Source organism: Athene noctua, chromosome 14, assembly GCF_965140245.1.
Source record: "Athene noctua chromosome 14, bAthNoc1.hap1.1, whole genome shotgun sequence".
Taxonomy (NCBI): Eukaryota; Metazoa; Chordata; class Aves; order Strigiformes; family Strigidae; genus Athene; species Athene noctua.
In genome coordinates, this window is record NC_134050.1 from 11,799,509 (window position 1) to 12,317,718 (window position 518,210).

The 518,210-nt window shown below is 51.2% G+C and overlaps 32 protein-coding genes, 1 long non-coding RNA gene, 1 other non-coding gene and 1 pseudogene across 58 annotated transcripts in view; 18 read left to right on the forward strand and 17 right to left on the reverse strand.

The window, feature by feature from the left end:
* Positions 1–12,970: 12,970 nt before the first annotated feature.
* LOC141966254 (prolactin-releasing peptide receptor-like) lies at positions 12,971–15,365 on the reverse strand. The gene is made up of 2 exons (XM_074918698.1): positions 15,288–15,365; positions 12,971–14,098 (listed from the first exon to the last, which is right to left on the reverse strand). The coding sequence occupies exon 2, from the start codon at positions 14,069–14,071 to the stop codon at positions 12,971–12,973; it is 1,101 nt and encodes a 366-aa protein (XP_074774799.1). The 5' UTR covers positions 14,072–14,098; positions 15,288–15,365.
* An 8,966-nt stretch (positions 15,366–24,331) lies between these two features.
* Positions 24,332–29,253, reverse strand: CCDC32 (coiled-coil domain containing 32). The gene is made up of 4 exons (XM_074918049.1): positions 29,212–29,253; positions 28,587–28,836; positions 26,249–26,405; positions 24,332–25,813 (listed from the first exon to the last, which is right to left on the reverse strand). Exons 2-4 carry the CDS (start codon positions 28,825–28,827, stop codon positions 25,675–25,677), a joined length of 537 nt encoding a protein of 178 aa, XP_074774150.1. The 5' UTR covers positions 28,828–28,836; positions 29,212–29,253; the 3' UTR covers positions 24,332–25,674.
* A 188-nt stretch (positions 29,254–29,441) lies between these two features.
* On the forward strand, positions 29,442–36,034 carry LOC141965923 (protein-L-isoaspartate(D-aspartate) O-methyltransferase-like). 4 transcript variants are annotated; one of them, XM_074918122.1, is made up of 9 exons: positions 29,442–29,513; positions 30,130–30,265; positions 31,117–31,221; positions 32,765–32,796; positions 33,273–33,377; positions 34,049–34,169; positions 34,796–34,881; positions 35,101–35,270; positions 35,591–36,031. In XM_074918122.1, the coding sequence occupies exons 2-9, from the start codon at positions 30,151–30,153 to the stop codon at positions 35,601–35,603; spliced, it is 747 nt and encodes a 248-aa protein (XP_074774223.1). In that variant the 5' UTR covers positions 29,442–29,513; positions 30,130–30,150; the 3' UTR covers positions 35,604–36,031. The 4 variants fall into 4 exon arrangements, with proteins under 4 accessions (XP_074774223.1, XP_074774226.1, XP_074774225.1 ...); XM_074918125.1 differs by having other exon boundaries at positions 29,455–29,513; positions 30,127–30,265; positions 35,591–36,034; XM_074918124.1 differs by lacking the exon at positions 29,442–29,513 and adding an exon at positions 29,679–29,809 and having other exon boundaries at positions 35,591–36,033.
* A 282-nt stretch (positions 36,035–36,316) lies between these two features.
* RPUSD2 (RNA pseudouridine synthase domain containing 2) lies at positions 36,317–41,399 on the forward strand. Its single transcript, XM_074918120.1, has 3 exons — positions 36,317–36,798; positions 37,313–37,609; positions 38,337–41,399. Exons 1-3 carry the CDS (start codon positions 36,382–36,384, stop codon positions 39,123–39,125), a joined length of 1,503 nt encoding a protein of 500 aa, XP_074774221.1. The 5' UTR covers positions 36,317–36,381; the 3' UTR covers positions 39,126–41,399.
* A 1,492-nt stretch (positions 41,400–42,891) lies between these two features.
* On the reverse strand, positions 42,892–42,973 carry TRNAS-GCU (transfer RNA serine (anticodon GCU)). Its single transcript has one exon. It is a non-coding gene; the product is annotated as a tRNA-Ser (tRNA).
* A 3,213-nt stretch (positions 42,974–46,186) lies between these two features.
* On the forward strand, positions 46,187–70,645 carry KNL1 (kinetochore scaffold 1). The gene is made up of 25 exons (XM_074918447.1): positions 46,187–46,242; positions 46,665–46,704; positions 46,948–47,007; positions 48,550–48,611; positions 49,135–49,190; positions 49,656–49,695; positions 50,805–50,842; positions 51,175–51,227; positions 52,672–57,840; positions 58,589–58,733; positions 59,719–59,786; positions 59,913–60,011; positions 62,451–62,566; positions 63,366–63,456; positions 64,908–65,024; positions 65,665–65,752; positions 66,456–66,524; positions 66,943–66,982; positions 67,096–67,197; positions 67,652–67,752; positions 68,028–68,096; positions 68,242–68,351; positions 68,924–69,042; positions 70,309–70,431; positions 70,540–70,645. The coding sequence occupies exons 1-25, from the start codon at positions 46,208–46,210 to the stop codon at positions 70,643–70,645; spliced, it is 7,116 nt and encodes a 2,371-aa protein (XP_074774548.1). The 5' UTR covers positions 46,187–46,207.
* A 4,372-nt stretch (positions 70,646–75,017) lies between these two features.
* RAD51 (RAD51 recombinase) lies at positions 75,018–82,888 on the forward strand. The gene is made up of 10 exons (XM_074918168.1): positions 75,018–75,085; positions 75,866–75,977; positions 76,446–76,583; positions 77,608–77,725; positions 78,275–78,366; positions 79,243–79,337; positions 80,857–80,970; positions 81,800–81,929; positions 82,162–82,283; positions 82,586–82,888. Exons 2-10 carry the CDS (start codon positions 75,891–75,893, stop codon positions 82,707–82,709), a joined length of 1,020 nt encoding a protein of 339 aa, XP_074774269.1. The 5' UTR covers positions 75,018–75,085; positions 75,866–75,890; the 3' UTR covers positions 82,710–82,888.
* Positions 82,889–95,695: 12,807 nt separating this feature from the next.
* On the forward strand, positions 95,696–97,375 carry LOC141965974 (cytochrome P450 1B1 pseudogene; annotated as a pseudogene).
* Positions 97,376–101,570: 4,195 nt separating this feature from the next.
* RMDN3 (regulator of microtubule dynamics 3) lies at positions 101,571–140,202 on the reverse strand. The gene is made up of 12 exons (XM_074918287.1): positions 140,016–140,202; positions 137,838–138,036; positions 137,145–137,291; positions 132,844–133,111; positions 131,085–131,187; positions 129,949–130,009; positions 115,462–115,537; positions 114,587–114,664; positions 112,235–112,333; positions 110,254–110,307; positions 107,883–107,963; positions 101,571–106,015 (listed from the first exon to the last, which is right to left on the reverse strand). Exons 1-12 carry the CDS (start codon positions 140,200–140,202, stop codon positions 105,962–105,964), a joined length of 1,407 nt encoding a protein of 468 aa, XP_074774388.1. The 3' UTR covers positions 101,571–105,961.
* A 5,228-nt stretch (positions 140,203–145,430) lies between these two features.
* Positions 145,431–153,623, forward strand: GCHFR (GTP cyclohydrolase I feedback regulator). Its single transcript, XM_074917863.1, has 3 exons — positions 145,431–145,514; positions 148,389–148,483; positions 152,697–153,623. Exons 1-3 carry the CDS (start codon positions 145,479–145,481, stop codon positions 152,818–152,820), a joined length of 255 nt encoding a protein of 84 aa, XP_074773964.1. The 5' UTR covers positions 145,431–145,478; the 3' UTR covers positions 152,821–153,623.
* An 86-nt stretch (positions 153,624–153,709) lies between these two features.
* DNAJC17 (DnaJ heat shock protein family (Hsp40) member C17) lies at positions 153,710–171,091 on the reverse strand. 2 transcript variants are annotated; one of them, XM_074917860.1, is made up of 13 exons: positions 170,939–171,091; positions 168,842–168,911; positions 167,625–167,683; positions 165,988–166,075; positions 165,501–165,583; positions 164,871–164,967; positions 163,180–163,229; positions 162,588–162,665; positions 161,836–161,916; positions 161,002–161,091; positions 158,779–158,794; positions 157,708–157,712; positions 153,710–153,925 (listed from the first exon to the last, which is right to left on the reverse strand). In XM_074917860.1, the coding sequence occupies exons 1-13, from the start codon at positions 171,014–171,016 to the stop codon at positions 153,803–153,805; spliced, it is 918 nt and encodes a 305-aa protein (XP_074773961.1). In that variant the 5' UTR covers positions 171,017–171,091; the 3' UTR covers positions 153,710–153,802. The 2 variants fall into 2 exon arrangements, with proteins under 2 accessions (XP_074773961.1, XP_074773959.1); XM_074917858.1 differs by lacking the exons at positions 157,708–157,712; positions 158,779–158,794 and having other exon boundaries at positions 160,963–161,091.
* C14H15orf62 (chromosome 14 C15orf62 homolog) lies at positions 153,932–160,956 on the forward strand. 2 transcript variants are annotated; one of them, XM_074917862.1, is made up of 2 exons: positions 153,932–155,727; positions 156,160–160,956. In XM_074917862.1, the coding sequence occupies exon 2, from the start codon at positions 156,286–156,288 to the stop codon at positions 156,814–156,816; it is 531 nt and encodes a 176-aa protein (XP_074773963.1). In that variant the 5' UTR covers positions 153,932–155,727; positions 156,160–156,285; the 3' UTR covers positions 156,817–160,956. The 2 variants fall into 2 exon arrangements, with proteins under 2 accessions (XP_074773963.1, XP_074773962.1); XM_074917861.1 differs by having other exon boundaries at positions 155,704–155,727; positions 155,997–160,956.
* A 781-nt stretch (positions 171,092–171,872) lies between the features above and the next one.
* LOC141965942 (SITS-binding protein-like) lies at positions 171,873–187,305 on the reverse strand. Of its 3 annotated transcripts, none has more exons than XM_074918152.1 (11): positions 186,885–187,305; positions 185,828–186,331; positions 183,053–183,224; positions 182,041–182,248; positions 181,767–181,917; positions 181,321–181,518; positions 180,573–180,841; positions 178,744–178,880; positions 177,114–177,235; positions 176,204–176,383; positions 171,873–172,799 (listed from the first exon to the last, which is right to left on the reverse strand). In XM_074918152.1, the coding sequence occupies exons 2-11, from the start codon at positions 186,284–186,286 to the stop codon at positions 172,626–172,628; spliced, it is 2,070 nt and encodes a 689-aa protein (XP_074774253.1). In that variant the 5' UTR covers positions 186,287–186,331; positions 186,885–187,305; the 3' UTR covers positions 171,873–172,625. The 3 variants fall into 3 exon arrangements, with proteins under 3 accessions (XP_074774253.1, XP_074774254.1, XP_074774255.1); XM_074918153.1 differs by having other exon boundaries at positions 185,828–186,711; XM_074918154.1 differs by lacking the exon at positions 176,204–176,383 and having other exon boundaries at positions 185,828–187,305.
* A 7,295-nt stretch (positions 187,306–194,600) lies between these two features.
* LOC141965989 (ras-related and estrogen-regulated growth inhibitor-like) lies at positions 194,601–205,475 on the reverse strand. The gene is made up of 4 exons (XM_074918244.1): positions 205,278–205,475; positions 198,841–198,897; positions 197,287–197,360; positions 194,601–196,657 (listed from the first exon to the last, which is right to left on the reverse strand). Exons 1-4 carry the CDS (start codon positions 205,372–205,374, stop codon positions 196,172–196,174), a joined length of 714 nt encoding a protein of 237 aa, XP_074774345.1. The 5' UTR covers positions 205,375–205,475; the 3' UTR covers positions 194,601–196,171.
* Positions 205,476–213,974: 8,499 nt separating this feature from the next.
* Positions 213,975–230,348, reverse strand: MRPL21 (mitochondrial ribosomal protein L21). 2 transcript variants are annotated; one of them, XM_074918245.1, is made up of 7 exons: positions 230,289–230,348; positions 228,473–228,533; positions 224,538–224,623; positions 221,384–221,547; positions 219,845–219,897; positions 214,842–214,945; positions 213,975–214,209 (listed from the first exon to the last, which is right to left on the reverse strand). In XM_074918245.1, exons 1-7 carry the CDS (start codon positions 230,323–230,325, stop codon positions 214,145–214,147), a joined length of 570 nt encoding a protein of 189 aa, XP_074774346.1. In that variant the 5' UTR covers positions 230,326–230,348; the 3' UTR covers positions 213,975–214,144. The 2 variants fall into 2 exon arrangements, with proteins under 2 accessions (XP_074774346.1, XP_074774347.1); XM_074918246.1 differs by lacking the exons at positions 213,975–214,209; positions 214,842–214,945 and adding an exon at positions 214,958–218,467.
* A 34-nt stretch (positions 230,349–230,382) lies between these two features.
* On the forward strand, positions 230,383–271,902 carry IGHMBP2 (immunoglobulin mu DNA binding protein 2). Of its 2 annotated transcripts, none has more exons than XM_074918238.1 (15): positions 230,383–230,467; positions 231,982–232,151; positions 232,842–233,034; positions 233,737–233,834; positions 241,452–241,615; positions 242,654–242,854; positions 245,625–245,772; positions 248,051–248,225; positions 257,250–257,432; positions 261,171–261,289; positions 262,989–263,083; positions 263,466–263,589; positions 265,614–266,457; positions 267,144–267,309; positions 269,543–271,902. In XM_074918238.1, exons 1-15 carry the CDS (start codon positions 230,394–230,396, stop codon positions 269,738–269,740), a joined length of 2,952 nt encoding a protein of 983 aa, XP_074774339.1. In that variant the 5' UTR covers positions 230,383–230,393; the 3' UTR covers positions 269,741–271,902. The 2 variants fall into 2 exon arrangements, with proteins under 2 accessions (XP_074774339.1, XP_074774338.1); XM_074918237.1 differs by having other exon boundaries at positions 265,614–266,450; positions 267,125–267,309.
* Positions 271,903–272,374: 472 nt separating this feature from the next.
* SYT12 (synaptotagmin 12) lies at positions 272,375–282,962 on the reverse strand. Of its 5 annotated transcripts, none has more exons than XM_074918239.1 (8): positions 282,858–282,962; positions 278,893–278,957; positions 277,225–277,418; positions 276,507–276,899; positions 274,177–274,392; positions 273,968–274,088; positions 273,604–273,737; positions 272,375–272,985 (listed from the first exon to the last, which is right to left on the reverse strand). In XM_074918239.1, the coding sequence occupies exons 2-8, from the start codon at positions 278,927–278,929 to the stop codon at positions 272,812–272,814; spliced, it is 1,269 nt and encodes a 422-aa protein (XP_074774340.1). In that variant the 5' UTR covers positions 278,930–278,957; positions 282,858–282,962; the 3' UTR covers positions 272,375–272,811. The 5 variants fall into 5 exon arrangements, with proteins under 5 accessions (XP_074774340.1, XP_074774342.1, XP_074774341.1 ...); XM_074918241.1 differs by having other exon boundaries at positions 282,815–282,873; XM_074918240.1 differs by lacking the exon at positions 282,858–282,962 and adding an exon at positions 282,356–282,590.
* A 3,569-nt stretch (positions 282,963–286,531) lies between these two features.
* On the reverse strand, positions 286,532–327,611 carry PTDSS2 (phosphatidylserine synthase 2). Of its 5 annotated transcripts, XM_074917803.1 has the most exons (13): positions 327,488–327,547; positions 327,330–327,400; positions 317,289–317,390; positions 310,981–311,063; positions 305,658–305,725; positions 302,600–302,734; positions 300,794–300,844; positions 298,138–298,251; positions 296,530–296,648; positions 295,738–295,852; positions 293,468–293,613; positions 288,309–288,494; positions 286,532–287,518 (listed from the first exon to the last, which is right to left on the reverse strand). In XM_074917803.1, the coding sequence occupies exons 1-13, from the start codon at positions 327,530–327,532 to the stop codon at positions 287,374–287,376; spliced, it is 1,380 nt and encodes a 459-aa protein (XP_074773904.1). In that variant the 5' UTR covers positions 327,533–327,547; the 3' UTR covers positions 286,532–287,373. The 5 variants fall into 5 exon arrangements, with proteins under 5 accessions (XP_074773904.1, XP_074773903.1, XP_074773906.1 ...); XM_074917802.1 differs by having other exon boundaries at positions 327,330–327,611; XM_074917805.1 differs by lacking the exons at positions 327,330–327,400; positions 327,488–327,547 and adding an exon at positions 326,008–327,132.
* Positions 327,612–332,620: 5,009 nt separating this feature from the next.
* ANO9 (anoctamin 9) lies at positions 332,621–349,703 on the forward strand. Its single transcript, XM_074918635.1, has 25 exons — positions 332,621–332,681; positions 333,244–333,335; positions 339,111–339,176; positions 339,412–339,528; positions 339,793–339,929; positions 340,213–340,262; positions 340,811–340,869; positions 341,078–341,160; positions 342,257–342,391; positions 342,486–342,582; positions 342,741–342,801; positions 343,653–343,735; positions 344,174–344,278; positions 344,801–344,965; positions 345,042–345,078; positions 345,348–345,459; positions 345,732–345,789; positions 345,973–346,070; positions 346,269–346,435; positions 346,934–347,086; positions 347,393–347,540; positions 348,190–348,309; positions 348,503–348,596; positions 348,730–348,842; positions 349,676–349,703. Exons 1-25 carry the CDS (start codon positions 332,621–332,623, stop codon positions 349,701–349,703), a joined length of 2,439 nt encoding a protein of 812 aa, XP_074774736.1.
* Positions 349,704–356,258: 6,555 nt separating this feature from the next.
* On the forward strand, positions 356,259–359,449 carry SIGIRR (single Ig and TIR domain containing). Its single transcript, XM_074918299.1, has 9 exons — positions 356,259–356,363; positions 356,667–356,853; positions 356,946–357,076; positions 357,288–357,428; positions 357,541–357,684; positions 357,762–357,864; positions 357,944–358,094; positions 358,628–358,808; positions 358,951–359,449. The coding sequence occupies exons 1-9, from the start codon at positions 356,357–356,359 to the stop codon at positions 359,133–359,135; spliced, it is 1,230 nt and encodes a 409-aa protein (XP_074774400.1). The 5' UTR covers positions 356,259–356,356; the 3' UTR covers positions 359,136–359,449.
* A 1,145-nt stretch (positions 359,450–360,594) lies between these two features.
* On the reverse strand, positions 360,595–370,472 carry PKP3 (plakophilin 3). 2 transcript variants are annotated; one of them, XM_074918105.1, is made up of 14 exons: positions 370,434–370,472; positions 367,459–367,603; positions 366,389–366,528; positions 365,467–366,197; positions 364,926–365,049; positions 364,568–364,772; positions 364,152–364,326; positions 363,760–363,877; positions 363,329–363,496; positions 362,788–362,973; positions 362,379–362,532; positions 361,786–361,978; positions 361,272–361,359; positions 360,595–360,930 (listed from the first exon to the last, which is right to left on the reverse strand). In XM_074918105.1, exons 1-14 carry the CDS (start codon positions 370,470–370,472, stop codon positions 360,895–360,897), a joined length of 2,502 nt encoding a protein of 833 aa, XP_074774206.1. In that variant the 3' UTR covers positions 360,595–360,894. The 2 variants fall into 2 exon arrangements, with proteins under 2 accessions (XP_074774206.1, XP_074774205.1); XM_074918104.1 differs by lacking the exon at positions 370,434–370,472 and having other exon boundaries at positions 366,389–366,465; positions 367,423–367,671.
* A 2,446-nt stretch (positions 370,473–372,918) lies between these two features.
* On the reverse strand, positions 372,919–400,313 carry B4GALNT4 (beta-1,4-N-acetyl-galactosaminyltransferase 4). Its single transcript, XM_074918512.1, has 20 exons — positions 400,163–400,313; positions 387,586–387,701; positions 384,860–384,970; positions 384,520–384,615; positions 383,874–383,964; positions 383,429–383,529; positions 382,638–382,705; positions 382,109–382,187; positions 380,723–380,789; positions 379,077–379,220; positions 378,718–378,827; positions 378,308–378,408; positions 377,876–377,958; positions 376,042–377,308; positions 375,587–375,894; positions 375,197–375,350; positions 374,771–374,843; positions 374,535–374,688; positions 374,060–374,186; positions 372,919–373,841 (listed from the first exon to the last, which is right to left on the reverse strand). Exons 1-20 carry the CDS (start codon positions 400,311–400,313, stop codon positions 373,727–373,729), a joined length of 3,516 nt encoding a protein of 1,171 aa, XP_074774613.1. The 3' UTR covers positions 372,919–373,726.
* A 2,885-nt stretch (positions 400,314–403,198) lies between these two features.
* LOC141965902 (dispanin subfamily A member 2b-like) lies at positions 403,199–404,955 on the forward strand. The gene is made up of 2 exons (XM_074918092.1): positions 403,199–403,795; positions 404,351–404,955. Exons 1-2 carry the CDS (start codon positions 403,583–403,585, stop codon positions 404,567–404,569), a joined length of 432 nt encoding a protein of 143 aa, XP_074774193.1. The 5' UTR covers positions 403,199–403,582; the 3' UTR covers positions 404,570–404,955.
* A 6,858-nt stretch (positions 404,956–411,813) lies between these two features.
* Positions 411,814–413,086, forward strand: LOC141966080 (dispanin subfamily A member 2b-like). The gene is made up of 2 exons (XM_074918431.1): positions 411,814–412,051; positions 412,611–413,086. Exons 1-2 carry the CDS (start codon positions 411,875–411,877, stop codon positions 412,764–412,766), a joined length of 333 nt encoding a protein of 110 aa, XP_074774532.1. The 5' UTR covers positions 411,814–411,874; the 3' UTR covers positions 412,767–413,086.
* Positions 413,087–413,909: 823 nt separating this feature from the next.
* Positions 413,910–414,961, forward strand: LOC141966117 (interferon-induced transmembrane protein 5-like). Its single transcript, XM_074918509.1, has 2 exons — positions 413,910–414,077; positions 414,743–414,961. The coding sequence occupies exons 1-2, from the start codon at positions 413,910–413,912 to the stop codon at positions 414,959–414,961; spliced, it is 387 nt and encodes a 128-aa protein (XP_074774610.1).
* Positions 414,962–416,634: 1,673 nt separating this feature from the next.
* PGGHG (protein-glucosylgalactosylhydroxylysine glucosidase) lies at positions 416,635–427,473 on the reverse strand. Its single transcript, XM_074918159.1, has 14 exons — positions 427,386–427,473; positions 426,897–427,164; positions 426,184–426,394; positions 425,201–425,636; positions 424,046–424,165; positions 423,738–423,869; positions 423,298–423,409; positions 422,140–422,212; positions 421,518–421,654; positions 420,618–420,751; positions 420,273–420,368; positions 419,706–419,803; positions 417,382–417,596; positions 416,635–417,289 (listed from the first exon to the last, which is right to left on the reverse strand). Exons 1-14 carry the CDS (start codon positions 427,437–427,439, stop codon positions 417,225–417,227), a joined length of 2,151 nt encoding a protein of 716 aa, XP_074774260.1. The 5' UTR covers positions 427,440–427,473; the 3' UTR covers positions 416,635–417,224.
* Positions 427,474–430,436: 2,963 nt separating this feature from the next.
* Positions 430,437–433,235, forward strand: LOC141965935 (uncharacterized). The gene is made up of 3 exons (XR_012634528.1): positions 430,437–430,451; positions 430,815–431,897; positions 433,017–433,235. It is a non-coding gene; the product is annotated as an uncharacterized LOC141965935 (long non-coding RNA).
* A 2,589-nt stretch (positions 433,236–435,824) lies between these two features.
* PSMD13 (proteasome 26S subunit, non-ATPase 13) lies at positions 435,825–444,019 on the reverse strand. The gene is made up of 13 exons (XM_074918142.1): positions 443,838–444,019; positions 443,248–443,326; positions 442,330–442,364; positions 442,197–442,252; positions 441,793–441,836; positions 441,462–441,548; positions 440,485–440,656; positions 439,938–440,017; positions 439,728–439,853; positions 439,031–439,093; positions 438,072–438,152; positions 437,322–437,438; positions 435,825–436,604 (listed from the first exon to the last, which is right to left on the reverse strand). The coding sequence occupies exons 1-13, from the start codon at positions 443,930–443,932 to the stop codon at positions 436,509–436,511; spliced, it is 1,131 nt and encodes a 376-aa protein (XP_074774243.1). The 5' UTR covers positions 443,933–444,019; the 3' UTR covers positions 435,825–436,508.
* A 66-nt stretch (positions 444,020–444,085) lies between these two features.
* On the forward strand, positions 444,086–449,363 carry SIRT3 (sirtuin 3). 2 transcript variants are annotated; one of them, XM_074918522.1, is made up of 8 exons: positions 444,089–444,351; positions 444,459–444,573; positions 445,671–445,868; positions 446,388–446,620; positions 446,777–446,877; positions 447,078–447,239; positions 447,571–447,780; positions 449,210–449,363. In XM_074918522.1, exons 1-8 carry the CDS (start codon positions 444,309–444,311, stop codon positions 449,228–449,230), a joined length of 1,083 nt encoding a protein of 360 aa, XP_074774623.1. In that variant the 5' UTR covers positions 444,089–444,308; the 3' UTR covers positions 449,231–449,363. The 2 variants fall into 2 exon arrangements, with proteins under 2 accessions (XP_074774624.1, XP_074774623.1); XM_074918523.1 differs by lacking the exon at positions 447,571–447,780 and having other exon boundaries at positions 444,086–444,351.
* Positions 449,364–450,499: 1,136 nt separating this feature from the next.
* Positions 450,500–464,195, reverse strand: RIC8A (RIC8 guanine nucleotide exchange factor A). 5 transcript variants are annotated; one of them, XM_074918521.1, is made up of 12 exons: positions 463,832–463,966; positions 462,347–462,537; positions 459,268–459,315; positions 456,995–457,143; positions 456,529–456,895; positions 455,859–455,953; positions 454,873–455,023; positions 454,152–454,247; positions 453,740–453,884; positions 453,153–453,297; positions 452,063–452,182; positions 450,500–451,651 (listed from the first exon to the last, which is right to left on the reverse strand). In XM_074918521.1, exons 2-12 carry the CDS (start codon positions 462,428–462,430, stop codon positions 451,531–451,533), a joined length of 1,521 nt encoding a protein of 506 aa, XP_074774622.1. In that variant the 5' UTR covers positions 462,431–462,537; positions 463,832–463,966; the 3' UTR covers positions 450,500–451,530. The 5 variants fall into 5 exon arrangements, with proteins under 5 accessions (XP_074774622.1, XP_074774618.1, XP_074774617.1 ...); XM_074918517.1 differs by lacking the exon at positions 463,832–463,966 and adding an exon at positions 464,084–464,195 and having other exon boundaries at positions 456,529–457,143; XM_074918516.1 differs by having other exon boundaries at positions 456,529–457,143.
* A 104-nt stretch (positions 464,196–464,299) lies between these two features.
* BET1L (Bet1 golgi vesicular membrane trafficking protein like) lies at positions 464,300–467,745 on the forward strand. Its single transcript, XM_074918524.1, has 4 exons — positions 464,300–464,378; positions 464,920–465,011; positions 465,756–465,812; positions 467,444–467,745. Exons 1-4 carry the CDS (start codon positions 464,360–464,362, stop codon positions 467,609–467,611), a joined length of 336 nt encoding a protein of 111 aa, XP_074774625.1. The 5' UTR covers positions 464,300–464,359; the 3' UTR covers positions 467,612–467,745.
* Positions 467,746–470,780: 3,035 nt separating this feature from the next.
* On the forward strand, positions 470,781–478,570 carry VPS51 (VPS51 subunit of GARP complex). Of its 2 annotated transcripts, XM_074917976.1 has the most exons (10): positions 470,781–471,003; positions 471,717–471,846; positions 471,941–472,087; positions 472,638–472,860; positions 473,585–474,326; positions 475,068–475,286; positions 476,062–476,283; positions 476,671–476,792; positions 477,272–477,359; positions 477,939–478,570. In XM_074917976.1, the coding sequence occupies exons 1-10, from the start codon at positions 470,812–470,814 to the stop codon at positions 478,197–478,199; spliced, it is 2,346 nt and encodes a 781-aa protein (XP_074774077.1). In that variant the 5' UTR covers positions 470,781–470,811; the 3' UTR covers positions 478,200–478,570. The 2 variants fall into 2 exon arrangements, with proteins under 2 accessions (XP_074774077.1, XP_074774078.1); XM_074917977.1 differs by lacking the exons at positions 477,272–477,359; positions 477,939–478,570 and adding an exon at positions 476,932–477,259.
* Positions 478,571–481,274: 2,704 nt separating this feature from the next.
* SCGB1C1 (secretoglobin family 1C member 1) lies at positions 481,275–483,191 on the reverse strand. The gene is made up of 3 exons (XM_074918699.1): positions 483,097–483,191; positions 481,791–481,981; positions 481,275–481,325 (listed from the first exon to the last, which is right to left on the reverse strand). The coding sequence occupies exons 1-3, from the start codon at positions 483,146–483,148 to the stop codon at positions 481,302–481,304; spliced, it is 267 nt and encodes an 88-aa protein (XP_074774800.1). The 5' UTR covers positions 483,149–483,191; the 3' UTR covers positions 481,275–481,301.
* Positions 483,192–492,841: 9,650 nt separating this feature from the next.
* On the reverse strand, positions 492,842–508,156 carry INCENP (inner centromere protein). The gene is made up of 17 exons (XM_074918037.1): positions 508,020–508,156; positions 507,816–507,929; positions 506,580–507,352; positions 504,627–504,678; positions 504,437–504,470; positions 502,221–502,299; positions 501,644–501,692; positions 501,202–501,319; positions 500,981–501,115; positions 498,656–498,765; positions 498,154–498,274; positions 497,279–497,401; positions 496,585–496,757; positions 496,208–496,298; positions 495,543–495,653; positions 494,278–494,437; positions 492,842–493,507 (listed from the first exon to the last, which is right to left on the reverse strand). Exons 1-17 carry the CDS (start codon positions 508,154–508,156, stop codon positions 493,293–493,295), a joined length of 2,595 nt encoding a protein of 864 aa, XP_074774138.1. The 3' UTR covers positions 492,842–493,292.
* A 639-nt stretch (positions 508,157–508,795) lies between these two features.
* The window catches only part of LOC141966202 (inner centromere protein-like), a 14,801-nt gene continuing 5,386 nt past the window's right edge, over positions 508,796–518,210 (forward strand). The window contains exons 1-9 of the mRNA XM_074918636.1: positions 508,796–508,932; positions 509,278–509,391; positions 512,045–512,700; positions 513,804–513,855; positions 514,416–514,449; positions 515,492–515,591; positions 516,207–516,297; positions 517,349–517,484; positions 517,557–517,685. Of these exons, the coding sequence (XP_074774737.1) occupies positions 508,796–508,932; positions 509,278–509,391; positions 512,045–512,700; positions 513,804–513,855; positions 514,416–514,449; positions 515,492–515,591; positions 516,207–516,297; positions 517,349–517,484; positions 517,557–517,685 (1,449 nt within the window). The remainder of the gene's footprint in view (positions 508,933–509,277; positions 509,392–512,044; positions 512,701–513,803; positions 513,856–514,415; positions 514,450–515,491; positions 515,592–516,206; positions 516,298–517,348; positions 517,485–517,556; positions 517,686–518,210) is intronic.

Genomic DNA, 518,210 nt, shown 5'->3' on the forward strand with positions numbered 1-518,210 from the left:
GGTGTGGGGTCAGCCACCACTGGTTCTATCATGTCCTTCACGAGAGGTGGGGGAAGAAGATGGGGCCGGGAGGGATGTGGAGGTGAGCAAAGGGTCTTGCAGCAGTAGCAAGAAGAGCAATTGCAGTTTTAATGAGGCTGGGGAAAAGGCTTTGCTTTGAGCCAGCTCTTCTTCAGGGGAGATTTTCTTTTTATTGCTTCTGAAGTTACAGTTTGCTTGAGTGCAGCTTTTAATGTTTCATGAAGCAGAAACGAGGACTGCTCCATGAGATGGTGGGAAGCTGACCCCAGGCACTGCATAAACAACCTTAATGGTTGGTGGCAAGATACCCATTTAACTGCAACGGCTGAGCTGTCTCTGGAGAACAGGCTCCCCTTCCCCGGGCAGCGGTTTGTTAGGAGAAACCCCCGTGCTTTCAGGAGATGGACGCCAAGGCGCTCCGGAGGATGCCAAGAGCGCTTTGCACTATGTGAGTGCTCCAGAAGACGTCTTTGCTGTAACTCCATTTCTGTGGAAGTGCCAGCATTGTGATGAGAAGCTGTCACTGAACGTTTTGGGGTAATATCCTACCAGCAGGTCAGCGTTTCAGGGCACGGTTAGAGCAGTCTTCATGCTTTTAGTGTAGTAATTTCAGGGAGCTGAGATAAATCTTAAGGATTCATCTACTCAGGAAAGCCAAACTGCTTTGGGTGGCTTTGATGTGCTGTATCTGCATATATGGCTTACGAAAACTATTTTTTTTTTTTCTCTGGGAAATGCTTCTTGCAATAGAGCTTCACTAAGGTAAGCGTTGCCAGAGTTTGTAGAGCCTCTTTTTTAAAGAGGGAGTATCTCTGTGCCACTAGACATCTTTCATACTTAAAAAATGTCTTTGTAGCAGTTAAACCTCCTAATCTAGTCTGAGTAATATTAGAGGAACACCCTCAAAAAGGATCTGCTACTTGATAAAGATGGGTTTGAAAACAGCGACAGGTAAGAGAGGCTCAGACTAGGACCCCCCAGAAAAACCCAGCAGGGGTGAAGATGGATCAGGGATCAGCCACCCAGCGAGCTGGGAGCAGCAAGTGGTGAATATCCTTATGATGCTAAAACCCCCTGCGATGGCACCAGGACTGGTGCAACCACATCACCCGTCTGGGGCTGCCCGAGCACTTCTACAACCCACAGCAACCTCCCGCCGCCAGCCCCAGCCAACGCTCCTCCGAGGCTGCTGCAAACCCCCCAGTGAGGGAGACTCAGCTGCCTTAATAAATACTGACATCAGGAGCCCATAATAACTGCTTGTTTTGCCCAGTCCTCAGAGCACAATGCAGAACTCTTGGCAATAATGAAAATAGAGGTGCTTAATGAGTGGAGCATCGTTCTTGCTTCTTGGCCACAAAACCGTGCACTGTTGCTGCAGCCTGTGCTTTCAGGGTTGTTACCTTTTGCCGAAAATAGACTTGCCAATGTTTTACTTTAGGTCCCCTGGACAAAAGAGGGCAAGAGGTGGTGTCGTTAAAGTGAAAACATTTCCCTGCTGTTCTGCCTCATTATTTGTCCAAATTCCATATGGTCTGGGGGAAAAAAAAAATAAATCCCATAAATTCCTACCTTGAGGTTGCCTGGATAAGAAACAGGAAATTCCTTCTCTGTGTCAGATTGGCTTCAGATCTATGAACTGAGGCAAACCAGAAGGTAAAAAAACCACTTTTTTCCCCTTTTCTCTGGTGGATGCTTTGGCCTAACTCTTCCTTCAGTGGGCTCATGCTGCAGAGCCCTGTGCATTACTTCTCCCAGCTCCAGCCAAGCAGCTGTGTCTCTGCAGGAGAATAAATGAGGTAATAACAGCTTCTCTGAAGTACAAATATTTGAAGTTTGTCTTTCTGATTCCTCACTAAGGCAACTGCTCTCTAACCACTTCCTGCAGCAACCCCTTGGCCAAAGCTCATGCTTCCAGTGACACCACCTCTCCCACCAGCCTGCACCTAAGCACCGTAAGTCACCACCCATCCCCATCCCCTCCATCCATCCCCAAGAGTACCTGGAGCACCTAGGGAGACACACAGCTCTTGTTGCCCAGAAATAGGCATCTTATAAACCCACTGGAATATTTTAAATTCTTATCTTCACCCCCAAGGCCATGTGGGATGGTCTTTCCACTACAGAGAGATGCACCATCACCTTTTGGCTGTCCTGGAGCCAGTCTTTTTGCAAACCTCCTGTTTTTTTGGAGCTGAGCAGTGATTTAGTTAAATTTCCCCTCTCTTAGGTGTATCTATATTTAACTTATTCTGGAGGCGGTTTGACTCTCTCTTCCTGAACTCTTGGAAGCCTAAGATCCCTTTGGCCGAGCCCCAGCAGGTCTCTCTTCTCTGCAGCTGAGCCATTAGCACATTATTAACCCAGCAAGGGATAAAACACTTACTCCATGTAGTTTCAGCGTGAAGCCTTTTTGTCTGTTGAACAGTACAAACCACATGGAAACACAGAAGGCAATAACTGTACAATGTAAAATGAATAAATCCAGTTCCTTGCTTGTTCTTGACAGAGATGGGATGAATCGGTTATGAACTGCCCTGGATTTGGTGCACCTGGTTTCTGAGCAGCTCTTGGAGGTCCCTCTGGATTAGAAAAGCAGAAGTAGCTGCATGTTGAGGTTTGTATGTGATGGCAGTTGGTCATCCCTGAATTATTCCACATGCTTGTACGGAATGTGTTGCCTACCTCGGGTTTTCCTGAGTCTCCTTCCCTCCCCAGCCTTTAGCTCTGTCTGAAATCCCAGGTGTTTCTGAAAATTTGCTGGACTCCAGGATACCAGTGGGAGATGCTATTATGGTTTAGTTTATCAGGATTTTAGTGCTGGCCCTTCCACAGCTCACCCTGTCAGTGCAAGATACTGGCTTGGTGCTGAAAAGATGACACTGATAATATTGATGGGGGAAAATGAGCTTTGAAATAGGGAATGAAGATGTGTTAGCATTGATTTGCTAAGTGCGTTGCTCGGTCTGCAACTTGTTTCTTGTCATCCTGCGGTGACCTAGGGAGTGAGGAGCTGGATTGCACTGTGACAGCTCTGATATTTAACAGACATTTTAAGAATACTCACACTGCTTGTTCCCAAAAGAAAAGCTGTGACTCCAAGGAGCACCAGGGCAGCTACAGATGATGGGGGCAGTCGCCAATCTAGTTCCTGTTGAGCACCTTCATCCCTCTGCATCCCTATTCTGCACAACAGCATCTCAAAGGCTTTATAATTCAATTAACCGAGAGCTCGTGCCCTGAGGGGACAAACCAGAGGCTAAGCCAGGTGGGTGGGAGACACCAACCCAACCCTGTGTGTTTTGGGGCTGGCAGTGAGCTCAGCAGCTTGCCCAGCAGCTTTCTGCAGGCAGAAGTGTGTGTTGCTGAGCAATTGGAAGCAGCTGGAGCTGGCAGTGGTGGGTGAGGCGCTCTGCATGCAGCCTGACCCAGCCAGCATCCTCCACCAAAAATAATGACTCATTTTTCCCTGGAGTAAATTACTTCTTATTTCTGTAGGAGTGGGAGCACTCCGGTCTGCCAAGCCCCACAGGGTCTGGCAGGGAGAAAATTGCTGGAAGAGGAGCTTGACAGCATGAGATGATTCAGCGCCAGTTTGGCTGATGATGCCAGCTAAGCAGAAACGGGGCCAACTGGCTTCTTTAGGGGTGATCTCCTGGAAACATCAACCCTTTTATCACCTGCTTAGGACCCTGACAACCCTTAGAAACTGGGGACTGTAAAGAGAAGCAAAGTGTTATTGTTTATATATGATTCTTCCCTCTTCACCTGTATTAGAGGGGGAGAAATGACTCCAAGAAGCAAGCACCAGTGGCCAAGGAGCGAGCGCCCTGGCTGGCATCACTGGTGGAGCAAAGGTGGGACCTGAGGCTGTGACCTCTCTAGGCCAGGGTTAAGACATGCAAGGCCACAGAGATTCATTTCTAGCAGAGCAAAATGACACATTCAAGCCTAAACGATGAGGGAACAGCCCTTCTCGTCCGGTGGAGCCCCAATGTGAAGTTGTCATCACCATGATGGACCCTTTCCTGGACCTCTCCCACCTGTGGGCTCCTCAAGGCTCTCCATGGCCCTGCTACTATCCTGAAGGGGACACTATGCCAGAATCATTCCTGCCAAAGCAGCCTGAGACTTTCCAAAAAAGCAGGAGGAGGGGCTGTAGCTGAACCTGCTGACTGTGTTGGGGAACACCAACAAGTTGCTAGGACCAGACCACTGCTAATTAAGGTCAACCACATGCATCCTTGACTATCCAGCATGCACAGAAGGTGATTCATCTTTAGAAAGAAGCCACTGCTCCTTATTTCTGCAGAAGTTGCTCATCTCAGCTATTCCTGGGAGCTCTGGGAGTGAGCAAACCTCTGGGAGCCTGACAGCTCCACACTCACCTGAGTTGATGATTTGTGCCAGGACAAACCGGGGTCAGCTCGTGTCTGTGATGGGGCTCTTGTGGAAGCTTTTCACTTCTACTGCGTGACTGTCTTGCAGCAATTTCCATCTTTGTAATAACTAATGGAGCAAGGACAGGTTTATTTTTATTTCTCTGAAACTGGTCTAAGACAAGCAAAAGCAATGGGGCACCTCATTAGCCCTCCCATCTCCTCCCTGTCACTAACTGCTTCTCATTCAAGCTGAACCTTGTCCCCAAGCAATTTTGGCCCTCTGACTTTTCCATTGACTTCTGCTGAGCTCTGAGTACTTCAGAATTAGTGGGAAAAGTACAGCATTTACTTCTGGGGTCAACTGGGGCTTGAGCTTCAGCCCGAGCTGAAGAGATGGGGGAGAAGGGGGAATTGTGTTTGTCTCGTGGGCAGCTCTTCACCAGCACCAGCCACCCAGGGGCCCTGCTAGGGCAACTCCATCACTCAAAAACATGCACCCCCTTCTTCAGCTGACCCATCACTTTGCTTTTCTGGCATCCAGGGGAGCACCGCAGCCCTACTCTCTGTCTTTGGACACAGTCAGCAACAGGCCAAGGAAAATAGCACTTCCACCAGGAAGAGCATCACTCAAGGGAGTGACATTAAAGAAGTGTTTAAATCTGCTGCCTGGCGCATAGCTGGGGAAGCCTGGCTGCCTGCCCCAGAGCTCCTCAGGGGCTCAGCCAGGCGAGAAGCCTTTGCCTCTCCTCCAGCAGCACGGAGGAGGGCACAAGAGATATTTATTCTGCAGCGCTCATCGCTTGTGGTTAATAAGAAAGTCAAACTGGAGCTCATGGCTAGGAAGAGCCCTTATTATAAGACAACAGCTAAGCAAACAGACATCAGAGGAGAAAGCTTAGGCAGGAGGGAGAGGGATCAGCATATCCATCTGCTACTGTGCTTGGGCGACCACTGGTTTTGAACCAAACTTATTGGGAAAGTGGGGGAAGACATTTTAACTTCAAAATGTCCAAATACCTGCACAGCTGCCCCCTGTGCTCCCATATTTCTTAATTCCTGTGTTATTTATTACCTCTGGCTGTGGCCAGGAGCCCTCAGTAGAGGTATATATGTATTTCCCTTCTGCTGCTGCTCTTTTTAGCTATCCTTTTTTATTTCAAAATAGTTAAGTTTGTGAATAGAGAAGAGACCCCGTGGAAAGGTGACTGGGGAGAAGAGCCGCCTTTCTGCCAAGAAAAAATCATTACTAGAGGCCTGAGCTGTAGTAACTGTGTTTTTAGACAGGAGAATTGAAAATAAGCCTAATTTACTCATGTATCTGTTGCAGACTTACCTCTTCAGCTTGACTCAAGACCTGAGAAAGAAGAGAAGGGCACAATTTGTTGTACGGCCCATGAAATCTGTGCTTACAGAGAAATGTGAAAGCTATTTTGCAAGACCTGTCCAGGAAATCAGAAATTAAGGGATCCTTGGCTAGAGTCATAATATTATTCTTAATAAACCAGGAAACAATAATAAAATAAAATAAATTAATGTTTCCTAAGAATTTTCCAGCCAAGTTCCTCCATGAACAAAATGTGTCCAATGATCCTGGTTCAGCAGATGAGGTTCCCTTTTATTGTCTGTTTTGTCAGCCACAATCGCATTCATCACTGATGACATCAAGACAGAACAAACATAGCAAGGTGGGGGCTAAAACCAGTGGAAAATTACCAGGTTAATTTTGTTTGCTGTGCCTGATTAGAAGACAAAGAAGGAAATTTCCAAGAGGGTATTCAGTATACATGAAAAAAATCAGTGATCCTTCATGTACATTTACAGCTAATGCTGCATCTCGATTTATTCTGAAAGGCAGGACAAAGGATTTCATCATTTGCAGCTGTGGGAGAAACCTGAATGGTAATCAAATAATGGTAATAATACCTTGCATGTACGTAAACTCCTTCAAATTGTAATCTCTTAAGTGCTTTCTAAAGAACGGCACCATAATAAATAATGTTATCTTCCTCTTAGAGCCATAGACATCTAAACAAGCTAAGGCTAAACAGCCTAGGCCCCTGCTGTTGTTAAATTCCCTGTAGGTTTGTCTCTAATGTTTTCCCTTTCGGAGGCCTGTGATAAGAACCCTGTCAGCAATACCCTTCTACCTAAGCAAGTTTTCCTAAGAGCCCAAGGCAGAGCAAAGTGAGAAATGAGTTGATTTGGGGAGGACATGTGGTGGCTCTTCCATGCCAGGCTCTAAGACATCCCTACCCAAAGCTGATGCTGGAGAAAAGGGGTTGTGATTTGGGAGGGTGGTCCTTGGAGTTGCCCTCAGACAACTCAGTCTGAGAAGCATCAGCGTCCTGGATACCTGAGGGCAAGGAAGAAGCCACCAAGTCACCAGAGGTGAGGTGAAGGTTGGAGGGTTGGCATGGAGGACAAAACCAGACTAGCTCCAAACAGGCAGGCTAAAGTCACGTACCTGAACTATTGAAATCACTAATTATAATAAATTTAAGGAGAATCATGTGAGCAAAAAGTAGATGGCAATACACCTAAATGCAGTATTACCAGTTCAAAGTCAACAACAACTCAAAACTGAGGATATTGAATGCTCCTGGGCCATGTTCAAGCAGATGGGAGAGCTACAGGGCACCAAATCTCATTAGAAAAGAGGATCATGAGATCTTTAAATACCCATCTATAATAGAAATCAACTGTAGCTGAGACACATGGAAGCAAGAATTGATTGGGCATTTGCGATGTGCAAAGGCCCCCAACATGAAGGTCTTTATCAGTTTTACCAGATCAGCTGATAAGACATTTAAGCAGGATGCGAACTGGAGGGAGAGCTGCTTACAAAGGTCATATCCTGTGTTCAAGACTCTCATGCTAATTAAAAAACCCCTTCAGCTATCTAACTTTTGGCTAATATAGTTCCTCTTCAGCTCCTGACAACAGGCTATTTGTGGGTTGTTGCCGAGACCAAGAGCAGTACCAAGCTGGCAAGAGCCCCGGGTTATCAACCATATTTCAACCAACAAGAGAGTTTGCAAGGAGGAAACGTGCTTAGGCAGAATATTGGGCAAAAGTCTTAATAACAGAGGATGGCTCAACAATATTATCCCTTTTATACCCACCAGCTTCTGGTAGCAAAAGCTAACAGTATCTTCTTGAGAAGAGCTCAGCAGAATCCACCTTCAAACATATTTTTATCACCCATTTATCTAATTTACTTTCATTAAGGAAACAAATTATGTTCTTCTTTATATATCCAGTCTCTTTGAATTAGAGACTGCGGCTACTGGATTTCTGGAGTAGTTCTGAATTTATTCTCAGAAGACACTTGGGTTTTAGCTCGCCCTGGCAAAACAGTATTTTCCCATTTCCTGCATATAATTTGGAGAGATGAGCAAAACATCTCAATGGGGAACCTGGGGGTGGGCATTTGTTCTTGTGCTCAATAACTGCAAATTCTAGTCTAGTCTGGAAACATGAAGAGGAAACCTCGTACTCTTTGTAGATCAGTTCTCAAGGATTGAGATTTTTTTTTTTTTTTTAAATGAAACATGTAAATTGTTTCAGATTATGGGAGCGAAGGGGTGGTGGGTCTCCTCTTTCAAAGCCACGCACCTCATCGCATTAGTGCCTCTGAGCCCCAGTAGGAAAATAAAAGGACAAGAAGAGCTATTTAGGGCAATTTAAGGGGTTTTAATTAAGAGTGAAGTATTAGAGCTTGTGAGGGGAGGAAATGAAGAGAGAGAATTGGCACTGGATAACAGCCTGCGATTTCCTCTGGTGCCCTCGGTTAGAAGGAGGACTAATAGCCCAAGGGAAGCAGTAAAAACACCATCCTTTTAGCTCAATTAACACTAAGTGGGAGAAAATAGTAGGTAGTGTGGACAAACCCTACTTGAGGGAAGGGCCAGGATCCTGCCCCTATTCCTTCCACTTTCTAGACTTGGATATGCAAACCTGTACCTGCCATCTGTTCATAGCTATAAAATTTTTATAAAACAGATGCTGCAAACTGCCCCTTCAGTAAATGTCTCTCGTACAACCTTGAATTTAGAAGAGGCTTGATTTGACTTTGAAGCTACAGGGATTTTTATCACTTGGTGAAATGAATAAGAAAAAGAAAAGAACCTGACGAAGAGGGACCTCTTCTTTTCATTTTATTTGTCTGATCTTGAACAAACATTGAAATGTTATTTTCCTGTAAGAAAATTGCAAGGAATTGGCCTGCATTTCTCAGCAGCCTTTGGGAAGAAATGTGTTTGCATCTCTGGCCACGTCCTCATTCCCTGAAGATGAACAGTGCATAGAATGGCAAACTTTGTATGATTTCCAAAAAAGAGAAAAAAATTGGCCATTCATTACTCTCAGGATTTGCCAGCATGGCCATGGCTATCACATAAGCCTGTTACAGGGTGAAAAAACACGATTGCCCAGGTTTTGTGCCCTGATTCTTTCTCACAGTGGTTGAATCCATCATGCTCTTGGGGGACAAGACCGTGTGAGGACAGGCTGTCACCCCTTTGGGGGACACCATGGACACAGGGATGAACTTTGCACGGCAGCAGCCACCCATGATCCCACAGGCCACGATGGCTTCCTTAATCTCCAGATCTTAAGTGAGACCTTGAACAGACCGAGTTGGGTCCACAGACCCACAAATGGCTATAAAAGCACCATTCCCAGCTCCCTGCTCCCACAAACCCCACTTCGTATGACATCCCCCTTCCTCCTGGGATTTTACAGGTCTTTGCTCTCCACAACCAGAATCTGCATCTTCTGTTGGTGCTGCTCTTGTCTCTTCCTGTGTTTCTTTTGTTTTACATTCAAGAAAAAAAAAAATTGAACCCATTGGGGACAGCAGCAGCCCCAGCCTGTCCCAGCTGCATCTCTGTTCCTTTGCAGCTGGATAACTGTTAAAGAGTAATAGTTAAATAAGGGCTGACGCTGGGGTGAATTTCTTATTTAAGACTTTACATTGCAAATGCTCAGACTCTTTGGTTGCCTTCTCTGCATCTTTAGCCAAAGGTCAAAAAGATTTTGGTCTGGCTCTTGTTTGCTGTGAGATTAAGCCAGAGGAGAGTCTGGCTCATAAAGCCCCGAGCGGTGTTTAACCCTGTGCACTGATGATTTTCTCCAGACCCCTTTCATCCCACGGGGTGAAAGCATCCATATAGAGTCCAGAAAAGTTTCCTTCTGCCTTGAAACAACAGCAAGAGCCGGGAAGCGTCCATCTGGCGATGGATGCTCCAACCTCAGTCAGCCCAAGGTGACTTTGACTTGGAGGATCTGTTACAGCTTTGGGGTGCACGTCCCACAGCCCCAGAAGGACCCCAAGACCTGTTCCCGGATTCTTCATTTGCTCATCTTGAAAGCAGAAAAATAAAAATCCCCTACCACAGGCATGCCCAGGCTTTGCTAGCAAGATCTTGGCATCGGGAGAAGGGGGCGGCAGGCAGAGTGTGCCACAAGCCCAAGCTGGGCATGGGGGAGAAGATCCTCCCCCACCATTCCCACAGCACTTAATGAGGTGGAAAGGTCGCCAGAAGGTTTAGTTTCACTTGCAGGATAAGTGAAATGGGGATTTGGGGATTTCTGTGTGGCGTTCAGCACAAGGAAAGCCTCCTCCAGGCACCTCTGCAAAGCTCTGACTGAGCTTTGGCAGGGAAAGGAGAGCCCTGCGCCACCCTTCCCTCTCCCCTGGGGACATTCACCTCTCACAGAAAATTGTTCCTACTGAGGACAAGTCTCTATTTTTTTATGTTAAGCTGAGCCTCAGCTGAAGAGAATGAGCTGTGTGTGATACGTGGCTGCTGGTTTCCCTCTGTTGCAGGTCGGGGCTTGTCTGGGAGGGAGGGGAAGTCCCTGGGCACCGGGAGGTGATCAGGAGTGCTCCAACCCTGCCCTTGGAAGGGAAAGAGGCAGGAAAAGCTGAACTGTGGAAAGGGAAGGGAAAAGACACCCTGGTCCTCTACCCAAGGGAACTTCCCAGGGCACCCAAGTCCTCGTGGAGCCCCCGCTCGCACTGGGAACCCCCCTCTGACCACCCCATCAGTGCCCCCCCTTGGACCCTTTGGATATTTCAAACCCAAACCACATGCAAGCCATCTAAGACACTAGTGTGGATATCTACAACAGGTTGGATCGATAGACCCCTGGCCGCTTTAGCTCCCTTCTGCAGCAGAACTGTTTTTGGTTTTGTTTTTTTTTAAAAATATTTATTCACCTTTCCACATTTTTAAGGATTTGTGTGGTGTTTCATTGTAGGCTTTGGGCCTGATTTTTCCTTGTGTGGCAGAAAGCTTTCAAGCCACATGGCAAAATAAAATAAGCCACATGACAGAAGAATATAGATACAAGGAGCTCCACATTTCTGTTTAAAACAGGAGTCACAAAACAGAAGATGAAAAGGCACGTTTGCATTCCTATTTGTGCTGTTTGATGCTGGCTGCAGAATATAACTGGAACAAGCAATGTTTAAAATAAACTAGAAAAAAATTCTCCTATATTTGGGCTTTACTTTTGCTATTGATTCATAGGCAGCAGTTGCACTTGGCAAAGAAACTGCAGTTTCAGATAGACAGATACGGGGTGTTTGTAGCACTGGAGCGAGAAATCAATGTGAATGAAAGCACGTCTTGAGTCATGACCTCGTTAGGAAAAAAAGCATGTCCAACTTTCTCCCTCCAGCTGGAGCCATTCCATTGCAGAGCTCTCCTAAAACCTCAGCCAGCCCCATTTCCCCAGCCCCAATCTCAGACTGACCCTCAAGTATCTGCCGCCGCCAGCGATGGTGACAAACATGCCTGAGTTGTTTCTCTTCCTGGGAGGTAATTAAGCTGCGGTCAAGGATAGCTGATTTTTGTTGAATTTGAATCAATACAAACACACAGCCCGAGATTTCTGAGCCTTTATTAGAGGGAAGGACAAGCCATGTACCTTCTGGTTTGCTTTGCTGCTCCAGGACAAGCAACCCTGCCTCTGACTCTGCGTGGCCATGGGAAAACAGCCAGAAGCACACACAGCTCAGGGTGTCCCCAAGGCCTCCTCCTGGGAAATCAAGAGGTTAAAACCGGGTTGGGCATCTGGGTGTGAGGAGATGGTGCGTTCTCGGTGTGCCACTTGCATGGCTGATGGGCTATGGGTGCACCAGGCTGCTGGGGACACCAAGCAGCGTCTGACAGGCAAACCCACCCTCTACCCAGCAGTTTCTGGGTTAGAGCAGCCCGCTGCCAGGATTCCCACCTCCACCCAAAGCGCCTGAACATGGACATATACAATCTTAAACTACCCTGGGAGCAGAGACTGTGACACCCTCCTCAGAAAACGCATCAGTCAAGATCTTTCTGGGTGCCCCAGAGTCCTACTCTGCTATGAAGGACAGTGATAATGCCACTGATGTGCCCCCCTGTGTCTGCCTGGTCTGGCTGTGGTCGGAGAAATTGGGACCCTCCAGTCTGCTCCCATGAGTGGCTTCTTTAGAAAGTCGAGCAGGTTAGGAAAGTTATCCCCACTCAAAGCAAGCCATCCACGTTTGGTGGCCATGTACCCCCACACGGTCTCTGACTGAAGAATGCACATTTCTGAATGTGTATTGTCCTTTCAACAACGAACTGTAATTTAAAAGAAAAAGTGTGCACAGCAATTTACTGCTACTGTGAGAGCCAGTGTGGTGCCAGAGGCAGAAAGTGCTATCTGTTGCTTAGGAACAATCTTTATCCTACAAAATGAAGATGTACGCTGTCCAAAGAGTTTTTTAAATGCACCTGATGTGTGTTTATCTTGCTTAGAAGCTGCCCCCCCTCCTAAATAAACCACGGGAAGAAGTCTTTGTGCTCCAAATACAGCGCCAGACACCTGCTATACCCAGCCATGAGTCAAGATACAGGGTACATGCCCCATGCCCGGCTGTGCTGCGAGATGTAGGGTATATACCCTGTCCCCAGTCGTGATCTGAGATAAGGTCTGTAAAAGCTCAATGGAAAACTTGCTGGCCTCAGGCAGCCCCAGCTTCCCGCCCCGGTGCTGGCAGGGTCGTGGCTCAGGTGTTGCTCCTCAGTGCACAGAACAGGCACAGAAACGGAGGCAGACTGCAGCCATGCCGCTGCAGAGGCGTTTCTGAAAACTGAGGCTTATGGAGAACTACCTCAGGCTTGTTGTGTGTCTGGTCACTAATCCGGATACTCATCCTGTGCTCTGCTTCAACGAGCCGAGCAACTGTCGCTTCACTGATGCGTCTTTCCAGCTGTCTGTGGGATTGGGTCAGGTGGAAACACCTCCAGCTACGTCCTGCTCTGAATGACTCTGCCTCTGCCTGGCTGCAGTGGTTGTTGTTGCACTGGTTTGTTTTGCCCAAAGAACAAAACATCCTGGAGCTGCTCAGAAGAGCTGCTTCTCGAGGATGCAGAGCCCATCAGTTTGTTCCCTTGTGCTCGCTCTCCTTGCCAGGCACGAGACCGCTTCTGGGAACAGCAACATACGACCACGACCAGCAACTAGCTCCCACGCCCGGTCTAAAGCAAAGTGCACAGCAGGTCCAAAAGCAAAAGTGATCCCTTGAGGTCCTTCAGTCAAGACAATCTCATTTGCAAAGCTATCTTGTCCGAGACCCTGGTGGGAGTATCTGCCAGGGTGGAGCAGGTATTGAACCGAGAAGCCTTGCAGGACAGACCATTGGAGCTCTTCTTCTTGCGGTAGAAGTAGCTGCTGAGGTGGAACCAGAACTTGTCGTGGAGGGAGGCATAGATGAAGGGGTTGTAGCAGGCAGAGCTCATGGCAATCAGGTGACATGAGACCTGGATGACATTGACGTACCTCTTGTCCAGGATGATGAACTCCTCATCGATGTCTCTGATGAAGTTCACCACCTGGAGGGGCAGCCAGCAGACAGCGAAGCACACCACCGAGACGGTCAGCACCCGGAAGGTCTTCTGCTTCGTTTTGGCCCATTTGTCTTGGCAGGGATAGGCAGCGCCCGGGATGTTCCTCCTCCGCAAGCGGTAGGTGATGGCACAGAAGGAGACCGACACCGCCAAAAGTGGGAGCACGTAGGACAAGAGGAGCATCAGGCACGAGTACAGCAGCCGCTCTCTCTCTTCGTGCTTCCAAAACTCTTCGCAGATGATCATGTTGTGGCCGATGGCGTTGAGATCCAAGTAGTGGGTGTGCAGCGCTGTGGGGACAGAGGCTGTGATGGAGAGTAACCAAATGCAGGCCACGAGGCAGACACAGGCCCGGCAGCTTATCCTCCTGCGAATGGGGTACGCCACCACCACGTACCGGTCGATGGCGATGGCAGTGAGCGACAGCACCGAGACGAAGACAGTGGCAGCCTGCATCAAGGTGACAAAGTAGCACATGAACATCCCGAAGAGCCAGCCCTGCTCCTCAAAGGCGTAGGAGACAGTGAGGGGGACACAGGCAAGGCACATGATGAAATCAGCTGCCGCCAGGTTCCCGATCAGGAAATTGGTGGTGCAGTGCAGCTTCTTGGTGAGTGCGATGAGGAGGATGAGGAAGAGGTTCCCCGTGCATGCCACTGCCACCAGCGTGGCGTAGAGCGGGATGAAGAGGGGCTTTAGCTCCAGGAGGAGGTCCAGGCCGGTGAAGAGAGGGGCCGAGCTGTTCTGCCAGGAGTTGTTAGGCAGCGGCGTGTGTGCCATGCTGTCCATCCCACGGCCGCTGCTGCTTCTCCACGCCTTGAAGTCAAACAGGGATGAGACCGTCAGCCCTGAAAAAAGGGGGAAAAAAGGAGGGGGGGGGGGAAGGGAAAAAGAAAAGGGGAAAAAAATGGGGAAAGAAACGTGCTCTGGCTGTACTTCTGGGCAGAAGAACCCGTCCCCAGGGTCTAGGTGCTCTTGCACAGCCCCGTGTGATGCACCAGCCGACTTAAAAGATGCCCCGACTTCTCAAGAGCGAGTGTGTCCCGTGGCAGACACAGCAGAGCATCGGCACGGAGAGAGCAGGCAACCTGGCTACGAAAGGGTTAACCAGATCTCAGGCAGCTGCCAGGGACAGGGAAAGCAGCTCGGGATGCCTCCTGGAGAGTAAGGTGGGAGCTGCGCTGACATAAAGCAGAAAGAAAAGGTGCTCCTGCACTTTTTGCTTTCCCCTTTCCTCTGGCAGCTCCAGCCCGAAGTGCCAGGCCTGCGGCTGCCTCCAGCCTCTCCACCACCGCACCTTACCCCCAGCCCACCCTGCCCCACCATTCCCCCGGCCCGGGGGGTTATTTTACCCCACTGGTTATTTCTCTGCTGCCCGTGGCGCTCGGGCTTCTCCCGCCATCGCTCCTCACCGCGACGGGACCTGAGCACGGCCACAAAACTACTGAGAGCAGCCCACGGGGGATGACGCCAAAGCCATTCTAGCCCATTTCTGAAGGTGTGCTGCCCTTTCAACGCTGAACCGCAATGGTGTAAGGAAATGTAGGCACACAGTTGTGTAGGAAAGTGGAAGGAAATGAAGAATTACCCACCAGGACCCTCCTCTGGGACCTCACGCTGTCGAATTTACCATTTCATCCCCCTGGCCAGGACCTGCCCAGTCTCCTTCCCCATACTGAAGAGTCAAACCAGCATTAATTAAGCACCCCCGTAATGAGCTGGGACCTAGGACGGTTTCCCACCGCCCGGCCGGACAGGCAGCGCAAACGCCGGGGGTAACGCCGCTCCGGGCCCCGCGCCCCGCCCGGGAACACAAACCCCAGCTCCAACAGCCGAGGAGCCCCTAAATACGATCGTTATTTAAAGAAAAAATATTCAGCCCCGCTCCCAGAGCCCCCCTCCATCGCGGAGCCCCCTCCGCAGCCCGAGGGGGTCTGTGTCCAGCCGGGACCGAGCCCAAGCCGGGGACTTTCCCGGAGCCCCCCCGGGGCCGGAGTGCACTCACCTGCCGGGGGGGCCCGGGGGCGGCGGGGGGCTCCGGGCTCCCCAAAATTCCGGCGGAGCCGCCGAGGAGCGTTTCCTTCACCGGCCGCTGTTCGCCAGGAGCCCCCCGGCCGCCGCGGGGCTGGCTGACATTCGCTCTGGCTCGCGTTTCGGCTTCGTTTTGGGGAGGTTTGTTGGGTTTTATGTTGTTGGTTGGTTGGGGGTTTTTGGTCCCGGTGCCGGAGCGTTTAAGCCGAGGAGCAGCGGGACGTGCCCACCCGCGGCGCCGGGTGTTCCAGGTACTCGCGGGGACGCGCACATCCCCCTCGCCGCTTCGCGGGTGGAGCCGCATCCCCCCCCCAATCCCCCCCCCCCCGGAGCCCCCCGGGGCTGCGTGAGGCGGGGCGGGTCCGGGACCCCCCCTCGGGGGAAGGGGAGGGCGCAGGGACCGCGCGGAGATCGTGGGAGCCGGCAGCGGGCGCCCCGTCGGGGGTCCCGGTCCGGAGGGTGAAGGGAATGTGGGGTGAGGGCAGCGTGGGGTGAAAGGAGTGTGAGGTGAAGGGAGCCATGGGGTGAAGTGAGCTGTGGGGTGCAGGCAGCCATGGGGTGAAGGGAGCCGTGGGCTAAGGGCAGCATGGGGTGAGGGCAGCCGTGGGGTGAGGGTGGCGTGGGGTGAGGGTGGCGTGGGGTGAAGGCAGCTGTGGGGTGAGGGTGGCGTGGGGTGAAGGCAGCTGTGGGTTGCAGGCAGCATGGGGTGAAGGCAGCCGTGGGGCCCGGGTGTCCCAGTTGTAGGGTGATGGGCACCCACCCACGGGGTGCTCATGGCCCAGCCATGGGGCAAGGGCAGGGTGGGGTGAGGGTGGTCCAGCCATGGTTGATGGGCACCCAACCGTGGGGGACCATCGGGGGCCACCCACCAGCCATGGTGCGGGGCACAGGCGTGGGGCGCAGCACGTGCCCACAGAGCTGAACCCCCCCGTGCACCCCAGCACCAGCCTGTCCAGAACCGATGAGCCAGCACGGGCTGGACACGGGGGGCAGCAACAGCGAGGGGCGGCAGGGAATTGCCTCCTGCCTGCAGCCACAGGCCAGGGTATAAAAATGCCATTTTGCGTTTTATGTCCTGGTGGATAAGAGAGAAAACCTGATCCAGGGCAGGATCCCAGCCCGCCAGGAGCAGCGCCGGGACCACCAACCCAGAAGGCACTGGGTGCTCCCTACGGCTGGCCAACCCCCCAGCCCCACTTTCCACTGCTGGGAAATTCAGCAGAATTGGCCCAAATGCAAACAGTAGCCAAACAACCAAACCACCAGCTTTTTTTCCCTTTTTTCCCCGATACCTCAGGTCACCTTTTATCGCAGATGCACTCAAACCTCCGTTCTTGCCAGATCGGTATGGGGGCACACCAGAAACATGTGACCTTTTCAATCAGCAGGCATTTCTCTTCAAGGGCATGTCAATATTGACATTTTTAAGAGCTTGGGAAAAGGAGCTTCAGCACTAAACGCTCCTTGCACAGACACTTGAAAAAGCTTCTGCAACACTTGTTGAGCATTTAGGGACACACTAGAATCAGGATTAGATTTTTATTTCTTGACTGTTCTCTCCTCTGTTTACAAATAATGTTAATGTATTTCAAACCAAATAAAACCAATCTCTCCCTATGCTGTTTGCTCTTAGAACGGAGCTGTTAGGGTTTAAAATGGCAGGTATTTCTTTTATTGATTTCCACCCACGTTCACTCCTTTTGGGTTGCAAGTCTCAGTTCTGAAGAGAGCTGGATGTATGGGCTCAGGATGTCATCCAGCCATAATCAGAGGAGTTTCTTGAAAAAAAAACCCAAACAAACCCAGTATTTTTGGATATAGGGCATGCATGACTCATATGGCTGAAGTCACTAAAACTATTCCTCTTAAATTCAGCATATGCCTGAGTGATGTGCTATACCCAGGTCACCCCAGGTTAGCTGTATGGGCAGAGCTTCAGGGGTTGGTTGGAGTTATTTTAACGAGCTTTCACCTTTTTATCAGAGATTTTACATGCAGTCAGGACCATAGGAGCAGGTCTTTAAACCAGGTTTAAGGTCAGGCAGCTCCGGCACTGCCCATGGGCTATTGTTCTGCTAAAACACGGCACTGAAAAGCGCGGGGAGCTGCTGGGGCAGCACGGCTGAGGCTTCAGCTGCACCTGAAGCAGCCAGAGGTGCCTCAGGAGGTGAAACTAATTCCCCAATTAGATATAAAAGGTCACGCCAGGCCTTTTGTGTAAAGGATTATTCATGTTTAACAGGTTTTTTTTTGCTCTGCAGAGCCCAGCAGGCTGGAGGAATGGAAGCAATTTGCTCAACTTAGAAATAGTGATTTAAGTGCTTCATAGAACTTGGGGGGGAAAAAAAATCTAGTGGGGAAAAAACCCCAAACCAGCTTTATTGTGCTAATTGGGAGGGGGAAGAGCTGCCTTTGGTGGGGAAGGGGTTTCCACCTCCTTAGCGTTGCAGAGTAAAGGTACTTTTGTTGCTGGATTACGCCGATCCCGTGCTATGTATGGGGCAGAGGCATGAGAAGGGGTTACCCAGAAATGTGAGTACCAAGTGCTGGAGCTGCTGGAGTGGGGTGGGGGGATGTGGCCCTGGGGGTGGCTGGGCCAGCAGCTCTTCTGTAGGGCTGAAAGCTTGAAATAAGGTGGGGGGATAAAGTATAAGTGTGGCTGGAGTCACACTGTGAGCCATTAAGGCCTTTGTTGGAGAAGTGCTGGGTTGCTGACCGGGGTGCCCAGCTGAGACCCAGCAAACTCAGTGGTTAAACGAGCAGAGAAACGCCAGCGACAGCCAAGTTGAACGAGGGGGCTGGAGCTGGATGGCGAGAAGGCAGTGTAACCGTGAGTGGGTGTGGGTGCCTACCAGCCCTTTTCCCTGCTCTCTTCCCACAAAGACTGAGGGCGATGCGTTGGAAAACTTTATTTTCTGTGTACAGGGCACATATTGTTGCATTAAGGAAATTTCAGGGAATTCCTTGTTTTGCTTGAAGTTGCTTAGGGCCCTTCCCTGCCACCTTTCAGTGCGTGTCCCTGAGCTGGGGATTTGCGTTCCCGCCATGTGGCTGGTGAAGGGGGCCACGGGCTCATCCATGGGGGCAGTGATGGGGGATGCGGTTCATGAAACCCACGGGGCTCCTGACAGCTCCGGCACAGGGCGCACAAAGGGCCCACGGGCTGAAATGTGTTGGGGAGATGGGGTGTGGAGTCATGAGAGGTTGTTCCTGAAACATGCAGCCACTGCTGTCTGCAGGTTGTGTCCTTCCTTCTGCAGTGGCCGCTCAGAGCGTGCACGGCTGTGGTTTCTCTCCCATCCTCTCTCCCACCCCTCTGGCCACCTTTCCTTGCAACCTCCCCTCCCCTCAGTGCTTCTTCCACTCCCATTTTTCCTTTTGGAAATGATTTCCAGCTTATTTCAAGGTAGTGAATTGCTACGTGATCGATTGATATGCGGATAAAGACTTCAGAAACGGGGGCTTGTGAGAAATTAGCTCTAATTGGGCTTTTATTACTGTAACACAGTTGAAATGCGTGATTAAAAAGAGGAAGCGAACATTGCTTCATACTGATTTTAGCGGCGAGATGAAGTTAATAACGTACAACTCCTAACGAGATTTGAGAGGCAAACAATAATCTCAATGTCCAGCAACTACAGTAATTACTTTGTTTCCATTGCATTATGCAAGAGTGTTATGACAAGCTTGGTGCTAATGAGAGCTGAAATTAACACCGGGGATAATTACCCTGCTGACCTGAGCGAGGGGCTGATGGGGAGATGGGGCAGATCGCCACCGATTAGAGACCTTGCACCCTCTGGTTTGTTTTTCAGCATGGATGGAGCCCACAGCAATCAAGCTATGGAGAAGCTTTTCTTTCCTTGGCTCCAAAATGAGCTGAGCGGCTGTTCCTTGGGTGGGTGTGGACCTTCTCCCCCCAGCGCTCTCTGGGTACTGGCTCCGGCCATGCCCGGGTCCCACGGGTAGTTTGCATCTGCAGGTTCAGCCCTGGCAGCAAACCTAGCACATCATTTCAGGATCACAGTGTAATTTTCCTGACTCTCCAAACTCAAACGCCTTTGATTTGCCTTGGGAATGGCAGGAGGAGTTGGCTGGGGGGTTGTGTTTGTGGTTTCTGGGAGGGTAGGACCTAGATCCTAATCCCAGCTGGACAGGGAAGGGGTTGATCTTGGAGATATCCCAAAGCAGATAAAGAGTAAAAACAAAGCTGAAAATGTTTGAAAGTGGAAGGGGGAGCCAAGCCTCCCTGGGCAGCCTGTACAGCTGAATTCCACATGGCATCTCTCGTGGGTTTGGGCAGTGGATTACAAAGGCACTGGGAGGGCAACAAGCACCCAGAAATCCACCCTGGGTTTGCAAAGATTGTCCTGAAAAAACAAGCAGCCACTTGTCCCCAACCACAAACACCATCTTCCAGCTAAAATACTGTTATGAAGTTTTTATTAGAAGTGTCAGGACAAACACTGCAGTTTTAAAGCTCTTGGCTATTCAGAAATACACTGTCAAGGAACTGCTTTGGAGCAGTTACTGCCTCTCATGAAAAGACTGGGCCTTTGTCATTTTTATCTTCTTCGTGGTTTTTTTTTTCTCATTTGGAAGGAAAAACAAATCCTTCCTTCTCTGCAGCCATCACCTTGAAGCTGGATGTATTAATTGCCATTTGCCCCATAATAAGGGAGAGTAGTAACAGGGTTGCTCATTATTTAACGTGGCTGGGGTACCTGCCTGCCAGCCCATCAGCTCCATTTTCTTTGGAAGCCTCCGATTCTACCTGCAAGATCTTTTCATCTTTACCTTAGTAGCTTATTAAAGAAGGGAAAATTAATAATCATCATCAACTGGAATTTTTTGGGGTAAGAGGATTTGAAATTGTCAGACGTGTCCTAGGAAAGTTCTGTAAAGTTATGACTTCTGGTGAGAGAAGGCTGTTGATTTGTTTCAGCCCGAGGGATGTGGGTTGCTGTTATTAAACTGGCTGGGAGCTGACTTCAGAGGTGAGTGCTCATCCCCACCCAGTAATCAGCAGGAAGAAAATCATCTTTGCCTCCATATCACAGTCTGGTTGAGAGCTGCTGTTAATTTTAAACAGCAGAACAATCTGATACAGGAAGCAGAAGGCTCTTAGAAGATCATCTGAGATGAGAGATGGAGTCTGGACATGACAGCAGAGTAACGAACCGCTGCAGGGCTGGGACAGAGCACATCCATCCCGACTCAGATAATTCATCCACGGCCAGGGCAACTGGCAGCAGTGCTGGAGCTTTTCCATCTGCACGTGCTTGGGTCAGAAAAGGTTTTCCCAGAATAACCTTTACTCATCCCAAAGCGCATGTTGCCCTGGCCCAGGGGTTTGTGTCTCTGCATGGAGACAAGTGATGGATTTGAAAGCTGTAACCTGCCCTGCTGAGCCCGGCCTGGGAGCTGGCGATGCCACTTGAAGCATCAGAGCTTGAGGCATCTGCTATGACATCCCTGTGTCCATCCTGCCCTGTACTGATGATGACCAGGAATCGGGGTTTGCTGTGACTTTACCCTTTTCTTTGTGCGTGGGTCACCAGGTTGGCTTCTAAAAATAACCACAGGTTCCAGCACCTGCAAGACATCTCCGGAGAGCAACCAGAGTAGGACCACCCGAAGCCACTTCTGAAAATCACAGGATGGTTTGCATGGGAAGGGACCTTAAAGCCCATCCAGTGCCACCCCCTGCCCTGGGCAGGGACACCTTCCACTAGCCCAGGTTGCCCAAAGCCCTGTCCAACCTGGCCTTGAACCCTTCCAGGGAGGGGGCAGCCACAGCTTCTCTGGGCAGCCTGTGCCAGGGCCTCACCACCCTCACAGGGAAGAATTTCTTCCTTAGATCTCATCTAAATCTCCCCTCTGTCAGTTTAAACCCATTACCCCTCGTCCTGTCCCTCCCCCCTTTCCTGTAGCCCCTTTCAGTCCTGGGAGGCCGCTCTAAGGTCTCCCCGGAGCCTTCTCTTCTCCAGCTGAACCCCCCCAACTCTCTCAGCCTGTCCTCACAGGGGGGGCCTCCAGCCCCCCCGAGCATCTCCGTGGCCTCCTCTGGCCCCGCTCGAGCAGGTCCGTGCCCTTCTGCTGTTGGTGCCCCCAGAGCTGGACCCAGCACTGCAGGGGGGTCTCCCAAGAGCGGAGCAGAGGGGGAGAATCCCCCCCTCGCCCTGCTGCCCACACTACTCTGGGTGCAGCCCAGCACAGGGGTGGCTTTCTGGGCTGCCAGCTCACATTGCTGGCTCACAGGCAGCTTTACACCCACCAACGCCCCCGAGTCCTTCTCCTCGGGGTGCTCAGTCGGTGTTCATCACATGTTCTGCAAAATGGCAATCACGGCGCAGACTGTCCTCCCGCAGCAGGTTGCAATTTTTCCCAACCTGAGATCCTGGAGTGCCTGTCACTTAGAAAGCAGGACTGAATATTCTCAGCATCATTATACGGTGCTGCCAGCTCACACTTCAATTGGATTGATTTTGTCAGTTCAAGTACACGGTGAACCACCTTTTTTTCCCCTCTGTGGGTGGGAGCTCTTGGGAAAGCGCAGGGAGGATCAGACCGAGTGCGTTTATCAGCACACGTCAAGCACAAACGAAGCTGACATCCAGAGGCAGGAGGCAGCTGCCCATCCTCGTTTTCCCAGGGATGTATGTGAATCCTAGCTGTGGGCTGCATTTGTGCATTGCCTTTTGCTGGAGAGGGATGTTTAACAGGTGTTTACAGCCGATTAGATTCCACAGAGGCACTAATCAACCTCAGCCATTGCCCCAGTATTTTTTTTTTTCCTTAGTCACTCACTGGTTTAGGTGCTACTTACAACCAAAAGGTGCTTTGAGGCTCCTGTTTCCCAGCCCCCTTTTCCTCCTCGTGCCTTTCCTCACTGTCTGATGCACTCTGGTCGCCTGGCTGCTGTTTTGGCCAGCACAATCCACAGCAGTGGCCCTTGCATTGCTCTGAGGCAGCAGCACTCAGATTGTCTTAGATTTCACTTTATTCTGTGCCATCTTGAAAACAAATTACTGGCAGCCTGATGATGGTGATGTGTTACAATACCAGCACGATCCATCCCTCTGGGAAGTTTACAGGTGTAGAGAAATGCTGTTTCACACAGAGAAAAGGGTGAAGTGTTGTCTTTGAGAGGTACAAACTGGGGCAGGGCTGACATTTCTTTTGTCATTACAAGTTCCTCACACCTAAAAAAAATCATCTCCCGTGTTTGATAGCAGGTCTCTGTGCGTAACAGGGTGCTTCCAGACACAGCTCCTGTGGACCTGTCTGCACCAACTGACAGTCTGCTTTTTCTCTATTGCTATGCGGGTACCAATGGCTCAGCTTTTTGTTTAGCTTGGCACATCTCTCGGCATGCAAATTATTTCCACCTATAGGAAGGCTGGTGCTGCTGGGTAAGCAAAAAAAAAGAAAAAAATCCCTAGGGAAAATGCTGCTTGCACCAGCAAGAGTTTGCCTGGCTGACAGGAGCTAACCAGCCTGCTTTTCCTGGGGTAAACTGTAGTAGCTTGAAGTCAAGTCCTTGCTTAAACCACCTGTAGCACCACAGAGTGCAACGACACTACCCAGACGCATTGCGCTGCCTCATGTGTTCAGTTTAAGCCATCTTGTAAAGTTCTTTGGAGTCTAATGGAGGAGTTCTTACGGTGATTTAAGTACAGACCCATCCCAAGTCTGATTTCTCTGGGTCAGTGTCCAACGGCTGGGCCACGTGAAAGCTCCCAGCTTGTTCTTCCCTCCCCACCCTAGTGCCTTCACTGGCCGCTGCCCTTTTGAGCAACACGGGGCTGGATTAAAGCATTGATGTTTCTACACAGTAAAAGCATGCTTAGGTTAAAACTAGGTAAAAAATAGCTTGTGTGCTCACCAACCAGCTTTTTAAAACTCTTTTCTTTGTTCTTCAGGGGGCAGATCAGGCCCCGAGTCCTACCGTTTACACCCCAGTTGAGTTAGAGTTAGGCAGCCTCTGGAACAAGTCTGGACTGACAGGGCTGGATCTACTGCTTGATCAGACACCCATCTCCCATTAAACGCCAACTTCTAAGCACTTTGGCAGGTTCAATTCTCTGCTCAAAAGATGATGCTGCAGTGCTTCAGCACCTCATTTACTGTCTTGTGCTGACATTGCCAATCAACAGCCACAAACAGCAAAATGGGATTTCTTCCTGACTCTCATCCAGCGCGACGCCTGAGCAAACCCACGCTAGGCCTGGCACCATTCGGCTTTCCTGGCCGTGCTGGAGCTGGAGGAGCTGCCACAACTCTGCTGGAAGCCAACTGACCCTTTGCCAGCATGGCCCTGGGGTTGCTCAGGGTGGGGCATGGCCCACCCCTCAGCGATGGGGACTGTGATGGCTTTTTTTTTTTTTTTCTCCAGAAGTCCCTGGATCCGATGGAAATGATCCGTGCCTGTTCTCCACACGCAGCAATAGGATTCCCTCCCTGCCATCCTGGCAGAGCCTGCTTTGCAAATGCTAATTACAAATATCTCCTCTTCCCTGCCAGCTCAAACTGCTCCTCCCACACAAGACACTCCTCGGAGCAGCTGGAATTTTGGAAAATGAAAGGGTGCGAGCTGCTCTAAGTGCCCTTCTCTAGAGGGAATGCCAGGATATGTGGACCCAAACTGTAAGTGTTTCAGTACAGTTATTCTGAAAACATTTCTTTCTCGGATAGCTTAAACAGGAGTAGACGAAAGAATGTGAAGTGTCTTCACAGTCACTGCTGATCACAAGAAGGAAATGCATTGACTACAAAACAGTCTGGGTACAGACAAAGAAATTGCATCTCTCTGTACGTACCATTTCTGGTAAGTACTCAGAAGCATCTTTGTTACAGCTTGACATCACAGGTGAGAGATGTTCATAGCACTGTGTCAGTACAGGAAAGCAGATGTATTTTTAGAGATAAGTTAAAGGGGACATTTAGAAGATGACTAAAACCACTCTCCACCAAGACAGGAGACTTGCAAGTCTTATATCACTGATGTTCAGGTGATTCACCATAGTTCTCAAGTCTTAAAAAAATAAAAGTGCTTGTTCTAATGGAGACTCACGAGTGTGACTTTGGGCAGCCTGGTTTTACTGCAAAAACTGATCGTGGAAACAAACACTGAGTCACGACGCCAACAGAGAACCACCAACAGAGAAACAGGGGTCGGCAAATGAGATAACAGCACCATTTATAATTGCACGGACAGGAAGCAAGGAAGCTCTATCCAGAAGCTACTTTTAAAAATGTCTTTTGGTACAGATACATGATGAACATGGCATGACTAGTGTGCACAGATGATCAGAACCACCCCTGCATGTTCTGTCTTGAGGAGCTGTATCCCACAGAATATGTATGCTGCTTCCCTCTACCGACCTTCCGTGTCAACGCCAAGACAGAAAGCACCCGTTCAAGTACACGGTTAGGGATTCTTTGATTAGTCATGGGAAATAACCTTCTGCAGAGTTAAACAGGATGACAAACAAATACTAGAACATAATATTTCAAGTCAGAGAATTGTATGCAAGTCTGTGATGAAAACAAGTTGTTTATAGCCTCCCTGGTTATTGCTCTGGGATTCCCGATACAGAATCTCACCTGACCCTCTTTTGGAAAGGCTGAAGGAGATAAAGAACAGGTACCAAATAACCAACAAGAATAAAAAAATACTCCCCCTCCAGCCTATTCTATAACAGCTAGCTTGGTCAATAAAGGGGGAGGGTACATCAGAGAGGAATGTTAAATAGGTACAATGTCAATGATACCATCAATTTAACGATCACAGTGATAGCTTCCTGCAGGGTTCCAAATTCATGTAGGTGAAAAATATCTGTCTTCCTCCAGGCACAGCTCAGGGCCAGCTCAGGCTTAAACAGGGAAGATCAACAGAAAACACCACAGTGGACTTTGCAAGAAAGAAAAAAAAAAAGCCCAACTGAGTAATAAAAAAGGTACAAGACAGGAAAAAAACCTGATTCAGTGGTTTTATCTGTTCTAGACCGTTATGTCTTCTGATGCTTCTGAACAACTGCTATTTTGTGTTTAATACATCTCCTGATGAATTACAAACGATTCACATTCAGACTGGAATGATCAGGTTGCTACAGGCTGGGAGAAGATGGAAGTAAGATTTCAGTTCAGTACGTGGGGTCACGGGCATTCTGCTCTCATCCGTAACAAACGCCAGTCACTGTCTCTGGAGGGCCAGAGCTGGGTTTTTTGTGTGTTGGGGTTGTTTTATAAATGACTGATAATTGGCACTTTTGCTCCCCCCTGATATTACTATCGCTGGATACAACTTCATCGGGGCTGGGAGAAGAGGCAGCTCTGTGGCAGGGCTGGTGTGTACCTCACTGCTCAGCGGCTGGAGGGTCTCCCTCCGTCTCCTGCTTCTCTGGCTGAGACTCCGGCGGGATGAGGTACTGCACCTCCTCGGTACTGATCGCCACTTTATCAGGCTGCAGCCAGCGCTTCAGATGTTCTAGCGTGCTGAGGGAAAGCAGAGACAGAATGAAACAAGAGCAATGCATCCTCCCAGGAATCTATGAAAAAAGCATCAGGAAAATCCTCCACGTATATTTCTTGCACCTCTGCAGGTGTTTCTGTTGCCATGGATAAGGTCCGTCATGAGACCGATCTGTGTGCCAGGGGAGTAAGCGGAATCTTTCATCCTACAAAGACATTCTGCTGCAGTTGGGCTTTTTAAACTACTGTTAGAAGAGTTCCCCCCTAGAATGATGCAAATGGTCATTATCAAACAGTCTGAGGAAGCCTGCAACAGCCTTACCAAGTTGCAGTGAGATGTGATTTCTGTCTTAGCGCCCTGTCACAAGTCCTGACAAAACCTTATTTTAGTTTTTAAGAAATAAAGTCTGTTTGCCAACATGGTAAGTGGTGATCCCTTCTCATCGTCTTGCTCCTTACCTCTCATCAGAGTCGTGTCCCTCAACATAAAATTCAGACTCAAACTTCTCCTGCAGGAACCTGTCCCAACATTCCTTCTTAGCCTGGGCCAGAGTGCGCAGCATATCCTTGGAGGTCACCTCCTGAGACAAGCCTTTAATTCTCATCAGTCTTCTCTCTGTGAAGAGGCAAAGGAGGGGTCTTTATTATGTTTTTCTGAAAGGGAAGAAAAGAACTACCTGGACTTCTATATCAAAATAGTTAAATTAACTTTTCAAGACTAATATTTTAAAAGTCATTTTTCACCCTGTATTTCACATCTGCACAACCGTCTTTGTTGTATACAGGATAATTTTTAGGTGATGCTTCTGAAGGAAATAAGGTTTATGCAATCAGTCAACTCCTCCCAGTTTTGAGTTTTCGTAACTTTCACTTACTGTTCAGTTCCCATAAAATCACAGGAGAGTACAGATCTCACAGGCATTAAGTTCCCGCCATTTCCATGCAAATTGGCATGGAATAGAAACCACACTAATTGCAGCGTGAATCCAAATAATGCGCAAACTGAGGAAAAAAAATGTGAGTGCAGCAGTATTATTAGCTTGATATCTTGTAACAGAATGTGATATTGTGAGTTCCTCAGCCACAGGGGACAAGGCAAAGCGTTTCCTTATCAGACACAGGGTAATCTAACCATTATACATAAAGAAAGCAAATTTCATTAATTCCTCCGGTCACAAAATCCCATTATACCAGTTTCCTCCTTAAATTGGCTCAGGTACTGACTTATAATCACACTTTTTATGGAAAAGTGTATCATCATTAGTGGAATTGGGCTAGTTCACAACACTGGGGCCCCCCTGTTAAGCTTTCTGGGGTTGTCTTGAGTTGCAGAATTGAGCTGTCACCAAAGCCTCTGGCCCTAGCAATTCTGAAGATTTGAATTATCCTATCTGCCCAGACATCCTGCCAGGCTGACGCTGGGATTCTGCAGTCACTAATCCTGGCCAGGTACAAACACAGAACAGGTTTATTTCTGTTGACTTAGAATATACAGGAGAAACTTTGTGCTAGCATTATGTTTTCATCTTGGCTGTGAGAAAATAGACACAGCTCCAGTCTGAAGCCTGCTTGTAAAAATTAACCCACTGGCATTTTCTGAACAAGTCGGAACTGCAGCAGTAATGAATACCAGAAGAGCAATGTATGTCTTGTTGCTGTGGCACCCTTGATCTAAGAACTCTGATTAGTGTACTGCAAAACAATAGTCTTAAACAGCAACTAAGGCAAGATGGAAGTTTTAGCAGAAATAAAAGCTTAAAAAGCCACTTCTGCCACCCATTCCTCCTGGCCTGTTTCTGTGTGCAGCCTCCAACGCAAGCCAAGACAACTATATATGTGGCTGCACTGCAAACCAGGTTACAAAGTGACCCAAGACAAAAATAACTCCACAGGAGGGAAGGAATAGGGAAAGAAGAGCCATAAAGATGGAATATTTTGAGTGGAGGGAGTAGCAGCCCAACTGCTGGAGAGCAGGGGAAGCCCAAAGCTTCCTCCTAACAGCCCAGAGGAGCACCTGTCCCAGGGCTGAATGCTGTTGTAGTAAGGCCTCCGAAGGCAGTAGGAAATACTTAAAACAGGGTGACAAATTCCATGGCCTTAGAGCTAGACTGCAGCACTTAGCTGTACTAGGGTGTCAGCTTCAGTACTGATAACCTTATCATCCCTCATATCAAGTGTTTCCATCAGCTGTTATGCTGCTCACAATCAATTTGTGGCTTTATAGATTATGCAGGAATTAAGAGAAGCAATTGTGCAAAGACGATCTGTCATCTTAAAATACAGACTCCAGCAGGCATGATTTAGGAAGGCATCCGAACTTTCTTTCCCATACCCATCCCCCTCCTCTCCAATCATAAAACAGGTCACAGAAAGAAATCTCACTTTTCTCTTTCCACTCAGAAGCATCTCCTGAGACTCCACAAAAAGAATAAGACAAATACAGGTAACACAAAGCCACACAGGGTCTATAATGAGTTCAGAATGCACTTCCCCTCCCCAAGTCAACTACAGTGGAACTACATGCTCTTCAGAGAAAAAACAGCCATGTCCCTTCCCCACTTATTTTAAGGGGAAAAAAAAACAATCTGTACTTGATAAAAAGTTCCTTTCAGTGGCACGGGTGAAGGAGCTATGATCACACTTCTCATTTTCACTAGTCAGATGCTCTATTAAATAGTTGCAAGACATCTTTCCAAACAAAGCCGTGAGCACCATCACCTCAGCTGCATAAACAGAGCCACAGCTGTCATCAGGCACCTAAGCAGATGGAGAAATCGAAGCCTCACCAGACACTCACCTAGGGATGCTAAATACACCTCCGAATCATTCAGGGGTGCCCAGGGCTTCAGATCTGCTTGGGAAGAGCCATCTGGCCCACTGCCCTGGCTTCCTCCATCGGCGTAGGAATCCATGAAGGAGTCTGTAAAAGCATCGCTAGCATCTTTCTGGTCAGGATGTGGCAGGCACGAGCAGATTTCAGCCCAGAGGTCTTCACTGGACCTGGTAACCACGGAGTCAACGCTCTCAATCATTCTCATCGTGAAGTCCTGAGGTGGGGGAATCAAGCGATGAGTACTGGGCAGAAAGCCCTCTCTCGCAGGCCTCCCCCCTACCTACACCCCCCCCACACCCCCCCGCCCGAGTCATATCACCAGATGCTTTCGGGCCCTCTCATCCCACCGGGGAAGAAGCCGCCCTCCAGAGAGTGATGAATCGCTCCAGTGTGTCGCGTTTACACCCAGGGGGCCAGCGAGCCCCTCAGGGCCTGCGGGACCCCGCAGGCCGCGCTGCCCCTGCCGGCACGGCGCCCCCGCCGCCCCTTCCCCCGCGGGGCCCTGTCACCGCCGCTCCCCGGGGCCACCCGGCTCGGCAGCCCTCCTTCCCCGATGACACAGAGGAGCCGCTCCAACTGCCGCCCCGACCTCCGCACCCGCCTCAGCCACCGCTACCGCCGCCCGCACCGTAAACACGGGAAACCGCGACAGCTTCTTACTGCGCGATGATTGGCAACCGGAGTCTGGCCAATCGCCGAGCTCTCCCGGCGGCAAGAGGGCGCCTATTAGCCCTTCGCCCAACAGAGGGCGGGGAGTCGGCAGGGTGCGTGAGGAGAACTGAAGCCGCTGCGGCGCCATCTTGGCCAAGGGCGGAAGTTTTCCTGCGGGGAGGAGGCGAGTGCCCTGTTACACCTGGCAACGGGCCGCGGGGGCCTCAGTGCGGCTGCGCGGTGGGTGCGGGGCGTGCGGGGCCGGTACCGGTACCGGTACCGGTGTAGGGGGGGAGGGGGCGGCCAGGGGCCTGCTCCGGGCCAGCGGCCTCCTGGTGCTGTAGGGGGGGAGTGTCTTGTGGCGCCGGTGCCTGGGTGCGCCCTGCGGGGGGCTCTGCCGCGGCAGAGGAGGTTCCGGCCTTCTCCCCGTGCCCTCTCGCGGCTGGGCCGGTAGCCGGTGTCACCCCGACCCGCAAGGCAGCTTTGCCAGTGGCGGCTTAAGCCCGGCGGTTGCCATCGCCCAGCGGCAGCTCCCGGTGAGAAACGGCTTCTGCCTGGCCCCGTGACGGGGTTTTCGGGGGCTCCACGTGCAGCAGCTGCTTTAGGTGTAATTGGTCATTTAAATGCAGAAAGCTGCAGCAGGCCAGTAATTATTTCTTACAGCTCTTGCTGTAATCGTGGGAGCGGTGTTGATCCTGACAGCCACCCCTGTGTTGCGCGTAAGCTCCGTCGTCTTTCAAATAGTATAAATATTTCATTCAACATTCAAATAAGCACGAGATCGTGTTACAACGAGGAGAGGTGAAGCTTTGGGGTGCTTGTCAAGCCGCTGGGTTTGAATTCCCTCTCTCAGCAGGCCGCTGCCCGTTTCCGTGGGATGAGCTGTCTGCTGCCCTGCGCTGTGCTTACACTCATGGGACTGTTCTTCGCCAGAACGATGGCCTGGACGTCAAGCGGAAAGACACACCCCGAGCTGGTCAACAACCTCTACAGTGAGTACCAGAGCTGCCGGCAGAATCTGTTGGCATTTCAGTGTAAGGTTATTTGCTGTTACGCAGCCATATGCTGCAATACTGTTCACTCTGAAACGTTGGAGTTATACTGCCTGAATTTCAGTGTTTGTCCCCGTCTGAACTTGTTCTATTTATAATTGGAAACAAGATGTTACGCCAGGAAAGATGCTCCATGGCCTTCCCTCTGCTCCTCCGGAGTGGTGAATTTACACCTTTTACAATGCTGCACACCGTGAGGTCGCTCTGAGCCTGCAGCTGCCGAGCTCCCTGGCAGTCTGCACTCCCTGACCCGGGGCTGGGGTAGTACTTGATGCCACCACTGCTCTGGATGGCGGCTGGAACGCCCTTAAAAACAGCTTTGAATTTTCCCTGCTGCTAAAGCTGTTTTTTCCCCTGTAAGAGTTCCCTCAGAGATGGGGTGTGAAGGGACGCTGAATATTTCTGTAGTTGTTGCTATTAACTTTAGTTTACTCGCTGTGCCAGTGCTCCTGAAACTTGATCTGGGGTCTCCGTTTTCAGGAGTGAAAGTGTGACTCTCTATCTTTCATTATGTTTGGCAGTCCCAGAGACATTGCTGGTGTAAGTCGCTGTCCTCCAAGAGAGACTGGGCTGGCAGTTGGGACGTAGCATGATTTCATTTGGGGTAGCACAAGCTGGAAAGGAAGTTAACTTCCATCTGCGGTTTTGTTTTCTGTCCCTTCTCAGATCACTTATTAAGGCTGAATTCTCCCAGTTCCATTGCCTCCATGAACTGTACTCTGCCCTTCCAAACTTCTTTCTGCAGTACTGAGGATTTAAGTCCTTTCTGTCTGTTTTCCTTCTTCCCCCAGAAAAAGGGATAATTAAATCCCAGCGAGTCTTTGATGTGCTGTTGGCTACTGACAGAGGTCACTACATCAAATATTTCCCATACATGGATTCTCCTCAATCTATTGGTGAGTAACTTCAGGCAGAGTCACACCACTGTTACACAGTGCCCATGGCTACACTTGTCACACTGCCAGAGGGGCAGGAGATGGCTCGGCAGCATCCAGTTCTCCATGCTGGGCACTCTCTCCCTGGAGCAGCAGCTGAGTTTTACAATTGGTCAGGTAGAGCCAACCCCATCCACGTTTCAACTGTGGGATCCAGAGGAAAGAACGAGACAGCTTTTCCACATTCAAAATGTTCATGGGTTGCTCTGAGCCCTGCTTAGGGACCACAGGCTGTGAGAGCTGCCGAGTGTTTCGATGAGTGAGTGGGGGCTGGAACGCTTGGGCATGGCAGCACTGTGCAGCCATCTTGTGCTTGAGCCTCCCTCAGCCCGCAGGAAGAGGGTTTAAGTCAATGGAGTATGGCAAAAGAGTGTTTTCCTATTTTTAGGAAAAAATAAAGAACTGTTCCCATTGGTAATTTTAATTGTAATTTCTTTATCACATAATGAGAATATATTTTTTTTTGCATAAATGCAACTTCTTTACCACGTAAAGTGGAGAGTGCTGGACGAGTGATGTTCCTCAGGCGTGGGGATGGGCACCGGCGCTGTTTAACACCTTCACTGGGGATATAGACAGTGGGACTGAGGCACCCTCAGCAAGTTCCCCACTGACACCGAGCTGTGTGGTGTGACTGACACACTGGAAGGAAGGGATCCATCCTGAGGGACCTGGACAGGCTGGAGAGGGGGGGAGGGGCAAACCTCATGGAGTTCAACAAGGCCAAGTGCAAGGTCCTGCCCATGGTCAGGGCAATCCCCAGCACAAACTCAGACTGGGTGAGGCGTGGCTGGAGAGCAGCCCCGAGGAGGACTTGGGGGTGTTGGTGGGTGTAAAGCTGCCTGTGAGCCAGCAATGTGAGCTGGCAGCCCAGAAAGCCACCCCTGTGCTGGTCTGCACCCAGAGCAGTGTGGGCAGCAGGGCGAGGGGGGGATCCTCCCCCTCTGCTCTGCTCTTGGGAGACCCCCCTGCAGTGCTGGGTCCAGCTCTGGGGGCACCAACAGCAGAAGGGCACGGACCTGCTCGAGCGGGGCCAGAGGAGGCCACGAAGATGCTCAGGGGGGCTGGAGCCCCTCCCCTGTGAGGACAGGCTGAGAGAGGTGGGGGGGTTCAGCTGGAGAAGAGAAGGCTCCGGGGAGACCTTAGAGAGGCCTCCCAGGACTGAAAGGGGCTCAGGAAAGGGGGGAGGGACTCGTCGTCAGGCAGGATAATGATAGGATGAGGAATAACGGTTTTAAACTGACAGAGGGGAGATTTAGATGAGATCTAAGGAAGAAATTCTTCCCTGTGAGGGTTGTGGGACACTGGCACAGGCTGCCCAGAGAAGCTGTGGCTGCCCCCTCCCTGGAAGGGTTCCAGGCCAGGTTGGACGGGGCTTTGGGCAACTTGGGCTAGTGGAAGGTGTCCCTGCTCAGGGCAGGGGGATGGGACTGGATGGGCTTTAAGGTTTCTTCCAGCCCAAACCAGTCTGTGATGATAAATTTTGTCACTTGTTTCCTTTTAGGATACAAGGCTACAATCAGTGCACCACATATGGTAAGATGAAACTTTTTCACTTTCAATAGAAATGGAGGAAATTGTTTGTTTGCCATTTTTTATTTTAGTTTGTCTTTTTCTTAAATGTAAAGAGGTGAAACAGATCCCACAGACATGATTATCATGCTTGTTTCTTTAGGCATGGTATACGTGAAGGTTTTTTTCTTTTTAAGAATTTGCCCTATACTCTCTAAGTTGCTTTAAAATATGCTTAGATAGGAATTCTGTGCAGCTGAGGTTAGCCATTGACGTTGTCCTATTTTTGCATGAGACCTTTTTTCCTGCTGCTTCACATCTTATTACTGAACCTCTTCCTAAATGCTGTTCTGCAAAAACGGAAACATTTGAGTTTCTGAATGTCAGGCAAAGTGCCAGGTGTGTTGGTGTTTAAATCAGAGCAGGTAATGCTTTGAACAAGAAAAAGTTTTACGAGAGGAAACTGAAATGGGGTATTTCACATCTTCTTGTCTCTGCAGCATGCCCACGCACTGGAATTACTAAAGGACCAGCTGGTGGAAGGTGCGAAAGCACTGGATGTGGGCTCGGGCAGCGGCTATCTCACAGCTTGCTTTGCCAGGATGGTAAGCTGGAAGGGCTTTGTTTCCAGCTGCTGAGCTGTCTCGGGATGGGTCATTTGCCAGAGCTGGTGTGTGCTTTCTGCGGGGAGAGGAGGAGGTGGGAGGAGGGGGTCACCTCTGCCCAGACCAGCTTGTAGTAAAAAAATGTAGTCATTTTTGCAATCTAAATGGATGCTGTATCTGCGGTGAGGTGTTTTGTATGATAACCCCATTCAGATCAAGGGGAGTGTGTTAATCTACTGTGCCAGTCCACTGTCGGTGGTTCTTCATTTGCTTCTTAAGTAGTCACAGTCTGTTTCTTTGTTTTCTAAACTCCTGAAATTATTTTCTGTGAAGTGCTGGAAAGCTGGTCAGGTTCCTCTTCCTCAGGAGGTTAGTTAGTCAAGAGCTGGCCCTGCCCCAGAAGCTGCTAATTCTACCAATAATTGTTTATTTGGAAATGAAGAATTACTTGTAATCCCTGTAGGCAGTGTCTAGTGCATCCCTTGAGTAGCTAATACAACTGGGACTCCTCAGCCTTAAAACCAAAGGGGCAGAGTATTTGCACCTCCTGTTCAGAAACTCTGTTCTTAAGTTTCTTCTTGGAAATCGTCCAGGCAGTAACTTGCCCCATAAGATGCATCTCTGCCCATATAGGAGGTATATAGGTGTTTATCTGCTGTTTTTCTTTCCAGATGGGCCCAACAGGGAAGGCTGTGGGCGTGGAGCACATTAAAGAGCTGGTACATGAATCCATCAGAAATGTGCAGGAGGATGATCCAGCTTTGCTGAGCTCTGGCCGTGTCAAGCTTGTGGGTGAGCTCCCTGGGATCCTGGTGCTCGTTCTGCGAACGCGTCTGCTCTGGCTGCCGCAGGGCTCTGCCTCTCCAAGCGCTTGTACCGCCTGGTGTGTGCAACAGTGTTGCCAGAAACCACTGGCTAAGTAAGCACTGTGCCACACCAACCTGAACACCACGGTGTAAACAAGTGGTATTTAATGTCACAGGCAGTCTCATCACACCCCTTACCTCCGAGTGTGTAGTGACTATCTTAATGCAGTAAGAGACACTGTTTTGAGGGGAGCGGCTGTACCACATCTGGGTGTTAGTTTATTTGAATGGGTTTGCACACACTGTTGTGGGTTTTTTTGGAGAATCACTTGAGTCAGCTCTTCCCATGTCTGGAATCTCAAGCTTGCACAAAGCCACTGCGTTATTGAAAGGCTTTCGTGGCTTTGACAATTCTTCCTTCTAGCATAGCTCCATTCCAGAAATCTCTCTCCCTTTTAAAAAAGTAAACCAACAAAATTCATATTCCCATCACAACCGTGTTACAAAGTTTTCACCATCTAGATTTCAGTTGAAAGGATATAGGAGGAATTATTTTTGCATGGAGTTGATGTCAGAACAAAGGTCTTTTCTGCATGCTTTTCCCTCCTGTAGTGGGAGATGGCAGGCAGGGATACCCCGAAGAGGCTCCTTATGATGCCATTCACGTTGGAGCAGCAGCAGCAACTGTACCCAAGGAGGTAAGAGCAATCATGCTGGGTGTCTTGCTGTGGGCTGCCTGCATCAGTAGCTCTGAAAAAACTAATAATTAGGGAACCGTTGGAAGCTTCTTTTTTCTCTCTGTTTTATATGGAGCCAGCAAGTTTGTGCTTTTCATGGTGTCATGACCTTCACAGTGTGGCTTATTTCCACTGTCTCTTTTTTTTGGCTCTGCTGATTCTGATTTCTCTGTTTGCCAGTTGCTGAATGAATTGAAGCCAGGAGGTCGGTTAATATTGCCTGTTGGTCCTGAAGGTGCAAACCAAGTTCTGATGCAGTACGACAAAACCAGCGATGGGCAGATCATTGAAACGCAACTGATGGGTGTGATCTACGTTCCTCTGACGGATAAGGAAAAGCAGTGGCCTCGGTAAAAATTCGCTCTCCCTTGAGGAATGTTTCTTCTTCGCAGCTGTCCCTGTGAGCTTGCTCTCCTTGACTGCTGGCTTTACTGAGTCCTGGATTCCTAGCTGATCCTGTTTGTAGAAGAGAGAAGAGGCTTGGCTGTAGTAAGGCACAGCAGGAGAGCAGGATGATTTTTTGTTAGATAGGACTTGCAGACTGAGGACTTGAGCTTTTTTCTTTTTCTGGAGCCTGTGCACTTGCATAAACACTGTAGCTGTAGCCATGTTGATTCTGTTGCTGAGCTGGAGGCTGCAAATAGTAACTGTTGGTTTTTCTTTGCCTCAGGGATGAATTCTGACGGATGGATATCTCTAAAGTGACCTGAGAAAGCTCATGAATGGGACTTATGTCTGTAGATGGTCTGTATGGTTTTGCTTTTTGAATGGAAGCTTTATCAGTGGACGTGCTTGCAAAGGCAAGTTCTGCTTTAGCAGAGCTCCTTACGGAGGGGTGGAGAAAAGGGTGTTTCTCCAGGAGCAGGGAGAGGCTCTCAGAAGCCGTCTGCTTCCAGACTGGATCCAGATAAACCCCGCTGCCCTCTCTGATAAGCTATAGATAACATCTGTTCTCAGAAGATTCTAAAAGCAGACAGGAATACTTAAAGCTAAACTAAAAATACTCTTTAATATTGACTACTCAGCCTAATGCCTAAAGGAAGTAAGATGCGGTTACTGTTTCAGAGCAGTAATCTACCCTGATTTGGCTAAGTTTAATTAAGAGAGCGTGTTCTCTTCCTGTCCTGCATCAACTAATTCAATCTCTGGTAGCAACACTGAGAATTTTGCGTTAAAATCCCGGTCTCTGGGCTTTTCCCTGACGCGCCCTTCCATCTCCCGCTGACGCTCGGCCTCACGGGCGGCTGACTCGGGTTAAGAGCGGCGGGTGGGCTCCTCTGGAAGGGCCGTAGAGGAGGAAGCGCGGCGCCGGGCCGGTGTTCTCCGGTAAATAAAGCGGTTCCCGCGCCGAGCCCTCACCTGAGGGGACGGGAGGGCGGGAAGGGGGGAGGTGACGGCCGCGCGGCGGGGCGTGGCCTCGCGGTGATTGGTCGCGCCGCCGCGACGTCGCTACGTCACGCCATGCGCCGCGCCGTGCGGGCCGCGCGGCCGCTTCTTCCCCGCTTCGGCGGCGGCGAAATGGCGGAGCCGGGCCTCGGGGACAAGGAGGGAGCGGCGTCGCCGGCCCCGAAGAAGCGGCGGTTGGCGGCTGGGGAGCGTTACGTGCCGCCGCCACGGAAGCGGAGCGTGGGAGTGAGCTTCGGCGCGGCGCACTTCGCCGAGACCTCGTACTACTTCGAGGGGGGGCTGCGCAAGGTGCGGCCCTACTATTTCGACTTCCGCACCTACTGCAAGGGCCGCTGGGTGGGCCGCAGCCTCCTGCATGTCTTCAGCACCGAGTTCCGCGCCCAGCCCCTCGCCTACTACCGCGCCGCTGCCCGCGCCGGCCGCCTCCGCCTCAACGAGGAACCCGTCAGCGACCTGGATATCGTGCTCAAGGTGGGCACCCACCCCCCCGCCCCCCCAGCCTTGCCCCGGGGCTGGGTCTATCTAGGCTTCCCCTTGCCCCGGGGCTGGGTCCGTCAGGGCACCCCGGGGGCGTCCTGGTAACCAGCGTGGCGTGGGAGACCACAACGATGGGTGTGTCACCCCGGTGATCATCAGTGCAGTGAAATCACCCTGTGACAGTGCTAAAGTTTGGGGTGTTGAAGGGGAGATGGGGTCTCCCGGGGAATTCTTACCTCGGAGGTGTCAGGAATGTGCTGGTCCTGCAGAGCCAGCGTGTCCCACAGCTTTCCACTCAGCTCCTGGCAAACGGGTGAGGCATGGGGCTGTGCTCAAACCGGGTTATCAAATTCAGGTGGTGATGCGCGGTGTTGTGCAAAATCCTGGGTTTCAGGACAAAGGGGCTTTCATTCCCCTCCCCCCCCCCAGTATTAAGCCCCCACTATGTGTGGCCAGATGGGGTGGTTATGCAAGCTGGACTCACGCAAATTGTCTGTCTTTCTTGCAGAATAATGACTATCTCAGGAATACAGTGCATCGCCATGAGCCACCGGTCACTGCCCAGCCTATCCAGATCTTGGTGGAGGACGATGAGGTGGTGGTTGTGGACAAACCCTCCTCTTTGCCAGTACATCCCTGCGGCAGGTTTCGTCACAACACAGTCATCTTCATCCTGGGCAAAGAGCATGATCTGAAGGAGTTGCACACCATTCACCGCCTGGATCGCATGACCTCGGGAGTGCTCATGTTTGCCAAGACGGCAGAGGTATCCAAGAGGATCGATGAGCAGGTTCGGGAGAGGCAGGTGAGAGCCAAGGGCTGCTGTGGTTTTTGGAATCTCTTGCACAGTATTGTCTTGAAACAGGTTAGGTCCAAAGTCATCCAAATCCTTTGTCTAAATGAGCACAAGTTCCCAAAACAGGTTGTGGTCATCTTACTGTTCTTATTGTATTAAGCATAACAAACATCAAGAGAAAAAGACTGAGTAAAAATTTAATTGATTGTGCTGATATTAGATTGAAAGGATTCCCTTCCCTAAGGGACTATGCAAACTGACTGGGATCATGCAAAACAGTTAAACAGCAGTTTTATCTGTAAGTGGAAATGTGCCAGTCATCTAATACTTTTTCAATTTTAAAAGTTTTAGAAATTTTTCTCATTCTTCACTGGCTCTTGACCCAAGCAGAGCAATAGCTGTAGGGTGCTAGCTTCCAGGATTTGCTTCGGGGCTGTAAACTGAAGGTCACTGAGAGATAGCTCTTGAATTTCATATGAGAAAAACAGGCCAGGCCCTTGTGTTCTTGATTTCCTGACTAGTTGGGGAGAGCATGAGAGAAATTTGGATTTAAATAGCTGATTTTACTTTTTTTCCCTTTTGTGTTGTAATAAAATTTGGGCAGTATGTTGCCTACGAATGTATTTCATTGAGGAGAGAAAGAGGGAGGAGTATCTAGGATGGGGCTCAGATATAATCAGGATGGTGACAGTTTTCTGTTCTACTTTCTGAGAGCTACTCTTGTGTCTCCCCATAGCTGGAAAAGGAGTATGTCTGTCGTGTGGTGGGGGAGTTTCCAGAACACGAAGTGGTCTGTGAAGAGCCCATACTAGTTGTTTCTTACAAAGTGGGAGTGTGCCGCGTGGACCCCAAAGGGAAATTCTGCAAAACCATCTTCCAGAGGCTCAGTTACAATGGCAAGACCAGCGTCGTCAGGTGTCTTCCACGTACAGGCCGCACGCACCAGATCCGGGTCCATTTGCAGTATTTGGGGCACCCTATTGTCAACGACCCCATCTATAACATGGAAGCCTGGGGTCCTGACAGGGGCAAAGGTGGCAAGATCGATAAAACGGATGAAGAACTCCTTAAGGCGCTAGTAGAGGAGCATCGTTCCAAACAAAGCCTGGATATCTTGGGTATTTCAGAGGAGGACTTGAACTCCAGTGCTGAAAATAAAGACTGTGGTAATGTGAGTGACTGCACAAAGCCTGCGCAGGCTGATCCTATAAATGAGAACTGTCCTGCTGAGGACACAAAGGATTCTGAGAGAAATGACATAGCAGCTTGTCCACTGAACTCTGATACCAACCTGGAAACGCTTGAAAAAAATAAAGAACTCGATTCATGTGAGAATCAGGATGGGCAAACGGGAGAAAATAGTTCAGAAGAGAAGGACCCCTTATGTGTGGAGTGTAAAATTACAAGGCGGGACCCATCTCCCAAGGAGCTGGTGATGTACCTACACGCACTGCGCTATAAGGGAGCAGAGTTTGAGTATTGCTCCAAGATGCCTGAGTGGGCAATGGAGGACTGGGAGGAATGACTGAGGATGTCCAATGCCTATGGACATTGTTGGCCAAGAAAGCATCTTGTGAAGACCTAAAATTTACTTTTTCAATGTGGTTGAGGTGAATGAACTGCCTGTGACTTGAGATGGGATGGGGAGGATTTTTGGGGCTGGAGACTTGTCCTGACTGCCAGCAGACGCTGTCAAAATGACTGGGAAGATGGGGCTACAACGCTGGGTTCATGCAGCCCTTCGGTGAATTAGCACTTCAGGGCACCAAACACCACTCTGCACAGGCAGCTTTGCCTTTCACCTCCACGTATTGGGGCTGCAGCTGATGGTCCACACAGATAATTAAGTGCATGCGCTTAAAAGTCAGCAACTGATTTTTCTTCCCAACTGCTGTGTTGTTGTACCTTACAGTAAGAGCTGCTGGAATGTCATTCAATATGCTGGATGTCATGTCGTACACAAAACCGTTTTTACTGTATTTTATTGTCAGGTAGATTTTAAAACTCAGAACAGTGTAAGGTAAAACCAGAGCACTGTGAAGGTGATCCATTTTCTACTTGCTGTTTGTCAGCAAGGTAGACTTTGCCTTGAAATTGGTCTTTTAGTGGTGGTTCATATAATTAGTTAATTTAAAGCTAGTAACTCTAGGGACTGATCCTTTTATATTTGGCCTGGTTTTGGAGGTCCCCAGATCTTGTCTTCATGAGATTTATATGGAGACTGATTTAGTAGATTTTTTTGCCTTTCTGTTCTGCTACCTCCCCTGTAACATATGTCCTGCCTTCTCAGAAACATGTGGCTTCTCTTCTGAGAACTGATCGATCTTGATCCCTTGTGCCTCATTGAAAACATCTTCAAGCTGGAGCCAAAATCCAAACTAGAGTTCAGTCTGCCAGCTTTTTTTTTTTAAACCATACTATAGGCAGGTTGTTTCTGATTGGCATGGAATTGTTTTTAATATCACTTCAGTGTGACTATCAGCTTTAAAGAAAAACAAAAGCTGTTTTATGAACCAGAAAACTTTTTAAATATACATTTTATATTAATATGTTTCCAGGATGATCAATATCACTATAGTTCTTATTTTCATCAGTTTTTATGTGGTTGCTTCTTGGCCTCTGGGAGGATTATATTAATTCTGCTGTCTCAGGTTCTTTATCTTTTTTTTTTTTTTCCTCTTTTCTGTATGTGTCACCAGTGGTAATGACCAGTTCCAGTGACCGCTGTAGACAATCAGAATCTTTACCAGGGAAGAACCATGTTGTCACGGGACTGTTTGCAGACATTGCTCTCTAGCCCTGTTGCTCTGTAGCCATCTCTCTCCACACCCATTCCTACTAGGGCACATGCATGGTGTTCTACACATCTGAAATATTAAAGAAGCCTTTTTTAAAGGTGAAGAAGGGAATCCAGAGGAGCTGATAGTGTTCAGCAAGTGTGGCAGCAACCTTGCTGGAGCGTGGTCTGAGATCATCCCTCCTTGTCATACTGTGCTCCAGGGAGCTCTGGCTGTTTCTCAGCCCCTCAGGATGTGGTTTTCATGCAGATCTTTCATGACTGGTTTGCCCATTTCACACAGGTTACTGGAGAACTTGCTGCTTCCCAGGTGTCTGTGAGTGGGACGCTGGGCACCTGAGGTTGGCCAGGCCCATGGAAATGCCTGTCTTCCTCTTGGCAAGTCTCCTGGAATCACTCAATGATGTTACCAGGATCAGGACTTGTGTACCAAAACAGAATAAACCAGTGCTTGCTCCTCCCAATAGCTCACGGTAGCTGAGTGATTTCTTTCTCTCCTGGATCATCCAGCTGATGTGTTGAATGTTTCCATAAAAGTTCACTCAGGCTTGAGCTTTGCTCTTCCACGTCCTGCCAAGGGTGTCTCATGATTCTAAATTAACCATAGATCTTAGTTTATTTTTTTTCTGCCATCATGTATTAAGGCCAGGTCTAGTACTTGGCTACATGCACCTTGTTAAGCAAAGGTGATAAAAGGTCCCCTGTGTTTGAGAGATGATGCTAAAAACTACTGTCATCTAGATTTTCCATGCACTGAAACACCTACTTCATGGAAGAGTAAATGAAGCTTGGATACCTTCAGTATATGAATAAGGGTGTCTGCAGCTGGTAGTAACTTTAGAGGCAAGGGAAGGGCAGTAGATTTAGGGGCAACAGATTTAAATTAAACTTTGAGGTGTCAACATATATTGTCTGGGTTCTTTTTTTTTTTTTCTTTAAGAGATAAACATCTGAGGGCTTTTACTGACTTGTGTCGGTAGATGGAGACTGGAGGGCTGAAGGGCCTGATACGGAACTGGAGCTCAGTGCTGTTTTTTTCCCTTTTTATTGTAGTTAGCATCTTTTAATTATCACACCTTTCTGGTCAAGAAACTCCTGGGCTTCTGCTTTCAAGAAAGGTTGAACGATGGAAATTTAAGGTTGATTTCACAAGAAGCCAATTGCATCATATTTTATTTCAGTTTGGTGCTGTAAATATGCACAAGAAGACAGTGTTTTACTAATAGGGAAAGTGTTATTAGAGATGTGTTGTGATAAATTCTCAGTGAAGAGTAGGTCTGAGGTAAATACTGTGTCCTGGGTGTGGGGTAATTGCAGGCATAAAATATCTGTAGAAGGTGTAGGTCCTTTAAGAAGTCCTTCCTCTGCTACAGTTTTATTTCAATACATCTTTTTATGTTCTATCAAAGGACCAGGAGGATGTTCAAAATTTGGTAAACCCTGGTGGGAACTTTGCTGTGCTCTGTCCACTGGATTGGTCAGAATTAACTCCTAAAACGTCACCAAGGTGCCCATCTTCCACACAGTAATGCTTTTCCAGTTGTGTTTTAACTGGTCTGTTATGGGTGCTATTTGTGAGGCTATGGACTCATGATCTGGCCATTATCTGCAGGGGATTTAGTATAATCTAATTTCCACAAGGATTTAAGCATGGTTAAACCTGCTGCAGCGTATGCCTGGAGGGCTGGCAGAGCTGTTACAGTAAATTATGTGAGAGGCCCCTTCCCCAGCTGTGATGATGTGTTTAACCCCTGGACCAGGGCCACCTAGTGGGAGTTTTGTGTTTCATTAATTTCTACTTCCAGATTCTTCTGAAAGTTAACTATTGATGGATTAGGCAGAGAAGCTTCCCCGTGTCTCTTCAGTGCAATGATTTATGCTTTTTAAATCATCGTAACTTCGTGAAAAGCAAGGCCGAGTGCGATAAGCACTTTTCTAAGGCAAACCTTGATGTAACTTTCAGTGAGGCACTGGGCTCAGTTTGGCTGGAGCAAATATTTACCCAAAACTGGGCTGGCCTAGTCCTTAAAGACAACAATCTTTTGGGTTTGCAAGAATAGATTCAGAAGTGGTTTGTTCCCGGTGGTGTCATGGCTCTGCACCATGGCTGGTGTCTGAGGAGACGAGAGAAGGCAGCCGCCCCGGCAGCAGGCAGTGGTCCCACAAGGATCCAGACCCCCGGGGACACTGTCCTGGCACTGCCACAACCATGGTGGCTGCCCCGGGTGGCAGTTTTGCTTCCTCTTTTTTTTTTTTTTTTTCCTGTAACAGTTAAAGTATCAGCCCCAGGGAGGCGGGAGCCCGAAGGGTGTCCCCGCGGGACGCAGGCCCTGCCTGGGCCTACCCCTCAGGAGCGGTTCCCCTGCACGCCTTCCTCCGCGCCACGGAATGGGGCTGCCGGCGGAGGGCTGCGCCCTGAGCTGCAGCGAGCGCCTCGGTCCCTGGAGAGGTGGGGTGGAAAGAAGAAAAAAAATAGGGAAAAAACTTTCTTTCCCGACGAGGATGGGATTCGAACCCACGCGTGCAGAGCACAATGGATTAGCAGTCCATCGCCTTAACCACTCGGCCACCTCGTCACGACGACTCTTATCTTTCGCCCAGCCTATAAGGAGGAATATGACCGCTCCCGGCATGGGCTCCCGCCCGCTGCCCTTTCTCCGAGATGGCGCCGGCGGCTCGGCCCCTCGTCGGCAGGACGCAGAGGGAGGCCACCCCGTGGGGCCCGAGCAACCCTTCGCGGTGCGGGCGCTGCCTCTCCGGTCTCACGGCCGCGGCTGCGGAGCGACCTGGCGAGGGGAAATCCCGAAATGGCAGGCACCGGGAGGATTCGGTGGAGGGCGCCATGTTGTACGGAGCGCCAGGGGGCGCCATGCTGTACGGCAACCGCCGTCGAGCGCCGTGACGCCGACGACTTGGCGCGGTGCGCAGGCGCGGCAGGCGGCGGGTAGATTTGAACAGCGGCGCGGCGCCGGGGGGCAGTGGCGGAGAGGAGCGGGGCGCGGCGCCGGGGGGCAGTGGCGGAGAGGAGCGGGGAGCGCCCCGCCGGTGGCGGGCGTGAGTGCCCTTGTCCGTAGCAGTAGGTGAGAGCGGCCGAGGACGGGTCCCGGCGGGGAGAGGCCGGGCCAGGGAAGCGCGGGAGCGCCTGAGGCGACGGCCGTTGCCTGTCGCTGGGGCGGATCCTGCGGCGTAACGATCGGTGAGGGGAGAGCAAGGGCGGGAGGAGGAGAAGGTCGGTCCGCTGGAAGGAGAGGCCTCCCCCGCGGAGCTGGCGTCTACTGGAGCGAGATGGAAAGAGGGTTGGGCGGGCTCGGGCCGGCGCCTGAGGGGATTTCACTGGCGGCGGTTGGAGTCGGGGACTGCCTGGAAGCGTGAGGGGAATCTGCCGATAAACTGACAGATAAATGCAGTCCTGATCAATGCGAAGTAATCCGCGTTTGGGAAAAAAAGCGATATAAGTGATAACGAGGTGTAATTTAGCAGTTGGAGATCGCTCCGGACAGTGCTGGCAGCCCTGTCAGGGCGGTAAAGCAAACACAGGGGATCGTGAGGGAAACAGTTCGAGAACAACAAGGAATCGTCGAGAGAGGCTGAACAGGCCCTGACTTAAAGAGGGGGAAGAGCAAGGAGGGCTTGGGTGGGCATCTGTAAGATCATGAATTAACTGAATAAAATTATGGAGTGATTCTTCATTGTTGACAGCGTGGAACTGGGAGGTACTTAATTATCAAATACAGGAATAAAAAGACATGCTTTTTCATAAGCAGAGCAACAAAGCATTTCAACTCAACGCCATATGCTTGAAGGTTAAAGATATGTAAATAAATTCAAAGAAGTATTAGAGATTGACTACAGAGCTTCTTGATTGGCATGTGAATTCCAGATTAATAGACCTCCTGCTAGCAGACTAAACAGGGCTCTGTTCTAGACACCTGTATGCATGGCCATCTTTTATATCACTTACTGAGTTTAGTCTGATCCAGTGCCGCAATTCTTACACTCAAAGGGTTCTGGCTTCTGGCTGGGGAGCCGCTGTGGGGATGTCTCCTGAACTCAGCGCCTCAGTTTTGTTGCCTCAGAGCTGCAGGCCCTGAAAATCAAAGCCTCTCTCTCAGGCTACCTTTTTGACTGGTACTAACGTAAACCTGCTACATCTTTGGAGAGAGGAAGTACTCTGCAAAAAAACCCCAAGAAATTAATAACATTTGTTTCAGAAAATCCACTTCTGTGTACAAGTACAATGTCATTCAGGGAAACTTCTCTGGCTCTTATTTGTTATGCCTTGACGTTTAATGGTGTCTTCAAAAGAGTGGGTTTTTTCTGTTAACAAACAGAAATTTACTGGGGAAAAAAAATTCTTTTGGTTAAGTTTTCTCATCATGCCTTCTTGCCCTGCCTGAACATTGTCTTTGAGCAAACTGGCATTTCTGAAGAGATTGTTCTTTTTCCCTTCACCTATAATTCAAACACTGCTCTGCCTTGTGAACAGTAGCCCAATAATATGCAATAGCATTTTATTTAACTTAGCTTTCTTTTCCTACATAAGGCTTAGTTTTAGCTTGTAAAATAAGAGTCAGTTGGCAGTTTAAATAGTTGACAATGAGACTTGATGGACAAGGGAGAGCATGAATGTTGCTTATCAGAGGGAAATTTTCAGTGTGAATACCTGGTGGGTTTAAAGAGGAGGGAGTCAGGCTCTTCTCGGTTTTATCTAGTGAAGGAACAAGAGTCAGTGGGCACAAATTGTAAAACAAGAAATTCCATTTAAACGTAAGGGGGAAGAACATGCAGTGAAGATGGAACGGGTTGTCCAGAGAGGGTTTTCTCTCTGAGGCACTCAGACCTGGAATGGATAGTGTCCTGAGCGACCTGCTTCGAGCAGGGGGGTAGACTACAGCATTTCCAGAGCTCCCTGCAGGCCTGAGAGAGCCCGTGACTCTGTGAAATGCAAAAGCTGAGCACTTCTGCACAGACCTCTCTATTTCTAATTGTAAAACTTCAGTCAGTTTTACAAATCAATTAATCCTTGCTTAGGCAAGGGGTTCTCTTGCAACATTGCTTGCTGAGGTTTAGCAAGGGGGGAATAAAGTAATGTGATAAGTAATTTGTATAGTTCTTGAAGGAGGGATGCATGTAGATAAAGAACATCACTGAAATCTAGAAAACTTCATGTATTGATCTTACAGTGTTAATTCTGTGGTACATTTTTTGGGTAGTCTTTGCCAGGTCCATGGGAGACTGAAGTCAAGAGGAGTATTAACCTGGTATTCAAAGCTCAGAATTTCGTTGTGGTTTCCAAGAAATGTCAGGCAATATTAAGTCTGTGTTAGCACTGGCATTCTGTCAGTGTGGGTTAATTCACTTTATCCCCATACACGACTTTTGATAAGTGGTGTAATTTTCTGTGCTAGTGGGAGTTATCTGCATTGACGTAAGATGTTCTTGGGGTAGGGGGAGAATTAGTGATTGAAAAATTGTCTTGTGTGTCAGAGAAAACTAGCAAACTTCATATTATAAAAGGTCATTTATCTCCAACGCTTGCCGGAATCTTTTCTTTAAATAAAAGGACACCTAACCAGTAAGACTCAAACTGTTAGCACAGTTGTTTTATAATACGGTATGTAATAGAAAATGTGGACTTGAGAGGCCTATTAATCTTCAGTGCGTTCCTGTGACTAGAGAAAGATGGAGTGAAAAATTAGAGTATGTAAGCCTAGTATCTAGTTGTGGTTGTATGCAATGTTCTTACTGAGTTTCATTAATATTTTTGGATTTCAGTACTGTGTTTTATAGGAGAAGCACATCCTTCAGAAATGGACAAGATATATGCAGACCCTAACATGGAAAAGTAAGTTGAAACCTTCTAAGAATTTTATTGTGGTATAAATATAATTCAGAGACAAAACTTTTCTTAATCCCTGCAGCATCTCTTGAATGAAAAGTGTTTTCTGTTGTGAGGAAGAAGAACAGGTAGTTTCTTGAACTGTGTATAGGAAAGCTCTGAGGAAGTTTCACAGCAGCGGACTGTCCAGAGACTGACTGACCGTGGGGTTGGGAGGGCAGTCTGCTGAATTTTCCAAAGCTTATTTTTGGGAACTAGGGCTGGAATGAATTATCTATGCCAAGCAAGCTTGTTTATTTAATTTCACTCTTATAAAAATAATTGAGAAAACAATTTATTAACCTTAAAAACATGGCAGTACTATTCAAGAAATACATCTTGGTTCAGGTTTATGCCCTAATACCTGTTTCCCTTTTTTTTCCCTCCAGTGATAATACAGAGCACATCAGAGGGAAGCGACTGTCCTCTGTGAGTAACTTAAGATATTTCTCAAAAGAAAACCATGTGAGTGAGTGAAGGAAAGAAAGGGCAGCTCTAAAGAGGAACTAATTTTCTCATCACAGTTGAAGAAAAGCATTCCAAAAGCAAAGAAGGAGCCTATTAGATTGATATGATTGAGTGGGGCACTGGTGGCTCTTATAAACTCTCTCCAGCCAAGTATCACTTCTTGTAGTTGGAGCTGATTCTCTCAACTGTTATATTTTCTTTTAGATTTTAAAGGCTCCACGAAATCCTCTTGATGATCTGGCAAATGGGAATGAATTGACGCAGGTAGGTGTCTTAAGTCCTTTCTTGCCGATGCTATTAACATCATTGGTTTGCTCCTCAACTTGTTGCTGATTAAACTGTGTCTCTAGAATAATGCAGGTGTAAGATTCTTGTAGTAACTGCCTGGAGTACCAAATATTATAAGAAATCCATCGAGTTTTTCTTCTACTTTACATCAGAATATTTCTCCTATCAAGAAAAGAGGAATAAACAGAGATTAATAGGCATAACTTGCTCCAGCTATAGTCCATTTGACTTGAAGTTTGATCCACCAGCATACAAACTGGTACAGTCAGTAAGATGGTTTTACATCTGAAAAAAAACCAGCCTGCCAACTGAAAGGAAAAGCTAAAACCCAAACATTTTCTTCCAGAAATCCGTACAGAATATATTTCATGTTTATAGTGTCTGTTATTTCTTAGAAATTGTAACTATTGGCCTGTTCAGTTTTGATTTCTTTTTAAATGCCACTTCTACCTAGGATGTGTTTTATGAACTAATCTAGTTGCATCATATATGTGTATATATATGTGATTTATCTGTTGCTGATTACAGAACTTGAAAACTCATTTTTAGCATATAAGGCTTTCAGTGAAAAAGCCTCAATAATCTCTTTATAATATCAAATATGATCCTGAAATATTTATGCGCAACACATCTATTTCAAAACTGGGTTGACTATGAAGAGCAGCTCACAGCCTTCATTTAAACTGTGATACCTGTTAACAATGATGCTAACGAGCAGTATAAGACATAAGATATCATGTGTGACATCATTCATAACTGCGTGTGTTACTGACATGATTTAAAAAAGAAAAAAAAGTTGTTTTATAGGCTTTGTTAGTAGTGTGCATATAATGGGTAGTGCCTCATGCGTTAGTACTTTTGTTTTCTTAAACTTAATGACTGTTCCATTGTCCTGAGAGCTATTTAGTCAGGGAAGCTTATTGCAGACAACTGCACAGCAGTGGTATGATGAATCAGCTCTCCAGTCTATCTAATAACAGTGCATTGTTATGTACCTTGTAACATTGCGTTAGTGTGGTCATGTAGTCGGTGTCACCATCTAAATGTTTCAGTAGGAAAATGGTGACTTCAAGTCCTTCATGAATCCTTTCTCCCATAAAGACAAACCAGTATTATTATTTTTTTTCAGCTATTGTAACAAAAAACTAAAAGGAAAAAAAAGTCCTGCAACTCTCCTGCTAAGCAGCTACATATATTTTCCCTCGTATGCCAGACAATATGCCAGACAAAAATCCTCACAACTGGTATTCTGCTGCTCACGTTTGAAACCAGGCAACTCTCATAATTGATCTTTAGATCCTATTCCTATGAGATGGGTGTCTTTATGTCAGAAGTTGGAGAATTATAAAGTAGTTTAAGGATGTTGGTAAATAGCTCCTGTTGGGCTCATAGATTATTATTTTGAGGGGGCGTGGAATTTTTGCTTGGTTTTGTGTTTCACAAAAAGCTATGCTTACTGTGGCTTGTGGGATAAGAACAGTTCTCTGTGTATCAAAGTGCTGTGTTCTTTATTGTCAGGATCTCAATACAGAAAAACGTAAGAAAAACTCTCGCCGTGTCAGCTTTGCGAACACCATAAAGTAAGTTTGATCTGAAGGATGCAGGTCGACATCCTTTATTTAAGTATAAAATGGATGCTGTAGGTAATAATCTGGTACCCCTTAAAATACAGGCTATAGGTAGTAATCTGGTATCCCCTAAAATTGCTCTGTGCATATACTCATGTTTGTGAGTATTGCGTGAAGACAAACTGGTGACCGTTGTTATGTTGAGTTGATTTGGAGCCCTAAGAGAGCCATTATTTATTTTCTTTTCCTAGCTAGAAAAAAACAGTTCAACAAGTTTAATGTAATTAGGAATTTTTGTTTCCCATTACATTTTTTAGTGATTTACATCTTAAGTATGATAATGGCATCTTCCCACTGGAAAATATGGTTGGGTTCAGTAAACTTCTGGCTTTTGATATCTCATTTCAGAACATACCCCATGTGGGAAAGACTGAAATCAGGGCAGATTTTAAATTTTTTTTTTTTTTCTTAGCTTCTAAATAGATGGTCTTGTGTTTTTCAAAAACTGGGTTGTTTTGTGTTTTTTGTTTCTCAGCTGCCGAGTCTTCCAGCGAGATCTTAAGAATAACACGGCAGAAAGAGAAAATACAGGTAAAACTCCTTTCTCTTCTCTTGATAGGTTTTCCAGACTATTAGCAACAAGATTTTAGCCTGAATTTAAGAAGTTAGGCCTATCAGTAGCAGGTAGGCAACAGTATGGTCAGCTGTTTATTGTGGACTGGCTGAAACCCATTAGTTACTTGTATTGTGGACCTTGTAGCTCAGAAAAGGAATTAGTTTTTTAGACAAAATGCACCGAGAACAAAGTCTGCCTTGGGGATTTAGATCAAAAGAGGGCTGAGCAGAATGTCACATTCACTCTGTCAAAGATTACCTAGGAAGAATCTAGAAAGCTAATGCATTCTCAAGTACTTCACTTCGCTGGGTTATTGTCATGAGGAAGCACATCAAGAGTGAGAACTTCAGAACCTTCTTCTCTCTGCAGTTTACTCTTGTCTCTGAATGGTTTGATCATGTTTCTCACATTGTAATATCTAATTTCCTTGGTATTTTTAGAGTGTACAGCAGATACGAGGAATGATGTCCTGCTTAATCAGTAAGTTTGAAAAAAATTCCTGTGACTATAGAGCTCTGTCCTCCAAATACATTCCTTCACATGACATGCAACCATGAAAATATTACTCCTCAAAAAAATCCAGCGTGTGTATTTATTTAGATATAAAATTGCTCGGTGCTTTTGATTGGTGAAAGAAAGGATACAGCAAAAAAAGCATATAACTGTGTTGGTCACTCGCGAAAGACAGCAGTTGCTGAAAAATTGAACAATTATGGCTTGAAGCTGCTTCCCTCTAAAGCTGATTCCTTGGGAATGTTTTCCAGGAAAGAGCTACCAGTTTCCATATTGGATTGACATAGTCTTCGATTATTACCATAACTTTTTCCCTCAGAGGCAGACAAAGTGTTAGTCTGGCCTCAAAGTTCTTGTCTAGATAAAACACAATAATGGGATTTTTAAAATTACCTGGTAAATAAAATAACAGATTTAGACACTTTCTATGTGAAGGAGAATTTCTTATGTTTAAAATACATAGCAAGGAAACAGCTTGTGTACAGCTGTAGTTAACTCATGTTTTTAAAGGTACCAACCCAATGTAGTAACATTATGTGTGTGTGCACATATAGATGGACAGATAGATACAGATAGCTATATATATATAAAAGTCAGTAGTCTAGCTAAGGTTCCTCGGTCTTGAAAGAGCAACCAATAAAACAGTGGAGAGCAGAAAGCATTAAATGTTAGACAGAAAACCATGCAAGTTGAACATTGTATCTGGCTTTTTGTTTTACAGAGAAATGATTTCAGGCTTTAGAAACAGACCTTCAGCTTCCTGAAGAGAAGGGAATAACTAAAAGTGGAAGATCTGAGTTAAAAATAATCCTTTCTCTTTACTTGGCACTGAGGAATTAAAATGTCACCTGTGCGTTGAACAATGGCTTGTGGCATGCTAAGATGAGAGAAACTCATAGGGAAATAAGATTGCAGCTCAGATTAGATCATATCAAAGACATATAAGTAGCATCTGGTATCTGCTGCCTGGTCCTGTGTGAGCTATGCAACAGAATTCTCTGCCTTTGCAGCATATTGCTGAAGTTTTCTGTTTTGAAATCTCTTAACAAACTGTTTACCTAACCCACCTTTTGTAGAAATGAAGAACCTGAAGCTGTTCCGTGTGAGATAACTGGTGAGTTTGGGAATAGATTTATTAGATATTAAAAATTAATAATTCTGTTTGAATAATTTTAACGTGCCTAGAACAACCTCCCTGGCCAAGATGACGATTGCATGAATGGGTTTTGTCCCATGCAGCTGTTCACAAGCGTTGTACTGTAGAAGTATGGGTGGCTCTCCCCACGCTGAAGCGAGTACTGAAAATATTGTTCAGGATATATTTGGGTTTAATTGTACTGATGTACTCAGTGGTATTTGTAAAAGGAGCGCCTAGATCTCCAGCTCAGTGGATAAAATAATAATAACATGGTGCAACAAACGGAGTATTTCCTTTTCTTTTGACAGGGATGAACACTTTGCTTCATGCCCCTATCCAGGCACTGGTGCAGCAGACCGAGGTATACATACGAAGGCTTTTATTTTTTTGGTGCTGAAAATATCAGTGTCCAAAATATATTTCAATAATTTGTGTAGTAAAGGTGAAAAATGTAACTCAACTGCCTAAAAAATAAATCCTTATATTCATATCAAATTCTTCCAAAAGCTAATCTTCTATATTTTGAAGTATTTTTCTAGTCTCTTAGCCAAGATACTGCAGTATTGATACCTCTTGCTTCTAAAATTGCTAATTTTTCAATACTTGAGCTAGTTCCTCCATTCTCTTCAATTCTTAGCAGAGAATATGCAAAGGAGCTTATGTTTCAGATAGGTCTGGTTAAGCGGTTTTCTCATGTTCCTCCTTGTGTATTTTTCCTTCTGTGGGTAGAATGGATATGCACAAATGTACTCTCTGCTCCTGCTGTTAAAAATCTTTAGACAAATTGCAATGATTAGCATGAAAAGGTTACTGAATTTCTTCAGGTGAAGCAAGTGATAAAACACAAAATTCTTAGCTAAAACCTTCACAGGCACAACTGCACAGAAATCCTGTGTTACACTCCAGTGATGATGGTGTGGTGCTGTGTTGTTAAACAGAGCGATTGTCAAAACAAGCTCCCTTACTGCAGCAGCTCCTGACTTTTATGTTGAGTTTAAATATATGGCTTAAAACCTGTTGTTATCTCTATTTGTTAAAAAAACCCAACCAAACCAAAACCTGTTAAAACCTAGTTTGGATGAGAAGGTCTACACCAAGAAGCTATAAAGGTCAGATTGAAACTCTCGTCTCTCCTCCTCTCAGGCAATGTATATGGTCGTGCTTCTTCTAGTATATTTTATTTCTTGCATTTATAAAATAGCATATGTAATTTGAAGTAAACATGAAGCTGTTCTTTATCAATATAGTAATTATATTTGATAAAATACAGTATTATGTCTTGTTACGGGCCAGTTTTTTCCCCCAGATTTAAAACTGTAAATCCTCTCTATTAAAGAGAATAAAATCTCCCTAGTCAGTGGTGGAAAAGTCTTTTAAAACATCCAACTTGGTGCTGCTGCTTTGGGGCACAAGCATGATAAGCTGGTAAGGTTTTTACCTGCTCTTGAGGGGGGGAAAAAAGGCAGAAACCACACTGCAGAGATATAGAAAATACCACACCAGAAGACTCATTAATTGTACCATGCTTACCAAGAAATGTCTTTACCCAACAGAAAAACTGAGACACATTCTTTCCATAAAAGCCATTTAAATATGATTTGCTCTAATAATCAAGTCATCGTTCTTTCCCTGATTGTGTTATTGCTCATCAAGGAGGACTGAAATCAATACTTTTTTTTTTCCCTAAAGAAAGATAGAGCTATAACCTTAGGACTGCATTAGTTGACTTTTCTTTTAAATAGAATAAACCATTGTATCATTTGTTTTAAGTGTCAATAACTGTAATTTCATCCTCTTTTTTTAAGTGGCCTGATGCAGACAACACCATTCAAAGAACAAATAGGCATGACACCACCCTCATCTTTTCAGATGAAAATGAAATGGATATGACAGCTAGTCACACTGCGGTGATTACACGTAACCTGAAAAACAATCAAGCTGACAAAACTGAGAAAATAGATATCACATCGTTTCTGGCTGAGTTAAACTCTAACAATGGAAAGGCAGAAATGAGCAAAGAATTTCATTTTTTCCCTGACCCTACAAACCATTTGTGCCCATCTTTTGAACAGAAGAAAGATACTATGACTGTAAAAAAAATAGATTTCAATGAATTTTTGATGAGCCTGAAGTCAAACGAAAAGGCACTTAATCCTGCTGAGGGACCTGAAAAAGAGAATGTTTTCTTTGTCCCTTCACAAGTCTCAGAAGACATGGCACGGTCGTCGATGGAATTTGTATATTCTCATGAACCGCTGGACACCTGCAATGTAACAAAAGTCTTTAGAGGGCAAGAGGATGGGATGGAAATGACAAAATGCCAGACGTCTGATGTCAAAGCTATGTTTTCTGGTATTTGTGAAGCTCCACCAGAGCAATTCCTGCATGCAGATGTTACTGAGGCATTTGTAGATGATGGAATGGATATGACAACCAGTCACACTGTAAAAATGTCTTTTCCCTTCTCTGATGTCAGGAATCAAAGTCTAAACTTCAGAAAGGATTTACCATCCACAGAGTTAGACGATTCTGTGGTAAAGAGAGCATCTAACCAGCACTTAATTGTTCAGCATGACCCTCAACTTTGTACAGACAAAAAGCGAGTAAATGTTGAAGACAGACAAGATCCTCCAGTGCCGCGGACTGTTAAGCAAGAGACCAGAACCATGTCTGCCATCCCAGGGTCCATTTCTTCCGAGACTGTCTTCCGAGGTGATAAAACTGTTGTTTTTTCTAAATGTGATGACATGGAAATTACTGACAATTACACAGATGTAATCTATAATGACAGTACTAAAGAAATGAACAGTTCATGTCATAAAATTTTTGAAAAGCCAGTAAATACAAACTCTTTGCTAGCAGAAAACAGACATCTGACACATGGTGGCAGGGATGTTGCAAAGAGTCTAACAGCTTCAGATAATCGAGCTGTGTTGTATAAAAATAATGCACTTGAGCTATCTTTGGGCTCAGATGAACAAATGGAAAAGGTGATCCAAGATCCTGGGACTACTTCAGTGAACGCTGGGTTTGATTCATGTACAAATTCAGGGGCTGCTGGTGTTCCCATGAGTAGACTTCAGGACAGACCAGCCAACTCTCAACTTGTTTCTCTGCCAGGTGAGACGATGGTAATATTCTCTGGAGAAGATATGAACTTGACTAAAACCTGTGTTGTCAGGGGTGATGGAAAGAACATTGAAAATGAATCTCCTGCTGGAGTGTTCACCTCTGCCCCCTGCAAACCTCACCTTCTTGATAACAGATCTACACCTCCCAGCTGGAATGAACAGGCAGAAATGGAAATAACTAAATGCCATGCTGTTGTCATTGATGATCAAAGCGATGGGATAACTGCAGAAGCAAAACAAATGCATTGTAAAATAATTCAGAGAAAGAACCAGAACAAAAATGTCAGTGAAGGTGCAAATTCTTTAGATATGGACAAGGAAAATCTGGATGTGATCACTATCAATGGGAATATTAAAAGAAACCAGACAATAGAAATTAATACTGAAGATGTTGAAGTGAGAATGGTTGATAAGAACCTTGGAAAAACAAACTTCCAAGCAAGCGGTCCAAGTTCCTGTGCAAAGAGTGTGTGTTCACTACAGGAGCAAAAGAGAGAAGTCCCTGAAAATACTGTCACCAACACCTGTGCATTCATCTCTTTGCAAAATCAAAAAGTTGGTATGTCTCAGCCTTTGGGAAAAACGCTTCCAGATGCTTCAGTTTGCTGCACAAATGACAAAGAGGACATGTTTTCAGATGATGAAAACATGGATATAACCAAAATTCATGCTGCTGCTTTTGATGTTGCTCCTGTTAATACAATACAGGAATATGAGAATAATCATATTGAAAATAATACAACATCCAAGCAGCTGCAAAACCAGACCTTTCAGTTTTCTGGTAGTTCTGCTGTAGATATGGCAAGTCAGACTGCAGCAATAAAATGTGAGGACTTGAACACAAATAAGCAAACTGCTACACCTTTGGCTCCAAATAGTTCGTTTATTTCCAGTAATGAGCCCACTCCCTCTGTAATGAAAGGAAACGAACAACTTGGAACAGTATTAGGAAGAAATGCAGACTGCCAGAACTCAGAGAAACAAGAGAAAACCCACACTGTGAAGGCAGTAACCAAAGTATTGCCAACTCAAGTAGATTCTGAGAGAGATTTTTCAATTGGTAAAACAGTTTATTCAGAAGAAGATTTGAAAAGTTCTCACTCACTCGATGGCCTGCACATGAGGGGTGCTGGAGAGTCATTACTCACCAGGACATCTGAACCACCTGAGGGAAGTTCCCAATTGCCTTTGTTTTCAGAAAAGTCGGTTGTGTTTCCCTCTGGTGAGAACATGGACTTGACTGGAAACTGTGTGGTAATGGTTCCCAATTACAACATCAGTGCTGCTTCATCAGAAAGAAAAGCTGTACCTGGATACCTTGTTCAAGATGAAAATAAAATAATGCCCTTAAAAGGGGTCATGATGACAAGAAATAGTCAGGAGCAGTCTCTCTGCCGTGTGTACTCCTTGGCATCTGGCAAGAAAATGTTCACCACGAGTGCTTTAAAATGTTTGCCTCTTGCAGATGAGCAAACTACCATCTTTTCAGAAGATGCTGATATGGACATCACCAGAAGTCATACAGTCTCAGCAGACAAAGTAATTTTGCAGCATAAAAGTTCAAATGATGACACATGCTTAATTTCTGGAGATAAAACTTGTGTTTTTACCTACAATGATGACATGGAAATAAGTAGACTTGATACTGTTGTAATTGATAAATGTATGGAAAAGGCTGCATCTCAGGGGATGCTTAACATGGCTAAGAGGACTGAAAGGAAAAGCTTGAAGGGAACAACAGGGGAAAAGACTGTTTTATTCTCACTGAGTGATGAGAATAATGACATGGAGATCACAGAGAGCCATACGGCTGCAATAGGCCATGAAATTGTCTCACAGAATGAGGACGGGCTTTGTTCTCCATGTCATCCTGTTAAAACTGTTACATTCACAAGTAGCCAGGCTGATGTGGAGATCACCAAGTCTTGCTCTGCTGATAAAATAACCGTCAAAATTGTGTGTGATGATAAACCAAACTTGGGTAAAGAGGCTGGACAGCAAGTGCTTTCCAATAGTGAAGCTACAGTGTTTGCTGTGGATGATATGGACATCACCAGAACCCGTAATGGAGCTTTGGAAGAAAATCCTCTGCAAGGAGGGCGACCCAATCGGTCCATTCCTTTAAATTCCACCATTATGTTTACGAGTTACCAGGCTGACATGGAAATGACTGGTGGATTAAACCCGGCTGCTTCAGGTAGCAAAACCATAATTTTTACTTCGGCTGAGGAGATGGAGATCACTGCAACTCCTACAGCTGTATTAAGTGGAGAAATGAATGTACAGGCCAGAGAGTCCATTCCAGCCATTTCTGCAGCTCCTGCTGATAAAACCATTGTGTTTACGCACAACCAAGATGATATGGAAATAACTGCATCCCATACTATTGCTCTTAATAACAATATTAATGGCTTTGAGAATGAGGAACTGTCACATAAAAGGACTCAGCAACCAGACTTGCATAGTGTGTTTTTGTCCTCTTGCAGAGATGAAGGAGATTCCCCATGTACAAAAGACCTGAGTGGTGAATATCATACAAAATCTGAGGATAAGCCCAGCCTTACCTCTGCTTCATCAGCCTCAGAGTCTCCTATTGAGCAAGGAGCTATCAAAGTCCCCAGTAGCACAACACCAGATTCTGTTTATTCTGTCTCCCTTCCAGAAGAGACTGTGGATGTGCAGGCACCACAGGATCTTGACCTTCCCACGGATAATTCTGTCCCTGTAAACAGTCAGCAGGATCTCATACCTCCAGAAAACCTCAAATCAAAGGGAGAATCTTTCAAGCTTCCAAGTAATGGGCCCATGGGTCACAGTGAAGAAAGTGGTGATTTGGTACCCCATGTTTCAATTCCCATCCAGCAGTCAGATTCTTTGGAGGGTTCTCCATATGCATGTAGTACTCAGAGAAACCAAGTATTGAAGGATGATTCATCTAGACATGAAGATTTAGCTACAGATTTAGGCTTAGCTGGAGCAGGCCTTGTTCCAGTTTCTAACAAGGAATCAAAGGAGAATGAAGGGCTGTCAGCTGAAGGGGAGACACCTCCAAAAGACTTTCAAATAAACTCTGAACAAATTAAGCCACCTTTGGTCAGTCCAAGAGACCACATAGGTCCCACTCTTGCACCTGAATTATCAGGTATTTTGAATGTTTGTTCAAAACTGAAAAATATTAGAAGGAAATCTACAGTTCTCTCTGTTTCTGAAACTGCTTTTTCTGATGAGTTGCCCAAAACATCAACTCAGTCAGAGGATAGCTTCAGATTAGGAAAAGATGCTGTAAATGAACCAAATAATTTATTTTATACCAAAGAGCAGGAGAACACATGTCTTGAATCTGGAGCTGCTCCCATAGATGTGAATTTAGGCATGGCACTGAAGGATAAATATCAAGGAATAAATGTCCCTCTAGGTATATTCCAGCCTAAATTACCAAACAGAAGAAATCCTTCTGTTTCTAGTATACAAGACATAAGTGCACAGTCTTCAGACAAAGGAGAAGCACCAGTTCCAGAAGTAACTGTAAACGCTGGTGAAACCCCAGGTAACAACAGGCCTAGTAGGCAGAACTTCAGCCCTTCTCAGTTTATAGCAGAAGAATTTCTTCCTGTCTGCCTAGAAGAAATGGATTCAAATGAATCTGTAAGCTCGGAACTCATGGAAAATGCTTGCCATGAGATAAGCAAAAAACAAGTCTCCCACACTGAAAAGAATCAATTCGAAGAGACAAGAACTTGCAACACAAAGAGAGCTTTGGAACAAGATGAGGAGGGTCTTCAAAGTCCGAAGAAGGTCAAGAGGGATGGAGACTTGGGCGGCGAGGCCTCTCAAGACTTGCAGGTGAGCCAAATCACTCATCATAAGGATACAGTGAACACTAACAAGGACTTTTGTTTACATGCTGAGGCACAAGCAGATCTATGGGTGTTGCTCTTCACCACCAGGTTGCTGTCATTTTGCTTTGTCATCCCCTGTATTTTTCATTACTTTGCCAAAATAGAAGAACAAGGTTGATGTGTGTAACTGAACTCTGCAAAACAGACAGAATAAGGGATATCCAGTTTTCAGTCATCTTCTCCATAGTACCCTTGTAATTCTTTCTCGACTAAATACCCTCAGTCCTCTGAACTAAACTACTTGCTAGCTGTTGCTTAGGTACAATGGCCTAAAGCAATTATTTAAGATCCAGACATGGATGTTTAGTGTAAATTTGTTTTTTTATAGCAGCACAAATTGCAATTTGATCAAGAAAATCTGTGCAAATATGGAACATTCATCCATCTGACCTTAAAAATAAGTTTGTAATCATCAATAGAAACTTTTTAGTTCCAAAAGCTGGAAAAGTGTGCTGTGGTGGCTGCTGCTTTGATTGAGAAATGAATGGAGGATTTTGCAGCTTTACTTCCTATATGTCATTGTAGACAATGGCTTAATGAACAAACGCTGGTTTGGCATGCTGATTAGATATAAAATGTGCTGATCCTAAACATGAAACTATTCTGAATGTCAAGAAACAGCTACAATAAACTCCTGATGGATTTATAGTGTTTCATATAACTTTTTTTTTTTTTTTACTTGCTAATATTAGGTTATTTTTGGTGCTATGTCTCAAAGCCAAGAAGTTGTTCATGAAGGTGAAGATCCTCCAAATCTGTCAGCTAAAAGCCCCGAGTGTACTCATGCCAGCACCAGCAGCTCTCTGGACTCTGTTAAGGCTGACACAGAACTAACAAGTAAGGCTTCCTCTGTGGTAATTGTTTCAAACCTTGTGTTCCCACTTAATCAAGGAAGACCCCCACCCGCAGAATATATTTCATTTGGGAAAGGCCTTGAATGCTGTGTCGCAGCTTCCCGCTCAGCCAGTCTGCTTTTAAGTTCTGGCAGAGTCCAAGGTGCTCAAGGAAAACTGAGATAGGAAAAAAAAAAAGGATCAGAATTTAAGTACAGCTTTATCTTCAAGGGCAGGTTGGGCTGATGAGGCAGTTTAGTTACCTTAGCACAGAGCAAAGCCCCATCATAAACTCTGCTGGCCCTGAGATGATTTTAAGCTGGTTCCATGCAGAATGAGTCTGCATGTCTCAGCACTGCACTCTTGGAAAAAAACTCCTCAGAGTGAATTGCAGGGGCAGGCTCCAAGCAGACTCAGCCCCCAGGTTTAATTAGCTCTTGCTAATTAGCTGATACCTAACAATGAGGCAGAAATCTGCCAATCATATGATAAGTGATATCCTGCCTATATTTACAAAACCAATTCCAGTTTTGTCCTCCTGCAGCTGTGAGAGAGGATGAGCCTTATCCAGTAGAAGCCAGGCTCTTTTGAGTGAGAAACCAGCCCATGCTGACTCAGGACTTGAATGCCATGTTTTTACCTTAAAAGCTTGTCTCTGTCTCCATAGGATGCCCTCTGCAAACTGGCTGGAGTCTCTTGCTCAGTTTTATTACTTTTTTAGTATGTTACATATGGCTTTCCTCCCATAGAAAACTGAACTCTGTCATTTCATTACCGCTCTGACGCAGATTTTATTTTACATTAGATTCTTAATCCAATCCTCCTTTGCCTCAAGTAGTTGTTTCCTCATTCAGCACTGGAAACACACATCAGGGTCAAACTCTACGTTAAAATTGCTTTTTTTCTAGAGCTAATGAGCTTAAGTTCATATTTCCATAAGAGTATTATTAAGCTCAGCAATATCTCTCCCCTTTTTTTGTCTTGGCTAGTTCAGCGAAGCAGTCAGATGGAATCTCAGCTTCTCACAGACAGCATTTGTGAAGATAATTTACGGGAGGTAAGTAAAGAGCTGAAAGATGCTGACTTCTCGTCCGAACAGGAAATATACTCGTGTGCATATATGTAAGTGAGTGTTCCTGCTTGAAAAATGTACTTATCTCTACGTTTTTCCTAATCATTACAGAAATTTCAGAATGGTACTATCACAGTTGGGGAGTTTTTTACGCTTCTTCAAGTCCATGTTCCGATTCAGAAGCCCCGCCATAGCCATCTTCCAGCCACTGTGAGTGTCCGTCCTTGGATATGTGGAATACAATTGACCTTCATTTGTCTTGTTTTCAATTTTTATCAACTAAGTAGTCTGTATTAAAGACCTTTCAATGAGTTAAGCCAGAAGTCAGTTCCACCTTGACAAGTGCATTAGACACCGCATGCTTTCTCTTGTCTCTTTTTTGTTCACCTCAATAAGTCTGATGCTTGTTTTGTCTCAGTACTGAAAAACAGATTTCAATCCCTTTAAGAAATACTATATATTCAGGAGTATCTGTTCTTGGATAAATATGGTAATTCTTGCTTTTTAAACTTGTTTTAAGGATGATAAGTTTGAAAGTAAAAATTAGAAGCTCAGTCTAACCTTTTCACTTTATCTTCTTACTATGTACATCAGCCACTGAAATCAGAATCCTCAAGAGCTACTTAGCTTCCTACTGCCTGTTCTACTCTCTTCATAAGTGCTTCACCATGACATTACTAGTCCTTATTTCTTCTCCTTCAGTCTGTCCTGCTGAACCCATTTTCAGCATCCTCATCCTGAAAGGTTTCTGCTGAGTTCTTGCAGACATGGGAACCACCTTTTTTTGCTTTCAGACAAGTACCACTACTGTGAGCAACTTGATGCTGAACAAGGCAATACATCTGGATGATCTGCAATCATCCTGAACAGGGCCTTGTCATTTATTTTCCGTAAAGGCACCTTATTTTCATATCTAAGCTTTCTTAAGACTAGTCTTTTAGAGTTGGTTATCTGTACATATTTGTGTAGCCAATTGGATTTCTGAGTGCTGAGGCCAGTCTCTGTTATCTGCCTGGATTTCACAAATAGTGTGAATGAGCTGCGTAGTTTTCTGTATGTAGGAGTTATACTGACATGGAAAAGCTTCAAGTTTCATAAACAGAAAGTTTGTTTGTAAGATTGCAATGCTTATATTTTATTTAATAAAGTATATGGGGATTTAGTTCAAATGCTTCGATTTCTTTCTGCTTACTGCAGTTTCAACTGGCACAGGATGCACTGGGGCAATGGAAAAGCCATCCTGGAAAGTGGAAAACCTTAGCAGTGTCTGCGTAATTTTGACACTGGCTTGGGAGTTTATTCTATGCCAGTAGTTATTCTAGAGTGCTGGAGAATTTTTCAGTAGTCTGCTCAGCATTAAATAAGGTCTAATGAGATTTGATCTTCCTTTCAAATGGGTGGCGTGACACCTGTTTTGGTAGGAATTTTTAATGTGTAAGAGTGAAGTGGTTGCTGTGTATGAAAAGGTGTGGTCAAGATCAGACTCTTCACATGGGAAGTGGTGTTGCTGTGGAAATTCTTTACTTGTGAAATTCATTCTAGTACTTTGGTTTAGTTGAAAAGCGGCTCCTGTATAACCAAGTCTTACTGCTGTAAGATGTCATGGTGTCAGGGCAAACGTGTCAGTAGAACAGTCACATTAGAAATTTAGATTTCTTGGAAATAAGGACTGCAGCTGTGAACCTTATTTTGTTAGTCTGCAGAAAGTACACACACCTGCTTTGATGTTTGGGGACACATGTGGTGGTGTGGAGTCGTGCCTTTCTTCATTGCCTCATTGCTGACTGAATAAAATTTCTGTGTCAACTTACCAAGAGCAAGTAAAAAATCTGATTTAAAGTTCTTTAGAACTGTTACGGGAAAAGAATGAAAACTGATTAAAAAGAATCACAACTAAGTTAATATCATTTGTATTGATTAAATTGCTGCTTTTATGACTTTTAAATATTTTTAATTTTTATTTAAAATGCTGTACTATCTTATAGTTTATACTTACAGTTTGTAATTTTATTCATACTGAGCTGTCTCTAAATATTCATCAGGCTTACAAAACTCTGCTACTATTCACTAGTGACTGATCTCTGATAAAAACCAAACACCACCCCATCCACCACACCTTGCCAAAAGCCTCTGAAAGCTTTCTCCAAAGGGGCGGAATTAATGTCAGTTATTTATGTGCTTCAATATACAGGTAGCTTGCTGAAATACCACCATCATATTTATTTGACGTGCCTAAGCCCATGTTGAAAACTGGGAACTTTGATTCTTAATCAAGCATCATCATCTTGGTTTATTCTAGAGCACTCTTGTTACTGGGATAACACATGCACGTTTTTCAAGTTTTCATCTGAAAGGAAGTTGACCTCTTTCAATTTTTTTTGTTGTTGTTGAGCTCTAGCATGAAGGCCTATGTCTCAAAAGTGAGGAAACATGGGGCATAAAAGTGGAATGATCAATCTGAGAGTATATGACTAACGTGTCTCAGAATGCAATAGGACAAGTCCAGAATGAAAACAATCATTTAAAAACAGTGAAGCTTGCAGGCCTTTTGCTGGTTTCTGAGCATGAATTGATGGGAAGTAACTGTTTCTGAAAAATATGCATCTTTTTTTCTTTTTCTTCACAATTTTTCCCTCCATTTTTCCCCAGTGTGCAGCCAGTGCACCACTTACTCCAGAAGACCTCATGTACAACCAATATGTTTATCGTCCCAAGCTGCGTATTTATGAAGAAGACTGCCAGGCCCTTTCTCAGATGATAGAGGAGTAAGTGTTTTTTCAGTCACAGAATATATTAGTAATTTTATTTTTTCAGCTCTGGTTGCATGCAAAATGGCCTGAAGAAAGTTAATACATTACATATAGGAAAAATAAAAAATTATAGTTAACCTACATTACGCGGGTAGACAGTCTGTTAAAGATTTAGATTGGTCTGGGGCTAACTCTTGCAGAGGAGTTGTGGTTATGAAGATAATTAAAGTTTGTTTTTCCTCAAGTAATTAATACAGTGTTGCAGTTGCACATCAGAAGAGTTAGAGGAAAACTTTTAAAATTGTATCAAAAATGATCAAACATAGAAAGTGGCACTGTAACAGGTTACAATCTGTTGTTTGTTCCAATCTCTCAGTGTTTACTGGACTGAAATACAGTTCTCATGATTTTTTTTTCTGATCTGAAGGACACTTCTGGTCTGATTCATTATGCCTTTTACAATTTGGGTGCAAAATCAAGTTTTACGATAAAATGCAAAATCAGTAGTAAGATTTCCTAGCCTGATTAGCACCACTTCCCATTTCTTTGGCTCTCTAGCTGTCTGCCTCCTGTCCAGACCTGCCCTCAACAAAAAGACTACAGGAAATGAACTTTGTGTTATGTGCTAGAGTGTCTCAAGCATGGCCCCCATTTCATCAAGGGTCTCTCCAAGATGTGAGACCCAACTAAATGAAAATATTTAAGTTTCCATGTTTTAATTAGAAAAGGGGGATGAACTGTATAAACACCAATGTGCTGCTTTATGTGTTCAGTGCAGTTGCAACATTATTTCAACTATTTTTACACATTTCAGGTTAAAACCTTATGCAAATGTCCAGGATCAACCCTTGGTGAATGTGAATAAGAGTTTGTGGGAAGTAATGAGAACCTGCTCTGATGAAGAGGTAATACTGTATGAAGAGATACTGTTGTTTCTTACGTAATGAAGAAGTAAGGTTAATTTATGTATTCAAATAAAAGAAGAACCAGAATGGTCACAGAATAACAGTAGGCAGGTAGGTGATACAAGGCAAAATATTTTCTGAATGGAAAACTGCTATAAGGATTTCCGATATGTCAGACAAATGCAAGGATATGTGCCCTTTAAAATGTATTAAAGGGAATATGTTTCTATAAAGCAGAAAAACTTGATAATTCAAGTTGATAATTCAGGTTAGTTGAGGGCAGAAAAGAGAAGAGAAACTTCAGATGGGCCGAAGCAAACAGTGCGATTTTGGAAGGAAAAAATGAACTACTCTTACTGTTAGAGACTCTGCTTCATTGGTCCATTAACTTACATGCTTATTTAGTTCAGAAAGAGGTGATGTTGCAAGACATCTAATGAACAGAAAATGTGTCATTACACAAAAATAAAACTGCATACAGGAGTTGGAGTGCAACACTGATGTCAGGAGCCAGAACAAAAGATGAGGCCAGAGGGTATTTAAAGGAGAATGCTAATGATAATGAGCACAAGAAAGCATGCCAAAGACATCTACATTTAAAAACCAGAAGCATTATAAAAGTATCCCAGGCAGAATTGAGAAGGTAGATTGAGAGATTCTGTTTTCCTAGTTCTAATGCCAAGAATAACGACCTATTCAATGAAAATAAAGGGTCAAAACTGATAAAGGACTGTCTTTTTCATAATTCATCATTAGATTGATACAGGATATCACTGAGGCTGGGTTATTAACTAGATTCGGGTAGGGTTATACTTAAAATTAAAGCACCTAGAACCCTTAGCTAAGAACACTGAATCTGAAAGCTTATTAAGCAAATCTCTACACGCTGCGATTAGAATGATACCACCTGGTGGAAACAGGCAGATGGCAAACATGGTAGGAAAAAGCTTTTTCTACATTCCTCTGCAGCTTCTGCATTGACAGCTGTCAGAAAAAACATTCAACAGCATGGTCTGTAGCTATGTTCATTAAAACAGGTTTTAAGTTGACTTGTAGTTTGGGTTCTGCTCGGGCTTCTGTGAGCATTTCGGCTGGCCTCCCAAACCGTAACGGGGCACGTGTTGTAAACACACCTCCAGACCCCGGGGATGAGCCACATCTGATCTACTTAAATGAAGGTGCTCTGGGTTTTGGTAAAAGCATCTCTTTGGCTATTTGTGCGGCTCCCTGTTTGAGTAAAGATCTTGTTGGATCTTTGCAACAAAAATCAGCTACTTTAGTAGGTGACTGTACTTAAATTATGATTTAATTTGCAAGTGTTATGTAATACTGCTACTAAAGAAATGGGATACTGGGGGGAGCAGAGAAGGAACAGTCTAACAGGTCGATTGAAGAATCTTTTGTTGCACGTTCCCATTTGCTTTCTCTTCTGTATTTTCCATTCATTGCAGCTGAAGAACTTTGGAGCAGAGTTGAACAAAATGAAATCCTATTTCATCAAGGAGAGTAAAATCTTGGCTCACAATGAGAAAGCAATACTGTACAGCAAATTGCTGCAAAGCGCACAGGTAACATGCTACAAGGCTGCAGAGGTTTATCTTTAAAAAAGGGAACTTCTACCATATTTTGTCTGTCTTTGACTGTCAAGTGTAGGAGCCTAATTATTATGTGTAAGTGTGCATTCTCTTGAAAGTTTTCTTCTCATTAAATGTACTTTTCTTTTATTTATACACAAATATAAACCACATTGGGAGAGTGACTTTCTTGCACTTACACTGTAGGAACCTTCTGCCTAAGGGTTTTGGCAATTAAAGAAACAGAGTGAAAAATGGGAGTATTAAAGGAAACGCCATCAAATATTATCGTTTTGTACTGCAGTAATGTCAGTATTAATAACTAACAAGGAAATACAGAAGTAACACATTGTGATAGGTATCAGAAATTTGTCTATGTTAAAAGCTCTAGGAATTTATTTATTTTCATGTCTTATCCCTTCATAAGAAAAGTCATGAGGAAGATACATCATTAAGTATCTAGTACTTTCTTATGCATGGCTTACTGCCTTAGCGTTTGTCAGTCTCCCTCTTCGTTCTAATGACAGCTTCTTTAATTAGTTTCTTAGCAAGCAAAGATCCACGTGGTGGTCCTAGAAGACAATTCAGCTTTTTAAAAAATGTCATTGACTTGAGTACAATTTTCTCATCTTAGGAGCAACATAGAAAGCTACAGTCCCAAATGGAAGAGATGGATGAATTGCTGAAGGAGGCAGAGAGCTGTCTTGTTGCTCTGGAAGCAGGTATGTGTTTCCAAACCAGTGGCCAATATGCTGATTTCTCTATTTTTCTGCAGAGCTGCTGTTTAAATGGTCTGTTCAAGACTCTGTGTTTGGTGGTTGCTTGGAATTTCACAGTTCCTTTGTTACAAGTATTTGCTAGGCCTAAATGCCTTCATTTGTGTCTGCAAAGTTGTGGGAATCACACCTTGTGTGAAGACTAGGAGTATATCTGTGCTGAGGTACAGAACTAGAATTGTAGCCTATGAGCAGGTCAGCAAGCTGGCGAAGTCTGGTAGCGGTAACGGTCTGGCTGCTGGCAGCAAAACCTGCCAGCGATCCTGCAGGCAGGCACCGCTCAGCTTTGCACTCCGGGACAGACCAAAACATGTTCAGCTGTGCTCACACAAACTGCAGCCCCTCCTTGGCACTGCTGTGTAAGGATGCTCTGTGTAAGGGCACTTCTTTCCTTCTCGCTGAGTTTTCTTCCAAAGCCTTAAGTAGAACACAAATTGCACAGCAGCAGCTTTGAAACAATGCGATAAAACGAGTTTTCCTTGTCATCTGTTCCTTTGTGAGGTTTTTGGTAGATACTATTCTGGTGTTTTGTATGTTTTTCTTACTTAGCTTTGAAATACTAAGATTTATAGAACCCACAGCCAAATAGAATGGAACCTACATATTGAATCTGAGAGTTCGACAGAGTTCTGATATTTCTTTCCCATAGATTCTGACTGGGAAGAATCAGAAGAAGACTGCAGTGATGAAATGGTAGAAGGGAAGAACCTAGAAGAAGGTAATGGTACCAGCTGCATGGCACTTCTTGGCTTGTTTTTTAAATTATGGAGAAGGTGATTCTCAACCCCCACCCTGATAGGTAACTCAGATATGGATACAAACACTACTGCTTTCTTTTCCCTATTGGATATAGCTAATTATACATACGTTCAAGGATGAAAATGACTGATTTTTTCCCTGGAAAAATTGAGTTTAGAGCTTGGTATGGTGTGACTTGAAAGGTGTGTGCTGGCTATCGTTTTCAGCACTTTAATTGTTCAGTAATTACTAAGCTTTGTTGACTGCATATCTGTATCCAGGTAGGAGTAGCAGCCATCAAGTGGAGACCTCTCATGTTGTTAAGAGCAGTGACTGCTCAGCAAGTGAGGGATTTCTTTGCTGCTCTTTTCTCTCATACTTTTTCCCCTTTCTCTTAGAATTGGAAAGCCTCAAAGGCCAAGAAGAGGCACTTCAAAGGTAAGATGCCAAAGAGGATCTAGATGGTAAATAACGTGTCCATCCAGGTTTTAGAGGGTTGGTGGTTTTTTAACCAGTGTGCTACACCTCACGTGGTTGGTTTGTCTCTGCAGAAAACTGTCAGATGTGGAGGCTCAGAATGAGCAAATGCTTGTCCAGATGAACCAGCTAAAGGAAGAAGAAAAAAGCTGCCAGGAACACTTGGAGAAATATGAGTAAAGACAAGACCTTCAGGCTTTATTTTTATCAGCTAGTTCTGGGGCCTCATATCCATATATAACTGGCTTTGGGTTTGGTTTTCCTTGTTATTTATTTGGGAAATCTCTGGATGCCCATCTCCTCGCAGCCTGGGATAAGCAGGAAAGCCTCGGTGACCTGCTCTGTGCGATGCACTGGTTTTTTGTTAACAACATTGCAGTGATATTCTACGTTCAGTCTTTCTATCCAACTTTCCTCCAGTTCCAAAATGAACACTTATGTAAAATGAATAGTGGTATGCTTGCATTCCCAACAGATTCTTATGTTCTGTTGGAAAGTGAAAATTTCATTGGTATACTATGTGGTAATAGCTTCAAGTGCACTTGATACTCTGATCTTTGTCTCTCAGATAATTGTGTTGCTTGGTTGATTGAAACTTAGAGTGATGATGTTTTTTCCCTCCTGTTTTAGCTTCACTGAGTGGGAGATTACTGAATGGTGTGAACAGCAGGCAGTCTTTAGTTTTCTTTATGATTCTATTGAACTCACAGTTGTGTTGGGACCCCCAATAGGTAAGTCATGAAATTGGTTGGTTTCAGTTTTATGAATTTGAAAGGCTAAATAGTTACATAATAGAAACCTAAAGTTTCTACATTTGTGAAGATCTGCTAAAAGGAAATAGAAAATTTCTACTACAGCAGGAGTGTGTAAGCCAAGAGGTGATTCTGAATATGTTTGTCAGTGCTTTCTATGAAAAATCAGATAAGTATGTGATGAATGGCTGGTTCTAAAGGAGAAGACCTGTAACTCCAGAACTAAGTATGGGTTTTTTTCTTTTCCTTCTCAGATGGTGATGTTTTTGGTAAAGATCCTTCCAGAAAGATAGTTAGCCTGAACTTTGAATCTCTCTTGGATGGTAAGATTTTTCAAGTAGCTTGAAAGTAGCTGCCCTGATAGTCTGCTCTTGAGAAGCCATCTGTAAATTTGTGGTTTATCTGCTAATGCATTACTATACGTCTTTTAAAAGATTTCTGGCAATGTGTTTTTCTTTTGCATTACAGAGGAAAAAGCTCCACCCTCCTCATGTTTAGTCCAAAGGCTCATCTTCCAGTTTATTGAAAGTCAGGGATGCTGGCAGGAAAAGTGTCCCACACTGTACTACTTGCCGCAGGTAACGTTCCAGGAACGCCTATAAGACTCTGGAAAAACATTAAATCTTTTCTGTCACAGAGAATAGGGCTGATACTGAGAACAAAAGCACCTTAATGAATGCTTCATCAATGCGAATCAAAATCTGCTTCATGGGTATTCTGAGGTGTGAAGGGAAGTACCTGTCCCAGAAGGCAAGAGTCTTAAAAGCTGTGGTTTCTTCCTTGTATTAATGTCTGCCTGTCTTGGGGATTTCCTAAAATCCTTTTCTTTTCTGCGAGTCGAAATTAAAGAATTGAACTGAATGCCATTCTGCTTCCTAAAGAATTGAGACTTTAAACTGCCAAGCCAAACTTTGTGTTCTTGCATGTCTGTGTGCCCTGTTGGCAAAGCTGAAGGGAGAAACTTAGGGCAAAGATTATATATTTGTTGTTATGCTTGTACAATTTTATTTTCACATTCAAACTGAGATAGCAGTTAAACTACTTTTTTTTTTTTTTTTGTTATGCTTTCTAGGATAAACTGCATTTTCAAGTGTCACATAGTTTACCAGCCTGAGTGCCAATGTGATTGCATTTCTGATTGCCTGCTTAGGTTCTTCATGACATCTCTTTGGTGGTGCGTCACTGCAGGATCTTAGGAGAGGAGATTGAATTTCTGGAGAGATGGGGTGGAAAATTTAATCTTCTGAAGACAGCTATTAGTGACACAAAGTGAGTAACTTCAGATGGAGTTTGCATCAGTCCTGGAGAGTGTTGTTAAAATAGTGGTGTAAAATCTGTTTCAAGAAAACCAAATTGGAAGGATTTCAGTGTTTTGTTCCTGATTATCTAGAGACAATCTAATTTATTTTAATACAATTTCACTGTAATATTCAAATGCATGGAAATGAATCTGTTCCTGGATTCAGCCACTTCCTTACAATCATATAACCTCTCCTTCCTTGCCGCTTTCCTCTTTGACTTGACTCTCTCACTTAAAGCTTTAGGCCAGAGTGTAGCAATGCAAAGGAAAAAGAGCCAAGTTTACCTGTAGCTTAGTGCTTTGTTTCCTGTAATCTTCTACTTGCTTCAGTCAAGCAGAGTCAGACGTTGAAGAATGAATGCACTTAACGTTTTTCTTTAGTTTTCATTTTCTCATAGTACTTCCCAGTTTTGTGGCGTGTCCCAGTGCAACAAGATAAATACTACTTCACCTTATCCTTAGCTAAGATGTGCCCCATTAAGCCTGCTCAGCGTGCCTTGATGCTGTTCCCATTGGTTATTCTAATTCTGTAGAACCCTTTGCAAGAGTGGGGTTCTACTGCACACCAAAAATCCCATAAAAGCTTTACTTAGTTAAGTCACCAAAACAGATGCAAGGGCAGCCTGGGCTCAGGAAGTTGCAAATGGTGGGAGATTTATGTGGAAAAGACCTGTATTAGCTATCCCAAAGCATCTGCTTCCTGGGCATTAAGTCCTTGGTGATGGTCTTACCCATATTTACAATAAAATTCAACTCTGGCCTTCCTGCATGTTGTCACAGACAAGAGTACTGTGCTAGATACAAATCTGGCCTGATTTAAATAGGGTTGGATTCATGAAATAATCTTAGAATTATTGAATTGGAGGTAAATCAGTCCTACTTAAAACTTCAGAAAACTTTAGCTACCTAGAAATATGTTAACTAGAAAACATGTTCTATTATTACTTTACATTGTCCCTTAATTTTTGAAAGGTTCTGTGAATTATGTGTGTATTAACTTTTTCTGTGAGGGAAGTCGGGGGGTTGTATTCTAATTCAGTGTTAGAGTGCTGATAGTGTTGGAGTGGAAAGGTTCTTTTAACCTTATTTATGATGTTACTGTTAGTCTATGCTGGAACATTTTAGAAGTTATTGAGCTTGTTGCATCAGTTACAACATCGGGAACCTAATTCAAAGGCAGTAGCAGTACTTTTGAATATTTTGTATTGATCTCTTTGTGTTTATTTCGCATACAGAGTGAAGCTTTTGTTCTCCGCTTCCGCAGTTTTTGCAAAGTTTGAGGTGACCCTGTCACTATCAGCCAACTACCCATCTGCTTCACTGCCTTTTACTCTCCAAAACCAAATTGGGAATATTGGGTGAGCTGAACAGAAAAAAACACTCGATTTGAGTTAAGATTCAAAGCTGGGGATGGGGAATTTAATGCTCCCTATCCTCTCAAACACATGATAATTTATCTTTCCTAGGGAGGAGGAAGTTTCTGCTGTTCTCTCCAGTGTACCAGTTGGTTACCACTATCTGCGAAGAATAGTCAGCTTGATTCATCAAAATTTGCTCCAACATCCCAGATGATTCTCTAGATCCACATGCAGGACTGAAGAAGTTGGACTGGACACTCTTTGATTTTAGTCTTGTAGGAATTCGAGCCGCCTTTCACCAGAACGGGAGTGCTGTTAGCTGCACAGCTCTTTAGTAACTGTGTCTAAGACTTGCCTGACATCCAGGATGCTTGGTATAGGCCACAAGTTTGTACAAAAACAGAGGTGTCTAAAGAGGAGAAGGAAGAATTTCTTTTGTCTTTTGTAAATCCCGTCTGCCTTTTATCTTGTTTCAGTCACTGGTGGTCTTGGCCTCCTTGTATATGTAGTCCTTCCTAGTACGGATATTCTTCTGACATAGCATGTTAGTTTTGTTCTGGGTTGATTTACAGAGCTCTTTATAAAGCAATAATGAATATTTTCTAAATTAACATGACTGGAATTTACTTCCGCTATCATTACTTCCCTACTGTGTACCATTTCACGTATCACATCACGTTTGATTTTTAGCAGTTTCCTGGAACCCTTCCTAAAACACAGAAACTCTAGTCCTGCTTCCGATTAACCAAATAACCTGTAATAATTAACCAGGTCGCCAAAGTCAGAAATACTTGAAGACTAAAGATGCCTGTGCTTTGCAACAGACTCAGAGCCATCAGGTTCCCTCTGTGTGATCCTCTCCAGCCACAAGTTTGTTCTGAGATTCAGTGGCTGTCCAGCACCACGTGCCCCGTGGTTCCGGGACCCTGTCGGAGTCTGTAATGTGTTAGAACTTTATGAGGAGACCGAGCCATTTACATGTAGAAGGAATGGGTAATATCGTTGGTGCAGTCTAGATTGCTTTTGTATATATTTTGTATATTATGTAGGTTGACCTTTGGAACTGATTTAACTCCGACTGAGTGTATCGTGTAGAAGTGCCTCCTGTCTCTCAGCTGGCCATTCTGTAGGCAGATGCAAATTTTTGTATCTGTAAAATATGTTGAATTTAGAACTCTTTTCATGTGTTTGAGTACTTACATATTTTTGTCTTTTTACAAGTTTTCCTTCTATTTGGAAGGTGGGAGTTCATTAAACATTTGTATTATTGCTCTTCCTTCTTCAAGTTGTGATTATTGGTGGCTCTATTTAAACTTGTGACTGAAAATTTGCCTACTGCCATTGAAATAACTTTGTTAGCTATTTGGGAGGACTTTTCATAATATGAACTTGTTGGGTGGTTTTTTTGCCTTGCGTTTCCTAATGTTAGCTTTCTGTGGCCTGGTTTTCACAGATTTTTATTTTTTTTTTAATTAGGAAAATAGTGCCTAAGTTGCAAATGACTTGAAATTACTTTAAATTTCCTCAAGTTGTTGTATAAGCGTTATTAACCAGCGGAGGGTGCTGCAGCAGCATGCCATCAGTGTTGTCCCGCCTGGGCGTTTGGTTTAGTTTTCTTTCAGCACAGTTAGAAGCTGAAGAATCCAGTAACTATGAAGACCGAAGTGAGTTTTTAGTGGCGTTTATTATATGGCTCTGGATATTCACTCCAAGTAGCAGGTAAAATAAAAAAAAACCAAAGCCATGCATTTGCAGTAGAAAAAGGGGATTAGGCAGAAATTAAGCGGTTCTGGTTTTATATTGAATTTATATTTGTACTTCACACTCTTATTTAAACTCTTCTCAGGGCATTAGGACTTAAAGTTTGTAACATCTGTCATCTGTAGTTCTTGATGTATTACTGTTAACATCTTCACAGAGATAGCACATTAACAAAAGCTGTAGTATTTTGCAAGTCAGTTTTTGATGAGAATGCCATTACTAAAGCTTTTCACACACGGTGCTTATCGTAACCATGGCTCAGTCATAAAGCTGGATGCATAATGTTAGAGAACTGTTATGTCCTTCAACAATCCACTCTGATTCATGCAGCAAAGCTCAGACTAGAGCTCAAGTTATGGCTGTACCACTTTGAAGGGTGGGGGAAAGGTAAGGGAGAAGAAATTAATTATGTTTAAGAATTAATTTACTTTTCTAGGAAAAAAATAAAATCTGTAGGTGATGATTCTTATTTCATATTTGGTAATATAATACCAGCTGTGAAAGAAGGCTCACCCTTGTGTTTTCATACTAATACAGTTGGAATGTTGTTTTGACTATGGCTTTCTTTAATGATTAATTTATTAATATCAGTAATAATGCACATTGTTTCATTGCATTTAATTTAAAGCACTTGTTCTTGTAAATTTGGAGATCATCCATGAGCGTTTGTGCCCCAGCATAAGTGAATTCCAAGAGAATGTCAACCACATCCAAGTTCTAGTATGGGAAAGGCATCTTTTATGGTCCTTCAATATTGTGAACTTAAGACTGATCTCTGTATATATAAATGCAAAGCCTCTTGTGATCTCTGTTTTGTTGTCTTAAAATATTAAAACCTTTAGCTCATGGGCAAAAGGTTAAATAATGAGGATGTAAATTATTGTGCAGTATTAGTAATACTCTGCATGTTCCCAGCCTTAGTCTTCACGGGAAACATTCCAAAATCTGGGCAGAAGATAGAAACGCTAGCAGAGAACGTATCCGTGTAAACATACAGCAATGCTGTGAGGAACATCCAGAAGCAAAATGAGTGATCAGTTTTGCCATTTAGAGAAAGATAAAAGGACAGTCTAGCACCAGGGGAGGTGTTTGCTGGCTCAGGAACCGAAGTGAAATTCTGGTATTGAACCAGCTTGTTTGCTGCAGCTCTCCGAGGGCCAGGAATCCACCATTTGCAAACTGGGTTTGTTGAAAGGCATCGTTGCTTCACACTTAAAATCACTTAATGTTTCCAAACCAGAATTCTGCAAAATACCTCGTGATTTCTCTCCTTACAGCTCTAGTGCTACTTCAGTTGCAGCAATGGAAGCTGCTAACACCGTGTTTGGTATCCCCATGTTTCCAAGAGCTATGGGGGAAAAAGACTTCAGAGTGGAAAATAATTTCTAAATAAGATATTTATACAAGATATGCCACTGAAGATAGAGCAGGTAAATTCAAATTAACTGCTAGATACAGAAGATTTAGTTATGTTTAACAGCTTACTTGTACACTAGCTCATTCTCACGTATTCAATGCTAGGCTGATACCTCTTTAAAACCTTTATCTTTGCGTGACACTCCTGAGAGCTTGCCAGCACTAAAATGGGTTTAATAAACATTTTAATGAAAAGCATAAAGACTCTGCAGATATTTCTAACAGGCCTGGCCCCCAGCTATTTTGATTATGATGCTTTGTCTAGCATCAGAATAGTTTCTTGTCAGCGCCTGTGATAATGTGGTGCTGCTACGTTTTGTCCTAATGGCTGACACCAGTAAAGATGGGGGCAGGAAGAATTCCTCGTCCATCGTGGTTAACTGAAGAAATCAAAAGCACTGGTGAAATGCAGATTTTCCTACTTAGCGTTCCCCTTGCTTGCCACACGAAAAGTCCATCTCGCCCACTGTTTTGCTTCCAAGGGTGACGGGGGGGGGGTAAATCCTGGCAGAAACATTTCCTACACCCAGAGGGGTGTCCCTGGGCTCCCCCCGCTCCTGGCTCCCCCCACCACTATCCCATCAGTGCAGTCGCTACGTATAAAACGTTTTTCTTGTATTAACAAATGTTTTTCTATATTGAAAGAGCTTTCACTACTCAACTGAGACTTTTCTGTAGCTAATTAATTTTTATGGAAAGGCAGGGGAAATAATGCAGCCACTGTTTCTTACCCCTGAAAAGTCTGAGAGGGCAAAACATCCTTCTCCCCCTGGCCCTGTGCCTCGCTGGTCTGGCCTTTTAGCACCAGCTGGGCTTGTCCCCCGTGGTTACCCCCAAATTTCTTCATTTTTAAAAGCAGGTGGAAAACTACTGGCAGATGCTGAGAATCAGAGGCTCCTGCTCTTGCTCAACAAGGCTTCAAGGCAGTTTTGCTCAAATTTGTTATGATTGAGACTTAATTTGGACAAAAGCTGCGAGGGGAAGGGCATCCACTCTGGGGGTCCAACCTCTGCTGCAGGCCTGGCTGCACCTCCAGCCTCTCCTTCTCGGGTGGTGGCATAAGCACAGGAGCACTTACTGCTCAGAACGTACCCTTGCTGTTGGGTCAGCTTCATCTGAACGAGCAGAGCCACAGGTTTGTGTTTATCTTAAAAAAAAAAAAAAAAAAAAGACAAGAAAAGAAAAAGAGTGGCCCTGTCCCCCCGTGGGGCGCTACGCTTGACCTTTACGAGCGGATCTTCCCGCCCCTGTCCCGCTGCCGCTCACCGCGGTCTCATTTCACGCAGCTGCGCTCCCGCGGGGGGAGAGGGGAGCGGCCCCTTTAAGGCACCGCCGAGGGGTGGGGCCTCGGCGCGCGCGCGCGTCACGTGACGCGGTGGCGGGCTCTTCCGAACCCGCCCGGTGAGGGACGGGGCGCGGGCGCTGCCGGCGGGAGGTTCGTGAGGGGAAATTTAACAACAAATAAAAATTAGGCAAGGTGAGAGTACCCGGTGTAGGAAACAGCGCGGCGGGGAGCCGGGGAAGAGCGGGGCGAGCTGCGGGCGGCGGCTGGGTGGCTGCGGGCGAGCCGCGGCCTGCTCGGGGCGTTGGGCCGCGGGGGGGGCCGGGCCCCCTGGGCTCCCCCTGGCACCCACACCGCCGCCCCTGCTCGTGGCCCTGTTACCGCAGGGCTCTGGCAGCGCTGCCGGTGCCCGGCTCCTGCCGAGACCCCGGGAAAAGAACCCTCGGGAGTGGGAGTTTCCCGACTTCCTCCGGTTTCCCGCGGCTGCTCGCGCCTCCCATCCCGCTCTGCTGCTCAGCGTTCGGGAAGGGGCCGCGGGGGGACTCTGAAGCCCCTTTCAGGCTGTGAGGGCAGCCGCAGGCACGGCACGGCTGAAACAGCAAGCGCTAGTTTCCAGTAATACATCTTCTGATGTGACCACATAACTTCTTCCTAAAGTGAGATACTGCTCATAGCAAATTAGTTTAGTTCTCTGATGCTCCTAAATACAGCGGAGCTCTCTGTTAAGCCACTTATTCCTTACCGGGTATCACGAGAATTGTTTGGGGTTTTTTTCTTTTAATGAGCACTACATAGGAAAGCACACAAAAGATGCTTTTCACAGCATTTGCATACCACGAGCTAAGAGATGTGAGAAGGGAGAGAACCATTGCATGCTACTTTGGATGATCTCTTAATAAATTTTGAAACACTTTGCACATATATTTTGTTTGAATGGTGTATGTTTCCTCACAGAGTTATTTGGTTTTCTTCTAGCAGGCTGTGCGGAGCCCCAGGTGCGATGGCCATGCAGGTGCAGCTGGAAGCAAATGCAGATACATCAGCAGAGGAAGAGAGCTTTGGACCACAGCTCATATCCAGGTTAGAGGTAGGTAAGAGTTGGCTCTAGAGAACGTCTTCAAACAATCTGCTAGTCCTTTTCCTTACACACAAGTTGTACCTGAGAATTGTGTTGCTAAATTCTTGTGTTCTGTCAGAAAAACCCAAACCAGAAAACCCACCATGTTAACAGTTATGTTTTTTATTATGTTGCCTTGCTGCATACTGTCTCCTGACATGTACTCGTCACCTGCAGCATCTATTAAACCAAACAGAGAATGATATTCTCTGCCTGTTCTGTGCCACCTATACAGTCAATACTTATGCAAACACTACACTGCTAGAAGGATTTTATTTTGTATGGTTCTTTATGTGTAAGTGAATAGGGAGGTAACAGTGTGCTGATGCAGAATAACAGTTTGATCCAGATCTGCTGAAGCCAGTTGAAGGTATTCAGTGGAAATTAGATAAAGGTATTTGTGTCTTAGCGTGTCCTTTTTTCTCCTCTCCCTTTCAGCAATGCGGTATAAATGCAAATGACGTGAAGAAATTGGAAGAAGCTGGATTTCACACAGTTGAGGCTGTTGCTTATGCACCAAAGAAAGAGCTACTAAATATTAAAGGCATCAGCGAAGCCAAAGCTGATAAAATCTTGGTAAGGGTATATGGAAAAGCTTTAACCCAAGGTATTCAAGAAGTTTTATTTCTACTGGCTTCAGATGTTCTGGTGCTTTTGAAAGGTCTCTGTTAATGATATACCATGAAGGGTAGTAAAGATGGTTAGAGGTGTGACATGACTTTTGACAATAAGAGACAAAACCCACTAGGACCAGCTTCAAGAGGTGAAGAGGGAGGGACAATTAGAAAGGTCTCTAAATATCGTGGAAGGTATGGAGTGCGTGCCTGAGGTGTTATTTCTAGCCCAGTATTTCTCATGATAAGAAGGCTCATGATAAGCCTAAAGCAAAGAAAGTACTGTTTCCATACAGGTTGTAATTAAGTTATGGAACTCCTTGTCCCAAGGCACAGTGACCATCTGTAGCATAAATGGATTTAAAAGGGCTGAGTGCCGTGTTTGTGGGGTTGCTGTGGGCAGTTGTCAAGGCAGAAGATGCTGCATTGTAGCGATGGACTGACCCGGTACAGCTCTTCTGTCAGGTTGTTCCTGAGCGTGTTAACTCTTAACCCTGGGCAGGTATTTGCTGGGAGACCTGGGCTTTGCTCTTGGGGACAGAGTGAAGTCTGAGCTGGAACCTCACAGCATCTTCTAGTCCAGAATGTGGAGTTTCTGCCAAACTGGTTCATTTATAGAAATCTGACTTAGCACAGCATTTAACTGCAATACTTTTCTTTTTTTGCATATTTATTCACTGTTAGGAAGACAGCATTCCTAACAGGCTGTATGTGCATCCCAAATATTTCAAGGTTCACAGGGACAGAACTGAACTGAAAGGGGGGGAAGGCAAAGGGTGGGGGGAAGGATTTTGGTAAAATACACAAAGATCACAATTTCAGTTCTTTTCAGAGATACCATCTTATATATAGTCTATAAAGTAAAATGTGTGCGTCAAATTATGTAGGTGCTTCTCCATTTCACTAGAAAATTAGAGTATTAATTACTAGAGGGGGTAAGTGAATGGGATGAACATTCTTGCACTGCTTAGTTTGGTTTTCTTCAGGCTGAAGCAGCTAAACTGGTTCCGATGGGTTTCACCACAGCAACAGAATTCCACCAGCGGAGGTCAGAGATCATCCAGATCACCACTGGGTCCAAAGAACTTGATAAACTTCTTCAAGGTGATTATTTTATTTCTCTTTATATTGATCATCCTTCATTATCTGCTTTTTCTTTCTCTGAGCATGATTCTTGGACAAAAACACATAAGACACATCAGTTCTGGTTGAAGAAAAATCTCAAGTACTGCTCTCTTGTATCACAACTAATTTTCTTTTAAAAGCTGTAGAAATAGCTTTAAAACCTTCTAGTCATATGCAATACCCAGACCTGTTTATATTGGCTGTTTCTAGTTTAGTCTATGCCCTATTTGAAGAAAACAAAACCAGCCATTGTCTTCTCCCCGTTCCTACTTGTGATCAAAAAATCAAAAGAAGTCATTTCAGCTTTTCAGCATCTTCAAAAATACGCTTACCTAACGTTCTTACCTGTAACATGAGCAACCCTCAGTAGGAAAAGCAGGTTTTCCAATTAGTGTTTTGAAACTTAACTAAAAGAAGTGCTTAACTGAGTCTCTGTGAATGTAATACTTTATGCGTGGTCTTTGGTTAAAGTCTGTGTCCTTTTAAAATTATCTTTCGTTGTTATTGTTATTATTATTTTCCCTTCAGGAGGAATAGAAACAGGGTCCATAACAGAGTTGTTTGGGGAGTTTCGTACTGGAAAAACACAGCTGTGTCATAACCTGGCAGTCACCTGTCAAGTGAGTAGTTCAATTTATTAAAAACAAGTATTCAGACAACACAGCTTTTGGATATTTGCTAATTTGTGCACTTTTCTCAACCAATACAAATGTGATGCATATAAACAGCTGCGAAGAACACGAGTATCTGGAGCACCCTTGGCTGTCCTTGCAGCTTTCTAGCATCTTCTGTTTCGTGCTGACTCTGCCTACTAGGATTTAGCAGCAATTAAGTTTGTGATGGTTTTTGCCTGCATTTGACGTTGTTTGTAGTTTTGGTTTTTTTCCTCAGTATTCTGACATCAAAATTTAACACAGATTAGCCTTGTCGCATAATTCTAGGTCTTAAATGCAGAGAAGTGTTTGGTCTCTCTTCAGGTGCTCTAGATTGCATAGAACCTTCCTCATCATCAAGAGTGTTGAAAAGAGAGATGAAACTGTTGGGTTCGATGACTTTCTTTGACTAGCTGCTTTTTTCCCCTAACATATAAAAGAAGCTTACTTCTACTTTTGTAAAAGCTTTCAGCTCGCTTTTGCTATCACACAGTAGATCAGTTTGGAGGAACCTTTTTTTTGTAATCTTAGTTTAAACAAATAATAGTGTTTGCTACTTTCTAAAGGTTGCTATTTCATAAAATATTAGAGGCTTTGGGCTTCATCTGATCATTTAGTTAACAGCCTTATGCACCTAAACTTATGAGTTCAAAATTAAGCACCTGTCCTCTTAATGTCAGTATCAGAGGTTAAACGCAAGAATCTTTCCTCTCATTTTTCCCAGATAAATGTGAATTTAATCATGACAGCTTGGTTTGTTATTGGTATGTTCAGGGCATGAGGCAATAACTGGATTATTTGTTGATACTTTATTTCATGTTTGTTCGTTTGCTTTTCCTTTAGCTTCCCATTGACAGAGGTGGTGGTGAAGGAAAAGCCATGTATATTGACACAGAAGGGACCTTCCGTCCGGAACGGCTTCTTGCAGTGGCAGAAAGGTCTGGACTTGGGACTAGAAGTGAACTGGCATTAGTTGAAGGAAGGAATACATTTACTCATGGAACAGCTTAGTAAGGCTGACTCTGTAAATCAGCCCATCTGCTTAAATTCGTGGGACTTGCAGTAAGAACTGCCACTAAAAAAACAACCAACCAGAAGTCTTTCTGCATGTTAAGCCACATTATTAACTGTATTTTATAAACAGTTTCTAGTTTTATTTAGCTGTGACAGCAGCTAACATCCTTGTCCCCTGGAATATGATGTCTTCGCTTCTTACTAGTGTCTCCTTCAAATGCAGTTTACCGTTAGTGAAATACATTCAAAGTTTTTTCTTAAATTCTGCCAATAGCATTATCCTGAAACAGACATTCTTTTGTAAAAATGTTATTGCAATAGAAGCTGGAAAATGTTTTGTTAGGAGATATGAGAGCATCCACTGACCAGCTGAAAAGCTGTTTTCTTATCTCCTGCCTCTATCTCAGAATGTTCTGACATGTCTTTTATACGAGCTGGAAAGTAAAACTTTTTTACCTAAATAAAAATTCTGCTGTCTTCACAGAGATTAAAAGCCTGAAGTCCTGGTTTTGTATGTTAGAACAAGTTGCTACTTCTGCCCTTGTGATTCTTTAGACTTTCTCAAAATTAGACTTGCTTCTATGGGGCTTAATTCTCTGTGATCATTGTTTCAATTAAACGTCAAAGTATATAATCAGTTTTAGTGAACGTGGGTTGAATTATTTCTTTATCTGGCACGGTGCTTAGCAATTGCTAAAACTGTGTCAGCTTGAACAGAGGAGTAGGCCAGCGCTTTGGGAAGGGCTGTGGTATGTGTCATACCTGACAGAGGCAGAGGAGGAGTTTTAAGGATGCAGAATGCAGCTGAGCAGCCCGCTGCAGCGGGGTGAGACCAGCTGATCCACAGAGATCCCTTTGGCTTCAGAGAGTCTGGAATGTGGTGAAATATGCTGTCGTGTGAAATGAAAAATGAGAACAAATCATGTATGTTCTCTCTCATTGGAAAAAATATTGCTTCATTTCAGATCCAAGGAGGATAAACAGCTGGTTCTTCAAATTTTAAGGCATTTCTCAAGGTGCCATATAAACAGTTTAAGTGGAAGGGTTGAATGGAAACGTCTTTTTTTCTGGTAGTAAAGCACTGACAGGGGTATTGCAGGTGGAAGGCTGTTTATCACTGGTTTTTATTAGCAATATACTGCTTTCAGAGTATTCTCTTCCAGAATGGTGGCTTTCCTTGCCCGCGTTTCTATTTTGAAGGAGATGTCTGGGGTTCTACTTTACTGTTGTTCCTAGGTGGGGAAATATTCTTTCAAAATGGTTTCCAGTCATTCTGTTCTCTTTTCATCACCAAGTTGTGTTGTGTTTTTTGCTGTCTGTTATTAACTCTGAGACTCCCCCAGAAATGTGAGGTTTTATTCTAGTCTTTAGATAAACCTGCTAGGTAACTCCTGTTGATGAAGCTGTCGCTTAATTTTATTTTTTTTTCACCGATTTCTCCAGGTACGGCTTGTCTGGCAGTGATGTCCTGGATAACGTGGCATATGCTCGAGGCTTTAACACAGATCACCAGACCCAGCTCCTGTATCAGGCCTCTGCTATGATGGCTGAGTCACGGTAATGGGGCTGATCGAGACAGGGGGATTGTTGTGCCGGCACAGAACCGTGTCAGAAAGCTGCCTGTGGGTGATGAGCCAGTGAAGGAGAAGTATAGATGATGTAACTATGAAGGGCCAAAGTAATTGTTTACTTCAGAAGTTACCTTTTTTGAAACAGACTGGCTTTCTTCAGCACTTATCTCCACTGGGTCAGGTTTTCTTGCCTTTGAATTGGTTTATGCTTTGGCATATCTGAGTGTGAATCTCGGCGTAGCGGCCCTGAGCGTCGGTTAATCCTCTCGCTGCTGGAATGTTGGATGGCAGCGACTGGCTTGGATGGCAGCAACTGATGTTCCTTCACAAAGAGCAAGTGCCAGCCTGAGGAGCAGTTCTAAAGATCAGTTTATAATTGCTTTCAGAAATGGAGTGTTGCTTCAGGGCTTGCCAAGCACCGGAGGAACCTGTGCAGAGTTTTAGTTTGAGACTAGGATTTACAGCCCCTGCAGAGGGAAGGAGGTGGTGCTGTGAGGTGTGTAGGAGCCTGTCTGCAGAATGTCTGTGGTGTCAAAACGTGAAATTCTAGGATAGTTTTCTAAGAGTACTATCTAATTTTTTAATCATGCAGCAACTTTCTTTGGGTTTACTGGGTTTTATTGCATAGTTAGTAATCTGAACATTACAGATCAAGTCAGTGTTGTTAAAAATCATAATTTTGCTAACTGGCAGGTTGGGGGAGCTTACATCCACATCTGTGTGCAGCCTCATAGTTTGCTGGGCACTGGCACGCTCCAGCGGAGGCTTGTTGGTGCCCGGAAATGTTGGTGAGACCCTTGTGCTTCTCCTCCCAGATACGCGCTGCTGATAGTGGACAGTGCCACGGCCCTTTATCGGACAGATTACTCGGGACGAGGAGAGCTCTCGGCAAGACAGATGCACCTGGCCAGGTTCCTGCGTATGCTGCTTCGACTTGCCGATGAGGTGAACTATGGGCTTTGTTTAAGGATGGGTGATTCCTTTTCTTTCTCTTGTAAAGCTCAGTAATTCTGTAAAAATGCCTTTCTGCCCGCTCAGTATCTCCTTCCATTTTTTTTGTGAGGCATGGTACAATGCTTATGGGTAGCAGAAGCATGTGTGTGTCGCTTTTTTTCTTCTTTTTCCTTCAGATTGTGGACAATAAATTGATTTTGACTTGTTGCTTTTCTCCTTACAGTTTGGTGTGGCCGTTGTGATCACTAACCAAGTGGTAGCACAAGTAGATGGAGCAGCCATGTTTGCTGCAGATCCCAAAAAACCTATTGGGGGAAATATCATAGCGCATGCTTCCACCACGAGGTGAGAGAGCAGGCTGGTATTCTGGTAGCCTTGCTTTGGAGGATTTTGTGAAACTAGCTAAGTACCTCTAAATTCTGGGTTTCTATGTGGTTTGGCAATGGCAAGTCCAGCTTCTCAACAGTTAGGTGCCATACTAAGCACGTGTTCATCTGCATGAGAATGAACACAACCTTTTCAGAAGTTCTTACAGCTCAGCAGTGTGCTGTATCCAGGTGCTAACACAATGTTTTAATGATTATGATAATGATTTACTGAAAACAGACTATACACCCTTACCTGTTGTGTTTCCTTCTCCCTCTTAGACTGTATCTGCGGAAAGGCCGAGGTGAAACCAGAATATGTAAAATCTATGACTCTCCTTGCCTTCCTGAGGCTGAAGCAATGTTTGCTATTAATGCTGACGGAGTGGGAGATGCTAAGGACTGAGGACTCCGTTTCATGTCTCGCGTACCCCAAGATAGCTATTGGTAAAAGGCTCCTTTTTTTGTGGCACCTTACAGATGCTTCCCCAGCGCAGCTGCTGTTGGGATGCTGGCAGAGGAATCTGTTATTTCAGCGTTCGAGTCCCTTGAGTGAATACACTCCGAGGCACGTCTGGGGGTGTTGCTGGGAAGAGAGCTGCCCTTTGGGCTTTGGTCACATCTTAGGTTAATGTGGTGTCTTGAGAATGTTTTTAGGGGACCACAGCCTTTGTATTTTCCTCAGGGCTGTTGCTCCAGCTGGGTTCTACCACTGGACACAGCGCAGTAGAATCTGGGAGTATGTGGCCATAGTTCATAACTCGGTGAATTTGATGTAGCACTGATGGGTTTGTCAAATAAGAAAAGTGGTGAGTTAAATACTTAGCGGATGCTTTAATTATAAAATAAACCAGAATGGTATTCCACAATAAGAATTTGTGGATATTGCTAGGATTTATGATCAATCCATATTCTTTATGATAACTTTGTTTTGGATGCTGCAACGTGCTGGGTTTTGGGAACTGTTAATTTACATTTAAATTACATTTTTTGTATTTCATTAATTCTCTGTGGAAATCTGCTTTTAATAAAAAGAACCATGAAAATGTTGGTGGCATTACAGGTTTCTGGGATTCAGCCAGGCATTAATTCAGACTGAGGCATTTTTTCATCTGCAGGGAGGAAGAAGACGCCTAACTCTTCATTGAAATCTCAGCCTGGATCATTTTTTTTCCTCCTGTTGCTACAGAATGCATCATCTTGATTTGAGATGTGTGGTGCAACTGTGCTCTCAGTGCCCTGTAGATGTCTGTTAAGAGTTTTTGAGGTCAAAAAGGCTCTTCTATATTATGCAGTATTTTAATATAATAATGCTATTGTAAACTACTCTAAACTCAAAGAGAATAATATCATAGTGGTGGCTGGCAACAAAAACTATTTTCCTCCTTTTTCTCTGGCACATTTTCTCTGGGGCAAATAGTGAAGAATACATACAGTGGGATCCAACTGTCTTACAGGCTAGCAGGTGTAGGCTACATTTTTTCAGGCACTTTTAAATACTTGTGCTGTGTTGACATCTCCATCTGATGAGGGCAAGCTGTCTGCTGGCTCCTTTGTAGCTGAATCCTTTGGTTCTTAAACTCGGTGCGGCCACCGAGCCGCTGCTTGTTCAGGTGTGCCACTGCAACAGGCCCTTGCTGCCACCAGTGCCTGCAGCTGTGCTTCAGAACCCAGAACTTGTATAAAAATATTAACTAGGGCATTAAATTGGGGGTGAACTCATCAGTGAAGGAGCTGAGGTGTTCAGTTTTTTCATCACGAGCTCAGCACACGCTTGCTACTCGCAGTAGGTGGAGGTGGCACCAGGGCCTGTGACTGCTGCTGAGTCAGAAAAGTCCAGATGTCCCAGAAGTTCTGGTTTTGAGGGTCCAGACCTAAAATTGGTGACTTGGTTCAGGTGCATAAGGGGAAAAACATTGGGCCCGCGGGGACTGGGGGGGGATTTCTTCCAGAATTCTCAACCAAGAGAAGCCCAGGAGGGGCTGGGGAAAGCGGCTGAGGAGTAGGAGTAGGAGCAAGCGAAGGGAGGAAAAACAGGTTGGACAAATGGGAGGAGGGGGCCAGGGGCCTCGCTGGCCAGAGGGGCTGCAGGAAGAAGTACGAGATGGGGTGACTGGAGAACTAGGGGAAGGGAGCAGGTCGGGAAGTGGCTGGGCTGGAGCCTGGGGAGGGTGGCTGAGGGGGTGCACCCCTCTGCCCCTCCCTCTCGTGTAGCTGTGTGCCACACTTTTCCAGATGCCCCCTGTATAAAATAAAACGTGAAAACCTCATTTCAACTTGCAGATGAGGTTTAAACGGTCTGCAGATGAACGTTTAATATGCTTAAATAATATTCCACGAGGGCCTGAAGGCTAAAAGCAGCAGCACTTCCCCCTGTGCTGTCCCTCTGCTCAGCAGCTTTTGGGGTCAGGAGCGGGGGATGTGGAGTGCTCCTGGCCGGGAGAGCAACACTTGCTGCTTGAATTGTGCTTCTGGGTGCTTCTCTGAACTTATACAAACGTGATGGGTTATTTCACGTGAAGGTTTGAAAGCAGCAGCTTCCAGCTTTAGTGTCATTCCCACCAACCCTGCTGGGGGGCGTTGGGTTGGTTTTTAGGCCCCTCTTAGTAAACACACATGTATCATGTGGTATTTAGGTATAAATGGTGCTCCAGAACAGTTTAGTTTATTGCATTCGGCAGCACTGAAATTTAAAATGTCACGTTTATTTTCTGCTCTGTTGCTTCCCTTCAGTGTCCTTCATGGAGAGGGGTTGTGCCATGCCTGTGTGGTAGTTCTCTGCTGTTTGTATCTTAGAATTATACAGCATTAACGTACAAGCTAATAGAATTTTTTTTTTCTCCTTTTCAAAGTCTACTTGGGTCTTTGAACAACTAAAATTGACATCTGAAGGCCTCTCTGTTCATGTAGTTCTCGGCATGGAAATCGATTTTTCTAATAGCCTGTAAGTGCTTCTCTTAACTAAAGGGTTTGTAGCTTTGATTGGGAGAGAAACAGTGAAGAAATTAGGAAGTAGGTGTTCGTATGTGGTTTTGTTTCTTTTAAACACAAGAACCTTTTTTGAAAGATCTTTCTCAAGTCATCTTAGGACGTCCCTGGAGCAGCTGCCCAGGCAAGTATTTCCATAGGGGGCTTAAGTTGCTTGTGATACAGTGCTCTGAAATGCTAAGTAAGTAAGTTTATTGTCAATGCTGCTTTAACCTCAAGGAGATATAATTAATATTCCTTTAGTAAACATTTTTCCTGTTCTTTCCTTGAAATACTTCTCTCTGTTTCCCCAGAAGCTCCTCTCAAGGCAGTGGAATATGATTAGAAATTACACTCACTTTTAAATTTTAAAGGGGGGGGGGGCAGGTGGGTGCGATCATCTGGCTCGCATTCATCCAGCCACGTTTGAACCCGTGTCTAGAGGTGAGGAGGGAATTCCAACCATGCTGAAATGTGCACAGAAATACCTGCGTTGCTCTGAACGCCCTTATTAGAGCACAACGGGGAGCGGTTCGATGAATTAACCAGACACAGAGCCTGCAGCGTTTTGTTTCCACGTTTCCCTCGAGAGCCGAGAGCCGCACTGGTTTGGGAGCTGGAATTTCCAGGAGGGTTGGTGCTGCCGTTGGCTGCTCAACTTGCACCTCGCACACCAAATCCCCTGGTGGTACCACTGCGAAGCGCGGAGGCTGCGGGAGTGAGGTGAGGCTGGCAGGTGCAAGGATGCGTTGGGAAACGCTCCCATGTTCTCTGTAGAGAACAGCCCCACCTCATCTCTCCCCGTGTCTGGCCGCAGGTGGGTAGCTGCCCGCCTGGCTCTCAGTGTGTGTGGCCAGTGAAGTTTTCCCAACTACCCAGCTTCAGGAGCAAACACTAAGTTTTTCCAGATGCAGCCGTGGTGGGGCACGTGTGAAGTGCTGCTGGGTGGCTCCAGTTCCCCCTCTGCGCATACGCAAACATACCGTGTGCCAGCAGCGCTTCCTGGGATGTGGTTTTAATTATGGGCAGGGATCTTTGCCGAGGGTCACAACCCAGACCAAAACCCACCACATTTGTGCGTGTGGTTTATCTTATCTCTGTTCCACACACCAGTGCCTCAGTTTCCCCACCAAGACCGGGGCTGCAGCCCCAGCCTCACACGGTGACCCCGTACAACCCATGTCTCTCCGGCCAGGGAGGAGAAAACAACCAAAGGTGGAAGTGCCCGAAGTCTGAGGTAACACTTGGTTATTTTCACCATGTAACTTGAGTTAATTAAACCACACAGACCTGCAGCTGAGCTGGTCACGGTGCTGCAGAACTTGGCCGGCGGCGTGCGCCCATCCTGTCTGTGGAGGTTTTCCCCATAAGATCCGTGTGTGTTTGTGCTGCTGAAATGCTCTGGCCCAGACCTCGTTCTTGATGGTGAAAAGAACTGAAAGGACAAATTGTCGACTCCCGCTGTGACTGCAACAACCATGTACCACCTGCTGTTTCCTTCCCAGAGTTTCAGGAGAAACTTTAAAATATAAACTGATTTCTCTGTGCCGTAGAGTTACATCGTTCTTCACTCTGTCTGGCTCAAGTGGGCTGTGCCCTCTTCCAGGAAAGGCAGAAAGTGTAAGCCAGGCATGATCTGGGGCTTCAAACAAACTTCAGAGCACTCAATATTTGTTCATCAAGTCATTAAATACAAGACACAAAGAAGGTTTTAATAACTGTAATCTTGAGACTTCAAATGAATTAAGAAGAAAAGTAAAACAGAGGGAACACTGCAGCTTACAGTTACATCCGGACTATTTGGAACATCTTACCAGAAATTAACAGTGAAGCCAAAGATTTCATCACTGCTCTGAAAACACAGGGAATGGTTTTATTCTCCCCGTGCAGCTGGTGTTTTGGTTCCCTGGAAGGTGTTGCATGGATTTGGGGCAGGGGGTTGAGGGGTAGAAATCAGAGGTGGTGTATCTTCACACCTTTTCAGGAAATAAACTGCAAGACTTCAGCTTCTACTTAAAATCATTCATTTTTATTGAACTAGTTGTATTCTGCTGCTGCATAAATTTATCCTGAGGGATTTTATTTTTCTTTAGTAGAAGCATGTTTGTAAGATGACCTGACTGTACTTTCTTTGCCCATATTTTGTATAAAATATGATCCTTTAATCACTGATGGTCCATCATATATTTTTAAAATATCTAAATCTGCTGGAAAAAGAGAAAAGTACAAGTTGTGTGCAAATCTCCACCACAACCTGCTAGGAAAAGGCTTTGCAAGAGTAAAAACTCTGAAAAGGAAGTGAATCTCTGAGCCTGGCTGGTCGGGGTTAATGAGCTCCAGCACTTCGCTCTCTCGAGACCATCATATCCAGGCTGTGGGGTCACATCCTGCATTATGCCTTGGACAGAAAAGTGAAATTAATATTTTTAATATTCAGTTCAACCACTCTTGGGACAGAAAGCACAGTAAGAGTCAAGTCTATGTACGCCTTGCTCTGCGACTTCCTGAAGTAACAGGTTTAGATGCTTGAGTGTATGAAATAAAGGGAAAAGCACAGGAACCCCAACAGAGCCCAGAGCGCTTGTGTGGCACGCGAGAGGGTTCAGAAGGTGGTCAAGGGAGCAGAAAATGGTCATGGTGAGCAGAAGGTGGTCACAGGGAGCAGAAGACAGTCACAGGGAGCGGAAGGTAGTCATGGGGAGGAGAAGGTGGTCATGGGGAGAGGATGACCTGCCTCATGGGAAGGGGAAGCTCAGAGCTGCTAGTGTGAGACTGCACTCTGTGAGAAAGGCCAGCCTTGGGGAAGCTGATGGTGAATCTTGGGAGCTCCAGGGCTTCCCAGTGGCTGCACTAAGCAAAGCGAGGAGGAGAGCAGTTTGTATCTGCAGCTGCAATAAAAACCCAAGTACGCAACCGCTGCCAGGATTGCAAGTGTGTGACTTTATCAGAAACTGGGGAAAAGGCTTGGGGATGCTCTGGGTGCCGAAGGACTCTGGAGGTCCAGGGAGGTTGGGTGTCTGGCAAGGCTAATGAGCAAATGAAGCTTCCCCCAGAACAAAGCAGGTTTGGGGCATTTTTATTCTACTTCTGACCATGGTCCCACGTTTCCTCTCCTGCCCCACATCTCCTCCGACCTCGTGCGCTCTCCCCATCCATCGGTGGGCAGGAACGGGTTAAATGCGCCTTTCCTAAGGTGGGAGCTGGCTGGAAACGCGGAGGCAGGCAGTCACGCAAGGAAAACTGGGCTGGCTCGAGAGGGGCTGGCTTCTCACGCATTGCCTGTAACCCTGTCATCTATCTTGTCACGGGCCAGCCCTCCTGTCAGCATTAATCCGCGGCGACGGTGGATTAATCTCTTCTCCCTCCCAGGGGCAAGACAGCGGCGGGGGGAGCTGGTCCCTGGCCAAGCCGCCCGCGCTGCCCTGCCTCCTGCTCGCCCAGAAACAACAGCCAGTTGAGGCAGAGCGGTGATTATTTCCCCATGACGTGCCAGAGGGGACTTGCTCATTTCGGCCCCCTTCTTCTCGCTGGCAGGACACTCGCCCTCTCTCCACCAGCACGCAAACACCCCTTGAATAGCTTTTAATTACAGGAAAAGAAAGCCTGTCAGCCTGTGCGTGGCATCCCTGGGTGCGCTGGCATCATCTTCTTTGAGAGGACTTTTAGGACTGGTTTATTAAGTGATAGAGAAACAAATGAATTCCCTTGGAAGGCTTCGGCTGCTGGAGGCGAGGGCTGGTGCACCCAGACGTGCAGACCCTTTCAGCACTATTTCAACACCATTTCCAGAGCCCGAGCCCAGCTGGTTTGTAAAAGTCTGGATCCAAGGGATGAGCTGTCTCCAACCTTTGCACAGTTGCTCCGTTAGCACAGCCCTCTCAGGGCCAAGACTAAGCTTCCAGCTCTTACTAAGACCTGTTTTTCCTCCCAGACAGAGCCCTTGTCTCACCACAACCCAAAAAAACTTGAATTCCTGCTGGAGATGAGGGTGAGAGTCAAATAATACGGAGGCTTAACCTTCCTGCCTTTAAATCCAGTTGTTGCCATTTATGTATCTCCTGTTATCTCCACTAGCCTGTAAGAGTTGAAAGGTTTCTGCCTCCTCCTGCGGGGCACGAGCACCCGCAGAGCCACGTGCATCCCAATACTGCGTTGCCTGTGCATCATGCCGAAGGCCCGGCTGCATAAACTGGGGTGTTTCAGGTCTCCTTGCGTCCAGCACAGGCTGGTTTGCAGATTTAGCCACCAGAATTCAGCATTCGTGCTACTAATGCAGCAAAAAACATCCTCAAAATTAGTGGGATGGAGGGTAATGGTGGATCCCTGACCTGCAGCTGCAGGTCCACGGGATGTCTTCAGCATCATGTGTCCCCCCCACCCCACCTCGGGTTGGTTTTGAGGCTGAACGCCTGGCAGCAGAACCCCACAGTAACAATTCCCAGACCCAGCAATGCATCTCCCTCTGCTCCGGCTCTAGAGCAGGGCAGAGCCCAAAGTGAGCTCCCCCCTGCCAGCAGCTTTTCCAGCACCTCTGAAATCCAGGTCTCCCCATCTTCCAGACAGCTGCGCTGCTGGCGAGTTGCTCTTTGAAAACACGATGTTCTCCACCCCAATTTGCTGTGAAACCGTGTACAACGGGCTAACACCACAGATTTAAAACCCGAGGCAGCTCTGAACGCAGAGCAGGCAATGCGGCAGCTGGGCAGCGAGCTCACTTACAGCCCTTTTGGCTGAGTTTGCATAGATTTGCATAGAGCAATGAGCTCCACAGTGTAATTACCTGCTGCGTGGAAAACTATTTCCCTTTGCTTGGACCACACTGGCTGCCTTGAGAGCTCATCTCCTGTGAGCCTGTGCCCATTAAGCTTTTCCCCCGTGTGCTCTCACGAGCAGCAGCAAAAGAGGACTGAACTCACCGCACCTTCAAGACGACTCCAAAGGTCCCCAAAAGACACCTCCAAGAAGCTCTAAGCAAACCTGTAGGTCCCTAGCACAACCCTCAGCCAGATCTGAGACACCACTTTGGCTTGACACAGCAGCAGCCGGCACCATGTAGGAACAAACCTCGAGAAGGAAGAACCGGACAAATTCGCTCTCAACATGGGCCAAGCTCTTGCAGGGGCAACAGGGCTGGAGCAGAGATGTCACAGGCGAGTCTTGGCAAAGGCCGGGGCTTAAGGTGAGGCTGCTGCCCTGGGTTCCTGTGCAAGGGTCTTCTGCATGCCCACAACTTCTGCATTCTATAGACCCGCTTTGGGTCTATAGAATGACATTTCGGCCACTTCAGGAATAGCAAAAGCATCCTCTTGCACTTTTTACAGCTGGGCTAAGAAACTCTCTTAGCAAGATGATTACTACCAAGCAATGCGCCATTTATTTTTAAATAAATTTGAGAATGATTGCAGGAAGCGCAGGCGTGGAGGTGTGAGCTGCCCTGTGGCTTCAGCATCCAGCAGGGAGGATGGCAGAAAGAGAAAGCTCAGCTCCAAATAACCAAAGAATGAGACCAGCAAGAGCTCAGTGAGGAAAGGAGAAGTGACCCTCAAAAAAGCAGTTAAAGCCAATTCTTCTGGTTTTGGTTCAGCACACTCTGAAAAAAATAATCCCCGCTGAAGGGTACTTGAGGCAGCAGCTGGATGCACCTGGCGAGGGGCTGTGCCTGGAACCCCCACAAGCCGGCCAGGGACCCTCTGCAAACCCAGCTCTTGCGGGGCCACCGAGGAGAGGCTCTGCCTGCCAAATCAGGGGTAATTTTCCTATTATGTTTTGCTCAGACACCGTCGGGCCCTTTATAACCATGCAGGATGAAAAAATCCCCTCTGGAGCAGTTTAAAATCAGACCAGATAACATGTAAGCCAATCAAGGGGAGGAAATGAGATGTTACAACAGATTTATTTTTCCAAATGTGTTTTTAATTTAAAGAAGAAACCTTCTCCTCCCATCTGACACTATATTTTTTTAGGCATTTCATTTGTCTGCATTCACTTTCCTGGTCAGGGTTCGTAGGTGGCCCCATCAGCCCAAGGGAGCTTGGTTCAGTTTGGTGTTTGGGGCTTTATTTTCCTTCTTTGATTGATTTCCCAACCGTCTCCTATATTCATTTTTCTATTTATCTTGTCCTTGATCCAAAGCTCACTGCTGGCAGTGGGAATCTGCAAAGTCTGACCTCAGCCGGCATCGACTCCGGCTTTTCATACATCAGGCAGCGCCTGTTTTCTGTGGTTATGAAAAAATATGTTTATGAAAATGATGTTTATGAAAATACTGATTCATTCATTTTCAGGCAGGGCACTGAGGGCAGGAGGAAGAGGGACAGGGTTTTGCTGCTGCAAAAGTAACAGCACCAAGTGGCCTTCAGCATCCCCTTGTCTTGGGAGGACACCAAAAAGTCCACCACCGGGTTATTAAATTAACACGAAACAGCACAGTTGTGTCTAACGCTGAGGCCGGCAGTGGGATTTGTCTCACCAGCATCGGGCACTTAAGGGGGGGTCTGGCCCAGGTTAAGCAGCTAAATTGTGGATGTAAAAGTGGGGGGAAAAAAAAAGATCTATTCATACTGTTGCTCATCTGCACAATGATTTCTCTATCTACATATATAAATACATTAAAAATACATAAATATGTAGCAAAATAAAAGTTTTTCAAATAAGGTGGGAAACACTGAGTTGGACGAGCCCCAAAATCCCTTTTTGTCCTCCCTTCCCCCCCCAGGACAGTGTTTTAATTTAACCCTGAGCAGCCCAGCGTGTGTCCCAAGCTGCTCTCCACCCCCTAAACGCCAAACAGGGAAAAGAAACCACCTCTGCGGGACACTTTTCAAATAGCTCACTTCATTATTATCATGATTAATTATTAATAGCTTAATTAATGATCAATAGCTGAATTTCAATAGTTTAATTTTGTATTTCCAGTGTTGCAAAGACCAGACACTCACCAAACCCCGAAGTTTTGATCCCCGATTTCTTTATCTGACATTTCAGAGTGTTTTGACCCTGCTGGGCAGAGCTTTCCCGTGTCTGTGCTGAGCCTCCCGCCGCTGGGAGCTCCCAGCTCCTTCCCCGCCTGCCTCTGCCCCCCCCAAAAAAAGAGGAATAACCCAAAAATGGGGACTCAGGAGCCAAAGCCATTGCACTAAGGAGCAATTCCCCATTTTCTCATGGTGTGGGATGTTTTATTTTCCTTTTAATTTTCTTTTCATTGTGCCCTGTGATGCTCCATACCCTCCCAGGTCCGGGACACAGGTCAGGACCCCAAGGGGGGCGGGGGGCAAAGGGCAGGTCCTAGTTCAGCCCCAGCACGTCGGCTTGAGCCCCAAATCCCCAACACCGGCACCGCTCCCCTGAGACCCCCCCGGAGGCAAAACCTTCACCACCACTTGTACCCACCCTGGCTGAGCACCAGCGTTTGGACCAGGGGACCAACTTTTTTTCCCTTTTTTTTTAGGAAAATTAAGCAAAAAAAGCAAAACTTAACACACACACACACACCCCACCCCACCCCCCCAAAACCTAACTGCTGAATTGCCCTGAAAAAGGCTGTTTAGGGAGAGAGGGTGTGGACTAAACTGATCATTGGGTAATGGAGTTAGTCTGAAAATTGGTTATGGTATCACTCTATATAACTATGTATATTTTATTATTATTATTATTTATAATCATAATTGTATATTTTAAATATTTGACATTTATATATATTCCTAGTTTATAATTTTAAATTTTATTTTTATTTCCATTTTTATTTTTATGTTTTCCCTCTCTGGCCCAGCACCGCAGGTTGCTTTGGAAGCTGCAGCTCCGCGTCCCGGCTGGGCGGCGCATGGAGCCCTCGGGCTGCTCGCCCGGCCCCGCTGAGCCCGGCCCCGCTGAGCCCGGCCCCGCTGAGCCCGGTCCCGCTGAGCCCGGTCCCGCTGAGCCCGGCCCCGCCACTCGCCTGCACAAGCTGCTTTAGGAGGCGACACCGAAGAGCTGTGTTGGAGCAACAACCAACCCCAAGATACTAGTTTTTGGGGTGACCAGTGCTGGAAATGGCCAAGAAAATTTCCCATTTCACCCTGTTCATCCAGAATTAATTTTCCTTCACCCAAGCAAACAGGATCTTGCCATGACCGGTATCTTTCAGACGGGGCCTCTGCAGCACCAGGACCCCTCGAGCTTCCCCAGAGCCAGAGCCGAAACACCCCCAAAGCCCCACACGTGTGCACCAGGCAGAGCACAAACGTTCCTAACTTCAGTGTTTTAAATTAAAGGAAATGCCAAGGGGAATTACAGGCAAACCTCCTGCAACGTTAAACGCTGGAAAACAAAGTTTCGCGCTATAACAGCCCAAAATTGCAGCTTAATCCAATCAAGCATTATTGTTTTGCACGCCTGTAAATGACGTTTTTTCCCCTGGGAAGGTTTTCCCCTTGCAGCCAGCGTTGGGCTCCCTCACTCCAATGGAAACTTTACATGATGTGACGTTTAATGCCCGCACAAGGAGGTTTGACAACGGGCGTGGTGACGGCCGGAGCGCTCCTTCGTGTCAAACCGCGTGTGAGCTCCCCGGCTGAGCCGTAAACCTCGAGGCTGCCGGGGGGAAGGAGGGGGACACTCCTCTCCTCGCCCCATCCCTGGCTCCCGGGGGGCTCGGCCCACGCCTCGCCCCTGCATGGCTGAGCTGCACCTCGTGTGCGCCCCGAGTTTGATTTTGTGTTGGGATCTGCCCAGAAGAGGTCTGTTCCCCAGCACTGAGCTCTCACACAACCGACTGAAATCCTAATTTTCACAGGAAAACACAGCAATTACAAAAAAAAACAATACCTCTTGGAACATAATCCCAACGCCCTAATAAAATTTCTAACGGCTCCTACCATGAGACGACCCGGGCATCTCCCGCCGGCTTCACTCAGCATGGGCAAATACATTTTTTTTGTCCTCCGTCCACCTCTGAACAGCGCAGGGTTGTGCTTTTCGGCTTCACGGCTCCTCGGGGGACACAAGCACAGAATAACACGTTATACCCCCGGGGCCATGCTCCAGCTAAACCACACGTGCTCTGCCGTGCTCGCCCGCCGCAGGACTTGCTGGACAGAGCTGGGACCAGCTGGGAATCCCTGCTGGCATCAACCCCGGGAGAGCTGCTCTTCAGCCCCGCTTATCCTGGTTAAGCTGGGACCAGGGTTAAGCTGGGACCAGCAAGTCTAACCCACCTCCAGTCGGCCACATAAATGGTGCGTCTGTTTTACCAGACCACATACACTCTACTCTCTCTTTTTTTATTCCCACCAATACCAACATCCCTTTTTTCAGAAGAAGACTGGTTTTTCTTTCAGGAGCATTTGCTCCATCCTACATACCCCGAGGGCTGCGACGTGTGGCCGTGACAGGGACAGCAGCTCGGACAGCCCCGCTGAAGGCAGAGCAGCCTCTGGAGGGGGGAGGCAGGAGACAGACGCTCGGCAGGACGGCAACGCGGCCCCGGCGAGGCACGGCACGGCACGGCACGGCACGGCATGCAGCACCGCGTTTATCCCCCCGTTTGGCTCGGCAGGACATCCACAGGTCCCATCCTGGGGGACACTGCTGAGCAGCGCACACCAAGGGGAATATGTGAGGAAAATGCCGCCTCTCCCGGTAAAAATAACTCTCTTCTGATCGCTTCCATCAAGCCGTTTGGCAGCAGCCGTGGCTGCTTCACGGGTGGGTGCCAGGACTAAAGGAGACTGAAAGATTTCGGGCTGCCCGGTAACGCAGCCAACCCGAAACACGCCCGCGCATCCCGGCCGGCTCCCGCGGCCTCACCTCTGACACCCGGGCCCAGGGGATGCTCAGGACGAGGCGACGCTCAGGACCAAGGGCCGGTCAGGATCAGTCGACAGCCAGCACCAGAGTCACAAAAACCCGCCCGGAGCCCAGATTCCACCGAAAAGCCGCAGCGTGGGGCCAGGCTCTCAAAAACCGCAAGTGCCGAGGGGCCCTCTGCAGCCCTGAGTGGGGAAATGGAAAAGAGGGGAAAGAGCTTGGGGGGGAGTTGGGACACTGAGCATCACCCGCTCTGCTGCCCCGGGCGGGTGTGGGGAGGGTGGCACGTCTATTTCTGGGGGGGGAATAGGTCATTATATAAATCCCCTCCTGCCTTCAATAAATTTTAGCTGCTGATTATCTTTCCTCATTTTCACAGCGGAGCTCACAGCCAGGCAGAAAGCCCAGCACACCTCCCTTTTCCAACACCACCCCCCCACCCCACTTTTCTCTCCCCCATTCCCCCGCATCACCTCTGCTCTGCCTGGCTGCGTGCGCCCCGTCGGGGCCCGCTCCCCCCACCCCTCCACCCCCCGCGGCACCGGGCGGGCTCTGCTCCGGGGGAGGGGAGAGGCTCGTCCCCCTCGGAGGCGGCTATAAAGCGGCTCCGAGCAGCGGCCCCCGGGCAGAGCAGCCACGGCCATGAGCGCTGCGGGGAGCCCCGACGGGGCGGCCGTGGGGCTGCTGCTGCTGCTGCCACCGCTGCTGCTGCTCGGCGCCCTCCTGCTGCTGGCCGGGACCCGCTGCCGCCGCCCCGGCACCAAGGGCGGGATTTCAGGCAGCCGGAGCCCACCGGGACCCTTCGCTTGGCCGTTGGTGGGCAACGTGCTGCAGCTGGGCCGCTTGCCCCACTTGGCTTTCGGGCAGCTGGCGCGCCGCTACGGCGCTGTCTTCCAGCTGCGGCTGGGCCACCGGCGGGTGGTGGTGCTCAACGGCGAGGCAGTCATCAGGCGGGCACTGGTGGGCTTGGGCACCCGTTTCGCCGGCCGCCCCGATTTCCCATCCTTCCAGTTGGTATCCGGAGGGCGTAGTGTGGCCTTCGGATCCTGCTCGCCCCGTTGGAGAGCACGCCGGCGCCTGGCCCACGCCGCCCTGCGTGCCCGCTCGACGGCGGCCGAGGTGGAACGGCACGTGGCGGCCGAGGCCGGGGACCTCGTCCGGCTCTTCCTGCAGCACAGCCAGGGTGGTGCCTACTTCGAGCCCTCCCCACTCTTGGTGGTGGCCAACGCCAATGTCCTCTGTGCCCTCTGCTTCGGCCGCCGCTACGGCCACACCGACAGCGAGTTCACGGCGCTGCTGGGCCGTAACGACCGCTTCGGGCAGACAGTGGGGGCGGGCAGCATGGTGGATGTGCTGCCCTGGCTCCTGCACTTCCCCAACCCTGTGCGCTGTGTCTTCCGCGATTTCCAAGCTCTCAACCGGGAGCTTCATGGCTTCGTGTGCGCCAAGGTGGCGCAGCACCGCCGCACCTTCGACCCGTGCGCCCTCCGCGACGTCAGCGACGTCATGATCGCTGCCGTGGAGCACGGCGATGGGCCCCCCGGGGAGCTGGGACCCGAGGACGTGGAGGGCGCCATGACTGACATCTTTGGCGCGGGGCAAGACACCACATCCACAGCGCTCGCGTGGGTCCTCCTGCTGCTGCTGAAGCACCCGCGGCTCCAGCGGGACCTCCAGGCTGAGCTGGACCGGGTGGTGGGACGCTCCCGGTTGCCCACGGCTGAGGACCGGCCCCACCTGCCCCTCCTGGAGGCCTTTATCTATGAGACGCTGCGCTACAGCAGCTTCGTGCCCATCACCATCCCGCACGCTACCACGGACGATGTGGAGCTTGAGGGCTTCCACATTCCCAAGGGCACTGTGGTCTTCATCAACCAGTGGTCGGTCAACCATGACCGCAGCAAGTGGCCCGACCCGCAACGCTTCGACCCCGCGCGCTTCTTGGACGCGCAGCAGCGCCTGGACCGCGACCGAGCCGGCAGCGTCATGATCTTCTCAGCCGGCCAGCGGCGCTGCATCGGTGACCAGCTCTCCAAGCTCCAGCTCTTCCTCTTCACCGCCATCCTCCTCCAGCAGTGCTCCTTCCATGCCAATCCAGCGGAGCACCTCACCATGGACTGCATCCACGGGCTGGCGCTGAAGCCGCGGCCCTTCACCGTCACCGTGCGCCAGAGGCACCCTGAGCTCACCCAGCCCTGAGCGCCTGCCGGGGGTGGGTGCGGGTCCCATCTGTGCTGCACGCCCTCGGTTTGGAGCAGGCAGGGCCGGGGGAGGTTGGCGGGGGCAAGCGGTAGCACATCCCCCTAGAGTGAAGAGCAGCGAGTCCCCACAGCAATAAATGCCTTTGACACGGGACCTGGCTCCGCTCATTTTCTCATGGAGGGGGTGGCTGGGAGCACTGTTCACACCCAGGCCCCCACCCTGCATCCCCCTGAGCTCTCCCACCCCCAAAACAGGTCAAATCCCACCTCCCCACAGGGACCTCCCTGCAAGGACTAGACCCTGCTTGGCCCCAGGGTGCAGCAAGAAGTAATTTGCTTCACCTACCTCAGCCGAAGGCTGGAGAAGGATGTTCCGGGGGGCGGGGGAATGCATTTCCCAAGGAAAGCCACAGAGGAGCCAAGGGAGGCTGGAGGAGTCTTGTTGATGGAAGTTAAGGACCTGTTGCTGGGGGATGGGAGTTTGACCCCATCACTCTGAGGCCATGAGCAAGTCTCCCTGCTCCGGTTTGGGTGTGATTTGGGAAGGTTTTGTCAGGGGGATTTCTCACCCTCCTTCCCCCCAGACCCCATTAATGGCTTGTGGCATGGGATGGAGGGACACCTCCCTGGGGTAGGGAAAGCAAGGGGAAGGTATTTCCCCTCAACAACCCTCTGCTCAGAGTGGAAGGAGGCTTTGGGCACCCAAAAGCAGGCTCTGGCAGCGTGCATCGAGTCTCTGCTGAAATGGGGCACGTCCCATCTCCAAAATCACACTTTTGTCCTCCAGATTCAGCTCCTGAATGACATCTGTCAGCGTGACCTGCAGCTGTAGGGAAATCCTCTTTTCTTGGGCACAAGTCCCTTGTGCACAAAGTAAATCCATCCCTGCGAGGCACCTTAGTGATTTTTTTTTAATGTTTTGACCAAAGCTAACAGAGCTGGTTCTGTATCAGGGTGTCTTCAGCTTTATCTGGTCCCCAAAAGGGAGGACAGAAAGAGCCACACAAGCTAAAACCGGGCTTACCTCAGTGCCACCAGTCTGTGGCCACCCTGAGGAGCTTCAGAGGACTGTGCAGATCCCTTCCCACCACAATAATTTACCAACAGTCAAATTATCTCCTTGAGTCTTTACCAAGCAGTAAGGCTGGATTTGTGTCTTTTTTTTTTTTTTTTTTTTTGGGGGGGGGGCAGCCATGAGCAGGGTATCCTCAGGGGACACTGTGGTGGCATCAGGAACACACAGCCCTGATGCTCAGCAGGGCAGGACCAGGACTTAATTTCTGTGCTACATGTTGGCATTTCAATTGCTACTCGTGCAGTGGGTGAGGATTCATGCCATGCTTCTGCACTGTTAGCAAGACATGAGGAGCTGGCAGGTGGCGGGCAAAATGTGCCATAGCTCAGAATGTTACTGGGACTGTGGTTCAACGGGTCAAATGAAAATGAAGACAAGAGGTGAAAGGCAGCTGTGACCAAACAACTGACTCTTGGTCATTATGGGAAACCCCAACATGGTTTTTAGGCATTTTCCTGGTTATTTCTTCAACCTCATGTGATGAGCAGACTAAACCAGAGGAACAAATATGGGAAGAGCCCCAGGGCTGCAGCCCTCCTCTTTCAGCCATCTCAAAGCATGAGGACGCTTCCAAGGCCACGGCAGTGCCACTGCCAGCACCGGTGTGACCAGGCCACCCACCACACCCCCCAGGAACCGGCCCGAGGCGAAGGCAGCTGCAGCCCTTCAAGTGGAAACCTCAACACTGACATCCCCGGGGCTCTGCGGAACCTGTCTGCACCATGACAGCGTTTTGCCCCACGCCCCCCCCCCCCCCAAAAAATAAAAAAAATAGAAGTCGCTGCTGTTCCTCAGGAATATTGTTGGACGCTGATAAATACTGCTTGTTTTTTCCTTGTCCTTACATTATTCTGCCCTACCCCCAAGACACTTAAAGTTGGGGCTCTACAAGCCCCAACAAAGCTTTAGGTGCTGGCGTGGTCAGGGCAGCAGTGGGAGAAGTGTACGACCGCAGCGTTTCTTTCCGCGGCCGCAGGAGGAATCCGCTTCCAGCACTTACTTGAACGATTTTGCAATATTTTGACCACCTCATTTCTCATGTTTAAGGACAGACACTGCCAGGAAACATGATTTTTTTTTTTTTAAATATGGAAGTGGGATGCTGGGAAAGGCTTTGTGTATTTCCAGCCCGTGTCCAAACCCGCTCCCACTCCAATGGCTGCCTCTGCAGGCAGGTACCACACCGCTCCCACCGCAGCGTCGGAGCCACCAAAATGCTGAAACAACGCTCTCTGCTATTGAGCAAAAGACACACAAGAGACCTGGCTGCAAAATGAAGCCTTTTTCTAACAAGAAAAGCAATCAGTCCCTCATTAATCTTGCCCTCAAAACAATTCGTTGCAGGTACGTAAGCAGCCCAGCGCAGGGAGCCCAGACAAATCTCAGCGCTTCTTCTGCTTTTCATAAACAACTTAATTATGAAAACCCGATCCAAAAGACCGCTAACTTCTACACTGCAGTCGAGCTGACATCAGGCCAGTAAATAAGAAGCTGAGTTTTGTCATGGGATACATTTAGAACGATGGGACTCTCCATGCAGAGGACAATCCTGTATTGTCTGTTTTCAGGGTCTTGAGCCCTTCTCAGAAAGTCAGAATTAAATACCCCTCGTGAAGAGAACCAGCTCTCTGGCTCCTGAAGCTGCCGAGGCCACGCTTTCACGGCTGCTACTGCCACAGCTGCCTGCGTCTGCAGAACCAGAACCACGGCAGGTCTATAACGAACAGTAATTGTGTTCAACCTTATTTCCCTGCCTCTTCCTCCCAGCTTTTGACATCAATTTCCCTTCACAGTGAAAATGCTTCCCCAAGGTCAGCTTTTTATCTGATTTTACTATGTGCTTTGCAGACAATACTCAAATATTAGCCAAGCTGACTTATGTAAATTTTAATTCTATCAGTTTTTTCTGCTGAAAACCCTCAGCAATTTATTTACTATAATATTCAGGAGACTTTGAGGTGGGCTTATGCTAAATGACTCCAAATAAAACAGCGACTGCTCCTTCACATCAGGAGAAAGGTTCATCACGGAGCAGCGGAGCTGCTGTAAGAACAAGACAGTGACCCCCCTGCCTGCGATCCTCCCAGCTCAGGTTGTCTCCAACCAAGCAGGGTCTGTGCAGGTCAGATTTTGCCAGGGAATTTCCAAGGAATTACAAGTGTCATTGAACCAGAGAAATCTGGGGTTAGCAGAAATAAGCCAGGCTGGGATGACTGTCCCGTTCCTAGGAGGAAGCGATGTTGACATTTCTATTCCAATACTGAGTCAGACGTTTCCCAGCACATGGGAGAGGTGCTCACAGCTCTGGTATGCTCTTCTTATTGGAAACCAACTACATAACTGAATTTGTCTGCTTTTAAATCCCTCTTTCTGAAGACTATCCTGTCCCAGGCCATGGGGTCAATGCTGACCTCCTCTCAGCCATGTCCAAACTGCTTAAAACCATTTTCCCAACTGTGCTCTAAGCCACCGATGGCCAAGTTAATGCTCAAGTATTGCAAAATGCCCCTTGTAAATGCCATTTGGCAACTTCTGATGGTCCAAGAAGTTTACACCAAACGTGTGGGTACCTGCAATCCCCTCCCCGAGGCGGTGGCCCCAGCGTCACACCCTTGGCTGAGGCAGAGGTCTCACCCTGGGCCCCCCCACACCGCTGCCGGGGTCCTCTTCTCCTGGGCAAATCAAACTTCTCCCCACGGTGACCCAGGGTACCAGAGGCTGCCACAACATCACCCTGAGGAGGAAAGAAAAGGGAAGAGATTCTGGAGTAGCTGCACAGCGCAGACAGCCCCAGGGCTGCTCCTGGGAAGGGGGGAGCCATGGAAGCGAGGGGGCTGGTGCTCAGGCTGCCTTCCCAGGGAGGATTCCTCCACACAGCTCTTGTGTCCTTCCCCCAGGGATGGGGATATGAGGTCAACAAGGAATGGAACACAACCAGAATTGCTCCTACCTGTTCTGTCAGGTGGCCTAAACCCCGTTTCCCACCTCACTTAGTCCTCTGTACAACTGCTGTATTTGAACTCCCAAACTAACTGAATTTTGGGGAATGCTGAAGCACAGTCAGTGTCATCACTCACTCTCTCTGCGAAGCAATTTGAAATGAAATGGGCTAAAACTCAAGCAGTCTAAAGCACCCAGCACCAAGCACAGCCAGCAAGCCTCGTGTTTATGGCTTTGTCCTGGGGAAGCTGAAGGTGGCCTTTGGGACCACGAAGGCTGAGCGCAGAACACCCACACCAGGTCACAACTAATTATCCACCTTTATTTAAAAACAACTTCATGTGGAGTACGTTTGCCACAAAGCGTGGCTCTAGGACTTTGGTGCATTTTAAAAACGTTAAGCTGTAGTTGTATTGACATACAAAATCTGCTACAGGTGTAACCCACATTATAATTTATATAAACAGTAATATATAAACAATAATGTTGAACATCACTTTCCCATCATTTCCTATCGCCCTCAGCACAGCCACCATGCGCACGAGTACAAGGACATTACGTAGACAACCTCCACCCAGCCACTGGGTTTCCTCACCCAGACATGTATTGGCATAAAAAGCAAGAGAGCAGCACAGGTACCTTTAAGCAGGATCCCCTTCTTGTTTAGAAATACTCTATTTCCAACAGAACAGCACAGTGAGGAAACAGTTAAAAGCTTCACTTATTCTTTAGTATCATAATTTAACCACAGGTAGGTACGTTTTAAAGTTAAGACAAGAGTAGCTCCAGGAAATTATTCTTTGTCACCCTGGGGTAAGTCCAGAAGAACCTATCTGGATGGGAGCAGGATGGAGTCTCTCTACCAAAAGGTAGGTTCATTTCTTCTGGTCTTGGGATATGTAGAGTGCAGAGAAATTCCCACTGTACTCTGGGAGTGGTCCACAAAATATGTGCAAGTTTTAAAAAAGTCTCAATTTCCACGTTGTCTGAAAGCTACTGAGGTTCACCCTCCCCTTGAGAACAGGAACGGCTTCCCCTCCCCAGCACACTGCGTGCCAAAAGCCTAACAGGAGACTGCACATTTTACTGCTAAAAAAAAAAAAAAAAAAGCCAAGCATTGGCCATTGGGAAGTCTTTTAGTTCCAGAGCCCTGCCTTATCTCCACATCAACCTGCAAGCTAGGCTGTTAGAATTGAATTACGTTACTTAGTCACATTCTTCCTATTCACACCAAGCCAGGAAAAGGGAAAACCAAAACAAAAAAGGTTCTTTTGATCGTTATGTCATAACTTCCTGGAGATCAGACTGAAAATGGCAAAATACAGCTTTTATCTGCACTTGAAAGGATCTGAAAGTTCTGTCATCACCTTTCATCATCGTCTTAGAGACACATTAATTAGATTCCAGAAGATACAGCAGAGGAGAAAAAACAACAGGCCAGACACAGCCCTCACCCCAGCTCTGCCGGCAGGAGCAGTGCCGCTGGGGGAAAGCCCTCCTGTACCAAAACCAGAGGAAAAGAGCTCCCCGCTTCAGATCCCTCAAGAAAGGGACAAGGCCACACACACAAAGGATATGCGGGAGTGAAATGCCAGACCCTGCTCTCTAAGCCAAAATGAAAGTCTATTTTTTAAAAAACCACAGAAGCGAAGCAGGCAATCAAATGTGCAGAAAGCTTAAAGCACCGACCGGAGGTCCGAAATAGAATAAAAAAAGAGTGGGAAGGTTGTACCCGTGTGAAACCATCTGAGAATGAACACCAGATAAGAAGAATCACCACGCATTAATGACCACCTTTTCCTTGAGGGAGGCAGGTTATTTTTACTCAGACAGAAAAGGTTCTGCTCACAACCCAACATGCCCCACCCGGCTGCACCAGATGCCTTCTGCCCCCAGAAGAAAATGACTTCAGCTTCTATCGGTAAGAAAAACAAGATTTTTGGTATCGGTTTCCAAACAGGCTGTTTAGTCTGTAACCCAAAGCTGTGTTTTTACAGCACTCTTTCGTGACAACAGAGACTGCTTGTCTGGAGAGGTGCTGCCAACCAATACGGCACCTTGGCAATTAACAAATTAACAAAATGCTTTCCTCATGCAGCCCCCTCTTACAGACTTAACGAACATAAATGGGATGAAGCACTCAAATCAAGCCCAGCACAGGATCCCAAGCAGCAGATGAAAGGAACAGCGAATCCACAGGTTTTTGTCACACTTAGAGCCCCCTGTTGTTTTGAAACAGACAAACCCCCAAAAAATCAAAGGAGAATTTAAATCTGTGGAAACACAGAGTAAAAGTTGTCTCTGGAAAATACATAATCCAAAGACAGTTTATGTTAAACAGTTTATGTTTTGACAAGTTAAACAACAGGTGAAGGCTTGAAGGCATCTGCAAATAAGTAAAGCTACAGACTCTCAGTAGCATAAATATTACCTTTTTGCACTCTCCCAATTACCTACACTGCGATCATTTACTTTTGGAAGGCAGCAACCTTCAAACAACACACGGAACAGCAAATGCTACTGGTTAATATCACTCTAGGACTTGCTGGCAGGGAAAGACAACACAAGGACAGCTAACTACATGACTTGTTTTGAGAGCTATTATCATTTCTCTCCAGAAAAAAACCCTGCAAGAGAAGGATCACATTGATGATCATCATCTTTTGGATATTCCTGTTGTGGATTTCCCAGCTTGGCTTAAGCAATCAAAAAAAAAAAAAAGATGAAAGACTTGTGCAAATATTTAAAGATCAGATGTTTAGAAGAAAAAAAACCCTGGTCATCCACTGGAAATATTCGAAACAAGACAGATTCACACTAAGCAAAAAAGGCAGTTTCACCATTCCACTGAAGAACTCAAAGAAAAGCACACATTAATCAAATATAAAAAAATTTCCCACAATTACAGATCAAGTGCCCACTTATCATGAGGGGAGCTCTGTACGAAAACACAGGGAACAACTTCAGCCTGTCAGGATTCAGCTGTCCATTTATAAGTATCAATTTTTATCATAAAGCTAATTGCACACTTGCCTGGATCCCATGAGATGAGCTCAGCACCAAGATTTTAGCGTTTAATTTGGACAAACAGAAAGAAAGCTAAAAAGTGCCAAATCTATAAAATGGGAAGTTTTTAAGCTTGAGTTTGCTACACATTTCCCCTTCAGTGTCATTTTCACGAAATAAAAAACCCCATCAGTTTAATACACATGTGCAAGGGACTAAGAAGGCGATTAAGAAATGTTTCACTCTTGCACTTTTCTACTTTACACTTCACAAACACTATACGACATGGCAAGACGTAACAAACATTAAGAACTAAGCGTCCAGCTAGCTGCCAGGGGAAATTTGAAGGGCTGTCAAGAAAGCCTTATTAAATATTTGGAGAAATTTTTGCACGTAGTTTTTGCTTCCCCATTGGTGTCACTGCACAGCAGAGTTTACTTTCTGCTTGGTGCCCAGGAGCTGTCAGGGGAAACGTCTGTCGTCAGCTTCACCTTCTCAGTGTCACCTAACAAGTCAAGGAGAACTGGTAGAAGAACGTTAGAGGGAAGCATCAAGCTTTGCCACAGAATATTCCTGTTCCTGTAACCAGTGTTCCACTGATAAATAACTACTTTTCAAACTAAATTATCTCATCTAAACCACAGCAGCATAATTTAGAGGGACACAGGAAATTTTCAATCTCGTGTGAGTGAAACGAGTAACATCACTGGGAGGAAGTCCTAAAGGTTAAAATCTTAGACTCACTTCTCTGACAAAAATCAATGCACCTCTTAAAAAATAACGTTTGTATTGTGAAGAAAATCTCATTGGTCCCCTGGTAATAACTCCCTACAGTGAGCAGTGCTGGCTTCCCTCAAGGGGAGTTTAGGCAGAGTTGGAAAGGGCCAACAAGTGTGTTCTGGACACCAGCACCCATTTGTTCACAGCAAGGAAGAAAGGGCTGAGAACTCACTCAAAGTCATTGCTGTCTTCTTGTTCTGCAAGTGTAAGTCACAGATTCAGTGCCCATTCGAGCCAAGGGGCTGAGGGAGTGAGAACATCCCGCTGCCTCCCACACAGCGCACTGGCAGAAAGCGGCAGCAGCTGCCCACCGAGCCCGGCGGCTCCGAGCGTCACCGCACCTGAACCCCGAGGAAAGGCATGGCACCAGTTACTCAGTTAATGCGTATCACTAAGGAAAAGAGAGTTAATCTGAAAAAGCTTTTGGCTGAAGACTTCCTCAGGAATCAGTTGAGAGAGCTCACCATCAAGCAGGCCTGAAGTTCAAGTTGTCAGATAGGTAGAGGATGATGTGATGTAAAATATATGTGTATAAATAAATGTGTATATATTTTATATCACAAAGTATCTCACACACCTTTCCGATATATACATAATCACAAATATTTTCATATCACAAATTCTACCTATACAGCCCCCCCACTGTGTTTTTAAGAATTTGACTTTTTTAGGAATTTTAAAATCAACGTATGCAGTGCTGTAAGAAGAAAAACAGTACAAAATTTTATCCGATTTAATCCCACCAAGGTTTTTTCCTAAGCATGTTGATCAGACTGCTGTGTGTTTTTTCCTGTAAACTCTTGTGGCTTATCCATGAAGTGCAATCGAAGTTGTCAGGATCACAAAACCCCTCTGACGGGAATTCCACTGTCCGTGCAGCACCAAGTGCAAGGAGTCTTTACAGATTTACTCTTCCCAGACCGCCCGCAGCTCTTCCAGTTCTCTCTCGCTTTCTGCATCCTGGAAATGCAGTAAGAGAACACATAAATATACAGCCTAAGTGAAACAATTAAAAAAGAGAACTTCCCTTTTCTTCTCGAACCCCACACCAGGTTTTAAGTATAACCACAGCCTTACGTTTTCTCCCCTAATGACTTTTTCCTCTCCTCTGTACTTCTCTCTCAACACTACTGTCTTTGAAGCCTACAGAAGTTTTCCAAATATCAAAGAGAGTTTCTCTTTTATTTCCTTTTGAGAGACAAGAACTGACAACCACAACAGCAGAATTCAAACCCCTGCTCCCTCACTGACTTACAGAGTCTGGATAAATGCCTCTGCTTTTTTCTTCTCAACATGATAGAAGTTATTTGACTTATGATGAGAACTGACATTTGCAAAGACTTAAAGCCACTTAAGCATCGGCTTTCCTTACTCGACTCCCACTTTTAATATCAGAGCAGGAGAGAGAATTAACTGTTCATGGCTTTTCTGCCTGTAGCTCTCTCCTGGTCTTTCCTGAAAAATCTCAGTGCTTTTCTGATTAAACTCTTAAGCTTCTAGCACATATTTCTTGTTCTTTTAGAAAAAAACTGTCTTTATATTTATTAGCCATGCCATTCTAACTCCGTCTAGAGAGATTTCCAACCAGTGTATGGTGAGGAAGCTCCCCATCAGGCAGAGCTAGGGTGCTTTCTCTGCCAGAAGGGAACAAATCCTGCTCCCTGCCCTGCATTCTGCAGGTCTGGCTGTGGCCAGTGGCTGGGGGGTTTAGGCAATGCAGGCTGGTGCCCTGCAGGTGGTAGCACAGGCAAAGCCAGCTCCGTGCCAGCTGGTCTGCCAAGATCTCTTGCACACTTGGGGTTTGAATCTCAGCACAATACTTCGGCTACAGCAGCCTAAAAACTAACAATGGCCTTCAAACAGAGTGGCACGAAAACACTGTATTTTATAATTCTGCCTTCCACCCAGAACGTTTGTTTCATCAAACTGAGGCTGAAGCTGTTAAGATCTGGAGGACCTTGCTTAACATTGCTTGCATTTTCACAACCATGCAAATAACATCAGACCCATATTAAAAGCCGATGGCCTTTTATCCAGCTTCTAACTGGCAGTAATTTGAGGGCACCTTCTATAAAATTTCTGCTTAACAGGAAAGTGCAGAAGAGCTCCCAGCTGGGGAATGCTGCCACATGGCAGTTTCTAAAACACAGTATAGTCCACCTTCAAAGCTTTGTAAAAGTAATAAAAAAGCTGAAATATCCTAGATATTAAAAAAAAAAAAAAATGCTGGGCAGCACACACAAACTTCTGAATGGCTCAGCACCATCAGCTCCAGCCTGGGGGAGCCCAGGAGCTACCCTGGCACCAAGAGTTAGACTTTGGCTGCTCCTCCAGAGCCACACAGGTAATGAGAAGCAGCAGCACAGAGCTCCAGCCCCAGGACAACAACTCGGCTTAAGTGGCTTCACCCGAACTGAGCCAGCCAGCCACGCCAGCACCAAAACAAATAAACCTTCCCCCAGAACAGGGTGCTGGGAGGTGCAGCCCTGCAGATCCCCCAGCTCACGGGGCGCAGTGCTGAGCATGTGCCCGGTGTCCGCAGGGGGCTGTAACCTCGCCCTGCAAGTAGTGTGGGAACAGCATTGGGGCCACCTGGACTTCTAAACCCCCATCAGACACTCGCAGCTTCTTATTATTTTTCCTTATTTTGCTGAATTGCTTTAGGCATCTGGATAACAGGTCCCAAGAGAAGAAAAGAGTCCACGCTAAGGAACAAAATACTTTAAAACCTGGGCTTACAAACTGGAACATCTTTTCGAAAACAAATTTATCTCTGGAATCATTTTATTTCCCCTCATCATTGATCTGTGCTTACTGAGACTGCTACCTCTTTTGTGTTAGCTGGCAGCTCTGAAGCAAGGTTCATCCAGAGAACAGCTGCGGTGTTGTTCCCCATGTCCCTGTAACACTGTGAAGAAAAAGTGACAACGTGAGAAGAGTTAAATGGGGGAAAAACAGGCAGCAAATGTAACTGAGCAATTATGGACCCTGGCAACTGATAAAAGGAGCTGTTTCTATCATTTGCACACAGGTTTCTGACATTTCCTGCAGTATCCTTCATTCATAAAGCATTATAATCACCATCAGATTATGGAATACTAGATTTCCTTTTTTCTTTTTATTTTTGGGCAAGGAGATTGGGTTTTTTGGTTGAAGATTTTAAGGTGTCCCTGTGATTTTCAACATTTTTGAAGCTGAATTTTTATTTCCACTTAGCCACTCTTTCATCACAAAACCTCTGTACCGAGAGCACATCTTCTTACAAAGTTCCCTCGGCAGGTAAACACGAAGTTCACCTGTAATGTCTAATATTCACAGGTCTTCCGGGTCTCAATAGGTGTGAAATACTCTTCATCCTGAATTCTCCTCCAACAGCAGAGCAACAGTCATTCCCCTGTGTAATAGGAAGGGTTTTGGTGCCGAGAATCATGGAGGCATTTGGGGACTACAAAATAAGCATGGTAAAAGGAAGTGGTTGCTAAAAAAACCATCAGCAATGCAGTTAATCATTGCTGAAAGTGCCATAAAAAGCCAACAGTCAGTTGGGATAAGGAGTCAGACTCTGCACCGTCACCGCACAGCACGTGTGTCTTTTGGGGATTCTCCTGTGTCATAGGATAGTTCTGAAAAAGAAGTCTGCTGCTGTGAGCGCTGACAGATTCCTGCATCTGGTCAATTCAAAATAGATGGAGCCATGGACATCCTCAAAGCCTTTAAAAACCCTGTGTCCCTACACATCAGTCAAAAATGTCAGAAGATGACTATAAAACACAATTCTTTTTTTGTTTGAAGTTTGACCCAGAGCACTATTGCCTTCAAAATAATTAGATACCAATTGAACTTTTTAAATTTTGTGATTATGAATGTGATCCAAAGTGATAGAGCCTGGGATTAGAAAGAAAAACCCCAAACCCAAAATCAACAGATACAAGTAGTCCAATTAACCTTTCTGCTAACCTGTGTTTGCAGAGTATTTCTGAAGCTCAATCACAGCTGCCAGACACGTGGTGAACTATTAGCCCAATAAAAATGTACCAGCCCATGTAGATTACACACAGTGAAACCCACATATTTACATCAACTCCGAAAATCTATTCAGGTTAAGACTTGGAAGGATCTGCTGCTGCAGCTTCACTGGAAATAAGTTCCAAGTTTTTCATTCTTTACTCTACACAAGACATTTAGGGGTGATTTTGAATTTCCATGAATGCTGGCTATGTTTACAGGCAGAGAGAGCAGCAGTTAAGAGCACATTCTTCACCGTACATAAGCCGCCAGAAACAAAAGGTTTGTGCCTACGTAGCTGATTTTACTTAATGGACTCATGACTAAATATACACACAGTGTATTTTATGTATCTCTGCAATATATCAGAGATAAAATCCAGCTGGTGTGAAGGCTACTACATGTCTTGATGGGTTTTTCTCCTCTGCTATCGCCTTCAACGAGATGCTTATTGTGAAATAAATTCTGCACCTAGGTTCCAGGAATAATGTACTCCAGACCAAGCAGATCCTACGACTTGCACGCTACCCTGATAAAATTCACATTCTCTGGGACACTGGGAATTCAGGAATTTCACAGCGAATGACTACAGCTACTCTTTGGTACGCCCACTCTGGCTAGTATTTCTAACGTTATTTGGGCTTTAAATATTTCTAGACTCCAACTGGAGGTTGTAGAAATTAAGCAGCAATTTTAACGTTTGAGAGTTCAAAACCAGTTATTCCCTCAACACAAACAGAAGGATCTTTGGATCTCTAGTTCCAAGCACTCGTGGTGTATTCAAATCACCATTCAAGACTCCCATCTGCATTGGTAAAATTAGAGACATCCTTTATCCTTTACCCTTTACTTTTCCCCATGATTCTCTTTCTGTATAGACCACAGAAATCCATGGTGGGATTAAGCCTCCAGCTTGTGGCTTACAAGTTACCAGTGCTGCTCTATACAGAATTTGATCTCTTAAAACACAAGAAAGACGCTCCAGTGGAAAATTCCCTCCCTGAATTTTAATGCCTCTGCACTAGATAATTTGGCCTTTTTTAGAAATGTTATCGTCTTATAAAATCTTGCTTCTGCATGGAGTAATTTACATGTGCTTAGCACTTTACAGCCAAAGATAATTTTTTAATACAAATATTTCTTATCCTAGAAGCATGTGACTGAACTAAAGAAAGCAACAAGTGACTGGTTACCTTGGCAATGTACACTCTGCCTGCTTTGGAAAATCCTGGGCTCAGTTCCTCAACCTATAAAGAACAGAGGGGAGAGAAAGGCAGACATTAGGATATGCAGAGGACACAGTTAATGCTTACACCAGGCTTACTGAATCTCTTAGAAAAGAAAAAAAGGTGACTAAACCCTACTTTTGTAAATAGATAGATCAGTGTAAGAAGTTTCCCGAGGCTTGCCTGGCTGGGGTTGGGCAAGCCTCCAGATTCTCATGAAGTGCCTGTGACTCACTGAGCAACACTCACCCCCTCACCTAAGGGGTGTCAGGGACGAACACGAGGTGGGGACATTGCGCACTCAGAAGCTGAGGGAAACTCAGCACCAGGCTGACCACCTCCTCCCACACGTGTGTACACGCTGTTATTAACCTCCTTGCCCATTCAGTCCCTTGGGCGTCTCCCAAATATGCTGGTGCCAAACCTCAGGAATCTTCCCCCAGTTTTTTATCTTCTCCTTCCTGGCTACCAAACCCCAGTCTCTAGTCACTCATGTCCCTCTGCCTTCTTCTGTTCATCTCTGTTCCAATCATCACTCTCCAAGCAGCTCTGTTCTAGTATGTTCCTGTTAGGAGCCCTTCCCTTGACCCACATCCCACCTGCACTCAAACACCTCCATAGGCTCTACCAAGACACCTGAGCCTAGACCTCAGAGGAAGCAATGACAGACTGTGTTCCTCCTCTTCATCCTGTTGTCTGGCCTTAGACCCAGCTCAGCTTGTGACTAACCCAGAGCTGTCATGTGCCAGACATTTCCATTCCCCCGAAACACACCGACTGCAGCTGAAAGCTGAAATGGACCCTGCAGAGCATATGGCAAGTACACTTGTTCAGGGTATAATTAGCTGCCGGAGGGATGTTTCTGTGTCCTTCTATAATTCTCTCTGTATCTGGCCAAAGTTAAACCTCAGAAAAATGCAAGTTACTGTTTCAAACCACAGCACCACTTTAACTTATCAATAAAAGTGACAAGCTATTTTTCTCTCTGATGAAAACAAACAAACCATTTTGCCTCAAACTTATATCTGAAATGACTTAAACACTCTGGCTGAAAAGTATATTACCTAGGGCAGATACCATCACAAACTTCCCTCTCAAACAACTGCATTTTGGCAAAATTACAAGAAATTGAAATAAGTATGATACTCCCTGACACTCTTCAAAACTGCTGGCCCAATCCATGAGTTATAAAGTGGTGGGGCAATTCATTTCTGTAACACTTCATCAGAGGTGCTTAAGAGTAGTTCAGTTCTCACAGGCACAGCTAAAGACAGTCTGTTTAACTCCTTCATCTCCTGCAGACCCCCGCAGCAAGAGCTATATGCTCAAAAATGCAATTCACCATGTCTTAAATCCATTTTTATCAACAGGAGGACCAAAAAAAGCCCTTCCAAGGGTAGGATTCTTACAGCATAGGAAGCACTCCTAAGAACTTCTTTCTAGAAATACATAAGCAATGTGCCGTGAAACCTTACAGCAGTTGTCTTCAAAAGTTTGAAATGCATAAGTCTGACCTAATCGGACAGCCTTTTAATAAAATATTCTGAGAGAAATTAAAATGTCAGAATGTATCTACAAAAGCATTCCCAGAGATGAGCTCAAACAGATCTTACAGACCCTGAGAGTACAAATCATACGCATTTAGTATCAACCCATGAATCACTCTACTATGCAGATTTTAAAAGGAAAACCAAACCCCTTCAAAACAATTCTGAACATTTTGGGTCTAGTTCTGACATCTTCAAAATCACGTTCTTTTGTCTGACTATAAGAGAGGCTCCAAATTTTTTGTTTTGACCAGCTTTTCTTCCACAGGTTCCAGTCAGTGGAGATGTATCGTGGAGCACATGGGGAGTGATGAGTTGATGCAGAACACAAGGACTCTGACTCCAGACCTGTGACTGCATTTGCCAGGTTAGCAACCCCCTCGCTTAGCTGATTCCATTACCCGTAAGAAGTTTTGCAGTGCATCCTGGACAGTGGCTGTAGGAGGGGCTTCAAACAAAGCAGCAGCAGTCTTCTTTTCAAGCCATCCCAGGTGGGCAACCTGCAGAGACAGGAAGATGACACTGCCAGACCCACCAGAGACAAAAGCACGCAGACAAGAATTATCCCGTTCCTTGTAGCTGGCTCGTGTGCCCGGGAGAAAGCCAAAGGTCTTGGTAGTGTCAGCACATTCAGGACAAATATCCCAGTCCGTCCACAGGATTAAACCCGATTTGCTTTTCCTCTTCCCAAGTCAGCTCCTGCAGCTCTGTACACCAACTGCCACACGCGTAACGCTCCAAGTAAGGTTTGTCTCTACAACCGAGTACTACAGGCACACGACTGCAGGTGGTCCAAAATGCCACGGGGCCACCTTGCAGCCACACCAGCTCCCGGCAGCTCCCCCCACGCCTCGGAGCAGGGGCACACGTGGAGCCCTCCCTACTCCCAACTTAACACTCGGACAGGAACGTGTTCTCACCACACAGAGATTCCCGAGAGGGGCACGCTAAAGCTGTCCCGCCAACAGACAGTCACAGTTTGTGAAGCAGGTAGCTACTAGCATAATTTCATGAAATCTTATTCTCCAGCTCCCAGCTCCTCTCTCTCTAATAAGAAACACCCTGAAATGTCAGTGGGGGAAAGGATGCCTCGCACTAACTTCTGATAACATCTGCTTTGTTTAATACTGTATCATTCTTACAATGCAGAATAGCAGAAGCACTTATATATTTCTACATACATCTGGTTTTGTTTCATAGCTCCAGCAGCTCTACGAGCAGTAAGTCTGAGTAGAAAAGTCCATAAGAGAATAAAGAGCTAGGAGCTTCCACTAGTTTAGCCGACTGCTCCTCTGTAATTACCAGTGTCAATTATCTCAGCTACAGTCTCTGCAACACGACTTCATTTTTGACAGCAGCGAAGCACTTTCAAATTGTATAAACTGAAAAGTGGCTAGTTACTGCACACTCTTATTTCTTTTTATAGGCACTAAATCTGATTTATGGTATTTGACTCCAAGCTTCTCCCTGTCAAGAAACATAAAGCAGCCGGCACGCTTCTTCTAATACCTCCAACACTGCGTGTAGCAAGGGCAGAGGAAACACATGCAACGGATTATACAGATAGACTGTGTGCAGAAGCTCCTGCCAGCCCCAAAATGCCCTTGATCACATCCATATGTGCTTAAAGGACTGAAGATAGTTTGTTTTTACTGAGTAAAGCATGGGGAACAGCAGGCTAGTTTGCAGCCAGTGCTTTTCCTAATCTAGTCTTTGCCGTTTCACCTCCCATGCCGCCTGCAGTGACTGAAAAACTACATCCAGAGCCCTGAGCCCTTCAGAACTCTAATTCAGAGCAGTTCAGAAATAACACTTCTAGCAAACAGCTTCCCTCTGGGAAAGAGACAAAAAACGGGAAAAATGAAGAGCAGAACAGTGGCAATAAATAAATAAAATGACAAAAACCCCAGCAGCCTTTATTCTTTTGCAGAAAGGTACACCAAGCACTTCTAAAGGTTGATTCGGGGACTAAAGAATTACAACAGCAGATGACATTGCCAATACGAAACCACACTCTGCATGCTTCTCTAACTTCAGCATGTCTTCAGTACCAACTTTTCTCTACCTTCTTCTGGCATCCAATGGGTCAGCAGAGCCACGCGCTGGAAACCGGCTCAGCCAGCACTTGTGATCACCAGCTCAGTCCTTCTGCAGTCCCCCTTTTGCTATGGGGGACCTAAACTGACATAAACTCTCAGTAAAAAAAATGTACCATTTAAAGTCTAGTGCTTCAAGCAGTAACACCAGGACAAAGGCACACAGTTAAGGTTTTACAGGAGGAAGAAAAGAGGGAGATGGGCTGCCTAAGACTTCTCCATTACAGTTCAGAAAACAATTCAGGTGGAAAGCTGAGAGATGCTGAAAAAGATGCTGCACCCTGGCAGACATTTTGAGAGCACTTTTATAAAAGCACCGAGGTGCTACATGTACAAGAACATCAGCTTTTACATCCTAAAAGGTTTCTGAATGAAAGGCATTTATAGTATCCGTCAGTGGAGTGTTGTTCTCAGCACTGTTTCAGGACTGAAATGAGGAGTTTCTAGATCTCACAAAGTACAACTTTTACACTACTTCTTCAAGCAACGAGGACATTTCCATACCAGCACCTTCTGACACAGTATCTGAGTTTGGCAACTAAAGAGAGTTCTCAGGCCTTTTGGCTGGTGGTTTCAATCCACCCATCTTTTATTTAAACAGGGAATTAAATTCCAATAAGAAAGAAAACAGCAATAAGCAGTAATAAACTATTTTACCTGGTAACACCATCTGCCCAGAAGATAGTAAGACTTTGGATCCTCTGGTTTCAGTTCAATCGCTTTATCAATGTGTTCCTATGGAAAAGCATCACCAACACACACTGTATTTTTGTTATAAGCAAATACAATATCCACAAGAGTGGGTGAACAAATGCAGAAAGAGGAAAGGAAGAAGTCCAGAATTTAAGGGTTAGTGATCAACAAAATTACAGCTACAAGATTCCAAATGTTCTTAAAATAGTTCCAGTACACACATAAACCCAGAATTTTATTAGTCTCAGAGACAAGAATTACTAAACATAAAAAAAATGAAGTTGCCCTTCATCTTATTCTACCACCTTTTCAGAGCTTTGACATAATGATGGCCATATCAATAGCTGATGAGGTAATAATTATACATGGCCTGTCCTGTAGTAACTGTTCCAGCTGCACCCTCTTACCCTGTAACATCCCTGCTGTGGATGAAAGGCAAATAAAGGCATCAGAGGCAGATTAAATCCTCTTTGATAAGTGTTTTGTGTTTATGGGCAGGTGCAAGCATGCTCCCAGGCAGTTACTGAAGAGTTGTGCTGTATCTTACTACCATGTGGTAATTTCACATTTCAAGTTCTCAGTCTCATCACATACGCATGTGTTATTTGCAAGACTTTTCTTTTTTCTGAGATCACAGCATGCAGAAGTGCAGAGCCAGAGCAGCCACCCTTGCCACATGTGGCTGGAATCACCTTTCTCAGCTCAAATCATCCCCTCAGAACACCTTTGAGAACTACTGCTTCCCCAATAAAAGCTGAAGCCAATTTTGCCAACTTACTACTATAGGAATAAGCATTGTTCAGTACTTACACAAAAACCAGCACGTCCTTTCTACTCACCTTAAAAACATATCCAGCTTGAATGCGCTTCTGAATACTCTCATGTTCCGCTAACTGCCCACAAAGAACAGCAAACCTACACAGAGGAGACACTGGCATCAAGTCCGTTGTAAATACACACGTTCTGCTGACATCTTCAGAAGAAGGTATATAGCTTCATTAAGCTTGACAACTTCCTGAGGAAAACAATACCCTACATCTTTTATAGGGAACAGTCATATGCAGTAAAAATTTAGTGCAGAAAGTACAAGCTTGAAGGATGCTGGCAAGTCAACAGGAGTGGCTTGATGTGACATGGAAGTTCATTGCACTGATGGCTGGGAGCCCTCCTGCTGCATAAACACTTCTACACCCTGAATTTCTTCACTCAGCAACAAAATCATGTCAAAACACAGCAATGAGGAGTAACCGCTGCTGCGGTGAGAGCCAGAGCTGCAAAAAGCTCTCATTAACTACCGTGCGCAGCAATCTTCCATACACAACACCCAGTCCCTAGCACAGCGGTTGTCTACTTTGAGGGAAAATATTGTGAAAACCTACCTACACCCTGCAGCCCCACGCAGCCACCAAACTTGGGAAACAAAATAACGTATTTTCAGTGTTCCAAGTGCAAAGCCATTTAGTTTTGTCTAGTAAGAGACCATAAATTTTGACCCTGAGAAGCACAGTACCTTGCAAAATCAGTTATTTCATGGGCTGTGAAAGTTAAGGAAGGTTAATTACCCATAGATTCACACCCTCCCATCTCATCTTCCTGTACCACAGTGGTTCAAAACCTCTTCCCCTCCCTGCACTGTTTCCCAAGAAACAACGAATGTAGAGGTGTGCAAGGGCACCACCGCTGAACAGAACACGCGAGCTGAAGTTTCAGCCGTGCTGATTCCGTCTTTGATCTCTGCCATCCTGCTTCAGAGAGAGATGTGGGAATGGAAGAGGCTTCCCCCCTTCCTCTGAGTTGGGCTCAAAAAATATTAGGTAGAATGGATGGACAAGTGAATTACAGTTTTCCTTCTTTCAATAAAACAAAGCTGAAAAGAAGAAGGATGGAAGTAAACCTCCCTTGAGATTTCTTTTATTACACCCACATCCCCTCATTGCTGGATACTCTGCCTCATCTTGCCACAGAACATCCCAACTTGTCCCTGGTGATGGCTAACCACAACAGATGTTCGTGCAGGAATTTGCCAGAAGACTCTTGAATCTCCAAGCACACCTTCTCCAGTGTCATGAAAAAACCCACAAAACATTTCACACCTCATTGCTCTCGCCTGAACTAAATTTTCAATGTGTAAGTTACGATACAAAGAAGTTGTGTCTCCTCAGTATTTTGTCATTAAATCTCATTCCTTTAACATGTTAATTTTCTTGTGAAAAAACTCTGGTTCGAGTTCTAAAATTCTTATTTTTCATTACAATGGAAAAGATTACCAGATCAATGTCTTAACTGGGTAAAATCCTTTTCCCCCCAGTTGAAAAGCTCACAGGGGCACTGCCATAATCTGTCACTTGCAGAGGATGAAGTGAGTGTTTTCATGACCTTCTCCAGTTTGTTTCACAACAAATATCAGCCTGTGTTAAATATCCCTAAGCACAACATGAGGAGGGTTTAGACAAACAAGCCAATAAAAGGCTTATTTTCTAAGATCACAAGATAAAATATTCCCATACAATAAATCATGTAGTCTGTAGCCCTGACTAATGTACAAGAATTTGCCAGAATGTAGCTCTTAAAACCAGACTGTTTAGGCTCCCGAATAACGTGGGCAGGCATTAAATACAATTAGGTCAAGTTTAAGGTTTTGCAATAAAAAAAGGGAAACACTGTGCCTTTCTAAAATGGAAGTGTAACCTCCCTTTATACTAGCCTGCTCTTCCCAAGGGAAAGCCCAACAAGCCCCTTCAAAGCAGCAATAAATCCAATGGGACACTAAGCTAGTTCAGCCTGACCCCTCTACCAACAACCATATAAACGTCAAGTGGTACCATATGTAGCTGTCAAGAAACATAAATACCACGTATTTTTTAACAGCCTGGTGAATGTTACAAAAAAAAAAAAAAGCAGTAAATCATAGTCCTATCTTTGTGTCACAAACTAAGCTGAAAAAAAAAAAAAAAAAAAAAAAAAGAGGTAAGAGATGCCTGAACTGTTTTTCCCTGCAGTCCCAGGGAAGGACGACTCTACCCAAACCAGCTTTGCTGGTCTCAGCCCTTTGCATGAACCTTCCTTATCAACTTGTGCCTCGAGGCACAGGGCCACCGTTCTGTCGGCAATTTTCATATATCTATGAGACTTCGCAGTTCTGAGATTTTAGACTCTGGCCCGACTTCCCTTCCTCACTCCGCAGCGCCAGCATGGTTTGCTGCTTTTATCTCTCCTGCTTGTTTAGTTTGGCTTGTTGGAGCTATTTATTCTAGTTCATTCTGTGAAATGCCTTGGGATGAATGTCACAAGAGGCATGGTTGGGTTGCAGGACTGACGAGCAGTAATAGGAGAGATTAAAAACAATGAGTTAGGGAAGGGGATTTTCATCTTCTGTAAACAATACGTAACCTCTGAAGCACTGCTCAGATCGATGTCTCAGCAGTTCCCGAAACCTATTATGGTATCGCTCAACTAATTATTAACCAGAACTACTCATGAAGCTGCTGACACTGGTCAAACTGCAACTTCCCATAGGAATCTCAGCTCAGTAAGGATTTCCCCATTTATTAGAAAATAAACTCTGTGGAAGCAGATACTACCAGATGAGAGACCATCTGTTCTTCCAGCTTAAATCCCTGAGCTCAGAACATGCAGCTTTGAAGAAACTTCAGTTTTGATGCTGCACTCTGGCTGACTCCCATCGAAGCAGGACTTCTGGCCTCCGAACACAGACTCCACAGCTCTGTGCGGCCCAGTACCCCCAGCGCCATGGCCAGGGTGCTTTGCCAACCCAAATACAGCTCTTATCTCTCTTCAACAGTTTCAAAGACTCGCCAGCTGAGCGTGCCAGTGCTCCTCTCTGCAGAAGACAATCAGTAAATTAAAAAGAAACAGTGAGGCAAAGGGGAATAAAAGGAGAAGGGGAAAGTGGGGAGAAGCAGCTATTTTGCAGCCAACTGATAAAAGTGAAATAGTGTGTTTTATATTGCTGAAGAGGAGTCAAACATGAGAGTCTGGCCACTGGCAACAGCACGACAACATGGAAGTTCTTTCCTTTTGTTGACATAAAAATTTGCTTCATATGTATTTAACTCATTTTTCATCACAACACCCAACACATTAATGAACTAGAATATATTCCTGTTCAAGCCACATTACCTGTGAACTGAACACATCCAGGCCAGCCTGTAAAAATCGTTCAGTGCCATTCAAGCAACACTGCTAGTACAACTAGAGAGAGGGTTTATCACACAAGGAGCTCAACTTTCAGTTACCAGAGTCAGATAAAACCTAGAAGAATAAAACCCTTTTTAATCAAGCAATTTTGAGAAACAGATCTCCAAAATATACATCTTGATAAAGAATTTAGAATTTTTCCCAATATTTTATGAGTATTACCAGTTTTTCCTCTTCCTGTGCATTGAGAAGGTATATCTTAGTCTCTTCACCAAAGTAAGAGAAGGAGACAGCTAATTAGCATGCATATATTTAGGCTGCAATGAAACACACCAAAAATGAAAATAATCATTAAGGAGTTAGCACCTTGGGAGAGACAACAGAATTCCCAGCGACTTAACCTGAAATTAATGACTGGCTAGTCATAAAGAGCTTGGAATAAAGCTTTGTCTTTTCTAAGGGGAGACAAGATCGAGGTAAGAACTGAGGAAGGCAGAAGTGCTCCTCCAGGCTGTGCTGCCCAGAGGCCTCAGCAAGGAGGTCAGGGGGTAAATTCACAACACATCAGTTGAGCTGAAACCATCCCCCATCTGGATACGCTTCACAGCACCACATTCCAGCTGCACAACCAGAAGATGCCCCCTCCTTACAGGTCATCAACACCCATGTGGGAGAGTTGCTATATTCTCTACATCCAGCCTAGCTTCTGCATTAACTTCCCAGCACACGTGAGCCCTTTGCCCCACCAGCATCAGCAGCCTAGGGCTGTGTGCCCGTTGAGCATTAATAAATGTTGGTTTATTTGTAGAAAGTCCTGTCGTTGCTGTGTTCGCTGCTGGTCACACGTCTTCCCAGATAAAGGCAGGAATTCATCAAGAGCCTTGCTGGCTTGACATGGGAGATAAAGCCCATTTGAGGCCTAAAGCCAAGATTTATGCAGAGATAGCAAATCTGTACGTACCAGCTAGTTGAAAAGGGTACTTGATGATGATGGCATGTATGCGAGAAATTTAAGCACAATAAATCATGTTCTGGATTAAAGCAACATTAACATTCTACTGTCAGTGTCTCAAATTTCCATGGGGATTAAAATTTTATACATCTATTTTCATGCTAAGGGATCACAGCAAAAACTGAAGTGATGAACAGTGGCTTCATCCCTGTTCTGACTCACAGAAATACTCACAATTGCTCTTAAATGCTAAAAAAAAAATCAAGGATGTCTGCAGGAACACTTTTCAGGATGCTTTCCACCAGTGCTTTAATAATGTTTAATTTAATAAATTTTGAAAATTGGCCACTGCCCAAGGTTTTGCAACATCAGATGTTTTAGCCTTTGAATGATGCACACAGATCACCATATTCATGTTATTTACAACTCCCCGAACAGTTAATAGTAAAGATGAAGTCCTCTTTCCATGCCTATGTAATTACACAGCTTTGTTGTACAGGGTTTGCTGTCTGTGCTAAGCAATGCTTCATCCACCCTACAGAGCAGGAGCAGACCTGGTCTTACATTGTAATTAAAGCTTCAGGAGCCCACAGGGCATCTGTGTTACAGGTATTACATGGAAAAGGCATCAACAGAAATATTCTAGAAGGCAGCTCTTGGTTTTGCCTGGCATCCCTCCATCCAAGATCCCTGAACATCAAATCCACACAGCTTGTTTGAACTGTCCATTATTAACATGAGGAGTTATTATACAGAAAAGAAACCTGCCATACTTAGTAAACATTATTTTTCCTGGCAAACCGTTTGATGAAGCCTGAAAATATTCTGTCCACTGTGACCAGCTACGCTGGATCAAACCAGAGGCCACCCTGACCCACTATCCTATTCCCGTGGGCACTACTGGAAGCAGCTTAAAATCAGGGAAGGTACAGAGCTGTCATTTACCGGAGGCTGGGAGAGCACCCAGCTTCTATCAAGGCTTTAACGAGGAACCTGAACTTCAGTTCACTTTCCTCTAAGCTGAAAAATCCCAGTCTATTTAATTGCTTCTCCAAGCTTTCTTTTATACCATTAATCAACCTTATCACCTTCATGGTACCTTCTCTACATCTTTATCTATTCCAAGAAGAAACTGCTGTTTCTTTCAGCCTGACAAGTCTTAAATTTATTAACTAACTTCATTTACAAAAGCCGTTCTGTGCTTTTGATCTCCCTTGTCACACACCTCTGGTAATGTTGCAGTTTTACAACACCTTTGCAGAGAAGGCGAGGATATATTTGCAGTTTTTAAAGAGATTATATTCATCATATTCCCATTTCACACAAGTATAACCCTCCTGTTTTCAAGTGAAAAAATATTCATCACAGTCCACCCTAAGATGTAGGTGCAAAGATTTGTAAAGCTAGTCTACAGATACTTTACCTACACAAGGTTTTAATCACTTGTACATGATGCTGAGACCACTTACTGTTTTAGTTGCAGACCATCAGCTCTGGTGAAACAACTAATCTGACAGCTTTCTGCATGTTAATTCCCTTACCAATTTTTAAAACTGCATAATGCTAAGTAAACTGACCAATATATGACTTTAAAAAAGACAATATGCATACACACTTCCTAAGCCACAGACTTGTGGCTGCAGGTTATTTGGGGTTTTTTTTGGTTAGTATAATTATTTTACCTGTGTGTGTGAACTTTCTTCTCAATATACCATAATTAAATTGTGTATCTCCTAATCTAGAGACTGGTATATTGATTTTTAACTGCAGATATATACACAGATATGCATAGTGAGAAAGTGAAAAAAAAAAATCCCATTTCTTAAAATTACCACAGACCCACTGCAAACCTTTATCTTTAAGTAGCTGTCCTCTATCACATGCTTGCACAACTTGGCAAAAAAAGTAACAGAATACATAGTCCTAGCTGAAGTGATTCGGCAACTGGGAGCAAAACTATGCAAAAAGCTCTCTGTAGGCTTCTCGTGACTGCTCGGGATGATCGTCTGACTTTGATTGAACGACTTCAGCATCACTTACACAACTGCAGGAGACCTCACAGGAGCTTGACTCAGTCCACAGAGCCATGGTTATAGCAATACAGGTATTACCTCACCGCCAAGCCATAAAATCCCTGAATGACCAGATATCTGTATGAAGGTCTTCACTATTTTATATGATAACTTCAATTTTTTTAAAATGGAAACAACACTATTTTGTTTACTTTTAATTTTTGTTACTTATTGCACAGTTGAGCAGATTATGGCTCATATCTGCCAAGTAACAAACGTCTCAGCTTTGCTCCTGTGGAGCCAACAAGGACCCCCAACAACTGAAACAATTCGGACCTCTTGTCCCTCTGCAGAAGCAGCCCAAGCCAGCTACACAAGCCAAGCCTCACCCTCTCTGAGGGTGAGCAGCTCCACAGGGACTACTTTATTTGAGCAGATATAGCAAGATGAAAGCAAGTTCCCAACAGACACAAATGAGTAATTCCTATACCACCTTAGGGGCCTGACGCAGAATATCACTTAGAGTATCTCAACTTGGAAGACAGAAAAGTGTAACCCTAGGAACCTCAGGATGAATTCAGATTATCACTCAAAACTGCTTCTCGTTTCAGACAGAAAATCTGATCAGACTATGGTTTTGTCTTTAATTTCTGTGCTTTGCACCAGCCCCTGTCAATGAATCGTTTGTGGCTAACGCAGCCTCAGTGTCTTTGCAACAGATGGGATGCAGAAGTTGCTACCAACCTGAACTCCCAGTCTTGCCAGTAAGAGAGACAAGAACAAAATATGAAAATAATCTAAATCTCCTGCTTTTAGAGAAATGAGCAAGGATAAAAAAGACAGACTGATGTACATTAAGTTCAGGATCACCAGCATCCTTTCTGTGAAATTCCCATAAGCAAACAAAGGAAACATAGTACAGCTGTAACTGGCATGAAGTTGATTTACAGTTCAGAGGGTGAGCGTGGGAGGTTCATCGCTGGAGATCTGTCTAATCTGTTTTGAAAAGTACCCACCAGAAAGAACATGGCTTTCTTTTGGAGTGAGTAAACTATCCAAGTCTCCTTTACCCTGATTTTTCCACGATTAATTGTTCTCTGAAAATTACTGTGAGCAAATGGACATTGAATGGAGTGGCAATAAAATCCCCTTACAGCGACACTGATGCTATTAAATAACTCCATTAAGTTGGGTAATATAGTAGAGATTAAATTTAAATAGGCTACAGACTAGCATATGCTAGAAAATTCACCAATTAATGGGGGGGTGGCTGCAGAGAATCAAATTTAAAGGTTACAGTACATCACAGGCAGCCCAAGGCAAGATGCTGTACTAGCAAGCCTCAGCTAAAGTACTATATACAATTTTTAAGTAATAAATTTAACAGGAAAAAAAAAAAGGATGAGCTTGATAGAGTCCATGGGACAACAATGAGGCCAGGAGGTTTGCAGAACACCACCACACTAAAAGGCTGTGACAAGCAGGTCTGCTTTCTTTCAAAACACTGCATGAATACAACTACTGTAGTCTCTTAGAGTTTCTCATGTTAAACGCTTTTTTCCTGTCTAGAGAGGATATAAGTTAAAAACAAAGCCTAGGCTGATATCAGCAAAAATCCATACAGTTATATATATTATATCCATATAATTAAACTACATGATAAAACAGGAGAAAGGGGAGAGAAGGGCACAGGCCAAGCCCCATCACCCAAAGTTTTCAGGGACTGGGGACAGTTTCGGCACACCTGGCATGCACCCTTGCCAGAAGAGGAGTGAGATGACTTTCTGGAAGTCCCTCCCAACTCTGTGTCCTTGACTCCTTAAAAACTAGAAACCAAACTACTTTTTTGGATCAGTGCTCTGTTTCATACTTAATTAACATGCCTAGAACATATTCAGGTTCCAAGGAGACCTGGAAAATGATGTGAAGTTATATGTTAGCTAGTAAGTTTACTCAGGCACATAGCTAAAAGCAAAGCCAATTTTCATCAGTGATTTAAGTCAAACTTCAAATGACTGCCACAGAAAGGAAAGGTTGACATATCCCCTTCTCTACCTCCACCACAATCTTCCTTGATCCTAAAAAAGTGAAAATCTTCATTAGCTACCTCAACTGGACACAAAACACATCTTCAGTTTTGTTCAATTTCTACAGCGGTTTTATCTGCTGAAGATCTCTTGTCTGCCTCGGGAGGTGGTAGGAAAGGACCATATGCGTTCTCTTCATAGAACAGAACGTATTCATCCCCAGTGAAGTCTAAAGATACAAATGACATTTATTGTGCAGAACATACAATTTTTATGGAGTGACCTCATGTTTATTTAAACCTCTGGTTTTACTCAGAAGACTTGCAGTTTCAGCTGTCCTCCCACGAGCTACCAGCAAAGAGCCTGGACATGCCTGGGCAAGATGTTCAAACTACAAAAAAAACCCCACCAGACTGCAGGAACTACTAGTGCTTTCAAAGAAGGTGTCACCTGCATCAACACCAATGAGAAGAGCTGCAAAATTAAGCTTTTTGTAGTGCCAGAGTTGTTTTCCACATTTGTTGCATTATCACCCATGCTATGAGAGCTTTCTATTGACACACTCTTAAAATCTCGGTTCTCAGAATTTCTCTTTTCTTTATGCTTAACAAATAAAAAGCAACCCACAGACTGTAAATGTCAAGTTACTTCACTATTTCCAAGAGAAAGAGGGAATATTGGTCCCTGCTGAGATTTCTTCTGCCCGTGCTCATATTTTTCAGTATTTTCTCTTCCTTGGCTCCTCTTCAGTGTTCCCACTCCCAGAGCTTCTGTGGCTTGGGATGTGGAGATGTTTCAGAGTACTGACACCCCTGAGGAAGGAAGGAACCCTCCGGAGTCAGGGGGATGCCACCAGGCAGCTCTAGCTGTATATTATTTTTCTTCCTCTAAGTTCTGAAATATCTTCTAACGTCTATTCCTATTTGCTATAGTTGCTTCTGCCCCTAATCCATATTGTCAGTAACTTCCCTGTTTAATCTACCCGCAGAACAGAAAATGCTCAGCTCAAACCCAGACAGAGCTCAAAATTGGCCAGATCTGGGCAGTAATCCATGAAGAGTTAAATCCTGAAATACTGCCAGTTATTAAAATTAAAGCTATCTTCAAGTCATATCCGGAATGCTGTCACTTTTCAATAGAAAGAAATGGTATCTACCCACGGATAGCCAGATGTACCAACAGAATTTAAAAGGGCTGGTGCATAATTCAGTGGCTACCGAGCATGTGAAGTGCTCCACCGAAGTGACAGTCTTTAGAAGAGAGGGCACACTTTGGAGGCTCATCCAACCCAAGAACGTATCTTCCTACTGCTTCCCTGTAACTTGTATAATATCTCCAAGAGGGCCACAGCTCACTACTACTTCTGCAGTGACAGCTGTCAGCAAATAGCATTTAATTTCAATGTGAAATATTCAACTCAAACAAAAGCTGCTAATACAGCACCTGCAAAATTTTTTGCAGATGGACCTCTGAAACCCCTTGCTGCTCTGGTTGTACTTCCAATATTCCTTTTAACAGCTGGAGCAGAAGCCAAGGCACACACAGAGCTCACTATCTTTTCCTGATCCCTAAAGCTGCTGTTGCGTGTTTGCAGTTGCACTGCAAACAGCCCCACCAAAACGGACAGGGGATTCTAACAAGGCCACAGTTCTTTCCCTCACCTTATTTGTGAGGATATCATGTATTCATGTCTAAGCAGCTTTGTTTTAGCACAGGCTTGTGTAACGATCGATGCCTCTTCCATCCACGCCTAAAAGCAAGAACAGACTTACGAACTTGTTCTGTCCTCCTTTTCATGAGCTGAAATTACCTAAGGGAGCATTCGGTTTAGTTGGACATAATATCTATCTGTCCAGAGATCTTTTACAATAAAAGCAGAGAATGACTTTGATGTCTGTATCAGAAGTAAGAATTGGGTAATTATAAGACAGGAGTATACAGGCATGAAGAACACTTGGTATAAAATCAATCAGCCTACAAGACACAGATCTATTCCAAAGGTACTAAACGCATCAAATGCCCAACACAACTCTCACATTTCTACATTCCTAAGTGGTGCCTAGGGGGAAAGCACTGCTGGAGATCAGTCCCACTGCACAAAGGCCAACTTGTCTGTGCAGCCCTGATCAAATGTCAGTTCTGTTTCGACCAGCTCTGCAGAGATGGCTCTCCTGGGACCAGCCGACTTCCCAGAACAAGCCACTACAATAACAGCTTTGTACCAAATCGAATGTCAAGAAGACCCAAGAGATCCATGAAAGGACAATCCTTCATGCTTGGGCAGATCCCAAAGCTAGCCTAGACACTGTCCCAGACACTTACTGCTTCCTCTGTCATTCCTGAGAAACCACTTACTACCACGCTGCCAAAGCCATCGAACCAGCCAGCCAGAGAACACTGCGACGCTGCAGCCCAACACGCTCCCCTCAGCGCTGCCTTCACCAGCACTCAGAAATCCCCTTGTTCAAAGTTATTTTCTTTGTTGCTTTAAAATGTCAGTCATCACTGCAAAAACTATGAGGCACTGAGATAGGGGAAAAAAATTTTACTTGCAACGATGACTGTATGCGAAGTATCTTCTGTCTTGCCTAACAAGCATCACACCTTAAAGGCAATAAAAGAGGGAATGATCTATGCAACAGAAGCAAATAATACAGCCTAGAGAACAATGCATAAGCACCAAAAACCAGCACAACTTCAGCTTTAGTCATCCATGAGCATTAAATGGCAACTGACAAAATAGCATATTACAGTCAACTTGAAATAACACACACAAGAAAAAATGCAGCGCTAATGGTACCTACACGATCACAGGCTTCAGAGAGCCTGTACCACATGGAGAGACATTAAAATCACTAGGAATGTTTCTATTAAAATTTCTCTTTAGTGTGTTGTGGAAAAGAGAAAGAACGTTAACTACTGTATATGGAAGTAAGGATGAAAAGGATCGTTGCGTTAGTATTGCACAAATTCATGCTGCTCCCACAGCCTGTGTTCTGCAGTGGATTCCTGTACTTTGTCTGAAAAAAGACATGGTAGCAAGAGAATAATATGGGAAAGACAACATGGGTGATGAGAGATAATAAAACGATTCCTTATACAAAGAGACAATAAAAGATTCAGATTCTTCAACAAGGGAAACAGATACTAAGGAGAGAAATACAACAGAATAAAACTGTCATTCAGAAAGAAAGAATGAACAATCACTCTCCTCACCTCTACATAAACCAAGACCCAGGGCATCAAATCAAAACCAAAAGAGCTTTAAAACCTCTAATGGCAATTTCAGACCGAGTAAGCAGGTTTTCTCTGCACAGAGCACGTTAAGTAACGGGATCTGTACCGGCGGACAGTATGGGAACGGAATGATCCGAGGGGCTAAAACCAGGTTACACGGGCTGGTGGGGGACAGCTCCATGGCAGGATGAACTCACCTCTGTGCCACTCCCTGCTGGCAGCAAGGACGAAGGGAAGTGATCACAGTATTCTTTCCTTTTTTTTTTTTTTTTTTTTTTTTTTTTAAGTATTTTCCTAAACATTGCAGCACAGCAAAATAATTTTGAGCCATATGCCCATTACTTGAGTAAAGGGAAAATGACCTATAATGTCTTTTGGAACTATGTTTTATCCTACATTTTTCATATATATGTATCTTTCCATGTATTAAGCATCATTTCATGAGCGATAATTTTCTTCTCAGGGTAAATTCAATTAGCATAAAAAGAGACTGCAGTTAGAACAGCTTGCGACCATCCCATGACCCATACAGAGCTGGAAAAGGAATCATTTCCTGTTCTATTCGTGGTAGAAAATAATTATTTCTGTGACTGATAAAGGTAGTTGCATATTCATTTCCAATAAATCCCATGCCTCCCACATGCTGCTCTTCTATTTGCTTTCTGCAGCTGCTCTCTAGAATTAAAAGCAAGATGTAGATGTGCAGAAGCTTTACCCCTGTTTGGGGGCCCAGAATTGTGCCCTCTTTCACCAAAAGCGCTGGGGGAAGAGTTGAGCACAGGCTGTAACAGAGGCACTGAGAACATCTCAGCTCAAAAGCCTTGAGATTTTCTACTGGAGACACATGACAATCTCCCGTTACAGCCATTACTTTGTACACTGTAACCTCTGGACTAGAGCTAAGCCATCAATATTATACCCTGAAGTAGAACCTTGCTTTGTAAAATACCAAATGATCGAGTATCAAAGTGGCTTACAAACCTTTAAGACTCAACTTGGCAACTAAAATCCATCCTTCAAGCAGTCAAAGCCGAACACTGTAATCTGCTAGATATTTGCCAAACTGCCTGTCCCAGTATTCTTCCTTCACATTGAAGCTTTAATTGAGAACAGCAAGTCATTACTAAGAGCTAAAATACAGTCTTTTCAAGACAATAAAGGCATTTGTTCAGATGTCAGCAGTACAAACGGATCCTCTAAATAAATTTACTCATCTCAGAAGCACGCAGATCTTGTTCGGTAAAGATACTGAGCAGTATTCTGTTTTCCCAAAAATATCCATAAAAAAAATATTTCTCTTGTAGTTTATTTTACACGTCAGTCCTTCATAGTAACTGCTGATAAACACTGTTTGTCAAGGAATTTGCCAGAATAATGGAAAAGCACATTCCCATACCTCCACAAATACCTGAAGCCTCTCCAAGCATGCTCTTGGGGTATTTTTAAGGAAAGTGAGCAACCCTTGCAGTCCCACACAGGAGGTGCAACGAAAGCCTGGTCATTCATGCTGCTGAAGAGAGCAAGGTACCTTTCCTCTTGCCTACCTCCTCACTGAAATCCTGACCAGCTGCAGCATTTATAGAAACATAGCACACCCTGCTTGGCTAAACTGCAGATCATTTAATCTTTTACCATAAAAAAAAAAAAAAAAAAGCGCCATATGCTGTTGTCTCAATTCATTTCAAAGCCAGAGTGCTTTGCAGAGTGACAAGCAGCACCTGTGAGCAGAATACAGAAGTGCCAGGCCAGAAGACTATAAAAGGTTGTCTAAGAATGTTTCTACTTACTCCAGAATTAAGATGAATATAAGAACATTGGCACAGCACTAAGCCCACGCTTGCAGGCCTAGCTGACTGAGGAAAATATATCACCTCTTGACAGAAAGCAAGCATCTCTGCACAGCAGAGCATTATCGAAATGTCAATGACACAGTAAAACCCAATAATTAACCTAAGAATGTTGGAGGAACAGAAAGGAAAAACCTCATTCATATTTAGTATGTAACTGTTCAGACTCTGCCCCCACAGCTGCGCAGCTGGCCGTGAGCTTGGCTTTGAGGGACGTACACATTCTCTACAGGGAGCTGAAAAGGGGCCAAGGGAAACAGAGGACTTGTGAAAGAAAATGAAGAGAGCCTCACCACATTGAGGAACTAGCTTTCTGCAAGTTATCTGCGTGAAACATTCCCTCTGGGCAGCCCATCTACACTCAGCACGAACAGGGCGCTCAGATGTGCAGGGTCTGCACAGGCAGGAGCGATGCCAATGGTGCTCCCAGCACCCCACCCAGGCACGCTCACGGCCCCGGCGCCAGCTGCCGAGCCAGCTGCTGTCTTCTGCCCTCAGCAAGGGAAACCACACAATTCCCAGGAAAGCTCCTAAACAAAATCTCCTTCACCTTTTCAAAACATATGCGCTTAAGCTACGAGTAGCCCAAAGAATGGGCAGTTTAGTCTGGTGAACACCAAATGCAGCTTGTACTTATTCATCTCAAAATTGTTCTGTCAACAACTTGTTCCTCCAAGCCTTATCTGCAAGTTCATCCTCCACTACCACCACCAAAGTTCACTGGCTTGTTGGGTGCAGACTCATAAAAGCCTTGATATGATCTGTCCTGAGCATTCAAAGTTCATGATTCTATTTGGGAGCTTTTGCTCAAGAGCTCTTCCGGCCATCAGAGAGAAATCCATAATTACATTGGAGTAAGCAAAGCAAAGTTTATTACTATAATCACAACCAAAGCTACTGTCTGTCAAGCCATTACTTATGCCAATTAACCAAAGCTGTTAAAAACAGCTTTTTACAGAAAATAACATCAATATAGAATACTCCAAGTAAGGGCAAATAAGCTTTTCTTTGTTTTTAAATGCAGTTCAGCTCACAACAATCTCCAAGTCCTTTTCCCATCCTTCTTAAAAGTAAGGAGTAAAAAGTTACATACCACTGATGGCACTCAGCGCTTCGATCCCACTTCTGTAAGGCAACTTCTATCTCTTCTTTCCCTGCAAATAAGTGGTCAGAGAGAAGAAATTCAGCCACTTTCTCTCTTAACGTCCTTCTCTGAGGCTCTTTGAGTACAATAATAGAATGCCATAACAGTCATATATTTGTTCATTTTATAATACATTTGGCTTGAAAATGTCCCATAAATAATTTCATGCTCTGGCAGTGATACAGAACATCCAAGGCCACTCAAAGAGATCACACAGACTTTTAGTACAGTAGCAAATTGTGTTGACCTGTCAACATGGTTTCACTCATTCGAAAGCACTGTTATCTCTAATGAAAACATCTTCCACACTGTGTTAAGAAAAATTTGAGCTTTCAGGGGTTTTGTTCTGATGAGTTTCACAGCCTCAGACTGAGGACCCTCCCCACCTCCCCCTCTCTCCTCCAAGAACCTGCAGTCTCAAAAAGCTGAAAACCGAGTGCCCATTGAAGGCTAAAAAGACTATCAAAAAACGCCCTTAAAATGTCATGTTTTAAATGGCTACACTGATTTCCAGAAAAGAATAATTATATTAGATAGTTGTAGTATTAACTAACTATATTTAGTTATGTGCATAATAAACAGGACACATTATTTAGAATAGTATCTTTTGTTGCACATCTTAACTGTAACAAAGATGATATTTTTGTTATATTCTGACCCACAGCCTTGCAAACCACACTCGAGCTAATGAAGTACAATGAGGGAATGAAACTAAACTGATTCCTCTAAGTAAACAGACATTTAAAAATATGTTTCTTTTTTATATCTACATGTGTTAGCAACACAAAAAATTAAATGCGTTACAGCAAAAACTTTTTGTCTTAATACCACACAGGATATGGATGATGTTTGCGAAACAAACTTTTACATCTTCAACCAGCCCTTGGTCTATTTACACTATCTTCCAGAAAGCAAGATTTTTAAACACATACCACCCCAGCACTGCTAGCTACTCACCTAAAAAACAGATTGCAAGATTAAACAAACAATCCACCCCATGGTTTGCAAGTGTAGGATTTGTAAACCTGAGGTGTCATGTCAGCTTTGCCCAGCCCCTTCCCTGGCCCAACACACACAATCCTCACCGTCAGACGCGTACGATCGCTTCTCATCTGCGTCTTCCGTGATGTCACACATATCGCTGTGTGCTCGGGCCAGGCGCCAAAGAAAGTCTTTCTGGTCCGCATACTGCAGCAAAAACATAAATGTTACATATCAGAACCCATTCTGCCATTGACAAAGAGCATGAGAAAGAAAAAAATCAAGTGGGCGCATATAGTGGAAGTGACACAGACTTCTTTTTCAAACCTTGAAAGGCCCCAACTCTACACAAACAGAAGCAGAACCACAGAAGAGCAAAGTAGATGGCCAGGTTTATAATTAAGCTGACAGTGCTACACCACTGGTACGGGTCTAATTGCTACTGCCTTCTAAAAAGGAATGCCTCCACCAGGGTCAGTTCTTCAGCAGTCTCTAACCTCAAAACACTGGGGAAAAATAAACCCTAAACCTCACCACTTCATTAAAATTCACAAACTGAATTTTACTTCTTTCATGGTTCAGTCTGCATTCAGTTTCACATCCTGCCTCATTCTTAAACCCAGGACAGTACTGTAGGTGTACTGCTAAATTCGAAGCAGCTGCCTTCGGACAAACTCACTAAATTTGAAGCAGATTATGTTCTGACAAACTCAGACTTATTTTAAAAAAAAAAAAAAGTAGAAAATTGAAACACAACCACCTAACAGTTTCGTTTCTTTTGTGATAGTATTGTAAATAAAAGAAACTGGAAGAATCACCAGAAAGAAGGATGCAAAAGAATCTCAGAACCCAACAGGCCTGTCACTTCTTCCTGGTGGAAAGGAAAAACACCAATCTACTTGAAATTAGAACCGATCAAGTTAGCTGTTATTTCTTTCCTTCTGTTCCTCCCAGAAATACAGGACCCAAAAAAATGTTTCGCTCTTTAAAAGGCTGGTAACCCAAAACATTGGCTTTGTTGGCTACACAGCACTTCTCTAAACCCCAACAGAGGCTGCGGGTGCAACTGCAGCGGGTCCCAGCAGGACACAACACCGACAGCCAGACACATGTCAGCGCTGGGTGCAGCCACTGCCTGGGGCCAGAGATACAAGGTAATGTGTGTGTATATATATATATATATATTATCACCATATATATACATACGCTGTTATCTGCGGCACAGAGTAAAACCATCACTGCCCCTTGCCACGGTCCCACACCCCAATGGCAGCGCCAACGCTCACCGAATCAGGGGACCAATTCACACCCCTGATACGGTATAAAAACCCCCACATTCTTGAAGGCAGCAAAACACCTGCACCATCCAGGTTTTTAATCTCATTAACTAACTCACTCCTAAGCTATTGCCTAACCCTTCTGTTTGAATACACAACTTATTTCATAAACACAGGTGCACCAGGCAGCCCTTGGAAAGACCAAATTTCCTGACTATAGATCGAGCCATTACCTATGTAATGAGGTAATCGCTCCCAAAACCTTTGCTGAGTTTACTGTATACACACACTACTGGTACTTTACACATGTACAGTGCGTTCACCCAAAGTGATGACATGATGAGGCACAGAATTCCAAGACAGAAAGCGACTGGGAACTGGCTGCTGCTGTGGCCTCAAGAGTTTTGGCGTCCAGCCTGCTCCCAGGCTGCTCCTGAGGAAGGGGGCCACTGGAAACTGGGGGCCACTGGAGGCTGGCCCAGTTGCTGTGTAGGACCCAGACTCTAAGATATGCAATTTCCTCTTTCCCAGCTACTTAGCTGAAAACACAAATCACTGCTGGAAAATATAAAAAAGCAACCTTTACCGCCAGTTTATTATTCAGCAGCAGCTGGAATCCCTCTCTCTTCTCCTGCTCATCTCCGTCGTGCAAACGGTCAGCCTGCTGCAGTAGCTGACCCAGTCCTTCCTCCAGTGAGGAATCTAACATTAAATGTGTTTCATCCTCGTTGACGAGATCCAGGGAATCCCGCCGCACAGTTCTCACTGTTTCACAGCTCACTTCATCCTCCCCTTCTTCGCTCTCTCTCTCGGACTCCCGGTCGTAATCAGACTCAGCGTTGGCTGTGGTGTACCTTTAAGGAAAAATAAACAACCAACACAAAATTAGTTTGAGGAGATGCTGTACAGCCTGTAACACTTTTATACATACTGTACAGAAAAAATAACTCTTCCCAACAGAGGAAGAGGATTATCTTATTTTATCCTGGAGAATACTGTACAGTCCCAGTGTCTCAACACAGCAATTGTTATTTCTCATGTATTATACAGAGTCTCAAAAAGCTGAAGAAAAGCCCCCCAAAAGTTAAGTACAACCCAGTCACAAGCATCCACAACACTGTAGCAGCTTCTCTTAGGCCTTCTAACTTCAGTGTAAGAGAATTAAACAACTAAAACAGAGCCAGGACAATTCAGTTAAATGTATGGATTATAAAAGAGAATTTCAACAAAAAATCCAACACACTCATCCATGTGGAAAATATAACCTGAGGTTTTTAGCCTGTTCCAGGAAATTTCAGACACAATGACTGTTTTGGCAGTATCTAGTATCTCCATCATCTTGTCTGAGCACTAAATACGAAACAGCTTGTTCACACTGATACGTGGAAAGGTGCAAACCAGTGGGAGAGCGACCAGAACTATTTCACATCAGCAAGAAGTCCAGCACGGAGACAGCAGACGAGTCACAAAAAGACACCAGATGTACAAAAACCCAGGCAATGATTAGCTGCTAAATTAGTCAAATGAACCAGGATAAAGCTCAGATCAAAGTTGCAGAAAATGGCTAAAATTAAGCTCCTCAAAGTCATATACAGGCACCTAAGCTGGAAATTTAAACCAGCATTATATATTGACTGATACCATTGCAGGGGGGTGACTACTTACACTAATTTATTTTCAAAGACAAGCCTCTATTTGTCCCCCTCACATTTATCTGCAAGCTCTTAACTGAAAAACAAGCGCAAGTCAACCAGTAATTTAAGGATGTGCACTTTTCTATTCAGGTTGTGTTGGTTTATGTGAATAGAAAGCTCTCCTCCTGAAGCAAACTGCTTCAAACCCCTTCAATGCTTAATTCTAGGGGATGTTTGTAATTGTTACCCAATTAAGCTCTGCCCAAGTCAACTTTACAGGTTCTGCAAGAATTAAAAGTCATTGCAGTCTGCAGGCACCCAGTAACTACAGCTGCATTCCCCTTTGTCCTGGCTGAATTCCTCCTCCAAGGGAGAGCCTGGCGCTGCATGTGAAGCTGACTTTGTATGGAGACAAAGATATGTGACCAAAGTCCATATCGGAAAAAAGCAGTTACAGTAATTTGGCCACACATAGATAACAAGACATGTTTGGTTATCAAAGCTTCAATTTTCTGAGAAGCATCAATAATGTTCAAGTGTTTCCCTCTCTGGTAGAGGGTAAACAAACACCCTCACTCACCACAGCCTCCCACCCTCACTGTAAATTTCAAAATGCACCACTTTGTACTGAAACGTTTTAAGACAAGAACTAAAGAGTCAGCCTTATCTCTGCAAAGCCAGGAAAGCAAGTACTACAAGATGACATGCTAGAGATGACATAGGCAGCACTAAACTAATGGATAATGCAGCAACATGGAGGTAGGTGATGCTGGCACAGCTCCAACTGAGATTAAAAACTTCATTTATTGGTATTTTCTTAAGATTAATTATATTATTAATTCTCTAGACTACCTCATTTTCCATACTCAAACAGAAACTCCTAAAATTCTCTTACTTCCTGTCCTAAGCTACTATGCAGCACAGTTGTGGGCTACACAGCTGTGACAGTCTCACTACACTACAACATTTTACTGACACCTGCAAAGATTTCAGTGCTTCGGCTGAAAAACACTTTCCACGCCGATGGCTCCTGAAACACAATATAATCTTTAAAAACAGACAGCAATGGATGGCTCCTATACACTCTTTTTCTCCACCACAAAAATGTGTTTTCTCCAAGATGCTGCCAGTTTAAAAAGACAAGTAACACTGTATATAACTTCATAAACTCAGTTTTCAGAAAGATTAAGGGATTTAGATGTTATCAGCCTGTTCTCTCAAGTTTATAATGATGGAAAAGTTCTTAAATGCTTTAGGATGTTGAGGCCTCTGGCTAGAAGATATCCTGAATGAAAATGAAAACATGCATCTGGAACACAAAAGCACATGAAAAGGGGAGGCAAAGAAGCCCAAAAGCCCAACGAAGTGCCAAAGCAATATAGAGAAAAATGAAGCAGCCCAAGACCTCTGGGCTCCTGAAAGCTTGTGATGATTTTTGTAAATTGTATATGAAATCAGAGAAGATGCTTATGTCCATGTGGTTTACGAAATAAAGCTGAAATGTGAGCTCCTCTTTCTGAATGTCATTAAAAGATCACAACTGCCAGAAATGAATATGCCACTGAAAAGTATCTGTTGAGAACAGTCTCATTCTTCCTCCCAGTGGCTGCTAAAAGGCTTGAATATTCTTTTCCAAAATTTACATTTCCTACTCCGATCTTCTATTAGAAAATTTTAGTATTTACATCTCTAAAAGACAATACTACACACTAAAGGCAGATGGTCCTGAATAGACTAATATTATACCTATTTGTATATGACAAATACCAGAGTGAGAATTTTTTTTTTTTTTTAAATCAGATGAGAGCTGCTTTTCCACTAGTTCTCCACAATGGTCATTAAACCTAATTACAGATTTTAAACAAAATGTAGGAACTCCTCCAACCATCACTGGGTTCCCAAGAAAGTAATGAGGCTTTGCAGTAAAACAGATCCCTGCTCCACAGCTCCCTTGAGGCCCCCTACAGAGAAGGCTGCTCTGAACCTTAGAATTGTTGTTGCCCTCTGTTGTGACTTGAGATTTTCTCAGGATCAGATGACACCTAGGCCTGGTATCTGTTGAAAAAGACCACCATTTTCAGCACGCTTTACAAAACGCATCAGCACCCTGATGATTCAGTGCATCTGTTATTATCTAGATAGCAAGGTCTTATCTTCAAAACTATATAGTTTTAAAATTTGTTCTGCAGCCTTGTTACCTATGACACCATCGTGAATCACTTGCTCCCTAATTTTGCTTTCATACGAACACCCACTCCAGAGGAACGAAGCAGTTCTATAACCTGAATGAGATCACAGCTGCTCTTTCCTGCTTCACCAATTCCAGCTCCTAAAGATAAAGCACTAACACCATGGGGTTTTATGGCAGTCACAAAGCCCGTTTTCCCGCGGATCCGTCTCCTTTGTTCTAGGAGGCAGCTGCAGTAACGCCTGCCCTGTCCCCTGATTACAAACTCGTGCTACCAAGTGTCAGTTCGCACCAGCTGACTCATCATTAAACTGCTAACGAACAGCATGTCATGTCCATGTTCTGCCTGCTCTGCTCTCAGTGCTGTAATCAACTTATCTCTTTAAATTACATTTCAACTTCTCCGGGAAAAGATATATGGGCAGTGCTGCATGTTTTAGAACACTTACACACCTCAAAAGCTACAGAATTCATCCTATTAAGTCACAAAAGAGCGTTTCAACAGAAAGGCAGCAGTCACATGTATGCAATAGACCTCGTTAGCTACCTAATGTGGCACTACTTGCATCTGTATTGTAATTTTACCAATGTTCTTGAACTACCTGGTACTTTTCACCTGTTTTTAGACTATAAGAATGTAAGCAACACAACTGATCAGCGTGACGCATTGAGAAAAATCTATAAGAAATATCCTAGCTGAAGACATTTTAATTAATTGGAATATATTTAACTTTCTCGAGTGTATGGAAATTTTCTGTATAAGCTTTCTCAGTCAAGTCTCGTGATTTCTACTTCCCTTCTTTCTGCAAGGTTCCCTAGCCAAATCATTGCTTAACAAAACCCCCTCAAAAAGTAGGGTTTCTTTCTCCCCTTTCTCTGAAAGTTGGAATTGTTGCACTTCTCTCAATCTGGCCCTGGCAGTAGTAAAGTTACTGTAATAAAAGCAAATAAAACAGGACAGACACCTCGTGGGGAACATCCCTGCCTTTACGTTAAACTGCTCAGACATAAGTAGCTGGGCACCAAGGCTGCTGAAAGCTAGCTCTATCCTGGTGCTCTGCTTACCCTCCTTCACTTTCACCATCATCCGTATTAGCTGCTCCTGAGCTGGCTGTGAAATAAATTGAACTGGAGCCTGTGGAATCACTTCTTTCTCTAGGAAACGGGAACCGCCTCCGGCGAGTTACCTTCTGGGTTTCTTCCAGATGGGACCTTTGAGGAAGGCAAAAAGAGCAACAAATAAACGTTTGATAATGAAACGTCTGCTACTTCAGCTCCCTTCTCCTCTCTAGCAGATTCTATCCAATTTGCTTTATATCCAAAGAATTCACAAGGGGACTTACTCTTGCCTACACCAACATCCCGCTACTACACAGTGAATCCCACATTCTGGAGCTAAAGCAAGTGTGACCATGGTCTTGGTCAATATACAGCCTATATAGAATCCACACACAAAGGGGTGATGCTATCACATGCATTCCTCCAATTTCCTCAATGAACAGAGACAAAGAAATCCTGAAACACCTTGCAGATATAGGACCTTTTACTCTGTAAGAAAAAAAAACCAACTCTGGCTAAATATACAACTTTTGTTACATTAATCTCACTGGAGATCAAGACATGATGCCAGTAGCAACTAGACAGACACTCTTCCACTTTGGGATTTTAAATTTAACATCCTCAATCATGGCTGTTTTACCATGCTATGGAGTGAATACATGCAACAGTAGAGGAAGACAGAAAGGGGCAGGGCGATACCTGACTTCACCAACAATTTCCACAGCCAAGTGCTGCAGGCTGTTTCGGAGCTCCTCCACTTCTTTCCTGAGCTCTGCAATGTTTCTCAGCACAATGTCGAGGCGCTCCAGCACATCCCCCTGCTCATCTCGCACAAGGAGAGGTGTGTGCACAGCACCATCTCCCGCCGCCACAGGAACCAGCGCTCTGGGCACGGCTTAAGAAAACAAGGGGGTAGAAGAAGTTTGTTAGAGGCAAATAGGAAAGGATTCCACATGGGCAGTCTTTGTACAATTTTGTTTTCAGATGATGCAGGACATGAGGCTTGGCTTCATCTCAAGCATGACTGGCCTGAGGTTTTGGTTTACTGCTCCCGTCTCTGACAGCAGCATCTAGCCACACTTAACAGATCTGCAACAGCAATTAGGGGTGAACAAAGCTCTTTTAATTGTACGTCTATAAAAACCCTCTTGTAATTTTTTTTTAAGAGCAAAATCCATACTGAATATGACAAAGACTACTGTAGATGAAGAAACTGCTGTGTTTTTTTTAAAGTCCTTACTGCAAATTAATTTAATTCCTATTCTCCACACTTCTGTACTAACATCACACTGAAAAACTACGCTCTGCTTCTCTCCTGAATTGAAGCAACTCAGGAGGCCATCAGCCAGGAAAGCAACTAGCTTACAAGAGAACATGTGCTCTTTGAATGAACAATGACAATGGAAGCTAGTTTTAGCCAAAAAATAGCTATTCTTTAAAAAAAAAAAAAAAAACAACAAAAACCCCAACCCTCTGTTCTCATTCAAGGAAAAAAAAAACAACTCAGAGACAGCAGACTTTACAGAGCATTTCATGCATTAAAATGTGTCATTGCCTTCTACTGAGTATCTAGAACATTATCAGCATGTCTGACCCTTGTCTCCTTGTAGATACAGCACAATCAGCCAGCATGTGAGAACAAATTTATATCTGTGGATTTTAAATATGTTTTCTTGAAAGCTCATAAATATTACAAATAAATATATTACCAGTTAAGTCAACTATTTGACAAGGAATGCTCTTTTTATATTAACAATAAAAAAAGAGAATCACTCTCAGAAGAGCAGCCAGACTTGCAGAAACGAAGGGCTTATCTTCCAGGGCACCATGTCTAGACTGGGATAAAAATCTAAGAAAGCAGTACTGCAATCTTTTCCCTTCTCTTGACTCTCAGGAATTACGCTGTTTGCTTTGCTGCTTTCTCGAGAAGAGGCTGTACAGCCCCTCAGGGTTGTTTTCAAGCTCCTGCTCTACTCCAGCAGCGCCTGTTCCTGCTTCTGTTGTCAGCAGAGGCAGATACCCCCGACCTCCCCACTTCTGCTCAGGACCTGCTGTTTCAGGGTGAAGTCCCACAAACTGGACAAACTCCTGCTAAGACACATGGTCAGCAACTGGGGGCAGACACCTTTATTATAGCAATAAAAGCCATGTGGGTCTCTGCTCTTTTCTTATATTACAGTGCTTGTACAGTATATGCTACATGCAGTGTAGTGGGGACATAGTAAGGTGCAAGTATCTAAAACCTGGTTCTGCAACGTCACAGATTAAAACACTGGTCACAGACTGCTCCTGCCCCAACAAGCCTCCAGATACCCCAGTGGAGATATCCGAGTAAAAGTTCTTCCCTCAAAATAATTATACTTTTCGATCTAGCCTGTGGCACCACACATATTACCGAAGGGAAACACCGGGCACGGTGCCTGCTTGGCCCTCGGTGCTGCCGGGTTCATCCTAAAACCCGAGCAACCGCTGCGCGCAAACGCAGCTTCGCTTTCTGTTCCTGCAGTTTTTCGCAGATGTGGATAAGTAAAAGCAAGCTCAGGTTTCCGAAAAGTTTTTAAAAGTTCAACACTTCAGCCCCACCGGAGTCCGGTAGCGAGTGGGAAAACTTAAAGCTTTGAAATGACTCTTAAAAAAACACGCCGCGAAGGCGAGTCTAGCCCAGGGCAGGCGCCACCCGGCCCCGCCAGCTGCAGGCACCTTTCCCACCGGTTTTAAAGGGAGGTGGGAGCACACGGCAGCGCTCGCTAACCCGGACAGGCGGCCCGCGCCCAGGGCCCGCGCCCGGCGGGGAGAGCCTGCCCCGGCTGGTTCCCCCCCGGCCCCGCTACCGGCAGCCCGTCGCTCCGGGCCGGGGGCGGTCAGGGCCGAGCCGCAGCGCCCTCCGCCCCGCTGCCCTGCCCGGCCCCGCGCTCCTACCCTGGCTCCGGCGCCCCGCGGCCTCCGCCCGCCGCCCGCCGCGCCGCCGCCGCAGCACCCACAGCAGCCCCAGGCCGGCGCCAGCCCCAGCGCCCAGCGCCAGCCCCAGGGCCAGCGCCAGCCGCCCGGGCCCGGGCCGCGCCATGGCCGCCCCCGGCGGGAGCCCCGCCGTCCGCCTGCGGCCCGCCCGGCGCACGGGGGTGACGCAAGAGGGGGGCAACCTATGGCGCGGCGCCACGTCATCGCCGCGCGACGGAGGGACGGCGCGGGGCGGGACCCGGCGGACGTCAGCCAGGGCGCCAGGGCGCCACCTGCAGCTGCAGCTGTACCTACACCCGTACCTGAGCCTGTACCTGTACCTACACCCGTACCTGAACCTATACCTGTACCTACACCTGAACCTGTACCTGTACCTACACCTGAACCTGTACCTGTACCTACACCCGTACCTGAACCTGTACCTGTGCCTACACCTGTACCTGTACCTACACCCATACCTGTGCCTACACCTCTACCTGAACCTACACCTGTACCTGTACCTGAACCTACAGCCGTACCTGAGCCTGTACCTGTGCCTACACCTGTACCTGAACCTACACCTGTACCTGTACCTACACCTGTACCTGAACCTACACCTGCACCTGAGCCAGTACCTGCACCTACACCTATACATGCACTTGAACCGACACCTGTACCTGAACCTAAACCTGTATCTGTACCTACACCTGTATCCAAATTTACACCTGCACCTGTACCTGTACCTACACCTGTACCTGAACCTACACCTGTACCTACACCCACATTACACCTGAACCTGCACCTATAAATGTATCTGCACCTACACCTGTACCTGCACCTACACATGCACATGAACCTATACCTACACTTGCACCTACACCTAAACCTGCACCTGTACCTATACCTGCACCTACACTTGCATCTGCCCCACACTACTCCAGTCCCTACAGCTCCACACCCAGCACCGCAACACAACCACGAGTCTTACACCACGGCCTCATTAACCACCACTGCAGCCCCACCGCCCCACAAAACCATCCCAGTCCCCCTGCACCAGCACAGCGGCTGTCACCCCCACACTGGCACAGTGTGGATGTGGCAACGTGGTTCCGCCTGGTGCTGATACCGTGGGGTGTTGGACCTTTGTTCAAGTGGTGTTGGGACAAACACCACAGCAGCCGCTGACTCCTCACCCGCCGTCACCCTGTGACTCACCATCCTCTCCGACTGACGAGGGACAGACGCAGGGACACGGCTGTGGTGGCAAACCCTTGATGGGGATGCGGAGGGAACAGTCTGAATTGTGTGGTGCGGTTGTGACATACAGCCCTGCCGCTCCAGGCAGCACAAACTCCTGCTCGCACGGATATTAAAGATGGTATCAGAGCAACCCCCTGCCCCCACCTTGCTGTCACGCTTTAATGAAAGTAATAAACCCAAGCTTTTTGAACAAAATAATTTCCGGAAAAATAGGTGCTTTGCTCTCTCCCTTTAACCCCTTTATACTGGCAGAAAACAGCCGCGCGCTGGTGGGTAGGTGGATCTGAAATCCCCGTTGGATGTGATGTTCCAGTTTTTGCCCCGAAGCGTGCCAGCCCCACAAACGAGCCCCCACATTGTGCCGGTGTTTTTGTTATTGTCATCAAACCGCTGTGCAGCAGCAGCCGGGATCGCTGACGAGGGCAGCGCGGGAACGATGCCCCTCCCCATTTCATCATGAATTCTGTTTGCTGGGGCTGTAGGCGGGGGGTAAATGGTAAACCACTGGTGAAGTTGCGGGTTGGGGAAGGATGGAGCTCGTCAGCAGCCATGAACAATGTAAATTCTGAAATCCTCCTGTGTCCCAGAGCATCCGCCATCAGCACGGGAACATGGTGGGGCCCCAGGCAAAACAAACACACTTATAGAGTGATTTAATTTATTTTATTTTCTCTAAGTGCTTTACTTTTCCTAAACCAACCTCGTGACTCAGTTTTACACAGACACTTTGGGCCTCTTTGCTGCTGCAGCAGATGTGCGGGGTGAGGTGCTAAGGCCAGTGATGTGTGGCCTCATGTCTGATGCACGAACCAAAGCTCCTCAAGAACCAAACAGGCACTGCAGCATTTTTTTTATCTTCAGCTTTATGGGGGAAAGTCTTTTATTTCTCCCATGTAGCATCAGAATGTGGTCTGAAAATCACTGCTTCCCCATAAAAACGAGACCACGACTTCATCGTGGAGCAGGATCAAGGCCAACAAAGGCGCAATGCTGCGGGTCAGCAACATCTTGAGTCGTTGGGGACACTACTGGGAGGGAAGGCAATGACTTTTATACACATGGAGTTGTCATTTAGTGTGATACCCTTGGAATATCCACCCTTGTAACATGGCGAGGGCTGCTCATCCCCCAAGCAGAGGTGCCCGCAGGCGGCTTGGCCCATCAGCCAGCGAGCTCCATGATGGAAACATGTCCCCAAGGATGCTGCCCTGTGCCAGAGTGGCTGCAGCACCACGATAGATGGGGGGCACGTCCCAACCGCCCACTCGGCTGGCTGGGGATTTGACAAACACACCAAAAAAAGGAAAGCCTGAAGCTGCTGAGTGATGTAGCAGGGGTGGAAAAGGGTTAATTTAGTGAGAGAACCAGTCACAGGACTTGTCATTGTCACAGGACTTGAATTTCTCTGTTCTATAGTAAACACAGTGACTGTGTGGGGCAGTTATATTTCTGGTGTGATCCCCCAAACCTGTGGTTTGTAAGAAATTGCTGGTACCGGGATTATTGAAACTAGAAATGTCCTTTTCTGGAACAGCCAAAGGAAAACTAGTGATTCCTTTAACACTCTCTACAGTGGATTCATTACTAGCTAAAAAGATGGATTAAGCATATTCTCTTGTTGCTGTGTCCCAAGCACAGAGCTTCTCAGCAGCAGCCACAGATAACGAACTCATCACCATTTAATCAGCTTTAGAATCCAACCTTCTGGGGATCTGTCCCTACAACCAGACACAGCCATCAGCACTTTGCTTGTCTTGCACAAAGCCATTCGCCTTCAAGAAGCAAACTCACACCTCAGGTTCTAGGGATGCTCATCCTAAGGGGCTGCTCTCCATCCAATTAGTAATATTCTGGGCAGGAAACTTAATTGGGTGCTGCAGAAAGAGGGTGATAATTAGAAAAGTCCGCTGCTGTCAGAAGAGGAAAATTAAAGATTTTCATGTGCCACTTGCTGCACGTGAGCGTGGGTGACAGGGTGATGATTTCTGGCAGAGCCAAACAGCCTTTCGCTTTCTTTTATCTGAATTACTGGGAGACTCTGAGCCGGCAGCTCCCACTGGCCCCTGTTTCTGTCTGCGGCCAGCGAGGGCTGGAAGCAGACTGGTCGGAGCCAGTGCCAAAGGGTAATAAGTTGCTCTCAGATGATGGATGGTACCACTGAGATATAGTGCACTGAATTTTATAGCTTGCTCTCACGCCACTGCAGGGCTCAGTGCTCGGGCTGGCCCCTGGGTTTCAGTATCTCATCAGGAAATTCAATACTGAAATATTGTGTGCAGGCTCTGTTTTCATTTTCCTCTCTCACTTTTTTTCTCCTCCAAGGAGTGGTGTATGAGCCAGACTGACTAGTGAGAGCGAGCACTGGGCAGGCTGCCAGGCAGAGAGAACCCTGGCCATTTTTTCTTTAATTTGTGGATAGATCGAAGGGTCTGGGTTATTTCATATCTGTCTTATTTTCTGTGGCCAGCGGGACAGTAACCGTGGGACCACACTTGAAGCAGAGACCACCTGGTCAAGGTCCAAAGGGGTTGTGGATTTTGGGAGTCCTGTTGAAATCACACATGACGCAGGCGAAATGTGCAGGAGGCAGTGCTTCCCTTTCATTAATTGGGCAACAGAGGCAGTGCCATGTTCGTTTGTCCCACTAGAAGGCAAACACAGGTTTACACTGGAAAATAAAAGTTTTGAGTAAACATTTGCCCTGTTCTGGCAGCGAGGAGTTTGGGAAAAGCCTCCTTAGGACAGAAAAGATGTAAATGAGCCAACGTTTAACCTATGGAGTGAGATATCCCACATACAGCTCGAAATCAATATATTGGGATATCTGGGGCATGTTTTAGGAAGATGATACCATCAACCTCTTCTGGTTATTTTCTTTCATCATGCCAAACCCAACACATGTGTTAATAATAACAAACATGTTAATAATAATGTTATTGATAATGGTTAGGTAGGTTTGGCTTTGTCGCTTTGTCTCAGTGTTTCCTTCAGCCCAGCGAGCAGAAATGTTGATTTTCTCCCTTGCTCCCTGTTGGAGTTACCGATTAACTCAGGGCAGTGCAGAGGAACTGGCCCCGGGTCACACAGGAAGGATGTGGCACGGCACAGCCCAGGATCTTCCATCACAAACCCTCCTCCTCTTGCCTTCTCCTGCACTCATTTATTTCTGAAGATTATTAGCAAAACTGGGAATTGATTACTGCTTGTTAATAGTTTCTGGCAAGCTGCACGGAGAGGTTTCTGTTCAAGTTTTGAGGCTAGGGAACTATTATCTGCTATTTATGGAAATATTATTTGCTTTATATATAGTTTTCGAACTGCTAGGGTGAGTGTTGAGGGGGAATTACTCCATCAGCACCTCTGATAGTCTTGGCCTCAGGAAATTAGCTTCTCCTCAAATTTTGAAGGGATTTAAATCCCCATGCTTCCAGAAAGAAGCCAAACAGCTTGTAGAAAAAGGGATTTTTCTCCCAATATGCTTGTTATGCCAAACTCCCTGCTTCGGGGCGTTGTTTGGAAGGGACCGCAGGGCGGTACCTGGGATGCAGGATGCTCCCCACCCGCGTGGCTCCTGGTCCATCATCTCCCAGTCCTCACTTCCCTGGGGTTCATTTCCTGCTCCTTCATGCCCCCGTCCATCATTTCCCTGTTCACTGTCTCCTGGTCCTCTGTCTCCCTGTCCATCATCCCTTGTCCATCATTACCTGTCCATCATCCCCTGTCCTCTGTCTCCCTGTCCATCATCCCTGTCCATCACCTCCTGGTCCATCATCCCCTGCCCATCACCCCCAGTCCTTTGTCTCCCTGTCCACCATCCCCCTGCCCCTCTCCCCACTGCCCCCCGTCTCCTGCCCGCTCCCAGGGGCCGGGAAGGCCGACGCGCCCCCCCCCGGTGCCGCCCCCCGGCCCGTGGTGCCCTCCGGTACCGCCGCCGCCCCTCCGGTCGCAGCGGGGCAGGCGCTAAACATCCCTCCAAGCGCCTTGAACGCTCTGGGGGTTCACCCGAGCCCCGAGCCCCCCCCTTCCTCCTCCTCCGCTGCCCGGGGGCGGTGTCGCGGCGGGGCGGGACGGTCGGGGCCGCCCCCGGGCACGGCCCCCCCTGGAGCGGCGGCGGCCCCGGCGCGGCGGCGGGCGGGAGGCAGGATGCCGTACCTCCTCATCAGCACCCAGATCCGCATGGTGAGTCCGCCCCGCCGCTGCCCCCCGTGGGGGGAGGCCGCCGGGGATGGGGAGGGGGGGACACACGGGCGGGGGGCACCGACGGGAGCGGCGGGACACGCTCAGCATCCCCCGGTTGCAGCGGGCACCGCAGCCTCCGGACGCCCTTGTGCTGTCCCGGGCTTGCGGCGTGGGGGGGTGGTGGTGTGTGACACCCCGCAGATTTGGGGGACCCCCGGCACGGCCGCAGCTGCTGAGGCGAGATATCCACCACGTCCATCACCCCGCGGGGTGTCGGGGGCTCTTGGGCGCCCGCACCCCAGCTCATCTCCCCCTAACCCCCCCCCCCCTTTCTCCTCAACAGCCCATCACTTAACTCGGGCAACTTGTAGGATCCCGTGAACGTCAAAGAAACTAATGTGGGAACACGTGTTTTCAGGGTTTTCCCTCGCCCCCAAAGAGCCGTTTCCCAGTGGCAAACGCAGCTGTCGGGGAAGGGAAGGGCAGCGCTGGCAGCGCAGCAGCCCCTGGGATCTGGGGCCGAGGCCCGTTAGTCTCCTATAAAAACACAGAGGAAACGTTATTTCCTAACGACCGTGGCATCAGCAGCCCACGGGGCGGCTGTGGCCAACCTCCCGTCCTGCTGCAAGAGCAGATAGCCCTGAGTATGGGGTTTTTCCCTTTTCCCAGCCCAAAGGGGAACTATAGGTCTGAAAGCCAAAATACAGTGACGTGGGTTTTGATAGGAAGGGGGGTAGCAGGGGAAAAAAAAGCAAATCAACATGTTGGCAGCGTTCGGTGGAAGAGGCTGCGGCGGTCACTGAAGATGCCCTGTTGGGCGCAGACATCTCAAACCAAGCGAGCAGGGAGTTGGGACCGAGGGCACAGGGGGATGCTGCAGCACCGAGGCGTCTGCTGGCAGCGATATTCAGCATCATGATGGACCAAGATACAGAAGGTGCCACGTGGTTGGGGGGGTTCAGAGCAGTTGAGGGGCAGGCAGGCAGCGGGGGGTGGGCTGCTTTATCGCAGTTTAGCACATTTCCCCCTGCCCGGACACTTCGGGAACTCTGCTCTTCAGCAGGGCAAAGCAAACATTTCCAGCCTGAACCTTGGCACCGAGCCGTGGCTGGAAAAGAGCCCGTCTGGCCTAGCGGGGGGTGACTGACTTTGCTGCCTTTCTGTGGCTGCAGCCGGGGCAGGGGTGAGTCGCGTCCCTGTGGGGTTCACAGCGCTGGGTGCGGCGGGTGGAGGAGGCTCTGCCTCTGCTGCAGTTTGTCTTTTCCAGCCTGCCGGGCAGCTGCATGCGCCTGCACAGCTCACAGGAGCCGTGGCGCTGCATAAGCGCTTCTAGGTGGGATCTGCTTGAGGCTCCTGAGGTACACACCACTTGCCAGTGCCACTTTGGAGGTGGATACTGCCAAGGGAGGGATTTACCCTATCCGCCGTGTTCAGCCCTCACCCCTCCGCTTTCCCCAAACCAGCTCTCTCAGCTCTCCCAGCCACGTGGAAATTCTCAGCTTTCCCGCCGTCAGACCATCCAGCTGCTTTGCTGCTGAACTCCCTGCAGGTCAAAGCGCAGTGTCCCCATCCCACTGCCCGGGACCAAGGGGTTCACACCACGGTGTCATGGGGAGCGCGTAGCTCCCAACCCTCTGCGTGCAGCCCCCAACCCTCTGCGTGCAGCCTCTGGGACCCTCAGCAGGGCCCTGGGCTTTGCTTTCTCCAAGGGGTGGTAGAGGAGAGAGGGGTCAAAAAGGGACCAGGTAACACTTAAAATATTGCTGATGTTATTTAGGGCTGAGCATCCCTTTTCATATTATAAAGTGTTGATAATGGTTTGATACAGGTTTGCCAGTGGATGGGGGACATCCCTCAGAAGACCAGTTTTCACCTGCAAACTTTTTATAAGTAGTTTTAAAAGGCAGCAATTGCTCTACCTATTAAAATCGGCCAAACCCTGCTCTTTGCAGGGGGAGCATGGAAGGTGCAGGTGTCGGTTTTGGAGCCCGATCAGCGCTGAGCAGGGAGTGCTGGGCTGTGGGTCCCACAGTGGAGGGGTGGGCGATGTCTCTTGCACTCACCAGCCCCCGTAGCTGTGAGCAGTGTGCCAGGCTCTGATTTCTGGCTCTTCCAGCCGCTGCATTGCAGGGTGGATGCTCGCTGCATTCCCAGGTCTCTGCCCTCCCTGGCTGCTCCCTGGCTGTGCTGGGGTGGGTTGGGAGTGGACGGTCATTGCGGAGCTCACATCGGCGCTGCTGTAATCTCCTGTGCCCTTCGACTTCCTTCTGGAAAACCTCCAGCCCAGGAATATCTCATAAAATAACACTTCTGGAACACTGTACATAAATGTCGCCAGCCCGTCCCCGTGGCATGTGGGCAGCCCACCGACGGCTCTGGGGGTGAGATGACTCACGGCTCTGCCCCCCCCAGCCCCTCCAGTCTCTCGTCGCTTCCAAGGGAGCGTGACTGTCCCCCGTCATGGCATGGGGGCTCAGCTGCACGGGTCCCTCTGCGGCACCTTCTTACCCTGATCCTCCACCCCTCCCCAGTTAGTGGAGCCGCTCCCAAAGCTGCCTTCTCCCAGGCAAACAGTCCCAAACTGGCCTGGGGATGCTCATTTCACGGGAAAACATGCAGATTTGCTGGGTTTGCACAATGAGGCACTTTGTTGCTGCACGACAGGCTTCCTGGTGGTGGATCTTGGAGGACCAGAGCCACCACGCACTCAGTCAGAAGGTGACCCTCCAGCAGCAAAGCCACCAAGGTCCTCTCCAGGTGGCTCACAGGAATTCCCTTCCCAGTAAAGCTCTTACCAGAGCTGTGCTGGGGAGCAGGGGTGGGGTGGCCGCACTGCTGTGCATTGCTCACCTGCTCCGCTGCCTTTCCCTGCAGGAGGTTGGTCCCACCATGGTGGGCGACGAGCACTCGGATCCCAGCCTGATGAGCTTCCTGGGGGCCACGAAGAGGAACATGCTGGGGAACCACTTGTAAGTCCTCCTCTGTGACATTTCAGGCTCTCCCCTCTCCTTATTTTCCCAAGAGAATTCGGAACATTTTCACTCCTCATATTCCCCATGGCACCTTCCAGCTGCACATTTAATCCCAGGACTAGTGTGATGCTGAGAAGCCACGCACATGGCCTTGCCCTGCCTGTTGCTGCTCACCCAAGGAAACGCTGCCTGCTACTTCCTCAAGTTCTTTCTTTTTCCTTGCTCCGATCCCATTTCAGCCCCTGACCCACCTCCCCCCTCTCCTTACTCCTCACACACTGGGGATGCTGTGGGCTGTTACCTGACACAGCCTTTGGCTGAAATAAAACAGGCACAGTGAGCATCTGAATCTTTCTGCATAACTTCACCTGCCTTCATCCCACCCTCCTTCCTGAAAGACAACCTTCCTCTGCCTCATCCTAATTTCCAGCCCTGCAATGCTCAGAAGCAGGCAGTGCCCTTTGCAGCCTTGCTCTGGCTGGGCCTGTTCTGGTGCCCCACGCGCTCATCCGCAGCCTGGCCCGGGCCATTGCACTCATGGGTGCAGCTTGAGGTTCCTCCCCGTTACCGAGTGCCCAAGCCAGCCCCTTGTAACAGCTCCGGAAGCTTTTCCTTGGGCTGCTGAGCCCCAGAGTTGGAGCTGCTTCCCATCATGTCCCCCCCGACTCCAACCCATTAGCCTCTGTGTTCCCATGCTTTATGTGTTTGATGCTTCTCCATGTTCCCGTCTCTCTCTCTGCCCACGCCGAGTTTGACACCAGCCTTCATCAAAGTGGGAGATGTTACCAGCATGTTCTTTACATCTTGGCCCACTTTTTTTTTCCTTTTTTCCCCACTTGATATCTCACTTCTTATTTTTCTCTGGGGTAAAAAAAAACCAAACCCACAAAGCAAAACAAAACCCCAAATACAAATTAAAACAACAGAAAGGAGTGGTTAGATTTGTGCTGAAGCTTGCCCACTTGCACCGTGGTGCAGAGGAGGAGTAGGAGGAGAACCAGGCGTTAAACAGACGGGGCCTCTCGGTCCCAGTATGTTCTCAAACTTCCATCGGTGGAGCTGGGAAAACCCACCTGCTCGGTACCAGCCTGGCAAACGCTGAGGTCCGGGTCCTCATCTCCTGCAGCGTTAAAAACCTAAACAGGGTGGGAGATCTGAAAGAAAGAGGAGATTAAAAAAAATAATACCAAAGGCTCCCCCCTTAGAGAAACCCTTCCAAGTGCAAACTGGGGCCACGCCAGCTCCCCACGCCTGCAGGAAGGCTGATCCCGGAGCCCTCCTGCTGCTGCGAGCGGCTGCGGGTGGGTTTGCTGGGCCGAGCCGTCTCCATGCTGCTATTCCCAGCGCCGTGGGTGGCCGTGAGGTTGGCAGCAGCCTCGGCTTCATGCCGCTGCCTGCTGAGCCCAGCCTGGGAGTTATGCAATGGGAGAAGGGAGACCCGAGTGCAGAGAAAAAGAGGCTTCAAGAAGGAAGAAGCTGGCTGGCTCTGGAGAGAGGGGTGCAAGGATCCCTGGGGTTTGGGTGGAAAAGAAAGGCAAGGACAGATAAAATGCCTCTGTGGCATCTGCCCCAAGCAGCCAGGGAGGAGATGCAGCATTATGAGGAACCAGAGTGCCACATTTTGCTTGTTTGGGAGAAGGGATCTCCCTGGTGGATTCACCACCTTTCCTCCCTCCCTGTGGCCTGGAGCTTTTTGAGCTCCCTCTTGCCCCACCTGCTTCTCAATATGGTTTGTGTTACACCCAGGGTAAGCCCGCTGCGTCCCTGTGGCACGTCTTCCCCATTTGCACTTGAGCAACAGGGGATGGAGAAAATAACCCAGCTGGAATGTGGCTGCTGATGCCCCGAGCAGCACAGCAGCCGGGTCAGCCCCGGCCACCTCTGGCAAAAACCCCAACCAGGGATGAGAGCTCCTGTGCTTGCCCCACAGCCGAGCAGGATTTTACATCCACCTGACTGCAGGGCTTCGCTAGCAGTAAGACCAGCTACAGGATGCTGCAAATCTCACCCCTCCTGTAGCACCATCAGCACCAAAACCTTAAACGTGACCTTGGAGGGAGCCTGAGAGAAAAGGTCTGAGCAGCAGGGACCTGCTGGGGCACTATAATCTACAGCTAAAGTATTTAATTGCCTCTAATAAGGGCAAGCACTGATCCAGTTGTGCAGCTCTGCAGTAGTTCCTGCCAATAGCACATCACAGGCACGTGCTGTCGCTCCCCGCTCGGATGCATGGCAGCAGAACCCAGGGGGCACCTGGGCTTTAGGGAAGGGGGAGCTGGGCTCTGCCCCAGCCTGCGTGTTCTTGGAAGCCAGCACAGGGCCTGACCCTTGGCTGCTGCAGAAAAGGGGGTTCTGGGTCCCCATGGGTGGACATGCACATGCGGGTGGCTGCAGGCCCCCTCCCTGCCACCTCCTGTAATTATCAAGGCTATTGGCATGGTTTGGTCTCTAATGAAAACTGATGCCTCTGCCCAATTTGGGGAGTTGTGGTCTGAGGCACCTGCTAATACTTTAATTTAGCTGTTCCCCAGGGCACGGCCAAACCCCATCCCTGGGGCAGCCGAAAGGACAGCTGGGCAGATGTCACCAGGAGGCTGCCTGCTCCCTCCCCAAAAACGGCTGCAGGAGGAGGAGGCTCCTGTGCCAGCTCCGTGCTCCCGGGGAGCTCCCTGCTCCCCGCTGGCAGCCAGCTGCGGGGAAAGGCTCTGCCGGTGTTCCCAGCTGCTCCATGTCGGCCACGCACAGAGGCAGTGGCACAGTCAATACGCAGCATGTGAGCTTTGGTTCCACTCTAGACATGGTTGTGTTTAAAGCCCTGGGCAGCTCAGCTTTCCTTCTGCTGTTTGCTCAGCCCCTCGTTTTTTTAGGTTCTTGAAAATAACAAACAATCCCTGCCTCATCTCCTGCCTCTGCATAATAGGAATAATATTTACCGACTCTGACATGTGAATCTGAAGGGTATGGGGCAAGCCTCTTAGAGAAGTTCAAAGACACTTATAATAATACATATCATCTTTACACCACATCTATAATTACAGGAAAGTATAGTCTGTCTTGAGAAACTGAAAAAAAGCTCTCACATCCTGATGTTATTTCATGCTTTAAAAGCACTCACCACTCCATTAATGTTTTGCAATCTTAGCAAGAGCAACTTTAGAACTGCTTTTGGGTTGTCTTTTATTGTTATTAGTATGAAAATCAGAACAGTCTTTGTTAAGGTGCCCAAACAAGATCACCAGTGCTCCTGTAGCCCATCATTATCAGCTTATCTGGCCCAGTGAGTCATCTAAGAGCTAAACTATTATGCAGCTCATCCCATCTGCTTGCATTCTGCCTCCAAAGGCTCTGTGAAAGGAACTGTGAAAGGCTGCCAAATCAGCGCTGAAGGTTACACGCGCCATCTCCGTTCTGCTGCTTCCCCACCTCCTTCGGCCCGCCTTGGGTCTGTGTTGTGCCGCTCTCGCTCAGCAGCCGCCAGCTGCTCTGTCTCTGCGGCGGAGCAGCCCCGGGGCCGGGGCAGAGGGGAGGTTGGTGTCTCTCGGGCTGTGGAGCCGACAGAAGCCTCAGAGGAGTCAAAGGCAGACAGAGATCCTGAGTGTCAGTTCTAGACACGGGCAGCGAGGAGCCGGGGCTCCGCCTCACCTGGCAGCTCTGCTGAGGGCTGACGGCTTCTGGTTTTTCAAAGGCTTAATACCTGGCTGAAGGCAGCAGTTTTTTCCAATCCCCAAATTTCAAGCACAGGCTCTCAAAACCACCCAGTTTACAGACAGGCTCTGACATAGGCCCAACACTGGCTTTTCATCCCTTAGAAAGACCTGAGTCGTTCTTCCCTGCTTCGCAGAGATGATCCTCCTCTTCCCCAGACTCGCAGCCAGCGCTTGTGACACCTCCCTGCCACAGTTTCAGCCCTGGTAGCTGAGCAGCACATGGCTTTGGACAATCAGTCCCTGACCCACATTTTAATTTAACCCAACCCATGTTTCAATTTAACCCGACCCGTTGCAGACAGGTTTTCTCCTTGGTCTGGTAGCTGTGGTCTTTGGCCTTCCCCATCTGGTTAACCAAGACCTTGCGCCACAGGGAGCTCACCAGATGCAGTCGGTGCAGTGTCTCATGGCGGTTTAGTGGTGAAGCAGTCACTTCCACAAGGAATTTCTTGTCTCGTCCTTTTCCACCTGATGTTCTTTCTCCTCCTCTCTCCCGCTCGCAGCTGGGAGTACTACGTGAACGACGCGCCACGGGTTGTCTTGAACAAGCTGGAGAGCTGCGGCTACCGGGTGGTGAGCATGACAGGTGTGGGCCAGACACTGGTGTGGTGCCTCCACAAGGAATAGCGAGGAAGACTTCTGCCTTCCTCCCGGAGATCATCTGGCATGGGACCGTCAGCAGCTTTTTCCCCCCTTTTTCTGTCCGACTCCAGGTGCTTGGGCTCGGGGGGAGCCAGGGCAAGCTTCTGTCCTGCCCTTTCCCAGGAGCTGGGGGAGGAAGGTGTGCCCAGGGAGCGGGCGGCTCTCCCCTGCACCCAGCTGAGGGGCAGCCTGGCAAATCCCAGCTTTTAACATTTTAATCATACCCTATTTAGCACACACTGGAGGAAACTCAAATACCCACTGTGGCTGCTCCTCTAGGCTGCCCCAGAGAGGCCCAGGGAGCACAGGGCAGCCTCCTTCCCGCAGTGGGGCATGGCCAGTGCTGCCTCAGCCCCGAAACACCAGTGGGAACTGCCCAACCTACCCCCTGCCTGCTGAGGGGCCCCTTGCCCAGCAGCAAGGCCCACTCCTCTCCCCCAGGGGAGGGGGGCTGGCAACACCATCAGCCTCCTGGCCCCAAGTGCCCCTCACGCTCCTGAAACAGCCCAAGAGCAGCACAGAAAGGTCTCAGAAACATTTGGGGTAGGGGCTCTGTTAACGGCAGCAGTCACAATGCTGGAGTGTTTGGGAGCTGCTGTGGGGGTAACACCAATAAAACACTTCTCTCAAGACACCACCGTCCTCCTGTGCCTTGTTTTAAACAGTGCCAAAACCTTGTGGAGCTGCTGCTCCTGCACCAGCTTTCAGGAGCTGAAAGCAGCTCTGGGGCTTGGTGTTCCGACAGCCCCTCTCACACCCTCCCTGCCCTCTGAGGACACACGCCAACACATTAATACACTTACTCTGAAGCTTGTGCAGCCGTTTTTTTCCCACCACTCTGGAAAAGTCACTAGGAGTTTGGATTCCTACAACAGTTTTTAAAAAAAAGGAGGTTTATTGACTTAAATTAAGAGTGAGCGTTGGAAACGAAGAACAATGGGGTGGGGAGAATCCATCCTCTCTCAGGCTAGGTGTGAGACTCCTCCTCATCCTCCCGCTTGAGCTGCTCGATCAGCTGCTGCCTCTCTGCTGCCTGGCGCAGCCGCATCATCACCAGGCTCTCGTAATCCCGCTCCGACACCACTGAGGCCTGGGAGCAGAGAACAGACACAGCACATCAGGGACAGTGCAGGCCTCAACCCCCGCCCCAAACGCACGCTCCCAGCACACACGGGGAGCAGGGATGGTGGCTCGTGGCCACATGACCCTGCAGAACCAAGGTGAGGTGAGAAACCTGCCTGGCCTGCAGAAGCTGGCCCACTGCTTCATCACAACTGATGGGAGGAGGAGGAGGGGGCGGGCGGGGGGGAGCTGGTACAGAGCCCCAATGACCCCCACGCTGCTGGAGTGACCTCCCTGCCTGCAGCCAGGCTTCGTGGGGCAGCACACTCCCCTCGCTGGGGTATGGCGGGTGATGAGCTTGCTCGGTGAGCACAAGGCTGGCGCAGCGACCGCTTTACCCCTTCAAAAGGACAAATGCCATAAAAACACCTAAACCGAACCTTTCAGTGGTTTAGTCATGAAGCGGCTGCAGAAAGAAAACCACCAGGTACATTCCCAAACCTGACATGAGAGTGTTTCGGTTCTGAAAAGCTCTTGGAGTCATTCTGCTGCGTGTGGCAGCAACTGTCACATCAACGAAGCCGATTGCAGACTCCACCTAATAAACGTAGGCAGCAGCTGAGAGCTGCCAGCGCAGAGCGGAACGGTGCTGTTGGCACACTGCTTTCAAAGCCACTGAACATTAGTAGGTGTCCTTACTATTTCGGATGTGTTCAAAGCACCGCCGTGCTTGGAAACATCCCTCCCGTTTGTTTGACAGTTCAGGTAGAAATAAAAGCATCTCGACAGAAGGAGAATGGAAAAAAAAAAACCACCCCTCACATTCATTTTTCTAGGAACTAGATTTAGTTTTGATTTAAGGGCAACTTAAATAGAAAGTAGAAGGGATGAAGAGGCAATAGAACAGCTGAATAAGATTCTGCATGAAAACGGGGCAAGTGCAAATTTGTTCCCACGTGCCAGCAAAGTGGTTCCTCCAGCTGCAGAGCATCCAGCTGCGAGGACAAGATACAAACCCACAATAGATGGGAAACCCAGACTGGGAAATTAAGGGACTAATGTGCCATAATTGGTATCTTAGGACCTGCATGAATGAAGTAACCTCTCAGCACTGCACGGCCCAGATTTCCCCCATGTCTGAGAAAGCACCAGATTGTATCAGCCTTGAGCGGTAGAACGAAGCTTCTTCAAAGTTCCTGTCCACTCACCACAGATACTGAATGAAACAGCCTGCATGAGGCTCATGAAGATGAATCACCCACACAAACCTGAATCACTACCTCACGCTCTGGATTGGAATTTTAAAACAGGCAGGAGATGATTCCCAGCCCCTTCTGGGAGCCGCGCGGCACAAGGAGGCGGCAGAAGCGGCAGGTGGCAGCTCACCCAGAGCGGAAGAGCCCGAGCCACGGCGGGCTCCGCGGCCACGCTCCTGCTGCCAGGTCTCAAGCAACCCGGAGCCGCTAAGGGAGCTGCTTCCTCGGGGGCAGAGTGGGGGCTGGCGCCTGCCGCTCCACACACCTACTTCCTGCAATCCTGGCAATTACCAATAGTGTAAAACCTAGTTTCTGACGTGGCTGACTCAGCAAGGGCTTGGCTCAAAACAAATACGTACGCACAAGTGCAGCCTGGAAGCAGTGACAGGAGGCACATGAAGAGAAGGAGCTGTTGTGGGTTTTCAGCGTTCCGGGTCCGACCTGGCTGGACCGTCCTCAGACCTGCTCCTCCCAGCGTCCCAGCGAGCTGGTGAAGGTGGTGGTGGCAGTTCTCCCAGTGCTTCAGCAGCTTCTCCTCTCCGCCTGTTGGACTCAGGTGCTGCTCCAACACAGCGTAAGTCTATTTTGCACTCAATTTTCCTAATGCTTGTCTTCTACATATACCTTTTTTTTGCTTTTTACACTTCCATTTGACTATTTCTTTGGTTTCCTTCGGTGCGACTGAGTCACCGTCTCCCTTCCCAACCACCCACTGAGATTTTTATACCGTGCCCTTCCCCACGAAGGTGGCTGGTTACCATGGTACCAAAGTGCCCTTCTGTTCTAGATGCTGGATTAAATCTGTTCTCATGGTGACTGTGTGCCTTTGCTATTCTTCACCAGCTTGCTTCTGCAGCACAGATTTATCAAGCTCAGACATCGCTGTTCCTCTCCACTGAAGGAGGAGGCTCCTTAACATCTAAGACAGGCCAATTGCTCCTTAACACTGGGACGTAGCGTGAAGTTTGCATTTCCTGCAATACCAGCCTCTCTGTTCTCCTTCCAGCTACGGGAACAGGGAAGGAAGAGGTTGTTCCTGTGGTGTTGCTTGTTGCTGATCCTGTGCCTTAAGTCCGACGCCTGACTGTGAGGAGTCTGCAGTTTCCTCTTCCTCCTCATTGCTCCCAGCAGCATGGATACTTGGCGGAGAGGGTCCATTAAGTCCACAACGTTCTTCAGACGTTTCTCACTCCGGAGACACAAAAAGCTGGGCAACCAAGTCATCATCCTGAACCAGAACAGCCACACTCTGGACAGTGATGGACAGTGCCAGAAGAGGGAATGCTTGAGGGATCTGAAGGACAAGTCTGATTACCTGTCGTGTCAGAGTGAGCAAAATCTGGCCAAGGCACAAGCACCTCCCAAGCCCCCCCGGCTGTACCTGGACAGTTCTAGCTGCCCTAACATCATCGATCACACAGATTCTCACTCTGACATCGCCTTTTCTGGTGCTGCTCACCAATACCACAAAGCCACTCAAACTCAGTTCCACAAGGACCAGGCTACAGACTGCGGGAGCTCAGAGGCAGCTTCCCAGAATGGCACTGCTCTTCCTGACCTGTCTGACCCCTTCCTGTCCTTCAAAGTGGATTTGGGCCTATCGCTTCTCGAGGATGTTCTGCAGACCCTCAGGAAACAGAACCCAAGAGATTACGCCATCTGAAGGTATTTCTCATTTAACGTGTCCCATTTACTGACTGCTGCTACCAGTTTCTCTAGCCCCAGCTGGAGGATGGATGCTGCAGCATTCCCGTTGCGTGTAGCCCGTTTCACTGCTCCCAACTTACCCCCCAGACTGTCCCCATCCCTGCCCAGAAGCCCTTTGGAGCAGAGCTCCCAGGCTCCACTCTCAGACGAAAGCACAATCTGCTGGAGCCTCCTGGGCAAGTTCCCATTCTCCACGCCAGGAATTTCCCACTCTTGACTGTGCACCTCCTCTTCGGGGAGGAATGGCATATGTTTGGCAAAAGACTTGTTATTTTGGGGACGTGGCTGTGACACTGCGGAACACAGACAGGAAGGGGTATGGCACACATCATCCGTGGATCAGAGGCAGCTTCCAAGGAGATAGCAGCACTTCATCTTAAAGCCATAGCTGTGGCAAGGGTCAGAAGTCACAAACTGGTGTTTCTTCTCCCACCATGTCTGGATATGACAAATCAAAGCTGCTCCTTTTTCTTTTTTTCCTTGTGGGTTTCTTTTCCCCTAACTCAAGTGCAGTTGGCACTCCAAGCCTGGAAACAGGTAAGCATCCATGTAGGCTTGTGATACAGCAACAGCAGTTTATTTATCCTACTAGCAGGAGAAGAAATTTCTCTAGATACTGCTGCTTGAAGCATGCACTGATCTATCAGCTGTACAGATATGGAAGAATAAATGTATCTGTGACTGGAAGCGTCTTGTTTCCTCATTTCATTGGTAGCAAGCCAGAGCAAGCTCAGGCACCAGGAGCACAGGTCCCTTCTCTGTATCCTCTGGCGCTTCAGGTTTTTTGAGGGGGGAAGCAGCGTGGCTCTGCTCTTCTGGGCTGGGAGAAGGCTGGAGCTGCTGGTACTTTACCTTCCGCTGAGGAGAGTGCACGCAGCTCTGGTCGAGAGCCAGCATGGAAACGAGCAGTTGTTCACCCCGTGAGCTGGACCATGGGGAAGACTCGGCCAGGCTGAGGACACTTTAGGCAGCATTAGGGAAACTATTAAAAGGACACTGCAGAAACTACTGAGTCACCAATTCTTACCTTCTTCATGGCTAGACTAGATACTAGGGCTCTTTTTAAAATTTAAAAAATAAAACCTCCATGCCCCCAGATAACCGTAAGCTTTGGAAGCCAGCTACAGTGAAGTGCAAAGAGACATTTCAGAGAAGGCACAGGCAGCTCCTACCCTGCTAGATTCACATCAGGCTGTGAAGTCAGGTAATACAAAACAAACTTTGTGAAACCTCAAAGGAGCTTAGAAAAGAGGCAAGAGTGCCAGACAGGAGGCTTGTCTCAGGACTTTAATACGGCTGAATTAATGGCCCGAAATGAAGAAGCACTGGCAGGGAGATCCCACCACTAAAGATGCCAGGAAGACCTTCCCAGAAGCGAGCGCTTCACGCTGTTGTCGTGGCAAAATACGCTGTTCACAGCACTTCAGGGCTGCTGTGTGCTTTGAACCATGCAGAACCACAGCAATCAAACAGTCATTGCTCTCAGATAGCCTAGAGTAACACTGGCCAACCCACAGCTTTTGTAAGTCAAGCATAACTCACCTGCTTGGCTCCAGCAGCTCTCCAGGAACTGCTGGACAACGTGCACCCATTGCTGGAGAAGAAAATGAGCCAACTGAGACTGTGGAGTCAAGCAGTTTGCAAATTGCTGCCTCCTCACAGCAGGACTTTTCAGCACTCAGCCCTGTTTTCACCTGGGAAGTGCTTCCGAAACCCCGGCTCTGTCCGGTCAGCGTGGGGCTGCCCTCCCTCTGAAGGTACCAAGGGCGTTGCCATGAGAATGCTGCAGGTCTCTGGCTGTTTTCTGAGGCAGAGCAGGGAAGGAGCTGCGTTTGCAGGGTGGGAGCAAACAGGGGTGTGGATTCAGGCAAAACCAGAAGCAACTTGGAGGGAGCAGCAAATAAGAAGTGAGGGCAGCTTAAACCAGAATGAGACTGGTGCAGCTTGAAAGCAAGAATGTGGCCCCGGACAGCTGGGAAGCCAGACGGGGTATGGAAGGATGAGGCAGGGGCAAGAGATATCTGAAAGACCTCATTTTGTGTAGTCTAGAGCTGAACGGCTGAGGTCAAAGAGGATAAGTCAACTAAAAGCAGTACAGCTAAGAGAAGCTGTTACCAAATTACAGATTTTGGAAGCATCCTAGCAGAAGTAGCAACAGGATTTGGGAAGGGTCTGGAGCGGGAAGTAGGAGAAGCAGGAACCAGAGCAGCTTGAGATCTTAGCCTGGACATCAAGAGTGCAATGTAATCAAAGAAACTGCAGCTGCTTACAGAGAAAAGCAGTAAAAAGGACAGACAAGGATCAGCAGCACAGTCCTTGGGAAAGCACACAAGTCGCTGGCCAAGCTCGTCACCGTTTGGAGAGCTAACGCAGGGCTGACGAGGCTGGGGTGGACAGCAGTGAGTCACCACCTCCACGCAGCACGAACACCATGTGCTGCTTGAGCCTGCTCTCCCTCGCTGCTCCACCAGGCTAATCCTTCACAGCAGGCAGACGCTGCCGTTCCACACTAACAAGCTCTGGTCATGGAAACAAGCCAAGATAAATTCTGTCAGAAGCCTGGCCAAGCTTGTGAACCCACAGAGGCAAGAATCCACTACCAAGCTCCAACTGCACCAGCAACCCCCATAGGTGTGAATGAGCCAGTTCTCATTCTCTACTAGCGAGAGAGACTCAGATAAACTGGATGGGATTCTGCTTTTTTTCCCCCCAATTTGCCTTACAACACTCTGGCCACCTCCGTGAAGCTGCAGTGTCTGCAGGACTCTCCCTGGTGTGCGGGGAGATGTGCCTGGCTCCTGGGCTATGAGGCTCCAACTGCCTTTGCCTCAGGTTTCTGGGAAACTGCTGCTCAGGCTAGGCTGTCCAGACAAGAACAAGCCTCCCAAGTGAAAACACACAGCCCTCAACAGAACTAGGCCAACACCAAGGCACTCTGATGTATAAATGCATCTACTATAAATAAAGTACTTAACAAAAAGTCAGGAGAGTGAATGTACTGAACAATCTCCAAAACTGCTAAAGTACTGCAGTAAGAAACACACACAAGGTTGATGGAGACAGACACACAGACGAAGGGCACCTGCCCAGGTGCCCAGCACGAGGCAGAAGTCCTCTCAGCAATTAGATCTTTTTGATCTTTATGCCCCAGGGAAGAAGGAGAGGGGAGCAAATGTCACGTGAAATTTGAACTGGAACTCAAATAACCAACAAAGGATCGCAGTACCTTCACAACTTCACACTAACTAGGTCAGATGACATGCAGAGCACAAGATAAACATGGTGCTACACAGCAAAGTGTTGTGTACATGCTTCAAAAGCCACGGCCACATCTCCCACTCCAGAGGGCCAACAGGAGCAGAGGGAACGGAAAGCCGACAGCATGCTGCAGCATGTCCTCGGACTGGTTTCTGTGCTTTAACGTTATTGCCTTCCATGTGCTTTGCAACTGGAATACAGCTGCTAGTCAAGAGTGACAGCTTCAGGGGGACTGTATGGGGGAATAAACAGGGAGCAGCTAAGAGTTAACAAACACCCTGCACTCCACGTAACCACACTACTAAGCAGAACGCAAACCAGACAGCAAGGTCCCCACAAGGATATTTAATTTGATACTGCTTTCTCTTCCCTCCTGCAGACCCTAAGAAACTACATTTCCTTTTATCACTGAAGTGTTACCCTCTTGTGAATGCAGTAAGTAACAAAGTCTCTCTAAAGAAACCTTCTAGGAGGCTCATTTCAACCAGTTATGAGCCAGAGAACTCCCACAGTCAAAGTATATTAAAAAAAAATCCAGGAGAATGGCACTAGAGGCTTTGGGCTGAGCAAGGAACATCCTTGTTTTTCACTCGGAAGAGACAGACTGTGGGAAGATCCAGTCGCCCAGACAGCTTGTGTTCTCAGCATGCTGCTACTCGGGCAAAATGGTCCTTTAAAACAGCCACCACTTCAGCACAAAAAGGCTCATCAGAAAGGCAGGCCTTTCATTAAGAGCTTCTTCTCAGATCTGCTGGGAATCAACATATCTTACCATAAATGCAAAGCACACTGTTAAATGGTTGCTATAGAAACAGATTCAAATAACAGCAGCCTGTCTCCTTACCTGTGAAGTCCTAGGCTGACTAGTGCTGTCAGAAAGGACAGAGCTGGGATTGTTCCGGGGCTGGCCCTCCAACCAGGAAATCTTCAGAGGATTATTTATCAGGCCAACTTCATTCTTCACAGCCATCTCCTAGCAATGAAAATATTCTTCCATCACCATCTGAATTTCAGACCCCATTTCCTCACAGGTCACTAACAATCTGACGAGCTTTTCCATCTCAGCCTGGCCTCAAGGCCAAGCTGGGCACAAACAGTGAAGATTTCACAGCTGCCCTACGGGAGACGCACACTCTGAGGTCACTATCTGCATCAAGCAGACAGAACGTATCACTGCCAGTACTTCTGACAAACAGGTCACGGACAGTTCTGGTTTTTTTGATTATTTGGATACATGAGGGAAAGAACAATGACAAGGAATAGAGACTCGTACAGTGTAAGTTGATGGAACTACTAAAATTAAGAGTAACTGATGATTTCTGTTTCCACAGCCACATGAATTATTATAACTCAGTGAGTCAGGACATTCTGATTTCTTTTAAACTGCAAATGCCTTATATAACCTCGAAAACTCATTAAGGCCATCTCCACAATGGGTAATTCACCTTCAGTGAGAGCTGATTAAACAGCTCAGTGCCTGCTTTTTAAAGCAGTGTCTCTTTTACATGCACAGCCTCCTTGTTTATGTGCTCTGGGTTTATGCCTCCAGCTCTGCCACTCCCTTCACGCATCTGTACCTTCAGACTCTCATTACCCTTCTCCACTGCCTTAATGACAAGGCAGCGTCTCCAGGCCGTCAGTTTGCCAACCCTTTCCCCTGCAACACCCTTCTTGCCCCCTCTGCCCTACACACATCTGGGGTCCCCGCCAGACTTACAGCAGCCTTAACCGTAGCAAATTCCACGACTGCACTCCCCGTCTTCCTGCTGGAGATCAACAAATTGAGCACATCGCCATACTGTTAAGACAAAGAAAGAAAAGAAAGTTAATTACAGACCTGGAAGAGACATCAAGTTCATTTATGGAATGAATGCAAAGAGAAAACGTGTTTTCACAGACGTGAGGCTTGAGCCGTCACCCTTTCTGTCTTGCACGATGCTCCCACTGATCCCAACCTGTCAGAATTTCTGTCCCTCCAGGAAACAATTCTGGGGAGGCATGGAGCTACGCACATTGCTTCCAGCAAGCCCCAGTGCAAGAGGCTGCTTAGCTCCAAGTCAGAGCTACAGGAGATATTTGCACCAAGGGAAAATAAAGATTGCATGCTGGGATTAATCAGATCAAAGGCTTGTCTACTCCTGTCTCTGAACTTCCCACAGCTAACATGAAGGCAAAAGTGCACCCCAGCCACAGAGTCAGACCAACTCTGATACACGCCCCGAACCACTCAGAGTTTGCACAGTTGCTCCTTTCAGCAGGAGCCCCTGCTGGGAGAAAGACAGGGAACAGTTCACAGCTAACGGATCATGCTGATGGTTGCTGAAAACTACATGAGAAAGCTGGGCAACAGAGGAGAAAATGAGCCGCTCTCGCTCCCATTTGTGTGCAGCTGCCCAGAATTTACTCTCCTATCTCACACTGTTGAAAGCAGGGGAAGATCAAGTAATAGTGAAGAGTGTCAGACAGGACCTTTTGCAGGATCTGCAACAGAACGTCTTTTGAGTATCCCCCTCTTGTCTCATCTTCTTTCCCGCATTTCCATTTGAGCTGGAAAATAAACACAAGTTAATTTTGTCCATGTGAACACATGTTGCCTTGCTCAATGCAGCTCCTGCCACCTGCACACTAATCAAGTTTGCTATTTACAGTTACACTCCCAGAATTGCCAAGACAGTGATTTCAACATCAGAATGTGCAAAGGGAACAAATTATTTGGGGAACAGGGAGAAACATTGCTCACTGGAATAAAAGAGATCATTCTTGAAAGCATATTAATGGCTATATCAGGGTAATCGGATGTTTCTCTGTGCTTAAAGCAGAGACAACTCCATTTCAGGCTCAAAAACCTGGGCGAGAAAGTAAAGTGTGAGGGAGGAGGGGTATTTCCAGGGCAATGACAGAAGCTGTTCAGATGCACAATGCACATTAGACAGAGGCACTTCACCTCCACTGTACGAGGGATGTGCCAGCTCAGCAGAGTTGAAGTGTCCCTTCTGTTTTCCAAAGCTGCATAATGTTCTACCCGTTTTCACCAAACCTCAGCTTTATAAGGATTTCTTACTTTGAGTTTAGGAGTTATTTTGCCTTCTGCTCCATTTCTTTCTTGCCTGCCTGGAGAGGAGAGAGGAAAAAAAAAAAAATAAAAAAAAATGTAAGGGATGCAGCTGAAAACTCAGTTAAAGAGCATTTTGCACAAAATTCACCCTGAGAATGTACGTATGGCAGTAGCAAACACTTCTGGATTTCCACTGGACCACTTCAGCCCCAAAAGTCACGTGCAATGCTATCATCAGGAACTGCGACACAGACTGAATATTGAACGTCAGCATTTCTCCCTTCTGTGGTACCCAGGCTCGCCATGAGCAAGGCCGGAAACAGCCAAGGGAAAATACAAGCAGGAGACCAGTTAGATTCTGCATCATTTTTCCCTGCAAGAAGGTTGTGCTGGTAGGGACAAGCATGGAAAAATTAAGAGCTCACAAAAAAAGGACAGCATAGCTGAAGAAGTTAACCTGGCCCTGCAAATAAGTATTTCATAATGATGTGTTCTCATTGCAAGGATCTCTAAATGTTTTACACTAAACAAATGCTCAACATCCTCCCCAATTCCTGATATGTGAAATTAAGTTAAGAATTAAGTTAAGAAAGGCTAAGGTGGGCTGAATGACTTACATACAGTCACACAGGAAAAGCCTGGTGACCCCAAAAAGAGTTTCTACACCTGGACCTCTGGTGTTATGGTTTTTTTAACTCATTATATCAGTATTTTTCTTGTGAGGAAAACAACAGATATTATACTATACCTTCTGTCAGAATGAAGAGGGTAGGAAGCAAGAAACAATAAATCTTCCCACTGAACTAAAAACTGAACAGCACTATCGTTAGTTTTGAAAAGAAGAGCAGAACTTTCTGAAACATAAAACTGTATTTTAAGCCCACACAGACACAGAATATTTAAAAAGGCAATTCACTATAGAAATGTGTGGATGGGAGTGAGATACAGGAACACTACAGGATGAGGTTCTGGGACTCTGGAAAAATCTCATCCCCTCCTGTATGAATGAGACTAAATACAGCTACAGAACAGCCCACGGGAGCAAGAGGGAGACAACTTCAAATGCGGCAACTACTGCTGTCACACAGCAGTGCCACATGGAGACGTTTTCCTGTTCAGTGTGTTGCTCCTTTCCTGACACATTTGTGGCTGGTCTTTGTACACACCCGGGATGAAGGCTGTGTATGCCCAATGAACAGAGAATCAGGTTCCAGAAAGCAAAGTCTTAGCAGTTGCAGACTACATAAAACTTTATTCTTCACACTGTCTCTTTCGGGTGAAGAGACTGGGAATGTCAAGGGGATACAGAAGTAGTAACCCAACAACAACTATTACTTCTGCAAACTCGAATCATTCCCTATTTTGAGTCTGAACACTGACTGCTTTAATTGTGACAGACGAGCAGGACATGAGGCTCCCTCCAGTGTAACTGTGGGGCTCCACATCAGATTCAGTGTTTTAGAGTATTTACTGAAAAAGAGCAGTAACAATGCTGTAAAGAGCAACATGCTGCATATAAGAAAGCAACCCCACAGAAATACAATCTCTTATCCCTGAAAAAGGTACCGAGTAGGATGCTCTGTATGGCAACATGACCGAGGCAGGAGGCTGCAGCTGGGTGTGAGCTCTGACTACACAAGAGCCAGAGTCCCACATACACGTGCTTTGCTGAGGGTTCAAATCTCCTCTGTTCTTACCTTGGACATGCTGCTCCCTTTCCAGCCGGATCTGTTCTTGAATGAGTCTCTGCTGCTCCTCAAGCTGACGGGAACCTTCTTCACGCAGGCGTATTATCTACAGCAAAGGTAAGACAGCACAGATATCTGAGGGCACAGTTCCATGGTGGGGTCATGCCAGCTAAAGACTGCCAAGGAGAGCTTTTGTCTTATACCCATCTTACACATTCTTTCTTTCTTTCTTTCTATCTATCTATCTATCTATCTATCTATCTATCTATCTATCTATCTATCGTCTTATACACTTGGGGCAACCCTCCTGTTAGTTCCCGTGACAGCTCCAGCACTCACAAAACCAGACCCCTCACATTTCCAGAAACAGTCCCTACCAGCCAGCATACAACAAGTAGCTGCTGTTGTTGGCTGCTATGCAAAAGGAAAGGAGCAGATGAAAAATAAAATCTCAAGGCTGACATATTTGCCAGACTGCTACAAGATCCCTTCTACATCCTCTCTTTCACAGAGCCCATTAATCCAATAGGCTGAAGGACTGCTATATACAGATTTGATGCATCTCATGACATGGTTTTCTTTATGGCTGTCAAGACTCTGAGAAATTCTTCTCAAAAGCAGCAGAGAATTTATCATTACTTCTTGTTCTAATGTTCTTGTTATCCTGATCTCCTCCTCTTCACTCTCATGGGCCTGGGCTTCTCGCTCTCTGGCTTCAAGATCTGCAGAGAAACAAACAAAATTAAAACAATCCAAAGAGAATTTCCACTGCTGATGCTGCTGACCAGAGGTGGATGGAAAGATTACAAACTTGGCTACACCTACACCAAGTTCAAAGTTGAGTCCTGACAGCTCTGCTACCTCTCCTCTACCCAGGCACATCCATGTATCAGCAGCCTTAAGTCACCAAACCCCCTAACTCCTGCCCGGAGCAGGACCACCACCCCCAGCTCTGACTGCGGGAGGAGATCTCAGATGGCTGCTACATTGTATTGGGCATAAAGACACCAGAGCCATCAAACAGACAGCAGATTCACCAACAGTGCATTCCACCCATGGAAGAAATGCTGACACCCACCTAAGGAAGACTTCAAGGCAAGAGAAAATGAAGTTTTGATTTTATTACCAAGCTTTACTTTCTTTCGCTTCTCATCAAGTTTTTGTGTCCTTTCTGCAGCCTGCTTCTTTGCCTTTCTCACTCTGTCATACGCCGCCTGCCAAAGAACCAACACAATAGTGTGAAACTGTATAAAGCAGAAAAGATAAAATGGAAAGCAGTGAATAAAGGTGAGATCAGATTATGAAACACTCTAAGGAGAGGTGAAGCATTTTCTGCTTCTTGCTAGTATTCCTCCTAAAAGTGTTGAAAGTTAACACAAATATCCTGAAAATATGAGAGGCCCAAGGATCTCCAGATGGAGCCTGAAAGGGTGACAAAGTCCAGGAATAACCGCAGAGTGTACTGGAGAGAAAGTGTGACCCACCTTCAGAGATGGCAAGAATATTCTGGCTTCCTGTACATGCCCAAAGTAGCTTTAGGGACAGTGGTAACAGATCAGGCTTGGTTTAGAGCAAAGTTTTACATTAAAATGTCTATTTAATATGAAAGATTTATTCACAAGACAGATGTTTGACTCACATGAACGTACGAGATCAAAGAGCATCAGAACTCCTCAGCAGCAATAACACAACAACATTCATTTAGCACTACAGAGACTTAAGAACAGGCGTAAATTGGCAATTTCACTGGCATCTGTTTAAACCAGTTGATAATCTGTTCATCAACCTACACAGAACCTCTCCAAAGCAGGTAAAGCACGGACAGGCACAAATGCCCAACTATTACTTGCAGAACACTCCTACAGTCCAGTACTGCTCTTGTTTTATAAACTAGAAAAGCTGGTATTTTTCTTCCTGCGTGGGAAGGGTTTGCTGAACACTTTTTCCTTTTTAAAATACAGAAGCCAAAAAATTCTTGGACACCAAAAGCTTAATTGCCCCTTCGAGAGGAGATTACAAGCTTTGCCAATGTTTGAAAAGAGGAGAGTTATTTCATGTTTTTAAATTTTATAATCTGAAATTTTAATATGCCTCCTCTCCTGAGTTTATCTGGACAGAGTTACTTGCTCATTTTCAGTTTGTTTTTATTCTTTCCCTTCACATGTCCAGATTACTTTCAGGCCCTTAGCAGTAGGCATCAACAACTTCCTCACAGCAAGAGTCCAAGCTGCATCTGGCAGCCTGCAAAGCCCTTGCAGCAAAAGGACAGAGATCATGACTCTGATTCAGCTTTTCTGTTTACAAGCCTCTTGTGCCCCATGGAAAGAAAGGCTCTGAGCCTCAGCAATCACATCTAGATCTTATTTATTTCTCAGAACTTGACTTCAAGGGAACTGCAAATGCACTGTTGTCATGGGAATTTAATGCGTCCCTGAATCAGTGGTGGTTATCATTTCGTTTTTTAAATGGGATATGCCCCAGTTTAACACGTTATTAAAGACAGTATCTCACCCTTGTAGCAAATGGACAGAGCTACTCCCACCACATTAAATCAGAAAAAGCACATTTGTCTGAGTTCTTATCTGGCACCTACTATGTGATCTCATGAAGAACTACAGGGAATAACAGATGAGACTCGCACTCATGAAGTCCTAGTCAGAGAAGAGAGCAGGCCGGGCAGAAGAGTTTCCAGTACTTCTCCAGCACGCTGGCAGAGAGTAACACCACACAACCCCAACAGCACCAGGGGATGGGCATCCTTACCCTCGCTGCTGCATCTGTTAGCACGGCTAAGGCCTGAGACAGTTGGTGGAAGACTTCCGCTGGGAATTAGAAGAAAAAAGGGTAAGATGCAGAAAACCATGCTAGCAGCCTGGAGATGAACCAGGAAAGACAATCCCTTAGGGAAGAGACCTGCAGAACATCAGAAAGAAGAATCATCTTTCCAAAGCATTTGTAAGCCAACCTATAGCCAAGATCACTTCAACACCAAGGACAACATTTGTTACATAAACTTCAGTGTAAATTAAGAAACAAAAACTGGGACCAGTTCATTTTAAAAGAAGTCTTGGAAAACATGAATTCAGCAGAACCCACCTACAGAAGTGTATTAATCAGCCTGAAATACACTGTTACAAACAAATGCTCCCTTTCATCCCAATAGTATTTCAACCTGAGGTTCAAAGTTTGCATTTGACATCAATATTGCTGACGCTCTTGCTGGAAGGTTACACATATAAGCTGGAGGCCTCCCCACACACTTCAAATCACTTCTCAGCCTTCTGCAGATATCAGAGCTCCCAGGCTTTCCTCTCATTGCTGCTAAATCTTTTCTGGTGAAAAAATTTTCTCTGTAACAGTTACAAATTTTCAGTCTATAAGACTATAGCCCATCAGATTGGAAAAGATACAGAACTGTATTTATCTTGAGGTGTCCTGATCAACAGCATCTCAGTTACCATCCCTGGTCACTGCTACCTGTAGCTGCAAAACTTAAAACCAGAGTAGCTGCAGAAGCCAGACCTTGCAAGCAGTTCAGATATACTCAGCTCCACAGAGTCAGGGCCTTGTCTAACAGACAAAAATGGGCACTGCCCATAGCTGGTATGATTTATAAGCTGGCTACTGATGTTTCAACTGTGAGAGGTATGAATTAAAATAGCGACCAGCCAGTAAACGCAGGGGACAGACTAGCCAAAGGTCTGGGATTCAAGTACCATGGGGGAATATTTTGAGAGGTGCAAATATAATTTCAGCACTGAGGTTTCTAAACCAGCATTCAACCTTAAAAAACAGACCTCTCTAACAGCGATAAAAATAACTCTTAGTCCTGCATATGTATACTTCCTGTGACATCTGCCCAGGCATTCCCTTAATTACATGCAAAGACAGACCTGAAGTTAAGCAGAGCCACTTCCAGGAGCCTGTGCACGTCAAAACAAACACAAAGAGCTGCTTGTGTCTGCGCAGTCCCATCCTACCTGCTCTGGGATTGTCCGGGTTCTTATCTGGGTGACAAGTCAGGGCCTTCTGCCGGTACGCTTTCTTAACCTGCAAGAGCCAGAATTGAGATTTACTGGTTGGTGCTGTTTAGTCTGTGTTGAGAAAAGCAACTTGGAAAAAAACAAACCACTGCAGAAACAAATAATTACTATTCAGAGGGTTTATTTGGTTGGTTTTGTTGGTGGTGTTGCTTAACATACAGCATAAGTATAAGGCTGTGGCTGAACCAGCATTCATTTGCATGACTAGATGTCCCCCAGGCCTGACAGAAAATAAAGACCATTTTGGTGTGCGATAGCTCCACTATCCCTCAAACTGAAAGCTAAAGCAGACTACTGTAATAGCAAGAGGCCTCTGAAAACCTGTTTCCAACCTCAGCTCAGTGACCCGTCCTTTTTAATCACGCTGTACTGCAAGATACGTGTTTGAGCCCAGGACACTTACGTGTTTTGAACGAGGCTAAGCTTTTCAAAGCCAGAAATTTTACTTCTAGGTGCATCGTATCACAGCAGTCAAAGCTCACAATCATCCCAAGCCAAGTCTGGTTCACTGAGACATTTTTATAGGCAGAGGTACTGTGTTCTTCGCAGCTGTAACTTTGGGACAGAGAAATACCATTTACTGTGCTACAGTTGAGTTTGGCAAGAATTTTTGACCAAAGACTGTTTAATCTCTTCTACACTTCAAAGAAAGATTGTTAAAAGTGACTTAGCTCAGAAAGTTGTCAATCTGAGCCCCCTCTGTCAGGGACACATCTGCATGCGAGAAAAGACAACACTGTTACTCTGCTAAAACGGGTGGAATAAGCAGTGGCCCGGCCCCACCTAGTGGACAAAGCTCTTGGAAGGGAAATGTGCAGCTGCAGCCTTCCAGGTCGAATCCTGCCTAAGCAAGGCTCCTGTTAGAGGTAAGCCTCCACCCCGTGCATCAGGCACAACTATTACAATAATTGTTCTGCGTGGCAAGGCCAGATAAGGTTTCTCCAAACAGTGAGGTTCAATTACTTTAACAGTCTTGCTCCTCTTCACTCATCTCTTGGCCAAGCTGCTCTGTGCACAAAGGGTCTTTGGGTGTTTACGGTATTTTACATCAAGGATTAGCAAGCACTCTAAATTACACTTGTCACTTTTTAACTCGCACCATAACATCCGACCTGTAATTTTCTCCTCCTTTCCTCCCCGGTGACTATCTCAGTGGTGAAGTTGAGGTCACTCGAAGTCTTTCAACTCATTCAATCTTATGTGTTACATTTGGTTTGTTCCCGTTTTGTGCTTCATGCACATGGAATTTCCAGGCCAGCCTCAGACACAACTGCTGGTTATGCCCAGGCTGTAGCTTCCAAGCTTTACCTTACTGTACTGTTACTGCTCTTTACTGCCAAGAAGAAAAGAGGAAGCCTAAGGAGGAAAATAAAAGTTTTCCCTTCACGTTTAACTTTGTCCAGTTACTAGTAGTTTTACTCAGCACATTACTTTCCCTGAAAAGTCACTTTCCCAGCTCAGTTGCTCAAATCTTGTGTTTAGTGTTGACTTCCAATTAAATTAAAAAGGGAAACATGTCGTTCCCAACCCACAAAATTAACAAGAGGGCTGGGCTTAGGGGAATGTACAGTACCTAGACCAACCTCTGACAACTGAATTTTTGAATAACACACGAGAAGCTTTCCTTTTGAAGGCACATAAACAAAGAGAAATATCGAGACACATTTTGTAGCTCGCTCCGACTGATTTCATCCTCCTCCAAAGACAGGTCCCGCCCCCCAGGCTCAAGAGGAGAAAACAGAAGGGTAAGTTGCCCACAGCAAAGCCAACACCAGGAAAAACGGACTTTCCCCCTTATTAAAAGCCCCAGCCGAGCACGCAGCAGACCGGGGCAGCGATGTCGCAATAAAACAGCGCGTGGAGCAACCGCTCAGCTCAGTACTCGCAGGGCAGCAAACGCAGCCCCACGACCGAGCCGCCCTCTGCCCTCGCCGACAGCGCCCGGTGCTGAGAGGCGGGCGGGGGAGGGCAGAGAGAGGCCTCGGTCCGAGCCACTCGGCGGCCCCGTAAGCGTTCCCGGCCCGCGGCCCTGACCTCCTTCTCCGACGCCTTCTCGCCGACCCCCAACAGGCCGTACAGGTCCAACTCCAGCAGCTCCTTATCAACCGCCATCTCAGCGCTGACCGGTTCGCCCCCCCGCCACCGGGCCCGCCGGGAAATGGAGTCTCCCCCCGCCGCCGCCGCTGCTCGCCCGCCCGCCGTGACACGGCGACTACACGGACCAGGGTGCACCGCGCCCCCGCCCCCGCTCTCAGGAGCCCCCGCGGCGCGCGGGGCATGCTGGGACTTGTAGTTTTAGGCCTGCGGCAGCCAGCGGGGCGGGGTGGCCCGGGGACTACACCTCCCGTCGGGCTTTGTCCGCCGAGATTTGTGGCGGCGTGAGCAGAGCAACGGCCTCAACCCGTACCGTAACGGTGCCCTGGCCTCGGGGGCGAGTGTCCCTCAGGCAGCCGTTTCCTGAGGAGGTAGCTCGGTAGGCCGCAGCAGGGCCAGGCTGCGGGGTGCTGTGAGCCCGCCACGGGCCCTTCCCCAGACCTGCTGAGCATGGGCGCCTGCTCAGCCCAAGGCCCTGATCTGGGGAGATTCCTCAGGTTTATTGATCTTTTCATATGCCTTCCTGTTTTTCCCAAACTGTAAATGAGGAGGGAGCACTGTAGAAGAAAGTTTTGTCCATTTAATCCACTATCCAGGGGAAGGAATTCTTCCCCCCAACCTTTATTCCAATATTCTGGCAGGGGTTGTGTCCTGGTGGCTGAAGACATAGGAGCCTTTGTACTATTCAATCCTCTGGCCTTTGAGAAATCGGCTCCCTTGAGCCCTGAGCAGGGTCCTTTTCATAAAAGGCCTATGGGGTCAGAGGGGCTTCCGTCCTTTCTTAGGGGTATCCAGTGACAGGACAAGAGACAACAGGCACAAAATGAACTAAAGGAACCTCTCGCTAAGTGAGGTGCAAAACTCGTATTTATTTGGAGGGAAGGGAATGGGGCTGCTTGGGGCTGGCAGTGGCAGGGACCCCCCGGGCAGGTCCCTGAGCTTGGCGGCTCTGGAGATGGTGGCAGTGAATGACAGCACCAGAGCAACATCAGGCCGCTGCAGGGCTGCCCTGAGGGGGACTTGGGTACCTCCCTGGGGCAGGACAGGGCCCTGGGGCCCTGGTGTCCCCAGCCTCATTCACCTCATTTTCTGATTATCCTCAAAGTCAGGCTTTTGCGTCCCAGGACTTCCCTATGTCAGACACAAGAAGCAGGTACCACCACGCACGTCAGATTCCCATACGCATGAATAAAGCTGTCATGGTGTGTTTTCCCTGTATAACTGCAAACCTCTGGTATAAGCTGATGTTCTATTAAGCTGATGTTCCTTTATCTCCTGTTCTGGAGAATCCACTCTCTGGCTGGGGAAGCACCTTTAAACGTGGTGCCAGGAACCTGGAAATGCTGGATGTGCCCACCTACACACACACCCACCCCCCTACACACACACACACACACTTCACTAGGACAGCCCTGGAGGGGTGTTTGTGCCAAAGCTGCATTTCCGCCACCTTGGAATAAGAGCAAATAATAAATGATTCAAACATTTTCTGTGGAAATAATAATTAAAAAAAGGGTTCTTGGAAAAGTGCAAAGAGGCTGAAATAGTCTCAAGAAAGAGCGACCACATTTGGCCAGTGTTGCTCTGAAAGAGGTCAACTGTCCCAAAGCCACAGCAGTCTGGGGGTTTAGGAAGTCTTCACAAAAACCGGGACCTCTGCAAGGCTGGCGGAGTAATTCCTGAGCACGGTGCCTCCATCAAAGACGCGGGCTGTGTTGGTGTCCATCCATAGGTGCCCTTCTCCAGGTAGGTAGATATCTCGCCATGTCTGCCCTTTTTCTGTTATTGGGGCAACCAGGACCTGCGGAGAAAAGAAGAAAAAAAAGAAATTTAGCACACAGAGGGTTAGCCAGGACATGGTGCTACCTGTGCCCAGCAAACCACGAGGCTGAAGAGAGAAGCAAACAACCACAGAGACGATGAGAAGAGATGATGCAGTGGCCATTGGTTGCCTGGGACTGGGATCATCCCTGCCTGCAGTAGCCCCTAGAGTCAATCCAGCTCATAATTTGGAAGACCTGAACAGAAAAAAAAAATCAGAAATCTGTTTTTCCTGAATAGTGAAAACTGGGTATGAAATTTATGAATCAGTCCTTAAATCCTGTTTTTGGAGGTCCTGGTCAACTGCTGGGGATCCATCCCTGCACCCCTTCGTGATGCTCCTTGAGCCGCATGGCAGCATCATCCCAGGGAGATATTGCAGTCTTGGCACACTTTGGGGGGCATTTTGGGACCCTCCTGGCCTTTATAAATATATTTGGCAGCAAGACCTGGCTTCCTGGCCTCTTGCAGCATCCGCTTTCGCCAGGCAGATGGCACTGACAAGCAGCGATGCTGCATCACAGCCACAAACCAGCACACAACAGTATTTTTTTGCCAAATCAGTGCAACTTGTCTCTTTGCTGTTACATTTCAACATGCTCTGTAGGAAGGATTCAACAGCAGTCAGCTCCATTTCCCCAGTAGTGGAAACTGGCTCACAAGCAGTGCTGGAATATGGCTGTGCAGTGTTAAATCCAGTTTGGAGACCTTTAGTCAAGGATCAAAACCACCCTGACCACTACAGTCCCACACCACAGCATCCCAAAAGCACTTGCAGAAACCCAAAGGCATCGCTGTCCCGTCTGCTCAAAAGGGGCAAGAGATTGTTTCCCTTTGCAGTCAGCAAAAATCTGACAGAAAAGTTTATTGAGCACTCTTGCTAATTTGACAGATACCTCATCCAGCCTGATTCAGGTTGAACATGCGCTGCCAAGAGATCCTGGTGAACGAGATCTGGAAGCAATGAATGGACAAATCCCAGCTTGAAAATCAGATTTCAAAGCAGGGCTATCCCTTCCAGCCCAGAGTTACCCCCAGAAAAGCCTGGGGTGCAACTCAGAAGCAGGAGGGCTTCAGCCATAGCACAAAGCCCTGTTCAACAGCACCCCACAGCCGCCGCTCGCACTGAGGGATGATGCCCCAAAGCTTTATCCCAGCATCCTAACACTTAGTCCTGCCTCAGACCACACCAGGACAGAACTACCCTGTGTATTTTCCGGTAGTTTATAATTAACGACAGTCCAAATTGCACCAAAGCCAGTTTTGAAGTGCATTTCTATTCTTCCAGCTTCCAAAAACCAGCTTGGAAGTCAAAACATCCCCTGTCTGGGCTCTCCTGCCACAAGCTCATGCTCTTTTGGAAAAAAAAGCAACAAGTAATTAAAAAAATCAGGCGACGTTTTTGCCAGATTCACATCATGCTTTATCAGAAATGCTTGGCCCTGACAAGTCTATGGAGCAGACATCACATTTTACCATAGTTTAGGAGCTTTCAGCCAAGCCAAAGCTTTGCACCTCCTGGAAGAGAAGGCTAAAGCTGCTCCCAACCTTTTGTTTTCTCCCTGACTTTGTGGTATTTTACTGGGCATCTCACCTCACTAACACAGGCCACGTTTCTGCCCTGGCTGATTCAACTGCATCAGGGATTTTTCAGTTTGAGAGCTTTTGGGGGCAGGAATTAGGCTTTAGGTTGCTCACAGGTATAACTAATGCCACTGCTCCTGCCCCAGCGTGTGCTCTACAGCCTGCAGGAACAGCAGAAATGCTTTGGCTCCCTCCAGCCCCTGTGCTTGCACAGCAGTGGTCTCAAAGTCATCTGTGCCAAGGATTTGTATTTTAAAACCTTCCCACCAGATTCTCTGAGCTCTTTGCTAAAATGCCTTTCGGCTGCTTCTTCGAAAGTAATCTCCTGCAGTGAAAATTTCCCTTAAAACACAACTCTGAACTGAATCCACAGGAGCTGTGGCCAGAAAGTCAAGCTTGGAAATCAGGTATTGCAATGTCTGTTGGAGGCTGCAAACAGTGTCTGAAAAAGAGAACTCTGCAGCACAAGCTGCTTTTCTATTAAACCAAGAAACAAACTCCTACTGAGCTTTGTTTTTGGGTTTGAGAGGTTTTTTTTCAGGGAGATGATGTCCCCATGATTAGCAGCATCCCCCTGTAAAGACAGCCTGACAAGTTGCTGCAAAATGGGTGTAGTACTATGACCTGAGGATTATGTTTTTAATGGAAAAAAAAAAACAAACCCTCTCTAAAAACTGCCAAAATCTTGAGCTGCTGGGACCCTGTACCCAGGCAGAGCAGGAGGGACAAAGATGAAGTGATGCCACTGTATGAAATAAAATGTCTCCTTACAGAAATGGGAGGATGAGGCACAGCTTTCTTTAAGAAAAATCTTCTTCAGAAGGCCTGAATTGCCTTTCCAAGACCTTTTTGATGTAAAGCAATCACCCATCACTTCAAACATCGTGCCATCTATGTGCTAAATGACTTTGTGAGCTGCAGTAGGATGAGAGGGACACATCTGCAGGGAAGAACTCCCCACTACAAGCCACTCCCAAGTGTGAAAACACCAGACCTGCAAGGAGTGTTTGCAGCATGAAACCACTGAAATCTGAACAAGCAGGGGAAAACTCTGGGGAAGCAGATGCCAACCATGTATAAATCGCCACTAGAAAAATGGATAAAAGCATCAATCCATCTTTAAATGTGCCACAGAGAGCTTGATAGCATGCACCTAATTTACTGTGGCCTTATAAATCCGATGGGCTCCATTTGCAGCGCTTGCCTGTGCTGAATAAATCCTCAGTGCAGGTGCCGGAGGTGGTGGTGGTGGAAATACCAGTGAGTAAGTCCCACAGGCGGTGTGTGGATGGATGAGCTCAGCTGGGATGTGTGAGCCTGAATTTGGGCCCCAGGGTCTGTGCTCTGATGGTCTCCATCTGTTCTGGGTTGCATTCGATTTGGATCAAAAGACCCCAAAACGTGGTGTGAGGAGCCCCCCCCAAGAGGACCAGGGAGCTGCACATTGCTCTGCTCCTTGGTTATTGTGGGCTGGAGCTCCACGTAATGGGATTAACAGCCTCAAAAGAGGGGGGAAAGGAGCAGTGCTGATCATCAGGAGGATCAGGAGGTGTCTTCTAGCAGAAAGGACTGAAAAATACCCTGATACTAAGCAAACAAACAAGTCTCATTGACTCTTCGTTTTGAATAAATGGCAAACGTGGCAGAGCCAGCAGGGTCCCCTCAGCCCATTGGTTTCACACCACCTCTGTAGGAGCGCTGTAGTCAGGCAGGATGCAGAGGGGTGGATGGGCAAGCGCAGGGGGCACCTTATTGCCCCTAGTTACCCTTGGGGGGCCCATTCAGTCCCCCGTTTCCTACCTCATCTCCAATGAGAAATTCATCCTCTATGGTGAAAGCGGTTGGATCCGTGGGGCTGAGCCACCACGCCGGCCGGAAGATGGGGTACCCAGACCTGAGCCATTCCTCGCTGTATTTTAGAATGAGTGGCACAACGAAATCCCGGTGCCTCTGTATGCATTGCCGAGTGAGGTTCAGGACCTACAGGGTCAGCGAAGAAAAAGAAACCCATGACAAGTCCTTCATCCAATAAAAGGCAAAGCAAGAAGAAGAAAAAAAAAAAAAATTCCCTTGGGAAGATTACCAAATTACAATGTGCTGATCAAGTAATGGCAGCTAACAAGGTGCAAACAGGTCTGATACAGCAGATTTATTGCCATTTAGGTGCAAAAGCCAGGGACATCAGCTGGCAGGTGAGATTCGCTGGGGTGTTTGTGTCTAACCAAAGCAACAAACTCTTTTGCTGCTGGCAAAGACATTTAATGACGTTTCCCCTGTGCCCCCAGTTTTAAGACTCGCTCTCCCCCTTTACTGCCCTAAAGGGAACATCCCTGGGAAAAATGACTCCAACTGTTTAAAAAGATCTTGAATGTGAATCTGCAGGTTTTGCTCTACTGTACACATTAACTATTTGATCAAACTCTAATTAAACAACTCCAGCAGCAAAAGGGAAGGAGACACACATGATGATTACCATCATTTCTACAGATGTTGCAGATACCAGCCCCATGGTTGCACAGAGCCACGAAGTATAAATACTGCTGAGCGTGTACAGCGATCTGGGTGCTGGGGCAGAGCGCAGGATTTTGGGGGTAGCAAGAAGAGGACAGTGATTTTTAGCCTTAGCTTCCCTCAGTGGGGACCTTAACAGCTTTTGAGGGTGTTTGTCATATGAGGGACAGTGTCCTCTGCAGGGCACAGGGACGCATACCCAGGTGTCGCAGCAGAGCCAGGGCGGAGTGCTGAAGGCCATCACAGGGAGGAAGGTCACGATCTGCAGCCACCGCACGTACAGCTCCGGGTCCCCTGGGGTGTCACCGGCCAGGCTTCCTCCTGCCGGGGACAAGTAGCTGAGTGAAACTGCTCAGGGGCGTCTCATAGTGGGATGAGTCCCAGATGACTCGCTCTTTGTGCAGGCAGGACACCTCACCCCATTGCCAGAGAAGCTGAATCCTCCCCACCTGTGTTTTTATTCCTCGAGTGCCATCAGCAAATGTGGATCAGACATCCACCCCTGGCCATTTTAGGACCAGATGTGCTGGGGATGATGTCTCAGGAGTTTCTAAATTTTAGCAGAATGGTGTAAAAAGGGATTTGTCTCCTGCAAAGCAAAGCATTAGGAAAATGCTGGACTTTCCTGCTGCTTTGATATGCAAAGATGAAGCATCACGGGAAAATACTCCTGTAATTTTCATCCCTTCAAATTCATAGTGAAAAGTGGTGGAGAAGCAGATTATTGCTAACTAATTAATCAGAAACATGGAGTGGAAAGAGATTCCAGTTCCCCTCTGAAACACCAGAGAGGGGCTTGGGAAGGACAGGAGAGATTGGGATGGGACAGGGAAAGGGAAACAAAGTCCTTGGGGCTGGAGCATCCTTAGGAGCCATTGCTCAAAACCTGGCGCAGCTTCCCCCAGAAATGGCACAAGAACATCAATGCCGAGTGTTCACCCAAACCAGTCAAGGCCCCATTTGCTCCAGAGGCTTTTCCCATTTGGAGTGGCCCCGAACTGTGGCGACACAACCCAATGGGCCACAGCCCCAGCACCAAGAGCCATGACCAATGGGTTCAGCGTCTCTTTGGGAAGGGAACTGGTATGGTGTGATTGCTTCTACCTTGTTTTCTAAAGAAAAGGGCTAAAAATAGAAGCCAAATTGAAAAATTGCCCAACAACCCCCTTTTTCAGGGCTGTCTTTGCAGTCTGACACTTCACCTGCAGCCTCTGCCTGTTTGAGGCATGTTTTAAACCCAAATAACTGGTCACCTCCAAGAAGAGAGGAAAAATGAGCTGCTTAACCCCGATCAAAGGATTGTTTCTCAACTTTTATAACATTTTTATTTCAGGATTTCTCAAGCCGTTGTGCTTTGGAGCAGAAATGCGAACTTGGAACCGGGCTGCTGGTGTTTTAGGAACATCTCTTTCCCAGCCAGGAGCCTGGGTGTGCAGTTTCCCGTCTGTGGGCTCCCTCCTTGCCTTTGCCAGGTGGGTTTTAGCTCCAGCAAAGCCGTGGGAGGTGGCAGGCTGCCCTCTCCCTGCGGCCGAGGAGCTCTGCGAAGCGCATCCCCAGAGACCTGCCTGCTTCTGGGGCTGCCTATTAAAATTTACAACATGTTTTTTTGTTTTCAATTCCTCAGCTGATTCCCTAGTAACATTCAACCCAATCAAGTCAGTGCAGCAGAAATTTGGGTACCGGGAACAAAGCGCTTCGAGCCTTCCTACAGCCCACCTAAGCCAGGTGGTGCAAACGTACCTCCCGAGCTCCTCTTGCCTGAGAAACTGCTGCAAAACCCTCTGTAGAAAAGCCAGAAATAGGGAGAAAGGCAGAAAAGAAATTATTACCTACTGCATCAGGGATGAAGAAGTTGTAGCCCAAGAGGCTGTAGTGCAGCACGGAGGGAATAAGCCCCTTCAGCCCTGTGTGGCTCCAGTCCGAGTGCAGCGGGCTCATCTGGACAAAGAATGGGAGGTGACTGGATCTGGGGGAAACAAGCACAAACCCAATCTGTAGATGGCTTGCAGGACCCAAAATGTTCTGTCACTGCAGTCAGATATGGGTTTCTCCAACGACTTGACATCTCTGTTGGAGGGAAATCAGCACTCCCCCTTACCACTCCCACCCACTGCACCTGCCTTGCTGACTTTGGCAACCCCAATCCTCCTCCCCCTCCCCAAATCCCCTATTCAAGGCTTTCCTTCTCCTCACTTGCTCTCATGAGGACCACAGTTGGGTGGCTCACCTTGACAGCAGCACAGCCACACTCTGGGCTGTAGCCATCATCTGGCTGCTTCTCATATGGCAACACCAACCATGGTGGGAACATGGTCACCAAAACCCACAAGGCTGGCAGGAGCAGCCCAGCCCCCACCTCAGTCCTGGCCATGTGGTCCCCCAAACCCAAAGCACCAACCTCCTTGCGATGCGGGTGGCCCGGGGGACACGTCCTGCAGGGAGGATTTATCCTCCTGGCTTTTGTTTGTGCTCCTGTTTCACACCGAGCGGCTGTCATTCCTGACAGCAGTTTTATCTACCTGCCAGAGGAAAACATTATTTTCCCCATGGTTTGGTTTGTTGTTTTTTTTTAAAAAATCATTTTTCAGGAGCATTTCTATGTCTTGTGTTTAGTTGGTGGTTCAAGGGGTCATGTCATCAAGCATCCCAGTGTGGGAGACAGTTTCTGGTGTCCAAAAAGGGTCAGATCTGGACCTTCATGATGAGCTTTGGCTTGAAAAATGGTGTCAAGTTCATCTAACCAAAGGGAGATTTTTGGTCTGAATCTGCTTCCTCCTAGAGTTTGGTTTTCTTCTCAACCTCCCACTCACTTGCTGACTCCCCAAAGGTCTCCCAGGGACACTTTTTCATCTTAGGAGATGGTAAAGCTGATGCGATGAGTTATGAAACCCTTCTGGTATGGAAACTGCCCACCAGGAAAGATACGATCTTGGATGGACTAAGAAGTGGTTAGAACAGGGGCTATTTCCACCACTCGGGTTTCACAGACGGCTGAGTAAGAACCCATCACCACCTCAGCATGTGAAACTGCTTTTTCTTTGAAAATGAACTAATTTATCATGCAATTTACCATCAATGCCTCATCCACAACATGAAATAAGTCATTTTGAAAACAGCCTGCATAGTCCTTTGCATGTGTCAAGCATAAAAATAATGGGAAAAAAGAAAAGTAATAGTTTTGCCTTTAACCAAATGGTCTCAAGGCATGTTACAGCTGCTAATTAATAGACCGACCCTGTTGCAGGCTATGCAAAGATGAAAAGGCAGAAAACTGCAGCCATTTGACACCACAATTACCAACACAGGGATTTGGCCAATACTCCAGGGTTCACCCTCTCCCTGCTGCAGAGGAGGCAGTGACCTGAAGCTTGAGTGGCCGTAAATGACAAAATGCATTTTTATTGAACCTGCCATTAATGCATTTAAGCATTTTTACGCTCAGAGACATTTTAAAAAAATAATTAAAATGCTCCAAAAGAGAGAGGAAGAGTAACCCCTCCCTGTGTATTGCCCTAGACCACCTCCACACTGCTCCCCTGAGTGCTGAGTGGTGTCTCAGCACCCCAGGGGCATATTTACAGCATCACGTCAACCCCCTCCCGAGCAGCTCACGCAGCCACCGGCTCCAGCAAAGCATTTTCTCCTCCCTGGTACCCACCCAGCACCGGCACTGATGATGGTGGCGTTTCCTAGCGCTGCCAGTGCCGCCGCCAGCGCTGTGGTATATCGGTCTCCCATCAGCTCAGCAGGAGGTGGGACGGCTCGCTCCAGGAAGATGTTGCCCTCGGCGCCCTCGAAGACCGTGTATGTGGCTCCCAGTGCCTGCTGCAGGCGCTGGGCCCGCGCCAGGTACCAGCTCAGCGCTGGCTCGCTGGTGACATTCAGGCGGGCGCAAAGACGCCCCTTCCACGTGGTCAGCAGCGGGACCTGTGGCAGAATGGGGAGAAGTTCTGCTGAACCCAAAAAATATCCTGCCAACCCCAGAAAATATCCTGCCAAGCCTGGGAGGTTGCCTGCTCTCCCCTCATCCCACCCTACCGCAATTTACACCATCACGGTGCAACCACATGAAGGTGGAAGCCCTCTCTTATTTCCCCCCAAAATCCCTCAGTTGATGGCAAATTGGCGTATCATTGAAATGACTGCAAAAAAAGGGGCTTGGGGGGATTTTCTAAATGCTGGCAGCTTTTAAAAGTATCTTTTGGAAATGGAAATTTGAAATAAAATTAAATGCTGCTTCCTTACGAAACAGGAGAAAAGCTGCTCCCCCAGGCATTGCTTCATACCCATGGGGTTTGCCCCCAGCACAGGAGGATCAGGTCGTCCCCCTCTGCGGGTACATGTTCAGCTTTAATTTCGATTTTAGGCTGAGCAGCAGGCTGGGGGGTTGGCGGAGGGTCTCGTACCGAGCAGTCCCCGAAGCGGGGCTGCAGGCTGAGGCAGTAGCTCGCCGCCTGGCCGTCCCGCAGCCAGCGCAGGAAGAGCGGGGAGGCGATGCTGGTGTACGGGGACAGCGTGATGGAGAGCCGCAGTGGCTCGATCAGGGAAGGGTCCCAGGCACGGGACGCTTCGTGCCTCTTCCTCCGCTCCAAGGGCACATGGTCCTGTGGGGAGGCAAAGGTGGAAAAAGGTGTTTTGTAGGAGCGGCAAAGCCATGGAGCACCAGCTGCTCGGTGTCACTGCCTGTGCAGGGTGAGACCCCCAAATCAAGCATCCCTTCCGTGGGATCCCCCACCCCACAAAACGGGTGTGTTGGCATTTTACACGCGGAGGTTTAATGGTGCTGAGAGCAGGGCCCGTAGCCGCTCTCCATTTGCCTTTTGAGCCTGAGGGCTGGGAGGATGGGACCTACCGCAGCAGCGAGGATGGCCGTGCTGCGCTCCCCCAGGGCCAGGACCCCCTCCTGAAGATGATGCCGCTTCAGTTTCTTGGCCAGTGACCTCAGACCTCGTTTTATTTTGGCAGCTGAACCTGCTGGGCCATAATACCGCCAGATCGGAGACCTGCGTGGTGGGAAGACACAGGGCGGGGGGTCATGCCTTGTGCTGGCATGAGGTGCTTGGGGCAGTAACAGGGACAAAGGCTTGGAAAACATGCTGGTAGTTGGGAGGGAAGGAGCACCTTACCCCAGGAGGGCTGTGTCTGGCAGTGCCCGTGCCTGCCCCGCGAGCTGGCTGCCCACGTGCCGGTGGGCAGCTGTGATGTCCGGGCTGACACAGAGGAGGTAGCGCAGGGACACGGCATCACTCTCTGCTGGTGTTTGCAGGCAGAAATGCCTATCGCTCTCCAGGGAGAGGACGAGGGGCACATCAGGCGCCACCATCACTGTCACTCCTTTGGGGAGGGAAGAGGAGAATGGTGTCTCAGCAAGCGCCCAGCTCCTCTCGGTCCCCACACTGGTGGCCACAGGGATGGAGATGCATGGGGTAGAGCGTAACTCTACCAGGAGCTCCCAGATTGATCCCAGCCACAGATGTGGCCCTGCAAACAAATCCCTGCTCTCTGCTTCTGCTCTTCCCTTTTAACCTCCAAAATGCCTTTCAGGGGCTGGATTTGCTCCATTTCTTGCCTTTTAGTTCTGCATTCAGCTTAGGCAGTGGCTTCAGCTTTATCAATTCAGGGCAGTTGCAGACCCATTGATTAATTTGGGGGAATATCTGAAGTATGGTGTTCTGCAGAATAATCGAAATATCCACCCCAAAATGACAACAGCAACTAAACTCATGCAGCCAACATCCCATAGCAGCGTCGGGGACCCAGGAGCTTAGGGTGAAGCCACTCGAGTGGAGCTGGAGGATACGGCAGTGGACACAGATCTCTGCTTAAAAAATAAAAAAGACACACCAAGAGCATGGGATTTCCCCAGGGTGACTTGGGCTAACCCCATCCTCTCAGGCAGTGACTTGTGAATGCAGCTTAGGTGGGCTGGGGTTTGATATCATGGCCTTTTCCACGGGGGTGAGGCAGCGTGGGGTCCATCCCTTGTGTCCTGCCGCCACTTGTCATTCTATTTGAAGGATATTTTATTCTTGGAGACATCTATCCTGCTCTTAAACTAGTTGCTTTATAGATGAGGAGAAGGATGGAGAAACACAGGGGTTAAAGCAACAGGACCTAGACAGGGAAGGACGAATTTACCTGTTGAGCCTAAAAAGTATCTCTCCAGAACAGGCCCGTAGCCGGTGGGGTTTTTGCCGAAGTTGCCGCTAACGAAGGGCTGCGCCGGGCTCTCGGCGTTGTTGAGCGGCCAGTGCTGGGCACGGATGCTCGCCCCTCCATACCATGAGACGTTGGCCATGGAGAAGCAATCCTGCAGCCAAGAGAGCCTCCTCAGGTCGGGGGAAGTGCCTCGGGGTGAGGATGAACATGCGAGTAGCTGCACTCAGAGAGGCAAAACCCCTGCGTGTTACTTTGGTCATGGGCAGAGCTGTCAGAGCAGTCATGGTACAGGTCTTTTCCCAGGAAGAAAAAAAAAACAACCCCATGATATTTAGGTGTTTTATTCAAAAAGCAGTGGGTGTTCACTCTGCTTTCCACATCTAACCCAGGAGAAGATACTTGGCCTTAAGTTCTTACTCTTCAAGAACAAGAGTTGGGCTTCCAGGTACGAAAACATGCTGAAATTCTGCCTAACTGCTTGATTCTTCAGCCTGCAGTTTATGAAAGTCACCAAATGGTGTAAGAGTAGGAAGCCAAAAAAAAAATTGCAACAAGAATCATGCTTTGTTTACCTCAAAGAACAAAAAACCGCCTTAGTTTGCTAATTAAAGGCCAATTAAAGCCAAAACCAACAAGTTTTCCCCTCACATGTCTGCTTTCAACACGCAACGCGGTGGACGAATATAAACATCCCACTGCAGGAAGAAAAACTCAATAGCTTAAAAATTATGGTTTTCTTTAAAATAAAAAACCCCACAAGACATCTTCCCCAGAGGCTGCCAGTTTTAGATAGGTGAACTTAAATAAAATAAAATTGCTGTGAAGCAGCCTAGTGACTTGGCATCACCTGCACATGACACCCTGCACCTCAGAGACCCCACCTGGTTACATATCTGGTCCCAGCCACAATTATCAAAGATTAACGGGGTTTTGAGTTGCTGGTGAAAAGACGCTGAAATCTGTTTAAGCGAAGAGGCTTTGCAGGTGCCTGTTGCTGCAGGATAGCAGTGGTGATGGAGGTGGAAAATTCAAGGCAGCAGCTTTAAAATGCAGCGACAGCACTTCAACAAACCCAGCTTAGAAAAAAATCTGTTTGTTTGGTTTTTAAAAAAAAGAAAAGAAAGAAACCCTCCTAGCTACTTTCTGCAGTGCTTCTGGGGTGAGTTTACAGCCTGAATTCGCATCTCTCCCCAGCTGTATGCACACAGGGAGATTTTAACCCCGTCCTGAGCAATCATCTGATGGCACCACAGTGTCCCCGGGGTAACTTGTGGGTTTTCCGCTCTCCCCCAAAGCAAAGCCTCCCTCTTACCCGAGAGATGATGATAAAAAGCGCTTCCCTCAGCGAGAGCAAATCAGGGGGTGTTTGGAGAACTTCTCATAGGGCTGACGGAGCAGCGGAACAATCAATGAGCCATCTCCAAAAGCCGCTGATCCCAGCGGACACCCCCATCCTTGGCCCTCCTCCTTTCAGAAACGATCAATTTCTGCTTCAAAGCCTCTAAAACTTTCCTCTTTCTGCCAAAGCAGGGGATCAGCAGGATTTAGCATCCCGCGTGACTTCACATGTGAGGACGGGCTTCCTCGAAATCCCGGGGATTTGGGGCTGCGCAGGGCGGCTGGAATGGGCACAGAGGGACCCAGTGACCTCCCAGCTCAACCCAACCGAGTTTCATTCACCCTGACTCTGACCCCAGGGCTCAGGCAGTGCTCCTGGAGCCCGGAGCTTGTTTCTGCCGCAGGGGCAGAGAGAGGTTAAGTCTCACTAAGGGGTGGGGAGAGGAGATGTAAATTATTAAAGTGGAAACCCTGGAGGCTCGGAATAGCTGTACCAGGTGTCAGCTGAACTAGTTACAACAGCTGGGAAGGATGGGAGAAAAAAAAGCCTATTCTTAACTCTTAAATTTCACTGGATCATATTTTCTAATAGTTTGGTTTTGGTTTTTTGGGTTTGTTTTGGTTTTGCTTATTTTTTGGTGTTTGTTTTTTTTTTTTTTAAAGTGAGAAAAACTTATTCTGTCTTGCTCAACCTCTCAAACACCCCAGATTGATGTCAGCAGGAAAACCAGCCCCATGCATAGTGGTTGTGCTCAGACAACACCTTCTACCAGCCCAGAACAATGTCAACAGGTGATTTACAGCTAAAGGGGAAAATTCCCCAACCCGCTGGATCCCATCCCACTCCGTGCCTGTCCCAGTGGTTCCCCACAACAGGTCACCACGATCTGACGGGTTTTTCCCTTCCCCTCCCTAAGGCTCGTTTTCAGAGTCTGCTTTTATTTAACTGAGGGAGAAGACTGGGAAGGGTACAAAAAAAAAAAACCCCATAAATTTTTGCAGCAGCAGACATAGATTAATCCCATCCCGAGAGAGCTGCCACATTGTGTCTGTGGCTGGAAGAGACCTTTGAGCTCCTTGCATTTCTCGCCAACATTGTGATCTTACACAGTTATTTATTCAGTCTCTATATAAACACGGTTCTCCCACCCTGGGGTTACCAATGTGGCACTGGGAGGAGGCAGCCGCAGCCCCTCGGTGGTTGGGGGGCTCAGCATCAGGGCACGAGGCTTCCAAAGGGCCTTTTCCCACCTGGGACCCTCCAGCTACTGGAGGCTTTGGAAGACGTGTGCCCCAGCCATGGTGCGACCCCACAACTGTGCTGGAAAATTGTGTGTTCAGGCCAGATCCTCCCCGCTTTGGCTTGTTTGACCCCAAATGCCACGGTTCAGAGATGGGCACGGGGGTCACCGTTACCTTCAGCATCACGTCGGGGCGCAGCGGGGTCCAGTGGACGCCATAGCACTCGGTGGCAGGGGCCGGCGGGGGCTCGATGGAGAGCCGGAGCTCGGCATCCTCCTCCCATGCGTAGCAGAACTGCCCACGGTCATGCCAGCAGCGATCCCGCGGCGGCGGGGGTTCGGCAGCCGGCACGCCGCCCACCGTGATCACTGCCACCGTCCGCCCTGACGGGAGCGCCCGCAGCAGCAGGGCGCCCCGCCGGCGCTCCCACAGCACCCCACCAGCACGGCCCTGCAGCACCCACTCCTCCGGGGACTGCTCCAGCGCCTGCCAGGAGATGATGCCAATGGTCATGGCGAAGAAGATGGCCACGCCGAGGCAGCCGACGGCGCCTTTCCAGGGCTCCGTCATCTCCCTGAAGCCCGAGGTCCAAGCGGCCTCAGGGATTTGCCGGGTGGGGCGGGCAAGTGGCATGGTGCGATGGCAGTGGGATGCTCCAGCTCCTCTTTCTCTCCTCTCCTGCAGCAGCACAAAAAAGAAAACCCTCTTCTTGGGTTGCTCCAAATAAATATTAACAAAAAAAATATTAAAAAAAAATTAAGCCACAAGTCTTTTCTCTTTGCAGTAATCTGGAGGTAAGAGGAGTCTCTTTTGCAGCCTCCCTCTGCTTGCAGCTTCACGGCGAATCCCACTGCCAGGCTCGGTGCTGGATGCGACGGCAGCTCGACCACAAACCGCGTGTCTGGTGTCAGCTCAGCCCCTTGGCACAGCCAGCAGCATCCGCTCGGCGCGCAGAGACGGACACGCGTGGCTCAGAGCCACGGGAGGGGAGACAGGGCAGCACTCGATCCTCAGCAGCCCTTTAGGTTTTTGCTTCGCAGAGCAGCACGGCTTCACGTCTCGGTTTGCAAAGCAGAATAAAGTAAATAGCCGGCGGGGTGCAGAAAAAAATATTGCAGGGGTGGTTAAAGAAAGAGCGAAGGGGAAATGCAACACCGATTTTCCATCCCCCTTCCTTCCTTCTTGCCTGTAAAAGTATTTGATTAATGCACAGAACAGGGAATAAAATTACCTGTCGGCACGGTCCAGCAGTGCAGGCTGAGCCCTTGCGTGAGGGAAAGGGCACCCAGAGCTCCAACCGGGCAAGGGGCCACCCGCAGCAATGGGCTCACGGCGTGGGACCTGCTTGTCACCCCTGTTCCCAGCTGCTGCGGCCGCTGCTGCCTCCCTCCTGGCTGCTGCGCTGCCTTTGGGGGCCGAGCACCCACCGGGGCCAGGTGCTGCCTCTGCCCAGCTCAGCGCACCCACCCGTCGCATCCCCCCGCCGCCGCGCCCCAGCAAAGGCGCGGCCGCATTTCTTGGACGTAAAAGCAGGTGAAAATATACTTTAGCAGCCCCTAAAAGTGGCTGTTGGTGACTGAGCACTCAAGCCCCAGTTATTTTTCCACTGTTGGCTCGGGCAGCAGGTTTTTCTCCCCTTTCCTCAGGGTAGTTTTTCCTCCTGGCCACGTCAGAGACCTTTATAGCCAAGGCAACTTGATCCAAACAAACCCAAGAGCGTTATCTAAGACGAGACACGGCGTGCTCCCTCCCACCCTGCTCCCCTGCAGGCTGCACACATCCTCGGGTAGTGACGCGAGAAAGAGAGGCAGGAAATAATAAAAAAATAAATTTAAAAGCATTTATTTCTACAGGAATAATTTTAAAAGGACTTTTTGCAAAGTTATTGAGATGGCTCGGGTTGAGCCCTTACTGTACACCTGTGAACCCACACGTGAGAAAGCCGTGGCAGTGCTAAGCCTCCCTGCTCTGCTGCTTTGGCTTTTTTTTGTTGTTATTATTATTACTATTATTATATTTTGGAGGATTTTCTCCCCATTTCTACCTCACATTAAATGAGCTGCTGGGGCCCCCCTCGGGTGACCTCCAGGGCTGCAGAGGGGAGTGCTACAGAAAAGGGTGCTGCTTGCACCCAAAAGCAGAGCACCCTTGCAGAGGCAAGCAGCTGCAATCCCCACCAGTGCAGAAAACTCCAGAGATCTGGGATTTCCATCCCCATTGCCCTGCCCCATACACTCAACCCACCAGTCCTCCCCCTGCCTGCAGGTGATCAGGGAAGACCTGGATTTTACAAGCAATGTTACGTTGGCTGCCAAGCTATTAAAAAGTAAACAGATTTCAAAGCATTTCCCCATTCTGCATCCAGGAAAAGCCTCCAAAACCCCAAACCCTGAACCCAAAGACAAAAGCACTACTCACCCCAGGAGATGCTGTTCTTCAGGAGGGTCTCAGGACTGCTGAAATCACCGGGAAAAATCCTTGGCCATGACCCAAATAAGCCCTTGGAGGGGCCTTTCCACAGGCACCTCCAGGATTAACTTTTCATTTCAGCTGGTGCAATATCCAGTATAGGATGGAGGGGAAAATGAGTCCATCCTATCGGGACAAGCATCTCCCAGCCACTGGCTCCAGAGCAGGGAGAAAAGGTCAGATCCAGGATCAGGAGAAAGGATGAGGCAGGTTTCACCAAAAACTGGAAGATGAGATGGGGACAATGATGTCCACCCAAAAAGGGCTGGGGAACAGTGGGGAGAACACTCTCCCCAGCTGCCAGGTTAGAGGAGATTTTAGCAAAGCTGTAGGTGATGGAGCCAGGGTTGGGCGTGTGAAAGAGGTCACCACTCTCACAGGACCCCCCTGAAAAAAGATGTCAAGGTTATGACCTGAAAACTAAATAAAGGGAAAAACATTAAAAAAGTAAGAAGGGGTGCTTCTTACACCAAAGAAGTTACAGGCCAAGTCACAGGACTTGCACTGCTCAGCACACCCCACGACCTGGAAAAAGGCAACAAGCAGAAGTTAATAAAACCCCATGGTGATTCAAAGCTGTTCAGCTACAACATAAACCCGAGCCAACCGAATTTTTAGGGTGGGACTTGCCACTCTTTTTATGAGGTTTTATAAATCCATCTGCCCTAGCACAGTCTGGCTAAAAAACATCCAGAAACGGAGCAGAGGAGATCAGAAAAATGATCTTTGGCTGTGGTCACTGGTTCACCAGGAGGATTTAATCCTCCGGTCCAGGGTAGAGACGGATGGATGAGGATGCAGCAATAGCCCTAAAAATTCAGAACATCTGCACGGGGATTGGTCATTCCCTGTTCTTCACGCCAAAACAGGGCAGGGGGGTGACCGATGGAGTTATTTGGCTGCAGCAGCAGCAGCTCAAGGCAAAGCTCTGTCACATGGTGCAAGATTAAATCGCATCCATGGGATGGCAGAGGGGCCGTGAGTTGCTTCAAGACGGGATTAGAGAAACCCAGGTCCGGTGGTTGCTATTAGCACAGCGGTGCCAATGCCAGGGTCTGGGGGGGGGGCGGTGCTGCACCCAGGTGGGATCCCAGGGAAACAATGGATTAATTTTTTTTAAAGCTTTTCTTAAGACACAGCTCGAATCTTCCTCTCATACCAGGGGAAAATCCTGCCAGAGGTTTCAGCAACTCAATCTTTTGCCAAGTTAGCCCCCACCCCCCCGCCAGCTCTGCAAATAGGGGATCTGGGGGTGAACCCCCTCATCAGCTCCTTTTTTTGAGGGGGGTGAAGGAATGGTTTTACCAATATTCCTACCCACCACAAACAGCCTAAAGCCCCACTTCGCCTCCATGAGTCTTCCTCAAGCTGCCAAGAAAAACCACTTCCCCTTGACCGGTCACAGGAGAAAAAATATTTTGGGGTGGTTCGCCTGGTTTCCAGCAAGGCAACCTGCCCCTTGTCTTGCAGGATTTTTTTATTTTTTAACTTTTTTTACAAAAAAATTAAAGGAGGAGTCTCCTCCTCCACAAAATGGGACATCTTTCCCCATTCCTGACTTTGCAGGTTTGAAAAGACCAGAGTTTCCCATTTTATGCCCAACCGGGCTATCCAGGCCCCATGGATGCCAAGGGGCCTGTGCGCCACCCCGAAGGGCTTCAATTCACAAACCCTCGAGGGCTTTTGCCGGGGTGGGTGGGATGCAACTCCTGCGGGCTGCTGGTGTCCAGGGGAAGGTTGGGGTGGGTGGCTGGAAATACATTAATCCCAACAGTGTCAATAAGCAGGGCTCAGGAATCAAAGCTTTTTGGTGAAACACCCAAAAGACAGGGACTAAGGTTTATTCCCCTTAGGATTTAGGATCAGTAGCCAAAAAGAAAGGCTTCCTTTGCAGCATGCCCTGTAGATTGCATACAGCATCCTTTTAAAATCCTATCGTTACCTTTCAGGCTGGCTGAAAAAACAGAGTGCGGACAGCCACGGGGGTTTTCCACATATGTGAACAGAGGTGAGAAGCCCGGGGTTGCACTTGGAGAGGACCAGCCCTTACCATCAATATTTTCCTACAGCCTCAAAGCGCCAGTGATTACAGCCGCAGCTTCCCAGCAGTACGCCAAGCCTACACTGGGGATGTTTGTTTGGGTTTTTTTTAAACATTATTATTTAAAAAAAAAAGTTGTGTGGGTTGGCCAAGAACAAAAGAAAACTGGTGGGAGCCTCCAGGACTTGGCGTCTCTCCTTGATTTTCCCTAGCAGGGAGCAGCTTCATCCTCCAGGCTCTGGCCAAGCTCTCACTGTGGGGATGGATCCTACGTTACCTTAAAAGCCTACACCCAAAAAGCCAATTTTTTCCATTATATATACAAGCCAGGAGATACAGTGATGAGCCAAAGCAGACTGCCTGGAGCTTGACAGCATGGATGTACCTGTCCTCCTGCCCTCACCCCCACACCACTGTCCCTCCCCGTAGTTTATCTGCTGCTGCCTCACCTGGAGGCAACACCTCAAAAACCCAAACTCGGGGACAAACCTGCTGATGCACTGCCATGGGGGTTTTCCTTTTGCTTTTCTTCCCGTTGCAGTTCCCAGCTTTTCCTTTCAGGGCCAGCAAAATCCTTTGGCTGTGCTGAAATTCTCAATACCTTGTAGAGCCCCATTAGAGCTGAGCCACTGAGCAGTTTAAAAAAGAGGGTGATAGAGCTCCTGAAGGCCCTAAATCTCAGCCACAGATTTCCCCCTGGAAAGCAATCCCAAATTTCCATGAACTCCCAGGCAACTTCGCAGCTATTTATAATGGCAATAAAAGGAGCAGCAGGACTCATGTTGAAAACGTGGGCATAAAAATAGTAGCAGCAGTTGGAAACAACCACTCGGGACTATTGTCTCTTCCCCATGCCCTGCCCTTCGTGTCCGTCTGAACCGGGAACACCAGATGCAAGAACTCGTTTGCATCCATCCACAGCCCATCTGAGCTTTAGGTGTGGTCTCACACCAAGCAGCAGGTTTTTGGGCAGAGGGTGGGCTGGAGGACAGCATGGAGCAACCCACAGGTATACAGCTCCCCAGAATTATCGCCGATGTGTCACAGCAGCTGTTTGAAGCAGCTGGAAAGTCACAGGCTCCGGCTGCCAACACTGGTTGGTGCTGATGGGATGGAAATGGCCCTCATATACCACTTTGTCCCCTTGCTCACTCCGGGCAAAGCCTGATATTTAGGGGACACCCAAGCTCAACACACTGATGGCACAAGACTCACCTAAAATTGATAATTTTGGGGAGAGGAGCCCACTGTGCCCAGAAAAACCACCTTTATGGGGCACTTGCCCTCCGGTAACCCCAGACTCAGGGCCCCCTAGGCACCCAGAAAGGGCATCTTAAAGCTAGGAAGCATTGCAACTTCCAGATAATCTCGATTTCTCTGCCCTGAGTTTAAATCAAAGAAATTCATTGGAGAGGCTGCACTTATTTTGGGTGTCTTAAGGCAGCACCTACTTGGAATATGCCACTGGCAGCTCTGCTCTCCCCTTCACCCCCAGGAGCTGGTTTGGGGCTGTGGCAGGCCAGATCCACACACTGCTCCTCCAAGTAAAGCCTTCAAAAAGCCCAGAGCCTCTATGTTTTATTAACAACAAAAAGAAGCACAGGATTGATGATAAAGGCTGCAGCTGCAAAGAGAAAGCAGCTCCACCCTACCTCGTAGGGTTACTCTGAGCCCCTTGCTATGAGGTGCTCACATCTCCCACTGAAGTCAGCCCATCCCCACCTAAGCACAGTTTTGTCTTTCTGCGTAAGGTTTTGGCTGCTGGAGTTGAGTCCCAGCCCCATACCTGGCTTAGTTTTTGGGGAAGCTCCCAAAAACCAGGTGGGGTATGTGAGCAGAGGAGCAGGTACCATAAGGACTTGAGCTTCAGCACAAATTGCTTCCGCCCCATCTCCCTCAGGAGGACTCAGAGTGCAATGGAGGAGAAAAACAAATTTTACATATCATCCTCAGCACAACACACACCTTGTTTCTTCAGTGAAGCCTTTGCGGATGGGGTTAAGGGTTGATATGAGGTGGCTTGGCATGCTGGGGAGCTGCTGGTGGTGACTGGCAGGAGAGGAAGCTTTTGGGAAGGATGTTTCTGTTTCATTTGCCTCTTCCAAGCTTCCCAGAAATCTGGTAAGCAGATTTGCAACCTACACACTCGCCAAATTAAATCACCGCCCTGGAGATGCCTTTTGGATGACGACACCAAAACTCTTCAACTTCTCTCCACAGAGCTGAGCCACCACAGCCCAGACATGGGGCTCAAAAGGATGGATGGTCCCCAGGTGCCGGACAACCCCTGCGTGTCCCCAGAGGGGTGGCATTTTCCAACACCACGCAGGAACATTTGCCCAGAGGGTCAGTACAGGATACTCCAGCTCTACCAGTCTCTTTCCTGGGTGGGTTATTAAGCAACCCTGGTCCTCCACAGGGCCAGGTGCCTTGCTTGATGTTTCTGAGGCAAACCAAGACAGAGCCCTCCCTCCCCACAGTCCAGGCTTCCACCCCAAAAATCCTCCTGAGTGTTATTTAATGACATTGCCCTTCTCAGCAAGGAGGAGGCTGTGGGCCCCCACAGAACCAAGCACCTCCAAGGTGCTGAAAAATGGAGGCCTGGGGGTGCTCCTCTCTAGGGTTTAACCTACCTCCCTACACCTCTAAGGCTGCAGGCTCTGCTCTGAGGAAGGCAGAGAACTCCTGCTTCCTCCTCTTTTGCCTGAGCCCTGCAGAGCTCCCACCACAGGGATTTAGGCTTTACAGGGCTGCTCCAGAGCATCACCCCCAAGGGCACCTTTAATCCCTAGGTCCCCACAGAGGGACACCAACACCCCACCCCAAGACTTTTCCTGCATGGGATGGATGTGGCACCCCCAAGATTTTGTACCCGAGAGGGGAACCACCCCCAGGAGAACCACTATAGGCTTTCAGTAATTAGCAATTAGCACCCCTGACAAGCTCCCCCTGGCCTCTCTGAAAGCAGCTGAGACTGATACTAATGAGGTTTCTTGCTAATTATAGCAGGCGAGCAAGGCTAAGCTGCCTCCTGGCCTCGGCAAGGGGGCTGCGGGCTGAAAGGCGGGCAGCGACCGCACCAGGCTTTTGGCCGAAAACCTTCTGAATTCCTTGCGCTATAAAAAAGCACTGGGGTTAATCCAGGACAGTGATCCCTGCTGTGCCGAGGGCTCCTCTGTTCCCAGAGACCCAGAGCGCTGAGGGATGCTGTTCCTGGTGCCTGGCCGCACTTCCTGCTCGCAAGCTGGTCCTCTCTCATTCATCATTTTGAATAATTCATGCCAAATAACGTGGGCTTCTGCCCTGCCTGGCATGGCACTGGCCTGGAGCTCCAGCCATCAAGGGAATACAGTCTCTTGGATGAGCCTTGGGGACATCAGGGGCTTAAGCAACGTGCTTGAAGGCACCCAAAGCCTCTGTGGCGTGGGGAAAGGCTCGAGCACACATTCCACATCCCGGTGGGTTTTTAATCCCTCTTGAGCTGGACCATTCACGCAGCCCCGAGCTGCTGGGTTTGGGGTCAGCGATTGAGACTGAAAGCTACGTCTTTGTAGCTGCCAGGCTCTTCCCTCCCATCCCAGCATCTTCGTGGTCGGGCTGGCTCTCAGCTGACCCCGGTCCCTGGGGTGCGGAGCTGGCTCAGCACCTCCCCAAAGCGGCTCTTTTCCAGCCATGCCTGAGCAGCCGGGCAGCAAACACCCACTCCAGCTGCCAGACCACAAAACCCCAAGCCCAGCTCACAGTGTTCAGCCTGCTTGGGAATGCCATAAAAAACCCTAAAATTAAAACAAACAAAAAACCCCTGCAGCCCTCGCTTCCCCTTGGCCAGCTCCCCAAGGCTTTAAAGGCCCCAGTTCTGCTCTTGCCGGACTCAGAGCCACAAGCAGCAGCCCCCAGCGGCATTTCCCATTGCTGGCATTCAGGATTTTAATTAAGATACTGAAAAGGAGCCATTCCAAATTGCTCTCTTGGCCCAGCCTCTCGATGGGGTTTGTTTTCACCCCACGGGAAGGATGTGAGTATATGAGCGAAGATGGGATTTAATGAAACCCTTGTAGAGAAAGCCCTTGGCTGGATGCAAGCAGCTGTGGGAAACATCTTGGGGAGCTGTAAGAGGGGAAGAGGTGTCCGTGGGGGTGTGCAGCACGAGGGTAGGGGGGATAAGCCCATTCCCCAGGCTGGGATGCTCCCGAGGAAGCCCTGCTGGCTCCGCTCCCCGCGCACGTATCTCTGCCTGCTGCTTCCCCCTTGCTGAGAGGTGGAGGGAGCCGGGCATGAGGTGCTGGGGCTTGAGCAGAAGGTGAGGGAGATACCTGGCCCTAATTTAAAGGGTGTATTCCCAGCCATGCACCCCTTTGCTACAGGCCTCCTGAGAGGGCGACAGCAGGATCTGACGACCCCCTCCCCGCGCTCGCAGGCACGAGAGCCTCGCAGGTGTTTGTGAACTTGACTTTTATTGTCACAGGATGCAGCAGCAGACAATGCGACGGGTCACGGTGGGGGGGCACACGGGCAGGTTGCACTGTGGGTCTCCCAGCACGTCCACCGGGAGGGAGGGAGGGAGACGATGCCACAGGGAGAAGATGCTGCTAGCTCCACGCCCTGCTCATTTCTGTGCCTTTGCTGCCCCGTCTCTGTGCAAAAAGACAAACTCTCAGGCCATGATGATTTTCCCTGTGGGGACAGGGCAATTAGTAAGCAGACAAGGGGGGTCCCTGCTAGAAGCATCATTTGCATCTCCTGGTATCAGCTAGGCTGCATCTGTGCTTCCAACTGGCACCCAGCAGTTCTGCTGGTGCTGCAGAATGGGAGAAACTGCCCCAGGAATGCTGCTCCTCTGGGATGGAGGAGCGTGACCTTAGCCTGAGGTTTCGGTGTGCGTCAGAGATGCAGTCTGTTCAATCTGCCTCTGCCTGCGGACGGGCTGCCCTGAGCGGGATGGAGATGTAAGAGAAGGGGCAGAAATGCCAGGAAAGCACCAAGCATGTGGTGCCTTCAGCCTGGGATGGAGAAACAGCATTTGCCATCATCACTGCCCTTTGCCCAGGATCTTATTTACAGTGTTATTAGAGTGTGCCAAATATTAAAAAAATTTTTTTTAGAAAAGCCAGAGATTAACAGGCTTTTTTCCCCTCACTGTAAACAGATCTGTGGTTCGGCTTTAAGCACGCCCTTGGTGCCAGCCTGTGAGCAGGCAGGGGGGGAGAAGGGCTGTAGCAATGCTGGGGCCTTGCAGCTCCTCTGCAGGTGGGGGGACGTGGGGTCTGCCCCTGTGCCACAGCTTCAGGTCACAAACCCAGAGGAAAACTGGGATGGAAATGCAGCCCCAGGCTCCAACAGATGGACGCTGGTGGCTGTGGATGGGCAGCCTGGTTGGGCTGGGCCTCTGGGGAGGACTGCAGCAGAGGCAGAGGGGCACACAGCCCTCCGCCACCCAGGGTTTGAGCAGGCAGGGGACTTTATCCACCAGCAACACAGAGCAGCAGAAGCAACAACTGTTTTCCCTGGGAGAGGGATAGCTGACGACAGCCTGGGAGCCAGCGTGACCCTTGGGAACACGCCAGTGTTGTAGGTGCACACTTTGGGGCACTAACAGACCCAGCAAGCTGTCTTAGAGAAGGAAAACACCTACAGATGTGTCTGTGCTGGGTCTGATCCCTGCCAAAACACTTCCGAGCCCCCAAGCGTTGACCCAACACCGCTGAAGTCACTGCAAACCACCTCCACTACTGACTTCAGCCGTGCAGGAGGAGGAAGAGGGAGCAAAGGTGTAAGACGGACAAAAAAACATCTTCCCTGATGACATAAATCCCATTTGTAAAAACTTACAAGCTTTAAAAGGCTGTTGAACCCCAATCCTCCCCTCCCCACCTCTTAACCGTCCCCTCCCAGGAGCTCCACAAGCTGTCCCTCAGCCCTGGGGCGGCAGCAGCGGGCGTCCTCGCAGCAGGATAACCTGTCCCTCCGTCCCGGCTTGGCCGTCGCTCTTGCCTCCACACCGGGGATGCTCACTCAGGGATGTAGTCCCTGAAAGAGTTAAAGCTGAGGCTCCGGCCTGCTGAGTTCAAAGTGGAGTTGGCTTGCATCCTTGGGATCTTCTCCATCAGCTTCGACACTGTCCTCCTCTTGAAGGAGCCCGGGGAGAAATGCCCCTGTCTCATGAGCTCCTGGTAGAGGGTGTTGAACACCGCCACAGTCTCTTCATAGCTGTCCCGGGTAGAGATCTCGTAGAAAGGAAGCTTCAAAGCTTTAGAGAGGTTTTCGCCATCCTCGGTGGACACCATCCTGTCGAACTGCAAGTCCTTCTTGTTGCCCACGATGACCACGGGCGGCTGCTCGCTCCCGCTGCTCCGCCTGGGGCTCGCGTGGATGTGGTTGATGAGGAAGCACAGCCGCATCACCTCATCGAAGCTGCACCTATCCGTCACCGAGTAGACCACTGCGAAGCCATCGCCCCACTTGATCTTCTCCTCTATCTGCAGGGAATCCTCCTCCTGCGGGGTGGACAAGCTCTGATCAACACCAGAAGCCTCAACATCTCCTAAATACCAACAGTGCTGGGTGCAACCTAGAAAACCTCCCCCATCATCATCTCTTTGAAGGGTTTTTGGCCTTGGGCTTGCACACAGCAGTGACTTGCAAAGCAGCACAGGTAGCCCAGGACAGGAATTTGATGGGTTGGGCAAAATGATGGATGGAGAGAGCAATCAGCCCCATCCCGGTGTGGATGAGGGGAGAGTAAAAGTGGGTAAGCAAAGGCAGGGCTGTTGCTGGGTGGGAGGCCAGCGCAGGGCTCTCCATCACCCGCAGTCCTGGTGCTGGGTGGCTCCTTCAGTCCAGCACCCTCCCGCTCCCCTGAGCCGAGTCCCTGCCAGCACGGGGAACAGAGCCGTTACGCACACCAGTAAGGGGGATGGGGAAATATTCAGCTGAAGCCACACTCTGATGTTAGACAGACATAAATTCTTCTGAACATCCTTTTTCTGAGATAAACACATCTTGGTCAGTATTTTGGATACAACAGATTGAGGCTGGGGGAAGAGCAGGGGTTGCCTTCAACAGCGAGCTGCGCTTCCCCAATGGTATTTTCCAGGGCCAGGCAGCTACGAGAGAGTGAGCTCACCTGTCCTGCTGTATCGAGGATCTCGAAGTGTACCATCTCCCCGTCAATGACAGCCATGTGTCTGTAAATCATTTCTGAAGAGGGACAGACAGAAAAGTGTGTTTGAGAGAAGCCTCCAGGTAGTGAATGACAACGCAGCTGGTCTCAATGCAAGCCATGCTGGAGACATTGATTTTCGCCTGCTGCACCCCACAGCCCACGTGGCCTCCATTTGGAGTCCACATCCTGAACTGGCCCCCAGCCTGTCCTCTCACACCTGGGAAGGGCAGTCCTGTGCCCATGGCACCGAGCCCAGCACCGCCAAAGGGCAGCAGGGAGCCCCGGCCAGCACCCAGCCAGCTTTCGCCTTGCTGGAAATAAAAGGGCAATGGTGAGCAAAGTGTCAGAGCAAAAAGGGTTCACGGAGTGATGCTTCTGCAGAGGAAGAGGGGCTCAGCAGGAGGGTTTTGTTCAGAGACCCTGCTCATTCTCCTACGCCAGGTGGCCTTGAACTCCTACTCCGAAGCAGCAGGGCAGTGGCTCCTTTCTAACCAAGCAAAGCGGGCGGCTGCGAGGCATGCAGCGGGGCAGCTCTGCAGCACAGAACCTCTTCAAGCTTCACTAATATCATCAGGCAATAAAAGCAGCTGGCACTCTGCTTAGCAACCACTCTGGGCGCAGCGGGCTCGATGGGACGCCTCGCGCCGTGCAGATGGAGCGCGTCAGTTGCACCGGCCTTCGTGTGCCGCGCGCCACAGGGCAGCAACCCGCTTGGCTGGGCCGTCTGCGGGCTAAACTAGGCACCCTCCTGCTCCTCCGACCCCGGGGAGCACCAGGCACCCTCACTGTGTGGGCTCTGTATCTTATCATGTCACATGGAGGAGCCCAACAGGAGGAAGAAGCAGCAGGCAGAGAGGAAAAACAAATTGCACTCTGGGGAAAAAAAAACTTTGCTCACCATAACAAGCGAGGAGTGGGAATGTAGGGGACAGATTGGGACAACGGCGGGGTTGTTTTTCAGACCAAGCCTTTCCCTGGAGTCCCCTGTGAACCGGCTGCATTAGAGCAACACAGAGACTTCCCAAATTTCCCAGCCTGACGGGTGACAGCAGGAGTTAGGCAGAAGGATGCACAGCCAGCAGCCGGTCATTTCTGGGGACATGAGTTCAGTGCCCAGAAACCTCAAACCCAAATGCAAAAAACCCCAACCCTTGGAGACGAGAGAGCACTAGCCACTGCTCCAGTGGCTTAGATACCTCCTTCCCTTTACAAGCCACTTCCCCGCAAATTGCTCCAGGATGAGGAAGCAACTGGGCTTCCTTGTGCGATGCTGATGTCTTGCCCCAACACATTTTGCTTTAACAAAACAAAGAAAAGGAAAAAGGGATGCAAGAGCCAGAGAGGTGCCACGACGGCTGGTGGCTCTGACCACTGCCAGTCTGGCTGAGGAGGAAGAAGAGCAAATAGAGTGAGTTTGGGGGCAGAGTGGGCTCTGCCAGGAGCGGTGCTGGGTGCAGAGTCTCCAGGCTGAGCCGGAGCAGCAGGGAAAGCAACAGGAAAGAGAACTTCACCTACCCAGGGTTGGGTCGTAGTCTCCAATGAATCTCCTGGTGATGAATCTCACAGTCAATGCTGTAAAAAAAAAACCACAACAAACCCAGTTATGGTTGTCAGATCAAACTGCAGCGATGCATCGGCTGATTGAAGCCAGAGGGATGGAGCAAAGACCTGCCCCAGCCAGCCCCTGTGGGCACCAGGAGGAGACATCCCAGCAGCAATGCTGCAAACGTGTCCCCATGGGGAGCAGGTTATTGCAGGGCTGGGAAAAGCATCTTCAAAGGTGCCCAAACAGGCTGGGTCACTGTGTACTGGCAGGGGCTGTGCTGAGGTGAGCAGAGAAAACCACAATAAAGCAGCAAATTGCCAGATCTTGGTGGCTAAAGGTGAGGGTGAAGCAGACTGGGAGAGGAGCATGGTTGTCTGGGCGGATGCCTTGGACCAAGAGCGTTAGTAGTCCTCTTTTCACCCCCAGAGCCCTCAGCTGATGGCACAGCCCTGCAGGTTGTCCTCTGCGTCACTTCACCCCTACCCAGTGTGGGAGAAGCCTGTCAGGATGGGGAGGAGCCCCCCGAGGCTGACAGCTCACACCTCACCGCTCCTACAAAGCTTGAAACATTTCCAGAGCTCACAGACATTGGGCATTTCAAAATAACCTCACGGCCACCCCGGGAACAGGCTGGATGTTTTTTTTTTTATCAAGGACTGAAACCCACCGTGCAATGGGATGCCCTGGGCAGAGGAAGAAGTCTGTGCCTGGCTCCATGAGCACCTTTGCCCAAAGCTGCCTGCTCATCACTGGTGGTGACAACACCTGATGTGTCCAGGAAATGCAGCCCTTAGCAGAAAGCCCTGACAGCCCCTCCACGACTGGCCCACTGAACCTCTCACCTTGCCAGAGCACAGCAACCTGCCCTGTCAGAAACATCCTGCCAGGCTGCACGGACACCGCAGCTCGGGAGCCCCAAAAGCAGCAGCAAGAGCCAGTTGGGCTCCGCAGGAGGCAGCCAGGACCTATCAAAGCCACAGGCAAAGTGCAGGCAGTGCCAGCGTGCGGGTGAAAGGCAGCTCCTCACACGTGGCATTCACTCGCCTGCACGGTCAGGGTTGATAAATTACATTTTCTGGCCTTGATCCTGCAAAGATTTATGCACGTCCTTAAGTTTTCTGCCAGGTGACCCATCCACTCGGTGGCCTCCAGCCAACCGCTTTCCAACAGTGAGCTCATCGCGGGGGCAAGGCGGTGCCAGGCCAGGCTCCCCCTCTGCATCACCGGCTCTGGGGGTGTAACGGCCTGGATGGGTCTCATGAACTGCAGCACTGACCCGACCCAGGCACCCCATGCGGAGAAGGGAAGGCTGTTGGCACCAGATCTCATGAAATTCATCAAAATGCCAAAGCCAGAGGAACACAGGGCTGGGGGAACCGGGAGGTCCTCCTGCACAACACCCGGGGAGCAGGGGCTGAGCAGGATGCCCCGGACCAGCTCCCCACGTGGACACATCACCTTCCTGCCAGGCCCGTGCCTGTGAATTCCCGTCCCCATCCCCAGCGCGGGGATGCTGGGTGTGACCGGGGACCATTGACTCTGTTTCATCCCTGCAAGGAGTTCTGCTCCCTGGCAGCTCTCCAGTATGCAGGGGGACGAAGCAACCCCCCACCGTGAAAACAACCCCATCCCTTCCATCTGCTGGCACAGCACTGACATGGGGATCAAGCCATTTGGCTTGATTTTTCCTCCTTGCAAGGGCAAGGAAAGGCAGGAGCAGCCACAGCACGGCAGTGTGGGCAATTAAACCCCTCTTATCCAATTACCACATCTCCCTGCACCAGAGACCAGGAGATGCGAAGCCCAAATTATGCTCTAATGTCGCACTGGGCAGAGGTCTGCGGGTGCTGGAGGCTTGCCCAATAGCTCCATCAACCATGGCAAGGGCTTTCTAGTCGCTGGGGAAAAGTACTGCCTCTCCTCAGCTCTCTCCATCCAGACAGGCTGAAGGAGACAGACCTCAGCTCCACAGGAAGGGCTTGTTTGAGGTGGGCAGGCTCTCCGGGGACTGTAAAAAATATAATCAGAGAGACCTATATTTTTTTGTAAGGGGTAGCAAAAACTTTGCCACTGTATAAGGTCTCTAGACAGGTATTTCCATCAGTAGGGACAGCAGACAGGGCTGAGGCTCAGCTGGCAAACGGCCAGGAATAGGAAACAGGGGAAAAAGCAAAGGTTTTCTAAGTGATGAAGCAATTTGGAGGTGCTGAAAATCCTGCTGGTCTGAACAGAGCAGAGAGGCAGCCAGGGCGAACCTGCCATTCCTGCTAACAGAGCATCGAGCTTTGCTAAATGTCCCCAACATGGCCAAAGGGACACAAAAACGCATCTGCCCCTGCCCTGAGAGGTGCTGCGCTTTATCAATGGTCTCCTGCTCAGGAGCTGGCACGTGGGGAAGCCTCTTTGGAAAGCACCAGCATCTCCGAAGCAGCTCCTTGCCCTTGCAGAGCTAGTGAGCTTCCCTCTGTCTCTCAGATCTTCCTGACAGAGCAAAGAGAGGAGCTGCGTTTTGAGGAGAAAAGTTGGCAGCGGCGCAAACACCCTTCTCAGATATTGTGCCAAAACCACCTTGCTCTTTGCCTTTGGAAAGAGTGAGGCAACACAGCAAATCTTTACACTTGGTCCTCGAGGTTGAAGCTAATTTGAACGACCTTCCAGGCTGCCTCGGTGCTCAGGAGCCGACCCGTGTGCCTGATGCTGCAGATACACTGGTTCAAAGCAAAACCCTCCTTGGGGCCTTTCGTACGTAACATCTTTTCAGCACAGCTGCGCTGAAAATGCCCCGTTGATGCCTGGGTGTGATTTTCTGGTGCAGACAGAGAAACCCGCAGTTGGGAGGCTGAAGGGAGCGCAGGAGCAGGGCTAATGGGAGTGTTGCTTAAGCTCTTCAAGGTGTTAATGACAGTAATGGGTACGGACAGGGACGGGAGTGAAAGGCAGTGGAGAGGCTGAGAGCTGGCCTGGAAAGGCAATCAGAGCAGAAAGGAAAATCAGTGGAAAATGAGTGGAATGGAGAAAAAAACCCCATGGAGATCAAGGCAGGAGCACAGAGCCCAGGAGGGACAGGACAGAGAAGCTGCACACCAGGTGTTAGTGCCACAGGAGGATGGAGCAGGAGCACGAAGGGACAATAAACCTCACCAAAAGCAGGATATGGTGTCAAACCCAGCACCAAGCAGGATTGATGCACTCCCGTGCTGAGCTTGCTTTCTCGTTTCAAACCCTGCCCGTCACAGAAGGGATTTGGTGGAACAAGCAAGTAACTCAGCAAAACTGCTCTGCAGATAACCAAGGGTCCCGCAGGAGGCACCTACCAGCATCTTCCAAAAAGTGACCAAATTATCAGGGAGAGCAAGACAAGTCAGGCTGGGTTTCTAGAAAGCACCTGATTCTGTGTCATATGTTAGGCAGCCACCCAAAGCTGGGGCACATGGTGGTATATGAGGAGAGGAGCCAATTAAATTGATTAAGGATTGGCTGAGCGCAAGAACACAAGCGAAGCTGCCAATCGGAAGAAGCAGGTGCAGGCAGAAAGGAGCCAGCACATCCACGCAACCTTTTATGTTTTTTTTTTTTTTCCCCTTCTTGAACATAAGTAATCTCAGAAAGAGAAAGGAGAGCCCCAAAGCTGGAAGGGTTAATTTTATATTGTTTGGTCTCTAGGAATGAGTAGGGGATGGTTTGATGTGCGATTAACCTGCCCTGGCGGGGCTGGGACGGGCGGCTCTGGGATGGCATCGAGCCTCGCGCGCCCACGTGCTGCTCTGTTTGTGCTGCTGCACAACACATCTGCGGGCGTCGATTCATCTTCGGCCTGAGTTTGTCAGCAGAGCTTTCCTCTGAAGTACGGCAAAGTTTACACTGGCTAGCATCAGCAGCAGAAGCAGAAGATAACGCGAGCTCTGGCCGGGCTGGATTTACAGCCTCTGCAGGTGATTTACAGAGCCCAGGCCGAAGCTTTAAACTCCTGACAGGGTTCAGCCACAGGTCTGCACCCAAACCTGCCCCCGCTTGGAGGAACTGGAACCTCGGATCACCAGATCTTGAAGATTTCCAAACTGCTCCAAAGAGTCAAACTCTTTTGCTGAGAATTAGGGTTTTTTTCCCGCTTTTGCAGCTGTCTGGATGTTCACTGCCCTTTCGATTGCCCACACCCTCAGCCACCTCAGCTCTCCCAACCTGGCTCCTGCTTCCTAAGGGGGGCATGCCAGCACCTCACCCCAGGGATGCTCTCGCCCGGGGTCTGCTCATGTCCTGCCCAGAGTGGGAGTTTGGTGGCTGAGGGATGGGTTCAGCTGAAACTCACCTTCACCCTCCCCTGCTTCCCCTCCCCAAAATGGGGGATCCCCACGCTTCGCCCCCCTTCCTCTCCCAGCCAGCAGCCCCATCTCTCCTCAGCCTCAGGAAAACCAGCCACCACCCACAGCTCATCCTCCCCCAGCCCCATGGGAGCTCGAGGGATGATGCTTATGCTTTTGGCTCCTTCCTCATGTTCCGCACGCAGGTCCCTCGCAGGCCTCATGTTCCGCACGCAGGCCTGACGCTCACGGCCCGTTCCCTGGGCATCACTGGCCCTGCTGAGCAGGGGGGACCACTCGGAGCTTCCCTCACCCCTGGTGGAGGGGCTCGCCAGCAACAGGACCTGGCCGCTCGGTCACAGCCCCCAGTGAAGGTGTCACACTGTCCCTTTGCAGGAGAGGACGTGCAGGGCAGCACCCAAGGGGACAGAGACAGGCAGAGCCCCATGTCAGGGTGGCCGCCAGCTGCGGGGGATCATGTGCTGGCAGTTCCTGGGGGCTGCTCCCGGTTCCTGGCACACTCCAGCTCTCTGCATGAGCTGGGTATCAATTACCTTCCTCTCTGACCCGATTTTCTGGCCAGTGTTCCTGCCACAGCCTGAGAGGACGGCAAAAACCATGCTGCTGAAGGGCGTAAAGGTCGCAGGTGCTGGTGGAGCCGAGCAAACCCTGCAGATCGGCCCCCTGTGATACCCAGCCCAGCCCCTGGGATGACAGCAGGGCTGAACCCAGCTGGAAGAACCTTTGCAGACACTCGGGATGCCCCAACCCTACAGAGGAGGCACAATGGCCTCACAGGAGGGGCCCGAATCTCCCAGGCGCCTGCCCTGCAATGCCGGGTGGGATTAATGCCGGCAGAGGAAGCACGTATGTTGAGGCTGGGGGGGGGATGAGCCAAAAAGTGCTTCGTACACTTTGTACAACCATCACTCACAGCTCCATCTGCTTGCAGGGATGCTGGGGCCAAGCACCACGCACAGACCCCCCTGGCACTCTGGCGTACGCCTGGACCTGAGCCCTGCTCTCATGCTCCCGCTCCCTGGTGCTGGGCGGCTAATCTAGGTCTGGGAGTCACCTCCTTGAATTTAATCAGGGAAATCATGATTTTTCACTAACACCGGGCAAGAGGCTCGCCGGTGACTGTATATGGAAACGCAACTTCAGCGGCACCGACAGCCAACGCTGCTGGCCGCGAGCCCGGCGGAGGTGCCACCGCACAGCGTGCTCAGAGGTTGCGCCTTTTCTGGAGTGGGTCCCCGGTGGGACATTGCCCTGTCCCCAAGGACACGGCAGCCCCAGTCACGTCCCGCCCAGGCTCCGCGTGAGTCGCTGCTGCTCCCCTGCAGTAAAACCAAGGTGGACACCCCCTCCTCCTCCTTGCCAAGTCCCCCCAGCATCCCCCCACACCTCCCGGCCACCTTCGCCCAGAGGCCACCTTCGCCCCCGGGGACTCGCAGCCCGGGATAGAGGAGCAGGAAGGAGTGGAAGGAGGATCCCGGGTGGGAGTGGAGAGAGCTCAGGTGGTCCCAGCTCCGCATCCCATATCCCCACGCCGGCAGCCACAGACGGGGAGCGCCCAGCAAAGCGCAGGGAAAGGGAGTTTTCCTAAAGGAAACTAAAGGCAGCGCTGCACCGCGAGGCTCTGCCAGCCCCGCTCCCCTGCCTGTAAACAAGCAGCAAACTCCAACTGCCCGGGGAAGCACAACCCCGAGCTCGGCTTTCGGTCCCAAAAGCTGCCCTGATCAACGGCGTCCCACCCTGACCCCCCACCCGGCGGCCGCTCTGGCACGGAAAAGCCCCTTGGGACGAGCCCCCGGCTGCAAGCGGCGACGCGAGGGAAGGAAACTCGGTGCCCTTAAACATAACGGCCTCGGGGGCCACCCCGGCCATGCTGCAGCCGCTCCGGAGAAACTCCTTCCCCATCCCGGCTCTGGGAAACAGCCCCGGCCCCGGCCGGACCCCCGGGGGCACTCGACCCCTCTTCCCGAGGAAAGAGACCTAGGGGTGCGGGGGGATGCTGGGGGGTGTCAGGGGGGTGCTGGGGGATGACGGGGGGATGCTGGGGGGTATCAGGGGATGCGGGGGGTTGCCGGGGAGCCCCGTCCTACCTGTCTTGCCCACGGCACTCTGCCCCAGGACGACGAGGCGCAGGGTACGGGCCGGGCTGAGGCTCACGGAGCGGCGCAGGGGCCGCGGGAAGCTCATACCGGGGCCGGGGCCGGGGCTCCGCCGGGCTCCGCCGCGCTCCCCGCTCCGCCGGGCGCTGCACCGGCGGCTCCACCCCGAGGGCCGGGCCGGGCTCAGCCCCCGGGTTCGGTGCGGGCGGTCCCCGGCTGATGCCCACCTCCTCCTCCTCCCGCTCCCCGCGGAGGTGGTGCCCACCCCACACTCTCGCCCCGGGGGAGCTGAGGGAAGGGCGCTCCGGGCACTGTGCCTCAAGTTTCCCCGCACGGAAGCGGCTCCGGGTGACTCTCGCTCAGAGCCTTCGCCAAAGGAAAGGCGCTGCCGGCCTGGAGAGCTGCTCGCCTCAAGGGGGGCAACGTGAGGGGAGAGCGGAGGAGCAGGCAGCACCTCCTCAGACGGGGAAACACGGCCGCGGTGCTGCCTCCCCCCACATCCCTGCATGAAATCACGATTTTGTCTTCAGCCACTTGTGTGCAAGTTAATAAAGGCAAGACGAGTGAGCTTAGCTCCCGTCTTTCCCCCGTCCCATCTCTAGGGTGCAGTGGGTGCTCCCCAAACACGGCTCACGCAGCACCCAGCAATTGCCCCGACCCCGGGCAAGGTGGGGAGCGAACCCCGGCTCTGCACAAATCCACAGCTAAATCCCCATCGATACCAAAGAGCTAAGACTTCCCACCAGGCCTGACCCAAACTCCCCCCGTGCTGTGGTGCAGCAGCTTTGGAGGCTGTTGGGTAACAGCGTTGGAGCGCACCTGGAAGCGAGAGGTGACGTGTGCAGGTGTTTGTACAGGCACAGGTAACAGGTAACTGCTCCGAGCAGCAGCCAGAGCGCACACGGACGCACGGCGTGGGGGCACGGAGTACTGGGAAGAAGGGAACAACCCGCAGCACCTGGACTGCTCCCCAACACACAGATCACAGCTGAGCCCCGTGCTGCAAACGCCAGCAGAAGAGACCTGAGCAAGGGTGCGGAGCAGGCAAAGGCCCGCGCGAGGGCTTCCGTCTCTTTTCTGAGGGCTTCAGTCATTTCTCTGGCTCAGGGACCTCTTTGTGTGACCATCTCGGGTGACTTTGCTCACATCAGAGCACAGACCATCTGTGCCACCTCGTATGGCACTCGAGGCAACACGAAACCCACCTGATATTTATAGAGCATGTCGCGCGTCGCAAGCAAACAGCCAGTGCCTCGGTGGCGAGAAGGGTTATCGACGGGAGAGCCGTTGCTGTGAGTGCTGCCGGGGCAACACTCTGGCCGGAGAGGGGCCCTGGATAAAACAGGGACTGTCCTTGGGGGGGGCGCTCCTGGAGAGCCAGCAGACCTCACCCAGAAATTCGCTGTGCCAGTGCAAGCGGCCAGTGCTTCCCAGGCATCAGCCACTCGCGATGACCCTGTTCCCGCACAGCTCCTCCAGAGCTGACAAGAGACACGTTCAAGGCTTGACTACATCTGGAGCCCAGAAGACAACAGCAAGAGCAAAAACCCTCATATTTCAGGACAAAACCCGATTCCCAGCTGGGGAAGGGAGGGGGGTGTCAAGAAAAAGCAGCTTCCTTTATGTTCCTTTCCTATTTTTAGCCTGATTTCCTAAGGAAATGAGATGTCTGCAATCAAGTCCTCTGTCTTGCCTGTCCCTCGTCACTACTATTTTCAAATACATTGCCCAATTTCAGCCAAATCTGACAGCGAGGGAGAAGCCACAGAGAAAACTGTTTGCTTGCAAGTTTTGTGACAAAAAGTGATCAAACGTCATGAAAAAATCAACCCCTGCACCTTGGAAGGCAGGAACCGGCAGGCAGGTCCTGGTTGGAGGAATCCAGAATAACTCTTTCTCTGCTCCCAAGGGCTGTTTGGATTCCTCTGGTGCCAGGGTCCCTCGTGGCAAGAGGGTGCTGCCCTCACCTCGTGGGAGATCAACTGGCACCGCAGACCCATGCCAGGAGCCCGGCAGTCTAAACCCCTCCACCTCCATTGCCCTTAATCTTGATCGCAGAAAAAGGGATTTTTAATTTGGGATTTTGACTGCATTAAAAGGGATTTGCAGGGATGCAGGAACAAGTGCACAGGAAGGATGGATTTAAAAATTGAATGTCCAGCAAGCGATGAGGCCCCAGGATGGACTTTGGGATTCTGATAAGGCCTTTTAGACTGGTTTTGGAAGTTTGTGTCCTCCTTTGCCCAGCCAGGCCCCCTCTTCAGTTACTTTTGATCAGCCGAGGCACAGTTAAGCATTTTGAAGACATTATATAGGCTGAGAAGGATCTGCAGAGGTGGCCTGAAGCTCCTTTCAGGCTCAGAAGGCAGATGCTCTCAGCATGGAGAAGGCGTCTTTCAGCTCTGGGGTGACCTTATGCAAAGGGCATCAGGCTCAGGATCCAGCGCCCTGGGCAACAACCAATCTCTTGTCCTCCGACCCCCGCTGACCTCCTCCTCCAGAGCCCAAATGGCTCGTGCTGGAGAGCACAAGGGCCGACCCAGACACCCGAGGGCAGCTCTGACCACACCAGTTCTGCCCTGTACAAGTGTTACTGGAACACCTAGCACTGTTCCTGCAGCAGGGGTGGTGTGGGGGGGCAGCGTTTCCATTAAGATGATCTCCTATACTCCTTTTGCCTTCAGGACAGAATACAAGCGTTCAGCTGAGTCCCCCCAGAACTCTTCGGTGGCAAGTGTTTAAATCCAGCCAAGAACAGAGCAATGAAGTGCTTAGGCCACAGTGGAGCTTTACAGGAGAAACATCTCTGGCCAGCTTGCACCCAGCTTCCTCCTCTCCCTCCAAAACACTGTGTTATTTCACTTCTCTCAGAAACAGAAAGTAGACTGACCTAGACAAGAACTTGTGTAAAATTGTTTCTTTTTCATCCTTAAGACAACAAAGCTAAAAGTGCTGCACTTGACAGCATCACGCTCACCTTCAGCCCCGCGAGGCGCTGGCCGCGGGGAGCACCAGGTAACCCCGTAGTGCTGCAGCCCCTCCTGCCGAGGTGGGAGCTGAGAGCTCAGAGAGAAAATACCCCCTCACAGCCACCTCCCATGACCAGGCTGGTCGGGCTGCTGTGACCCTCTGATCCAACACCAACTGCTTCAGAGATGACACAGAGAAATACTTGACTTCTTCAGAAAAAGTTGGCTCGGGCCCCAGAGCTGGTGGGTTTATGTCCCTGACAGCACATCTGGGGACTACCCGGAGAAACTCCTCCTCACTTGATGCCCAGATGCCCTTGGCATGGTGGGGAGCCACGTGGCCTCCCGGGTGTGCACTCAGCGCTGCTGCCTGCGCGGTCCCATGCTCGCCAGCGACCTTTCAGCTGGACGACAATGGAAACACGACTTTATCATCCGCAATCGCTGAATAAGCCACCTCCAGCGTAACAAAGCACCTGCGGCAGAGCCAGATTAAGGTAGGCGGAGCAGATATTGTTTTCTGTTGAAATATTTGTGGTCAGGCTATTCCATACTTGCCGTTTTTTAAAGATGTGGAGTCTGCACTGGGAAAGAGGCCAAAGGCACCCATGAATCATGTCCCTGCAAACAAAAATCCAGCAGAAATATAAAGTTGTCCTAAAGCTGACAAAGAACCAGATCACCTCAGGCTGCAGCCTCCAATCCTGGGAGTCCCATACCGCAGTCCAAACAAAATCCCCGCTGGATCCTTAGCTATTTTGTGTCCTCCCAAAAAAACCTGAACTTTGCTGCTACTGAAAGAAAAGAGAAGTGATGTGTTTATTTTTATTTAGAAAAGGAAGATAAAATAAAAGCCAGTCCTTTTTCTCTCCATCAGATGACCCAAAGGTGCAAGATGATAGAAGATCCACACAGAAACCAACTCAATTTCAAGCTGACTTTGGACCCTGTGCCCTGTTTTCAAAAATGACCAAAGTATTTCAAAGCTTTGGTTCCCCAATGTTTAGCTTATCTTGAGCATCCACTTCAAGGTCTCAAAGCCCACGCTTCCAACTCACATACCACATTTAATTGTCACTTGTTAATGACTATACAAACATTGTTCCTATTGAGACAACACTGCTAGCGTGCCTCTTGAGAGTTAATGTTGGATGGGGCCGTCAGGGAACGCTCTCCAAGAATATAACTGAAGCCACGCCGCCCTGTCAATAAACATATTTTTGGTTGCTATAGCGAAGCCAGCATGTAATTAAAAAGTGCTCTCAGACTTCAGGGCCCTCTCCTTTCTCTGCGGCTTTGCAGATTCGCTCCGTTCCTTCCGAAATCAAACCCTGACTTTACTTCAGCCACGCAAACGCTGCCAGAGCGGCCAGGCAGGGACATGGCAGGCGCAGGGACACGGGTCCCAATCGCTTCTCCCGCATTCTATAAATAGGGAGAGAGAAAATAGCTGAAAGGCACCTGGCCCAGGGCTTGCTCACGCCCAGGCATGCTGGCTGCGCTCTGACTTCTCCCTTATGGGCTTTGCATCAGCCTGGGCCGGTGGCAAAGCATTCCCTTTCTCTCCTTAATGAAGTGCCTGGTTTTTATGGTCACAGGAGACAAGAAAACCTCTAGTGCAAGAGAAATCAAACCAACGCAGTTTCCTGGTGTTCCATTCTGTTTGTTGCTGATTTCTAAAGTGTATTTCGACACGCAGCCAAAACGTGGCAAGATCATGCTGAGAAAATAAATCTGGCTGCACATAAAGAGTTCAAAGACACCTTCGCAAAGCTGACAGGGAAAAAAAGCACACCAAAGAGGCATATTAACAGCATTTCCCTTCCACCCCGGAGGCCCGAGCAACATGTCCCAAGAACTTTTCAAGCTGCTTTGCCCCTTCAGCTGGATCAGTGCCTGCAGCTCATGACATGGCAGAGTGCGTGAACGTTAAACAGATCCAAAGATCGCAACCAAGTTGCTAAACCCCTTTGCGGGCCCTTGGGTCCCAAAAAGAGAGTTTCACGCACTTTTGTTTTTCCGCAGAAGCTGGCCGTTGGGAAGAAAGGACGCTGACGCTCACCACATCTATCACACTTCATTAGGCTGCACAAATAATGGATCCTCGCAACGGGAAGCCTGCGCGCTGCAAGAAATGGCTTTGCTTGTGAAGCTTATTTTAGAACACAGAACAACTTGCCAAGGGAAGGAAAAGGAACCCCATCATGTAGGTAATTTAAAACTTGTCCAGACAGAGCTCTGGAGATATGCTGCAGAAAGCTATCCTGTAGGATGACCAGCATAGGCCCTTTGCCCTTCAATCATGATGATGATGATCTTATTGTCAGGATGTGAAACCCAAATCCCAGCACCTCTAAGCTGCAGACTTTGCATCCGAGCAGCCCACCTGTTGGAGGGTTTAGAACAGCATTAGCCTTTTAAGTGATTGAAACCTTGCTCCAAATCAACTCTTAAAAGAAGCTGTGTCTGAGAAGGAGGAAAAAAAACCCCACGCAGCCGCAAAGGAATTAAGGTGCCACGGTCCATTGCTCTTAAAAGGGCACAGGATGAGGTCAGGGCTGGGCTGACACGCAGCCAGGCCAGCGGTTCGCAGATCCCTCGTGCACGCTTTGTCAGGGCTTGGCTGGACACCTCAGGATGGGGAAGGGGGAGCGAGGGGAGCCCTGGGGGGACAGCACAGCCGGGCATCCCCTCTGCTGTGCCCAGGGGTTCGTGCTCAACAGGGGAGGATGCGAGGGCCAACGCAGAGCTGGCAGAGAAGCAAAAGGCAGCTCCCGATAACCCTTCCTGAGCCAACCGCTGGCAGCCCGGCTGGCGAGAAAACAACGCTTCCTTATTGTGGAAAAATGTCAGCATTGCGAAGCCTGCTGTCCTCCTGCCGGAGCGAAGCAGAGCCCCACCAGCATTCTTCGAAAGCACCAGAGAGAAACCAGAACAGCCGGTGGCTTTGTGGCCAGTGGGCAGGGAGCACACGCTGGAATTCGGGGCTGACTCAGAGCAGACAGATGCCCCCTGTGCTGGCTCTCGAGCCTCCCCCCGGGCAGCCAGTCCTTATTTACAGAGTCAAACAGCATCGAGGGGAAATTACAGGGACAAACGCCGCAGTTTTGCTTTAGAGGCGCTGGATGGCGGGAACTCAGGCCTGGTTCTCATCTAACCCCCGCGGGTGTCTAAGCTCGAGAGGCTCTGGGCACAGCATCTCCAAATTCCACCCTGGTCTGACGTGCTGTCCAACAAGATGTTTTGTCCTAACAGATTAATTTCCACTATGAATCAGTGCTTAGGAGGGGGAAAAAAGCCTGCTTTGTTCAGAAATTTCTGCTTTTAAACTATTTAAGTGTGGCAAACCACGTTTAGCAGCCAGAAAGAGGAACACAAGCAGCCACCCCCCAACGTGTGAAGCCAAATGGAGACTTGCAACTTAACTCCGGAGAAGAACTGGGGAATTCTGCTTCCACTTGGAACAGCAAAAAGCTTTTTCTTTAAATTCCCCTGAAGAAAATGTCAAAAATAATCCCCTTTTGCTTCAGTCTGAATGCATCATTTCAATAAAACCTGAACATTTAGCTCTAATTTCACATTGTAAAATTTTCAAAGCAAAACCCAGGACTTCCTAATATTGGTTGAATTATCCCTTCCTGAATTTTTCTCCCCCAGAACCACTGTGAAGCCACCCTCATTTCATATAGTGTCTCACTTGGATTAGAATTACATTCCCCAAGGGCTTTTTTGGTGGGGACTGGTTTTACAGATCACGTTAAGACATTTGCTTTTTCTTTCAAAGCAACCCTAGGCTCTTCCTCCCAGTTTCTGAGACTTGAGGTCTCTTGTTATTTTCAAGCATTTCTCTGTAAGCGGGAAGGACAGCAAGTTCTCCCTACATCCTCTTCAATCCAAGACGTGCCGTTTCTTAGCCCCAGCACTCACACGCCTTACGGAACAGAGGGACCAAGAGGTTTCCAGGAAAACGGCTTCAGCTGGCAGCGCTGCTTCTGTGGCGGACGGCGAACAGCCCGGGAGCAAAGGCAGCGGCGAGTCCTCGTGCCAGCCCGTGCCGTGCCGTGACTCACCGCCGCTGCCGGCGGCCGCACAGGAAGAGGTGGGAGATGAGTTTTGGAGAGGCCCCCCACTGCCTACCACATGTAAGAGCCTGGGAATAAGGACGCAGAGATCAAAGCTGGTGGCAGGAGGGTCCCTGCCCTCCTCCTCCCGTCGGCCAGTTCAAAGCTGGGTGCCCATCCACCCTCCTTGTACGGGCAGCAGAGAAGCAGCAGCATCTCCCAAGGGCCGTTCTGTTCGTGCCAGCAAGAGGGGAAGAGATGAGTCAGCCTCTGCAGATGACCCTCTCTCTCTCCCTCCCGCAACTAGAGAACTGCCTTAACCCAAGCACGCCTGGATCTTTCTCCAGCTGACGTCGAGCAAGATGAAAGGTGGCCTGGGCCACCGAGCTCGCTGCTTGCGGCACCTCAGGTGATCTCCTGCAGGTTTATACTTACTCGTGAGATTTGAAAGACACAAGACCCAGACACAGTTATGTTCAAAACCAACATTTCCTCCAGTACAGGGCTGTGGGCAACCTTGGTCCCAGGAAGGAGTCACCTGGGGGGACAGGACACCTACATATGGACTTTCCCCTTGACTCCTGTGAAGGAAAGTATTCCCTGGAAGAGTGACAAGGGGAGCAGGGCCCACTCACCCCTCCTCATGGCAGCTGGAAGAAGTGACAGCTACCCTGCAAGCCTGCTGACAGCTCTAGGAAACTCCTCCTGGTTGTAATTACAGCCCAGAAACACACGCAGGCCTCGGCTGAATAAACCTGCTGAATCTAGCCTTGCACAAGCTGTGCAGCAAGCAACAGTGCTCGACCTCCAGACCAAGCAGAGAGAAAATACTGAGATCTAGAGATGAAAATACACCAGTAGGTTAAGCACCAGGTCTGTGTAACAGGCAGGAAATCAGTCTGAGCCACAGGTGTCCATTACTTTGATGGGAGGCAATTTATTGCTATGCAATGGCCTCTTTGGCTCACCTTTAAGAGATTTCTCAGCTGCAGCTCCTGTTGCTAACCTTTACAATGGATTTTCACCACTTTGCATGACCTGGGACCCTTCAGTCCTCTTGTTTCACCGCTCTCTCCAGTCCCACATTTGCTGTGGGCACAACTGTACCCCAGGCTATTCCCTGAAGCCCCACAACACCACGTATTATATGAGCAGAGCAGCAGGGCTTTTGTCAGAAGAGGTGGGTGGCAAAATTACACTTAGCACTTTTAAAAACACATTGCCTATTACCAGCAAGGCAAGCACAGTCTGAGGGGAGCACGGGGTGTGTGTGGTGTGTGTGTTTCCTGAGGACAGAGCAGCTCACCCAGCTGGGCTGCTGCCCCGCCAGCCCCCAGGGCACACACAGCCCAGGTGCAGAGGATCCTGCAAGGACACAGGGAACTAAGGACAGCAACAGGCTCTTTAAATTGTCCTATTATACACCTAGATCCTGCCTTCGGGCTCAGAGCCCCATCTCTGGGGCTGGGGAGGCAGATGGCCCTTTTCTCCCACAGACTGAAGCCTGAGGTATTTTGCAGACACAGCTGGAAGCCTGAACTCCTGAACTACAGAGATAGGTGCGTGGGTAAAGGTGCTGCCATGAAACAGCTTGACAGCTAGCAACGGATCCTGGGCTGCTTAAAACTCTTGACAAATAAGCATCATCAAGGCTGAAATAATAGTTTTAAAAAAGACTTCATTTTGACTTTTTGAAAGGAAAGTACATATAGATTTCCATTCCCAACAACAGCAAGAAGTCCAGAACTTTCCAATGACAAGGCAGTTTTATTTCCATAATTACCTAAAGCAATAATAAACCTGAGCCACACGACACCCGATCAATCACTCATGACAAACAGGGGAAAATTTCTATGGTGTTTATCCGAAGGACAGTCTGTGGGTTTATGATGACTGAAAAAGAATGAGAAGAGAGAAAAAAAAAAAGATGAGCTGAGAACAGAGAACTGCTGCATACCTTTTGGAGGAGGCTCCTGCTGGCTCAGCCACCTCAGGTGAAGACATGCCAAGGTGCGATGGCTGCCGGGAAGGGGGTACAGATGTGGCCATGGACCTTGGCACGGCATGGGTCAGGGCCCCAGGCAGAGCTCCCGTGGGACTGGGGCAGCCTGCTCAAGGTTTTAGCGTCCATTCCATTAAAAAAAACAGTTATGCTTTTCTCTCTCTGCCATACCCAAGAAGGGGCAGAGAGCCTGCCACAGGATACTGTTAGGACTTGCCAACACCTGTGATTACATATCCAGTATTTAAGGCTTGGGAAAGAGAGTAAGACTACTTTTTGCTACTTTTCTCCCCAGGATACCTTTTTTTTTAGCAAGGCCTTTCACAAGGCCACCTAACAAAGGGTGCTGGAGCAAGGGCAACTCAAGCGACTGTGCTCTGGACACAGCGGGACACTGGGGTGCCAGGAGGGGCCCTGGGGATACAGTGAATGAGTCTCCCCAGGCACCGTCCCTGTGTCATGATCCCTCCCCCTCCCAGATCCAGCAACAAACCAGAAGGGAAGGAAGCTCCTTTCATCTTACTTCTCTTCCGCTGATAGTTGTGCCTCTTCCAAAAGCGCATGTTAATTTTTGGCCACGACTCCGTCTTTTCAACCACAGTAGCCTCCACACGGACGAGATCTTTCCTTAAAAATAAATTTTTAAAGTATTGCTTTTTAATTATCTACATTCTCCTCCTATCAGTGAGCAGGTTTCTGAGGAGCAGCCACATACAGACAACACCCCCTCTGCTTTACAGAGCCCAGAGCCACAGGAACTAGAAAGTCATGGTGGAAGGAGGGCAACCCCTCCAGTTGCTGGCTTCACGGTGCGAGAAAAGCCTCGAAGTGTTGGACGTGGATCAGCCAAGTGATGTGATCGTCTGCAGGGCAGCACCTCTCTGTCATGGGAGGGATAAGATCTGAAACACCTACAGAGCCAGTAGTAAGATGAACCTGCAGGAACTTGTACGATTATAGTGAGATAAATTCCTCCGGCACGTTCACATCATCTGATGTGTCCTACCTTGTTTACAGTACAGGGTAAACCCACCCGTGGCCCCTCTGGTCAACACAGAACTCCTTCCTCCTTCTATAAAGCATCACAGACAGCGGGAGGACAGTCTTCTCACCTTGCTCACCTGAATAAGTCCTGGCAAAGGCTCAGTGAAAGAGATCTGGCCCACTGTTTCTGGCAGGAAGCACAGCTAATTGGCTGCTGGAGCCAATCACTTCTCCTCCCACATGCCTCTCTTCTGCCTCCCACTCTTGGTCTGTCCTGCTTGTTTACCCCAAATTGAAAGAGAAGCTGGGGACTTGCTGAGGATTCCACATACTGCTCCCTGCCCTGCAGCTGGGGGAGTTCAGGCTGAGCGGTGAGACCGCTCAATGACTCAAAATATTTCTAAAGCTCATTTCTACACATGGAAATTCTCAGCAAGTAAACATCTTCCTCCCTGAGGATGGAGATGAAGAGAAGAATATGTCCCATACTTCTTCAAAGGTGAGCAAAATCACAGAGCAATCCATCCCCCCACACCACCTCACCAACAGACACCCCTCTGTCCACCTGGGGCTTCTGCAGAGCTTCAAAAGAAGAAGTCCCATTGAAGTTAGGAAAAGAGCACTGGGATTTCCAGCTGCCATCTGAAAAATGCCAGAGCTGGAGAACAAGGTGGTCTGAAGGATGCGCTGGGGGACCAGCTACCTGTCTGCACAACAGCTGCTCTCTGGGAAGACAAGCACCTCCAGACAAGAGCCAGACTAAAGCTTTGGAAAGTGTGGTTTTAATCAACAGTCACAATGGAGGAGAAAGAGATGCTCTTCCATGGAGCATCACTGCAGAATACCATTAAAAACTCATTAGCATGCTCACTTCGCCACCGGAAGACATTTAAAGAACATTTTCCTGATAAATGACTGTCTGCACTTAGCGGGGGCAGAGGGGGGAAGCCCATCCAGCCCAACTGTTCCAGCAAGGTCACCAGGAGGCCAAAGGCGTCGAGACATTTGCCATCTCTCTGAACATCTACCCTCTGGGGTGTAATATATGTCAGAGACTGAATCCTTGAGGGAGGAGGGACAGCCAGCCAGAGGAGAACACTGATACATCTGCATTTAGTGTCTAGCCCAGAAGAAAACAGACATATATTAATCCAGATTTTAGGAGACCACTGGGTGACCCTGACACCCCAGCTGAAGGAAGTTCTGCCCAGTGATGGGGCCCAACAGCACCACCAAGATACACAGCAGCTTTGCAACTCTAGGAAAGAAACCAGGGAGCAACCTGTGCTGCAGGGTTGGCTACCTTCTACCACTGCAATTAGGGAGCTATTCCTTCTGTGTCTGCTTCCTGCCCACTGAGGGCAAAGGCAAAGCTAAACTCCCCCTGACTTCTCACAGGCTTGGACCATAAAAGCACGTAAGAAACTCCCTGACTATCATCACATGGGAAACCTGGAAAGCATCCAGGCCAGATGAAGTGACCCGGTCACTGAAGTCTGTGCGGCTCTCAGGAGAACCAGGGTTTGCAGTAGCACGGCTGAGCTACCCCCAACACAGCTCTCACCACGGGACCGCCCTGGCTGTCTTCAGCCTTGGGCAGCATCCAGCCAAAGGGAGAAACACGGCCACAGATCTGTAGATAAGTGTCCCCCCATATTGCTTGCAGACATTGACATGGTGTCAAGCAAATCTTTAAGGGTATTGTTGAGACAGTTGAGTATCCACACGTGGCTCCACTCTGCCAGTCAAAGTTCAAGGCCAAAGGGCCCCAGTGAGTCCTTCTCTGTTGGACAAAGCACCAGGATCTGCTGGTGGAAAGGCTGAAGCACAGCAGGAACCAACTTGCCAGCAATATGCATATGAACATAAAAGTTCTCAGCAAAAGAGCCCAGGGAAATAAAAAAAAAATCTTTATCAAACGTTTTGGGTATGACTGGAATGTCCATAAAAATAAAAAGGGGGTCACAGATTTCCCAGAGTCAGACACAGACTGTCAGGCCTGCTGCTTTCAGCAGCAAAGTATTTCATGACAAAGCACATTATCAGATTTTTGCAGGAGGCAAGAAAAATTCACACTGAAATCTCATAGATCTATGTTGGGCTGAAAGCTACTGTCATTAAGCAGTGAAAAAGATCCAGGCAACCCCCAACCCCAAAGGATCATAACTCTCAGAGGTAATAACTCCAAGTGACAAGCTCGCTCGCTCCCTGCAGAAAGCACCTGAACCCCAGCCTGGCTGTCTGGGAAAAGAACAGGTCCAGGGCCCTTTGTCCTTTCCACCGAAGGCACTGAAACAAAAGGCAGGTAGCAGGAGAAAGAGCAAGGCTCATCTAGCAGAGAAAATTTCTATCAGCAAACCTTTGTCAAGAAATCAGCTAAACTTTCTGAGGCACCGTTCATTTCCCTCACATCTAAAACAGCCGAGAACACTCAGCTGATGGCCTAAAATGCAAACCTGTCCAAGGATACGCTCCCTTCTAGTATGGCTTTAACAGGGAACAACGTCTGCATCCTGCCTGACACCCTTGTGCCAGTTGCCCAGACAGCAAGTTACTTCCCAGCAGATTCCAGAGTAGAAGCCAGCTAGAAGGTCCCAGAATAGCCTCTGCCACGCAGATATGTTTTGTTGCACTGGTTTTTTTTAAGGCTTTAGAGGAGTGTCATCTTGGGAGGTATCTGGCTGCTACAGAAAATTAAAACATGACCATCTGTCCAAAACAGGACAAGTTCCTACCCGCCTCCAACTCTGAACAGGGCGTGCAGCTGTAAGGAATTGTCTTACGCAGACACCAGTGCAAGCATTCACTGATGTGTTTATTTTTAAAACAACAGAAAAACAAAACTGCCTTTGTTCACATCCAACCTCTTATCTCCGCTCCAAAATGTTTGTGGTTTGGGCACAACTGGGAGAATGGGAGAGAACTGCAGGCCACACTGCTCGTGACATGCTGGGCTCTGCTTTCCTCTCCCCAGCCTGTCCTGGGGAGCTGTGGACTTGGGAGGTTTCCCCACAGCTGGAGGGAGGATGACACCTCCCCAGCAGCCTTTCAGTCTGGTCAGCCTTCTCCTCCCACTATCTTCCTCTGCCAAAGTTACTGAAGTTCAGACGTGCAGGTTTGTTCTGCTTCAAGCAACTGACAGCACTTTCCACACACTTAGAGCACCTGCAGGAACCAAAGAGCTGTTTTTCTTCCCACCCCAGAGCTCCTGGGTCTTGGGCCACATCCCAAGTCCAGCACACAAACAGAAAGTTGCAAAGAACCAGCCTGGGGCCACTAGTCAAAAGCTAAAGAACAGGGCTCCTGAGCTGCCTGCCATGGCATATCCCTGTCGGCAGAACCGGGACTCTTGGCTGCATTTCTGCAAGATGACATTTCTAGTCCTAATGATGAGATTCCCCTTCCTAAAAATCTTCCACAAGTGCAATATCTGGCGGTAATTCAAAGACTCCTGATGATGTGCTATCCCAGATGTATCTGCAGTCCTGCTAAAAGGACTGGCAGCCCACAAAATCCTGTCTGGCCCAGGGGGCCCAGGCAGTTGCCACCAGCGTGACTGAAGCCACGCTATCAGCTGTACAAACACGTCACCATTAACTTGTCAGTACCAGCAGCCTCTGGTACCACAGAGAGCACTCAGAAGTGAAATCAATCCAAAACCATGTGGTATTTCTAACCCGGAACCTACAAGCCACCAAGAAATAATTCTCAGAGGACAAGTTCCTCCTTATCTGACCACCCTCTGCCAAAGTTGCTGCGGTTCAAGCTAAGACCCAGATGTGCAGTTCAGCCTGCAGCCAGATCACAGCCAGCACTTCCAGATACTCTGAGCACCTGCAACCCACCTTATTTTGACTTGTGTTTTACCACTAAAACCTCTTGTCTTGGAGAAAACAACAGCTCCTGACTGCTGCTGGGTTGCGCTAAGAGCTGAGCTATAACACCTGGGCCACACATCACTTCCTTTTGATAAAGCAAAGGCTGAAAGAGCAGCTGTTCTCTAGCAAGTACTACAGCACTGGGATGGGGATGGTGCCAAGAGGGTAAACTCCTCCCCAGTTCTGTAGTTGCTGGACTATGTGACTAGGAGGACGGGAAAATCAGGAATCATGAAATTAAAATTAAGGCCTGCTAGGTGTTAACACAAGGGAAAAAAGAAATGGGTTAAAAAAACTCCAAGTCACATTAAGGGATGGGAAAGGATTTCTGGGTTATTCCAAGAAGAGTACCACTGAAATTAGGGTAAGGGAGTAAAGATGTTGAAGAGCAAGATTTACTGCTCATTTGTGCAAAGCTCATACCATGCAAAAAAGATCCACAGATGTGAATATCTCACTGTTACCCCAGAAGTGGGCATTGCTGCTCTAACCTGGCACTGCAGCGATGGTCAGAGTCAGTAGAGCCATCAGCTGGTTTTATTGGCAGCTCTTTCAAAAGCCACAGGGCTGGGAAAAAAGCCACTGCTGATAAATCCAGGTTTCCCTTCAGTTTCAGGGACTGTTGGAGCCCTGTACAAAAATTGTCTTGTGTGAGGCATCTTACCCCAGGAGCGGCCTTCCAATAAGCGTGAAGTCATCAGCACCAACCAGCAAAACCTACGGAAAAGAAATCAAGGCATTTATCACTGGTTCATTGTCCCAGCAGAAATGCAAACAGTATCTTCCAGATTCGGCAGTCACCATAAAGGAGTCAAACTGCTTAAAAATAGACCTTTACCCATTTCAAACCTGACATTGTTACTAGAGAGGGATGGTGGGGAACAGCAGCTACCAGGCAAGAAACAGGTTTATTTAACAGTCTTCCAGGAGAGCTTATCCTACTAAAATTCGCTTTAGAAGTATCTTCCACGTTGATCAGAACACACTGAACCTTTCCGTTCTGGCTCACCAGTAGCTGTAAAAGATATGAAAAGCAATACAGGGAAGAAGAATAACATGCCTTGTGTGGGATCTGAACGAATGGCAGCTCATAAAATCACTGGATTTTTATAGCAGCTGCTACATATCCTGGCAGAGAAACACTTTCCTCCACGGACATGGGCAATAAGGAAATGAACATCTGGGGGGGATTCTCCAGCCCAGGGACTCGTCCTTCTGTTTTGGGGCACTCTGACCACCCGCCTATCTAAAGGACCAGGCAGGGTAGCAGGGGATGTGTGAGAAGAGGCAGCGTTCCTTGCAGACCTCCTCCTTCCCCATGCTGATCATACGGCAGCAGCTAGAAGCAACAAAGGTCACAAGCTGTTCTGACTTTTGTTTCAGACAGATGCTTGCCAGTAAAATTCCCAAAGGGTTATGGTGGTTAGGAAGTTTTTCACCTTTTTCACTCCCATATAGACCTTTGCATTCCTAGCTGGCTACTCCACGCAGTCACTCCGCTCTGTTGCGTACAAGGATGCAGGAGCCAGTTGAAGGCACATCTAAAAATCTGCTTCAAAACTGGACTTCAGAGCAGTGGCTGAGTAGAACAACTGCCTGGCTCTCCTCAACTGCTTGCTTGGCTCTAACAACCACCATTAAGCTGACAGAATCCCACTTCATAATCTTTCGTTTCAGATTCGGATTAATAAGCCTCTACAAGTCCCTGCTAGTTAACCAGGGCTAAGACTGTTGAATTGCATCTTGGCAATTCTCCCCTCCATGCACCAGCCCTCTCCCTCCACCCAACACGCTCAGCCTCAGTGCGATAAGAATTTCACAAAGCACCGGCAGGGACAGTCCCCCTGGGAGTACTGCAAGTATTTTGGGTGTGCGAGTCTCAAGGTAAACACAGTCTTTAGTTGACGTCTCTAGAAACAACAACTATAATTCTCTTTTTTTGGATGAAGTTAGTACAACAAATATTTGTCTCCCAACAGTCTGGCACGACTCAATCCAACCCTGTTCAACAGAATCACAATAATATTATCACTAACAGTAACTGAAATGGGAACAAAGCTAAGGCAAAGCAAACAGCTGGAGTGAGAACAGGGGATCCAACAGGAGGTCTTCTGGATGTGTTTTTAAAAACTGGTTATGGGGTTTGTCTCAAGGAACATTCACAGGCAATTTCTCTGGCCGCACACGCAACATGGCACGTCACCTTTTCCATCCGGATTCGGTCTCCACATTCAGCCTCAAGTACGTTGTCCATCATAATCAAGTCTTCACTGGTTATTTTCCACTGCTTGCTGGCGAAGTGGACCACAGCAAAGAGCCGTCCATACTGCCCCGTCGCAATCATCTCATTCACCTTTTGTACCACCTCTGTGGACAAAGAGCAGGGCAGGAATCAGGGCAGAAAACCCAGGAAGGTGCGAAGAGTTGTTCAGAACTCCTTCAACCACACTGCTCTCCCACCAACACTCTCATCTTCCAGGAATCTTTAAGCAAGGACCAACAGCAATGATGTTTCCTACAATGTGAGAGCCTCCCTTTCGTGAACTTAATGACCTATTTGTGGTTTAGTTGCGGCAAACCCATGCATAAGCAAGCACCTAGTACACACACTGTGCAGCTAATCTATGACCTGAGTCCTCAGCCTATTTCTTAAGCATCCTACAAGGCTCTGTATTCAGATATAAAGAGCTCCAGACAAGAGCACTTGTCCACATGTTTGGAGGGGAGCTCCCCTCAATGTCCAAGTCAAAGGCAGAAGGCCCAGGGCTGTGTAAGGCACACAGGAACATCAGGAAGAGTTTGGCAACATACACAGGAAAAAGGGCTCCAGCCTACTAACAAAGCCTGGCCTGAGAACCTGTACCCACAGCAAAGCCAAGAGAGACCTTCCCCTCACTCCCTCCCAGAGCATCCCTTCCCCTGGGCACACGCCCACCGAGCGAGATCCCAGGGATGAGCTCCTGAACATGAACAAACTTCATTTTCTGTGATCAGCTTCCTGAGCAGCAAAGCCAAACCCAATTTTTTATGGGAACACCAAAAGGTGTTGCTTAATGAGTGTCATTCCACTGTCAAATAGTAGCTTTCCATCCCCTTGAGCTGGTCAGAAAAGGAGTGACTTTTTTATAACTGGAAAAATAGATTTTCTTCATTGTCCTCAGAACTGGCTGAATAATTTTTTCTTGGAATGTAAATCAAACAACATCCATTTGGAACAGACAGGAATTTAGCATCCAGTCAAACCAACCCCAGTCCTTACAGGAACACTCTGAAAGTGTCCCAGGTTTCAACCCAGAAAATGCAAACTATTAAAGGTAGAGGTGAGAACAGAAATTATTTGCAAGGCAGTAATTGGTGCAGTTCCTACTATAATGAAGAGTTTAGTTTCTGTGTTGCTGGAACTGCTGTCCCAAGAAAATCCACTGTGTGCTCTTCCCTGATTCACACTGTCCCACTAAGGAAAGTGCAGAGAATACAAACCCCTTCCCTTCGTTACACCCTCAATTGCACAACAGGTACAATAAATTTCTTCCAACTCTAAACTGCTGCTCTCGGTGTATCAGTAGTCCTGTGGTCAATAATTCAAAACGCTGGCCTACAATTTTCTCTTAGCAAAACCCATGCAGAGTCATGCTCTAACAAGGGTTATTTCCTTGACAAATTTCAGCTTTCTACCCACTGCACTTTCTCATCTTTTTGTAACCAAAAAAGGTACATTTTCTTCACTGTACTTGGGCTCTGAAGTTGTCAATAACTTTTCCAAACACCTCTGGTGACAGGAAACATGAAGTGATGTCACCATCTGATCACTAATATGGCTTCTATCTCTGCACCCCTGGAGCAACCCTTCTGAAAAGATCCGTGGCCGTTTCCACAGCCAGCAGGAGACTAGAAGGCGGAATTTAAATGCTCTCGCTGTTGTTTGCGTTGGATGAGCACAGCCAGAAGATAACGAGGCAAGCTCATCAACAGTAAGAGGTTACAAGGCATGGAAATGGCAGTGGCCCCGAGGATCCCATGTGAATCAGTCGGGGGAATGTGGGACCCTGCTCCCCACGGGGCTTCAGCAAATCAAACCCAGCAGTTTATGGTTCATTCCGGGGTCAAACCACGCTCAGGGACAGAGTGCTCCTCTGTCAGTTGAGCAATCCCAGGAGCGCAAAGGAGATAAAAAGCAGAAATAGAAACAGCCAGAGAGGAGACCTGGAGCAGGAGACTCTCTCCAAAGCACATCACTCGCCCAGTTATTAACACAGATGACAGGAGACTATCTGCTAAAGGCAGACACAACGCAGCTTTTCTCCTCTCACTCCATCCTTGGAAAAGAGCTCCTCTACTTCAGCCCCCAGCTCTCCCAGCTAACACAGAGAAGTCGGGTGCCTTTCACAGACATCCCAGAGGCTAACGCAACGAGACAGGCTGCCTGGTAATAACCCCAGGAGCTCGCTGCCTGCACGAAGCACACGCTGCTAATTGCCGCCACACCATAAAAGCAATTCACCCGCTGGGGCTCGTTACTGCCAGTGCTGAGAACCACCCCCCAGGTTGGCTTCCCCAGCACCAGCCCCAGCAGGGTCTGGGCGACAGCAGCCCAACCCGGGCAGCAGGAGGCCAGACACACACGCCTTCTCTGTGTTTGATTTTCACACCCCAGCTGCCAGGGGAACCTCTGCCTGGCTACAGGCGGAGGGCTGACATGTCCTGGGAAGGCTCAGCACTGAGGACGACTGCTGGAGCGCTACAGGCACAACCTGGAGCGTGGGGCCGACTGCTGTACAGTCCACAGGCTCCCTTCAGGAGGGCCACTGCCTGCGCCCACCACATCCGACAAGATGAGGGGACAAGAATGTCTTCACTAACACCATGTCACTTCCCAGCTGCTCGCTGCCTTCTGTCACACCTCTGCAGCTCTGCCATGTGCCCACCATCCAACTGCTTTGTTGGCTCTCGTGTTCTGTTTGATGCACCAAAATACACCAGCTCCCTGACGTGCCCACCATCCAACTGCTTATGTTTGCTTTAGCTTTTTGATTTATCCATTAAAAGAAAAATAATTGTTTTCTCTTATCCAAAAGGCTTGTTTCATGCTTCAGAAAGCAACACACCCCATCAGATAAGACTGCTCTGGGAGTGTTACCAGCCGTCATAAATGAAGGAGACGTCATATTCCACCCAAATCTCCCAACAGCAGCAGCTGCAGCACAAATCCAGTGACACTAACACATGCCAGAAATGAGACAAAAATCTCAAAGAACAAAAACTAGCTCCAGTCATTGAAGACATTTATGAATGCTCAGTCAGGCCACCAGTGATAACACTGGAGTGCTCCTCTCCACTTGGAGACTGAAAAACTTTACCTGCATGATACTTCGCTTCTTCTACAGGATCTGGAAGTTTCACTTCAGGCCACGGGGGTGAACTCAGAGATGTTTTGGCAACAAGTCTGTGAACGATAACGTGAGATTCACTTGTGGCAAACAAATATTGTCAAGCGATGTGAAACATGAAGAGAGGAAAAAAAGTAAAAGCAGCTGGAGGTGGAGTAGACAGGGGTTTTTGACTAGGGAGCAGAAGCTGTACAGGAGACTTAATGATTTGTCCGTTTGAAAGAGTCGACCCAAAGCCCACTTGGGCTGGAAAGCAATTTCCAACAGACCATGTTTTGCCTTGTAGAGGCTCATGAGCAAGGAGAGATTTTCCATTCCAGTCTCAAGTGTTAGGGACAGAGGGTGACAGGCAGTGCAAAGCCATATTACCTCCCTAGGCCTTAAACCAAGGGAGGACATTGGCCATGGCAAGTCCCCAGACCTTCCCCTCCCAATGCCTGGCAAAAGCACTCCAGTAGGACAAGAAATGCTGTGGAAGTGCTGAAGCTGCAGCCCCTACCAGAAGGCTGTTTAAAAACATGCAGAAAACACCTGGTCTCATTTCTGAGTTCAACCTGCAAACGCTCCACCAAACACAGTCGCTGTTCCCAGGGCTTAGCATTGTTTAGGTCCCCCATGAATTGCAGTAAATTTTAAGGAAAAGGAATAAATGCCTCAGTGGTTGGTTTGCTTTAGTCCCACCCTATCATAAACTTCACTATGGGGTAATAGATTTTTTTTTTTTTTACTCCCAAGTAACACTCTGAAGTGGAAGCAGTTTGAAACAAAGGAAGAGTGCAAAAACAGATTGAAGATTAACTGAAAATCAACCCAGACTAGGTTATTGCTTGTTCCTGATGTTGAGATCAGCAGCTAGATGTGCTAGTGGTGATCAAGCCCAGTGGCCACCGGTGACTTTCCACCATCTTGTTTTTACAGACCTGAATTTTGTCACCAACTCCAATGGAGACAGACCTACCTCAAGCCTTGCTTACACCTGAGTTTTATCTAAAAGGCTCTTGTTAAGCTTTTCCAGGTATAAACACAAGTTACCTCCAACACAGCTGAGAGGCTGAACACGTTAAGGCTCCTCAGCGCCCTTCAGCAGCGAGTACAAAGCCCTGAAGTTACCCGACAGCAGGGAGCATCTGGGGAGGCAACGTGCCTTTGATGGGGAAGAAGGGCTAATGCGCCCTCAGCCAGCCTTGAGCGCTACACACGAATGACTCACAGCCATCCTTTTTTCCTCTATTTTTTGAAGCTCTTCTCTGTTAAATAGATGGTTTAGAGAGACTTAAGACCACAGCTGGGTTCTTTACAGGAGTTATGAGGCTGCTCTTCTTTTGTCACTTACAGCTGCGTTCCCTGAATGGCAGTAACAACAGCTTCTCCCACCCCCGGTGCCATTCAGCATTTAACACCACAAACATTTAGCCCAGAAACCTCTTCTGTGCCCTAACCGTGTCTGCCTCCAAGCCACACCACCACACTGGGGAAGGACTGGCAGAGACCCCTAACAAGGCTTCCCAGTCCCATGCCTCTCAGTTCAGGCTGACCATGGAAGGCAGTGGGAGTATGCACCATTCCACAGCCAGCCAAGCACAAGCACCGTTCCTCATGATGATTCTGAGTGCCAAGATATTTTGCTAAAAGGTGCAAATTAAATCCTTATTCTTCCTGAAAGGGCAGCTTCCACTGTTGTGACAGAGAACTACTTTAACAATATCTCTTCCAAACACTGCAACTGTACCAGTGAGGCAAGAGCCTTGCTGTTTCAAGATGTTGTGTCAGTCCCTGAAGACCTTCCTGGTGACCAGGGCAGTGGCCTCCCAAGCATCACAACGCGTCTCTGTAGGATTAGCGAGTACCGATACCTTCATGGCAGCAACCACAGCTCAAACTGCACCAGCACCCACATGACTGGTTCTCTGCAGAGAACTTACCTGAAGTCTGCTCGACTTTCTATGCTTAGATGCTGCTCCCCTACTTACTGAAAAGGGTCTGTGGCTGCCACAACACGAGACACCTTCAGTTCAGTGAATAAAGCAGTGGCTGAAGGCAAGCGGGCTACACAGGGATACAGAACAAATGCCTGAAAACTGCCAGGGGCGTTCCAGCAAGCAGCCAGCAATATGTTCTCATTAGCTGCCATGGGGAATTCTGTCTGCTTTTCTCAGGATTATCACTGGGGGGGGGATCCTCTGCCTCCAAACCAAACTATTCCCACCTGCCTCAAGCCCTGCAGTCAATACTGCAGGTCTTTGTGCACATGCACTGTCGTTCTTGACAGTGGCACAGGCAGCACTAAATCATGAGAACCCCGCTTAAAACATCAGAGCTGAACAGCAATTAATGCTGTTCAAATGTGCCACAGGGTGTTAATTCGAAAATGAAACACTACGTGATACTCACAGTGTGAGTCTGAGCAGAAAAAATGCAAATGCCACTTGCTTATAATTAGCTGTTTTTCAAGATCTCTTGGACAGGGAGCGTCAACAAGGAGGACCAGAGGCAGTTGTTTACATCCCTGCATAACAGGCAGTTACAAAACCTATTGATTTGTTCCCAAAGAACTGGGGAGAAAAGCACCCCTCTAAGCAGCGACAGTGCTTTGCACAGGCAGTGCTTTCATCAGAACCATGGTAGGTGGCCCAGGAGGCAGGGGAGGAGGTAAGAGGCCCATCCTGTGGCACTCGGAGCTTCTCCTGAGAGGTCCCAAATGCCTTTACTCAGAAAGAGACACATGACCAAAGGGCACCAGGTTATTAAGCAAGGATCTACAATACCACAGAAACAATCTTAGATTTAAGGAGGAGGGAGATACACCCTGGATCTCAGTGAGGTGACCAGAAAGGCAGCAGTTTCTGAAATTTGAAGAGAAGGCTGCTGCTCAGTAAAGACTGTCCCCATCAGAAAGGGAAGTTCAGATTTCCCTGTGCGTGGAGATCCAGGTTTTTTGTAAATAACACAGGATGCGCCAACTGCCTTACAGAAAAAAACATCAGGTGTTAGCAAAAGATGGCAAAATTAACACCAGAGCAGTTGCGTTTGATCGGTTCACTCTGTAATGCCCAGCAATACCTGTCAAAGGGCTTTAGTTTAGCAGAAGCTCAAAGCACCAATGAGGAAGTACATAACCACAAGCACCACGGCTTCGTGGGTCTGCTGTGGGTTTAGCGGTAACATCAGGTGCTGTGTCACGGAGGCAGAGATCCAAACCCTGTTCCCACGCAGTCAAGGAGCAGCGGGCAGAGGCCACTCCCGCACCCTTCAGCAGCACAGAGGGAAGGAGTCAATCTTGGCATTTTCCATCCCGATGCTGCTGCTCGCAGTTCTCCATTTCTGCAGTGTCCCCTCCTGGTTAAGGCAAGCAGCAGCACCACCTGCAGCTCTGTCTTGCAAGATCCCAGCCGAGGAAATAAAATACAGGAGCAAGCAGCTCTCAAAGTGCTAAAACAAATGAAGCCTGAAGGTTTCCTGGCCCGGTGTCCTGTGGTGCTTGGGCTGTAAATCCCATTTTATGAAGACTGCAGCACATGTTCAGTATTTATCAGATATCAGAGATGAACCTTACCTGAGGAGCAGGCTACCAGCACCTGAAAAGATGGGGTCAGCTGAAACCCCTCCTGCAGTCAAGAACTTGAGTGGCTTCTTTGCTGTCTACTACAGGCTGAATCCACACCACAGCCCTTTTCTCATTGGATGATCTAATTACCTGTCTCTAGCTGCTTAATTTCACAAATCAGCCAAAGCATCTTTCTGGCAAAGGTGACTGGAGGTAGGCAGAGTCCAAAACTCACTGGGAAGCGACAGACTGGCAAAAGGGTCAGATAAGCCTTTCCAAAGGAAAAAACATCTGCCCTCCCCACTCAAGAAAGTCAGCATTTCAAGGTCAAAAAGCAAAGCAGAAACTCATGTGACATTACCCTTGCTGCAGTGACGTGCTCTGGGAACTCTGGTGCCGAACCGCAGATGAAAGCAAGAAGGCTAAAAGGGAGAGAGAGAAAAATAATTAAAAATAAGCAGCAACTGCTGGGCTTTTAGTCCCTGGTGAGGCAGCACTACAGCAAGTGTCACAGTGCTGGTTAGCTTTGTGGTACCGCTTTTCTGCCTGTAAAAGCTTTGTTCAGTTTTATCATGACAGGCAAAGATGAGGCAGGGAGCAAAACAAGTCACCTGGTAAGAGAAAGGACCCATCAGTTGTGTGAGCATTGCAAGAGAGCACAAGGAAGGCCTCCCACTGCAAGCACACTTACCTCGAGTGACACTTGCAGCAAGACAACAATTGGATGTGGTTACACCCAGAGCATCCTACCTCTTGGAAAACAACATGACCACAAGGCAGAGGGGAGGAAGAGGTGGTCTGAAGAACACTGTGCTGCACTCTCTTAATTCTGAGCACTCACTGGTGCTGCTACAAGGATAATTTCCAGCCCTCTGCGCCCTCCAAAACAGAGAGGGGAGCTATTACACAACATTTACCAGGTGATTCTCAGCAACTTCTGCTAAGCCTGACAAAGCTTCACTCCACAGAGAGGAGGAAGACAAGGAGCATTGCCAGCCACTCACTGGCCCTGTAGCTCCCAAGCAGACACTGCGATGCCAGGTGAAACACAGTGAACTGGAGAAGCAGGGCAGATTCAGCAGATTTGGGTCTGACACTCCTGTGCCTGGCTTTTCACCATCCCAGACGTGCCTCTTCCTTCTAGAGAAGGGGAGTGGAGGAGCTATGCAGCTGAACAAGTCACAGCAACAGAAGATGGGAATTCAGCTTTTCAGAGCTACCTACACAGGAGCTAGCGTTCACCGAAACGCTCAACTGTGTTACCATTCCAGTACACAAATCTTCAGAGGACGAGTGGTTTACTACAACTTAAATTACACTTCGAGTGTAGCTTCAGCATTTTTTGGAAAGGAGCTGGGCCCACACACATGGTTAATTAGCAAAAGGAGATGAAGGCCAAAAACCCACACACTCAGGGATTTATCCCCATGTTACCTCAGGGATAACAATCCCCTTTCCGGAACAAGGTGCTTAATTAAAAGTCAGACTGTGCACAGCTGCTCTGCAGGAATATTCCCCTTCTCACTCACCATCCAAAGTGTGACTGATACAAGGGACTAGCAAGACCTCTTAAAGCCAAACTTACTTAATCACTCTACTTGCAGAAGCCACAGTTCACCAAGATTACACTCACCTGACACAGAAACCAAACCCCGATGTGAAGCCAGGGCCCCGGAGACCCCCATCCTGCCCCCACCACAAACACCCTACCAGCTTCCCAGCCCGGCAAGGAAGGGAGGAGGTTGATGGAGTGCCTACGCCCCCCTCATCCCCTGGACTTTGATAAAAGGTTCATACTAAGCTAAAAAAAAGTGTATAAAGTCGATTCTCCTATTTGTTAACATTTCTTCCTCCCTCTCCCCCAACCTTTCCGGCTGCTCCGAGGCCGATGCTGGTGAAGTCCCGGCTCTCTCCTCTCGCGCCCCTTTCACCTCCGCAGCTTTCCCGCACGGGGAGAGCTCCGGAGCTCACCCGGAGGCCACAGGCCGGCCGGGGGCTGGAGCACCTGCCCTGCGAGGGGAGGCCGCGGGGGCTCGCTGGGCCCGCGGAGGGGCCGGACCCCCAGCCCAGCCCCCCGAGGAGGCCGCGGAGCGGCCGGGCCGCGTCGTTCGCTCCGCCACCCCCGTCCTTCCCTCCCCCGGCCGGAGCGGAGCTCGGAGCGTCTCGTCCCTCCTCACCTGCCGCCCGCCGCCGGGCCGCTGCCGCCGCCGCCATCGCGGTGACCCGCGGCCCCGCCCCGGAAGCGGAAGTGCCCGGCGGGGTCAGGGGGCGGGGTCAGGGCCATGGCGGCGGAGGCGGCGGAGCGGCACCTGGAGCTGCTGCGGGAGGAGCGGGAGGCCGAGCTCGCCGAGAGCAGGTACCGCCGGGCCGGGCCAGTGTCCCTGTAGAGACTGCTGTCACCTATAGCAGCCCTCGCGCACCGAGCCCGGCGGGGCCGGTTCTCACCCGCGGCAAACGCTGATGGATCCCCTCTGGGACCTGCTATTCCTATGGGAAACCCTGCCGACACCCCTGTAGGGCCTGCTGTCACCTATAGGAAACGCTGTTGGACCGACCCCCCCCCCCCCCCACCCGGGACCTGCTGTCACGTATGGGAAATGCTGACAGACAGACCTCTGAGGAATTTGCTGTCACCTATAAGAAACCGGGCTGACTCCTGTAGGACCCCCCATCACCTGTGGGAAACCTGCTGTCACCTAAAGGAAATGCTGCTGCACTTACTCCTGTATAACCAGCACATCCCGGTAGGGAACCCACCCTGTGGGGCCTGCTCTAATCCGTGGGAACCTTCCTGGCCTCACCCCTATAGGAGCAGCTCATCCCTGTAGGAATTCCTCCAACACTTACCCTTTAGGGTCAGCCTATATAGGTCGGTCACCTATAAGATCCAAGCTCATATCAGCAACATTTTGGGGCTCCCTTTCTCCTCCCCCAGACACCCCCCCCCCCCAGCTCTGCCCTCCTGCCCCTGGGCTCAAGCTGAAATCAAACCCCACCTGACTCACATGGACTCATGGGGCCAAGGAAGGTGGGGGCAGCACCAGATGTCCCCAGGTTGTGTGAGGCCACATTGGAGGTGCAGACACCCCCATTTTGGGTGCCAGTGAGGCCTGGCCTTACCCAGCCCCGAGGATGGAGGGTGCCGGGAGACAGGACAAGGTCATTCCACCGCTGCCCAGAGTTCCCTGACACTTCAGCTCCCTACAGACCAACCTACAGAAACAAACCAAGCTGGGGGACTACAGAGAATAAACCTGGGGGAGTTTTTGTTTTGATCTATACAAAAATAAAGACACCCCCCCCAGCCCCAAGTGAGAGTGTGGAGCAAACACAGGGGCTGCAGCATGCGTTGGCCCCCAAGGACAGCACTCTGCTGTGCCACGGGCCCTCGTAGGCTGGACAAGCAGCCCTGCAAGGCTGGGCCAGGCACCCGCTCCTCTTCCCGTGCAGACACCACACGGTGTAGAGGGTGGTGCAACTTCATGTAGAAAATGGGAAATCTTCCCTTTTAGCGCTTATGTATGGTAGGAGAAAACTCGGGTTGTTCTTTCCTGGGACATGGGTAACCAGGTAGGCCCTTTCTTTTCACACCCAGACAGGAGAGAGGAAAATACACAGAAACAGATGTTCCTCTTCTCCAGGCTCTAAGCATCGCCGCATTTCTCAGAATAAGCCTGTGGAAGCCAGTCTAGTTAGATCACTACAAAGTGATCACATAAGCCAGCCCTTCAACAAGCTAACGTCTCTGTCACCATCATCCTTCCCCTTCTTTTCCATCTTCTCTCCCTGTCTTTTCCTGGATGTTTTTTTGAAGCTTTGAACCTCAGTTTCAGTCCAGCAAATGTTTTCACACCTGTGTGTGGTTTCCAGGGCATGGCAGGAAAGTGTCTCCCTGAAGGAGCTGCAGCGCAGAGGCGTCTGCTTGCTGAAACTCCAAGCTGCCAGCCAGAGAACCGGCCTCTACGGACGGCTGCTTGTGACCTTCCAGCCTAGGAAACATGATTCAGATGCTGAGCTGCCCTATAACAGCTTCGGGCCTGGTGAGTGATATCTCTGTTGGTGCGAAGTAGGTAAAGTGATAGATGAGCAATGTCTTTGTCCTAACAGCTTTCTAATGTGACATTTGTAATGTCTGAGCAATCGATGCAAAAAAGAAAGGGAGAAAATGTTACGGCTACAGGATAAATTTAGAGAAAAACAGTCCCTTTTTCCCTTGGCTTGTTACAGACATGTATGTTGCACTAGGAAATAGTGCCAGTGATAAAGAGCTGGCTTTCTTCCTCCTGAATCAATAAAACAAAGCCTTGGTCTCTTGGATGTGAAACAGCTTGTCTCAGAGTTCAGAGAAGGCGGTTTCTCCCCAGGTCTGTTTGAAAGCCTATTGGCTTTCTGAGCAGCTCTGGCTATGGGGAGCACTGTTGGTCTCTACCCCAAGACCTGCAGAGGTCTGAAGGCAGCTGGTTGGTTGCTGTCTGGTGTCTTCTCTCTGTTCATTGTCCTCTTGCTCCCTTTCTGCGTGCTCTCTGTCAGCTGGGAGAAGGATATTCTCCTTCTTTATGGGCTTGGCGCAAATTCTGCCCTTGTGGGAAACACGGTGCTGGAGCTGTGGTTGGTGTAGGTGGTCCTGCTGTCTGCACCGGGCTGTGCTGGGCTGCTGGTCTTCTCAAAAAAAGCTTATTTTCAAAATGTTTGCCCCACATCACACTCTCTCTTCAAACTTGTCTCTGCAGGGGACATCGTGGGCCTTTATGATTCAGCTGGGCAGGGTGATCTGCTCTCCAGTGGCATCGTAACACGCATCACCTCCAAAGCAGTGACTGTTGCCTTTGAGGAGTCTCGGGATGGGCTGCTGAGCCTGCACCAGGAGGGCTCTTACCGCCTGCTCCAACTCGCCAACGACGTCACCTACAACAGGCTGAAAAAGTAAGGGCCACAAGGTTGCACTTCACCTGCGGTCACTCTGCTCAGAAATCAGCAAAAGCCAGTTGAAAACTGCCAGGTTTATTCTGGAATAGCTCTTTCAAGGCAGATCTGAGTTTACTTCACTAGGCTGGGTTCCTCTCCTTTCCTGCCTTACTCCTAGAGCAGCTCCACTTGGAGGTGTCCAGCTTTTAGATGTGCCTTTTCCTGCTAACTGAAGGAACCCAGAGATAACTCAGTGGGATATGTTGTGCTACAGCATCACAACAGCCTGGATTTCTCTACCTGCTGGCTGTATGGTTCCACTCTTCCCTCTCCCTCCCCTCATCTCACACTCAGCCACATATTTTGGTCCCGTGTTGTATCGCCTCAGGCCCTCTGGATTCTGTGTAGAGCCTTTTCCATCCTGGTAGGAGGAGTGAATAGCTCTTTGCTGAATTAATGTGCTGAAAAGGCTCAGCACAGGGTCTGGCTCTATCAGACTGGAGTAACAGTAGGAAGTGGAAGCCTGAGCAGTGTAAGGGGTGTGTGTGTGAGGGTTGGGGGATGCAGCAATGATGATTAGTCTGTTGTGGAATCACATTTGCAGCTTCAGAAGAGTTGAATCTGTGCCCGCAGTCTTCTGTCACTGGGCCCTAAGGTGCGCAGGGATCTCTGAAGGAATTCCTGCTGTGCATCTAACCTGGCTATTTTCTTCTTCAACAGAGCTCTAAATTCACTGAAGCAGTATCATGGTGGTCCAGCCTCTGACTTGATCGACGTCCTCTTCTTTTCTTCTGATCCAAGTGCATTCAGTGAAACAAGTAAGGATGCTTCTTTGTAAGATTTTATACCAGACTGGTGGCTGGTGCTGGATTGATCTTTCTGCATCCTTAGGGTCAGAGCCCCTGGACCTCCACAGCCAAGCACATACACGAAGCCTGGCACTGGTTTTAGTCTGCCTTGGTGTGTGAAGCTGAGAGTTAGGCAGGTGGAGAGCAGATGGAGAGCTCTTTTGGGTGGACAGGTGAGAGCAGCGATGTTGCTGCTTTCATGGTGGTTTTAAGCAAAGATATGGAAAGTTATTGTGGGGAAGGGGAGGGGGATATCTTCACTCTGAAGTTTCCTACCAACAGGACACGGGTTCTGCACTCCATCTCTGCCTGGGAAGGAGGATGCTTACCTCCTCAGATGTTAACAGCCGATAGGCAAAGAGCCAGAGCCCTAAGTGATGCCTGTGCCAGTGTTTCCCACACTGTGCTGCCGCACTCCCCTTCCAGTTCTCCCAGTCCTGTCTCGGGGGCTGACCAGCTGGGAAGGGCACTTGTGGTCTCTTAGGTCAAGACCCATTTTTTGAAATTGCTCATGGGAACACAAATAACTCTGTGAAGTTTTTATCCATACCAAACGTGCAGCTTACTTTGCTCCAGGAAAGACCTGAGTATTGAATGCACATAATAGGTGGTGTTGCAGCTGGCAACATCAAACACTGACCTTCCATACTGGTCTGTGGGTCATTGGACACACTTCGCTCACGTAAAGACCCTTGTCATCACTGCAGGAGACTGTTCAGCCAGCTAATGCTCACTTCTCTCAGTGTGTTCCAAGTAAAGCTGAATTCTGGCATAAACCAGGCAGGATTTGTGATGGGGGAATTTGTTTGCACACATTCATGAGTCTGAAATTCGATTGAGTTTATGAGGCATTTCTTATTTGCTTCCTGCCCCAATCCCATCCATAAACTTCAAAGATCACAAGCTGCCAGCGCTGCTTCTCTATTGAAAATCCAATAACTTGGACTTCATGGGAATTAAGCGACTGTGGAACTACTGCAGTTTGAAGCAGCATGGGAACACTTGTATTTTTATTTTTACAGCCTTCTGAATGTGTTCAGTCAAGTTGGAGATGCACATGCTGCTTTGGTTTCATCAGATACTTAAAATCTTGCAACTTGGTTTTACCAACAGCTGTCAAAAAAAATTGCGTAGAAGTAGAATCCCCTTTTACTCAGATCTTCTTTGATGTGAGTCTTTTGAAAAACGAAAGTTGAAATTACACAGCTTTCCCTTTCAGAGAAACCATGGGGAAACCAAAGCCTCTGATCAGCAGAATAGCCGAGCGCTCAGCAACGGCTAATGAGTGTTATCCCTCGACAGAAGCAGAATATCGCCTGGGCTGCAGAACTCGGGAGAGGCAGGCAGGGGGAGGCTTAGGCTGCCTAGCAGGATGGGGCTGGCAGCCTCTACCCAAGCCGCGTCGCACGCTCTGCTCTCTCCTCTTGCTGCTGGGCAGTGTGCTGCCATCCAGCCCTGCCTGCCTCCTTGCTGGCCAGGCTTCTGCTCGCTCTCCTCGCCACCACAGCTCCTGGTGCTCTGTCCTCACTGCTGCAGCTCTGCTGGGGCTGTGGGTGCCGTGTCTGGCTGTCTGCAGCGCTCACCTCTCACACACACCACTGTTCCCTGTGGCACACCTTTGGGCTGGGCTGCGGGACGATATACCAAGGACGAAGAATAATGTTAGTGTGAGTCATATCTCTGTAGTTCTAAGCTCTGAGCTTAGTCTGAGTCAAACCTCTTAGCCTCCTGGCTACCTAGGGACCTTGGTGCACTCAGGTTTTTAATATTAGATAAAAGAATTAAATTTTAATGAACCAACTTTCTTAGCAGCTCCAACTCTGCTTTTTCCCTTGTGGTAGCAGAACTGCCTCTCTAATGGAGAAAAAATTCCTTTTCACCAAATTGCTCAAATGTGCCAAACTAAGCACAGAGATGAATCTTCAACACTGAGAATATTGATTGATAGAAATGTTCAGCCCCATTCGAACAGAGGAGCTGCAATCTGAGGAGGCAGCGTATCACCTGAGAACAGCAAAATGCTCTGGCAGGGTGGAAGGACCTTCCATTTACCTCCTCCCTCTATAGCTCCTTTCTCCCCTACTAGGAAGATGTTACACTAGCTAGGAATTAAATAATAATGACTGTAACTTTAAATAGGTCCAGCAAGGTGCCATGAAGTGCCAGCCTCCCCCCGAGTTGAAGGGGAGGGCACTCAGCAGCTGGCTGGATGAATCCTGTCTCTCTCAGGATGGCAGGTGCAGTTCCCCGGGTGTCCCAAACACTGCGGGACACCAGGATGTGTCCCTGCAGATGGTAGAGAAACTCACAGACGTGTGAGGTGTCTGTGAAAGGCAGTGAGAGTTTCCCAGAGGCATGCTCTGACGTGGAAGGATAGAAAAACCTCACAGCATTTTAGGCTGGTTCTCCTTCATGACACAGTATCTCCTTTCATGACCACGCATCTTTTAGCATGGTTTCTTGGGGCGATGCTTCCCTGTATCTGTCTCATACCACCCATTATCTGATTTGAAACGAACCCATCAGGAGTCTCAGGCTTATTAAGTTCTGTACATCTCAAAGCTGCCTGTCTAGACACACGTCTGTGTTAACGCTATTCCAGGAGGCAATATAAGTTCCACTTTGATCAGAAGCCCAGAAAGCTGGGGTAGGAGGGAGACCACATAAACACCTGCCCACAGGAAAAGCCTCTGTGCAGGGGAAGAGGAAGGCCCGGAGTAAATGAGATCCCTACCTAGAGGGGAAACGTGTCACTCTTCTGTACAAACGGTGAGGAAGAACCAAAGTATGGGGAGTTGGAGAAGTAAAAGGGTCAGTGGAAATCATAAGTGCGCAGCTCTATGCCTGGATGTTCAAGGGTGTTCTCCCAAGGGCAGAATAGGCTTCAGAAAACAATATGTGCAGCAGAAGAATCCTAAATCTAATTTCTTAAGTGTGGGAAAAAAAATCAGAAGCCTCATTTTGTAAGTGTGGGAGCTTTTAGGTGGGTTCTGATACCACTGTGCATTTTCATAAAGGACTTGATATCAAATCAGTTATAACCTGGTCTGCAGGTGCTATGGGGCTGAGAACTGGAAGGGCAACAGCTGGAGAGCAAGTGTATGCAAGCTGTGTGGCCTGCAGAGCACTGTGGGTACACAGGCTGCAGTGCAGAGTCGACAGGCAGAACACTCACTGGTACCGGGGAGTGCGAGATGCGGTGGCTCCTTCCAGCAGCAACACTCATGGAGTCTCAGTGCCATCCTCTGCTCTGCTGGGGGCTGTTTGCCAGCGTGGAGCCTTGTAACCTGGAGGGAAAAGGGGAAAGCAGCTGCGGTTTTTATTTTCCAAAGGGTTGGTTATCCAGGGTCTCTTTAGGGCATATGCAGAGAACGTTACATTAGCCTTGTGGCCTGTCTGGTAAACAGCTTTTAGTTGCTTATTTTTTGCTGTGCTGTGATCTCCTCAGGACTGGATCACAGCTCTGACCGGGTCACAGCAGGCTGCCACACACTGCGCCTGGTGGATCTGTGAATACAGATCCCGGGAGGGTGCCTGAATCCAGTCACCAACCCTTTAGGTTGCCAAGGAGTCTGATAAAAGCAATGGAAACACGGGTCTGAAGTAGTCAGCAGCTGCTGGCGTCTGCCCAGCGTGTGATACTGGCTGCTCAAGAACCACCAGTACATCCAGAAGGGAAGTAGTGACAAAAGCAGTGCCCTTTCACCCAGTGCCTGACAGCCAGTGAGCTGCTGTGCTGATTTGGATACAGCTTTTCCCACGGTGTAAGGAAAATCCTGGTCTGGGGATGAATCCTTCCCCGTAGCAACGGGCACAGGCATGACTCCCACTGGAACAGTGTCCTGGAGCACGGTTTGGGGAGTGGGCTTGTTTAAGGTGGTTGTCTGTAATTGCGGAAAAAAACGCCAGGTTTTTCACCCTGAGAAGCCTGAAACGAGTTTGTACCAACCTTCTCATCCCATGGTCTTCACAGGAAATCTCACAGCTGGTGGGTTCTCACAGCACTGCTGGGGTTGCCCCCCTGGGGTCTAGCCAGGATGTTTGGGCTCAGGGTTGAGCAGGGCCAGGCCTGGTAAATGTTTTGGGGTCTGAGCCATGAGGGACAGCTGGGGCCTTGAGGTTTGATTCAGAAAGCCGGTGGCTCCCCATCAGACAGGAGGTGGCTGGGCTCTGCAGGGGCTGTCCCTCCTACACAAAGGGCATGACTGGAACACTGCTGGGGATGACAGCAAGTGTCAGTGCACTCTCACCAGCCTACACCCCTTGTATGGCCAGCACCGTATTCGCTGGGGTGGTGCACTGACTCTGGGCTTTTCACCTCCCCCTGAGCTGCTGGGACTGTGTGCAGGTTTGAGGCATTACCTGTAGCACTGCACATCAGAGCCCATGTTCTTCCAAAACACTTAAAAATACAACTCAGCATAAATATCCTTGGCATAACACAAAACACTAGACAGGCTGTGGGGAGAATAACCTATGGAGTGGTTGAAAGAAGCACATGAAGGTATCGCCATTGGGTCAGTCGGCTCTGCAGCTAAGGATGGGACTGGTCCCCACCACAAAGCATTGCCACCCCTTACCTTGCTGCCTCCAGAAAGTGGGAGAACAAATTTCTAAAGGCAAACTCTGATCTGAACAGATTTCTGCTCTTGTTGGACTCTCTGGCAAACAAAATCCAGAAGCCCACACATGAGAAAAGCTATGCTTGGCTCTTCCACTTTAACCTGCTCTCGTGGCCCACAAGTACTTCGAGGTTCCACACCAGAAATCTCCTTGGAGGAATCCTGTCCTGCTCCTGACAGCAGGGGTTCGGGGAGGGGGGGGCGTGTGGCGGCTCTGCTTGCCAGCAGAGGCCAGCATTGCTCGCTGGGTGCACACATTCCCTTTTCTTCCAGAAATAAGGTTATGCCTTATTGTGGGCATAGCCCTGTGCAGATCACTTAACAGCTGCCAGCTCCCCCCTGTAGTCCTGGTGCAGAAAAAGTGAGGGGGTGGTCACCTCTGTGCCCCAGACACCTCCTGGCTCGCACAGCCACATGGAGAGCAGAAGGCATGGCTTGTATCTAATTCTGCCTGGTGCTGAGAAAAGGCATTGGAAAAGAGGAAGGAAGAAAAAAGCCTAGTTACAAGTCAGGGCTGTCCTCGGTGAAAGTCAACCCCGCAGGCAGAGCGGTGGGGAAGCACCAGGGATTTCTAGCAAAACTGCAGCAGCTCTCGACACAAATCCAGCACACGGGACAAGTTACTTGCAGAAAACGTAAATGTTCCATGTCCCTCTATGGTGTGATACCTCCTGTTGTTGCAGGGGCTATGGGGAGGCCCTCGAGATCTGTGGTGAAAACTAAGTAGTCCGGACAACTCAGGTGCCAAATAATAGGGAGAGCAGGGCAAGTTCCTTGTCTCAGGCTTAATTACCCAGCAGGATTTTGTCCTGCAGTGCTCAGCTGCAGGTAGGTTGTAGGTGGAGGAGCTGGTGGTGGGGTCCCACTTGCTCTGATGCCCGCACACACTGGTGGTGAGGAATCTACTTTGGAAGGTACATTGAAAAGTGAGAGGCCTCCAGCTCCAGAGAACTCGAGCTGTTCCCAGGAAGGGCCTGTTCCCATCCATGTTTGGTGCAAAGGCCCTTTCCTGGACTTAAGTATCACCCTCCAACCCATTTCTTCACCTGAACCTCTGGTATTGTGCAGAAAAGTGCGTCGGCTCCTGGAAATGTTGGAGGACAGCCTTGATGGCCAAGGTGATATTTTTTCCTCAGTGCTACACTCTCAAATCAAGTTGTGCATCAGGGGCTGAATTACCTGACCACCAGTGAGGGCCATCCCTGCTAGGCCCAAGGATGCAGATTCGCATCTGTCCTCGCCATGGTCTGTGTTGGGGTCTGAGCTGGGCAGCCTGGGGCAGAGCAAGAGCAGCAGTGCTGAGGCAATGCCGCAGGGCTAGAGCTGGGTTCACACGAGTCTTCTGGGAGCATCTGCACAAATTCTAAACTGATGGCTTGCAAAGAGCTCTGAGCCAGCCCTGCGGGAGCAGATAAACTACATTTGTCCAGGTGAGCCCACTGTGAGCCCACTGGGGGCTGGACAGAGTTTAGCAGAGCCATAGCATCCCCGAGAAGCCTCTGCCCTCCTCCTCACCACTGATGTGCCCAGCCCAGAGCAGAGGCACATTTCCCAGCCTGCCCACACAGCAACTTTTGGCAGCGTGTGATTAGAAGGGAAGAGGGGGTGCACGCATGTGGAGAAGCCTGTTTCTGATCTCATTCCTTGAGCAAGGAAATATCAATGACTCCTACATCCCAGCTGTTCCTTGTTGTGGGAAATGCCTTTCAGTTTTTAAGCTAGTCTTTCTTTTTCCCCAGCCCAGGGATGCTTCCTAGTCTTCTCTTAGTCATTAGCACACTAACTCAAAAATTATATATAAAGCAAGAGGCAGATTAGCAGAAAAAGTACCATTAGTTCTGTTTCTCTCTTCCTCACTGAGCATCTGTCTAATAAATGTTGTTTATTTAACCCAGATACCTCATTTAGTTGTGCTGATTCAAAACTCAGTGTCAGAGGTTACACAGGCATTGCACACAACCTGCCTAAAACAAGAAGTAACTTTCCTGCTTTTAGTCAAACCCTTAATGCAAAGATAGTGATAAAACACATGATGCCCAGCAGGGAACGATGCCCAGAGATTTGTCTTATATAAGCTTTTGTGGGAATATTATTTTCGGTAAACCTCAGTGTAATGAGTCATCATCTGCTGTAATTAACTTCCATAATGAACAAGGAGATTAACAGCAGGATTATGGGGGATGAGAATAAATATGGGTTTGAATTAGATAAATCTAGGAGGTAAAAAGCAGCTTGTGAGGATTCGGTCTTCTGCAGAGAATTCAATTCTCTTGTAATGCAATTTGCGTATCCTTTTCCCTTTTTTCCCTTTCTGATCGTTGCAGCTCAAACTAATTTTAGTCTACTTCACTGATATTGCTGGTTTGTATCTTTTTCCTGCCTTCTTTTTCAGTCATTGTGAACAATACAGCACTGCTTTTTTCTGCTCACAGACACTGTAGTTTCTGCTGCTTTTTCACTAGTACTTTTGGGTTTTTAACTGGGAGTGATTTGCTTGCAGGTTCAGCTACTTCCTCCCCTCTTTTTATTTGAAAGTTTATTAAATATCTGGCTCACCTTTAAAACAAACCCAGAGGACCCTCCAGACCCAGAAGATCCTGAGCTTGAAGTTATGGCTAGTAAATGCCTCTTTAAATGCTGAAGTGTCAGCACAGACTGGCTATGTTCACAACTGAATGCTTGCTCCTGTAAAATGGCCGGGTAGGAGAGAGAAGCAGAAGACTTGGATGCAGGGTGGGTAGCGTGTTTGTTCTGAAGGCATAACAAGCCTCACTTTCACCAGTCTGTGCTGTTTTAGCCACCCAGGTATTACAGCATACCTGCCTCCCCAGAAATGCTGTTTGCATTATCAGATTGATTTGGACCAGCTACTGAGAGCTTCTTATTTGTAGTCACAGATTTGTGCTTCTCAGCAAGCGCCCGTGTCAGGGCTGCTGGCCAAGTGAATCTCCTGCTGTCTCCCCAGAGCCCCTGAAGCTTTACAACGACACGCTGGATGCATCACAGAGGGAGGCCGTCTCCTTCTCCCTGGCACAGAGGGAGCTTGCCATTATCCACGGACCTCCTGGCACAGGGAAGACCACAACCCTAGTAGAGATCATCCTGCAAGCTATACAGCAAGGCCTGAAAGTGAGTATCAGTGGCAGGACTGTGGTAACAGTGATCCCCTCAGTTTATTTTGCAAACTCACAGGGCTGCATGGCAGCTGGAGCAGAGCCAGTGACAGCAGCACTACACTGCAGAGTCTGGCTCAGCTTGCCAGGCCTGGGGAGTTTCCCCCATCAGCTAAAATGAGGCACAAATAGAAGCTTCAGAGCTCAGGTTTGCTGTTTATTGAAGACTCGGCACTAGTGCTTCAAACCAAGGTGAGAATTGCCTTTAGTGCCTGGTGGCTTATTCCCAGTCGATACATAGAATCACAGAATCATCTAGGTTGGAAAGGACCCTGGAGATCATCTAGTCCAACCGTTCGCCTAGCACAGTTCCCACCTACAGCATATCCTTAAGCTCCAAATCGACCCTACTCTTGAACACCTCCCTGGGCAGCCCAGTCCAACGCCTAACAACCCCTTCTGGAAAGAAATGCTCCCTAACATCTAGTCTGAACTTTCCCTGGCGCAACTTGAGGCCATTCCCTCTTGTCCTTTTGCTTTCTACCAGGCTAAAGAGGCTCAAACCCAGCTCTCTGCAGCTTCCTTTCAGGGAGCTGTAGAGGGTGATGAGGTCTCCCCTCAGCCTCCTCTTCTCCAGACTAAACAATCCCAGTTCCCTCAGCTGCTCCTCACAGGACATGTGTTCCAGACCCTGCACCAGCTTTGTAGCCCTTCTCTGGACATGTTCGAGTAACGCTATGTCCTTTTTGTAGTGAGGGGCCCAAAGCTGAACACAGTAATCAAGGTGCGGCCTCACCAGCGCCAAGTACAGGGGCAAGATCACTTCCCTGTCCCTGCTGGCCACACTAATCCTAATACAAGCCAGGATGCCATTGGCCTTCTTGGCCACCTGAGCACACTGCTGGCTCATATTCAGCCGGCTGTCAATCAACACCCCCAGGTCCCTATCTGACTGGCTGGTCTCCCTCTCCGCTGAGCATCTTCCTGCAGGGAGGCTGTTGCTCCAGGGTCCTGCTGTCCTTGGCAGTGGCAGACACGTGTTTTCCCCTGGCAGGTCCTGTGCTGTGCCCCTTCCAACGTTGCTGTGGATAACCTGGTGGAAAGGCTGGCTGGCCACAAGGCCCGCGTCCTGAGGCTGGGCCACCCCGCTCGCCTGCTGCAGCCCATCCAGCACCACTCCCTGGACGCCGTCTTGGCCCGTGGTGACAGCGCCGAGATAGTGGCAGATATCAGGAAGGACATCGACCAGGCCTTGGTGCGTGTCTCTGTGCTGTGCCCCGCGTAGGCTACCCAAAGACCAGCGCTCTAGACTAGCACTAACCCCAACCCACTAGCCAGGCAAGCTACTTTAAACTAGAGAACAACTCTGCCACTTCTTGGATGTCCTTAGAAGATAATCACTACAGCCAGGTGCTCTGGGTTGTCCCAAAATCAGTGGCTAGAGGCAAGTCACCGTGACTAGTCCTGATGTGAGCCATAGCCAGCCCACACCCTGTCTGAACCTGGTATTTGTGGGTTTGGGGCACCAGGAGCCCCCAGCGATGTTCCCAGTCTGGATCTTACTGGGTACAGGCAGGGGTGGAATATTGGTGGGCTTGAGCCTCTCTCTGTGGTCAGTCAACAGCAGAAAGGCCACTTCAGGGGAGAGGAAAGAAAAAATAGAACAGTGCAGGGGACTAACAGTGACAGTTGGAGATGCATGGCCTGGGTTAATCCCGTTTACTCTGCTTAGGAGGCATTTAACCCAGCCTGGGAGGAAAGGAACTGGGGTGCAAGCCTGGCAATTTTAGCCCTTGATGAAGCTTCCAGGTGAGGAGGTATCTCAGAGGGCCTCTCTCCAGGGGCTGCCTGAGCCTCCTCGGTGACCTGCCACGGGTGCTCATCGTCTGCTGCCAGAGCCGCGGGCAGAACTCCCAGCTCAATTCCTCTCTGAAGTGGCAAAATCAGTCATTACTGCTGCGTGGGGAGATGCTGCAGTGCCCTGCTCTCCAGATTATCTGTCTGGCATCGTTCATGCCATCCTCTTCACCAGAGAGCGAGAGAAACATTTACATCATTAATTCACTTCCTAACGAGATGTCTGGCTGTCCTGACACTCCCTCCCACTCTCAGCCACCTCAAGTAGAAAGCAGCGTACACTATAAAAATGCATCCTTAATTTCTTCTTCCACAACCTAATTTTCCTCAACTTAATTTACAAAGTAGCTCTTTTACTTCAGATAATGGGTTTTGATACTAATTAGACTTTTTCCCCCCTCCCCCTTCTGGCGGCAGCATTGTCCAGAAGCCATTTTGCAGATGTGTCCAGCTGGAGAGATCCTGTCTCAGCGGTGCAGGAGGGCACCTTCATACCCTGCACGTCTGCTGCCGTAGCTGCCCGGGTATCACTGCCCTGCCCTTCAGCACAGCACCACACATTCCCTTTTTTACACGATGCAGACCCAGCCGTGGCTTTGAGCTCCATGAAGCTGCAGCCACCACTACGGCAGCAGCTTCAGCTCTGACAGATGCAGTTCAGCATCATCCAGCCTTTCTGTGGCTGAGCAGGTGGGGGAGTCACCTGTCAGACAAGTTCTTGCACGTAACATAAGGGAAGGAGAGGGTGTCTGAGTTGGAGTTGTACTTGTGCCTGAGAGACAAGTTCACAAGGGATGTGCTTATCTGCTGCACTGGAGACCTGCGTAGAGTCACAGCCCTACACTGAGTCTGTTTTACTTCACTTATTTTGCATCTCTCTCACTAGTCATTAATTTTCCCTTTCCTCTCCTTGGGAGCTACTTTGAAAGGTGGGAGGAGGTTTTTTTTTCCACTGCTGATTTTCTGTAGTAGAAGGGAAATTAGGGAGAAAGCTGAGCCTTTAGCACTAAGGTCTGTGCGTGCTTCCTCCCTAGGGCAAGGGGTACATGGTGGTGGGAGGCAGGGACTGGCCACCAATGCTTGCTCTGCCCTGAAATACCAAACAAAAAGCCAAGAGCTAGCACACTGCTGCAGTTTAGCTCACATAGCGGTACTCTGAGCTGCCCACGATTGGGTCTTTCACAGAAGATGCCCCTGACTCATGAGCCTCCCTTCTTCTGGGCTTCAGAGAGTTCACCACTGAGGTCCTGGCCCACCTTCCTTCATCCTGCCTCAATTTCTTCCCTTCAGTGTCTCCTACTTGCCCTATGATAATTTTTTCCTTTGTCCACTCCACATTTTGACTCTTGCCCCAGCCACCAAGGAACTAGTAACATCAATGAAAACCCAGGCTCTCTTTACACATTTTCTACCCCTTTGTGCCTCCTCCCCTCCCCCATTCAGGCTTCAAGCTTTGAAGGACATCAGCACCCAGATATTCTTTGCACCAACAAGTGTGCAGGCCCACAGTACCTGAGCAGGAGCAGCAGCACAGGTCCAATGATGCTGAGCAGGTCTAGAGGGAGGAGGCAGGTCTGCAGCCCACCCAGAAAAAAGCCAGGCTCGGAGCACAAACCCTCTAACTCAGGCAAGGCCCAAGGTCTGGCCTTAAATGCAGCTCCCAGCCCAATGATGTGTGGGTGGGGGCCCTGGCGAGACCAGTGAGGACAATTAGAGCCTTCTGGCACCCACAGAGCTTTTAACGAGGAGGCGGTGGGGTCCAGGCACTGTCCTCTGGGCCAGGCTCCCTGCTCTCACGCTTCTGTCAGCAGAGAGTCAGTCCGAGGTCACCGGCCAACAGCAGAGAACAGCTGCTGTTGTTAATTTATTAACTAGGTCTTTTTTTGCAGGACAGAATTAAACTTGACCCTACTGGCACCATCAGTTTTGCTCTCTAATCTTCCTCTGGTTCTGTCCCTGGGTTTGCACAGACAGAAATGCTCTTTATGCTTCCAGCAGCGCTGACTGTGGTGGGGGCTTTCTGGCAGAGAGAGAGAACAGAAGCTGAGGTTTCATGGGGCTGGTGATGATGAGGACACAGAGAAGCCATGCTGTATCCATACCTGAGAAGCTGAATGTATCCCTAGGTCTAGAAACAGTTTATTCTATCTTGATTTTTCTATTTATAGGCGAAAACCAAAAAGGCTCAAGACAAGGGAGAGCGGAGCCATTTTCTCAGTGAGATTAAGGTGCTGAGAAAGGAGCTGAAGGAACGTGAAGAAGCTGCCATGGCTGCAGCCCTTACCCATACCAGTGTTGTCCTTGCTACGAATACAGGTGCGAGAGCCTCTTTTTTTTGCAGTATTTTGCCTCACTTGCCAGGACTCATGTGAACCGTATGCCCTGCAATGCAGCATCCTGCCAGGATAGGAGGGAGGCTCGGTCTTCCTGCTCCAAGCTCCTGGCAGTTCATTCAAGTTTGCTGCAAGCTCTCCAGCTCCTCCATGGTGGGATTCTCCCTGCTCATACGCTGGCATGTGATGTTGTTTGGCAAAGAATACGGGTCTAGAAGGGGCTTTGGTGTGAGCCAGCGTGGCCCCTCTTTGTTAGTTCTGAGTAGGGGCTGAACTTTCAGGGAGTAAACAAGTGCTACTGGAGGTGTGCAAGCTACTTATTGATTTTTTCAAGTCACATGGAATTGCTTTCCCACGTGGATAATTTCTGTGACTGATCGAATACAGCGCATGTTCCCATAGCCTGCTCTGAGCCTGCACGTATTTGGATAGTTCTGTAAGTCACCCAAGTGCTGTAAATGTCATGGAATTTAGGGAACAGCCCCAGGTATGCGTCAGCAGCGCAGGTGGGCACGTCTGCAAGTGGGGAGGTAACCCCCTGCCATCGAAGGGGAACAGAAATGCTTAAAGTTTAACATGTGCTGAAGTGTTCTTCTAGATCAGATGTATAACACTCCAGGGCCCACTTCTGATCTTCAGATTTGGTTGCTCAGGGATTATTTGCTGAAGGGAAACATCAATAAATTTAAATTATTAAAAAGAACCTCATGGGGCATTCACAAGTTACTATTGTGAAGGGTAAAGGAAAGCTGAATCCTTCCAGTGCATTATTTGCTGGGAACTGGCCTCCCACTTTTTAACTTTGCCTGAAAAAACAGGGAGAGGTTTCCTTTTTTCAGTAAAACTGGTATTTTGTGCTGAGCATTGTGTTGATCAGATAGGATTTTCTCCTGGGACTCTGGGCCTTTGCTAGCCAGTGTGGAGGGCTGTGGGGTTCTGCTTCCGCAAAAGGCAGTAGCCAAACAAGGGGTTTGGATCTTGTGTTTTCCTCAGTTAAGCAACCTTGGTATTTGTCTGGAACCACATAGTTTGATAGGAATTACTGTTTATGCGAGCTGAAATGCTCTGTTGCTAGGTTCAGCAGAGGGAGAATTTAATCATGGCAACGCACAGGGACACCCGTGACCTTTAGTTAATGGGAGTTCGCTAAACTGAAGTTGAGCTGCAAAGGAAGAAAACCATCCACACAGCTGCATGCCACATTGGTACAGTCTTTTTTAGATAGAGATAACCTTTGTACTTATTTCTTTTCCTTCCACCTGCAGCCTGGTAAAACTGCAAAAGTCACGTTCAAACTGTGTTGTTACCCCTTGTTACCAGAGTGGATTCATACAGGCTGGAAAAAAAATTTTGAAAGGAAAACACAGCCTCTCAGTTGACAAACTGTAACACCTGAACTGGTGCAAAGCGTAGAGGCAGCAGGATTTACAGTGGCAAAGCAAAATCACCCCTAATCAGAGCTGCTTTCAGAGCTACACTGCAAAAACACAGAGGTTTTGAAAAAACAGTAAATTGAGAATAAAAGTCGCCTTGTCTGGCGTGCTGACTTCTTAATCCTCCTCCCCTCCTTTTGCATCCCTTTTTCTTTTGAATTGCAGTGATATTTCTGATGCCTCTGAGATTCCCTGTTCTGATCAATATCGGTTCATGCCTGGATTACAGCAGGACATGTGCCAGGGTTATTTGTTTGGATGCCTGATGTAAAAAGCCCACTCTGGCCGTGGTTGTCTGCTTACAGTTTCCTGTGCTGTCACAAGGAAGGACAGAGCAGCATGGTCTGGGGCTCAGCTTGTCTGTCCCTCTCAGGGTGTCCCTTGGTGTATTGGGCAGGATGAACCTCAGGTCTGCCATCCTTTCAGTCTGGGTTGGTGGGAAGTCTGGTTTGTATCTGAGGGCAGAAGGAAGTGGGTGTTCTTTAGTGCTCCTGCTCCACTCCTGCTCTGAATGGAGTGTTTGAGCATGTTGTTCTGTTTGTCATCTGGGTTTCTCTCTTGTTTTCAAAGAGACTTGGAAGCTTTTGGGCCCAGATGCCAGGGCAGAAAAGGACAAACAGAAGTTGGCAAAAACAATTCTGACATATACGTATAAATGTATATGTGTTTGGCATGGACTACAGAGCTGGATTTCTAAATCTCTGCGAAGAAACATCATTTTACCCACCTTCCTCAGTCACAAGAAAAGCATGTGTGGTCTGGTTCAGAGCCAGGCTGCTTGCTCTCCTGTGCCTCCTTGCTAAGCTGTGCACCTTCTCCTTTAATTAGGTGCTTCCTCTGAGGGCCCACTGAAGCTGCTTCCTGAAAATCACTTTGATCTGGTGGTGATAGACGAGTGTGCACAGGCCCTGGAAGCCAGTTGCTGGATCCCTCTGCTGAAGGCTCCAAAGTGCATCCTGGCTGGGGATCACAAACAGCTTCCCCCCACCATCATCTCTCACACGTAAGGAGCGGTTTGTTGTCCCGGGTCCTCCTGTTGTTTATGCAGCCAAATGCCTCTGAATGCCTCAAGTTAGTCAAGACATTTAATTAACGTGGATTGTCAGTGTCCCCCATGAACCGGGTTTGCTCTCACTGCCAGAATTACCTCAGGCCCGTTTTACGATGGCCACTGCTCAAAGTCTGATGTGGCTCCATCTGAGCGGGCTCTTATCACACGAGGACAGGGCAGTTGGTTGTTTTACCTGCAGCCAGCCAAGCCATGTAACAGCACAGCGTGTGCAGTCATTGCAGCACTGGGGAGTCACTGTTAGTGCTGGTGAGGGCCCGCTGGCAACAACGCCGGGGCTGGCAGGGGTTTGAGTTTGCAGACAGGGAGAGCAGCGCAAATCCAACGGGCAGCCTTCGGCCCTGCCCTGGAGTTGCTGGGATTCTCAGAGGGGTGTGCCCCTTACCTGCGAGCTTCTCATCCCTGCTGGAGTCTGTGCACAGGATTGAGTTTGTAGGAACCACCTTACATGCATTACCTTGGTAGGGCTGCTAAAGCAAACCTCAGACAGGGTGGTTCTGTACCCAGTCCTGGCCGTTGGCAGTGGGGATACTTGCTCAGTCAGGGGCAGGTAGCTGCCTGCTTTGAAACACCCGCTCAGCTCCTTTTGCAGAGGTCCTTGAAGCTGCATCAGGGCCACGGTCCAGCAGCTGGAGTCCCAGCCTTCCCCAAGATTGCCTTCACCCTTGTCCCACACTTCCTGAGGGGTTTGGTGCCCACCCCAGAGAGGATCCTCTGCAGAAAAAGCAGAGCAGACAGGGAGAGTGAGTGCAGGGAGGCCAGAAGAGCAAGCAGAAAGTCATGCTGGAGAGTTCCAGGGAAATCTGTGACACTGGGAGTGTCCAAAGCAGCTCTGCAGCCTCACAGAAACAGCTCTGCTCAAAACACCTCTGGAGCAGCCCAGGGACCTTCGACTGCCATGGCCTCTGCACGAGGGGTGGGTGCTGCTGAGCTGTAGGGCAGAGAAACAGCATGAAATCCAAGGGTGCTGGCCTGGCTGGTGCTGCCATGGGAGTGTGCTGGTCTGCATCCCTCCACCGGTCACCCGCAGCATGCCCTGCTCCAGAGAATTCAGTGCCTTGAGCTTGCATTGTGTGCTATGGTTTCTCTCTTTAGTGAGAAGAAATACTTGTACTATGCATTGCTATCAGATTACCCAAAACTGTGGATATTTTGACAGATGTTTTTCCTGAGAGACATGTCATCAGCAGAGGTATCTTTTTGATTCCACACACCTAGCAGTGCTGTGTTTGAATTCCCTCTTTTCTCTCTGTTATGCAAAGTAATTTTCAAAGTGTTAGAAAAATTGTTCAAAAAATGGTTTAAAACACATCAGCCATTCAGACTAGTAAAATGGTAAATAAACAGAAGGTGACCAAAACAGAGACACAAATTCTGTTTTCACTGACCAGTATTTGTATATAAACTGTGAAATGTTTAAGAAAGATGATCTCTTCTTCTGCATGCAGTTTTCTTGCCCCTGGCAAGAATGGTGGCCTGGTTTACCTCCTCTTTGCTGACCGCAGGCTCTGGAGAATGAATTCAGGCTCATACTCCGTTTAATCCAAGTCTTCTCTTCCCTTCATTAAATTCTGCTTCTCTGCTTCCACATTTATTTAATGTATTAATGTGGGAGTTGGCCCACCAAGATTCTGCATTATCACACACACCACAGTGATTATAAAACCTCACAATAACTACAGCAAGTGTATTATGAACAATTAGTTTGTGAAAAGATCTGTAAATTGCCTGTGTTTCGAGGGGGATACTCCAGATAGTACTGGGAAGCCTTTGGGTAGTTTAAAATATAAATCGGCGCATGTTTATCCAGCTCTAGATCTGGAATTACTGAACTGTCATTGTGCAGAAGCACAGAAATAGGGCCGACTTCATAATCTTTCTCTCCTGCTTCCAGAAAACAATGAGCAAGATACCCATCTATAATCTCACTTGAATTTTGAACAAGGGAAATGAAAAATCCAAGGGAGGCAGCAGCTCCCAGCAGGTGGCTGAGAGATGGTGCAGATAACGTTAATGTGCTCTATCATTTTACCAGTATCAGATGGACAAATGCTTGTTGCTTTGCAGATCCCAGCAGGTGATATGCACACTCCTCCACTGCCTGGTGGAGGTATCTAGGCTGGTGAGCTGCAAAAAGCCTGTCCAGAACCCCCTACCCTTCCTGCCTCACTGTTTATTTACTGTGACTAATCTGTCAGAATCTATAGCGTTAACAGATTTATATCTCAGCCTGGCTTACTAGTAAATTATGATCTGAAAAACTTGCTACATAAAACAAAATATATTGCTCAAGGCATCAGCAGGTCCGTGACCCAGGTGCTGGTCAGACACCAGTCACCGGAGCGCAGCCTGCCAGACAGTTGCCTTTTGGAAGATAAAGTGCAAAAAGCCGAGCTGACTTCAGTTTGCTTGGAAGAGTTATGGGCTGTGCTCTCAAATGCTGCTGCTCTCTGGGCAGGTCTCTGGTTTAGCCTGAAAGGCAAAGCTGCTACAATGCTGCTTCTGTGCCAGCTGGTCTTCTCACAGTTCCCCAAGTAACTCTTGAAACCTATTAGGTAAGGTGAAACAAATCCACCAAAGGGTGAATATCTGGGAGATCTTCAAGTCCATAAAAATAGATAACAAAGCCGAGACCAGAGTTTGTTCCTGCACTAGAGGGAAAGGCATCAGATGAACTCAACCAGCCACAAGAGAAGTCACACATGAGGGAACCGGAGAAACCCCAGCTTTCTGTATTTGTTACTGAAGTATGTTAGCAGTGGAAAACTCCAGCTCGTAATGAGGGGGGGGTCCCTGTTACAGTCTGAATAACCAGCGTGAAGGGGGAAGGAGGTTTCCTCTCCCCATTTCATCCTATGTCATGCCGGAAACCTGGGGTGGGTTCTAGGACTGAGCAAGAAGTCTTCAACCCCAGCCTGGTGCTGGTCTGCCAGTCCATCTTTCCTGGCTCTCCCTGCACTTCTAAAGGCTGACATCTTGTTGAGTAAAATGATTCACAACTGGGTATTTTCAGGCTTTGCCCATTGCTCAGGTGGCTGACTGTTGGAAGACTGAGAATGCAGGAAACCAAGAGGAAAATAAAGCTTTTTGAGCTATTTATGGCTTTACCTTTCATCTCAGTGGGAGCCCTTGGTAGCAGCCCCACATATATTAATGGCAGAAGGGTCCCCTGTACGTATTTCTGTGCGTGCAGAGGTGAGAGTGGGTGTCATCAGGCAGGTGCCAGTCCAGCTCCTCCCCTCTAGTCTGAGCCTCTGGCTGGGAATAGCAAAGCCTCCCTCTCCTCTTTGCAGATTGCCCCTGACTTGGTGGAGCAGAGGGCTCTTGGACAGAGTGTTGGAGTCTGCAAAGGGTTTAAATAGCACAATGCAGAGCAGTTGTCCTGTGGAAAACCTGGGATGATGTGTGTTACCCTGGTAGAAAGCCAAACTGCTTAATGCAGAAGTAAAAGAGTTTCTTTCAAGCTCGTTTGTTGTCTGGTAAACCCCCCAGGCAGACTGGGATGGAGTGGATGCGCAGTGAGGGCCAGCTGGAGCAGCTGACAGCTTGGCTCAACAGCCTCCTAATTAAATGCATAGCTACCAATTTCAGATCAATTAAAACAACTTCTTTTTGAGACACCCAGTTACTTTTCAGATAAACTCCTTTAAAAATTTTTAGCTCTTTTCCTTACAGATCTGAACTGTGGCCTTGTTAATTGCTGCCCAAGTAGAGCTTTTGCTGCCCAAACAAGGCACATAACACAGCTTTCCTCTCTCCAGCACCGTCCCCCTGCACCATGCAAATAAAGCAGACGCTGGGGAGCACCACTTTGCGCTTTTCACAGTCCCTGCAGGCTACAAAATGCAACACAAAGTCAGATTCCTTCTAACTCCATCTTGTTAGGTGTTTCCAGAGATCTAATTAAGGAACCGAATCACCTGCTGGCTCCTCTGTGGTTAATGGAAGGCAATAAGCTATTTCCAGGGATGATTCATGCAGAGGACTCAAACCCTCCCACCTACCTTCGCCTTCTCTTCCATTGATGACAGCAGACCTGGAGTGGGTGGACTCCTATTTTCGGGGCCTCAGTAAAGGGTCTAAAGTTAGCTGGGATGAATTTGGGCTGACAGAAGGATTGTCTGCTACTACTGTATGTGAAGTCAGTCCTGTTTAATAGAGGTTTCCTGCTTAAACAGGAATACTTTGATACTTCGTAGGAGCCATCCTGCAAGTGCGATCAGACAACTTATCTTCCACACAGCTTGCGCTCAGCTCGGGGAGCCAGGCCCTGTCTGGCAGAACTACCTTTTGTTGCCTGCTTTTTTCTCTGTGGATTCAGCATTTATCTGTTATTATCATCTTTTCTACGTGAGGATAAGGGAGTTCTGGTGGAGGGACTGAAGGGTGCTCCTCTTCCTTGCTTTTTGACATACCTGAAGTTATCTCAGGATGCGGAGGGCACCCCCACACACCCCTTTACAGTACCGTCACCTACCTCTTGTCCATGCTGGATGTGTTTCTCCTGAAGGACCTCACAGCGATGGCAAACTCCAGTGCCCTGCTGTTCCCCTCTTGGTGGCCCCCTCCAAAGCTCACAGACACCAGCTTCAAGCCTCCTGCCAGGTTTTGGCCCGGTCCCAGGGGGCATCTTGATGCCAAGACACTTTCTGCTGTCTGACAGGAACATTTGTTCTCCTTGTTTTCATTTTAGTCCTCATTCCATCCTTTTCTGACATCCTAATTAATTTGTCTCCACATCAGGGCTCTGATTTATTAATTTGTTTTTACACTCCTCAGATATCTGCAGACACTTCTCAGACCTCTTGCTCTTAATCAGTTCCTTGGACAAGCAGGGAGTGTTTTGCCATCCCGCTGGTTGGCAGGCAGTCTGCACACCTGCACCATCACAAATCCATGCACTAGTCCTCCATGCTCAGTAGTCAGCTGATTTCCATGTCATGGATTTGCTTTAGCTTTGCCACTGAAGAGCAAGGGTCAGGCATGGGTTTTCTCTGGTAGAAAAGGCCTTGTTTTTTTTTCTTTCCACAGCTGGAAGGAACAAGATACTCTCCTCCATCATATTTTCAAGGATTAAAGCCTGGTTTTGCCATTCAAGAGTTTAATTCAGAGTTCTTGAGGTAGAGAAGCACAATGACACCCTTCTCCAGTCTTTGCTGTCCGAATTCGGTGGTGTACAGCAGAGATCAGTCACACCAACATCTGCTTTTGTCTCTCAGGGACGAGACCAGCCATCCAGAGGATGAATAAGAAAGATATAACAGGACTGAGGGCACAGTTCCATCCCACTGTGGGAAACTCTTCCCTTCCATACCCCCTAGTAAAGATCGTTCTTTACATCTGCATGGCAGTCTGACTCCTCACACCCAGCCCATAAAGGCTATTTCACACAAAGCTGGGCACAAAAACCTTTGAAATACTTGGTTCCAGTTGGCTGCAGCTGTCACCATTGATGTGCAGCGTTTCTTCCAAAGGCTGGATGGGAAAGCGTTGCTTCTGCAGAGCAGCAGGACCTCATCCTCCCTCACTGGGATCTATCCTGGTCCCCCCCGCATGCCTGGGAAGGTGCATTCGAGCAAAGTACAGCCTTTTCCTTTACACGAAGCAAGGCGAAACCAGGTTAACAGCAACTCCTGGCTGCTGTTGGCTTATTTCAGTGATTTTAGCCTTCCTAGTTTTACTTTAGGTACTTCAAAGTAGATGCTCCTGAGCATCAGATGCATGATTCTGTCTGTCCAGCCTCCTGTCCCAATTTAATTTCTCTAAAGCAATTGATACTTAAACTGTTGCTCAGTGCTCTTATGATTTTGTTGGCATAGAAATCAACCATTGTAGGAATGAATTGAGCCGTAAAATAATAGGAAATTTATTAACAGGTGAAAAATTCACAAGCAGTTTAATATCCTCATTATTAATTCAACATATAACCTCATGTAGATCCCTGCAGTGGAAGCTGCTGTTAGTGTAAAGAATAGCACTATTTCTAAGGCTTGCTGTGAGTCTTAATGCCTTCCCCTGCTTTGTAGTATATCATTACAAGAAACACTTCAGAATTCATATGATTCTATGAATATTTGTGGCTAAAAACCACTAGGGTTTTCCTGCCACTTCTGTGTGAAAATCAGATTTAGGCTTGCTCTTAGATTTGCAAGAATTTGTGAGTCGAGAGAGGGGAGTAAAGGAGAAAAGCAAAGGGGATGTACCTTTGGTTGGTAAGGCTGCTAAACCTGCTGTAGCTTTTTAAGTCATCTCATTGTGGTGTCCCTCACTTCTCACCGGGGTTACCTTATGGCATTTATGCAGTCAGTGTCTGGCAGCAGCAAAGGGCAGAGGCAACAACATCCTCGGGAACAGCCCCATGGGGTGTGAGCACAGTGGGCAGAGCCAAGGGCTGGTAATAGGGTTCAGCAGCAGCTCCTGTGGGCTCTGAACCAGGGCTGGGGTCTGCCACCCATCAGCAGATGGGTGAGAAACAAAGCTGTGATGGGAGTCCAGGGTCTATTTGGAAAATACTAAAGGCAGGATCAAGGTAACCTGCAATATAAATCTACAGTCCCTAGACCTCCCCAGCCAGAGCTAAGCCATAACTCAGGCAGGGACTGAGGGACCAGAGCAGAGCTTAAATGAGGCCCGTGGACAGGGGGTGGGACCCAGGTGAGGCTGGTCAGGGCAGTTAAAGGCTCCTGGGGCCCCCTTAGCCCTGGGAATTGGTTCAGGGTGTGATTGGCTTTGTTATTAACCTGGCAGGAGGAGGTGGCTGGTGAAAGGAACCAGAAGCATTTTTACCTCGGTGGCAGTGGTCACCCTACAGGCAGAGGCTCAGTGAGAGGTGTGCACTGAGCTCCCCCGTTGCCTGGCCACACAGGAAGAAGGGCTGTTCCAAAGGGAATGGCTGTTTCAGATGGGTGCTTGTGCCTGAGTGCAGACAGCTCTGTTAAAGCTGCTCCCTTCCCAGGAGATCAAGGCTACCTTCTGGCATGCCCCAGGGGGCAGAGCAGAGCGGGGAGGATTGTGCTGTCAGTGCCTTCTCATTCATTTGTGAGCCTGGAAGGAGAAAAGCTGATTTCTGATAATGAAATGGAATGAGCTCCCCAGCCCCACATCCTGCTCTTTCCTCTCATGCCACCCAATCCTCTTCCCATCCCAAAAACCCTGTGCCCCTGACAGGCCCACCTGCCCCTTGCTTCTCTCCCTCACGCTCAGCTGGAGCAGCAGGAGCTCTCTAAGTGGGTCTGTGCTGCGCCAGTCGCAGCACCGGGGCTGCAAAGCTGTAAAGGCTTCACGGCCAACCTCAGTGCAGGTCGTGATCAGCAGCAAAATGTGCAGCACAGCTGGAGGGCCCTGCTGCGCCAAGCACAATGTCCTCATGGCAAACCTGCCCCCCTCCTCCCGGCTGCTGTGCCTGCCTATGGTGTCCAAGGCTCCTTAATGTCACAGCAGCCCTCCAAAAAGCAGCGCTGTCTCCCAAGTCCTGTGGTTGCAGTTCAGAGTTTATGGCTTGTCTTTTCCCCACGTGCTGCATTCTGTGATTTAGCAAGGAGGGCTAATGAGACTTGACTTCTCAGCAAGATCTACACTCAGTTTTCTCTTCTGCAGTTTCAGTGAATTTCCCATTTCCTGCTGTATTTGCTGAGCGCCCCGTTGTTAGCGCGGTGGGGCTGGCCGGTGCAGCAGGCAGGACGCTGGCTGTGTAACGCAGCGCTTCCCACAGCAGTAATGGGATGTGTGCTGTGCCCCTTCGCCTTGACAGAAATCATTCCTGAGCTGGTCTCTTACCATCGTTTCATCATTGTGTTCTGGTAGCAACCCCTCACCATGAACCACAGGATTGTAAAAGGTGCTGGACATGCAGCATGAAAAAACTCTTCATGCTCTGATACACTCAAAACACAAAATCCAAGTACAATGATTCTTATCCTTGTTCCTCAGACAGTACTGTTAGGTGATGCTTCTAACAAACCCTTTCTGTAAGGAAGAGAGGAAGCAGTTAGGCTCCTGAAAGGCTTATTTCATTAGGAGCTTTATTAATTTGTGTCACACATATAAGCACGGGACCTTTGCCAGGAGCGATGGCATGTTGGTTTTCCTAATGGGTAATAAAGCAATAAGCACTGAAATGCCTTAGTGCATTAGTCTGGGGTGAGTGGCCACAGAGTGATGAGAATGCTGGAGCAGCAAGTGTCTTGGTGAAGCATCAGCAAGATCTGTCTGTGTTGGCATTGAGCATGCCAGGATTGGGGGTCCAGCACCGATACTAATGCATTTGGTGATTGTGAGGCCGTTGCTGAGCCGGCAGTAACATCGGTGTGATGTTACACTGACAGATGCGGTGTCCACAGCTTGGGGTGAGCAGCGTGACGGGGGATGCTGATGGGATGAGCTTACAGGTGAAGAGGGTTTTGTTAGCAGAGCTCTTGGGCATCCTCCCTCGCCTTATTCCAACCCCACTGAGCAGAGCTGGGACTGCTGCCAGTGGGGAGAGCCGATGCATGGCAGTGGCAGCACCCCCCTGGCATTTCTCCCGGCAAAGGAAAGCGGGCAGCTCACTGCCCAGGTGTGTTCAAGCTGATCCCATCTCCGGGCAGGGCAGGAGTCTGTCCCTGAGGGGCTTCACCCTGCTGGGGGGAGCCTACACTGAAAGTTAACACTTGTGGCCCCGCAGCCTTCTCCCACTCCCAGCACCCACCTGTTGGGACCCCAGGGAGCAGAGCGGGAAGGCCAGGGATGTGAACCAGCCCAGCATGAGAGTGCTCATTGGGGTCCAGAGCAGGAGCTGCAGGTGCTCTGGGGCGTTGCAACTTACCCCCCTTAGCGCCGGCCAGCGCTGCCTTCAGCTATGGGGCTGCATCCGCAGGGAGGTGCTGGCTGAGTCGTTGGTCTGAGGAGGGTTGCGGCAGTGCCGTAGAGCACCACGTCAGAGCAGGCACCCAGACCCCACTCCTGGCTCTTCCCATGCAGGGCTGCTGCCAAGGGCCTCTCGCTCAGCCTGATGGAGCGTCTCACCGAGCGGTACGGCGAGAAGGTTGTGAGGATGCTGACGGTGCAGTACCGAATGCACCAGGCCATCATGCACTGGGCTTCCATGGAGATGTACGGCGGCCGGCTCACTGCTCACCCTTCAGTCGCCCAGCATTTGCTCAAGTAAGTGACTCACTCCTCACCACTATGTCAGCAGAGATTCTTTTTCATCCCACCACGTGCAGGGTTTGTCCCTTCCTGATGATGGAGTTTTCCATTCCTCCTGGCCCTGTGATAGCATTTCTGTTTCATCCTTTATTTCAGCAAGGAAACACTAATTGGGAGGGGTGGGGAGATGGTTTGTCCTTTTTTCCTGTGGAACAAGAAGTCATGCAGAATTCTCTCTTTGGATTATATACATTTGTGTTTACATATGTAAATCTCAGCTGAGTGTGGTGGGTTCAACAGGTGAGAGTAGGCAAGGCTGGTTCATTGGTGCCAGGAGGAGCTCAGCTGAGCTGGACGGGACTCATTCAGCAATGTTTCAGCCATATGGATCTAATTCCAGAAAAAAACCCTCTTCTTAATTGTTCTTGTTCCTTGCCATGTTTATTTTTCCATTTAACTTTGGAAATTAAAAACAGCAACTAGTGAAGAACCCCAAGCAAAATGGCTCAAAACCGTTAAAATAGGAAACCAATTGAAAAGTTGATGAGATGACTTTGTTACTCTGCTGAGCTGGTTTATTTTTATGACTGAAGGAGTGAACATCTTTCTGCCCAGTCCACAGTGCAGCTTAGTTCCCAGCTCAGGGTTTTTCCTGCAGACACTGGCTTCTAAACCCCTAATGAAACCTGGCAGTCCACAGCCCTGCTGCCATGTCGCATGGATGCAGCAATCCACAGCACGGGCGCTGGCCCCTGTAAAGTTTCTGTGCTTCTGTAGAAGACCAGGAAATGCAGGGGCTTGAGATTGCACTGTGATCTTCTCATGTTCAGGTTGCTAGTACAAAATGATGTTGTTTTGTTGGCTTAGGCCAAATGGTTTGCTTTGTGCCTTCGCTGAGCAAGAAATAAGTAAGTTTTATTCTCTGATAGTTCTAGGAAAAGCTCTGCTATAAGCAGAAACATCCTAGGGAAGAGGAAGGCTGGTGCCAAACTCTGGGTCTGCAGCTTTTTGTTGCCTCCTTCCCAAGGGCTGGTAGGTGATGAATGAGGAACCCGAGGAGTCCCAAGGCACAGTGTGAGGAGCGGGGGGTGTCTCTCTCTGCTGCAAGCATTGCACTGGCTCCCTTGGAAGAAAAACCCGACGGAGTGATCCAGAGCGGATCCTCTGCCACACCTCCAGCATTAGCCTTGAATTGACAGTGACCTCGGTGCTGTTTTGAGAGGTGAGGCTTGAATCAGCGTGTCCCAGTCTGAGGCGTATGTCCAGGTGCCAACACCTTCTTCTGCAGGTTGTGGCAGGGGGTTTTGGAGCCAGCTGCACTTGCAAAGCCTGCTGCCTCTCCAGGGTGCAATCCTGATGTCTGATGTAAGGCTGCACTCCCACCACAACCTTGCCCTGAACAGCATTGCTGATGCAAGTCTTGTCTCCTTTACCTGAAGCACCAAGACTGGTCTTTGGGAAAAGAAGTGCAGCTCTGCTCTGAACAACAGTTTCATATTTCCTTACCAGCTCTGGTGCTGGAGGCGCTTGGGACCGCTTGGTCTGTGATCTGTCAGAGATTTCTGCAGCACCATTTTTTCTCAAAAAAGGGCACTTTGGTTTCCTGCAGTATCTTTTCAGGGACAGAGTATTTCCAAGGGAGCAAAACCTTCCCAAATTTCCCTTCTGAAATGGGTGACAAAGCACATCAGAAGCCCCCACACATCTCCAGAATTAAGTCAGGGAGGCTGCAAGCAGTATTTTTCACATTCAAGGTTTGTGACTCAGTCAGTGAGAAGTCGGCTTGAAAATCACCAGCTGTTTCTGCTGTCAGTTTTTATCTGAGTACAGTGTCAGGTGTCCCTTCCCTTAGCAGTTTTTTTTGGACTAACACCCCCTCGCTGATGGGGAGTGTGGGGGAACCCCCCCGGTAGCTGAGGCCTGGAAGATGCTCCGGAGCCAGCATGGCTCTGGGCCAGGCTGTGCCCCTCGCCCAGCCAGGCTTACCCCAGGGTGCCTGCGTGCCCCAGGGCAGTGCCCCGGGCCTGAAGCCATCGTCTGGTTTGTCATCTCAGACCAAGAACCTCCCCAGGAGCAAAAAACTGCCTCTGCAGCTTGGGGCAGTCTGCAGCCAGTGGGAGCAGTGCCTTCCCTTCCTCCTGAAAGCACCCAGCATCTTTCTCCAGAGTCACAGCTGGTTCTGCTGCAATATTGCTGCCTTAGCAGAACATGAATTCTTTCCTCACCCCAAAGATTTATGTAGATAATTACTTCTCTGAAGCGATACTCCTGGGGTCAGGACTTTTCCTGGCACTGAGAGGTGCTGCAAGGCCTTTCTGTGGCTACTGTGAGTAGGCAAAGAATCAGGATTATCTGCATGGAGAACCTGGCTTTTGCTCAAAGTCTTTTGTCTGCACAGACATGGCCAGCAGTAGGACAGTAAGTGGAGCAGGTGTAAAGGAGGTGGGAAGCCTGGTAGGTTTGGTGTTGCAGAGAGGGAGGTAAACGTGTGGTACCCTCCCCAGGGGAGGAAACACTCTAATGGGGGACTGGGGTGGCCCCATTCCAGGGAGATCATGGAAAGTAAAGTTGGTTGCTGGTCCCTGCAGTCCATGGGAATGGGTAAGGTACCTTGTGCCTATGTTTGAGTCCAGTGGTTGGGTGAGGCAGCCAGTCCCCAGAGCCAGGGGAAAGGCTCTTCCTTCAGGCCCTGCTTCACCATAGGACTGGGGAAGGTGCATCCTGGGCTCTTTCGCAGGAGCTTTGGCCCCCTCTCCTAGCTGCATGGATCTCTGTACCTTCCCGGCTGTGCATTACAACAGCAGTAGCTTCAGACAGGAGAAAAATGAGTTTCAGTCAAGAGAGGAGACTTTTGCTGTCAATAGATTAAGTAATGTCCACGGGAGATGAGGGTAGTCGGTGGCATACAAACACAGGGGGCAGACGTGCAGTGGGAAGGAGAGGCTGCAGCTAGGGACTTGTCTTGAATGGAAACTGCCTTTGCCCTCACCTCCCTGCCTGCCATTTGGAGGTAATCCTCCTCTGTGACAGCTTGCCATCTGCCTTGTTTATTTGCAGACCCTGTGGAGTCACAGCTCTCCGTGGTCTGTACATGATATACAGTAACGTGTCTTGTTCCAGAGCGCTCCTGCCATCTCCAGGCTTTCTGTTCCTGTCCTCCATTGCCCATCCCCTTCCTAGTCTTTGAATTCAGCCAGCAACTTTCCTGGGTGTTAAAATATGGTTTATTAATATTATTTTTTTGAATGCAGCAGCTTTAGATGTAGAAATTATGTGAAATCCCAATTCCTCTGTGGTTCCTTGTGCTGTGCTTTCTTCTCTTGCCTGACAGCACTGTTGTCAGATCTCTGGTAATACTTCAGGCACTCCTTTCCCCTCTCAACACCACGAAGAACTGAGAGTAGCTGCCACATCTCCCTAGGTCTGCATATTGTTCCTGTTTGAGACCCCTGAAGCAAGACACTGACAGCCACACGCCGTGCCCTTGCCTTGCAATAACCAGGCTGTGTAGCATAGCCAGCGAGAAAGCCCTCAGTGCTGCTGGCTGGCCCCGGTGAGACTCTCCAGGACCCTCAGCTCTTCGTTTGTGTTTTGGGAGAGCATTTAAGTGGCAATCCCATGGTTGAAAGTGATACCCAGCTGTTTTCCTTCTGTCCTTGCAGTGTTGTTGGGAGGAGTAAGCAATAACACAACTGATCATCCCTTTGGCATAACTTCAGCGTTAACTGGCCCTTTCCCTAATCCCTTGTGCAGGGACCTGCCGGGTGTCACCTCTACAGAAGAGACCTCAATTCCCTTATTGCTTATAGACACTGCTGGCTGTGGCCTGTTTGAGCTGGAAGTGGAAGATGAACAGTCTAAGGGGAATCCAGGTACCGTTGTTCAGAAAATTTTATTGGCCAGAATTGATTGTCTGAGGTCCTCGGCCTCCCATGGGCTTGGCTACTGCACCAGCTGAGCCATGACCCAAAGATGTGTGTCCCCCTGCAGAGCAGGTAGCTGGGGGAAGGTGGGGTCACAGGGAGCTTATTTGAGAGATCATTTCCTCTGAAAATACTCAAATTCAAAGGGCTCTGAACCTGGGCAGAGTGGCCACAGGGCTGTGATGACAGCGTGCAGCTTGTGGGTGGCCACTCTGGCTGCCCTGCCCCTTGCAGAGACATTTCTGTGCGCTGTGGGTCCCTGTGACAGATGCTTCACATGAGTTGACAGGCAAATAATGTCAGGCAGGGCACAAGAGAGGCTCTAGATGTGGCTCAGAATGGCCTCCCAGTCCTCTGCTGCTGTCGTGAAGGCCTGTATAGCTCTTCTCCATGGGTTTTCTTAGGAGACTGAGTTTCCTGATGGTTTTTGACTTAAAAAATAGGTTTCATTATGGCCCTGCCACCTCACCCGCGGCCACCCCTGCCTGCCTGGCTGCTGCCCACACTTTGCCTGATTGCCGAGCCACAGGCTTTCCCAGCCATTCGCTCTCACATAGCCAAAAAGCTTATTTGGCAACGTGACTGCCTGCTTCAGGGATTCATTTGTTTTCCTCTCTGCTCACCAATGCGGATCTCATGCCAGCAACAGATTTCTGAGGCTTCAAGCCCCTCTCTGGCAAGACAGGGAAAATGGACTGTAAAATACAAGGACAGTTTTTACCAGTTTAAATATCTTTTGTCTTCTTTTGTTTGAAAGTCCACCAGCATTGAAGTGCCTCTTGTTTTTCCATACACCCATCCCTGTGGCCCTGCTCACCAGAGACAGGCTCTCATCCATCCCCACATGGAGAGCCAAGACTTGTCTAAGATAACTCAGGGCTTTGAGCAGGGGATTAGATGCACGTCTCCCAGAATTTGCGTGGCAGCCTTTTGGAGCAGCATACTGCAGATTCTTGACTTTCATAACTCTGTTTTGCTGCAAAACGGAGGGTGATGTCAGTCCAGCCAATAAACCAGTGAAGCAGTTTGCATTTGTGTTTAACTTATCCTCATTAGATCTCCCTGAACCAGCCGTTGCCCTGAATAGCTAGTTGGTTATGGCAAACTGCCTGCAGTCTCCAGAAGGTCTGAGCACGCGGTTCTGAGCGTAAAGCTTGCTTATTTGGTCAGGGGGGTTTAGAAATATGGGGACTTGAAAGAGCAGAATAAAAAGGAAAGGTGGAGTTTTTTCAGTTGCAGCGCAGAGAATTGAATTTTTAGTGAGGTGTAGGGTCTCGCTTCAGAGGGAGAATCCACTGTTGCCTGGATTATCAGTGATCTCTTGGGTTAATATGGGAAGGCCAGAGAAAGCCAAGCGCTGTTCAGAAAGCTCTTCCTAAGCTTGGGTGAGCTGGTGACTTGGAAAGGCAAGACGCAAGCTCTGTGCAGCCCCGGGAACCAGGCTGGGTAGCACGTTGCTGTCTAGCCAAGCAGGAGGCTGGGAATTGCTGTCCCTGTGCAAGGCTGGACCACAGGCAGGGCTCTCCAGAGCCTTTCCTTGCCACCCAAGGGGAGGTGGGTGATTTCTCCAAGCCACAGAATGTCCAAGCTGGTGGCTTCGGCCTCCACCTGCCAGCCTGCTCCCATCCCCTTCCGCTTTCTGCCCTAGGGGAGGTGCAGCTGGCTGGTTTGCACATCCAGGCCTTGGTGGAAGCTGGTGTGAAGGCAAGAGACATCGCTGTTGTGGCCCCCTACAACCTCCAGGTGAGCCCCCCCTCCGCTGGCATCCCCCCTGTCTTTCTGCATGCGGGTGGAGCAAACGCACGGGGGTGGATTCAGAGCTTGGCATCTTCAGGAGAGATACCCGGGCGTCCTCAGAGCGACGAGGGTGGAAGTCAGTGGAGCCAAACTGTGATCAGCATTAGTGGTCACCTTCGCCATGTTTAAGCAGCTTGAGGCCATGGAGGGAAGAGGTGTTAGACGGGTATTTTCCACTCCCAGCCTCGGGAGTCGGTGTTTGACTTTCAGGAGATGTGAGCGCTCTTCTTTGGGGGTTTGAGAGGAAGGGACTTTACCAAAACAAAGCCATTTAAATCCTTTTCACCTTGTGCTTTTCTTTAAAAGGTATCTACCACATGTTTTTCAGGTGGACATGCTAAGAGAGCACCTTTGCCACAGGTACCCAGAGCTAGAAGTTAAGTCAGTGGATGGTTTCCAGGGAAGGGAGAAGGAGGCAGTGATCCTGTCGTTTGTCAGATCCAACAGGAGAGGTAAGAGTTCGCTGCCGGAGAGTTACTCTGTGGGGAATGGGGAAGAAATGGGAACTGTGTGATTGCTCAGAGGTCGCTCGGCAACATGCCAGGTGCTGCAGTTTAATTGCAGTTCTGATGGTCTCTAGCACTCTGCTCTGAATGAATTTACTGGCAAGAACCTTCCTTTTTGGCCTTTTTTTTTTGTAATGAACAAGTAGATTTTCTTTCAGGGTTGCAGAGGAAGGCTTCCGTGCTAGGCAGCAGGTAAAAAGGAAGCCAGGATTGCTTAGTTTGAAGGTTTCCTGGCTATTGAGGCCTCAGAAATTATTTAAACCGGGGTCTTAAGAATAGCACTGCACATTAACACCACATTTACTGGCGTGCTGGGCACTTCTCACAGAAGGGGAAAATTCAGGGCGCTTATTTCTTCGGTTTGGAGCCTATTTTGGGTCACTTCCCCAAAGAAAGCAAGCAGGAGCTGGCGTTAAGTGTCATGCACAGAAAACACTTATTTTGGGAGCAAAATCTAGAGCAGAAAATCATGTTCTTTCCTATCAGCAGCGGCAGCAAAAGTTAATAGCTGGAAAAAAGCTGCTGCCCTGGAGCTGTGAGGCTCCTCCAGCAGAGCTGTCGGCCCGTGTTGGAGGGTTCTGTGGGCGCCAGCTCAAGGAAAGGGTGTGAATAGGCCCAGTGCGGGAGGCACCTCTTTCCCCCACGTGGATCACTGCCCTTTTCAAACCCCGGGATGCGTCCCCTGCCGTGCTGCCCTTGCTGCTAACGCTGCTGAAGGGGAAACACTGCCTGTGTGCTGGGAGTGTCTACAAGGGGAAAAAGGGGGAAAGGATTCGTGGAAGGAGAGAGCATTTTTTTTTTTTTTCTTTATAGGAAAGCCTAGAGCAAGAAAAGCAGCACTGGGGGGAGAATGGAGGTGGGGGACAGAGCTAAGAATAATCCTTGTTCGTGAGTGACTCACCTCACCTTGGCTGAGTGGGAGCTGGTGTCCCCGGGAAGGTGTGTGGCCCCCAGCCTGGGCACAGCCAGCAGCCAGAGATCAGGTGGGGTGCAGGGATCACTCCCTGTCCGGGTGGCACGAGGCAGCTTCTCGTGGTGTCTGGGCACAGGCTCTGGTGTGCAAGAGGAGCTGCCGGTAGCACCCTCCAAGACCCCTGGGAGAAATCTGTGCCCTCTTGCAGCCGCATTTCTCTGTTCAGAGGAGGCTGGGACCTGGACCAGCAGTGCCTGACCCTCTGCAGCCATTCCCGGTCCAGCAGCAAACCCCCTTGGCAGATCAGGAGAGCTGGACTTGCCCCCACAGTCAGGCAAAACCACATCAAAGAAAGTGGAACTGGTTCTTGGAGCTGCAGAGCACAGGGAGGAGATCCCCCCCACCCTGTTCCTCAAAGGCCATGCAAACGACTACTCAGCCATGGTCAGGCAAGGTGGAAACAGAGCCAGGCCGGTCACCGTGCCGGCCGAGACTCATTTCTTCTCCTCTTATCCCCAGGAGCTGGAAACTCAAAAGCCGCCCACACTCCCCTTCTTGCTAGCTGATCCTGAGTCATCTTGGCATTTGCTAGTTCTTACTGCTTGGCTCTGAGAGAAGAGCCAGGGAGCAGAAGCAAACCTTGCAGAGTTGCCTAAACGATTATTACTCTAAACCCACCAAGAGTTTGGGGGCAGATGGGGGGAGCAGTACAGGACCAGGTGTGTATTTCTTTACCTGTGGTTCCTCTTCTGTCACAAGGTGAGCCTCTGTACTGTGTCTGCCCCAGGTCCCAGCCTTATCATGTGCCATGGGCCACGCAGGAAAATATTTCTCCTCTCTGTGTCACCCCCCCTCCTGCCCCTGGGAGCTCGGTGCGGGGCCCTCACTCCAGCTTGTAGGGGGTGAAACAAGAGGCAGAAAGATGAAGGTACCAGTGAGAGCCAGGGACCAGAGCCCAGGAAACACCAACTCCCACCCTTTGATTGTTTGGGCCAAATCTAGACCTGGAGCCAACCCCGCACCCACAGCCCTACACCCCTCGGTTTCTTTCTCGCAGGTGAGGTGGGCTTTCTGTCGGAAGAGCGGCGGATAAACGTGGCGGTGACCCGCGCCCGGCGCCACGTGGCCATCATCTGCGACACCCACACCGTCACCTCCCAGGCCTTTCTGAAGCGGCTGGTGGATTATTTCAGCGGGCACGGGGAGGTGCGCACAGCCTTCGAGTACCTCGACAACCTTGCGCCCGAATGCTACGCTCAGGAGGGCCGTGGCGAGCAGCAGCGAGGGGCAAAGCTCCCTGTAGCACCTGGCCCCAAACCGCAGCCACCAGCGGGGAGGAAGCTCAAAGCAGCAGCAGCAGCCGAAGCAGCGTGTCGGAAGCCAGAAGCGCGTTTCTCTCCCAGCACCAGTGGACCTGGGAGGGAGAGCCTGGGGACAAAAGACGGTGCTGAGAAGTTCAAGGCTGTGCTGGCAGCCTTCCTGGAGAGTGACGAGGTGCAGCTGGATTTCCCCCCGTCCCTCAGTTCCCACGATCGGATGCTGGTTCACCTGACAGCAGAGGAGTATGGGCTGCAGCACGGGAGCACCGGGGAGGGCCGGGACCGGTTCGTCAGCGTTCGCAAGAAAGAGCCTGCCGAGCCGTCGCGACCCGCAGCCACCCTCCCCAGCCAGCGGCTCCCCCTTCCTCAGCCACAGCGTCTCAGCAGAGAAACCCCCGGCCCCTCTGAGCCAGGAGGAAGCAGTGAAGGCTCAGGGAAACTGGACCTGAAAACCCTGCACCTGGAGAGAGTCCGGAGGGAGGAAGCCAGACGGGAGGAGGCAGCCAAGAAGGCTCAGGAGCTCAGCGTCGGCCTTCCATACAGCAGCAGGAAAAAAGACAAAACCGAAGCCAAAGGTAGGTCGCTCTCTTCATAACCAGCCCAATTAATGGTCTTCGTTGAATGGATCCTGCTACTTAATCCCCATGTTTTCACCTCCAGGCCTTGGGATTTGTCTGTGGGCATGGAACATGGAACAGGGCTCTTGGAAAGCTCTCATGCTTGTCACTGAAGAGATGGAAGAACTGGCAGGGCCATGCATCAGATAGCTGCAGCTTCTGGGAGAGGGGTTTTGGAGGCCTGGGGGCACATTTCTTAAGTGGAAAGAAAAACACTGAGGACCCTTTCCCAGGAAGAGAGGCTCAGGAGTTAGATGGGAGGCTCCTAAGTGTAGGGACAGGGACTAAGAGGAGTACCTGGCCCATACTAAAGGATGTGGCTGCCTCCTAAACACAGAGGCCAGGGAAAACAGCCAGGAGCTGCCGTCCTCCTTGCTGGACACGGTCCCATCCTCTTCCCCAGCCCCTTCCAGCTGAGGGAGGCACCCAGGCTGCTGTGCAGGAGCACCTGTGAGCACAGCCCAGAGTTTACTGGTACGAGGGGTCTCGTGGGGGCTGAAAGTCCAGTCGCTGCAAACAGTGACTCACTGGCCCCACACTGCTTCTCACTAACCCAGGCTGGAGCCGTGGGTCACTCAGGTTTGTTCCCACCTTCTAAGCAGGTAGTTCAATGGCCCCTCTCTTCTCCCCAGGAAAGGCAGCAGTTAAGAGTGGGGCAGACAGCGTGGCAGAAGAGGATATCGACGCTCTGATTTCTGCTGCCGTTAAAGCTGACACCACCTGCAGCTTCCCCCGCTGCAAAGCCAGTGTAACAACCCTGGGACAGCTCTGCCTCCACTGCAACAGCCGCTACTGCCTCAGCCACCACATCCCGGAGGTATGTGTGGGGCTGGGCAACCGCTGGGGCTTGGGCCCTGAGGGGGCTGGAGAGCAGAGGGATGTGCCAAGCAGCGCTGGCTTTATGTGGGACTTCTGCCCTCTGAGCTCCCCAGGCAGGATTTCCTCACAGGGAGTTGAAAGCAGAACTCTCTGTCAGAGCTTTTGCTAGAGCTGCAGGTACAAAGGGTTGCCAGGTGCTGACATGTGGGCTCTGCGTGCCTCCTCCTGAGAGCTTTTCCTTTTTTTCCCTGCTTGCTTTGTGCCCTTCTTCACCATCCTCTGGCACTTACATTCCCAGGTGGTGCAGATAAAATAAGGCAGAGAAGAAATGCAGAGGCACAAGCTTACAACAGCGGCCTGGGGGAGCCTGGGCACATGATTCCCGGCTCTTTGCAGGTTCCCTCTGCCACCCGGGATAGGCCAAGGCTCAGGCCCGCACGGAGCAGCAGTCGTGCCTGGGTAGCGATGAGGCATTTCCCTAAGTGCCTCCCTGGCTGGGAGCAGAGTCTCTCCACGCTGTGCAGCCTCGGTGCCAGCTCCCATCTGGAGCCGAGGGCCAGCGGGCCCTCAGATGCCTCTGCTCTGCCTTCTCGTGCTGGGGGCTCTGAGCAGGCATCTTGGCAGCCCTGCAGCCTCCTGCTCCTCCATGGGAGCAGCGCAGCAATGGCCACAGATCCAGCAGCTTCCTCCCCAGCTGCTTGACAGCCCTTCCCCCTTCCAGCAGGGAAGGAAGGACACTGAGGTTAAACTGGAGTCAGGCTTCATCTTCCTGCCCAGGTTGCAAAGGCTGGCAGGGAAGTCTAAGCCTCCAGCGTTGTCACCATGATGCTTTGTGGTTGGCCTCGGGGTTCGAGTCCTGCGGGCAGAGCTGACGTGGCTGGGGGGTGGCAGTGATGAGTACTGGGCTGAGAGAGGATTATTTTCCCTTCAGCTGCATCGCCCTGGGCCATGGTGCCCTTCCTGCAGCACCCAGGCATCACTGCACTGCGCAGAGCCTCCTGGAGCGTAGCAGCGCCTGGTGAGCTGGCCTGTAAATCCCCGGCATAGATTTTCCCCTTGTCAAGTACTATCTGTTTCCATGGCAAAGAATAGTTGTATTTATGGTCATTCACAATCCAGTTGGGATAGAAATTTATTTCCTGCAGAATTGCCTCTCCCTGCTGAATTGGAATGAGGGCTCCAGTAAGAAACAACTGAAAGGGTAAAATCCACGTCAGGGAGTTTTTCTTGCTTTTTAAAGTTCAGCCCTTTTTCTAGACATTACCAGGCTTCGATGTAAAGTAGCCTGGGACCTCCTACCCGTGCCTGGCCCTGAGCAGGGCTGGCACGGACCTGGAGCCCTCTCAGAGGGCTGGCCAGAAAGGGCTCCCACTCCCCTTCAGCAGACCCCAGCTGCTGCCCCAAACCCCACCGGCTGATGCTCCAGCACCTGCTGACGCAGTTCAGCGCTGCTCTGGGGACCTGTCAGCTGCGGCCAGTCCTGGCTCAGAGCCACATGCCAGGGGCTGGCCCCACTGGTCCTGGCCACCAACTGCCCGCTCTGGCAGGGATGGGAGGGTCATCACGGCACTGGGCTCCCCAGATCAGCTTAGGTCAGGAAGACGTCGAGGGACTCTGGGAGGGATCAAGAAGGAGGGGTACTCTCACCTGGGCCTGGTGGAGATGGTCCAGGGTGGTGTTGAACTTGGCTTAATGCATCTTAAACATGGGCTGGGCTTCAGCACAGCCTGGTTTGGGAAAGGGTTTGCCTGTACAAAATAGTATTATGAAGCTTTTTTTAATTCCAGTACAGAAGACAGATTTAATTACATTAAGGAAGCAGATAGATGGCTGAAAAAGCCTCTTCTTATTTCCTAAGCCACCTTCCCTATTTCACTCCTTTTCCCCCCAGATCTTACCATGTTAGCAGAGAGCTTGGTTTCATTTCTCTCTCACTGTAAAAGATCTGGCTGCTCACACGACGAGGGCGAGTTTTCCCCAGATGTTGAGAGTTTTGGAAGGAGGCGCTTAAACCATCCACCAGGATGATTTACGTGCTGCACAGATTCCAGGAGAAAGATTATATTTTGGTTTTCGTTAGAGGAGCAGTAAATAAATGGGAAATGGTGTCAGGGGGTGCAAAGCAGGTGGAAGAGGAATTGCAGGCTCTAAAATAAAATCACCCGATTCCCCCATAGGCGATGGCTGCCCCGTTTGCCGGCTGCCAGCGGTGTCCGTTCTCTCCCCACCAGGTTCATGGCTGCGGGGCCAAGGCCAAGGCCCACGCACGGCAGAGGATCAGCAGGGAGGGGGTTCTCTACCCTGGGAGCGGCTCCAAAGACAAGTCCCTGGACCCGGCCAGGAGAGCCCAGCTCCAGCGGCGCCTGGACAAGAAGCTCAACGAACTGACCAGCCAGAGAAAGAGCAAAAAGAGAGACAAGGATAAGTGAAGGACCCGAATGCTGCTTTTTTAACCTTGAAGTCACAGGTCAGGCTCCATAAACCAAAGATGCTATTAAAGCTCCAGGGCTGTGCTGAGCCCACGAGGAACACGGGTGATCTGGGGTTTGGGTGGTGGACACCTTGGAGCAGGAGTGCCTAAATAAAGAGGGGCTGGGCCCCCCCGAAACTGCAGAGCTGGAAGACAGAGCGCAGCTTTGCTGGTCCCCCTTATCCTTGCTGCTGAAGGCGGGGAGGGGCCCAGAGAGGCTGGGAACGCCAGCAGATGGGCACTGGAACACCTAAAGCAGTCGGCTGCTACTGGGACATTTTTCCTTGCTACAGTAAAAAGATAAATGTGTGTGAGCAAGAACGTGAGAGGAGCTGAAAAGAGGAGGAGGCTTTCCTCAGGGAAGGGTGACTAAGGAAGCGGGTGCCTCCAGCTCCCTTCTCCCACTCCAGCACCCCTCCCAGCCCTGCTCGGAGCGAGGGCAGCTGGCGTGTCCACGCAGCAGATTGCAGGGGCTGTGACGTAGCCCAGCACGTCTCTGTCTCTTCCCAAGTGCTAGATGAGGTAGCTAAGAAGCAGATTTTCCCCCAGACCTCAGTGCGTGTTCGTCCCGGCTATGAACACCTTTCAAAAAAAACTCTTCAGCAAACTTCATCCTTCCAAAACACCCTTTGCAGCCCCAGTCGCGGGCCAGCCCGGCCTGTGCCTGCCTCAGCTCTGAGCAGCGCTTGGCTCGTGCCCTGGCCCTGCGGCAGGGATGGCACCGGCTGGCACAGCAGCAGATGGGACACGGGGGCTTGGGGAGGGGAAGGTGGGGAGGAGGGAGAGCCGGAGCATGGGAGAAGAAAATCTGCGCGTCGGTGAGCTGTGCTGGGCGTATGCAGGGCAAAGAGCCAGAGCAGCGCCTGTGTCAGGGGGACATGCCACAGAGAAATCACAGCCTTGTCCCAAAGTGAAGGTCAGGCAGGGAAGAGAGATAAGCAGAAAGGACAATTGCTGCCAGCTGGGGGTACCACAACCATGTTATCTTTATTCAGGAATAAATGGCTCATTCACACTTTTTTCCACCCCCTCTGCTCAAATCATTCAAGCACCCACCTCGCTGCCCATCCTGCCCCCGTGGCACCAGCTTTCTGGCAAACGGCCCCAACACCCCCAGATCCTGGGTTCCTGCTGACATCCTGCAGGCAGAGCCCAGCTGGGCCCCAGGGCAGCCTCTGCCCACCAGCCCTTGCCGTGGGGGGCAGCTGTTGGCCCCCCAGAACCCCTAAACCTTACCCAAGGGCTGGTTATGAGCAGGCAGGATCCAGGCTTTCCCCTCCCTTCCCCTGAAACAGAAGCTGAGCTTAAAAATTATGAAATATGTCTCTTGTGTCTGCCTTCAGTCACAGGGCCAAGACATTCCTCTCAGTGCTCCGAGTCTGGATAAAACGAGTGAGTTTGGGGATAAGCAAGTCAAAGGGCAACGCCAGGACTGGGCTTGTACAAAAGAACCCCCAGACATGAGATTTGTGTCAGAAGTGCAGGAATTTGCTGTGGGGTTGTAAGCAACCCTGAGGGTTAGTTTAGCTGGAAAAGGGCCAGGTGGGGGGGAAAAGCCAACCCTGATTGTGTTGGACCTTTAGAGGATCACAGCCTGGTACTGACCTCAAACCCAAGAAAGCTGGAAAAAAAAGCCCAACCTGAAAAAAAATAAACCACTTGTCAAGGCCAGAGATGGCTCTGCAGGCAGCGGAGAGCTGGGCAGAAAGGGGATGGGGAGCAGGAGGACTTGGGGGTGTTGGTGGGTGTAAAGCTGCCTGTGAGCCAGCAATGTGAGCTGGCAGCCCAGAAAGCCACCCCTGTGCTGGGCTGCACCCAGAGCAGTGTGGGCAGCAGGGCGAGGGGGGGATTCTCCCCCTCTGCTCCGCTCTTGGGAGACCCCCCTGCAGTGCTGGGTCCAGCTCTGGGGGCACCAACAGCAGAAGGACATGGACCTGCTCGAGCGGGGCCAGAGGAGGCCACAAAGATGCTCAGGGGGGCTGGAGGCCCCCCCTCTGAGGACAGGCTGAGAGAGGTGGGGGGGTTCAGCTGGAGAAGAGAAGGCTCCGGGGAGACCTTAGAGCGGCCTCCCAGGACTGAAAGGGGCTACAGGAAAGGGGGGAGGGACTCGTCGTCAGAGGGAGGGATAGGACGAGGGATGACGGTTTTAAATTGACAGAGGGGAGATTTAGACGAGATCTAAGGAAGAAATTCTTCCCTGTGAGGGTGGTGAGGCCCTGGCACAGGCTGCCCAGAGAAGCTGTGGCTGCCCCCTCCCTGGAAGGGTTCAAGGCCAGGCTGGACGGGGCTTTGGGCAACCTGGGCTAGTGGAAGGTGTCCCTGCCCAGGGCAGGGGGTGGCACTGGATGGGCTTTAAGGTCCCTTCCAGCCCAAACAGCCTGTGATTCTATGACACAACAACAATCACTTTTTCCACTGTTCTTTCTCCCTTTTTCCATTCTCACTGGAAATGTTTCAGCCCCGGTGCAGCTCACCAAAATCCCTCCAAAAACCAACAGAAAAACCACATGCGCCGAGAGAAACCGCACAGGGCTGGCACTTTATCAACCCCCTCCCCATTTACCCCCCCGTTCAACCAAAAACCACCTTCTAAAAAAATCCACCCCCTCCCCAGGAGCCCTTGGGGCCCACGTTCAAGGGCACCACCAATTCTGGGGGGCTGCTGGGGAGCTTGGGGGAGCCCGGCTGGTGTCCAGGCAGCGCTCTGGGGAGGTTCTTGTTGGTTTTGGTCCAGTTGAAGGGAGGGCTCCTTTCACAGCGAGTCTGTCGGCAGCCCCCAGCGCATGCGGGGGTGACGCGGGGGAGGAGGGAGACGCAGCTGCCAAGTTGCTCCGTCCTCCGAGTATTTTGGTGGTGAGTTGACTGCTGAGGAGCGCCGGCAGCTCTGCCTCAGCACCACCCAGTCACTGCCCAGCTGCCAACGCTGTGTCGTGGCATCCCCTGGCCGGGCAGAGCCCCCCCCTCTGCCCACAGAGCCGGTGTCGGGGCGTGGGGCCGCGAGGGCACAACGGGCCCCCCCCCGGCAGCGTCCTAGTTCCGCCGGAGCGGGTGCCACATGGAGACGGGCTTCCTCAGCGTGGCCAGCATCTGGTTCCAGTGCGTGATGCCCATCCCGCTGGCCGCCGGGCCGATGAGGACGTGGCCCGTGTTGTCGGCGTGGCCGTCCTCGCCACACTCAGCCACCGTCACCCGCAGGGACAGGTCCTGGGGGGAGCGCGAGGCCATCACAAGGGCCCGGCACCGAGCAGCCGCTGCACTGGTAGTGCTGCCCCCCCATATCCATACCCCTGCGCCCTCCCTGACCAGACTTATGCAGACAAACATACCCTCAGTCCTCACCGGTACGTAACGTCCCCTATATCCCCCACCCCATAAATACGTGCCCACCAAAATATATGTACGTGCCCCATATATACATGTCCCTCTACACCTCCATTCACAAACCCCCGCCACTTGCCAACCGACATGCTCCTCCCCAGACACAGCCACACCCTGTACGTGTGTATACATGTATATACATCCTCCCATGCCCCCGCCAGACTGACATCACCCCTCTACTTTCTCCACATCCCCCAAACCCCTCCGCACCCATCCACATACACAACCACACCCTGCACATCTACATCCCCCTACATCCCCCCACCCACCTGTACATGCTCCCCTCGACAGTCATACCCCCATCTGTGCCCCCACCACCACGCTACGTCCCCCCAAACCCTACATGCACATGTACGGCCCCACCCCACAGCTCCTGCCAGCCCCCCAGCACAGGGATTTGGGGACCGAGGGACGTGTCCCCCTTCCCCCCAGGCTGGGACCCACCTGGAGCACGATGGCCGGCACTGAGAAGATCATGGCCTCGTTGAAGACAGGGTTGGTGTCGTCCCGCTTCACCGCTGTCTTTTTCTTGCTGATCTTCCTCCCGTCCTGCAGCAGGTACACCTTGACGAAGGGATCTGCTCAGGGCCGGGGGAGAGAAAAGCCCCAGGGTCAGCCACACGTGTCCCCTGCGGCAGGGAGAAAGAGGAAGAAGCCGTCCCTGGCCGGCCTTCCCGGTTGGGTCCAGCCTCAGCGGGACCCGCTCCAGTAAACACCCGCATGGCACGGTGGGATGAACTGGGAGAAACGCCCCTCCAGCCCACAGGAGGCCCAGGGACCCCCATGTCCACCCGTACCCCCCTCTCACCTGCAGTCCCTTTGCCGTTGGTCCACACGAGGTTCTTGGCCTTGACCACCACCACCGTCAGGCGCTCGGCCGTGGGCAGGTAGCTCAGGGAGAGCAGGATCTCCCCCACTGTGTCCACCGCCTGCGGGACACAACGGCCCATCAACACGCCCCCCCAAAAAAACAAAAAAGCCTGGCTGGGAGACAGACACCCCCCCCACCCTACTCACCTTGTTCAGGTCCTGCAGGTAGAGCCAAGCGTTGAAGGGACGCACGGCCAGGTCCAGGTCAGAGAGCTTGAGCTCGGCCACACCGGTGCTGACGTTCCTCTCGTCCTCGTCGATGCCAAAGACGGAGAAGCGGAGGCTGTTCTCCTCCAGCGCCGCCGGGTCCAGCGGGATGGAGAAGCGCTCGTCGAAGGCCACGGCGTAGGCGCTCCGCTGAATCTGCCACAGGGGAGACAGGGAGGGGGGAAATTGCCTTGATACCCACCAGGTTTTGGCGTCACATCCCACATCGCCCCCCTTTCTCTGGTGGGAGTGCCTGGGGTGTCCAAGCCTCGATGGGGACAGAGGTTATTTCCCACCTGACTCCAGCAGCTGCTCAGCGACTGGGGTAGAAAATAGGGGCTGTGACACACCATGTTGCCCATTAATTCTTTTAATTAAACATTTCAGGTCAATCTGGTGCTCTCAGATGCAAGAGCCCTGCGAGCTCGGTGGCATGGCCGACTCGGCCACTCCCAGCTACAGGATTTGGCTGAGGGGGTGCAACCCCCAGCCCCTCTCCAAGGCAGAGCCAACAGGCTTTGCAGCCCCCAAACGTGCCAAATGGGGACAACGCTTTCTGCCAGACGTCTCTGTCACGTCCCTTGGAGCAAACGCAGCAGCAGCTCCCTGGGTCCCATCCTGCAGGGTGCTGGTCACTACCTGCTCCCAGAGCACTGGGGGGGGGGAACCTGCTCTGAAATCATCACTTAAAGACTTTCTTCCTCCTGCTCCAGCCCTTTTCTTTTGGCACCCAAGGTACCCGGCACAGATCGGGGGGTTGTGGGGGAGGGAGGCCTGGTGCTCCCGAGGGATAGGAACCCGCAGCCCTGATGGTGTGGGGCGAAGTGGAGCCCACAGCTCCCACTGCCTACCCAGAGCCGGCTGCGGTGCTGGAAGAGGGATCCTGCTGTGGGACTGGGGGGCTCAGCCCTCACCTCACCACGCTGCAGCCCCCGGATGCCTGTGCCGCCCTGGGGAGATGGCTCATCTCATCCCAGGGACTCTGCTCCGAGCCATGCTCCCTCCCAGGGGTGAAGGGCATGAAGCAGCTGCGAGGTGGCACCTCCCATCCCTTCCCTCGCCCAGTGGGCCCATGCGCTCCCACCCGATATCACCGACCTCCAGCGGCCCAGGGGGGTCAATGCGCTTCTATGGGAAAGCAGATTTACAGCTGCTTTCTGGCCCTGATGGCTGCCCAGCTGCAGCAAACAGTATATTTTGGGATCTCTGGATGAAAGGTACAACAGAAATCTTAGCTGCTATTTAAAAAAAAAAACACCAAAAGCCATAAGTACTGTAAAGCATTAAAGGAAAAGAACCAAATGTGTCTTTATGACTTGTCTCAGGACAGCAAAAGAGGGCAAATAGCACTGGTGAATTATAAATAATGATGCTAAATAATAAATATCTCCAGAGCATAAATAAAGAGCCTGATCTTCAGATGGAGAAATGATCTTAAAAGGGCACTGTGGAAATATTTTCAAGGCAGTGGTTTTGTGCTCACTGGATCGGTACCTCCCCCCCCAGCAAGGCTTCCGCAGTGGGATGAAGCTTTCTGCGCCTTTCTGGAATATCTTGATCAAATCAAACTGGCTGACCCTGAGCATCACGCAAAGCAGATGCTGAAAGAAAACTGAGGCTCCTGCTTTCTGAAAGCAGCTTTTAGGCACTTCGAAAAGGAGGTTTTGCCCCAAATCCACCCCTGGTTCTGGCCCTGCTGGTGCAGCCACCCGAACCTTTGGCCACCGCGTCCCACGCGGGGAGGGAAAGCGGCACGGCTGCCGCGGAGCGGAGGGGCGGTGGGGGGGCACTGTGCTCGGGCACCGTTAGGGCAAAGCAAGTGTGTGTGGAAGCAGCAGGATGAGCCCCAAACGCTGCCTCTCCCCAGATCCCACCCCAGACCACCTCCTCCACTTTCTGCAGCATTCCCAGCCCCCGGAGCAGGGAAGGTTGAACAGAAAAACACACCGCAAGCCAGGCTCGGAGACAAAGTCATCACACATCCCAGTCAAGAGGGAGAAATTTCTGCCTCTGATGGGTCTCTGATACACAAACCCCCCAAGACCCCCCTGTACCACAGAATGCTGAACCCCCCCAAGCAGGGCTCCAAAAATCCTGTGCCAATGGCCCCAGCCCCAGCACGTCTGGATCTCCCTCCTGCTGAGGCCCCTTCGCTGCCTCGGGGAGGTTGGCCAAGGATGCTGACTCAAAAGCAAAGGCTGCAGCGGGTGCCCAGCGAGCAATGCCACGTCCCCGCGGGGTTCTCATGCAAAGAGCTGCTCACGGCTCACCCGGGAGATGCCGACGATCTGCTCGGCTGGGAGCAAGCTGATGCGCATGAAGCAGGACTCGAAGCGAGCGTCCTCCTTCTCCAGCAGGTCCTTGCCCTGCAGCAGCGTCACGTGCAAGGTGGCCGCCTTCCCGTCGTACTCCATGGACACCTCCACCTGCCCCACCGTGAAATCCTGCCCGAAGTTGTTCCCGATGGAGGAGATGGAGCTGAGGGAGTCAGCTGAGATGGATTTCTTCAAGGGGCCATAGGAGGCCAGGCCCAGGTCTTTGCTCATCAGCTCCAGGCTTCCCAGCTCATTAATGCTCTCGAAGGTGTCATCCGCCCGCAGGCTGGTCTTTCGGGGGGGTGAGGTCTTATCCAGCGTCCTCTGTGAGCCCGGGGCCATCCCTCGCTGCGAACAGGGAAAGGAAAACCAGGCGATGCAATCCCATCCCTTTGCCTGGAGCCGGGGACAGCTGGGACTTACCGGCACCTTTTTGGATGCCTTACAGCCCCTGCCTGGCCTCAAGCTGCCGCGGCAGCAGCCCTGCACCTCCTGCAGCTCCCAGGCCCCGCTGAGCAGCTCCATGCCGATCCTCCCGAGCTCTCCAGCAGCACCAGACCACTGCCCACAGCTCCCCCCCGCCCTGAGGGGTCACTGCTGATATTTCTGCCCCTCCAGCAGCTTTGTGTGTTGCAAAGGGAAAGGAGGCGAGCCAAACTTCCCACCCTTTTACCTTGTGTTTGACATCGGAATATGCCGCCCCGTACTTCTGCTCCAGGTACCGGTAGTCGTAGTTGGGGAAGGGGGAAGGTGCCGGGTAGCTGCCAGAGCGCCAGAGCTTCCAGAGGTTGACAGCGGCCACCCCCAACAGCACCAAGGCACCGGCGGCGTAGATGCCGATCTCCCACCGCGGCGGGCTCGTGGTGACTGCGAGGGGACAAGAGGCACCATGAGCCAGCCCTGGGGCAGAGGCTTCATCCTCGGCTGCCTCCACGCCAGAAACTCAGCTCTAAGCTGTGAGGATGGGATCGGCCGAGTGGGTGGGGGGATAAACCGCAGGGTCTCACTTGGGCATGTTGCAAATGGCGTCAGGCAGTGGCTTTGCAAGCCAAGAAACCACAGTGCTGGCACTTTGTTTTCCTGGGAGGCGAAGGGCACGTGGATTTTTGCCCCGTTCCCCAATCAGAGAATTGCTGCATCGCCCCGGGGTGCTGGGGGGGCCCCCTCACCGGCTGTGGATCCATCCCACTCACCGAGGTGCTCAGCGCACGCCTGCATCACCCCTTCCACCGCAGGGAAACCCTCGCTGCTGACAGGTTTCCCACGGGCTGGGGATGCCAAGAAAATCCAGAAATGGGGGGGGGGGGGGGGGACAACAAACGAAAAGCTTTTGGAAACAGGGGAAAAAACCCACAACTGCTGCTGTGACCCAGAGAGGAGAAAGGCCAGGCTTGTGGCTGCAAAGCAGGGAGGACACGGCAGCCCCGCGATGGTACACTGAGCAGTTGTTGCTGCATTGCACCAGCCTCCATCACACCAGCGACTGAACCAACACCAATCACTCAGTGTAACACAAAAAAAGGGGAAGAAAAAAAAAAAAAAAGCAGCAGCTTTCTCATTACAGAGCACTGCCGGGGAGTCCTCCCGCGTCACACCGCGATGCTCCCTCCTTCAGCAGCAGCTTCAGAGCCAGAAAGAGCCCAGGGCAGCTGCCTCCCACAGCACACCCGGGCGGAGGGACACCCCGCTGCTCCCCCCGGCCTCCTGGGCAGGAGCTGGCGAAGAGATGTGGCGAAGGGAACCCGCTATTCGCGCCTGAACGGCCCAATTTGGACCCCGCCGGAGGGCCGCGAACAGCCCAGAGGGATCTCAGGGCGGTAATGCCTCGAGGTAGGAGCCAAATCCTGCTCCCTCCAGCCCCACCCCAGCCCCTTCAGCTCCACAAAGGGCCGTGACTTCTCCCCCACAACCCCGGCGAAGGATGCTGGGGGAAGCACTGCAGCTTTGTAGGGCACCCCCGCGCGGCGAGGCCTTCGGTGCCATCCAGCTCCGCGGAGCTCACACGCTCCTGCTGCAGCGGGGGGGCAAAACTGGGGCAAAAGAACCCTTTACTGGCTCCTGCTTCTGAATAACCCCAGGGACAAAGCCCAGCTGAGTGGGAAACCCACTTCCTACTCACACCTGCCCATTTTCTAGGGTGAGTGGCTACCGATGGAAAGCTTGGGGCTTTAGAGGGTTGTACCCTTCTGTGAGGAAACTCAAACCCGTGCGCAGGTGACACCGGGGGCTCCTCCTGCCGAAGGCAGCGAGGATCAGCAATCCCTCCCGAGAGCAGCTCAGCGAACAAGCCCTGGGCAGCTCTGCCCCCAGAGCCCCTCCCCGGGGCTGGCTCAGTACTCACCGCTTGAGCGGTACCTGCTGACGTGCCCGTTGTCCATGGCCAACGCTCCCCGCTAGCGGGACAGCCTGCAATGCCGAGACAGTCAGTCAGGAGAGGGGCAAAAAATTTTAAAAGCTGTCTTTTCATTATTTTTTTTTTTAGCAGGCATGCTGACCAGCTTCTCCCCCTCCATCCCTCCTGGGCTTGGCTCCTCTTCCAGGCACAGAACAAACGTGTGCTGAAGCACCTCAGGCACTAACAGAGGAGCTAAAGGGGCTGCAAACCCCACGGGAAGCAGGAGAGCGGCCACGCCGAGCCGCAGAGCCGCAGGATTTACCTCGGGAGAACTCAACGGGGGACATTTGCAATCGCTCTTCGCGTGGACGTCTGCCCTCCAGGAGCCCTTTGAGCCCCTCGCTGCTTTTCTAACCTCTCTTTCCAGCTTCAGTCTTGCCTCTGCCTTCCGCAGCTGCCTCAGCCGAGGGGCCGTGGCCAGGAGCAAGCGGAGCAGCCCCAGCTCTGGGCGGCCACAGGGTTCAGGTGACGCCGCTCCCCGGGAATCGATTCCCGCAGCAGGGAAGCTCCAGCGCCTTCCTCCCCGAACGGGTTTTCCCAGGCGAGCTCTATGCAAGATCCACCCTGAGCGTACGGCGGCTGCTGGCCCGAGCGGCCCCCGCGAAGGCACCGCGCGATGCCGAAGGGGGTCTGCTGTGCCAGGGTGTTTCCCGCTGCGCAAAAAGGGGGTTTGGGAAACCCGGCCAGCTCCCAGCAAGAGAATCCATTTCGAACGGCGCCAGCTCCCCTCGCTCCCTGCCAGGAGGTCACGGACCACGGACCCCGCAGACTGCAGCCCCTGAGGCCCAACCCCACCTTCAGCTCCACACTTCAAATCTCCCCTCCCTGGACCCCCCCAAACCCTCTCCACAACTCACACAGCCCCAGACCCGCCTGGCATGCAGAGGAAGAGCTGGATCACCCTCGGGTGGGGGGTCACCCAGTATTTGGGTGCCACCTTCCAGCTCGTTTCAGACACCCACAGGTTCAGGCACTGTGGGAGTGATCAACCCCCCAAACCATCCAGGCCTGGATTTTAACAGGTCAAGGTGGAAACTGCTGTGCGTTATAGCATAAAATATCAGTCATGCTGGCCTGGCCCGGCTGGGGGACCCACTGCAAGGGCCACCCTCGGGACAACAGCAGGAGGGGGGGTCGTTCTAAACATAACTGAGTTGTTAACCCAAAACACCAGCAAGGCTGAGACAGGGCTGGAAGTGCCCATCTCCTCCCCCAACCTCCCTCCTCAGGCATAAACCTCTGTGTGCAGTGGATAAACACTCGGTAATATCTTGGCTGAGAACGGGCTAAACGCAGGTCATATACAGACTAAGCTCAGCTTAAGGGACACTTTGCTGTTTAATGCTGGAAATCCGCACCAACATCTTAATAGCGCAATACGATGGAGATTTACCCAAAACAGCCTCATTTTATGTCCTGAAAAACTGTCATGCCTAAGAGGCTCCATTTCCTCCAATGTTTCCTGGTGGCTTTTTTGAATATGAAAATCCAGAAGTTTTCAGGACCAACTTTCTCTGCCGAAGGGCAAACTTCCCTTCTAAAACCCCTCCATTTCTTTCCAATTTTCCATTTCTTTCAAAGCTTTTTCCCCCCAAACATCTCTTTCTCATGAGCTCTAAGCAGCAACTTGAGCAGATTTCCAAGGCATCACTCAGAGACACAAACTGACTGCAGCTTTCAGCTCAGAAATTCAATTAGGTGGCATTTCCCTATTAGCAAAACAATATCAGCCTTTCCTGAGCGAACCAACAAAGTGCAGGGTGCTTGGGGAAGGGATTTATTGCATTTTATGTTAACTAAGCTCTTCCCTGCGAGTGTTTCACCGAGATGCTCTGTCGTCCCCTCAACCTGCCTTTCAAATCCCTTCCTGGGAAATCAAATTCAAGGGATTGGGAGGAGACAGGCACCATGCTCCGGCAACACAGGGACAGCTGCTCCTTCCCACTGCTGAGGGACGAGGCAGCTTCATTTTCCTGGAGAACTGCTGCAGAGCTCGGGACACCTTTTCCCGCTTAGGGGGTGATAAAGTGTCTCCATGCGGGGAGAGAAACAGCAATGAAGCCACGTGTCCCCTCTGGAAGTAGGGGGGGCGTCCCCCCAGGCTTAGGGGGGTGTTTTGGCACCATGGCAGTCCAGGGCATGAAACAGCTCACACAGAAACCCCGGTTGCTGGTCCCAGAGCACCTGGACCAACACGGGTATGGCCCCACACCACGCACAGACACCCCACCCCACCACCCCCCCCCCGAGCACGCTGCAGCCCCCAAACGTCCCAATCTGGGTTGTAAAGCGCAGCAGTGATCTCCCAGTTCACCCTTTCTTTCCTGCCCTAACCCAGACACCACTGCCTGGCTTCACCAGGCACATGAGACCAGACTAAACTCATCTCACTGCTGAGCTGGGCCCTCCAGCAGCACCCCTCCTCTCCTCCAGCACCAGCCCCACTGCTCGCACCCCCCCGGGCTCTGGGCAAGGCTTTTCCCCCCTCCTCTGTCCCTCTCCTGCCCATGGGGGAAGCCCCATCTGGCCCTAAGCCCCAAGGCAGAAAAGTAAGATCAAGTTTATAAAAAAAATAAAATAAAACCACATCCAAACCTCGACAAAACACAAAGGTTCGGGCTCTTCCCCTTGTTCCTGCTCACCCCAGACTCGCTGGCCTCTTGCCCTCCCCATCCCACCACTGGAGCCGCAGAGACGAAGCAGCCGCTGTCCCGGCACCTCGGGAACAAGCCGGGCCCCAATCCCACCTGATTTACACCCAAAGACGGGGACCCTGCACCACCCTGCGCCTCCCACGGCCACGGGGCTCGGCACGGCAAGCTCCGGCTTCGCAAGCGGCTGGAGCCTGGATCGCTCCCAAGGCCTATTGCTGTATTTTACCTGGGCAGGTAAAAATCACCGCGGGCAGGAAAAAAAATAATCTTTGGGGCTCCGCGTAGAAGAGCCGGGACCCTCCCTGCGGCCTCCGGCATTCGCTGAGCACCAGCAGCAGCAGCGCGGCTGCTCCCCGGCCGTCCCCGAGAGGGGAGAGAAACGCAGCAATTCCCGAGCTAACCCGAGTGAGGGGAGTCTCGGGGATCCGGCCCCGCGCCCCCCACAGCCCCCCGCGGGTTCCCGGCTCCGAAAAGCCCCCGGCAGCGATGGGGGACAGGCTGCGGGGGCTCCACTGCGGGCCTGGGGCCGGCTGCAGGCTCCGCTCCCCAGCGCCGGCCGAGGGGGGGCTGCGGGCTGCACCTCCCGCTCACCAGTGCAATGAGTTGGGCGGTCTCTGCGCCCTCCCAGCGGGCCAGACCCCGGTGAAGATTTTGCTCTCACCCAGCCCGACCCCCCTGGCAAAGCCGGGGAGGAGAAGCCGCCCCCTCGCCGCCCCGCAGCAGCGAGCAAGGCGGCTCTGGGAAGCGTTTCCCACCTGGTTTCGCCCGGCCGGGGCTGCCGGAGGGATGCGGCGGCCGCTGCTCCTCTGCCCCGGGGCTGCCGAGAAGCTGCTCTGCTCCCCCCGGGGCAGCGGGGCGAGGGCAGCCTGCGGGCCCGGGGGGGCGGTGCGGAGCTCTCTCGACCCGGTTTACCTCCCAGGCTCTCAGCGCCCAGCTCCGCAGGCTGGCAACTTTCCTTGGGAAGTTACGGTAAAAAATTAAAAAATTTAAAAATCCCCAAACCCCCCTAGGAGCGAGAAAGGACGCTACCACCCCCCCTCACACACACACACCCCCCCCCCCCCCCCCCGCTGGGTGCGGGCAGCCCTGGGCACACCAGGCAAACCCCTGCACGCCCCGCGCACCCCCCACGCTGTCACCCGTGTCGCATCCCCGGGGCTGGACCACGACCCCCCCCTTGTCCCCAGTCCCCTGCCCCGGGCAGGGCCGCCCACCCTGCGCGCTGGCAGCCGGGGAGCTCCGCGGGCTCCGACTCACCGCTCCTTTGGGGGAAAAAGATGCATTTTCTGGCCGATGGCGGCGGGGGGGACCGCGGCCGCCAGAGCGGGGACTGCGGGCGGAGCCTCCACATGGAGGGGGGGGGCGGCCCGACTCCGCCCCCCCCCTTCTCTGGGGTGAACCAGGGACGGCCCCCTCTGTCCCCCCCACCCCTTCCGCGGAGTTGGGCTCCCCCAGGCCGAGCTCCGGCGGCTCCCGTTCCCCCCCCCAGGGTGCTCCCCCCCCCAGGCAGATCCGCGGGCGCGCTGCTCCGCTCTGCGGCAGGACCGGGACGGGCAGCGCCAGCCTCCGCCCCCCCCGTCAACCTCCCCAGCCGGGGTGCGGGGACATGAGGGGTCCCGGCCGTACCGGGGTGGCTCCCGCCGCAAGGTCTGGGCGCTACCTGTTAGTCAGGACCCCCCCCAGCCCTGCCTGTTGGTCAGGAACCCCCCCGAAAGCTCCGCGGCAAAAGCGACCATCGGCCAGACTTCCCCTACACGGGCTGTCCTGCCCCCCCTTCCCTCCCCCTTTTCAGCCACCTGACCACAGTTGTAGGGGATCAAGGAGCCGTTTCTAACAGCAAAAGATTCACTCCGCCTGCCTGGGAGAAAACAAAATAATCGCAATTTTGTGGGGGAAGAAGCCCATGCACCCCCAGCCAGGAGGGCTCAGCCGGCCGCAGGGCAGCACGGCAGCATGGAGGACCCTCCGTTCCCAGGAAAACCCACCGCATCCAGCCCGGGAGGGCCAGCCTGGGAGCTGGGCCCATGATTTTCCTGTCAGGAAATTCATTTTCAGGGAGAAACCTGACCAAGTTTTGACTGTAACCCACAAACACTGCCTGGGCGGGAGAGGAGCCTCCTCCTGCAGCCTGGAGTCCCCTCCAGTGACCCACAGACGAGGGGGTCAGGCAGGGTCGAGGTGGCCCACCCACCCTCGTGGGGTTTTTGGTTGGTTTTTCACCACCACGGGGATGTAGCAGAGGTACCTCAGCCGGAGTCTGCTTCTGAGGGCACGTTTGGCCACTGTGCAGCTATTTATTCCTGGTCAAAATACTCCCGGGAAAGTTTTTTACACTGTAAAAAACTGACGATTCCCAAAGCATCATACAGGCCTTTTGGGGCCAGCGACAAGGCCAAAGAGTCAAAGGGGGGGGAAAAAAGCAGCAAAGGAAACCCTTCTACATCCCCGACTGCTACTGTTGCCTCCTCCCAGCAGGACAGGCAGCTGGAACAGCGATGGGGGAAAGGGCAGCAAGAGGCACCCACAAACGGGTGATAATCGGAGCCGTTTTCTGCCTGGCCAAGGTAGCAGCAGACCTTCGCCATGAGCCCGTGGTGGGCAGCCCCTCTGCTCCCCAGCCCCGCAGCTGCAGTCACCAAGGAACCAGCTACCCAGGTATTAACAACCCAGAGCAACCCCTGAAACCCATCTAACGAACGTGACAGTCCAAGTGGCCTTGAGGGACACCAAAAACTACCAAATCCCACGGTGCCAAATCCCCCAGATTTGCCTCGAAGCACCTGCAAGAAAAAAAAAGTCACCCCCAGTGTCAGCTGAGCACACTTGCACCCACAACCCCCCCGCGTCCTCCCTTTCAACACCAGCAACTCACCTTTGGCCAGTCTCACTCCCAGTGCCTGGGCACACCTGCACGGAGGCATCTCAGAGCCCTTTTCTGACAAAGGAAGCGAGAAAATGCTCAGCGGGGGTACAGATGTGTAGAGAGGCAGGAGAGCGCCGCCTCCTTCATCCCCACAGGGGTGGCCTCATTTTACACCACCCCAAAGTGCAGCTTACCAGCTGTCCTTTCATCTTCTCCTCAGGAGGCTGCTTCAGAGAACTTCCCCAAGAGATGACCACAAAAGGATTCCCAGTGCCAGGCAAGATCCCAACGATCAGAGCCCAGCTACGACAGCGGGCACTGCTCGGAGGGACACGCTGGACCACGACATGACCCCACAGGTCGTGCACAGCCTGAGTCCACTCGCAGTGGGCAAAGAGTGCTTCCGAATTACACCAGCAAAGCAAGGGCCTCTAACACCCCTTCCTCTGAAAATCTGGACAAGTTCGTTAGGTCAGGGCCCAGCATCTGTTAGGGAGAGCACCGAGGCAGCCAACAGCCCTTCTGCCAGAGGGAATTCAGAGCAAATTGCACTTGCAAGGAAACGGAGAGAGAAACCAGGAGCAGGCACACATTGTACCAAAGAACACACCAGCAAACATCGCTTTATTACACCGGTTCGGTTATCCAGACTAACCATAAAAGCTGTTGAGATGGGTGTAGACAAACAAGTCAGTGGTTTATGTATTAGGTCAAAGCTCCAGAGCCGTTACCAGGGGACAGATGCAGAACACCTCGAGCACTCGCTATTCCTCGCCAGTTGTTTCAAATGTACCTCGGGGGGTCTTTGGTGGGGAGGGGAGGAGGAAGGTCCCTCCTGGGGGTGCCTGCTACCACCCGAACTGTGAGACGGGCCTAGGAGGTCGTGGGCAAAGCGATCGAGGGGGGCCAGTGTTCATCAGCACAAGGAGAATGGAGACAGCCTGACCTGAGCCTCGCTCAGCCGGGACCACACGAGCACAACACACTGGTACGAGCTACCAAACAGTCGGGGAACAGTTGGTAAGGCTGGGCTAGAGCTGGAACTAGAACGACTCTGGCTGGGAAGGCATAGAAATAAATACTCACTCAACTCTGCACTTTCTGCCCGTTTTCAAACCGTCAGCACCTAGTTACACAGCCAGATATTCTTCACTACCTCACAGCAGCACCACAGGATCATTTCCGAGCAGCCCCTGAGTGACTCAAGAGAAGCCCGACGCCACCTCTCGTACCGGTCACCCTCCTCCGCTTCTGCCAGCAGCTGGGGCAGCCCCCGGCCCACCGCCTCTCCTTCATCTGTTGAGCTCTCCAGATGCAACCAAACCGCTTCATTAATTGAAGGCAGTGCCCAGTTGCTCGGGGTGGAAAGTACCTGGGTCACTGTAAACACGGGAGAAATGCAGGTTTGGGCTGGCGTTCCCACACAAGACAAAAACAGATCAAAAATGCGGATGTTTGCTAGTTAGCAGCTCTGCAAGTCTCCTTCCACTTAAAAAGTTTGGAGTTGCACTCTTGAAATTTTACCAGGGGTGTTTATGTCACTTTCTTCTGGATAAACACCTCCCTCAAAAATATCCCTTAACAGCCAGATTAGATCACAGTATTTAAAAAGTGACATGGTTACAGTTACATCAGTGCCTCAGATGCCAACGCAAAGCCTTAGAGCAGAGGTTACAAAACTGATGCTTAGTGTAGCACTTAACATTTTGAAATAATGACCCCCAAAGAAATAGAAAAAGCGGCCCAGGTTTCCAGTTTCTTTTCCTAGATGCTGAGTCACCAGCAGTACCGCTGCCTGGCCTGGCCTGCAGACCCCCGCGGCCGCTCGGGAGGCCGCTGCTGCCTCGCTGCGCTCTCCCCGGGGCTGGCACATCCCGGCAGCTCTCGCGTGAGGGGCTGCGGAGAAGCCTCTTCCAGCTGGACACAGGAGATCGCTCAGCCTGGAGGTACCTCGGCAGGAACGGGGCAGCTCTGGGGGTGGCAGAACCTGACCTGCCCCTGCAGCAGACACTGAGAATGAAACCCTCTTGGTAAGCAAACTAAAACAATAAGGCAAATAACTTAAGACTGACGGAGTAACTTCCAGCTTTCTGCTTGCAATATATTTTACTCCATGAAGCAAAGGAAAGGCAGGTTGACCTTTCTTATTTACCCTTCCCTTACATTTAAGAGATGACTAAGACTAAAAGAAATTTTTTTTTTAAAAAAAAGAGAACTAAGGAGAAGTTGTCTGTCTCCCTAGAGCTGTGATACAACATAAAACTATTGTAGGCTATTCCAGGATGTGGAAAGTCAGTTTAGAGAAAGGCAATAACCCCCGTACTACAGGGGCTGTAACAGTAGTGTACTGTATTACATTCTGTGCAAGTTACGCAACTTGTTCACGAGTTTCAGTTTATCTGTTTTTCTCACTGCAGTTCTGTCAGTTGGTGGCTGAACACTTTACACAATCTTACTCCACAGCTCAAGGTAGTTTCAGCAGAAAAAAAGAAATAATTCCTTTCCTGTGTCTGGTATCTGTACACTCCAAAACAAGTGTTCCTAATGCCCAAACGTCAAAATCAGAATCTCACAGTTTACTGGGAATAGATCAGCTAGATTCCCTTTGCGCTTTGTTTGAAAGCCCCTTGTCTCCAAACCCTGGTTTCAAGGAAGACATACAACACGCCTGAATGAAGATCCCATCGCGTCGCAACCGTTTTGGTTCTGACTTCCCTCTACACAGACTTTCTCCGACTCTGACTAGGTGTACACGAGGAGAAAGGGTGTGTGTGTCAAAGTGACATCTTCCCCTCGAGAGGATTTTCACACGTTGGAAAGCTAACAATGAAAATTACAAGTTAGGTAGGATAAGGTTGAAACTGTCCAGGCCAACTTGAGCACTACGAGTTCCTTTTAGCCCTTTGTTGCTCAAAGTTTCCTCTCCCTTAGTTTGTTCCCATTTTGTTCATCCAGTATCGATGAGAGTCCATCACCATTGCTCAAGCATTTGTCCTTTTCGTATTTGTGCTCTTGCTGCTGTCGCCTTATCTCCTTATACCGCAAAGTGATGTCACTAGAAAGAAAACCAAACAGACATGAACCAGTGATGTGAAGCAACAGTTCCAATATACAATAAAGACAAGAAGGCAAGTCTGTTCTGGATGCAAGTGCTCTTGGGATAACTTAACCCACTTGAGTCTTTTGGCTGCACATTTCTAGAATGGCTGATGGCACCGACTCACTTGAAATTTGTGTTTCTTGCCAGCAGTCTGGCTGTTACCAGCTCTTCCACAAGCTTAACAGGACAGCATGCCCAGCAAGAGCAGCCACTGCTGCTACACAGGGCCTCCTCTACAGATCAGTGTCATCCTTTCAGCCTTGTGCAGCTGCTTTTCATTTACTTTTACAGAGCAGCATCCAAACCGAGAGCATTTAACTTGGCTGACTTGTCGCTGACGCTGGGGCAGCTCAGACAACACTAGCACAGCAGACTGTTCCTGCAATGAAGCTGCAAAGCGTCTCAGTCTTGTCTAACTCAGAGCACACATCACTCACCCAGGTAGAGTAAGGCACTTCACTGTTCACCTGCTCCTGCAGCGACACTAACGTGATAGTCCCACAAAGACCACAGCTGATCCAGACAAAAAACTGCCAGGAACATGCACAGAAAACTCCCTGTTTATTTAATAATTCCTACAGCAAACCACAGCAGCTGCAGCCATCCCAGGGCTGTGCTCTATCTTCAGGAGGAACTGAAGGCTGATGACAGCACACGTCAAAGATGCGCTGTTGATTAGATGTCCAGAGCAACTCCCCCCCAGACCCGGGCTAGGCCTGACCACAGGGCCTCAAACCCTGCTTACCGAATGAAGAAACGCCAGGCTGTCCAAGTGAGCACAAGTATAATCCCCAAGATCCAGCACTGGGTGATGTAGAAAGGAAGAGAAAGCGTGAGCGTATAGGGATCGTACTTCACGACGATCAGAAACTCCGTGGCAGTAATAGCAGCAACCAGCCATGCCTGCTGACCCAACTTCTTATAGAACTTCCTGCAAAACAAACGCACAGGTAAAACAAAGCTATTGCTATAAAATTAAGCATTCAGAGAAATATTCATAAAAATACAGGTGGGGTAATTATTTCATTCAGCTTTATACAATTCTAAAAGCCTAGTCTGGATTACACACATACTAAGGCTACGCAGGCTGACAACTTTCAGGTTGGTGTTACTTAAGTTTCCTCTCAGAGGCTCTAAAAACATGGGAAGTTAAACTTCATCAACACGTGATGCAAGGAAGTATCCCCGTTTTTAGAGTATTGGTAAATCTACATAAACCAGCTATCTGACCAGCTTGAGATCAGCTGAGGTTCAGGGTATGGGATGGAACAGGAGCTCTACTCCCAAATTTCCTCTGCAAACGTCAAGTCACTCTGTTGTGACCATATTTACCTCCCGTATAATTGCATTCTGCAACTCACTCTCTTCCCAAAAAGGTATTCAATGAGCTGTCACTAATGATCTCTGAACGGATTTTGAAAGAACGTTCAATAACAAACAGGCAAGATACTGGAAGACACAAGGACAGCATTTCACTTCTAGGACAACACAACCTTGGGCAAATACATGATTAATATTTAATCCCCAGGGTTTGTTTTTAAGCAGTACCAGACAAGTCAGTGAGAAGCGCAGTGCTGTGTACAAGTCTAGTGAAGGGCTCATCAATCAGTAATGCTAGAAATTAAACTGCAGTAAAATCAAGCCATCTATCCAGAGGCTCTACTTGCAGGAGGAGAGATTGAAAACATACCATCTTTTGGGTCACCTAGTCCTGCATGGGAAATCAAACACCCCAAAATACCTACACCTGCTGTCAGGAAACGTCATCACTCTCACAGGAACAGCTTTCGGCTCGAAACCGGCTCAGTTGCTTGTGCTAAACCAGCCAGAGCCTCCGCTCCTCAACCTGCTCCCTCCACGGCATTTCTAACTGGACCTTTTTACAGCTTACTGACCTGACTCACCAGACTGTAACCCAGTGGTGTTCTGTTTGGGCAACAGAACAAGCCCTTTTTTATGCACTGGATTGCACTGAACTGCCCACTGCAACACCATGGCTGCGTGCACACCTGCTATCCAACAGCAGAGTCAAGGACATCACTTCCTGCTTGGTAGACTAAATTTTTGTTCTTTCACCACCCATCTTCTGAATCTAAAGTGGGATTTTATTCCCATTAGAGGAAAGAATCAAGAGAAAGCTACTAGAAGTTGCACATTTTTTACTTTTTTTTTCTTTTTCTCCAAAGGCATGATTTAATTAAATGTTTCCTGAAATCCAACTGCTTTGAATCAAGACTGAACCTGAGAAAAGCAATACCCTCAACCACCACAATCACCAGCTGTTTCACCAGCAAACACACATAACTAACTTTTCCCAGCAGCCTTTGGATGGTGTGTTTTATTTTAAAACCACACAAAGCACTTTGGTGCACTTTCCCGTCAGCCCTTAACTGATTATGACTCTAAGAGGCCTGAGATGAACCACGCAAACAGAAGCGCCACCAACTGAACTTACAAGGTGGCAGTTCTTGACCTCTATATTCTGCCCCTGTTCTACATGTCTCTGCTTCAATCCAAGGGAGCATCTGTTCTGCAGAGGGCATTTCCCTCTCCCTCAACCACAGTTTATCCCCAAAACCATTTTCCTGCCAGGTCCCTCCTCCTTAGTCCAGCTCTGTTATTCCATTCCTACCACAGCGTAAGATGGAAGTGAAACACCCCCAGGGAGAACTGGGTGTAAAGCAGCAGCACTACTGTGGCAGGACGGACGAGATGGGGAGCAAAATGGTGTGACAAACCCCATCAGGGGTGGGAGGGAGGGCTGGGCACCTCACAAGGCCTCTGCAGCAGTGAGAGACGCTGGTCCGGCCTCTGGCCGCTGCGGTGGGCGGCTCCAGTCGGGCTGAAGCACCAGCCTAGCGATGCTGTGATACTCAAGCTCTCTGGGATGTACTTCCTTGCTGGTTTCACCATGCAGTGGACAAAAAAGTAGCTACCTAACAAACCCCTGATCAGGATTTCCTTGGAGTGGCTGCTCTGCCAGGCAGAGAAACGAGCCCACCCGCCGCCTCCAGCTGGACCCTGCCTGGTTCCACAAGCACCTCCCGACGTGCTGGGCCAGAGCGAGCTGCAGCTGCACGTTGGCTCTCAGTTTCTCTTCCTCTCTTCTCATCAGATGCAGGCAGCTGCACTGGGGAGAGCAGCCTTCCTTCAGCCGGCCTTTTCCCACTGCCCAGCCACACCTGCTCCTCTGCATCCCCCTGGATTCTCACTATCTGGGAAGGATCTGAGCACGGAGAGCAAACAGAGCTTCTCTTCCCTCTCCTGAATCCAGGGCAGTCATTGCAAGTCAAGCACACAAAACACAGTTTCTTAAACATGAGGCCAGAGAGTCATGTTTGACACAATACGGAAGTTCAAGCTGCACAAAATCATTCAAATATACGGGGGAAAAAAAATATGATGCAGTAAATCGAGTGTAGGTTCTTGCTGATGCAGCTGGGATGAGTGGATTCCATTTTAAACAGCATCCCGCCTTGGCCAACTCGGATGAAAGGACTTCAGAAACTGCTCCAGGTGGCTCATCTCCTATGACAGATTAAAAGGGCAGAAACCAGCCTTAACACAGAGAGACAGAAAAAACGAAACAGCAAATGTCTCGCTGTGGACTCAAGCTGTTCAGATGACTAGGTCAGATTTCTGCTTTGCTGATCTGCCTCCTCATTTGCCATCGTCTTTTTTCACTAATGACAGCACGCTGACAAAAGAATTGAAGGCAACCCCAACAGAAGAACTGTGCAGAACCTAAAGCTGCGGAGGAAAGTTGGTTTCCTGCCCTTTTACTCAGGAAAGATTTTAAAGAAAAGTCCTTTTTTTATTTGATGAATGGGATTAAAATTCATGGCCTCAGTGCAGACTCCTTGGAAGAGACTTAAGACTAGAAGATGTGACAAGGTGAAATGCTACAGACTCTGACATCACTACACTTCTGGTCAAGAGTATTTCCCGAACTCCGGAGGCAGCATGTTGATGCCAGGAGGAGCGTGGTGGGCAAGAGCTGGAGAACAGCTTCAAGAACCACCCCTCCTCTTGGACTATTTCAATTCTAGGTACTTTATTGTCACCATGCTCAGAGCAAGTTCCTGAAAGCAATGCCCTAGAACTGTCTGCAGATACTAATAATCCTGAATGAGAAAAAGAAAGTCTTCGTATTTGAACTTCACTGCTTTCTAGACTATGTTCTGCAAGGTTAGCTGAAGAGATCTAATCAGCTTATCTCAGACAATCCCATCACTGCCAGCCAAGGCAACAAGCCATGTTTCTGACAGGGAAGGTCAATGGAATATTCCAACCTTTGTCCACTAAGAAGTTGAATGAGTTCTCAAAAGGAAAAGGTCAGGAAGGTTTCTCAAGTGCTGTCAGCCGGGAGCCTCTGGTACAGCCTGCTCTTGCCCAGCAGCTTCTCCCTACAACACAACAGGTTCCTTGGTTCCTTGGCAAGTGAAAACACACCCAGTTCAGTTGGTAAAACGGGGGTAGATTATCTCTGCTTGGATGACCTGAAACGCACAAAGGATTTGAAGTCCGTCTGCAAAAGCCTTCGCAGAGAAGACACTGGGTAGGACCAGATGCTAGGCTCTGCCCCTCGGCATGAACAGTCTGATGAGGTCAGCTCTGAGGTGCATCAAGCAGAGCCGAGAGCCTCAAAAGCAAGAGGGGTAGTCCCCTCACCCACCAGGAGAGCCAGAAGAGCCGGTGGTGGTGGCAGTGATGAAGACATGCAGGTCGGGATGAGTCTCTGCTGGCTGGATGAACTGCTCCAGCTCACGGAAGGAATGGCAAACTGAGTCAGCAATGAGGCACTGGTGACTGATGATTCTCCCGATTTCAATGTTATGCCATGTGGTTGAACAGGGCGCAGAGGAGTTTTTCCAACCCAAACACAAGGACCAGAAGATTGTGAATGGCGCTAAGGAGAGGAGCTGACCAGCGAGAGGCAGAGACCTCTTCTTACCTTGGAGTTGGAGGCACGTCCCAACCAGTAGGTCCGACACCAAAGGCAGGGGCAGCCTGCCACTGCTGAATGTCCTGAAATCCGACTAAGCAATGTGGGCTGGCCCTTCTTCCCAGCTCTAGGAGTCAAAGCCTTGCAAGGGAAACTGATCTTCAGAGAATGGTGGAACCCTAAATTCTGAACACAGACACTTTTGCGTTGGTCAGCGACAGACAATGAACATCCTCGAAGCCAGACGTTGTCTTAGACTTAAGATGTGGGCTCAGGCAATTTGTGACATTACTACTAAAACTTAAAAGAAAACGTGATTTTGAGAACAAAGCTTTCTCAGGTCTTACATGGTCTGCAGAAACAAAAGCAGCAAGGACAAATATGATGCATAAGTAGGAACAGTCTGAAAGTACATGCACTGTTGTGTACGGGTGCACCTCGCCTTCAATATACGTTGCTATGAAGGGTGCTCTGATCTGCAAGAGGAGGCCACGAGAGCTGCAGAGGACCAGGGACCAGCTGGAAGACAGCTCAAGAAAAGAAGTGCCTTTAAGAAACACATTTTTTTCAGTTTGGGCCCTGTTGTCCTTAGAAGGTTCATCCAAGGACTCTTGTTCCTGGCTATCAATCTGAAATCGGAGTTCAGTACTCCTCTGCCCACGAGCCAGTGGCACTCCATCTAATTTACACGTTCCATTCTCAAAAGAGTGATCATTTATTAAAAACTGAGGTTAAAAACAGTGCACACAGAATGCCCTTATCAGCAGCTGTTCTCTAACCAGATGTAGTCAGAATTTCACCTCCAAAACAAAAGAACACAAAGCAGATGCTTTGGGATTAGGTCTTTTGTCCCCAACAAGCTGAGCTATTGCCCTGAGATGGATGCCAACAAGCTGGAGCAAATTCAAAATAAAGCAAGTGAAGCTTGACATGGTATATACACAAGAGGACTGGCTTACGGGTCGTCCATGAAGTCGTAGATCTCCCTCATAGCCACACCTCCCACATTGACAAAAAAGACAAGTCGTAACAGGACCAAGTAGTGTTCTGGTGGCATCCAAAGGACAAACTTCAAGTAAAATGTGTTCAGCTCTGCCAATAAAAACTGAGAAAAAGGACATTTTAATTACGTGCAGAAGACTTCACTGAATGAAGCCTGGAATCTCCCTCTCTCCCTGCATGACTCCCCCCATCATGTCTTGAATTCCACAAAGTCCTACTCCATATTACTGAGCACACCATCACCAGTTGCAATAGTGACCAAGAACAGTTTTAAAAAGTTTTCTGTGTGTTGGAAGAGGTATTAAAAAACCATGACAGAAAGCTGGACGAACACTGCCTCTAATTTGGAACAAGTTTATCAGGAGTTTGAAGAACGCGCAGAACTACCAATAACAAATCCAAAAAGCAACAACTTGTCCTTTCATTGTCATTTAAAATCTGACTGAGGGAACCCCAAAATAACAAGAGACATGAGCAGCACATCCTGGGTTGTTTTTTTTTTTTTGTTTCATTTATTTTACAGTTGTGCAAACGTCACTGCCAAAGCCAGCTCAGGAGAACTGGTTATACATTTATAGCAAGACGTTCCCAAGTGAGCTGCCCTGGCAGCATGATTAAGTGAGCGAGCAGACACAAGTTTCCCACTTCAAAATAAGTGATAACAAATGGCATTAAGCACTGTTTAATCCAAAGGAGTGAGCCAATACCTGAAGCTGCTTAGAAACTATCAGCTGAAGCTGGGCTTTGCTAAAAGAAATGTTATCGTTCCAAAGACTAGTATAAATTCAGTGGCATCTCTCAGTTGCAAAATCTGCTCCAGCACCCAAAACTCGAATTCTTCAGGGTGCAAAGTTGTGAGTACACACAGAGGAACCTGCGTTTTGTTGATGGAGGCACAGTTACTTTACTTCTCCCATAAGCTCTGGGAACTTCAGCACCTCTGCTGTGCTGTGTGAACTTGGCAAATGTTTTCTTAGTGGAAATAAGGGGACATCAACTTGTATTTAACAGCCTGGGTCTGCCAGCTGCCTGGCCCTCACTGCCGGCGCTGCTGCGTGCTGCTGCCCGCTTACAGGCAGCTCCTTGCTCCCGATCACACCCAGGTCTGCAGCTCGGCATCGGCATGAAGTGATATTTTATCAAGGGTGGGGTGGGGTGGCTTGCCAAGCCGACTGCTGTGTCCCACCCAGCAGGGAACTGCACAGGGCAGACCCCGCAATAAACCACCAGATTTCCTATTCCACATATTTCAAGATACTTAAAGCTGTGCTGTACTAGCAACTTAAAAACCACAGAGTTATATCCTGTACCACAGCAGTCATACAGAAACTGGATAGTGCCCATTGTCTCTGGAATCACTAGAAGTGACACGAGGTTTTTTTCGTTAAACTTCACAGTTGCCAAATTGAAGCCTGAGTTGCTCAGAACAGAGCCAAGTGACAGCCTAACACAAAGGCCAAATCCCCCAGCTGACAAGAGGCAGGAGTGGGGAAAAAGCACTTAAACTGTCAAATTTACCCTCCACATCAGTGTCACATGTGCAATACTTGTGTCTGTGAAATGGAAGTTGTGAATGCAAGATGCCCACAACAGTTCAGCCACCCAGCTGGCTGGACCAAGGCCGGATCAGGGAGGTACACTGTCCGTTTGTTGTCACCGGCGGAGAGGCCAACGTTCTCTTTTGTCTAAGCGGGGGAGCCTCGTCACCTGAACTGGTCAACCTGGATACTGTTAACACCATCACGTATGCTATCTAGGATAACTGAATTATTAAGTTTGCATAAAAATATTATCCGAAACAAACCAGTGTGCTTCAGGAGACATGCTGCTCAGAGCTAGCACACAGACAGCTCTGGGTGCAGCCTTCTCCAGCCATAATGTGGCACGTAGCTGCTCAGGACAGGAACAAGCCACTTTCAGCCAAAGCCAATGGTTTTGGTAGCAGCAGTTGCTGAATTATGCGTAGCTCCCAGTTTATATTGCCTGCATTGCTAATCAACATCGTTCAGCAAGCAAGAACAAATACTTATGCAATGAATCTGTAACCTGTCCCAGAGAGATGGAAACAGACCCCTCTGCTGCAGGGTTTGGAAGTCATCTCTTCCAGCCCCGACTAAAGAAACATCACCAGCTCAAAGTTCCAGCCTAAGTTACTGTCTGTAAGTTGCTCGAGTGTTACAAAACATTAAATCAAATTATAAAGAAAAAAACAGTGAAGTTTCCTTACTACAAAGATTATGCCACAAACTGCTAGCCATCTGCGTAAGCTGGATGCTGGCTTCCACTCAAACTTCACCCAGCTATATGGGGTGAACTGGAAGACAATTCTCTTCATTTTTCCTCTGAAAAAAAAAAAGCAGAACACAATGTTAGGAAACAGCACATAAGAGACATCTAATAACATTTCCATTTGAGATACCAATTTACATATGCAAAATGCCTCCACTTACTCCATAAAAATTACTACTTCATGAGATTAACATTCTGTGTTAGAGAAGCCTGTTATTTGGACCATCATTTTACAGTTTAATATACTACACCACTGCAGCAAGCAGCCCCTCAGCTCTGCTTTGCTAAGCAAATGCACATGACAGGAAAGGACAGTGCATTGCTGGTACAAGACTACAAGGGGGTTATTAAATTTTAAGTGTCCCAGTTACTATGGAGTTGTGCTTACTAGGGAACGCATTATTTGCACAAGGACCAAACAGATCCTCACTGTGAACGGACGAGTATGATCCTGACCTGGATTCCTGCACCTCCTTTAGCAATTTCACTAAATAAACTCATGACAGACAGGTATATGTTCAACAATTTCATTCGCAAGTTAAATAAAACTCTCCTAAACAAGGTTCCCCACAGTAATAGTTACCAGATACTCGAGTCATCTAAACACACACGAATTCTTTAATTCACACGAACCCAAACAGAACAACCCTGCAAGAACCATGATCTTTCACACGGGCCCAAACCTTGCACTGTGCTACTGCCTGTGGAGTTACTTTCTACACCAACTTACTTGTATGTAGGAATGTTCCAAAGTCCTTGCCATTTGTACGTTTTCAAAGAAAGCCAAGACAGCGTCTTCATCCCACAGTAAATTCCCAATCCATTACATAAGATCACATCCATTATCCACTGAAAGGAGAAAAACACAGCACTGCTGGAGAAGAACCACTACAGCTTGTAAAAGGGAGGATACTACAGGCGCACACACACACACATGCAGACACACTCTCGGTCACAAGGACTGAACATCCCCAGAGAAGAGGTTGCCTGAAGTGTCAGGAGGAAATCCCAGCCCAAGCCTACTCAGATAAAGCAAAAGCATTCTGCAGATGACGGCTACGAATTCTCTTCTGCTGTTTTCATTCTGCTACGCAACAGACCTCTTCCTACTTACTACCAGCTCAACTCCACTCTGTTCAGTGACAACTTTAGAAACACACACACACAAAAATAAAATATCTGAACATGTTTCTACAGACTGGATTTTACTATGCCCAATAACTTAGCCTACTCTTTAAGCTTCAGACTGCCTGCTAAAGAAATGACTGATCTCCAGGCTCAGAATGTGAAATTAATTAAGTGATTTCTCCCCCTGCTCTGTCTTATTGCCAAGTGTTAATTCTGGAGATGGAGCTCTTGAGCTGAAAAAAAGTTGGTTGTCCTCTGCGTTCAAAGCAGCAGAGTGTTAATTTCATAACAAGTTTTTCTGAAGGCAGAATAGCTTTGCTTGATGTCTTTATACATAATGCATGTACTTTTATAAATACAACCGTGTAGCAAATCATTCCAAGCTTGGGAAATAATAAATACTGTAAGAATAAAACCAAGCCGAAATAACCTAAGAACCATAGCTGTGTGCCCTGAACATAGATAATTTTGATCACTCTGGTAACCAATTTACATTTCATAGGAAAACTTTTTTTAAAAAGTGTGTAATTTTAAGATATAGAGCTTGTTTTTCTCCACAGAAATGATCACAGTAGTCCTTCTGGCTTGAAAAGATATACACAAGCAGTATTAAAATACAAGAATGACAAGAATGGTTACACAGACTATCATGTGCAAAGACCATACAGCTTTTCAGTAAGGCCAGACATTTAGATTTTAAAACCTTTTTATAAACCACACCAGAAATTCTAAACACTGTAATATTTACTTTTTCAGAAAACAGTGAAGATAGGTTTGCACAGAAGGAAGAGCTGGACACAAATTGAACTGAGTCTGTTTTTTTGGTGTTTGGTTGGGGTTTTTTAAACAGGCAAGAAAAATCACCATCTGAAACTTCATACACAAAGTTTTTCCTTTCTCTTAATTTCAGATTTTATGGTTTGTAGCATCAAGAAATATTTGAAAATGTTCAGGGAAAGCTTCAGATTCTTTCTCTGGTGTGAAATGAACCAAATATTGAACTTTTGAAAGCCCACAAAATTTTACAAACAGTGACAAACATACTGTAAACTCAACAGGGAGAAGCACCAATGCTCCTGAGCTGCAGCAGTCACACACATCTTGGGCCACATGCACAGGATATACTGTAGTGCTCACCACTTCCTACCCCTCCCTTTAAAAATCTGTACTTCCATTTAGACAAACACATCATGATCTGTGCAGTACATACGTGATCCCACCAGCATTCACTGAAGTTTGGCAGCTGGTGTTCCAGACTGTACTCCAGAAACTCAAACATTACACTGATGATCATACACATCCACCAGTCTCGAATCATCAATGTCTGTATAAAGGGAGAAAAAAAGTCTTTACAACATCCACAGTGGTTGCACAACATACTAAAAACCATTACAAAAATGAATAATTGCACACCAGACTGAGCAGAACCAGACAGCACCTACACTAATGCCCTTCAGAAATCTAAATAAAGGAGAACTCCATAAATACTGCAGAGACACTGCTCAGATTTACAGTTCTGCAACCATGTATGGAAAAATTATTACTTTTTTTCCTAATTTCAAAACTGATCACTTACAGAATATGAGACTAGCCTTTCCGAACTGTAAACACAGAGGACACATATGGTGTGCTTTGTTTACCAGTTATTTCTACAGTGGAATATCTTGTCTCCAGTATCCAGAGAAGGATCAGGAAACTCATGACAATCCTATTTTTATCATGTGATAGTCTAGTAAAGCCAAATGCTCACAGGCCTCTCAGCCTACCAAGTATGCAGCACCACAGACAAGACAGACACTGAAGAGCCAGATGATGACATTAATACCATTACACAAAAGAATAAAGGCAGGCAAGGTGGGATTCAGAAGAGAGTTAAACAAATGGAATTACTGGGTGCTCAACCACCACAGGTAGCATTGTTATAATGCTGCTCAAAAAAGACTTTTCAGAGCCTGCTTAATGCAAACTTTAAAAAAGTCTCCTGCACTAAACCTCACTCCTGACTGTGCTGGGACATCTGGGTCTACTTTCTACCAGGTAGCAGCCTGCCAGGGTGAGCTATGAGGAGCAGCAGCATCTTCCACATTCTGTGTAAGGATTCAGCTGAGCTGCTGTCCTAGAACACATGTATCATCACAGTGTACTGTCAAAACAAGGGAAGAGATTTGTGGCAACACTTCATTTTGTATTTTTAAGTGGATAAGAGCAGAGAGAGTCTGTGTATCTGGTCTGCTGTATCCTCAGCAGGATGCACAGATGGAAGGTGGCAACCTCAAACATGCTCGTCCTGATGCTGCAGAAGCAAACGTAGCTTGGCAGCATGGTGCTGAGCGCCTCAGCCAGAAGATGGAAAAATATAAGGTATGAATTACCACACGTTATTCTGACGACGTGTGTCTCCAAAGCAAAGGGGGAGGCCCACAGTAACTTCTGATGAGTGAGGTACATTCATTCTCAGTACTGCCATCCTGGTGCTTTGAGATGTAGCTTAAGAGTCTGTTACTCAAACCAGACCAAAATAAAAAGAAAAAACCCCAAAACCTCCTCATCTGTTTATGAAGACAACACACTCAACTTCCAAGCTTTTTATAGAAAAATATGTTAACTGACAAGTAAGAAACATAGCAGGCAGTTTCCTTGAAGATTAGCAACACAAACACCCTGGAGTACGCTGGGCTCCCTAAATCCAACCGCAGGGTGTCAAGATGATGTATCATCACACGCACTTCTGCAGGAACAGTCTCTGATAAAAACGAGGCTTCTCTCAGACCAAGACAGATAACAGCATTCTGCCCCATTCTAGCTCCTCAGGAATGGGTTACTACCCCCTCACATCTTGTTACCAGGTTCTCACTATTTAGGCAACTTTCCTCAGGATGACATTATTTGTAAAAACAAAACCAGAATGTAACTGAAAATCTATTTTGATATTTATATTTCTAATGTATTTCTCTTGGATGAAGAAGATCCAAGTTTCTCCAAATTTACAATTCCGCACACTAATAAAGCAAGCCACCGACAAGTGGATCTGACGCCAAAGTCTCCCCATGCTGAGCACACTCATCTTTAGGTTATGGGGGAAAAAAAAACCCAGCCCAAACCAAACCACTCATAGCAATACATCTGTGCTTTTGAAAGGGAAAAGCAAAACACCAGTTGTAGCTTATTTTTAAAACAGGCTGAGCTTTTTCAGTTTATTATTTATGGTAGTCTTGGAGGTAAAAAAGAAAACAAGATCTGCAGGGCAAAATAAAGTTAGCTTCTAAGTTTGCTCAGGTTACAAAAAGCTAATATTTAAACCAAAGTAATCAGCAAAACATGGGTTAGAAGCATTCTGCCAGAGACAAGCACAACTGGAATTCCTTCCATAGTCGGTTGGTACCAACTAAAACCAAGAATTAAACCACTAGCCATTTAATGATTTAAAATCCTGATTTGGATGCTGCTGGGAAAAGCCTGCCTTCGGACAGGCACGGGGAACCATCACTCAGCTCTGCCTGGTAACAGCAGACTTGTCCTGCCTCCTCTGAATGCAGCCTCCCTGTACACTACATGCAAAGGTCAGTCAAGCATTTATCCTGCTACAGGAGTAAAGGATTTTAATTTTATTGATCTGACCTCAGAAAGAAATACGGTGGAGGTGGGAGTTTGTCAATGTAATGTTACTTTGGAAAGAAATGAGGTGACCTACATGGTCAGGGATAAAAACACCCCAAGCCTTTCACGTATTACAAACACTTAGTCTAGTTCACAGATGACTGACTAATATCATTGATAATAGAGACTGGCATCACTGAAACAGAAGCAGTCAGGCTTTGAAAGTAGAATAGTCTGTAACAGAAATGTAACAGAAGAGCCATTCTTACTTTCAGGTACCAGCCAAAAAAATGAGCAGGAACAAATCCATCCAGCTTGTCCTATAAAACAAGAAGAGAGAGTAGGTCACTTTGCACTGCAACAATAACCCATTTTTAAGGCTTACTTTTTTTCCAAGAAAAATGTTCCTGTACAAACCGCATAGAGTTCAACAAGGCCAAGTGCAAGGTCCTGCCCATGGGTTGGGACAATCCCCAGCACAAACCCAGACTGGGCGAGGCGTGGCTGGAGAGCAGCCCCGAGGAGAAGGACTTGGGGGTGTTGGTGGGTGTAAAGCTGCCTGTGAGCCAGCAATGTGAGCTGGCAGCCCAGAAAGCCACCCCTGTGCTGGGCTGCACCCAGAGCAGTGTGGGCAGCAGGGCGAGGGGGGGATTCTCCCCCTCTGCTCTGCTCTTGGGAGACCCCCCTGCAGTGCTGGGTCCAGCTCTGGGGGCACCAACAGCAGAAGGACACGGACCTGCTCGAGTGGGGCCAGAGGAGGCCACAAAGATGCTCAGGGGGGCTGGAGCCCCTCCCCTGTGAGGACAGGCTGAGAGAGGTGGGGGGGTTCAGCTGGAGAAGAGAAGGCTCCGGGGAGACCTTAGAGCGGCCTCCCAGGACTGAAAGGCGCTCAGGAAAGGGGGGAGGGACTCGTCATCAGGGGGGTGCAGGGATAGGATGAGGGGTAACGGTTTTAAACTGACAGAGGGGAGATTTAGATGAGATCTAAGGAAGAAATTCTTCCCTGTGAGGGTGGTGAGGCCCTGGCACAGGTTGCCCAGAGAAGCTGTGGCTGCCCCCTCCCTGGAAGGGTTCAAGGCCAGGTTGGACGGGGCTTTGGATGGGCTTTAGGGCCCCTTCCCACCCAAACCATTCTGTGATTTGATGAAAAATGCAGCAATATGCTTCAGTTGTTTCAAATATTAGATGCATTTTCTGAGTTTCTTTGTTCTCAGGTACAGTGAACAATCTATTTTCAAAGAAAAGTCAACAATTTCAAGGGGCAGAAACTGAAATTAGGATCATACTGATAAAGTGGAAACTGCCTCTGTGATGCTGAATGTCACGTTCCTTGCCTTCCAAGGGGACAGAAGCAGAACACGTTCAAGCCACAGCAATAACATGCATTTCTTTATCAGGTCCCCATCATGGATCTAGCAGAGGTTCTTACCAGTCCTGCCACTGTAAGCCCCTGGCACAGCCTGCCTGCCTCCTAGTTTGAGTGCAGGTCTAGAAAAGGACAACTGCTCTGTTATTCCAGTTCCTGAGGCACTGAAGACTTACACAGTAGACCCAGAGGATTCAGTGCCCCTCACTACACAAGCACTAACAGCTCCATGCAATCAGGGAGTTGTAAATAATCAGAATTCCTTTGCCCTTGAATCTCAAGTGTTTGGTTTGCCAGTGAGAAATAACAACCTGATGGTTTCTGGTATTCGGAAAAGTGCAACTTATGGGTTGCTTGGCAACATACAGCTTTTGAACTCCGTGCCTCAGGGTGACTGTAAGCAGAAGATTCTTTAAGCACACAAATAAACCCAAACTCCTAGGGGGAAAAGTTTACATCAATAATCAGAGAAACTAGGGTTGTTAAACTCCCTCTCCTGGGCAATGTAATTAGGTACAAAGAGACACATCTCCATCTGATCCACAGGAAAGGTCAAGGGAAGAGACCTAAGGAAGCTGAAAGAGTCAGCAATACCCTGTTCTCTCCTTCAACACTCAGAAAGACTCATGACTGCACTTTGAAGAGTTCAATTAAGCAACCTTTTACCAAAAACCAGACTCATTAGCAAGTAACTTTATTTCTTTCTTACCCAGATATTGTGAAATGGATCGGTTTCATTGCCAGGATCATAAATAAGGCAGTTGCCACCGTAGTCTCTTTCTGGCAAAGGAACACCTAAATGTGGATCAATGTACTTCATAAACTGTCTGCCATCTTGTACAGTCTGCAAAAGGAACACAAACCCCATGTTTCCCTCTTAGTGACATTAATGCACACAAAAGTACAAAGATAATTGAGATCAACGTTGTATCTTCAAATGGGTGTTTTTTTCAAATTGGTCACAGAACAGCTCTTGAAATATATCCAGACCTCAGAGCATCACACAGCAGATATACCTGAATTTCTGGGCCTCTAATGCTAAATGTTAAGGAAAAGTGACTACTGAAGGAAATTAAGATTGCTTACAGATGAAAAATCAGAGATCCTTAAGTGTTTCCCAAGCCACTCCTCTATGCCGCCTCCCTCCCAAAAGCTCACAATCCAGCCTTCCCGCTGACCCTCTGGCCCTTCCTCTCCCCTCCTTGAGCTTGGCGAGGGTGAAGAAGCAGCCGCCAGCAACTCAGGAAAGGCTCGTTTAACAGCTCCTGTGTTAGTGGCCTTCTGGCTTCCTAGAAGAGGAGAGGCCCAGCAGCCCTTTAAACACGAGGCTCGATGGAAAAACAGCACATGCAGGCATCAGCAGATCGAGCACACCGGGTCGGTGCACCGTGAGCAGGATTAGTCACGTGTGTGTGTTCAGCTGCAGAAAGTCGAGAACCGTGCTGTGTTTCATGGCAGAAAAAATATAGTGCAGCTCGTTGAATAAACAATATTTCCAATAAGGTCCCACCAGCAGCACAGGTGGGAAGCAGGCTTGAAGCAAACAGCAAAGAAGAAGTTATCAAAACATTAGTTATCAACAGTGACCAAAACTTGAATTAATTTACTAGAAACTCAGACAGACATTTGCTGAATAAGTGTTTCCCAGTGGAATTGCTCACTGTTGTGGTCAATGTCTTACAACAGAAGCAATGTAACATCTGTGACAGACTTGCAGACAGTAAAAGCAGGGCAAGGCCAAAATTAGTTAATAGCAATAATAATGGAATTATAGAATAATACCACTAAAGTCACTTTAAGACAAGTTGCAACTATGAGTGAGCTTGTATTTGCTTCTAAGGAAGTTAAGTCACTTACAGACTCAGCATAATTTTAACCTTATTGAAACCTGTACAAAGTAATAATGTATTTTTAGTAAAGAGCTGAGCAACAGCTAGTGAGTGTCCTTAACAACTGAATGGCTGGTAACACAACATACTGCCAGAGGAAAGCAAAGCAATTCCATGCTTTTCTATCAGAATTCAGAACTACAAGAGTACTATCAAATAAAAATGAAACATATTATTGTCTGACTACAGCTCGTCGGGAGTATCATTTACAAGGATGCCTGGAGAAAAAGAGGGTGACATAAAATAGCAAGAACATAAGAATAAATTGGAACTGAGTAAGTATTCCTCAGTGGTGAGGAATAACAACAAAAAAGGCAAGACAGACCTGTTCATGCCTGTGAAAGGGTCAGAACTCCACTCCCTCCAAGCAGGACAGGCAGCCTGAAAGAAACCCTAATGAGACATTAGGGCCCTGTGTAAGGGTTTACACTGATCCCCCAAGTTACGTCAACAGGACAAACTCACATTGTAGTTTACTGATCTACTGCAGATACATTCCAGCTAAAACAATGAGCCAGGCAAAAAAAGAAAAAAAAAAAGAAAAAGACAGTTTTGTATTCTTAAGAGAGCTTGGCGCTGACTTTTGGGGAGGCTCCAGGAAAGCCAAGCAGAACAAGAATTGCTAAAGCCAAAGGAAATCTCTGATTAGCTAGAAACAGTTTGATCAGTATTAAAAACTTGTTTGCAAAGCAAATGCCCTACTACAATGAAAGATAGATCCTGACACCTCTGAATTCCAGCCCCACTTCAAGCTCACTTGACCTCTAGAGACAAAACATTTTTTTTAAAAAAATATGTTCCTCATCCTTCTCTCATCTAAAATGATTTTTTAAAGCTACCTGATGAGAATCTGATGGTACCTGCACAACCCTTTTAAAATACAGAGCACCAAAGGTTACCAAGATGTCAGCAAGAAGGACCTGTCTGAAAATGAACAACTAGGGACTCTAATTGGAATCTAAATCTGAAACGTAGCCGGCTGTCTGACAGCACAGGACAGTTACTTCTCATGCTTCAGTATCTCTACATTTGCTCCTAGTTTCAAATCATGCTGATGCCTGAGGAGATGACTGCAGGAAGTGGATTGAGTAACTGAGGAAAGGATGAGTCGAGCTCCTTCTTGGCACTCAACCTTGATTTGCAGTGGTGTAAGTTCACATACAGGAACACAATGGCTCTGTTAATAGTGCCAGGTTTACTGCTCTTGCTGATCTCAAAATGTTTTACTTCTGTGACTTCTCAGACATGCAGCAGCTGAATTGTAAGAGGCAGGGGAAAATTCTATTTACTAAAGGATAAAAATATGGTAAAAAAATAGAGTGCTTTATTTGGGAGTACCGACAGCATGTCTTTCTAAAAAAAAAGCATAATCCTCAGCTTGCTGCCACTACACTAAGTTGTGTATGAAGTTTCAGTTTATTGCAAAAAATCATTCAAAGCACTTATCATCCAAGGTAGAGTATTTCAAAAGATTAAACAAGATGATTTCATCCCACAATCTGTAGGCTCTAAGAAACTAACAGCTGGTATGCAACTCCAGCAAGTGACAAGTCCAGCAGAGCAGAGACTAAACATCAGAAGCACCAACTCCTGATTGTTCGATCTAAACAAGAACTCTGACTTCCATTCGACTCATTTAAGAACTCTTCACTGTGGTGTCTAACCTAGGCCAAGACTAACAGGAGGTTAGATAACAAGATGAAGGATTCTTATAATAATTTTTCCTCAACCTAGAAATTTCATTAAATAGCACAATGATTTGATTTCACAAAAATGAAGACCATCTCCTGTAGTCAGCAAGAATCCTAAAGAAACCGACAAAGGATTTTGTATCCACATTAAACTGGTATTTAGTAACTAGAGGTCGAAGTTACTTACCTGAAAGAGGATAAAGATGAGGAAGAGCTCATACACCACGCTGACACACAGCCAAAACCTCCAGTAAGCTACAGAAACGGACAAACGGGATGTTAGCAAGCGTCCCAGCAAAAGAGCAGCCCATTATTCATTTACTATTCATGTAGTAATGTAACTACACAGTTCAAGAAGAGATACTCCACCAAGAAATTATAAAGCCCAGCATTCAGGTAAAGTGTTCACCATCCTTCCTGAAGAGCACAACCAGAGAGGCTCTTTAACTGCCAGACAGGCTGCCACATAAATCTGCCCGAATTGCTCAGGCACTGACCTGGGTTGGTGGGAACAGACCAGGACCCACAAGAGCTCTTCAACCCAGTGAACTAAACATTGAAGAATTCGAAGCAGTGACATATGCCACCTGCAACGCTCTCCAGCAGTCCATGGAAAAGAACTATACCCTTCCCAAACTAATCCAGTTTTTCTCTCCACGATCTCATGTAACCTGACCTGCCCAGCATTGGTTTTCCTTGTCGTGGGAAAGGCGCTTTGCCAACTTCTGCCTATGTGCTGCTAAAACAGACAAGACCAGGACCAGCAGGAGGAACCACTGCTTTCACTTTTGTAAGCACACCTTCTTCCCTGAAGACGAGGTTGTTTCCTCAAGGGGCAGATAGCATTTCAAAGTGCAAAAAATATTTGCACTTTCACTGGGAATTAAATTTTAAAAAAAAAATGTACAAAAGGTTTAGCAGGTACTAGATGCAAGACCTATGAGATCATCCAAAACTCTTCATAATAAGAGAAATATCATGCAAAACTCAGCTGCTGCAGAGTCTGCAGTTGCTCTTCATGCTCCCAAGGTGTGTGATTACAGATCTTCTCACACTGAAGCAACACCTGAATCTCAAGGGTACACAAATTAAAGGACTTGTATGCTTCCAGCTCCACCACTGCCACCTTGGTTGTTCTGAAGGGCTCAGTCCCCAGGTAATGGGCTCTCTGAGTGCCCTGGGCACAAGCTCTGTGCTTCACAGGATGCACTCACACCTTGAATTCTTCCTACTCCACCCAGACACTGGTTTGGCCTTCGTTCCGTAAAGGGATTTCTGGGCTCTGAAATCTCAGCCAGCATTTCTGTTAACTCTACAAGAGGAAGCTGGTTAATGCAGAGTGCTCCAGCATTTCTTCCTAACCACATCCAAAAAACTGCACAAGGTAATTCAGCAAAACTTGACTCAAGTGGATATTTAAATCTCTCAGTAACGTCACACACCAATCACTCCGGAATGTTGTTAATAGACTTTCCTTCAGGTGTTTCCTGTTTATCCTTATAAAACAGAGCTCTCCTGCCACAGTTCCATCTAGGTGATACTTAGAATTGCACTAGGGCAAAGAGGAATCAAGGCAGTCGCTCATATGGGTGAGTGGAGACAGCAAGTGATTCACCTGCATGAACGTGGTTTGACATGAAGTGAAAAAAAGAAGAACCTTCAGGCCTGACCTGGGCATTTCTCTCTCAACTCCAAGGCAACTTATGTATGTTCATGCTTAAAAGCAGGACCATGACATAAATAATGCCAGAAATAAACAAACTCCAGGCTTGCAAACATACTTGCTTATCAGCTCAGAACCTGAAATCAAGTAGCCATGGTGCTGCAGAGCTTCCTGCAGGTTTGTTTGCCCCCTGAAACAGAAATAAATGCCGTCTTTGCCTAATTCAGCCTAAAGTAGAAAAAAAAAATTAAAAATATACTTTTTAAAAGAGGTCTCTAACAGCCTGCTTCTGATACCATCATTAAAACAGACTGAAATGTGAGAAGGTGTGACTTTTTGTCAGCAAAACTGCTAAATGAATTTTATTCAAATGTCCTACTTTACACTTCCAGAAAAAAAAAAAAAAGTCAAGTGGGGCCTGGAACAGGACCTTCAGAGCTCTGTAACAGCTTTCACTGGAAAAGATTTCACTTTTAAGATTTTTACTTAAAGTCTATGAACATAATTGTCATTCCTTAATTATGCAATACCATGAAGTGTCTTCTTAGGGGTCAGTCATTAAACTCAAGCAAACCTCTAAACATACGGTACGAGGTGTTTTTGTCCCCTGGTCTCCTTGAGAGAAGGAAAAGCGGAGTTCATCCTGCTTTCTCCTTGGTGAGGCAACAACCAGTGGCTCTCCTGCAGCCATCCTTCCACAAAAGTTGTAGAAACCATTACTTGAGACTTCTCTCCTTCCTTCAGATTTGATTTAACTTTCAAATTCCCCAGCAAATGTCACTTGGAAGCAGCGACTGAGAGCATGTGTGCACCCTCTTGTCATTCTGGAATGCAGCTTAGGAAAAACAAGCAAGCAAAACACCATCCCCTGGTCAGAGGATTATCTGGAAGAGAGGAACTTCTCCCTAAACTGGCAACACTGTGCTGCCAAAAAATACTTCAGCCTTTTGAATGCAAGTCTGCAGGACAGAAACACAGTGGTGACTTTTTTTTAAGGGATTAAAAAAATCGGTTTGCTTGATAATGTGTTTTCTATCCTTTCCTGTAATGACTGTATACCTTCAAGAGTAAATATTATGTTCAAGCCAGAAGAACTAACCTTTCATTAACACACTTCTCCCACGAGAACTGAGCATTGTTTCCTTCAAATGCCACCTTCTGACTAGGAGCCTTAAAAATGCTGAGTTTCTTCTGACCTATAAAGCCTGGTGTGACAGATTTTACACTACTCAGACATAAACATGGCAGACTAGTTCTGAAACTGATGTGCGTACAGTTCAGAAAGCAGAAAAACCTAAATCTTTATCTGAGCTATGCCTTTCCTATAGGCATAGGGGTCTGGCAACAGATAATTTGCATCTGCTGAAGAGGCTCAGCAATACTTCATAATGAAAAAATAAGATCTGGTTATAATTTAGTATGCTTTCTCCCTGGCTGACAAATACCCAAGAGGTTTTGAAGACTACTTTATATCTGTACATGTACACCAGAGACAAGATGTTTTCAAAGCTGTACAAACATTGTGTTCTCTCTCTTCCTGGACCGGCCTCAGCATTAGCTATAAAGTTATTTTTGGCATACCTCTAATATTTGTTTTCCTTAAATGCACTTGTCACCATGATCCTCCCTCAAATTAAGACTATCTTTCCAATTAAGTAGGCTCCAACTGATCATTTACATACCTGATAGCTTTGTGATGACTACGCTCAAACACTAAACTGTTCCCATTGTAGGGAGACCTGAGAACAGCAGATGAACACTTAAGCGAGTGCTGCCTGGCTGCATGCACCACCAGTCGTTCACCCCTATTCACCAACAGAGGTTGGAGTTTGCCCTACGCCACCTGAAAGACTAAATGAGTAAAGAAAAAAATTCCTCAGGAAAGCAGACTTATATTAAGAGGGAGGACTAAAAGCAGAACTTGTTGCTTTAGCAAAACTTGTTTGCTTTAGCAAAACCAGCAGCGAGTTGACATAGGTGAGTTGTGCATAAATCAATCAGGTGGATAAATGCTGAGTAAGAAGAGTTAAACAGAACAACATTAGGCACAAAAAACAGACCAAAAAAAAAATAACACATCTCTGAGCTGGTCATAAATAGGTACACACATACCGAATAACAAGGCTTCAGAAATGACCTGACAGAAGCAAGGCACGGAACCTCACTGCTTTTAAGGCACAGCTTGAAGACTTCATGTAACAGATCTGCTGTGGCCGCGGGTGACCGCTGTGCCCTGCCTGACCCAGAGCCTCCCTCCCGCCCTATAAATGGCAGCAGCGTGCAGCAGCGGCCTGTGCTGCCAGTTCCTTTGGGATGAGATCTTCCTCCCGGAACAGCCGTGTGAGGCTGTCAGCGACTTGGCTGTCTGGTGAGAACCCCCTGCTTCACCCCTCTGGAGTGGAAAGGGCAGTGCCCGATCTCCCGGGGCCGCAATGCCACATGCTCCAACACCAGCCAGAGCCTTCCCTGCAGAGAGCTGTGGGAAGGGCCGCCGCTCTCCCAGGGACGGGCACCCACAGGGCTTGCTGCGACTGGGGGACTATCTGCTGTCCTAGCGAGCTGCTACAGCCCCAAAAAACACCCTTCAGAAGATCATCCCATCAAACAAGCAAGAGGAAACGTGGCATTGAGCCACAAGACCACATGAAAACACCCAGTATATGAAGTGACTGAATACACCTGAGCTTCTTCGATCACCCTGTTCGTGGATGATTTGATTCTGCTGAAAGACACCCAGCTTCAGTCCTGTAACTGCCCTTTCCAAGACAGGAGCAGACAGAGGTGGTAGACGTTGGCTCAGTCTACACTAGAAGTTCACTGCAGAGATCTCTGACCTTTGGACTTTCCCCATCCACTCTGTACTACTTTGATCTAGGGAATAAAAATTACTTCCATCCCAGACAAAACCACTGGATGTTCCCAAACTGAAAGCACCCAACTATCACTGGTGTCCTTAAAAGGAGTAATTTATCTTACAGGAGGAACGAAAATTAACTGTAACAGAAAGAAAAGCCTAAAAACTGCCATTTATTAAGACCTCAGAAACGCAAACTTCTAAATAAAACCCTAAGTTTGCAGAGGTGTGCTGTGGGCACTGCTCTGGAACAACATCTGCTTTGATCAAGGTTTTTAACTTGTCTACTGTTTCTCATATAGAATGGAAAGTTAAATTTCTGGCATAAGAAATACTTATAGCTTTATCTGACTGCAGGAGAGCCTAATGCTTTCAGGAATATTATGTAAGCCTATATAAATTCCCTTAATTCTTTCTCAATGATTCACATCTAAAAATAGATAAAACCCCCAAAGATATTAAAATATTTTCATACTTCACCTGACATAACACTACACGTGCTGTGCTTTCAAATGCTTTCAAGACTTACAGTCTTACTAGAAATCCTTAAAATCATAATCAAGGGCTTCTAATCAACCAGCTATTGTGGATGATGGACACAGAGCTCCAGCACCCGGACACACGGCCGGAAGGGCAGCCCATTGCAGAAAGGAGGAGGGGAAAAAAGAGCAGGGATAAACAAGGGAAGTGAAGGTTTCAAATGTGGCAGCTCACACAAAGCCTTTTACTAACAACAGGAAGCCAAAACAGGGAGATCCAAGAAAAAAAAAAAAAATCCTATGCTACACACAGATTGAAAGCACAGAAGGATGGCTATGCTGTCTGGAGGCTGGGTGGAACTGGGAGACTATGCGATAAGTGTGCAATGTTAATGAACCGGTATTAGTATTTAAATTATGACTTACCTGCTCTACAATAACACAAATATTTATGTTCACCATAAACCATGCAATTTATCAGAAATATGCAAGTGACTTAAGCAACATAGATTACCTGGATGAGGTCTTGAAAATGGTCCATCTTTAGCTTGTGTAACTCCAAAACATAAGAAAACCAATATACTGGCAACAATACCTCTGAAAGTGAAAAACAGACAAACTGTTTATATTGCTTCATCTTCCTCATGCAATTGTAAATTATATTTTTTGATGTAAAAAATGTCTGGTCTTTGTTTCTTAACTCCTGCACATGTCAATCAAACAGATGCCTCTTGGAGATGATAGGTCCGGGAAGGAGGTATAAATCCCTATTCTTTTAAGCGTGGTTTTATGACAGACTGCCTCAAACCCCAAAGTTTACCCATCTGTCCTTCTCCCCCCCTCCCCACAAACCGCATGCTTCCATTCCCTCCATTTTGCTGCCCCTGACTGGTGTCTGGCCAGGCAGGAGAGGAGCCTCATCTGGCCCAGAACTCAACCAGCAAAACCAGAACAAATCAGCAGCTCCTTGATGCACACAATGAGCCTCAGCCTGCAGACAGCCACGAGGGGCACAGTAAGTCAAATGCTTCCCTATGTCTTTGAGCAGCTTTTATGCCCACTTTGTCAGAAAGATACTTAAAATTTAGCAGCAAGAAAGCTCTCAAGTTAGAGGGCTTCTCATTGCTCCTGTAAAATTTCAATGAAATTTTAAAATTAACTGTTTAACCTGTCACCAGTCCAAAAAATTTCCTTAGTCAACTAAAGACAAGGAGGAGCTTGTAAGACCAAACCAGCACTGGTGCTATTTCAAAAGCTGGAGCTGTAATATAGACCCTAACAGAACATAACAGAGGCATTAAAGAAAAATAATTATCAGCCCATGGGCCCAAGTATACCGAAGACCCACAAGCCTATGGCAACCCCCTAAGCCCAGACCTGCAGAGTCTTCTCTCCCCTGCAGCAAGGGAAGCCCTGAGTCAGGGCTGCCAGAGCCGCCCGCTCGAGGACGGCACTCATGTGCCTCGCAGGACGAGATGGAACAAGGCCTGATCCAGCTGAAAATCAACCCAGGAAAAACCAGCTCTGCCCTGCTCTGCCAGGGAGGAACACAGCAGCCCCCTGGCAAGGCCAAGCGTCAGCTGAAGCCAGTGTGGAAGGGCAGGCGAAGGCTCCAGGAGGAGATCCCTACTGATCAAACAGCAAAGGAAGCAAACAACATTGACTGGAAAACCACTAATTACATGCAGTGTGTTTTTCAGTAAAGTTCTGTTTAGCAAGTAAAAGAAAAAATGAGAAAATGCAAATATTCGTGTCCGAATGCCTGACCCTCACCGTCAGGAACACCAACCCTTCTGCACACAGAACAGACCCCGAGAGACTGAGATGTGAGGTAGGTGGGTGAGGTCTGGCATTTAATTTCAAAGTACCTAACATCAACTTAAAATCTCAGGAGAATTTTAAATAGCTGAAATTTTAAACATGTCACGTGCATAAAACAGCATTTCTTTTCCAGGAGTCACCTCTTGTTTTCCATGAAGACAAGCCCCATGGTCTCTACTTGGGCATATTCCTTTAGTCTTAATGGATGAAACGCTATAAAGCGATCCAAAAATGTTCTTTTTCCTACATCTGAGCTCCCAATAGATCCCTCAGGCTTTCTCATATTACCTGCTTAAGGAGCTGGCTGAAGAGATGGAGAATTGGGAAATCCCTCGCTGCACTGCAGGGCAAGCATAGGCCATGTCTGCAGTCAGTGATGCAAGCCTTGACCATAAACAGAATGGCTCTGCAGGAGCCAGAGAAAACACCCCATAATTTTGCTTTTATTGAGAAAATGTTAAGATACCAGAAGCAACAGTATTCATACTTCAAACATTTCAAAATTTCTTTCAAAAATCAAAACCCAAAGGATTCATGAAAACTATTTTGCAACGTTCACCTCTGACTATAAAAAGTTTGTGCTTCCTGAAAGTAAAAATGGGGTTTATTTAACAGATGTAATTCAGTTGTTTCTTTTATTTTATGGCGTTGGGAAGCCCAGCAGAATTAGCCATTGAATGAAACAGCAAATAAACAGTTCCATCATCCTTTTCAAAGATGAAGATGCTAAAAGTTTTCAGCTGATCTCAAATAATGAGAATATTCCGCATTTTGAGTCACTAGTCCGTATTTGGAAATACCAAGACTACAAACTTACGTTTCCACAGAACAGTTGTGTCCCGTACCATGGAGCAATTCACATCTCTCCGCTCACCACCATTATGCTCAGCCCTGGACCAAGATGTCCACAATCACTCTTTTAGGCCTTGTGGGGGTAATTTTCCTGAAGCTGGAGATGACCTGAATCTAAATCACCGCAGGAACTTACAGTGATGTTCCTTTTTTAAAATCCGCTCTCAACCAAACAGCAGATGCAGCAGCTGTGCTGAAAATAAGCTGGAGTTTTAGCTGTATTATTTCACTTCAAGCTCACCATGGGAAACTGAAGAAAATCACAAATTCGTATAATAACCATGCCAGCTCCATTACCTTTTGGTTTTTTTCCTGCAGTAACTAAATTTCTCCCCTTAACATCATCACAGTGCCTCCTTCGAAGTTTTCAAAGCCCCACCAGCAGCTAGGCCTGCAGGCCTGCCGTGCCTTGAGGCAAGAACTTTGACAGGATTTGAGGGAGGGTTCCCCAAACCACCCCTGCAGGCAGCCCAGCTAAGGTATTTTCTTGAGCAGCAGATCAGGAAGACACTAAATAGCAAAGCCTGCCTACAAAAGTAATTTTAGCACTTAACCGAATCAGAAAGGGAAAAAACATGGCAACAGTTTTGTTAGTACAAACAAGCTTTTGTCTGTGTTATTTTAAGTCGATTCAGAGGCAAGACAATGAAGCTTCTCTACGAGTATCTGGGTACAGTCCTTTGTTCCAGAGTTTTCACAAGACAGCTCCCACTGCCGGGCCCTGCCTGGCTGTATCTGTGGTGGCATGACTGGCACAGTCCCCTCCACAACACCACACACCCAAGAACCCACAGAAGCTCCAGCCTCCTTGTTCCCTCGTTTTCCCTGGGGGTGTTCAGCGACAGGAGTTGGAGATCATCAACTTCAAATCCACGTACACCCGGGTTTGTCATCACAGCTGAGCAGTGCTCAGTTATTGCCAAAAACTAGGGTAGAAAGGCATCTTAGAAGAGAGACTGTTTCATGGCTTGAAATTCAATGTACAACCCTGATGCATACAAGATTTTTTTAAACCTGAACATGGTTTTTATATGGAAAAAAAATTAACTTTTTTCCAAGAACCCCTGCTCAGCATTCAAAGTATTTGGAAGATGTGGATTTTTTCCACAGCCATTGTATGCAAAGGAGGTCACTGAATATTTATGTAGCTACGCTCAGAGCTGGAGCTCAGTCCTGCCAGAGATGGGCTATTTCAGGGCTGCTTTGAATGCTGTAGGAACAGCATGAATAAAAAGTCTCAGTGAGCAGACAGGCTTTACAGTGCAGCATCTCTTTGGCTAACAAAAGTAAATTTTCAATTATCTTTACAACAGAGGCGATTTGATCATATGTATCATGTCATCACATTAACATCTGTGTGGATGATCCGAATGAACTTTGACTAGATTTGCAGATAAAGCATTTATATAAATCTTATCTAAAAAAATTAAAATGAATTCTTCCTTTAATTGCCCTAACGTGTTGCAGGAAGGGAAACGGCACTCAAATGTCTGCATATAAATAGATGCAAATACAAATCATCAGTACAGGTACCCTGCCTCATCATCTCATCGGTTCATGCTCTAATTTGGTTTTTGCCCATCCTTTCTGTCCATTAATCCAGCCACTCACCCTCCCCTCAGCTGCTCTGCCAAGGGACTGGGTGAAGCACTTTTACAGAGGAGACGATGGGAGCCTCAGATCCCTTCCTATAGCTTCAGCTAATCCAGGAAGCACAGCCAGAGCAGCTAGCACAGCAGTTTGTGTACTCTGCTTCAATTTCATTTTCTGCCCTAAGCACCTAATGCAGTTCGTAGGCACTCTGGCACCTGTCAGCAAGAGACGGAAAACAAAGGAGGTTCAAGTGTTTGCAAGAGCGTGTTCAGATTTGCACCTAAGGACCAAAACACTGCTCCACTGTCATTGTGCAGCACTTGGAAGTAAGAAAGCGTGACAGCTAGAGACACTGCTCCTTGGTACTAAAACTCCTTCTGTTCATTAAGCAGGCGAGTGTTCCCATGAAATATCTGCGCACAGCCACAGCCTCACACAGGCCAAAATTTTAGATCAAAACACACAACAGCTCTAACAAGAAGACTGAAAAAGACCTTGGGGTAGGATAAGGTATTTTAATTTATGGAAGCAAAACAAAACAAACCTGTGAAAGTTGGGGATATGGATATACTTATGCATGTTGTGACCATCTTACTCCTTCTCTGAAATGCCTCTTTTGTTCAAACACACACTTAAAGAGCCACAGAAAACCAGTCAGGCACAAGGAGAGGTAAGGGAGCAGCAGGCACACGGATGCTAAAGGAAGTAAGAACAATGGCTGGGACGTCAATTGAGCTGGAATCCTTCATGTTTCATGGTGCTAATCTTGGCACAGCACTTACCTCAAAGAGCTTCAAAAAGACATTTCATTGAGATAGGACTGCACTGAAAATTGACTCAGCACAAGGAGTGTGCTGACCACCACAGACACTTCCATCCGCACTGTAAATTGGGGCCAAGGCAACAGAGGTGAAGCTTAGGGAAAGCCCACAGGACTCGAGTGTTATGCCTGCACTGATCTTTAGCTTGGAAAAAGTAACGATTTGGCCAAGTTAACTACTCTCTCGGAATTCAGTACATAGCTTTAATGACTGGGGCAGCGCGAGTGGGAACACAGATGTACCCTTCAAAACCACTAACAGAAACCAGTATTGAGAAGACTACACAATTCTCAGGATGCCGCTTTTCAAGTATTTTTGCATCTAGATATTGCAGGCAGTATTCCACAATCAGAGACGCAGAAGTGATCAAAGAACATCTGCTACTCATTGCCTGGTACGATGCTGTTAAATGGATTTTAACAACTGGGCACATTATTCCCTGCACTGAATACGCAGAAAGCAACTTCTATTTCATGAAAGAAAGGTTAATCTGCTGATTAATCTTCTCTGGCTTTGTTTTTATTAAAGCAGTAAAGGCTCTAATCTCAATAATAAGATATTCCACTGAGTCACCTTAGATCTGTATTACTCCCTAAGATGTGTCATCACTTCTGTTTCAGCTCTTCCCCTTCTTTATTCTGAACAGTCATTCCAGAGAATGTCGTGCCTCCATCCCTTCCCTAGACTCCCTCATTAGAACTGGGAATAAAACAGCATTTGTTCACAGCAAAGCCCTGCAGAAGTCCCCCCAGCTCCAGCCAGGGCACTGTGTTCCAACTTGTCCCATTGCACCCCCACGCATCAAAATACAACCACTCAGCTCGGCACACGCATGAGCCTGAATTACATGAGCTGCACCTATTGTGCAACTGACGGAGAAACAACCACGACTATCTCAGGAAATGCCCTAATTCCTGCACCTCCATGACAATGAATACTACATCCTGAGTCACTTTCAAAAATATTAAAAAAAAATAAAAGAGGAAGAAACCCTGTAATAGCAAGGGGGAAACACAGTGTTATATTTAAGAAACCAGAATTATTTTCATGCTTACAGCAAGGATGCTTTGCAGTCTGTAAGCACCCCCTGGATTTTTAAAATAGACTTAGATTTTTAGAAGACCACTTTTCTTCCCCCTTTCTGTTCCTCACTTTATTTCTTTAAAAAGAGAAGAAATTCAGCTACAATTAATCAGCCTAAATTATAGTAGAAATGGACCACATATCTAAGGCTTCTCATTCTTATTTTCCAAGAGTTTCCCTTTGGGCTACAGCTCTCATGTTAATTTTCAAGAACAAATAATGATCCATATAGAAATCTTGAACATAATTTTTAAAAAAGCACTTCAATTAGAAAAATTTAGTCACAGCTCACATAGTTTAGAAAGTTAGGTTATTTTAAGAGGCAGAATCATTGCCAAAGAAACACCGCCAGCACTCTGAGGCTTTAGAAAGTTTCATATTTTGTTTTAAATCACACACACAAGGCAGCCACCAGGTCTGACAGTGAGTGACACTAAACTGATTAGAAATTAAATTCAAGGACCAGCATCAAAGGAGCTTATAGACTTATGCTTGCTTTTGTCACTTTCCAAGGGTTCGGGCATTTAAACAAGTTAATACAAAGGTCATTTGAGGTAGTTTATCTACAAGGTAAAAGCCCATGTGGTGGTTTGTGCATAGAGCTACCCTTTCCTAATAAACACCTTGTAGAACCTCTTTCTCAAATATTTACCTCTTTGTATTGTAGGCTGTATCTTGCGGTGTTTCCTCAAGTAAGGTTACGTAGCCCAGCGCACACGTGAGGATGAACAAGACTGTTAAGGTATGAGCTCTCCTAAAATTTAGAACAGAGAAAATTGACATCAGAAAGCAGAAACACTTATACCTTCACCTGTCAGCAAAGACCAAGTCCAATACTTAGACAGTGGTCAATAATACTAGAGGTTTGATGTCTCGTACAGCACAGAAAACAGAATTTACAAGGGCACTAAATGCAGTTCCCAGTCCACTGGGCACCAGCACACAACAAGCCCACCACAAGAATGGCTCTTGTTATTTTCCCCCAGTGCTTTGAGTTAAGGAAGATTTGGACAAACACTTGCCAATTGAACAAGTGTAACTTGAAAAAAATTAGCACCAACTGTGCTAACGCTTTGATCTAAAGCCTCTGGCTTTCTCTCCTGGTTTGTCAGGTACATACTCAATGGTGCTGCTGCACAGCTCTGTTTCAAAGCCTGTTAATAAAAACTGCAGTAGACTGAACAGACTCTTAGACTAGGCAGAAGGGAATTCACTCCAGACATGGGAATTACACCTTACAAGAAAAAATAGCCATTAAAAAAAAAAGAAAAATCTCTGAATGAGACCAGTTGCAAGCGTAAGAATTACAAAGCTGCCTCTAGATGCCCCATTCCCAGCCAGTCTTACGTAAGTTTCATTCCACCTTAGCTCTCTCAAGCAGGTACAGGCTGTCAGCTAGAGGCTTGCACACACAGAACTACCCGCAGCCATCGCCAGAGAAGGGGTTTCTGCTATCACAGCCTCGTCGGCAAAGCTCCCCAGTAAAGCCTGGTGGTTGTGCTGCGCCGGGAACAGGGGCTGCTGTAATGTCCCAGTACAGGCAGAGCCCTGCCAGTCTACCTGCCGTCACAAGACCTCGCTTCCCCGTCCGTGAGAGTCCATTTGCTCACAGTGATTTGGTAAAGCACTACGTGTGACAGAAGAGAGAGCTAAGTACACACGGCCAGAGCTGGGAGTTAAGAAGAGAACAGACTGCAGCTAGTTGATACACACACTGACTACAACATGTATAATATTCTTACATTGCACTGTCCACCTTCTGTTTAATTTAAAATTTAAAATTTGTTTCCTAACGAGAAGCCATTTATTATTTTCAGTGGAACACTTATCTGACATCAGCACAGGAAGTCTGCCCTTCTAAGATCAAATCATAAAGGCACAAGTCCTGTTTTAGAGTCCACAACATCTTTTAAAACCAACAATTAAAACAAGGCAGGTATAAAGCATCAAGCTTAGAGAACAGAAACACTGGGAATGAAAATGACCGTATGTGACACGTATTTGTACATACTGGCTATTTTTACATTTTCTTTTTATGTTCCAGTGTAATAGAAGTTAGCGTTACATTTCCATTTTATGCCACTACATTTCCATTTTATGCCAAAAGACCAGAGTTTGTATATATTCAAGTTGTAGGGTGCACAATAAACCAGAGATCCCCAAGGATTTCTAAGAAGTCCACTTGCTACCTTTAAACATTAGTAATATACCTAAAATTGCTCTGAAACTTAAGACAAGCATTATTTTGAAAGACAGTTTCATCCTAATCCAAACCACGGCCACTTCTCACAGCATCCTTTTAATCCCACTGGAAAACACATGCAATACCTCATAAGCAGATGCAATCCTCTTCTGCCGCTGCTGAAAAGGTGTTCAGCATTTAACACTATCCTTCCTCGCAGTCCTGAGGACACAGACTAACCAGCTTCAGAAAAAAGAGAAGGATCCACGAGTATTTTCAAATATAGCAATCAACACGTCAAAAAAATACGCGAAGGCTTCGTCGGAGCAAGCTTCCTGCTCAACAGATGCATCTTCCCTCTGACTTGCTTCCCAGGATGCCAAACACCAGGTGATTCACACATCCCATACAGAACATCCATTTAACAGCCACGTGACACAGTGCCTATTTTGTAACCTCCAGTAGTTTAAAACACTAAGTACAGTCTTCTCAAAGGAGGCGGTACGGCAGGGGACTGAATTAAATGGTCTAATTCACTTAAATCAGACCATGGTCTCGTCTGCTGCATTTATATATGTACATAACTAACATAAAAACAACCTATATTTTTGATCACAGAAAAAGGTCGCATTAACTGCAAGGCTATGCATTAGGTTTTATGTCTGGTTTATTGTTTACTTTTTCAAAACTAGTATCTAAGAAGCTACTCAAATGCTGTCTTCCATCTTACCGTGTCACTGTCATGACACCTATGTGAAGTCAATTACTTTTTCAATGCGTTGAGTGTCATGTAAGCTGCCAAAAAATCAATTAGCACATCTTCATTTAGATAAACGTATCTAGAAACTCGTCTACTAGAACAACAATGGTCTACTTTCATTCATGCCTGGAGGGAGTTGGTAGCCAAGCCCACGGTCAGCGTTTGAGAGCTTCATGCGCCCTGCTGTTGGTTTATTCTTGGTGCCACAACCACCAACTTGAAATTCAACAAGCTCCCCTGTTTGATGAGAAGGAAGCAAGATATCTCGTTTCCCTTTTAGCTCAGTTTTCATTCCCAGCTGAAGCCAGATTCTCTTGTAGAAAGTTTTCGAGATGCTTAGCCACATAAATGTATTTTCAGTCTAGCATGAAATCCAGAAGCCAGGATGAAAGACCTTCTCAATCAGTTTGTCTTCTGGAAGGAGCAAGTTGGTAGCTCTGACTAGAAAATGACAAGCAGTGACAAAGCAATGGCAGCTGCTAGAGGTGGCAGAGCATCATGCAAACCTACCTGCCAGAGAAAAAATTTAAAAAGCAAGCAAATGTAGATTCACACGCTATCTTTCCACAGCTAGAGAGTTAAAAAAAAACCAAAAGAGAAATTCACTCTCCTATGGAAATAGACAAAATGTAAAGTGTTTACAGCAGCCAGAAAAATGAACAGCATACAGAAGAACCTGTGTGAGTGAAGTCAGGATTAATTCTCTGCATAAAGAGGGATTACTTTAGTATCCACGTACACTTTAAAATAATACAGCAAGAGGAAGACAAGGCAGCTAAGAACATCCCCAGCAAGGTAAGCATGACAGGAATTATGCAGAAAGGTTTATGTTCTAGCCTAGGAAGGCTGGAAAGAGCCAAGCTAAGCAGGGCAGTGCCTTCCCCTTGGAACCGTATGGGAGTTGGGGCAATACACCAGAAGCAAGAGGGGTACAGACTACAGCTAATTCTAGGAGGTTTACGTCCAAAAATCGGGGAAAGCAGTGCCTAAAGGTATATGCATACAAAAATATGTAAGGCCAGGAAGGTCAAGGAGAATTTGCAACAAACCCTGAACTACTGAAAAGCTGGAACATAAAGCAGCTTACTTTTCTGCACGAGCATTTTCCTGACTTTCTGTATCTCACATCTAGTTCTTCCCCCACTGAAACACTGGGGCATTTAAATTAAATAATTCAGGTTTGGGTTTTGTAAAAACCCAAAGCAGTGGGGGCTTTTCCTGGCAAGGGTAAGATTAAGCTCGACTAACTTTTCATCCATCGTTCTGTCACATTCTGAAACTGTAGGTTTTTCAAGGAAATTACTATCAGAGCTCTTTTCCAAATAAAGTATATGACAAAAATGACCTAAGGAAATTGTTTAAGTCCCTCTTGGGGGGTGGGGGGAACAGAGGTTCAGACAGATCTGCTCCCTGGACGGAAGGGAGGGAGGAATACCCCAGTGACTACCCCAGCAGAGCTAGCGGACAATGACCTCGCTCAATCTCCAGCACAAACTAAAATCATCTTATGTGGCCACACCCTTATTATCCACTGCTCTGCATAGGTGTTCTTGTTTGTCATTAAATGATGCAATAACTACACTAAAAACAAGAACAATCATTGAGAACATACAAAGGATTTATTTATTAATCTTTTTGTCAGTTCTCTAATTGAACTAAAATTCCAAAGAACAGCCCATTTGCCTCTGGTTTAAAAAGTTAAATCGGTAGGTACTGATAGAGAAAGAATGTGTCAACAAGAACAACTAGTCCCATTTTAGCCTACAATCAACTCTGTCACAAAAAGAATATTTTGTTTTCTTTATTCCAAATAATGGTAAAGTCACAAAAGCATTTCTTAAAGAGATTTTAAAAGATGAACGAACGAATGTCACAGCTCTCTACCCTCCATATACCAACACATCATCTGACACATGCTGGAAATAAGGAAATACGATAAATAGACAGTACAACAAATCTGTTACTTCAACAGTACTTTAGCATTTAAGTTATTGTGAAGAATAAGATACAGAAAAATACAACAAAAATTAATAACAATTTAAAACTGATCAACATTTTGACATTCAAACTCATAATTAACAGGGAAACAATCCTGTTTGGATACAGAGAGGTTTTTAAAACCTTCAACAAAAATTCAACATTTGTCCTAATCTTGATAGTATGTCCAAAACTACAGAGATGAAAACAAAACGTTCACGTTGCACAGGGTCAAAGCAAGCGGTCAGGCCTCAGCGTTTCAAAAATAAGAGGTTAACTGCCGGTTTGTGATACGAGAGATCTCTCTCATCCACCTAGATGACAAAAAAATTATCAGTGGCAACCAAACCAAAGCATGCACTTTGTTCATGACACTGCCTGAAAGCTCCAGGCATCTGCATCTGTAATGCAACAGAAACGTGGCTGGTGGGCTTAAGCCATAGGCTGCACTTTAAAGTCTGTTAAACTCCCAGAGATAATAAAAAAAGTACCTATTCTTAGACCAGTAGCAAGTCTTCAGCACATCTATAAAGGTACACAACGCTGATTAAATTTCTGTACATACTTGTGACACTCCAAAATAGTAACGTTCATTTTCCTTGCCGTAAATTGGTGCCTCTCATAAAACGATCACTTGGTAAGAGAAGTACAATAACACGTACTTCCACAGAGAAAACACAACAATGGATTAAAGAGCAAAGCTTTGGCAAATTGGTCATTTTCCTTTGAATGAGAAGAAAAAAGACAAAGTTTCCATTCATCAGGTCACAGGTTAAAGTTCCCAAAACGATCTATTTTAAATATTGAACATTTTTACATGTTTAAATCTATTAATATTTGTTTCAGGCTTTAGTTTGAAACAGTTCCACTCAGACAGCACAACTCTGCATTACAGGTAGCACGCTTTAAGCGGGTCTTTTAAAAAAAATGGCAATAAACGGGAAGGGCAGGAAAGTGCCCTTATGCCGAACTTAACTCTGTAAAAGCACAGAGTTAATTCTGGGGGCTGATGATTTGTTTTGTAAACTGCTGCAGAACTCCAGGGGTCTGACAGCTCTGAGGAGCCAGGGTTCGGACACCAGCACGGAAGAAGCCGTCTGTCCGCAGGGAGCACCGGCCATCCCTGTGCACACTCAACCTCTGCACAGGGTACACCAGTACAAGGAGAGCCATTTTCCCAGGGTGGAACTAATCCTGCGCACTCCTGGCATGCCAAGCCTGGGATTCCACCAGATCCTGTGGCTCTACTGCCCGTGGCAGTGGGGGCCAGCCTTTGCACCACCCCTGAAAAGCAGCCCCGGGCTGACTCCCACCACCCCCCATCCTCCTTCAGACTTCTGGAGTGTGTTTACAACCAAGAAACGGATATAGAGAATTAATACAAGGCCTAAAGCCCAAATGCAGCTTTAACTCTCACGGTGCCTCTGCGTAAAGTCATCTCTTCCATGCTTGTAGCTCACTCAAAGGCACTATGTGACCCCTTCCTTTCAGGACAAGGTAACGACACCCACATCTGCCAGGAGCGTGAACGTGCCCGGCTGACTAACAGGGCTCAAGCGGTGTCGCACAACTCCTCAGGGATGTTCTAGCAACCGGACACTGCCAGGGCTCAAAAAGCACTGGCTGGGTGACACATCGGTAGCCCGATGCAAGATTTCTCTGCTCAAGTTAAGCAGCACGCTCTGACTTGGGCAATTCTGACCAGCAGAGAATCGGAGGAGCGGACCAGCAAATACAGAACCTCACCAGGGCCCGTGTGAAAGCAGCAGGCTTTTATAGCACGGAAAGAAATCCAGCAAATGTTTCCAACAAGTTTGAGGAATGTTGCCTTGGAAGTGCTGCAGCCAACCCTGGAGAGGGCACAGAAAAAAAGTTCCTGCCAATTTGCAGATCTTCTGTCTCCCTAATCTCTCCTGCAGATAAATCACCATCTCTTCCTCCAGACTGCCTTAGAAAAATCTCATGCTGCTGTAAGGTTCATTTTTTAGAAGTAAGAACAATGTGCAACAAATGGCTAAGCAATACTTTATTTTGAACACCCACCCTCTATTTCCAAAAATGGCTGTTTGCACACACATATCCTCAGTTCTGCAAAAATATCCCTGTGCTGGCCATCACAAAAGATTTCTCACAATACTGAGTAAAACAAGAGAAACGTCCAGGCAGAGGCATCTCCAGGCTACCTCTTCCTTAGCTGCAATTTCTACGCTTTATGCGCCAAACAGTCTGAATCAATTCCTACAAAAACTGTATTAGCCCACAGAGCCTTCTACCCAGTACTTCCTTTTTTTTTTTTTCTTCTTTTCCTTTTCATTTTCCTTTTTATTTAATTAAACTTCCTGAGCTCCATAGATCTCTGCTGCCACACCATGACCTTAGTAACTAACATCATATCCACATGATGGCAATATAGAATTATTTAGTGTGAGAGATAAAAACCATCAATAACCAGAGGACATTACAGCTAATTAGATTCAAATTAAAGTAAGGCTTAGTAAAAGCAATTAACCCACAGAGTCACAACATAATGTGGTGACAAAGACATATCTGACATCTCCCAGCGTCTTCAAATCAAGACTGGATGCCTTCCTGGAAGATATGCTTTAGTTAAATACATGCTATGAAATATATACAGACATCAGGGATACCACAGAAGTTTTAGGAGAGAATCATACAGACTTTCTAACCAGATGATCCCAAACTGGTAATCCAAGACTAGGCTGGGCTGGCATGAAAACATGCAACACCCCACCACCTTCCACTGGCAGCTGCTAGGAGGGGGAGGAATGTTTCCTCTTCTCTTCAAAAAAGTTGCTGCACACCATTTATTACTTATTTAGTGGATATAAATTGATTTACTATTTCACTGATCTTTTTTGGTGTTGTCCCCGTCCCCCCCCCCAAAAGACATGCAGCTCCAAGTATCTTTAGGCATCTGTCAGGGTTACTGCTCACAGGTAGCAAATCCCCCAACTTCTACTGGATTCACCTTCTCCCACACAAAACCAAGTCCCAGTGGCAAAAACCTGTAAGACATACCAGCATTCACTCTTCCACTGGTCACAGAAACAAAGCCACAGGGATGTTGTAGAAAGCTCTGTGTGGGGGTATTAAAAAAAAAAACCCAAACAAACCCGGTGTTTTTTTCCATGCTAGCTCAGTGAAAATATCAGATTTACTGTGCTTCACACCATACAAAAAATACAAGTCAACATCTCAGGCACAAAGAGGCCCTTTGTTTGCATTCAGAAAACTAATTCTGTAAGCAGACGGGCAAGAAACAATCAAAGGTACTGGAAACAGCAATGAACGTGTTTGCCTAGAACAGGCAGGCCTGATATTTCCAGCTCTCTGATAGTAGTAATAGATGTTTTGAAATTAGTTCAGGGATAAAAGATACAGAGACTGCCAATCTGTTTCATAAAGCTTCTTCTAGTTTCATCCTTTTGATATTTTCCAGTGACAAAGAACTGTCAAGGCACTGACTGAGCAGGTTCCCACAAGGTAATTAACGTACAGTATTTTCCAATTACAAGTTATTAAGATTGAATAAAATATTACACAGCATGTAACTTGTTTTTCAAAGTTTTAAAAAGATTTAAAAAGAGCAGGCAGACAGCTGGAAAGTATTACCTTTCCCAAGGATCACACTGATAGCAGTAAGGTTACCTTTGCAAACTGAACTACTTCTAGAATGATTTCTGACTGTGTCTACAAGTGCCAAATCCCTGAATTTTTCCCAACTGAGCAGGCCGTGTGGGTAACCTTATCCCCGAGCTTCTGAACTTCCAAGAGAAAAGGTACTTTCCATACCTTTCCACCCAGGCAAACGCAGAGGGCACCTACTCTTAAATTTCCATTTTCTGAGACCATCTCCGTAACACATGGCACGAGAAGAGTACCAAGGGTCACAGGAAAAAAACTGTTCCTCTGTATAATCTTTATTCTCCCCCACTGTAAGAACTGAGTCATTACCAAAGAATACACTATCACACTTGACGCTGTCATGCACAGGTCAAAAGTAACAGTAGAAAAACCCCCAAAACTTTCACAATCATTTCAACTGCTGGCTGCCAGCGCAAGCGACACACACTACTAGGAAAATAAATAAATAGGTTAAAGTTAAGGAACAATTTGACAACAGAGTTGTCTGCACTGCCCTCCTGGAAGGGACTAGCTGACACAGGGAGAGCTCCTTGAAGAATGGTGGCACATTTGGGCTTTCAAAGGAATTAATTCACACGGACAAACAAACTGCAGTTACAGCCTTTATTTTAGGATGACAGTCCTCTACCAGTGGCAGACCACACTCTGGCCCCATACCCCCACAACAAGAAAAAGGTGCAACAAGGGGAGATTATACAATAAAAACAGCATTAGGTGATTTTAAGGCACCACAAGACACAGGGCAAAAGCCTCCTTAACTAGATAGTAAGAAAATGAGAGTTTTACCCATTTTCCATTTATAAGGCAGCACTACTCCGCAGACCTCAGCAGGATCCTTAGTCACTCGCTCACTCAGCCTACATGTGGCAACACTACCGTGCTCTCCAAGAACGGTCCCCTTGCCCTCAGGACGACGACAGCCCTCGGCTACCCTCGCGTACGTCAGGCGTTGCAGTGACCACCCCACAATCCAGCAGCATCCAAGTGTTTCTCTGCAGTTCGTACTGGCAGAAATATCACCTAGAATCAGCGGCTTCATCAAGATCAACACCCCCCGCTCCACTGCTGCCCAGATTGGCAGGGTGAGAGCCAAGCACCCTCCCCCTTCTACTCCTGATTGTCAAACTCGAGCCAAATCATATTGCCCTCAGCTCATATTCCAAACGAGGGACTTCCAATGTCAGCTTGGTTTCCTTAATCAAAAAGCATTTAACACACCGGGAAAAACTACAGACGTACACACATGTGCTGAAGTGGATTTCTGGAACAACTCCAGCAAACACAGGATTTAGGAGCACTTTTCTAGGTACAGACACATCTCTTCCTGCGAGGACTGAATTTCATAAAGACGTGCTTTGCCCACTGGCCTAACACTGACAGTCATGGCTTTCTGCATCAGTGCTCTGGACTGAGTGTGCTGCAGAACCATACGAAATACCTGACCAGCGGACCTCGGGCGTAAGATATTGTATTTTCTAGCAAAATCACAGGCAAGGATGTGGGCAGTCCTCTTCCAGGACTGAGGGAAAGAGATGTGGAGATCATATAAATGATGCCGATGAAACAACCGGAATCGAGCATGAGAGTTCACCCACCAATGCGGGCTCCTGAAGCGCCAGGAGCACCCCCAAAGCGTTTGAGCCGAGCTGAGCCGAGCCAAGCTTGGTTAGGGGTACAGCTGGCTGGAGGGTTTATCGCCAGGCTGGGAAAGGAAGTGTCACGGCCAAAAGCCAGTTCTAAATCGCTGTTAAATCCCCAGGAAACAGTAATTAACAGCGCCACACTCCCAGGAACAACATCTTGACACAGCCTACGGTTTCTCAATTCTAGCACCGGTATCTGTTGCAGCGAAGCCAGAGCAACGCAAACCGCAGGTACCACGCGGTAACTTTGCGTTTTTCCCTGCCGGAGCCCCGCGCGCGGTGACCCATCGCCTCGGCACCTCCGCGGAGCCGCGCTGAGGAGCGGCGCATCCCGCTAAAGGCAGCGCCGCGGCGGGCAAGGCCCCGCGGGGAACCGGGAACCACAGCTCGGTTGCGGCGGCCTGCTGGCCACGGAGCGGCGAGGGGCCCGGCCGGGCCTCGGCGGGAGGGGGCGGCGGCTCTCACCAGAAGAAGGTGTTGGTGCCGTCGTCGTAGACCTCGGACTCGGTGCTGCGGCGCAGGCCGGGGCCGTCCCTCTCGGCGCCGGGCGGCGGGGGCCGTTCAGCCGCCGCGGCGGGGGCGCCGCCGTTGGGCTGCGGGGGCTGCTGCTCCTCCAGGGCGGCCTTGCCCAGGGCCCCACCGGGGCCCCGCCGCTCGCCGCGCCTCATGGCGGGAACGGCCGCAGAACGGCCCCGCGCTCCCGCCGCTCCGCCGGGCTCGGGAGGGGGGCGGAGGGGGGGGAGGCGGGGAGGGGCGGGGCACGTCCCCGACGCGACCCCACGTAGGCGCGGAGCGGCCGCGCATGCGCGGAGCGCTCCCGGGGGAAGGGCGGGGGGGCGAGCGGGGCGTCTCCCGTTGCCGTGGCGACGCAACCGGCCGCTTCCCTCCGCCGCCGCTCCCTCACGGAGGGACCCCGCCGCCCTCCCGTTGTCCCCCGCTGGCGGGAGCCCCGCCGCCGCCCGTCACAGCTCCCTCACTGAGCAGACGCGGCCGCCCCCCGCCGCGGTCTGGGCCCCGCCGGTGCCGGAGCCGTGTCCTCCCCCGGGCGAGGCTGCCTCAGGTAAGAGCCGAGGCTGAGGCGCAGGCCCCGGCCGAGCGGGAGGACCCACAGCACGGCCGGTGCCCGCGGCCCAGGCCGGGGCGCGGACTTCGAGACACCAACGCGCTTCCAGGCCTGTTCTGCTCAACACCAGCACAGCCGAAAAAGTTCAGCAGTCCCTGCGCTGCGGGATGGTGTTTCCATAACGCTGCAGGGTGGGAGAAGGGAGGCGCGGCTGAGTGAAAGCACACCAGGGGTTTACACTGACAGTCGAGGCGCCTGTTTGAGCACAGCCCGGGAGGGAGCAGCCCCAGCCCTGCTGTCAGGAGCTCCCATGGGATCTTTGGTGCCTGTGCCTCGAGCTTGTGAAACCTGGAAATGTCTTTGTTGGAGCTGGCAGGTATTTGCTTAGTCTGAGGGGAAAAAAAAAAAAAAGGAGTATGGTGTTTTCTCTTTCCAAGAAAATATGAAAAAGGGGAAAAAAAATGAATAAAGAAAACTCTTTTCAGCTGCGACTGGACAGTGTTATGCTATGAGTACGTAAACCTGGCATTTGAAAACTAGCTGTATTGTAGCGATATTTGATGCTAAAATTCTGCCTCTTAGCAAAAGTAACCAAATAATTGTAATTAAAGAAAATAGCTGAATTTTATACACACTCGCTTGAACTCTTCAGGGCCAGGTGCTCTTTGCCTGACTGTAGCGTGGCTTTCAAGCACACCGTTGTGCTTTCCAGTGAGTCCCAGCCCCATTACTCCCCTTCCTTGTGTGATGAAACACCAAACTTTGGTGTCTGCGAGAACGTGAGTGTGTTGTGCTGGCAGAGTGTTTTGTTCCCACGCAGAGGGTCTGGCCGGGGCTGGAGCCACCTGTTCACAGCTTGGGGCTCACACTAGGGCATGTTCTGCAGGACAAGCACTGGCGCAGGGTGTGGGTGCTCCTGGGCCCTCTCTCCTGCTATATTCTTAGAATTCCTCATCCCCCCCTCGGGGGATCTCTTCCTGCAGCAGAACTTCCCAAGTTATTCTTTTGAAATCCACACTAGGCCAGGCCCTTCAAGAAGAACAAATCCCACGGCGCTCCCGGCCCGCAGGCAGGGAGACTTTTCTTTCTGGCAGGGTGCTGGGGCCCTCCTGCCAGCGCCGGCAGCACCGAGGGATGCTGCAGGGAGGGAAGGGGAAGCCCCGCGGCAGCAGAGCAGCCAAACCCAGGGAGAAACGAGAGGAAACCTTTCCGTGACTGCAAAAAAAGGAGGTGGCCACATGATGGCAGCAGCCAGCCGGGCCAGCAGCAGGGAGCCCGGGGTTCAGCGGCAGCCCTGGAAAGAGCGGTTGCCCCAAACCACCAGCTCTGAACCATTTGTATATGAAAGGAGCTTTGCTGTGTTGGCAGAGCCACCCTTCTGCTTGCTTTCTCTCTCAATTAGTAAAGACAGCTTCAGTTGTGTAATTGCCAGCTCTGAGCGAGAAGGATTTAACCAAAGATTCCGCAAGAAGGATTTAACCAAAGATTTCCCAAGAAGGTGGAATACTCCTGCCCTTTGAGGAAAAAAAAAAAAAAACAAAACAACAAAACCACAGTTCTGCAGATATATAAGGATACTTCTGGCTGCTGCACCATACCCTACCAACCCGAAACACTCTTCTGGCTGCCTCACTATGTTTATGAGACCTGGAGGCACTCAGCTGGTCCCAGGAGATGCCACCTCCCCCTGCAAAAGCCAAGGCTGAGGGCAGGCAGATTCTGTCCCAGTGGGGAGCATCCTCCACCCCTCGGTACAGCGCACTTGGCCTTCGCTAGTAGCTGTGGGTAATAACTGTGCTGGTAGCTATAGGTACCCACGTATGGGGACAATGACGAGGTTTTGAAGTTTGGTTGAGGGATACTTTTTGAGAATTTAATCAAGATGACCTTGATTAGTGATCAGAAATTCATAAAGGACAGACTTTGATCCCAGACCCTAGAAAAGAAACAGAATGTCCTGGACCATCAAGAGAATGTCTGGAATTGTTTTGAGGATGATTTATTTGACAACCTGGCAAAGGGACTAATTGGTTAATTAACTTGGCAATGAAACTAACTTTGGAGTGTCCTTACAGTAAACTGCCTTCATTATAATACTAAAAAACCCACCCCCGGGTCAAAAAGCCCCCTGCCCAGGTTAAGACCCTTCCCCTGAGCGTGTGTAGGAGTAGAAGCATTATTGGTGTATGTTAATCACTAACCGATCAGTTTCTAAAAGGCATGTTTGGAAAGTACTAACCCCTGATTTTTATGTATAAAAGGAGCATGAAAACCTGCTGTTGGGGTGCTTGATTTGTGGAAAAGTCCCCCAAGCATCGAGGCCTGAAACAGTATCCATCCTGAGAGTGTCAAGATCATGCTATTGAACACCAGGCATGATTCTGCTTTTCAGGTAACAATCTCACAAAGGAAATGTGAATAAACTCTTTTGGGTGGCCCTTTTCCCTCGCCCTATAACCATGACATGTGTGCAAAATATTGAAACACCCCCCCCCCCCAGTACTCATAGGGCAGCTGAAGTTTCGGCTTTCTGCAGTCATGGCGAGCGCCGGGTCAGGCCCAGGCCTCCCCGAGACTCACGGCCTCTCCTCTCTCCGCGTCTGCTGACACGGGCCCATCTCTGCTGCTTTGGGCCTGCAGGATGGGTCAGAATTCCCCTAGGGAGGGAAACGCTGATACCTTGGGACTGAGGTCATGAGGGGAGTCCAGTGGAGCGTCTTCAGCAGACTGAGCAGTGGGGGTACGTGGGAGCAGTCCCCGGCACTTCAGAGCCCCCTGCACTAGCAGGCAGCAGCAGCACAAAAAGTCATTCTCCGTACCTGGAAAGGAGATTTACTCCCCTAATCACCCAGACTTTTTAATTACAAGCAGGGCTTCATTCCAAACCACATCCTCTGCTGTGATGCAGCAATTGTAGCTCCAGGGATACAGCAGGATCTAACAGGGTTTGGGTGCAAATGCCCTCGTTTTACCAGAGGATGGAGGCAGCTGTACGATGGCACTGGGCATCACAGTGCCTGGCTTTTCAGAGACACTCCCTGGCCAGGCACACCCAGAAGTAGTGGAACAAGAGGCCAAAAATGTACAGCCAGAGCAGACTTTGCAGCAGAGGCCAGAAACTGGAGGTGTAAAGCGCAGTTTGGACTTTAGGAGATGCTTTTTCTGGCAGAGCGTTGCTGCAAGAGGTCCCCCAAGGAAGGAGGAGGAATGTCTGTCAGTGAAGGCTTTCACAGCTGAGCAGAGCCCTGACGAGTGAATGCTGGCCAGTCCCCCCACCCCAGGCAGGAGGCTGGAGACCCCTGGGGCCCCTTCGGACGACATGACAGGGCTGCCATGGTTCCCAGGCGGAGCGAAGCCTCCCGGTGCTTTGACCCAGAGCAGCATCACATGGCAGAGCCAGAGGAAGGCAACGCCACTGCACCATCCCCTCCAGAGCCAGTTGTGGGCAAACCTCCCTGCAGCACGCTGGCTGCTCCTCTGCCTGTCTTAGTCTCCAATTTCAAAACAACTTTTGGCCAAGAAAGCGGAAATTTTCCCAACCAGAACCATTCCTGCTGAACACAGTGGTGCTGGACAGCAGCAGCTTGAGTGTTCAGACCCAACATACTCTTCTCACCAGGCTTTCCGTTTCTGGCCAGCTTGCTCGTTAGTGCTGTCTTCTGATAGGATTTTTGCTGGCTGCTGAAAAATGTAGACACTACAATCAATCCCAAAGCCTAACAGGTTCAACCAGTATTTGTCAGACCATACACTGTTTCGGCATCGCTGGCCTCTGTTTGGGGCTTGTCTTCCCTCTCTTCCAATAGCAGGTAGGATTCGAGCCTTACATTCATTTTCTCCAGCCCATTTAATTTAGAAGTTTTTCCCAGACACTTCTGTCTGCTTTTAACTGACGTTGTCAAAATGAAGACAGAAAGAAAAAGTCCTGAATTTTCTTTTTTTTTAGTTTCCCCACCCATTTTGTGCTGCTTGTTACACAAACTGAATTGTGATTTCCTGTAGTAGCTGAGGATCTCTCCAGTGCTGGGCTCTCAGATGAAACTCAGCAGACAGCTCCGGTCTTTGTTGGAGCAACAACATACCTGGGCAGGATGAAGCACTGCTGCTTCAAATTAGGTCATGAGTGACATAAAGGTGGTTCAGGGAAACGCAGCCCCACTAACCAGAAAGTTGCAGTTTGGTGCTGAAAAACATCTAAACAAGCTCTTCTGAAGGATCTTTTTTCTTTCATGTCCTTCTAGCTACAGAGGAAGGCAATACCCTTTAAACTATTCTCCTGAAAAAAAAAAAAAATCCAAGACCCTGGAAACTGAAAAAGAGCAAATCAATATTTTAGCACCATCCTGAATTAGGGATGTTTGCACACAGGATGGCCTCAGGGCACTGGAAGAGGAGCTCCCCGTCAGAAGGCATCACTGTCAGGCGGGGTGCAGACAGGCATCCTCCATCCAGCTGAAGCAGTTTCATCCATGAAACTCCCCTGCTGGGATTACCGATCAAGGGAAGGCTCCTGAAGAGCCCAACCACTGCCCAGGGTGGCTGAAGCCTGTTGGGCTGACACAATGCCCCAGTGGATTAGGACAGGGACACGTGAGCAGCCCCAGCAGCAATAAACCGCAGAGGGTGATAATATCTGAAATAATTCCAGCTGCTTACAAAGGGTTCATGTGGTTTGCAATACCTTGGCGCATGTATGAACCACAGCTCCACACCATTTCATGTCTTTAGCAGATTTCGCACCAATGGAGAGGAAGGTACATCCTCTCCCTCCCTGATTTTAGTTTTTCCACGCTGCTGTCCTCAGCACCAGTCCCCCAGGAGCCATAAATGCTGAGATGGTGCATCGCAGAAGGGGAGGAAGGTGCTGAAAGAGGAACACCATCAGTGTGGTCACCTGCCTCGCTGCAGAAGGCACTAAATCTTGCCTAGGGAAAGCCAAATGCTTCCTCAACAGGAGAAGGAATAGCGCAGTCTCCTCTGAGTGCCATGAGCGATGCTGTGGGGGTCAGATACCTTGGACAAAGCCAGGCTGCAGGCCCAGACTCACCTTCCCCCTGGGAGTTTTTGGGGTTGCTGCTGGGTGCCCACATTCGATGAGCCAGCTTGGCTGGAGAGCAAAGTCCTCCCACTCCTACTTGGCAGTTTGCAGGAGGAAGAAACAGAGGCACAGGTGGAGCAACAGGGCTGTCCCACCTACACGTAACCCCGTTTCCGTTTAACCCAGCAGTGCTCACGTTGCAAAGGCCTTCGCTCTTCTGTCAGGAGATGTGGGAAGCACCCTCGATCCTATCTGACGTGGCTGCACTCTCTCCACAGGTGAACAGATGCATGCTCTCCCCACCCGCAGGCAGCTGCTGGTTGATAAAGAGTTCCCCCCCCGGCCAGGCCTGCAGATTGCCCAGGGGAGGGTAAAGGTCTGCCCGCTCCTTCCTCTGCTCTGCTCCTGATTTCACACACAGAAGGAAATTTGGAAGGCAACTATTTTTTTTATTTTCTTTTTTTCCCCTCTTTTTTAAAATTCGCAGTCTGATTCAGAGACTGTTCATGGCACTTGGCAAAGCCTCGAAGTGTTGGCTTGACTGGGAACAACACTCTGGAAGTGTTGGCTGCCTTTCCTGCCGGGATGCAGCCACACTACCCCCTCTAGTTTAGAGCAACCCCCAGCAACAGTGTTGGAGAGCACAGGGCAATCCAGAGCAGTTATCGGCCCTTCTGCTATACCCAGGAAAGACAGCTTGCCTTACCTTGGAGACTAAAGCAACAAAACCCCCTAGAAAACAGATATAAGGAGAGCTTACACATAACAAACTTTTCACTCACTCTTTCTGTGAAAAGAGAGTTATACCCTGCTCCAAGCCATAGCTCCAGATGGATAAAGCCTTTATGAACAAAACCAGCACTTAGTGATTTATTTGGTTACAATTTCCAGCGGGACTGCAGCCCAGCAGCCCGACACAAACACCGTCAGGAAAGCAGAGGCTGAAGCAATCGTACTCTAGTAAATCACAGCTACTTAGAAGTGACAAGATTTTAAGAAGCAGGGAGGCAGGAGGGCTCTGTGGTCTGGAGGAACATTCCGAGCACACTTTGATGCTCTCCTCTCCTGCCACGAGGGAGGGAATACTTGTTCTTATGGACAGTAAAATACTTACAGATGTTCCCGTCATCGCTGGTGCCAAACTCTGACACCCTCATGCAACAGCACCATTACACATGGGAAAAAACCCCACACGACTTCCAGTGCTGTTTTTGCCAGCCAGTGAGGTGTGAAGAAAGGATTTCTCATTCTCTCTTCAGTCCTTCCAGGCAGTCAGATTTTCTCTGAGGTTCACAGAAGGGTTTCTGAAGGTCACATAGGGAAACCAAAGTGGTGGAGAGCAAACCAGGCGGCTGTCCAAGGCCGGGAGGAAGAGGGCTGCATTCCAGTGGAGAAACCATGGAGCAGCCTTCTCACTTAGCTGGAAGCTCATGCCTTGCCTCCTTCCCTCATCCTGGCTGTTAACAAACTCACCCCCAGCCCCATCCCACCCACTCTCATGGCCAGTGCTGCTCCCATCCCCGACCTCTCACCCCCAGTCTCCTCCGCGCAGCCCAGACTTCACCCTGAGGTTCCGGCAGGTCATGCACAGCTCAGCTTTATTTTCTCTTTTTTGGTTTAATGTTTTTTTCCCACCTCGTAAGAAAGAGTTTATGCTTTCTAGAGCTTCTGCTAATACCTCCTTCCTCTTTTTGGCCCATTTGTGACGCCTCTTTGGTCATGTTCACATCCTTCCTCTTTTTGGCCCCTTTGTGACACCTCTCTGGGGATGTTAGCATAATGCAGCAAGCAGCTGGGCACCGAGAGGGACAGAGGAGGAATGGGAGTGGCATAGCACTGGACTGGGCAAGAGGAGCTCGGCACGGGTACCTGCCTGCTCTGCAGGGCGGTACTGGGCTTGCCACTCCTTCGGGCGAGGGTGAAGGGCAGCTTTCTCGCCTCCTCCGCGATATCTGCCCGCTGCCAGGCAGAGGCAGCTCCCTCCCAAGGCAGGCGGGAGCCCCACACGGAAGTCAAGTCACTGCTGGGTTCACATGAGACCTCAGGAGAAGAAGCTGGGGAAGGAAACCAACACTCTGAGAGAAACCCCAGGAGCCTCGTGGCTTGTTCCACCTGCGGCCTCAGCTTCCCTGCCTGCCTGGCAGGCAGCTCCTCTGGGACCTGCCCGGGAGAGCCGAAGCAGAGAGCGGGAAAGAGAAAGGCTCTGCACGTCACCATGCAGGTAGGAAACAGAAACTGCTCAGCTGGTTCCGAGGTTATTTTTCAGCACCTCTGAGCCACCTGTAGCTGGGAAACGAGGGCCTCACTAAGCTCCGATCTCTACTGCTCTGTGCTGTCAGCCTTTAAGATGCTCAAAAAGCAGAACAGAACTGCCATTCCTCGGTCCAGCCGGCAATCTCACGCCTCCCACAAGCACACGCCGGGGCAGCACTGAGCCCACGCACCAGCCCAAGGGGCAGCGGGGTCACGCACGGCCCTGGGTGCTGCTACCAGAGTTCAGAGGTGCCAGAGCATGGATCAGAGGAGGATGGTTTGGGCTGAGACCAGCTCTTTACCTTATATAGGCCCAGGAAAAGGCACTGTGGATAGCAGCGGAGGTGACAGCCCCAGAAGTTTCGGGAGCACTTGAAATAAAGCAAGGGGAGAGGGGGAACTGCGAAGTTTTGTTTCTCTAGCTTGAAAGAAAAGATGCAGTTTTCTTTTAGTCAAAAACTCAGGCAAACACTCTAACATCAGGGCAGGTACTGAATGTCCAGGTGTACCATCTGCCCGTTCACTTAAAGATTGTCCCATTTCTTAGGAAACTCTTAGGTAAGGTGGAAGTGCTCTAAGGGACCCATTTGTAAGAAAAATCCCCAAGATAAGAGTAATTTGATCATCTCAGCATGAGTGATGGGAACCACCCAAACCCTCCCCAGTCCACAGTTGGAAAGAAAAACAAGGATGCCTGATCCTCTCTGGGTCCTTCACCTGAGTTACTGATGCTGGTGACTGTACCCCCAGCCCAAGGGTGCTGTCACCATTCTCTGAAGAACCCAGTGCCCTGCACAGGGCAGGGGCCTACCCGGGGACAAGGACCCACCGGCACAGCTGGAGAAAAACCAGACACGCTTTAGGGTGCACAAACCCTTTTAGCATTGACATTCCTGCTTCCATCCTGCCAGTTACTTCTCCTACACCTTTGGACAGCGTGTCTCCAACCCTGCTCCAACCACAGGGCAGGGAAGACCGAAACAGGCACCATCCTTGAGAGCAGGGATTAGAGTCCAGGGTTTATAGAGCCGTTTCAGAGCTGAGGTGGCCTCACCGGCACGTGGGGCTGATCCACTGCCTTGTGCTGCCAGCACACAGCAGCCACAGACAGTGTCACTGGTCCCCTAGAATTAAAAAAACAGATGTGGGAGGAGTAATGATCTAAAGTCCCTGCCCTCTGCAGCCATCCCTGCATACAAGCCACATCTGGCCCCAAGAGCGGGCTGGGCTCCCACCCAATGGTCCGGGTAACCAAGGCTCAGAGCCAACTTCACCTCGCAAGGCCACTGGCAGCCACCGGCACAAACCAAACCTGCTAAAACACCGCTCGTGTGTCTCCATGGGCTGGCAAATCCCCCACTGCTGCTGAATACCATTTTTTATCCGTTACCTCTCCAGAGGTGGGTACTGGGTATTGCCTGTGCTAATCTGCAAATAATCCACAAATTCCTCTTTATTTATAGCCCTATGTGGTGCCTGCAGAGCGGGTACCAGTGGTAAATCACGTTGCTATGGGAACACAGAGAAAAGCCAGACCCTGCTACCGCAACATCATTATTGCCTAGAGAGCAGCCCAAGGAGCATCCCCATCAAGTCTTAGGGCTTGACTGCAAAATTAGAAGGCAACCAGTCCCTCCTGGGATTAAAATCAGATCTTGCTGTTTCAGGAACATGGAGAAGTAGGGGCAGGGTCTGGCTGCATTGGTTCTGGGCAGGCCGTGGTGTTTTGACTGGGAGTGCTGGTGGAGGAAGGATGCTGTGCTGGAGCTCTGCAGGCTCAGCCCCGGGGCTCTCCCTGCGGGCACAGGCAGGGGCTGGGAGCACCCTCGGGAAACAGGGGGTACGGTTCCCACCACACCAGCCTGGTGGCCAAGGAGGTGCCAGCGTCAATCTGTGCTGGCATCAGAGCCTCAGCGGGATCTGAGAACCCAGAGAGGGGCCACGGGCCTGGCACAGGGAGAGCTGTACACCAGCCAGGTGCTTCCCTGCCTGGGGAGACCCACCCGAGCCAAAACCCGCTTCTCCCACCCAAAGCCTGTGTAGAACTTTGGCAGAGCAGATGACAGCACCGTAACCCTCGCTCTGCATCTTGACCTAAATTGAGCTAGCTTTTAGCAGGGAGAAGTTCTGGTTCTCATGGCAACAGCACCTTGAGGGGAGAATATCCCTCTTCTCAAACCGTCTCTCTTTGGCTGTATGCCGGTCAGTCTCCTCACAGCTCCTTTGCTCCGGGTGAACCCCAGGCCCTCACACCACATGAGGGAGGAGCTGGCAGAGCATCTCAGCCCTTTCCTCACCCCCCCTGCTCCCATGGCCTCATTCTTCCATGGAAGTTTGGGATCTAGATCTTACATCAGGGCACGGTTGCACCACCACTGCGCTGCTCCCCAGATTGCAGCTGGATGAACTGGTCTGGCTGGCCGCTCTTTCAGGACCCGACATCTTCGGTGGCAACACCAGATGATGATATCCCCATCCCCTGGCAGCTCCTTTCCGCCTGTGTGCCATGTCACGGTGCCCTCAGGAGCAGCGGTGTAACTGTTTGTGGGGCTGCACCATGAGTCATATCAGAGAACGGCAAAAAACACCCAAACCAAAACAAAAATTGCTGGGTTTAAGATGTAATCCACTCCCTGCCCTTGTCACAGTGGCCTACAGAGCGTGTCTTTATCAAACTCACTGCGTTCCCTGGGATCCGAAGCCTGGCATGCTCTTCCCAATCTATTAAAGGACTGGATGGACTAATCCCCTCTGCCTAGGAGGGGACTGTGGCTGCAAACCCAGGCTGAGCTCACACTCAGGAAGCCGGGCGAGAGGACAGGGACAAAGTGGTTTAGAAGCTGCCATGCCCACCGGGTCCAGGCCACCCGAGGGTGCTTGCTGAAGCATCCTTTGGTTGTAGGGCACCATGGGGCAGGACATAGTGCTGGGCAGAGGGCAGCTGCTGCTGCAGCGCTGCCTGGTTTCCTTCCTGCAGCACCAGCGCTGCACCGCTTGGCTGCCTGAGCTTAATTAGGCTTAAAGAGCAAAGGTGAGCCATGGCGTCTGCCCCATGCAGCCTCTCTCTTCAGTGCCAGTAGCACAAGGGAGGGAGCAGGCAGGAGCCAAGTGGCAGCAGCTCACCGTCCCCCTCCGTCTCCTGGCTACAGGCTGAGGAAGCCGAGGTGCTTTCCAAGAAGTTTTTCACCTGCTTTGCTGCAGGGTTGTGCAAGGCTCCGATTGTCCGTGCCCCACTCTCCCTTCACTGGAATTTAAACCTGCCTTCCCCATCCTTGCCAAAAAGCCAACAGTGTTCTAATCTGAAAGGAACAACTAAAGAGGGGAAAAGGTTGATTAAATATTGTAAAAACCACTGTAGTGTGGAGGGTTGAGTGTTGACACTCATCCAGTACCAGTGTCAGGGCATTAGTTGAAACAAGAAGGACCAAAGTCCAGAACAGAGGCAGGGTTTTGTTTTTCCCTCCTGTCTGGCTCCTCTGCGACCCCTAGGTGCCATAAATGTTGGGCACTCGGTGAGTTCAACAGGAGGCTGCACACCCCCCAGAGCCCCAGCCCCTCCACGAGCCCAGCACACGAAGCCATGTTTGGCTGGGGAAAACCAGAGAGCAGGAGCGCAGGGTAGAGGGTCTCAGACAGGGCTGCTCGCCCCCTCCTGCTCGGGCGTCCTGGCGGCTGGGAGCAGAGTGTTGGGCCGGGTGGTCTCGATCTGAGCATGTAAGGCAGTTTTATCCACCCAAGCACCACTCACCCAACACTCCCCACCCAGAGCGGGGCCACTCCGTCCCAATGCCCCCAGCGGGGGCTGTCCAAGTGTTGGTGGGGAGAAGTTTGGTCCATGCCCAGGAGCTCCAAGGGAGCCCGCTGAAGCCTTTGCTGGGTTTCTTTTCTGCAGGATGAAATTCTGTTGACTCCCTGGAGGGATTTTCCTGTCGAAGACACAGACCCATTCGCCCCCCCGGTAAGCTCTGCTCCCTCTGCACACCCAGTAAGTTCAGCCCAGCTCAGAGAGAGGAGCGGGGCAGTGTCAAGGCAGCAGCTGCCCCAGTTTCCCCATCCCCATTCTGCTCACTCCCAGTTTCCTGGGTCCCTCTATACAGTCACAATGATGGTCCAAACCTCTGAGAAACTGGAGCTGAGAGGGAGAGCTCTCAGCTTGCCACCCCCTTAAATTCCCTGGCGTTTTCTGTGGGCAGGATGAAGAGAAGTGGGATTTCGTCCTGGTAAGCGACATCCACGAAGTGGGCAGCGAGAAGGAGATCAAGAGGAAGAAGTTCCTGGATGAGTTGAGCAAGAAGGGGTTCACCATCAAGGTGAGGGGCTGTAGGAGGAAAAGCCAGCAGTCGCTTGGCTTCCTTGTGGTACCCAGGATCCAAGTTTGGGCTTCTGCATCCCAGGGGATGAGAGAGGCCTGAGACATTTTGCTGCTCTTCACATCAGGGCTGGAAAATAAACCACTCGCTCAACCAGGGGAGACCCCAGCACCGGGACTCACGCAGCCCCTGGCCCCCATGGCTCTGCCTCCTTCCCTGGCTCTGCCATCATTGTTCTAACAGCCATTCTCTTCTACCCACTAGAAAATCGAGGACAAGAAGCTCTTTTATGGAGTCCGTGCCCCAAAACAGATCTTCCGGAAATACCAGTGGCTCCTGAGGAACCCCGACAGCCGGCTGCAGAGCCCTGATGTCCATCAGGACATACCAGTGACCACCAGGTGGGTGCTGGGCTAAGCTACTGATTTCATCACCTTGCACTCCGCTTTCTCCACCCAGCATCCACTTTCCAGCCCAGCTCAGAGTTGTGCCACGCTCTTCGTTTCCCACAGAAGGCCACCTCCACCTCCTATTTGCTGGCTTCCCACTGTCCACAGCCAGCTACCCATTTCTTCCCCACTTCCTTCCCTGGATTTTGGTGCACACCTCCTCCCTTCCCTCCCCTGTTTCCCAACACGTCTGTATCCCCAGAGCAGCCATTAACCCCAGTTTCTCTTTGCCCAGGATACGGATTGTGAACTTCATCCTGCAGAACACGATGACGCCCGACCTCGGTAAGGGCCCAGGCCCGCAGGGGTGATGCTCAGACTGGATCTGCAGCCAGGCTCCTGCCCCAGGGTGGGCACAGGCACCCCCAGCTGCCTTGGCCCCCCAAGAGGATGCGGAGACGGAGAGAGCCAGGGTGCAGCTCTAACCAGTAAACCTGCTGCTGCCTCCAGAGGCTAGGACACTGGGCCTGCAGGACTCAGCAGCAGCTCCCTCTCCCCACACCTCTGGCCTCAGCCTCCCACTGCCACTCCCCCACGTCCCCAGAAGAGCTCACCCATCCCCTGGCAGCGGTGTGCTGGGTCTCTAGCTCCCCTAAGGACTTGCCTACCTGGTTTGCTCCCAGAGCCAGCCACGATGCAGCCTAGGGCAGAGTAGCACAGCTGCAAGGATTAGTGCTGATCCCTTTGAACAAGCTCAGCCTCTCCCAGGTGGTTTGGGATTTTTTGCCCCCCTCAAAGGCTCCAGAAAAGGTTTGGGATGATTCCGCCTGGCAGGGAGCATGTGTGATGAGAGCAAAGCTCCACTAATCCTCCCCCTTCTGCTCTGCTACCAGAGAAGCTGCATGACCTGGTGAAGAAGAAGGTCTTCGAGACAACGTTTCCCCTGCACGAGGTGAGGCCGAGCCCATGGGTGCCTGGGAGGAAAAGCCACAAGAGGCAGAGGAGCAGGACCGGGTGGGGAGACCTTTGGGTAACAGGGGCTGCACCAAGACCTCTCTAGGTGGAGGGCATGAGTGCGTCCCGACGGCAGCCTGAGAGCTGGGCTGGGGATTAAGGTTGTCCTAATGTTCCTGTATCCAACCAACTTCTCTGCTCTCCAGAAAGAAGAGTTGAGAGAATTCCTGAAGGAGAAATGGGCTCGCTGGAGAGTTATATTTTGCAAACAGCCGATTGAGAAGATCAGGTAACACAGGCAGAAGAGGCGTGGCAGATCCTTCTAACCACAAGGTCCCACCTGAAACCAGAGCGCTTCATGCCCTTTGCCAGGCTCCTCTGTTTTCTTTTAAAACATTAGTTTGAACCTGGCTCTTTTTGCAAGCATTGGGCTGCTTCTGAAGCCTGCAGAGTTATTGGCCTCAGGGGTATCCCTGTGGCACCGAGCTCCATCTGCTAATTTTGCAGTATGGAACGACGCTCACATCTGCAGGGTTTTTAATTAGCCCGTTTCGTTTTCAGCCTGACGTTCCCATGTTCAAAGGGAAGGTGAGCGGGAAACAGAGCAGCAGTGCAGCGCACCCAGCCTGGGGCAGAACTTGGGGCAGTGAAGGCAGCAAGGGGCTCTGTAATCGCATTAAAACTCGGAGAAGAGCACAGCTCTTGTTCTGGAGGGGGAAGAAAACAAACTCTCCATTTGAGGGGGAGGAGGGCAAAAAGAACATGCTACTTTGTAAAGTTGCCAGTGGGCTCTGTTAGGGAGGTGAGGTGTTAAATGGAGACGTGCTCCCCTTCCTCAAACGTTCGCTGCGGTTCACATGTCTAGCAGGGGCACTGTGGGGCTCTTGATGCCTCCGTGGTGCACGAGGTCAGACAAGTCCCCCTTTCTAAGGGCAACACATCATGACGTTGTGTCACAAAAGGACAGAAAAAATTGGGGGGGTGGGGAGAGTGTTGGGGTTTTTGTTTGCTTTAAACAAAGGCCAGGGAGCACATTACCACCTTTGTAGGAAGTAAATGCCTCTGGAATACAGGGGGGGAGGCAGGCCCATTAGTTCATAGTTCCCATCATCTCTCACCGGTGCCTCCAACCCTCTTACCCACACCAGAAAATCTGAGATACTACTGCCATGAGACATGAAATCATTGCAGGGAGATAGCTGAGCCTGGAAGGAGAAATTGTTCTGGTCTGAGGAACATTGCACCCCGCAGCCCCCTTATCCTCCTCAAGCCCGGCATTTCTAAAATTGTTCTGTAGGCACCGAGGTGGAAGAACATTTTCTAGTGACTCCTGACAACGTGGTCCCTTCCACTGGCCACAAAACATGTCTCCCCTTTCCTTCTAGGTGCTATTTTGGCGAGAAGGTGGCCTTGTACTTTGCCTGGCTGGGCTGGTACACCTACCTGCTGGGATTCGCTGCGGTGGCTGGGCTGGTAGTCTTCGTGGCTGGGATTACTGTGTTCAATTCCAGCCAGGTGAGGTAAGGCAGCTGGGGATGCCAAAGTCCTGTGCATGAGCCGTCACTATGCTTGTGACTTGGAGCCAGTTACTCCCCTCTATGCCTTTCTCTCTAGCAAGGAGATCTGTGAGGCCAATAACACCATCATGTGCCCTCTCTGCGACCAGAAATGCCCTTTCTGGCTCCTCTCTGACACCTGCACCTACGCCAAGGTAGGCAGCCCCCCTCCCAAGAGAGGCTGCAGCCCCCCTATCACAGGGGGGACCAGGGCAGCAGGAGGAGCACTGTGCATGGAGGCCTCTCCCCAGACCCAAGGTGCCACAGCCCCCATGCCCTGCTGCCCCCATCACTCTTCCTTCATCCATTCCAGGTCACTCACATGATTGACAACGAGGGGACAGTTGTCTTTGCCATGCTCATGGCCATCTGGGGTAGGTGTCACAGAATCATCCAGGTTGGAAAAGACCTCCAGTCCAACCATGAACCTCACCCTGACCCTTCTCAACTCCACCAGATCCCTCAGTGCTGGGTCAACCCAACTCTTCACCCCTCCAGGGATGGGGACTCCCCCCTGCCCTGGGCAGCCCATTCCAACGCCCAACAGCCCCTTCTGCAAAGAAATCCTTCCTCAGAGCCAGCCTGACCCTGCCCTGGCGCAGCTTGAGGCCATTCCCTCTTGTCCTGGCGCTTGTTCCTCAGTTCAAGAGACTCATCCCCCCTCTCTGCACCCTCCTTTAAGGGAGCTGTAGAGGGCAATGAGGTCTCCCCTCAGCCTCCTCTTCTCATGCCAAGCACATGCAGCCTGGGAGAGGGAGCAGCCCACTGTGGCTTAAGGGGAGAGTAGGTGGAGGAAAATGGGACAGCAACACAGCTTCACCATTCAGGGGCTTTTTAGTCCTTATGTCCTCTTCTCCCAGGGCCATCAATTCACCTTCCAGACAAGGCAAGGAACAAAATCACCCCAGCAATTTCCTTCAGCTCCCTAAACACTCCTTACCTGCCCTGCCTGAAAGCTTTTACTCCTTCACCCACCACAACCTCCTGCAAAGCACCCAAGGGCCTCTCTAGCCGGGCTTTTCTGGCAGCTGCCTGTAAGTGGGGGCAGCTATGGGACGGAGGGACCAGCAGATCCCTCATTAACCTCCCAGAATTGCTGCTCGATCTCTCAGCTGCAGTGGAATGAGCACAGGAGCCCAGTGGGCTCGGGGATGGTATGAACCCACCCAGGCAGAATCCCCCACAGCCATCCCCAAGTGTCCCAGTGCTCTCCTTCCCCCCACAGCCACTGTGTTCCTGGAGCTGTGGAAGAGGCAGAGAGCCACCGTGGTCACAGACTGGGACCTGTACAGGTGGGATGAGGAAGAGGTGAGGACATAATCATTTCTGCTTAGTGTTCCCTTCTCGGGGCAGGACTCAGCTGGACCCACAGAAAACACAGGTCACAGGGAGCTCCTTGCCCAGCTCAATCTCTGTAGCTGTAAACATCTAATGGAGACACTTAAACAAACAGCAAAGCCAACACCTGACAGTCCTAGGAGAGTCCTGGGAGAGATGAAGCCCTTCAGAGAGTTAAGCAGATGCTAGCCACCTCACTGCAGCGCTAGTCACCTCTTCACTGCACAAGGGCTTGGACTCGGTCAGGATTGGCCACGCTGTTGCGTGTTGGGTTGGGTGTTCATCCCTGTCCTTCTCTGCTGCTGCTCATCCCACATTGACACAACGACCACTGGGCTTTCCACTGCCTGGGCACAGATCTGCTGGATCCTTTCTTTCTCTTTTTTTATTTTTTTTTTAATTTTTAAGGAGGAACTGGCTCTGGAGCTGATCAACAACCTGCAGCACGAACCCCGGCAGTACCAGCACTCCTACTTCCGCAGCACCATCATACTCCTCTTGGTCCTGGTGATGGTATGTGTCAGGGTGGCCACAGGAGGATCTGGTTTAAGGGCACACAGGCTTTCCTCCTTCTCTCCCTACTCTTCTGCAAGAACAGAACCTCTGAGTGTCCATTGCTGAAGCCAAAGCAGGACCCAGGTTGTTCGGGCAGGTTCGTGCCCATCACAAGGATCCTGGGGCCTCCCTATGCTCACTGGGCCAGTGGGAGAGGCTGAGCAGGCTCTGGGGATCTGGGCTGATGGCCCTGCTCCTGCAGCGGAAGGCAGTGAGGAGCAAGGCAGGAACACAGAGGGTAGGAAGAGGCAAACCCTTGATGCCCTCGCTCCTCCCCATGGGCCAGTGGAGCAAGTCTAGATGAGTATTTCAGAGACATCCACCCTGTGAAACCCCCACCCTCAGCTGGAGAGCACTGGCTTGCATCTGGGGCCACATCCAGATGAGCTCTGGGGTTTGCCAGGCTGGGGGTCCTCTGGTGGGATGGAGCACACACACACCCCCCCACGGCTTCTCCCCAGCCCGCTGCCTCCTCCACAGATCGCCGTGCTGATCGGCATTGCCCACGCGCTCGTCATTTACCGGGTGATAGCCACGGCGCTCTTCACCCAGAGCAACTTTGACTTCCTCCGCGAGCAGGCCAACACAATGGCAGTGATGACAGGGGCTGTGCTGCACTACATCACCATCGTCATCATGACCAAGGTGCGGAGACGCGCAGCTGGCAGCGGGTCTGCTTGCTTTTCCACCATCAACCCTCCCCTCTCGCTTCATCCTGCAGGTCAACAGACGTGTGGCCCTCTTCCTCTGTGACCTGGGTAAGGGAAACAGGGGGCACCCACAGTGCCCAGCTAACCATCACCCCCCTGGTGAAGGGCCCCTTCTTCCCCAGCTCATGGCTCTGAGGGACCTCCCTGCCTAGCTGGGCTCAGCTCCAACCAACGGCTCAGGTGAAGGGCAGGGAAGTCTCTGCGAGAGGCAAGGACACCCTTCCAACCTTCAAAGAGCCACTGTAGTGTCTGCAGGGGAGCGGGGCAAGGTCCCACCACTCTGTGACCAAGTCCCTGGGCCTTGCTCCCTTCTCCAGAGAAGCCACGGACCTTCTCCCAGCGTGAGAACAACTTCACTGTGAAGATCTTCACCTTCCAGTTTTTCACCAACTTCTCTTCACTCATCTACATCGCTTTCTTCCTGGGACGGTGAGTGGTGGCTGGGAGCCCAGGGGGAACCTAGGTTTGGGCTGACTCTCCCCAGGCTCTAGGGACAACCCAGTCCCTTCACGCTCCCCACCAGGCACAGGGACCCCACTGAGGACCTCAGGAGGGCTGTGACTCTTCCCCGTGGGCACAGTGGGCAGGGGAAGGCCCTTGCCTCTCTACCAGTGCCCCAAGGATGATGTACCTGGGTGCTCATCCAAGGGGGGTCAGCAGTGGGGCTCAACAGGTATCACCGTTGTTGCTTCCCTGCTCAGGATCAACGGCCACCCAGGGAACTACGTGCGTGTTGCTGGCAAGTGGAGGCTGGAGGAGGTGAGGGACTCGCCACAGAGATCCCCGACCCCACACCACAGCTCCTACACTCCCTTTCCCTACGGCCCAGTGTGGCTCTGGGAATCTCAGGTTCCTCTTGTGGTACCTGCCGTGGCCAAACAGCCCCTTGGGCCAGGCCACCTCACTTGCAGAGCACAACTCCCCTCTCTTGTCCCTTGGCAGTGCCACCCCAGCGGCTGCATCACCGACCTCTTCATCCAGATGGCCACCATTATGCTGCTCAAGCAGACCCTCAGCAACGTGGTGGAGTACCTTGTCCCGTAAGCTTTCCTCCAGCCTGCACAGTGCTCTCCGGTGCTCCTGCATGTTCAGGACAGCTTCCCAGCTCTTGGAGAGTAACTCCAGTCTTTGGGCCAAGATTCCCTCCTCTTCCCTCCTCCGCTCCCAAGGTTGCCACCAGCAGGGTTCGGCCCTGCTGTCACCACAGGCGCCGTATGAGTTGCCCTCTTCCCTTGCAGCTGGGTGTGCTACAAGCTACGCAAGAAGCAGCAGCGCCCCAAGAAGAGAAGTGTGATGTTAGGAGAGGAGGAAGAAGCTGAGGACCCCTGCAAAAGGCACTGGCTGAGCAACTACCAACTCAATGAGGTCAACGTCTTCAGCTTGTTTGATGAGTTCTTGGAGATGGGTACGTAGGGCAGGGGGTGGCGTGAGGAGGGATGGGGGTGCAGAGCCACGGGTGCTCCTTGGTTGGAGAGCACCTGGTACTGGGGAGCCTACATGTAGGCAGAGGAGAGCTCCGAGACCCAGCTCCATGCCTGGCCCTGCCCCAGGAACTCTGGCACACTGAGGAGATCATTCCCAAACTCAAGGAGAGCAGACAGCAGTGCTGGCCTTGGGCCCCTGCCTTGGACCTCCCTCTCCCCCCAGGAGAGTCACTGCGATGGCTGTGGCCCCAGGGTGGTCCCTCTGCCTGTCTGGCCCAACCCTGTGGGGCCCCCGCAGATCCCCCTCTCCAGCAGCCCTGTGGAGTCCCCCAGACAGGTCTATCTCCCCCTTTTCCCCCTGAAAAGCCCCTCTGACACAAACCGCAAAGCAGGACAAACCCAGAGAGCAGTCAGGACCCGGGGGACATCCCCTCTGCAGTGGCTTCACACCAGCACCCAGTGTTTTTGCCCCCCCGCAGTGATCCAGTACAGCTTCACCACCATTTTCGTCGCCGCCTTCCCCCTTGCCCCACTGCTGGCTTTCTGCAACAACCTCTTTGAGATCCACCTGGATGCCATCAAGATGATGCGGCTTCACCGGCGCATGGTGCCCAGGAAGGCCAACGACATCGGTGAGATGGGGCCCGAGGAGCCCTCTCCATGCTGCCCGTGCGAGTGGTGCTGGTGTTCAGCCCCTTCTCCAGCGGGGACCCCTCGAGCATCCCTTTGCCAGGGACTGGGATCGCTTTGTTGTGGAGGCCGGGGAGCACGGGGAGACCTGGGGGCTGGGGAAGGAGGAGCAATTTCAGACCTTGTAGAGGCCGAGGGGCAGCCTGGAGGCCTCCTTCCTTGGCCTCTTCTGGCCGTGGCAAACCTGGCCTTCAGCTGGGGACTGCAGGGAGCTGCCAAGGGGACTCACACTCTGCTGCTCTCCGCAGGAATCTGGCTGCAGGTCCTGGAGGCGGTTGGCATCCTGGCTGTCATTGGGAACGGGCTGGTGATTGCCATCACGTCTGACTTCATTCCTGTGCAGGTCTACAAGTACACGTACAGCCCCTGCATGACAAAAAACACCACTGGCGTGGAGTGAGTGCTGCCAGGTGGCCGCTCGCAGCTCTGCCTGCACTGTCCCTGACTACAGCATCCCTGGCTGCCTCAGGGCCACCAGGGCAGAAGCTCAAGGCAGCCAAGCAGTCCCCCACAGTGGGGTGAGGGGAAAGGGGAGCAGGGGAGGGTTTTCCAGATGGCCCAGCTGGCCTCCCACTCGCATCATCCCTGTGGTGGGTGAACTGGGAGCCCTGAGGGAAGAGAGCACCATGCCACGTTGGAGAGCTGCAGGACTGTGGTCTCCTGCCCTCCCCCTTTTCCTCCAAGCCTTGGCTCACTGGCCGAGTTCAGTCTAACTGGACAGAAGTCTCAGAGACACTCATTTCCCCCTGGCTTTGTAAAAATGGGCAACTGGGGAGGGGAGGAAGACCCCCACAGAGCTGCTGGCTTCCCCAAAATGGGAGGCTACAGCCTGTGCTCAACCATACTGCCAGTCACCTGAGAATCCACAAGCCAGGGAAACGGTAGAAACAAAAGTTGCAGGCAGAGGGGCTTTGTAGCCATCAGAGCCTTCGAGTGCCCTAGAAGACACAAGAGCTGCAGCTTCAGTTGGGGCGTGCCACAGCCCCACACCATGGCCACAGACCGGGAGCTCCCCCCTTCGCCAACCTGATCCTTCCCCCCGCAGCTGCTCCACCGGCTACATCAACCACAGCCTCTCCGTCTTCCGCATCCGGGACTTCGAGCCCTATACGAAGGTGCCTGAAATGCTGCCGGACTTTGTCAGGGACGAGATCAAGGAGTGCAGGTAAGAGCAGCCCACAGCCGTTTCTCAGTAGCACGCCAACCCCCTGCCCCTCACCGTGCTGCCCAGCCTGCAGAGGGCAAGAGGCAGAGCAGAAGCTGCCGGGGTTCTGTGGGGACCCCACGGAGAGAGCCGAGGTGGGACCCAATGCCCGGCACAGGGGAGCGGGGCTGGCACTGATGGGGCTGTGCTGCAGGTACCGGGATTACAGGAACGCTGACGACTATGGCTACACCGTCCAGTTCTGGCACATCTTCGCAGCCCGGCTCGCCTTCCTCATCCTCTTTGAGGTGAGGTTGGGGGAAGGCTGAGGCAAGCAGTGGGGGCAGAAGGAAACGGGCCAGGTCCATGCCACTCACATGGGCCATGTTAACAGCCTGGAGGCCACTCACTGCCCGCGGTGGCCACCTTTGCTTTCCGCAGCATGTGGCTTTGTGCGTCAAGCTCATCGCAGCTTGGTACATCCCCGACGTCCCCCAGTCAGTTAAGAACCAATTTCTGCACAGAAAACACAACAACCTTCGGAAAGAGCTGAGGTGGGTGATGCCCCTGAGGGTGCTGGGGCTGCTGTGCTCCAGCAGACCTGCCTGGCCATCCCTGAGCCCCTCGACCAGGAGAACGCCCCCACCACCCGACCGCGGCTCCTGCTCTCGGGGCAGCTCCTCATCCCCCTTCCCAGGGACCTTCTCCCCTGGCTTTCAGCCCATCCTCTACTACCTGGGCCCTACAGCAGAAAATGTTCTTTTTGAGGTCAGCTGCATTACCCACAAATGAGGACACATCCCCCCCAGGCTGTGGCCAGGCTCACTCACCCAGGCGCCTGGATTTTAGGAACTTGAGTCCTGCCTGAGGCAATTCAATGCTAGTACTCACCAGAGTAAGGGTCAGCTTGGCTTTGGCATTTCTTTCAGAAAAAAAAAAGCTCCAAGTTAAAACAAAGAGCGATTTTGCCCAAATTTTCCATTTAAACTTTGTTTAAAAAAAAAAAAAAAGTATTTCAGCTGGAAATAGAACCAGTGTAGCCAAGAGCCACAAGCTGGGCCCTCCATGGCCTAAGCCCTGCACGCAAGGGGGCTTGGTCTGTCCCTTTTCACTGCCACCTTGTCCCAGCTGCCACCCTAAACCCCAGGTGAGAGTGGAGGGAGCGGGGCACGGGAAGCCCCACACCACCATGGTGCAGCTTCCAGGTGCTGCCTGCCCGCTGACACAGGGGTTTCCCACCAACAGAGATTGCCCACAAACAGCACATCACTCTTCCTCCACTTCTTTTTGGCAAAAGGCTCCGTTCCCACCCAGAATATTCCTCCACACCTCCCTGTGGCTTTCCGATTTGGAGAGTTCCCCAATGCCCGTCTCCTTTCTCCCCCAGCATGATGGAGTATTCCACCGAGGTCTAGCCGCCGCTCACCGAGGGAATGAGAAACACAGACTCAAGCCCCCCCGCCCAGCCTGGCAGGGCCGTGGGCACAGGAGGAATGGTGGCAGCACAGCCCCTGGAGACGGGCCACGTGTCCCGGCTGTGAGCGAGCGTGGACTTGAGCTGTGGGAAGCCACAACGTGATGGTGGCAGGAGCGGGATGCTTCCCAACCCGCACGTCCAGAAGGAGGAAGGAGGTTGTGGCAGAATCGAGGACGGCCCTTCCCAGCGCACCGAGGTGCTGGGGGAGAGCTCTGGCATTGGGACAAACCAGGGTGCAGCATCCAGCTGCTGCCAGATGCTGCTCTGCAGGAGATGACCTGGCTTCCTCATCAGTCACTGCCCTGATGTGCCACTCAGCATCACAGCAAAAGCCAGTCACCTCGTCCCAGGTTCCCTCTCCAGCTCTATTTTTGAACTCTGGCCCCTTTCTCCTCTGCCTTCTGTGACCTCCCTGCTCCTGCACCACCAAGAAACTTGAGTCCTTCCTCTTTCACCACAGCCAGCACAATCCTCCCCTTGGTGCCAGCACCATGTGGCTGCAGCTCCAACCTGCTGTTTCCATGGACACTGACAAAAATGAAGTTTGTAGCCGACTGGGTTTTGCTTGGCCATGCCTCTGCCCCAAGCACAGCCGACAGTTGTGACTGGCTCAACCACCACAAGCAAAATGGTAAATAAACGTAACACCCGTGCAGACACAAGCGGCCAGATGGCCAGCTGCCATTGAGTCACTGAATTCACTGGTACCATCTCTGGTTCCCTTCTCTACATCACCCAAAGATATTGTCCCCCTGAACCCTTTTTTCTCCTGATGTGGGTGATCAGACAAGACTGGAGCTGAAGCGTCTGTGTGTAGCCTGGGGTCAGGGCTGAGGGTGGGTGCTGGCTGGGGAGATGCTTAACAATTGGTGCTTTGGCCACGCTCAGTGGAAAGACCACCTGTGAAACGTGCTGGGGTAACAGCAATACTCATCCACAGACAATCCTGAGCGACAGGGCTAGAAGGGTTCTCTTGCTCCAGAACACCACCCGCAAGCCTAAACCCCAACCCTGCTCGCCTGATGCTTCCCCACCCCTTCCCTTCCGCCCTCCAGCGCCGGGGGGCTGACCCCTGCTCCCCGTGGGGTGGGGGGGCTTTGTCTGTGGCCAAGTGCTGGGGTCACCTCCCATGGCTGGTGCCACAGCTGGCACCAGGCCTTTGGGAATATACGCACCTTCCCGGCCTCCTGCCTTCTCTCCGACGGCTCCGCCTCCAGTGGTTCATTCACCGGCTGAAGGCAGAGTTATTTGTGCTGAAGGAACAAAGTCTCAGTCTGTCGCTGCCCAGAAATGATAACGTGCCCTCAAATGGTGCAGAAACAGCCCTTCGATGCCCATGAGGTTCCCCACATTATGTCAGGCCCATGCAGCCTCACCAAGCGGCATTTGCAAACGTACACGGAAAAAGCTGCTCTGCTCATTTTCCCCCATTTCAACTAATGAGGAAGGCAATAGTGCAGGCCTGCTAACCGCAGCTCAGCTTCCCACTTTCTTATGGACCTTGTAAACTCCAGGGCAAACCCTCTTGAGCATTCCAAAGCTTTTTCTTTATAAGAACTGGAAACTTTTAACCAATTTTCGTTTAACCTCAAGCTCCACCCTTTCACTCTCTCCTCTGTAAAGTGGCAACAGGCACCTTCCCATGCTGGAGGTGAACTGTGGGGATAAACCAAAGTAGACGTGGGAGTTGCAGGGGTGCCGCTGCGTGAATGTGTGTGTGTGCACCTGTAACAGCCCGATGCAGCCACCCTGCACACTCAGAGAGACACAGACGAGCCAACAGGAGCACCACGGGTCAGGAACAGCTACTTCATTAGTGCTGATTTGTCCTGTTCTGTAATTAAAAGCCAGGCTGGCCCAAGTCCCTGCCTCAGGTAGAGCCACACCGCCGTACAGAGTCTGTGCGGTGACGCTTCTTCCCATAATTAAACCGTCTCTCACTGAACACAACACCGTGAGCACCGTGTGTGTCGCACAAGGCCATGCTGCGCTCAGCTGGACGGGGCAGAGCAGCTGCGCACTGGGAGAGTCCTTGGCCCAGCTTCGCTGCAAAGAACCAGCGCCTGCCGGGCCTCCTCGGAGAGATGCGGTGGTTGGGACTGAAGGCCTGTGAAAGCGAGCACCGCATCCCATTCCAACGTGAGTCCTGGGGACTTGGAAGAAAACCCTGGCGTCATACTGTATCCACGGCCTTGGAACACAGTCACAGGTGGCTCTAAGGAGCTTCAATTTAATTAGCTCCAAGCTGTTAGATGCATCACGAATTGGCTATTAATAGCAAGGGCTGTGCCCCATGGCCGAGGCCGGCGCAGGCAGCAGGTGACTCTCCCCAAGCCAGTTCTGCAAACTCAGCCTCAGAACTTCACCCCCAAGAGCATGGAAAGCTGCTATCTCACAGAACGGAACCAAACTGTGGTCTCAGCCCTCTAGCTTGTTCTGTCCTTCCACCACTGCGACCAAAACCACCTCTACTCGTTTTCGCTTTTAACTTACCTACCCACAGGAATGATCCCAAGGAACAAGAAAGGTCTTATCAGGTCCCAATTCACTACTAAACCACCTCCTGCCCTTGCTGCCCCCAGGACCTGGCCTTGTTCCTGGGGATCCTTCAACACACCACAAAGCCAACAGGTTTACGCTGGCTTTCACAGCCCGTGAGCTGACATGACCATGGTCTGTGGAGGATGGAGAAGCCCTCCCCAAATGAGCTAGGACACACAGGCAGCTGCCTCGCTGGAGGGCACAGGACCAAGGGGCCGTTTGCAGTGTACCAGCCTTCCAGTGCTGCTCCCGCTCTCCCTTTCCCCCCCTGCAACAGGTCAACAGCACCAATATTTTACATAATAACCAAGAAGGATTGGGAGTCAGGAGCATTTCTCCTTGTGAATAGTCCCACAGACCTACCTCTGACCTGTACCTGGGGGGTGTGTGTGTATATATGTATATATAAAAAAAATACATAGGTACAGTTCACCCAGGGACAACGGGTCCCATGAGATGAGCATCGGCTGTACATGAGCCACAGTACACTTTGCCAGCACTTGCCTCCCTTGTCTCCAGGACAGAAGCTTTTCCCTCAGGGGGTGTAGGAGGCCCCGGCATCCCCCATTTCCGCACCTGGGGTGAAGCCCGACAGTGGCCTGGGACAGGCAGAGAGGGCTTGGCTAAAAAAAATAAAAATAAATGAATAATTAGAAGTGAAAACATGCCAGGCAAGGCAGCAAGGAGGAGGGGTAAGACCTGCCATCCATGTGCCTTGTCCCATCCCAGCAGCACATGGCGGCGTTCAGGCCCCGCTGACAGCACCGCGCCTCCAGGGAGGGTTACTCTTTTTTGTTTGCAAAAGGGAGGTTAGAACTGGGGTTTTTTTCCAAGTCAGGGATTGTGGAAAGCTGAAGGAACCCTCCCAAGCAGCCATTCCTCCACCCCAGCCTCAGCGGGGAGGTGTGAAAGCTGCTGCTGCTGAGGCCGGCAAAGGCGCCAGGGCCCTGACCCCCTCCCCAAGCCTCCAACCCTGCTTGGACTGGGGCCTCGCAGGAGGAAAACAGACTCTTTTCTTCCCTTTTTGGCCCCTGCACACGCTGGCCACTGTTTGCGCTGCTGGGCGGCTGCGGGTCGGGTGGGTGTTTCCCTCGCGCTGGCCGACGCTGGTCATGGTGCCAGGCGGTGCCGCCACAAACGCAGCCCGTGCCCGGGTAGTGCCGGGCCTCTCATCGCCTCCTCGCTAATTATTCCAAGCAATCACCTGCTGCTTGCGGCCGCGGCTGGACCCAGTTCCCCGCGGCCAGCCCAGCCCCAGCAGCCGCCCGCGGTACTGGCTTCAATTTCCAAAGAGGCCTCTAAAACCACAGAGGGGAAGGAAATGTGCAGGAGACCCCAAAACAACCGTGGGCACAGCCACTGGCTGTCCGGCCTCCTCCCACCTCCCTCCATGAACAAACCTTCACGAAGCCTGAGAACATCGAGTTTGCTGGTGCTCAGCAAACCGTGGCCCCGGAACACAGGCAGACTCCTCCAACCCCCCCGGCACACCGCAGCACAGGCCCCCGGCTGCCACTGTGGCTCCGGGAGCTGGTATTACCGGTGGTGGCGGGCGCTGGGTGCGGGTTTCGTCTTGCCCCGACACCTCCGAGAGCTTTTCCAGCCCCGGAGAGCCGGGAGGTTTCCTCCTCAGCCCCGGGAGTCTCATGCAACCAGCACTCACCCAGCTCCCCTGGGGTGCTGGGCCAGCAGGCTTAGTGGGTTGCCTTGTTTTTCCTCTTTTTTTTTTTTTTTTCTTTTCCCCTCCCCTAAAGCCAGAGTTGGGTTTTTTTTCATTCCCCCGCAGGTTCAGGTGGAGACGGAGGTGGAGCAGCGGGAGGGAGGGACGGCCAACCCCTCCCGCAAGCCTGGCGCCCGGCGATTGGGGCGGCGGGAGCGCCCGGCGGCGGGCAGGGGCTGAACCGGGGAGGGGGAAAAGTAAATAAATTATTTAAAAGAAAAAAAAAAAGAGAACAAACAAGCACTGGATCTGGCAGGTCCAGTCGGCTGGAGCGACGGACAGGGAGGCGACGGGCAGGAAGCCTGCGGCCGGGGTGCTGGGGGAAGCTCCGCAGGTAAACGCAGCTCCCTCCGCTTCCCTCCCCGCGGCGATGCCGCCCCAGCCGGGCTCAGCCGGGCTCAGCCGGGCTCAGCCGGGCCTCTGCCTCTCCCCCCACGCCCTGCGCTCTGCTCCCGCGCTTTGGCCAGGCTCGGACGCAGCCCTGCAGCTCCCCGGCCGCCGCGCCTGCCCGCCCCGCTGCCCTGCGCCGGGGAATGCCGCGGGCCCACCATCACCTGCCCCGCAGGGTCCTCTGCTGCGCCCCAAACCCGGGTGTCCCCACCCCGAGACGTGGGAAATGGGCGCACGCTGCTGCCCGTTACCCCGCGCTCCTCGCGGCCACCAGCCCTAACACCCAACGACCCCTTGGGCATCCACCGCCATTTCGTGCCCAAGAGCCAAGGGGCCTGGCTGGCTGCACCTCTCCTTTGGGGCTTCCCGAGCCCTCTGGCCAGTCCGTGGCTCGTTGGGGCTTCCTTATTGCTGACCACCAGAGTGAAACCATTCCAGAGTGACCCACCGGGCAGGGCCAAGCGGAGCCAGAGCATCCCCACCAGACAAAAAAACCTCGCTCCACCCCAGTACAGCATCTCCCATCCCCTTCCCCGGGTAAAAACCGGGTGGGCTGGTTCACCCTGGCCCCCGAGAAACCCAGTTAATCTGTCAGCAGTAAAGCGCTTTCCAGCTGCTCAGAGCATGTTCCGCTTAAGCGTCCCTCACGTACCTTGACCCCCAGCCTCACCCCAGCCTGGCACCGGGGCGGCTGTGCCCAAGGGGAGCAACGTGCCTCTGTCCCTGCTCAGAGCGGGGCAGCACTGCAGCCCCCCCTTCCCGTTTCACAGCAGCAGAGACGCAGGTTCTCCAGGGACGAGCCCAGCCTCAGCAGCCCTGCTCTTACCCAAAACCAGTTTGCAACCAAGAGCAATGGAGCTCTGGGGAGGCAGCCGAGAGGGGTGTTTAACCCTTCCAGCCCCACAGTTACTCTGGGTGTGTTTACAGTCGCGCTGCCTCACAGAAACCCCGGCAACACGACGTCCTTGTCATTCCCACCCCAGCCCCAGCGGACACATCGCCCGCACTGGGAGCTCTGCGGGTGTCTGGGGCCGTTGCAGCACGGCTCCACTGCCAGGCTCTGCTTTGCCATTTAGCTCCTGGTGCCCGTTTGCATGGCTGCAATTATCGGCAGGGCACGGGGTGTCCTCCCTGGGCCCCCTCTTCCCATGAGGCTATTGCCACGATGCCCGCCGGAGCCGGTCCCCACCAGTGCCCCTGGTCCCCGCACACCATCCTGCCCGCACAGCTGCGCCTGCTTGGCTTCGCTCAACGCTGTGAAAGGTCACGCGATGGGAAGCTCCTGTTTCTATAAATAAACCACCCTGCTGTTTAATGAGTGATTTCAACTGGCACACGCCAGGCTGGAAGCGGCACTGCAGCAAATACGGGTGTTGGTAGCACAAGGGGGGTCCTGCCGAGCCCCCCCCCCCCCCCCCCATGCAGCCACAGGGGCAGCTCACTGCGGTTTCACAGGGAAGTATTGCACTGTCCGTGGCTGAGCTACAACTGTGGCTCATTTCCCCTCGCTGGCCTCTGGTTTGAGCCAAAGCCACATTTTTAACGTCCTGCAGCCCCTGGTTGGTCATTAATCACCTCCTGCCCGTAAATTCAGTCAGGAAAGCCAGGCTACGAGTTGGCGCAAGGAGGGCAGGTCACCCAATGACCACCAAATCGTGGCCAGGACGTGGCTTGGGCTTTATCCCAGAGTGGCACCCGCCACCCTCCAGCCCAAATCGCTGCGGGGAGTGATGGGGACTGCCAGGGTGCTCCCTGCACCAGCCTGGCCCATAGCACCCAGCGCTTATGGAGCCATTTCTGGTCTATCCCAGGCCTGGCCTGCCCTGCGGCGGTGGCCAGTGGACTTTGCCCCGCAGAAGACGCCGTGCCACGGGGGCCCTCCTGGGCGGGTGGCCCATCGGGGATGCCAGCAGCAACCCCGTGCATCACCTGAGCACACTATGGCAGGTAGGCTGCAAAACCAACACTTCCACACCTTTTCAGGTGGGAAGGACCCCCCCCTCCCTGGCAGGCATGGCCTGGGGTCTGGCTCGTTTCTCCGTCCTTGCCTCGTAGGGCGGGCGAGGGTCCATCCCAGCCCCGAAAACCGGCTTGGCCTGTTGCAAAACAGCCACAAGCGCCATTGGCTGCCAGACCCCCATGGCAGAGCTTGTTTTTCTGGGGAAGCTGGGATGGCTACAGCTGTTGCCAGCCCAGCTGAGAGCTGGCTCAGATTTCCCATCCAAAACCCCCTTCCCGCTGTGCCCCCAGACCTTTGCAGCGTGGCCCCCGAAATCCTCGTCCCAGCCGCTAACGAGACGCTGGAGCTGGCACTGGGAAAGCAGGTAGCGCTGAACTGCACCGTGCGATGGGCGACCGCTGAGCGCTGCGAGCCCGTCCCTGCCTGGACAAAAGACGGGCAGTGGCTGGGCAGCGGGAGCAGCCAGGACACTGCCTGGTAAGGAGCCTGCCCTGGTCTCTGTCTGTCTGTCTGTCTGTTGGGGTGGGTTGCCGCACAGCCTAACCCACAGCGACCCCATATCCCCCCAGGTTTGCCCAAAATGCCTCGGAGTGGCTCCTTGCCAGTGTCCTGCAGCTCAACCTCACACACGACTCTGACTTTGGGGTGTTTGCCTGCTGGGTCGGCAATGCCACGGCCATGTTCACCCTGCGGCGAGCGGGTAGGGACGTGCTGGGGACAGGAGGGACACCTCCAAGGAGGGGCTGCTTGCCTCGGGCAGGAACTGCGGCCCCACGGGGACCATCGAGGCGGGTGTTGGGGCATCGCAGCCTCTCCCCGGGCGGTGCAGCAGGATGCCAGCCTACACCAAACCCAGCAAACCTGGGCCAGGGCCACCGGCCACGCTCACTGTGTCTCCCCTGTCCTTGCAGAGGTGGCAGGGCACGTGCCTGCAGTGCTGGCAGCCCTCCTGGTCCTGGCGCTCCTGGTGCTGCTAGCCGGGCTCTATGTCCGATGCCGCCTGAGCGTCCTCCTCTGGTACCGGAACCGCTACGGCGAGCTAGAGATCAACGGTGAGGCGTCGGGGAAAGGCATGGAGGTGGTGGCCCCCTCCCCGAGCTGGGGGCTTGCCCAGGTGTAGAGCCCTCCCCGGCATCGCACCCCCTTCCCCGCGGCTCTCCCCAGATGGGAAGCTGTACGACGCCTATGTTTCCCACGCCACTACCCCCGATGACCGAAAGTTCGTCCACTTCATCGTGAAGCCGCAGCTGGAGAACCGCTACGGCTACAAGCTCTTCCTGGATGAGCAAACCATCCTGCCCAACTCAGGTAAGCGCCAGCCCTGTGCGGGATCAGGCAGAGGGGCTGCACCAGCACCCGGGGGCTTGAAATCCCTTTGCCTGCAGAGCCATCGGCCGACCTGATCATGAACGTGAGCCGGTGCCGGCGTCTCATCGTGGTCCTCTCTGTCGCGTACCTGGAGCAAGACTGGTGCAACAGCAGCTTCAGGTAGGAGCGGTGCCCGCCTGCTCCAGGGGGAGAAGGGCCAGCGAGGCCTTCGCCCTCCTGCCACGTGCCTGTCTCACAGGGAAGGGCTCTGGAGGCTGCTGGAGCTTTCCAAGAAACCCATCTTCATTGTCTTTGAGAGCCAGTACCGGGAGATCACCCACCCTGCTATCAGCCTGCTGAAGCAGCACCGCAGCGCTGTCACCTTGCTGGTGTGGCGAGCCGGCTCCATGGTGAGAGCCGAGCAGCACCCCAGCACCCCCCTTTCCATCCCCAGTGCCATGCTTTGTGTCAGCCTCCCCGCAATGCTCTGGGGCTGCTCCTCATGCTTCAGTTCTCCTAAAAAGCAGATTGGGATGCTTATCTTTTAGAGGCAATTTCAAAAAAACACCCAACCACAACAGCTGTGGATCTGGGTGCTCAATTCCTGGACTTGTGCCATCAGAGGCCCCATGACACTCTGGGGCCTCCCTGAGCTAAGGCACCAGCATGAAGCCTCAGCTCTCACGGCGAAGCTTTGGCCTGTGGCTGCTCCAGCCATTTCAGGGCCAGGCAGGAGCTGGAGCCCTCCGGAGCGTTGAGGCCGGTCGGGCCGGTTTCTCAGCAGGCACGCTGCCACGCTGGGAGTGCAGCCTTCGCCTTGGCTGGGTTCCCAGTGCTGGGAGGGGTGAGCTGAGCCCCACACAGCCTTCAGCAGCACTGTGCAGGACCGGGCTCAGCTCCAGGCTTGTCCTGACGCGGCCCATCTCCTCCCTGCCTCACGCAGACCCCATCCTCTGAGTTCTGGAAGGAGCTGTGCCTGGCGCTGCCCCGCAAAGTGACCTTCCGGGGGACGGTGGGGGACCCACAGACCCAGCTGCAGGAGGACAAGGACCCCATGCTGATCCTGCACAGCAGCTACCTGGACAGCGGGGGAGACCTCCACCCCGACGGGGACCTCGGAACAGGTCTTTGGCCCCTGCTGCTTCTCACGGGGAGGCAGATGGGGACTGGAGAGCACCTCTGGGCTCTGCTTCACCCTCCCATGCCAGGCGGGCTGGGCTTAGCCCCCTCCCCACCACCTAAAACCCCTCTCCCTGCTCCTTCCAGGCCTCCGAGGATGTGTTTTCAGAAGCCCCCCACCTCCCCGCATCAGTGGCCCCAGTGCTCCCACAGCAGAGGAGCCTCAGCCAAGGGAGGGCCAGAGGCCCGAGATTGATGTCTCAGACCTGGGATCACGCAACTACGGTGCCCGCACGGACTTCTACTGCCTGGTGACAGAGGATGACATCTGAGCGGGGCTGCCGGCCAGCCAAGGCAGCATCCCACTTCCCTGCAGGGCTGCACCGACCTGGGTCACAGCCAGAGGAGCCAGGGCTTTGCGATGGGACCCAAGGCAAGGTCCTGGGGAAGGGCAGGAGCCGGCTCCTTTCAGCAGCATGCTGTGTGGGGGAGCACCAGCTCCAGGGGACACCCCTGGGTGCTAGGCCCCCCTCCCTCACCGCGGGCACAGGGACATTCTTCGTGCGCTGGGTTGGGCGATGCTCTCTGAGAAAGGGCCGTGCCCCGTCCTGGCGGCTCAGGGCTGGGAAACGCCCGATGGGAGAGGCCGAGGCACCTTCTCTCCTGTGGCAATAAAATGCTGCTGCGCCCAGCGGGTCTCTTCCCTCTGTGGGGACGCGGATGGCACCAGCAGGTCTCCCCACGGTGGGCAGCGCCAAGCTGTGTCCCCTCCCTGTGCCCGCAGCCCCACCGTGCTGATGGGGAGCAATGCCCGGCCATGGTGAGTGGGGTGGCCCCATGGGGTGAGCTCAGCCCCACGCCAGTGTCCTGCAGGGAGCTCCCCCCACCCCATGTGCCAGCCGAGCGCAGGGGCAAGCAGGCACCGTTCAAGGGCTTTATTTCAGGGGTACACCGGGCTCGGGCACCTGCCACATGGAGAGCTGGGGAGACAAACACACCGTGACCCCCACCCCTCCTGGCCCTGGCAGTGCTGCCCGGTCTCCCCCACCCCCCACCCCTGTACCTACTCTACCTCATTTCCCAAACAGGGCGTGCAATGCCCCCCCAAGCGTAGGGTCTCCCCACCCAGCCCCAAACCCACCGGCAGACCGACCAAAGCTGCCCCGCAGCCCACCCGCACGCCCCGGCCCAGTCATCGCCTCACCAGGGAGAGCCTTGGACCCACTGCCCGGCTGGCGCCGGGCACCGAGGGCATCTCCCTGCCCTGCGGGGAGACGCCACCCGGCAAACACCGGCCGGCCCGGCCCCAATCCTGCTTACGCAGCACCGGCCAGGCCCAGCCCGGAGAACAGCAGCTGGCAGGGAGCAACAGCTGCGGCACGGCACAGGGACAGTCCCCATGGGGCGTACGAGGTGGCTCTGAGGGCCCCCGCCTTCTTGCAGTGAGGGCACGAGCGGCCTCAGTCACAGTACCCCCACCCCTGACAAAGGAGGGACACAGCTCCACGGTGCCAGTGCTGCCTCCCAGCTCCCTACAGCCACGGTGCCACCCCATAAAAATTTGGGAAAGCCCCTGAGCTCTGCAAAGCCCCATCTGCACCCAGCCAGGGCAGCGCCTGTGTAACCCATGGCACGTCCCACACCAGCTCCCTCCCAGCCCCTGGCGCGCCATGACTGGGGGAGTTGCAATGGGGTGCCCCCAGAAGCCCCCTCCCCACCAGCATCACTTTGCAGGAGCCTTCCCCCCAAAAGCCCTCCAGCTCCTGTCTGCCGAGACAAGCTGAGCTTTGCCGCGACTCCCAAGGAGCAGGAAGGGTCCCCAGGGGCTGAGCACCCCTGGGTGCCACGGGGCAGACCCCCACTAACTGGGGTGCCAGCGGGGTCCCGCAGCAGAGCCAAAAGCAGTCACTGCATTTAAGGCTGTGGTGGGAGGGAGGACAAGTGTCCCCCCACCCAGGAATGGGGGATGGAGAGGCGAGGGAAGCAGCAGAGACTACACTATGGAGCGGGGGTCCGGCAGCGAGCAGCCTCCCTGGAGGAGCGTCCCAGCGGGCAGTCAGGGCTGGGCAGTCCGGCGGGTGGGGGGTGTCCTCACAGGCCGAGGAAGTCCTCCTTCCGGTAGCCCTTCTGCCAGGAGACAGGCCACCGTCACCTCCCACTCAGGGACAGCGGGAACGCCAACACCGACCCTGTGCCAGCACCAGCACGGCCAAGCTGTCCCCGTGCCAGGCCCATGGCCATCCCCCCCCCACCGGCGCGGGTGCCACCGCAGTGACAACACTCTGGGGATGTCCCCAGCCCTTCATGAGGGGGGAGGCATGGAGTTGAGGCCCATTCTCTGCCCGGAAGCATTTGGGCGGTGTGGCTTTCTGGGGTGAAACCCTTGGCCTGGAGTCCCTTGGGATCCACCCGCAGGATCCAGCACTGGGTCCCACCAGACGGAGCGGGTGCTGGGGGGTGGTACGTACCGTCTTGAAGTCCCGGTGGAGCTTGGTGTACTGCCACATGTTGCCCAGGAGGCTGGCTGCAGCTCTGGAGGACTTCTCGTTGTCCGAGCTGGGACAGGGACAGGATGCAATGAGCTTTGGGTACTGCTGGGCAGGGGATGGTGCCCACAGCCCAAGGACACCACCCCGGGAGGGCCCCGAGGGGCTCAGAACTTTGCACCGGTGGGAAGACTAAAGGCTGGAGCCCACTGCAGTGGGCAGGGTGGCAAACACCGCTGGTGGGGCAGCTGAAAGCACCCAGATGGGAAGGAGGAGGCTGCAGTGATGGGCAACCCCCTGGTGGGGTGTCCTGATGAGGTGGCAAGGGGCTGGTCGGTGGCCATGAGGCCACTCTGAGCTGGTCTGGGGACTCCCAGCACCAAGCCTGGGGAAGAGAGACTGGTTGTAACCCTCTTCCACCCCACCAGGCCAGGGGAGGAAGGGCAGAGCAGGACCGGACACCAGGTCTGAGCTGGGACAACAGAGCAGCTCCCACCTGTCCCTTCTCTTCTTAATGTAGAAAAGCTTTCGGAGGCCGTCAAAGTAGACGATGTCACGGGCGGCCATGGGGCTCTCCACCACCAGGTTGTTGAGGACTGCAATGATGTTCACGATGACATCGGCGGGCGGCGCCTTGTCCCCGACACTCCCCGGAAGCTTCTCAATCAAGTGACTCACCACCTTGGTGGCTAGTGGGCAAAGGCAACACATCAGGGCTGGTGGCCAGACCCAGGGGACACGCGGCAGCCTGGGAACAAGCCCTGCAGCCTCCTGGGTCTGAGGGGGGGACAGAGGGTCCAGCCACGGGCCTGAGGGGCAGCACTAGGGATGACTTCAAGCCCTTTGCTCTGTGGAGTCTCTGCTGAGACTCCTCAGCACCTGCGTGAGGAGTTGGGGGACGAGGACAAAGCCAAGTGAAACGTGGGGTTGGAGGCAGAGCACAGAGTGGGGGGTTCAGTTATGGGGGACAGCCCGGCCATGTGCGCAGGGCAGGTGCCAAGACGTGACTGGAGGCCAGACCAAGGAGGGGAAGGGTGCAGAGCATCCACTGGGCTTCCCCCCACAGCTGCAGCCCTGCCCAGCACTCACACATCTCGTCCTTGTTGCGGGCGTGGCGGGACAGGTTGCGGATGAGCCCCGTCAGGGAGCGCAGCTGGTGGTGGTCGGCGGTGCGGACGCGGTCCAGCACGGGGTTCAGGATGCGTTCCTGCTCCAGCGCCAGCCGGCTCAGCACGCCCGCCCACTGCCGAGACAAACACCCGCTGCCAACCCGCTGGCTGCAGCTGCCTCCCACCCCACCCTCCTCCTCCTCCTCCTCCTGCTCAGTGTGATGACCCATGCCCAGGTGGTGAGAACCATGATAGCCATCTCTCCCACCCAGGAAATGGTGGCATGTCCCCTCCCCAGGCATGGCGGTGACTGGCCGTGTGCTGGGGACAAGTGGGTGGGACGGGGCAAACCCCAAGGGCCAGTGGCCGTTCCCCTTGCATGCCCTCACCCTGCGGTCCCCCGCGGTGATGTTCTGCAGGGCGCCCGAGGCCGCCTCTGTGGTGTGCTTGTTGAGCTCGCAGCGCTGCAGCAGCCGGTTGTAGATGCCCACGATCTGCGGGTTCCAGAGCCACTCCATGCCCTTGGGGTCCTTGGAGACCTCCGTGAAGGTGACGATGTCTGCGTTCAGGTAGTGCTGTGGGGAGGGGGACGGCCCTGTCAGACTCACAGGGGATGGCCCTGCTGCAGTGTCTCTCGCTGCCTGTGTCCCCTTTTCCCTCAACCATGGGGCAGCTCTAGGCTAGTGGGGACCTGGCAGGTCCCCCCGTCTGCGTTGCTCCCCATGGCATGGGAAAGCGGGGGTTTGGCACCCTGATTCACACCACACACCTGATTCACCCTCAGCTGAGCTCACGCGCGTGTCCCACCCATCAGCCAAGGCCGGCGTCCACCTCCACCCCAGCGTCACCTGCACCACTGGCCGCGTCCCAGTGCCAACCCCGCCCCAGTGAGGCAGCCGCCAAGGAGCCCACCGCCTCCCCGGGCCTGACCTCGCGTGCTTTCTTGCTCTGGGGACTGAAGCAGCCCACCAGCTCCCCTGTCACCACGCTGCTGTTGTTCCTCCTGTGGCCCTCCAGGCGCTGGAGGGAGGACGGGGGCATCTCATCGTACAGGCGGTAGGAGAGGTTGCGCAGGACGCAGACGGCATTCTCCACGCTCTGGGGAGGTGGGGGGAGACAGGACACAAGGGGGTCAGTCCTTGTGCCACCTGCCAGGGCGTCGCCAGCTGGCACGTCCCCTGGGGCACAGTCGCATGGGGCTCTGTGGCCAGAGTCACCCCAATGGCACCAGTGGTGCCCCACTGTGCCCAGTAAGCCCAGAGGGAGCCAGACTGGTTTTCCCACCATCACAAGACAGCCAGGCAGGAGGGAGCAGTGCCCTGTCAGAGGGTACCCAAACCCTGCCAGCTCCTGGGGCTCACCTTGTCCTCTGACTTGCCCACTTCCAGGGAGCTGTTCACGTAGTGGATCATGGAGTCCACTAGCCCGTGGCACTCGCGCATCTTCTGCCGGGTCTGCTGGCTGGCAGAGCTGAGATTCCTGCATGGGGAACACAGGTTAATCACGGCAAGAAAGGGCTTCCCCACAGCCACCCCCCTCCTGCTGCTGGGCACCACCACGGGGAGGGTGCTGAATACCTCTCCTGTGGGGCTGACCCGGCTTTGCCTAGATGCATGAACCCTGCAAAGGACAGGGACCCCAGAAACCAGCCCTGGAGCCCTCGTTCCTTGTGCAGACAGAGCAGATGGGGTCTCTTCCCCCACCCAAAAGTTCACCCGCAGCAGGAGGAGCGGATCCAGCCCAGAGCAGGTACCTGAGGAAGCCCGTGGAGTTGTAGAAGATCTCTGCCTCTGAGGGGTTCTGCTGGATGACACCTGAGCCCCCCAGCCCAGAGAGGGGGACCAGGACCAGGTCTGTAAGCTGCTCCAGCGTGTCCCGGGCCAGGCGATCCTTCAGGTTGTCACTGGAGGAGAGATTCCACAGGATCCCTGCGCGGAGAAGGACCCTCAGTCCTGGGAACAGCTGGAGAGTGTGTCCTCCCCAACTCAGCACCCCACAGGCTCATGCTGACCACCCACAGCCAGGAGCAGTCGTGGGATGGGGCAGGTGACAGCGACACAAAGAGGCCCTCCCCATGAAGTGTCAGCCCAACTTTACTCCTGTCTGGGGGCACCAAGTGCCACCCCCAAGGGAGGAGGACGCCCACCCGCTCCTGCCCGCGACCCTGACCTGTGACGTTCTTGCGGAGCTCATCATCGGGCTCCCGCAGCGTCCGCATCAGCTCGTAGATGCCATTCTCCTCCACCAGCGCCAGCTTGTTCTCGGCGTTGTCATAGATGAGGTTGCGCATGGCGCCCGTGGCATGGCGCTGCACCTCCTGGTTGGGGCTGTTGAACAGCTTCACCAGCTTGGGCATGGCCTGGAGGCTGCGGGCCTGGGAGGGGAGAGCCCGGTACATTGGGACACCTGGCCGCGCTCCCGTTCAGCCAAGGGTGGGCTCCCTCCGGCCCCTCCACCTTCCCCAGGGTGCTCCACCCCGCAGAGGGGCTGGGGACAGCCCCTTTTCCCTCGGCTCCTGGGAGCTCACCTGCTTCTTGGCGTTGCTGTCGCTGTAGCATTTGTGTTGGAGGTAGGCAGCGCCCAGGACCTGCAGGTTGGGGTCACTGGCTATCAGGTATTTCACTGCCGAGGGCAGGTCGATGTCATCAAACCTGGAAGCCACAGGTAGGTGAGGAAGAGCCCCAGCAGAGCGTCCCACGGCGGTCCTCTGCCCCTGCACCCTGCCATGTCCTGCATCTCGGTAGGGACCCATCAACCCACCCCCTCCCCGCTACGTGCCTGGGGCCGGGGACCCCAGACCCACCTGAACATGCACCTTCTGCCCTCGTGTCTCAGGACGTGTGAGCAAGAGGAGCTCAGGCCCCAAGCAGGACACGCTGGGAGGCTGATCCACGCCACAGTCCATCCCCAAATGGTGGCACAGTGGGGCCAAACTGTGCCACCAGCTCCCCCCTCCTCCCGCAGCCCTCGCAGTGGGGCAGCACCAGGCCAGAGATGGAGGGTTTGCCCTCAACTGGCCAAGCAACTGAGGTGGGGACAAGGGCTGAGCCGGTGCCATGAGCACTCACCCGCCCGATGGGTGGCCAAGCAGTGCACTGTGCCCGTTGTACATCTCCGCGGCGCGCTGGTCCTGGAGGTGGTGGCTGGACTCGGCCAGGCTGCGCACCGAGGGCGCACGAGAGCTGTGCTCCACCATCCCCATATACGAGCTCCCGAGACCCGCTGGCGGAGCCGCCTGGATGCTGCCGAAGGAGCCAGTGCTCAGCCGCGACCGGTTGTTGCTCTGGAAGCGCTGGAGAGTGCGCATGGCAGGCGCCCGGATGGTGCGGCTCTGGGTCACCTCGCCGCCCTCCAGCCAGTCGGATGCGGCCTTGGTGGCAGAGCCGGCACTCATCTGCCTCTCAAAGGTGTAGGACCGGGTGAAACCACCGTTGCCTTGGCTTTTATAGAGGGGACGGTGACCTATGGGCTCCAGCTGCTCCGAGATGACACTGTAGCGGTCGTCTGCCATGGTGGGGGGCTGGAGCGGCCCGTCGGCCAGCCGCAGGGAGCGCAGTGAGAGGGTGTCGAAGTTCTGCCGGGACCGGTAGTTGCGCTCGTGGAAGGAGCTGGGCCGTGGAGAGGTGGTGGTGGTGGTCTGAGACAGGGCGTAGCCAGCACCGTAGCCCCGGCCCTTCGCCAGGCCCCCGTTGCTGATGGTCGCCATCCGCTTGTGCGGGGTGAGGTCGACCGCTGAGCGCGAGGACCAGCTGCTGCCCTTCAGGGTGCCAAAATCCTTCTTGGCCAGAGGCTGGTACAGCTGCAGGGGGGCAGGAGGGGGTTAGGGGGTGGCTGCAAACCAGTCCCTCCAACCCCACCCCAGGGAGTGGGAAGGATGGAGCCGAGAGCCTCCACTGGCACAACCAAAGCTACAGCCGGCAGCTGGATATCGACCAGATCCCCAGCCATGTGCGCTGGCGCAGGGTGGGGGCTGAACCCCCCGGTACATACCGAGGCTTTGGGGTCCAGGCCATTGCTCTGGGAGTGGGAGCTGAAGGAGGAGCGCAGGGTTGTGCCATACTGTCCACCTGCGGGACAGAGACAGGGGGTTGGCGTGTGCGATGGGGAGAGACTCATCCCGGGCGGACCTGCTCGAGGAGCCCCCAAGACCGAGGGAGATAAGGGAGGGGGAGAACACTGCCTTTGCCTGCCTGCTGGCAGCGGGGAGCAGGAGAGGCAGTGGCAGTGCCAAGTGGTGGCCTCCCACCTTCCATCATACCCCAACAGCGAAGGGACTAATCGCCACCTTGGTGGGGACGCAGCAGCTCCGCCTGGTCCCCTCAGCCAGAGCTAGATTGGCAGGGCCAGGCACCCACCCCCCAACCGAAGCCCATCGCGGCTCCATCACCCTGGGGACCCCAAGCCGTACCCTGCACTTCCCTCCTGCCCTGCCACCTCCCAGGGCCGCCGGCGGTGACGGGGAGGGGGACGCTGCCAGCCCCGGCGGTGACGGGAGAGTGACTCACGCCCGCACCCGGGGAAACCCTTGGGGTGCTGAGGGGGAGGTCTCCCCCCACTGCTCGGGTCCCCAGCACCTTGGATTATGGGGGGGCTCGGCGGGACCCCGTGCTGGAGCTGGGTGAAGCGGCAGGGCGGAGGCCGCGAGCGCAGACGTTAAATGGAGGAGCTTGGAGCCCGGCCAGCGGCGCTGCTCAAAGGCTGGGGGGGACGGGGGATGGGAAAAACCTCCCTCCCCGGACCAAAACGGGGTGTGGGACCCCCCGCAGTGTAAACTCCCCCAAGGGGCAGGTGGGGAAACTGAGGCACGACACCTGAGTGGGGTGAAATGACCCCACACTGGGGCCGTGCCATCCCCATCCCTGGTGCTGGGGGGTTCAGTTGGGCTGGGGGGCGCGACCCCTCAGCTGGGGTGTGAGCAAAGCACAGTGCCAGCCGAGGGCTTGCCACCTCCTGCTCCGATGCCTGTGCCCTGGGAATGGTGTGGGGCGGGGGGAGGAATGCCCGGAGCGGGGGAGTTCTCCCACCTCTGCTGCCGTCGGCGTGGTCAGGGGCATCGTGGCGGGCGGGCGCCTGCCCCCTCAGCATCATGCGGATGCGGACCTGCTCCTGGACGCGGGCGCTGCGCTGGGCCTCGGCCGTCTCCCGGCTGCGGCCGTCCAGCTGCCGGTCGGAGGGCAAGGCCAGCGAGCAGACGCCGGCCTCGGGCTGCAGGGCCGACAGCAGGAAGGTGTTAGTCTCCTGCATGGCGGCGGCGAGTCGAGGGGGAGGCCGAGGCGAGGCGGAGGCCGAGGCGAGCCAGGCCGCCCTGCGCAGGTGAGCGCGGCCGCCGCTTCCCTGAGCCCTGGGGAGGCACCGGGCCCGCCCCGCCGCCGCCACGCCTCGGCGGGAAGGACGGGGCTGCGCTGGGCCCCCCCCTCTCCTTTGCTGCCACCGTCACCGCCCCGGGGTGACCTCGCAGGGCCGAGGGCGCGAGAGGTTGTACGTGGGGGAGAGCCAGACCCCTCCCCACCCTCGGGGGACCCTCAGGCCCCTGGGCAGCCCCACCAGTGACCCCCAGACCTTCCCACAGCCACTCTGGAGAGCCCCGGACCCCTCCATGGCCCCACCAGCGACACCCAGACCCCCACATTGTTCTTCCAAGGAGATCAAGAGCCCTCAGGCAACCTCCCTAGAGAGCCCCAGACCCCCGCATTCTCCTTCCAATTCTCCAACCTCCCTGGAGAGCCCCTGGCACCTACAAGCTTGCCTCTCCAACAAGCTCAAGACCCCCCCCAGGCACGCTCCCTGGAGTGCCGCAGACCCTTCCATGGCCTCCTAGGAAAGCCCCGGACCCCTGGGCAACCTCTCTGGAGAGCCCCAGAGCCCCGCATTGTCCTTCTGACAAGCGCCAGATCCCCGGGCAAGCTCCCCAGCCAGGCCTGGGCCCGCACATGGCCCCACCAGCAAGCCCCAGGCAGCCTCCCCAGAGACCCCAGAGCCCTGGGCCACCTCCTAGGAGAAGCCCAGCCCCCCCCCGTCAGCCCCACCACTGACCCCAGCCCCCAGGGCTGCCCACCACTGCAGCCAGCAAACCCCTCCGGCGTGGGGGGCCAGCCCGCCCAAGGGCCAGAGCAGGGGCTAAGTGGCAGTAATTACTGGCCAGGCTGTCACTGCTTTGCTTTTTAAATCAGCCAGGGAATTAAAAAACAACAATAATAAAAAAAAAAAAAGGGGGTGGCTCAACTCCGGCAGGCCCAGCGGTGATGAATGCGGGGTGACTCAGCCACTGCCATCACACAGGTACTAATTAGGCTCGCCCCACCCTCTGAGCTGCCCCGGCCGACCCCGGCATGGCCAGGGTGGGGGACACTGCACACACCCCCCCAGCCCTGTGCGCTCAGGAACAGCTCCTGAAATCCCCACAGTGTTGTTTTACGCCGCCCTCCCTCAGCCCCTGGCTCGCTAAGAGAGCTGCTCACTCCTGAACAGAGTTGTGCCTGTTCTCAGCCATGCCCAGGCACTGAGGCTCTGCCCCTGCTCCTGGGCGCCGGGTGTTTGCCCGGCGGCTCCGGCACAGCGCAGTGGCCCGAGAAGCTTTGGCCGTTTGAAGGCAAGCGTGGCAACGCAGCCGTGGCCCTGCAGCGAGCCAGGGCTCAGCGCTTGGCGTCACCACTCCGCACCCGCCCGGCAGAAGCGGCACGGGCTTTGCCGGCCAGGGCTGATGACACCCGGCGATGACAACGCTGGGACGGCTTTTGCGATTTGCTGGGAGGGGGAAAAGGGCGGCTGCCCCCCAGGAATGTGCCGCCGTCAGCAGGAGCAGCGGTTGATGCTGGGGTGTGGTGGCAAGAGCCGCGGCGGGTGTTTAGTGGCCTCCCCAGACCCCAGCAGGCTGCAGACCCTGGTGACACCATGGACTAGCCCCAGATCCAGGGGTGTCCTGGGACTTCACAGGTTTAGTGGAGGCCCCCACTTTGCTTAGGGGGGTCATGCCGGACCCTTTCGGGGTACAGCACCCAGGGATAACCCCAAGGTCCCCCCTGCTCTTCTCCCACCTTGGCACCACCCACACGGGGAGCATCGGTGGGTGCACGGAGTTTGGCAGAGCTCAGTGGGGCGCTCCCAACCCTCCAAGCCCAGATGAATCACGGGTTCCCCCCCGGGGAGCAGGCGGGGAGGGCGGTTCGCTCCCTGCACAAGCCACTGCCTGCCCACCATCCCCGTGCCAGGCACCGGGGGCTTGGGGACAGCCCTGGGAGCCCCTCAGTCCCCAGGGGACAATGGGGCTCTGGGGATGGCCCTGAGCCCGCTGGTAGCCCTCTTCCCCCAGCCCCTACTGTGACACCGTCCTGCAGCTTCAAGGTGGAAACTGGGGGGTCTTGGAGAGGTTTGGGGGGGGGGGGGGGGGGGGTGAGGCAGGTTTGAAGCCAAAAGCAGCAGCGCTCGCCTCATAAAGTGGCTCGTTAATAGGGGAAAGTGCTGGATGGGAGCGGGCATGCACTGGGATGCTTAAAAAGCAGCAAATTTGCACAAAAAAAAATACATTTGGAAAAAAATTGGGGGATTCCCGAGGGGATACTGTCATGGCCATGTTAAATAAAATCAGTCTGGGGGTCCCTAAAGGTGTCACTGACCCCCCAGCCCGGAGGCACCCACATCCCATCTTCCGCAGAGTGATGAAGACGCGTCCCCAGGGAGATGCCCCTCTACTGGGCGCACGCTGTGCTCCCCCCGCCCCGGGTGCCTGTCCCCAAAACCGGGTCCCCGGGGTAGCCTGCAGCTGGTGCTGCCAACAGCGTCTCAAGCAGGGAGTGGCCAAGACGGCAGTGCACAGTCCAGCCACAGTGCACGTGTGCCAGGAGCAGCCACGCTGGGGAAACTGAGGCACGGGGAGAGGAGGGACAAAGGTCGAAGCTGGCTGGAAGCGGGCAGCACCCGCCCTGTCCCTGCCGCCTGGTACATGAGGACTGGTGGCACGGTGGGTGCCACCGGCTTCCCCCAGGGACCCGCATCAGGGACGGCCACACTGAGGGGTGCGGGACGGGCTTGCACATACCTTGTTGGGTGGCCCCAGAGGGCCGTTGCCCTGCAGCATCCTCCCGGGCAGGCGGGTGCACCCCGGGTGCTACGCAGGTGCCGGGCACCCCGGCACAGGGTGGGCGCTGCCGTCTGCAGCGGGCGTGGGGCTGCGGCGCGGGCCCGCCCCGGGACCTGACCCAACCAGTCTCTTCGCCGTTGTTTTTGCATGTGCGCTCCAAACCCCACGCTCGCCTCGCGGCCAAGTTTGAGCTTCTTGGGGCTGGTGGCAGCTCCTCAAAAAGCCTCAACACGTCTGGGGGGCCTGGCTACCCCATCGAGGCAGTGGCGTCACATCTCCGCTGCTGTCATGATGCTCCAAAAAGTCACCATCAGTCCCCACCACCACCACGGTCGTGGCCCAACACGTCCCCTCCACCACATCCCCTTGAGTCCCCCAGCATGGAGCTCCTGGGGGTGTGACACAGAGGGTTGGGGGCTGCTGAGAGGAGAAGATGGAGGGGAGGCAGAGCCAGGAGAGGCGGGGGGGGCACGGTTTTTGGGGTGCAGGGGGCTCCCCCGGGGGCTCCCAGGGAGAGTGTTTGTGTGCGTGGGATGGAGCAGGAGTCCTTTGAAGCCAGATAAGGAGAGGGAGCGTTTGAAACGGGCCAAACCTGTTTGGGGGCCATCACTTCCACCACCACCGAAGCCCGGGCTCCACACTGCACCCGGTGCTTCCTGGGGGCTGCTGAGAGGTGACATCCCCCCAGCAAAGCCCGGCGTAGGGCAGGAGATGGCCCAGGGCCCTCCACCCGGCCACCACTGTCAGACTTGGCCTGTTCTCAGCCCGGAGGTGTTGAGGAGGCTCCCGTGCTCCCCCTCCGCCAACCCCTCCCTCAGCCCCACAGCTGGGCCCCCGCTGCCCCAAACAAGCCCCAGCACCTTGGCAGCAGCCTCTCGGGACAGGACAAGCCATCTGGCCAGCACCTCACCCCAGCGCCAGGGCTGCTCCTCCAGGATTGGGGACCTGCCTGCACCCCACTGCCACTTGGGGCTCCAATGCCTGGCCCAGGAGCGGCTCCCGTGACCTCAGCACAGCACAATCAGAGAAACAAAACCCTCTGGTGTTTTGCTGCTGGCCCTACCCCAAGCAGGCACCATCGCCTGGCTCCAAATTGTCCCCAGCAGGGCTGGACCAGTGTCCCTGGTGGGGATGGCACTGGTGGCACCAGTCCCTTCCAGCATCAGCAGCAGGGCTGGATTCGGCGGTGACAGTGCCTGTGGGAGCTCTCCCGGCTGGGAAGCAGCTGGAAAAGTTGTGCCTAAGGAAAAGCGGCTTTGAGGCTCCCACTGCTGGCCCGGGGACCACGGGGCCAACCACCCTGCCCGGGACTCCTCAGCCCAGGGGCCAACTCCGGGCGCACAGGGCAGAGCCCTCGCCCACAACAAAGCACTTCCAAAGTGCCGGGAAAAGCTGGCAGCAGGGCAAGGAGAGGAGCCCGCCAGGGCCAGCACGGAGAGAAAAACCTGCTCCCTGCCGTGACTGTCCCCTCCCAGCAAATCCTGGGGCCAGAAGTACCAAACTAGGGATAAAAAGATCCCCAGAACCCCAGCTGGGGGCTATGTTCCGATGGCAAGCAGGTTGCTGAGCCCACCATCCCTGTCCTCACCCCAAAACCCAGCGGTTGCTCAGACAGAGCCTGAGAGATGCGAATGGGGGATAAAAAACTTGGCAGGGGGGAGATTCTGGGGCTGTTTCGGCTCTCCCAGGGGTGCTCACGGTTGTTGAACTTCACGGTGGGGATTTGCAGGGCCAGGGTGACCCGGCTGAGGAGCAGAAGGAGCTGGCAGCAGCCGGGCCCGAGGCCAAGCGGGTTTGCCGGAGCCGGGAGGGCCGCGTGCGACTGGGCACGTCCACGGGCACAGGGCGACGGCGGGCAAAGAGCCTGGGCAGCCACGGCCGCCCCACCAACCAGCACGGAGGGCACGTGGGAGCCAGCGCAGCTGCTCGTGGGTCTCCCCCACGGCTCACCAGCCCTGGGGGCACCAGGGTGAGCCCCCCACGCAGCAGGTGGAACCCAGGCGTGAGGCGGAGGCTCAGCACCCTCTCTGCAAGCCTGGGCATGCACCAAAAACACGGCTGCTGCCTCCTCCTCACTGCACGAAACAGCAAAGGGGCCCGTTGCAAGGCTGCTGCTGCCCGCTCCCACTGAAGACAGCAGATCCCTGCCCCCTGCCCTCCTCCCTCTTGCCTGGGGGTGTCTGACCTTCCCCCTCAGCACCAGCTGGACTCAGCCCGACACTTCCACACACTGTCCCAGCGAGCTCCCCACAAGCCCAGGGCAAGGCTCCCCACTTCCAGGGCTCCCAGAGCTCCCCCGGGCGTTAGACACGGCAGCCACAACTCCGAGTGGGAAATGTGTCACCCCGGAGCCAGCACAGCCACCCTGAGGGGACTGGGGGGGCAAGGGACAGAGGCCATCCCTACCGAGGCACAAGGGTGACAGAGGGGAGGGAAATCCCAGCCAAGACATTCATTTTATTTTTTAAGAATAAAAAAAACCCCAAACCAGACAAAACTTCCTGAAAACAGCTTCCTACCTCATAATTTCACAGAAATTAGCTTGGAAACGTCATTTGCTCTCTCCCCTTGCTCCCATACCTGCTCCAGGCTCTGCCCTTTCCCCTCCCCACCCAGTCCCCCCAGGCACAGGCAGCGCCAGCCCGTCGTGCCAAGGGGCTCTGCCCCCCACCCCAATGAGCCAAAACCTCCCTTCCCCTCCACAGCCGGTCCCAGGGAGGGGAGCAGGAGGGTTTGGGCAACCCCAGTGGGCTCGTACCCCTCTTCTCACCCCTGTGGGTACTGGTACCACCCCAAAAAGCTCAGCTCTCCAGCCTGGCGCAGGGATAAGGCGCTGGGAATTTTGGGGGCAGAGGGGGGTGACCCAGCAGAGTCAGTGCCGGCTGTGAGCTCGGGTACCACTTCGCCACCAGCACCGGCCCGGCACAGCCCCCCAGGACCCACCGGCGCTGGGGACCAGCCTGGAGGCTTTAACCCCTCCCGACTGCAGGGTGCCCACGGTCCCGGTGCTAATGAGTTAATAAATTCATTTCTGACTAAGAAATTAGACCCTTAAGAAAAAAATCACCACCCGCTTTTGCCCTCCCCGCTCCCCCCCTCCCCTCCCCAAAATAACCACGGTTTGTTTATGGGTGACCTCCGTGCCGGCACCGAGGCATGTCAGCGGAGGCCGGGGCGCAGCAGGGGCCGGCGGTGACCTGCCTCCGGCGGGCACGGGGGCGTCGGGGGCTTCGGGCCAGGCTGGGGTGCTGCTAGTCCTTGGGTGGCTTCTTGATGCGGGCGTTCCACATGCCGCGCTTGGAGTGGTAGTAATGGTAAAAGTTCCTGAGACGCAAGCGCTCCACCTCCAGCCCGCTCTGAAGGACCCTGCAGCCAGACGGATGGATGGACAGACGCTCGGGGGAGGTGGGAGGGGATGGATGCAGCCCCCCCAGAGGGAGGCTTTACCCCCTCGACACCGCGTCGCCCCAGCCTTGAGCCAGCCTAGCGGAGGGGAGAGCATGTTTCCCCGGAGGGATGCACCCAAGTCAGCGTGGCCAGCCCTGCTGGGGGGATGGGGGGCTGCCAGGGACCCCCTGTCTCACCTGTCCAGGAGCTCCCAGTCCTCCCCGCCCCAGCGGTCTCTGAACTCCTCCGTGTTCATCCCTCCCACACGGTCAAAGTCCGACTTGTATATGCCGAAGAGGCCGAAGCCATTCACCTCCCAGTAGCCTGGAGGGGGGAGAGCAATGAGGCAAGGGGTGAGGGGGGACCCCAAATCCCCAGGCCGTCACCTCTTCACTCTCCCTGCTGCCTGGGAACCATAGAAATGCCTCGTCCCAGCCCCTCTTCCCCCCCTCCTGGGTCTGTCCCCGTCACTGCCACTGTGGGGGTGCACCAGGTGACAGCCCACTTTCAGGGAGCATCGCACCCAGTGTGCTTCAAGCTCCCCTGGGCTTGAATCCCACCTTTCTGAAGCAAAACCAACCCATTCTCCCCACGCATCCCACCCCAACCCAGCACGGCGGCTGCCCCCGGGCAGGTGGGGGACGTTCTCCAGGTGGAGGGGAGGGCGCTCACCATTGGGCTCCCGCGGGGAGCTGCCGCAGCTCAGCCTCATGACAATGGGCGCGTAGGCCAGCTTCCCCTCCACGCAGTGCTTCCGGATGCTGTCCAGGATATTGGGGGGGAAGTGGATGTGCAGGTCGCAGAGGAAGACGATGCTGTGCCCGTCCTGCAGGAGGGGGACAGACAAGGGAGAGGATCAGGGCAAAAAGTTGCACTGAGGCAAGAACTGGTTCTGTCCTCCGGCTCACCTCGACTGTGTCCACACCAGCCTGCAGCCCAGCTGAGCGCTCGAAGTTCCCCGTGCGCCGCAGGTACTGGTAGCTGAGGACAGAGGACACGGGGTTAGGGCTGGTGACCGAAAGGGACATGGCCACAAGTGGGACAGAGACCATCAGTGAGGAGAGGGGACTCTCAGGTGCCGACAACTCGTGCCAAGGGTCCCCCTGCAGAGAGGAGGTTCCTGCATCCCCAACTCCTTTGCGTGGAAAACAAGTTTAAACCCCTAAAAAGGAGGAGACAAGGGGCAGCGAGGCAGAGACCTGGGCCGGGCTGGGGAAGGAGCGTGGGTCACGTGAGCAGCACCACGATGGCCTGTCCCACCAGGAGCAGGCCCACAGACCCCCTGGCAGCCTCTGGGGAGAGGGGTGGGAGCTGGAGCTCGCGCAGGGGGTTACCGGGGCAGTCGGGCATCCTGCAGGGCTTTCTCAACATCCATGTCGTCACTGTCGAAGTCCACCAGGATGACGTTGAAGTTGGTGTCCTTCGTAGCCCCATAGAGGCGGGCCATGTCAGAGATGAACTGCTGGACCCAGCGGGCTTGGTTCTTCACTGCCAGACACAGCCACAAACATCCCTCAGGCTCACCACGGGGGGCCCGAGAGGAACCCCCTCCCCAACCAACACCCCTTCTGCAGGAACGCAACCACCTCAGCATTTCATGAGAAGCGATAACCCCCCTGGGCCAGCTCAGAGCATGCAAAGGGGTTGCCTTCCTCCTGCTGGAGGATTCTGAGGGTGGAGGGAGCAGCAGAGACCCCAGAGAGCCACGTCCTGCTGTCACCTACCGGGCACCACGAAGTGCACCATGACATCCTGCTTCCAGCTGAGCCGCAGTGGCCGGCACAGAATGGGTTTCCCGTAGAGGATGCTCCAGGGGCTCGGCTGGGGCTCAGTGGCCCCTGGGGCTGGCCCGTCGGGGTTGGCCTCAGCGCTGTCATCCTGCTTGCCCTGGTGCAGGAGGACGTAGACGTACTCAGAGAGCCGCACCGTCCGCTGGCCCCGCTCCGCCAGCTCCAGCTCCAGCAAGTAGCGGTTCCCCCGCGCCGTGTCCCGACGCTTCTCCACGTTGACGATCCTCAGGAGGGTGTAGATGCTACGGGGACAGGAAAAGGGCTTGAACACGCCAGCTCTGCTCCCCACAGCTCCCCTGCTCACGGGGTTGGCCCCAACCCACCATCCAGCTCACCCAGCCCCAGGGAGGGGGAAGGCACCTCCCACCTGCGCCCCACTCCCTCCCTACCCTCCGTTCTTCTCGTTGAGCTTCTCCATGTACTGTGCCACCACGTCGACGACCTCGCTCTCACTCAGCTGCAGGTTGCCTGACACGTTGCAGCGCAGATCGTTCCAGTCAGAGCGCAGGAGCTCGAAGTCCACTGAGCTGACACTGAACGTCCTCTGCCAGTTGATGGAGTCCTCCAGCCAGCTCTGCTGCAGCTCCCCAGTCTCGTAGCTGTAGTCTGACACCTCTTCTTCCTCTTCCTCCTCTTCCTCCTGGCCCTTTCCCTCCTCCCGCTGGGATGCCGTCGTCTCTGACATCTTCAGAAAGGATGTCACCCGCGGCCCCTCTGAGCGGGCCGCCTCGGAGGAATTGTAAGCGGCAGTGGCCGCCATCTTGCCTGGGGCAGGAGTCGTGTCCTCGTGGGTCTCCCTGCTGAAGAGCCCTTCGGTCCCCAGGGCAAGGAGGCTGGGCAGTGCCCGCCGCTCGGTGCCCAGCTTGGGCAGCCGTTCCCACCTCCTGCCACCCGTACGGGCACTCTTCCGCCTGGCAGCATCCCTCTCCTTGGAGAGGTTGCTCAGGAGCCAGGGGCTGCGGCGGCCAGGGATGGCACGGAGCTTGCTGGAGGCCATGGGGTGCTTCTGAGGGGTCCTGGAGCGCAGGTGGACTTTCTTCAGAGTCTTTGGGTAAAGGAAGATGCTGGGGAAGGCCGGCTCCTGTGCCGGGGCTTTGCGCTTCCCTGGCTGCAGCCTGGTCACATAAACCTTCTCCTGGGCTTTCCGGGGCTTCTTCTCCTCCCTGGGTGCTGCCACCTTGCTGGGACCCGGCGTTCTGGCTTTGCCACCAAAGATGGGAACGGAGAGGTGGGGTTGGAGGCTCAGGGCCCCAGCATGCTTTGAAGACACCAGCAGCCCCAGCTCATCCTCCTCACCCTCACCGGGATCCTGGGGTAACCAACTGAGCACCCGCCCATGGACCTGCTCCAGTACAGGGCCCACATCCTCCTCCCCGCGGAGGTCCTGGAGGTTGGCCGCTGGGCTGGCGCTGGCCCGGCGGGACGTGCCCCATCCTCCCGGCTGCCCAGGCGTGCCCGCTTCCTCCCGGGCCTGGCCCTGCTTGCGGCGAAAGCTGTAATAGTCCAGGTCGTCTCCGTAATCCCCGGTGACTGGCGGGTTCTCTTTCCCTCTGGCTCCAGGTACTGGCCTGAAGCCCTTCTCCTTGGCTTCAGGAGGCGGGTCTGTGGGCTCAGGGCTGTCCACTCCTTCCTCCTCCTCCTCATCCTCGAGGAAGTCTAGGGAGTAAAGGCAGAGATAAACACCCTGAGTGTCCCAGCCGCTGGGCACAGCCCCTGCAGCATGCTGGCCCAAGGTGAGGGGGCAAAGCTTGTCTGCAGCAAGAGATGAACCTGTGAGTGGCCTCTGGGTGAGGAGGCCCAGGAGCTGGCGGGCACTGAGCAACGCTCAGTGGGGCTGGCAGCTCAGGCTCTGCCCATTAAGCCCCCCAAACCTTGGCTGCAGACACCCCCCCCCAACTCCACACTGCATCTGGCCACATCCTGCTGCCCCCTAACCAGGCCAACCCAGGAGATGCGGGTCCTCAAGAAGCAGGGAGGGTGAATCCCAACCCCAGCATCCTGCAGCACCTTGCGGTGGAGCCAAGAGGGATGGGTGCAAACGGAGCGTGCGGGACTGCTCTGAGCAAGCTGCTCCATGCAGCCCTGCCCTGCTCGAGCTCCCCAGTGCTCCTGGAGCCGCATCTGTGAGGGGCTGGGCTGGTGTAGGAGGACATGGGGTGCTCAGCCCCGTGCCACGCTGACCAGAGACACCCAAAGAGCTGCCAGCATGCAGCAGTGACTCACTGTCTGGGTTGAGAAATAGAAATGCTCGCTGGCGCGGATCCTCCTCCTCTTCATCCATCTTCATGTACTTATAAAAACCAAACCTGGGAGATGGAGAGGGAAGATGAGGTCCCGGAGATACGGGAGGGGTGGGCGCGTGAGGGGACGTGCTCGCACACACGTGAGCTGGCGCAGGAATGTCCCCAGCTGCAGCCTGGCTCTGAAGGGAGCCGGGATTCCCAAAATCCGGGAGTGCTGCCAGGCCTCAGGCTGACGCTGCCCGAGAGACAGGAAAAGAGCCGGCCTGGAGGTGGCCCTTCCATGGGGGACGGAGCTCAGGGACACACAGCTGAGGGTTCCCCATCTCAGCACCGCTCCTCCAGCTCTTTGACACCCTGTTGACATCAGCCCCCTCCATGTGCCACCCCTGAACACCAGCTCCCCAACACTTACTTCTCCAGGTAGAGGGGGGACTCTCTGTAGAAGCACTTGTTCTCCGTCTCCATGTGCGTGAGGCGTGTGAAGTCGTTGGGGTACACGAACGAGAGGTAGACCTGGGGAGACGACCACGCCGCTGTCACCATGGCACACAGTGGGCTTGCTCCGAGGAAGTGCGGGCTGGCGGGGCTAGAAGCCCTGGACCCAAGGCCCTCAACAGCGAGGTGACCCCCAAACACCCCACAGGGCTTTTAACCCAAATCCTTTCAGGTCAAGATGGGGAAGCTCAGCCTGATGCTGAGGAAAGTTTTCTCCTGGATTTAAACCAGGTGCAACTATCCCTGCCCTGGGGTGGGGGCAAAGCGTTCGGCTTGGCCCTGTCTCCCAGGGGAGCACGGCCCCGTCCCCATCCCGGGGACACTTACAAATTGCAGGCCCTGGTAGCGGGCGATGGGGAAGTCCTTCACCACGTAGGTAGGGCTGTAGGCACAGGGCACCAGCACATTTTCCACTCGCGAGGCCTCGATCGCAGGCGCTGAGGAGAAGCAGCCGCAGCTCAGCCCCAGGCCGTGCCCTGCCACCCCTGTAGCTCAACCCATGTTATAGTTTGTAGCCCAAACCACCCCAACTTGTCCCCCCACAGACACCAGCAGAGATTTCCTCCAGCCAGGAGATGGGCAGAAGGCAGGAGGGATGCACTGGGTGCCCGTGGCAGCCAGGTCCTGCCTTCTGCCTCCCCCAAAACCCCACGGAGATGCATGAGGGCCCAGTCCCAGCCACTTACTGAGGAAGAAGGTGTCCCTGGGGTCAGACTTCAGCATGTCAGCCCCGTGCTCATCCTGCTGTGCCTCCCAGAGGTAGCTCCCACTGTGGCTGGCCAAGGTCTGTGGGATGTGCTCCACGTGGTTCATCTTCAGGGACGACTCATCTGCAGAAGGCCAGGACAGGGGCTGAACCCCGTGGGCCTCCTGTCCCAGGAGCATCCTCCAAGGTGGCACCTCCCAACCTCTCCATCCCCTCCACCAAGAGAGCTCAGATTGTGGATTCTTCCTGCTCCCAGGGGAACAAGGGGAGCCAATGTGTTTGCATGAGGGCAAAGCCAGCTCCTCCTGCCCTCTCACACGCTTGCAGACCCCCGTGACTAATCAGCCTAATGATTATTGCCATCAGCTAATGAGGACAAGGGTACAGCTGATCTCAGCCAGGCAGCCCCAGCTCCGATTACAGCATCGCTCACCAAAGACAAGGGGTGGGAACGCTCCAGGGCTTTAACTCCCAAGGACACAGGAATTAAACCGTGAATGTTTGTCCCTGAAGAGGTGCAGGTAAATGTAACATGAGCTGGTTTTGCCTCCTATTCAGGGCGAGGGTGGCGTGTCGTCCTTGGCTATCAACCAGCCCCCAGACCTCCCTGAGGGAGGTCACCTCGCTCCGGTCACCTTGGCTATGCTTGGAGCTGCCTGCCCTGAGCACCCAAGGGTGCTCCCTCCCTCTCCAGGCAGCCCTGCCTGCTGCAGAGCTGCGGGGAACCAGGTGGGTCCTGAAGCAAGCAGGAACCCCCTTCCCATGTCCCAAATTCTCCTGCTTGTGGCAGAGGGCTCCCCAAACACCTCCACGCAGCTGCAGAGGTTGGGCCGCAACCCCCGGCAAAGCCCAGAGAAAAGAAAGGGAGGAGGATGCTCTGCACGTGGCTGGTGTCCTCCAGGCCACAGGGACGGGCTCCCCACGAGGGACGTGGCTTCACCCCGGGCTGCTGCCAGGGTCCAGGGGAGCCAGGGAGTGGCAAAGCAAAGCGGAAAGAGCTGGCGCTGATGGATAGCGGTTGGGGGTGGAATTTATTTGCATGTCATCCATCTCACAGGCACCTGCATCGATACCAGCAATACCCCTCCATCCCTCTTCTCCCCGTTGATCCCCAGCTGCTGCCTGTCCCCTCCTGCCTCATTGACACCTTCCAGGGCATGTTTGATAACCAGCCCTCCAGCGCATCGAGCACTGGGACAGGACCCATCTATCAAGTCCTTTTTTGCTGCCAGGAAAGGGGCAGGAAGCAGAAGATCTATAGATTTAATTAAACCTTGCACCATCCATCCCTGCTTACACAACAGCTCCTCATAACTCAGGGCCAGGCCAGAGCCTCCGTGATCTCATTAGCAGGGACGAGGCCGGAGCCCCCAGAGTGCCACGATTCCATGGCATCACCTCTGCAGCCCATTTTTAGGAGGGTCACAGCACACTCCCAGCATCGCCCCTAACCCCCCCGCAGCCCCTCGCCTCCTTCCCTACAGCCAGCAGAAGCTTGGGGGATTTTGAGAGGCCGAGACCTTCCCTCAGGATCTGATTTCCCAGGCTCTGGTGCCATCTCTCCCCGGCTGCACCAACACATACAGCCCCTCACCGCGGCGGCCCACAGGCACGCAAGGCCCTCACCTGTGTACAGAGAGATGTAGGAGGAGTCAATCACTTCGAACTTCAAGCTGGGGAGGAAAACTCGCCACTGGAAAAAAAGATAAAAGGAGATGGAGACTGAGTGGGAGGGTGGCAGGGGTTCAGGATGTAGCTGCCCCAGGCACCCTCAGATGGGTCCTCCCTGTCCTCCGCTCCCAGAAACTGCCCTGCACTGATCCCAACTCCAACCCTGCAGGAGGGAACCAAGGGAGAGGATTGATCCTGCCCCAGCAGAGACCCAGGCCCATCTCCTGCCCTCACACGAGGCCGTCGGGGATTAGTAGGCACCCGCTGTGTGGTGGGAGAGGGGGAGGCTCCCACGGGCTCTCCCCTCGGCACCGGGGTGCTCCTGGGCCAGCCCCAGCCCCGCATCGGCAGCATCACAGGAGGCAGCTCAGCCACGGGGCAGCTGTGCAGGGGCAACACCAGGGCACGGGGCAGCTTCTCCACGCACCCCCCCCTCCAACATCGGAGAACGTCACAGGGCGGCCACGACACCCCCCGAGGGCCTGAGCCAGAGCGGAGGCGCACAGAGCCCTACAACACCCCTCTGCCCCCCCAGTGAACAGCCGTTAGCAGCAGTTTGCCCTGACAGGAGGGGGCTGCACCCCTGCCCGCACCCATCCAACCATGAGCAGTTTAAAAGCACATCTTGAGCCTTTGTCCGGACAAGCCCTTAAATACCCACAGGGAGAGATGCATCAGGGTCCTGCTTTTTTGTTGTTGCTGTTTCTTTCTGAACATCTGAAAGGCTTCCCTCCCTCCAGGAACAAAAAAAATTCTGCCCCCCTCTATTTGTTTTTCACAGCAGAAATACAGATCTTATCGGGATGGAGGAGATGGAGCCCTGGGAGGGCGAGGTTGAGCAAGGGGGAGGAGAGGCCAGCGAGGAAGGGGTGTTGTCAGCCTCCCTGATGCTTTGCTGGCACAAGTTTGACTCCAGTGATTAATGACTGCTTGGGAGAAAGGAAACCTTTGCTAACGAGCCAACACCTTCCCCTCCCAGAGACAGCAGAGCTCCTGACACACACGCTCCAGGCTTTGCAGCCAAGGCAGGCAAGTTCAGATTTGAAATTCCTGGTATCTTGAAGCGGGAAAAGGAGAAAGGGCCCCACTCCATCACCCCGGCCACCTCTCCCAGCACCAGCCCTGGGATGTGAGCCGGCCAGGTGGGCTGCTGCTGGAGATGAGCCCCAGCTCCGTTGGAGCGACGCTGGCTCGTCCCTGCTGCAGACTGAGCCACCAGCAGCCGGGAATCGTGGCTTTGCTCCAGGATCAAGCGTTTTAACGTGCACTGGGAAAAGCCCCGGAGCCGGCTCCTGGCAGGCCAAGCCTTGAAAGGAGCCCGAGGTGGGTACATTTACTCACGCCAACTTCCACGTGGTCTGAACCTCGGTCGTCTTGTTTGTGGAGCAGCTCGAAGTAGTAGCGTCTGGAGGACATAAGGCTGCGCAGGAGGGGAGGAAGCCAGTTAGAAATCATTGCTGAGCCAACTGCTGCCGCTGCCGGGGCGATGGGAGTCCCCCTGACAGAGGAGACGTCTCAGGGCAACCTCTCTTTCTTGCTCCCATGTGGCTAAGCCCTCCTGGGGCAGGGAGATGGGCAGTGCGGGGTTGGCATCTGCTCCCCCACCCCACTGCTGAGGAGCTTCATGAGATCAGGGGGATCCCCCGTCCCCACCTCATCCTCTGCAGAGGTGGCTGCAGCCCTCAACAGCTTCAAGCCATGGACCAGGGGCACGTTTGTCTGAGCTCCTGTCCCACCCAGACCCCACGTATCGCTTGGGCAGAGAGCATAGCCAGGGAGGAGGAGCTGGCCAGAGCCAGTGTGCAGCCAGCAGCTCTGACTCCGGCATCCAGCCACCCGGGATGGGCAGCGGGCGCAAGGACACACTTACCGGAGGGGCTTGGAGACTTGTGAGCTGAATTTGGTGAACTCTCCTGGCGCTGTCCACTCGGTGCCCAGCTGGGGGAAGGAAGAAGGGGCATGTGTGAGCACCAGGGACAGCAGAGGCCAAACAGGCACAAGGGCCAGACCCCACTGAGCTGTGGGATCTCTCCTCCACCTCCATCAGGCACTATGCTGTGCTGCAGAAAGGCTCTTCGGGCAGGAGGACATCCCGGGAGCTCCACCCCAGGGCTGCTCGTCCCCAGCTGGTGGCACTCCTGCCACAAGAACTTGTCAACAACACCATGATCCCAGCAATGCACAGATGTGATGATGGTTTCCTGTTACACACGTTAGCGCCAGGGAAATCCAGGAATAAGTGTTAAATCTCCTATTCTGGAACATAAGCTGTTCTTTTGTAGCTATAACTGGGATGGGACCAAGGGGCAGATGGTCCTTCAGAAGCCAAACCAGGCCTCGCCAGAGGCAGAGATGAGACCACGCTGAAGTAGCCCAGCATATCCCACGGGGGCAAAGCAGCAGTAAATTTGCCTCTGGCAAAGTCACACATGGACCCCGTACGCTCCCCTGCAGCAAAGGGAGAATTTCTGGTGGCTGAAGAGCACCCACAGGTCTGAAACATCGTTAATTGAGCACCAGGGATCCCCAGAAGGCACTCGGGAAGGTTACTGGCATGCTGGGAGTAAGGAGCAAGGAAGCCCAAGGGAGGAGATGCTCTTGGTGAGAGCTCGAGCATTCCTGGGGTGGGAAAGACAAAAGGCGGAGGACGAGGGCTCGTACCTTGCCCACAAACGCAGCCAGCCGGGAGTTGGAGGGACTGTCGTCAGAGCTGAGCCAGAACTCTGAGTTGTCATCCGATGCCACAGAAAACTGGAAATCCCCTGCAGAGAGCAAAGGAGAAGGTCACTGCAGTGGGACGCAGCAGGGCCAGTGGCGCGGGCCCAGCCCTGGTGCTCCGTTGGGAGGTGGGGAAACAGGGGTGGATGGGCAGAGGTGATGGGGCTGCCCCAGACCCCATGTCCTGGCTCCCCCTTAGATGGGAGCGGGGCTTCGCCTGCCTCTGAAGCAACCAGGAAAAAGGGTCTTGGCTCCAGAAGGACCCTCGTCCCTGGGAGCCAGGGGTTTGAGGACTGTCCCTAAGAGCCCCCCTGTCCTTGGCCCAAGCAGGGAGAAGGAGGCAGCTTCTCCATGTTGCTGCAGGGGGAGGTCAGGCTCCATCACTCACCATCCTTGAAGGGGTGGATGTAGCCAAAAATCCGCAGCCCGTAGTTCTTCCACTTGGGCGACACAGCCAGCTTTTTCACTGTGGTGCGGGTCTGTGGAGGAGAGACACAGACATAGAGGCATGAGCAGTTCATGCCCAGGCTCATACCTGGCACCAACATCCCCCAGCCCACCTCCTCCTTGTTATCCCGGGGTCCTGTGCTGCTGGCACCAGAGAGGACATGGAGGGCCCATCACCACCCAACCTCTCTGTCCATCCCTGCTCTGCTGGGCATTTCCTGCCTCAAACCAAACCAAAACCAAGAGGGAATGGCCTCAAGCTGCGCCAGGGCAGGGTTAGGCTGGCTATGAGGGGAGGAATGGGCTGCCCAGGGCAGGGGGGGAGTCCCCATCCCTGGAGGGGTTGAAGAGTCGGGTTGACCCAGCACTGAGGGATCTGGTGGAGTTGGGAACAGTCAGGGTGAGGTTCATGGCTGGACTGGAGGATCTTCAAGGGCTTTTCCAACCGAGATGATTCTGGGATTCTGTGAAAAAGCTTGCAGACAAAGTCTTGAGGACCAAGCCCACAGCCAGTGGAGACCCAGCAGTGCCCAGAGAAAGATGAGCGGACCCTCCCTCTGACCCACCACCATCAGGCTGGGACTCACATGGGGAAAGAGCGGAAAATGGAGGTTCTTCCTCAGGTGCCTCACGGCTCCTCCACACCAGTCTTCGAAGACGTGCAAGTTTGCCTTCCCTTTGTACTGCGGGATGAGAGAGGGCGATGAGCGGGGTGTCCTCCTCGCGTCCCCCCTCTCCACCCAGGACAGCGTGAGGGCAGGTGAAACACGGGCACGCTGGCCCCAGGACGGGTGGTGGAGCAGGAGGAGAACAGCTGGAGGTGACTTTGGAGCCTGGCACACTACAGGGACATGGGCTGCGGGCTCCCCAGAGTGGGGCTGGGCCACCTCCTCCTCCACCCTCCCCGTGATGCTTCCTGCCACCCACCTGCTCGTTCCAGGGCAAAGCCTGCTTGGTCAGGTTGAGTTTGGGCTGCATCGTGGCTTGGCTGGAGCGTTGGCCTCTGGAAAACCACCCGTCCAAGTCCTGTCCATCGTTCTGCCAGGGAAGCAGGAGGGAGAGATGAGAGATGGGGGGAATCAGGGCCAGCCCAGCTGTGCTTGCAGGAGGTCTCCCTAGATCTAAACATCTCATTTTGGATGTCAAGCATTGCCAAACCGAGACAAAAGCTTTCAAGGCTAATGGCAAAGGAAAGCAGGGGAGCAGGAGGCAGAAGAATATTGGCAAGGTGTCCTGGGGAGCAGTTTCAAAATGTTCCAGCTAAACTAATTTCCCTTCCTCTGCTGAGGAGAAAAACTTCTCCAAAACAGTGAGTTTTCTGTTCATCCGAAATGTTCAACGGCTCTGATGGGCTACTGGAAGTGGATTCTTTTGGGCTCCATCTCCAAGAAAGCAGAAGCAATCTCTATGTCCGCTCCTGGGCAGAGGAAGAGGGATGTTCCCCCACTCCCTCTCTTCCTTTGAAGGGGATTAGATTAATCCAATCGCTCGTCTCCCATAATTTAGAGAGATTAGGTGAGCGTTCACCTGCTCCCAGCTTGCTGAAAAGGCAAGGAAGAGCCAGGCACTCCTGGAGCCCAGAGCATCCCCCTCTTCCTCCATGTTGGCAGTCACATGCAGAGCGGAATGGGCCTGTGCCAACACTGGGCATTGCCCCAACTCTGCCATCACGTCCCCAGGAGCACGGGCGGAGGAGGGACGAGGGACCAGCCTGCACGTGGGGCAGGAAGCGCCACCAGCCCTCTCCAAAGTGACTGCTGAGCTGCCACCCTGTCCTGTCCTGTCCTTGCCTGGGGCGATGAGAAGCTGCGCCTGTCACGTGGGGCCGTGGCTGGTGTCACAGCCCATCGTCACACTCAGCACCAGTCCTCTCCGGGGATGGGGCTGAGGGGACACAGATGTCCCTGCCACCTCTCTTAGGGGGAGTCCCCGCTATCACCCCCCATGGCAGGGAAGGACCGTGGCACCCCCGAAGAGCAGAGCTGACCCTCCAAGTGTGGAGCCCGGCTCTGGGCCCAGGCAAGAGCCGCAGCATCAACAAAGCGCAGCCCATTAGGATGCACAGGACCGAAGAAACAATTAGCAAACTTTGCCTAAATGAACTCATTAGCACCCGGAGTAGGGGAGTGGTGCCCTCAAAAGACCTTATTAGGATGGTGGCGTAATCATGCCATGCATGTTGGAAGGATTCACCCTCCTCCCAAGGGAAAGCCAAGATGCTGTTCCCGCCATCCTCACCCAGCATCAGCCCAGGCTTTCTCCGAGCACCTTGTTTTCCTCCTTTGTCCGTCTGTCCCTTATAAACGAGGAGCTGGGAGAGAGCAGCGCAGGGGTTGTCCCTTGTCACCTGTCCCCCGCCAGCCAGGCACCCCAGCTTCTCCCCATCCTTATTTCTCACAGCCTGATTGCCGCTGAGCCTGATGCCCACTCTCCTTCCCGCACGTGCCTCCACCCCCAGCACCTGGAATAGCCTCTGTCCCTCCGCTGAGAGGGACAGGGACGAATCTCCAACCCACGGGTGTGATGAGTGGGGGGAACGAGCCACCAGCACCCTGCCCTGCCCCAGAGAGAAAGGACCAGCTGTGCTGACAGTGAGATCCACGGGTGGGAGCTCACCAGGAGGAAAGTTTTCTGTCTCCTTTTTTGAAGCAGCGTTTTTTTGCTCCGGTTTGCGGAGTCCTTTGGAGCCAGGCTGTTTGCTTTCAAACTGGAGTGAACTTTTCCCCTGCCCGCCCCAACAGAGGAGACTATTCACAGCCCAGCTCCCCGCAGCTGGGAACAGGGGGTGGGTTATTTGCTGAAGGTGGGGACAAACTGGCCTTTTAATTGCAGAGCCGGGGGTGCTGCAGATGTGCAGTGGCTGAGAAAGACACAGGGCAGGGCGAGGCATAACGAGACGGGCACCGAGGGGGCTCTGGCACAGGGACTTGGTGCTTCTCCCTCTCTCCAGACACAAACTCACCCACGCTCCAAGTACTGGGGCTGGGGAACAGCCCAAGCAATGCCCACCCCGAGAGCAAGGCGCTGCCACAGGGCCGTGCAGCAGTTTGGCAGTGACCTGCTGCTGGGATGGGCAGGGGACACCCCACGGCTTCCTACCCCTGGCACCCGCCTGCCCTGCTCCAAAGCCTCGTGGTGACAACACATTGAACGGGGGACAGCAGGGTGTGGAACGAGGGCTCGGTGACAACAGGGTGTCCTCGTGGCTATGATGCCAAGTGTCTTGGTAAGGAGAGATCTTCTCTCCAGCTTCTGCTTGGAGCCCCCACCTGGGGCACACTGGGTCCAGTCTGGGGCTCTCCAGTCCAGGCCAGACAGACGGAGGTTGGCACGAGGACACAGAGGTGGCTTTGCCCAGCAAAGCGGGACCGTATCGCCACAGACAGCTCCATGAGAGAGAGCAGCAGGGAAGATGATGCCAGGCCCCTCTCAGAGGAGCACAGCAACGGGACAAGAAACACAACACTCAAAGTTTCAGCAGGATATCAGGGATTTTGTTTACCCACCACGAGGGTGGCTGAGCAGAATGGAGAGGTTGTGCCCTCTCCATCCTTGGATCTACTCAGCGGGACCAGGCCTGGTGCTGGGAGGGGACTCGGAGCAGTGACCTGCACAGGGCCCTTCCCACCCACCCATGCTCCAGCTCTCGTTACCATCAGCTCCTCCTCATGGCTCTCGCTGGACTCCTCAGCTTTCCTCCGCCGCGCCGATGCCCGGGCCACCGCCGGCCGCCTGACGGGATCGGTCACCTCCCCCAGCCTCTCGCCATCTGCGAAGGGAGCAGGAGAAGGAGTGAGACTACCTGTCGCATCCTCCCCATCCCGACACCACCCCTCTTTTGGGGACACCCCCTCACCCTGGCGCAGGAAAGGGCTGGCGCTGCCAGCGGAGAGGGATACAGGGGACAGCAGCGAGGGGCTCTGGCTGTGAATTCCCTCGTTACATCTGTACTAAGCAGCCTGCAGCAGCTCATCAGCACCAGGTTTAATTACACCCCCGCAGCCTAGCTCACAGCCCTTGATGTAAGACACGGCCAGGATAAGCTCCTATGGGATCTGGCTCCCCATCCAGCCAGGGGGACACAGCCCAGCTCCTCTACCCACCCCGGCTCTCCCGGGGCATCCCACAGCTCTGCCCAGAGCACACTGACTCCGAGCCCCCTCAACATATTCTCCTCAAACCCATCTTCCCACCCCCCAACACCTCGCTAAAGGTACGACCATGAAGCCCTCACCGACAGCCCCATCATGGGCAACGTCGTTACCGTGTCCTGCATTAATTACCCCAACCTACGGTCTCCCCTCTGCAGCTCACACCCATCTTCCTCGGGCTGCAAGGGCAGGTTTATTTTAAACTGCCCTCGCTTCCCAGCATCAAAATAACCAACTTCTCCCAAAAGAATGGCACAGACATGGAAAATGTATTAGTTATTCCGTGGAGGGCACATCCCCTTTCTCTGACTCCAAACTTTTTAGACAGGCGCCCCAAAACCCGGTGGAACGGCAGAAGTTGGCTGTTTGACTGTCGTTGCCTGCTCGGCGTTTCAAACGGGCATCGGGGAAGCCCAGCAGATGCTGGAAGAGGCGGGTGTCTAAGAGCCACCGCCGCCACCCATGAGTCCCCCCCACAGCTCGGGGTGCCCTCGGAGCTCCCCCCTCCCACACCATTAGTATTCCAGTGGCCACGCAGCCCACGTCTCCTTGGAGATGGCAGCACAACTCCCACCCCCACCGCGGGGACAGGAAATTAAGCTCTAAAGCCCCTTCTTCTGCTCTCAGCCATTCTTTGTCCCTGGCAGCTCCGGCTCTCTCCTGGCAGCCCGTTGCCTCCCTCCAGCCGCCCTCCTCCCCTCACACATCTTCATCTCGCGGCCTGAGAGAGTGATGGGGAGCACGGCAGGGAGGAGCAGAGCCGGGGCCAGCGCTCCCCATCCCTCCCAGGGATGCTCCTGCCAGCACAGGCGGTCAAAATCAAACTGATCCTCGCTACACTGAGGCCGCAGATGCTGCTGCTCCACTGCGAAGGCAGGGGTCGGTGTTATTTCCCCCCCCTCGATGCTGACTTGTGGATTAATCATGGCCATGAGGAGGAATAAAGTGCTGCACAAGGTGGGGGGGACACACTGCAAGTCCTGGCCCCAGGATGAACTAACCCCCCGCTGCCAAGCCCTGCGACCCAGCCACCAAACTGAGCCAGCAGCAGCCCAGGCCGCACCCACGGGGGGTAACGGAGGCGGGCACCCCTCCTCGCTCACCCCTTATTTACCTCTGGGTGCCACACCTGGGTTTGAGCCCCTGCTACAAGGCCCTGGGTAAACTGGAGCAAGGTTATGTGATATAAATTAGAGCAAAAGGGGTTAAAAAGCCATGCGCTCCCCCGAGCGAGGCTGCGCAGGGTCTGTCCCAAAGCCGTGAGCCCCTGGCCAGCTCCCAGCCCCAGCCCCCAGCTCCATCCTCACCAGGGACCCGCTCAAGCCACCGTAAAGGAGCAGGACAGGGCTTGTGCTCCCTACCCCAGTTTGCATCTAAATTAAATGCCACTGCTGCTCTGATGGGGTTTAAGTAATACCGAGGCTCAAAACCCATGTGCCTTCAGCAAAACCCTCTCTCTTCTTGGCGGGGAGGCAAGTGCTCACCCCGAGAGGCACCTGCATCCTGGGAGGAGCGAAAGCACCAGCAAAGCCCAGGAAAAAGGCTCCCAGGCTTCTGTGCTGTTGTTTATTCCCCTGTAATTTAAATATTGGATAGGAAAGGCAAGGGCAGCCTATGACAAACACCCTGTGCCTCAGCAGCCTGGGTGGGAAATGGAAATAAACGTCACCCTTGATAAGGTGAGGGCAAGGGTACCTTGTGCCAACAAGCATCACTTTGCTCCCCCCCCCGAAAATGGAGCCCCTTTGGTCTGAACCTCACCACTGCAAGAGAGGGTTGCAGGAGTAGAAGAGGAGGGAGAAAGCAGTGCGGGGAGGAGGAGGGTTTCAGTCCTTCCCCCCCTGCTCAGTTTCCTCCTGCACATCCTCCCTGCACCCTCCAGCACAGGCCGTGGGCCGTATCCAGCCCAGCTGCTCCCCCAGCACCCCCAGGATGCACAGCCAGCACTGCCGCACCCAGTAGTTCTGCTCACCTGCCTCTTTCCCTTTGTCAGGGGCCAGAAAGAGCCACACAAAGGTGGGAAGCAGGGGTGAGAGAGCATGGGGGGGTGTCTGGAGGATGAGCAAGGGACCTGCTCCCTCAGGGCCAGCATTCCCCGGGGGATGATGGCAGGGAGGCACTAAGAGCTCTTCACCCAGCAAGCACGGGAGCGATGGTAACGCTTCCAGAGCAGCGCGAGGAGGGGGCCAGAGGTGCCATCACACAAACATCTGAGCCCCAGCAGCCTCCAGCAGTGAGCCAGGGCCAGGAACAGTCCTCAGGATGAGGCCCGGGTGTGCAAGGGAACAAGTTCTGACCCCACTGCCCAGTGCAGAGACCCGGGCAATGCCTTCCCCAGAGAGAAGAGTCTCCCCGTTATCACAGCCACAGAAACCCACCCCATGCTGCCTCCCCCTCTGCCGGGAAGCACAGAGGGGCCTTTCACACAGCAGACTCCTGTCCCCCCCTCTTGCCCTCGGCTGACGGCGCACAGCTCACTCGCCCTGAACACTGCCCCTTTCTTCGCTTGGGCGTCGGAGCCGGGAATTCTCCTGCAGCTTTCTGGACCCTTTCCAAACCCTCCAACGTGGTTAGAGATGCCCCTCATTTACGCTTCCTCCTGCATCTCCTAATTGCTCCTAACGTGTCTCCCCTCCACAGTTACACCCTGCAAGCTCGCTCCGCTCTCACCCCCACCTACCCAGACCAGGGGTAAACCCAGTGTCGGCCCAGCAAGCCGAGCTGCCTTGGCACAGAGCAGGGAAGCTCATGGGAGCGTCCGCAAAAGGATCAGGGCTGGGATTCCCAAAATCCCCAGCTCCTGCCCTCCAGCCCCAACAAGCTCCAGTGGCTCCCCAGGGAGATGTGGAGTGGGACAGGCTGGGCATCAGGCACCCACGGATGGAGCCACCAGAGAGGAACTGCCGGGATGGGCTGGTGGTCGGGCAACGCCTCAGCACACTCTGCCCAGCTCCATGTACAGCCACAGCTCAGCTTCCTGTCTCAGAGGTGCTCACGTGAGGACAAAAACCCCTGAGCAGCTGATGAGGACTCTGCAGGGACAGAGAATATTGGCTCAGCGGTGGGGAGGGTGCTGGAGGAGATGGCAGCACCGCCCAGGACCTCCCAGCATCCTCCCATTCAGCACAGGTAGGCAGTCAGTCTGATGCTGTGTGTCCTGGCGAGCGATGCTGAGCCCCGGAGGCTTCAGGGGTGAGAATCCTTCACCTGGGAGAAGCCTCCGGCAGCAGCACTAGACCGTCAGGACCCTTTGTCTCTCTTCCCTCTCAAAAGAGACCCCGAAGGGCACCAAGTGTCTGGGTCCAGCCAGCGAGTGGAGAAAGGACCCCAGCCCCGAGTTTCCAAGCACATTGCTGGGTGGGATTCAGGGCATGGTCCCTGTACTATTTCCAACCCCTTTCCCACCAAACTGACGCTCCAGAGTGGACACGTGGAACCGCATCCCCCTGAAATACAACCCTCTGTGGGGCTGCCCATCCTCTGCCTGCCCCACACCTCCCTGCCCAAGCCCAGCTGCCTGCAAAGTTCCCAGCCCTCATAAAGATGCAGATGAGCTGGCTAGAACTAGGGAGGGCTGAAAAAAGTATGATATTCATGCAAAAAGTCATGTCTGAGCTCAAACCACCAAAATGTTGTCCTAAAAAAAAAAAACCCCAACACTATTTAAGCTGCAATTTGGAAGTGTCCCATGGGGTCTCCCGGGAGCTGTGGTTTGGTTTGCCAGGCCCCGTGTCGCCTTGGCCTTGGCCAGCCTCCCCCTCAGTGGGGCACGGCCCTGTGCCATGGGGGCACACTGGTGACAGCAGCCTACAGTTCCCCACCAGCTACCCCGAGGAGCAAACCATGACCAGAGCGATGGAAAAGGAGATGGCTGGATTTAGCTCAGCGCTCCAAGAAATCCCAACCTGGGGTGCCCATCTGATCTCCTGTCTTCCCATTCCTGCAGCAAAATCTGCACTGGCTGGGAGATGCCAAAGCGAACCGGAGCTGCCGCCAGCCCAGCCGCGAGCTGTCTCGCCACTGTCCATCCCTGCAGCGCCGGTGGACTGGGTTGTAACAGGCTGCCAAAACCCTCCAGGTGTGTTCAGAGCTGCATCTTAACCTAGATCCCTAACCCTGGGGAAAAAGATGAGCTGGGAAGCAACCCCACCATCCACACGCGGAAGACACGGAATGGCCAGGAGAAACCCAAATAGAGCTTGGGGCATCCCCATCAATGCCAAGCCCTGTTCTCTAAACCAGAGCTGGGTTTTACTACTCACAGAAACGCGAGCCTGGGATTTGCTGCTCTGCTCAGCACCCCAGCGCTGCCCCCAGCACACCCCTGAGCCCGGGTGATGGGTGAGGCATGGGCTGAGTGCTGGCCCCAGGCGCAGGGCAGCTCTCCCTGCTTGGTGTGGGGAAGGATCCTGCCTGAGCAGCCAGCCCCGATGCTCAAAAAGATCAGGCAAAGCCTTTGGAGGCTAGAAAACCCAAGGGCCTGGATTAATTCCCTTAATTCCCACTGCCAGCTGCTGCAGGAAAACTTGGGACCAAGACAGGAGATTGCTGAGGGACCTTCATAGGCATGTGCTGCTACCACACCTTCCTCAGAGGATACAAACCCAAGAGGAAAGGCCAGGGAGGAGCTGGGATGGGATGGATGCCCTGCACCTCCATGCCATGGAGAAACACTCAGGAACAGGCTGGAAACACCAGGACAATGGTCAGGATGCTGAGAACCAGGTTTTGGGCACACTGAGTACCCCAAGTCTGAGCTGACATCCTCCACCCAAGCGAGGCTGCTCCTCATCTCTGAGCTCCTGTGGGATGCTTCTGAGCAGTCCAAATGCAGAGGAATGGGAGAGGGACAAAGCTTCTCCGGCATCCAGTCCAGCTACTCCAAGTCTGTCTGCATGGCTGGGAAACACTGCAAGTAAAGCAACCCTTGCTCACACAGACCATCACATCCATCCCCTCCTTTCCCATGACAAAAAAAACCTCAAACGCTACCAAACCAACAAGCCCACAAAGAAAGTGGGAGAAAAAAAGCACCTTTGGGAAAAGCACGGTGGTGGAAAGAGAAGGGCTGGGGCCTCACTCATGGTGGCATGTGAAGCTATGACCATGCCAAAGGGGAACACCAAGCTCATGTTGGGAGGATGACAGTGAAAGAGGGATGACGGCAGCGACTCAAGCCAGAAGACATGCTGGGGATGCGGGAAGTGGGTCAGCAGCTCCAGGAAAACCATCTGGAGCATCTGCCAAGGGTTCAGGGAACAGAAAAGGAGAACAGCCCAACCCCGACACCTTCCCAGGACAAGGACCGGGGCAGCTCATGCTGACCTCTCCTCCTGTGCCCACCTTCAGTTAGTCCCAAAACACAAAGCAGGTCAGGATCAGGGGCAGAGTGATGCCCGGCAGGTGCCATCTCCACAGGAGCCCTCAAGAAGAAGTACCCTCCCTAGGCTGCTCATGCCCATCCTCGGACCTCAGAGAGCCGCAAATGCTCCTGCTGTCCCCTGCAACGTGAGTGGCAGCATCCCTCCGGCCACGCAGGACCACTCCACGCCCTGGCGCATCCTCCCATAATGCTGTCATGGGGCACAAAAGCGAGCCCACCGCCCACCCCCGAGCTCAACCTCTCAAGGGCTGAACCTGCCGTGACAGGACTCAGGGAGCAAAACGAGCAGCAACGTGATGCCGGGTGACATTTAAACCCAGACACAGCTGCAGCAAAGGTGGCAGCGTCGGCATTTTTATTAAACCCACCGGTTTAATTACTGACAGCCCAGCGCTCTCCAGCACAGACAGAGTCTCCGAGCCAGGCGCCAGAGAAGAGAAGCATGAGCTGCTGCTTGGGAGGGGCCCAGATCTCCCCCCATTTCCCCCAGCTCACACCCCACCGTGCATCCATCAGCCTCCGGTCCCCAGCTGCTCCAGCATCGTTTCATTCCGCACCCGCTCGCAGCCTGAAGGTTTTGCTTCCTGGGCCGCAGCCTCCGGAGGAGGTTACTCACAGCCTGCGACGTGCTGGGAATCGGGCAGAATTCATTCCGCCCTGAACATATTTCAGCCTCCAAACTCGCCCTGCAGACAGCCTGTGGGGTTCACCAGTTCACCTGCTGGCTTTCCAACTGGTTCCAGCCAGCACTTGGTTCACCTCCACCGGCCCCGGGTGTTTTTAACCTTCCCCTTATCTTCAATTTGGCAGCTAATTCGGCTGAGCTCTACCCCTTTGCAGAGACCATCCGCTCCTCATTATCCTACCCCCCCAAATCCTCCTGCACGTCACACTCGTGCCAGTCAGCACCCGGCTCCCCCATGTCCTTGCCAGCCAAAATCCCCCCGTCCTGCCATTGCCAAGGCAACCAGCCACCAATACCTCAGGGTGGCTGCTCACCCCCTCCCAAACTGCAGCTCTGGAGACACCGGCCGTGGTGCAGGGAGGGGACGGAGGGGAAGGACAAAGTTCCCCAAACACCAACATGAAGCGCTCCCTGTGCTTGGGAAAAGCCCATACCATGGAGCATGGAAAGCGTTTCACCCTCCCTGAGCATCTACGCCTTCAGAGAAGAGAGCTTTCCTAATAAAAAAAAAAAAAAAATCCCTACCCCAGCCCTCGCAGCCGTCACCTCCAGGCCAGGGGAAGCCGAGGGCAATGGCAGCACCAGGAACGTGTGTCACCCACTGAGACCACAAGGCTGGTGGAGAAATCCCGTGGAGCTGAGAGACCTGGCTTGGCCCCCCCGGGCTTCCCAGAGGCCCCTTCTGTAGGGATCTGCCTTTTTCCCAGACACTGAAGCAGTGACCGGTGACCCCGGAGCATCAACAGCTCTGCAGTTAAAAGACTTCAAAGGAAGCCCCAAGAGGAGGAAAACAGTGCAGGAAATGAATTGACAGCAAATGCCCACATTAAAGGGGATGGAGAATATTTTTTTATCAGGTCGTTTTATGTCTTTCTTTTAACGTTTTAAAAAGGACTTAAGCTGCCAAGACTTGGAAGAGCCCCCATGGCTGAGGGGCAATGAAGCGCTTAGCTCCCTTCTCCTGCCACCACCGAGGTCCAGCGGGACCTGCTGCCCCCTCCCTGCACAGACACAGGTGTGCTGGAACCAGCCCCTCTGCCCAGGCTCCAGAGCAAGAAACGTGCCCGCAACATCCCTTCCCTGGGGAGGGACTACGCAGCTCCTGGGAGGGCAAAGCAAAGGGCAAAGCATCCCCAGAAATACAGCTGCACCCCTGCTGCTGCTCCCCTCCTGGGAGTATTTTGGGCAGAGGGAGCAGGACCCAGGGCCAGGGTTATAAAGCCCTTTTCCCCGGCCAGGGGGGCAGAACCAGGCTCCCTCCACGCTCTGACTTGCTGGTCACTGTGGGCAAGAGGACGGGCTCCAGCACCTCAGGGTTCACACATGGTCACTCCAGCGCGCCACGACCCCTGGACAGATGGTCAGAGCAGAGACAGGATCAGGCTCAGGCCTCTGACCGCTCCCAGAGCCCAGGTGCATCACAGCCAGCCCCCAGCCCCCCCAAACCAGCAGCAGGAGGGCAGAGTTAAGGATAAATTATCCCAGCATAATCCATTTGTTTTCACTTCACTATGAAGCCCTGCAATTCCCCACCTTCCCTGGCTTCAGGGGACATTTTGGGGGGGTCACTGCCTGGCTGGGGAGAGGTGCTGCCACAGGGCGGTTCAAATCCAGTCGTGCCTGTGAATAGCCAGATTTTTGCCTCTCAACAACCCAAAATAGGCACATGCCAAATTTTTCCCATACTTCTCCCCCATCACCTGCCAAAAAGCCCCAAGATGCCCCCAGCCCCCCCCAGCCAAAGGACAGGGCTCACTTGTCCTTCCGTCCATCCGCCTCCTTTTCCATCCAGCTCACTCTTGGCAGGTCCGATGCGGTGACAAAGAGCCAATTCAGGGGAGCGGGGCACCTGAGAGGAGCAGGGCAAGGAGCCCAGGGCAAACCAGGCCACAGCCCAGCAGGGAAGACAGGGGTTGCAGGGCTCCCGCCTGGAGAAACAGCCCCAGTGACACCAAAGTCAGCCCGTCCCCCCGCCCCAAACCTCCCTGTTGGGCAGCAGAGATGGGCCCAGCCATCCCCAGCACCAGGACCCCACGCCGAGGGGGTGTCCATCCAGAGAAAGTGGCCTTTTCTAGCAGGGGTAGCAGAGCGGGATGATGCTGACAAAGAAAAGCAGTGCCCAGCCTCCTCATGAACCCTGCTGCCCTTCCTCTTCAAAGGGCTCCTTCTCATCCTCTTCCCTACCTGCTCTCGGTATCCCTGACAAAAGGAACAAAACCCACCGAGGTTTGCAGCATTTCAGCCTCCCAATTAAAATCAAAGGCAACATCACGACCTCCCTGCCCAAGAGAGATGCGTTATTCCCTGCAGCTCGGGGGAAACACGCCTGCGCATCATCCCAAACCTTCGCCCTCCTCCCCCTGCGCGAGACCCCAAAGGACAGTCCCCAGGGAAGGACAAGGCTCTGCGGGCAGCAATGGGCTGAGCAAAGGAGCACCCAACCCATCCCTGCTTCTGCCTCAGAGCACCATGCAGAGGGGTGTCCCCCGCTCCTGCACGCCAGGCGAGGCTCACAAGGACACGCACAGCCGGACCCAGGCAGTGCTGCACGCCCCAAGGGTGTCAACAACCCGGCCGGGTTTTCCTCCTCAGGTGGCTCTGCTTGAGCTGTGAATCGGCTTTTGCCTTCTCCAGCACGTCCTGGGCTCCCCCAGCCACAAAACCCTCCCTAAACCCTGCTCCCAGCACTGCTGCTCATTCAGTGCCACCAATGCCCCTGTGAGATGGCTGCCAGGGCAGCAGGACCAGCCCCGCACCCCTGCCAAGAGCCGTTTCAGATTTTTACTGTATTTTTTTCCCCCTTCTTCCTTTCCTTTCTTCTTTTTTTTCCATTCCACCTGGCACGCCAGCGTTTCCACCCCATTGACTCGGAGCGGTTTCCAGCCGGGAGAACACCGTAATGGCCTCATTATTTCAGATGAGGAATCTGTGTGTTCAATTAGGCAGAGAAGGGTAATTATCTACTTGTAGAAGATAAGGAAAGGGGGGGTATTTTATCAGGGACACAGCACCAGCACAGCTCCCAGCCAAGTCCCCAGATGCCCCAGCTCCATGTGTGACACCGGCTGGGCCAAGGGGACACGGGTACACCCCGAATAATCACCCCGCACCTTTGCTGTGCTCCCCAACACGTGCCAACCCCACTGCCGCCACTTGGCCTGGTCCCCCCACACCCTACACCCCTCCAAGCTGCCGAAAGCCTCGTGCCCTGCACCTTCAGCCTCCAGAAGGTACCTCTGCTGGGCGACACTTCATTAAATGAATAATTAACCTTTTTTTTTATACAACTTCTGCCAGGTGAGGCAAGCTGGGCAGCATCCTCAGCAGCAGGCAGACAGGTTCTGGCTCACAGTGGGCCCTTCCCCCCCCCCAAAGTAATCTCCAAATCTCAGACACCTTTTGGTGCACAGCCCCCTGCGGTGGTGCTGAGAAGCCCCGCAGCCCCCCCAGCCACCTCTCCCCACCCAAGGACAAGTGAACCCCTGTGCCACACACCAGAGCTCCCCGCAGACCCCATGGATTGGGGAGGAGGATGGAAACGGGCCAGCCAGGAGGGCACGGTGACCCTCCCCTCCCACTCGCTTGCCCCAGCCCAGGGACACCCGCTAAGCCTGGGGGATATCGGCTACCGGCTGCTTTCCGTCGGGGATGCAGCGCACGCCGCCGGCCGCACTCCCCCGCCAGCTTGGGGGGTGTCTCCTGCAAAAGACAGGAGATGGAGATGAGCAAACCCCAGCCCACCATGGCAGGACCCCCATGGCCTCAGGAAGGGAGCGTTTCCCCCAGCGTGGCACGAAGGTGGCTTCAACACCAGTGAGGTGAAGGGGGAAAACATCTCTGGGTAGAGGGGGCTGCCCCAGAGCCCTCCTCCAGCACAGCTCTGCCTTTCAGCTCTCCCCACACTCAGCCCCAAACCCTTCACTCTCCCTCCAAGGTCTCATACCAAGCATTTTCTTGACTTTTTTTTTTTCTCTTTTTTTTTTTTTTTACTCCATTCAATATTTTTCCAACTAAACCAGCTTCCTGACTCTCCCACTCTGGCTCTCTGCTGAGTTGCAGCACCAGGACAAGGGTGACTGAACCCCCTTCCCCAGTCTCCACCCAACCCCTCTCCATCACCCCACTTCCAAAAAGGCTCAGCAAGACCAAAACTCCAGCTTTGCTACACGCTCTCCCAGGCTTTAGGCACCGATGGGAAAGTCCCAGTGCAAGAGGTAGCATCTCCCTGGAGTCCGGTCCTGGACAGCGGAGAGGGGCATGACCCAGACCAGGCAAGGCCCAGCTTTCCCTGGGGAAGCACCCACCTCGCCACACCCCACGGGGCCAGAGGAGACCCCCGTGCTCCCCACGGCACGGGGCAAACCCAAACCCCATCGCCGCACCAGCAGAAAATGCTGCTGGAGCGCGGAGCTGGCCCGGCACCCCCCAGGCCACGATCCCCCCACACCATCCCCACCTCTTTCCCCCGCCTCCTGCGGACTTTCTTCTCCCCCAAAGCCCCCCTCCGGCTCACAGCCACAGGGTTTCCCCTCACTGCTCCAGCAACCCCACAGCCCCCCTCAGAGCACCCCAAGGGGCCAGCTGGGATGCGGGGCACATAGGGAGGCGGTGGGGGAGAGCGGGAGTAGGCACCCACCACATTCAGCACCCGAAAACAGACCAGCATCGCTTCCTGCATCCCCCCTCAGGAGAAAAACCTTGTCCCACCCTCGTGCCGCTGCACCCCAACACCCGGAGGGACCCCGACACCCAGAGGGACCCCGACCCGCGGTGTTCACAGCCAGGCAGCCACAGAGCTGGGGACCCCACACCACCACCCCCCCGCCCAAGGCTGCTGGTCCCGAAAGAGGAAGGACTAAGCCCTCCTTAACACAAGGATAATTGCGGGGACACGGGGCAGCCGCTGGCGGTTACTTCTGTAACTTGTGGCTTTTCCATTAAGCACGACCCTGCAGCGGAGAAAAGAAAACAAGCGGCGCAGCCTCCCCATAACCCCTCCTTTGAGGCGATGCACAAGCAGCCTCATTTCCTGCTTCTCTTTATTAGCATTATCCCGATTTCACTGTAAGGCCCCAAAATTTGCAGGATCATGCTGCTGCTACGGTCGGAAACTTTGGGTTTGCCAGCTGAGATGCTTCACTGGACTCCAGAACTGCCCTAACCCGCTCGGGAAAGCCATTTCTTGCCTAAATACACACTAACTCTCATTTCTTTTATTTTTTTAGGACAAAAACCGCTAGGCGAGTTCAGTCCGACCAGAAATGTTACAGCTCAAGTTTCAGCCAGCACGTATTTCGTGCAGTTTTATGCCCCCCGAGCAGCCCAACAAGGTCTGCAAGGGTAAAGCCAGGAGCAATTAAGCACAAAGCCAAATCGTAGGGCGAGGGCTAGCACCTGCCCCTCCGGATTAGCCATCCCGGATGGCATCCCCGGGCGTCAGCCGAGGGCTGGGGGAGGAAGGATTTTTTTCGGATAGAGAAGCACGGGCTGAAAAAGTGTTGAGAAAGGATGGGAGGGTTTGGTTGGCCCTTCCAGACAGCGACGAGTGGCTATAAATGGCCTTCTTTGTCATCGCAGCCAGAGCGGCGGTGGAAAAACGAGGACGGAGCCGCTCAAGGCGGGGATGGGGGGGCGGGGGGAAGAAAAAACCCGCGACAGGTTTGGGAACCCTTGTGGGTCTCCTCTGGTCACCCCGGTCCCTGAAGGGGCGAGTTCGGGGCGCGATGCCCGCGGTGGGGTCCTGCAGGACCGACAGCCGCCGTTGGGATGGGGGGGGGGGGGGGGGCGCTGTCTGGCGCTGGGGGGCCAGAACGGAGCCGGGGGTCCAGAACGGATCCGGGGAGCGGCGGGGGGATGCTCGGGACACCCGGCGTGGTGGAGGGCACCCGCCACCCTTTGGGGGGGACCCCAAACCCCACCGAGGGCTCGCACCGAGGGGTGATGGGGATCGGGGTGCCCCCCGCTGCTACCCCGGGTTGGGGGGGTATGTCCCGCGCCCCCCCCCAGGTTACCTCTGCCGTAGGCGAAGGGGAGGCGCAGGGCGCGGCCCTGGCGCACCAGGCTGATGTGGAGGTAGGTGAACCAGACGGCGAAGGTGAGCAGCACCAGCAGCAGCAGCAGCTTCAGCTGCTTCCGGAGCTTCTTCACCGGGAGCCGCGGCATCCTGCCCCCCGCATCGCCCCCCCCGCCGCCGCCGCCGCCGCCGCCGCCGGCCTAGCCCCGGCCCATCGGGCCCCCCGCCCGTCCAGCCCGCTCGCTACGGGCCGGCTGCGAGGGCCGCGGGGCGGCGGCGCGGCTCGGCGCGGTGCCCCCCGCCCGCCCGGTGCATCGCCGCCGCCCCGTCGCGCCGGCACCCGCGGGTGGGGGAATGAATGAGCGGGGCCGCGGCGGGATGCGGAGGGGAGGGGGGGGGGTGCTGCGGTACGGCCACACCCCCTCAGCCCGAGCGACGGCGCCGCCCGCCAATCGCGACGCGCCCAGAGCGGGCCCGCCGCCAATGGGCGTCCGGCGGGGGAGGAGCCCGCCGAGGCGCCGCGCGTCTCCACGCCAACGGGCCGGCATCCCCGCGCGGCGCCGCGGGCGAGCCCATGCGGGGCGCGGGGGGGCGGGAGGTGGCCCCGGCCCCGGCCCCGCGCGGAGGGAGGGGCGGCGGGGCGCAGGGAAGGGCTCTCCGTGCCGCGGGGGCCGGCGGGGCCGCCGCGACGGGGGAGGCGGGTCTCGGCGGGGCCGTCCCCCGACCCGTCTCTCCCCCCCGCGGTGGGGATGGTTCGTTCCCCCGCGGCCGCGGCAGGGGCTGCTGGGCCGGACCGGTCCGAGGGGGGGGGAGGCGGGAACCCCCACACTGCTGCGAGGACCCCCCCCGATCCCCCTCGCTGGGTGCAGGGGTCCCCGGGATCCCCCCCTCTGGGCACAGGGATCCGGTGGGGGCTGAGGCCGCTGAGGCCGGCGGCGCCGTCTGGAAGCGCGAGGGCTGTAGCTTGCCCTGTGCAAAACCCACCAGTAATTAACAGTAAGACTTAATTACGCAGACAGCGACCCAGGCCTCGCTGCCGGCGGGTTACGGGCCAGAGTCGCCTCGAAGGAGCCGCTCGCCAGGGCTGGTCCTCGGGGCCACGGTGCTCAGCCAGGCTGAGACCGGCCACAACTCATTTCACCAATGCACAGGCTGGTTTTTCCCTCTGCAGCGCAGCGGCGAAAACATCGGATTTTTCTTCTTTTCTCCTTTCCCGCTCCACAAGTTGAGGCAGCAGCTCCTCCTCGCTGCGGCTCGGGGCTGGGACAAAAACGTGAGAAATCAATTATTAGAGAAAAAAGTACATACACAGCTGGGAAAACTAGAGGGCACCAGTGCTCTGGTTTGTGTTTCCCTGCACTCAGGTTCCTTAAGGATGTGGAGGATTAATTAACCCCTAATTAAACCCAATTTAGACAAACAAGCAGGGAAAGCAGCAGATCAGGAAGCTCGTTCCTTGTAAGCTGCTGCGGGCTGGGTCGGCCGGGGCCTGCAGGGCTGCCCCAGCCGGGAGGAAGAGGAGGAGGAGGCTGGGACGAAGGGGAGCTCTGCACAAGGCTCTCCAGACAGATGCAGAAGATGCACATCTGGGGATATTAAGCTGTTACTTCCCCCAGTTTTTGCACCTCTCCAGAAAAGGGAGCGGGCGAGGGGTCGGGGCACAGCTGGTTGCACAACTTTTGGCCAGGGGACTGAAGTTCAGCCTCTTCCCACCCTCCCAGCGGCCCTGCGGGGTCTGGGGGCTTTAGGAACGCTGGCAGGACATCCCAAAAAGTTTGTGCCTGGCCCGTGCCGACGGAGGAGCAAGGCTGGGACACAACGTCTGACATTACAGGAGAAAATTTTCATGCCCATGGGGAGTCTGGGCCCGGCCGTGGCACCCGGCATATGCAAGGCTCCTGCACCCTTCAGTTGGCCAGGCCCTGGGCGATTTGGCTTCCACCAGCACCCACATTACCGGTCACTAGTCCCAGGCAAACCTGGCAAAGCGCCTCTCGTTCTGCGGCGTTCCCGTGGCTCATCGGTGGATCCTGGTGTCCCAGGGGCCGGATGATGCCGGGTGGGTTTCCATGCCAAAGGGGCTGGGGTACTGGGACCTTGGTTGACTCGGGGTGTCTTTACCCTTCGCGGGCCGCTCAAAGCCTCCCAGAGGCAAAGCCCATCTTTCCAGGGACAGGCTGTCCTTCCGATTGTTTTATTTAAGCATGAACAATCCCAGAACTGACAGTAAAATTTTATTACTTCCTTATATGATGGCGTATAATGTGAATTAAGATGTATTAACAAAGTTAATACACTGTCATACTATAAAGATTGGTTGGTATAATAGGGAGGGGATTTTCATAAGGGGGATGGTGCGCTTGGGGACCACAGGTTTGTGTTTCCCTGCACTCAGCTACCTTAAGGATGTGGAGGATTAATTAACTCCTAACTAAACCCAATTTAGACAAACGAGCAGGGAAAGCAGCAGATTAGGACTTTCCACGCGTCCCAACCAATGTTCCCAACAAGTGGCACCTTCTGGCCTCACCCTGTATTTGTCGGAGCTGGGCTTGGGTCCCTCCACAAGAGCAGGTTTGTTCCTGCCCGCTCCGGCCCTGCGATGGAGCCGCGCTGGAGAGGCCGGGGCTGGAGGGACGAGCTCGCAGCCCGTCCCAGCGCTGCCTGAAGCCGCTCTCCCCCCGCAGCAGCGGGATTTCAGGCATTTCGTGGGCAGGCACGAGCCTGAGCCCTTCGCACGACATCCTGCCTTCCCGTGCCAGCAACGCGCTCAGCCCTGCCTTGATGACATTTCTGGGAACAAACCCCTTCCAAAAAATGAAGGGAGTGGCGATCCTTCCCGTGCCAAAGAGGCGATAATCCCGGCCAGGGCTGCTTCTGCCAAAAGCCTTTCTCCTCGATGGAGCCAGAAACTTCAAGGGCTGCGAAGCTGCGTCCCGTTGGCCTCGACCGCCTGCACCCAAAACCCAAACTGCTGGCGGCGGGGAACTGGGGCTTGGGGCTGAAAGCAGGGAGGGAAGGGGACGGTCCCCGTGCCATGCGGCAGGGACCTTCTTTGGGGTTTCTTCGCCAAAAACCCCAAAACGCTCGCGGTTGACCCCAGACGGCCACCCTGGGAGGGGACAAAGGAGGGGAAGAGAAAGGAGGCGTCAAAGAAAGAGGAGGCAAAGAAAAAAGGGGCAAAGAAGGGGACAAGGAAAGAGGAGAACAAAGAAAGAAAGAAGTGGGGAAGAAGGGGACGGGGCACGACTTCCCTCGGCGCGCAGGGGGAGGGCGCGGAGCCTCTCCTCCCCGGGAAGGGGAGGGGGCCCGGACGGGGCGGCCCCGACCCCTCCCTCCCCGCTCCGTCCTCGGTCTCGGGGAAACGAAACCGTCTGCGGGTGCCCGGTGCCACCTCCCCCCGCAGCCCCGAGCCGGGATGGACCGGTCGCGGTCGCTGGGGCCGGCGCTGCCGCCTTACGAGCCGCTGGCGGAGGGGCTGAACATGGAGGGGTTCCCGCAGAGCACCGTGGTGTCGGTGGAGGCGCCGCCGCTGCCGCCCCCCCGCGACCACCTCGCCTGGTCCCTCTGCACCACGCTGTACGCCAACTTCTGCTGCCTGGGCCTCTTGGCGCTCGTCTTCTCCGTGAAGGTGAGGGCGTCCCACGGGGGCGGGAGAGGGGGGCAGGCGGCCCCGGGGATCCCACTGAGCCCCCGACCCCAGGGAGACCCGTGGACGCCAGAGAGCCCCCACCCCGGGTTGCCCCATGGACCCCGCAGAGCCCCCACGGAGCCCCCAGAGCCTCCGTGTCCAGGGAGAGCCATGGACCCCATAGAGCCCCCACTTTGGGGTGTCCTATGGACCCCACAGAGCCCCAACCCTGGGGGTGCCCAAAGCACCCCAGAGACCCCCCAACCCCAGGTAGCACCGTCGACCTCACCGAGCCCCACGCCCGAGAGTGCCCAGTGGACCCCACAAAGCCCCCACTTCACAGACCCCTTGCCCCAGCTGGAAGCTCTGGAGGAGGCTGGAGTTTGGGGAAGTGGGGGCAGTTGGCACCCCAGGGTAGTGCTGGTGTTTTAGGGGGGCTCAGGCCTGCATGGCCCCTCCAGCACCTCCCATCCCACTGCAGCCTGCAGCCCCCGGGGGGTCCCCCTGGGCTGGCCCCCCCCAACCCCACTGACTCTCCCTTCTGCTCCCCTGCAGTCCAGGGACCGCAAAGTCCTCGGCGACTACAGCGGGGCACTGAGCTACGGCTCCACCGCCAAGTACCTGAACATCACCGCTCTGCTGCTAAACATCTTCCTCGTCATCCTCGTCATCGCCCTGGTCGCTAGCGGCACCGTCGTCATGGTGAACCTCTTAAACCAGGAGTGTCAGGCCCTCTTCAACTTGGAGCATCAGTCCCTCCCCGGCCCCACTTAGCCCTTCCCTTGCTCTGTGGGCCGAGTATCCCCTCCCACATCTGCTAGGAGCCCCTGTCACCCCTCGGAGCAGGGGGTGCGTGTCCTCCATGCAGCCCCCTGGAGCCTGCTGGGGTCCTGTCCCGCTTTCCTCGCTGCTCAGAACCACTACAGAGCCCTCTCTGATTGCCGCCCTTGGTGATGTCCCGGGAAGGGCCTGGAGCCGCCCCTCCCCTGGCAGCAGCTGAGCACCCAAAAACTGGCCGTAGCAAGGGGAGGAACGCGCTTTTCCGCTTGCTGCTTCGCTCTGATTTTGTAGCTCCAAGTGCCTGTAAGAATAATCCTAAGGGGAAGCACCTTGTCTGGAGAAAGCCTGGTTCATTCAAATAAAGTTTTCTTTCACTTTTATCCCTGGCTCAGTTTCATTTTGGCAGGGGATGATTCGGGGTCCCCCCACCCCAGCTTGGCCCGCTGAGAAGGAGCATCTGCCCTTGGGATGCACCTGGAGAGGGAAATTGTCCCTCGACATGGAGCGTCACAGAAAAGAGGCTCAAGGATGGGCCAGGCTCGGGCAACCTGGGCACTCGGGAGGGGGCACCCACGTGGGGTGTGAAGCGCTTGTAAGGGTCACCCCAGGGGTGCGGGTAGCACCTCATCTTTGCCAGGGTGACACCAGGACACCCCCCCATCCTCACTGACCCTCAGGATGGGCATAGCAGCAAGCAGAGCTGAGAGCAGGCTTGATTTTTGGGGTGGGGGGCTGTGCAAAGGGCTTGAGCGAGAGGAGCTCAAAGGTGGCTCTGTGCAGCACCGGAGCGGTCGGGAGAGGCTTCCTGAGGGAGGGGGAAGCTGGGGGATGCAGCTCCAGCCCCAACGGCCTTGCTGCAGGACAGAGCCCTGCACCCCACTCCTGAGAGACGGAGCGATGCTGGGCCCCTTGGCGCTGGGGACACCAGCCAGGCAGGGCTGTGACCCCTGCCCCGTCCCCCCCAGAGCTGTTACAGCGTTGTGCCAGCTTTGGCGGGGACAGAGTTAATTTTCCTCATAGCAGCCAGCACGGGGCCGAATTTTGGAGCTGCCTGTGCTGGGATAACTCCAGGATGTTTAGTTCCTGCCAGCAGTGTTTACACAGCGTCTGGGGCTGCTCTGCCCCTCACCCCACCCCACCAGCGAGGGGCCTGGGGGGTGTCCCGATCCAGTATCGGGGAGGTTTCGATATGATCCCAAGAGCAAGATTAAGATACAAACAAGGTCAAATGCTGTATACCCAAACCAGATTTTTATTATTAAAAAAGTGACGAGGGGTAGCGATAGGACAGAATGGAAGGAGAAGACAGAAATAAAGCAAGGATGTGGTGTGGGAGAGGAGAAACCAGGCCTGCGAGAACAGCCTGAGAAAGCAAAAGTTGAGGCTGACAGAAGAAATGCCTCAAATACTCTCAAGACAAAACTATGAGTCACAGGGTGGATAGTGTGGAGGTCGAAGCTGATAAGGGTGCCCGAATAACACAAAATGCAGTTGGAGGAGTGAGCCCTGTGGAGACAGGATGGTTCTACTCTGGGGCACCTGGCCAAATTTCAAGGGCCATCTGTCCGGTGAACGACCTTTGCTTCATTATCCACGAAATGCATATTAAAGTTAACACCCCTCAATATGCTAACGAATGCTGACATGATCATGCTAATTACATCATCCCATTAAACACCCTACCCCTCCCCAGACATGGGATACGTAGCTATGTGGGTCGACCCAGGGGATGAACCCAAGGAAACTGTGTATAAATCAAGGTGGGGGGAAGAAGGGGGGGTGGCCTGGAGAGTGCAGTGAAGCAAAGAAGATGGACACAAGCGAAAAAGATGACTGCCTCCTGGAACCCTCGCTGGCAGGATCAGCACAGAAACCTAGACCGGTGATCGATTGTGGGTGCACACACATCTGGCTTCGATGGTAGATGCACACCGAGCAAAATTTTAAGTTCATCATAACCGCTGATCAGCATATCTGCCCACCTTTAGTTTTTTTTCCTCTGGTCCAACAGGTTTTGTTGGGCTTCAGGGCAGGAAGGTTTCCCTCTTGCCAGTTCATCAGCAATGCACGCATGGGGTATGGCCTGCACAATAGAGCCACAAATGGCTACACATGGGGCCAACTCCATCTGCCCCTTTGAGGCTCGTCTAAAGGGTCCGGACAACGCAGCTGCAAAGTGAGGGGGTGCATCCTTCAATACACTCCCGCTTCTCTGAGCAACATCCCCCAGACCAATCCCCAGGCTGCAGCAGCTTCTCTTGGAGGTTTGCACAGACACAAGCAAGCTTTGAGACAGTCGTATGGCATTTGTCTCTCGCAGGGGGGCACAAGGAGCTGGGGGGGGCGACACAGCCGACCTCAGCTGACCCAAGGGGTGTCCCAGACCGTACGGCGTCATGCTCAGTGTATAGAGCTGGAGGGGGAGCCGGAGGAAGAGGGGGCATGTTCAGAGCGATGGCATTTGTCTTCACCCACCTGCCGTAGAACAGGGTGAACGAATCCCTCGGTCTGCTTTGCTTGCATGTGTGGCTTTTGCTTTCCCTATTCGACTGTCTTTATCTCAACCCACGAGTTCTCTCACTTTCACCCTCCCAATTCACTTCCCCACCCCACCAGGGGGGCTGAGCTGCTGGCCGGGGTTAAACCATGACAAGCAGGGAGCCTCCAGGCCAGCCCCACCCACCTCGGGGCAGCGCCCCCCCATGCCACCGGGGCTGCCGGCATGTGGCACTCGGCTGCCCGGCTTCGGCCACGTCCGAAGTGACCCGGGCAAGACCCTGCAAGAAAATCCCGTCTGAAGCCCATTTGGCAGAGCTTCAAGTATGCAGTTGGCCTTTCCCCAGCTCGCTGGAAGCCTTCATGCTCCTCACCCTCAGCAGGCTCAGGTCCTTGGGGCTGAGGCCCCACAAGGATGGGAAGAAAAGCCTTTTTTTTTCCTCCTCTCCCCAAGAACATCGATCTCCTGCCAAGAAGCTGAGCTCTTAGTAAGATGTCAGAAATCCCGCCCGTGAAACACAACAGTTATTTGTTGTAGGATCCCTGGCACCAACCTCCTGGTGAATCATCTACTCCTCTGCTCTTCCCATAAGAGCAAACAAGCGCACGCTCCCGGTGGCAAACAGGGCTGATCGCTGCCCGCCTGGCTCGCAGGGCAGTGACATGCCCGCCAGCAGGATATGGGATCAAACACCCCATCTAGCTGTGGGGCTCGAGGGGTTTGTTTAAAAGGGCAACAAACCCCAGCTCAAAAACGTCGCCCCAACCGCTCAGGCTCTTGGCAGCTTCGCTCAAGCACTGGCAGCAGCCACATCCGTTATCTGAGGGATTGGCAGTGTGCCGCGCTGCATCCCGCACGCTCCCGCACACTCCTTCCTTGTCCTGCTTGCTCCCTGGCCCAGGAGCAGGATCCAGCCCTGTTCTGCCCAAGCACATCACTGCCCCGGGGGGGGGTTATGCCCATCTGGGCTGGCACAGGGTTGTGGGCTCACTGTGCACTTCCCCGGGAGCTCTTGCCCCTCTCCTTGATCAGCCAACACATGCAAAAAATCCTGGGGCCTATTTTCCTAAGGACGCTTTGCAGACACAAACCCACCAGGGCGGCCCCAGGGCGATATCCCTGGTGGGAGCAGGATGGAGTTGGAGAGGGAGAAGCGGCCCCTCACCCTCTGCATCACCTCAAGACCTCCCATGTCTCCCCAAAGGGCAATTGGGGCATTTTGGCACAGGGATGCCCCTTGGCGCCAGGTCCTGGTGGGTGCTGGGAGGGAGCCAGGGGGGACAACGGAAACAGGGTGGGCTTTGAAAGCAGAGAGAGCAAAGCCTTTTTTCTGGGGTAAATTCACCTGATTTGGGGCCTGCCACCCCACAGTGGGGAGGGGTAAAGCAGCAGCACTCCAAGGACACAAAGAGTCTGTTTCTGCTTTACGGCAATTGCTTCAGGCTGTTGGCAAGAGGCCACCAAGCCCTTGAACTCCCGGCCACACTGCCAGAAGTGAGCGCAGAGTGAGCTGCTTTCAACCAGCCGAACAAACCTCCCGCAGACCTGATGGTCCCACATCCGCCTCGCAAACCCTTCCCCCCCGGGGTGCAAAAGTCACCCGCCAGCTCGGTGTTTTGCTTTCCCTCACCCCCCCTCCAGCACTTGGCCCAAAAACCATCACCCACCACATCCCCTTAACTCTGCCCGGCCCCACTCTGAGCACCCTCGGGGACCCAACCGCCTCCCCAGGGGCTGGGGGTGCCGGTGGGAGCGGGGCCGGGCAGAGGCAGCAGCAGTGAGGGTTGAACTTTGTCTCTCTGCTTTCTGACGTCTCGTTTGTTCAGGTTCGAGGGCAAATAAATGAAAAAGCTGGAAACACAGGCGGGGAGGTGAGCTGGGGTCAGCGAGCCACCGGCTGCATTCCCGCTTGTGCTGGGGGCTGCGGGAGATGGGATCCCTCAACGGACATTCGAAGCCAGTGGACGAGGAATGAAGCGGCCATGCTCAGTCCTTGGGGCTGCCAGTTGTTCCCGGCTGGCATCTCAGCACCGCAGGTCCCTCTGCCCCCACACGAGCCAGAGAAGCAGGTGGTGCCTCACAGAGGGACCCTGGCACCCCAAAGTGGGGAGCCCCGCGCTGGGCTCCTGCAGGCAGCTTTGTCAGCAGTGCTGTGCATCGGGCGTTGGGGCTGGAGCATGAACAACCCCCTGGAAATCCCCACCGAGCCCAAGACTGCCTCCGTCCACCTCCTTACCCATCCCCGCTGCCCTCCCCACTTCCTGTGATTCCTTAAATATCACCGAGGCCTAACGAACCTCATTAACCTCAAAGACTGGTCCTGTGCCAATGGGAAAGTAACTGAGGAAAAAAAAAAAAAATCTTAAATTTCCTGTAGGTTCCAGACAAGTGATATCAGGGGCTGGGGCTTTTAGATCTGCACCCAAATTTCTGGTATGTCCAGAAAATCCACATGGCAGCAAGCGCAGGTAGTGAACATCTTTGTCCTCCTTCTGGAACAAACCCTCCGCTCTTCCCACGTGGGGAAAACCCCATTTCTCAGAAAAGTATCAGAGCTGGGTTTCCTCTTATCATCCTCTCACTGGGCCTCCTGAGCCCACCACTGAGCAGGCAGGATGTTGATGTTTCTAAAACCCTTGTAGTTGTGTCTTGGTGGTTTTTTGAGTCAGATGATGTTTTTTACCACCCTGCTGCTTTCTTTAAGCTTTTTTCTTTCTTTTTCCACCCCTCAGCCTCTTTTTGGCGGCTACAAGACCTCATTGCAGCTGCAAGGCCTTGCCAAAAGGGAGGAGAAGCACCTCAAAACTCACCATGCAAACCCAGCGGACGGGGACCGAGCCCTTGGTGGTGGTTTGCAGATGGGGAGGGGGCTTTGGGGGGCTGGTGGCCTCCTCCCCCACTGGTGACATGTCCCCACTGTCCCCCTGTGACAGGTCCCTGCTGCAACTGAGTAACCCCAGGGTGCGGCTCTGCCCTGACCTGCCCAGGGCAGGAATCACTTATCAGCTGAAAGGGCAAAAAGCAACGAGGAACAGGCAAGGCACCCGCCTCAGCCCCACGGCATCGCCTGCCCCACGACATTGCCTGCCCCATGGGCATCCCCCTCCGATTGCCCCCCAGCCATGCCCAGGGCCGTGGCTCTCCCCTGCCCCCCCCCGGGTGACCACACTACCCCACAGTCCGTCCCCCGACAGACCCTGCGCGCCCGCCCCATGGCCTCTGTGGTGTCAGGCGAGAGGGCCCCACCCCAGCAAACCCTTCCCCTCGCCTATAACTGCCCCAGTACCTGCGCCCCAGCTCCTCGCCAGTGCCGGGCTGCCATGGAGAACTCCCACCCACCCACCAGCATCAACACGCAGCCCTACAGCAGGAATGGGGCAGGTTCCCCCGCCACCGCCTTCGGCCCCACCATCACCTCATTTGTTCAGACGGAGCCCGTCCCCAACCCCCAGGACTTTGTGCTCTGGTCCTTCTTCAACACGGTGTTCTTCAACGTCTTCTGCCTGGGCTTCATCGCGCTTATCTTCTCTGTCAAGGTGAGGAGAGAGGCACCCCCATCCCACCGCTCCCCCGCCTGGCTTGGGGGTCCCCATGCCAGGGCTCCTAATCCTGTCTTTCCCTCTCCCATCTTGTCCCACCTTGCCCCAAACTGCCTCAGTCCCCGTCCTTCCCTCCACTTGATGCCCTCCCAACTCCTCGGGGGGATGAGGTGGGCAGCCAGCTCCCGGCCCCCTCCCACTGCGCTCCCCAAACCACGGCGAGGCTTCGCCCCGACCTGAGCTAACAAACAGCTGCTCCCTGCACGCTTCTTAATGGGCGCCCTGATCACCCCTCTGCCCCCCTCACCCAGAACCCATCTGCCTCGCTCGTGGGGGAGACGTGGGGGTCCTGCAGGACCTTTGTCCCCCCTGTTCCACGGGACAAGGGGGTGTCCCCAGGCACCTCCTGGTGCAGCCTGGCTGAAAGAACCTTCCTCAGCCCCACCCGGGGGTGAGCTCACAGCAAATAAAGCTCCTGCCCCACGCTTCTCCTTGGAAATGTCATACTTTTGGGGTCTGGGAGGTGTTATTCCCCCCAGGCATCCCCACCTCGGGGGGCCGGGGCTACCCCATAACTCAGAGGAGCAGCAGGAAAGGGGCCGGGGGAGGGGGTGCCATGTCGGTGCGGTGAGTTAAATATAAACACACCACTCCCCGGGGTTCTGGGGTGTCTAGAGGCGCCCCACACCCCTCCTGGCTCGCGTTATCTGCCCTCCCAGGCGGAGGTAGCGGGGACGGGAACCCCCAGGCTCTACAGCCCCTGCCGAGGAACCCGGGGCTCAGCAGGGGAACGGGGCGGGGTTTCCACCTTTCCCTGTGCCCGCTTGCCCCCCCATTTCGGCACCCTGAAACCAGCCAACAAGCTCATCCTCGTCCCTGCCGCACCTCGGTGCCAGCTCCTCCCACCTTCGCTGCCAAGGGGGGGCTCTCCAAAGGGGAAATTTGGCTTTTGAGTCCCCAGAGTGCCCTTGAGTCCCCTCCTGAATCCCCTGGAGCCCACAAAGTCCCCTGAAATCCCCTCTGAGTCCCCAAAGCTGCCCCACACCCGTCAGCTCATGCTGGGGGTGCGGGGACACGGGTGACCGTGCCCGGGGTGGGGGCTGAGCCCCCCGGAGGATCCCCGGGGGGGCGGGGGCTGCCCGGCCGCTCCGCCCGCGCTGGGGGGGGGCCGGGCCGGCGCGGGGGGGGCGGTGCGGGGCCGATTTCCCTCCTCGGCGGGTTCGGTTTCGTTTCCCCGACGCTCCCAGTCCCCGGCTCCCGGCCATGAAGCCGGAGGTCGTCATCCCGCTGCAGCCCCCCGGGCGGGGGGGGGGCCCCGCCGCCGACCCCGCCGGGCAGCCCCGGGACTACGTGCTCTGGTCCTTCTTCAACGTCCTGCTGGGCTACGCGCTGGTCTACTTGGGCTGCCTCTGCTTCCCCGCGCTGATCTTCTCCATCAAGGTGGGGGAAGAGGGGGGGGCCGCCCCGGGGACCCCCACCCGCCACCCTCGATCCAGCCTGGCCCGTCTCCGCAGCCAGATCCTCCCGGGACCGCCCCCCCTTCCCGAGCCGGCTCAGCCCGGGACCCCCTCCCTGCACCGGGACCCCCCGCCTGAGACCTCCCGACCCAGCCCCCTCCGACGCTACCCCCGCGCCCCCCCCCCCAACCTCTTCTCCACCTGAGGATCACCCCCCCCCGCCCCAGCCCCCTCCAACATCATCCCGAGACCCCCTGATGCTCCCCCTGCCCTAGCCTGCCCCAGATTTCCCATCCCGGGAAATCCAGCCCACCCAGATCCAGTCCCCCATCCCAGACCCCCCCCGATGCCACCCTGCCCTGGGACCCCACAGTGCTGTGCCCCCCCCTCCCCAATCCAGTCCCCCCCCTGCCGAGAGCCGGGGCTGTGGGTGAGGGGAGCAGGCAGTGCCCCGGGTCGGTGTATCCCTGAGGTCCCTGCACCACCTCGCAGACCCCAACTAGGTGCCCCCCCAGCTCTGAGTCCCCCATTTTCCCCCCCAGGCCCGTGACTGCAAGGTGCTGGGGGACCTGGAGGGCGCCCGTCGACATGGCACCCGTGCCAAGGTGTTGAACATCATCTGCTCCATCCTGATGATCCTCACCGTGGTGACCCTCATCATCTTCCTCATCATCATCTTCACGTCTGTCACCACCTGACCGCTGTGTGGCCACTGACTTGTTGCTGCTACCCCGTGGGGTGCTTCTTCCTCCCCTCTCCTCTTCCTCCCAAAACGTCCCCGTTCTGGGCGCGTGGCTCAGGGGGGACGGGAGCGCAGCCCCGTCCCTTGGCTGCCGGCAGCCCTGGGTGTCCCAGCACAGCCACCACGAGGAGGGCACGGGTGGGCCATGCTGGGACGCAGGGGACAGCCCCCCTCTTTCCTCTGCTTGCGTGCCTCGGCAGGGAGCCGCTGGCTTCCAGGGAGCTGTGACACACAAATAGGTCACTGCTGCTGCAAATAAAGTTTTATCTTGTCAAACTCCCTTGTCAGTCGCCTTATTCACTGCAGGGAAGGAGAAGCAGGGCCTTGCACATCTTCAGGGCTGCCTTCTCCTTTTCCTCCATCTCCTCCTTCTCCTCCCTCTGCTGCCAGCTCCACAGCTCTCCACCTCCATCCCCGTCACGGTGCAGAGCACTTCCAGCCCAGATCCCAGACAAGTTTCTTCCTAAAAGCTAAGGCACGGCAGAAGGAGGAAAGAAAAAAATCTCCATGTTTTTCTGGCAGTACGCACCCCATTTTGTCAGACAGCCTCTTCTCCTCCCACTTCCAGGGAACCCTGTAGAAGTAGCTCTTCCACATTTTGGTATTAAGTTCCCATTTAATGCATCCAGCAGCCCAAACACACTGCGAACGAGGCGTCTTCCCAGCCCAGCCCAGCCAGAGGGACTGAGCTGAGGGTGTTGAGCACCGAGAGATCCTGGCACGGAAGGTCTGTCCCGTGTCAGCCCCTCGGTGTGACGGTCACTTGGTTTCAAGATCATCCCACAGCTCCATCCCAACGATCCTCCCTGCGCACTTGGCCGCTCCCCTGGTCACGCTGGAGCTGTCTGTGCTCCTCATCGCGGGAGGAAGGCTGGATATAAAAAGCCTGTGGGCTCGCAAAACTCAGGTTTGTTTCTCCTAGCTCCCAGCCAAGCCTTTCTGATAACCACCGCCCGGGGAGGGCTGTAATTTCTTGGGTTTATATATAGAGGCGACGAGGTTGTGCCGGAGACAGGGACTATATAAAGGGGCCGCCCTGCCCCACTCCCCAGCCAGGCTGGTGGAGCCACAGAGCCACGGGGTGCCCCTCTCGGTGGCCATGGACACGTCCTACCCACGGGAGGACTACCCGTCCCACAAGCGGGAGCCATCTCCCGCCGCCCGTGCATCCCCACCACCCCGTGATCACCTCATCTGGTCCCTCTTCAACACCATCTACATGAACTTCTGCTGCCTCGGCTTCGTGGCGCTCGCCTTCTCTGTCAAGGTACGGGCGCTGAGTGGGGTGGAGGGAGTCAAAGTTTGGGGTCACCTGGGAGCCCTCCCCATGGGCTGAACTTCCTGAGGGGACATGGAGCCGCTGAAACAGAGGTGCTGTCCTGGGGGGGCACGGAGCCTCCCCCTCCCGGGAGCGCTGGGCTGGGGGATTAGAGCCCCACGCCTTCAAGAGGCTGATTGCAGGCAATACCAGCTCCCTGGAAAGCCCCCACACTTTTCCTGCCACCTATTAACAAGGCTGAGACCCCCCCTAGATAACTCCAGCCTCCTCCCTCCCTGGGGCTGTCACTACCTGAGGACCAACTGCTGCTCCCCAGAAGATGCTGGGGGGCTGTGGTGCCCCCACACCCTCCACCTGCCCTCAGGCAAGAGCAGCTCCAGCTGGTCTGGACCAGGGTGGAAAGATGGGGGCAAGCAAGGACTGGAGCCAGCATGGCTCTGAAAGAAGCAGGAGGGGAAATCCCAGCAGCAAAGAAAGAAAAAGGAGCCAAAGGGGAGCAGGAGCCCGGGATGGACAGACGGATGGATGCCCTCTGGGCACTACCCGGGGGATGAAATTGTGGGCTGCAGGGTGGCCAAAGCCACATAGCCTGGTGGGGAGGAGGGAGCTGTGGGCAGCCCGGGTGCCTCTGCCCCATCTCTTGGCTCTTGCAGGCGCGGGACCGGAAAGTGTGCGGGGACGTGGAAGCCGCTCAGCGCTTCAGCTCCAAGGCCAGGTGCTACAACACCCTGGCCACGGCGGGGAGCGTGGTGCTGCCGCTGCTGCTGGTCGTCCTGGTCATCACAGGCGTCCTCCACCTCTCCAAGCTCGCCCACGAGTCCGTTGGCTTCTTCACCTACCAGTTCAGTGGGAGCGACGACGAGGACAAGTGACCAGCGGGTGAAGGGCTTGTAGAAACTCCTTTGCATCGCTGGTGGCCCCCCAAACAGACCACTGGTCCAGTGTAACCCACCGCCCAGGGCCACGTCTGCAAGCTTGCGTGGCCACGGGGCAGCGTGGGGGTGGGCAGCCCCCAAAGCTTCTCCCGCACGCTGCATCTCCCCTCACCCTCCCCTGCCTGGTCCAGCACCCCCAGCCCCGCCGTGCCCGAGCCCAGCTCCTGGCCATGCTTCTTGGGGCAGCTCGATTATTTTTGTTCACCCTTGGTTTTTTTAACTCCCTCTATCCTGTGCAGAGCACAGCATCCCTCCAGCCTCAGTGATTAATATTTAAATCATTAAACCATTTCACACATGGTGAGTCTTCTGTGTGCGTGCGGGTAGTGCAGGCGGGTGCTAAGGGGATGATATAAATACGGTGTTTTTGCTCTGATCGTGCTCTTCGCAGGCAGGAGAAGAAATAATCTCTGTGATCTGTCGAGCCACCCAGTAACTGAGGAGGGGAAAGAAGCAGGGAAGTTTCATGGCCTCGTGGGGACATGCTCAAGCAGAGGAGACTTCATCCCCTCCAAGGGGAGCTGAGACTTGCAAACTCATTGCAGTAAAGCCGACACTCCCCAGCAGGTCCCCAGGCAAGGGCAGAGGGGATGAGCGCAGGGTGCAACCCCCCTGCTCTGTGCTGGCCCTCCCCATTGCCCTCCCCAGGCCAGAGCCGGCTCACTTTGGCAACTGGACTAAGAAGCTCCCAGTTTGGGGCAAGAAGACCCCTTTTAGTGCCACCCGGTGCCTGGCTCAGAGCTGGGCTTTATCCCCAGCCCCATCAAAACCCAAATTCAGGTGCAGCCCACATGACTGTTATGGGGGGGGGGGAGGGAGAGGTCCCTTTGTCCTGCCCTGCTGCCAAAAACTGTGGCTAATTAGGGGTTGGGTGACTTTTGAGGAGGCCTGAGGGAGAGCCAGCCTAATTACAGAGCTGGGGAGCAGCTCTGCCTCCATCCCTAAGCGTTCCCACATGCTGCCTGGGGCAGGGAGCAGCCGCAAGGTTTTTTATAAACTCCACAGGATTCGGCCGAGATTCCTGGGGTTTGCTTAGAGAGGACAGAGCCCGGGGGGGCAGGGAACGCCTCCCGCCTCCCTGGCTCTGACCCAAGTCTGCGCTAGCAAAGGCGTGGGGCTGGGAAACGAGGCCCCACAGCCCGCCCCAGGCTGAGGGACGCAGGACGGGAGGACGCTGCGGATGCAGAGCTGGGTGTGGGGTGTATCTTGCTCCCTGGGTGCGTACCTGGGCACAGCCCTTCCTCTTCCCTCCCCCAGGGCTTTCGAGGACATGGAAAATGCCTTAAGCAAACAGACAGCAGGTCTTGGCTCACCCTGAGGCTCCTGAGCTGCAGGACTCTGCTCAGCCCCCCAAAACCTTGTCATCTGACATAATGAAAACTGATGCCTGGGCTTCCACTAGCCCTTCAAACATCAAGTTAGAAGGGCTTTAACTCCCGAACTGCTTGAAAAGAGAGATGATAACGTAGATAAGGGCTTAAAAAACTGTTAGGGAAGTTATATGCTGAATAACTCAAAAGAAAAGGAGCTGTGTGCTGCGCCGAGAGGGCTAAAATGATTTTGGCTGTGTATTTGGTGTTCAGTATTAGTGCAAAATAATGCTCAGCTCCAGCCTTACTTCTGCCCACCCTGCCTGCTGCCCCACACAGTCTTTGCAGAGTTCCTCATTATGGGGGTCAGCAGGATTGGGGGGGTTGCGGCTGCTCAGCCTATTGATCCCCCTCTTTTTGCTCACCGGCATCAGGGCTGACACCGCGAAGCAGCGGTGGCTGAGACCCCCAGCCCTTTGAGTCCCCAGAGTGAGGCAGTGGGCCCGGGAGGAGGCAAGAACTGAGCCAGGAGGTGCTGGAGGAGCTGGGAGTCAGCGCAGGCAGGGGCTGGGCTAAGACCAGATCCATTCAGCTAGGGACGTCCCTGTGAGTCCATAAACAAGTGATGGGTATTTAGAAAACTCGTTTAAAACAGTCGCTTTCATACTTGATTTCATCTCCTCTGCTAAGTGAGAGGTGTTGAAGGCGTGTGAACAGGAGTCAGCACGGACAAGGATGCTCAGCATCACTCAGGGAGCTGCTGAGTCCCAGAGGGTTTGTGGCCCAGCTGGGACCCCCCTTCCACCCACCTCTACCTTCCCCCTCCGCCAACATCTGCTCTTCGACTTCTTTCTGCTGCTTCAGCGGGTAAAACCTGGACCAGCCAAGGTTTAAAATGTCTCAGTGGACAACCTCTGAATCCAGCCAGCCGCGGTGGGGAAAGAGACACTCTGCCCTGCAACAAAAAACAACCCGTGTGAGCTACGGGAATGGTTTATCCCCAAATTGCCTTTATTTTAAGAAGCAGAGCAAGTGATAATACCACACCTTCACGGAGGGGAAACCGCTGCCCCGACTCCTCCAGCAGAGCTTCCAGGGGAGGTGCCCGAGGGTCCTGGGGAGACGTGGTCACTTCGATCCTGATCTCTTCTTTGGTGATGGTGAACGTCAGTTTGTTGCCAAAGTAGGAGACGCCGGTGACTTTCAACTTGTTGACATCATCGGGAAAGGCTGGGTCGAAGCGGAGGCTGGACCTCGTGATCCTGGAAAGGCAGGAGCATGTCAGCGGTGGGAGCACAGGGTGGCCCCAGAGGAAAGCAGCTCTGTGGGGTCGGCCACCTCCTCAGACAGTGCAGCCTCACAGCCCTGGGGCCCTCCTGCTGCTCAAGGGATCTGTGGGCAGGGGGAGTCCCTGGTGTATCCCGAGGATCTTCGGGCAAATCCCGAACGCGCTGATGAAGCGCCTGGTGAAGGGCTACTCGAGCTGTGATTTCACAGCCCAGCACCCTAAGGTGTTCCTGTCCCACTCACAGTTCTTCAGCTGGGGTCTGTGGTTTCCATTAGTTTGTTGTTTGTTGTTTGTTTTTTGTTTTTTTAAATAAGAGAAAAAAATATTTTTTTGTCTTTCAATGCAGCTCAGTTCCCCACTCCGGTTCAGAGGTGGGAAAGCCCTGTCCATGATAGGATGGAGAACAGGGCACAGGACCTGGCAGAGGTGGCCAGAGACCCCGAGCAGGAATTGCCACTGAAACTGAGACTAAATGCCATGCACTGGAACTAAACTCCAGCCACACGAGGAGCTCAGGAGAGGGCTGGAGCTGGGCATTTTAGGATGCAAGTCCAGCTTCAGCCAAAATACCAGCAGCAAGTGTCTGCCCCCAGCTGCTGTTGCTTGGAAAGGTCTGTGACCCTGGTGAGATGGCAGGAGCTCACCTCACACCCAGTGCAGATGTTCCTGGACATGCTGTTCACTAAATCACGAGACATGCCTAACCACTAGCACTGCCCTTCCCCTCCGTAATTTGCCATCTCAACAAAGATGCATCCGTACAGCCTGGTTTTCACTTTCCCTCTGGGCTGTGACCTTCAGAAACCCCCATCAGCTCCCACTCCTGCCAGTTTGAAGGGCTTTAAACTCGGCAGTGCTATATGTGCTTCTTCACCAAAAGACAAAAATCAAGCAAACAAGCTTGAATCCTCCCTCCAAGTCCTCACCCCAAGTCAAACAGAGCCCACTTCTGAGTTCTGGCTTTGGATGAGAAAATACAGTGGTCACTGTTATCTCCTACTCAAATTTTGACACATGAGAGCTCTTGACCATCATCTCCAGTCTGTTGAGAGGTCTCTCAATGGTCTGGAGAGGGCTCAAGAGAGGTTCAAGAGACTGGAGAGCCTCAGCGGCAGGCCAACGCTCCAGCCAGGTCTGTGGCTTACAACAGGCATGGCACAGGCACGGCCCTGAGAGTGGCATAAATGTCACCTCGACATCTGTGGAAATTTGGCTGGAGCCCGAAAGCCCGTGGCTTGAGCCTGTGCTGGGAGGGGCCCGACCTGACACACACAGAGCGTCTGAAGACCTTTGAGATTCGCAAAAGCTGAGATTAAGGTTTTCAGATGGGAATACAGTAGCTCACACCCAGCTCCACCAAGAAACTGGTGGGTTTCTCAGCAGCTTCTGGCCACACACAGAGAGTTAAAACACATAGTTAGTGCTCAGAGGTTTCGCTGGAAATCACAAGGCTTGTCAGTTTGATCCATCCTCAATTAAACTAAGAATACTCTCAAACTGTTGCTTCAGGATTGAAACCACCAGGCTGCTTTGGATACAAGACACAGCTTTGAAATTTTGAAATTATATGAACAGCTTAATGGTTTTTTGAAGATATTTTAATGCTGTGGCAATGCCAGCTGAGCACTTTCCTCACAGGGGCTTGCAGAGCCACACGTGTGCAACGGGCAGATTGCCTCGGGGGGGCTGGGGGGGTGTGCAGAAGGTCCTTCCACACCACACCCAAAGGAGGGAGGATGATGTTACAGCTAAACCAGAGGACAGACTTAGGGAATGACATTTACTTCCCAAACACACAACCAACTCATCAAGTCACCCGGAGAGAGTCTCTTACTGGTTTACAATTTCTGATAATTCCACCCTGTTCTCCACCAGTGACTGGCTGCCCCCAGTACCCGCTGTTCATCTGGGATCATTAATGTTCCTGTTTGTTTGTTACCTGCTGGAAGCTCTGGAGGATATTGTGGATGCTGCAAGCTCCTTTCTTTTTCACAAGTAAAACCACATTGCTCCAGCTAAACAGTAAGGTTTTGAGGGACAGTTAGCTGCCTAGAAATTAAACATGCCCTAACCCAGGTCTCACCTGAATCCTGTGTAGCCAAAGAGGACAGCTTGCAGGAATCCACCCATCCCTGTCAAGAAGTTCACAGCTCCTGATCCATCTGAGTTCTCCACCCAGATCTGCTCCAGCAAGAGAAAGAAATGCCTCAGTAGTTGCTTTTGGACTCTTCACACAGTTTCATGGGTTTGAACAGGCTCATCCTCATTCCTCTTGCCGATCTGGGGCGCTGCAATGACTGTGCCCCGTAGCCTGCCCTGGCGTGAGGTGGCGGGTGGGCTCTGAGGCGCCTCGCAATACCACCGTCTCTGTTCCCTTTCCTGTCCCTGGCAGGCAGAGGGAAGCCCGGGGTGACCATAACACTGCTCCGTGGCTTTGTGCTGCCTGGTAGGAAGCAGATGCTTCCTCACTGCTCTTCGGAAGCAGGCGGAGAAGAGACAGCGTGTGCAAGCACCCAGCTCAGTATAACAGCAACCTCATGACCACAGAGGCTCCAGTCCAGTGGACACCTCTCGGTGTGATGTTTGGGAACAGGTGAGACAGAACCAGGAGACGTTTGTCACAGGGAAGCACCCACGACACCCAGCTAACCTTGAAGGGCTCCGTGATGTTGCTGAAACACTTGTTGAGTTGGCTCTGGGCTCTTTGCACCTCCTTTAGCTCCAGCCAGCCCACAGCAAACATGCTCTGCAGGAAAGAAAAACGGCCTTTCACGCACTGCTGTCTCCTCCAGGGGTGGAAACACAGCAACAGCTTCAGAGTGACACCACAGCTGCACCCTCCTGAGCCAGACCAGACCTCTTTGGTGCACGTCTCCAGCTCTGCACCGTCCTCACTCCCAGTTTAAAGCAGGTCTGACAGTCGTGCCCACGGATGGGGCCAGCAGCGACTCACTCAGATGGAAACCACCACCTCAGGCCTCGCCCCTCTCCTTACCCAGGTCATGGCTGGCCCAGCCAGCTCTGTGACAGGTTCATACATCTCCAGGTCATTTCTCCGAACTTCAGAGCTCATGGGGTGCATCAGTGGGAACCCAAGCAAGACCACGTCAGCTTGTTTCACAGGCTCACCTGGGGAAAGGAGCAGGTCAGACCACATATGCCAACTGGGGATAACTGCCAGAGTATTTACTCATATGGGGAACAAACCTGACTCACAGAACCATAAACTCAGAACAAGCGCCACATCAACAGGGAAAAGGTACTGGAGCTGGATGGAGGACAACTTGTTGCTGCCTTGCTAAAGGCAGACCAGACCAGCAGCTTATGGTGTGTCCTCAGTACTGTGTCTGCTGGAAGCTCTGTCGAGGATGCTGGCACAGCCCCAATGTGTGGCACCCAGACTGATGCACTTCAGGTGCAAAGGAATAGTTCCCACTGTCCCATAAAACCCAGATTAGCCTGCCCCTAACTGTGAGAAAAGGGGCAGTCAGCTGGGCATGTGTCCACCAGACACTTCCAGAGGGTCGGGGGCTGCTGGAAGGGCAACACAGGGCACTTGACCTTGGAAAGAGAGACCCAACTGTCAGCAATGGGTCCACAGCAACCATGCCATCTGCAACCAGTACTAATTCTACTCTCTGTGTTCCCAAATTTCCCAATTTTATGAACCCGCTAATGAGAAATGATCCACTAAGAGGCAGAAAAAACATCTACAAGCCAGGCTCTCCACACTGGCAACCCAACTGCTGCACCTGGAGAACGATGCTTAAGATCTTTATTTCAGCCAACCATTCCACTGCTGTTTCTGTGTTTGAACCAGAGTCCCCACTTCTCGCAGGCTCACAAAGAGCGAGCAGCGGCCAATTCAAAGATCTGCTGCTGCCTTCCTGCTCACCTGGGCTGTAACCGTCATACTCGGGGTGATATTTCTTCTCCGCATCAAAGGGTACTTTGACTTTCTTGGCACAGTCCACCCACTCCTCTGGCACTGGGATCAAGAAGTCCCGAGCAACATCAGCTGCAAAATTTAAGCTGAAAAGAAGCGAGGAACAATGCTTTGTGTCAGGCATGGGTGCCCTTGACCCCCTCAGAGAGGGGAAAAGAAGAAAGGGAGCAGAAAGAACTAATTGAGCCATAATGGCAAAGAAACAGCTACTCTGAAAGAATACAGGTCAAAGATTAAGCCTGGGGTAACAGCTTTCATTGCTGGAGTTGGGAGTCCATTCCTCTAGTTTTACATGTCTCCAGCTGGCTAATTGCATAGACATCTCATAAAATGCAGGGAGAAGAACCCTTCTGTGAAGTGAAACCCCTCTCAGTCTTGTGTGACACCTGGCACAGGTCAGATGAACCACCATGGGACCCCCTACTTTTTCCCACTGACTGTAAAGGCAGAGACCAGCTCAGACAGAGGTGTGGGAGGAGAGGAAAGGTGTGTCCCATGCGGGAGCCCTGCCACGCTGCCAGGCAGAAAAGAAGAGAGATGGGCCAGCGCTTCAGCAAGGCACATGTGTTACCTCCGCTGGGCCACGGCGTTGGTGTAAACAGAGTTATCAACCCGGTAATGATACTCATCTGGGGGCATGACACCTGGGGGGAGAGGAAGGGGACACTTCACACCGCAGCACATCGAGGTCTGGCACGGCTTTGGGAACCCCTCCCGCTGCAGCGACGCCTGCCCTCATGGCGAGGTGTTGCCTCTGCTCTGGCAGGAGCCCACAGCCACCTCGGTGCAAGGCTCAGCAGAGGAGAACACAAGTGGTGCTTGTTGTGAAGAAGAAACAACCCAGTTTACAGCTTGGGCTGATGGGCAGCAGGTGCCTCAACCTGAGGGCATCTCCCTCACTTCACAGGCAAGGTGACCTTCAAGTCATTTATTTTTTCAAGTCATTCAATCAAGTCATTAAAACATGAAAATAGACATTTAAACATGTGACTGCTCTGGGGGACTGGGGCTGTCTCCAAGGGTCTTCACACAAAGACCCAGCCTGGAGCAACCCCAGGGGCTCTTCCAGCTCTGATCACCCCAGTTCCATCGAGACGTCTCCGCTGTATCCCAGCCTTCTCCTCCCAACCCTCCTCCCACAAACACCTCTCCTTCACTTCTCCTTTCCTTTCTCAGTGCCCCCTTTCAGTGGTAACTTGTACTCGTTAACATAATGAGATTCAGCAGGATTGCTGCCTGCCAAGAGACCCCTTGCCCTGCCAGACACATCAGCAGTTGTACTTGTTCGGCACCAACAGCACCAGTTGTCCTTCAAGGAATTAAACTCCTGCAGGCTCCCGAGGGATTTAAATTCAGGTCTCTTAGAAAAAGACTTAAAAAAAATCCTTCCTCTCTAAAGCCCTTGCACTCTGTTTTCTCTAAGTGCCACAACAGCAGATCTGAAAGCACCCGTGCTTGTGGCATCAGCTTGTACCACCATGGAAGGAGAAATGTAGGTGTCCCATGAGCGGCAAGGGGCTGAGAAAACAAACAACAGATACTGTGGCATTAGAAGAGAGCTGAGCATCATGTCCCATGTTCACATGGACAGAAACATTATCTATGAGATATTCCAGAGGACAAGGGTCTAAAGAACCTGTGTACTCCTGTCCAGGCCTGGCTGGAGGGTCTCTGAGCCTCTGTTCACAAATCCTTTCCCTACAAACAGGTCTGGCCATTGCAGAAGTACCTCTGATGTGGTAGCATTGCTCCTCCTCGCTCCACACCATCCTGCTGCACCAGTACTGAGCCACAGCCCCCACCAACTTCCAGCCTCCATCCTCCCGGAACAGCTTTTGGTCCTGGAAGGAGCCAAAAGCAAAGAAAAACAGGGACATGAGGGAGACTCAACCAGACCCAAACTCAGCAGGAGGACAGGAGCTCTAAGGAGATGGATGTAGCAGGAGGAAAGGTCAGAAAACTGGCCTGGATTGAGCCAACAGGATGCTGAGCCACCCACGAGGAGCAAAGATAGAGGAGGCAGGGCTGAAGAAGGAAGCCTGGGGTGCTACCGGCAGTGCTCATGGGAGCAGACAACAGCAGAGCGTCTCTGGGAAGGGACAGTGACGGCCACCAGACACCCCGCAGGCCTTGCCACGGGACCATCCAGGTGGCACGCGCTGCCGTTACCTGCGTGGTGCAGTAATACTGCTCAAAGGCCATCAGAACGTCCCCAGTGATATGGATTTCCTGGGCTCCGTAGATCTCCTCAGGGCAAACTTCCCGGCCAGTGGCTGCACTCTCCCACGGGAACTTCGCACCCTGCCAGGAGAAGGCGTCCGTGAGGCAGCAGAGGACAACACCTCGAGGCGCTCTCCTCAGCCCACCGCCCGCAGGCACAAGGTCACAGCCCCTGGCTAAAACTGGAGCCAGAGAGGCAGAGGAAGGCCCAGCTGCCCTCCTGCTGCACCTCCTCAGTCCCACATCCCTGTCCCCACCTCGTAGCCCTGCTCCTGCGCGTTGCGTAAGGCTCCTTCCAGCGTGCGGATCCGGTACTCCAGGATGGCTCGGGCAGCTTCAGGATAAAACAGCAGAATGTTCGGGAACATCCAGGTGTCCTGGAGACATCCAAAGCAAGGCAAGGCGGTGGGATCGGCTGGTGGGGAACACAAATGCCCCCACCAGTTTCACCCTTCAAGTCTGCCCCCATCCCAAAGGCTCTGACTCTGATTTTGCTACTTCTAAAAGGTGCTGTCCCATGGGCTCATTAAAAGGGATAAATCCGCAAGGAACCGTTCCTGCCCATGCCTGCTACTCTCAGGTATCTCACCAGGATGAGATCAGCAGGACCCCCCATCATGCAAGAGAAGGGAGGCAGGAGTTCTCCAAAGACAGAGGCTCTGGAGAAGGTCAAAACCACGTGTGACACCAGGAAGAAAACACACAAGGTCCAGAGGACTGAAAAGCCCGTGTCCACTGACAGACCAGACGAGGTTTAGCACAGGAGCCTCAGCACCACCTTCTGCTCATGCCACCGATCGCTATTCGGCTGCAGAGCTGCGCATCCATCCGGCGTGGCTGCTCCAAGAGCAAAGCCACCCAGCCCAGCTACCTTACTGAGTACACACCAAGCCTGCATTTAAAAGTGGAATGTGCCCATCACAGAAAACACTTCTGTTTTTTCAGTGGTTCAGCCAACTGGGCTCACCGATGCCACCAAAAATGGGAGGAGAAGCGCAGGTTTCAACTTGCTTTGATTTAAACAGCTAGAAGCTGGTGGCCATGCTCTAAGCCAGTCCCTTGGGTGAGCAGCCTGAACTACCTTAGCCCCAGACCCCAGCTTGGGGAAGGGGGCTGCCCTGCAGTGGGGTCTCTCCCAGCCCCTCACCCCTGCGGGCTATGCAGCAGCTCCAGGCAGCTGGTTTTGACTTGGGAAATTTGCTTTTGAGTTAGAGGACAATGCAGAGGAGTGGCTCCAGGGATCAAGCTGGCTCTGGGTCGTTCTTAGGGAAGGAGCAGGAGGATGCTCCCCAGCACAAGGCTGGTGCCACGGTACCCCTGCGTGGGGGGAAGAAGGAACCTCCCAGCAGCCTCCCGCCGAGCCTCCTCCATCCTGGTCACTGTGCAAAGTCCCCAGTGCAGCCTCCACCCACCTGGTCCCAGAAGACGTGTCCCCAGTAGTCCTCACCCCGAGTGCCGTTGGACAAGCCGCCGGGGCTGATGCCGTGGAAGAGGAAGGTGGGGCTGTCGCGGGGCGGGATGGCGCTCAGCAGGTAGTAGAGGCAGCCATAGAGTGCCTGTCTCAAAGGCAGGGGCCCATCCAGGTCGAGGCAGCAGCCCCCCCACAGCGCGGCCCAGGCGCAGGTGTGCGAGGAGTGCAGGGAGCCAGCGGCAATGAGGGCCAGCCCTTCACTGTAGCTCCTCTTCACCTCCTCCTCGCTCTCGGCCACAGCCGTCAGGAACTCCCAGGATTGCTCCCGCTCCTCCCCATGCAATGTCAAGGCTTGTGGCACGGGAGTCCAGAGCATATGAACTGTGGGACGGGGCCCCCCCTCCACCTCGGGGACCCGCGTCTTCCCGTAGATGTAGCTGTAGGAGACGGTGAGCAAGAGGGGAGGGAGAGCGGAGTGCGTGGGACTCGGTGCACATCCACCCGTACAGAGGGGACCCCCCCAGCAGCTCAGCATCAGGCTCCCCTTCCCACCCAGGACGGAACCTCCCTCGTCCCCACACTTCAGCTCAGCTGCCGTCCCACCCCCACCGCATGGGAGGCTGAAATTCGTTATGACGGGTCCTCAGACCCAGCAAAGCATTTTTAGAGGCCACCTCCTCCAAACCACTACCTCCCCAAACTCATTGCTTCATAATCACAGCTAGTCCCTGCTGCCTTTGTTACTTACACATAGAAGAGCAATAATTCTGGAGTTACAACTAATAATCTTTCTATACTTAATTTCGGGTTTTTTATATACACCTGCCAGAAGCAGCAGATTTGCACAAGCCTCCCCACTACTTACCACTCCAGTCTAGCTCTAGCCTTATTTTGCAATTTATTTCCTAATAGTGAGCAGGGCAGCACACAACAGCCCGTGAAGGATGTATTCAAGGCAAGGACCCCCCTGTGATCCAGACTCACTGCGCTCCCTGGAAGTCCGGCCCTTGGTTCAGGTCCAAGTCCTGGCTCTCTGGCATGAAAGGAGTCTGGAGCTGGACCGTGATGGGTTGGGTGGCACGAGCTGCTCGCCAGATGGTGATGCTGAAGGCCATCAAGTGGACAAGGGAATGGTGAGCGTAGATCTGATGGGTGGCCGCGTAGTCAGCGGCCTGAAGCACGTGGCTGAAGGTTCCTGTAAGCACAGCGAGCGCCATCAGCCATTTGATCCTGATGTTACGTCCTATCTACTGGTTCCTGCTGGCAAAGGAACCACTTTTCCCAGGTCCAGATCCAAACATGGCTTTTGACTAGACAACACTGTCACACTGAATCTGGCCGAGCCGCTGAGGAGTGATTTGTGCTATAAAACATTCTATCAGGCTTCGTGATTAAAGCAGTGTTTGCCAAGCCCGGCTCCATCAGGGATTGAGATACAGTCTAAAAATCGCTCTTATTCTCACAAGAAAGGGGAATTTCCACTCGCCCTGACATGACTTCAGAAGAACAACATCCGGCAGGTGAACGGGGAATGGGGAGAAGATGCGACCTCATGAGAAGCAGTGAGGGCAAAGAGACTTTTAACTTCTAGAAGAGGGTCACCAGCAGTTAGAAGGAAAGAGCGATAGGTGCCCGAGATAGAGATCTGAAGGGAGGCAGCAGGACAGGGCGATTCCTGCCCCTGCTCTGCTGTTTACCTGTCCGGGTGTTCAAGGTGAAGGTCTCAGCCAGGCTCCCCGCACCGGGCACCGTCATCCTCACGCTGAGGGGGCTGGGGATGTCGGCACGGTGCGTGTCTCCCGCTGCCCCGTTGTACACGCCGTTGACATGGAGGATGTCCCGGTACACACGGGTGCCCAGGTAAGCGTTCGTCACCGTAGCCAGCAGCCGCGGGTCCGAGGGCAGAGAAGTGGAGGTGAACACGGCCGGGTCCTCTTCGCCATCAGCCATTTTTACCAGCCTGAGCTGCAGAACAACATAAGAGTCAGGCCCAAGGGTTGAAGGGACAAAGTCGGGGCAGGCTGAGCATGGCTGTGCCGGACGCCAGCCAAAAGTGAGGGCTGCTCCTCTGTAAGCTCCCTGCAATGCCCTGGGCAGTGGCAAAGCTGGCCACTTGCCAGCCCCCTCATGTTCCTGGGGTCTCCATTTCTTTTAGTTTCCCTTCTGACCACCACCAGTGCCCCTACCAGCAGTTTTCCTCCATCCCAGTGCCTGGGAAGGGTCTCCTCATCTGGGCTCATTTCCTCCTTCGCTGTTTCCCTTGTTCTCTCTTCACTCCGGCCATCTCCCAGACCAGCAAATTGGCTCCTGCAGCTCACCGAAACCACAACATCTTATTGGTTTTGTCGCTTCCCCAATTTCCCCCCCTCTTCCTCTTCTGCTGCCCTCTCCGTGACAGGATCTCACCAGTTTCTCCCAATACAACACCACCACCTTCCTCTTCTTTCTTCCTCCCAGCGCTATTCTGTGACACTATTAAATACTCTTCTGTGGCCTCAGCAGCTTCTCATCTCCCAGCTCACTGTACCCCCTCACCCTTGCATCTCTAGCTCAGCTTTGGTTACTGGCTTGCTGGGGTAGGAGATTTTTATTTCACTTATATATAGATATGTATATATAAACATATATATGTGAATACCTAATTACACATACACATATGAACAGCACATTACAAGAGGGAGCTGTAGCTGGCACCTGGCAATGCCAAGCACTAGAATAATGCAGAAATGACGGAGGAAGGCACTGAGTGACGCCCCACGTGGGGCTGGAAGGGCACCCAGGGCCATACAAGAGCTCACCCGGCCCAGGCCGGCAGCCCCCGGAATCCCCCCGACAGCAGCTGGCTGCTGGCAGCTCACGCCCTCGGCTCGGTTTCCCCACACCAGGCAGTGCCTGAGACTGAACTGAGAAAAACCCTCGTCCTGCCTTTGGGCAAGTTAAAAACACCCCAAACGCAAAAGGGGTGCAGAAAGTGAGGAGGGTCAGTCTTGCCTGTGGTCGAGGACGAGCTCCGGGCGGGCGGGACGGAAGTTGCCTAACTGAGAAAGAAGGAAGGAAATCACTTTTTTTTCCCCCACTCCTTAAAAATAAATAAATAAATATATAAAATAAATAAATCCTAACATGCAGGTGCTTGCCCAGACGAGCTCCTTGCCCCAGCAGGGAACGCAGAGGCCCCCGGGCGCTCCGGGGAAGGAGGAACCCAGAGGGAAAAACCCGTCTGCGATGATTTCTCGCCCCGAAGGCGCCTGAGAAAGGCAGCAGCGGCCGCGGAGCGGAGCTGCGGGGGGAGCAGCACAGCCCCGCAGCGGGAACGGCCCGCCACAGCCGCCCCGCGTCCCCGGGCTGGCTCCCACCCTCCTCCTCCTCGCTCCCAGGGGCAACAGGGCCGGGCTCCGCCTTCGGCACGCTTTTCGCCCAGCCCCGGACACGTCCGGCCGCTTCCCGAGCCCGGGGACACAGGGAGCAGCGTTGTCACCCAGCTGTCCCCAGAGAGGGCCCGGTCACCTCCTGTTACGCGCAGAAACCCCCACCCTTGCCCGGCGGAGCTCGGCGCAGCCCTCGGGCACAGCACCTCTGCCCGGCTCTGCCTCTGACCCTGCCCCAGCTCCCGCCCCACCGCCGCCTGCTTCTCCAGAGACCCACGACCGAGCAGGACCCGTGGGAGCCCTCTGGGCGGGTGGCACACGCGTGTCCCCCGGCCGTGGCAAAGGCTCAGGCTGCTGGTTTTCCTGCAGACCTCTTCGGAGCTGGCAAAGCTCCTGCTGCCTCGTGTCGCTGGTGAGCCGACGAGCAGATCCCAGAACTGTGGAATACAGCGGCCAAAACTCACCCCACGGTGGCCCTGCCCTTCGGCAAAGGGAGAGGACAGCCCCGCCGCAGACACTCACTCCCCAAACACTGCAAGTTCAGAGAGGGGAAGAACCCAAGCTCAGAGGGGTGAAAAACAAAAAAAAAAGGAAATTACTGTGGATCTAAATGGATATTCCCGCTGAAGAGGCAGATGCTCCCTGCACAGCAGAGCCTGGCTGGACCCATCCTGCTGCTGCAGACACCCGAGAGACAACTCGGAGACATCCTGAGGAGCAACAGGAGGCAGAGCCCAACCACTGATACCTGCTCCCAGCTCTACTTCCAGATTCAAGGATCTAAACTCACACCTTGCCACAGCAGGTGTCATTTAGTCTTGTCTTTAATCTTCACCACCGCCAGCTGATCCAGGCCAGGGCCGAGCCTATGGCAGAGGTGCACCCAACCTGCAGGAGCAGGTGGCTCCCCCCATGGGCTTCAGAGACCCCCCAAGGCCCCAGGCTGCCGGTGTCTCCTCCAGCAGGGAGGGGAAGAGCATTTCTCTCCCCCAGCTGACCCAGCAGGCACGCACTCTGCTTCCTTTGCTTTAGTAAAAAATACTGAAATATTCTTTTTCAGAAAAGCCCTTTCTCACAGCAAGCCAAAACCTCCTCAAACTCTGCCGCAGCTCCTTCCAAGCAGCTGATCTTGCTGTGACCAGAATGGAGAGTTTCCGATGGCTTTTTTTTTTCCTTATTCATCTGCACAGTATGATTTTCTCTAGGATAAGTCAGGGCACAGACAAGTTTCTCTTAAGAATTTCAGGGGAATCCGTTAACCGTATCTGTTCTTTACCACCAGCTGTTTCTCCAGCTTCTCAAGGATTTTAATTGGTCCTTTTCTTTAGTTCCTGTTCAAAACAGAATTTGCAAGGCTTTACTCCTCAATAACGAGATTATTATCCTATTCATAGAAAACGCAACCGAGCCTTTCACAGCTGCCCTGGACCAATGTGGCCACTCGTCACCCCTGTCAATCCCAGCAATACTCCCCAACACTAGCTTTTGCTACAGACACAAAGCTTGATCTACATGAGCAAAAGGTTTCTAGGTGGGTTTTCAGGAAGGGGCCAGGGCACAGGAATTTTCCCCTCTCCTTCACAGCTGAAAATACTGAACTTGGGAGGGTTGGTGGCCAGAGAGGATTTGAGACGCCTGTTTTGGTACCAGCAAGGGCAGCCTAGTGCAGCTGTACTGCTGGCGCACGTGGACACTGCAGCTCTTGCTTGAGCAGCTCCCCCAGTAGACAGGCCCCTCTTTATCTCTTGGTCTGGACTAACAGAAACAGAGCTAGAACTGTTCACAGCCCGTAGGCAGCTGGGGCAAGACAGGGAGGGAGACGGCTGCTGCATGGATCCTTCTTCCTGCCAAGGAGAAAGAAGAGCTGCTCCCAACACCACACAGGTCAGTATTTCCACCGCTAGAAGCAGCATAAAGAGGCACAGCAGAACAGGGGTTTGCTCCAGGAAACCAGCTAAGGCAATGGAGGAAGTAGGTCATCGAGGGGTGTTTCCTGGAGGTCACTTGTTCCTTTCCCTTATCTCACAGAGGCAGATGTTTTATGAAACTGCTCAAAAGAAAAATCTTTACTGTTAGAGGTTCTGCCAGCCCCAGCTTTGTGTGTCTGCTGCACGGAGAGATGAGTGGCTGTCAGCTGGTTGGAAAAAGGCTCTGATGAGCGGGGAATCAAAGGGAAATCCTTTGGAACGCCAGCTGCAAGCAGCAGATATAAGGTAAGAGGATTCTGTTCTTGCTTTTAAATTTCAGCAGTCATCTTTCATCAACAAATATGTGCCTGACCAGACATAGCCCACGCAGCCCATCATGCTGTTACTAAGGTAAAAACCTGCACCTTCCTGGGACAGTTGTTCTGGGAAAAGAGCTCTGACCTCCTTCTAAAGACAAGACCCAATTTCATCCCACACAAGAGCCTGCTGCGACCAGGAAGCCCCAGGAGCTGCAAGGAGAATCAGGGAGAGGAAGGTGGCATTCCCAGCTCCGGAAGGAGAACTCCATGCAAAGCTGTTTTTAAGGGAGAGGAGGACACTGGGTCACTCAGCAAAGAAGGCACATGTCGAAGTCAAGAGGGCGCTGCCTGTGCCACTGACACACATCCATCCCCACACCAGGGGAACAAGACCCAGGCTCAAGGCTTTCAGCTGCTTCTGCTCTCAGGTTGGGGCAAGTTGGAAGTTGCTTTTGCAAACTCCAGCCCAACTGGATCCAACACTGGCCACAGGCCTGGCAGCACCTCAGAGGGTCGGGGCTGACGGGCTGGACGGACAGACACCACCACGTACGGAGGAGCTGCAAAGGAGATGGAGCAGCCATTGCCATGGATGGGATGAGCAAGGTCCTGCTCAATCAGAGAGAAGAGCAGACACCAGATCTGCAACAGCTTAAAAAAATAGTACATTGTGTTCTGCGTTAGAAATTTTAGAAAGCCTGAGAGAAAAGGTCTGCGGTCCAGCAGAGCATTGCAGAGAGGTCCTACCTTGCTGGCTGGGGACGCTGTTTTTTGGCCTAGGTGGTGTACAGAGTTAGGTGCTGTTGAGGAAGAAAAACACCAAACGCTTAAGGGAAGGAAAAAAAATTAAGTAGTGAGCCGTTTAAGGGTTTCCCACTGCCGTGCCCTTGGGAGAACAGCCAGCCCCGTGCCGAGGGGTGGCAGTGGTGGGGTGGAAGCAGGGACAGGCTGGGCAACTGCAGTGAGAGCAGCACGCTCACACAGCCACCGCCATGTGGGGCTTTCAGGGGGGCTCCCGGCTCCTGGCCACCCTGCTGCGGACCCCGCGCACACCCCGGATGCACATTGCCTCCAAGCCAGCTGAACATCCAGTCTCTGCTGCTGTGAGTAGCTTGGGGGGCTGAAAAGGGTGGGGAGGGCAACCTGCTCTTAGGGGACACCCTGGTCTGAGGGGTGCAAAACTCCCCTCTGCATTACAGCCGGGTTATTTTTGTTGAGAGTGAAGGCAAAAGGAGAGAGGGGAGAAAAAAGAAGGGAAGGTGCCCCTGGAGCAGTGCAAGGTCCAGACTGCACCCCCACAGTAGGTGCTCCCGCCCTGCAGGCTCTTGCTTCCCTTTTATTTTGTCTTTTCAATCCCTTTTGTAACCTTTGGGGTTTAAGGTACCTGCTCAGGGGCCCCTGCAGCCCAGGGGAGGTTAAGCCATGGGGCAGTCTGGGGACCTCAGGGAGGGGGTGGCAGCACAAGGCACCCTGCCAGCACAGACAGACCTGGGCCCCGTCCTCCCGTCCCACTCACGCCACAGCAGGTGTCCCCACAGGCAAGGATGGAGTCTGCTGTCATCCCATGGTGGTCCCTCCATCCTTCTCCCTCTGGGGACAATCCCCACAAAAACAGGAGCCACTCCAGCCATGGAAACCCTCCTGGGCTGGGTGAAATGGGCTTGGAAAAAGGAGCTTTTCACCAGAAATCCTGGCTGGGTTTCACCTCCTGCCCTCGCTTGTGGGGTTTACCTCCCCGCTGCCTTTCCAAGGTCTGCACCAAAGTGCTTCAGGAGCCTGGAGACTCTTTTTCTAGACAAATAAACACAAAGAAATAAAGGTGACAGTGCAAGGGGTTAAGTGCTGTCCTCATGCACCAGAAATATAAGAGGCTGCTGCTGGTTGCAATTCACACCTCAAAGTCATGTGAAAGTCAGGCCCAGCTGCTCTGGGAAACACCACGGCCCAAACCTCGCTGCTGACTGAAGGTCACAAGTTGCTCCAATTTCCCAGAGAGTGTCATGACAGAGAGACACGGAGCGATGGAGAGAAGCCAGCTTAGTCCACCAGTGGTGGCAGCTGCTGTGCTTCCCCAGATCTCCGTGACACGGCCCCAAGGAGCGTCTGTTTGGCCGCTGTGGGGCTGCAAGGAACAGGGACAAGTGCGCCTGACCCATGGTGGTAGAACAGTCCCAGGAACCCCCCCACTGCAGCCATCCTGCTAATTCTTCTCCTGCTGGCAGGAGCAAGCCCTCGCCTTCTCCGTGATGGCCACATGCTTCCTGGTGCCAGCAGGCTGGGTCCTGGCACACCTGGAGCACTACAAGAGCAGATCGGATTAAAAAGCAGCAAGAACCACCCACACCCTGCTGAGAGCAGGTGTCTGAGCGAAGGCAAGAACACAGATCTTCGCCAGGGAGGAACCCTCTGAGTTTATTCATTAAAATTTGCCTTAGCACTCAGCACAACGGCTTGTTGGTTTTGCTTCAGCCTCGCGCTCGCTCACAGGGGCAGGGATCTGTAACCAACATGCTGTTGCCCCGCCAGCTCACAGCGTATGTCCTGCTGCAGTTTTTATAATACCTTGGGCGGCTGCAGCAAAGAACAAGGCAGATAGCAAGGAGCCACCTATGGCACCAGAAGGAAGCAAAATCAAGTTAAATTCCCAGCAAGAAAACAAAGGTTGTACGTGACACTTGAAATGGGCTATGTGTGGGTACCATACACCTGACATTTCTTCCTGCATGAAGAACCTCTTCCCCCTCCAAACACAGCACATTTCCTAAGTGATCTGGGTTATCAGGGAAGCAGCAGCCAGCACTGGCTCCCACACAGGGAGGTTTAGGTAGCAAATAATACTTGCAGATATTTAAGTGTTCAAGGCCAGGTTGGATGGGGCTTTGGGCAACCTGGGCTAGTGGAAGGTGACCCTGCGTGGGGCAGGGGATGGCACTGGATGGGCTTTAAGGTCTCTTCCCACCCAAACCAGTCTGTGATATCTTGGAAAAACCTCCAAAACCACTGTTATCGTTGGTTACACTCACTGCCCAAGAGTTCATACAGGAGCCAGCCCTGCCCTCCGGACAGGAAGGCTCCAGGAACACTCCAGGGATTTAGTGCCCTCCCAACAGCGCCAAACACCTTGGGGGGTTTGATGATCAGCAGCAGCAGCTGCAGCCCCACATGAGCTTCACCACATGGTCAGCACTTCCTTCACTCCCAACATGCAGCAACAGGACACTACAAGGGAGATTGTACTTCTTAAAGCCTTTTTCCTGTCCTTAGCTATGAAATAAAGGAAATGTTTTCCTTATGAGAACACTCATCTCCACCACACACTCTTCTGAAGTCAGTAACAGTGACATCAGGAATGAGCTCTGGGAGACAAGATGAAGCATAAACTGGGGGAAGTCAAATCAGACAACGCAGGAGCAGCAGACAGTGTGGTTCAACACACACACCCCAACAGCTGAACTAACGCAGGCAGGGCAAAATCAAACCAGCAGGCTGGACAGGGAAGAGGCAGGAATTCAGAATGAACAACTCCAAACCAGGGAGAAAATTAGGCCAGAACCGATTAGAGTGGCAGAAAGGCAGAGGGTGCCCAGGTACAGGGCCTGATATCTTGATTTTTTTGTTGCTTTTAAAAAGCCTAAGTCTCCCTTGCCTGAGACATCTTTGCACCTGCACAGCAGCCTGGTGTCAGTTTTCTTTTTTTCTGCTGCTGACATAGAACCCTCAGAGCCAAGACAGCAAACTAGAAAAAGCAAAGTACACAAATTCCAGTAGTAATTTGTTAGCGACGCCAGGGAATTGCAGTGATACAGCACACTTCACATTTGCTAGTAGCCATGGTAAATGATTATGCCAGTAGCTATAGTTACCATATGGGAACAATCGCAAGGTCAAGCAAGAGCAAGCTTTGATCTCCAAACCTTAGAAAACAGGTGGAATGTCCTGGACCATCAAGAGAATGTCTGGGATTGTGTTGAGGATGAGTTGACAACCTGGCAAAGGGACTAATAAATTAATTAACTTGGCAATGAAACTAACTTTGGAGTGTCCTTGCAGTAAACTGCCTTCATTATAATACTAAAACCCACACCCTAGGTCAAAAAGCCCCCTGCCCAGGTTAAGACCCTTCCCCTGAGCGTGTGTAGGAGTAGCAGTGTTATATAAGCTATATTATCAGTACATGTTAATCACTAACCAATCAGTATCTAATAGACATATTTGAAAAGTACTAACCCCTGATTTTTGTGTATAAAAACAGCACAAAAACCTGCTGGTGGTGTGCTAGATTTGTGAAAAAGTCCTCTAAGCACCCAGGCCTGAATAAATAGTGTCTCCTGAGCATGTTAAGATGGGTTCTTGCACGTTGGGCACAAATCTGCTTCTCCGGTAACAAAAGCGGTACCTAGAGCTCTTGAGTCAGAGCAGTGACGAGACTGGCGCTGGGAAGCAGGAACTGGCCACAGATACGCTGGCAGCTGCATTTCAAAACCCCCTGACATCCCGAGGAATTCAGCCAGACAGGTGAACACGAGTGTTCAGTCCAAAGTCACTGTTCAGCCCCCGGGGCAGTTCCCTTTAGTGCCTACAGCGGGGAGTTACACATCCCAGCAGACACTCGCAGGGAGCCCCTGCTCAGATCTGCACGTGTCCGATTCTCCCCGTGCAGTTATCGTCCATCCCTACAGACATCGCAGCACCAGTCAGGCAAAACAACTACATAACAGACAGCTTTTAAAGAAACAGTTGAGACAAAAGCAGAACAAAACCTTATTGTCTCAGGACTCACTTTGGCCGCTCCAGTCAGCAAGACTCAACTTGGGAAGAGGCATCAGGATTGCAAAGGAACTCAACAAGGAAGTACATACCAAGGTAGGACACGCCAAGTAAATTACATACTAATCCCACTGGTGATTAACAGGCTGTTTAAGTCTCCGTTGTTGGACAGAGGGTTTTTGTACCATGAAATTCAAAAGGAAGCCTATTTTTAAACAGATCAGAGGCTCAACCGCAAGTTATGAAGACAACAAACACAGAACTACAGAAAAGGGAAGGCAGAGAAGTTTATTCCAGCAATACTGCTGCACCTCACTTTAGCACAAAGTGTTCGTAAAAGACAACCACCCCCAAAAGTATATAAAAACACATCCACTAAACGGTAATCCTGGAGAAAACCCTTTGATGGAGTAAACACTCCCTCTACTGCAGATGAGGAGGAGGGGTTGTGGAGAAAGAGGGCAGAAGGAGAAAGATGGTTTGGGGAGTGCTGCCTCTGGGCTGCTGCAGGGGCCGGGGGAAGGCCGTGCCCTCCCAAGCCGACACTGCTACAGAAACACCACGTACGAGGGCCAGGCCCCTCCTGCGTGTTTTCACAAAGGAGCCTCTGCTACTGCCCTACCCAAACGTGCAGCCAGCACCGCAGCCTCCACCCGTCCCTTCACAGGACCGACCGACCCACCGCTGCGGAGCCTTCGTCCTCCTCGAGAGCAGGACGGCAGCTCTCACGGCCGGCGTCGCTTGTGGTAGCGCATAGGGAAATCTTGACTCCAAGCACCAAAGGGTTACACAGCAAAAGGCCACTTACTCCTGTGAACAAGCGTCGTAAAGCTGCTCCCCCCTCTGCCCACCCACCCCCCTCCAGTAGAACGCGGTACAGTCAGTGGTCGGAGCGCTGCTCGCCTCGGCCGCGGCAGGAATCGCTCTCCCGGGGCGGTGCCAGGGCTCTAGGTGAGGATGTCATGGGCTTGGTGCTCCACCAGCATCTCCATGCTCCTCACGTCCGTGCACCAGAACTCCAGGCGGTCTTTCATTCCCTTGATCTGCAAGGCAAGCCCACAACCTCCTCGGTGCCTCGACTACTGCAAACACCGACGCTCACGGACACTGGAGAGCCCAAACAACCTCTCAAAACCCCCCACCTCTAGAAAAGATGCTCCTCAGCATCTTCTACCATCAAAGCAGGAGCGTTTAAGCTTAAATGGCAACACAAAGGAACTGTTTGCAGTTCCATGTACTGATTTCTTTTTCTTCACATAAAGGCACCCTATACAGTCTCCTAAAGTTACAAGGATGAACCCGAGAAGCTCAGCACCTTTGTCCTTATCACCCCAAGCTTCTCTCTTCCCCAGGCAAGCATCCACCTGTGACCCAGAAACACGACTCTGCCTCATGCATTTAGGCTGGAAGCAGCCACACAGATGTTCACGTCCTTCTGGAAACGTCACAGCATTTGTGCTTCACGGTGGTTTCTGTGGCTTTCAGAAGAGAAGTGTCACTAATATCCCATTCTGTCTCCTGACGTGTTTGTACTTACTGCAGAACAGATGCAAAAGGCACCACACCGCCAAGGTAGGAACTACAGGTGTCAGTGTAAGGAACAAGGAAAAGCTGATATACTCCCTCGTTCCCTGAGCATCTTTGAGAAGCACCAAGGACACTAATTCTGACAGTGACCCTTTACAGTTCTTATTTTAATTCCCAGGTCACCTTACAACAAAACAAGGTAGTACTGCCTTAATATCCAAGCTGGCCGTTACCTGTTGTAAATCCAACACGCGTGGTTGTACCCACGTCATGTGCACCCTCTTATCGACTTCATCAATGCTGCCCTTCACCAGGCCCACCGAGAGCGCCTTCATCACCAACAGTTCCACCTAAAAATAAAATAAATAATTCAGGGAAACAATGAAGAATCACCCAGTTTCCCCTGCGATTAATACCACGATCAGGAGGCTGAGAACTTGGCGGCACTATGAAGAAGTTTTATTTGTTCAGCCTACAAGTGGCAGCTTGGGGGTACCTCATCAGTCTTCTAGTACCTAAAAGGAAGTAACATGGAAGGTAAGAGGTACTATTTTCACAAGGAGGCACAGTGAAAGGACAAGAGACCACAGGCAGGATTTGCTTCAGCAGGGATTCCATCTGGATAACAGAAGAAAATTCCTCACCGTGAGAAAAATTAAACATGAGTGACATTTCCCCTCACTGGAAATACTCAAGCCAGCTTGGCAGGGCTCTGCATAAAAGGCCTGCTTTCATGCAGGTGGAAACAGATGACCAACATAGCTCTCTTCCAGCTTCAGACTCTGACTAAGAACCTTCAAAAATTTATTTATCAAGAAACAGGAGCACCAAGCAGTTAATTTCTTCTTAAAAAAGTTCTCCAAATGCCCAAGAACAGGGAAGAACATTTCTACTTCAGGTCCACCTATGGGAGTCGGTCTCTCCAGACACTCTGAGAGCTTCAGAACTTGGCCATTAATAAGTTTGTCTAAACTTGAACTCACCTCATTCACAGTGACCTTGGCACTCTTAGCAATCTCTTCAAAAGTGAGCTGTCTGTGATTGGCCGGCCGGGTGAAAGTCATCTGAATTCAGGTAAACAAAACAAAGTAGTAAATCCCCCAGTTTTAGTTTGTTCCAACAGTGCGCACAGCATCCTGCTGAGCTCTTAATCTGCAGTAGCAACTCCATTTCTCATATTTAATCAAAACACTTCAAAGAAAAATGTATTTATGTCAGCAGCAAGGAGTCGTACCCCTCCCTTGCTGCAGCAAGCAGCAGATTTCCTCAGCAACATCATCATCTCCCAATAAAGTTGATCAGTCTGTGCTGATACCTCTCAGTGCGTATCAAACCCCTGAGATAACACAGCACCTACAGGTGGTAAAACCCGTGCACAGTAAAACACCTGAAGTGTGACATATACACACACATTGGCACGTGGGTGTGTATAAACATATGTTACACTTTAGATAACTCAATATTTAAATTTTTGAAAGAAATCCAGGGCCATGGAGGTTTATACACCAGTATGATTTGGTCACAGCAGAGCCAAAACCTTCAAGTGACAGGAAAGAAACTGTGTAAACATTTAGGGTTACCCATCAGGGAAATCTTCAGCCCTCAGGAAACCGAGATTTTGGAAACCTTTGTCAAACTGGAAGATACTTTAGGAGTTATCATTTCAGACACATCTTGAAGGCACAGAGCTTGCTCTCTCCCTCCCCACCGCCACATACTGCCTGAAAGGGCACAGAAGCTACAGACCAGCCCCCAGCCCAGGTTCTCCCCAGAAGTATTTGCCTCTGACACCACCAGCAGGCAACAGCTGCAGGCAACTACTCACCCCCAGGAGGGACCGAACACACCCAGAGACGAGAATATTTACCCGGGCTACCCCCACCAAGAGGCACTTGGGGCAGCCCTTCCCCATTTCCCACGTTCAACATGCCACAGTTCTCACCTCCATAAGACACAACAGCTGAATCTTTTGCAGCAGAAGTGCTTCATTTGCAGCCAGATCTGGCTGTAAAATGATAGAATGGAATAAGTTTGTTCATTATTACTTTTTTCTCGCCCCCCACCCCAGAGGAGAACAGCATGCTACACACAGGAGTAAGCCACCTGGGGACCCACTACCTTCATTTACGAGGGAGAAGGCTATTACTTCCCACCCACTACCTGGTCACGGTTCTGTAAAACTGCAGAAGAGCTGCAGAACGAAAGGCAGCGCCTCACATTGAAGGACACAGCCTGGCACAAGCGGCCACACGAGTCAACCTGTGAATTACTGCAGTGCCAGTGGTTTCCGATACACCCAGCGCAGTTAATATCCAACAGCACCATTTTCCTCAAATGGCGAACACAAGGGGAAACCACTATTTCACAGTGGAAGCAGCTTAATCCTGGGAGAAAATGGCATCATGGAAATGAAATCAGAGGTTATCTTCCCATGCAGGGCTGCATTGTTTTTGTTTTGCCCCGATCATGAGCGATTTCTCTTTATGTTTCTCAATTAGTTGGAGTGAAGCCGAAAGAATGGTACATATCAACACAGAAGAAACATGGACTGTGAATCACCAGTCAGGCCCACAGCACCCAAGCATCCTCTGTTAATAGCAAGTCTAAACCTTAAGCAAAACAGCAACTCATTTGCTCACCTGCTGACCCCACGCCGACTTCAGCGCCTGAAACGTCTCCACGTTCCCGCTGTTGAAGGCGTAAAGGGTGTCAATCAGCCACTGCCGATCGGTGCTCCGCAGGGACTCCAGCACAGGGTGCATGAGCTGCAGAAACCAGGCGGGACCGTGTTAAGCGTGTCGAATCCAGTCCTGGTCCTCAGTAGCTGAGGCAGCACAGCACCAACTTACCAGCTCCCCAAAGTTATAAACACCTTCTCCCAGGAGCCCTGCTAGGCCCAGAGTAAAGGCTCTCTCCTGCTGCTCTGATACTGAAAAAAACAAAACAGAGAAAAAACCCCAAACAATATGAAGCAGCAGTCTAAACCCCATCAACCCCTCCCCACCCTCTTCTCCGCACCTGTATTAAATCCCTCCCAGCTCTCCTTCATATCCTCTCCCAAGCCTGATGTCCAGAAGCCCGCAGTGACCACCATGGTAGCACACTGGGGCCGCTTTCTGAATCCATAGGAAAGATTTTTTGGAAAGTCAAAGCAGTTATCCCTTCTGGTGGGAGCATGTCCCCCCTCCCATCACCTCAAGGCAGCTTAGGAGCAGAATTCTACTCAGCCATTCCTCTTGGGGGTTCCTCTTTCCAACTAGACCCTGACTCAACCACAGCAGATCCAAAACAACTTTGAGAAAAACCTGTTCTCTGTCGAGGGAAATTATTTAGATTGAGGTGATGGAACAGAGAATGAAAACTGGGGCTTTCTGTGCTTGGCAAAGGAGCAGTTACCTGGCAGATCTTTAACATCAATGCATCCCAGGAACCGCAGAGCATCCTTGTAGTACGAGGCGTGGTTCCCAATGGTCTGGTAGTACTTGCTGGAGAGGTCATAGAAGCGGCTGTGAACCGAGGTCACGCCTGGGAGATTGTTCAGCATCTCCTCAACCTCCTCAATGGTCTCCTAGAGGGTGAAAACCTGTTTGTTACAGGCAAAGGTACAACCCCACAGGCACCTGCTCGCCCAGGAGCACAGGGGTTACCACATGCTTGTGCGGGCCAGCGGTTACATCCACAGGGTAGTAATGCAGATGACACCTCAGCCAAAGCATCAGAAATAAAGCAATGGCATTCTCCTTCTACATAGTGGTTACATTAAAAAACCCCAAATAACAACTTCGCTGCTATACTTATATATCACACACATGCTTTAAGTATACTTATACCCACCAAACTTTGTACTTGCTCTAAGAGACATCAAGCTGCACCACATGACAAAAACGTCATCTTAGCTTTAAGAGACAGTTCTAAAATAGCCAAGAGCTGAAAACCCAACATGCTTCGCACCAGAGGTGACACACTACTTCAGCCCTCACCCGCAGCTTGGCACAAGCAGCAAGTACACCACTGAACTCAGGAGAGCCCCTGGGCTGGGACACATCAAGCCATTGTCCCTCTCTCCCGAGCCACGTGCTTGCAGCTGCAGTAATCAGCCACAGGCAAGCAACAGCACCTCAAGGGCTACGTGCATCAGAATCTTACTGAAGCTTCAGAGGTTTGGCCATAAGTGCTACACACATCTTTATGGCCAACAAGATGTAAAGCAGAATGGCAGGTCTTCCCGGAAACTCCAGGAGCTGCACATTTATCACCTCCTCCTTCCAAATGGGAGCACAGACGCAGCCCCGTCCACACTGCAGTACCTGCTGAGGTGTGTCCCAGCGCTCCAGAACGCCCCAAAGCATGAACTGCCCAAGGCATCCCCTCACCTTGGTGACCTGCAGGTCTCCGATGTTCAGCTTGAGCGCCCCGATGGCAGTTTTACACAAGATGACAGCTTCGTCGCTGCTTTTTACCTGCAGGTACACAAAGAAACACAAAGTTTAGACAGCGTTAGTTACCCCTGCGGCCAGCTGGGCTCCTCAAACCCAGGCTGCGGTGTTGCATTTCATTAACGTGTTCCTGCACTCAAATACAGAGCTGGTCACTGAGAAAAGGAGTTGGTACTCTCCAGCACACACACACAGCTGCCTTCATGCAGGCTCATATGCAAAAGGATTCCTGGAGGCGAACTACCAAAAAGAGCAATTGCAAAAATACCTTTTCTCGAGTCTTTTCCAGAAAAGTAAGGGCCACATTTGGATCTGAAGTAGAAAAAAAAAAGCAGCAATATCAGGAATTCCTGTGGAACTAAATCTCAACCTAAAAATATATCCTTTTACTGAATTCATGAAGGCTGGAATTTATTTTTCCTACAACACCACCCAACCTTCAAAAGGAGGTATATCACAGGTCAGGCTTTCTGCTCCCCAGCCATTTCTCTAGCAAAGCAGCAGACTCGCTGCTCTAAGTAGCAGCAGTTATTTAAGCTCTCTGAGTTAGTGTTTTCCCTTTTCCATACACCAGAAAGGCAACAGCTCAACTGAAGATTTAGCTGTTAACTAGTTAAATTTAACGGGCTTCAGCTACTAAAAATACTGCAAGTAACTAGTAAGGACTCTTACCTGTCATCTGTCTGACTACATGAAGAATGATCTCTACCAGGGACAAGGGGTTCACCCTAGAACAAAAAACTCACTGTCAAAACAGTCTCAGTCAACAGCAGTTACCTAAGAACTTGAAGGCAAACAAACTCACCTGTGCTCAAACTCACTGATGAAGTTCTCATAAAGCTGTAGGCACAAAGACACCAACAGTCAGGGCAAAAGGATATTCCATTTCAGCTACAAAGCTCACTTTTCACTGTGTTCCAATTCATGTTTCCACCAGAGCACTGGGCACCCAACACTGAAATGTCTGCACTTTACAGAATCCAGGAGCCCAAAATCGGTCATTTTAGGTAATTCTATCTCTGCAGTCTGCTTCCAACTGCAAGGAGTGAGCCAAGAAACCCATAGGCTGGGTTTCTACAACAAAACACCTGCCTGCTGCCTGTCCTCAGCTATCACTGTATAATAAGCACAGGCCAAAAGCTCTTAAGTTTCTCTCTGCATACATTCAGAGGAGAGATTGCCTCTAGGAACCCACTACCCTTTTTCACAGCAATAACTGGCTCTGGGAAAATGAATTTTAACGTAACAAAGGAGAGCAAAAATACATGATTACTTGCAGCACACAGAGAACATGCAACTCTGGACTGAGTACATCGTTGCCTTCATAAACAGAAGCAGCTCCCAGAGGGGTGGAATGACCCACTGACCACTCTGAAGCATTTGTGAGCACCTGACAACCCATCCTACACTTGTAGTTGTAAACTCCTTGTTACAAAAGGGAAAGAAAAAGGCTTCCCCTGCACCATCCCCCCAAAAAATAGTAAATTAAAGAATCATTTTGAAGCTTCTAAAACTGACACATTTCATTTCAGCAGAATTTTCACACACCAACCAATTCCTGCATGCTCATGTCTAGTGCATAAAGCCCAGAAAGCTGAATTCACCTAGTTTAATATTCTCCACAGACAAGTCACAGGCTTCTTATTTTTCACTAGTACAGAAATACTGCCACTCATCTCTGCTACAGAAAGATAAAACCCTTGGGAATAATCGAGCACCTCACCTTGATGAGTCCATCTCCTTGCGCAAAGCAAGGGTCCTGAACAAAGTCCAAAACTTGAAGAGTCAGCTGGTGCCAGAGTCTTAGGAAACAAGAAGGTCATTCAATGAGTTCACACTTCCTTCACACGAGCTCCTCAACTCGTGCCCTGTCCCGCATTTCACACGCGGACCCTGTCGAGCCCGCCCGGCCCCGTGGCTGCTATGACTAATGACAGAGACAAATCAGAAAGCCGGTGGCAGAGCCCCGCCAGCCCGGGCACTAGCCTACAGCAAGCCCAAGAGAAATAACACGGAAATCAGCTCCCCGGTTTTCCACAGCGACGTACGTGCAGGATAAATTACGAGAAGGGCACCGGAGCGGCCCGCCCAGGGAGGGCTCCTCAGCCCAGCACCCCGCCCCGTCAGCTCCGCGCAGCCGGAGGGGACCGTGGAACCCCTGTCTCTCCGCGGGACAGGCTGGGCCAGCGCACGCTCGGCCCGGGGAGGTACTGGAGCCCCAGGACGGGCGCGAGCCAGGCCGGCCCCGCCGAGGGCAGCGGCCGCCTCCCCGGGGCGGGTGTCACCACAGCAGCCCCGCACCCCCCGACTCACTTCTTGTTGTAGAGCTCCTCCAGGCGGTGCCACACGGCGGCCTGCCCCGGCCCCGAGCTCTGGCTCTGCTGCAGGAAGCCCGGCACGTCCTTCATGGCGGCGGGAGGGACAGACGGAGGGAAGGAGCGAGAGAAGCGGCCGCGACCCTGCCGGCCCCGCGCTCGCCCCCGCCGGAAATGCACACTCACTTCCGGCGCCGCGCAGGGCACGCTGGGTACCGCCGGGCGCCGCGCGGGGCACGCTGGGTGCCGTAGGGCGCCGCGGCGACGGCCCCCCCTGCCCCGCCCCGCAGTAGCCATGGCAACGCCTTGCCCCCGGCCTTATCTCTCCCTCCCCAAACAAACACCCCCAAAGTCCCCGAAACGACCCAAAACAGGGGAGGGGGCCTGTGAGGCGGCGTCGCTGCCGGAGAGGCGGGCGCGCTTATTCGGGGCATTGCGGTAGCGGCGCGGCGGGATCGTGACCCCGGGCATGGAGCGGGGGGCGCGGCGCGGCGGCGGGCTGCTGGCGGCGGGTGAGGCCCGGCGGGCCGGGGCCGGGCCGGGGGAGCGGCCCTGAGGGCCCGCGGCTGCTCCCCGGTTCTCCCCCAGCGCCCCTCACCCGCTCTCTGCTTCCTCGCAGCATGGAGGAGCCTGTGGGAGCGCGGCCCCAGGGACGGCGGCGGCCCGAGGGGCCCGGCCCGGCTCTCCCTTGGCCTCGTGGACGGCGAGGGGGCGGCGGGCACCGGAGCGCGGAGGTAGGGCTGTCTGGCTTTGCACCCCGCAGCCCAGCGGGCCTCTGCCCGCCGTGGAGGGCAGCACCTCTCCCCTCTAAACGGGCAGCTGGGTCGCCATCTCTGCAGGCCAGAGCTGGCCGGGGAGCTCGAAGGGATTTTTACCGGAGCAATATTAGTGTTTGCCAGGTCGTGACTTGAGCTCCCCGGGAACCCGGGCTGCCGCGGCAGAGCCACGTCCTCGTGTCGATCGTCCTGAGGCCGCAGCCGATGCTTAGGCTCAGCAATTGCTGTTTGGGGGTTGGGTCCAGCAGCTCTCTCGGGTTGTCTGGGAGCAGCTGTTCCTCGAGTTGACCGTGACCCTGCTCAGCCCTGTCTGCACACCCAGCCGACCCCGGATTCCTTTAGGCCTTTGACATTTATTTCCCCATGGAGCTCTGGCAGGGCAGAATCTTTGGGGGAATGAGAGATGAAACTGTCCATGCTAACCTGGGCAGCATCACCCTTTTAGAAACTTTTTGAAATCTGGGACATAGAAAAGAGTCCTCTGTATCCCGAGAGCAGTGTAAATCCCCCAATATTGGACTGGCTATGAGGAGGTATTTCTTTGCAGAAGGGGTTGTTGGGCGTTGGAATGGGCTGCCCAGGGCAGGGGGGAAGTCCTCATCCCTGGAGGGGTTGAAGAGTCAGGTTGACCCAGCACTGAGGGATCTGGTGGAGTTGGGAATGGTCAGGGTGAAGTGAATGGTCAGGGTGAGATTAATGGTTGGACTGGAGGATGTTAAAGGTCTTTTCCAACCTGGATAATTCTGTGATTCTGTAAATCGACAGATGAGTCCCAGCGCCGCTCTTCCCACAGCCCTATGTTCACCCCCTGTCCAGAAAAACTCAGAGCGGTACCAGTGATTTGGTATTTTTAGATCTGCATAAGAAAGCGCAATGAAAAGCGTCTACTGGGGCATGGATTAGACTAACTTAAGCTTTCTCCTTGTTAAATACTAGCATACAGTCTGGCCACTTGAATAGTGAAGTTCTTGGGGTGGTTTTCTCTCCCTGAGCATCTTTCAGCCCCAGCTGCTGTCAGTACGCTGCCTGTCATGCTGTCTCTCTGTTCTGAGCAGGATCCAAGGGACCAGGCCCTTCTCCCTGTCTGCTGCTGCCGGCGCTGTGCTGGGAATGGGCCGGTGGGGAGCTGGTGGCGGGGAGCAGCAGCTCACTCTGCAGGATGTGGCGCAGCTGCTGCGGAAGCAGGAATGTCGCCGAGTGGTGGTGATGGCCGGCGCTGGGATCAGCACCCCCAGCGGCATCCCGGATTTCAGGTGACGCCTCCTTCACTTCTTTGTCCTTTTTCAGTGCTGGGAGGGCTGAGATCTCCACCACAGGTAACACCGGTGCCCACTACTCCTCTCGACCCTTGTTTTGTTAATCCGCGCCTGAGTTTCCGTGCCTGCGGATCCTCCTTCGCCAGCCAAAGGCAGCCTGGCCTCACCAGTCGGACTCGGGGCCAGTCCTTGGCCCGTGTCCTCACACCTGTTGCTTGATGCTGTGGCTACACTCGCTGCACCACTTTGGCTACCAGAGAAGAGCCCAGGTGGCCGTGGCAGGGGCTTGAGACGCTCACAGCTGGAAGAGAGCATGGTCCTCCCGTTCCTCCGTCTGTGGGCAGCCCCGCAGCCAGGGGAGCGCAGGGTGGCAGCGGAGCAGACCCCAGAGGCAGGTTTTCCGGTGCACAGCACAGAGCAGCCAGGGAGAGCCCAGGGACCTGCCTTGACCCGGCACTGTGCGGGGTGGTGCCTCTTTCTGCGTTCTGGCTGCCAGCCCCACTCCCCTCTTTGCAGGTCCCCAGGGAGTGGCCTCTACAGCAACCTGGAGCAGTACGATATTCCTTACCCAGAAGCCATCTTTGAGCTGATGTATTTCTGCGTCAACCCGAAGCCGTTTTTCACTCTGGCCAAGGAGCTCTACCCTGGCAACTACAGACCCAACTACACGCACTATTTCCTGAGACTCCTGCACGACAAAGGGCTCCTCCTACGCCTCTACACCCAGAATATCGATGGGCTGGAGAGAGGTGAGTTTTCCTCATCTCCCCGCAGCTGAGCACCAGGAGGAGATGAGGGCAAGAAGCAGAGTAGGAGGCGGGAGCGGGGAAGCACCCAGCAAATGTGGGGTTTCTGGTTCAGTGCCCTTGCACTGAGCCGGTCCTGTCCCATGCGCTGTGTCCCAGCTGCTGGGATCCCGCCCGATAAACTGGTGGAAGCCCATGGCACCTTCGCCACTGCCACGTGCACGGTCTGTCGGAGGAAGTTCCCAGGAGAGGACTTGAGGGTGAGCGGCTGCAGCGGGGCGTTGATGCACGGAGCAGAACCTGTCGCAGGCCTGTTACATCGCCCTCAGGGCCAAGAGGGTTGATCGAAGGGGACCGGATTGGGGCTGGATGTTGCTGCGAGGACACCTCGCAGTTCTGAGGCTGCTTGTGTGGGTTTGTGATGCCCCGTAACGAGCGGTACCGGGTGCTCTTGCTTCAGGGGGACGTCATGGCAGGGAGGGTCCCTTGCTGTCCTGTCTGCACTGGGGTCATCAAACCCGACATCGTGTTCTTCGGTGAGGAGCTCCCGCAGCGCTTCTTCCTGCACGTGACAGACTTCCCCACGGCAGACCTACTTTTCGTCATTGGAACATCCCTGGAGGTCTGGGACTGAGGGAGAACCCCCACTCATGAGACACACACGGAGAACAGGGCCTGAGGGGGCTCTGGGGAGAGAGAGGGGTTAGCAGAGAAGGCAAGAAACTGGATTATTGGTAAAATTGGAGGCAGCAGGGTAAGAAATAAGGTGCATGTGCTTCAAGAGACCCTCTGCAACCCTGGGGGGCACATGGCGAGCAGGAGTGACTGGTGAGAGCCGTAACCTGCTCAGAGCTGGGGCAGCTCAGCCCCACGCAGCAGTTAGGAGCCCGGTGTGCAGCGGGTTCCTGCCTGCAGGACCCCGTGGCCGGTGACCATCTCTCCCTGTCCCTCAGGTTGAGCCCTTTGCCAGCCTGGCAGGAGCCGTCCGCAGCCCCGTGCCCCGAGTCTTGATCAACCGAGACCTTGTTGGACCCTTCGCCTGGCGGCAGCGCCACAACGACGTAGCCCAGCTGGGGGACGTGGTCCGCGGGGTCGAGAGGCTGGTGGAGCTCCTGGGCTGGACCGGGGAGATGCGAGCGCTGATCCAGAGGGAAGAGGCGAAGGTGGGAGCAGGGCTGTGTGGACTTGCACCACAGACATGGCCATGCTTGCGGGCTGTGTTCAGAGAAAAGGACTGTAGAAAAGTACCAAAAGGTTAAAAAAAAAAAACCAAAGGCAAACCAAACAGCCCGAGAGCTATTCCCCAGAGGAGGTGCCACCGAGCAGAGGCTGAATGTTTCAGTGGTGCCAAAGGGGAGGACACGGATCTGCCAACCACTGGTGAACGTGGAAGAGGCCTGGCTTTGGGTTGAATGAGAGCAATTATGGGCTTCAAGTAGTGACCCATTCAGTTACTGTAAAGCTTTCTGCTGATTCTATCTGGCTTTTAGATTTGCTCCCAAACACGCTGAAAAAGCCCTGTAGATGGAGTTTCCTGGAGCTGGAAGTGACCAAACATAAACACCACCACCCCCCCCACTCCCCCCTGCCGTGACCTGTATCAGATTAACCCAGTAAAGCCCTGTAAGAGCCAGGGCTTCCCTTCGCCCTTCAGCCACGCAAGATGTGGGGGTTCTCCTCTTTAAGCAGCATGGCCCCCGGAGTGTGAGGAGACCAAAACCCAAAAACCCCGGAGCTGCTCCTCTGCTGAGCCCAGGATGTCGTTAACAACCCATTAATGTCAGTAATTGCTGAACTGAACCAAGGAGCTGAGCTTTCCTCTTTCTGGACTTTCACTTAATCACTTTGGTTTCATTTCTGGTCACTGGGAGAAATAAGGGATAGTGGTGACAGAAGGGAGGCTCTAACTGCACCACAGTGGCCAGATGTGTGATGAACAGTGGGCAGGAGTGAGGGTTCTTGCCCTAATTATTAACTAGACTTTCCTTTTCTTCCCCTGCTGATCACATATTTCCCTGGGCCCTTCTTGCATCTGTAACCCGAGATCTTCAGAAGGGAGAAACTGTAGGAGAGCAAGTTCTTAGCTACTTTGAGTTTAGTGCTAATGTCAATTATGCCATTACTTTGGTCCTGTTGGGAAGATTTTCCATATTTGGCATCAAACACTTTTTGATTTTTTTTTTCTGAGTTGAAGCAGAAGTTGTAACTTGTGGGCTGGGCCCCCTCCCGCTGGCTGCAGCAGGGCTGTGGTAAGGCCACAGTTGTATTTTTAACAGACACGCTACCCCTACACAATGGCTTTGACCCAAGAGAAAATCTGGCTTTAAGATTCCAATTTTAACATTCAAGTTGTTCTTATTTTCATCAGATTATGGGGTAAGAATGAATAGGAATCATTAGTCCCTTGGTCAGGCTTTTAATTTTTCACCACAGGCCCTTCTGCACTTGCATGAGATCCGCCCTTGGTTTAACGCTCATGATGCCCTGACGTGCTGACGGGGAGAGCACAAAGAGCGCGACGCTGGCCGAGCCGAGGGGGGCTGGAAGGTCCAAAACACCCTCACAAACACCACCTGGTCTTTCTCTTTGCAGCTGGATGCAAAAGACAACTAGGAGAGCTGGCTGCCTGCGCTCCTGCCACCGGAGCTTCACAGCCGGGGGCTCAGGGGCTTGTGCCAGCGCCTCAGACGAGCTGTGCTCCGGCAGCTTTGTCCTCTGGGCCTCCCAGCAAGGTCAGGCCTAACCGGACAGCGGAGTGGGGTTTCCAGCCCCCCGCGCCAGGCACAGCATCTGCTGGCTCCTCTCGCAGCTCCTCCTCAGATCTTCTCCCAGTGACGACCTTCCAGCTGCTCCAGACTTTGTGTTTATTGTTCAGATGGAATCTCTGCTCAGGGGACAAATGGTGCCATGGGGGGGCCACCACTCCTCCTGCTCAAGATGCTGGAAGAGTTTTGAATCAATGTAGTGTTAATTATTTAATAATAAAGAGTTCTAATTCTTTTGCTGATTTCACCTGAGGGGTTTTTCTGCAAACTTCACACTTTCCCCAGTGTTTGAACACATTCTGCACACCCCCCCCCTCTTTCACCTGCTTTTTAATTACTTTTTTTTCCTCTTTTAACCCTACACAAGTGCCTTTCCTCCTCATAGATGCTGTCCCAGGGAGAGGCAGTGTCACCCTGTGCTTGCCCCAGACCTGCTCTGCATATCACAGGTGCCTCCTCCCAGCAACAGGACACAAATTTCATCACAACAGAACACAAATTTCATTGCTCCAGTGCCCAAATCCAGCCATGGGGACTGAAGCCACACCCGGGTGGCCCTGGCTGACCCATCTATTGATCATGGGAACTGCTCCAGCGGCCGCCCTGGATCAGCACTGGCTCTAAACAAGCACAAGATGCAAAGAATTTTACACCACTGTTCTATTCCGGTTAATGCTAAACCACAAAAAAACCAAGCAAAGGGAATAAAAGCATTTGAGCATGCAGCTGTGTCTTAAGAACACGACACTGTTCTGGAGTTCTGTGCCTAAAAGCTTTTCCCAGGGCAAAGCTCTTCCTAGGGCAAAGCCAGGGCAAAGCTCTTCCCAGGACAAAGCTGCCCACTGGTTGTTTGCAGGATCAGAAGTGTTTAGCCCCAAAATCCAAGCAGCTGCAGGGACTCCACAGCAGCCCGGCACGGCTCCTGCCAATGCTGCAGAAGGGCGCTGGGCACCTGAGCTGCTTCCCCGAGGAAATGTTCTCGCTTAGCCCCAGTTTAATGTTATAATTTTACCTTCCAAATAAAACTGTAAAGTCCAGTGTAGTTGGCACAGAACCACATGCAGTCAGAAAAAGCCAAAGACCAGACCCATCATGTTTGATCAATCACTGCCACGCACCCATTTGTCAGGTTTTCTTTAATCTAGCATCACTTTTGCATTCCTACTCGTTTTGGAACTCTGGTACATGAGACAAAGTGGAAGATTTTCTTTAAAACAATTTTCATTAAAAAGAAAAAAAGACAAAAAAAAAAAAGACAGATCTAAGCCACAGTGAAGAACAGGATCAACACCAGCCCCCGGGCGCAGACAGAGCGGGCCTGTGGGGAAGCCAAGGCAGACAAGGTGGCAGCAGACAAAGCAGATTTTGGCCTTTCGTTCGGGAGCAGAAGATAGGGAAAGGCTGATGCCAAAAAACTAAACTCCATGGTAACAGGATGGTCGCGCAGGGCTGGAGACTGAGTATCGGGGCGTTGCCAACAGTCACCCCCACGTCCCTCCTGTAGCCAGAGCTTCACGCAAAGGCCCCCCCGGCCTCCCTGCGGCGCATGCCACAGATCCCCCTGCACTCACGTACACACTCCCATGTGCAGGCGCTGGTTTTTGCGCGGTTGCTGTCCCGCCCCCAGCCCTGCGCAGCGCACGCGTCTACAGCCACCTGCTGAGGACACGGGGCGCGCAACGCTGGGACACCCCACAGACCACAGTGGCTCCCCCTGACCCCGCATGCCCCCTCCATCTCATCTGCACCCCAGGGAGCCGCTCCCCCACTTGCAGCCACACGCCCGCATATACATGAGATGCTCTGCGTATTGCTGAGCCCTGATGGTGAGACAGGAAGATCCACCCCTGCTACCCTTCTTCCCAAACATCGTATATTTAAAAAAAAAAAATCCTACTGGAAAGTCCTGGAAGCAATTTGGAGTAGGAAATCCTCAAGGCTGCTGACAGGAAAGGCCAAGGTGGAGCCAGGCATGAGGATGCTCTGGGAGGCATGGTGGTTGTGGAGCAGGGAAGGAGGCAGGAGGTTCCTCAGTGTGGACTGCGGTGGTCCAGGCTGGATCCGGGTCCCCCAGGGAGTCCCAGCCCAGTACAGCCTCTGGGTGCAGCACCAGTTCCAGTGGGAGCTCCGTGGGGCCAGAGGCCTGGATCAGTCCAGCCCCAGGTCTGAGTCGGACGATGACCTTTCATCGGCCACATCGCGGATGGCGTTCTGCAGCGGGGCCAGGCTGCCGCTCGGTGTGATGCCCATGGGCTGGATCACCTGCTCTCTGCAACCAGGGAGCAAACACAGGCCTGCAGCCGGCAGCACGGGAACAGACGAGCACTGCAGCACAGCCCAGGGGCAGCAGAACCACCGCTGAGAACCCCTCTGGAAGAGGGGACAGCTTTAGCCATAAAAACCCCAGCACAGGGAAGTGATGCTGGAAGCACCACCCACAACTGCCGCCCCTCTCGCGTTCCCTGGAACAGGCTCAGTTTCGGGGCCTGTTCTGTGTGGTCTGGGGTTGCCAGAGGAGAGCCAGCGCTGCCACCAGTGTTCCACCCCCTCCAACACACCACGGAAACACACAGGTGAAAGCACTGCCCTCAGCAGGGGCTGGACTCAGGAGAAAGGTCTGTGATAAACACCACACACACAGGCACTCATGCAGACGTGAACGCACACGATTTTCTAGTACCTGGACAATTTGTCAAACATGTTGACTAACTTCATGGCTTCGTACTCCTTCTGCTCCTCAGTCATCCCTTCCATGGGGTTGGGCAGTTTCTCTTCAACGCGCCCCGTCACAGGGTTGATGCTGCAACAGCGAAGCCAGGGGAGAGGAGGGAGGTAAAGCAGCAGAGTGACTAAAGGGCTGTTTAAAAACCTTCTTTGCCTCTCCCGAGCAGAGGAACACAGGAGCAAGGCTGCTCGTGACTGCTGCTCATCTCGTTAGCCCCAAGAGCTGCTGCAGGGCAATGTGGCGCTTCCAACCTGTTTCTCTATGTCCTACACACCGTTTTCCCCCCTTATAAATGCCTCCCATTTCTTGGCATGAGCAACATCCCCATCCTGCTAACTCCACCGTGCAGTTTTAAACCAGCTGCCCAAGGCCAGACACTTCTTCGCTCTCCTTAAGTCAGGGGGCAAAAAGCTAACACAGAAAAAAACCCAAACCCCCAACCTGCAGAGCACATTGAACAGGACCCGCAGCTGAGCACAGTCCTGGAGCTCTCCCTGCACACCCTCACCCTCCAGCTACCACCACCCACGAGCAGGAAAATTAAAGAACAAACGAACAAAAAGTCAGCTTGCTCCAGCAGCACAGGGCTCTGGGGATGGAGAGGAGTAACCAGCACTTCCAACCCACCCTCACCCCAGCATGCAGTAAAGGCCGGCCGCCGCTCCGAGGCGTGCGGGTGGCAGACAAGGGGGAAGGACACAGATCAGAGCTGCAGCCACACGCATGCCAGAGCAGGTCTGGCTCTGCCTGAAGGAACTCACTTTGCTCCAGAGCCTGCGCCCAGCCGCAGGCACCCAATATATGTACCGGTGACCACCCACACCACGAGCAGCTCGGCCACGGAGTTATTTCACCCAAGGAATGGAAAGGGAGGAGCAGGACATCACAGGTGAGGGTGAAACTGTTGAATAATGCCAAGGAAATGTGCACATGAAAGAGCAGGACAAGGGAGGTGGCAGGGAGGGAGATGAAGAAAGGGATGGAGCAGGAGTGGGAACGTGGTGCAGGAAGAGGGGTGCTGCAGAGGGGGTGCAGACTTCTTTACTTGGGCTTTGCCTCTTTGTACTCCTCAGTGTCCGTGTCTTCATCTTCCGAGTACTCCCCCTCTTCCCGACCGCCAGCCATGAGGCCTCGTGCCGCCAGGAGCCCAGCCGCGTTCCCGTAGCCCGTGTACTTCACAAACCGCGACACTGCCGGGAGACAGGCAGAGAGACCACTATGCCTCCCTCCTGTGCCTCCCCCCCCGCGCCTCCCCGCCAGCCCCAACAGCAAGATCCACGTGAAGCCACGGGGACACAGCAAGGCCAGCGCTTCGCTGAGGTTGCACGGGGAGTGAGGCTCCTGTGGTACAGACAGGGACGACATCCCGGGGTGGGGGCCTGAATGCAGGCCGGGGTGTCCGCAGGGTGGGGGGGTGTCCTCCCGCAGAGCCTCTCGCTCACTGCCATGAGACACAGCGGCTCCTTCCCACAGGCACCAGGATATCCCCTCTTTTCCCTGCTCAGTGCATCAGGCACAGGGAAGGCAGAAATCTGGCTGCAGAGGGTGGCCTGTCCCATGCTCCGGCTTGCCCAAAGGCCCAGCTCCAGGACTCTCTGTCACTGAAGCCCCCAGCAAGCCCCTGCAACTCACCGCTCTCCTTGCAGAGCACAAAGAGGAACTCCGCCGCGCAGTGCTTCACGTCGGTGTCGATGTGGGTCATCAAACGCACCAGCTTGTTCCGCAGCGAGTTCCCCACCTCCGGCCGGTTCCTCACGTCCCGGAGCGGTGGCAGCACCTACAAGGCCACAGTGAGGGGTGATCAGCAGAGCTGGAACAGCAACGGCAGGTCAGACAGGGGAAAACCCACCTGCGTTTTACAAATCAGCCACAACCAATAAATAGACAGAGCACGGGAGATGTGGGAAAAACACTGGGCACCAAAGGCCTCCACCACCTGAGTATGAGAACCTAGTAGAGAGATAGAGGAGGCCTGTCTGGAGGATGGTTTGCTGTTCTCCTCTCAGTGCAGCACCATTCAACTTTTGGCTGGACTACAGCGTACCTTTGCCTTCAGAAACTTCCTCGTCTGGCGGTGGACGCGGGCGCTCTCCGTCAGCAGGTTCAGCACGGGGGTCAAACTCTCCTTCAGCTTGTGTCCCTGCAGAAGTGCCCACAGGACCAACACCCCATTAGTCACACCGAGCTCAGCTCGGCCGGCCTGTGGCAGAGCACACAAGTACAGACCAGGGGAACAGAGGGACCCTGGAGCTTTCCAGCCTCCGCTATGGGAATTTCAAACCACATGGTTTTCCAAGCCCTGCTCTGTGGCATGGCAGCACTAGAAATACTTCTGTAGGGCAACCAGATAGAAAAGTGCAGCGGTAAATTTTGGAGGCCCTTTGTAATAATTCAAGACGGAAAACCACAGCCAGCTTGACAACGATGCACGTTCAGGCTTCCAGAAGCTGCCCATCAGATCACTCCAGCGCACCAACGTTTCAGTCACCCAGCTAATCACCTACTATGACCCAGCGTCCCCAAAACAACGTCACAGTCACCGCCCCAGTTGACAGATGTTGTTTTAGTCCTACCAAGCACAAGTTTTGCCTCTGCTAAAAACTGCCCCTTCTGTAAAGGGCCATCTCCAAACTAACCACACCTTGCGGTGCTCCTGGGGTGTTGGCACGGGGGTCTCCCAGGCTGTGCGCAGACTGAAGAAAGGGCCTGCAGGGAGCTCATGGAAATGGGCAGTGAGGAACTTGCACAGCAGCCTCACAACTCACCCTGTCGAGGCGTCGCTCCAGGAAATCCAGCAGGATGCTGACCGCGTCCATGTTGACACCCATGTACTCAAGCGAGCCTGGCCGGACTTTCGGGGTCAGGAGGACATCCAGACACTTCAGGGGCAGGTTGCCCAAAAGGTTAACTGTATGACTAAACATGTAAAATAAGAGAAGTGAACACTCAGTGACAGATCTTTGTTCACAGTTCTCCACCAATCCAGAAATGAAGGCTCATTAATAACTTCCCAGAGTGTGAGGACCCTGAGATCCATGCTGTCTTTGGGCTGCATCCCAAGATACTCACACACCACTAAAAGCAATTAAATTGAACTGCTTTTTGGAGAGTTGAACCATTTTCTAGCAGTCCACCCAGACTTCAGTGACAACTGAGAAGCCATGGATCATGATGCCAAGGCCAAGCGGGGCCAGCCTGGGTGGTCAGGTCTTTCTCCAGGGGCTCAGGCCGCCCCACTCCTCACCCTGGCACTCTGAGCAATGATCACTCAGGATTCCTCCCAGCACTGTCATCCTGGGGACAGAATGGTGTCCCCTGCTCAGAGCTGACACCCCTGGGCCAATAATGCTCAGCCACATGACACAGGCAATTTCTCAGTGTGGCTCAAGAGACAGACAGTTAATTAAGGCCACCCCACTTAATTAAAGTACCAAACATCTGCTCTGGCAGGCTGCCCGGGGGGTGTGGCGGCACAGCTGACAAGGCCTGACCAGGATATCTAATACAGCCCTCAGGGTAAGGCAGGCTGGGGGAAAACCCTTCCTGCTGCAGCACTTGTAGGGAGGGCAGGGCTGCCTCTGGGTTCCAGCAACACCAGGAACCTGTGGGCCAAACCAAAGGCACCTGCTTATCAGCAGTGACTTTGGCAACCTCCAAAAAAGCAGAGGATGTTACTGACAAGGTCAGGCAGGATCTGCCTTGGGAAGAGCTGTTTCTAGCTAAGATGGTGACCCAGTTATCTAACAGAGACCTGTGGAACTCCTCTGTCCGGTCCTCTCCATCTGCAGAGATCATGAGGCAGTGGCGCAGGAGGGCACCCAAGTGCCGGTATAAAGCAGCATCTTCCTGGCCCCGAAACAGAAAATGGAAACCTCGATCAGGAAAGGGGATCCTCCACATTGCAGAGCCCACTGCCCCTGCAGCCCCTAGCCCTGTCCCGCCAGCAGCCTGACGACTGACAGTTTCAGTGGAAGCAGCCCCCCAATTCTCCTTTTTAACATGCTGCCCTGTGCCCTTCCCCTCCTTGACTACGCTGAGTCAAGGGCTGGAAGAGGCCCCAGAACTGGCCCGTGGGTTAGCCAGAGGTGTTCTCCATCACACCTCCCTCTGACCTCGTCCAGAAGGTGAAAGCACCAGGCCACACTCAGAAGCAGTTATCTGGGGGCTCTGCTCTCCCACTTGTGCAACAAATTAGGTCATTAAGAAGGAAAAATACCCAACTCTTACATTATAAGGCTCTAAAAGTCTTAAGGGTTAGTGAGGCACTGGATAGAGGCAGTGATCTAGGAAGGAAGGTCCTTACACATACCTGGGGGCTGCATGAGGGCCATAGGTAACATGAGGAAATGCACACAGAGAAGAAAACTTGTAGTCAAAGTGCAGCCTGGAGACATGTAAAGGCAGTGGGGCAGGACACTCACCTCGTCCACCTCCCTCTTGCTGGAGTCAAAGGTGATATTGAAGAGCACTTTCAGGATCTCCATGGCTCGCTCTGTCTCCTGCCGAGGCAAAGGTGGCAGAAGTCCCTCCTCAGCAGCAACTTCGTAGGGGTCCATCCACTTGACACCAAGGGTCAGCTCCAGGGTGTCCGTCATCAGGCTGACGCCCCGGAGCTCCTGGGCCAGCTGCTGCCGCACGTCCACCCTCAGCGCCGTCAGCAGGAACAGCAGACGCAGGTCGAAGAACTTGACCTCATGAGGAAGGCTCCTCTCGTTGTACAGCTTGATGCGCTTGGCCAGGCCCACCACCAGCCGGGCCTCGGCTGTCAGCTCCTGGGCCCTAGGGCTGCTGAAGACAATGTTGCAGAGACATTTGAGGGATTCCAGGATTACATCCAAGTCTGGGACCTCCCGGATGAGCTCCTCTGAGTAATCAATGCCAGCATGCCTGGAGAGGGTCTTCAGGCTCTCCTTGGTGGTGAAGGGCTCAAGGCAGTGTTTGTCCCGTGACAGGATGCGGATGCTTTCCAAACACGTGACCTGGCAGGACGGCTGCAGCTCTCTTTCCAGGAACTTGATCAGCAGCTGGGCCATTTTCTGTGTGATTGGAAACAAGGAAGGACTCGCACACTGATGTTTCACAATGCTCCCCCCCTCCTGGTAACACTCTGCCCTGGAAGACGCAAACATCGCCCAGAGATGGGCCCGTTAAAGCCTCTAGTTCAGGCACGCGCTCAGGAAGTGTCTGGCTCCAGCATCTGATCCTGACCCAGTTTGAGCAAGGACACCCAGCAAGAAACAGAGAATGGCTGAGAGAGGGTACCAGGGTGAGGGACAGCGTGAACAGGCAACTGCTACTGGTGCGTATCTCAGTTCCTCCCGTGGTTAGGATGGTTGAGGTTAACACAGTTCACCCGACTGCTGCATCAAGCAAAGGGAGGGAGGGCAAAAACATCCCTTATGGCTTCACTAAGGAGCAACCACCAATGCAACAGCAGCTCTCTGCTCCTGCCCAGAGCCTCGAGATTAGGCAGGCATCTGTTCTGGGTGCTCCAAAAACAGACTGAACAGATTGAGAGATGTGCCAGAAAAATCACCAAGGGAGGGCAGAAGGAGCTAAGCAAGGCGAGACAAGCATGTGATGCCCTAGGAAAGGAGGTGGAGAGATCTCAGGAGACTCAAATAAGCAGCATCTCTGGATCATCATCTGGAGACCCACTAGCCCAGATCCTCAGGAGGTGCAGACTGGCAGAGCTCCACTAACACCAATTCAGGAGAGCTGAAGATCTGACCCCTGGGGGTAACAGCATCATGCAGGACAGCGAGCAACGAGGGGTGCGAGAGCAAAGGCAGCGCTTCACGCAGCGAGCACAGCCCACTTTGAACCATGCCTAGCAACACCAGCAATTCCTGCAGAGACATCTGCACCTCAGTGAGATGTTGCTAGATCTCTCTAACATAACACTGTACCAGAGCACATCTTGCCATGCATGTCACAGCAGCGAAGGAATCCCAGATTGCAAGGTTCACTGTCACTTGGTGTAACCGGCTTAACACAGCCTAATTGGTTATATTTCATAATAGTAATAAAAGAACTGAGGGAAGGAATGAAGAAAAAATGAATTTTAGTCCCTAATGTGAGGCTGGCAGAACTGAACAAGCTGTAGCTCACCAAGCGTGCCCCACAATCACACCCTTGAGAACTGAGAAAGTACAGTCATTCCTCTTCTCCTTCTACAGGGGAGACAGACACAGGAGTTAAAGATACAGTCACAAGCAAAACCAAACCCTCTGACTGACTCAGGTTGCAGGGATCTCAGAGCACATGCTCAGGGCTAAACTTCCAGAAGAACTGAGCACCAGGAACCAGATGGTGACACTCAATCCATATTTTACAAGATACACCCCAAAAGTGGCAGACCCCAAGGCTGTGTCTGAATTCATGCCCTGTGTCCCAGCTCAAACACCAAGTCAGTGCAAGGTAGAGCTCAGATCTTGGGAGATCCCATCCTATGCGTCAGGCTGGACCTGGAAAAACTTCACACTAACATTAGCTGTGGCTCAGGCGAAGGAGGTCCCGTTCCCCAGCCTGCCTGCCTGGTCCACTCGTACTGTGCCAACACAGGCATTAGTGCAATCAGCCAATGAATGGGACCACAAACCCGATACAGCTGGAAAATAACCCAGGAAAAAAAAAAGTTACTCTTTAGGCCAGTCGGCCCACCAACCATGTGCAGCTGTGCAAAAGGCTGTCCTTGCTTGAAAGGACTGCAAGAGCAGAAATGCACAGGCAGGAACATCTCTTCCCATGAAGCGCCAGCTTACACCAGCTTAAAGCATTTGCTAATTCCCAGCCTGTGCTGAACCCTGCAGCTGGCTCGCAGCAGAGCACTGACCCTCTGGGGCCCTGCGCACTGCCTTGACCCTTGCCTAGCAGACCGGGCCACAAACATGAAGGATCATGCTTTTTGTACACCTGTGGCTGAGCCTGTATCCATCACGGAACCCAGAGGGCTTGGTAATGCTGCAGGGATGCTGACCTGTATCCTAGACCACCAACTGCTGATGGGAAAACTGGAGCCAGATGCTCTGAGAACACCATTCCCTAATCAAGTTAATGAAAACACACTCATTTCTTTTCCCGTAGGAGCTGCCACCACCAAGCCCCGCTGGACACAAGTACAGAGCAGCAGCAGATAAGAAAGCAAAGAGCGTGCCTACCTTCCTCTCTTCCCGTTCCTCATCATCAAAGGTGAAGCACTGAGATTTCTGTGGGGCAAAACAAAACCAATCAAAATAAGTAATAGGTTAAAAATCCACAAAACTGTTTCCCCCAGCCAGGGGAGGGCCATTCAGCTGGAAAGCAGCAGGTCTAAAAGCACCCTGCAAAAGCAAGCACATCGTCTCAAGAACAGTCCCCACCAGCACAAGGGCAGGGCATCGGCATGGCCAGGAGGGCCACAGCACTCAGGGGGTCCATGGTATTTGGGGGGTTTGTAAGAACTGGTGCAAGCTCCTGAGGAAAACTTCCCTGTCACTGGTTTTCACTTCAGTCCCACCTTTTCTTTCCAACACTGTTCTCACCTCAGCAACTCCAACTATGTGCTCCACAGGGAGGGGGAACAAATCTGGTTTGAAAAGCACGGAGAAGGACCACACCACCAGGTCCAAAGTGCTTTCCTTTGACTGAGGGCCCCACTGTTCCACAGGTCCCCGTTTCTCTTTCCTCCTTGAAAACCTTCCAGGATGAATACGGCCCATTGCCCTCTTCCGCTGGCTCTGCAGTGGAGGCTGAATGCCACAGGCCAAAGCTGGACCTGTCTGACGACAGACTCATTTTTAAACACTGAAGCAGTAAAGTGGGTATTCATCACAATCCAAATATCCCATAATAGCCAGTAATTCCTCTGCTCAGTGACACCACCAAGCTGCACCTACAAATTTCTTCTCTTGATATTTCTTGTTCCCTTTCCTGACCAAAAGAAAGTCCTGTCTCCTTGTTACTTGCCAGCAGATCCTGGTGGTTATTCAGGCCACATTCTTTACCCACCAGAGACCTGATCTCTGCAGCTCCATCACATTCCTGTCCCTAATGAGCAGTCCTGCTCTTTATTCATGGGAGACATTTCTGTGTTTCTCACTATTCTGACTGTTCCTGGATGGACAGTCTCCTTTCTGGCTACATCTGCTGCCAACAAACTGGGCACCACAGGACCCCTGCTGAAAAGCGGCACTTTCCAGTGAATGATGAAACCCTCATTTACACCGAGAGCGCAGCTGGTCCAAGCTTTGAGAATGAAAACATTTAAAATTTACAAAACACTAATTATGTATTTATAGATACAGCTAAATCCATAGAGATATGCGGATATAATTGTATCATAATCCTCCCATCGTTTTCTTAGCACTGTCAGCTGAGTTACGCTGCTTATACTTACGGAGCTGCTCAGTAATTAGTCTTACCACAATCAATCCCTCTTATACTCTGGACTTATTCTTCTTTTGAGGAACCGCACTTCACAGATATCCCACCTAAGGTCTGACCAGCTGAGCTCGTTTCAGCCCATGTATCACCTCACAAATTGTGCAGTTGTCTAACCCTACCCGACTTCCCACCCCGCAAAGCCTGGGACTGACTGCACTGAGCTTCTGGAGACCACAGGTGATCCCGGACTCGCTCACTCTGCAAACACAGCCTCCCCTGCCATTCACTGCCTTTTTTATGTGCTGCCAATTCCTCTCTGCTTAAAAGCAGAAATACAGCTTGCAGATTAACTGTGTCACAGCCTTTCTGGCCCAGAACAAGGTGCGACAGACAGAGCAAAGCCGCCAGGCCATCTGAGAAAGCCCAGATGTGGCGGTGGGGCAGCCGAACCCCTGTGGGGCTGTGCCAGGTGCTGCCCTCTCCGGCTGTAGCTCCCAGAGCTGTCCCTACACGGGCTGCGGCACCACGTCATGAGGCACTGGCGGTTCGGCCCTGGAACCGACGTGCTCTGCAGACAGCCATGCCACTTGTTCTTTCCCTATCGCACCCTCTCTGCGGGCTCCTGTAATCTCATTCGTGTATGCTCTTGCCATACCTGTGGTTTTGCTTTAGCTGTAGTTTATTCTTGGCAATCAAAAATTGACTGTGTCTGCAATAGTGAATTAAAGCATCCCAGAAAAAGGACAGTACCATCAATTTTTACAGTCAAAAATTATGGAAGGAAGTTGCTGAATTTATCTGCAGTTTCATAATCCTCTTTGGTTGCTCCATTTCTTCTAGATGGGCTAGCAAAACCACTGACATTCTCACAAGTTTCCTACACTTGATACACTGACAAAGGATCCAGCTGGAGGAATCTGACAAAATATTGTGGTTTGATGCCTCGAGCTGGGTACACATCAATCTCTGCTTCCACGCTGCTATTCTCCAGAATTTCACCTGCTGTGGGTGATGTTAATCCTGTAGACTGTCTTTAACACGGACCCGCTCCCTCTTAGCTAATATCTCCCCTGTTCCAAAACAACTGCTGGAAAGAGTTGTGCACTCTCCCTCTTGCACACTCGTGCAAAGTATTCACAGGTTTTCCCTGCTGGCTTCCCACCTACTCCAGAATGGTGCAGAGTGAGTCACGGAGATCTGCAGGGCCAGCCCTACCCTGTGGAAACCCTCTGAAAGAATTTCCCTGACAACCATAGTCTACTTCAAAAGGGATTTACCTTCACAGATAATCTTTTGACACTTTAAGGCTAGAAACTCTTCCATTCCTGCTTCCCAACCACTCTTTCTCTGATGTTCTATATTCATTACTCACTTCTTATTGTCAGCTTTCAGACCAGGCACCTGTATCAAATTCCAGCAGCCCCTCCTTATCCACTTCTAATGATCTTTTACTTGCAAATCATGACAACCATTCCACCTGCAGCTCCTCCCCATGCCTCAGTTTTATCACCTCCAAACCTTGCCTTAACATAAAAGCTCCTCCTACTCAGTCTTCACACTGATGTTTATTTCCCTGCCAGATTTTACTTGGGATCTGTATAGTAATAAAAAAAAAAAATCCCTTCTACATGCTTTACTTCCAGTATACGAAGGAACCAAGATGAAGAGAGACTGCTTAGCTGCTTCCAAGCACAACAAGAAGCCATAAACCATCTGCAAGTAAGAGATGAAGCAGTCCGAAATGTGCAGACAGACACGCTCAGGAGACAGACTGGGGACAGGCAGATGGCACAGAAATCCCCCAACATGCCAGCCCACCCCCAGGCTGGTACACGGCAGTGGCTGACATCGGACAGAGGTCTGATGCTCACTCACCTCCTGGTTGTAGACCTGAAGCACCTTCAGAACCGTGTCTTGCTCCCCGCTTTCCACAGTGGCTACCACAGTCCTGAGCTCCATTATCTCAACAGATCAGCTACAGCAGGTGAAATGGAGAGGAAGGGGAGTGAAGGGGCTTCCAGGGTTGCTGGAGAACAGCGATGCAAAAGGACTTCGATGCACAATGTCTGAGAGGGAGAGAGAAAGGGGTGGGGAAAGGAAAGAGGAAAAAAAAACAAAACAAAAAAACCCCAAATGAGATTGCTCACGCTGTTGCATCTATAAAAGTAAAGCAGACGGATAACCCAAGCAGAACCAGCAGCCAGCTTCCTCTCTCTCCCTCTAATCCTCTTCTTCCTCTCTTTGCTTTTCAATGTTTAATATATGCCCTCCCAGTAAAGCACTTAGGGAGAACCTTCCCCCCACCCAGCCGGGGATTAACACAGAGCAGATAACAGCAGCTCCCTGAAATAGCTCTCTGCCTCCTCCTCCCCTGGCTGGCCTGATTTCTGTTACTGCACAGGAGGAAAAAAAAATAAAATATATATATATCCAGAAACATTGCTGTGGAGTAGAAGAGGATGGAGAGGAAAGCCAGCCAGATAGGAAAGCATCTTCCTGGCTTAGGGTGGAGCTACCATTTAAGGTGGTAAAAAGAAAGAGATCATTGGGATTTCGTTGCAGTCGCTGCTCTGTGCGGTCAGTGCCCGAGACAAGTTGTGCATCAGATTAGGGCTGATATGCTGCCCAGGCAGTGAAAACACACATATGGGGCCGGCCAGCCTCCATGGCTCAAATCTTTGTGTCATTACAGAGATAATGCGCCTCATGATAATAATGTAAATGAGCAGATGTGCACAGAGATGTGGATGATGAGATTATTTTAGAGCCAGGCTCAAGTTTAACAGCTTGTAGAGCATTCAAGTCCACAGTGCTGGAAAGTAACTCCTACTGGTGGCAAATCTCGCAAATTTGAGTACATCTGGGAGCTCGTACATCAGTTTAGGCTCCGTGTAGCTACGTACTGTGTTCTGCAGTATGACCAAGCACTGGTCACACCTAACTACAGGAAACCGTGCTGGCCCTGGGACCTGCGCCGAGAGCCCCCAGGGCTTCGGGAGAGCCCCCGGGAGCACCCGGTTACCCAGCCCCTCCCGCCCCACCACCCCCGAAGAGAGGTTCGGTGGGACCGGGGGCAAGTCCTGCATTTTGGAAGCCAGAAAGCTGCGAGACCCGGGGGGTCTGTCCGCCGGGGCAGACGGCACGGCGTCCCCAGCGCTGGGCTCCATTCCGATTTTGGGGGGGGAAAGCACAGATCGCAGCATCTGTCATTTTCCACCCCAAACTTTTCACACAGCCCCAGCTCACCCCTCACACCGCTACCTCCTTCTCCCACTCTTTTCCGCACCTTTCAAAACCCCTTCAAGCCCTTTCTGGGTTTTTTTTTTTGCCCCAGGAAGCCGGGCAAAGCGCTGGCGGTACCTGCGGCACGCAGTCCCTCGGAGACGGCGGAAGCGGGCCGGAGCCTCAGGGCTAGAGCCGGGCCCTACCCCGGCCCACCCGGGTGCCCTCCCTCTCTCCGGCCGCCGCCTGTCCTGTCCCGTCCCGTCCCGCCGGCCCTGGCAGCCTCGGCCCACGGGAGAGGGCTGGCCCGGGGAGGGGAAAGCGGCCAGGCCCGGCCGCCGGCGGGGGAGATGGGCGGCCGAGCTGGGGCGGGGAGGGAAGCGCCGTTACCTTCCTCTCCGCCGCCCCAGCTTCCTGCCTCATTTCCTGGCCCCGGCCCTCCCCCGGCGGTGCTCCGCGCCCGGGGGGCGGCAGCGGGGGCCCGGGCCAGGCCCAGCCCAGCGCGACAGCCCCGAGGGGTCCCGGTGCCCCCCGGGAGAGCGGCAGGCACCGCCTCAGGGCCCCGCGGAGCCCCGCCGCTGAGTGAGCGGGGTGGAGGGCGGCGGCCATTTTGTGGAGGCGGGGGCCGGCGCGGCTCCGCCTGGCGAGGCGGGGCCGGGGGCCGCCATGGCGGAGTGGGGCCGAGGTGAGGGTCTGGGGGTGGCGGTGGGGCCGGGCGGGGGGTCCTCCGTTGTTGCCCTTTTGGGGGGCAGGTGGGCGAGCGGCCCCGCCGCCGCTCGAGAGGGAAACAGACGCTCCCGCCGCCATTTGGGAGCTGCCTCAGGCCTCCGGCCCGGCCGGGCGGGGGGAGCGACCCGTCTGTCCAGCGCCCCCGGGGAAGGCAAAGCCAGAGGAGCCCCGAAATGCCCGGGGGGCGAAGTGCCCCAGGTTGCTCGGTTTCACCCAATTTCCGTACTGGGGCATAAAGCCCTGCTGCTGTTGGGTGGTGGTGACGGCTCAGGGTCATGCTGAGGTCCGTTTGGGGAAAGTTTGGTGTGTTTTTGTCCAGGAGAGTTTGGGAACGTTTGGTGGCGCAAACCCCACAAGGCCATAGGTGCGAGGAGTCAGCTGCAACAGCCTTTGTGGCAACCAGCTCACTCAGCCTCGCTCACCACGTTTGGGTGAGCAAATATGCCAGGACTTGTATTAGGCCAGGTAAAACTTATTCTCCTCTCTCTTCCCCTCAGGTCAGAGTCCAAGTGCCGTGGAGGATATGCTGGATGTGGAGAACAAGCGTATGGCAGACAGCCTGGCCAGCAAGGTCACCAGGCTGAAGTCGGTGAGTTGCTGGGTTCGCATCAGGTGCTGCGGTGAAGGAAGGACGGAGCATCCGTTATCCGCGTTGTTTGTGCAGTGTCTTGTGGGAGAGGAAAGCGTGTGGTCAATACAGAGGCCTTCGTGTGTATTAACAACTCTTAAGTTGTTGATAATGTAATGGTTAACTTTCACTTGTGAAATGCCAGGGATGGCCAGAGGTTCAGCAGCATCATCTAATGGGAACGATGGGCTTTTCACGGCACTCAAGGAAGGAGTTTCAGGTGCAGAGAGAAACATAAAAGCTGCACAGAGGGTTATTGCTAAGCACACCTCCTTGGGAAAAAAAAGTCACAATAAAAAGGGAAGTAAATTAGTTTTGAAAAATGCACATGTCTGTAAGTGGTGTCCTTAAAGCTAGTTTGCTGCTACTAACATCAAATACTTTGATTTGGAGCTTAATATAAGTCAGTGACTCGCCTTGTAGAAGGGAAGGCTCTTCATTCCTGCTATTGTGTCCCAGCGTTCAAATGCTCCTGTCCTGTATATGACAGTTTCAGGCAGTCAGGTTTTATTTTCAGAGCTGAAAAAGTTCAACAACCTGAAACCAAAATGAGAATATTGTTCCTCTACCAAACAAGCCTCTGTCTGTCTATGTGGGAGACGGGGAAGCAGGGGCTTGCTTTTCTAATGTGCATTTCAAATTTTACCAGCACGAGATATGTTCTCTCTACATTCCCAGTTCATTAATACTTGTCTCCTCCCTTAGCTGGCTCTGGATATTGACAAAGATGCTGATGAACAAAACCGTTACCTGGATGGCATGGTAAGGAACCAATGGAATGGAAAAAGCATGACTTTTTTGTGCTGGCTCTCAGCAGTTACCTGAACTGTGAAAGTTTAATAGCAGTTCAAAGTTAACAGACAGAGTTAGATCCCAGTGGTCAGTTTGGCAAAGCAGGGAATGTAACTAAACCTGTTTCCAGTGGACTTCTTGATATACAAACATCAGATACTTAGCAGCTGCTGGTATCACTCTGTCCAGATGGGCGACATGGTTGGTATCTAGCATTGGGAAAGGCTGATGTGGGCCAGCACACTTCAGAAATGCAGATGGCAATTACCTCCTTGCTGGGATTAAAGAACTGCCTCCTGCAGCTGATCCTGGGAGATGGGCCTGGTCCTCAGCTGCTCCTGTGGTGTTTGGTATTGCTGTATAAGTTTTTCAGGGTTGCTCACTCTAACGCCTGAAACGCAGACTTGGTAGCACACTGATTGTCTTTGGAGGGAGCAAAGCTGGTGCTCTGGGTCTGCTCAGGTCGTCCGGTGCCCTGTTCTGTCATCTTCCAACACACAACACCCGATAAACCCAGAATTGCTTTCCAGAGTAACCTGACCCTTCAGATCTGGTTGCTGATGGAAAATCAGAGTGTGCCGGGGAAGGGCCAGAACAGCACATTCCTGCAGCAGAGGGGTTACCTGCTGAGGCCTCTTAGGAGAAAGGGAATTTATCTGAATTGTGAGAGGAAGGGAATCCAGCCCAGGAATCTGAGAAGCAGATTAGCACCACAACACTGGTGCTTGCAGAGCCTTTTCTGCATGTGCTGGGTGTTGGAGAGCTGGTGTGTGGAAGGGAGAGAAAAGATAATTGTAGGGTTGAAGCCAGTTGAGTCAACCAGTGCTCAGCTTGGAAGTTTGATAACAGTGTGTGCTGCCAGTGTTGGAGTGTCTGAAATGGGTATCTGCTCAGCCTGAAAATAGAATGGAGGATCACAATAAAAGGTGTAATGACAAAAAAGCGTAAAGGAGAAGCCCTCAATCAGCGTGAAATTGTGCTTCTGTTACAGAGAATGTTTTGAAGCATTTCAGGAGCAACATGAGCAGAATCTCCGAGCAGTTTGTGAATAAGGAAAACAGACCAGAACTCAAAAGGAAAATGCCTGAACTGCATACATTTAAAAATTGTTTGCCACCATCTGGTGGAGTTGCACAGGCTTGCTGTCCCACGCTGAAGGAAGAAATAGAACTAATGGCAGGAAATTGAAGGTTTTTCTGTGGTTGTGAGCCTGCCCCGGTCCACACTGATGGCACGAGCCTCCCGTAGGGACGTTTCCTCTGGGTGAAGCATTTACTTGCAGAGTTGCTTTTCACAAGCTGCATGGGTAGAACGCAGCAGTGCAGCAGTGGGTAGTGCGACCCTGTTTTTAAACAGGGGAGACATCATGGTTTATGTTTAGAACAGACCTTCCCCTGTCTTTTTTGTTTCCCTCTTTTGAGCGCGGTGGGAACGGTGCTGTGCCTGGAGCCTGAGCGCAGGAGGGGACAGACCTTCTGAGAGAGACGGGCAGCTGCTCTGCAGCCCTTGTGCAAATATGCTGTAGCCAGGAAGTGGGAGATTCTTCAGGGATACCTTCATCTGTTTATAATGCCTCCATCTGAATTTTCTTTCCTATTCAGGATTCAGATTTTATGAGTGTGACTGGCCTGCTAACCGGCAGTGTGAAGCGTTTCTCCACCATGACGCGGTCTGGGAGGGATAATCGCAAGTTGCTTTGTTCTGTTTCAGCAGGACTGATTGTTGTTTTCTTCATCCTCTACTATCTTGTGTCCAAAGCTGGGACTTGAGCTTGTTGTTCTGCAAGTTTTACAGAACAAACCCCACAACAATCGACAGACTTGTTCAATGCCTTTCTCGGTCTGCCCTGTGGTGGAGACTCAGATGTTCCAGACAGACCTTCCAAAAACCTTTTCTTTCCACCAGCTTCTTGTCATTGTTCTGGCTGGTCTCAGACATCTCTTTATAAAATGCGATTGTTTGATCCTAAACAGATTTTCATGTATAACGCGATTTGATGTTGTTAAATGCTTACTCCTTTATCTCTTGCCTTGTCGTCCATGTCTTGCAGCCTGTTTTTAAGGGCCACTTTTGTGTTACCTCCCTTACCGATACTCGGTACTAAGCTTGTAAGGAGATACGGCTGAGAAATCCAGAAACATGTTGATACTAAAAATTTGTTTAGCAAACAAAAAAAGCCGAGCATTGGAAGCTGTAGAGTTTAGGATGCCGGTTTATGACATTTGGAATTTTGAATGTGTGATTTACATTCCAGCATGGCCACTCAGCTGATACCTGGTCTCAGTTTCCTCTTGACTTGGAGACCTGTTGACGTCATTTGTGTCCCTGGGTTGAAATTAAATCTGTACCGTGTTGAAATGAAATTAGCGGTAGAGCTGGGCCCTCTTACTCTCTATTTGTTGCAGTGAAATGCTGCAGAGGAGCAAGACTATTTAAATGGTGGCTTGATCATCTTTATCGGCCTGGGTAAAGCTGGGGATGAACCCTGCAAGAAAGGAGGGCCAAAGTCCATAAGCCACCTTGACATGCACATGTGTAGTATCTGCCAGTACCTTCCCACATGCTTGTAATATGCTCCCTTAGACTGTTAAATCGGTGTGAAGAAAATCTGATGGGAAAAGGTCCAGCTGATTTCAGTTGTTACAGTACCCCAATACTAGAGCACTTTGGGGAGATATGCAAATAAAAGCAGAGCTTGAGGTCAAGTGAAACTCCTGAATGGTTGGGGTGGTGGTGGGAGGTCGAGGGAGGATTTGATCAGAGGGTTGATTTGTGTGTTTATTTATTTATCATGTAGAAGGTAACCCCAGGAGTTCCTGCTTTGCCCCTCACAGTGTTTTGGGGATCGTAGGCTGTGGTGCTCGTGCGAGATGTGTGGCACAGCCCATCCCTACCAGTTCTGTTCCCAGGGCAGTTGTTTCCTGAAGGTGCAGCGCGTGCCGGGTTTCCTCTCCCAAGGGGTACATGCAGCTCCAAGTGTGCGGCAGCTGGGAACTCCATCTTCCCTTCGCCCTCCCGGCCTTTCCTGGGGCTGCTCACACACCTCACAACCCAGCTGTATTCTAACATAGCTGAATTATTTAAGCCTGCCTGTGATTGAAGTAGGAGATCTGCAGCTTTAAAAATACTGTGTCTGTTGGGAGAAAGAAAAAAATTTAAAATAAAACGCTCTTTCTCTCTTCAGACAAAGCCCCACTGCCTGTTGTATAAACCTTTCCCAAGCAGCTGTGTTTCATCTTGTTTCTTTTCTGTACCAACTGCTCATCTGTTCCAGTTTTCCTTGTTGGAAGTTTTTGCTGATTTGCTTCTTTTCCAGTATCAGCCACCTCCACAGGACTAAAGCATTCATCTGCTGATTTTCCTGTCTTCCTCCTCTCCAGTGATGGCTGGATGTTTCCTTTGGCCTCCCCCTTGTACCCATGAGGAATTCTTTGTCCTTGGACTAACTGAGGTCCAGATCTGTTAATGGACTGTGTTGTCCTTTGTTGCAGCTGAAGCAAACTGCTAACAAAATACTGCCCTAACTGGATCAGGTGTCTTTTTTTCCACATTTGGGAAAAATGTGCAGGGAAGACAAGTAGAAAGGAGGCAGCAATGACTTTCTCTGATTCTTCTTACTGCTGCTCTGCTAAGATGTGGCAACTCGGAACTCTCTGTTTGGAAGAATGATGGGTGAATTGATGGGTTTGTTTTGATTTTCTGAAGCAGATGAGTTCTGATGAAAGGCCGCTGGAACAGCCCAGCCTCCATAATGCTGGTGGCTCAGGTTTGCTTTTACTGTTGTAAATAAAGCTCTGTTTTTAGAAATTTTTGCTCAAGTGTTTTTTTCCTTGTGCTTACATGCTAGCAAGGCTAAATACCAAGATCATATCACGCCGTTCTGCTTGAACTGTAGAGAACCTTGGAGCCCAGTTTCAGCGTTACCCCGAGAAACAGCACATCTTCAGTGACCTGAACCATGGGGCTGGGAGCGGGGCTGCCCTGGCTTGGGGGGACCGGATCTTCATCCTTCGCAAGATCTGCCCGTGCTGTTTCAGAAGATGACTTGTAGCTCTAGTATTGGCTCTGGACAAGTGATATGTCAGCCATTTTGCTGCTTTAGTATCCAATATCCAATAATCTAGTCCTAATATTACAATGTTTTTTCTGAGGCATAAAAATCAGAGAGAGCAGATCTTCCTCACACACACACATCCAGCTCAAGGTGAACATACAAAACATTTGGGGGTGTTTTTACTGAAGCAGTAGCAAACCAAGAACTGGAACTTGGCTGTGAACCGTTGTTTTCAGTGGAGTTTTGCAGCGCTGTCTGAAGGTGCATCCCCAGATACACAGAGTAACTCGCACTTTCCTTGCCTGCTCATACCACTGTTAACACGGTAGCTGAAGTGTGTAGTGTGCAGCTGGGATCACTGCAGCAAACGTGAAACAAATTATTTGGTAATAATGGGACAAGATGAAATACCGACAGTAACTGCTTTCTGACTCCATATGCCCATAGCTGTTTACTGGAATTAGTGGAAATGCAGTTAATTGTTTGAAGAGGGGATTGCAGGTCTCAGGGAAGCTGCAGGTGCCTGTGGCTGGATCAGCGTCACCTAGAAGGGGAACAAATGAGAAAAACCCCACAAAATGTGACCGTTGGGCCTTGTTCTTGGGCAGATCTGTCCTCAGCGAAGGCCGTCCGATAGAACAGGTGGATGTGAAGGCCGGAGAAAAGGAGTTTTGGGGGGTGTCAAAAATGTTTGTAGGCGGCCTCTGAAAGGGAAGATCTCGCGTTTGACACAGGATAGAGGGACGTGCCCGCGCCGCCTGTTGCCTCCGGCATCCCCAGTGTCCCCAGCATCCCGGGGCGCGGCCGCCATGACAGGCCGGGCGGTCGGTTGTCGCGGCAACGGGAACGCCCCGGCGGAAGTGACGCTCAGGGGAAGGGCCGGAAGTGGTGGGCGGGGCCGGAGGTGCCGGCGCGATGGCGGAGCTGGCGGCGGCGGGGAGCGGGGCTGCGGCCAGCCCTGAGGCTGGCGGCGGCGGCGGATGGCGGCGTCCCCACGGGCCGCTCCAGCGGTACTACGGGCCGCCCGCGGCGGAGGCGGCGGAGGCGGCTCCGGACCCCGCCGACATCAACGGGCCCCACTTCGACCCGGAAGTTTTCCTTACTAAGGTGACCTTTGACACCACAGTGACCTCTCTCCCCCCCCCCCCCTCGGGAGCCTCCGCCCGCAGACACCCCCCCAGGAACCCTGCAGACAGCCCCAGACAGGGTGCTCCAGGGACCCCCGTGTCGGCCCCAAGGACCCTACAGACCCCCCCAGTTCCCTGTGGGATCCCTTTAAAAGGACCCTGGGGCCCCCTTAAGGGCCTTCTAGGGGCCGCCCACGGACCCGGCCGGAGGGACCCTCAGACCCCCCCATGACTTTAAAGGGACGCCAAAAAGGGACTCCACGGAGACCCTATAGATCTTCTGTAGGGACTCTTTAGGATCACTATGTTTCTCTATGGGGACGGTATTGGGGCCCTCAGGAGCAGTTGGGGGGGGACCGGGGGCAATTAGCACTCCTTGAGGTGGCAGTTAGGGCTCCTAGGGGGCAGCTGAGGATCCCAGGAGGCCCCCGGAGGGCAGAAGGAGGCTTTTGGGGGACATTTCCAGATCCCAGGAGGGACTCTAGGGGGGCATTTAGGGGCCTGGGGGGCAGTTGGCAATGCCGGGGGGGGGCAGATAGGGGTTTGGGCAGCAGCTGAGGAGCCCCAAGGGTTGTGGAGGGCAGTGAGTACCCCAGGGGGGCAATTGGAGGCTGCAGGGGGTAAATTGGGGGACTGGGAGGAGGGAGGGCAATGGGGTTGGGGGGCAGTTGTGCAATTGTTGCCCCCCTCCAGGTGCGCAGTGAGTGCCCCCTGGGGCAGTTGTTGGCCCGTGAGGCCGCGCTGGGGCGGGAGATCCGCGCCCTCGACAGCGACATGCAGACGCTGCTCTACGAGAACTACAACAAGTTCATCTCCGCCACTGGTGAGCACCCGACAGGGGAGACCCCAGCGTCTGTGTGGGACTTCGGGGGCCCCCAGGCAGCCTAGGGACCCCGACATCCGTTCCTTCTCCCCAGACACCATCCGAAAGATGAAGGTCGATTTCCGGCGCATGGAGGCAGAGATGGACGATTTGGCTGCCAACATGGCCGCCATCAGCACCTCCAGCGCCCGTGTCAGCGCCGCGCTGCAGGACCGGCACCGCCGCGGTGCCCAGCTGGCTGGTACGGGGAGGGGGGACCCGGGGGGGCAGAGCTGGGACGTTGAGGTTGAGAGAGGCTCTGGGGGTCAGATCTGCAGGGTTGGGGTCAGATCTTGGGGGTTGGGGTCAGATCTTGAGGCTGGGGGGGGCCCTGGAAGTTAGATCTAGGGGTTTGGGGGGCAGATCTGGGTGGGGGGTGAGGGGCAGATCTTGGGGTTGGGGAGAGCTCTTAGGAGCAGGTTGAAGAGGGTTGGGGGAACCCTGGGGGACACATCTGGGGGTTATTGGGCAGAAATGGGGGGGTGGAGGGCAGATCATGGTGGGGAGGGCTGAGGGGCAGATCAAAGGGAGTGGGGAGACCCCAAGGGGGGGCAGATCTGGGGGGTGGGGGCAGATCCAGGATGTTGGTGGCAGATAACAGAGCGGGAGGGGGGCTGAGGGCAGATCTGGGGGGTGGATGGACCCCGACGGGGGCAGATCCAGGTCCTGGCCCCGCCCACAGTTGCTAACCCCACCCCAGTGGCTGGCCTTGCCCAGTGGGACCCCGTCCCTGACACCCCCGGCCCTCCCAGGGGTGCAGGCGCTGCTGCGGAAGCTGCAGTCCCTGGTGGAGGTGCCGGGGCGGCTGCGGCGCTGGGCGGCACCAGGGGCGGAGCCTGCACGGGCCCTGCGCTGCCATGCCCGTGCCCGCGCCGTGCTCCGCCACTACCGCCACCTCCCCTCCTTCCGCGCCATCGAGGACGAGAGCCACGCCATCATGGCTGACCTGGCCCAGCGCCTCCGCGCACGCCTTCGGTGCGTTCACTCTGGAGCCTACTGACGGCAGCTCTAGGAAAGGGGGGTTGGGGGGTGTTTACTCTGGAGCCTACTGACTCTGTGAAACAGCCTGGAGCGTGGGTTCACTCTGGAGATTAATGATAGCCATTCCAGTAAACAGCCTTCTTGTGGGGGTGATGGTGGTTGTGGTATGTTAACTTTGAAACCTACTGATAACAGCTGCAGGAGACAGCTTTTCAAGTGGTCAGGGGTGTTAAATCTGGAGCCTAATAATAACAGCCCTCAAGAAACATCATAGGGAAGAGGCATTTACCCTGGAGCCTATTGTTAACAACCCCAGGAACCATCCCTTGTGCAGAACACTCAGAGTAAGGGGGATGATTCTGGCCATTATTGAGAGCTTTTAAAAGGTTGCATTATCTGGGTTTTTTCTCACTTGTTTATGGTAAAGGGATAGTTCTGGAGCCTAACGAGGAGTTTTAGGGATTTTTCGCTATTATTGTAAACTCTGGAACATACTGATGATCTTTAGTGGGTTTTTTATTCCTGTAACCACTGTTAACTCTGGAACATGGTGATGCCGTTAAGTATTATTTTTCCCCTTTGTCTTTTGATTAACTACTGCTTACTCTGAAGCCTACTGATGGCTTTTACCGCTTATTCCATATCTTCTCGCAGTGCCACTGCTTACCCTGGACCCTCCCACTACCTCCAAGTAACCCCCTCATTTCCCCTGCCACAGGGATGACGCCTTGGACCCCAAGGAGCTCACCGAGTGCGTGGAGATGCTGCTGCAGCTGGAGGAACCACCTGAGGAGCTGTGCGAGGAGTTCCTGAGCCATGCTGGCGCCCGCCTCGAGGCCGAGCTGGCCACGCTGGAGGCCGAGCTGCCCCCGGCTGACGCCTCGGGCCCCGCCGCCACGCCGCCACCCGCCTCCGACATCCTTGACTTCGTCGACCGCGGCAGCTCGGCCTTTGTGGGCAACCTGTGCCTGCTGGCAGCCTCGTACCGCAGCCTCTTCGAGGGGCGTCCCGGGGCAGGGGGCGACCGCCTGGAAGCCTTCGCCGCCACCCTCACCACCCGCTACTTTGAGCTGCTGGAGCGGCGCCTGGCGCTGGAGCGGGGCCTGGGCGACACGTCACTGCTGGTGCGGGCGCTTGACCGCTTCCACCGCCGCCTGCGTGCGCTGCTTGAGCTGTTGCCCGCGGCCGGTGCCCAGGCAGGAGCCGCGCTGGTGGCACGGGCGGCACGCGAGCGGGTGGATCGCTACCTGCGGGCGCTCCAGACCTTCTTCCTGGGCTGTCTGGGCGACGTGCGCCAGGCGTTGGCCGCCCCCCGGCCCCCTGGCAAGGAGGGGCCTGGCCTGCCCGATCTGCTGGCCACGCTGGCCGCCTCCGTTCTCGGCCAGCTCAAGGCCGTCCTGGCCTACGTGCAGCTCTTCACTGCCAAGGACGTCGCCTTCGCCAGCCTGCCCTACTTCAAGGTGGGACGGGGGTGGCGGGGGAGTTGTTTGGGGGTTGCGTGGGGCAGTTGGGGAGTTGTGCGGGGCGATGGGCGGCAGTTGGGGGATTGTGTGAGGCAGCTAGGGTCTTGTGTAGGGCGATGGGGGGCATCTGGGGAGTTGTGTGGGGCAATGGGGGCAGTTGGGTTGTAGGGGGCAGCTGGCGAGTTGTGTGGGGCGATGGAGGGCAGTTGATGGGTTGTGTGGGGCAGTTGGGGGGGTGCATGGGGCGATGGGGGGCAGTTGGGGAGTTGTGTGGGGCGATGGGGGGCAGTTGGGTTGTGTGGGGCAGTTGAGGAGTTGTGTGGGGCAATGGGGGGAAGCTGAGGAGTTGTGTGGGGTGACGGAGGGCAGTTGATGGGTTGTGTGGGGCAGATGGGGGCTTGTGTGGGGCAATGGTGGGAAGTTGGGTTTTGTGGGGCAGTTGGGTGGTTGTGTGGGGCTGTGGGGGCAGTTGGGGGGTGCATGGGGCAGTTGGGGAGATGCATGGGGTTACATGGGGCAGTTGTGGGGGTGTGTGGGGTGATGGGGGCAGTTGGGGGGTTGTGTAGGGCAGCTGGGGAGTCACTGGAGCAGTCTGGGGTTGGCCCTGGTAAGGCTGCAGGGTGTACAGGGCAGGGTGGGGACCACCGGGGCAGACTGGAGTTTGTATGGGGTAGTTTGGGGGTTTTTTGGGGCCCCAGGGTGGTATTTTTGGGGTGTAACCCCCATTTTTGGTGGCAGGGGGAGTTCTGCGTGGAGGCGGTGCGCGAAGGACTGGTGGTGGCCTTCGTGCGCTGGCTGTGCCGCACTGCCCGGGGCTTTGCTGATGGCCCGGCGGAGCGGGGGGCCCCCGCTGCGCCCCCAGCCCTGCTGCTGCTCCTTGCCCGCCTCTGCCTCGACTACGAGGCCACCACCATCAGCTACATCCTCACTCTCACTGACGAGCAGTTTCCCCCTCAGGTGAGCCCCCCAAACCACCCCGATTGACCCCAAAATGGCCCTAAGGGGACCCTGGATGTCCCTAGGTTGTCACAGAATGGTGCTGCATCCCTCTGCCTCCCAGCATCCGTTTGGGATATGGTGGTGGGTACTGCAGCATGTATGGCGGCCTGGGGATGCTCCTTCCCTCTGTGTCCCCCAAAACATCCCTGAGTGGACCCAAAATGGTCTGATTGTGCTAAAAATGGCCCCAAGGTGGTCACCTCAAATGGCCCCAAGTTTCCCTGTGGTCCTGTGTCCACCCAGGATGTGGTGGTGGGGATGACGGTGTGTGTGGAGGTGTCAGAATCTTCTCTGTGTGCCCCCAAACGTCCCTGAGGGACCCCAAAACGTCCCCAAGTCCCTTCGTGTGCCCTGCTGTGACCCCATGTCCATCCAGAATGTGACTCCAGGGGTGCAGGCAGAAGGGTCCTTACCTGTGCCAGCGTCTCCCAGATGTTCTCAAGGACACCAAAATGTCCCCAAGGGACTTCTGCATGTCCCCAAGTCCCCCCAGACACCCCAAGGAGATGAGGGTGGGCACTGATGCTGCTGGAGGGGGGGGCTGGACAGCGTCCCACGTGTCCACCGATGACCCTGTGCCCGCAGGACCTCAGAAGGTGGATGCACATGGGGGTCCATTCCCACGCTTCCCCTGTATCCCCAGGCCACCGGTGGTGACGATACTGTAGGCAGAGGTGAGGGGGCTGTTCCTACGTGTCCCCACACGTCTGTGTGTCCTTTTTTCCCCCCCCAGGACACGGGCCCAGCAGTGACACCGGGTCCAGCGCTGTGCGCAGAGGCGCGGGCAGCGGCGCAGCGGCTGCTCGACCACTACGTGCAGGTCCAGGGCGCTGCGGTGGCGCAGATGCTGCGGAAGAGCGTGGAGACACGTGACTGGCTGGGCACCGTCGAGCCCCGCAATGTCCGCGCTGTCATGAAGCGCGTGGTCGAGGACATCACCGCCATCGATGTCCAGGTTGGGGCAGCACCTGAAGCCCAGAGGGGCTAGCAGGGGGTGGGCCTGAAGTCCTCCAGGGGCTTCTCCGATATCCCAGAGTGTCCCTGGAGAGGCCCTGAGGTCCCCATAAGATCCTTGAGGACTTTCTGAAGTCCCCAGAGGGCATCTGCATCAGTCCCTGAAGTCTCCTAGGGGTCCCTGTTGTCCCAGAGGGTCCCAGGATGGGGGCTGAAGTCCCTGAAGACAGAGAGGATGCCCGAGGTTCCTGAGGAACTCTGGGTGTCCCAGAAGGGTTTGTGAAGGTCACAGAGGATTTGAAGGACCCTGTGTGGGTTCGGAGGGTGTCCCAGATGGTGTTTTGGGTGGATTCTGGGACACCAGCACTGAGAGGGTGTGTTGCCACAGGTAGGGCAGCTCTTCGAGGAGGGGGTGCGGCGGGCGCAGAGCAGTGACTCAAGCCGGCGTGCCTTCTCCGTCTACAGCAGCTCGCGGGCACCCGGGCGCTACGCCCCCAGCTACACCCCCAGGTCAGCCCTGTCACCCCTGCACCCTCCCTGGTCACCCCCAGGGCCGCCCTGTCACCCCCAGGGCCACCCTGTCACCCCTGTGCTCCTTCTGTCACCCTTGCAGTAACCGCTTTGTGTATGTGACCCTCTACATCCCCAGACTGTCCCAATGTTCCCTGATGGTCCCCATGTCCCCACCATCCCCATGTTCTCCTCGACCATCCCAGTATCCCCCCATGACCCCCATGTGCCTTGTGTCCTGCCATTGTCTCGTCTCCGTGTCCTTGACCGTCCCCATGTTCCCTGACTCTCCCCACATCCACTGCCCATCCTCATGCTCCCTTTTGTGGCCCCAAACCCTCCCCACATCCCCTGACCATCTGTGTCTCCATCCCCGTGTCTCCTGACAGCCCCCATGTCCCTGTGCCCACATCCCCTGGCCTTTTCCCCTGTACTTGCCTATCCCTGTGTCCCTGATGGTCCTGCTGTCGCTGTCCCAGTGCCCCCATGGACACCCACCTGCTCAGCAACATCCAGAAGCTCTTCTCTGAACGCATCGACATCTTCAGCCCTGTCGAGTTCAACAAGGTGAGGCTGCAATGACATCCCCGTGTCCCCAAGAGCCCTAAATTCTCCATCTTTCCAGCTGTCCCATGTCCCTGTCATCCCCATGACCCAGCTGTTGGAGCCCAGGGGGTCCCCAGGAGCTGGTGACAAGGGTGTTGCCACTGTCCCCTGTCCAAACTGTTCGAGACACGGGGTTTCTGTGGCTAGTGACCACGGCAAGGGTGTCCCTATGCTGGCTTGGGGCTTCCCTGTGCTTTCAGCAGCCAGGCCAGGGCTGTTCCCTGTGTCCCCCTGTCCCACCCATGTGTCCCCCTGTCCCACATGTCCAGGCTCAGGAGTGGCTGCCAGGATAGGGGTGTCCCTCGTGTCACCCACGTGCCTGTGCTGACGGTACCTGGGGCCTCCCTGCATTTGGGAGCCCCTGGTGTCCCCACACCCCATGTATGAGGACTCAGAGGGATCCTTGGGGACTGGTGACCAGGATGAGTGTGTCCCGGGGGGCTGACAGTCTGGAGAAGGATGTCCCCAGTGTCCTCACCCCCCCCGTGTGGCTGGGATTGGGGGTCCGTTCCCACCCTGGGGGACATCCCTGTGCCGCAGGTGTCGGTGCTGACAGGGATCATCAAGATCAGCCTGAAGACGCTGCTGGAGTGCGTGCGGCTGCGGACGCTGGGGCGCTTTGGGCTGCAGCAGGTGCAGGTGGACGGGCACTACCTGCAGCTCTACCTGTGGCGCTTCGCTGCCGACGAGCGGGTGGTGCAGGGGCTGCTGGACGAGGTGGCCGCCAGCGCCGCCCACCGCTGCCTCGACCCTGTCCCCATGGAGCACAGCGTCGTCGAGCTCATCTGCGAGCGTGGGTAGGACAGGGGGACACGGCGAGGGGGGACAATCGTGTCTTAGGCCCTGTGATGTACCTGGGGACAGACGTCTGCCCCATGAGTTCCTGCACGTCCCTGGGGACACCCCATGATCCTCCCTGCCGCAGGGACGTCCCATGTCCCCACACACAGCAGCGGGCAGGGACACCCCCTGTCCCCACACCGGGTCACCCTGTGTCATCGCACCCACCCCCCCCAACACCCCACGTTGTCCCTCCCACCCCAGTGACACCCCCAACATGTGTTTACACCCTCAGTTGTCCCTGTGGCCCCAGTGACACACTGTGTTCCCCCCACCTTGGTGACATCCCCTCGTGCCTGAGTCGGGATTATAAATAAATAAAATAGGTATGAGCTGTGCATTATGTCCCTTGCCTGTGCCCGGGCTGGGGAGGGGACACAGCAGGGACAGATGCATGGGGGGGGGTGTGTGGAGGGGGGGTCACTGAGGTGTCTGGGTCCCTTGTCAGCCTGTGTCCCTGTGGGGAGGGGGCAGACCCAGCCCCTCACACAAACACCCATCTTCTCTCCCCCACGGAACCCCTGCACAAGCACCCAGGGCCTTGCACAAGCTGGGGGCTGCCTCCCTGCACACCCCCATGGGCTGTGGAGTGTCAGCTGGGCCCCACAAGGGGGTCATATACTAGCAAGTGTGGAACGTGCTGTATGGGGGGGGTTGACCAAACCCACGTCCTCAGGCTGCCCTGGGCCCCAGGGGACAGCTCGGGGGGTCGGTGTTGGGGGGTCTCCCCGAGGAGAAATGGGGCAGCAGCAGGGCACCCTGGGTGGGCAGAGGGTTGTGGTTTTATTTCCCCACTACCCAAATCAAGGGCAATTAATTACAGTAATTCCCCCTCCTGAGTCTGTTCCATCCATGGTTGTCGCCCTCCATGGGCTCAGTCTCCCTGGCTGAGGAGGGTGGGAAAGCCCTGGGGGGAGGCAGCTCCCCAGGTGAGCCAGAGCAGGAACCCCACTTCCGAGGGGCTCACACGCCCTGACCTCCGGTTAAAACTCCTGCAGTTAATGGGTAGGGTTTGTACAAAACTTCTATCTGGCTCTAGGGGACGTAAAAGGATCAGAGAAAACCAAAAAAAGAGTGGGAGAAGGTTTATTAAAAGCTGCTATTGCAAAGGAGGGTCAAAAGCAAATGAAACCTGGGTTAACAGACTGTGTGTTCAGTCTGCGGTGCAAGAAGAAAATGTTAGAACTTGTTCTTTTTTTCTGAAAAAGAAAGAAGCTTTGCTTCACTAATATTTGATACATGGGTAGACATGGGCACCCTCACCCTGGTCCGTGGGTCAGGACAGTCCCGTGTCACGTGGGACACGAGCTGTCCTGGGGAGGAGCGGGAGCCCCACAGCAGATGAGAGCTCGTTTGTTTTCAGCCTGTTGCATTATATTGCAGTTCACATCTGCCCAGTATAGTGCATTTATGTTTTTTAATTTCTTATTTAGTCAATTTTATTACCTAGTTTTAACTAAAATAGCCCTGATACAGTGTGTAAAAGGCTTAAAAAGGTCCCTACAGAAAAACTGCGGATTGCAGGTTAGCAAGGAGGGAGTGGCGGAGCTCACACTTCTACAACAAGGTCTTTGTTAGCTCCCTGACAAGGTAAAAACTGTCATCGTCTGATAGAACCTGAAAAGAAGTTGGCCAGAAAAACTTGGTTGTTAATGGCAAGTGTTTATTGTGCCTTCTGATACGAACGGCAGCGTGGAGCCATCACAATTATCAAGACATTGTGGGAAGCCGACGACGCGTGGAGGCTGAAGAGGCATCAAGGATGACAGGGTATGGAAGGACAAAAGAGGTGTGGGACAACAAAAAGTGTGAGAGACCAACAAGGTGTGGAGGCCAAAAAGGTGTGGGGAGAAGAAAAAGAAGTAGGGGAGGCTGAAGAGGTGTAAGAAGTCTTGAAATGGTGTGGAAGGATGACGAGGTGTCGGAGGCTGATGAGGCTGACGAGTTACAGAGGCTGTGGGAGGCCAAAAAGTTCTGGGAGGCTGACAAGGTTTTGTGTCTAAAACCACTTTGAAGATGGAAGAGGTGTGGGAGGCCAAAGGAACTTGGAGAGGCCAATAATTTGTCAGGGCTGAAGAGATGGGGGCACTGTGCACTCTCATCATCAGCTTTGCCACTTTTCCTGATGTTTTGTTTGTGTGCTGTCTAGTTTCGTACTGGCAGCAGTTTGTTGCAGAAAAAGGACACGATCTTTCCCTCGCTCCTCACTGGATTTGTGGGTTCATGTGGGCTCGGTGTAACTAGTAAGGTGACGCTGAAGAGAGGTGGTGAGGAAGCACCAGGCAAGATGTATGTGGAGCTGCTTTGCTGGGCGCTGGGGGGGACACTGTCCCTTCTGGTCTCTGGGTCCCCTCCACAGAGGAGCAGCCGAGAGCTCTGAGGCGAGCTGTGGGACAGTTGTGCCGTCTGCCCACTTCTCCCCTGGCAGTCACAGGGCATCCGGCTTGTTCTCGGGTTTTTACCGTGGTCAGTGCAGACACTGAAACACACCTTCTCCTCCAGGTCACTGCCTCCTGGGGGTGCTCACAGGACCATGAGCGTGGTCCAGAGCGAGCTCTCTTCAGCTCAGCGAGCTTTGGATCCCTTGCTCTCAGAACTGCATTTTTTTCAAAATGGTCAATTGCTTTGGTTGAAGGCTTATTCCTTGGGTCATTCAGGGTTCAGTTGCTGGCCCCGTGTATGTTTGTCTGTGTTGTGTTGGGGGTGAGTCAGTGTATATAATAATGCTGTTGTTCAGACTTTATCAAAACAAACAACATCTAGTCCTAACAACAGCAAGGAGGAAAAAACGCCTTTATTTATAAAAACAGAGGACAGAAATAATTTCAAAACATCAGCTGAATTTTATTTAGAACTTAGATGTTATCTCTAAAGAAATAAGATCTAAAATAGACTGGAAGGTGACAGGGTGTAGCACTCAGCACACTGAGTTTAGAAAAGCAGCTACCAGCATCCTGATTTTCTCCATTTTTCGTGTTTGTTGTTTTCCCAGAGGCTTTGGATATGAGAAGCTGGAAGTCATGGGGAAGTGTTGTCAGCAGCTGGGTCAAATATTTCACCAGTTTAAGCCTCTGTCCGAACAACTTTCTGTAACAGAAAGAGCAGTCAGTGTAGCATGCCAAAACAGCAAAAAGCCAAGCTTAGCTGTGGTACTTGACCTAAGCACCAAAGAGGTGACCTCTGGCAGAACTCGCTGAGGGCAGAGGCCGAGTCGCTCACCTGCAGGTGCTCACCAGGTGTGAACGCTGGCAGGGTGTCACATACCCCGAGTCTGATCTTGGATCCGTTCCTAAAAACACACCTGCTTGGAGCAGGCACTGCTTCCGCGAGGGGAGGTAACATTGCCATAAATTCTAGCCAGCAAGAAAACTGGCTGTAGAGACCAGCTTTTGTGTAATAATCTCTCAGAGCATTTAGAAGCTTTGTGCTGGTATGCAACCAAACCTGAGGCCAAGGGGTGCTTAAGTTAATGTATTTGGGTGCTCTTTGTCCAGAAGCGGGTACAAGCCTGCACAGTTATAGACAGTTATGATAATAAAAAGAGTGAGTTACCAGCAGATCGACGAGGGCCTTTACGTACTCAGGAGAAAGCTCATCAATACATTCCTTTAACGCTGCCAAAGCGGCTCCGGTCACATCGTCGACATTGTACTGAGAAATCAGCCCAGCGTAGACCTGTTCTGCGGAGCCTTCAAGCAGTGTCAGAAGAAAACTGGGGACAACGTCATGGGCAGAGCCAGCTCCTGCAGTGTGAGGGACAGAGTGGAGCCCAGTGAACAAATGATCTGCTCTGTTGCACAGGTCCCTTGGTGGAATCCCCCCATTCATGGATAACCTTCAGCTTGCCTGGTCCTCAGCCCCTCTGCTCACTTCTTCTCAAGCTTTGTGGGATTTTAAAATCTTTTCCATGCATCTTTGCTACCTTATGTTATTCCCCATCCTCTAAACAGATATCAAAAATGATTCAACTCCCTTCTCTGAATATATTAATGTATTCATCACTTAGACTGTCTTATCAGTGTACAGCATATTCCTGATCACCCTGCTGCTTCTCTTGCTCTAATTGCACAGAACTGTATCTTGGTTAATGACCTCAGATGAATTACCCAGGCAGCGAGTGCTGAATTACATTGCCTCTGTTTTCATATGCATTTTCACCTTCCAAGTTTACTTCTTTCCCCATATTTATTTTCTGTTTTCTGACGCTTTGGCAGCAGTGTTGCCTCAGATTAGGCACCTTTGTGGGCTCAAGGAGCCAAGCCTAGAGGTGCTGTTAGGTGGTGGTCGTAGTTACCCATCATTAACTAACAGAGTAATGTTGGTTTCGTTTTGCTGAAGGTTGAATATCCACATCTGCTCTCGCCCCTGGGAGCAGCAGGACAGATCCTCTAGTCCAGGGCAGGTGCCTGTGCCATGAGGGGGTGTGTTGCCACCGATTGGCCCGACCCATCACTTCAAAGCAGAGTCAGGGTGAGACTCGAGCACTGGCCATCACACTGCAGAGACCAAATCTACTCGGATGAGCCCTGCTGTGAGTGTCCAAGTGAAAAAAATCTCAGGGACCTTAAATGAGCTGCTGTGATTAGTATTTTCTTGGAAGCCAGGTACCTAAATTTCCCTGTTGTCACCACAAGTCTTTGGTGGGAATCAAGGGGGCATCATTCTTGCCAGCAGGGCTGCAGCATGCTGGCTGCAAATTTTAGAAAAGGCATCGAGATGCCTTTGGGTTGCCTCCTAGAGTAGTTTCCACCAGGTGTTTTCATGGTACTCTGGGTAGTTCAGATACTCTGTGCAGAAGTTTAATGAGTTCACAGTTATTTAAAAAAGAAAATATTTTGCTGTAATTGGCAAAACTTACCAAGGGAGCTGCAGAGCACCATGGTGATGAGCAGAGCAGCAGTCAGCTTCATCGCCAAGCACCACTTTCTGTCTGTGCGTGTGGAGCTGGGAGGGCCCGTGAGTGTCAGCTGCAGCTGGGTGCAGGAGGGCTGGGATATATCCGTGGGGAATTACGCAACGCGGCGCAGGAATGGGCCCGGCAGGTCACACAGCTGCACTAGAATTGGACCCAGGTCATGCTTGTTTGTCAAGTGGACAGATGAGAAATATGGGTGACCTCTGCTTTCGTGGCCGGCTGCCACATGAGCGTGGCGCTCTGCCGGGGAGGGTTCACACTGACATTGCCCGTGGGGTGCAGGGGTGGGGGCTCAGCACCAGGACTGAGATTGCTCTGTCCCATCAGGTGCAGAACGGCAGAACCAGCCGCCGATAAACGCCATCGAGCCGTTTCGTCCAAGGCACATTCAGGCTCATTTATTCCAGGCTTCTGAAGTGATTTCATGCCGAACTGCTGCCACTTTTCTTTCATAATTATCCTTCTATTGTTTTCCCTGCTTCTCTTCTCTAATTCCAATTCTGCAGGGATTGACATGTCTTTATAAGCATCATGATCTGTGACCCGGAAATATATATATATATATATAAAAGCACAATATACAAGCTGATGCATGGATGAAAATAAGCACGCATTAAGGAAGAACATTTTTAATAGCTTCTCCTATACAGCTTTTCAGTCAAGTGCACACTGTTGAGACAAGGAGAAATTGCCTCCGTAAACTCCGAACTGGCAGCTGAAGCAGATATGTTGATAAGCTTTGGAATAATATCACAGTGTCACTCCTGAACTTAAAGTGAAGCATGTTTTTAAGGTCAAAATGAACAGGCTGTTGGGCAGCTGAAGCGGTGTTCAGCACAGCTGGCTGATTCTTGAGTTGCAGAGCCAGCTCTGGTAGCTGGCAGCCAGGAAGGGCCGGGGGCCTCCTTCAACTTTCCTCCCATGTGGGGAAGGTCCAGCTGCTCTTCATCCTGCCCTGGGCTTCCCGGGGCTGGCAGAGCTCCTGGCACACGTGTGGGCCCTGCTACAGCCCAGAGGGGGTTGAGGTGAAGAGCTTGGGAGAGCAAAGCTCAGATCCGTGGACATTCCCAGTAGGATGCACGGGCTATTACTGACTTTGTGGTGCCCAGTTCTGCTGAAATTACCTACTGAAATCTGAAATTACCCTGGCAGAAGGGAAGCAGTAATGGCAGTGCACATCTTGGAACAAAATGAGACAGGAGAAAGGAAGGGTCTTCCTGTAGACATGGGGTGTCCTCCCTTCTGACTCCTCCTCTAGGAAAGAGCCTCCCCTGGAAATGTTGGGAGATGCTTTCTGCAAAAGGAAGAGCTCTGCATGAGTAACATGTGTGACGATCAACCCTCCTGGGGTCAGGATGTCATCTGATGGCTCTCGGGTAGTAAGAAATGCTGCACACTCAGCATATCCCTGCTGTGAAAAAGGAGGAGGCGGTAGATCTTACAGGGCCACATCTTCAGCTGAAAAAATAGTGTATTGCAGCAAATAAAATGGGGGGAAGCTTTTTTGAATGATTCAGCCACCATGCGTGCAAGCTATGTAAAATGATATAACCATGCTATTGCAAAGACTACAAATTTTCCCCTATCTCCTTTCCCCCCACAAGCATCAGAAAGTATGCTTTACCTCTGAGATCTTCCATATTCCATGTGCAACCAACAGCATTTGAAAGAAATGTGTCTGCTCTGCTGTACAAATGATCCTTCTCAGCATCTGCGCTGAACAGCTCTGCCAAGATCTCCCTGTGGATTTGTCTGCGTAGTCTTGAGGAACTTTATATCTCAGGTTGTTATTTTGTCATTACGCTTTGTTTTTAGCAGAGGGTTTCAAAGTCCATTGGCACTCGAGTAACATGTGATGTAGTGGGGGCGCCTGAAAGATAACAGGTCCCCCACTTCCCTCTTAAAATGTTCAGTGGTTGTGGAGGGGTATCCAGGGCCTCAAGGGATTGTTGGCGGATATAGTTTATTTTTAGATGAGTGTGAAGGACTACGTAAACTGTGAATACCTGTTGACCTTCATATAGGACTGTAAAAATACATTATTTTAGGGTTTTTTATGATGTGAAGTTGATTGTCTAGGTGACTACAGTACTGAAATCTGAAATTACAGTATAAAATTCCTTCCTGAAAATGTTCTCATTAGATTTTTGTGCCATTTGGGGGGCAGCTTGGCAGTAGAGGATTTCAAGTTGTAAGGCTGCCTAGAGAGCATTAACACAGTCTTGAGGGTCATTCTCCAGGGGCTCTTCCCTCTCCCGAGGTTGGGTGGGCGGCTGTTTCCCAGGGGCTCCCTGACAAGCAGAGGTGGGTACCCCGCGGGTGTCAGAGTGCTTTAAGGAAGGGTGGCAGCCCGGGAGCTGGCAGAGGACCGCTACCTCCAGGGTGTATTAAATTTAGGGAATGGTCCTGTGCTTTGGACGGGCGTGATCGGCTGCTGCTACCTGGACTTCAGGCGTGACACGATGGGGACTCCCTGGCTGTCCTTGCGGGGACGCGCAGCTCAGGGGGGTTTGCAGAGGCTGCTCTGGTGCTCTTCCCCCCAGGACCAGGTCTATTTGCTTGGAGTTATTTTTCTAATTTAAATTAGAAGACCAGGGGCTTCTCTGTTTTGTGCTCCAACATGTCTATGTGCCTGTCAGAAATTCCTAGGGTGCAGAAAAGCTCCTTCACAAATTTTTGAGGGTGTTCAGAGACAGGAGTGAGCAAAGTGCCCTTTGGGGTGGGCTGTGTGCTCTGGATAATACGCCAACACGTTCCTCTGCAGCACAAGTGGACACCACACAGTCCTCGGGATGTTTTTATGTGTTGTAAGTGTGGAATTTCTTGGCAGAGAATTCCAGAGAAGGGGAAAGGGGTTTTATTTTCCTTTTTGCTTAGGACATGAATCCTGTTTAGCCAGGAGCAAGCAGAGCCTGTCAGTGGCCGTCAGGCTGTGTAGGGCAGGACCGAGGGATCTTATCGGCCACTTGGCTTCAGTCTTCATGCTTATTCGTTATGCTTAAAAGAAAGAAGTGTTTGACTGATGAAATAATAAACATGGTCTCAGAAGACTTCTGCCAGGGCTTGTACCTTTGGCTTTGCTCCCTTGCAGCGTCGCTGCTGGGGCAGCCAGTGCAGGGCTATGCTCTGCCCGTCCCCCCCGAGCCCAGCTCCCCACCACGCTGTGCTCGGGAGGTTCGACCACCTGAAACAGGACCCGGGCTCAGTCTGTGCTTCGGGCTGTGGCCCTTCAGTTTCTAAGCTGCAAGTTTAAGGCATTCAGTTTGAAGAGCTGTGGGGAGGTTTCACCACCAGCTGGCCTGGCAGGAGCTTCTCCCAATTTTTGCAGCCCTGGAGCGGATCCCACTGGGAGTGAACAAGGGTGCCCTTGAAAAGGAGGTATTTTTTTCATGTTCTTCTGGTTTTAAACAAATAATGTATATAATTCTGGTTTAAAAGAGCATGAATTTCAGATTTGCCTCAATTAGTGACAAGCCGCTTAATGAGGTCTGTGATGAATGGGAGGGGAGTACATCCTTTCATGGTGAACGCATCCTGTTATTATCTCTGTGCTGGAACTATGGCACTAAATACCCCCATTCTGGTTGCAGGGACACATCAGTGTGGTGGGGTGGCGGTGCTGCACACAACCCACCTGGCTTTTGCGAGTTGATCCCGTTCTTATTCCGAGCATGAGCAATTCTCTGGGCACAGGCTGCCCAGAGAGCTTTCGGAGTCTCCTTCCTTGGGTTACCCACAACGCTCTCTTGTGTGACAAATGGTCCAAGAAAAGAGAGTGCTCAGCCCTCACTTTGTAAAAATACATCATTTTTACCTAGAGAATGATTCCTGTTTTCATTGTGCATAACTTAGTATGACAACTGCAGTGGCATGGCACTTGTTCACCCAATAACTATAGAGGTTCGTGTATATATGTTTCAGCAACTACTTTTCTTATGTGACTTAACCAGCTAGTAAGGATGACTGCAAAACAAATTACCAAATCCTACGTTTTAATAAGATTAGTGAACAAAGACAGGTTTTTATTTTACTTTATTTTAATGAGAAGACAAAATTACTTTGAAATACGGTGCCTGAAAAATAGAGTACCTTTGTAAATGTGGAGCTGAAAATGCGTTGTTGGCATGGCAAAAAGAGATGGCCTTGTTGCATACAGTCTAGAACATTCTGATTTTTTGGTGGCATATGTTGTTTAGTCTGAGAAGAAGCTCAAGATTCTCAGTGCAGCTTTGGAAGAAGGGATGAAAGTATAGGAAGAGCTGGGTTACCGCTGTCAGGCTGCGGCTGGAGCTGGGTCACGGGTCCGAGCTGCTTGTGGGTGAATCAGGTCCTTCTGGCTGGATGCGATACAATTCCCCGCATCTCTACACTGTGTGCGACAGAATCTGCATCGTGACACAGTCATGCCTGTGAACAGGGTCTGGAGCATGTCAGAAACGTGTTCACATCTTTATGACTGGTGGCTGCTCTCTTTGGAAGCTGGGCTGTAAGGTCCCAGAGCGACAGTTGAGCACATCTGCACTTGTTGGATTGAGAGGAGAGAGGTGGCGGAAGCACTGGCAAAACCACAGCCTGGTCCTGTGCCTGCTAGGAAAGACAAGGTAATTTGGGTGGTTTTACTGAGAGAGCACGAGGAAGCAAAGATCTAATCCAAAAGTAAAGGTCTAATCCAGCAGCTGGGTCTAATCTCCAGCCTGGAGAAGTCTCCAGGGGGATCTTTCACAGCGTATCTCGATACCTGCAGGGCGGGTGCAAAGACAACGGAGCCGTGGTGCCCAGTGGCAGTGGGCAGAGGCTGACACACAGGAGGATCCCTCAGCATCAGGAAACCCCTTTTCCCCACTGGCACAGGGTGCTCAGAGCTTTTGGAGCTCCATTCCTGGAGATACTCAGAGGCTGCTGGCTGTTGGACCTGCCAGACCCCAGAGGCCCTTTCCCAGCTCAACCAGTCTGGGATTCAGTGGATCATTCCTGTGCTGGGTGTGTGGGTGCTCAGTGTTCTCAAAAGGGGAGACTGCAAAAAATCACACGTCCTATTCCCCATTACCTCCCAAAAAGAAGAAAGCTCCCCCTGAAAGATGTATTTGCATGAAGATAAGCTTCCAGAGTCCGTGAAAAGACCCATCATGGCCCTGGAGACAGGAAACAGTATTTGGAAATATGTATCCCTTGGCAAGGACCGCTAATCTGGATTTTCATTGTAAGCTACTTAATGTCATTTGGGGATTTGTCTAAAAGTGTTTGCTTTAGTTTTCCTACTGCTGGCAATATTGTCAGCAATCAGGTCACTAGAATCCATTTTAATTAATACTAATATTTAATCCCTGAACAATCAAAAGGTAAAGTCTGGGTCCAAACTCTTGGCGAGACCCTGTGTACTTTGGAGCATGTCCCGTAGCATGCCAGCTCAGGGAAAGCTGTCCGCTGCCCCGAGTGCACAGAGGTGACAAACTGGGGACTGTGAGAAGGAGAGAATGTGAAAATGATAGGATTTAGCATCTGCTTTCTCATACAGCCTTTCCTCTGGCGCAGCACAGCCCCCTGCAAGGACAGCAGGGGTTACCTGCTCACTTCTCTGCCGCTGCTGAGCTCTGTCTGTGCCGCTCCAGGCCAGCGCTGCGTTACCTGGGGAGCATCTGACTGGGGCAGGCGTGCTCTGCTGCCCCCGGGGCAAGGGGACAGGATGATGACGGGCAAGGGAAATGCTTGGCAGGGCTATAAATCACGAGCAGCACCTCGTGATCCTCTGGCGTTCCTGTAGCCTTGGGTTTAGTCTGTCCATCATGAATAGGTCATGAGATTTAGTGAGGATGTAGGTACAGATCTCTTGGGTCACACACAAGGCCTCCATGTCCACCTGAGAGCTTCTCTGCCCATTCCCCTCCCCTGCAGCACTGTCAGCTCACGAAGCCGCCAGGTCCTGCCAAGGCCATCGCAGCTGTTTGCTGAGCACACCCCAGCCTCCCCATGGAGAAGCCGGATCTCACTCCTGAGTCAGGGATGACCTGGACAGTTCAATAGCAGCTCTCCTTCTCCTTCTGCAGCTGGTAGAGAGGAGGGCAGCATGAAGAGATTACAGCTGGAGACAACTGAGTTATTTTCATGTCTGCCTGGTGTTAAGACACAGATAAATTTTAAGAAATTTGCTGTTGGAAACACTGTGGTTCATGAAAGTAGGTGACGAATGATATTTTGTTGGGTCGTGCCTCTTGGCTGGTGCAGGTTGGATAATCTAGAAAGCATGCAGATAAAAATATTAACTGCTTAATTCTCACTTATAATCCAGACATTGAAAGGTTTAGCCACTGACTTGTCTTAAAACCGATCAGCACAAAAGCTTCTGCAGCTCCTCTTCTGGGGTTTTCCTTCCACATCTTCAGGGTGCCAGGTGGTCGGGCCAAGTCCCGATCCCTGCACGCTCTCCAGACTCAGGGCTGCACAGTAGCATGGGCTGGGGAAAACGCAGTGCGAGACCCTCTGTAAACACATCTCTAGGGCACTTAGTTTCATTTCTAGGAACCCTTCCCGCTTCTGCTTTGCGGAAGGGACTCTGGAACTAAAGCTGTTGTGTTTCAATGGCAGCACAGAGGAGGTCAGAAGCAGGGCACAGCTCCAGACTTTGCCAGGTAAGGGGTTTATTTCCATGATAGTGAGGCCACCCGAGCTGAGCCTCCTGTGCCATTCCCACATTTCCTGTGCTTCCAGAACCATCCGACCTACCTGGGAAGGGAAAGCAGACAGGCATGTACCACTCCTGCTCCCCCAGCCCGAAGGATTATTTCTGACAGTGTTGCGGTTCTCACTTTGTTCCAAACACGAAGCTAAACTTCATTTTGTCTTCCTTTTATTTTGTATTTTGTTTCCAGGTGCATGCCACTTTTACTCTTTTGCAACCATTTTGCATGTCGTTTTCTGGTATCCTGCAGGCTACTCCTCATCTACAGCACCTCACAGGCTGGTCCTGGGTCGTAGCCACAGAGAACAACGTTAGGTGTGGGTTTGAGGCTGCGTCTAGAAGGGAACTCTGACGCCAAATCCCTTCTCGAGATCTCAGAGCTCAACCTTCCTGCAGGACGCAAGACCTACAGGTGCCTTATCAGGGAGTGATTTAGGCTAAAGGTGCACAGAAAAAGGCTTAATAAACACAGTGTTCTCAAGCCAAGAAACAGCAGAACTGGGCTTGACCTGCCCCAGGGTGATGGTTGATGTGTTTGTTGTTCCAGAGTCAGTGCTTTGGGCAGCCGCCCGCCACAGGAGGAAAGTGCTGCTGGCGTGGGGAGCGGGAAGCTGTGAGCAGTTAGAGAAGCTGCTTTCACCAGTGCATGCAGTTTCCTCCCAGTGTCGTTTTAACGGGAGGCACGTTCAGGCCTTTGTGGAAAGTCCTCCCTGCAGATCTCCACTGACCCCCGTGAGGGACATGGCCCCCGAACTGGGCCTGCAGCCATGCTCCCTCTTTGATGCCCAGACAGCAGCCAGGGCAGCTCCAATTTCTTCAGACACTCCCATTTCCCCCCACCACTGCAAATCCCCACCCTGGTTTGGCTGCCAGGTGCCAGTTCGGTGCTAAGCATTGAGCTACCCTGGCTAGGGCTGCTCTCCCGGGCCACAGCCTCGTCCTCCCGTGAAGGCCACAGAAAGGCATCAGCCACGAAAAACAGTTGCAGAGCAGCCACGTCTGCCAGATTTAATCCGATAGATAAAGGATACTCAGAGGGTTAATGTAGCGAAGGGAATGCCAGTGCAAGTTGTAAACGTAAACCGAACCTCAGCAAGGCTCTGGCTGGAATGCCAAGCTCTCATGGGTCCTTAAAAGTGATTTTTAGTAGTTCTATTTACTTGAAACTTGCTTTTCTTGCTAGATTTCCAGCACCTCTGGACCCAAAGAGTATTGGGATCCCACCTGAAACCAAACCAAGCTCTGAAAACCTGCCCCAGGGCAGGAGAGTCATCTGGGGAAGGACCTCTGGGGGTGCCCAGCATGAACCCAGAGTCCGGCTGGACCAGAAACACTGAGGAGAGGCTGCTGGGCAGGCAGACTAACAGGAGAAATACCTGAATCAGGAGTGAAAATATGTTTCTTAAAATCTTGAGGTTGTAATTCCCTGGGACTTCTACTTGTGGTTTTTTGTTTGTGTGTTTTTAAATGCCAGTGCTGCAGTTGTGCTGTGATTGAAGTTCTTGCTCCACCTGGCAGTAGCAACTCCAAGTATTTTCTAAACTTGTACAGGTAGTGAATTACAGGGCTGTAGGTTCATTCAAGATGAATTCAGGTCATATATTCCTCAGCAAAGATTTCCGGGAATATATCATCATGCCGAACTGTCCTTCTTCCCATTTCCAGAAACAGAAGGAGGAAGAAAAACGAGCCAGCAAATTCTGCAGGGTTGCCAAACAAAAATATTTACCGCAAGAGTTACTAAGTTCTTCCTCAACACAACATTCCTGAATTAATGAAACAGTGCAAAAAGCAACTCAAAAGGATACATCCCAAAATACTGTAGATTTGTCTAATAAAAAGCTATGATGAATCCATAAGAAGAGACCAGAGGAAATGATTTAACTCACTTTTATCAAATTCAGACATTCAAGTAGCATTCAACTTTAAAGTTTTTTCCCATTTCATCAAGCTTTCTTACAAAAAGGTTACATTCATCCTAAGATACAAAACTCAATCTACAGAGCGTCTATCAAAGCACAGTCCCCTCGCAGATACAAACACGGACCAAAGCAGAGTATCTAGCAGTTATGTATTTAAATATAAAACCCCACATCACTGTAAAGCTGTTGGCTTGCAAACAGTTCATGAACTACAGCACAAGGAAAGGTTGAAGCCTCCTCCCGCGTTGCAGAATCTCTGTACAGTGATTTTGAAGGACCGAGTTGTGTGTGCACAAATGTGCTCTTCAGTCTCTTGCTTACTAAAATCACAGCCACAAAACGTTCACCCGACTTTAAAACAAATCAAGCCGCCACAAAAGATGAACCTGAAGTAAGAACCACAGGGGGTGTCTATTTTGCAGGAGACAGACTTTCACAACAACCTACAGAAACAAAAGTAACTGTTTTCCTTAAAATCTTCCCGGAAGTACTGTCCTACCGAGACCTCTCGCCATACAGGAGCCTGTCAGAGAAAACAACTGTCCGTGCCATTTGCGAGTCTAGTGTGAAAAGAATGTCTAAAACACCAAGTGCTCTTGGAAATTAAATTCTAAGCCGATATTTTGCTGTTCAGAGGGAACTGTTCTGGTAACAGCCCATTTGACACTGTCTTACTGAATGTGTAGTGCAAAACAGGCCTAGAAATCAAACCAGCTTTGATGCTGAACAAATGAAACAGCCAAGGGGAGAAAACAGAAAGAGGGATGAAGTTTAAACTCATTCTTTCAATTCAATTGATGCCACAGACATGGCATTTAAATTAGAGAGACAAAATCCTATCAGAACCTTTGTAGTTTCTCTTAAAGCCTAGAAGAAAGCTGCCTTCCACTACTCCGGGTATTCCTGGAGACACGGTTACACCCAGGGTCACCCCTCTCTCCAGCACCTGAAAAGTCGATAAAATCTGTGTTTTTCAGCCCGAGCTGCAGCACCATCAGCATCACTGGAGCTCACGCACAGAACGGCACCGGGTGTGGCATAAAGTGTGTTACTGAAAAATGAAACACTGAAGCCCCTTTGCAATTTGAGATGACAAAGAACCCCCTGCTGATCTCATGCTCCTGGGGAACGCCAGTAGTGCCCGTTCAGGTCTGACCACGATGTACATGGTGGCCTCAGTGCTACGAGTCCTCTGGCTTCGGCCACGGACGGACAGACAGACGGACAGCTCCCAGCCCTGCCTGGGGAGGGGAGGGTCATACAGCTTTCAGGGATGCACATCCCCGACCTAGAGGTCTGAATCTTTGCCAGCTTAAAGCTACAGTAAAAGGAGATGCATCTTTCTGAGGCGGTATCTCCCAAAAGCTTCCTGTTTTGCCTAAAATAAGCCCTGAAAACAGAAAATGCAAGAGGCCCGGTAAGAGCTGACATTTATTCCACGCTAATACCTAAAGATTTACAGATACTGAACAGTAACTCTTTTCTCACCTAGAGACAGAAACTCACACCCCCTGCTCCGCAAGGAAGAGCCTCTGCCCACCTCAGTACTTCTTGAGGGTGTAGGGCAGAGCGAGGGCCGGCCTGGTGCTGGGGAAGGGCGGCGAGTTCCACACCGCAGAGCTCGTGCGCTTGAAGTAGCGCGGCTTGCTCTTGTAAAAGATGTCCTCCAGCTTGGGGCTTGCGATCGTCCCGAAGAGAGCGTCAACGTTGGGAGGGTTGTAGTACTGGTGGGTTACAGCTTGGCTAAGCAGATTCCCTGGAGAAACAAGAGATTAAATTAGCATTAATTTTTTTTAATTGAAATGGCTGGGTTTGATTTTGAATTTAATTGAACTGACATTCAATTTGAAATTGAAGAGGCTGTTTGTACACAGTGTGTCCTGGCCCTCCTCATCTCTAAACCCACTGAAATTGCAAAAGGGAGAAATCCTGCAGGGTTTGATGGTTTAAAGCACCCTGGTTAAGCCTAAAGATTCGCCACAGATGACTTGGAGCACAAATATTGCGTGTACTGAATTCTGGACGGGAACTAGAGTAAGTTTGCAAGAGTCAAGGTGTCTCAGCTTTTCTTCCTGCAGCCTGTTAGCTTCCCCACAACTTCTTAGCTCCTCAGGGGTAGGTGGAATATGAAATCATAGAACTGAGCATTTCAGAACCAGAACAGCTGCCAGTCTGAAACCTAGCCCATGACATCTGGCATTATTTTGCTTTCTAAAGGTAAATCAATGTCAAGCAGGCTCAAGGCCAGAGCACTAGTTCATAATCATTCCTTTCACACTGGCAAAATGACCCTAGCAGCTCCGTTAAAGCAGTTAAGTGTATCTTCTCCCCAATATTGTCACAAGAAGATCCCCAAGTGGTAGAGGAGCCCCTGACTCGGCACAGCAGCATGGCTGGAGCAGACCAGTACTTTTAGTAGGAGGAACTGGGCAAAATCTTACACCAGGTCTGACTATGGGTTGGAGCAGAGCTGCAGCAGGGTGTGCTGGGAGCTCTCAGGCCAGACATGGGCCTGCTGACACATACCTGTGGCCCAGGCAGGGATGGGCTTGCGAGGCTGGCTTTCGTCATCCGTAGAGTCATCACTGTTTAGATCCAGCCCGTAGTTGTTCGGGTTTGTCAGGACGGCCTTGGGAACTTTTGGGGCCTGGGGAGTCATCTGGTATGAGCTGCAGGCAGGTGAGTTCTAGAAGACAAAGGTACCGGCAGGCATCAGGCCCTGCAGCCAGAATGCCCCAACATTCACCCCTCGCTTCACCACGCAGCTGCAAAGCCTCAACTTTGGCAGTTTTAAGATTTTGACCCAAGAACTTGACTCGTGTTCTAAAGTTTTGACCCAATTCTGACTTTGCACTGCCTCCTATTTAATTAGGCTGCTTAATTGGCTATGTACAACACAAACAAGCCAGCAACTAATGCATCTAACACACATGCAGCAGTTCCCTCTGATTCAAGCAAGGCTTAAATGCAGTTGTTACATCCTCAGAGCTGAAGGAATGTGCTTTAAATACTCTACAACCAAAGTTCTGGGCTTGTTTAACAATATTAAACTGCTTATTATCACGTCAAGAACACACACACAACAGCTTAGGACAAACTACTGTAATTTTTATGGGAACAGCATGACTATGAAATGCAAGTGATAAAGAAAAACTACGAACTGCAAATTTCCCCTTCCATGAAACATCTCTCTAGAGTTAGAAAGTTTTTCTTCCCCATAAGGCCGCCTTCATGGCTTGTGTCCATTGACTCATATTTCACTGTTCTTGCATTTAAAGATTAAAATATATAGCTCTGCAAGGAGATAAAGCTCCATACATTTGTTTTCAATGTTCATTCACCTGCAGATTTTCCTCAAGTTCTAAGAGCAGTGAGGCCCCAACACAAAACCATTGCACAAGCTCTGCTGCCATCCCGTGGCTGTTCCCAACTTTGAACTTAAATAACACTATTGCAGCATCACTCCTGCCCAGGAGGTTGATCCAGGATTTAAAGGAACTCAGAAAGGCAAAGCAACTCCAACAGCCACTGCCTTACCCTAGCAAGGAAACCCTGGCAAACACTTGCTGCTTCCCTTCCCTCCTTTCCACTCCCCAAGTCATTCCACCAGGAGACAACCTCCAATACAGGATTCTATAAACTTAACAGGAAAAGTTTATAGAATCCCTTCACCATTGAAAGGGAACACAAAAAACAGAGGGTAAAACTGCCCATTGTAACAGCATGTCAGTGCTGGAATCGGCATTCTCTGATGTCATCCCTTAAAGTTTCACCAGAGAGAGCAGAATTACCTCTTTGTTTTCTAGATGCTGGCTTTGGGCTACATCTTTAGCCTTTTGTTCCTCTGGCAGTTTCTTCTGTTCTTGCTCCTGCCTCTTCATCTCTGCTAGCCTCTGCTCCTGCTGGCAAGCCAACATCACACAGGAATTAATTTCATGAACTAAACTACACTGTTAATCCAGGGATCCACATTTGATATGCAAAAAAATCTGAGCAACTAACTGCAAGTGTTTCTTGCCTGTGATGCTAAGGAGCACTGAGCACAGTGCAGACAGTGAACAAATGCAGCAGTTCAAGCTTTCCTTGCAGTGGCACAAATCGCCCTTCCCATTTAAGAGCATTAGTTGCCTTCCTCTGCAAATGCAGTGACCTCATGCTTTGAAAAGTTTGCTACTGACTTTATCTTCAGGATAGAAACATCAGAAACCAGCCAACCATCTGACTGGAAAAGCCTGTGCTACTGATCTCAGCCTCTTCTTACACTAAGAACTGTCTTTTTAGAGGCCAAGTCGTCCCACTGTACAATGACCATCCCACACAGGTCAGAAGAATCTCAGCCTGTGAGTGCTCAGTTCTTCCTACTGAACATAGAGGAAACTGAGAGGCTGCTGACCCAAAAGCTGGTGTCTAAAAGCAAGTGAAATAACCCTGCCCCCTGCAAGCGGTGCATACGTACGTCTGTCTTCCCCATCTCCTTGGGGAGCTGTTCTTTAGCAGCCAGTGCGTCCTTCTGCAGGTGAGCAGCCTTCTCCTGCTGCTCACGGAGCCTGAGAATCAAAGCAACAGACCGGTACTCTCAAACCCACCGGGGTACCCTCATCCAGTGCCTGCCACAGCCCCCCCTTTCTCATAGCCTTTCAGGGCACTCCCCACCACACTCCCACCTCACTGAGCCCAGGATTTCTTCTCAGCAGCTTAGTCAAGTCAACAGTCAAGTCGTGCTGACAGCACAAAGTAGCTCTTCACTGCTTGAGCCTTTCACTAGTGCCCTCTGCTCCCGCTTCTCTTCAAAGTCCCACACAGAATTTACTACATAAATGGATATTGTCTTACTTTTCTGCCAGGATTCTCTCCTGTTCCTTCTTCCTCTCCAGCTCTCTCTGTGCAGCTAGCTGCTTCTCCCTCTCCTGTTCTGCCTGTCTCTGCTCTGCAATCTTCCTGGCACGTTCCTGCTCCTCTTCCTTCCTCTTCTGCATTAGCTCTTTGTGCCGACGTTCCTCCTCCTCCTGGTAAGCCCAACAAAGCAGTTATTCGCCTTACACCGAACCAAAACAGGCTCCAGAGTCAAGGAGCAGAAAGGCCCCGTTTGACCCCAGTCCCTGGCACCTCCAGCCACAGAGCAGGGGAAAAGCTCGGGGCTGCAGTCCCGGTGCCTCATCTCCAGCAACCTCAGTGCCAGCCCCTCCCTGCCCACACAGTACCCACAGGGCTCTGGATCTCCAAGGGATGGGTTTAACTGAGGTTTAGGACTTGCTGACACCCAGATTACAGTTGTTAGTAAGAATCTGTCCAACACCGGAGAAGAACTGTGGGTCACAACCACCAAAAGCTGGCAGCTGGAGCTATTGCAAGAGGACACAGGAAGCACCACACTGAGGAGAGCTTCAAGGACAAAGCCTCCCTGCCACACCGATCCCAGCTGGGCTGGCTCACGTCAGTGCTCCCACGGGTTCCTCACTTACAAAGAGCAGCAGAGCACAGCCTCTCTAAATGCACTCAGGGTGAGAGGATGGGCTCCAGCACAGACCTGCTGCTGTGCTTTTAGTTTTCTGGCCTCTTCTTCGTGCCTGCGCCGGGCCTCTGCTTCTTCCATTTTCTTGGCAGCTGCTTTCTTTTTGATCTTCTCTTCTGCCAGCCTTTCTTCCCGCACCTACGGCACAGGCAGAGCTAGCTGGATACCCACATCTTGGGTGGGACAGTGCTCTGCACATGGAATATCCTAGAGTAAGTCTCAAAGACACAGAGCTCCCTCCCTCTCACAGGGAAAAAGCATCCTTTTTCACTAGTGGGACGTGTGCTTTATTTTAAAAAGGTAACATTTAAAGAAATGACCTTCTTTTACATGTATCCACAGGAAGAGCCAATCCTATTCTGGTCTTTACACATCTAATACCACAAAACCCATCAGAATATATTCTCAGAACCATGAAATAAGAAAAGCAGATGGAGATGATTAAAGCAGGCAAATGACTGCTGTGGTCACGTGTGCAAATCATCCCAAAGACTCAGATACAGGAAAGGGTCTGGAGGAAGTACATTTATTTTCACCTCTTCATCCATCAGTCAGATGGGAGAACAGCTTTGAGTAGATAAAGCCTCAGGGCCATTAGGCTGGTTTATCTGCTTGAAGCTCTTCTCCCATCTGACAGAGCCCTAATAAAGCCCATTTAGATTCATAATTCTGAAAATATGGGTTTTATCTGCCATTTTCTGTAACCAAGAGAAAGGTCGTCACTCAGGATTGGCAAGTTTCTGGAATAATCTTTATTCAACCATTCTCCAGTTCACTCTCTAGATTTCAGCCCCTCTCTTTCTGCAAGGCACACTCATGTGGCATCATCCACCTCAACAGATTAATTATTCTCTCAGAGAGACAAACTCTACAGGTATATTGGGCCTTACCTTCTCGGTCTTCTCATCAAACAGAGCTCTCTTCTGCTCAATACGCCTTTTCCTCTCTTCCTCTATCTGCTCTGCCCGCTCCCGAGCTTGCAACACTTTGCGCAGACGGTCCTCACGCTTCCTGTAGGACACAGCCCAACCTGGTCATTGCAGTCCAGGCAGAGGATTCCTTACAACTCAAATACAAGGCCAGACCAGCTCCTGGGCACCATGAATTCAATGAATCAAATACACCGTTCATTTAAACGTCAGCAATATTTTTAAGCTCCATCTGAGACAGAGGACTTAAGACAAAAAGCTGAAGCAGCACTCAGCTAGGCGAGTTACCTTTTATTTGAATTCTAGATAGATACTACGAGAACAAATACTGGCTTTGTGGCGTGAGAGCAGGCAGACAGAGATTTTTGCTGCGTGTATGTACTCTGCAAGATAAAAGACCCAGCCACAGGGACCTAGAGGTGCAGAACATGCAGGCTAGGCAGGGCAGAAAGCATATACTCACAGCTTTGCCTCTTCTAATCGCCGTTTCTTTTCTTCCTCCAGTTTTTGTTTTCTCAAGTACTCGGCTTCTTGCTTTTTCCTCAGAGTCTCTAGCTTCTGTCTCTCCTTTTCCTGAAGTGGATTGGAATGTGATTGTACTCACCTGCCAGGGCTTCCTCCTCCCTCGACTTGCTCAGGTTAAGGGTGGCCCAGAGGTAACACCAGGGAACTGCAGCCAGCACCAGGGGACAGTAACAAGCTCGGGCCAACCATGATGTGGTCACAGATGTTTGGGAAGAGATGTGATGGAAAACGAAGCAGTGGTGTTAATCTTAGAGAGCAAGAGAAGAAGCTGGGAAGTTGAAACAGAACCATGAGCTCCTGAAGCCCAGGTAGGTTCCACAGAGATGTTGGGCAGACAGCACCATGATTTACGTTGGTAAAAAGAACCAAAAAAGCAGCACTATTGCTTGGCATGATACCGACTTCCCGCAGCAAGAGTGGGGACAGATGGTGCTCCAGGAGACACCTCGCTGCTCCTCAGAGCTCCTGTCAGCATCTCCACTTCCCGTGTAGCTCCAGCTCAGGACAAACCACCCCCGTCCAGCCCGAGCACTTACGGCCTGTCTCAGGCCCAGGCAGCCCCACACATCACCCAGACAAACATGGGCGCCCCTCTAACCCACCCAGCTAACTTGGCCTGAGCACACTGACAACGAGGAGAGCAAGCCCCAGCCACCACAGCAGATAGGTTAAGACAAACTAATTTAATGCCAGATTTGATACTGCAGATGCCTCCTTGTGACAGGCCTAGTCTCAGGACAAACCCATTGACAAGCACAGTGAAGTAGTCAAGTGATTACTTTACACTGGGCCCCACGTTGTACATGATTGGCGTTATTAGTATCAAAACTGGTTAATTTAAAACAATTCTCTTATTGCGCTGGTGCTATTTAGTTATGTCAGGCCCCACACAGAAAAAGTCCTGAGGGGAAGTTGGCCACACTGAAATGAAACCTAAAATATAACATTCAGTGAACTGACAGCAACAAAGCATGCAAAAGCCAGAACACTTATCATACCATCCTTTGCCAACACAGGCACTAACGTCAGCAGGAACTCCAGCAAGGCTGAAGCTCAAGGCCTTCACTGCTCACCAACAACAGACTAACCCAGAGCACAGCAAGAGTCCCTACACAGCACAACCGTGACAGCTTTAAGCTATACAAAAGTTCTGATATGAGGTTGCCAGATATAAGCTAGATGCAGGAAAACCAGTTTCTGCAGTATGCTCTCATCACCCTACCCAGCTCTCCTGCAAGTGAAGACAAGCCCTAGAACTACTGTATTCTGCAGGCACGTTGCTGGATTTCCTAAGTGTGAGCAGCCGATGCTCGCACACCAGCTCCCAGCACATCCCTGGGTGCCTCATGAAGCTATTGTGCCCTCATGTTGCAGCACAACTCCGGCACAGGACCTGCAGACACTGATGGGAACCAGCTTTTCCTTGAGCATGGATTCCTCCGAGCCAAACACCAAGTTTAAATGCCGATGAGGTAGGAGTGAGGGCTGCCTGGCAGGGATGTGGGTAGTATTCCCGCTGCAAGTCCAGCCAACATAATTAAATGATCATGACTTATGTCCAAACTCTCCTGTGTAAGCAGAACATGGGGAAAACCAACTCCCTTTGGAAATCTAGAAGCAGATCTCACATCCCATCTGCCCAAAGTACTGTCTGAGGTATGGGAGCTTCCCCTGCAATGCTGGAACTTTGCTGGGGTTTGGCCTGGGTGGAGGCAGCCCCGCACACAGCAGAGCTGTGGTTTGTCTGCTGGGGGTGCCATCAGCACACCCCCTGATAGTGATGCCTGTTAGATCTGGGCTCCTGCACACATCTCGCTGAACTAGTGGTCTAGTCTCTTATTCAAGGCAGGCTCATGGTTCTTTCTGCTTCAAAGGTCTGAAAAACCTCAGAAGCTTGGATTTAAACTCAGATCTCACTCACTAGAAAGGTCCTAGAATGGAGACTCTGGATGTGCAGACCTCAGTTACACGTACACCCCAACAGCAGCATTCAAAATCCTCTTGATTTTCATTTCCCAGTTTTCATTCCCAACTGTTACTTGCTAATACCTCAAGGGAATGCTACAGTAATAAAGCTTAGGGTCCAAATTAGAGCTCTTTAGGAAGCTGACTAATCACAGTTTTATTTAATTTATGTCAGCGTAAACAGCTTACAGTTACTTCTTAGTTTACTATGGGTTGAAAAGTTTCTTTTCCATCTGTGCTTTAACTTAGATGCTCACCAGAGCATCACGTACTTGCATACAATAGAGTCTCGTCTTACCTTAGGATCCAACTGGAGAGGAGTGTTGTATCGGATAAAAGATTTTATCACTCCATTTCTCCCCACAGAGCTCGGTGTCATGAGGAGCTGGTTCTTCTGCACAGTGTGCAAAAACGTTTTGAAAGGACGTACAACCTGTAAGAGGAATGCCAAAAACGGTCCTCAGGAGCGTGAGTAAGAAAGGGTCTTGGTGAAGTTCACCAGGGTTACAAGAATCTTACTTTGCTGGCTGGAAAGACAGAGGATGGGGTCTGTCTTCTTGGAGGAGAAAGCCCTCCATCTTCTGCTTGCTGATGGTCATAGCGTTCGTCCACAGCTCTCTTGTAACTTGGCTTTCTCCTGTCAGAAGAATACAGTCCATCACACCTGGCAAATCCTCCCGATGGTCTCGAAGTCAGGTTTAAGAAAAGGTCATAAAGCTCTCCTAGCTGAAAAGATACTTGATTGCCTATGCACAAGTAGTAACCCAGTAACAGATTTCTCATGTGATAGAAGATACAAATTAAATCCTCTTTTCATAGTGGTAGAGAAAACTACCTGCAATAGTCTCACAGTCACAGAACACAGAAGCCCTTTAACAATTGTTTCAGCCTTGAACCTGCTTTGAACCAGAGGACAGATCTCCAGAGGCACCTTCCAGCTGGAATGATTCTACAAACATACCTGGCACTCTGGGGTGGCTCCTGGGTCTCCCCTTTATTTGAGTTGCTTTCTGAAAGAAAACAGTTACACAGTCAGCTCCAGCAGAAGAAAAATCCCTTCCAACACAGCTCTGAAAGCAGACAACAGATTTAGCAGCTCACTAAAGAGCAAAAACCCTGCCATGAATTACACTCAGCAGGACCTTTCTTGCTTTCAGCAAGCAGGCACACAGCAACCGTCGAACCCAGAAATAGAAAAGGCAAAGCTGCCTGGTCTGCAGCACGCGGCTCGCTCTAACACAGCGCCGTTGTGCTCAGCAGACACGCCACGACTGCTCACTCATGAAGGGGGTTGGACCAGGCCTCCCCCAACCCCCAGAACCCTCCGTCCTCATGCCACGAGCTTCCCAGGGTGAAAAGTGACTCCAGCACAGAATATCCTAACTGCTGATCTCTTGAAACAAATCCTTCCTTGTCAAAAATTAGTCTTTCAAACTGGGCTCTCAAATTAACTAGACAATCTCTCAAACCTCCCAGTCAGCCTCCCAACAATGCAATGATTTTTAAAAATTTTGCCACAAAACCCCTCTGGAATTTACCGTTGTTGCCTGGCTCCTGTGGCTGTTCGTTTCTGCTGATGGTTCGAGAGCGAAGTGACATTCGTGGGCTTTGGGGATTCTGTAGGAAAAGCAAATGGATTTCAGCACAATTCTCACACAGAAACAGCCAATTACTGTTTCAAATCGTGACATCATTCTGACAAGGACACTGCAATACTGCCATGGAATGCAGAACCACATAGCAGAAAGTATTGGAGCCAGTACCCAGAGGGAGGTCCTAACCTCCAGCTGAGAAAAATACCTCGGGACACATCCTGGTAAATTCCCTAATGTCCTGTCATCGCTAGAAACACAGAGGTTCCCAGAACACGGGTATCTGCAACGAGGGACTGGCTGCTTAAACCGAACAAACTCATAAACTATTAAGTACAAAAGCGTTTCAAGTTGGAAACTGTTTATGGTTGCTGGACCACCTTCACCGAGCAGTGATGAATGGACAGCCAGGGAGACAGCGAAGACAATCAGCCCATTTCCTTGATTTATGGGTTGGTTACAGAAGCCATTATTTGCCGCCTTTGCACTTCCACTGGCACAGAATTGTTGAGATAATGGCTTTGGATATCTGAGAACAGGCAGCAACCCCGCAGTCTGTGCTCCACTAGCAGGGCCAAGGTTAACTCTGCTCCCCGAGCCCATGGAGGCTGGCGGGCACAAAGGAGACGGGAAGAGAATTAAAAAGAAGTATGGAAAATTTCTCCTCCCCAAATGTTTCTGTAAGGTCTTACCCTACGGCTGGGGACAGGAAGCATCTTGTAGCCTGACAGAAGGATGTAGATCTAACGAATTCGAGAGCAGGGCTGCGAGGATCTGACCTTTGGGGGAGCACACACGCAGAGGCGCTGCCTGTGGGCCCCTACAGACAGGTGTTCTCTGGGCCGAGGGGGCTGCTGCAGCACTGCCCTCCATGCACTCACAGCTCCCAGAGGAAATCTCTGGCAGAAACCAAACCATGTTTAGTTTCCCAAGAAAAGTGCTGCTAGATGGACAGACAGACAGAGAGAGGGAACCTGGGCTGAGTGATCCCACTACCAGAGCAGCGGAAGGGGAACGAGAGGTGAGGATCAGGGCAGATGACACACTACACAGACCAGCCTCTGTTTAGAAATCCATTGGTGTACAGAAACAAGAGGTACGAGTCCTCCACTGGTCTGCAGAGCAGTCCATTCCTCTCTTCTCCCCCTCTGCCCTTTAAGCTTTCCTACAGTTGTAACTCAGGCAAGTTAAAATCCAGAGGCAGTAGAAAAAGGGAGTTTATTTGAACTTTTGCAGCTCCACTGACAAGCGTGGCCATAAAGGCATGTGTAAGCCTGTCCTCGTTTACAGAACTGCTTGAGGCACAGAGCTCCGCTTCATTAACTCAGCCTTAACTCACTGAAAATTATTCCGGGCAAAATCATGACATAATCCCGGGATTTTTTCCTCAGGAGGGCAGTGAGAATTGTGGAGGGATATGTTTTGACCTGGATGGTATTTACAAATTTCTGTGTTTGTCTTAAGACAAAGCGACAAGCTTTGAATAATCTGCAGGACTAACAAAAAGGTCAAAAGAAGCTTTAAAAATACAAAAATAGTAATAGTGTACAAACTCTGTACAACTCAAAAAACTTCCCTGAATTTTAAGAAGGTTATTTATCTGTATAGGTTCAGAACTGAATTTTCACACAACTGATCTCTATCAAGAGGCTGAGAAGCAAGACCTGGCAGGACTTGACTCGGAACGCCAGTGCTGGCATGCACCAACCCATCACTTACATTTAAATATATTTATGCCACAGCAGCGAAAATGCTGTTTTCTAGTCAAAGCTAGCCTTGCTCTGAAAGCACCTGAGATCGTAACACCGTGCTGACAGAATACAGCTACCTGCATCCAAAATAAGCCTTGGGTCATCTTGCAAATAAAACTTTATTGGTTGTTGTTTTGCCAATTTTGGAACATTGTGATTAAACCTGACTTGCCAATCTCAGACTTTCTGTAGTCTGTGCATGGGAACCAGGGAGGGTAGGGACAGGCTCACACCCCAACACAGAGCGCTCTACTCTCCTCTAGCCAAGGGCTAAACAGCCTGTTGCCCAAGTCCAGCGATCTATGGCCAGAGGTCCCCGATTCTCCAGTAACAAACAAGAGGTGTGTTCAACACCTTCTGCTGACAAGTCCACACAAACAGAAGCGCTTCTAATCTCTGCTCAAATCTTACCAAATTGGAAGGGGTACAAGATCCAGGAGGAGGCCTAGGAAAAAAAAAGGCAGCTGTGTTTAATAACATCAAGGACACTGGGAAGCCATTTGTTATCTGCAAGCAGTGCATTTTATACCAAGAATATCACTGTAAAAAAATCCTCCAAGCAGGATATTAAAGATAACATAATATCTTAAAATCATCTTACCCAATTTTGACAACTGTTTCTTCATCCTCTGGCACCTCTCCAGAGCTGGAGGCTGCAGGAAGAGAAAAAAACATGCCAGAGCTGTAAGATAAGAGGTGCCGACCAAGGCTCTGAGGGAGCAAGGCTCACCCAAGACAGCTGCAGAGGCCTTTGCTCTGCCCTGTCAGTGCTGCCACGTACCGCTCTGAGCGAGGGCAGTGCAGTGGCCCCGAGCAGCACCGGAGGAAATGCTGCCCGCAACTTTAATGTAAGACAGCAGATGCTCTCAATTATAGATGAGCTCCAAGTACTGTTCAACGAGCTTACATTAAGAGCAGCCAGGTCTGGGCTCAGCCTGGGCCGCAGCCAGCAGGAGCTAGAGGCAGCGTTATTTACAGCGGGAGCGCTGCTTCCCGCCAAGCGTCCCCGGCTCGGCAGTAGCCGGCTTTTAAGTACCACACAGCCGGAAACTGCTGCTCATAATTAAGGCAGTGATGCAGCTTCAGCCTGGGCAGGGAACACAGGGGCAGAGCACAGAGGCTGAGCGAGCAGCTGCTGCCCCACTTCCATGCCGGTGTGGCCAAGGGAGCCCAGGCACGGGCGATGTATGTGGCCAGTGCTGCAGGGACACGGCAGACGCACTCTGAGGTCAATTAACACGCTTCGAGCATTAAAGAGATCAACTGGAGCTGCCTGAAACATGGCAGTTCCCCTCCTTACACCCGGAAATTTCGACTAGGCAGAAGAGCAGTTGTGTCAAATAGCACAGAAGGAAGAAGTAAAGCCTTCCTTAAACCCCCCAGGTAATCCAGATCCAGACAATACCAACCCATCATTTAAACTGGGTAGATAAAGCTACGCCAGTGCCTCTTCAAAGTTACAGATGAGAAGACTTCCTCACAGTTTCATTTTTTACTGAGGGAGCCATCAACACTGTACTTAAAAACTTACACAGCTTTCCCAGTGTTTCCCAAAACTTTCCCAGTACCTGTTACCAGTAGAGGAAACCCTGGACTGGGGACTGCAGTTCTCTGGTTCTGGAAAAATGTTCAACCAGAACAGTTAAATTGGTATGGAAAACACTACAGTGCTTGTCCAGGAATAACCTTCTACAGCAAAGAGGGCAACTCTTCAAAAAAGGCCAGTTTTATACAGCACAAACCCCACCAAGCTACAACACTGCAGACTAACACATCGTTATTTCAGCTGTAGTAGTTCTCCCCTCAAACAAAAGAGCATGCTGTGCAAGAAAGCCAATCTCTCCTCAACATCAAATGGTGTGGAAAAGGTTCTCTTGCATTTGAGGAGCCATTTACTAGCCACTTTCCCTCAGCTTGAAAAACCAGCAAGGTTATATCCATCTCTGTGTCCTCCTGCACCACATCCAACACCTGCATTGCCATAGCACTGAAGAATATTTAAATCAGTTTGTCCTTTGCTGAAACCTGCCTCTACTGCAAACTGTAAAAGCCTGGAAGACTTTTAATAAGTTTACAAAGTTCAACCTCAAAATTCCCTTCTCAAAAGAGCTCTAGAACCAGCACCCAGATGTTGTTTAAAGAGCAGTGGATTTGTGATGGCTACCTCATTTCCCAGAAAACAAGCTGGCCTTTGTGAGAGCCCAAACCCTCCTTAGCATCCTCCAGCAGCAACAACCTGCTCGCCAGCCTCCTCCTTCACCTTGCGAGCTGCTGCTGCAGAAGCTCGGAAGGCATTTGGGCTGTTCTCCAGAGGATTTACAAGGCCGAGTCCGCAGGCCACGGACTAGCAGGTACCTGGGATTCTCTATTCATGCAGCTCTCTGGAAAGCCAGTCAGAACATCCACACAGGCACCTGGCCAAGGAGGATCAGCTGTGGCACCCAGATGAGGCAATAGCCCCATAATGCTGTTTTGCTTCAGCAGCAGAGCAGTGGATCAACAAATAGAGCAGAAAAAGTGCAAAGCAAACCCATCTGGTGCCATTCAAACTTACCTTCCACATGACTGGAGGACACGGATGACTTCCAAGCTGTCTTCCTCTTGGCTGTTGCCCTTGTAGCAGATTTCCGGATCATACTTTCCCTCTTGCTGGCCAGTGAGTATTTCTCTGCCAAGGAGGTTCTGCGAGTCATGGAAGTTTTGCCCATCAGGCTTCTGCGCACCGAGCGTCGGCTCAGCCTCGAGCGTGTCGGAGTCCCTGGGCTGTCCCTTATGCGCTGGGGTGGCTCCTTGTCCAACCCCTCCTCTACCTGAGCAGAGTCCTCTCCATCCTCCAGCCTAGACTTCTCACTTAAAATGACAGTAGTATTACCTGCCTTCAGCTCAGCTGCAGCCTCACTTTCCCCTTCATCACTTGCCTCAGGGGTGTGAGGAACCATCAGCTTGGCAGCTGTAGGCCCAGGAGGTGATTTGACCACCCTGCTCTGCCTGGGAGAGCCACCATCAGAGCTCAGGGAGATGCTGGTGGAGAGCTGCTCTGCAGGTCCAGGTGTGCTCTTCTGGAGATGTTGCTCAGCACAAATGCAACCACTGACATCAATCTCCTCTAAGGAAACCTGCCTTTCTTCTTGCTGGGCCAAGGGGGTCTCAGGAACACCCTCGAAGCTTTTAGCAGATGTTACAGCTTGGGACCTTGTCACGCGTTGAGGTGGAGACTGTTCTTTGGCCTCAGCCCTGCTTAGTTCCAGCCTTTCTTTATTTCGGAGTCGTTGAGAGTATCGTATAGAGCTTACCAGTTTGAGACTGCTGTTCCTCCTTCTAGATAATCTAACAACAGAAACAGTGTGTTAGACTGGGACTGGATTCAAGAATAGACCGAAGTCCTTCCATGCAAAGGGGAATGTGCAGAAAAAGTTAAAACACCTGGGATGAGCCTTTCTGAGAGCTCAGTATACACAGGACTGCAGAAAGAGGCTAACACAGAAAACAGCTAACAGACATAATTATTTCAGAGCAGAATAGATAAAGAATGAAGAAATGCAGCGACATAGAAAGGAGGGGAGCACCCAGTGGAACCTTTAACACAGGGGCAAAGGGGAGGCCTCAAGGACACGCCATTATCTTGGCACGACCTTCACCAGCGGAGGTTTTCAGCCCCCCAAAAGCCGCCTCCCCTCTCCAGGCGCCGAGGGGACCCTCCCTGATGCACCTTCGGCCGCCCCGTCCCCTCCTAAGCGGCACTTCCCGGGTTTCAGCGCCCCGGCTTCCACCCCCTCGCGGGCGGGCCTACCGCTTCCTGCCCGGCTCCAGGCTCTCCTCCTGCGGGCCGCAAAGCCGCTTCCTCCGCTGCCGGTTCTTTTGCGACGGCGTCTTGGGCATCAGCTGCGGCTCATCGCCGCAATGGCTGCGAGGGGATGGGGAGAGGCGAGGGGTCAGTGCGAGATGAGGCCGGTAACGGCTCGGTGCGGGGAGCCGGGGGGGAGGGGGTCGGTACCTGCTGAACACCCTGGCCGCCTCCTCGCGGATCTCCCTCAGCCACACCAGGTCGGTGTCATCCACCTGCCGCAGGAACTCCGCCAGCCGCCGGTTACACACCGCCGGCAGCTGCGCCGGGCCCGCCGCTGCCGCCATTTTCTCCCCAGCCGCCCCAGCCCCGACCAACCGCCCGCGCGCGCGCCCCCGGCCCGGCCCCGCCGCCCCGCCTGGAATTCAAACCTGGCGCCCGCCTTCCGCCCCGCCCACGTCACGGCCTCGCCAGCCTATCGCCGCCGCGCCACCACCCAGCCCGCCCTCCCCATTGGCTGCGAGGCGGCACGGGACAACGCTCAAAATCGACTCCGCTCTACCCTCTCGTCTCTATGGTCGCGGAGGACTCGGCTTGGAAGGCGGGGCTCCAGGGGGCAGGCAAATGGACGGTGGGGTTTAACGGTGGGGCAGCGATGGACGTGAGCAACGGCCAATAAAAGCCACCACCTCGCAGGACGAGCGCTGTGATTGGTGGAGGCCGGGATGATTTCTAGGCGGGAGGGGAGGCTGCGCCTGTGAAGGTGCGGAGTGGTGACGAGGCAGGTCCAGGGCCTGTGGGGCCGCGCAGCTATGGGTGGAGGGGCCTGGGTGGCCTTCGGGGTCTGGGGCACAGCACTGCGGCCCGGCCTGCCCTCACGCCCTGCTTGGAGGCAGGAAGAGGGCCTGGTGCTTCCCCTCCTGCCCGTGGGGTGTCTTCGGGTGCCAGCCAGTCTCTGTCTCTCCCTCTGCATTTCAGGCAGAGCTATGGCAGAGGCCGGTGGTCCTGTGCGGCTGCTGGAGGTCTGCGGGCAGAGGCTCTCCCGGTTCCTCCACGATGCCGAGCACAAGCACTTGGCCTGGCTGCGGGAGGCGGAGGAGCAGGGCAGGAGGATGCTGGATAGGTAGGGGCCGCCCTCGTGGGAGGCCTCCCTGCCCCTCAGGGAGCTGGGCTCAAGGGGCTTCCAGCTCCTGGAGCACAAGGCCGGGTGTGCTCCCAGTTGCTGCTGGGCCCGCCCTGGGTGAGCCATGGTGGGTGTTGTGTTCGGCGGCTGAGCAGCTGTGATCTGACACAGCTGTGGGGTCAGCAGCTCCCTGTGGGCCTCACTGCTAGGTGGCTGGTGCAGTTTGTTCCTTGCTTCTCACCCAGTGCTTGTCCTTCTCACTGAGGGACCCTGATTTTGTGGGCAGTGTTGCTCTAGGCAGTGAAGGGAAGCAATCTCTGTCTTGTGCATTTGTCTGCCCAACAGTGACTTTGGGGCTGAACCTGAATTAATGCCCAAAACACCATCACAGAGGAGACGTCCCAAGAAAAGGCAGTCCTCCTGCCTGAACGATGAAAATAAGGAGCTAAACAGGAGGAGGTAGGTCAGTCAGTTTGTTCTGGCTCTGCTGCACAGCCCTTAAGAGCAAAACAAAATAGTAACTGTTTCCATGTATACAGGAACATAAAGTAGCCACTTTATTCCCTGAGTTAGCAAATACATTTAAAAGGGCGTGTCAGCATCAATCAACATTTTGATTCTGGTGGAAGTTTGGCATAGAGTTGGCTGGTTTCCTTCACCTTTTTTTTCTCTTCTCCGGTTAGAAACAACAATAAATATTCTATTTTTTTGTCAGTTTGGATTTGGGTTCTGTTTGATTTGATTTTGTATCAGCATGATTTTTGGCCTGAGGTTGCTACTGGTGTTCACTTGATTCATGGAAAGAAAGACTCTACAACTAATCATTTCCCTGTATCACACTCTCTAGACCTTTGTGCAGGTGCCTGAGAGATCCTGAGCATGGCACTTGTGGCCAGGGATGTGCAGCAGCAGCGTGTCTGCGGCTGTTGTTTGAATTGGCAGGCAGGAATGCTCAAAGGAATTAGTGATGAAGCTGAAGTGGAATTTCCAAGTGATTTGCTTAGAACCAACCATAATTGAGGGTTTGAAAACTAGTCCTAAGTAGATAACAGTTGCCTGCAAACAGATGCCAAGGCAGGATGGTGTAGGGCATGATTTAATTGCATGTGTACTCAGGGATGGCTGTGATGCTAATTAACTGCCTCGATGCTGCTGCTTCTTGGTAGCTGACGGTCTGCTCTCATCTCATGGCCAGTGGCCAGGCGGTTAAGGTAGCCTTCCCTTCAGAGAGGGTGTGCTGCGAGTGGGGGGTCAGCACACCTGTGGTGTGACCCAGGCCTCATCACTGGGCACGCAGTCATTGACTGTTTATGCATTAAGGCACTTAAATTCTGATAACCATGGTGAAAAACCCACAGAAATTGGACAGGAAGAGTTAGAACTAAAAGGCTGTCAGAAACCAGACATGGAGGATGGAGAGAACAGCAAGAATAGTAAGGAAGCGTGGGAAGTTCATGCGTGTGTGTGGTGAAGGAGGGCAGGAGAAGAAAATGTTGCAGATCTAAACGGGGAGAGCTCTTAAGACATACTTTTAGTTTTCAGGTAGCAGCTGGATTGCTCCCCTGAAGAAGACAGGTCTTGCATGTATTTTCCCTCATTTAAACTGAGTTTTGAGAAAGATCTGCTGATGCAACAGAATGCCTGGGCGGGCGGTCAGTCGTCAACAGGAAGTTCATGCTGCAGTTCAGCACGTTGTGCTCCATCCCGCAGGGTCAGGCTATTGTTCTTTTCCTTGCTCTGTTTTTCTCAGTATGTATTTTACAGCCCATTTCTTAGTGTATTGTTAATTGCACATTTCCCACTTAATCTGTTTTTGCTAATTCTAGCAAAAAGTTCCTCTTCTTGCTGGAGGTAAGCATGAGGAATTAAGAGGAGGCTGGAAGGAGGGCAGAGGGTATCAGCTTGAACACTGTCAGCAGGACAAGTCACTACTTGCTGGTGGCTGTCACCAGGGACTGTAGAACCTGGTTCCAACACCGCAGGGGGTTCCCTTAGCTGCCTTCTCAAGCTGCTGCACACTTCCACATTAGCTCTCCGTTTCATCTTTGCCTTCGATCTCCACCCTTTACCTAGCTGACTGGGTTGCTTTGGCATCGGAGCTGCCATTCTCTGGACAGCCGAAGTTGCCCTCTGGTTTTGGACTTGCCCACCCCATCTCCTTGACTTGCAGATCAAGTATGCGGCTCTGTCCTCCCATGGCGAGTTACCTGATGCCCTGAGGAGGATTTTGCTGCCCGAGTTCCCCAAGTGCCTGGGTAGTTGGTCAGGTTTAGCTGAAGCAATAGAGCTAAAGACAGAGACCTAGTAATTTGTCTCAAATAACAGTAATTCAAAGAATCCGCAAGTCTTAACTACAGGTATTTTTTTGTTGCCTTCCTCGGGGTTACACTGTTGGGTACCACGCATGCAGCAGCATTGCTGTTTCCCAGCCTGTTCACAAAAAGTGCATTTAGAGCTGTGGATATTGTCTCAGTGCCTGAGACCCTGCTCCCCTGTGCTCAGGGAATGTTTTATGCTGAGAGCAGAGCCTTCTGCTTCTAGCTGGGATCTTGTAGATCTCTACAGGGGAGACTTCCACAGGGAGTTGATCGTGGACACAAAATTGCTCTGTCTGTGGATGCCTGTGCTTTGCTCACAGCAAGCAGGAGTTGGTGGCACTGGCGTGACCTGGCTGTCCCCTGGCATCACTCTGCCTGGGGCTGGGTGCCCTGATGCCCCCGCTGCTGCAGTTCCTGTCCATATGGTACAACCCTTATTTGTGAGGCTCCCCAGCACACCAGGCTGATGGCTGGGCTGGTGCAATGAGGGTGTGTGCCCTGTGTTCCTGCCCATGGCACAGAGGGGTAATGTCTGGCAAATAAACCATCCTGCAGGCAGAGGGGAGCAGCAGTTCCTAAATTGTTCCAGATAGATCTGCCAGAGTGTGTGTGTGAGCTCTCAGGGTTCTGCTCCTGCACTTCACCACTGGATAGGGGTGGGTTGTGGGGGGAATGGTGGAGAGAAGAAGCCTACAGGTTCATGTCAAAACTTGTTGTCTGGTTTTTTCCCTCTAAAAATCATTTGGCAATGGGAGACTTCTTCACTGCTTCATTTAAAATTATTTTTATTTAAGGTTGTCCAGAAGAAGAAGCAGCAGCAAGGCAGCGTTTTCCAAGCCAAGCTCCCAGAGGCGCTGCAGCAAAGAGCAGCCCCGGGACCCCAGCTGCCTGGGGGAAGGGGTGTCCGTGGCTGACGCTGCGGCGAGGCCTCAGGGCAGTGTCACAGCCCAGCGGCCAGTGGAGGCACAAGTTCCCATGGTGCAGGGGGGCTGTCAGGGCTGCCCTTGGGGACCTGACGACGGCAGCAATGCGGCAGGGGAGCAGTTGCCATCAGGGAATGCAGCTGCTGAGCTGCGTGAGGTATCTTCTGTCGCTGGGATCCACGATGGCCAGACAGCAGGGGAGGAGGCCCCCAAAAGAGGAGCAAGTACCTCCACTCCCAGAAAAGGAGATCCTGCCATGCTCCAAGGAGATCAGTCTCCTCAAGGCCTTGAAAAGGTGCTTTTCCAGGACTCTGACAGCAAAATCACTACAGCGACAAACAAAATGCGCCGTTGCTCTGGACGCCGAAGCTTTGTGAGCGGCCTCCGCAAGAGCCATCAGATCTCCTTGGCAGAAAAATACTCTCTGGCCAGCAAAAGAGAGAGCATGATCCGGAGGTCAATCAGCAGGGCTGTGTCAAAGAAAGCAGCGGCGCAAGAATCGTCATCTGCCTCCAGCAGAGCGAGCTGTAAGTGTCTGTCAGCTGCTGGGTGCGTTTGTTTGGCCAAATCAGCCTCTTGGCTTTGGTGTGGTGAGCCAGTGGCTGTGGAACTGCTCGTCTGTGTTGTCTGTGGCTTCTCTTGGTCTCATTGCTGGGCCTTGGGGCTTTCACCTGTTTAGGTGCAACCCTCAGGGCCTCACCTGCTGTTGGACCAGCCTCAGGCTGTGTTTTGCTGCAGCAGGTGAATGAGCATCATACAGGGGCTGGAGGCTGTGGACGGGCAGAAACCAGGAGTGAAAGGGAAGCCATGGTCTGGCTGTTTCTAGCCACGGGTGCAGTCTGGCTGATCAAAAGAGACTATTGCAGTCCCTGGGGAGGGGCTTTAACTTGTGTGTCTGCTGCCAACTTGCTAAAAAATCTACAGGAATTGAATGTCTCCACCCCTGGAATCTGGCTGCAATTGGCTGGCAGGGGAACTTAAATGCTTTTTGGGTGAAGACAGAGTGGCTGGACTGAGAACCAAACAGCACAGCCATCAGAGGAAGCAAGGTTCAGAAATCCAGGCTATTCCTGGTAGCACTAAACTCCATATCCTCTGTTCCTGCTGCTCTGGGGAAGGTTTTGCTATTTGGACTTTCTCAAATCACTGCTTCTCAAGTCAGATTGGCTTCTAATAAAGCACTGAGGCCTTTGGTATTTAGTTTTGTCAGCTTTGAGTCACGCTGTATCTAGGCATTTGTTATAACACTTTCAGCTAAGTGGTGTTATGGGGGGAATGAAATCAGCCTAAATCCACCAGATCTCTGCATAAAACCGTGTGGGGAGGCAGGAGCTGGAGTCAATTGACTGGGAAACGCTGTCTCTGACACAGGCAGGAGCATGTTTGTGCAGCTGGAGCAGTCTGCAGGCAGAGGAGCTGCTGCCTCAGCTCTGCCTCCCCAGCCTACACCAGTTTGTCAGTGACACTCGAGGGAGGTGGTAGCGCTGGTGTGGAAAGCTGAGATGAGCAATCGGCGTGTTCCCTGGGAGGAAAGCCTGCACAGGGACCTGAGCTCTACCACGCACACGCTGCTGCTCTTGGGAAGCCACAGAATGAAACCCCCAAGCTAGCTTATGTTTTTCTCCTCCAGGTCAGAGCTCCTTGGAGGTTTTTGTGGAAGAAGATGTGGCCAGCAGCATGAGGTGAGGCTGCCATGCAGGAAGGAACCGCAGGAAGCCCTGCAAGGGGAGCTCTGGGTGGCTCTTATTGTACAGGCACAGGGCTGGCTTTGTAAGGTGCAGTTTAGGTGACGTTGTCACCTGGGGCTGGTTGAGATTTCAACGCCTGCGCTGTTCAGGCACAGCTCATCCTCTTCTGAGCCTGGTCAGAGCACAAGCGGTTGAGCCTATGCTGTGAGGCCCAAGGCTGGTGGTGACTCCTCTGCCTGCCAGTGCCTGGCACAGGGTGAATCGTGTCCTGGGCTTCCCAGCCAATGCTTGCTCAGCTCTGCTCTGCCCCGGATGCTGCGCAGCTTGGGCTGGCTCAGCCTGAGGCTCACAGCTGCCTTTTTACCTGCTCCTGGAGGTTCTGCCGAAGGGGATGAAGCTCATCAGCGGAACAGTCCATTGGAAGAATTTGCAGCTCCCCTGCTGCGTGGCCTGGTGGAAAAAGGCTTCTGCCTCTGCTCAGGTTTATCTGTGCTTTTATCACCTGTAACACCCTTCAGAGCATTGAAATAATTAAAATAACTCTTCTTTCACAGACCTGGACTGGAACTGAACTGCCCAAGTGAAAAGGTAAGCCCTAAGGAACAACCTACAAACTATCTGGATATTTTCTTGCCTGAGTTGACACCTTCTGCTGAGCATTGCCCTGGGAGCAGGGAATGTGGCTGAGGATCCTTCTGTCGTGTCCCTTCTGGCTGGGCAGTGCTGCCCATGGAGCTCTTGGGCAGCTTGTGGAGCCAGGTAGCACTCTAACTGATGCCAGGCAGAGACACTCTGTGCTTGGATAAGGCCTCTTCAACGTGGAACCTCGGGAGGGGCCTGGCCAAGTTCCCGGGCGGCAGCAAACCTCTGTCAGCCAGGCATGATGGCTGACCCTGTATTCGTAGCCTGGCTGCTTTGAGGTACAGAAATTGGGAGGGCAGCTGACATTAACATGTTCTCCTTGGCTGTGGAGTATGTGCATATAATGAGCTGGCATGAGCCTGCAGTGTTGGCAGGACAGAGGAACCTGTCCCCTGCCTTCAGCTGGGGAAAACATCGTGTGCAGTCATGCTGTGACACGGCTGGGCTGGGAAGAGCCCAGCGGAGAGGGGGGTGGGCCCTACGCACGGCCGGCGGGCTCCCAGCACTCCAGGGTGCTTTGCTGCAGCGACTTCCCTGGCTCGTCCTGCTGTGAACCTACTGTAACGGCACCCAAAGCACCTTGCAATCCTGTAGCCTGAAACACTTTACAGGGACTTGTCTTCAGTCAAGTGGTTTGGCAGGTTTCAAAACTGTGGTTTGAAAAACTGGTGTCTCCAAGGTGTGTAGAAGCTGCCTGTGGTGCTCTGGGTGCTTTGACTTTGGAGTCCAGGTTCATAAAGCTCCTGGTCTAGCAGGGAAGTGCTGAGAACGGCCCCTCCTGCAGCGGCGGCTGTTCTGTGAGCAGGCCCCTGTTATTGAAAGGAGTCAGTTGGCATCCCTGCAGCGTGGCGCTCGTTGAGGTGCAGGCCCTGGCCTAGGAGCTGGGCTGCAGTTGGAAGTGACTGGCTTTTTTAGGGCCGCAGGTCCCAGGCAGCCTTGTCCTTTAGAGCTACTGTGCCAAGAGAACACTTGTTTCCTTTTCCTGCAGACTCCTGAAGATGCCCTCATTTCGAGCAGAAGCATACAAGCTGCCATCCCTCCTGCACAGCACTTGCCTCCTCCTGAGCAGCAGGCAGGGAACAAGGAAGGTAACTCTGAGCTGGTCTGTGTGAAGCCACACAGGGACTGGGGAGTCAGCATGCGGGTTTGTGGAGAATGTGTGACTTGTGTTGAAACAAAACCACCTCTGACCAGCCAAGGTAATTTTTCAGGTAAACTTTGGAAGCAGTGAGACATGCAGCTAGATAAACTATGACAGACATGTGTCTAAGCCTTCAGACAAATGCTGTCCTGTCCGACCTTGGTCTGCTAGTGAGTGGGGATACTCTGAAACAAGATTGCTTTTAGACCTGGCATCTTCCACATAGTGCCTTGACATCCCTTTCCTCTGGGTTATGTGAGGATTTACAGGTCCTGTATTTACTGTGCCTCAGTGAGGAGAGGGAGAGCCAGGCTCTCCGTTTATCCCCTAGGGGAGCTGTAGGATCCTGAGGGAAGAGTAGCTGGTGGCGTTTTGGTGAGAGATTGTGCCTGTTCGGCAGGGTCTGTGTGGGTGTGTACCAGAGCCCGGTGGTCCTACCCAACACCCATGTCACAGTGGCCATCCAGGTTCTGGTGAGGTGCCACAGGGCTTAGAGTACACCAGAGCTGGAGACAAGAACCGTAGCCCTTGTCCATGCTGCTGACCACGGCTCTCTTCACAGGAAGCTGTGTCAATCCGAATGGTAGGACCCGGGATGAGACCCAGGAGCAGCGCTGCTGTGCCAAGCCCCAGGAGCACCCCGTGCGCATCTGGTACGAGACGTTTGCAAGGAGGAGGAATGAGCCAGGGGTCTGGAAGGACACAGGCCTGGCCTCTTCAGTAATTTGTTTTAAAGTTTTGGGTGTTTGTTTCCCTACCTTGACCCCTGCCTTCCAGTGTAGTGTTGAAATCATTTTTGGCCACATCTTGTCTCCTGGGAGCTCCTTGTGACCTCCTGAGCCTTGTTTAGGGCTGAGCCCCAGGTCTGCCTTGGGAAGCAGATGCACGAGTGCCTGCACAAGGGTGCCCAGGACAGCAGTTACCTCACAGCTTTGGTGTGCCTGAGGGGCTCTTGGGGTGGGCTGGGGCTGGTCTCAGAGGGCAGTGTGAATAGGGACTGGCCTGTTTATTGTGTGCAAGTGTGTGGGATACCCACCTTGGTTCCTCACTGCTAGTACTGCTGGCGTTTCATGTGAGATTTCAGCTGCTTTTAGCTTTGCCCTCAGTCCCTGTCCTGGTTTTCCTGTGGTGATTTTGCTATGGGTGGGGAAATAGCAGTGACCCCCATTCTCCTGCAGATGCTTAGCAGATGTGAGGGATCAGGACCTGCAGCCACCCTCGGGGCTGCTGCTGTGTTGGGCCCTGACTACACAGGGAAGTGGTTCCCCCGTTCTGTCCCTGGAATTGGGGGATGTGAGTCAAGTCCTTTCTGAAATAGGTAAATCTGAGCATCCAAAGTATTTATAAAGCGGGTGAAACCCTGCCAGGGAGGCGAGCAGGGCTGGCTGGTTGCAAACACACAGGGGTTGTGTCTATCGTGTGCTATTAATACAAGATAGAACAAAGGCTTCCGCACACTGGGGCTCAGAGCAGAGGATGAGGGGGAGCGTGGTGATGTGCGTTACTGCTCTGGCACTTGGCTGTTCCCTGCTGAGCTGCTGCTGCCTCCACTGCCCTTGTGCCCACTGCAGGGCCAGCCCCTGTCCTCCAGCAGCAGCCAGTGGGCTGAGGGAAGTGTGTAATGGTGGGTAAATGCTCCTGGCAAGACTGGGACCACCTAATTAACTGATGGTCACATAACGTGCCTCTTGTTAATGCCACCAGGACGAGAAGCTATAAACAAGCCATGGGTGTAACCTGGAATGGGCAGCAGCCAGGGAACCATGCCCTCTCCCCTTTGGATGACAAGCACAAGAATTCTGCAAACCAGACTCCACCTTCCTCCTCTCCAGCTAGGATGGTGAGTGGGTGCCGTGGCCCTTTGCCTCCCTTTCTCTGGTGAATACTGACTTCCTACATCTTCTCCTCTTAGGTTGTTAGACCATTGAAAAACTTCCTGCAGGCTGTGCAGAGAAACCAGCTGCTGGCGAGCCCAGGGCCCACAGGACGTGTCATAAAGAACTTCATCAAGCGCAATACTTCCACCCGACCTGATCTGAAGGTGTGTCAGTGCTGCCTTCCCTTGCAGGGCTGGAGGAGGGGTTGGAGTCTGGGGGAGTGGCAGGAGGGACCCTTTGCTAGACAAGCATATACATACTCCTAGTTCTGTCCGCGACCACAGACCAGCACAGCTTGTCACAAACTGGCCTCAGTTCTGCTTCAGCCTCACCAGGGAAGGGAAGCTGCTCGGTGTTGCCTTTTAATCACCTGTCCACACATGCTGTTACTGGCCGGGCCTTTAGCACCAACTCTCAAACCTTTCTCATACAGAGAAATCTCAGCTGCTGTAGCTGTAGTCAGCAGAAACACTTTACATTCTGGGACTGCTGAACCGTAGGAAAGTGGGAAGGTTTTCTCTTGGCAGTGGGACTCTGCCCTTGTCTTGTGTAACTGCAGCTGCAGGGCTGACAGGCAGTGTGGGCTCTACCACATACCCCCCGCGGGTGTGTGTGCTGTGAAGTGGGGGGGGTTCTACTGTTACTTCCAAACCCTTAATCATTTTTTTTGTCTCTTTTCAACAGGGGGA

Excerpts from the sequence above, each read along its gene's own strand:
- RPUSD2 (XM_074918120.1), top strand. The coding sequence starts at position 36,382 with ATGCGCCGCGCCGTGCGGGCCGCGCGGCCGCTTCTTCCCCGCTTCGGC. Across the intron at positions 36,799-37,312 it reads ACCTGGATATCGTGCTCAAG|AATAATGACTATCTCAGGAA; the intron begins GTGGGCACCCAC and ends TCTTTCTTGCAG. Across the intron at positions 37,610-38,336 it reads AGCAGGTTCGGGAGAGGCAG|CTGGAAAAGGAGTATGTCTG; the intron begins GTGAGAGCCAAG and ends GTCTCCCCATAG.
- PGGHG (XM_074918159.1), bottom strand. The coding sequence starts at position 427,439 with ATGAGCCCAGATGAGGAGACCCTTCCCAGGCACTGGGATGGAGGAAAA. Across the intron at positions 423,870-424,045 it reads CGCAGGAGCAGGGCTACGAG|GGTGCGAAGTTCCCGTGGGA; the intron begins GTGGGGACAGGG and ends TTCTCCTGGCAG. Across the intron at positions 419,804-420,272 it reads ACATCACGGAGCCCTTCAAG|ATCTGGGTGGAGAACTCAGA; the intron begins GTTAGCTGGGTG and ends TTGCTGGAGCAG.
- MRPL21 (XM_074918245.1), bottom strand. The coding sequence starts at position 230,325 with ATGGCGGCGGCGGCAGCGGCCCGGCGGCGGGCGGCAG. Across the intron at positions 219,898-221,383 it reads ACCGAATCCGGATGGAAAAG|GTTTTGCTGGTTGGTGCTGA; the intron begins GTGACGTGCCAT and ends TCTTTTCCGTAG. Across the intron at positions 214,210-214,841 it reads CAACTATCAGCGGAAGAGAA|TCATCATAAACCCACAGACT; the intron begins GTAAGATGAAAG and ends ATTCTTTTTCAG.
- KNL1 (XM_074918447.1), top strand. The coding sequence starts at position 46,208 with ATGGACAAGATATATGCAGACCCTAACATGGAAAA. Across the intron at positions 46,705-46,947 it reads GAGGGAAGCGACTGTCCTCT|ATTTTAAAGGCTCCACGAAA; the intron begins GTGAGTAACTTA and ends ATTTTCTTTTAG. Across the intron at positions 69,043-70,308 it reads ACAGCTATTAGTGACACAAA|AGTGAAGCTTTTGTTCTCCG; the intron begins GTGAGTAACTTC and ends TTTCGCATACAG.
- ANO9 (XM_074918635.1), top strand. The coding sequence starts at position 332,621 with ATGAACCACAGCTCCACACCATTTCATGTCTTTAGCAGATTTCGCACC. Across the intron at positions 339,930-340,212 it reads GACATACCAGTGACCACCAG|GATACGGATTGTGAACTTCA; the intron begins GTGGGTGCTGGG and ends CTCTTTGCCCAG. Across the intron at positions 340,263-340,810 it reads CACGATGACGCCCGACCTCG|AGAAGCTGCATGACCTGGTG; the intron begins GTAAGGGCCCAG and ends CTCTGCTACCAG.
- RAD51 (XM_074918168.1), top strand. The coding sequence starts at position 75,891 with ATGGCCATGCAGGTGCAGCTGGAAGCAAATGCAGATACATCAGCAGAG. Across the intron at positions 77,726-78,274 it reads ACTTGATAAACTTCTTCAAG|GAGGAATAGAAACAGGGTCC; the intron begins GTGATTATTTTA and ends TTTTCCCTTCAG. Across the intron at positions 79,338-80,856 it reads CTTCTTGCAGTGGCAGAAAG|GTACGGCTTGTCTGGCAGTG; the intron begins GTCTGGACTTGG and ends CGATTTCTCCAG.
- LOC141965923 (XM_074918122.1), top strand. The coding sequence starts at position 30,151 with ATGAGCTGTCTGCTGCCCTGCGCTGTGCTTACACTCATGGGACTGTTC. Across the intron at positions 32,797-33,272 it reads CAATCAGTGCACCACATATG|CATGCCCACGCACTGGAATT; the intron begins GTAAGATGAAAC and ends TTGTCTCTGCAG. Across the intron at positions 34,882-35,100 it reads CAGCAACTGTACCCAAGGAG|TTGCTGAATGAATTGAAGCC; the intron begins GTAAGAGCAATC and ends TCTGTTTGCCAG.
- LOC141965902 (XM_074918092.1), top strand. The coding sequence starts at position 403,583 with ATGGACCGGTCGCGGTCGCTGGGGCCGGCGCTGCCGCCTTACGAGCCG. Across the intron at positions 403,796-404,350 it reads CGCTCGTCTTCTCCGTGAAG|TCCAGGGACCGCAAAGTCCT; the intron begins GTGAGGGCGTCC and ends GCTCCCCTGCAG.
- SIRT3 (XM_074918522.1), top strand. The coding sequence starts at position 444,309 with ATGGAGCGGGGGGCGCGGCGCGGCGGCGGGCTGCTGGCGGCGG. Across the intron at positions 444,574-445,670 it reads GCGGGCACCGGAGCGCGGAG|GATCCAAGGGACCAGGCCCT; the intron begins GTAGGGCTGTCT and ends TGTTCTGAGCAG. Across the intron at positions 447,240-447,570 it reads TCATTGGAACATCCCTGGAG|GTTGAGCCCTTTGCCAGCCT; the intron begins GTCTGGGACTGA and ends CCTGTCCCTCAG.
- GCHFR (XM_074917863.1), top strand. The coding sequence starts at position 145,479 with ATGCCGTACCTCCTCATCAGCACCCAGATCCGCATG. Across the intron at positions 145,515-148,388 it reads TCAGCACCCAGATCCGCATG|GAGGTTGGTCCCACCATGGT; the intron begins GTGAGTCCGCCC and ends CTTTCCCTGCAG. Across the intron at positions 148,484-152,696 it reads AACATGCTGGGGAACCACTT|CTGGGAGTACTACGTGAACG; the intron begins GTAAGTCCTCCT and ends TCCCGCTCGCAG.
- LOC141966080 (XM_074918431.1), top strand. The coding sequence starts at position 411,875 with ATGAAGCCGGAGGTCGTCATCCCGCTGCAGCCCCCCGGGCGGGGGGGG. Across the intron at positions 412,052-412,610 it reads CGCTGATCTTCTCCATCAAG|GCCCGTGACTGCAAGGTGCT; the intron begins GTGGGGGAAGAG and ends TTTCCCCCCCAG.
- BET1L (XM_074918524.1), top strand. Across the intron at positions 465,012-465,755 it reads AGGTCACCAGGCTGAAGTCG|CTGGCTCTGGATATTGACAA; the intron begins GTGAGTTGCTGG and ends CTCCTCCCTTAG. Across the intron at positions 465,813-467,443 it reads ACCGTTACCTGGATGGCATG|GATTCAGATTTTATGAGTGT; the intron begins GTAAGGAACCAA and ends TTTCCTATTCAG.
- VPS51 (XM_074917976.1), top strand. The coding sequence starts at position 470,812 with ATGGCGGAGCTGGCGGCGGCGGGGAGCGGGGCTGCGGCCAGCCCTGAG. Across the intron at positions 474,327-475,067 it reads CCAGCCTGCCCTACTTCAAG|GGGGAGTTCTGCGTGGAGGC; the intron begins GTGGGACGGGGG and ends TTTTGGTGGCAG. Across the intron at positions 476,793-477,271 it reads GCCCCCAGCTACACCCCCAG|TGCCCCCATGGACACCCACC; the intron begins GTCAGCCCTGTC and ends TCGCTGTCCCAG.
- PKP3 (XM_074918105.1), bottom strand. The coding sequence starts at position 370,472 with ATGCTGCAGGGCAACGGCCCTCTGGGGCCACCCAACAAG. Across the intron at positions 363,497-363,759 it reads TGGGCAAGTCAGAGGACAAG|AGCGTGGAGAATGCCGTCTG; the intron begins GTGAGCCCCAGG and ends CCACCTCCCCAG. Across the intron at positions 361,360-361,785 it reads ATTAAGAAGAGAAGGGACAG|CTCGGACAACGAGAAGTCCT; the intron begins GTGGGAGCTGCT and ends TCCCTGTCCCAG.
- LOC141966254 (XM_074918698.1), bottom strand. The coding sequence starts at position 14,071 with ATGGACAGCATGGCACACACGCCGCTGCCTAACAACTCCTGGCAGAAC.
- SYT12 (XM_074918239.1), bottom strand. The coding sequence starts at position 278,929 with ATGGACAACGGGCACGTCAGCAGGTACCGCTCAAGCG. Across the intron at positions 277,419-278,892 it reads CAGCAGGTACCGCTCAAGCG|TCACCACGAGCCCGCCGCGG; the intron begins GTGAGTACTGAG and ends GTCCCCTCGCAG. Across the intron at positions 274,089-274,176 it reads ACCTGCAGGACCTGAACAAG|GCGGTGGACACAGTGGGGGA; the intron begins GTGAGTAGGGTG and ends TGTGTCCCGCAG.
- LOC141965989 (XM_074918244.1), bottom strand. The coding sequence starts at position 205,374 with ATGAGCTTCCCGCGGCCCCTGCGCCGCTCCGTGAGCCTCAGCCCGGCC. Across the intron at positions 198,898-205,277 it reads GAGTGCCGTGGGCAAGACAG|CATTGACTGTGAGATTCATC; the intron begins GTAGGACGGGGC and ends TTTTTTTTACAG. Across the intron at positions 196,658-197,286 it reads TCCTCGATACAGCAGGACAG|GAGGAGGATTCCCTGCAGAT; the intron begins GTGAGCTCACTC and ends TCCACCCCGCAG.
- LOC141965942 (XM_074918152.1), bottom strand. The coding sequence starts at position 186,286 with ATGCCACTTGCCCGCCCCACCCGGCAAATCCCTGAGGCCGCTTGGACC. Across the intron at positions 183,225-185,827 it reads GCCCCGACGTGATGCTGAAG|GATTGCTTCTCCATGGCCAA; the intron begins GTAACGGTGACC and ends TCTTGGCTGCAG. Across the intron at positions 177,236-178,743 it reads CTTCATCCCTGATGCAGTAG|GAGGAAGCCTGGCCGGTGAC; the intron begins GTAATAATTTCT and ends TGTCCCCGGCAG.
- RIC8A (XM_074918517.1), bottom strand. The coding sequence starts at position 462,430 with ATGGAGCTCAGGACTGTGGTAGCCACTGTGGAAAGCGGGGAGCAAGAC. Across the intron at positions 459,316-462,346 it reads TTCAGGTCTACAACCAGGAG|AAATCTCAGTGCTTCACCTT; the intron begins GTGAGTGAGCAT and ends TTTGCCCCACAG. Across the intron at positions 455,024-455,858 it reads CGGACAGAGGAGTTCCACAG|TCATACAGTTAACCTTTTGG; the intron begins GTCTCTGTTAGA and ends TTACATGTTTAG.
- INCENP (XM_074918037.1), bottom strand. The coding sequence starts at position 508,156 with ATGGCGGCAGCGGCGGGCCCGGCGCAGCTGCCGGCGGTGTGTAACCGG. Across the intron at positions 501,320-501,643 it reads GAGCCACCCCAGAGTGCCAG|GAGAAAGCCAAGTTACAAGA; the intron begins GTATGTTTGTAG and ends TTCTTCTGACAG. Across the intron at positions 494,438-495,542 it reads AGCATCTAGAAAACAAAGAG|AACTCACCTGCCTGCAGCTC; the intron begins GTAATTCTGCTC and ends TTTGTCTTCTAG.
- RMDN3 (XM_074918287.1), bottom strand. The coding sequence starts at position 140,202 with ATGGCGCGGCCCGGGCCCGGGCGGCTGGCGCTGGCCCTGGGGCTGGCG. Across the intron at positions 110,308-112,234 it reads CACTGCAAAACTTCTTACGG|GTTGAGGAACTGAGCCCAGG; the intron begins GTAATGGAATCA and ends TGTTCTTTATAG. Across the intron at positions 107,964-110,253 it reads GCAGAGTGTACATTGCCAAG|TGTTACAGGGACATGGGGAA; the intron begins GTAACCAGTCAC and ends TTTTCTTCACAG.
- SIGIRR (XM_074918299.1), top strand. Across the intron at positions 357,077-357,287 it reads GTTCACCCTGCGGCGAGCGG|AGGTGGCAGGGCACGTGCCT; the intron begins GTAGGGACGTGC and ends CTGTCCTTGCAG. Across the intron at positions 358,095-358,627 it reads TGTGGCGAGCCGGCTCCATG|ACCCCATCCTCTGAGTTCTG; the intron begins GTGAGAGCCGAG and ends TGCCTCACGCAG.
- PTDSS2 (XM_074917802.1), bottom strand. The coding sequence starts at position 327,532 with ATGAGGCGCGGCGAGCGGCGGGGCCCCGGTGGGGCCCTGGGCAAGGCC. Across the intron at positions 293,614-295,737 it reads TTTGTGGCATAATCTTTGTA|TTTTTATTGGCAGAGCTGAA; the intron begins GTAAGGAAACTT and ends CCTTTTTCTCAG. Across the intron at positions 288,495-293,467 it reads TACGACTTCATGGACGACCC|GAAGTTCTATAAGAAGTTGG; the intron begins GTAAGCCAGTCC and ends TTTGTTTTGCAG.
- SCGB1C1 (XM_074918699.1), bottom strand. The coding sequence starts at position 483,148 with ATGAAGCTGACTGCTGCTCTGCTCATCACCATGGTGCTCTGCAGCTCC. Across the intron at positions 481,982-483,096 it reads GGTGCTCTGCAGCTCCCTTG|GAGCTGGCTCTGCCCATGAC; the intron begins GTAAGTTTTGCC and ends CTCACACTGCAG. Across the intron at positions 481,326-481,790 it reads AGGCCCTCGTCGATCTGCTG|AAAGTTGTTCGGACAGAGGC; the intron begins GTAACTCACTCT and ends TTTCTGTTACAG.
- C14H15orf62 (XM_074917862.1), top strand. The coding sequence starts at position 156,286 with ATGGATACTTGGCGGAGAGGGTCCATTAAGTCCACAACGTTCTTCAGA.
- CCDC32 (XM_074918049.1), bottom strand. The coding sequence starts at position 28,827 with ATGAGAATGATTGAGAGCGTTGACTCCGTGGTTACCAGGTCCAGTGAA. Across the intron at positions 26,406-28,586 it reads GGTGTATTTAGCATCCCTAG|AGAGAAGACTGATGAGAATT; the intron begins GTGAGTGTCTGG and ends GCCTCTTCACAG. Across the intron at positions 25,814-26,248 it reads GGACACGACTCTGATGAGAG|CACGCTAGAACATCTGAAGC; the intron begins GTAAGGAGCAAG and ends GCTTTCCCTCAG.
- PSMD13 (XM_074918142.1), bottom strand. The coding sequence starts at position 443,932 with ATGAAGGACGTGCCGGGCTTCCTGCAGCAGAGCCAGAGCTCGGGGCCG. Across the intron at positions 442,253-442,329 it reads ATCAGTGAGTTTGAGCACAG|GGTGAACCCCTTGTCCCTGG; the intron begins GTGAGTTTGTTT and ends TTTTTGTTCTAG. Across the intron at positions 439,854-439,937 it reads TTTATAACTTTGGGGAGCTG|CTCATGCACCCTGTGCTGGA; the intron begins GTAAGTTGGTGC and ends TGGTTTCTGCAG.
- B4GALNT4 (XM_074918512.1), bottom strand. The coding sequence starts at position 400,313 with ATGCCGCGGCTCCCGGTGAAGAAGCTCCGGAAGCAGCTGAAGCTGCTG. Across the intron at positions 378,828-379,076 it reads CAGGGACACCTTCTTCCTCA|CGCCTGCGATCGAGGCCTCG; the intron begins GTAAGTGGCTGG and ends GCTTCTCCTCAG. Across the intron at positions 375,895-376,041 it reads CTCAACGAGAAGAACGGAGG|CATCTACACCCTCCTGAGGA; the intron begins GTAGGGAGGGAG and ends CTGTCCCCGTAG.
- DNAJC17 (XM_074917858.1), bottom strand. The coding sequence starts at position 171,016 with ATGGCGGTTGATAAGGAGCTGCTGGAGTTGGACCTGTACGGCCTGTTG. Across the intron at positions 168,912-170,938 it reads AGAAGGCGTCGGAGAAGGAG|GTTAAGAAAGCGTACCGGCA; the intron begins GTCAGGGCCGCG and ends TGGCTCTTGCAG. Across the intron at positions 165,584-165,987 it reads GCGAAAGAAAGTAAAGCTTG|ATCTTGAAGCCAGAGAGCGA; the intron begins GTAATAAAATCA and ends GTTTCTCTGCAG.
- IGHMBP2 (XM_074918237.1), top strand. The coding sequence starts at position 230,394 with ATGGCGGCGGAGGCGGCGGAGCGGCACCTGGAGCTGCTGCGGGAGGAG. Across the intron at positions 233,835-241,451 it reads AAGTGCATTCAGTGAAACAA|AGCCCCTGAAGCTTTACAAC; the intron begins GTAAGGATGCTT and ends CTGTCTCCCCAG. Across the intron at positions 245,773-248,050 it reads TGTCCTTGCTACGAATACAG|GTGCTTCCTCTGAGGGCCCA; the intron begins GTGCGAGAGCCT and ends TCCTTTAATTAG.
- LOC141966117 (XM_074918509.1), top strand. The coding sequence starts at position 413,910 with ATGGACACGTCCTACCCACGGGAGGACTACCCGTCCCACAAGCGGGAG. Across the intron at positions 414,078-414,742 it reads CGCTCGCCTTCTCTGTCAAG|GCGCGGGACCGGAAAGTGTG; the intron begins GTACGGGCGCTG and ends TGGCTCTTGCAG.